Here is a 576,716-nt window from a genome sequence, read left to right on the forward strand (position 1 = left end):
TTAGAAGAAGCAAAGTGGAGGTGGGGGAGATTAATAAGGGGTATATAAGAATGAAGAAATACAACCACTGTATAACCACGACCCAGCTATGTCACAAACTGACACATCTATTCCAGAAAGATCACTTCTGTCATTTCTCCCAGCTCCCTGCCTACGTAACAGCTTTGACTCACTATTGAGGACGTGCTGAAAACTCGTGTAGTCTTTTTAAGACTGTATGATTGCTAGTGCTGACATGAGAGGAGATGGGGAACATATGATGGGAAGGAAGAAAAAGTTGAATTGTCACGAGTCATCAGGATTCTTACGCCATCCAAGAAACTACCCTGATCTACTCCGAATTAGTGTAAATAAGCTCTGTTTTACCAGGTCTGGCTGGAATTGAGTTAAGTTCATGAAAGCCCATATGTTGTTGTGTTTTGGATTTATGACTAAAACTGTGTTGTTGATAACACACCAGTCTTTTGGCTATTGCTAAAGAGTGCTTGCATAGCATCAAGGCTTTCTCTTTTTCTCATGCTGACTCCCTCCAGTGAGAAGGCTGTGGAGAGCAGGCACAAGAATCACAGAATGGTTTGGCTGGGAGAGGCTTAAAGATCATCTAGTTCCAACCTCCCTATCATGGGCAGGGACACCTTTCACTAGACCAGATGCTTAAAGCCCCATCCAACTTGGCCTTGAACACTGACAGGGGTGGGGAATCCACAGCTTCTCTGGGCAATGTGTTCCAGTGCCTCATCACCCACACAGTAAAGAATTTCTTCCCAATATCTAATCTAAACCTGCCTCAGTTAAAAGCTATTACCCTTTGTCCTTTCAAGATGATGGGAGGGGACAGTGCCAGAACAGCTGACCCAAACTAGCCAAAGGGTTGTTCCACACTATATAATATCATCCTCAGCATTAAAAATTGCTTGTGGGGCTGTCTCCCAAGGTTGTGGGATTGTCTCCCATTGTAGCTGTTGCTCAAAAACAGGCTGGATATCAGTGTGCTTGGGGAAAGTGGTGAATGATTGGCTTTGCATCACTTTGCATTTTTTTCTTTCACTTACATCCTTACTTCAAACCAAGTGTTTTATAACTTTTTCTCTTCCTATTCTCTCCTACATCCTGCCTGGGTATAACTGAGTGGCTGTGTGGGTATTTAGATGCTGGTCAGAGCCAACCCATCACATCCATCCAAGTAGCTTATCATAGCAGATACCAGACATACATTTCAGAACAGACAGTCCAGCGCCACACTTTTGCTCCACTGATAATGCAACAATGTACTAAAAAGGTACCTCCAAGACAAGCAGATCTTTAAATATACCCAAAGAAAAAGTGAGGTAGAAAGAAGCAGTGAAGAATTTAGTTACTGGTGACAACCAAGACAACTGTTACTTCCTTGTTGAAAGTGGACTGTAGGAGGTACATCAGAGCCTCCTGTTCCCAGCCTGGAATAAGCAATGCAAAAAAAGGAATCTATTTGCAGAGGTGAACACAGAAGAAAGCTCTCTGTGAACACCAGTTTCTAAGCGTTTTGACATGACAGCCTCACATCCCCCACAATATTGAAGAGAGTTCAGTTAGAACTGTGGTAGCAGGAAGTGGATCTCATCATCATCCAGTCATCATCTGTTACTTTCCACTCAGAATGACTCCCCTCTGTTCAGGACAAAACCCACGAATGTCCACTGCTGAAATGGGTGAAATGACTAAAGAATCTCAGACACTTCATGTGAGCCATCCACAGGCATACCTTGGCTAGAAAAACCAGAAGATGGGTGCAGCTGGACCTGCAACTGAAAGGATTAAGAGGAACCTTATGTAAAGGTATCTGTTGCTGTGAAAACACTGACGGCAATACAATCTTCCATATCTGAAATAAATCCAATTTACAAGAAAGTGCTGAAATAGAAGAAAATATGTGCTGAAGCAATATAAACTGGTGACTAATAAACACGATGAAGCTGATGCCTCCACACATTCAGACAGGCTGCAATCAAAGCGCAATCAGGAGCTGTCAAACTCATTCCTGTAGTGTTGAGATCTCCCTCTTAGAAACAGATGGCAGAAACTGCTCTCTGTAACTAATCAGAATGAAGTATAAATAAAACCCGGTAAGGCAATATTGCCCCTAAAGATACAGGGTATTTGAAGCTACAGCTACACCACCATCCTGAACAAAGGACAAGAATCTCAAACATGACTGACCTAAGAATAATGAAATTATTTTTAATTTTTTAGTTTTCAGATCATCATGGGGACACTGAGGATGGGGATGTGGAGAGGATTGTCCAGTTGTGGCTTGAGAATGAAAAATCAACTGAAAAATTCCATTATTTCCCTGCCCCTTAAATAATCCAGTAACTTCAGATAGCTTCCCTTATACAGAAACACAAATGTCCTGAATGCATTCAGCTGTAGACACTGTAGAAAAGGGTGCTTAAGCACTTAACGGTCCTTAAACACTCCTAGGAAGTTAAAATTCTATCTCCCCACAGAAAAATGGTTCTGGACAAAGAAAATCATTCTCCCCTGCATTCAATTGCTTTCTGAAATTCCTGCTCATTAATCACCTTTCTCTTTAATTTATCAGCTATTCCTGAAAAAATGTAAAAAAGACAAAACAATACTAAGAAAGCATAATTTCATAAACACTGATAAAAAAGGATGCCTAGGTTAGTGAAAAGATTAAACTATTTTAATAGAGAGAGAGTCCATCACTTGGAGAAAGGCTCCAATTCCATTTCAAACAAGTTGCCCTCCCTATATGGTAAGTGAAAAATTGTCTCCCTTCCCCCTCCTGGTATACAGGTTCAGCCCACACTGCTCAGGAATGGCACAGGACTTAATGGAGTTTACAAAAATACTGCTTTATATAAACAACCAACGGAGCACAGTAATGAATCATTTAGGACACTTTGCTGGCATATTTAAAACTAAACATTTACTTCTGAACAGGTCCTCTGTGACCAGAGCTCCTCCAGAATAAAGCCTACTGCACTGAGAAACACCCAAGTCTGCAGTTAAGAAGCATTAACAAAAAGGAAAAAAAATAGCCTGAGAGCCACACACAGTTTTTGCTAACACTGTCAAATCCCAAGTGAAGGGTGAACACAGCATTCTGCAAAGATTAGGTGCTGGTCAGGGCATCATTCTGAGGTCCAGTGCCTGGCACTTCTGGTCATGAAGAGGAGAAGGAGGCAGTGAACTGAGTTTGTCAAACCCTCACCAGCTGACAGCCAGATGCCAAAGTTTCTAAGTCACCATGGATTTTCTTCCACAAGGGATATATACACCTGGTTCCTTAAACCATTTATCCATGAACTTCAGGAGGAGTGCAAAGGTGGCAAAGACAAGATTTTTCCATTGGTCACTGCTTGTGGTTTGTCTGCCTCTGTACGGAAGTGAGAGCACACTGATGGAAGATGCTCTGCACAGCTACTGAAAGTAACAAAAAAAAAAAAATCCACCCTAGTATCCAAATACCTAGGAACTAGAAAAGCCACCTAATGAAAGAAGGATTATGGTCTTTGCAAGTGTGTGCAAATGTCCCTTCCTGAAATGAACTTAGTGATGCTGCCACTTTCCAAGCAATGAAGCCCACAAATTCTCAGCAAATGTTTCACCGCAGGATTGGTGCATGCTGGAGTTCACCTGTTCCAGTGCAGATGCTCACAGAGCCTTTATCTATATGGCAACTCACTAACTATAAAAAGAAGGACACACACATGTCTAATGCATGATTTCTTGACACATCTCAGAAGGTGCTCATACAGGAGCATCAAATTGTGGATCCCTCTCTTCTATCACAGGTTATTTTTCTGTGTTTCAAATTTCATATATTTCTGTGACTTCTGCAGATTACACTCACAAAGGGATCACAAATTAAGCAAAATGAATGTGTCTGGACAGATGTTTGCCAGAATGAGGCCAAGAGTGAAAGAAAATCAGACTGAACCAAGTTTGCAAACTTTGCTTCAATTGCAGTCACACAGGATGCTGGATTGATTCTCCCATCTCCCATTTCTCTGTGAAATCTACAAAAGAAAAGACAAAATCAAATTTTACCCATTCCCACTTTTTTTAACCCATATGCTCAAGTTCTGAGACTACAAGTCAAACAGATCTGTTTTTTATCTTCCATTAGAATTGTTTTCTGCTGGAAATGTTAACGTGATGGAATCAAATACTAGCCAACCAAACACCTGGGTCTCTAGAAAGCAAGACAATCACTTCTACTCAACCAGGTCCTCCTGCCAATTTGCCTGAGCTGTGAATATTGCTTGCACAAATCAGCATCCCAGTCTGACAATGGTATAGTCTCTCTCTTCTCCTATCGGGAGCCTGGGAAATGGAGCCAAATTATCCCAAAACTGAAGAGTAAACCAAGTGGAAAGGAAGGTTAAACAGGCACTTATACTGGTTCTCTGTCTTTCCTCAAACAGGCCCACAGTTGTGGCCTGATTATTGTTTACAACACAAGCAGAGAAGTCCACACCTTGAAAGTTCAGCTTGAGGTTGCAGGCTTGAATGTTAGAAAAGCGTTTCTCTAACAGAATTAAAAGTATTCACTCCTGATGGCAGGGTAAGCCAATAAACAATCTCACAGCTCCACCGTTACAGCCACTTACCATAGTGAAATCACACCTCCAAAAATCATTAATTAACTCACATATTTTGAAAGAAGTGTTTATTTATTTTATTATTCATTAACTGCCTGTGCAAACAAGTCACCACAAGCCTCTGCACACTGTACAAAGATTTGCTGAGTTGCCGACAGGATTAATGACTACAGTTGCCTTCGGTTGCTTTTATTTATCACTGTACTACATTAGTTGAGTCACAGGGCTCTGATCAGTTCTGTCTTTACTTAGATTTTACAGATTTTTTTTTTTTAATTAGTCAGAAAGTGAGAAATTTCTTTCCTTTGGAAGAGAGCCACAGGCACATTGATAGCTAAGTCAAAATCCCACACAGTCAAAACAGGATGTTTGTGACAAAGAAATTGAAGGCAAGTATTTTAAAATCAGTATCTAAAAGTGAAAATGGAAATAACATTTAATGATACAAGCATTAAGATGGTAATCAAAGCTTAACAATAAAACCTGTTTTGTGAAGCAGTGAGTTTCTGGAACCATACACCACAAGCTCATTTACTTCATTAGGGCCATGAAATCAGCCCAGTTGTTATGCTCCAGAACAGAACTCTACACACAGTTCTTACAGCTGCTGGGATATCTGAAGATGGGCAAGCATTCAGGGCTACACATGCCCCAAGTATATCAGGGGTGTACTGCAAAAGGGCCAGGAAATACCCCTTGATAGCAATTCCCTTTAGCTCTAATAGAAATATCAGATTGGTTCTGGTTTGCTTCCACACTGCCTCAGAGATTAGCTATGGGAGAAAAGGTCCTAGGCACCTCCAGGCGTCATGTACTGACACAAGATGACTATAGCTTTCTACACAACTTTGTATCAAATACATGTTAAGTAGGGAATTAAATAATTTTACATCAGAAGAAGAAGTAGAGCAAAGTTTTTAGTATCTGAATTACTGATGGAAATTCCTTCCTCTGCATCTCCCCTGCACACTGAAACACAAGCAAATGTGTCAAAAAGCATGACTTCTGTGTCACAAGTTGCTTTGCAGAGCCACAAGGACCCTACAAGTGCTAAACCCTAAGAAAATTATTATCTATGTTCTGTTGCTATGAATGGAACTGCTAGTGAAGATATGAGAGCACATTTCAACTGGCTGAAGCTCTGTGTGAAATGGAAGGCTGAAAATTCGTATTCCCATGCTACTATTTTCCTAGTTATTCTTGGTTATGGATTTGAGGGATTTTATCATCGAGTTTTACTTTTTTCCCGAATCCAAACAGCAGAGGGCAGCACTATAGCCTGGCATCAGCTTCTGGGAAAACTCCATACGGACTTTTCTGCTTTTTATCAGAAAGGTTATTCCAGGATACTTCTCTTGCACTGGGCACAGGCCCAGCAGTTAGAGGCCCTGTCTACTTAGTAGGTATCTCTGCCTTCCTGAGTCACCCCAGCTATGAAAGGCCATGTTTCCTGGCTCTGCTCCAGCCTGACCTATTCGGGGGAAAATTAATCCTGCTTCAGAAGGCCAATGCTAAAATAAACCCATGCTTGCTGGAGAGTTGAGAGGTGGCAGGGAAAAGGAGACTATGTAAATGCATACTTCTCATCCCTTGCTATAATCAATCTCCTCCCATCCACATCACTGCTGCTCAAAACTGAGAACAACCTCCCCTGCTGAGCAGTGCCCAGTAGGAGAAAGTGCACAGCTTTAGGATAGCATTCCCAGAACTACATCAATGAGGTGTCTTCTTCTCTTGAACTGAGGATGTTTCAGAAGTGAAGGAATAAGGAGAAGTGCTCTGCTCATGGTGGTTTGGGTTATTAATCTTAGTTTGCAGAAGTGAGAGGTAGAACAGAAGAAAGAAGTATAGAACATTGTGAAACACTGCTGTCTCACAATTTTTCATTCTTTTACCTCTTTCTTTCTGTGGATTATTACCAGTGAACAAGAAAGCCTGCAACTTCAAAAGCACCTCACAAAAATGAAGCATGGCACTGATGGAAATGCATGGATGCCGGACAGACTGTTTTAAATTACATAAAAGATCTATCTATTTTATTTGAATTGTTACTTCTGACCTGAGTTGCTGGTCTAGTCCTATGCAGAAAATAGGGTGCCCACCTACAACATTGCAACATCTGAAAGGAAAGGCAAATCACAAAGAAGCAGCAGACTCCCACAGCCTGTGGGTGACCCCCTCTATCACTATGATCCTGGAAGTGACTTATGAGGTCCAGATAATTTATCCCTGGCTGACTATTTCAAGACTGTTTCATGTCTGGATGATTGTTCCTAACATTTCAATTTTCCTCACTATATATACTCAGAACACCCCCTCTGTTTTCTCCATTTACAGCTGTCTGGAAAGTAGAAAGTAGCTCAATTTCTTCCATTATTGTATATTACCATAAAGGAAAAGAAATCAAATGGAGCAAAAGGACAATTCTTAGTGTTGACTTTCAAGCCACTTTTACAACATATATTCATTCATACCTACCTATAACTGCACATACATATATGTCAATTTCAAATAATACAGCAGCATATAAAAATGTATATTAATACAGTACCTTCATTTATTTATTAAGATTCATAAGAAAGTATTAAACTGAATTCCCACTGAATCAGAAACTGGCAATCATTCTATAGGAATGGATGAAATACGGTTTTGATTTTTTTCATCAAGCTGAGGTAACATATCAGATAATGTAAATGTTTTCTGACTTCTGCTTCTGCCCCCATAATTTGTTCCCTTTCATTTCCTGTATATCAGCTCAGCTGGGAAAATTCAAATTCAAAGGAACTTTTGGACCTGAGACACAAACTGGATCTTTTCCACAGTGAGTTCTGAAGCATGAAATACCCCATGAAGGGACATAAGGTTTGAGACCATAAAAACCATAAACTCTGGCATCTAAAGACCTTCTTACCCAGTTTACTCACTCTTCAGCAGTGCAGTTGTCTTCAACATCAGCATCCCACATGCTGGGATTTTGGCTCTTCTGCAGACCTTTTTTCCTTCATGTATTTTAATAGTGTGTGGCATGGAACTGGCCTTAATTTGCCATTTTCTTGCAAAATACAGAAAGATTAATATTTCAATTAATTATAAAAACATTTCTAGCATTATAATCAATACAATTTTAATTATAACAACAGTGTAATTGTGGCCTATTCAACCAGCATGTAGGGTGACAAAAAATTGATTCATTCACTAAGTAATACAATTTGTTCATTTCTCACTTAAAAATAAGCTTGAATTTTTATCACAGTTGCTGTGCTAATAGCAATTGCAAGTATGTGTAACAGTGACATTTACACTTAATGCATGAAATTGTTTCTGTATTATAAAAATATGATTACCTAGTTTTGCTATTGCAGTGTGGTTATCTGACTGCGCACAAAACTGTGATTCAGTTAAATACATACTGTTGTCAGAAATAATTTCAGGTTTTCTCCACAATATATGAAAATAAAATTACTGTCAGCAAGAAAATTGTGAACTATTTTACAGAAGAAAGACTAGTCTAAAGTAAAATCACAGCGTGAGAAACTCTACAAAATATCTGAAAACAGGAAGAGGTAACAACTTGAGCAGGAGCTAACAATATTGACACTATTATTAAAAAGAAAATTATTATATTATAACCAGATGTATTGTCAGAAATAGCAGATGGAAACCAAATAAATAACTTAAATAATAGCCTAATTACTTAGAAAATAGAAAGCAGAAGAGTGACAAAACAAACGTAAGATAAAAAGATCAACAATTAATTTTTGATACTCCGAAATTACTGCAACACAAAGGATGATAAAAAGATTAATTGAACAGAGCAAAGACTGACTCAAATTGAACAGAGCAAAGACTAGCATTATCCCATTAAGATTTATATTAAGATAATATTTAGAAGAGTGAGCTTGAGCAAAATAGAAAATAAAACCCTCCTTGAAAGGCTTCATAGATTTCCTCATACACTCTAACTTGCACCAATGTTGTATCAGTGATTTTAAATGGTAATTACTGGTTTATGTGGACCTAAGAAGAAAGAACAAGTCCCTACAACTCTAAGAAGAGGCAGGCAATTGAAAACTTTGCAAGAGTCACCAGAGCTATGGAAAGCTGAACACAAGAGTCATCACACAGGGTATTGCACGAATGATGTAAAGAATGTTGCACTACGCAAAGAGGGCTGGGTGTCATACTAGACATTCTTCCAGCCCAAAAGATTTTGTGAAGAAGAGCATGTTGCAAACTTCAGGTCAGAAAAGTCTATATTAATGTTCCGCTTTTTAGGAGCTTTGCTTTGCCAAGCTTTGAAAACAAATCAAACCTATTTTTTAGGTCATGGAACTTAGGCAGGTAAATCTGAATTCTGCATTCACACAACCCAATATTTCTCCCGTTTGGAAACAAACAAACATGAAAAAAACCTGCACTAGGTAAACAGAAGAACTCTATTTCCTGATCAGGACATAAACCACAATTGGAAAGCTACTGCTATGAAGAGTTACTCACTAGCAGTAAGAGAAAATTGTGTCTTGTGGAAAACACAGAGGGCTTCAGCCATAGCTTGGCTTTGCTCTGACCTCACACCTGTCCAGGCATTGTTGACGCAGTTTGCAGCTGTCACATCTTCCAAAAGATCTGGTGAACACCATGAGAAGCACATTCCTGGAAATTAACTGGAACACGTAGAAAAGCAAAGTACAACGTTAATTATCTCTTAGCAAAACCTACTATCTTCAGGAAAATAAGACAAAAAATGATAGAAAATACAACATTTCAAGATAGTAAGGAGGAAAATGAAGCTTCAACTATCTATCAAACATAATGATTTAGTACCCTGGAAATACAGGCTTTTCTTGAAAGGCAAACCTTGCCCTGAAGGTCACAGCTTTTATATAGAACACAACAGTCTCCAGATCTCATTTCTTCCAAGAAAAACACGTTTAAACTAGAATTATATAAAAAATAAAGAAATAAAAACATCAGATATCTTCTCAACATGTCTTTTCTTCCTGGAAGCACTAAACCTGAAAAGCACTGAATCCAAGAAGGGATATATGCTCCACCACATAATGAAACACATTTGGAAATGACTAGTGAAGTTATTTTCTGCAGAGACATACACCAAAAGAAAAAGCACAACATTCCTTTCAGCTGCAAAGTAGGCTTTCAAATTTTGTTTTATGCTTGTTCTTAATAAGCTTTAATTTTATATTTATTGGAATAAATACAATCTTGACTTTTAATATTATTGCATATATATCCAAATGGCATGTGCAAGAGAGATCTGGCAAAACTTGGAAATCTCTGTTCATGCCTTGCTCTACCACACACTGACAGGGTGACCTTGAGAAAATCACTTTTCTTTGTCTTTTCTCACAAAAGCAGTCTGAGAATAATGAGTTATGCTTTATATCAAAATATATTTATCAAAGAAGAGCCAGAAAATAGTAAATTATAATTAATATTATTATATGGAATAAACTATTTCATAATAGTTTATGGAATCTAACAGGTCATTAATTTGCTTATATACAGGGCTTGGAAACTGCCCACAATACCTCTGCTTTATGTGTTTACCACAATCTGTAACGTGTACTGTTATGTTTGTGTCATGAATTCATTAATAATCAAGCAATTAATAGATATTTTAGAGTACTGTAAATGTTTATGACAGCCTGTAGAATCCATTAATTATTCACTGTAATGCACACCTGTGACATAAAAGATGATTTTTGTTCTCAAGGTATGTTGAGACCTATGAGGAAAAACCACTGAAGTTCTAAATCTTAGCAATACTGTTATTCTGTTTACAGCACACCAAGTATTTACTGTACAGTCCTATAGAGAAGTGAAATTAATTTTAGAGTAAAAACTGTGGTTTCAATTCTTCAAACAACTAGTGTAGCAGAAATTAGAGCTTGACTGATTTGAGTACCAGATAGTTTCTGGTTTAGTTCTGTTTCACTAAGGATATGAAACCTGTTTGAAATAAACAAATCTCTAATGAGGAACCAAATCCCGCAGGATTGGTGCTTGATTTGTTTCCTTTCTCCCTGTTTCCTCATGCCCAACTTTTTCCCAGTGATCTTTGCCTTCTCCAGTATTTCAGAGTGCCCACTAGTGAAGTCAATGAAGCTTTGAAAAAACATATTAACCTTAGGTTAGTTGCCTTCACCAGGGCAATTTTTAATGTGGTAGAACACATTAAGTCAACACATATAATTTCATTATTAGTTCAGTCAACAGGGAATGTCAAAAGTATAACATGCCTGGCCACACACCTGCACAAGAGGAAACTAGTCACTGCAGACTGGAGAGACTCTGCCTATTTTGGTTAACCTTGCTTGTGGGCTATTTCTTCACATCTCTCACATGTTCTCTTGTTGCAACTTATTTCTGTACTCCTCTAGTTTTCCCTCCCCACCTAGCCTGGTTTCCTCCCTCCCTTTTTATTCCTTCAGCTGCTGCTTCTTGTTTCCTAAACAATCTGCCTGAGGCAATGAGCCCTACCTCTTACTCTGCTTCCTTTTTGCCCTTGGTGATACTTGCCACACCTACACCTCTCTATCCCCACTCTCAAGACCTTACCATTGCTCAATTGGCCCTTCTTGTATTCCTGTTCTGTCCTTCTGCCTGGTCCACTCCCCTTTCTTCTCTTCACTTGCTGCAGCTAGGAGATGTAGTTTAAATGTTTCCCACAGGCATATTAAATCTCAGTGTCCACACATCCTGGATGCCCTTGCCTGACTCTCTCTCTGCACCTTCAGTCTCTTACAGAGAACTTCATTTCTCATCCCATCCCACCCCTTACTCTCACACTGAGGCTACCCTCACCATCCCCACCACATTTTATCTGCTTTTGAGCAGTATCTCAGCTCTTTTTCCCTCTGAAGAGCTGCCAGCCAGACAGTCGGCTCCTCCTGATCAGCCTTCTGTGATTTCAACTAACTTTATTCCTTTCCTCACAATTTCTCACATTCATCCTCAGGAAGCTTCCAAGTTTCACCCTGATGTCCTTGCTGGCACTCTACAGCAGACACCTGTATGTCTCCTTGCCTTGGTCCACTCATTTCCCCTGCACCTCTCACTCAGTGTTCTACTCCCTGGAAGAGCCATTCTTTTGACATGGTCTGCAGCAAGAATTGCTTTTCCTCTGACCTCTGTTATCACATCCTTCCTTTCTGATCTTTTCCCTTGTCTGCCATGTCCTTCTTCATATCCTCTCACTTGCTCTTTCTATTATTTTCATCTCATCAGATTGATAGAATGTCATCTAATCATAGCCCACTTCCTCCTCCTTTATCTTTCTTTTCTAGCACAGATTGATTGTAGACTTTCTCTGTTTCTCACTCTCCACTCCTATCTCATGAATTATTAAATATGACTGCCAAACACATACCTCATTCTGCCTTCAGCTTCAAATGCCTGGCTGATCTGTGATCAGGTTTACTTCATCCACAACCTTTTAATTGTCTCCCTTTCCAGTTGTGCCATCCTTATAAATTTTCCTCCTACTTTTCCAAGTTAAATTAACACCTACAGTTTTCAAATGTTCTCTTCCTGAAAATCTTCTGCACAAATCCTTGCCAAAGAAAATATTAATATGCTCACTTCCTCCAAGTTTATTCCTTGTTTCACACATTGGATATTTGTTCCTTCCTACTACTATGTCCCATGCTTGTCTTGTTACAAACGGAAATCCTGATCTGTTTCATATTAATTTTTGCCCATTTCCTCATTTTTCTTCTAAAATGTTGACCCTCCTCCAACTCCTCATGCTCACATTACAGACTTGCTCCAATAAAGAAACACACCCTGTGTTGACTCTTACTGCCATTTCCAGCACTAATAGTTCTCTCCTCAATGTGCTGCTCACACTTACTGTCCAATTTTGCCTCTCTCCAGCTCAATATAGGCTCCCAAGACAGGTAACACCAGCACCCAGCTAAAATAACCCTCACTAATACCTCCCCAAAACAAAACTCAAACCTCACACTACTTTGTTCTTTCTTGATTATCTTTTTCATTACCAACCTCATCATTTCTTTTCAACTCTTATCCTCAATTAGTTCTGTTTTGAGTCTCTTCCTGACTTCAAGTATTCACCAATCTTAAAAATGAGAACCTACTACAACCCTACAAATTTTTGCTGAAAAAAAACAGCATATTTCTTCTTGGCATCTTCCCAATACACTGTCTACTTATCACTGTCTAGACTGGGAGTCAGGATGGTCTGACTGATTTCTTGTACTCCCCCTTGTGTCTGCTGTCAGGCTCAACTGCTGACTTTTGAGGAAAAGCTTTTTTATTTTGCGTCTGGCCTAGACTTAATGCTGGGGTTCCCAGTGACTTGGAAATGTAAGTAAACAAGGGTATGCACTACTTTGGAAAAGTTGATCTCCACAGTGTTTCACACTGGCTATTCACACACCAAAGCACAATGCAGCCTGTCACTAATCTCTCCTGAAAATGTAGATCTAGGTTACTTTTAGCTCAGAATTTTAAAGAACAAAATCCAGTGTCTTCATGCTATGTCAGCAGTGCAGAGTACCCATGAACTTAGCCTAGAAAGACAAATAAGCCATCCAAAGCTGCCAAGAGCAAAGGAAGATGAAGCTTGAAAGCTGGCTTTTAATAATTCACAGAGCTCCCATTTTCAGAACTGTTCTAACCATTTCTCTAGGAAAGTATCAGAATCTTGAATAATAAACACCAACTACTGTATGAAAAGCCAAAGGTTCCTTAATTTTTTTTAAAATTGTATTTCCAGCTAGTGGAAATGCTTACACTCAAGGTACTGGTGGAGTTAGGAATAAATTCCTTACAGGGTATATTTGAACTTCTACAATAAGTAGCAAGACCCCCTTCATTATCATACATAAGAAATCCGGCATTTGGAGCAAAAATCAGACAAATGAAGAATAACTCCTAAAGTAGCCAACACATGTCCTGGTCCAGCCCTGCTTTTGTTATAACTGTTTGGAAGCAGAGTCTCTCCTGGAAATGGATATCTGGGCTCAGAGAAGGGAGAGCAGAACAGAAAAAGTGGCATCTCACTTGCTGTGCACTCCTTTCTTTAAATACTGTCAGTTATGGGTAAATAATACTAGTGCTATAGAAATATCTATTAGATCAAAGAACCTCTATGGAGTGTGATGATGATACTCAACAATAACTTCAAAAACAAACTGGAATTCTTATGACAAAGACTTTATTAAAATGTCATTTAAAAAAACCCAACAGTTTAAATGACCTAAAAAAATAATTTAAAAACTACACCAATGTAAATGAGCTAAATCAAAGATGGTGGAGAAGGGGCCAGCAAACAATCCTCTAAGGCTAGACCCCCACTCCAGCCTTACTTCAGGCCCTCCACTGCAGTATCTCACTGCCACTCTCCCACCTCTCACTCACCAGCACAGCACTGGCTGACACCTGAGTGCACATCCTGAGGAGACTTTATCAGGCTGGGTAGTCAGGCAGCAGCTGTGAATATCAATGTCCCAGGAGTCTGTGTGAAACCAGCAGTAGAAGCCTCGAGGTGTTAAAGGGTTATTTGCTTTCCTGTGAAAAGAGTAGACACCAGACCTGGTGAGTGAAGTATGAGGAAGAAAAAGGAAAGGTCAAGGGTAACAGGCAGCCACATATGTTAAACAAAATTCCCTTCAACTCACAGTCTAATTCTAGGGATCCCGTATGCACCTGCTTTTGGTCCTTGCTTGGGGAAATGTCTCTTTAGGGGGGGCTCTCTTCCCCCTTTCTCAGAAACTGGGGAAAGTCTCCATCTTCTCAGGAGGCCAAGGTGCAAAAAGTGCTCCTGGAGATTACAGCTGACATCCATTTCTCACACCTGAGGCTCACAAGAAGAGACCCCAACAGACCCAAAAGCAGCAAAGGGCAAGAAAGACAGGGGATCAAATTTACCATCTCATTGACTCATGCTAACAAACGCAGCAGTGAGAAGAGATATGCTGTCCTGGCAAGAATGCCTCTTTGTGGGACAGCCAAGCTTTTAGCAGCTCCATTAAAATGAATTCTATTTTCATTACTGATGCCATATTACCAAATCAAAGCAGACCCTTGTGAGTTCTTCAGTATAATATTGTTCTGTCTTAATAGCTCTTTAGGACAAACTCCTTGGTATGCATCTATACCTTGCTGCACTGCCTTTCATATAACTGTTCCACACAACCAAATCACCCACCAATGAATCATAAGCTCCTGCTTTATTACAGGGATCAGCCAGAAAGAACTGATGAGAAACAGAGAAACTAATGGGGGAGCCATATAATCTTCATTTGAAATTCAAACATTTCCTTAAGAACCAGACACTGCATGAGGGCAGAGTTTCGCTACAGCCTTTACTCTTCTTTCTCACCTCACGCGAGTCAAGCAACTTAAGCGTGCCTGGCTAGGCGCTTCCCAGTCTCCTCCCTTCCCTCCCTCCTTCAGAGGGGACTGCCTGGGAGTCTTTCGAGGCTCTGACCTTGCAGGGGTGAAATGAGGGTACAATGCAGGAAGGCAATTTGTCTCCTCCTCGGGAAAGCCGAGTCCCAGGGCATGCTGGGGTATTTAAAGAGCTCGATGCCTTCAAGTTCCACACAGTGCGTAAAACGTGAAGCAGCTCTGGCCTTGACTCGAGAGAGAGCCAGTCCAATGCTGGTTCCTGCTGCCCGTGAACACAGCACCACCTCACAGACAGTGCGTCCCTGGGGAGCTTTGCTCTTGGGCACGACATCCATGTCCCCCTCACCCCTCTCCGCGTGAATCCACGCACATGAGGCCAAGGCTTAAGCACCCTCAGCTGGCCGCTCGCCACACAGACCGCGCCGGGCAAGCTTTCAGCCCTCAGGCGGTGTCTCCCGCCTGCACGGAACGGTTAACACGGCTGAAGCGCTCCTGCCAGCTCCCCATGTTCCCTGCGGTGCCTCCCGGGAGCTATAAATACAGCGGGCACATGCTCTGACAGCGCGCTGCCCAGCAGACAGCAGATAACTTTAATTTGCCCTTTAAACGTCCCGGGCCCGCGTCCCTCGCGGCCGCGGCTCGGGGGAACATGGCGGGGCGGGCCCGGCGGGTCCCAGCCAATGCCCGCGGCGCGGGGGAACACCTCCTCCTATCGCGAGAGGTCGCGGGCTATAAGGGGCGCGGCGGGGGGCGGGGGGCCATTTGTCCGGCGGGGTGGGGAAGTGCTTGCTCGTTGCCTCTCTCCGGGCGGGGCTGTCGGACCGGCTTGCGGCATGGGTGACCAAGCGCTCAGCTTCGTCAAGGACTTTCTGGCCGGCGGGATCGCCGCCGCCGTCTCCAAGACGGCTGTCGCCCCCATCGAGAGAGTGAAGTTGCTGCTGCAGGTGAGGGGGCGACGGGGGGCGGCCGTGGCGCGCCACAGGTGGTGCCGGCGCGGCGGGCGCTGCCCGGCGTGACTAAATATGGGAAGGAGCTCGGCCGGCTCCGGTTACGCGGGAGCTGCCCGGGACATTGGGTACCGCCTCGGGGTGGCGGGAGCAGGGCCCGTCCGTGCCCTTCTGCGCGCGGGGTCACCCCTGCGCTGCCCCTCTCACCGTCCCGTCCTCCTTCTCCTCCCCGCAGGTCCAGCATGCCAGCAAACAGATCACGGCCGATAAGCAGTACAAGGGCATCGTGGACTGCATAGTCCGCATCCCCAAGGAGCAGGGCATCGCCTCCTTCTGGAGAGGCAACTTGGCCAATGTCATCCGGTACTTCCCCACCCAGGCCCTCAACTTCGCCTTCAAGGACAAATACAAGCAGATCTTCCTGGGCGGAGTGGACAAGCACAAGCAGTTCTGGCGCTACTTCGCGGGGAACCTTGCGTCCGGAGGTGCCGCGGGAGCCACCTCCCTCTGCTTCGTCTACCCGCTGGATTTCGCCAGGACCCGGCTGGCGGCTGATGTGGGCAAAGGAGCCACAGAGAGGGAGTTCTCTGGGCTGGGCGACTGCATTGTCAAGATCTTTAAGTCTGATGGCTTGAAGGGCCTGTACCAAGGATTTAGTGTGTCTGTCCAGGGCATCATCATCTACAGAGCAGCCTATTTTGGGGTATACGACACGGCCAAGGGTAAGAAGTGCATTGAGGAGTCACTGCAAGGGAAGATCCATCCAGTAAAAGCACTCTAGGGCATTTGGCAGTACAAGGACAAGCAGATGTTGGCTCAGCACCAGTTGAGTGCAGTGCTAGAATGTGCACAGGTGTTTCTGACATGCATTCCTGCCTCTCTCTACTTGCTGCTCTGAGCAGATGCCTTGGGTTTGGATTGACTCCGGGGTTGGTGGGTGATTGTTCTCCTTCCACAGCCATCTTTCCCACTGCCCTTTCCCTCTGTACTAATTCTTCTTATTTGTTCTTGATGACAGGTATGTTGCCTGATCCAAAGAATGTGCATATCATAGTGAGCTGGATGATTGCCCAGAGTGTCACTGCAGTGGCAGGGCTGGTTTCTTATCCTTTTGATACTGTGCGACGTAGGATGATGATGCAGTCTGGCCGAAAGGGAGGTAAGAATAAGTGCTCCTGTGGTGTTCTGGCAGCAAAAAGTTTCTCTTCATTAAGATGAGATGGGAGCTACTAGGTATTTTTTTGTCATATGGAAAATTAATAACCTTCTCATTGGAGTCCTAAAAAGCCCTACAGGGAACACGCTGCCGGTTATTTGTTGTATTTATCTAAAGGACTGAGAAATTACTCGATTTCCTATGGAGAATTACTTTTCTTTAATTGATTAATAGATTTTAAATTCTCAGCTGTATTTTGCTTGTTCCTTGTTGTTTTAAAGATACAAAAGTTGAAACATACTTGCTGTGTAACTTCAAGCCTTCTAACCTTTATGTTTGTTTCCACAGCTGATATTATGTATAAGGGCACAATTGATTGCTGGAGGAAGATAGCTAAAGATGAAGGATCCAAAGCGTTCTTCAAAGGTGCCTGGTCGAATGTGTTGAGAGGCATGGGCGGAGCTTTTGTATTAGTACTTTATGATGAAATCAAGAAGTATGTCTAAATCTTAACATCATAATGCAGTAGTTCAATTGTTCTCAATCAACTTTTTAAAAAATATGCACTTGTGATGTAATGGACAACAAAATATTTCCTAGGGAAACAGAATAAAAATTTTAGTAATATATCTGGCAGAGATAAGGATGCATTAATTTAAAAATTGTCCACTACATCACAGTTACATTTTGTATGAGAATTCCTCCACCATTTGTACTGAAACCTGTGTATATATTATACTTTAAATTGCAGGTAATAGATTTTGTCTAGAGACAAAATTTAGGTGGTCTATACCTCTTCTGAAATCTAATATTGTGAATTCTTAACAGATTGTCATAAATATTTATTATACTAAGTAATGTCTCTAGCTACCCAACACTGTGATGACATAACATGAATTTAAATCATGTTTTCTTCTAAAGCTCTATTTTTAATATAATATTAAGTTAAAAGTATGTCTGAAATTATAAACTATATTAAAGCACTAGGCTGAGTTTCTAACTGCAGCCTCTTCCCTGACAAACTATACAGTAATATGGTTGAAACCATAATCTGATTTTTCAAATGTACTTTTTAGAATATGGAAGTACAGTGTTCCAAAAACTCTCCGTATTGTCACAAAGCAAAAAGTTGTCTGCTCTGATGTTCAATTGAACTAAAACTGAAATGAAATAAATTAATATATTAAAGAACTTCTTCCTGTTGTTTTCAGTACACTGAACACATTACAAGCATGTCCTTCAAGGTGATGTGCTAATTAGGACACTGTTAGTGGCTGTCTCTTGAAAGCTTTTCAACAGAGCTTTAGGTAGGTGGTTATTGATAATTCTATAACCGCAAAACCAGGTGGATTCAGTTTAATGGTACTGCAGCCAGCTGTCTTAGAGATAAGCTTCCATATAGCTTAGCTGCTTTTATGATTTGTTTATATTACCCTTAACTTTGAAGCATGTCCTCATTGAATAGTGAAGTCATTGCTTATTTTACTTGAAAAAAATAATTCTAGAATTAAATACTCAAGAGTTTTTAAAATAACTACACTTCCAACTATTATGGAAGCATTGCACCATTAATTCCCAGTGAGATCAGAACATGCTCAGTACACTTTTTAAACTTTAAATGCTGCAGGGTTGTGAATGCATGGAAGAACCAGCTGTCTGAGTAGGCAAAGCAGGGGAAGGGAGTTGTGGCCATTTCAGTTGTTCAGTTAGCAAATGCTTGTCTATATGTAGTCTATGTATCCACCTAGGAAAAAAATCATAGGCTAGGGCATAGTTTGGTTTGGAAGAAACGTTCAAGTCCATCTAGATCCAATCCCCCTGCCATGGGCAGGGACACTGTCCACTAGACTCAGTTCCTGGCCTTGGACCCTTCCAGGGTTGCAGTGACCACAACTTGTCCGGGCAACCTGTGCAAAGGGGTAAAGACTAAGCAAGTAATAAATAAACTTTGATTTCACCTTCATCTTTTACTTCAGATGTATGGCTTCCACTTATCCTTTTCCTGTATTTGAAACATTTGTCAGATGCAGGTAGTCCTAGCTCACTGTCACTTGGTGTGATAGGCTCTCCATGTCTGCCACAGATTCAGACCAGCAGCTCTACTCTCCCTGAAGGCAGGTACCAGCCACTAACAAGTGTCTGGAAGCAACACCTCTCCACTGGAAAAACAAGCATTTGGGAAATATTGGTCCAAAAAATGACAGCCTGTTTTTAAATTAACCAAATATAGATTTTATTTTTGTCCCAGGACAAAACCTGGCCTGATTGTTACGTTACCCTTTTTCATGCTTGCTCTTAAGTACTTGCTTTTCTAGATACCTGGTCTGTTTTCTTTCCCATTGTAAATAAGCAGGGTTGCAGTCTGTCAAACTGTAAGTTTACTAAGAAAATATTTCTACCGGTTTTCAAAGTGCATTACTTTTTCTTAAAAACTTTATCTGCTAGTTTCTGCTTCTTCCTCTGTACATTCCCAATAGTTCCTTATGAGAGGGCTGCTAACACAATCCACCTATTCATTTTTCATTTACCTCAGTCCTAAGGCTGCAAGTGGCATTTAGATGTGCTGGAGAAGATGCAAATTGGCTACATAGAGATGATGACAGACAGTAATAGGCAGAGGTACAAAACGTGGGGGAAATGTATGTATGAATAACTAAGGTAATTAAGAGGAAGCAAAGAAACTTCAAGTAAGTGTAAGTGAAAGAAGTTACATTCCAGAGAAGAAGGCAAAATAGAAGGAATAAAGACTATTAAAGGAGAGTGAGGAGTGTCAATGCAGGAAAATGCCCCTGGGCTAAGAGAAGTACATGAAATAAGGCATACAGAAAACACAGGTAAATGGCTCACTTCTGCTTCCAATGCCCATGCACACGGTGTGGGAGACTGCAGGCAGTGCTCTCTATAAAGATACCTGGGGTCAGAGTTCAAATTGTCAATGAATGAACCATTTTCCTGAAAGCAGCTCTGCCCTGTGGCATTTGTTACTCGGCTAACACTTGTTGAAAGTGTAACCTAAAATGCAGCCATCAGCTCTGAAAGGTTGGAAACTAGAAGACTTTACAGATGGTCTGTACTTGCTTCTTGAACATTTGTCACAGTTAATTAACACTACTTCTTTTGTACCTTTGCAAGAACTGGTCACAGGCAAACTGAAGCCAGGGAAAAAACCCATTATTCCTTTGCATCTAACACCTGAACAATGGAAAACCTGCATTTTTTCTAGGTACCAAGCTATTCAACCTTCTTGGCACCTTAATACCAATTATAAAAATCTGAAAGAAGATGCTGCAATAGCAATTAATGTTAAATATTTTATTTCTAATGATTTACAAATTACATACAAAATTGACACTCTTTCATACCAAAGTTAAATAAGATGAAACAATTAAAAGTACTCCATTGTGTGAATTTCTTCACAGAAAAAAGTTATCATATGAACATTCAGAAATATTTAAACTGTTACTCTGATATTCACATTCAAAGACAAAAATCTTTAAATAGAGAATAATTTGAATTAGCACAATAATAGAAATAAATACAGCAGCACTATACAAAGAAATTGTTAATGGTTCCTAACCATGAATAATAATTGCAATATAAATCTGTTTGCCACAATGCTGCTTAAAGTTACAAGTTCCAAGTATTGTCAAACAGGTAAATTTGATGTGCGGGTCACCAAGTGAAGAAGCTTTGCCGAACTATCACAGGGACTGAGTAAAAAGTGTGTTACAATGCAGAATACCTGAAAGCCTAAGCACTCATGCAAGCGCTAGCAAAGAAGACACTTTTCATGTCAAAGACCCAGCATTACCAAATACAGCTTTTTTTTCTTTATCCATAATATAGAGATTTCCTGTATCTCTCATGGGAAGAAGCCAGGCAAGCAAAGTTTCAGCAATATCCACAGATACTGGCATCACAGTTTATACTTCTTATAAGGCTACAGTCCTACAAAACAAGCTCACTGAAAGTTTGCCTTTATGTGTAGAATTAAACCACACCACCTACTATTGTGATTACCAATGCCATTAAATATTGCTCCTCTTATAAATAGATGTTGCTATTGGAGCTTATCTGACATTACTACAAAGATATGAACATGACATTTAAAAACAGGTCAAGAAACATAACAAGACTTTGTTTTCTACTATTTTTTTTTTTCATAAATCCTGGGTAGTAGTCACTCAAAATCAAATTATCAAGATGTTTCCTGCAGCTCAAGTTTACATTTCCCCACTGAGAAGACCACACATCTGCAAAACCAGGGCCATGAAATATTTCCATTGCTTAATATTATTCTCTAGTTTGAGAAGTAGCTAGAACTTACTCTTGTTTACACTGCATCTGAAACTGCTCTTTACTTCAGTCCTTACTGTTGTTCAAACAATATCAGATGCTTCTTTCCTACACAAAGATTCTAATATATCTTCCAAAATCCAATACAACTTCTAAAATCCTGTTCATCTGGAAGAGACACAGCTTTGCATGCAAAACACACTCCAGGTGCTGAATGTTTAAAAGTGGCAAAACATCTTCTGCAGCCTCAGCATTCTAGCTCACCATGCAGGAATACACAATCTGCTTTTCGCCTCTTCCTGCTGCTGTTAAACATTCTTTGAGTCACAAGAACATGACCCACAAAATTCAGAAGGCTTACATAAAGCCAGGATGGAAAGCAAGGAAAATCCAGGAATTAAGCATATCCTTATAAGTTTGATGCATTATTTTAAAATATTAATATTTTAAAATTTTTATTTACATTTTGCACCTATAGTGCAGCAATTCCTTCCATGTTATGGATACAAACTCCACTTATGATCTGAGACTAAAATAATACTTAAATTTCTATTTAATTTGTCCATTTAAATACCACCTTCTCTTTCATAAGTTCTTCCTGTCATGGAAAACACTGACAGAAATGTTTTACACCATTTTATAAGCAATTACATTAAATGCAATGCATTTGAATCACTGAACAATGCAGAAAATATTTTTGCACATAGAATTTAAAAAAGCACTAAAAATATAAGTTTGAGCATCATCTCGGAATGCGAGGCAAAGAACACACTTATAACCAAGCAGCACGAACATTAGTGGGTTTAGGTCTCTGTAATGCCCCACTGGCTGAATCAGACATGGGCTTCTCATTCCTCTGGCTCTGTGAACTTTGTACAATGGGTGATCTTGAAGCTCCTCCTGTTAACACAGAGAGAGAGAGAGAGAGAAAGGGAGAATGCTTATGCTCAGCACAACAGAAAACTTCATGCCATTCTAGTACAGCAACACTCATTACCATAGCTCTCAGAAAAAAAACCCAAACCAAATCACAGCAAATTGAATACAACCCCAAAAGGGTTGATTATGAGTTATTTACAAATGATCAGAAAAAAAAAATTCAAGCCTGTGGTTCTTCAACCTGACACATTTGCTCTATAGGGACACATTGTCTACTTCCAAATCTTACACAGAATTTCTGACAAAAACAAGGCTACTATCAGTAGATCTACATTTTCTGAACAAGAATTTGAACATTCCTTGATGTTATTTTGGGGTTTTTGTTTGGTTTGTTTTTCTCTCCTTCTTTCAATGAAGGGTACAGGCAAAATAAAAAATACTTTACTACAGGGATCTTTTTTTTGGAAAAGATTATTGACAAGGTTGTTTATTAGAAATTTAGGATGGCAACAAAACAATGCATATAATAATCATAGTTTTGGTGTGATTAAAAAATAATTTTGATTATTTCCATTTGATAAACAATCAATCTAGAGATGACAGAGAAAGGAACATATTTGCTAGTCTTAACAGTAACTGCTTCACAATTCTGAATTATAAAAAGATAAACAGTCAAAGAAATGCAATAACTTGCAACTTTAAAGTACTTACTTGGAGGACTGAACTGGCTGAAAGGCGATTTACCCCTTCTTACAGGTGAAGAACTCAGATAGCTCATCTGGCGGTGATAGTCCCTCAGTTGTTCAGAACGCCTCAGACCAGCTGTTGGTTTCACTGCTTCCAGTCTTTTCAGGAAAGCCTTATTATTGAAGAAAAATGTCATCAAGAGAGAAAAAATGAACAAGATGCTGCAAAACAGTCATAAATATATTTTTATTTGAGCTGCAAAAAACCCCCAAATTTTTAGCAGTGCACAGCACAAAGTCCTCCACTCATGGCCAGCAGAGGCTATTTCATTCACAATCAATTATTTTCTCAGTGTTATGACACAAACTAACTACTGCACATCATCAGTTCAACACTGAGTGCGTCTTTAGTATCTCACAGTTCTCTATACTTTATGGCAATTTGAAACAACAGATCTGTTTGGTGACTATCACCAAAGGTAGTGAAGAAATGGGTTCCACTCTTCTAATCCTAACTTTGGTCAGTCCTCCCTTCTGAATGAGAAGTCTGGGGGGTTTTTTTAGTCTCTTTGCTTTGCAAACAGACCATTTTATGTTGCCCTGTATGAAGCCCAGAGAGGATTACTGACCCCAGTTCTGTCATTTTAATTTTGAAATTAATTTCAAAAGGAAAGCACAAACATCTACAAGACCCACTTTGTTTTATCCATAATGTAATTTTAAGAGATTCTATTTAAAATTATTGATACAGACATCATGTCCTCTTGTTGAAATTAGCCCTGGCAATCATGTGGCAAGTGATATATTAGAATAACTACTTAAATAGTATTTGTAAGATAGTTTCCTATTCTGCATAATTGTTTCTACTTGAAACAGAATGTATTGGTTTAAGACATTTCAATAATCTATAAAAAAGAACCTGATAAGAGGATAAATTGGGAAGTACCCAGGTACATCCAACTTCCAATTAATAACTTCACATCTTTAATATATTTCAATTTTAGTGGTCACCTCACATAGATCTATATATTTCCTTGAGTAACTAATTTCAATTCATTTGATAGCTTACAAACATTTGGCAATGACACAACCACTGCTGGTCTGGGTTCTGACATGCATCCTCTCAACAAGAGACAATGCAAACTGTGCTTATGAAAGCCTTCAAAATACTGAAGATAACTCTCTTAATAAGATGCATTGTCTAGATGTATACTTGTATGGTGGAAGTCAAGAAACTGTACCACTATTAAACTGCACACCCAATCACCTGATATTTTTTTTTAATAAGAATTTAAAAAATTACTAGAACTGACTTAGGAAATAGTATAATATTCACAGGATGTCAGCTGTCATTGTCTAACTGTAACAGGAATTGACAAACTCTTGGTAGTTTATGCATGGGCACTGGAAACCTGCACAGAGTGCACAAGAGAGAAAGGACAAGTGATTTTGGCTCAGACATAACATGTCACAAGTGCTTGCATCAAGTGCCAGCCAGTTCATCGTCAAGCGGGAATACCTAAGTAAGCAAAAGTCAAAGGAAGGACTTCAGCTAGAAATAGCTCTTCACTAAAGCCAGTTACAAAACACGAAATGGTAGACTTGTCTCTGAATGTTATATCCAACATTTTTCTCACAACTTCATCCACATCTCCTCATACAACTATATATGTTTAGACTTGCAGAGATCACTTATTTTATCATCAGTATTAAAACCAGAAGCTCTCAAATCATTAAGTTCCATCACAAATAGATGAGGTAAATTGTAGAAGTAACTTTACTGTGAGAGTTGAGCATGTTTCAAGTCTGCACTCAGTTGTAACAGCCTCACAGAATTTGCATACCTTAACACTGCAGTAACTTCAAGCTTGATTCTGAACATGCTGTCTTTTTATACATACATATATATATATGGCCACTTCATTGCACTTTTATGCCTGTATTTTGGAAAGTATCAAATCGCCATTAATGAAAAAAAAAAAAATTAAAAAGAAGTGCTACAGGAAAAGCACATACAGATTCTGTGCTGCAGCAGTGTGTGAAGGAAAGCTCTTCTAGAGAATGACAGAAGAGCCCCTGTGGTTCCCTTGCCCTCTGCTGCAGATTGTACCAAGGGCATGTTAACTTCCATGCTATTTTCAGCCATGAATTTTGCTGTTTGGAGAACAGCCTGCTGCATACAGAAATGAAAGCATCGACACAGTAAAATGGCAGTCCTGACCTACTAAATCTATAACCCAGAACTAACCTGATTCTTGTTTTTTTAATAACCAACCCTACAGTCTTGAGATCCTTAATTGAGGAACTACCTGGTACAATAGTACAAATACCTTGAGCAAAAGTTCTTTTTCAGTTATTCATATAAATCTACTAATTCTTTCATTATGTTCTCCTTTTGAGAAATGGACTTAAGAAAGCTGACACTTTCCTTGTTCTTTTGAAGTACCATATCTCTAGAGACTTAATCCTGCATCACTGAAGTAAATAGAAATTTCATCATTTATCTCAATGATCAAAGAATCAGATCACAAGACATAATTCAGGTATTTAGAACCAATATGTTCCCAATAAAATTTTAAGGAATAAAAAAAATAAGTAAGAGACACTAATGGCAGGAATGTTACTAGTTGATCTAAATTGCAGTGTAGGTCCTCAGAGCTCTTAATTCAAGCTAAAACGTACAATATCATATCATTGATGACCTCCCATCTTGGCAAAAGACCTCCCTGGCTTATATTTCCCCCATCTTCTTATACTTTAATACTGAGTTTACAGTAAAAGTAGAATACTAAAAAAAAAAAAAAAAGGAGGCGTTCCTGGCATAATTACCTTCTAGGGATGGGATAATCCTTTATAAATCTAGGCATCTGGATACAGATCAGTATCTGTGTCATATTGTCAATATTGTCATACATATTGTCAATGACAGAAGGAAATGCCAGATTGCCAACAACTTGAGAACAAAAAAAATCCAACACAATCAAAAAAACCGCTATATGGTGGGCCAAAAGAAAATCTGCTAATGCACTTTTGGACACATCAGGAGAGCACTGAAGGTAATGGTAAAGCTCTCTGTCAGAAAAAGGAAAAAGCCCCAAATGTAATAAGTACAGACTTTTCTGCAGCTATGCTGAAAAAGGAAAAAAACACTGAAAATGTAGCACTCAAACTGAGTTCAGAGAGAAGGCAAAAATTTTTACTTTTTCTTGGTTTACTTTGCTTTTTAAAAGCATGAAGGTTTCAGTTTCTCCTCCTAACCAGCTGACTAGTGTGCCTGGACAGCTGTTCAAATTTATTTATATTACACCTCCTCTAATGTCACTGATGTTAGTGACCACACTGTCCCTTTGCAGAGGCCGGGGGGGAGGGGGAAACAACTGCATTCAAGGACAACTTTCTGTTCTCATCAATACAAGTATTTGTAATTCTCTTTAACTGCCAGTTGCATTAACTAGCTCCAGCCTGACAAACTCTGTCAGAAAAGTCTTAAAGGTGTTCAATTTACAGAAAAGTCTTTTTAACTGAACAGCTATCAAGTTTATGTGTGGCTGGCAACACCACAAGGAAAGGTGGCTTACAGTATAGAAAAAAAATCCCACAAAATTAACCAGTTTGCAAAGTATTCAAAAGTTTTCCTTGAACATGCCAATTAGTCAGTCTTTGTTATCTCAAAGACTGGGTCAGGAATCTGAAGACCACAAAAATCTGACCACAAAGAGCCTATGGCCTAAATACTATCATCACAGAACTACGCTATATTTGTACTGTACTGAAGTACATTTCAGCCATACACATCTCTGTGCCAATCCCACATCCTGACAGCCTCCTGTTCCAATAAGGCCATGGAAACCTTTTTTTGGCATTGCATTTTGTGATCTCAGGAACTACTAACATTTTGTCTTTAGACTTGGCATACAACACCTTTGAACCCAGTAAGTGAAAATATCATATAAAACCCTGTGTGCTTGAGTTTCTGAAGAGCCATCAATGCAACATGAGTATTTCTGAGTTCCTAAGACCACACAGAAGACTACATTCATTCCCTACAGCTTTCTCCTCCAGACTGAGATCAGTGAGACTGAACAAACTGGGTATTCTTTCTACAACCACATAAGTATGCAGCATCCAAGGCCTGGTAATGAGCTCTAACTCTGGGTCTAGTCCTTGGGGACAGGACAACAGGAAGGCAGAGAAAAAGCAAAATGGAATACTTCTAGGGAAGAAAGTACAATGTGCTCTGGTGCAACCCTGATGGACCAGTGGCTCTCCCCCTACTTCTTTCCATGCCTAGAAGTTATTTCCCTTGTTGCAGCATGACACAGTTGGCAGGAGAGGCACAGTGCAGCACAGGATCGAAGGAATATTCTTTGTACATGGTATCAGCCAGGTAGGGGAATGGCCAAAAGCACTATCATTGCCTTGCCTTTTACTCCCCACCCAACCATCACAGCACATCTGCACCACTAAACCAAGTGGGGACAAATGAATACACATCCATTTACGGCAGTACAGTAAGTGCATTTCTAAAGGAGAGTCAGGATTCCCAGCAGGACAAAGCCAGCTATGACTGCAAGAGAAGGGAAAGTCTCCCTGAAGAATCCTCATGCAGGTAAGAGGCCACTGACTGCAGCAAGTAGCGGCCAGAAGCATTAATAAATCCGCAGCACAGAGAATGCAGGGAACCAAGTAAGTGAAAAGAGCAAGACAGCCTTTCCAGAGAAACACAGCGAGTGACTTTTTTTTTCATTTGTGCAGACTGGAACTGGGATCAGAGTTGGATCTGTTAGGGCTTACGGTACATTTTGTGGGAATATGAGGTGAGGGGATTGAGGAACATGAAGTCTTATGTGCAGCGAGCCATAACAGCCTGAGGTAGGAAGAATGCACAGAAATGCATGGAAAGACCAAATCTCCACAAAAAAGAACACCCTTATCCCTCTTGAGCTAAGTTTTGAGAACTGCCCCTACCAGAGCTGCTGAGGTCTTGCAGTGAAATTCCAGTGTGAACTCAGAAGATTACTGTTCCCTAGGAACTTGACTGAAAACGGCAGCTTAGCTCACTGAGGTCATCTAACACCTCAATCCTAATTGGAATTAATAAAAATGATGAAAAAACCCATCAGAAAACAACACAGAGATATCAATTACTTCTGAGTTCTGATGAAGTGACTGAAGAATGGTGTGATTTGTAATTTGTATTTCAAGGACCCCAAACACTTACTTGTATATGCCAGTACAGATTTTTGCATTACACAATAAACCATTATAAGTTTTAATGACATGTAGTCTATGCAGTTCAGTATCTTATTTATACTGGCAAAAATGATTACATTCAATACAGATAGACACATACATGCAGACATACAAACAAAGTAACACATCAGTCACACTTAAATTCCTTTCGACTGAAGAAGAGGGATTGAAATTATCTTTAAACACAAGAGCAGAATGTTTTCTGAATCAACAGCATCCTCTGTTGGCAAGAGACACACTCTGATCTTGCTAGCTCTGAAAAGCAACCAAAAGTAGGTTCCATTTATGAAAGCACAGTCAAAAGCAGCAAGCACAAAACTCTGGCAATAATTTTAGCGGTCATCTTTTTTGCTAATTGTGCTTTTTCCATAAATTGCTAATCACTACTTTAAAACTACTGCTCTTCAGAGCAATGTATCTTTTTATTCCATCATTGCTCTTTTTAACAGAGTCTCTGGGAACAACATACTTCCTGTATCTCCTTGCATCCTTTCACTAAGCTAGGGAGTACCAAACCATTCAGATTCCTCTCTAATTTCCTAAAATTTTACTTACTTTCCTCATCATCTCTGATGCTAACTGCCTGCAAGAGAAATCAAACTTTCTGATAACAGTAAGTGTAGGTATTACTCCAAGAATCTTCTAGTGGAACAACTGAACATTTTCCATAGACAAGCTGTTAAACTCAGGACAAGAAATTATAAAAGCTGTGCCAATACCGGCAAAAAAAAATTAAAAATCTCTGCATCAAAACTCTTTAACCCCCTGCAGAGACTGCTCTTGTAGATTTCTATTCTTGAATTATTTACAAAACTCTGCATCCTTCTCCAAAAAACAAAGGTGTATCAAACGCCATATCCTGCATGCAATACCCTCAGGCCTCAGGTATAAAAAAAGATTCCTGAGAAGTAATAGAAGATTGATTGAGTAGGAAGTTCCACAGAATTCCACCAATTCCACCTCTTCAAATTTATGAAGGTGAAGAAAGCTGCCAATCAGAAGGAAACAGGTTCATAAAGCACATAAAGCAAAAACCGTCATCAGTGAGCAGGGTAGGGCTACTCTTTCATTTACAGTCTCAGAGAAAAGCATGTCACACCTGTAATCTCAAAAGGTAGTGCTACAAAAATCAGTATGTTAAAACTGTGATGCTCTAGGTGCACATACACTTCAAATAGAGTAAAAACATAAACAAAAATGCTAAAAAGTCATAGCAAAGTTAAACAAAATGGAAGAGCTGCACTGATGAATCACTGATCCAAAAAGAACAGAATATATCATCCTGAGTTTGAGGAAAAGAATAAACCAAATGTTTTTATAGTCTAAACAAGCTACAATGTCCTAACATGAATTCTCATATCAAACATGTCCACACACATTGCTGGCGGCAATAATTACATTATAAACAATTAAGTAAATGAGCAATACTGTGTCTTGGACTACACACAGCCACCATTAATCCTTAATGTGTACTAAAGCAGCAATATGTGAAATGACTCCATGTGTTTAGGTCTGCTGCATTTTTGATCCAAACGTTGCAAAGGCAAGACAGTCTTGAATAAACACTGCAATACATCATAAGAGAAAGGGGTTGTGGCTTTCAGTAAACACAAGTGAATTTTAGAACATCCTATACATTCATTTACTGTAATCATCAATTGTTATGCAGTACAGCATATTACTGTTACATCCTAAGTGACTGTGGCATGGCACTTCCTCCCCATTGCCTAAGAATACACTCTTATTAACAAGGTTTATGTGGTAGAGCAAGACCTGTTTTCAACAGTTGAAATAAACATCATTAACACCCTCCTACCAACTCAAACACACCAAAGCATAAAAACATTTCTTGCCCAGCCAATGAGAAGTACCACACATCTATAACAAAATCTTGTACTAAATTCTTTCAGACTGTAAAGTATAGTGTGAGCTGCAGTCTAGTGGAGCTGAGAAGAAAGCTTCCTAATTTGAAAAGTTTTAACAATCCAGATATCTGAAAGCTGGAAGAATGAAAACCTAACCGATTTTCTCAAATAGGGCAATCAGACTTTCTCCATGGTCAATCTGTACCTCTTCCTGTGTGTATAGAAAAGGAAATTGCAACCTACACTTACACAGAAAGTAAAAAGTAATAAATTACTTCCAGTATATGTTTTCCAATTATTTTAACTATATTTTGTCTCTTTTTTGAACACACTGATAAATACATAGGAGATATGAAAATGTCATTACATGTTTGTAATCAATTACTAAAAGTATCTTATTCAGTGTTACTTTTATTTGAGAACTCTACCAATATCCCTACAAATGAGTATGAGTTTTTGTTCAGTAAAGCTATTGCAATTGCCAATACAAACACTGTGGCAATCAGAATGCTACAAATAGTCAGAGACATAGTTATGAGTCAAAAACCAAAACTGACACTGACTTTGTATCCTCTGTATTTCAAATATAATGGGTTTGATGCTATCATATTGATTGTTTTATTTTATGCAAGTCTGGTTTTGAGAGACTAGTAGTCATGATGCATGAAGCAGAATGAACAGTCAGACTGCTATCCAGTGTTTTAAGTGTGTAAACAATAACAGTCTTTCCTCTTAAATTAAATGATACCAAACTAGAGCAAATGCATATAAACTAAAATCTATTTCTAAGAGAAAAGAAGCATCATTACTCCCACCTCTCTTCCAAAGCCACAAGAAACTCACACATATGAACAATTTTGCCAACACCACAGTAATAGAAATTCATTGAAGACTTACAGCAGTAAAGGTCCATGCTCTGCCTCATCAATTTTCTAAGTATTTTTTAACAGCTCATCTGACAAGAGATAGTCCTTCTCAATTTACTGATCCACATCCATACTCAAAACTTACCAGGTTTTCTCTTTCAATTCTTTGCTGCTCTTTTTGCCTGTTGAGGGCACTGTGGTACAATCTAGGCGGTGGTAGAGACGTCTTCTTCAATGTGCTACTTCTCCTTGGCCTTGAGGACTGTTTGGACAGTTCTTTTAGCAGCCTCTGGTTTTCCCGATCAATCTGTCTTACTTCTTCATTCGTGAAAGAGTAATTTTTCCTTATTCCTTTAGATGGCTGATCGAAGGTTAGTTTTTGTTCTTTTTTATCCAGTTGTAAGAAAGCTTTAAAATAGCAAAAAGTGACATAAATACGCAGATTAGAAAACATAGCTTCAGGAACCCAGTACTCAAAATAAATTAGAACGAAGAATTAAACCATAAATTAGTATTTAGATGTTTGCACATACACTAAGATTTAAACTTTGCTCCGAAGTTAATCTAAAGAATTCATCTCAGCTGAGAGTCAGAATAGAAACGATGTTTCAGACAGAAAACTGACATGGGGGAAGCCTGACTCAGAGACACAAAGTGCGCTTCCTGAAGTGATTTTGTTGATCCTTAACTCCTAAAGCAATCCTGTATCATGCTAGTGCAGGAAACACAAAGGGAATGATGGAAATTAAATTTAATGGATGGAGAGAAATGAGCGAGCACATAGAAGAAAAATTACTGGGGCATGGAAATTTAAAACAGTAAGCAAACAGCAATCAAACCATGATATAAGGTTTCAAGACAAAGAATACACACTTAAAAATACACATCAAGTTGATTTGCACAATTGCAAGACAAGATAACTGGAAAACTTCACTCTTAGCCATAGCCAGCTACATTTGTTACTGTTCCACTGGAGCTTTACTGTTGACCTATCTCTAAGCCTTTGCGTTCTAAAGCACTGCAGCAGGTCTTCGGGCAACTGCTTTAAGAGTTTTGCAGTAATGGTGTCACCCCATCAAACCACTGCATTATCTATGGTCTATCTACAGGATATCTACGCATTATCTACAGGAATGGCAGTACCAGGTGAGACTGAACAGACTTTTGGAGCTGAGACACAGACAAGAAAGCCTTATTCATGCCATTCCCCACACTCTTCCAAAATCACAGTACCTTCAGAAGACAACCCACCCTCTTATCCCTGAAAGTCCTACACAAGCAAAACAAGCATCCAAAGCAGAAAAACCCCCCCAAACCAGGCATGCAGTAATATTTCCTCAGCAAACACTTCCACATCAGCAATCTGTTTGCAAGAGATGTCTGAGGCAACCTGGCAGCCTAACAGTGAAAAAACTCAAAGAAGGAAGATAATTTTCTTACTTCAAAATAAAATGAAATCTTTTCTGCAGTATCTCAACTGAGTTTATTTGAGAATTGATGCAAGTAAATATTGCTACTATCTTCAAGGAATTTAAGAACAGTATCCAAAATACAAAATCCAAACACTTCCTGAATTTCAACATCCCTCTGGAAATTAGTAAGCTTGCACTATCAGCAGGCTAGCCAACATAGGCAAGAACTTTCCCTGGGCAGCTCTAACTGTGAGGTCACCCACATTAGCAAATTCTGCTTTTGTTTGTCAAGAGAAGACGCAAATCACCTCAAAACCAAGACACAATGCAAACTAGTGCACATCAAGTGCGCCAACCAACAGGTTAATCAAGTAAAAATGCATTGAAAAACATCTCTACAGTTTAGTAAGTTATTCTCAAGGTAAAACTAGTATAGCCATCAACACCATTGGAGGAGACAAACCTGGAATGAGGCTTATCTGGATAAGCCTACAAGGGACAAAAAGAAATGCAGAGAAAATAACTAGAAACACAATTTGCATGACAACATCAAGCTGCAGCATGCATCTCAGCAGAAAATATTTTAAAACGTCTTTATGGGAATATGTAAAACCAGCACTGCAGAACACAGCTAGAAGAAAGTAATTCAAACAACTGTCTGAAGAAGATAACATGTTACATAATTGATAATTGTATTATTATGGAGATAGGAAAGGTAATTCTACCTTTCGCCTTATATCCATAGCACCTCATGAGTTAAAGAGGACTGCACATCATATGCAAGAGTAGGTATCAGATTGTGACAAAGAATAGTGTTTGAACTCAAGTCTTGACTTAGCCTTGTGGCAATCAATGCTATTGGTGATGAAGTCTATTACAAGAGACATTTAAATCTCTGAGTAACTGTCAGTGCAAACTCCCAATAATTCTTTTGCTTACTGAAAGGTGTGAACTAGTAAAAATCAATTTAAAGCAATGGCATTCTGGATGAAGACTTTTTAAATTAGAAATACAGGTTTCATACCTTCACTGGTCAATGACTTTTAATTCACTATAAGATAGCAATCTATAGTTTGGCAGAGACTCTGTACGCTTTTGATGCAGCTATGAACTATAGCCAGTAAAGAGATTGAAAATGCTTCAAGGTAATTACTACTTATTCAAAATGCTTCAAGGTAATTACTACTTATTTTCTGACTTGCTCACTTTTCTGGTAAACCACTGTTAGGTGTGATAAAAAAACAAAACCAGAGCAATGCATGGAACAAACAAAGCTTTTCCCTTTTGCCCCAAATCTGGTCAGTAACTGCTACTGGAAACAATGATTCAAGGAACCCTGAAGCAATTGCTACACACAAGGCTCAACAAGCACTGCATTACTTTGTCACTCGGATCTCCTGGGGGTAGTGGTATGTAACTTCTGTAGCATTAAACACCCCGTATTTTACCAGAAGCTCTCAGGCAATTAGAGTGAATACCCATCTATGCACATATCCATGCATTGCTCTACTGGATACTACTTCTTATATATGCAAGTAAAGCACGACAAAATTTTACTAACTTGACTCTCATGTTCCAGCTTCTTCAGTCACATCCCCCTTCAACACACAGACTTTTTTCATTCACCTCCTTTCTTCCTTTCCTTTACCTCGCATAAGCCTCTTCCCTTTCAATAGATGTGACTTCTACAGCACATCATCCACACTTTTTTTCACCTCACCACAAAGATAGCCTTTCCCACTTGTGTCAGGCAGAAAGAGACTCCAGCCCACTTTCTTCAGTATGTTGTTCATTCTTAGCCTTATTATTTATTTATTCTTAATGTAGAAATTAACTTTACTACTGCCAACAGCTTTCTGGCAACTTTTGAGGTCGAGAGCTTGCTAACAGTCATAATATTGAATTTATAACAATTCAAGAGAAATATATTAATACAGTGAAAGAATTAAGAACACCTCAAATGTTCTGCTGTGAAGTTACTCAGTGAAGCCTTAGTGGAGGACTGCCAAAACCCAGTAAGTAATCTAGATAGATTCATGATAGATGGCTGAATCACAGAAGTTTCATTAATTTTATACCAGAAGTTCAGACCCAATACAATAAATACTACAATGTTTTTTTCAAGGGGATGGAATGAAAATATCAATCTAAAACTCTCCAGTTCCTCACTAGTTTCTTCAGTTCCTCAAATGATCTTTTTGTTATTAGCTTCTATATGACCCAAGAACCACATTTGAAATTTCACAACTAGCTCTTTGCTGCAATACTGTGGCAATACACCAAAGCACTGGATCAGGTGACACAGTAAAAGTACTTGGTTTGTTGTTCTTCAAGCTGTTAAGTTAATAAATTAGAGTTCTGTTTTACTTAGTAAAGACCTATGTAAAAGACGAATTTAAGCTACAAACACCACTAGAAAGCAAACCATAAGTTACTGAACCCTATCCATAGATAATATTTTTAAACTACACAAATGCAACACTGATCTCCATAGGAACTGTGTGACGGGAGAGTCTGAAGTAGAAAAACACCAGACAATAGAACGCATACTGTGTCATTTTACTGAAAGAGCATCATTAATACTACAGCATGTTTGTTCCTAACAAAACAAGCAGAAGAAATCACTACTCCTTAAATGATGCTCAAATAAACCACAGAATCAATCTAGAAAGCAGTGGGGGAAAAACTTCTGTAGGTCTTCCTGAAGCAGAGGTAATACTCCTTCCATGGTTCAGAAGGACACTTCTGACCCCTGAATTTCAAATCAGCAGTAATAGTTGTCCCTGCCTCCACTGTTACTGCCTGTCACTGTTACTTGGCTGAAAATCTGTCCAACCTGCCTCTGCAAAGCACAATTTATACAGCGTCATATTCCTATTCTCCACATGTTTGCTAAGACAGAAAATTAGGTAATCCACAGCAGGAATGTATGTGCAATGTGCACTGAATGCATGCCACCATTCACTGGCAACAACATTGCTTTCATGGCAAGGACAGTAGGTGTCTAAGTGAGGCCAGCACATGCCCACAAAACCAGGGACAATTCACCATCAATACACAAAAGAGAAACAAGATTCCAAACACTATTAAATACTGCTAGCACAGTTCATGCCATAGAACTCAGGTGCTTGAGTTTCATAGTTATTTCAATAATTTATTCAACAATGTACCCACACTCTTTAATCACTGAGCCTAAGTGTTTGAATGGTTTACCTGACTGTTTTTCCAGTGGCCACTGACAACATGACATAACACTACAGTTTAAGGTTATGATTTAAGGTTCTAAAGAGTTTGTAAGTCTTGGAACAATAAAATATGACTTACCTATCATATTCATACTCTTATCAGTGGGTAATAAGTAATTTAACTAAACCACTACTTACTTTCATCATCAGTCAGACCACAAATATAATTTGGGGGAGGTGATAAATAAGAGCAACATTTGCATAATGACCTGCAATGTGTCTACTTCTCCTTTACTGGTAAGCTGGAAAAGAAAATTCCCTGGCATTCACAGGATTTCTATTAAAGCTGGTTTCCATGGAGAAATACCTGACTTTTTTTTAAGGAATAAACAAGCTGTTTGTTGCTTTCAATTTCTAAGCATTGAAATAACCTTACAGAATAAGAAAGGCCAAACCTTATATGAAATACAACTTAAAATTAGCAAATCAAATGCATTAGGACAGGATGATACAGCTGCCCTAACAGCATTAAGGCTAAAATTAAAATTATGCATGTTTCAGTGTATCTTTTGTGATCCCAATATAAATTGCTTCAATGCTTACACTTGACTGATATTTTATTTTATATTGCTACACTACCACATGTGTATCACATTTGAAAAAAAACAAAAGAATTAACTAAATCACAGTTCTTTGTCAATATATAGCAGTTTAAAGGTGAAACTATATCCCTACAGTATCTCTAATACTTCCTGAACATCCACTATTTCAGGCCACAGATCTCTTTAAAACGAATTTTGGAGAATTCATTATTTGGTGGCTTTTTTAGGAAAAGGAGAATGTCCTTTTCAGGTAAAAAATTTCCCTATTTAAACATGCTTAAATAGGGCTGCTAGTTATCCCTTGATATCATGAGAAAGACAACAGATATCTTACAGATGCTGGACTTCTTTTCCCCATAATCACACATTTTCTCAAGGATGTTGGGAAATTCTGGACCTCTCCATAATCTCAGAGATTTTCTGTTTTCAAACTCAAAATATTAGAACAAGTTAATATTGCTCTTCTACCTCCATACAAGTTTCTAGACCCATAAAAACCAAGCATATGAATACACGTATACATAGAAAATTAGTTCAATCTCTGAACATACACACTAAACGGAATGACATAGAAAAGCTATATATGTTTAGTTCAGCTCTACAGCTTGGATCAGTATATATTTCAGAGTCTACTTTAAATTTAGTTACTGCTTAGCAGCTTTTCTACAAATATACTAGTTCAGCATGAATGAGCACATAGATAACATATCCCTAAAGAGGACAAAATTTCAGTTATCAAAAACTTGTTGCATTTCTTGAGCGAAAAATTATATGACAAAGTTAAAGTGACTGCTGCATGTTCAGCTCAAGCTATTTAATTTTCTACCATAGATTTTATTCAGAAATGCAGAGCTTTTACTTTCATAATAATGATATTTATATTACAGAGCTATTCAGAGAGGGAGCTCTGACTATTTTAAAAATCTAAGGCATAGAAGAAGCAAAAAGATTTATCAGCACAGAGGTCAATGAGAGCTTCAAGGATAGAACTGGTCTTCAGTCTGTGGCCAATTGCCCTACTTACCCCATCACACCACCTCCTCAAGTTAATAATAGCTAATACCACGGATTTACAGGCTAATTCTCACAGACACTTCAGTAAAATAAGCAGGTATCAACCCCATTTTACAAAGAAAAAAACACGAAGTACTAAATTCTTTAGCACTGTATATACCTTGTGCTATCCCATTCTAGTGGTACCAAACAAATTTAGATAGAGAGATACAAAGCAATTTAAGCAGACAACTCTGTTCTGAACTACAGAAATCAAGAGACTTGTCTAAAGACAGAGAGCAAGCCTGTGGCACAACAGGTTGAGATTGCTGAGCACTTAGTACACACTTATATACTTAACATATACTTAAGACATAGGATCAAGTAAAATAACATCAGGAAATTTTCCAATTTATTTTATTCCCAGCTTTCTAACATGGTGATTTATGAAATTACTTTCAAAAGCAATCTTTTACTATCTATTTCTTTGCATTGCTATATTTAATTCTCTTTTTTGTGTTCAGATTACTCAAGAGTACAGCAGAGGAAATAACTGACTTTTTTTTTATTTCTATGGGTTTAGAATATTGCTTTAACTTAATAATTTTCTGAAATGTCTTTAAGGTTTATAGCAAAGTGCAAACATCATCGAATCACGAGACAATTACACACTAAGATCTATATAACATAATGAAACAACTGAAAAACTGTATTTCTACCTGAAGAATTATAATCACACCTGTTATCAGCAATACCCATCTAAAACAATCAAAGTGCAATATACAGCAAGGAGACTAAGAGATTTCCAACTAGAATTATGTTATTTGTGAGATTTTAGCTTATTAATAAATGCATAACTGAAAATTTGGCTTCTATCAAAAAGCACAGCTTTAGAAGTTGTAAAGGCATGATAATTTTTGTCTACATATACTTTTTTAAATGCTTACAATTGAATAGTTTTCAATATGAACACAAATATGTAAAGGACAAATAATATATAGGAAAAACTATTTCAATTCCTTTTAAATTTAGCTGCAATAGTTTCTAAATGCTTCAAATTAATTCTGCTTTAAGATACACAAACCACCTTGCTGCCTAATAACCAGACTCATATGCTAGTGCAAAACTTGCTCTTTGAACAGACTTCTTTCAGCGTTTTTTTTTTTCCCTTGTAATTTTTTTTAAATACAAAATATTCTAGTCTTCTCAAATTTACACCCTGGTAATGTGAGCAATCATAAAAATTTAATTACTGTGTGCCCCATAGAAACAACAGAGTAACAGATCACATGGAAATTCTGCAAGTGTCTGGGGACCTTGGGAAATTAAACTTGCATAACTGCTGTAAATGCTTACATCCAGCTATATCACAAGCTTATATGACAAAAAAAAATTAAATAAAATGCTAACGCTTTTATTAAACGCTTAACGCTTCCAGCATAAATTACTGGAAGAATACTACACTTTAAAGCCAAATCATGATTATTTAATTTTCTTTTTCATGCACTCAGGTCTGGGCTTGCAGTGTTCTCACTTGAAGCAATGTTTACGCCTATGCAGTTCTGATGAACATCTAATGGGGAGTGGGGGAAAATTATTTGCACCTTTTTTCCCATAATGTGTACAAAAGAAATCTGTAAGCAATAACTCAGAATAAGATTAGCTCCTATTTTCCCAGACTAGTTACTTTCCACTGTTAATAATTCTGCCCCATTTAAACTTCAAAATGCCCAAACTAATTAAGCTGTGTTGTGCTTGCCAATTTAGAGAGGCACTTGGGAGTAATATACACATTAATCAGGAACATTAGCTACCAGACTATATGAATTCTACTTCTCATTACTCTATCTTTATTGTTATTTAGAATTGTTTTTCAGTTTTGAGAAAAAAAATTCCTCTCCCCAACAGGGATTCATCTCTGAGCATACCTACTCTGAGCTATAACACCCATTTGTTTTAGTGATGAGATGAATCTATTGGTAATCACCAGTTATTAAATAGCTTCTTGCTAAAATGGAACAAATAAAGATTATGGTATTCTAGAAGGCAGACACCTAGTTCAGAAAACAATTTCAAATAATGCTGTTTAATTCTCAAAGAGGTACTAGAAGTTTAAATCTATGAATACTATTTATCATGGAATAAAATTTTGGACTGTCTTTCAGTTTTGGAGGTTGATAATCCAGCATGTCAACAAAAGACTGATGTTTTAATTTAGATATTAAATTGTGCCAGAGTCCAGTACACCTCAAAATGCATGTGCAGTTTTATTATTCAATTTGTTAATATATCAAATCTTTCTTAGATTCACCCCATCTGTGTATCTTACATCTAGATATATGCAAACCTACACATGCTGCTTTTCTTTACTGCAGAGTAAGTAATATTACATAGAGAAGAATTCAAAGAATTAAATCAACACCACTTAAACACTGATCAGTTTTAAAAATACACATGGCACATTAAAACCCCCCACTCTTCTATTAGAACACAGTTGTTCTCAACAATGTGCAGATGTCGTATTTTATAAAAAGAACACTTAAAAATCACCTTTCAGAAGCTGATTCAGGTCCATGGCATCATGCAAGACTTTTCGACTATATCTGCGATCAAACTCGGAATCTAATGAAAAAATAACAGATATAAGATTGGAGTTCCCAGCCCCATAGGTTTTGCACATTTAGTATTGTACTTAAATTCTAAAAATTACCGTATAATTCTTGGCTCACATTTTCCTGTCTCTTTACTTTTAGTTTCTTATCATTTGATGCTACAAATTCAAAAGACTGGATAGGACTGATGTCTGGAGTTGACAGAGGTGTTACATCAGTCACTGTGTCTTCAGACTCCTCCAAGTCTTCACCAAGCTTTGGTTTTCCTTCTGCTAATTTCATTGCTGACTTGAATTTTGGTTTTGGAGATAGAAGAGCATTTCTACAAGCATTCCTCTTTGGGGAAGAATGAGATGAATCTGATAAACAGCTATCAGAATCTGTATCAGAACAATCTGTATCTGAGCTCGAGGATGATGATGAGGAGGAGGATGAGGAGGAGGAAGAAGAAGAGGAGGAGCTAACGGCATATTTTTTACTAGCCTTTTTTATGTTGTTTGGTTGCTTGGCTGACTTTGGTCTAACTTTCTGTTTTTTGCCATCATCACTACTATCTTCTTCATCTGTATAATAATCCTCTTCACCTTCTTTAACTATTTTGGGAATTCCAGCAGGAACATTCTCCTGTGTTACTGTATTTGCTGCAGGTCTTGCTCCAGATGCACCTGCATTCTCAGCAACTGGAGAAACTGTTAAAGATGAAGCATCTTCAACAAGATCTTTGCTATTTTGTAGGGACTGATCCTTTTGCAAATCTATCTGCTTTTCTTCACTTTCCTCCTCAAGACACTTTTGCAAATCTATCTGCTTTTCTTCACTTTCCTCCTCAAGACACTCAAACACCCCACCCAACACTTTGCAAATCTATCTGCTTTTCTTCACTTTCCTCCTCAAGACACTTTTGCAAATCTATCTGCTTTTCTTCACTTTCCTCCTCAAGACACTTTTGCAAATCTATCTGCTTTTCTTCACTTTCCTCCTCACAACAGTTTTCCTCCTTTGAATTAGAAACCAAATCAGTGTCTGCAAGATCTGCCTCTCTATTTCCTTTCTCTATACATTCACCATTTTCTTCAACTTTCTTTTTCTCTTCCTCAAAGTCACTGTCAAAGAAGGCATGATCCACTTCACCATCTGATATGTCTTCAAAACGGTCCATAATGAAATATGAAGTGCCACCTGCAAGCATCAGAAAATATTTTAAAAAATTTGCGTAAAAACAGATCCAAGTACACTTTTAGTAGAACAGTTTTGTGTTTCACTCTTTTAGCTCTAGTAATTTATAAGTTTGCAATTAATTACATTATGTTGCTAGAGACAATTCCATAGTGAGCCCAGTAAAAAATTTAGTGCCATCTTATTGCACACAGCTTATATGTTAGACTGCAAAGTTTTACTTTGAGCCAACTCATCACAATTTCAAAACTACTACTACTTCAAAGCAAATTTGTCAAACACTGTTAGTGGCTAAAAAATCTTAACTATTCCAAACAAGTAATTAGAGTGATTTATTTTGTCCCTTTAAGCTAGAGCCACTAATGAGCTATCATTAGTTGGAATTTTATATTGAAAACCTTGTTTGTATATAGTGGTCACCCTCTTTGCTGACACAGCCATTCATACTGCAGACTTTCAGCACTTAAAAGTATATGCAGTTTCAATTTACATCAAAAGATCCATGGGTCTACAGGTTAAATTGTGATAGATGCAAGGTGTGTCAGTGTTCATGTTTTAGTTAGGATAAGGAGCCTGCTTTTCATGAGAGTCCTCTGTAGCTCACACTGCACAGTACAGTAAGGAAACTTAATTCTTTCAGGTGAGCCTAGACTTTAAAAAGTGTGATCCAGGCAAGAAACCAGTGCATTGAAACCAGCAGTCACCATTCAGTCCATGGGACCAGATCATGGCTAGCCCAAGTAAATAATATTGTGGATATCAGGGTCTCAGTGCTAACCATTATGCTCTACAAATCTGCTCCTACTGTGTCACACTTCTTGCAGATTTATATGGTATTCGATCTGATGCATGTAGCAGGAGGATACAGAAGTTTCCACTCATTAGCAGTATATATACAGAGTTAAAACAAAAAACCCAAACACCCCACAACCGAACAAAATTAGCCAGTATGAAAGATTACCAGTCCCATCTAGCCAGAAGCACTTTTCTCCTACTCTTTACAACAGATTTTACATAAATTTAGTAAGCTACAATCAATAAATATGTAACATTCTTTAGACCCAAGGAAACCAAACATGAAGACAGTGAAAGCAACTGTACAAGGCTGGAGAACCAGAATACTTTACAAGATGGATGCTCTCCCTTAAACCACATATAGTTTGTTGCTATGGCAAACAATGGTGGAGAAAAGGAATTTCCAGGAAAGGTTCTAGCTAAAAATGACTTCAAAATACAGAATTTTTAAAGGTCACTCAGGTATTTTGCCACTTGTCAAATAATACTGGTTTTAGAGGAATTGAAAAAAATGCTCTCCAAATACAAAAAGCACAACATAAAACCAGAAAGTCTGCAACCTCCTGTGGTTTCAAGAGTCACAAAGCCAAAGAACTGAAAAGAGACTTGATATGGTTAGATGTTGTAAAAATCTAAAAACACTATTAAACAACAGAAGCAGAAGTCAATTTTCAGTACCACAAAGATAACTCTCCAAAGCACCTAGCTCTTCAAAGAGCAACAAAATAAAGCAGTAAAACACTTGGGGGAATGCAGATATCCAGCAAGTTGAAGTCTCCCACAAGAACAGGTGCTAGCCGTTGTGAAACACTACCCTGCCGCTTAATATAATACTTTATCTGCCTCTTCATCCTGGCTGGGTGGTCTAAAAGACACACCCCTCAGGATGACTGCCTTGTCAGCCATTTCCCGGGTTCTCACTCACAGGCTCTCAGCCTTATCATCACTATCCTTGAGCTCCATACAGTAGAAGAACTCCCTAATGTAGAGGGCCACCCCACCACCTCTCCTATCTTGCAGATTATTTTATTACTTAAGGAACTAGCATCTCTCCAGCTTGTAGCTGGAAATATTACGACTGATTGGCAAAAGTAGGCATGTGGTATATTTCACTTGTCTTAAACACAATTTGACATACTGTTAGCACTGTTGTATATGTAGGAGCATAAGGGGCTAAGGCAAAAAGACAGGTTTGCAGGTGGATGCAGATCAACCAGTATAGCTTAAAATATGAAGTTTTGTTGAGTGTATCACATCCATGTATTTTTAGTTTATGTAATGCTACACCTGCAAAGGAGACTGAACTAACATTATTTCATTGGCTGTAATGGGTGCTCAGACCATGACTTCTCAGATGACTCTTTTCTGAACACAGTCTCTGAAGTGAGGATGGGATTTAACTCAAGGCAAAAGGGCAGTGTAGAGGTGGCAAAAGGTGATAAAAAACAGAGAGAAGCTTGTACATTCCTTTCCACCATTAATGCCAGCCAAGAAGCACACATCTTCCCACTTTACATGATTCAGGAATACCTCACCTGCCAGTGGGCTGTTTTCTAGAAGACTGAGCCATAACTGCTTTGCAGACAGCAACCACCATTAGAGGAAAGACGTTTGGCAGTCTGGCCCTGCCCAAGGAGCAGCACTAGTAGCACCAGTCATTCTACTGCCAAATGCATATTCCACTCCTCTGGTACAAGTCTCTAACACTTCAGTGTTCATCTTAGTGGGAAACAGGCCATGTCTCTCACTGACACTCAGTCAAAACTAAAGATTGATTAATTAATTCTGTCATTTCCATTAAAAACAAGCAAGAGGAAATAAATAAAGATATGGTATTCCTGGATCCTATTCCACTCCTGCATCTAGAGTGTCTGCAACAGAGCTGGAATTTGCCAAGATGATGCAATACAGAAGAAGCAATTTTGCTGATAAACTATGCCCAAATCAATACATTGGCTCTGTGTACAATCTTGCACCCATTTTTATACAACAGAGTGTAATTTTACTTCTGTGAAAAATACAGAGTTTTGTTACGTTGCCAATTTTTAAAATACAGAATCAACAGAATCAACTCTGAAATCCCCAAAAAACTGTCATTACAGTCAAAAACTTACAATTAACTGCTGTATTTATTTACAAAAAAAAAAAAAATGCATGCTTTTTGTGGCTCTCTTCCATGATCATACTCTTAACACAAGTATGATCAACTCCAAGGAGCAGGCTGGCCATTAATCATTTGTCAGATCTTTTTTTACTGTAATATTTCTTCTCCCTATGTATTTACTACCTCTCACCCCATTTTTATTGCTACTGTAACAATCACTCATTACCCCAGCCAAGCGCACCCTTTTTGTCTTTGTCTCTTCCTCACTGCAGTTCTTGCTAGTTTATACCACTTTTTAATCCCTTGAAGCTTGACCCATTTAAGATCAGAAAGCAGTGGCCAAACAGCCAAGGAGAACATGCAGTCTGTCTGTCAGGGCTTAGGGACTCACACTTTCAGGCTCGACACACTGAGTATCTGACTACCTACTGAGACCACATCCACATTCTCCCTAGCTGGACACTGCAAGAAGTAAGACCTCTCAGCTGCTGCACAGGTCAACCCCTGCCTGCTGCTGCACTGCCCAAAGAACAAGAAGCATTTTGACATCCTCCTCCATGTCAAAAATCTGACAAAGACCCTAATCACACTAAGCATATTAAGTGTTCTTCCCCTACCAGCTGCAAACCTGCCAACTACAGCACCACCTGAAATATTTTTGAAGGAATGCCTAAGAGCAGGCCATTAGGTATGACTGCAACATAAAGTATCTTGTACAAAGGTAGGATGGAACAAAAAAGTCTTATAATGAGGATACAGACTTAGATGTGGGTTTGTGTTTGAACATATACAGCCTTTTGAAAACATTTTTGGATGTTAGAAACTAACATGAAGTACATTAAGTATCCAGTGAAATATTTGAGGTGTTTTAAACTTGGTTAAACCTTAAAGTTATCCACTTAACCTTTCACTTCTTAAAATGCACACCATCTGAAACACATGAATCCAAGAGTACTGAAATAAATCAAAGAAGAAAAAAAAAATAACATTCAGGTACAAGCAGTGATCAACTTTCTTTTCTTTTAAGTGTTCTACTTTCATAATTAAGGAAGAGGATGATTCATATAGAGAGGACAATTGTTTTTTTCTCATCTTGTAATATAAAAATTCCCAGCATGCAGACTACCACACTCCAAGGCAAGCTGTTTTTTTTCCTATCTGGTAACATACAGATACCAAGCATGCATGACGCCACACTCTGAGTCTGTATGTTATGCATCTTCTGAAGGGCCTAAATGCTTTCAGGACATCATAAGATTCTGGTATTTAACAGCAGGGGAAAACAAGCCCTTTACACATGCTAGGGGCTGAATCAGAAATGTCTAATATTACTGTGTGCATCCGGTGCATCACCACAAAGGCCATAATACAGCACAGCTACAGTACACTCAAGACTAGTCAGTAGTATGTTCACAGCAACAAAAAAGAATAGACATCTTAGGAAGTATTAAAAATCACATATGTAAAGTATCAGAAGCAATGTAATATTGTATTTAGCTCCAACAAGGCACCTTCTGGTTTAGGGCTGAAAGTGTTTTAAATAAAAGATTTAAACTACCAATGGTACGTGTTCTCTATGACACTCCAAAATCCTCTGATTTTACATTCTCATTATTTCCCCTCTGCAGATCCTGCCGTCTTAAACCTGCTGACTGCCAAATTGCCTCTTAGTATGGTGAACTTGGGAGAAGTTGAAAATGCTAAAGGAACCACACCTGGCTCCTTCTCCCTCCCTTCCTCATTTCTGGCTGAAGCTTAAAAATCCCCAGCAAACAAACAAAAAACACCAAATTTGAAAACATCTAGAAGAGAGTAATAAAAATGTTAGGATGAGAAAAGTTCTGCTTTTGGGGGTTTGTTAGTCTAAAAGAGGGGAAACATGGGAAAACGTAAATCTTAAAACCTGTGTGATAAACCATACATATTCAGCCCTATTCACCTCCTCTTCAATTAAAGCTTTTGTATTTGCTAGTAAGAACCAACAAAGCATGCAGAGGAAAAAATATAGCTCTCTTAAGTGAAACTGCTTCCCTTAAGGGAAACCCCCAATGAATGAAACAAGTCTCTTTAGTAGATATTCTGATTTTCCAAGCTCAGAGCAAAACACCTGCTACAGCTGTTCTGCAAACCATAAGTTCTCAAAACTTAGGTACCAATTTCCCCAATCCAAACCATGATTGATTTTGAACCAATCTACAGAACACAAGGCCTCAACTTCAGCTCAGAATAAGCTCCAACCCTACAAATCTATCCAAGCTCTGCTCCTCCATACATTCTTCACTGGACTCGAGATGGAAAGGCCAGTTGAGGCACAGGCTAGTTATTCTGCAAAACATCACAAGGTAGACAGGAGCTGGAATTAGAATCACTGCAAAATTTAGGTTGGAAAGGATCCTCTGGACATTGTCCAGTCCAGTCCACTGCCCAAAGCAGGGTCAGCTTCAAAGGTGGATCTAGTCTTGCTCAAGGCCTTGTCCAACCAAGTTTTCAAAAACTCTAAGAATGAACACTTGTTCTACGTGGACATCTGCTCGAATGCTTGACAACTCTTATTGGGGGTTGGAACCAGATAGCTTTAAGACCCCTTTCAATCCAAACCATTCTACGATTCTATAATTAATTGGGTTTTTTTTTTTTTAATCAGAATTTTCCAAGTCACATCCCGCAACTATTATTAGCTTCTATCCTTTCATGGTACATCTGCAAGAAAAACCTGGCTCTGTCCATTTAACCATGTTGCTGCTGATCACCCCAGATGTAACAACATGGAAGTGAATCTCTCTGCTCAGATTACAACCTACATGTAAGAAGTTATGGTCGATTAATGACAAACTTCTTATTGGCTCATGAGGCAGTAGCAGACTTGTGCCTGAACTAAGTAATCTGGACAGACCATGGAAGCACTTTCTGTCTTTCACAGACCAAATCTCACAGGAGCTAATTCCAGCTCAGATCAGAACTACCATTGTTTCTAGTGCATCTGAAACCACTTGTCTGGATGATTCTCAGCTGACTTTCTAATGTGTTTCACTGCCTTTTTCTCTCTCCTAGCTAGAGAAGAGGAAGGAGGGAAGATTTTCCACTTCAAATTTATGGGGTCAGTATACACTGCCACTGCTGTCCTTACTCCTCTGCTTTTTTCCCCCATTGTTTGTTTTGGTTTGCTTTTAGTCCTGGTTCTCTGCTGGACACAATGGAAGGATTTTTCCCTGTATGCTCTAAGATACAGTTTATTAACTTCCAGATCAATGACAGATTAGCCCTCAGAACAGCAGCTTTGTCTCAAACAGGTAGGCTCACCTGAGATGCTTCAAAGTACTCTCGAGTCTTTTTAGAAGAGTTGCAACAGAAAGTCCTGAGTCTCGTGGCTATTTCAACTAAGAATTCAGTTCAGCTAATGGGCACTAGAAAATCCTGGAACACATTGCCACCATTGGTTAGAGCAAATGAAAGCACATGACCACCACTAGAGAGTCCCAGACAACTGCTGGGCAAAGGCTTTCAAGTTAATGTACAAGGCAGGGAGGGGAGAGAATATGCAGAAACAGTGGGGGAATAAAGAAAGGGGGGGGAGGAAAGAAAAAATAGTTCCTCTTGAGCCAAAAATAAGCCATTCCTCTGCCATGAAAAGCTGCAATACATTATGCTGAGAGGTGTGTATCTGTAGCTCCAGGACTTCACTCATGCACATTAAATATTTGCTCTTCAGGCTCTACAGCAAAGGTCACCTTGTGACCCCTTGAGCAGAAAGGTTGGGTCAGAAAATACTGAGGTTAAATGATGAGAGTGATGATGGCCATCAGGTCTGTCTAAACAGACCATGACTACTCACTCATTGCTGATAATCCCAAGAAAATGGCTGGCAAACCCTCTAAATCCAGGAAGAAAAGCAGCAGCTTACAATTACAATCAAAAATAAAGACAACGAATCATATGTTGGTAGATAAAAGTAGCAGCAGCTTCTGGAAGGCCCTCCATTTCTACAAGCATGAGTGACACCACCCACATCAGAGTCTCATGGGGCTGCTGCCATACAGTTTCTCACTGGCTGGAAGAAGTCCAACCTCCAGCTACCTCAAGGACTAATGGGCAGCAAGCTGCTGTGGGGAAACTGGTCACCGGCATTGATCTTTCCCAAAGTGACGCATAGCCACAGTCTTGCCATAATATTGAACAGGTATGAAAAGCCCAGAAAAGGACAGACTCCACTGCCAGGTACCGAGGGTGAAGAGTGAAGTAAAAGTCCGGCTTAGATTTCCCACTCCTTCTATACTGATACATATTTATGAAGAGTATTTCTGTCCAATACCAAGATTTAAATTTTGGGGCAACATGTATTCAACCAGGCTACCCACAACCGAAGGGGGAGAGGAGAGTTTGGCACAGCAGTTCAAAACTGCATGCAATGAAAAGGAAAACAACTGCTTTTATTAAAGCAAAACTTCAGTGTATCTGCCACATAAAGCCTAGAGTTAAATTTGCCAGTCCTGAAATAGATGGCAGGACCATAAAGGAATCAAGTACACCACAGACTATTGATGGAGTCCAGCAGCACATAAATTACAGCATATTTCTGAATATCAGGCCATCTCTACCAAGTGGCACAACATATGAACTGTCTCCCACAACAGAAATGCCCACTGAACTACAAGGGGCTTCATACTTCTAACATTATAAATTTAGTGTGCTTAGTGACCTGAATAGACAAATAGGTGTGTCATCAGCATTTCTTTCAGCTGTTTGCATAGGTGTACTTCAATATACATCAAACAGACCTGGAGTTTCTGGAAGAATTTCCTTCACAAGTCACTTCATCACAAGATGTGCCTATTTTCACAGTTTAAAACATACACATACAGTTTGACAGATGTAATAATTACATTCTCCACAACCACTGAGAATAAGATGCAATTCTTAATTTTCAGTGAATGTATTTCTGTATAAGAAGAACAAGCACTGTCTGGTAGAGATGAGCAGGAGAAAGCATAGAAATTCAGTCACTGAAACAGTATACAAATAACAGCTTCAAAAATATCACTTAGGAAGAGTCTAAATATATTTCTCTTTCCTCAGAATGTGTGTAAGGGGTAAATGAGGTAAAAGCCTCTTGAGATAATCTCTTGCATTATATTTTTGTGGCTTGTTCCATTCTTCAGATGAGAAAGTATCAAGTATGGAAAATCAGGTAAGATGCTGAAACAGAGGGTTTTATTAAATTAAACATTATGTGGGTTTCCTGGAGTTCATTATTACAATGAAACACTTCAAGAATGACAAATATTCATCACTGGATTGTAACTTACACATCAGTTGAAATTGTGGGATGGAAAATTACTCAGCCAAGGAACATATGTCATGTTTTAGACCAGTATTATCACCAGTCTTGGTCAAACATAACATCAGGAAGCAAAGAATGACACAGATTTAAGAAACAGCTCTGGTGAAAGCAGTAAGGTAACAGTCTGCCTATCTCCCATGAATTTAGGGAGTATCTAGGCTCACGTAGGATCCAGCTCACTTTCAGATTCTTACATCTAAGCCTCAGGCATAATATTATGTCATCCAAAAGGGTAGACTTTAAAAAGCTTGTAGATGATCCTGTCACCTATGCCACAGACAACCACATGCCACCCCAGCCTGCAAAATTTGCACTTTTAGGTGTTTCTGGGCCAAGCTTTTCGAGGGACAGGCCAATTGCATTCAAACCCTCAGCAGGCTCTGATGTCTAATGGCCCTCTGAGCCCATGTAAGTCTTATGAAGAAACACAGGGCTCTCTGAATGCCCTTCTAAACATGGCCAAGCACGAAACCAAAATAAAAATCCCAGTAGGTCATAAACGCTTTAAGTTTCATGAAAAGGGATAGAATGTCCCCAAGTCACTTGTCCTTTTCTCTGGTTTCTATTCCAAACCATTACAAGCATTATCTAGGTCGAGAAAAATCGAAAGAACAACACATGCACTAAAAACAAACAACAACAAAAAAGCCAACAACCCCCCCCAAACCCCAACCAAACAAAAAACCCCACAAACGAAAACCAAGAAAACAAAACAAAAAACCCCCAAACCAATCAACCAAACAAAAACCAAAAAAACACAACCAAAAAACCCAGGAAATAGTGCTGGAAGAGCTTGAAGCATTCCAAAAGCAGAGTTCAAAGCTCTGACAACTGTATTTTTAAATGCCAGTTATTTCACAAAACCATTCTTGAGCTTACTTATTTTCTAGCAATGACAACTTCATTTTAGTCTTCAAATAACTCCTCTGAAGAATTTAACTTTGTGAAACTTTGTTCCCTTTCCAGAACTCCAGCAATCACCTTCAATCCAAAAAGAGAGATTAACTATTTTTTCCAAGAAGCAGAAATGTGTACAATGCACTCTATGCACTACATTGAGCACCTCAATACAGACCAAAGCAGATACAAAAGAAATTTAGCACTGCTATTTCTGTCACATTTATTCCATCCCACCTCATTGTCCTGCTGTTTTTATGAATGTTGCATAGAAATTTTAACCACACAATATAAAAATATATACACGCCCAAATGCAAACATTAATTTTTTATTTCTGTTTTATAGTAAGAATATATAAGTTCAAGTGTTTGCATTACTGTAATTAAAACAGTTTTCAAAAAAACTGTGTGTAGTACAATTGTAATGGAAAAATTTCAGCCAGGCATAAAGGTTATATGACTTTAAATTATGTTGTGCCATAAGCCACCCTGAAGTATATTTTAAAATGTCAACTTCCATAATGTGCTGTGCAAACTCTACAAAAAAAACAATGTTTGACAAACACAACATATACCGCATTCCGTTGTACCATCTCTCTGAGTGAGTCTCTTTCAAATGAATTCAGTACTCTGCTCTGCTGCAGGGGCCCAGGTTTCAGTTACCTCTTTTGTGATTTCCATCCTAATCCGCAGCGACCGAGAGCTTAGGTGGCTGGTTATTCTTCCAAACTACTGCCCCATCTTGGGCTCTGTTAGTGCAGAACACAGCCCTGTGCTGGGCAGGGGGAGTTACAAGACTGTCCTGACGAAAGTGTGGAAACGTGACTCTTGCAATGATTAACGCACTCGAGGCAAAGCTGTTTACAATTCCAGTTGACTTAATTCCCATTAATTAAACCCAACCAAAACACCCTTCTGGACTCTATCTGGGCATCACTGCAACGTGTCTCTCACAGCCCGGTAACTTTAAGGATAGCATACGCAACACTGTAACTTGCTCCCAAAGCCTACCGCTACAGGGACAACGAGGGCCGGTGCCTCAGAAGGGAATCTCCCACCTCTTTTCCAATCTCCCCGAGGAGCAAAGGGGGCAGGCAGGGCACTGCTGGGCGCAGCACACGACTCAGGGCGGCATGAGCAAACTCTGGAGCTCAACGCCAGCCCAGCCCTGCCAAGGCAGCGCGCACGACGCGCCCGGGGGACACCTACGTGGGCGTCGCTGAGACAGGGGCGCGAGTAGGAAGACAGCTAATTAAAACAAAATAATCTTTAAAATTATATAATGGTTAAAAATAATACATATGTGTACATGAACAAAACACGTCTCCCACCTTGTTTCGGGAAAAAATTGCCGCAGACGGGGGAGGAACATGCCCGCCGTCCCCAACCGCCCCCAACCGCCTTCCAGGCACCTTCCGTGACGGGGAGGCACCGCAGGCCCCACCACCCGGCCGGCAGCCCCCGGGAAGAAGCGGCAACAGCGGCCGCCGCCGTGTCCCCCTTGCCCCCCCTTCTCCCGGCTTTGTTGTGGTAACCGCGCAGGCAGCCGGGCGGATACTCACAGGCACGGGAGGAGAGAGAGCAGCGAGCGGGGAGGCGGGAGCTGCGCAGCGCTGAGGCCGCTCCCTCGCTGCCAGGCCGCTCCCTCCGCCGCCCCGCTCCTGCGCAGCCCGCCGGCCCCGCGCGCTGCCGGGCGGGGAGAGGCGGTGCCTCAGCGGGGCGGGAAGGGAGCCGGGCGCAGGGACCTGCCGCTGGGAGGTGGCCCTCGGGCAGGGGCTCTCCATGGAATCACACAAAAAACTAGGTAGGGAGAGACTTCTGAAATCATCGACTCGGACCTCTGACCAAGCACCACCGTATCAAGACTACGGCACAATGTGCTACGTTCGGTCTTTCCTTAAACACCTCCAGGGATGGTGATTCCACCACCTCCCTGGGCAGCGCATTCCCATGTCTGATCACCCTTTCTGTGAAGAAATTCCTCCTAATGTCCAACCTAAGCCTCTGCTGGCTCACCTTAAGACTGTGCCCTTTAATCACGTTGCTGGTTGCTCGGGAGAAGAGGCCGACCCTTACCTGGCTACAACCTCCTTTTAGGTAATTTCAGGTAGAGAGCAATAAGGTCTCCCCTGAGCCTTCTTTTCTCCATGCTGAACAACCCCAGCTCCCTAAGCCACTCCTGGTAACAGTGGTGCTCCAGACCCTTCACCAGCTTCATTTCCCTTCTCTGGACTTGCTCCAGAGCCTCAATGTCCTTCCTGAATTGAGTGGCCAGAACTGGACACAGTACTCAGGGTGTGGCTTTACCAGTGCCAAGTACAGGGGAAGAACCACTTTCCCAGTCCTGCTGGCTAACTATTTCTGATACAGACATCAGTTCCTTCCTGCTCTTCTTTGCTCCACAGGAATGGGGCAGAGAATGGGACTCTCACTAAGGCCATGGGGTGCCAAGCCAAGGTGATTGTGCCCCAAGCTGGGGTGATGGTCCCCAGGCTGCAGCAATGTGGCTCCGGGCTGAAGTGATGGGGCTCCAGGTTGAGGTAACAGTGCCTCAGTCTGACATAGTGTTGCTCCAGGCTGAGGTGATGGAGCTCTGTGCTCAGGTGATTGTGCCTCAAGCTGAAGCAGTGGGGCTCTTGCCAATGGGGCCCTGAGCTGATAATGCTCCTGTTTGAAGTGATGGTCCCCAGACTGACACAATAGGGTTCCAAGCTGAGGAAATAGTGCTCCTAGTTTGTGATTGTGGGGCTCCAGGGTGAGGTGACAGAATCACAGGTTAAGGTTATGGTGCCGCAGGTTAAAGCAATGAAGCTCCATGGTGAGGTGATGGTTTTCTGTGTTGGGGTAATAGTGTCCCATATCGAGTTGATGGTGCACCAGATTGTGATGGTGGTGCCCGAGGTTGTGATGATGGCACTCCTGGCTGATGTGCTGGCAGCCCATATGGAGTGGAGGATGATTCAGGCTGAGTGAATGGTGCTCCAGGATGAGGTGACTGAGCCACCTTAAGGTGATGGTGCCTCATATTAAGGCAACAGGACCAGAGGTCAAGATAACGGGCCCCTACATTATCGTGCCTGGGTTACAGCACTAGGCGATGTATCCTGAGGAAACAGAATGGGAAAACTGATCTGGAGGACTTCTAGGGAAGCCTGATCCAAATATATAAGGTTGAATCTAGACCTTTCCCTGAGCCACCTTGAATTTCAGTATAATTGCTGTAGCAACATGGATAAAACCTTCAGGCAGTGTCATTACTTGTAGCACTGTGAAGGTAAGTGGTGATTACCTACTAGTGATCTGCCCCTGAGTAATGGTAGTTTCCTGTGTAAAGATGGGAAAGGTTACAGCTCCTTCAAAGAGATTAGTTGCAATATCAGATCCTAGCATTTCTTAATAATTACAATGTTACTTTTTAACAAAGGAGGAAAGAATTATGTGAAAAGAAAGACTTCCAGATTACTGATCCACATATTCAAAATACAAAATTCAACTCTATTTTGGCCCCATTGTTCATCAGGGAAAAGATTTAATGACATGATCAGACTTTTTGCTGAGCATACTGAATTTTGAGTTAAATCTGGGCTGTGCAGCCAAATCAACTATTGTGTACATCACCCTATTTCACTCGGCACATCAACACACACACACACACATATGTATGGATGTATGTCTGCATACATACATACACACACACATTTTTAATACATGCACCTAATGTGTCAAAACACTAAAAGAAAAGGAAGAAATCTCTTAAGTAATACAACTGAATATGTCTAAGTTAACCAGAGACAAGTCCTACTTGTACTACACAGTGTTTAATGGAGGTATAAAAATTGACTAAATTTTTATACTTGTCATGTGTTTCCTTCTTATTTTTCTGGCACCTCACTCAGTTCACTGTTGAAATGTTGAATATTACCAATTGCAACTAAAATGAATGGAAGCTGCAGTTGGAAGACATTCTGCTATAAAATGCTGAGCCATTGCTGACCCCACCATGTGAGGTGTTAGGTTCCTCAGATTGGACACTAAATGGGTGCTTTGTCCTTTTTTCCTGTGTGTCAAGTTCCTGACTGCAAGTATGCACAATACAATACCACTGTCTCAAAAATAAAATCAGTTAAAATTAGTATAACTTACATATTTTAAGATACATTAAAGGTACATTTGAAATACCAAAAAGTGTAACATCTAATTTCCATTTCTCTTGCTCTGTTAGCTAGGATTCCTATGAATCCTTCTAACAGTGTTAGTTATCCAGGTTTACCTGGTTTAACACCAGATTTACAAGCTCCAGAGCACTTCTGGGTTTTGTGCCCTGAAGATTAGTAATTTCTATAAATGTCTAATATGACTGTAACTGCAATGCAGCAGCATCAGTAGTTATAAAAAAGTAATTAGAAGTCAAAAGTATGCTAAAAATATAAAGTATATACCTTTTTTTTTTTTCTTTTTTTGGCCTGTAATGTAATTTTTTTGTTTGTTTTGTTTTAACTGAGAAGTGGTAACTTGTTTTAGTCCCTTTATAGCAATGGGATCTGACCTGGAAAGGCTGATGAAACAGAAATCAACTATAAAAAAGCCTACAGGAAGAGTATTCATTTTAAGCTTGCCTAAACATTTTAAAGGTGCAAATTCGTTGAAATTTAAAGTTTTCAGTACTGTGAAGGTGCAAGTTGAATGACTGTCACTAAAGGCAGCTACAAAACTATGTCCAAATCATTGGGGCTTTGTCTAGCATATGTTATAAAGATAAATGATACTCCTAGCTCAAAGGAAAATAGTGAAGATGCTGAATCCTTCCCCAAATCGGACATCATTTATATTTTAAAACAAGTAATTGTCTTATCTCTTTAGGAAAGATATTTGCTGTAATGCTTGAACAAGGTAGAATTTGAACTGTTTTTTCATAAACTAAGTAAATCATTACAGACAGAGACTATAGTAATCCCCATTCAGAAAACTGACCTCCTTGAAGTCCTCTTGTCTTGTACAGAAAAGTAATTTTTAAAGTACAAAAGGGGAAGTTCACACAACACTGAAGTAAACTTGAAAATTGCTATTATCTTCAATGGAGCTAGGATCGCATCTAAAATATTAGGAATTGTACCTGAGGTTGAAAAGTCATAGAGACTTACTAAAAGCTAAAAGCAAAAGAATCAAGTCTTCTTCTAGCTCTATGGATACACACTTGAGTTGATTTAGACATATCAAATTCAGGGAATGATGTGCAAATCCTAGCTAAAATTGGTGGGATTACTCATTCAGACAAGAAGTGGTTTAGTGCATAAGCACTGCATAAACTCTTATTGCGGGTAGGTTTGGGTTTTTTTATCTTCCTCTCCACTTCTGAGAATTAATACTGTAAGAAAATAATCTCTGTTTACACAGGACTAACAATATTACATGCTCTGCTTCAGGTTAATTTAAAAGTTCAATTTCCTTAAGTAGTTTTGACAGAGGCCCAGGCAGTTTCCTGAACACGTTTGCAGTAGAAGGTCTCTGTCTGGTTCCTTGTGTGGATCTTTATTAAGGTCCCAGAATAGATCTTGAACTCAGTCCAAAGTTCTGTATATTCTGAAATCTTTGATGAATAAAGTGTGTGCTGGGAGATGGATATTTGCTTTCTGTTTTCTACCTGATGAGAATAAAACAACTTTATAGGAAACCTTCTGGCATGTTGGGCCTTATCCAAAAGCTTTCAGACTCAGCAAGAATCTCTGCTGGTCTCAACAATAAGATGTATTGAAAAAACACTGGTCCCAAAGCCCTTCAGTGAATCATCAGGATGTTTTACCACATGGCAATTCACATGGGAAAGGACTGCCATTGCAATAGTATTTTCACTATTATGATATGATGATTTTAACCTTTAATGGCTTTAGAGATATTACTTAAATAATCAATTTTGGACACTCTGAATGGTCTGAGCTAGCATTTAAAAGGATTTTTTGCAATTTAATATCCCCTGAATAGAACAAACTGTAATAAAATGATCTATAAGTTACTGTAAGGACTTTGGATCAGATTAAGGAGTAGTGTCTCTTTTGATAAGTGACCAACAGGGGAGCTAAGATCACTTCATAACTGCTTTGGGATTTTGAGAGGAAATACATTGCTATGCAAACCTCTAATACACACAGGCAGGTATGTATGGACACCAGACCATCACACACTCTGAGTTAGATTAGAAATAACTTAGGAAATACTGTGATGGAGTAAAATATTTGTTGTAACTCAGAATCCTGACTAGGTCTATGCTGTTCTGTGCCCATTTCCATTACAGTTCTGCACCATGAGCTGACACAGAACTTCCCGGTTACAAGAGGCATGCCAGGGCCACTCCTTCAAGAAGAAGGGAGACGTAATCCATGAAACAGCAGCTAACACGCAAGTTCTAAGTGATGTCCATGTGCTAGAAAAACAAATTACTTGTTCGTAGGATTGCCTTGTTATAGTTTAGGGCTTGACATGCTTCAGTAATCTCCGACCTAGAGGGAGGTTAACAAAGCCTGGGGAGAAGGATGTTCCACTGATAGTGGACACAAAGAAGGCAGAATTTATGGAACACAAGGACATTTGGCAGAACTTCCAAGATAAGGAAGAAACTATTAAACTCAACTCAGCAATTGTACTGAAATCAGTTCCAGCTGGACAAAAGGTAATTCTAGCAGAGGGAGATTGTGACAACCGACTCAAGGACTACCGACCCACGAAATCCACCAACCCAAAGAAGACTGAGCATGTGGATTAATTAGCATGGCAAATGAGGCAGTCAATAACCAATAGAAGATAAAATACTAATGAATAAGAGAACTACATAACTTGAAGACAATGAACACTAATTTCTATGCTAAAATGTATAAATAGTAAAAAGTTTTGATATTTGGTGTGCTAGATTTATGGAATACCACTGAGCACCCAGGCTTGCTCGACTCTGAAATGAATATTCAATGCCTCTTTTGACTGTTTAATTATTGGCTTGTTGCACACCAGGGAATGAAGCTGATTTTTACACACAACACTTTGAAGAGATCAAGGCCTCCCAATTCAGCTGTGCTTGGTAGCCGCTATGAACTTGCAAATTTGGTGGAGCTGTAACTGTGCCACACCTGTGGCAAGATGAACATGGGTCCCACACACAGCTGACACACGGCAAGCCTTGAGCCTTTCCAGGAATTCGTTCTCAGAATCTAGCACAAGCAGATGTAAAATATAAGACCGGGTGAAGGAAGGTAGTGATAGGAGTGCTGGCAGGCTTCCGTTGGGATAGTGAGGCTGGGTTTTTTTTAGAATCACTGTTGTACAATTTTCATCGCTGTTCTATCAACTTTTATTTCTGAAATCCAGTTATTTATGGCTTCCTTTGGCTGATTAGAGGGGTGCAGGCAGAGGAGTGCATATCGCCCACACTCAGGAGGGTGTCCGGATCTCTGAGATGCCCCAGGCCAAGGCTCTTGTCCTGAGCTCTGGCCCGGGCCTCGATGCCCCGGTCTGATCATCCCGAGCCCCTCTGGGCCGAGCCGCCCCGTGTGCTTCAGCGCCCGTAGCGGAGAGGCGTCCCGTAGCTTTTCGCGGGCCCAGCTCCGCACTGCAGCCGGCGGGGATCCCCTCGGTTCGTCCGAGCGTACCCGTTTCCTGGCGTGTGCGTGGGGACGCCTCCAACCCCGCCACGGCGGAGTCCCCCGGCACAGAGCAGGGTGCACGGCGGCCGGCCAAGCCCCCCCGTGGGGCGGCGCGGCGGGCGCACATGTCCCGGGCCCGCCCGCCCGGCAGGCACCGCCTCCGCCTCCGCCCCCTCCCCGGCCGGACACCGAGCGGCGCGGCGGGGCCTCCCCGGCTGCTGCCACGGCGCTCAGTTCCCGCCGCCCAGCGCGGGGCAGCGCTGCCGCCGGAAAGCGGCCCGGCCGCCGCGCACCCGCCTGCCGCTGGGCATGAGCTCCGGCTCCCCCGGCGGCCGCAGCGGTGCCAGTGGCGGCGGGCGGCGGAGGAGGCGGCGGCGGCGGAGGAGAGGGGGGGCCCCGGGAGCGGCGACCTTCGCAGGGGGCTGCCGCGGCGGGAGATGCGCTTGCTCCCAGCGGCGCCAGGAGCAGCATGTTCCCCGGTGCCGACAGCGCTAGCAGCACGGCCGGGCAGCCCGAGGCGGCAGGGGCCGCCTCCCCCGGCCCGCTGGGTTCGCACGGCCCCGGCGGCGAGGCGCGCCGCCGCAGCGCCCCGGCGGCCGCCGCTGTGGTCGGCGGCGGCGAGGAGGAGGCGGCGGAAGACGAGGAGGACGAGGATCCCGGCTCGTCCCGCTTCGTGCTGGCGGCGGGGCTGGGGCTTCTGGCCGTGTCCGTCGTCCACCTGGGGCAGGAGCGGGCCGAGGCAGGGGGCGGCGGGCCGCCGTGCCTGGCGCTGCTGCTGCTCCGCCTCGCCCTCTACGCGGGCTGCGCCGCTGCTGCCGCCGCGCTAGGCGCCCTGATCGTCCTGATGTGCCGCGGCCGCCGCCGCCTGCCGCCGCCGGACTTCGCCGCCGTCGCTCCGGTCCGGCAGGTCGCGGGGGTGAGTAGCGGGAGGGGAGCGGAGCGGGCGGCGACCGCGGCGCGCCCTCCCTGCCCGGCGGCGGGGCGGAGGTGGCGCGGCCCTCGCTCCACCGGGGAACGCCGCGCCACCCGAACCCGCTGTCCTGCTGCTCTCCCGCGGCGGCAGCAGTCTGTCCGCACTCTGCCGCCCGACGGGGCTTTAAATGGCAAAAGTTGTTTTGGAGGGTAGCAGACACACCTTAAAAAAATCAACACTTTGCTCTGAGAGAGACCTCCGGATTGCGGGAATGCTCACGCAGTGGTTCGCTGTTGGCTGTGTCTCAAATCCTTTTCTGCTCCTTCCGTTGAAATGTCATTGGTAAAAGAGAGAGACTTGGTCAAAGAGGTAGCTTAGAGTTGCTTTAATGTGTGCTCTGAAGTCGGACAGCTTCGGATAGTGTTATCATAGTGCCATTGTGTACTCGAGCTATTGCAGAGCACTGTGCTAAAGGGAAACTATTTTATTATCTGTACATATTCCAAAATGTACTAGTTCATGAGCTCTTTGTAACTCACTGGCTCATATTTTTCCATTTCTTCTGAATGGGACTGTGATAGCATGAGGTATTTGGAAAGTTTCCTCCCCTCCACAACACTGTTCCACATCATCTAATGCTTAGGAGCTGATGCTAGATGGGCCTGAAAAACTACTGCTGAAAACTGAAGATCTGCCCACGCTTCTGCTTTGCCATGGGTCACAGGGATGTGGTGTTTAATGTCTCAGCTGGTGACGCCAGCCAGGCGCCCTTGGCCCCTCACTGGCGAGTTGGAGGTGTGTTAGCACATGAAGCGCTGCAGCGTTACATTGTACTGTGTGCTATTTCCCTTCAGCAGTGTCACATAGAATACCCGAGAGCACTCTGCAAAGGGAAAGGAGCGTTATTTGTGCCACCTGGGCGCGCAGCCTAGCTGTTTTGGTAACCCACTTTGTTACATTTCCTACAAGTACACTTCTTGGTAGCAGCAAGTAAGTAACGCTGTCACATGTTTCTGGGGCTGCAGTCGGTGTAGCTGAGTTTGCAGAACGCAGAGGGTGCTGGCAGGGCAGAGAACCTATTAGAAATCACTTGCTGATGCAGTTGTCTATCTTTCTGTCTTTTCAATCAAATCTGCTACCAACCTGTAGCAATGGCTTAGTCCTTCATTCTTTGACCTAGGGAGAGCAAGACCCTGTGTTTGGGAGCAGTATACTTTTCCTAGTCTGCATTTAATGGAAGCTGGCAGGATATTTGTGTCAGTAGGGATCATTTGGCCAAGGGTTGTTGAATTCAGTGAATAATACAACTTGCAAAGGTGCATTCAGGATCTGTTTGTGGCTCTGTGTGTAATACTCATTTTGTCGTCTTGGTAGAATTTTTTAAACATCTTCTTTGCTTTGAAGACTCAACATCATTCTCATCTTTTGAAGGAAGTAAAGTATAAATAATGTGTATGAGCATTAAGGGTGGTAAGTGGGGAGGTGAGAAGAGGTAACGCACAAAGTGATAAGCAGAAGGTACCTGTTCTGTTTGTAGTGTGTTATGTGGGTACAGCTAGGGATTGTTGAGTTGGTTTTTGTCATAAGAGTGCTAGGGAACAAATGTGTGTTACGTGCATAAGCACCTTCTAGTAAAGGACTATATGCTTTTCTGTTTAGCCTTTCAACTATGTTACAGCAAACAGAAAAAATAAATTGATCAATAGATCATCAAAACATTTCCTTTTGCTTTCAGATATACTAGAATAAATGTTTCAGTGTTAATGCCATAGCTCCAGTGGCATTTATGTACTTGTATACTTATCTGAACTTCTGGATGTGAGTTAACTTACTTTTACGCATTTCCTGAAACATCTATACGTAAACTTAGCAGTTGAAATCTCCCTGTTGCCACAATGAGGAGCAATTTTCAGATTTGTGAAACAGCCAAACAATAAAAATCAATTTAATTTGGGAAGCCAAGATTGAAGGGGGAAAAAAAAGATTTATTGCTTTCTTTGTCTCCCCCTTTGTGAAAAATGTAACACATAAGCCTTCTGAACAGCAGTGAAACTAGAACTGTCCACAGACAAATAGTCACTTCTGTTACTGTACCATCTGCACTTTCTTTTTGTGGTGTGTAACTGTGCATTTCTCATGAAGATGTTCTCCTGTTGTGTCCATCCATTGGATTTGTATACATAAATAGTGCACACCTTCTGTTGCTTTGTGTGGTCTAATTTGTGGTGTTTGCGTTTATTGTAGCACTATGGTATGTGTTTGTTGTTTCAGAAGGAGAATGAAATTTGGTATTTAAAATTCACTGATAAGGCAGCAGTACCTGCTTAAACCCTTTTCCCACGGTTGTTTCTTTACCCTCTCCCAGGTTCAATTTTTTATTTCCTCCCTCTTTGAACTGTTCTGAGATGTTAACCTGGCCATATGAAAGGGATGTTCCAAAAAGGAGAAAGGTATTTTACCCTTTCTATTTAGAAGATGTAATTCCAGGCATCTTAATTGGATTTCTCATACCTTCAATTTATAGTTTTGTTGATTTCTTTCTGGTACAAAGTGGCTTTAGGACTACAAAGCTTCTTGAAGACTTTTTCTGAACCTGATTTTATATATATGGAGCAGACTTTCTAACTGCAGCTTCAGCAACATGTAGGTGAAGAAAATAAAATTGTTTAGATAGGTAGAAGTGTTGGCCATTCACTAAAACTTCCTGCAAAGTTTCCTAAATACATTTATCTTTGAAAAATTTGTAGGTTAGTCTTTTCATTTTACATCCTTTTTCATTTATGCTGCTTTTTTGTCATTCAATTGTTAGTCTCACATTTTTCGTAGAGCCTTATGATCCGTCTGTCTTTTTTGGGTGTCGGTACTAGGATGACTGTAAAGCTATAATTTCTTCAGTCTTGTTGTGCCTTTTCCTCAACAGTAGGGAGGGATCACCTGTTGGCCTAATAATTAGGAAAAAAAATAAAGTAAAAGTGTTATTATGACTGGCATCTTGCTATTCATGTGTTGTATGTATGAACTCTTGACAGACAGTTCACTTTTTGTTCTTTGAGTGATTTTTCACATTGGGGTTAACGAATGAGGAAATAGTAAGTATTCAGGAATAAATATTTACTCTAGTGGGAGTCAGACTCGTTGGAAAGTTAGTGGGAGTACTCTTAATCAACTTCAAAGGGAAGTTGGATGGAGTCCCTTGTGCTGTGCTGAAAAGAGGGAGTTTTTTGAATGTTCTCAGTTCTGCAACCACTTAGCATGTGCCAGTTCAGTGCTGTTGATTTTCATGGAACTGCTCATGCAAGTGAGGAATATGAGTGAAGAAGTGCAGTGTTACCGGTATGGATTTCAGAAGAGCAAGGTGCATGTCTTTTTTCATTTTGCTTGAACTTGCAACTAGAGAAGCCATCTACTTGAACATGAAGCTGTGCTTTGTCCATTTTTTTGTGTAACCCCTTTGGTACTTGAAAGGTGAAGACTTCCTCCTGAAGTCAGGTATCTCAGCAAGAACATTTGAAATCTGAGAATTGCAAAGCAAGCTGTGGGATTTATGTCCCCATGATAAATTGTGCTTTCAATATAGTTTTTCTGTATGTGACAGCTCTGTTCACAAAAACTATCTGGGCAGTCTCCTGGCTTCCACATAAGGATCTGCGTTTCATTGGGAAGAGAGGTGTACAGACAATTCATAATAATGTCTTGCTTATTACTTTAGGTACTTGCAGGCACTGATAATTTTGATAAATAATTTGATATTGAAATAGTGGGAATTGAACAACTCCTTGAAATCATACATTGTATTATTATCAGGTATTTTTCAGCACTTCTCAGGAGATGTTTTAGGACAAGATTATTTGTGGTGGAAGAGAACAGTGAAATGCAAGACAGCAAAAAGGCATGATGACCCAATTATACTTTAGTGAAAATGTCTATTTCAAAGGGGATTTTTGCTTCTCAAGTATGAGTGGACTTGCTCATAGCAAAGATAGCCCTGGGTTAGAACATGTGTCACCTTTTAAAATTTGATCTTTCTCCCAAAACAGCTTTTAACTTGTGTGGTTGTAGAGGGAGATGGCTTTGACTCATGTAAAGAACCATGTTAACCAAGTTAGTGGGAAGGGGAAAGAAAACACATTTTCCCACGTTTGTGTGAGTTGTTTCGCTGCCAAAAAAACTGGCAGAGATGGAGTTTTCTTTTCAGCATAATGTTTTGACTCTGATTCAAAGCAAAAACTCAGAGTAATAGAGTTGGGTTATCGACTTCATTTAAATAATGCAGAAAACAATGATTAGTTTATTAGATTTAAGAGATGCATTTTAAATTCAGATTAAATGAATTATACTCTGTACAGGGAATGATCTACCTAGTCTGTCTCCAGCACTAACAGAAGAATAATAAATGTGCTTTTTTCCCAGTGAAAAGAGTACACTGATTGTAATGTCCTATCTTTAGTTTCCTACAATTAGTTGTTAATTATTTTTAGTATTTCTTTAAAACTCATCTCCTGACATATTTAGTCGCTCTTGTTTACTACACAATTTTTAGTAGTGGTTTACTCTTGCTTTCTGGCCCTGAGGCCAGATCACACTACATGTGATCATGTTTTATGTTCCTAAAGGCTTGTTCCATCCTTGAACGTGGATTTTTGTGAATTTCTCATTAGTGGAGGAGGCATGGGATTTTTTCATTGGATCAGGTAGTCACTGAAATATCTGGATCCTGGAACATAGTACTGCTTTTTATCCATGCTGTAGGAGGATGGCTAGTGAAATGGAAATGGTCTGAATGATTCAAATGGGATAGCAGTTTAACCTGGGTTGAGTATCTGTCATGGTATCCAAGCTGATTGCTCTGTCCTTTGTGAAGAACATAAGGGAAGCAGAGAGAAAGGACACAGAATTTTATTTTCCTTCTCTTTTGGAAGGAGATGAAGCTTGTGAAGGTAAGCTTGCAGGAGACCCAGCAGCTGTACGAAGTGGAAGGTTTGCCATCTGTGGGCATCAGTTTCAAGTGAGATGCAAACCAGTTCTTAAGGTAATAAGTAGTTTAGAGGAGCTTTGTGGGAGAGGAGAAACTTCCTAACTCCTTTTAATTTTGATCTTTACACCTTAGTAAGACTTCAAAAGTGCTTATGGGTTTTTCTCAACCTAAAACCAAGCATGTTCTTCTCATTCTCTGGGTACACAGGGGATATTTAGAGCTCTGATATTGAAGGACTTTTTAAAAACAATAGCAGTCTCTGGTTGTGGCCCTTTTGTCATGCTTTAGACTATCTTGGGCTTGCAACCAAATATTCTGATCTACTGCCAGTCTTTTAATTTATCTGTTGTTTCTGGATTGAAAGGAGAAGATATGTTTCCTTTTGTTGTGTTTTTAATAGAACTGAGTCTCATACTTTTATTCTTAGTTCTATCTCATTTATAGGCAGGTCGACGATGAGCCTTTGATGCTGTTGAGTTTACTACTAGGAAAGTCCTGAAATTAAAAATTGAAAATATATTTTACTATTTTCTACCAATTCCATGAATATTTTAAAATGTTAAGGGAATGTTGCATTAATTGAAACCGTTCAGTTATAGTTTAGCAGGGGCCTGTAGTTTGAGCCTTTTCGGTATAGTTTATTTTTAGGGATCTGTTATAATTTGGGGTTTATAGGCTTTTTCAGAATTGAAGCTTTGTTAGGACTGCTTATGTTTATTACCTTCAGGTGTAACTTTGAAGTGATGACTTTATTATCACAGGAATCTGACCTCAGGAAATTATTCTTCCGACTCTGTCTCTCACTTCTTTGTCCCATAACTGCTTAGCAGTGAGCACACTTAGTTTTCCACACAGCCTTTTAGTCATCATGTATATTTAGAGATTTCTTGTCTTGTCATGCAGTCGTTTCTGATTCCTTTCTTTGCATCCTGTGTTGTTTTCAGCTCTGTGTTGTATTGTGCTTGACATTTAATGTTCTCAATTTTGTGTTAGATTGACATATCTTATTTTGCTGTTTTTACCTTTGTAGGGACTGCTTCTCACTTGAACAGTATTTTATGACTGAAAACATAACTAGGGAGCTAGTTCATTTCTCCTGATAACCAAGCTATGCTGAGTCAATAAGGATGGGTGGTGGACTCATGGAAATCTTACTCATGTCCCAGTCTATTGCAAGGAAATCCTAATGGTGGATGTAAAACCTCCGTAATAAGGTCAAGAGTGAAAGCATCCTACATTCAAGGTACATTTGGACACTGAAAATAGTGCAGACATGTCAGAAACATTTTGAAAATGAAATTTAATCAAGTGCCCTCTTATTGCCAAGTCTTGTTTCCTTGCTCTCTGCAAAGGAGAGAAGCAAAATTTACCCAAGAAAAGAGCCAGTTACAGGCTGTTACTTTAGGCGGTTAAAAAAAAAAAATAGTCATAAGGGGAGCAGGTTTTCGTTGCCTCTATGGGAGGTTTTTGTGACCAGTCATTCTATACCATTTTTCCCCAATTAAATATGCACAATGAAAGAGAACAAGCTAATGGTAATAAAGTAAAGATAATGGTTCATTTTGCATGTTCTGTGGTGCTCTTGAAAAGACAGAGCACCCTAAAAAATGGCTCTATGGTGAAAATTCACATGCAGGGAGGGTGTAGCAATAGACTACGCAGGAGTTTCTCACTGGTTACTAAGCTGAGGCTCTGCAGCTCGAGCATGATTTTGTGCTGTTTTTTCTGGCTTGCCAGCAATTTATTTTTCATGCCATATGGCTCTTTTGGCCTTGAAGTATAGACCATAGTTTTTGTTGTCTCTTTTCACAGAGGAGGAGAGTGTGGAAATGTTCAGTAAACTGGGGCTATGCCTGTACATTGAGAATTCATGCAAGACTTTATTTTGATGACAGCATTAAATATTCCAGCAGACAATAATGCTATATTTCTTGCTGAGCAGAAATTTGAATGCTAATTTATCAATTCTTTCTTGGCTGCACTGATGAGAATGAAAGTAACACCTGAGAAATGTTTCATTTTCATATACTTATTCTTATCTGTCAAGTGTTATATGAAATCTTAAGTGAAGAAAGTTCTGCGCAAATTATAAAGTTTTTACACTGTTATAGTTTACCTGTTTCAAACATGGTACAGTTAAGATAAAAGATCCCCATCTAATAAATACAGTTTACATGTTCCAGGAGCTATTATAATAGTAGAAATAAGATGTGATGATATAATAAAATCATTATTGAGTTAATGATGCTTAAAATAATAGGATTAACATGCTTCAAGTATGTTGATTTTTAAATTGGTAGTTATGGTATCCCTTAATGGTGAATGTGACACATACATACTTGCCTTGTAATCTTAAATAGAACTATAAGTAATAATTAAAAAATATTAAGTCTTGTGAAAGTTTATTTTTGATCATTAGTTGAAGTAATATTTACTACTGTAAGAACACATCTATCCACATCAGTTGAAGGTGAATCTGTGGCGAGTTCAATGAAGTATTGTTTGAAGCTGTGACTCTCTATCATCAAGGTCCAGTCTGATGCCAATGTATGTTTTACAAAGATAAGAGTAAAGTTAATAGGGTGACAGTGGGAGGAACAAGTGACTATGAGTAAGTGGCTAGTTTGTGTATGCTGAATTAGATGCAGTCTTTACGTTTTAGATCAGTGATTAGGCTGAGTGTCTCATCCACAATGCCCATTTATAGTGTGGGATCTGTCCTGATCTTTGGTCTGGTTTTTTTGTAATTGAATTAATGTAATAAAAATAATTGAAATTTTTTCTCTGCTTTTGGCCTTAATTCCATGGCAGAGTAAGGCTGCATGTGGTGTGCCTGTAGCTTTCTGCTGCTGTTTCAAAAATTGCTTTTGATGGCCATGTGTTGCAAACGGATTTCTTCATAGTGGAAGGTACTCCCATGTTCTCTGTGCTTTGCCATTTATTGGGTGTAGTTGCTGAAATACCTTCTTAATTCTTTATTATTTAACTTCTATTGTTTTCTTCAGTACTAATTTTAAATTACGTAAATTATTTAAATCAATAAATCACATTGCCTTAATTTTTGCATCTGTAGGAGACTGAACCTAAGACAAATTTCAAGTTCAGTGTCAGACTTTTTTCTTGGCCCATTCAGACTGTTGCTGTCTGCTTCTTAAATCTCAAAAGTATCAAACAATAAGAGTTGTTCGGAAGTCTACAGGAAATGCACACGTCCTTTTTTTCAGTCTGTAAGCAAAGTCAAAACTGAGGAAAGCTTGAACTGCTTCAGGAAACAGGCCTCCCTGTTTGTTAGCAACCTCATTCTCAGCATGAACTTTCTAAATGTGCTCCTCCCCTACCCCTTCAAGTCCTTTCGTTAAGTCTTATTTATGTTTCAGTTTAGTTTCTGTTGTTCTTTAACAAAAAAATCTACAAACTGGAGCCCAGTTAAAAAAAACTGTTGGGGGCTGTGGTAGTGCAAGTCAGAGGAACATATCAGGTTTTAATCAGTGTAAAAGAGCATCTAAACTAGAGCTTTGACTGTGTTAAATCCATTTACAAACATCTTTGGCTCAGTCAGAGTTATACCAACTCTTTTGTGAAATCTAGCACCATTTTCCTTTAGATGAGTGACATGGAGAAAAATGTGAAAACATTCAAATCTAGGCTTTCTAGCTGAACCTGTTCTCTACATATGCCCTCCATCTGACTTGAGGCAGGGGTGAGAAGAAAGTTTTCTAGTGAAACATACTGTATTTTTCATTCTCTCAGCTGTTAGAGCTGAGCTTGGACTGTGAATTTTCTGAAATCCTTCTGTTATCACAGATGCTGGTTATCTGTGTTGCCAGGTAGTTACTGTTGTTTTTAAGGGGTTTGTTGCCATATGTTGTCTAACCTGGGGGTACCTGCTTATTTAATTAATTCATCATTATTATTGCCACACAAATAGAACATTTTGAAAGCAGATGTAAACTAACAGGATTTAAGACTTGATTCTGTTAAATTCAAGGTCATAAAATGGGAAGAAAAATGAGTTTGATCAGCTGTTTTAGACAAGGCACCTTTAGATCTGATACATTATCAATCATGAAATGAAATTTGCAGTTCTCTGAAGGGTCATCAAGGATCATGAATAGTTCAGGTTGGAAGGAATATGTGGAGGGCATCTAGCTCACTTTCCTGCTCAGTGAGAAGGATCGAGAGATGGAGTCTCCACAGCCTGTCAGCATCCCCAGTCTGATAGTTGAGCAGCCTCATGATTAAAATAGTTTTGCCTTGTGATGGGAATTTCCTGTGTTGCAACATTTCCTAATATCCTGTGCATCTGCAAGAAGGGTCTGGCTCCCTTTTCTCTGTATCCTCTCATTCAGTAGCTGGAGACAGCAGTAAGGTTTCCCTGAACTTTTTTCTTAAAACTGATCTAACCCAATCAGTATCATAGGTTAATAGCTGAACTTGATGATACTAGAGGTGTTTTCCAACCTAGACAATTCTGTGATCACTCCAATACATTTATACATTTGAACATTCCTGTTTATTCAAATGTTAGATTCTCATCTGTTCTTGAAAATTTGTTTTTTAATGAAGTTGAAACCTTGTTTTAAACCAAGGTGGGTTTTTTTGCTCTTAGCTTTTCTCTGTGACAGTTCCTGAGTGTATACAATATCTGTATGATTAAGGAAAAGTTCTCAGAAAGTCCAATACACTGTGCATCTTCCCTTGTCCTTCAGATTCATGCAGCAGCAAAATAATTATTGCTAGTGGTGGTACTTTTTACTTTTTACATTCTTTTTAATCATGACTTGAACAACTATTTTTTTTACATGAATAGATGGTGCCTTTTAGAAGCAAACATACCAACTGTAGCGGATACTCTCAATGGAATGTGTTCTTGCAATCTGAAATGTGAGTTTGTGTCTGGTATTGAAGAGGCAGCATTTTGCTGAGGCAGTAGTAGTCTGCCCTGTTCTTAAAATGAGTGTTTAAGTTTGAAGCATAAAATGAATGATCAGTTCCTGCCTTGTGGAATTGTGTAGATTGGATCATAATGTGGTGATGTGGAGCAAGCTACTTACCTACTTGCAACTGTGGGTCCCCTCTGAAGGTTGCCTTTTTTTTTTTTTTTTTTTTTTAGCTCTGTTTAAGCTAGTTTTGAAAGGAGTAATTTGGTGAGCACTGCATTGGAGCAGTTACTGATGCTTTAGGCCATAAAAAACGCTTCCTGCAATGTATGTGATGCAACTGTTGATGCCTAAGTTAGCTTGAGGTCACTGACCTCTATCACATGTATGGCTCAGTTTAGCAGAAGGATTAGCCTTGTGGGATAGCAGGTAGCATGAATGTTAAGGAAGATGGAGTGTGTTGAGCACAGAGCTTCTGTTAGAATTGTGGGCTCCTGTTTAGGAGCTCTTTCTTCACAGAAAGACCTGAGCAAGTTGGTTTAATTGGGCTTTCTCAATCCCTTCCACTTCCTCTAAGGTACTTGAGGTGTTTAATGTCTCTGTGAGTCTATCTCCCCTCTTTTAAAATTTTTAAATCATACAATTCCCTGCTGCAAATAAAGCAGAAAAGTCCTGAATTGTGACTGGCATTAACACAGCTTTGTGTTGAGAAGAGTGTGACAACAGTAGCAGCCAGACATGATGTGTTGCATCCTTACAAATACCGTTAGGTGTCCTTACAAAGAAAAAAAACCACTTTCTCCTGTTTAGCTGGGTATGGCTGAAGCTTTTGCTGGCACCATATTTAGGTCAAAAAGGGGCTTGGAAATCTGTAGTGGTTCACTAAATACTCTGTTCTTACGCCTTGTTAACTGTAGTCTTGATAATGAGGGGGGACTGCAAATGGAGGCAGAGGTGCCGAAGTCTTACTGCTCCTGCCATTGATTGTGTTGACAAGGAGGGGAGAAATCAGCTGAAAGACCACAGTCATGGTCTCAGAACGGTGACTGGAAGAAGTCTAGGGAGTGTTGCTGCACTCACCCAAAAGGTGGAACAAATAAATGGTTAGCAGGAGGGCACTCAAGGCATGGAAGGTACCTGGCACAGTTGCTGTGTGTTAGGTGTGAGTAAGCCTGAAAAGCTTTATTTTTTGCTGTTAAAAGTAGTGTTTAGACTTCTTTATCTGGGTCTTACTAGACAAATTGTTGGACTCTACATGCATGTGTCTGCAGTAGAAGAAAAACATTAAACCAAAATACAGAGCATTAGCCCACAAATTAGCTGAAATAACGGTATATTACCTTCAAGAACATTAAACAGTGTTTTTACTTTAAGTTTTTACTGCTTTATTATTCTCTGTGTGGTGAATGTTGGAGGGATGGGGATGTTTCTGAAGTGCTCTCTCCTTACCAAGAGTGAGTGAGCTCCAAGCTGGGTGACACTGGGGATGGTTTCTATTTCTGTTTTGAATCATATTCCTGTCTATATAAATACATAATGAATCACTGCTCTTTGTCTACACCCTGAAAAATATTTCTCCATCCACCCACCTGTTTGGACACCGTGGGAGTGAATACTCTAAAATAGACAAATATTTTTATAGGACAGCAGCTTAAAATGCAGAAGGCCAGAAGTATCTTGGAAGAAAGAAGCCCAAAAGAATGTGAACCAAAATTACTGTAGCAGATATAAAGGCTTCTCTTTTGTTTTAAAAGTGGTTTATGAGGCTAAATTAAATCCATTTTCACAGCAGGCTATAAAGATATTTTATTTGCTGTGAAAATACTGAATAGAAGAGTTCCAGTTGTTTTGTTACGTGCATGTCCTATTCTCAGCGCACTGAATTGCAAATAAATACAGCTCCCTTCTACCAAAAAACCCTAACTTAAGACAATTTTGCAAGTTGCACAATGTCAATACACGAGTGTTAATGTGTGCTTTATGAACAACGTATAATAACTTCAAAGACAATTGACACTCCTCTGTTTTAACCATATGGGGTGACAGTATTTGTGTAAAGACAATACTATTGCCTTGAATTCCAGTTTTATTCCTTCTGTTACTTTTGGTTTATTCCTTCCTCTTATGATGTATGTTCTGTTTGAATTTCAGAGTAATTGGTCTGGAAGCTCTCATGATTCAATCCAATCAAGGAGAGTGGTTATTTCTCACAATATGGATAAAGCACTGAAAGAAGGTGAGTCTTAACTTGGTCAAATGTGCATTAGAGTCTGAATATCTCTTGTCCTTTTAGCAAACTATAACTACACAATTTAGAATATGACCATGGTTTCTTCCATGATATAAAATAAAATGGCAAGGTCTTAGTCATCTCAAGAAGTCCACTGTGGAAAGTAATGGGATGATGTTTTTAAAATTCTACTGGTATTTTCACATTTTAGTGGCCACTTTTTTACAGAAATGCATTGAAATACAGTCCTTAGTACTTGTGAACAAAGCAAAGGGTAACACTAAAAGTATTCTTGACTGGGTTTTCCTGAATTGAGAAATCCTGTAGACTTCTGCATACAGTCTTCCCATTTAGTGTAATTCTTTCCATTAAAACAGAATTTTAAATCAACATTTGTGTTTCTGGCTGATACAGTCAGATACAGGCCTTTTGTAGATATTTTATTTAATTTTGAATACCTTTTCCTTTAAGATTTCTTTGTGGCACTTTTTCCTGTCTTTTTCATAAATTGAGAGTATTTTTGAGAATTATCATTGCTTTAAACAGGTTTGTTGTTTTATGACAACTTGGTATGTGTTATGTTTTTAAAGTTATTTTTATGAATTAGCAGGACGTGTAGCTAAAATATAAAATTAGAACACTTTACCTACCTATGTCATGTTTTCTGAAGGTCAACTGTTTTAACATTATCATAATTTATTCTTAGGAGGTATTTTCATCTGGAATCAGTCAGATTAGGGGATTCCTGATGATGTGAAAAGGATAGTAGAGTCTAAACATGTGGCTAGCACAGGCTTTTCCCATGAGAATTGTTTTTGTGTTTTATAAATAAAGATAAAGTTTGGATGTTATTAAAAACAGTGTCCCAAGATCTGGATGGTGCAGGCCTGGCCAATCAGGCCTGGGGGAGGCCTCTGGCCGACCAATCTGGGTGACTTTTGAAAACTCTATATATATGATGAAATCAAAACAATAAAGGTCTTTCCTTCCTGCCGCTGAGAACTGACCTCTTTACTCTGCTAGCTGCTCAACAGCGACATAAACATTTCATGTAGAAACAAGCACAAAAAAGTTATTTCCTGTATTGTCTCATAGGTGTGTTTTACATTTTGGATAACCTGCTGCGGAATTTGAAACAAAGCTTTGACATAATCATAGAATTTGGGGTAGTGGGATTATTTGGAGACAGACAACAGGTATTGTGGAATATCGAGGGAAAGATAGTTGTGTTACGCTTCCCTCCTGTTGCTTGCATGTAGGAGTAACTTGTTTCTGTAAAAATATGGGAGCTATCTTCATTGAATGTGTTTATCCCACAGATCATTCTGTTGGATGCATGAGGCCATCCCTACTCAGTAAGACTGAAAGGATGTTGCTAATATTTAAATGATTCATTTTTCAGAGTTAAGTACCTTATGTTGTGACAGCTCACATGCCTTTCTGCTATTTCTGTTTTCAGAGTAGCTTTTACCCTCCATTCTCACTCTGAATTTTGGAGAGCAAACTTGTCAGATTTAATTTTATTTCTTCCAGGCCTAAGTGATGGAGCCAACTTCTCTGTTTTGCAGTTCAACAAAGATGAGACTTTTTGCTCTACCATACAAATTGTTTTGGGTTTGAAAGGTGACTGAGTCATCTTAAGTTTGAGATACTGAATGCAATCCCAAAAGCAATAGTTTATTTTTTTATTAGCACAAAATGATCAGTCTCAATGAAAATAGACATAACTTCTTGCCCGTGACAGTTCTGAAATTTGTAGTTGTCTTGATGTGAATATTTTTGGTTTTTTGGGTTTTTTTGCAAGTTTGTGGTTAAATAAAAATTTATTACTAGAGACATAAAAAATACCATTTATTTCCAGTATTTATTTCCAGTCTTGCACTGATCAGGATTAAAGTATTTATAAATCCCAGGAATTTTGGACCACTTTTTGCTATCTAGAGGTAATGTGCTACCCAACAAAATGCTTTAGAAAGCCTTGTTCATTTACCTAGAAGACATTTAGTTGTCATGAGGTTTTAATCTTGGGGACCATTTAGAGTCCTAATGCCACCTGAGGTTTAAGAGTAGGTGTTGTTAGATTATCACAGTCAGAGTTTTGGTGTGTGGGGTTTTTTGGTTGGTGTTTTATTTTTTTGTTGTTGTTTTGGTTTTTTGATTGTTTGGCTTTGTTTTTTTGTTGGTTGGTTGGTTTTTTTGAACAGATTTCACTTCTTGTTACATTACCTTAGAGATGCATGGATTACACTTTTGGGAAAACCAATGTAATTTGATTTCAGAAATGCTGTTGCTGGGTATGGAGAAATTGCCCTTTGGTTAATTCTGATTTCTTCAGCTGTTTTTTATCATTGTGTAATTAAGTTTGTCTGGGGTTTACTCTTAGTTGCTAACTACCTTGCACCCCTCCAGACCTGCCTATTGACTGTTAGTCATGCCTTGCTTTTGCTGGTGTTATAGCCAGTCTGTGTGAACTTTTCTCTCTTGAGTTTAGAGTGGCCCACCTGAGGTTCTGTGTCACTTCAAGCTGCCCCTTGCTTTACTGCATGTTTCCCGATATTCACATCATAGTCTGTTAATGTAGTTGGAAGGATAGATATCAGTCATATCCTTGATCTAACTGAAGCAATCATACATGTTTCTGTTTCAACCATCAGTCTTATTTCAATAACTGTTAGATGTTTAGGTTATTTTCCTGTGATGGTCACTGGCTCATAATGGTTACCTGTGTCTTGGATAGCTTCTTGTCTTGCCAGAGCCCATGTAACAAAATTGTTGGGAATCATCCTTATACAATGTGCGTCACACTAAACACCACCAAGAGGGAACCTCTGTGTATGTTTGTTGGTTTAAAGTTCTGTCCTAAATGTCTTTGGTATTTTCCATTAAGAACAGAGTAGTGTAAAATGTTGATGCTTTAGAGTGCTGCTTCATTATTAATTATAGCATACTTGCCTTAGCTGTAGATACCAGGTGAGGGGAATCTATGAATGAGGCTGCTACAGTGTTTTGTGTTTTATGAAATCTAAGCGCTCAAAATCTGAACAAGTGTAAGGTTATAAAGAGACTTTCCTTGAATATGGCAGAAAGAAAACGCCTTTAGTTGTCAACCCCAAGTTTCCTTTTCAGCTTGTAGTACTTGAGTAACTAACACTGAAATACGGTTTTCTCCTGATAGATTGATTTGATTTCTGTTTACCCTTCATTTATCTTATAAAAAGAAAAGATAAGCCACTTCCAAAAATACCCTTTAGTGCTACCTGTTGCTTGTGTGAATTCCAGCCACACATGGTAGCGTGGTAAGATGTCTCCTGGGAGAGGCTGTGCTCAGTCAGACTTGTCCTGCTTTGCACAGTGTGTACTGCTTGGGCTGAGGTTGTAGCTGTCAGTAGATTGATCTGCTGTGGGGGTAGCTGGCCTCCCAGGAACTGAATTTCATTTTCCATTTTTATTGCTCCACATCCTGCGGTCTTTTTGTTATTCTTCACAGTCAGTCTTTGTCTCTGCAGTTTTAGTAGTGCCAAGAAAAATGGTCTTCATATCACTTAGCTCCTTTACTGGGTCATTTATGAGTAAGTAAAACAGAGCCATAGCTCAAATCCCAGCAGAACTTCTATTGGTGAAATTGTTCTGCTGAGAAAATTCACCTGTGTTTCTCAGCTCTTAAAATATTTCTGCCAGAGAGCTATCTCTTCTTTTGTAGTGGGTTATCTTCCTTCAACCCTGCCTTGAGGTGATCTTGTTGGAAATATTTGGGGAATTAGTTAGATTATCCCTATGGATCAGATCTTGCCTGTCTGTGTTGATCTCTTAGAAGAAATCTGTTAGGGATGTAAGGCAGTACTTCCCTTTGCAGAAAGATTGGGAAAAACTCTGTCTCCTTTCCCAATTTAAGATGCACACGTTGACATTTAGAAAAAAAATTGTAGTAGATCCAGCACCCTACTTGAAAACCTGTTGCTCTGGGTTTGTTGTATTTTTTGTTTTCTCCATCCAAAAAGCTTTCAGAAAATGGGGTTTTTTGGTCCACAATATCAGCAAAACAATTTGAATTTATGTTCTCTCTGTTACTGGGATTCAAACACTTGAAGCTAAGAACTCTTGGCAAAGGGTGCATGTGGAAATTTATTTGAACATAAACTTGTCTGATTTTTAAAATTTTAATACATTTTGTATATATTTTTAACACATTTTTTTCTCTATAGTTTATGTATTTGGACATTTTCATTTTTTTTTCCTAAAAAAACCAGTAAAGACACAAATGCCTGGAAAATTTTAATAAAAATGAACCAAAGATTGTGGAATGGGAGACTGTCAGGGATCCCTTTTGCACAGGACCCATCCATCCATGCACAATGATAACATGAGTTATCACTAGGCTGCTAAACCTGGCAGTGTCACAGGATTTCAATATGCAAGTAAACCAAGAAATGCTAGTGGTTTTCCAAACACAAACTTTAGAGGAGAACTGAATTTTTTAAACCACTGTTGCTAATGACTGGGGTAGATTCACACTCACTAAAGTGTTGGCATTTAGGCACCATTTTGCCAGCCTTTTGCACCATGGTCTTAAGTAAAGATTCAGTGGGCATGAGACGCTTCAAGTAAATGAAGGTAATATTAAGCATAAAACCTCATCTTCTTAACTTGCATAGCTAAAACATAATGAGATCTAAAATACAGTGAATGAATAATGGCCTTCAACTCTTTCAAGTTAAATGTTAATGTCTTGGAAATTATAAAGGTGAATATTCAGAGTATTTATTAGTAATTTTATTAGCAATTGTAAACCCCTCTTTGATGCAGGAGTTTTAATATTTTAATTCTGGTTTTTGTTGATGTTTGGGATATTTTTTTGGTCTGAATTGGCTTTTGGCTGGGGGAAAAGGTAGTGGCTGTAAGAAGCAACTAAGCATTAAGCATTTACTTCTCTAGAACAGTATTTTGACAGGTACTTAGATGTGGTATAGTCCATCATCTTTTTTTGTTAATTTTTTTATTGGAAGTATTTTTCTAAAAGTATAGTTTCTTATGACCCCATCATGCATGTTAGATCTAGTGTTGTAGAAGCACAGAATTCTGGTAATGATTCTTGGCATTTTGATGGTGGTTTCCTCACGCAGGATCCTAACATAATTCATGTTAGCCTTGTATTTCTGTTTTACAGATTGCAATGCTTGCGGCTTTAGAATAACACAAGCCAGTGTTGTAGCTATACCTTTTCTTCATTTGTTCATATAGTCACAGGAGAGTTTTAGATTTGACTAAAATGTAGTGGTTCTGGCCTCTCCAGTGCTTTCAGGAAAGGACAGTTACTTCTTGTTGAAACTTGGAAGTTTGTGTCTGGTTTTGCATAGGGAGAATATTTATGCTCTGTTATTTAATATTGCATCAAGAAAAAGAGTAGGAATTTAATCCTTGTTTTTCAGCTTTTTGTTATTTTTAATGAAGTTGAGTAATGAATCTTAGCAATATAAAAATTATCTAGTGTGAAGCTCTGCAAACTGCAAATTTGAAGCCAGTCTGACCCACAGATCCTGGTGGTGCCACTGAACCTTTGAATGAATGTGGTAGAAGGGATAGCAGTTACTGTAGGACATGTGGGAGTAGGAATGAAGGAATGGTCTAGAGGAGTGTCCTCACTAAACCTCCACACAAGCTTCTGGCTCTCTACTCCCAACATTCTTCTAGTTTACAGTATTTAAAAAGAGTAATTGAACAGGCTCAACTTCAATTTCACATGGGACTGCCTTTTAATCACATTGTTATAACTTGGGACTTGGATCTTCTGAACTAGTGTAAAAATCCTGGAAGAAGTATCTACAGTTTTGCACCAGACTCATTGTGGTCGCTACATTTGATTTGGTCAGAAGAAATTTGTTTCATGTTTGTAGTGGATGAGTTAGTGGTAGTAAGGTTCTGTCCTGAATGTGTTCTGCTTCTTTTTTTATTCCTTCCTTGTCTTCTGACTGTTGTTTTCAATGCTTTAGAGAACATGTAGCATAAAAATAATGAGAATAGATGCATGAGCAGATTTTTCCTCTGAAGGGAGCAAGCTGCTCTCTATAAAATTGTTACATTTGTTTTCTGTATTTCTTTAGAGTGGTGAAAAGGCACCAGCCACATCAATGGGCATGAAACTAAAACAGCAACTGCACACCGTGGCCAGGACAACATATGGATAAGACAGTATATTACCCAGTCTTAAACTGACTGCTGTTAGTGTCTGTGGCTGGTGTCCTTTTACAATTTTATTTATTTGTTTAAATAAATAAATAAAATCCTAAAAGTTATCCCACTCCTCACTTGGACATACATCGTGGGCTCTAAAGACACCTGAATTTTATAGAGAACAGCACTGTTGTGATGCAGGAAGGGCAACAAGGTTCAGAAGTGACAAGAAAGCTATAGAAGACATATAAAGTAAGAGAGTTATAAAACATAGGTGCAGGAAAATATGGTTTAAAACATGTAATCATTTTAAGGTGATGAAAGTATGTAACTGGCAGAGTTAAACACAAGTGAAATGTTTGATAATTGCATTGTTGATTTTTGGTGGTGACTGATGATCTTTTGTCTATAGTGTGATATCTCCAATAGATTTTGTGGTTCTTTCACATTGAATGTGACAGAATTTGTGAGTGGCTAAAAGGAATCAAAAAGAATGTCATATGTAGTGTGCTGGAAACTGAGCTCATTTTGTAGAGGAGTTGCTTAAAAATAGTTATAAATTAAGAGTCATTAGGAATAGATTTTCTCTGAAAGAGAATGTATTGTCAGGGATTGTGATACAAGTTTTGCTCTTCTTGTGTGCTTACTTTGTAGAGTTCTGTCAAATAGCCTTCTGTAGGAGCCACTGCTCCATATCATGGATTGTTTTCTTGGACAAAAGATGCTGAAGAAACAGCAACTTTGCACCCTTGCAAAGGATAGAGAGGGTGTCTGTAAGAAAATCAGAAAAAGTAACTATTTGCCAGTGATGCTGATTAAAAAATACCACAATGCAGTGTGTTGCAAATGCATTTGAAAAAGTATTGGTCTCTTATGTAGTAGATGTAAAGGAAGAATCTGTGCTGAGATCAGCTTTCCACTGCATTTCAGATCTTGTAACAGGAGAGAGTAACTAAGCTATAAGAAAAGGTGGCTGCAGGAGGATGTGGGGACAGCTGTGGAAAAATAGATACTTAAAATGTGTATTGATGGAAGACTTGAGACAAGTAATAAAATGTCAGATTTTAAAATGCTATTCCCAGTGTTCTTTGGTGTATTGACAGATTATTCCTCTGCTTGCTTATCAGAAGACCGCTACTTATTATAACTGTTTTTGTCACTCTGTGGTATTTGTGGGTGAGAGTTTTCAGTGAAGTGTTTCATCTATTTTAAAAAAGAATTTGGAAGTTCTTATCCTGCTATATGGCTCTGCATACTTTTTTCTCTCCTGAATTAGAAAAAAAAGAATAAAAACTTCAAACCTGTTATTTATTTGTTTATTGAACTGTGGATTATTTTCTGAATTATTAATTAAAAAGTATTGAAATTACTTAGTAAAATGCTTTTAACTATATTTCAGCATACTCATTGAAGCGACTCAGTTTCCTTCTTTATAAACTTCAGAAAACTAATTTGTGAAGCATTTGACTAGAAACTTTTATCAATTTTAGCCATTTCTCTTGCAATGTTTTTATCAAAGTGATGTTGGTTGAGGTTTGCTAGTTTTGCATGAAAAGGCTGGTGAAAATATTGAATTTAAGTTGTTGTCCTATTAATATGATATTAGTTCACTGTCGCCAGTGCCAGGGAGATTTCCAGACAATAAACTGCCAAGCAAGCAACTTCTATCAAATTAGAAAGTAAGAAATAGTGGAGTCTTGTGATTACTTTGCTCTATGGGCTTGCACTGACAAATGAGGTGGACTTTTGATATGAAAGTTTGAAACCAGGATGTTTGGTAAAGAAGTTGCTCAAATTACTAGGCACATGACTTTATTCCCCCCTTTTTGCTATTGCTCTGGTAGATGCAAATTGACTCTTACAATTCCAGCTTTTCCCCCATCTTGTTGCAACCACTAAATGGTTCATGTGTTCTCTCTGAACAGTTCCTGCTCCCTCTTAGACCACCAGAACATTTGCTAGAGTGAAACATCAGTGAAACTGGTGACACACAAATGTCAAAAAGTAAAGTCAGAATGGTAGAAGACAGTGTTGCCATGGGATTTGCAATTACAGTAATATTTGCAATTACTGCCTGTCAGTATGGTTTGGAATGCTTCGTCATTTTTGAAGTTCATCTGGTCTCTCTAATCCACTTGTTCTCTCTTAGCTCTTCTGATCCTATAATATACTTTCTGTGGTGGTGTTCAGTGTTGTATATGTCTCTGGAAATACAAAAATCTTACCGCCTCCCCATTTCAGCTATGACTTTGGAATGGAGACAATTCAATTCCTGTGTAAAGAAGGCTGGCCTCAGTCTGCAACATTTGAGACACTGTCAGATTATATGACAGTTCATATAACCAAAGCTACTGCTGAGATACAGGTATTAGTCTGAGGTTTGTGTGTAGCTGGTAACCTGACTGTCTGAGCAAATCCACTTAAGGGCTTTGCTTTCTGAAGTGACCTACAGTAACCTGTTAGGTGCAGATTGCTGTAACTTCGCCAGCCTTACTTTCTTCGGCAAGAAGTAGATGTGAAAACTATTACCCATACAGTTTCTGAGAAGGGTGGAGGATTACACTTGTCTTGTCATGATGTGCCTTGTCCTTTTGCAGTTTTTGCTATTTATTGTTTTGTTTCTCCTTTCAGTGTTTGACTACAGCTATAGAGATTACATCCTGTCCTGGTATGGGCATCTCAGCAGAGATGAGGGGCAGCTGTACCAGCTGCTATCTGAAGACTTTTGGGAGATTGCCAAGCAGCTGCGACAGAGGCTGAGTCACATTGATGTAGTTAAAGTTGTCTGCAATGATGTAGTGAAAGCTTTACTCTCTCACTTCTGTGACCTTAAAGGAGCCAATGCCAGGTAAAAACAAAACCACATTTTGATGGAATTTTCTGCTTCTCTCTTTACTTACAGATGTGCTAAATCAAAGTGATGAAGACTGTATATAATGCTTTTGTAGGAAACTGATAAAATAATTCAAGTGTATTACTGGTTTCAGAGCTCAAGCAGGCTTCAGGACATCTGTAAGGAAACACTTGGACTCCCTTTTCTGGAAGTTTGGATTCACTGCTGTTTCAGTTTAGTCCATGAATTCTTTGCTCACAGTAGGAGGTGGGCTGTGTGAGTAGTTCCTGCAAAGTAGTGTGAACCTGCAAGGGAAAGAAGGGCCACTGGCAGTGCAGTCAACAGACAAGAAGATAGCTATTTGCACCTTTACCAGAATAGCAGCAGGATTAATTCCATTCAGTTTTCCATTTCTTGTGGCCCTGGGAGGCAAAGCCTTGTGGTTTCTGTTAGTGGCCTGTCCTGCAGTAACAAGGTTTTTCTACTGGAAAAATTGTTGGTTGTATTTTCTTTCTCTGCTTAGGTTATCTTGCTAATTTCATAAATTTCCTCTTTGGGAAGGATCTCTTTGTCCACTTGAAAAAGCCATCTTTCCACTGAACACTATAGTTCCACCCAAATTCAAATTGCAAAAGGGAACTCTTAGCCTATGCAGTTCCCACATCTGAATGCACATTTTGTCTAATTGTGCATGGAATTTGGGCTTATATCTGCACTTACCTGCATTTTGTTATCCTAATTGGAATATGCTTTGGTCATTCAGATTTAGACTACACATTTTATTCTGTGAAGTTTTTTTGTGTACAGTTAGATCCATATATTTTTGATACCTCTTCAGACCAAAAAGAACAATTGTGCTCTGTCAGTGACAAATCTGTTACCCTTGACACTTCTGTCTCTTCTGGATTAGAAGATATGGTTATTGTATTTGTGGTGCATCCTAGTTAACTTTTCATGTAAGCTAATGCACAGTAAAAATAAAGACAGAAGAGAAACTAAAGGGTGGTTACATTCAGGAAAACAAGAAATTAATGTGTCTGTATTTTGGAGTAGATCTTGCAGTGGTTTCTAGATACTACTTCCTTTTAGCTTTGGAATGAGGTAGAAATCTTTTGGTCAGGTAAAACTCCTAAGTGTGCTCCTTGATCTTTAGGTGCCATGTTTGCACTTGTCCTTTATCACAATAAAGTGCTTGCTTTTGGGAAGAATTTGATTTGAATATTTAAGGAATGAGGAAGTTGAATTTTTCCTTTTTGATGTTTGTTTTTCAGGTTTTTTTAAGTCTAAACGGTTTTCTATTTGAAGCTGGGGATGTAGGATCTAGAATTGCAGAATTATTAAGTATTATTGCTGATTGTTGGTGAGGTTTCTTATCTACTGAGAATTATGACTACTTCATCTGGTCTTTGTTGGATTGTTAGTTCCACTATATAGAACTAAAATAAATTCTCTTGGTTATTTTCCAGTTAACTTTTTCACTTGGAGTAGTCGATCCACCTTAGTGCTGGATAAGATAGGCTACATTAACATGGTAATGAAAAGAGTCCTATCAAGAATTAGTGTGAGAGCAGGTTAAAAAAAGCCCAAATGAACCAACCTGACAGTTCTAATTGAACAATTTATAAAGGCTGGAAGTGGACCCGTTGACTGGGTTTTTTTGCAGACTGCAAGGTTGTGAATTTACAAGGAGAAAGGTCCGGTTCTAATGTACCTGGCTAATCAACAACATGATGCTGCATGACGCAAGTTGTAAAGCGCTAGAATATCCTCATGCTGCTCATCCAAACCTGCTCAAAAAATCCAGGGAGCTGTATGGAAATTGCACAGGGCTTACCATTTCGTAGCAGACACAGAGACAGCTTAAATGCTATGTACAGGCTCTTGCAAAGTCAGCAGAAAGGTGACATTGTGGTCATACTCTACAGATGGAATTTGTGCTGCCAAGTGATCTGAGCATGCCTGTGATAAACCTGAAAGCAGAGCAAATATTCTAATAGTGTTTAGGCTGATAGTGTTTTTAAGAGAATTTGGGGTTTTAACAGTAATTTAACAGTAATGTGTTTTGTACAAAATTGCCTATCACTGTAGAGTGTGCTAGAACCTGCTGACATTTTAAGCTGTAGACTGAGAATTGCAGTGTGTCACTTCTACCTTGGAAGCCTTCAATTATTTTCTATATTGCTGTTCTGATTTTCAACTGGGCTAGAGTTTATTTTCTTCCTAGTAGCTGGTACGGTGCTGTATTTTGGATTTAGGTTGAGAATAATGTTGATAACACTGGTGTTCTAGTTGTTCCTAAGCAGTGTTATGGTAAGTCAAGGACTTTAGCTTCTCGTACTGCCCTGCCAGTAAGGAGGCTGAAGGGGTGGGTGATACAAGAAGCTAGGAGGTGACATAGCCATGACAGCAGACCCAAACTGGCCAAAAGGATATTCCATACCATATGGTATCATGCTTAGTATATAAATTAGGAGGAAAGTCTGGGACATGTCACTCAGCAACTGGCTAGGGATCGGACAGCAGGTGTAGAGCATTTGCATCGTGCATTACTTGTTTTATATATTCTAATTGTATTATTATTAATAATTTCTCTGCCTTTTCTGTTCTGTTAAACTATCTTTGTCTCAAGTCGTAGAAACATAGAGTGGCTTGGGTTGGAAGAGACCTTAAAGATCATCTGGTTCCAAACCCCCTGCTGTGGGCAGGGACACCTTTCCCTAGATCTGGCCTTGAACAGTTCCTGGGGTGGGCCATCCACAGCTTGTCTGGGAAACCTGTTCCAGTGCCTCACCACCCTCACTGGGAAGAACTTCTTCCTAATATCTAATCTAAACCTACTCTCCTTCAGTTTGAAGCCCTTGCCCCTTGTCCTTTTACTACAGGCTTTTGTATATATGGTCTTTCCACCTTTCTTGTCAGCTCCCCTCAGGGACCTGCAGGCTGCAATTGGGTCACCCCAAAGTCAGGAGTTTTATCTTTTTCTGGTTCTCTCCCTCATCCACTGTGGGAGTGCGAGGGAGTGAGTGAAAGGCTATGTGGTGTTCAGCTGCCTTCTGGGTTAAATTACAATTGCCACAGTTCAAACACAAAAACTTCACCTTCATAACATAGGGAACAGATCTGCTTGAGCTACTTTATTTTCTGTTAACGTTTTAAAGACAGTAGTTAATGTAAATTGGCATTTATGTTTCCCTCTGTATCTCATAATCCAGTTAATTTTGGATGATAAATATAGTGGAAGAGAGGATGTAATTACAGCAAGGTATCTTTCCTGTTGTGATACCCCTTGGAGCACTGAGTCTCGTTTCTGCCGCTGAGTTCATACTGCAGCATGTCTGCAAAGGGCATTTTGTCTATTGTGTGGTGGCTTATGAAGTTTTAAATACCTCTTATACTGTCTTTGGAGGGGGTACCACCTGGGCCACTTTGTCTCAGTTTTTCTATATGATAATAAGTAATCCACTAACATAGCAGAAAGAAACCATCCGTGCCCAGGAGGACAGATGTCTTTTCTTCACCTCAGAGTGAAGTTTGTGTGTTTTGTGACCAGCTGCATGTTGGACGCATAAATTTCTTTTCTGTTCTGTTTTAACTGACGAACTTCAATCTGTGATTAATCAGGATGTCTGAAGGGATGAAAATAGGCTGAGACCTTCCAGAATGAGGAAGGGTGCTACAGTCCTTTCCTTTGCTCCTGCTTTCCTCTGGCTTATTTTAACCATCTCAAAAAATCCACTAAGTAATAAACAGCTCAAGGTAAATAGCCAGCAGAGGCCAGAAATGAAGAAAAGTGCTGGGAGACCATGTCTCCTTTCGAAGCATGGGTCAAAGCCAGGTTGGATGGGACTTTGAGCAACCTGGTCTAGTGGAAGGTGTCCCTGCTCATGGCATGAGGTTGGAACTAGATAATCTTTAAGTATCTTCCAACCCAAACCCTTCTATGATTCTGTGATAAGAGGAGAGGCCACCTCCATGCTGGCTGCTTGGAGACTTGTAGCGTTAGGTCTGTTTCCCCTTTCTTTAATCTATCCCCTGGCTTTTTTTAAGAGCAGTTGTCTTTCTTGTGCATGCCACCCACATCTACTGAATGAAGTAAGGCAGAGACACTTCTAGCCATGGGCAGAACTGTCTGGAGTGACACAGAGCAATGCAAGCTGTAGGCAAGACAGCTCCCAAAGTTTTTATCTTATATATGCCTTTGGGGTATACTTTGAGGTTCAGTTGGGGTTTCAAAGGAAAATGTCACTTTTCAGTTTGAAAATGTGCAGCATTTCAAATAATTTAGATAGGAAACCACCTGATTTCTACTATTAGCTTGGTGTATGGAAATGGAATATGATAATTTCCTGTGTCCAGCATTAGCTAGTTTATAAATTTGAAATAGGGAGGAAAAGTGAGACTTGGATTTATTTTTAGAAACCACTGCTCTTTTCCCACATGTACAGGATCAAGAGCACATTTATAACAGGATTAGCCAAGTGCATCCTGCAAGGGTAAAGAGGTTAGTATTCCGGCACCCAAGTTTCATGGCGTCTTTAATTCCTTCATTCCTTCATATCTCATTGAAGAGTCTTTCTTTGGTTACTTTAAGCAGAACATAAGCAAGCTGAATACTGACAATGCCATTTTATGTGATCAAGGACAGACTGTGAGCTGAGTAAGGTGGTGTACAATGATGGAAACGGTCATGTTGATATGTGCAGTGTTGTCTGTGGTGGCTGTGTACTTTCCAGGAGTTGGAATTATCTGATCCCAGGAATGTAGTCTCCCTCTGGTAGCATGATATGTTTGTTGGAAGCTGGAGGCAGCTATTCTTCTGAATGAAATGCTCAGTCAGTACCAGAAGGACTTAGCAAGGTGGAGACAGATAGTAAAGTGTCTTTCTGTGAAGCTGTTCACATGAAAGGAAGAGGGAGTTCCCTTGCCCTTATTCTGGGCTAACAACAAATGCCCTAGATATTATTACAGAACGATTAACATTTGATAAATAAAACTCTGTTTTTTTGCTGGGTACAGCATAGCCAAAATAAGATTTGCCTGCTTGAGATAAGTAGGTATCATGGTTTAACCTCATCCAGCAACTAAGCCCCACACAAACCTCTCACTCACTGCCCCACCAGCAGGTTCAGAGAGAATTGGAAAAGTGAGAAGTTGTGGGTTAAAAGTGAGAAAACTCATGGGTTGAGAGAAAGGCAGTTTAATAGGTGAAGCAAAAGGTGCACACGCAACCAGAGCAAAACAAGTAATTCATTCACCACTTCCCATGGGCAGGCAGGAGTTCAGCCATCTTCAAGAGAGCAGGGTTCCATCACGTGTAACAGTGACTTGGGAAGACAAGCGCCATCCATGTGTAATGGTGACTTGGGAAGATAAACACCATCACTCCAAACATCCACCCCTTCCTCCTTCTTCCCTCAGCTTTATACATTGAGTATGATGCCATATGGTCTGGAATATCCCTTTGGTCATCTGGGGTCACCTGTCTCAGCTGTGTCTCCTTCCAACTACTTGTGCACCCCCAGCAGTGGGGTGATTTAAGAAGCAGAAAAGAGGCTTGATGCTGTCCAGCTGCTGCTCAGCCATAACAAAACCATCTTTGTACTATCAACCTGTGTTCAGCACAAATTCAAAATATAGCTACTGGGAAGAAAATTAGCCTGGCCAAAACCAGCAGAGTAGGCAAATGGGATGTGAAGACAGTTAATCCTTGCTTCTTCTTGAGCCCCCTGACAGGCAGTGCTTTTTGAACAAACCTCAGCAATAAGAGGTCATGGTGATATAGATTTTATTATTACTATTGTTAGTATTTTAATTTTTCCCCCTATATCTTTTGATTTTGGGTGTTCCGTGTCTTCAACCAATAGCTGGGGTACCTTTGACCCCAAAGGCAGAGGAATTAGTTTCTGCAAATATGAATATGTGGTATTTCAGGCTGCTTCTGACAACTTGACATAACATCTCATGGGATACTCTGAAGTGTTTTTATGTGTGTTTGTGCCCAGACTTGCAGCATAAGGTATGACTTAGCAACATGAATGCTTGGGGGTCTGCAGGCTACTACCAGTGCTAATTCAGAACCTATAGTTAATAGCTCAATGCTCTTGGAAAGTGTGAGGGGAGAAAGTGTTGTGGGGAAACTGCTGTTTGAGTGATCAGTATGATGAACAGCTTGGGGATTAAAGATTGTATCATACATATTTTGATAATGGTCCTTTTATTTTCTATGTATTACAGATAGGGTAAGGAGAGAAAATAACTCTTAATTTTCTTGACCCAGGTGAATACCTTGGCATGTATAGGATATATAGCTTCAATTTTTTGTGATTACAGTATGTATCAGTGATAAGATATTAAAAATAAAAGGTACTGCCACCACAAACTGATCAAGAGCAGACTGGTGCAAAGGGAGTTAAAGCACTTGATTTCCCTTGGTTAATCCTGAAGAGGCATCCAAGTTGTCTGGATAGCAACTAAATACCTCCCACAGCTCTTGTTTTTTCTTTTATAATTCCATTTGCCAGAAACCAGAAATACCAAGAACTGCTTATCACAGTCAGCCTGTGGAAGGATGTATCAGGGGGATTTGCATGAAGTTGTGGAGATTCATTGTAATGGGAACAGCCGTATGAAAGTGCTGAGAGCAAAATAGTAATGAAAAGCCAAGGTCTGAGCATGTTATTAAAGTTAACCCATGGGTAGCACCAGGTCTAAAACTCACCATTTGTTTCCAAGCTTCTGTGTGGGAAGGTTGGGTTTCCTGTTAATGATTGAGTATAAGCTTGACACCATAATAAGCATTAGGACATCCTGGTGCTGATGTGGTCACACCACAGTTTGTAAGCCATTCATAAGTTCTTTGCCTCTGTTTTTAATACGACATGTCACACGCTTTTTCCTGAAAGAGGTAACTGTGGCATGTATAAATGACAGGTTTTATGCACAGTAAACATTAGTTGAAGTGATTTATAAAACTTGCTGATTTATCTTGATAAAATAGCAGCTGTAGAAATTTAGGGTTTGGCTTTGTCCATTGGGTGTTTTTTGTTGTGCTTTCTGGGGTTTATGTGGTTTGTTTTTTCATTGTTTTTTTGGCGGGGGAGTTGTCTTTTTTTAGGTACTTTTTTGGGGGTATATTTGTTATACTGCCTTGTAAAGGTCTAAATTTTTGTTTCATTTATTTCTTAGAAAGTGGAAATAGATCAAGGAGTTTTTACTTTGTTGCATTGTCAAGAAGCTTAGAGTTCTGAGGGTGATACGGGTGAAGAAATGCAGCCTGCCTGTAGTTCTGGTAGTTCTCAGAATCAGTTTAATGAAAATGCATGGTGAATGTTGAACATACTGATGCCACTTATTTAGAGTGAGTTGCATATGCCAGCTCACAATTGTACTGATTGAGACTTAAATGTAGCTCTGCAAGAAAGTCTTGAAAGACTAAATAAAGAAATAGCAAGGCTGAAGGGAACACTTTGTTATCTATCTATCTATAGAAGCCGTAAGTTATTTCCTGTAGAGCAGCTGTTAATTTTTCACAGACCCTTTGTTTTTTTTGAGTTTTTTTGTTGGTTGGCTGTTTTTTGGGGGGGCATGGGGTTTTGTTTAGTTTGGTTTTGTTTTTTTTAGTGGGGGAGAGGGGTGTGTGTGTGTGTGTGTATGATTTGCTTATTTAGTAATTTCAAAGCAAACTGACTTATGTTTGTCAAAGATGCTTTTCATCAGGAGCATTCATCCAACCCCAAATACCAGGTCTTAATACTCCTAACTGTAATTAGTCTTTATAATAGAGATAGTTACCAGATGGTCCTAGTCAAAAATGTGGATATCTAGAGTAGATCCTTAGGGAAAAAAATATTTCCATGACACCTCTGTATTGGGAAACCTGGAAGCCCAGTTGATAGTCCAGTCTTATGGTATGGCCATACATCCTGCACTCCTGAGAAATAAAGTATAGTTGTTAAGAGTGTTGATATCAGTTCAGAATTGCTTAGTTATAGTATGGGAAGAAAATTATAATATTTCTGTCACCCTGGTAATGTTTTAACTGCTTATCTTCAGGAATAGCACAGCAAATCTGCTCTTCTGCTTTCCTTTATAGAGTGCTGGATGAACAGTAGATTTGCAGCAGTAAGGGGTAAAGTCATAACATTGATGATGTTCAGTGGAATACACAGGCAGTAATTGCGCAAAGCAGCCTCAGAGCGGGGGTTAGGTACAGTAGGTGTCAGTTTGTCCTCCAAGGAAAGTACAGCTTGGAACAGACCTGGTGCAAAGGAATTCACTTAGGCAGGCCCTGTCTATGGATCTATATTTGTACTGTGCTGCTTAATCTTCCAGTGCTTTGATGGACAACTGAAGGAAAACCCTTTGCTTTCTGACACTATATAAAAGTATTCAATAGTGTTAAAAATTGAGAGCAGGTTTTCATAAAATTACAGAAAAGGAACATGGGCAAGGTTAAGGCTGGCTTTGTAGCCCATGGGGGAGTGAAGATGGATATGACCTGTAAGCATACTGTATACAGCATATGTTCTGTCTACTGTATTAAATCATTGAAGTCACTTGCATCTTGATAGACCACTATTTTCACTATTACTTCAGTCTTAATTGTTCAAGAAGACACAAAGGAATTAAGTTGCCACTTGCCATTATTCAAATATTGTCTAAAGCAGATTAAATGAGCCTGGTTTATAGAGCTTGTATCATGCCTGTTTTGGAACTGTTTGCTAAAGTACCACATTTGTATTAGTTCACTGCACACAGTTGTGCTCAGAATTTATGGTTAATTGGCTGGGCTTTTAAAGCTCTGTCTAAAAATATCTGCACACAATTTTAGTTCAGAGTTTTCTGTGATTACAAAGGGACTGTTTGTTTGGAAAAATCCAACCACACAGTCCTAATAATACATGTGCAGAATTAAATAATAGGAAGAAAAATAATGTCTATGTTACTATATGGGTTATTTAATAGGGCTTAATATCTTTGTTGACACTGGAGAGATGTAGCAGCACTCTGCTTTGTGTATATATATGCAGATTGCATCTAAGTTTCTGCATTTCCTGTTGGTTTCTGCAAAATGAACAGTGACACATTCCCACAGAGTTGAAGATCTAAGTTTTATAGCAAGCCTTAAGAATATGTGTGATCAGGACATCTTAGCTCCTGCTCCTAGGTAGTAAACAGACATGGTTTGGTGGCTGAGCAGTGGTGTTAATACTCCCATGATTGCTCACTGCTCCCTTTTTTTATGTGTTATCAGTGAAGAAGTCTGGTTATAAGGGTGGCTGTTTACTGGCCAGAACTTCTGTTGATACACTGTATTTGCCTGCAAGCTGGTTAATGGTAATATTGAGAAAAATAGAAACGTAATTCTTCCTGTATACATGCAAAGGAGGATATAAACCTGTATGTTTTGTCTTGTCTGTTTCATCACTGGCATATTTATTTATTCTGTAGCTGTTAAGCTTCCCCCCAAGCTTCTTCTCCCACTTTCAGTCTTCCTTTTATTTCTCTTGACCAACAGTAATGCATACTGCAGGATTTGTTGACAGAACTGTTTGGTACTGACAGGAAAGGCTTGTTTAGAGTTGAATTTCCTGAAGACTTTGTTTCTCTATTATTTTCATAAATACCCTTCCCTTTTGCTTTTTAGATCACATGTAGGTACAGCTTGGCTAGAAAAACCTGTTGTAGAGAGAAGCCCTGCTCTAGAGAGTTGTATCTTTTCAGGTAATGGAGATAATTACAGGAAAAAATTAAACTTTTTAAAAATGGCCTGTAAACTGGAGGGTAGGCAACTCTACTCCCTTCTTGCATTCCTGTAGGCAGGAACACATTAGACAAATTAGAAGGGTAAGAACCAAATATTTGCCTATGTGCTTGTTTATTCTGTTCCATTTTCCATTTGTGTCCTGTTGATTGTGTGTCAAAAAAGTCCTGGCACAGGTCCAGCTCAGCAAAACTGTTGGCTCTTGACTGGGAATACATTTTTACAATAGGGAGACACAGTTCTCTTGCACAGGTGATACTATAGGTACAGTTAATGCTCTAGTGTGTTTGCAGTCCCAAACAGACTGGCATTCCTCAGGAGACTTGTAGAGAGATATTGAAGACAAAGAAGGCTAATCTCAGTTCAGTGAAATTTTATGTGCATTATGACTCTGTTTCATGCCTTGCACATATTATGAAAGTTTATCTCGATTGAATCACTATGCAAGATGTCCCAGAAAAAAGGTAAGAGTGTCCAAAAAGGATGGGGTTTATTCACAGGCTAAAAAGGATATACCATTTGCTTTTTGTTCTAACTCTGTATCATTGTTGTTAATATACAGGAAATATTTCAAGTGATAATCCCTGTACTTGCCACTGGTGAGGCTGTACCTTGAATTCTGGGTTTAGTTTTGGGGCCTTCACTGCAAGAAAGACATGGAAGTGCTGGAGCATGTCTAGGGGAGGGCAACAAAGCTGGGGAAAAGTCTGGTGCACAAGCCTTATGAAGAGTGGCTGAAGGAGCTGGGAGTATTTTGGTCTGGGGAAGAAGAGGCTCAGGGGAGACCTTATTGCTCTACAACTACGTGAAAGGAGGTTGTAGCCAGCTGAGGGTCTATCTCCTCTCCCAGGTAACAAGCAACAGGATGAGATGAAATGGCCTCTCAAGTTGTGCCAGGGAAGGTTTACATTTTTAGGAACAAAATTTTCACAGAAAGAATGGTCAAGTATTGGAACAGGCTGTCCAGGAAAGTGGTGAAATCACTATCCCCAGAAGTGTTAAAAATCCACGTAGATGTCACTCAAGGACATGGTTTAGTGGTAGACATGGCAGTGCTGTGTTAATGGCTGGACCTGATGATCTAAAAGCGCTTTTTCAACCTTAATGATTCTGTGTGAGCCATCCTGTTTGCCAGCTTTTTGCAAATGCTTCTGGCTGTGTTTCTCATTGGCTGATGTTGGGCGGACCAACCTGTCTGGAAGACTTTACTTCCACAGTAAGAGGTGGCTGTAGGTAAATGACCCAGACTTTCTGTCTGTCAGTAATCTGCCTGGGACATGACTAGTTTTGGATAAATAATGAATGCCTTTAGGGGAGAACATGATGGAGAATGCTTGATGTGGTATAGAGAAGGCTTCAGGATATTTCTAGAGTGTGCAAGAGGAATAAAAATGCACTGAGGAAAATAGCTGTATGTCTTCAGTTGCCACTGAGAAAAGATCCTACCAGAAGAAGATAAACAGCTTTCTGAGCTCAGTCAGCTGCACCACCTGGGCTGGTTGATAATGAAGATTACACATCATCTTCATAAACCACTGCTCCTAAGAACAGAGTATTTACATCCAAGTTGTTCCAAGTGACTTGTTTTGAAATTTGTCTTACCTATAACAATTGAAACTCCGTTTATGATCCATGTTTGCAAACAAAACATTTGATTTGTGATTGAGTTAGAGGCTTTAGTCAAATCAAACCCAAGTGTCATCTTTATATTCCTTTTTCTAAAAATTAATTGTAAAATTAATTTTAGCCACCTTAAGACAAATTGTATTATTAGAACAAAATTAGAGTAATTTTTATTGTTACTGTTCGAACATATTTTCATCCTCCTGGACTGACTAGCAAAAATTAGTTGTTATACAATGCCTGTCTCTATTGGCTGTATAGTGGTGTCTAACTTGAAAGCTTTTGGTTTGACTGTATACAGTTCTTGGTCTCTTTTTCCACAAACAAAGGCAATGGGTTTGGAGCAGCTTTGTGAGAAACAGTCAGTTGACTAGGACAGAAATGTAACCTAACCAGGACAGCAACCTCCAGCTCTGGGAGGAAAGCAGATGTTATGGAAAATTGGAGGCGGTACTGGTATGAGACATGACAGATCCAAGCCCTTGTAGCACCAGTCTTGGCTGGCTTTGTAAAGACCAGTCTTGGCTGCCTTTGTAAATTACCATGGTGCCTCTTAGGTGACACTGTGTCTGTCTGTCTGGAACCACTGACTTTGTCACCTTGCTGTTAAAATAGATTCGAGCACATCAGGCGTGTGGCCATAAAAGAACCGCTAGGGTGCCTTGTATCTGTCTCTACTGCTGTTTTTGTATAAAGAAAAGGTGCACCTGTAACCTGGAGATGAAGATTTGAGTCAAACACGTTTTGAGAAGCCCAGAAAATCATTGGCACCTGCAAGGAGATAAACTAGACAGTATTGGGCACAGAATCAAAGTGAGGGATATTTGCTCTCTCTTTGTTTCAGCGCTGTCATCCAAAAATCTGTTTGTGAGGAGTCTGCAAACAGCACGGTGTGCTATCATGGGCTTACTCACCCAGCAGCACGTTTGCTGTGCATGTTCAGTGGTGCACAGAACCCATCCCGTGCTTGTGCTGCAGCGTTTTATCAATTAGCGACTGATGATCGTAGATGACTGATGATGCAAGTGGTATGTAAGTTCTCTCTCTTCTTTCCTTCATTTTTTTTTTTTTTTTTAATTTTTCTCCCTCTAGGCAGGAAGATCCACCAAGACCTTTTTTGCTGCACTCATGCTTGAAGAGCTCTGATGAAGAAGTAAGATTCCTGCAAAAATGTTCTCAAGTTCTGGTGTATTGTCTCCTACCCTCAAAGGATGTCCAGTCTGTCAGCTTGCGCATAGTCCTTGCAGAAATTCTTGCAACAAAAGGTAGATCAAAGATCAGAGATAATCAACCATTTGCACATGTACAATATCAGTAATTACAAACTTTATTATGTATAAGTCTTGATGCTCTGCTTTTATATTCTGAAATTTAATTTCTGTGATAGCCAGTAAGACACTATATTCACAAAATCAAGCATATATTTACTTAGCTCTCATGACTTGATGCCAGACTGTTTATCACATTTCAGGATAAAACACAATTTGTCCTTTTTCAGTCTCTGTTTTTTCATAGAGCAATACTTTTGCAGCTTTCCTTGGCATTATTTATAGTGATTATATGGATAGTTCTGACCTTTAATATTTCATTCAGATACATAAACACATCCTTAAATCTGTAGATTCTATAACTTAATCGTGATAGCATATTTAATTCATTATTATACACTTTGATTTATCCAGTGTGGTTTTTTTAATTGAGGGATTTCTGATTTGCTTTTTATTTTATCAGCTACACTTTGATATAAATACAGTACACGTTTATGTCTCTGTCAAATTCAGAAATTATGAAGTCTCAAGTATATTCCGCAATTCAGTTTGCTTTCAGTTTTCATTTATACTGGCTATAGTGTCATAGCCTTCAAAGCACACAGCATAAAGAACAAATACACTTGGAATTTTCCAAATAGAGGTCAGCTTCATCAATGTACATCAATTTGTGTAATAGAATAACCAGCTTTATCAAGAAGGTATATGCAATCTCAAATGTACTGTGTGGTCCAGAAGACTGGTTTTGGATTTTTTGATTTTTATAAACTTGCATATTTATTTTTGCCTTTTATCTGCGGTTTTCATTTGCAAGGCAGCAGTTATTCTTCAGCATAAGGATTTTGTTTTAAAATATTTTTTCTCTCCAGTACTAAAACCAGTGGTGGAACTGCTGAGTGATCCAGATTATATTAACCGAATGCTACTCAGCCAGCTGGAGTACAGAGAACAGATGAATGAGCATCAGAAGAAAGACTACACATATGCTCCTTCTTATGAGGAGTTCATCAAGCTCATTAACAGCAGCTCTGATGTTGAGTTCCTGAAACAACTGAGGTATTTACTGTTTCACTGTGGCTCATTCAAAACTAAACATGCTTCTTTTCCAGCCCATTACTAAGATTTGAATGAATTGGGATTTTTCTTTTTAAATTTAATTTTAGATTTCTTTTTGTTTGGTGAAGCAGAGACAGTAAGGATGATAAGCTACAACATTTGTTAGATCTCTAATGTAATCAGCATTTTAGCTCAGTGGCAGGCAGAAAAATGCATAAAAATTCTGCTTAGTAGTATGCTGGAGATGACTATATTGTTGAAAGGGATAAATGGTTGAAATGTATGAAAGGCATGTTGGACTCTTCCTTACAGCTTGCCTCTGTGGAGTTAGATGAAATAGGCTGAGTTTCCACTAGTATGGGTTGTTTTCTCGTCGTTATCTTTATGAATTAGGACTGCCCATGGTCATCTTATGGCTGTGAACCATAGTGACCTCAGGGTTCAGACCTTCAAGGTCTGAACAGCTTGCTGTGATTCTGTGACATGGAAAGAGGACTTTGAGTTCCAGCATGTTTTACCACTGGATGAGAAGGTTTTCTGGGCTATTGCAGGGAGGTGTTTTTCAATTGCATCTCTCTTAACCATGTTAGTGAGCTTTACAGAGTTTGTTAAAAACAAAAAATCACTGAGCTCCTACATATGAGTTTGTTTGATGTTCCTGTTTTCTAATGCAAATAGCATATGCTCACTTTCATACTAATTGCACTCCCTGTCTCATCTCTTTTGCCTTAAATCTTTCGTCTTAATATGAGATGTCACCTGCATCTCAAGCCTGCTTGCCCAAGAGCCAGTTGTTTATGCTTGCCGTATCTTTATAGCTGAGCTGTTTCTCCTCTGATTTATGTGAAAGGATAAGGAACAACTGACTGGGAAGTGGGGAACAGAGATACTACTGTTGTAGGACCTTCTGAGGTGTCATTGAGTTGGTTTTGTTGAGCAGAGCAAAGTTAGGACTCCTGAAGCCATTTCCAGAGTGTTTGTCCTAATCTCTTACCACCAGCCAGAACTGGTAGCATTTCCTCTTCCCAACTTTCCTCTGTTGCTGCTGCAGGCCAGCTTTTCCTCTCCTCAAATGGCTGCAGCAACATCCAAAATACACATGCATATCGCTTACATTTGGTGCATTCTGTGTCATCTCTTGTGACCCTAAACTTCTATTAGACTTGGCCTGGTGAAGCCAAGAGATGGCTTACTGGGATGCAGTACATGGGCTGCGTAAATAACATTGTACTTTCTCTTGTTCTCTTTGATCCTGAAACCACTTGCATTTCTGAGATAGGAAAATGCATTTAGGTGATGGTGAAATGATTCTGTTGCTTGGCTACTTATTGTTCATCTGCTGTAAAATTTGCTCTTTACTCTGGGACAATGTGCCTTTCCTGAGAGCAGAAATTAGTCTCTATTAGACTCTGCCTAAAACCTAATTGACATATTTATTAGCATAATCACACTAATGGATCTGTTTCTTTCAAAAGAAACCCAGCTCTTATGTTGTTGTTGTTGCTCAAGCACATTAATGCTCAGTGTGTTCTCTTTTTAGCTGATAGGTCACTTTAAATTGCGTTTTTTAATACCAGAGAGCAGATTTGCTTTATGAAACAATGTGGTTTTGGCTGCACCTATGTTTTTCCTTTCTAGTTTGTGAGGTCCAGCTGCCATCATCTTGTAATGTGTTCCTCTGCACCCTACAAAATGTTGATCAGTCTGAGCTGATCAGTATTTTAATGGAAAATGTCTGAGAAAGTGTGTCTTCTTTTTGATGAGAAATAGAGCTTGATTTTGGAGGCAGCGTTCTTCCTTTCTTTGTACAGAGCCAGTCTTTGGGATGGTAGTTAAAGAGTATTTCCTGTGGGAGAAGGCACTCCCTTTCTTTTTGTGCTCCAGCACTGTGGGGAACACCCAGAGAGAGAACCTGTAGTCATCTCACATTTGTGTAGTCTATTTGGCAAAGCTTTCGTGATTAACCAGTGAAAGTTTACAGATTTGCATTAAGAAAACCAAACAGTAGTCCTTACATGGATTAAAAAAAAAAAGGGGGGGTGGTACTTAGTTGTAATTCACAACAGTGAACCACAGGGTAAATCTATAAAGAAGGAGTTAAAGAGCAAGAAACAAATAAGCTGTTGTGCATTTGTCACAGTAAGAGTCTGTTGGAGTGATGGGAGTGGGGAAAATGCTTCCAGTTCTCTTACAACAAATAAAATACTGGTATGTTTTACTTAAACAGAGTTTTCTAGTTAGATGCTATTTTGGGTAATAATATTATGCTCATCAGGAATTCCTTTTCTTGGTTTTATTTGGAACTAATTTTTCAGTGTCTGTTCTAAGACAGTACATAGCATTCATGAACTCCAAGCCACTTTCTGTTACTTGTTGCTATATAACATCTTGGTAAAGAACAGATACGAGCAGTAGCAATTTTCAGCGCAGGCTTAGCTGCGAGGGAAATTTATCTGAAGGCACTACAGTTGCTGGGAAACTTATTTTTTTTTTATTAAACCTTCCTGTCATCCTTATCTTTGCAGATTGCTTATTATCTATTTAATAAAATAAAGATAAAATACCTTGCTCACAGTTCAAGAGGCCATGAGACATTGATAAACATATCCTCAGACACTTGACTGACCACAGTCAAGAAGGCATAGACTCTTGGGTGCTCCTTGATGTATGCACGTGACAGTACAGGAGGGAAGGCTGATAAGGCATCCTTCCAGACTGATTTAATTAACAATTTTGCTAGGCTTTCTTGTGATTGTAGACAGGAATTTGTGGTGGGGAAGGCTGGGAAAACCCCTGGCTGATTAATTGGAAACCTGTGGGTGAAAGGTGTTTTGCTCTCAGCCAGGAAGTCAGAAAAGAGAGGGAGGTTATGTGAGTCTCCTTGTAAGCAAGTGTAAAGCTCTCTGCTGTGCAAATAGCTCTTCCTGAAAAGATAATAGTGATGCTAGGATTTTCTAAATCTTGTTTCTCTCCTATCTTAGAAGCATTACCTTAACAAGAAATATTGTATTGATTTTCTGCATTGCTTTTATGGATTTTATTTTTATAATGCATTTAAATGATGCATGAGCTACTTACTACTAATTTTGCAGATACTTTAGGATTCATAGTTTGTTAGTATCTATAGTGGGCCTCTAACATTTGGTTACTTAATCTCTTAGAACTTCACTATTGTTTTTGTGAAAATATCCCTTTAATTTTTGCAGGGAAATTGGGGTAGCTGATGTTTTCATAAAAAGGAATTAGCTGATTTCTGAGGAGCCATTTTGGGGTTTTTTTGTTTGTTTGTTTTCCTGTCATACCTTTGCCTTCTAAAAACTTGAATTTGTTGGGGGGAGCAGGATGGGAAAAACAAACCAGCAAAGCTTTCACAGAAGGGACCACTGTATGGTTATCTACAAACATCCTTCAAACTCACTCTTTATAATGTTTCATTTCTTTGATGTTTGTCATGAAGGGAGGAGGAAGACTTTTATTCCTGTATTATCAAGTTTTCATGAAGTGTGTTGTCCCTATGTCTTTCAAGAAGAAAGAGTTAAACAGTGAAATTTCACCTTCATTTCCCCGCAGACTGAAGTTAGCATGGATTAATTGGAATTCTGCTACAAATACGGAAGAAAAGATGAATTCTTTCACAGCAGATGTGAAACATTTACTTTCTCTGTCAGAAGTTGACTAAAGATAAATGACATGCTGAGTTAAAAACATAGTTGAGAACAAATAATGATAAGGAAATAAACTGGTGGATAGTTTTTATTCCACTTTCAGAATCAGCATCGTGTTTTTTCTGGTATTTATTATTACAGCAGCAAAAGGTCACTACACAATTCATGGTAAGAAAGACCATTACTACTGGCTCTATGTCATCTTTTACTTAAAAAATGAGAGAAGTGCATGAATATAACAGAGAATAGGGAAGAAGGAATTAATGTGGATGTGAGGCCATGAAGGGTCCAGTTTATTACGTACCGATGCTTCTTCAAAGTTAAATTAATACATCACATTTAAAATATCCTTAGATGTTTACTCACTAACACTGCAGAGAATCTAGCAGCTAGAATATTTGGAACAGACTTTTGGGGAGAAAGGGTCATGGTCTGGCAGTATGGCCAGGGTGGTGTTTCTGTGGTGCAGTGTTGTACAGAGCTCCCATTGAGTAGTTGCAGCCAGGGCCCAGCGATTAGGAGGAATAGACTAAATAGTATATTTGAGGATGTAACTCGGAGTATCTCCCATAGTTAAACTAATACAAAGAACAGAAAAAAAGAGATGCTGTGCTAAATACTGGTAACAAAAACATGTGAAACCATGAATGTGAATAAATTGGAGTAAATTTGGAAGGAAAAAAGTGGCAAGATAAAAAGTGGGAACTACCTTCCATGTGCAGTTGATTGTCTGTACCTTGTTTGATGAATTTATGTTTTCACAGTTGGCCTACAATATCTGAATGAGGTGAATGAGTGTCATTGCAATGCATTTACAAATCACATAACCAATACATCCAAAGTACAAGTGAGCTGCCCTGAATAATTTGGGAAGTCTCTGTCTGAGTGGAGAATTAACTGTAGGACTCCTTATGCACCACAATACCACACTTATGAGGCTGCTGTTCCTCTGATGGACTGGGCAAGAACTGTGGTGTTGGATGGAAACAATCAAAATACAGTAATAGCAAAAGAAAATAGTGTTAGAAAAATTCCAGGTTTTCAAACAGATTTTCAGGTTTCAATTTAATAATTGAAGAATTTGGGTAGACTAAAGATTGCTGCAAAAGAAAGATTCTGGAAGTGTAGTTGTGAGTGTACGCTTTGTGTGTAAAACTGTGTCTATACAATGAGCCAGATACAATCAAAATCCCACAAGAGTTACAGGATGAAAGAGAAATGGGGGGAATTGAGTAATGTTGGTGAAAAAAGTTTACATGAAAGAAGTTTTAAGGATCACATGTTCTTCCTTAAATGGAGAGTAAGTAGTCACAGAAATAGCAGCCTTTCCTGGAGGCATCAGCTTTCATTTAAGAGGTAACTTGTTAGATAGCAAATTCACTGGAATCCTTGCTTTCTTATCAGTATTAATAGCTAGCAAAGTAAGTGCACTTAGATGAATTTGAGTGTTATGATCGAAACTTTGACATTTATGAAAGATTTAACTGACAGTCATTTTCTTTGCTGAGCGTATTGTGTCTGTTAGCTACAAAATCAGTTTTACTTAAAATTCAGCTTTTTAGCTACAATAACTGTCTACTATTGTGTGGTATAGTTTCAGGTGATAAACATGTTTTAATTATTCTTGGAGTGTAGTACTTTGATATTTTACATATTTTAATTGTTTTGTAATTGTTTTGTAATTGTTTTCTTGTCCAAATTTATGTATGCTCCATATATGTGTTGAGTGGATTAACTGGAAGAACCTTACAGACAGCTCTTTCCTTTTAAACTGAGCTACCATCCTAGTTTCCTACAGAAAACTTATATTTAGTTTTTTAATTTAATGTTTAGAGTGTGACTTCATATTGTGTTTACTGAATATTAGCTGTCTATGCAGTGGCATGAGTTGAGCAAAGAGGACAGTATCAGTGTTAGTTGGATGGTTCCTTTTTGTTTCAAAATAATCTCTTTTCCTACTCCATGTGCACACTGCTCCTTGGGTTGCAGGTATATGTTGAAATTATTCTGTTTCCACATGAGGAAGAAGTAGAAGTGTTTTGATTTTTATTAATTTTAAAGTGTGTTGTTTGAAGAACACATTATAAAAGATTAATACCATGTTTTTTTTCTTCTCGTCCCCTTCTTCACCCTTATTCCCTACTGTTTTTAAAATTAGGTATCAAATTGTAGTGGAAATAGTTCAGGCAACCACAATCAGCAATATTCCCCAAGTGAAGAGGCAGAAAGGTAAGACTCTGTTTTTAAGTCACATCTGTTGTTTTCATTTTGAAAAGCTGTTTGAACTCCCAACATACATAGGCAATCGGTGTGGGTGGGTTTTTGAGACAGATTTTGGGAATGCTATGCCTTTAGTATTTTGGTTCTGTTTCATTTGTCTGAATCTTCTAGAAGCTCTTGTGGTATGAATATCCCCCCACTCTATCTGCATCTAAGCTGATGGATCATCAGAAAGGTCATATCTATGATACACTTATTTTCAGAACATGCTGCAACTAGGATTTCTGGCATTACAAATTCATATGCTGAGAATCATATCTCCACTTTCTATTTCATACAATCGATTCTTTAAAGTCTCAGTCTGTTCTCTTTTTTCAAAACACAGAAGAAGGAATGTTACAGCATAATTGCTAGTCAGATTTTATTTTGACTCTTCATTGTATTATGTTTTCGAGTTGCAATAAAGCATGCTCTTAAATCCTTCTGCAATGATTTGGCAATGACTGTCTTTTTAAAAGCAGTGCCTATTATATTTGTGCTTGTATTTATTATATATACTACTTTTATGGCTCTCAAAATATGTAAAAACTGTGGTATATCTTCAGGAGATGATCTTCATGGCAAAATTACAACCAAATCTTTGCTTAGGCAGATATACTTAAGTTGTATCAATGCATAATAAAAAGCAACAGATAGTAAAATTAATTTCTTTATAGGTGAATCTAAAAGATTTTAGGTTCTCATGTAATCTCTGTCTCTCAGGTTAAAAAAAATAAAATACTTTTCTAGGTCCTTGTATCAGAAAGGAAAACTTTAAAAACTAATTTACATGTAATGAAAAATGCAGAGACAGAAAATGAACATGCTGTGGGATGGGCAAACTTTGGGCAATCTGAAGAGATTGAGGTCCATGCTCAAGTTTCTAAAAATATAAGGTTGATAATGCTCTTTGTTTACACTCTAAAATAGACCTAAATGGGCATTCCAGTAGGATATCTTGCTTGTATCAAACCAAGATAAAAAGGAAAACGGGCACTGCTTTTTATTCAAGTGTACATTATAGAAATAGATATTAATATTTTTCAGATGAAAGGCAATTGAATGGAAAATCTGTTTCATAAAGTAATAAAATGAGAACAGGGAATTTAACTCTGAGAACATTATGAAAAATCAAATCTTGCTAAGCCTGTATTTCCATTTGTGCTACCATTGGTCTTTTTTGAGAAAATAATTGATTTGGGGAATGTTTTTATACAGTTTAGGTTCCTACAATTAATTAATTTTCCTCTGTCTCACTTGAGTTTATCTATTTAAATATCTCCTGATCTAACTCCTGAACAGAAGATGTTTCTCTGAAGCTACAAGTGTCTCGTACTACGGAGTAGATATGAAAATATTATAGAGCTGGTGGTACGTGGTAAAGTTGATTCTGCATTTTTATGGTCTCTTGACTTCTACCTGTATTAAAAAAAATCTTTTAGAAATTTCACTAGCTGGTGCATTGAAGTTTTGTGTTATGGTATGGACTTTAATTATTTTTTTTTCTGTGGTAACCTTGTATATCATTGAAGATTTGATTACCAGTGCTGGATCTTGATTACCATTGGCACTACTGGGGCTAACCATTTTGTTTATTAAATAGCCCAGGAATATGCATATTGTCTGAAGAAGGTAATGTTTTGTTGCTTGACATGTGTGGAACAATATGCCCAACAGAGGCATGCAATACAATCTTTTTGTAGTTCACACAAATTTAGGGCAGATTTCTAATCCATTTCAGTTACTGCACTAAGGTTTTCATCTACTAAAAATTTTCAGGCTCTATGTATGTACAATAAACTTTTAAGAGGGCTATCAAAACATTAGAGGGGTAAAATCTAGTTCTGAAGACTGTTTTGTGTCTTGTTTTTCCTGGAGTATGTGGTGGCTTTTTACCTAATGTGTTAATGAATCTAACATGTTCCTGATTTTTAAGAAGAAAAGGTTAAAACTGTGGTACCTTCCGTAAAACAAGCCAAAGCCAACAGAAAAACCCAGCACAACTCACTGCTAATATAAAGATTGTTGAAATCTTGTAGAACAGATTACCATGTTACTTAGTGTCATCTTTTGATGTTTCCCTTTCTAGATACTACAGCCTAATGCTACCCCTGGATTTAATGATGAATAACTAAATGTAAGCTTTATGCAAAATGAAAGTGTGTTTTCACAATCTCATTCTGTCTTTCTCTTTTTAATCTTTTCCCCCAGTACCTAGTTCATACCTGCAGTGACACGTGAGTGTGGCTGTTGGACATACGAGAGTCTCTCCTTTACTGCTAGTAAAGGAGCTCTTGCATTCTATGTCATGGGGATCTCTTAGCTTTTACTCCAACCTGATAAGAGTTAGTATTCTTGGTACCTATTTCCTTTTTTCTGTGGCAAAGCTGTGTCCTGAAAATGTAACTGCTTCTTTAGTGCCTGGGTGTTCAGCTGAAGTAGCTGAACATTGGCTGGCCAGCATTCTGTTGAGCATGATGTCTGCTCCCAAACTGTAAGAGTAGAGCAAGTGTAGAATAGTATGTACATGGATATAGAACCATAGAGTGGTTTGGGTTGGAAGGGACCTTTAAATCATCTACTCCAACCCCTGCAATGAGCAGGTACATCTTCAACTAGACCAGATTGCTCAGAGTCCCATCTGCCTGACCTTGAATGTTTCCAGGAATGAGGCATGTACCACCTCTCTGGACAGCCTGTTCCAGTGTTTCATCACCCTCATTGTAAAAGACTTACTCCATTTATATAATCTAAATTGACCCTCTTTTGGTTTAAAACCATTACCCCTTTGTCCTCTTGCAACAGGCCCTGTGGAAAAGTCTGTCCCCATCTTTCTTGCCAGCCTCTTTTAAGTAATGGAGGGCTGCAATGAGGTCTCCCCGGAGTCTTCTCTTGTCTGGGCTGAACAATCCCAGCTCTCTCCACCTTTCTTCTTGGGAGAGGTGCTCTGTCCCTCTGGTCATCTTCATGGCCCTCCTCTGGACCTGCTCCAACAGGTCCTATCTTTCCTGTTCTGAGGTCCCCAGAGCTGGATGCAGTACTCCAGGGGGAGTCCCACATAAGAGCTGTCTCAGCCTCCATCAGTTTGAATTATGGGAGCTTCCTGAGGCAGTGTTTTCAATAGAAGAAGTTATAACAAAAAACCTGAGGAGCAGTCAGTGTAGCGGGAGTGACTAAAACTCCTCAGTAGTGAGTGCTTAGCTATTATTTATACTTTGCTTAGCAAAAGAAGCGTTGTACAGCTGCATGACTAGTGATAAATATGCCTGAGCAGCATTGTGGACCTTTACTATTGGTTAAGGAGACATAATTAAGTTTCTAAAACTGACCAACAGTATTTCTTTTTTCTGCAAAGATTAAGTGTCTGTTATTAAAGGATGAGTAGCCTGAGCACCAGGTTTCAGACTGATGACTTCTCATAGGAGCTACAGTTACCTGACCTTTTTACTATTTTATCTGGTGATACCTTAAGTATGCATTTAGTGGTGGTGCCCAGTAAGACTGGAGAGGAAGATTGTTCCTCAGAAAGGACAGGGTTCTTTACACGTGATTTAGCTAGTGCTGGTGCCACCTATTGGCAAATGAAAACGTACCAAAGCATCTGTTTCATGTTAAGCAGTACATTTTGCACTTGACTCCCTGAGAGAGTAAAAGGTCTAAAAAGTGGAGACAAAGTAGCTTGAGGGGATTGCAATATGGTGCCAGTTGTGGGTGGATGATAAAATTTCTGTGGCCAGGAGAATTGCTTTTGGCCATTGCTAAAGGTGAATAAGAGACGTAACACAGCGTTATTGTTTCCAGAGGCGTAGATAGTTTATTTTGGAGCAGTGCAGGCCACTGTAAATAGAAGCTGTTACCTTGCATGCTGACATTGCACTACTTCCCTCGTTTACACTGGCACAAAAGCACAGAGTCTGGTGTGTACATGTATCTGCCTTACTTCTCCAACAATGTCTTCCTGCATATCTTCTTTCAAAATGGTCATGATCACTCTAGCAGTGACTGCTGGAGGCGGCTTGGTTTTGGTGGTAGTTTTGTTGGTGCTTTTGTTTTTTTTTTTTAAACTTGTTTGGTTTTTCTTCCTATTGGTATTTTCAGATGGTACCACTCTCTACAGTGACATGTGCTATGGTTAGAAGAATCACATCCTCCTACACCTTTAACTGTAAACCACTCTCCTCATCTTACCTTTTGATAAGGATTCCTTCTAAGTACTGAACCAAATTCAAATTTAAGCTAAATTTAAAGTATTTTAATTGTTTCTTGGTTGTTTGGTTTTTTGGGTTTTTTTTTTACAAAATCTTTCTTCTCTGCTAAAGATTTTGAAGGTCTCTAAATGCTTATCTGAAAATGTTTACTGCATTTTGATCTATTAGAGCAGTTTGTAAGAGGACAAATACCTGGATTGGGCATTGTATCATGAATGACAGATGATATGCAAGTTTCTAGAAGCAAGAGTAAATCTTAATTTTTGTAAAGAAAAGATTTAAAAGACACCAATCAGGAAATAGGAACAAAAATAAGATGCTATAATAACTTGATTTTTGCTGTAACATGTTCAAGTACACTGGTTCTAATTTTAACAGACACGTTTTTGTTTCTTCTCATACTGATGTGGTATTACAAGATCCTACAAGAATTTTAGCAAGGATCTCTTTTTACTAGCTGCTTTTTAAAACAAACCCAAAAATGCATGAAGGACTGTACCTTGTCTTAGATCAACACAGAGCAAATCTCTTAACAGATGATTTTTTTAAAGGGATTTTTTGTAAAGGGATTTGTTTGATTTGCCTTTTAATTTTTTGTGCCCTCTACCTTACACATGACTTCACAGCATGACTGGAAACCACCCTTGGATGACTGGATGGGACTGTTTTTCAGACACTACAGTGTAATAGACCCCAGGGCATCCCTGTTGAGAAAACTGCTTGTTTTCAAGCAGGGATGCGAGACAGATCGAATAAGCAGCCATTTCTGTGGGGAGATATCTGCTGTGTCGCAGCAGCAGATTGCTCCTGCTGAGCCTTCCCACTGTGTGTCTAGATATTTGCTTTTATAAGCAAAGCTGACAAGTGGCACAGAAACAGAACTGTTTGTGGGCAGGCCTCTCAGGTGCTGTGGTTCTGAAAGAGGCTTGAATGTTCAGCTGTAAAAAGGGACTTTTGAAAAAACCTGGGGCTCCAAGCTACCTTGGTTATGTGGGTTGTGATGTGTGGGTTTTGTCAAGATGATAATTTAAAGTGAAGTAAAATGGATACTTCTGTGTTCCAGCAGATTACAGATGCTGTGTGAGTTAAGTATGTCAAAACTGTATTATGATTCCTTCCCCCGACCTGCATCCTCCACACAGGAATAAACATTCATATGCAATTATTTTTGCACAGTTTTCCGGCAAGGCTTAAAGAGCCAACATTGTGCCTGCACAATGCTCAAGCAGTAGGCATGGAGGGAATCCATATGGATGAGGGTAAAGGCTACAGATTCTGACTGTGGCACATTTATTCATTTTTATTTGTGATTCTCAAATCAGCTTCAAAGACAAAGTTTTTCTTTCTGCTCCTGAGATCCTTTGTCTGCCAGTGATGGTAATGCATCTTGTCCTCACTTGTTTTGGAGAGATGTTGATCAGTGGAAGAGGGAGAGAAGAGGCTTACTGGTCAGATAGCTGTTACCAGAGAGGATGCAAGGACCCACAGACAGAGGCTATCTATGGTGGATATTATTTTTGTATAGTACATACTGACTCCTATGCTCAGATTTACCTTGCTGTCACTTGACTTTTTGTTTTTCTCAGCTGTGGCTGTGAATGGGAGGCCAGTGTTGTACTATGCATTGCTAATGATCAGTGCCTAAATTGTCCATGATCCCCCTGTAAGCCCCTCCTCCCAGATGTTTGTGGAAGTGTTTGGGATTTAACAATTTTTTTTACTGAATCTCTTTTTCAATCACAGTAGAGCTGGTTTTCCCTTTACTTGGTCCATGGGCAGTAGAAGAACCATGTGTGATATTCTTAAAAGTTCTCCTGTTCTTGAAGAATTGAACAAATGCTCTTCCAGGCCTATGTAGACTTTGAAAACATGTAATTCAAAGTTTCTATGAGTTGGAAGAGGTCTGTAAAGACTTGTACATTATATACATAAGGTTAAAGTTATTGTTTACATGAAAATGTTAAATTGATGTTCACTACTTAAATACTTCAGCACAGCATTTAGGAAGCCCTGCATGTGCTTGACCTGGCTCTTGGAAAAAGTCTTGCAAACACACTTGTGATGGTGAGTGTGTGGTGCCACTCCTTTGGTGATGGGTCAGGTTGGTCAGTGCTGTTGTACACACTGCCAGGTGTCACAGATGTGTAGTTACTGAAGCTGCAAAAGAACAAGAATTTGTACTTTCTGTTTTATTCATGCTTTTGCCATGTATAGCTTTGCAGGTAAAATGAGAAATCTCTGCCTTCTGCTGGTACTATTTTGAGAGGGGATGGATCATGCAGGTCTAAAATACAATTAAGTTTGCACTTTAAGCAAATTTGCATTATTTTTGTCTATCCTTTAGTGTGCTTAAGGGTAATAAAGTTTGTGTGGCATTTTTTTGGCATGATGATTATTTGGAAGGCCCAGCATTCTGACTGAAAAATGGATGATGTGAATATGTACTGCAGTTTGATGTATTTAATGCATATAAACCTGCTCACATAGCAAAACCACTAGAGGAAAAAAAAGAAAAGATGAGGAAAGAAAATTAGGTGTGAGGAATCACTTTTCAGAAATTGTTTTGGTGGGCTCTAGGATGTGCTTCTGGAGTATACCTGTAGCTTCACTCAAATCAAGATAGTTATGAGTGATTTGGAGGAAGATGTGGAAGCTTTGTCAGAAACCTCTGCAGATGTGCAAAAATGCATAGAATAAAAAAAATTTGCACAGGTAGCATAGCTTTGTTTACTTGCTAAGTTTGAGCTCATTTGGACCATTTGCATTGTAATGTTGCTTGGTGCAAATTGAATTATCCACAACTGTGGATTGATAAGCAGAGTTTGAAATTCTGCTTTTGGTACTAATTGCATTTGGTTGCCTTTGGGAGAGGTGCACAATACCCCTTTGGGGTTTTGAAGTTCCTCCATGGCAGGGCATGTCCTGTCAAAATTTCCCCAGATAAGGAGAATTATTTTGGAGGAAGTTTGTAAAAGACACTTTACTCCTTTGTAGATGGAGGCTCTGCTCAGTTGCTGCTGGTAAACATGTATGCAGCTCATGGGGAGGAAGTGCCAAAGTAGCATATTTCTTGTCTTGCTGATGAGGAGTGATTTTTGTTTGTTTTTAGTAATATTTTTTTAGAAAAATACCCGAACTCTAAAGTTGATACTAGTATAAAAAATATAATTCAAAGGATGCTTTTTTCCCCTTGCATTGGGTGAAACAGTGTCTTAGTAGCATATATCTATGTCTTTTCCATTTATTGAAGCTTGCCGTAGGGTATGTGAGTATATGCAAGCCTTTCTTGTTTTATTTGGTTTATGCAGTGATACCTGAATGTAGTGAACATCATCTTTGCTGATACTCAGAAATAGCAAAAAGCACTCTTAATTTTATCCCAGTATTTTGGTAGTGGTGGAATTGGACAAGAATATATTAAAAAGAGAAGCCTTTATAACTTAAAATATCTTTTTGATAGTGCTTAATGTGAAAAAAGCAGAGCAGTCTAGATCTGAGAATATATAAAATCTCAAAAGCAGATTAGGGCTAGGAGAAAACCAGTGACCCACCTAACCTTCTCCAGTTGAGCTGAAAATGCTCCTCCTGATTTCTGCTGCTTATTTTTCATAATTTGGAAGAGGAAAGTGATGCTCAGCCTTAGTCCACACTTCCACACTGTCTTTCCTGCACTGTAGCACGTTAGCCACATTCTGTGCTGCTCTGCTCTTTATCAGTCTCTTGTTTATTTGTGAAGGACGTCACTGCCAGGCTTTCACAGCGACTAGTCCTGTTTATCCACGGAGCAGGAACAGGCTGGCGGCATGATCTTTATCACTGCCCTGAGTGGTTCTTGGGTGGAGTGGCTCCTTTGGGATATGAAGAGCTGAGGTAAATGTTTTTGAAGGATCTCTGTTAAGACAGAAATTAGTTACTGGAAACAGGTAGGCTCATTAATCTCTCCTGGAGGCCTGCTGCAACCACAGGGTGATAAGACTTTGGGTAGACATGCATACTTTGAAAACCCTTCAAGAATGCCTTGTTTCTACCAAGAAGGGTACTTTTGTTTTAAGAAGGCTGAATGATTATTGCATACTACCCTGTGCAGGTTTTCAAAAGTGTTGGATTTCAAATATGCATTTTGAGCCCAAAGCATTTAAACTATTGAAAGAATTGAGAGCTTCTAAGAAATCATCTTGGAGTCAAGTGCAGCAGGGAAAATGTTGGGCTTTAATCTTCACTATAAACTCCTGTTCAGGTATTTGTAATAGCTGTAAATGTTTTGATTTGATGGAGTGTATTCTTTTGTCCTTAAGGTCTTTTCCTTTCCTTTTCTCTCATTAATACTGATACCTCTCTTTAGGGAACTGAAACACTAAATTAAATGCTCTGTTGACTTCTCTGGGGAGATAACATGCCAGGAAAACAGATGGCTTTTAAATTTTTTTTTTTTTAAAGTAATTTTATCATTTGCTCCAGTGAGTATGACTATTATATGGCAGCTCATATGCAAAGGATACTCATCCATTAAAATACTTAGAGTATTTGTATCAGGAAGCATACCTACCAACACAGGTACATGCCACAAATCAAGTGTGATTAAAAATATGGGAAAATGTAATGGGAGAATATCTGGACTCAGTTATGTGTAGAACTTCAGAGACTTCCATGTACCTTCAGTTGGCCTTCAGTATGTAAATGACAAAACCTAGAGTTGCAAGCAATACTTACATGTGGCTTTGAGGGGGAAGTAAAAGGGTGAAAACAGTTGTAAAAGGAGAAGTTACCATAATGTATTAGAAACTTGTTTAAAATAGATATTTAAAATAATTTCTGAGAGATTCCTTTTTGCTGTGTATGCATTCGCAAACCTAACTATGTAGCTGTTTCTTAACAGCAGCTGTTTTGAAAATTGAATGTTGTTTTTATCTACATGATTTTGCTAGCATTTAATATTTCGAAAACACAGTAGAATAGATCTTTACTATTTACCCCTGAGCAATCAAGTAATATGGAGCCAAGTACAAGCCGAGTACTTTGCTACTGAGTAATAGTTGCAGCCCAAAAAAGTATGAGTGTTATCATTGAACAAGAGCAAAATAAAACCAGTGTATAAATGTGAATCAGTTGAGTCCTCTAAATATTAAACAAGATTTCCACACAGTAGGATTTTATATCTGCTTTATCTGCTGCTTCTTTTTTTAGACCCTGGTAATTAGCTGAAGAGGCTGATATGTAGGATACACAAATATTACACTGGCTGTTACTAAGTCTTATTCAGCTGACTGTCATCTTCATGTTACTTTGCTTTTTAACAACACTGTGCAGTCTTGATGTGGCATTATAAGATTCTTTTTTTCTTAGTCATCTGACCATTTGGAGTGAACTTGGGTCAGTTGCCTGGAGGGGATATTGTGTGATATGCTGTTCACATCAGGCACAAGAAGTTTGGGGTTTGCAAATAAGATGTGTGGGAATGTGTCATGCTGGGCTGGGGGGAATAGAGCGCAGTCCCTCGTGACTCCAGGCAGTCAATGCCATGTTCAGTAAGGTATATAGGCCATCAGCTCCATGTGTTATCATATGCCTTGGCTGTAGGTAACTTCCTAGCATCATCTGATAAACGTATATCCTGTAGTTGAGGTCTTGGGCTATGTCTTCGAACAAACTATAAAAAGAGAGCTGGAGGGGTTGGTTTTCACTATGCATTTGAATAAGGATTTTTTTTTCTTTTGTGTAAACCCTTGAGTTATCATTGCAAAATGACAAAATAGTTCTGTTTCAAATACAAACTTGCCGGTATCTGTACTGATGAGCCCACTTGATTAATGAATGACAGATGCTTTCATCAGACAGGTCACAGAGGCAATGGCACAATGATGTTTTCATGTGGTAAAATACTGTCTCTTATTTTCTTTATTCTTAGATTCAAAGGGAAAAGAGACTGCAGCAATGAAAGCTGACCTACTAAGGGCTCGCAATGTGAAGAGGTATATTAATCAGCTGACAGTGGCAAAGAAGCAATGTGAGAAGAGAATAAGGCTCCTGGGAGGGCCTGCTTATGATCAGCAGGAAGATGGTGTTTCTGATGAAGGGGATGGCCCTCCAAGTCAGAAGGTACAAATCGCATTGTCTGAAGGTCATTCTAAATATGTTAGCCCTGGATCAAGTTACCTCACTGTTAATCCCTCCCTTCCCCCAGGAGTCAAATCCAAATTAATTGCTGCATAGTTTATTTATCTTGAGAAAAGATTACTGAAGTACCTGAAAAGACACACTGATTGCTCAGCCTGGAATATTGCTCAATGTGAAACTTCATGAAGGATCCAGTGGCTTGTAAGCACGTGTGACTTTTCAGACATACCACATGCAGGGAGTTAATAAGGACATGGTAGCAGCCTTTATGAAAGTAGCAACTTGCTTTCAAATAAGATTGCCAACATATGTGCAATATTTCTTTGGCCCTCGTTATATTTACTTTAAGAAGTATGCGTGGCTTTTGAAAACACTAAATTATTCAGAAGCAAACACTTGTGGAAGGCAATTGACAAAATTCAGGGCAGTTGTTGCAGAAAAACTTTGGTAGAAGCTGCTGACTGAATGCTGGTTTTCAATACCACTGTAGTCTGGAATTAGAAGTAACTACTGTTGTGTTGGCCAGCATATACAAAAATAAAATGACTACTTGGCCTTGAAAATCTTAAAAAATTCTAGAGACTTCTTTTGTAATCTACTCTGTTTCCTTTTGGGCAAAGCACAGTAGCTGATGTATTCAAATGTGAAAGAATATTTTATGTTTTTAATGTAGGTAGAAGATAGCTTATCTCTTCGTGCAGGGAACTTTAATTTTCATTATGTCCTTATAATATAATTGCAACTTAGTAGCATGTTAGAAAAAGTAGTATGATGGAGAAATAGTTCCTACTCTTGTTTTTTTCTTGAGTAAGATCTGAAACAGAATGATTCCCTACTCTCTTGTCCTTAAAACATGATTTCAGATGGTGTGCCATAGATTGTGCCAAGGCAGTCCTGATCTCTTTCCTGAAGTTGGGCGTAGCAAGAGGTGCCAAGGGGAAAAAGAAAGAGGGCAGCATGTGGCAGCACTGCATGAGCCAGTGATGCCACTTTTGATGCCTGCTGAGATGCTATAAACTTTTCTGGATAGATACCTGGTGATGTAAGAGTGTTCAAGTAGTGAAGATGCACTTCATAAGGGCAGGGATTGGTCAGGAATATAATAAAATATAATATTATTATTAAAATCAAAGGAATTACTGAAGTTCATGTTGCATGTTTTATAAACCTATGGGGTTTTTTGGTGGGACTTGCTGACCTGGGGTTACATCCTGTAAATATACCAATGAGCTGCTCAATATTGAGTTAATGGTACTATTAATAGGAATAATGACTGGTTGAACAGGCATTTGTTGTGGCAATGGTGAGAACAATGGGATCTGAGGCAGTTCTGCTACTAAGCTTTTGATGTTCCTGTGATGAAGCCCTAGAACCCCTCTACAGCCATGTCAGTGTAGAAATAGGAAAACTGCTTCTCTCTTCTGTTGTCCCCAGTTCTCCATTGCCATGAAAGAAGCTGAGGGAGGCTGACTGAGAGATGGAGACCATGCTGTCCTCTTCTGAGCACAGTAAAAGGCTGAGAGCTCAGCTGAGGAAGTCTCTCTTCACTGTTGTTTCTTCCCATCCTCTTCTAGCACTGTGCTAGCTGTAGTCTGGGTTCTTATTTCAAGGCAGCCAGTGTTATTTTGGGTGTTGGCCCCTCCTATTTGGGCAGCATTGACTGAACACTCAGGCGTTTTTTTAAGTAAAAGGGAAAGGCATTGTTTGAGATTTAGTAGATAAGATAATATTGGGATGTTTCAGCTGGTGGCCCTTAGACTCCTTAAAGTATGGTTGTGTCAGCTTTTCTGTTAAGGTAGCATCTAAGTAGCAGAATAACTAGCTTTTGTAAAAGAAACTGTATGTTTGCCTTCCTTTCTTCACCTTGCATGAAATTGCTCAGAAATGGGCATTTAGTAATGGTGTTTTGAATTAATATTTTATGTAAGTGTAGTACAGAAGCTTGAATGCATTACTAACTTTGGGGAATTTTTGGTACTAGTTGAACAAAGAGTTGACTAGTGAACTAAAGTAGTGCATCCTATAGAAAGCTTTTTCTTGGCTGCAGTAGCAGGGGAGTAATGGCATGGCTGGTAAAAAGTCTAACGCATGTTCTGATTATGGGCTTAGATGTGGAGATGGATTATTTGGAGCTGTCATTGTTCTGTTTGATTATGTAGTCTTGTGATTTTTATTCATTTGATTTTGTACGTTTCACTCACCTAATTTTCCTGAATCCAGATTCTCTAGGGAAATCCTAAATATATGAATTATAATCACATGCTTATAAGCAAACAAACAGACAAACAAACCACAGCTACTCTCTGAATCTGAATTCTGTCATTAGCTCTGATCTTGATTTAAACTGTGCCCATGTTATTAGATTTGTTTTCAAAGAAAATGCAGTTTAAATGAATGTAATATGTAAAGCAAGTCTTAATAGTTGGTGCAGTTTTAGTCATTTTTCTTAGAAACTGTACCTGCAGAGTACTGCAGTAATTAATTGGATTCTTATTATCTGTGTTTATGTAGCAAATTATTTTCTTCCTCTGTTGTGCTGAGCAATGCTGAGTTTCAAGGCAGGGACTTTTACATTATGTATGTAAAGTAAAATAGTCTGTGCAGTAAAATAGTCAGGTGCCTTATGTGGTTAGTATATACTTCCTGATACTTAAATAATTATTGTATTTAGTTCAGCTAATGCTGTATGTGACAGAGACAGTCTTCTGATGACTTGCCTCTTTTTAGAACGTAACAAAGTGAATACAGACTTAGTCAATATACAGACATTATTTCAACTAAAGCATTAGTTAAGGGTTTCTTAAAATGCAGCTTGGAAAAGGATATTTATCAGTATTGGTTTTTACATTCCACTTATTGCTGTTTTCTAAAAAAAAAAAAAAGAGAAAAACCAAAAGCAGCAGCCAGAAGTCCCACAGTCTGTGTGCCATTATCCCAGAAGAAAACTTTTAGTGATCCAAATGCTGCTCAACCCAACAATCTGCAGTGCTGTTACCAGCTTTATTGGGGTTATTCATTATAGGTCAATGTGGTTGTAGTGAATGGGAACCTGGTGTGTTGCAAAGAAAGAGTACAGCGCATCTATTCTGTACCTAGTGCCTGTGCAGACCTAAATTAATTAGTTCTTCTGTAGTCCTCTCAGAGAGAGGTTGTGACTATCTTTAGCATTTTAACAAGACCAAGTTTCTGCTCTGTAGGGCCAGGGAAAAGTCTCTTATGTGTGCATATGCTAGGGATGCTGTTTAAAGCACCCCGCTTAGGAAAAAAAATAGAAAAACCTAACCCCTTCCTAGTCTTAAGCAGGACCTGTGCCCAGCTGTGGTATATAAGTAACATTCCTGTTGAAGCAGGGAATTGATATGGCAACAGTAAAACTTCTGTTTTTTCCAAACCTGGAGGCTGCTCTCGAGTTAAAAGGATTTGAAGGGTTGCTGTGGAGGCTGATAATTCCGAGATTATATCTGTTAACTGGGTATTAGATTTGAGGGTGTACACATGCCCTAATGCCTGCGAATGTGCCAACATAGCTCAGAGTTTTGTGCTCTAATCTGTGGTGATACTGAGTCATAAAATGATCTTTTGCTGTGGATTACAAATTACTGCAGAACTTCTTCAAATTGTAAAAGGAAGGAAACTCCACAGAATAGTTGGGTGCCAAAAAGGACTGTTGTGGTTTCACTCCCACCAGCAGCCAAGCCCGACACAGCCACCTGCTCACTTCCCCACCATCAGGACTGGGGGGAGAATCAGAAGGGTAAAAGCCAGAAAACTCATGGGTTAAGATAAAGACAGTTTAATAGGGAAAGCAAAAGCCACACACACAAGTAAGGCAAAACAAAGAAGTAATTCATTGTTTCCCATGAGCAGGCAGGTGTTCAGCCATCTCCAGGAGAGCAGGGCTCCATCACACATAACGTGACTTGGGAAGACAAACATCATCACTCCAAACATCCCCCACTTTATATACTGAGCATGATGCCATATGGTCTGGAATATCCCTTTGGTCAGTTGGGGTCACCTGTCCTGGTTGTGTCTCTTCCCAGCCTCCCAAGCACCCCCAACCTCCTCACCAGCATGGCAGTACAAAAAGCAGAAAAGGCTTTGGCTCTGTGTAAGCCCTGCCCAGCAATAACAAAAACATCTCTATATTATCAATCTTGTGTTCTACGCAAATCTAAAATACAGCCCCTGCCAGCCTCTGAAGAAAGTTAACTCTACCCCAGCCAAAGCCAGCACACGTGCATTTTATGATTTTCACCTCAAAACTAAGATCCTCTTGTTCAGTATGGGAAGTTCTGATTGTTTTGTCATGGAGGTGTTTTGTTTTCAAGTGTTTGTCTCAAAGAAAAGGCCTGGATTTGCAAAAATAGTAGAGGATAAGGAAGTGATAATGGCTTTTTAATGCAACTTCTTAATGGCTGCAGCATCTGCATGGGTATGGGAAGTCTGTGTTTATTTCCTTTTCTGGCTGATGTACACCCTCCTCACTCTTCTCAGGAAAAGTCTTGAGCATTATATCACAGAACATACTCTTTCCTGGCTGCATTTTTGATAGATGTTTTTCAATAACAGTGGGCACCAGCCACCAAATGCCCTAGCTGCAAAGGTATTCCATCTTTCTCTGTGTGCCTGGAAATAGTTGAGATACATCTCAAAGCTCTGTGGGCTGTGGTATGGAAACTGCTGGCATTTGAAACAAGGAAAGAACAGATCAGATAGCTTTCAGCTTGGCTCCCTTGCTTTGCGGGAGCATGGGAAGTTAAATTTTTGACAATAGCATTTCATGAGTGACTTGAAATGCCATCTTAGTCCATAGAAATATATCTTGATCAGAAAGATGTGGAGGTTTTTACTATCTGACAGAAGATGAATTTATCTTCTAAGTACTTAAAAACTCTTTTTTTTTTTAAATGAAGCAAAAATATTACTGTAGGAGGACTGTGTAGTTGAATCTAGGACATGCTTGTGGGATGCATAGTGCTCTGTGGGCACATCAAGTGAAAAGATTTTCCCTGTAACAGATGGAAAGGAGCCAAATCTGGCATTTTCCCAATTTTTATTCTTAGTTTTCTCTTCTTCAGATTCTTCAGTTTGAAGAAATTTTGGCCAACCCTTCATACCGAGAGCACTTCCGGATCTACATGGAAAGGATGGACAAGATGGCTTTGATCGGCCTTTGGGAGTCTGTGGAGAATCTGAAGAATGCTAACAAGGTGGAAGAAATTGCAAGCCTACGTGCCTTTGTACATTGATGACATTCTGTTGTGATCCTGATGTTAGGAAATGTCTTTATGTTGTTAAAATATCGATAGCATAAGATGAGTGCTAAGCAATTTGGTGTTTTTTAACTGCTTCATATCCATATTTGAGGATAATATTGCAATTAAAATTTATGGGCAGTTGTGATGATGATTTACTGTTGGTTCCTTTAATGACATCTGTTAAAAGGAATACTTGATATGCAAAAGTAGTAAAATTATTTCCCCCTCCACCAGAGAAAAAATGTGCAATAATATATTTGCTTTAGTTGTATCAGTTTACATGAATTACATTCTAATTGTATGTCTGCACATAAGCTTCTCATCTTGCCAATTACAGGTAGCCCATTCAATCCAAAACAGTGAAAATGTGTGTATACATGTTCTTCAAACCTTTTTGTAAGAGAGGTGCTGCTTTAAAAGACCTCTCCCTAATCTGTAGCTGTATAAGCAGCTAAGTTTTTCCAGGAATGTCACACTACTACTAGAGGGGGAAAAAAACAATGCTATATTGTACTTTGGGCTAACATAAAGTAGGAATTAGAACTCTTAAAAAAGGATAGGAAATATCACTTTAAGTTGCAACAAGTATCCTGAAGCAATGGTGCAGAGCAACAATCTGTAGAGGACACATTTGCTGTGTGTGAGCCGTGTGGTGGATTTTTGTGGGAAACAATTAAACCTTCAGGATTCACGCTAGCATTAAATACAAATTTCATTGTTGATATCAGTTAACTTTTTGTTCATTGTAATTTTACTGCTCTTTTAGGTATAAAGATTCTAGTTCATTGGAAAACACACAAAACAGCCTGTAAAACAGAGGCAAATTGTAGAGTGTGAGTAGTGAACCATTAATACAATCTGAAGAAATGACTAACAACCAACTCAAGCTAGAGAGTGTTCATAAAAAGTTTGTCAGGCACTGTGAAGAGAGTTTAATAAATCAGTTTTGATTTGCAAACTGCTCATGGTTGGAAAAGGTACTATAAATCAATTTATGATCTCTCAGCTGTGATTTCTCTCTTCCCATTCAAAAGAATATGGATATGTATATATCTGCCACTACATGGGCTGCTTATATTACAAAAAGGTAGTGTCCTGCAGTCATGTGGCTGTGATATTGTCAGATGAGGCAGGTAAGAACATTGTGCCATAGTATGAGAGTGGATAAACCCTTTTTAATTCTGTCCAGTTTAGGGAGATGGTAAATTTTCCTCTTCTTGATTTTTTTTTTCCCCCCTTTCCCCTCACAAATTAGTTATAATCATGTATAAAGTGAGTTGATTCTATTCAGCAGAAGACAGGAGAGCTGATACAGCTGAGATTTATAATCTGAGCTTAAAATGGTGACCACAGTGTTGCTCTAGCACTTTTCTTCCTTTTAATGCCAGCTTTTGGAATAGATTTAAAAGCAGTGGGTGCGGAAGCTCTGGCAATTTTACAGCACAGCTGTTTCTTCACTTGACAAATATCAGTACTTGTAAAATGGATTGCTTAGCAGAGGTGCACAGGCAGGCAGCATGCTTGATCTCAATAAGAGATTCACAGATGCGTTCTCATACATTTGGATAGGAAATTAGCTTGATTATCCTTCAAATTATGCACCTGGGTCCTGAGTCATCCTGATATTTTCAATATTTTTTAATTATTCTTTTCTTCCTCCCTCTCACTTGCTTCCTAGGCTGAAATACCTCAACTGGTGAGTGAAATTTATCAGAATTTTTTTGTGGAAAGCAGAGAAATACCTGTGGAAAAATCCCTCTATAAGGAAATACAGCAAAGTCTTGTGGGCAATAAAGGCATCGAAGTATTCTACAGAATTCAGGCAGATGTTTACGAAACTCTGAAGGACAGATACTACCCATCATTCATTGTCAGTGATTTGTATGAGAGATCAGTCAAGAAGGAGGAAGAAAGAAGTTCTGCTCAGCTTACTCCTGAGGACAAAGATGAAGTGGTGAGTCACACAGACAATTTCTTTCACTGTTATTTAAAGTGTTCTGAGAGACCGTCCTGAGAAAAGCATGTAGTAGCATCTTCTTTTCTTGAGCTTTGGACTACTCTTCTTTTTTTCTCATTGATTTATAAATATCACCACTCTTGTAATTTCATCTGGTAAAACTTTTACGTTTATAAGCTCTTTGAAATAACATGGTACAAAATGACAGACTACGTGCATTTTAAATTAATTAAAGTAATGTTTCAGATTCCCAAGCCTTCTGTATTTCACATCTGTCATTATGCTCCTTAGAAACAGAGAATGCAAAACATACTTCATATAAGTTCAGCTGCTTTGCTTTTTAGTGAAAAAATTCTCACTGAAACTTCAATAGGTTTTGGCCCAGACATTCTGTCCCTGTCTCCCATGCATTTTCTATGTACTAAATAGGTATTAAAAGTTGCACAAAAGAGAAAAAAAAGCAATCTAAAATATGATCTCCGCTTTTTATTAATTAGTTGAAAAAATTTATAGTCCATGTTGGAAGATAAATCTAGCACAAGAACTCTAAATACTAAAACAGAGCATTCAAAATGTCATAAGCAATAAGCCAATGGCAACTCTTTTTGGGGCAGGTTTTATCCATGGGTTGTCTCAATCAGTCATGTCGGGGGAACTTGTATTGCGTTTATCCAAGAACATTTTGACAAGAGCACATCTCAGACTACTGATTGCCTCTTTCAGTCAGGCTGCTTCTTCAGATCAGCATGGAGGTCTTCATTTTACATGTGAACTTGCTCAGAACTCAATAAAATATAGCAGTTTGTCTAAAACTGAATCTAAATGAACAAATAAGCAGAATCCAGAAGTGCTGATCTACATTCTGCTGTTTAGAAACCATTTTCCCAGAACCTAAGGCTTCTGTATTTACCACTTAAATTAATTTCTGTAGGTGAGTTTTTCTAGTCTTTGTAGTCTACATATCAGCAAATCTGCAGAGATGAACTGATATGAGTAAATTACTTCCAGTATGTGCTTTTAGAGCTTGCTCAATCTTTTCAGTGTTTGTTTTTCTCTGTATTCTTTTCCTTGATAAAATATTCAAGATGTGTTTTCTAGTTTTCTCACTGCTAACTCAGCTTTGTGTTGAGGGTGGTAGGTACTTCAAAGACATTGTGTCCTTGTGCTTGCAGTCATTGAGACTTTGTGCAATTGCTCTTAACAGTTTAGTCCAGAACTTACTAAAGCATTTAATGTTGTGCTTTCTAATCTCTTCATCTGCTTTATCCTGAGTCTAACACAGATAACGATTTCTCTATGAAAACTGACACTACACTTTAGGGCCAACTGTACTTTGATAACATCTCCTGTAGCTGCCAAAAAATTATATTTTTGACATCAGCATCATCTGTTCTTCCCTGAGTCCTTGAATACGTATGTGCTGGATTTACAGTCTCTGAAAGTCCTGGAATCTTAAAGAGTAATATATTGCCAAGTCTTCTTATAGCAAGGTAGTTTTTGTTAGGATTTTTTGTGGGGGTTTTTTTTTGGTTTTTTTTTTTTCATTTTTAGCAACAAACAAAGTATGAAGTTGTATATACAGCTAGAATATCTCTTGAATAGAGCAGTTCCAATGGTGCTGTGTCAGGCTTCAGGGTGTTTGAGGTGAAAACAAATTATAAGGGATTCTTTCTGAAGCGTCCAATGTTCTTTCAAATGTTGCTGAAAATGCACTACTGGCTAATTAATGGGTTTGTGGGTTTTTTCTCCCCATGTATAGGAAACAACAGCTTAGAAATCAGATGTTTCTGGAGGCATACATATTGTTAGCAAATACTGATTAGTTTTGGTTTCGTTTGGGTTTTGGGTCATATCCTCACTTCCTGGGGCACTGTGGGCATCACCTGTGTTAATTTTCTATAAATTTCACTGCTGTAGCTGGATATGTGCACTCATGGAGATGAGGACAAAAGGATGAGCCCTGATTAAAAGTGAGAAAATCAAGTAATAAAATAGAGTCAGGAAAAGGCTAGACTGCTGGTTCTGCTGCAAGTAGAACGAGATCTTTCTTCTTCCCAGTTTGTTACCACTTTCTGTTTCTGGCACAAACCTCCACAAACCACCAAAAACCTCCAAGTATTTCTGCTTGGACAAACATTACAAGTAGAAATAGAGAAGCAGGCAGTGCTTGCATCCAGCTCTTTGAGGAGAGGGTCTGGTGATTGCATTGGTGCTGCATGTGTCAGATCACTAAAATAAGACTGGCATCTGTGTTCCATGTCACTCACAGAAATGGAAGCCATTATCAGTTTATCAATGAGGCAAAAACAGCACAATCCATTATGATCTCAGCTTTGAGTGAATTGGTTGTTTATTTGATAAATTTGATATTTTGAATACATGGTACTTGATCTTGTAATTCTAGCATTTTTGTGATAAACCTAGTGATCAGCAGTGCTTTTTACTTTAAGTGTCTGAAAGGACAAAGACAGAAATCACGTAGCCTATCTCTGGGAGCACAGCCTCACTGATTTGTAATTAATTGCAGTTCTTTGATTGCTAGCACTAAACTTCATATGAAAAGTCTTTTAATTCTTCTGTGTTGAAAATACCATTTTTGATTTCCTTCTTACCACCGTGCTTCCCTACAAGTGTAAGGTTTGGGGGGTTTTCATGGTTCTTGACAATATAATTTTAAATAACTCCCAATATTGTTAATTATTATTATTTGTATTATTTTAGTGCCAGTAGAAGACAACATTCTGAGCTGAGGTCTGTATGCATGTTTGGAGGCAAGTTTCTGACCCTAGGAGTTTACAGTCCATGCAGAATAGACAGAAGAAAGGACAGGGCATAGAGCTAATGAGTTTTTTCCCAGCCATATAGCAGGCAAAGGCAGAGCTGCAAAAGGGCATGGATTTCTTAGCCTAGGACTCCTGACTTCTGCATTATGTTTACGAGGATCATGCTAAGGAGATTAATTATTGTTGCTACTGTTATCTCTTCTCAGACTTTTAAAAATAAGATACTACGGAATTTACAGTAGGATTGTCTCCTCTAAAACTCACGGAATTTAGAAGAGTATGAGAGTTCCTTCTGTTAGATTTTTGTTCATTATATAAAGATACAGCTTACTTAGTTGGAATATCATTAAATAACATGGAACCCCCATTCATGAGAATAGACTCAGCTTCCCATAGAGAAATTTAGACATACTCAGTCACAAACAGACCTCAAAGATCTTTGAAAATGGCAACAGTAAAAGCTGAGTGCTGTGTTTGCTAGATCTCAAGGTCTTCATGCCTATTTGGGGAAGTACAGTAAGAAAGGGGAGGCTAAGCTATATGTCAGAAGATGTTAAAGAGAATGTCACTGAAAGGTGTGAAGTTTTCTATTTTTTTGCATGCCTGTAGTACACAAGATGGAACAAGCTATTGGTTTGTCTGAATGAATATATGAAAATGATTTATGAATTTATGGTAAGGCATATGTGCTTTTAACACATTTTTATTAACACTTCTAAAAACAGCAATAAAATCTGTGTAGAAAGCTAAAGAACTTGGTTTAGATTGTTCTGCAGGATGACAAATCTGATTTGTGAAGGTTTGTGGGAGGCAGGACTGTTTGTCAGAAATGTGGGGGTTTCTTGTATTTTTTTCCCACTGCCCCATCCTCATTATTTTTCATCTCAGAGCTAAGTATTTGCTTTTCTATCTGGCTCTGAATATTGATCATGACTGCTAAGCTGTTAAAAACAAGCTATTAAAACAAACTATTTCTACCTCTCATTTACACTAAAGCCTTGGATTGAAGGTCATTTTACACAATTGGCAAGAGTTGCCAAAGAACTGTAATAGAAATAGTAATGAGGCTTTGACTGTTGGGGTTTTTGATTTTGGTTTGTCTTTTTACAATGATGTTTCATGTAAAATCTGATGGTTGGAATATCTGTTATACCTACATTTTCATCTATACCAAAAAGTGTTCTTATACATAAACTTATGGAGCAAACGATAGCCTACCTCCTGCCCCATCCCTGGCACTGTTCAAGGCCAGGCTGGATGGGGCTCTGTACAGTCTGGTGTAGTGGAAAGTATCCATGCCCATGGCAGTGGGATTGGAACTATATGATCTCTAAGGTCCATTCCAGCCCAAACCATTCTATCATTCTATGAATAACTGTCTTGTTTCATATTAATGTTGCAATTACCCCCATTCTCTATTTCTAGAGCCAAGGTTGTGAAGAAGCTACTGAAGAATGCAGCACACGAATTAATGAACAGGCCAGTTATGCTGTAAATAAACTTCGCCAGCTAAATGACAAACTTGAGTATAAGAAACAGGCTCTAAATTCTATTTGTAATTCACCAAAACCAGACAAAAAGGTACATACTTTTAGTGTCTTCAGTTCTTACATTTGATTTTTTTGCTTTTTTTTGGATATATGTATGTTTGTGTAATATCCAGCTGTTATATTTTGGATGGGTCAGATGGCTGTTTCAGTCAACTTGTTAAATAGAAGGTGAAATAAGAACTTATTTTTAATTGGGTTTTTCCCCATCTTTTAAAGCTATTGTAACTAAAATTGCAAATGTGATTTACATTGCTTTGTTGTCCATGGAGTAACGACCACTCTTGCATGGTCTCGCTGCTGTGTCGATGGCAAAGGGTGTTTCCTCCTTGCCTCTGTGCCCCGCCGTGTCCGTGTGACTCCTCCCGCATGCCGTGCCCTGTCCCGGCGCTCCTGCCGCGCTGCCCGGAGCGGTGTGCTGCTCACCTCCTGTGCCCTCTGCTGGCTCGGGGGGCACGGCACAGCTCCCTCTGCACGGCAGCTCCCACGGACTGCCTCTCATTAAGGGATTATGAACCCAAACCTTTAGGAGTGACTGATTCCTTTATTAGGAGCTAGGAGAATGCTCACTGTCATCAAAGGAAAAATTCTGAGGGATATGGGATATCTCTGGACTAGGGTTAAAACCAACCAGCCAAGAAAACCTCCTTTCCTCTTTGCAAAGTAAAGCAGGTAAGCAATCTGGGAGCACACTCCAGGAGAAGCAGTGATTTCCATATGGCTTGGGCCAACTCATTTGTGTTTCTATCGAGGGTGACATTCCAGGTCTGTTGTTCAGGTGCAGTTGGGCCAGTCTTGTCGGGTGTAACGAGATTTGGTTGCAGATGGTAGATGGTGGGTAAGATGAACAAGCAGCCAAGGTGTTTTCTTAAGATCTTGCTGCTAGGGATGACAAAAATGTACCTGGGTATTAGTCAATGCTCAGGACCTGGCTTCTTTATACTTTTGCTCCTTCACTCAGGGTGAGTGCTAAGATGCTGGTCTGAATAGAAGTTGACACCCCATTTATTCTCTGCTGCCCCAGCTCTGGGATGGCTATGTCTAGGAGAAAGATGTGAACACTACAGTCTGAGGCCACCCTGGCTAGCTTCATTCTCTCTGACCCTTCCACATCTCCCTTTGGCCAGATGGTACTGCAGAGAACTGAAAATGTTTGCAGCTGTTCTGGGGTGTTCCCCTTGCAACCCAAGCCCTTCTGTGATTCTATATAACTAAACCTTTATATATTGTTCCCTTCACGTGGATGTTCTGTGTTCCCTTTGCATTCTTGAATCCATAATAGCTATATTGTTTCTATACTTAAGCTCTTAGGGAGGCAGGGATTGTAGCCCTACTAAAGTAGAGTGTTTTTCCCTGTATGTTTTTGTTTCTAAAATATTTTTTGGTCTTGGAAAAGATATACATCTTTGAAACAGAATAGTAAAATGGATCCAATATTATTGTAAAGCCTCAGTATTTGGTTTGTCAATGTAATAGCTGTTTACTTATGATGAAATCTTACCAGTTCTTCTGTATTTATTGAATGTTCCTGCATGCTGCTGGAAACAATGTAAGGTTATTGTAGAGAAGTTGCTACATTAGTAGCAAATAAAGTAAAATACAGAATTATTCTGAAGGTTAGGTATCAGCTAGAAAATTTTTATATAGCTGTAGTGTAGATAATATTTTACATCTGACATGAGACCAAAATTCTGAACAAGATAGAATGCCTGTAGCTCTGCACCACTTGTGGTGCAAATGATAGAACTGATAAATTTGACTATATGATGTATCATATTTAAAAATAAAGAAGTGTCAGCTGCTTTTGCCATGTTTCTAATGTTACATCCTATGTATACTTCCATGTTTTCTTGCCAAACTGTCTTCTGGCAGGATGTTTGGCTACTTTTTTTTTTTTTTTGCATGTGTGAGGAGATGCGCTTCTTTATGAGATTATGATGGTGAATTATGTCTTGATGAGAACATTTTTTAAAATTTGTGCTTTCTACAATAATTTTCAAAACTAAAATGAAATAAGTAGTAATTTTCTGAGTGATTTTCTAAAACAGCTAAATTCCTAGAAATGAAATCTATTGCCAGGTTCATCAGTCACATGATATTTACCTGAAAATGATAAAGATATCTTCAGTAAGGCATATTTCATTAATGGCAGTTCCAAGTTCTTATAAAATATATCTGTGTGTAATATATAATCCTATCTCAAGTGTCTTTTATGCTGATAGTGTGATAGTAGTGTGTACTTCTAACTTGTATTTTATTGTAGTGTGAGGGTTGACCTTCAGGATTGCTGTGTGCTCCAGAAATTTATAAGAGGCATCATCAATTCCCTCACTTGTGATTTCTTTTTTCCACGTGAATTGTTCTTCCCCTGCTTTTGTACCTTTTCTTCTTTCTGAACAGTGTCCCTTAAAGACACAACTAAGTGTGTCGCACAAGCTTTCTCTTACCAATTGTAATGAATAAACTTTTCTCTGCAGATTGTTTCTAAGCTGAAGGATGAAATTACTCTGATGGAGAGAGAGCACAGTGACCTTCAGCTGCACATTGCAAGAACAGACTGGTGGTGTGAGAATCTTGGCATGTGGAAAGCCTTCATTGTCTCAGGCGAGGTATGAGATTTTTTTTATGCCTTTTTATCTTCTGGGTCTATTCAAACTTGCATGAAAAGCAGAAGAAAAATGTGTAGATACTTTCTTAGACCTGTTTGTACTTAATATTCACTTGTGAGTGAAGGAACCCTAACTTCTTCTGAGCTCCTCTTCTGTTTCCCTAGTGGCTACTATGATGCATACATAGAGTTTCTACTCCTCAGACACTGTTGTAATGAAGTTATAAAAATTACCTGCATGTACATAAACAAGTTTTGGCACTGGGTAAAGTAATTTTCTATCTTAGGGGCACTGTTTTTCATGAGAACTGTCTCTTCCTATATTACCATGCTATTGCACTTGGGTGCAGTTGTATCTCTGCTATGTCTCAAAGACGCAGTGTTTATACCTTTTGTGTTTTGTATTGTTGTATTTAGTCGTGGTACAGTTTTAAGGGACTTGAATGCCCAGAAAGGAAATGCCTTATGAAGTTGTTACTTTTTCTTTTTCGTTTTAGGTCTTGTTCTGCTGTTCCATTTGGGCATAGGCAGACATTTGTAGAATGAATGTAAAAAAATTGTAATGAAAGCAAGAAGTATTACCATCTCCTGGCTCTCTATTAACAACTACCATGAAAGGAACTCAGTGAATGCTTGTTATGTAGTAAGTGTAGGCTGACATATATAAGCAATCTTCTGATAGTATCACTACAGAAAACTAAAGATTAATTTGGTCTCTACTGCCATTAAGAAAATGTTCCTGAAACGAATATAAGTAGTTTTCTTGAGGCAACTCTTTGTTGGAGGAAAAAAGTATGTGCTGTGGAGTTTATTTGATTGTCTCTTAAGCTCTTGCAAACCAGTGATAGGTCTGTCAACAGTTAAGGTCATTGTTTGTAAAAGAAAAAATAAATCAAACAGGTCAAAAAATGTGTCATTTTTAAAACTAAATTCTCCATGTACAAACATCTGGGTTTGGTTTTGTTTTAATTGTGTTTGCAGGTGACACTGTTGAGAACTGAGAAGTTCTTAAGCTGTCTTCTGAGAGTTATTTGTAGCTTTTGAAGCCTGGTTTTAAAATCTGATAAATGCTGTGTGCAGAAAAATTGCATAATTGACAGCTTTCTTTATATGTAACCGTATGCAATTGCCCAGCATCTCCTTCACTGCCAGAGGAGAAGGTGGTTTGGCTAAATTAGAGGGAGGTTGGAAGAGGCTCCTAATTACTTCCTGCCTTAGCTATAACTTTTAAGTTGTACTGGATTATGTAACTAAATGTAGACTTTCATTAATTGTGCTGTTTGCAGCTCCGTACTTCAAAGGGTAGGCTGGAGAAAAACATGGATGTTGTAGTTATCTATGTTAATTAATTGCTTGGGAATATTCTAGCTGCAGTTGATGATTTCAGGGGGCATGAGTAGGTGACTTTGTCTTTCTATCTGCAAAATACATTGTTAATAATCCCAGAATATACCTCTGTGATTTTAGAGAGAGAAAACATTTGCAGAAAAGCTTAATAAAAGTAAATTTTGCTATAGATCTTGAGCTGAAAGTGTAATAGACAGTCATTGACCTTTTAGACTGATCTACTAAATCAGTTAACAGAGAGTGCATAAAAACATTAGTTACTGAAGCCTTGAAAAAGCATGCCCAAACTCTTGTTTGTAATCTCTTAGCTTGAATCCTTCAGTCTTTATAATTTTGAGTCATAAATTTACTAGCACTACGTGTGTGAAATATATATCAAAAAAACAACTATAAATGGTATAATCTACAGGTGTCTTTTGATAGCTGATATTTCTGGTAAAATTTACTTTGGAGACTCAGTGTTTTGGCTGTCTGGTAGAGGTTGAAAAATACAGTAGGAACATGCAGAATAAGGGAGCCTATGATAACAACTTGTGTAATACTGTGAGTCTCTTCCCCATTACAGGTGTAAAGCTTATAGCTAAATAACCTAACTTGCTCTTCTTGCTTTTATGATTTTGGCCTTGTATCAACTAAAATTGTAGCAGACATTCTGTCTCCCTTGTCCAAAGAAAGACTGTTTCAGAGAATAACATATTTTTTAAAAATCTATTGCTTTCATATGAAATTGAGTTCGTAGATCTGAATAAGGTGAAAAGAAAGTGCATGTGTTTTTTTTTTACCACACTACACACCTGGGTGGCAAGAGGTGGCTGAAAAGCTGCCCAGTGGACAAAGACTTGGGGGTGCTGGTTGACAGCCTTTGAACATGAGGCATTGTGTGCCCAGGTGGGCAGGGAGGCCAATGGCATCCTGGTCTGCATCAGAAATATTGTGGCCAGCAGGAACAGGGGAGTGATTTCCCCCCTGTACTCAGCACTGTACAGGCAGCACCTGAAATCAGGGCTAGAAGAGGGTTAGGAAGGTTGTGAAAATGCTGGATGATTTTTTGGATAGTGGTATTAGAAGGGCACTGAAATCTGTGTGTGGCATTCAAGGTTTGGTGTTCAGCAGGAGCTCTGGGCTTCAGCTCTGGCCCTTGGAGCACCTTTTGGCTGGAAGCAGTAGGCATGCTGGTGGCTTGTCAGATGTGCAGTTCATCTTGAGTGGGCTGCAGGTCTGTCAAGGGTAAATGCAACCCTTTAATACATTAGGAGGGGAGCTTCCATTCAAGATGAGGAAGTGTTACAGCTGCTTTGCAGGTGCTGGGCTGTGTCCCTTAGAAGTGTGGATTTGAATGAGGAACTTCTCCCATGAGAAGTGATTGTGAAATCACTTTTGTTTGCTTAACTTAGCAAAAGGGAGAATCAGAGGAATAGGGCTCTCTAGTTGGCATTCATTCATGATAGCAGTTGTATGAGATGCTGCCTATTAACAGCAGAGGACTAGTTTAGAAGACCTCCCAACATTCCATTTTTCCTTTCTTCTGTTGACTCATTAATTTAGAAAACCAAATTCACAAGTACTTAAGTTGATAAAAATTTTTGCATTCTTAAGAAGATCCTGAACACTTTCGGTATTTATATGAGAATATCTGAAGGTACTTGAAGAAAGTTGTAATGTGACTACATCTAATAATTTGAATTTAGATGATTTTGCACGTAGACCCTAACTTGAAGCAGAAGTACTTAGTCCTCCCATTTTGAAAATGTCCTTTCAGAGGGATGACTTTCTCCTGACAATTACAGTTCAGATGACCCTACATATGCAAATTCCTGCCCTGGGAACAAATTCAGAATGGCGAATCATAGGCATGACTCAAATCAGCAATTTCAGCACTGATCTGACAGCCAGGAGGTGTTTGTGAGTCACCTACAAACAGATCCAACCTAGCTCAGGGTAGACAGCGTAGAGACTGCCCCAGATGCTCCCAGTTCTTCTGCACTATGTCTCTCTGACCTGCATCTTGGAGGCTGTTCAAGCATTTATTTCTGCAGCACTCTGGCAGGAGATAGGCACTTCTCCAAATAGCTGCACTGAGAACCAGGCACATTTTCAGGCATTCAAGCTGGTGCTTTGTATTCAGTCTGGGTGCTGCTGCAGCTTTTTGACAGAGATACGTGAAATCTGGGCCTCAGACTTGGCTTCCCAGTGGTCCATGTGCAGCTTTGTGAGGAATGCATCACAGGGAATATTCACTATGTAAGCTCTGAATAGCTTAAAAATAGGAAGGTACATTTCAGCCACATGGCCTTTACAGTGGTGGTGTAGTTGCTTGTGAAATTGTTCATCAATAGCATTGCGTTATCCGACCTCTACAGGCTTCTCAGAAACTGTCACAATTATATGATTTTTAAAATGTATTCTTATCCTAATTAGATTATTTAAATATTCTTTTAAAAAAGCTTTAAAATTATAACTTTGCTCAAAAAGATTGGGAGTGGTATTCTATAATTACCTTTTTGTTATTTGCATGTGTATAAAGACAAACATTCTAGAGTGAAGTATTTTATGCATTTCCCTTATTTGCATTTCATAATCAATTTAGATGTCTCCTCAAAATGAGTAAACAAAAATCTGTTGCCAATAGGACATAAGGATGAAATTCTTATGTCAATTCTTATATCAAATTAAGAAACAGTGTGGCCAGACTGCTGCCATTGTCTCAAAAAAAATTGTTTAACTTTGCTGTAGTTTTCCCATTTGCACAGTGTGGTTAATTGCTTCTCCTTCCTCTGGCTGGGGATTGTAGTTTGAATCATTACTATTTTTGTAAAGTTGTGGGTCCCTCAGAAATAGATACTGCACAGATACCACAAATGGTGCAAACAGAGCAGCTCAAGTGAGCAGAGAAATTGGTCTGAGAAGCACCAGCTGTCGCAAGGCCCAGCTGCAGAGCTGCTGTGCCTGGTGTGTGGGTGAGCCTCAGCAGGAGCACTGGGAAGAGGGGGTGGGAATAAAGGGGGAACACTCAGGTAAGTGCAGATAGGAGACAGAGTATTGATGAGCAATCAGAAAGCTATATGGTAGGTACTTTAAAAACCAAAACAATACAGCTGTTTGAAGAGGACATGCCAGGAAGATCTGATTACTGGTGAACAGTGTTATGAAACTGTATGTAAGGTGTAATAGTAGTTAGCTTAGCTGGAGGAATGATTCAGGACTGGCACAGCATTTTGGGTGAAGGTTAGTTCATTAAGGGCATTGTTCCATATGTACTTTTCAAATCTCGAGAGAAGCGTGGGACTGATGACTGAGTTTGCAAGCCAGTCATCTGGCAGCTCAAATGTTCCACTGTTTACTTGCAACGAAGATTACCTTATCTGTTTTTTTTTTTTTTTCCCCTCAAGGTTTTAGAAGAGAATGGAGAACAAGTGCCCTGTTACTCTGTCATGGTGAGTTTACAAGAAGTTGGTGGAGCTGAAACTAAGAACTGGACTGTTCCTAGGAAGCTCAGTGAGTTTCAGAACCTACACCGCAAACTCAGTGAGGTACGAATCCTGGCTGAGGGAAGGGAGAAGATACAAATTGCTAAAATTTGTCAGAATGATGACTGCCAGTTTTAATGCCAGCCTTTTGGCTTTTAGACTTTTGGAGCTAGATTTCTGCATATTTCTGGTCTCTGACAGATGCTTATAAAGTTTGTTTATAATTATATTTTCCCCTTAATGATGTTTTACTGGACTAACCCCATGTCAAAATGGTATATGCTCTGCACTGTGTCAAAATGGTATAAGCTCTGCACTGTCATGCAAGAGCCTGCTGTAAGAACTAGAATTTGTGTCTGGCTTCTAGGGAAGTATTAGAAATGACAGCTTTTGGGGAGAGAGAAGGTTGGGGTTTTTTTACAGTGCTTTAACCTTTCTGTCTGATAAGGGATAGATAATGGTGGTGTAAAGGGAAAGGGTTTAGATGTGTCAGCCCAGAGTGGGAAAGGGAAGGATCTTTCTTGAGAGGGGTGTGGAAGGGAGATGAGAGTACAAAGGAGTCTCTTCATTCTAAACCACCTGTATTTTTCTCTGCATGCATGTTAACTGACCTCCCCTTTCTCCTACACAGTGTTTTCCATCATTAAAGAAAGTTCAGTTGCCTTCTCTCAGCAAGCTGCCCTTCAAATCCATAGACCAGAAATTTATGGAGAAATCCAAGAACCAGCTTAATAACTTCCTGCAGGTAAGAAAACAAAGAAAAAACTAACAGATATCCAAACAGGAGAATTGCAAGAATGTTGTCTCTCTATTGCCTAAAGGGAGCGCCTAGAACAAATAGGTCAGATGTAAGGTTTGACATTATAAATGTTGTCCAAAATGCCTGAAGTTGAGATTGGTTTGACTGATAATAACCTTCCTCTAGTGGTAAGTTAATTTAAACTTCAATTAAGTAAGAAATCATAAATAATTAATCCTGTAATTGCCACTTTCAGCTCTTCACTCTTCACAACAAATTCCTTACAAATGAGAAATTTTTATAAAAAAATGAAGTTGTAAGGTTAAAAGCTTTATTCTTACTAGTTCCAGTACTTTAGAACTAGTTTCTTAAAGTATCTTTGTGAGATAGGGATTTTTTTTCTCACACTACCTCTGAGCCGTGACTTAATGAGGTTTATTGGATGCCTCAACACATCTTGTTCCTTAACAAGAAATATTTAATTGATGTGTTGCTTTGTTGTGATGTGTCATTATTTTTATTTCATAGAAATTACTCTCTGATGAAAGACTGTGCCAGAGTGAAGCACTTTACGCCTTCTTGAGCCCTTCCCCAGAGCACCTCAAAGTTATTGATGTGCAAGGAAAGAAGTCATCTTTTTCACTCTCCTCATTTCTAGAACGACTTCCTGGTGATTTGTTTTCTCATCAGGAGGTAAGTGATAGAAAAGTAATCTCCCCAAATTTAATTACTTGTCCAAAGTAGGCAGGGAGAGTCATTAGTGTTTGAATGTCAGGCAATATTTCCAAAGGTCATTTGTAATTTACTGCAAGTGAACAAAGAGTCAGAAGTAAGAGCTGCCTATGAATTTAAAAGGTATTTATTAATAAAATAGTTTTCCTGCCTTTTGTTAAATGCATATAGGCAATTGGGTAAGCTATCACAAATAATGAAATTGCAGTTCATGTGGGATTGTTTATTTTTTATAGCAGAATTTTCCACTTTTTGAGTCCTGGACATGCATATTCCAGAGGGGTTTTGGCAGGTAAAAATAATTCCTACTTGGGAATATTCTCTTGGCAGGAACAGCTCTGTACCCTTAATTTCAGGACAACTTCTGAAGCAGAGCTAGTTTTGACAAAAAACTGTTGACAAATAGTACAGGCTTACCGAGGGAATTTGCAAATGCAGGCAGGAGCCTATGTGGGCAAACCACTTGGAGAATTTGTTATTAAGCCATAAAACCCCATTGTCTATCAAAATGCAATGAATAATAGATTAGTGACTAAAATAGCTCATTGACTAAATTGACCATAATTCCATGGCACTCTGTTCTGTGTTCATGCTCAGATAAAGCAACATTCAAGGAATTGTTTCTATTCTGCCTTTTAGTTACATGTTATACAAAATTTATATGAAATAGTTAATTTCTTACATGCTGTTGTTGTCTGGAGTGGATAGGTCTTCTGCAAGACAACTGGAGTTTGGGGAACATGTACAGTTCTGGCCTTTTAATAGGGAGAAAGGTGGTCTTGCATCTCATAAATAAGAAAATCCTAAATATATCTTTCAAAATTACACTGTGTTTACATCTAGATGCTGAATGCATGTACCTCATTTCAGAGTAATAAATATAAAGAAAGTTTGAGAAACTAGTTTTACTCTTTGATAGAAGTACTGGAGTTCTAAAATCCAAAGTGCTTTCACTGAAATGACTGTTACATAGACGTGGCATGAAAGCATTGAAGTGTGAAGATACTTGTATTTTGCTATTTAATTGTAAAACATCCTCAAGACAAAGCCAGACTGCATAAATGTTGTATTATGTGAGTGTGTAGGAGGAAATAGTTAGGAAATACAGGAGAAGGAAAGAGAATTTGTAATGAGAGTGTGTGAGAAGAGAGAGAACAAATAAACAAAGCAGAAATTATGCAACCGATACTGAAAAATGAAAGGAAGTAGAGCAAAAAATGCCCACAGAATGTGGCAACAGAGGAGTTGGAACATAACTTCTTACTGAGTTTAAATTTAATACTGTTTATTGCTTGTGGGACTAGGAGCTTAATTTTGGCTAGAGTGTATTATGCCAGGCTCTGTGCAAATGCAGACAAAGACCATCCTGCTTCGCATTTCTCTTCCCTCTCTTCTCCCTTCTTTCTCTAAGCTTAAACACAAGAGAAGACAACAGAATACAGATGGTGGGAACTGTCAGACCCTCTGAATATGTCAAACATTTGTCCTAATATGAAAATAATAAAATTATATGGAGGGGGAGAGATTTGGAGGCAGTCTGGGATGAGCTCTGCAGTTTCTTGCATTCCCATGACTTTCAGTAAGATCTTTGGATCAGCTCAGTCTTGCCCAGTTGATAGCATCTTGGATACTTTCCTAAAGGAGTTAAACTAGGGTTAAACCATTTGATACAAGGTCATAAATGAAGTTAGCTGTGTTAAACCACACTTAAAACTGTTATAATTTTGTTCTTTTTGTCACTGAGAATTCCTGTATTTTGGACTTTGTAGTAGAGAATGCTCTCATTCAGCTCTCTCTTTGCCTTTACATCTCATCTCACATTTTTCAAATATATGTTAGAGCAATACTATTACCTCTTGAGTGTTTTCAGGATTAGGTACTGCAGCAATTTCTCTATATATACAACTCCTTAGATAGGGCTAGCTTTAGAATGTATTTCTTATCTCTCTAGACCAGAACCAAATCAGAAGAAAAATGCAGTTGATATCATCTAGAAGAAGGGATTTTAGGTTTATAAACTTACTGGACAGAAAATACACTGTGGAATAAGAATTTACACTTCTTGTTGCACTTTCTAAATGATAGGAGATTCACTGAATAGGAGAAAAATAAACCAATATAAGATGACGGAACGTTGAGGACAAAAGGAAGGACTGATATGTCTGAAAACCAGGCTGAAGAAAATTTGCGCAGCATTCTGACCATTCCTCATCCAGAGACTGGGGCATTGCACCAGCCTCAGTGGAGGTCAGGCCTGCCCATCCTTAGCTTTGCTCTGAGCATAGGCCTACAGGGGAAGATCCAGGAAAGCAAAGGGATGTGTTGGCTGCCATGAGTAATGATAGGTGTGGTAGTCCTGATCCTGAAGCAATCTTCATGACACTGAACCTACTGCCTGTCCTTCACTCTTGAATAGATGGTACTTCCAGAACTGAGGTGATTCAACCCAGTCATCTTCTGTGAGTCTGTTCGAAATAACTCTTCTCTGGTGCTCTGAGCTTGGGTATCCTCAGGCTCAGGACACTAAGTATCACAATACTGTATTTCTGCCTAGGGCTGGTTCTCATTAATGGTGCTTGTCTCTGCAGTGGCTGGTTCCCTTTCCACTGCTGGGTTTGGTTCCCAGCTCACTGTAAGGACACCTGCCTGATCCCACTGAGTGGCTTCAGCTGTGAAGGCACTGTCTGTTCTCCTGGGGAGCCAGCTACCTGCTCCTCCCTGTGCAAAAAGCAGATTTTCCCTTTTTCTTCCCAGCTGCTTGCATTGCAAACAGCTCCAGCTGGCTGTCTCCCCATCCTGGATGTTTTTTGTGGATGTTGTGTCAGAGGAGGCTTTGCATTCACAAACACCTCTGACTGCCATCTCCTGCTTACAGCTCTCACCTGTTTCCTAGCAGTATATGACTCCCATATCACCTGCTTTCTTTTATCCAGCTGGTGTTGGTGGGGCAATATGGGCAGTAGCTCCTGAGAATCTGGGCAGCATTGAGGTACTTACTGGGGCAAGGCTGCATCCAGAATATGTAGCAGTGATGATGATTCCAGCAGTGCAGGGTGTCCTCATCACTCTGGTCCAATGGGAAGTGCAATCCCTTTTCAAGCTCCCTAGTGAGGTTCCTGCTTGACAGATTCTGCCAGCAGCAGCTGCTGGCTCTAACACTGTTTTTTGAGAGGACTGGCTGTACTCCTTCCCCAGAGCATGGCATTAACTAAATACATTCTGGAAGAAGGATGGGGAACTGCAGTGCATACTCATGTTGTCCTTCTCTTCCTAGGAAGAAACAGAAGAGGACAGTGACCTGTCAGACTACGGAGAGGAGGTGGATGGGAAGAAGGACTCTCTTGCTGAACCGTGTTTCATGCTGATTGGAGAGATTTTTGAACTGCGAGGAAGTAAGCTGTAAACCTGCTCAATTGCTCATGGAATCTCTTGGCTCTGTGGGGCACTTCATAATCCAGATTTTTTTGCTGTTTCAATAAGTAGGAACATTCCTTAAACCTGTATGGCTAGTTTGTTTGGAACCCAGCTATTCTTCAGTAGTTCATAACTTTGGAGATTTCATTCAAAAGTGAAATTACAATATAAAAAGGCAATAAAAATGTAACTCGTAGGGGAGAGCATTTGCATTTAATATTTTTAAAATTTTCATGAAAAGAATTGGAAAAAATTATAAAAGGACAGTAGTATGCTTTTTAAAATAGGCTCCTTGTTAGATTGTAGGAATTCCGAGGAATGAATATGGCTTTATTATAGAATGCATCTCTAACAAAGAAATATAATTTAAATATCCATATAAAGTGAAATAAATATGCATTTTAGTTCTGCAATTTGTATGATGATAGTGAGGCTAGAATTGTGGTATCCTTTTAAATACTGAATTTTTTTCCCCTTTACATAACTGCATGATGGTAATAAAGAAAACTATTTTTGTTTCTTTTTGAATGTGCAGCCACACATGATGGTCTATAAAATTATTTGCAGGGTAACTATTACAAAATGTGGCACCTTCCAAAAATGGCAGATGTATCTTCCAAATATAGACTTTATTGCGATGGTAAACAGCATGAAAGAAAGATTAACCCGTAATTACTAGGAAGCACTCACATTTGTTTCCTTTATTTGTAATGGAAGGCTGACTGCTTGGTTTGACTGAAAATGTTTTCAGAATTTTAATGGTGCTGCTGTGTGTACTTTATGCTAATAGGTATGAAAAGGTTGGGAAGTTTGAGGACTTTTTTTTATAGCAGAAGAAAGGTTTTGAGTAGTTGTATGGCTCCATAAACTTGAAATATTCTTACATATAAAAATTTATAGTATAACCTAGAATGCATGTTATACACGCTTATGTAATCTGCAAGATTTAAAAACCATACAGCAAACAGTACAAGGAAAATAATCCAGTAAAATGAAACCTTTGTCTAATTAACAGAATCTTAGAAAGGGTTATAATGATGTGTTTACTGTAGGGGTGGGTTGTTAGGTTTTGGTTTGGTGGGAGGTAGGGGGAAGGTGTTGGATGTGACCACGGGTTCCATAATATTATTAACTTCTTGGTCATTTTTTTTGTCATTTTTCATTGTTCTAGTGTTCAAGTGGGTCAGAAAAACATTAATTGCACTAGTACAAGTCACTTTTGGAAGAACTATCAACAAGTAAGTAGCTGTTGCTTTAAATAAACCATCATCATTGTTCTGTGAAAAAAAGTCTGAGAGCAGAACTGTTAAAAAATAATCTGGACATCCCACTGGATATGATAATCTGCATTTGTTTTCCACAGCTCAATTACAAATATGTTTATTAGAGAAAACACAGATCCGTGGAATACCTTTATGTTGCCAAGTGAGGCCTGCACGAGGCTATGAAGTCAGCATGCCTTTATGTGAAAAGCCGTATCACTGGTCAGAAAAAATTTTAGAAGTGTTCTACCTCCATAACAGGCTGTTCTTCGACCAGTCAGTGACTAAATTAGCACACACAAGCATGGATTTTAAAGCCTTTTATGTATGTTATGTAGCAGCAAATTGGACTGGTCTCAGTATCTGCTCACTGAGTTTTAAATTGATTGGTTCTTTTGTTCATACCCTGCTGATAACTGGAAGACACCTGAAGTAGGACAGAGAGGAAGACAGTGCGTGAGCATAGCTTGCATGCAAAGTTCCTATCTAGCTTTTTACATGTAGATTGACTTCATTGATTTTAAGGGACTTGGCTGTGTAGCCCAGTTCAGCAGTACTGACTGGAGCCTGCTCTCTATGTCAGACTCTTAGTGCTGAAGGCTACAGTGAGTGGTGCAGCCACAGGAGGAGGCTGCTCTCTCCATCTGTAATTTCTTCAGTAATGTGCTTTTGCTATCTGTGAAGGAACTTAGTGTGCTTCTATCGAAAATTTGTTTTTATCCTAGCAGGCACATCTCTACAGGCAACTAGTTTGGAGTTTGCTACAATTACTTACCTGATTTTCATGTCTTTTCTGTGTGGAGCCTTTGTAGAGTCCATCCTTGAAATGTAGTTTTGATGTATATTTCAATGTAGTAATTTTAATTTGTAATGTATGTTGGTGGATTTCCTTGAAAAGCAGCCTTCTCCAGGTCTCAGTCTGGTATCTGGAATGACCTAGAACCTAGAGCACCTAAAGCTGAATACGACCTACTGTGATGCCAGTGAAATCAACTCAGATATATTGGCATAATAAGATGAAAAAGAACATCTTATCCACTACTTTGAGGAGTAAAAAGAATGAATCTACATAAAACATGAAAGACTAGCTCTGATGGTTCCCCTGTACACTTCTTTACAGGCAAATCCGTGACACTGTACACTGGATGTTCAGTGAACCAATGCTTGTTTACTACATTGGTGTGTTTCGAGATGCTTTTTGGCCAAATGGAAAGTTAGCTCCACCACCGAGAGCCAAGAGTGATGAACAAAAGCAGGAGACAAAACAGAGAGCACAGCAAAAACTACTTGAAAACATTCCAGGTGAGAGTACTTTCATTCTGATCATCACAGATTTAAGAACTAGGAAGGCAACTGGCTAATCAAATTATTTTCCTGTAGAGAAATTATGGTTGTTTGCATAAATAAGGATAATTTTGGCCTTAGTCTTTGCCTCTCCTGCCTGTCTGGTAAAAGGCATGGATTCATATATTATCGGTGGATGCAAAATCAAAATTGCTGTATTTCTATGCATAATATTCATCAAGGAACTTCAGTCAAGATTCTCTATGTGATGGCTCTCTGTGAGCAAATATGTGGCTCTGCTACTTGGAACTACTTGCCAGATAGGGAGAGTGGCACCACCTCAATTACTTCTTCCTCTTGTATTTCAAAGTTGAAGAGAGAGGCATCTACCCATGCTGTCAGCATTGTGTGTTGTTGCAGATTTCTGTTAGAGGTCTCAGGGCACTGAACATTAGAATGACCTGCAGCCTGGGCAGAAGAAGATCCTAGAAGGAATAGGTTTTTCAGCTCTTTCCTTTGCCTACCCTTATCTCCCAAGCCCAGGCAGCTTCCTGTTCAGCCAGCACATTTCTGGGGCACCATTCTGAGATGCTCCATCCTGAGTGGGTGGGAGGACAGCCACTCACAGGACAGGAAGTCCAGTTACCTATTTCCAGCTCCTCAGAGATCATATAAACCCAAAGGCACCTAACTGAAAATAACCAGAATCATTACCTTTAGTACTTGGAAATGCACTTAAACATAGCTTAAATGTTTTTTCTCTGCTTCATCTGAAGAGAATGAGCTATTTTATGGCTTCACTGAGAGATCTCATCTCCTATACTCCCATGCATTAGTTAGTTTAATCAACTTTTACTGCAAAAAAGGAATAGGTATGCATGCAAAATATTTGTCATTTGATGTGTAAACAACCCTCCATCTACTCCCTGTGTTATATATTCACCTGCTTACCTAAATAGCCCTCCATATATGGTTTGTGGTTTTGTTTGATTTTTTTGTTTCTGATTTGCGAGCCATATGTCAGGACATAGCTGAAGGCGCCTTAGATTAATGATGGTGCACTGAGTCACTATTTATTCTCTAATTTAATGCAAAATGTAAATGATTGAGTTAGAATTCTCTCATTTGTGGGAAGTAGTCTCTATGAAGACTGAGAGACAATTCAAGTGCTAAATCTGTTTTAAATGTTGTAGAAATCCTGTCTTTGTGGCTGTATTTAAGTGAATGGCTTGATGGTGTGTGAGATGAGACTTGGTGAGGTGAACTGCTGAGAAGGCATTCAAGATATCATGTTAAAACGTTGTCATTGAGGGGCACACGCTCTTGTCTAACACGGGTAATTTGAGAATAAGAGTATCTTTTTAAGCTGTGACCTGAATTACAAGCTGTGTTTTTAGAAGGTTGGTGAGTAGGTACTGTGTATCTTGTAGCCGAGGGCCAATGAAGTGCAGTAACTTTGTTTCCCCTCCTGTATGGGTCTTTGCGGTTGTACTAGATGATGTCGAAGGTCTCTTCCAACCCTGATGACTGTGATATGGGGTAGTAGAATGATGATTCAGTGATTCTGGCTGGAGGGTTTGCCTTGCGTGAGCAAAACAGTATACACTGAAGTAATGTTTATTGCAGATACTCTGCAGAATCTTGTTGGACAACAAAATGCCCGTCATGGTGTAGTGAAAGTGTTCAATGCGTTGCAAGAGAGGAAGGCTAATAAGCATCTACTTTATGTAAGTAACCAGAAGAGAAGTGCTTTAACTTCATAATCCTGTTAGCTACTGAGCTCTACTCTCTCAGTATTAAAGCCCAGGGGTTGTGTTTATGAGAGATTTATTTATTAAGTCAGATGTTCTAGATTTGATTACTTGACTAAGTTTGAATAACAAAAGGCTGTTTAACAGCAGCGTTGCTTTTGTCTAATGAAATCCTCCACCACATCCAACACGCCTGACTTCATAAGGTACAAACTAGTTTCTTCATACAGCTTAGAAAAATAAACATACCTTGAAGAATCCTAGAGAAGGAGAGCTCCAGGACTGGCTTATAGCCCTCCAGAAGTTCCACTCCTGAATTGTTGGGACTAGTTAGAATACGCAGCTGGATCTCACAGTCAGTCAGTCCCTTCTGGCACATTCCAGACAGCAGCCTGTCACACAGTGCTGCCTCTGCAGCAGAGAGAAGGTGCATGCCCTGGTGCTTGCTTATGATGCTAGAGAGTCTTTGACAGAACAGCACTAGTTTATACAGGGTGGGAAATCCTGATCTGAAAGCAGTTGCCCTTAACACTTGCCTCCTTTCAACCTTAAGACATTTCCCATGTTCTCTGTAGGGCACATGCTAACTTTTGGATGAAAGAATGAAAGAAAAGTAGTTGCATGAATGATGAATATAATTGAACCTATGTGCTTCGGTTATCAGAAGTAACTATTCTGTTATAAACATAGCAGAAAGGAGGGCATTTGGTGGGCACTTGCAACATCTCAACTCTTTTCTGTTTTTCAGGTTTTGCTGGAACTGCTGCTAACTGAACTGTGTCCTGAGCTGAGAGCTCATTTAGAGCAGCTTAATGCCACTTAGGTTTGAATCTGCACAATTGGACCACTAGAGAAATGTCTATGTTCAAGAATAGACATGAAACTTATTTTCCTCTTTTCCATAGAGGGCTGAGGACTACGATTATTTTTAGCATTTTTCTTTCCTCTTGAGTTTTTTGTGAAGTAAACAGACTTGAAAAGATCTGATGCTGTCATAGGGTAGACAAAAAATGCTGTATAGCTGCCAATTTTTATTTAAATTGTTCTATTTGACTACTCTGTTTCAAATATAGATTGAAAACTAAATGTTCATATATGCTGAAAGAAACCAGAAGATATTTTAAACATTTATGGAAAGAAATTTTGCTTATAGTGGTAAACTAATGAATGTTGTACAGTTCTAATCTCCTCACTGAGGATCTGAGCATTCCTTTTTTTTCTTGTGTATTGAAAAAGCCTTGTCGTGCAATACTACATGTAAAGCTATTGTGAAAATTTTATCAGTTTTGGTTTTACCAAAGATTTCCTGTAGTTTGAAGCATTTGTAAGCAATAAATATCACAACCGGATTGCAGTACTTGATAATGAGGCTGCACTGACAACTGATCGATGAGTTTGACAGCACTAGTTTCATAAGAAATATCTACATTGCTTTGAAGTCTGTGTCAAAATTATGTATTGTAAGCTGGTATGTCTTAACAGAATGCCTGTGTTAAATGTTAGTTCAGAGATTACTGCTTATGAATTGCTTCTATGAATGATCAAGTAGACATTTAATTAAACCATTCTGATAACTTCCCTGATATTATTCAGGGCTGTTTTATTCAAATCCCCCAATTTCAAATAACCTTCAAATCTTTCCCTTATTTTATACAATGAAAGAAAATTGTCTTCAGTGGTTGGGTTTTTTTTTAAATTTATGTAAAAATATGTAAATATGGTGTTAATGCACATCTAAATAATTAAACATCATCAAAAATCCCTAGGTGACACTCATTACTGTCTTCTCAATTCAGAACAGTTGTGCTCTTAGGAAAACTACTTGTAATTATGACTGCCTGTATTGTAAGGTACATACAGTCTGTATATTGTATTTAAATTAACATTTAAACATCCAGCCTTCTGTTCCAACAGTTTCAGAAAAGTTTTCAGGTCGTGGCACAGTTATAAGAAGCAAGGCAAATTCTGCACTTACAAAGTTCCATAAGTAAATAGGCATTTAGAAATGTGCAAGCTTACCATAGCAATCAGTAAGTTTTCCTAGTGGTTAATCAAAGTATTTTTTGATAAAAGATCCAGCATGACATTGCTCAGGCATACATAATCCTAGCCAACAGGTTTCTCACTATTTCTAATACAAACAGAGGCAGTGTGAATGTAATATGAAGGACTGAGGAAAACAGGCCTCATGCTGAGGCCGTATATTTAATATTTCCATACTAATGTTTGGGTTTTTTTTTTCTTTTCCACAGTTCTGTAAGTAGTATTTTCTAGTTTTAGAAGCTGGTATGGTTTGAATTCTAAAGCTTGGTGTTCTACCAGTTTCCAACTCTGTTTCCAACTCTGAGTCTCTGCAATCCAAAAGTAAAATGTATAAAAGACACTTAAGTAGATCTAGATACATTAGAAAGCATATGGAAGAAAGTATAACTGCTACTAACAAAGTTAAGCTTTAAAAATGGCTGTGGGCTGTATGTGAAAATGAGATAAGTTTAGGTTCAAGCTTTTCAGAATATTAAACATATATGCAGAGAGGAAACAACCATTTTTATTTGGTTTTGGCTTGATTCATGTGCTATGTAGCAGTATGACATGAAGAAAATACATCTGTCCCAGTGAAACATCCTTAATAAACCTTTAAGTCTTCAATACTATTTTAAAAAAATCTGTCTTGACTTTATCTGAGTTAGAGAGTGTGAGCTTTTTACTTTCTCTTTATTTTAGATAAAATGAATCAGTGAATTGCTTTAAATAATAATTAATAGGAAGTTGAAAAGCAAGCAGTAAGTGATGAACAGTCTATAATTGCTGGAGATTAATGGCTGTTTATTGTAGGAAATATATTTATATACCAGTCACAGTTAAAGGAAACACTAAATTCTCCCAAGATTAGCTGCCAGTTCAAGGTGAGAAGCAACAGTAGGATCCAGATGGCATGCCTTTGAAAATAAAGAATATAAGAGTTCTAATTTATAGCTACAATAGAAGTTTATGTTGTCAATATAACATTAATGAGCCTTTAAGTGTCAACAAAGTTATCTGAGACAATCAACTTGCTAAAATATTGAAGAGTTAACATATTTGGCTTTGAATCCCTGTTTCTAATGCCACATAATAAAAAAAAGATTAATAATTAAATTAGCATACTTGACTATAGTGTTACTCCTGGGTTTATTTTTTTTAATTCTGTGTGTTGGCATGGCATGTGCAGCATCACAGTTAGAAAAATAAATCTGCTTACAGACTGGATGAGTTTCATTCACCTCCGTCATCTACTTCAGGACCCTTAGTGATGCCCATCTTCTCTTTCTCATCTATTATAAAACTGACTTGATCTAATAATGGTAGGCTAAAACCACAGCTGAGCAGTTAATTACAACAAGCAGATATGATTTTAAGTAAGTGCAGTTGTACAGTTAACATGAGAATTTTCCAGGTGCCAAAGAAATACTGGACACCCCCACAACTCTTATGAAGTTACTGTGTCAGGGAGCTTCCTTGTTTTATTTATGTTGCTTCTCTTTTGCTATTGATCTAGAGATGCATGACACCAGTCAATAGGAATTATCTCTTTATCCTGAGATGTTAATGACATTCCTAGATCAGCCTCAGATGTGCAGCAAGTGAATAATGAGTGAAAGTTGTAGTCTTCTTTCAGTTGTGGCAGTTATACTAGACTTTAGAAGACAGTGGGAAGGACTGTACTCTCACAAAGCTATGCAGATATTTAATCCTGATGGACCTCTTGGATGCCTTAAAATTTTACTCAGAATATTGGCTACAATTGTCATAATACCTCAGCTTATATTCCTTTACTGATCTCCTTCTCATCCTATCCTCTATAACATTTTTCACAGTGGGAGAACAAAATGTTTAAAATATCTGTATTCAGACCTGCTCTGCTAAGCCTCTTCTATCAGTGGCTTCCTTGAGTAAGGAGTCACAAAAATTGTGTGGTAATTCATCACTTACATAACTCTCCATTCATTTAGATTGCACCAAGAGGGACATCAAAGTATTCTACTTGTAGAAACAAATGGTCACTACATGCACAGAAACCATAGAGTCTCTCTGAAGCACAGATGACAACTTGCTACATTCCTTTCAGCTGGTATAATCACCTTGCCTTGATGCCTTAGGCATCACTGATATTACTTAACAGATTAATCTTCTAGAGGCCATTATTAATATTTTCCCTCATGCTTAGTTTTCCTCAATCTTACTCCAAATTTAGAACTTGGAAAAAAATGTGACTGACTTTTTTTTCTCCCATGTGTATTGAACAGAGAAAGCAGTAGATCCTCAGCTATTACTGAAACTGTAAATATAAAAATAAGCATTGGCCAGTTTTGGCCAATTTAAGTATGGTTAATAAAGGCTGTAATTGTTACCGAATCTAAAGTATATGGAAAAGTTATGATTTTTCAGTTGTGAGAGAATGACAGAAAGCAAATCAATTCGGGATAAAATTATTCAAATTGTTTAGGTAATATATCTTGCCAGTTACCAAGCTCTTTGTTGTGATTACCATGGATTTTTTTTGTTGTTGGTTGCATTGCTTGCTTAAACAAGTGGGCATGTAGCATGCTTTCAAGGCTATTTTTAGTAGTTTTCAGTATACTTCTGTCACTACGTTTTCTTGCAACCATTTTTTTTAACATAGTATTGGAGTCTTTAATGAAATAGCAAATTTAGAGACTCAGATCCTAGGTACCACTCCATTTCATGAGATATAAATTAGTCTGTAAGACTTTCTCAGCTTACCTCAGAATAGTATTTCTCAGCAGCATGCTGGTCTTGCTCTGTGCCTCGGCCAAGGTCAAGGCATCTAGCCAAGTAAAAAGCAGCCATAGCAGCCCCCTTGGCTACGTATATTGGATGACAATCAGTTGTCTTGGCTAGCATACTGATATCAACATTTTTTGTAGCCCTGTTGTGGAATTTAAAGCATTAGGTCAGATAATGCTAGTTCAAGCAACAATTAAAGTTGACTGTATATGACTTTGACAATGCCTCCTTTCCATTTACATTATTATCCAAAATAAGCTGAAATTCACATGTATTCAGCATCTTAAGAGGATTCTTCTATTTCACATTTGATTTTAAGTTAGTCTTATTTGAATATTGTGATATTAAACAGCAAACAAATATACAACTTTTGAAGTCACTTTCTCTATAGTTATACTAGTTATAAAAGGCAACATATTTTACAATAATTATTCCCATTAAAATATTTTATGGAAATTATATGTGGAAGAAAGGCAAAGTTCTCATTTCATGTATTTGAGCAACCTCATGTAGTGGAAGATGTCTCTGCCCAGAGCATGGGGCCTGGAACTAGATGATCTTTAAAGGGCCAGCCCAAACCATTCTCTGATTGAAAAATTTCCAGTTCTCATTAGGATATTGGCAAATCATAGTAATCTGAAAATCTTGGACATGCTTGAGAACCTCTGGTTATAAAACTGTTAGGAAAACCACTTATCACTGTCTCAGCTCAATTATTTCCTTTCTTCTGCATGCTTGCTGCCATCTTAGTTTCAGCATGTTGCTTTTACTAAGAACCATTTTAAGAATCAGAGGGACAAAGTCAATGTTGTTTTAACTTTCAAGCTATAACTATCTAGTCACTATAATATTAGAAAATGCTATACTTAAGTGGGAATTGATTTTTTTGTGTTGTCTTAAAACAGATACCACCAGCCCCATATCCTTTCCAGATACCAAACAGTAATTATATGCTTCTTTACACATCATTTTAGCTGCGTCAAATTTGCAGATTTGACAGAAGAAGGAAAAATGCAATTAATTTCAGTTCATAGGTACTTCCTATAAATCAGCACTTATGAAATATTGTTCTCAACTACCCTGTGCAACTCAGTGCCTGCTAGGTGGTTCTCCCACCTAATTTGGTTGCATTAACAAATACAGTAACACAACTGTTCTTATTTAGCAAGAACAATCAAACAGCAGTAACGTTATCTCTCTTATTATTCCTGATACATAACATTTTTGCCTTCCTTTCCAAAAGATACACTGCAGGATGCTGATGCAAATAATGATACCCAGTCAAGTCAGGCAAAAATGCTATTACAGCACAGACTTCGAGAACATAGCATAGCAATTGGTAAGTAGAACAGTGTGGGATAACTAAATTATTTGAAGTGAAGTATCAGTGGGTAATGTCGACTCCAAATATTAGGCAAGGTTATACTGCACATAGTCACATAATGTTTTTATGCTTGTAAAATATAACCTAATAAACTAGCAGTTGGTATGAACATAGAAGGACAAATTTTAGCAGAAAAGATATTGTTGCTTGATTCTACTGGCTGAACTGCTGAGATATTTGCCTCAAGGCCAACTTCAATTCTAATTAAGTGGAACTGTTGAAATTAGGGCCAACTTTATGGTTGCGTATGTTTTGTTTCAGAAATGGTCATCTCTGACTGTAGTGTGGGACTGCATTGCTATTTTCTGCAATCACAACTGCAGCTGGTGAAGTGCACTGTTTACTTATCTGGATAATTGACCATGCAGCATTGACTGGAGGGGATTCATTCTCAGTGAGACAGGCTAGATGAGACTGAACAGCTATCGCTCTATTGACAGTGCAAAAGAAAGAAAAGCAGTTCAGAGAGAAACAATCCTTTTCAGCACAGAGTATAGCAAACAGCATCCACGGCTGAGCTACTGAATTACCAGAGCATCTACTATGCAGTAGCATATAGAGAGTGCAACCTCTGTAAGATGGTAAGTTGTGATACATTTATTTCTGTGCAGCAGCAGCTTTGAAAACACACTGTAAAAAGCATGTATGTTATTGTGTGCCACTTGTGCAAGTAGTCAATCTATCTGCACCTTATTTCCAGCAAATCAATAATCTGATTGACAGATTGGATTTTTAACATACACTGGTAAGCTCTGGAGGTTTGTCAATGAAATGTGCTGTTTATCAGCCATAGAACATTGCTCCAACAGTGCTCTTGTCCTACTTGACTTGTTGAAAACACAGAAACTTGATGCAGACTGTTTTAAATACTGCAGCCTATAGCAGAAGCTGCTATTTCTGCAATACAAAAACCACTCCAGAGTGTGTAGGTGGAGCAGTGAGTCCCACAGTGACTGCCTGTGAAAAGCCAGTCAGTGCTGCCTAACTGGGGCTCAGACCAGCACCTCTATGCAAGCAGATAATCATCAGACATCACGTGCATGCAGATGCCTGGTTTGTGGTGTATTATGCATCCTTGTAAGCAGCAACTCATGGAAAGCTCAAGGGTGATAACTTGGCACTGTGTGCAGCAGCTGCTTCTAAGTCCCAGGTGGTGCTGCTCAGAGTGCTGGCAGCAGGATCCCACCCAGCACCAGTGTTTGCATTTCCTGTAAAGGACACAGGAACTGCACCAAGCTGCAGAGCGAGGAAATTATGGGGTGGGAGACAATGAGTAGAAATGACGTTAAGATGGAAGAGGTGGAGACTGGAAGACTTTGTCGTATTAGAGGTGCTGAGATGAAGATGGAGGTAGGTAAGTGGTTTCAAAATCATGTTCCTGTGGTGGACACCACAGAGAATTAGGCACCTTGGACCCTGGTGACACACAAAAGCAGGACTCTGCTTCCGTCCCCACCCTCCAGAACTACAACCTAAAGCATATATGAAGCTTCACTGTATACACCCAGAAGCACTGTATACACCCAGAAGCAAATTCTGCAAGGAAAAACTACCAGCAGCACAAACAACAAAAAGAAGAAAGCACTTGAAGTGAGTAATTTTCTGTGAAAAGGCACTGAGGCACCATCTGTCAGTGTGAGTGGGACTCATGGGGGGTGTGCGGCTGTCCAGGAGCTGAGGGTGCCACAACTTGTCCAGAGCACAGAACCTTTGCTACTCTTCCATGTGGGCATGAATGACACCACCAAATCAAGAAAAACTACAAAGCCCTGGGGTGCAAGCAAATACTGGTGCCAAGTTACCTTTTCTTCAGTTACCTTTTACCAGTGGGTTCCTCCCCACATGCAATCAAACTTAAACATATAATACAAATCAACTTCTGGCTTTGTGGCTGGTGCTGTCACAACTGTTTTGGCTTTTATGATGTTGGGACATTGTTTGATGACTACAGCATGTTAAGGAGGGATAGGATCCACCTGTCTAGAATAGGTAAAGGAATCCTTGGCAGCAGGCTGGCCACCCTGCTGAGGAGAGCTTTAAACTGAAGGATTTGAGGGCATTTTGGACCCAAAGTGGTTGCGCTAGTGCAACCAACAGGGGAATAAGCCAGGCCAACCAGAGCAGCAACAAATGCTCTTTAGCTTCCCAGGATGAGAACCAGAAGACCAACCACAAGTGTATGTGTACAATGCACACAGTCTGGGGACCAAACAGGAGGAACTGGAGCTCTGCACCCACTCAAAGTCACACAAGCGTAGGAATAACTGAAGCATGGTGGAAAAACTCACATGACCAGAGGATAATGATGGATGGCTATAGGCTGTTTTGTAAAGACAGAAAAAGAGGAGAAATCATGTTCTTGAGTTACGGAGAACCTTGAATGTGTAGAAGTTAACTATGGCAATTTTGGAAGCCTTATTGAATGCCTCTAGGCCAGAATCAGAAGGATCATCTCATGAGGGATCTTACAGGAAGCATCTGTACTGACCTCCAAACCAAGACAATAAGACTAATGAGACAATATTTGGGTCACTTAAGTAAGCTTTGGGTAATGGAATATGGATCTTATGGGTGACTTGAACTACCCAGGCGTTAGATGGAAGAATACAACAACTCCCAGGACATCCATGAAGTCCCTAGAACAAAGAAGTACAGTACTGCTTCCTCAACCAGATGTCAGATGTGCCAACCAGGAATGAGGCACTGCTTGACTCGCTACTCGCAAATCAAGAAAATCTGCTTTGTATACCTCTTTGAGAGATAGCCTTGGGTGCAGTTATCATAATATTGTGGATCTGGGATCCTGCTGAGCACTCTGAGGGTTAATGCTTAGACAAAGGTTTTAGATTTCAGAATGGTAAACTTCAACTCACAGCACAGTTGGGAGAGTCTCCATAGGAAATTTCCATGGAGAATGAAGGACTTAGTGAGTGCTAAGAATTTTCAAGAATGCTCTCCTGCAAGTACAATGAACTGTTTGTTCATCCCCTTTAAAGATAAGGAGAGTAGGTAGAGCAAGAGACTCCCTTGGCTTAACTGCAAGTTTCTGAACCTGCTCAAAACCAAGAGAGAAACATACCAATGATGGAAAAGCAGGTAAAGGAAGTGGTGGATTCACTGACTTTGTACACTTTTAAGATCCAGCTGGACAGGGTGCCGGGCCATCGTTTCTAGACTGTGCTTTTGCCAAGAAATGTTGGACCAGATTATCACTGAGATCCCTTCCAGCCTGGGGGTTCTTTGATACTATGTCTGTAGGGGTTAAAGTGAATGGTGAAGACAGGAGCCTAGGGGAGATAGTGGACAAGGAAGGCAGGGTTGCATGTGCACATCTTCTTGGGATTCTAATTCAAGGCTGTTTTGCTTTATAGGATCACAAGGAAAATTTCCACCATACTGAGTTATTAAGAACCTTATAGTATTAATTTTGTCATTGGATATTCTGTTGTTAAAGATGAATTTTGCAATGCATTATCTCAAACATCTCTTGAGTTTGAAAGCCAAGATCATTATCTTATTAATCATTTACATCTGTATTACGTGGTCTTGCATGAAGAACCATAATGAAAAATAAAACATTACCTTTTGGCTACTGCAACAGCTTTTGAGTAAAATCTTCTAGTGTAGTAATATTCTACAAGATGACCTTGAGCATAGATGTTTCCAAGTTTTGCTGCTTTTCTCAAATGTTCCAAAGCAGTTTTAGAGTTTTGACGTATACCTTGTCCATAGAGATACATAATGCCAAGTGCTCCCCGTGATTCCAGATTTCCATTGTCACATGCTTCTGAATGCCAGAAAAAGGCCTAAACAAGAGGCAAAAAGTTGGAGTATATATTTACTTTGCTGCTTTTCTTGTACATGGTTTCCATCAAAGCTTTTACACCCACCATCCTGTAAGAAGTGCTTATATATAAAAGAAAGCAGAATCCTTGTAAGGCTTTTAAACCTGCTTCATTTACTGTCAGAGCTAAAAATCAGTGTTACTTGCTGGATTTCTGAAGGTTACCAAAGTTGACAAAACTTTAATCCATTCTATCATTCTTTCCAATACTCTCACTAAAAAAAAAATAACAAACAACTTGGCTAGCAGTGTCAAGTGAGTCAAAATGAAGGGTTCTGGTCATCTGTTCACACAGGCTAAATGGATGACAATTCCTAACTACTCAAAATACAGCTTTCAGAGTCATATATACCACTGTACTATTTCCGTGTAATGAAAAATTATTTGTGACTCATTTTTATTTCAAAAGGTACAAGTGGGTTTTACCTTTTTCAGATCTTTTAAAGCTGGCATAGAATAAAGCATTCCTAAAGTACTCTGGGCTTTTACACTTGCTTTTGGATTTCCATGGTCTGCAGCAGTAAGCCACAACCTAAGAAAATGGGGACAACAGAGTTTAAGTAACACAGAATCCTAATTTTTTTCAGGAAAATCACTGACTGCCCTTACCTTTCAGCCTCTGTGGTTGAATCTTTAACACCACATCCTTCATAATACGCTCTGCCAAGATTGTATGCAGCCGCAAACTTCAAGTGTGCTGCTTCTGGGGAATCTGAGTTGAGTATTCTGTTCATGTATTCCACTCCCCTTCCCTAAAATTGAGCCATTTAAGTTGTTATGTTCAGACTGTGAAGAAGATGAAATGTATAATCTGAGAATGCACTAACTTCTGCAAGACAAGTAATTTCTTTCTCTTGGAAGGAAGGCTGAGGCATACTGGCAGGACAGCCTGGAAAACAGTATCATACTAAAGCAGAACTGATCTTTGGTTACTAGTCAGCCCCTATATTTTTGACCCCAGCATATTTTTAGTGTGAAACATTTCCTTGTAAATTTTCATCTGATATTATATCACTCTTCTTCATTGATAAAAATTTTCTCACAAATATTATTGTGCTTACATAAATCAATGTTGCATCCTAAACTTGCAACATTTTCAATTTCAGAATTCTAAGAACTCTTTAATATTGCATAATGTATCTGAAATCATAAAGCAACCTTAACAAGAAAGCAAAGTGATACATAATACACTTTCAAGTCCCTGCATTTAAAATACCTTAGATTCACAGAAGACAAAAACTGATAATATTAAATAACCAGGTGGAGAACATTGCATATAAGCAACTGGACCTCAGCAGTACAGTAGAAATAAGATTTACACTGTTAGGATTTAGCATGGACACCCTGTTTAAATACTCTAGAAACAGTCCATTATAAAAGCTTTTTCTTTTATTCAGCTTTTATAATGTAATACACAAGAAAGAAAGAAACTTTGCTAAAATGTTTGTTTGCAAGTAAACAAATGTGGTAATTAGGCAGGCATACAGAAAAAATTAACCACCTCCAAACTCCATCAGAGTATTTTCAGTTCTGCTGACAATGCTGGAAGCACCAGACAAGAGTCCCATTTATTAATATACCCTTCGGTTCATTTTCTTGGCCTTCTGTCTTATAATCTGCCCTTTTTTCCTAATGTTTGTATTCTTTCCTTATGCCACTTCTTTAGATTATCTTCACCAATAAATTAACTCTTCTTCTTGTAGCCAGTCTTTCCTTTGTCTTCCTTTTTTTCTAATGTAGTCCTTCAGTCTGAATTCTTTTCTTCAGATTCTTGCAAATATAATTTTTCATGTGTCTAATTTAAAAATATTAATACCTAATTTGTCTAATTTAAAAATATTACTGTCAACCATTGGCAGATGCACAATCATCTCTAGCATCGGTGCTAAAAGAATAGAAAGTACCTTAAAGTACCTCTCGTGCCAGAGATCTTACACTTTGAAACATACATGTTTTGTTTCCATTTTGACTAATCTTCATTTCATCTACATATATTGCTTATTAAAAAGTAAAAAACATTACTGCAAATTTTAAACGTAGCTTCCACCCAAAGCCCAACCAAGCCCTTCGAAGTCAATTTTAAAATACAAGTTACTGTATTTCTCAGATTCACCTAGTTTATTATAGCCATTTTTGAGAACTTCTTCAACTCAGGGCCCTCTCTCTAATGATGCTCTGTAAACATCTGCTTTTTATGAACCTAATTGTAAATTAAAAGGCTGTTAATTTTAGACTAAATAATCATGCTTACAAAGAAGCTCTTAGTAATTATCAGCTAATATTAGAAGAAAAATAGGAAGTGTGAAGCTAAATTACTCACAGGGTCTTTTTCAGTGCCAAGTCCATCATAATACATTACACCAAGTTGATACATTGCTTGAAAATCTGTATCCTTGATTTTTTCAAATTGCTTTAATGCTTCTTCATACAATCCCTGGGAAAGAGAAGACAAACAAGAACTCTATTATATATACACTCTTACAGTTTTGCAACCTGGAGTATTTCTCTCATGAGCAAAGAACAAAAAATTGCAATGATAGAACTGGCAGAAAACAGAGACAGAGTAAGTCAACAACCACAAGAAAGTTGGGTAACCAAAAGACATTCTGACAAGCTTTCTCCTTCTCCCCCAAACTGACATTTTTTTAGTTTGAGGAGATAAAGTCTAATTCAGAGTCCCTGCCTGGTCTATCTGACATCCTTTAACTTAAGTCAGCTCTTCTTATACCTCGAGGGTTTAACAGTCTGCTTTTACATCTCAGCTAAGGGCTGGTTTTACAAAGACTAATAAACCAGATGTCTGCTCCACATTTCTTATGAAAGAACAGAGATACCTTCACTCCTAAGAATGAATCTCAGAGAGTACTTGCTTCTGCATTAAGGAGAAACTATATCTAAAAATACAGTTAGACAACTGTAATATAACAGTTAACTAAGCGTGGTGTCCTTACTAAAATATTTGTACACATAAACACTAAGTAAAAACAATATTGAAATTAAAATGTTCTTCTCTGTAGGTTTCTTTCAAATTTTCTGTATCTTTTGATAAAACAATGTCAGACAGCAAAAGCTTAGGACCAAGCAACTGTTCAACAGTCAGTCAAATGGCCTTTACAATGACCAATCATCCCCTGTTAATACTGTCCAAACTATTGTCTAAACTACTAATTGTCTCAGGAGCTTATCCATTATGACTGTGTGGGCTTTGTATTTTTAAAGAACTCTGAAAAAAAAATAAACCAGTTTCTTTTTACAACTAGCTGTCATGAATATCAGAAAAAATAGAGGAGGCACATTTAATCTCACCTTTCCTGAGAATTTAGTGCTATAAGAAGGAGACATATGGCTGTGATTAGGCAGTGGCTTTTTTTCCTAGTATCTAAAAGTGCAGTGCTATGAGCATGTGCATTTTTAGGCACTACAGACATACATAAAAAATCTGAACATTAAAACCTGCTCAAAGAATAAGTTTAGAGTTTTACAGCAATATATATCATAGACATCCAAGCCAGCTTGTCAAGAAATAGGTGTTCTGCTCCATGGAGTTAGTCTCAGGTAATTCATTTATGCAAACATGAAGGACAGGGCCAAGAAAGCAGAAACCCTTGAGTGAGTTAATTTTGTTCCTGTTGCAAACCCAGAGACCGACTGACACTGCACCACTGCTGCACTGTAAACAGTACTGAATCCATGCACATCTCACTGGAAAACACCTCAGTGTTTGTACTACATTCTTTTCCATCTTCCTGAACTACAGTCTACTTTTCACGGGAAGCTGAGGTTTATATTCACCTGCGAGGCAGTCTTACACTGTTCCCTAAACATTTACTTTCAAAGTCTTGGATGACCAATTTTAGCCAAAGTGGGCAGGGACAGAAATCTTGAAGATAATACATTTCAACAAGTTCCAGTTCCTAGGTGGGGAACAAACATCAAAAGCTGTGCCTTGGTCAGGGCTCAGTACCATTCGTAACTGAAACACAGTGAGTTCTGTTTGGCCAGTCAGCTGCCCAAAAACCCAACCTGGCTTGAAAGTTGGTATAGGCTGCGGCTTACTTATCTGGTCCTTGGGAGAGCTGGGAGGGAACTGGAAGACATCACTAGATACTCAGGGAAAGTGTAAGAAAAACTCATTTAGGGGGAACACCTGGTGATTTTAATGGAATGAAAACAGGTATAGGACATCTCTTGTAGCTTTTTTTAAGGTGTCTCTTTTTTCACTGGAAAGGTATTGAAAATCCTCAGCCTTATATTTACTTAAAAGAGGGAAAGCACAACCTGTTCATAGTACTGTTGTCCATCCAGAAAAGATGCTGGAGGATCTCCACCTGCCTCACTCCCCGTCTGCGACGACTCTTCTTCTGCAAACAGAGCAGAAGCTTATTCTGTAACATGAGAGTGCTCATCTGCTTAAAAACACACACCTTTGGGTTTGTCCCATAAGAGACAGAACAGCACCAGTAAGCACAGTGGAGGTCTGAAGCTGGCCGGGTACCCTTTTTAATACATTCTTCAAAAGATTAATCTGAGAGAGACGGCTGTGTTATAAAACGGCAAAGCTGAGTGAAGACAGTCTGAAGAAACGTTCAGCGAATACAGCCTGACCCTTGTGTGCTGGCATTCGGCTGTGCAGGAGCTCAAACCGACCTAACCAAGGCGGGCCCTGCCGCCCGGAGCGCTACCTGACTCGGCGGGGTCGAGCTGCCCGCCCGGGTGCGGCGGCAGCGGCTCGCTGCGCAGCGCCATCCAGCAGCGCCGGCCGAGCTCTCCCGGGAGCCCCGCGCCCGAGGGCGGCTCTGCCCGATCCTGCCGGACTGTCTGGAGCCGGGCCCGGGAGCGGCCCCGAGAGAGCGTGGCCGCGGCCCCCGCTGCTGGGGAGCTCCCTCTGCGGCTCCGCGCTGCCCCACAGCCCCGGCCGGCCGGAGCCGACACCCGGCGCCGCTCCATAGCTGCGCCTGGGGTCCCGCCGGGCAGGGCAGAAGGGGAAGACGGGGAATGTAACCATGGCGTTTTCCGTTTGGGCTTTGCTCCACCTCCGGCCGTTGTCCGTGCCAAACTGTGACTCGGTGACAGGACGGGCTGCGGGCTGGGCACCCGCCGGATCTTCCCTGCTACCTGCCGCTCCTGTCGGAAATTAAAAGCAGAAGCTCAAAATGCTCTGCAGAACGCGACTATAGGCAAAAGGAGCAGAAACTCTGAATGCAATTCAGAGAAAAAGGCATCAGACCATGAAACTTCATTTTAGCAGGCGGGACTTCACCCCTTCCAGAAATCAGAAACTGCTTGTAATGTAGTTTGTTTTCCCCATATAGATATTACAAAACTTTAAAGGATAATTGAGGGAAAATGCTATTCGAGGTTTCCCCTGAAATGTAAAGCATTGCTTCCACTCCTCTGGATTGCTTCTGGCTGTCTCTTTTATAAAAAGGGAAATAATACCAAAACGCGTGAGTGCTTTCAAAATAATCTTTAGCTGTGTTCCCAGCCCTTTTTTTTTTTTTTTTCCCCCCCAGATGATTATCGTCCTTCCAGTTTTGGCAGCGCGATCTGTTTCTATAGCAACAGGGACAGAGACAACAGTCAAAACGGGAAAGTGATGCTTGCAGATTTGTGTGGTTAAACCTGTGGCCTCAACGTGATGTTTTCCAGCAGTCACAAGTGACTTTAAGTACCAAAAAACTCCTAAAATTCATCCTGATTCACTTTGTGTAGATGATACAGCCAAAGAAATGTACAGGAAAATAAACTTTTTTAAAGCATCAATTAATTACTTTATTTAACAAGCAGAGTGAAGAACAATCTGTGACAGCAGCAAAGACAATTAACAATGGGCTGCATGGCTGCTCTCGACGCTGAAGGGTGTGAGATTCACCAGCACACCTCTGTTTATCTGACTGCTTACACACATTTATTAGAACCATTGTGGCGGCTACTTCTGAAGTCATGACCAGAAGTGCTTTAAATGCCACAGGAAAGTTCTTTCAGTGGGGAGAAGGGCTGTTTTGAGCAACAGAGGAGATGAATTTGGGCTTCTGGAAGTCGGCTCAGGCGAGGGGACGAGATGAGGTCTCTTCAGCTTTATTGGGGATTACATAGGGGATAGGAGAATTTGGAGAGACATCTGAAGAGCCCCGAACAAAGGCTCTGCAACAGGTTATAAGGGTACATAACTGGGTGGGTTTACAAGTTTTCAGAACAAATAGAAAAGTGAATACAAGTAATTTACAGTCTAAATTTACCAATGTCTAACACTGAGATATGCAGGCGTCGAGTGGTTGGGGAGAGATAATGGCTCATACTATCTGTAATACTTTTCTGGGAGGTTGTTGGGATAATCCATTTCTTCTTCACTTTCTTCTGGCACTTCTCCCATTTCATCCCAATCCTCCACATTCTCAAGGGCACTGAGTTCTATCTCAGCTGCTTGGGCCGCAACATCTCCCCGTTTGTTTTCAAATAAAAAGGATAAAACTGCTTTTACAATGATAGATTTGCATATACACAAACAGCAAAGAACAAACGTGACAATGAGAACAACTGACACCAAGGTTTTCACGAGGGAGGTAAGCCATCCAGACAGGCCCCATCCTTGGAACAGCTTCCCCCACCAAGTCTCTGTTTCCTGTTTCAGATTTTTGATTTGTGATTGGATGGTGTGAATCTTTCCAGAAATGCTTTTCCCATGTAGGGAAAAGTTAAAACAGCACATTCCTGCAAATTCTTCACAGCCGTGGCCATGGAGGAGCAGAAGATAATCTATCGCAGCTCTGTTTTGGAGGGTGGCATGTTTTAAAGTTTCTTCATCTGCAAGGAGTTCGCTTAGGGCTTCAGAGGTTGCTTTTGCATTTTTTTCTATCCAACATTCTATACGATCAATTTCTCCAAGGTTGTGGTAAATGGCTGTCCACGGTAGAAAAATAGTTGCAGCTAATTTTTTGCTTCTGGGCCAGGTTGTGATTTCACTATTACATTTTTCTAGGTTCAATTGTGCTGCTCCTTGATCTCTTTTTTGACGTTCGAATTGGGCAGATTTCCCAGTCAAAGATGTTGGTTTTTGACTGGGAAGGACTGAATTTTTGGAGGAAGAAAGCCAATCCATTAACTGTCGTTTGTCTGGTGTAAATGTCGCTAATCTACCGAGTGTACATGGGCCTCCTCGTGGATGAGCAGGGATTCCTGCCCAGGCATGGTTGCTGCAAATCAAAAAGAGGCCTTTTGGCAATTGTTTGTGTTGTTCGGGTTCCACTGATCCATGAATTGCTGTGGTTACACACCAATCTCTCGGGGAATATTTTTTGTCTACAGGGATGAGTGAATATTTTATTTTTTCTGGAGCAATGAATGAGACACATTGATCTGCACGGGCTGACCCATGCAGTTCAAGTTCTTGTGGTTCTGCTTTCAGAGGTGGCAACTCTGTGACAAAATTGTCCCAGGCAGCTGCCGAACCCCAGTGGTTATTTACTAATTTGTCTATAAAAGGAAATTCTCTCAGTTTCAGTGGGATTCCCAACAAACAGGACTGGATAGGATCTTCTGCTCTGTCCATGCCTAGACACAAACCTTTTTGTCCCAGAGACTCGGCGAGAGATCGCCAAACGTTAGCTTTTGGTTGGGGTACTATGAATGTTTCAGTTGCAACCATAGAATCCAGGATGATGATGATCTGCAGGAGCTCCTTCATCGTGAAACCTACAAAACAAACATGATTAAACAAAAATAACATTTATAAACTTCAAAGGGTCTTCCCAATACTGAAGAATTTTTGGTTTCGGGAAGTCAAAATTTGCTAGGGAATATATGTATGATTCAAGAGGTATTTTAACTAAAGGGGGATCTTTGAGTCTGATTTGTTTCTGTTGTTTCCAGTTGAGGATTGAAAGTCGTTCCCAACTGGGTTTGAATTTTTGTTTTGGTTTCGCGAAATTCACTCGAGGGGGATGAAGTTTGAAATCCTCAGCTGTGTACGGCTTGACACATTTTGCTGGAACCCACCTGGGCCCGGTAGGCGTGGATACGCACGCGTAACCACGTCCCCAGGTTACCAGGGGAAATGGTCCTTCAATGTTTAAAGTTTCCAAATTCTGAACCAACACAGGTGGTTGTATTTTCAATTTTTCTCTCTTGTCGTTCATGAAGTGCCTAAATATAGGCGGCATGGGCTCCTTGGCCGAGGCATTTAAAAAGTTGATGACATAGAGCGCCTTGGCCAACCGGAGGTGAGGTGTGGTGACTTCTGTTGTGGTCTCCAGCTGTCTGTAAAGTGTTGTTTTGAGGGTCTGATGTGCCCTCTCGACAATTGCTTGGCCTGTCGGCGAGTGAGGGATGCCGGTGACATGGCTGATCCCCCATTCTTCGAGGAATTGATTGAATCGTTTGGATGAGTATGCAGGGCCATTGTCAGTTTTGATTTGCCCCGGGATGCCCAGTGTGGCGAATGCTTGGGTGAGATGCCTGATACAGTCTGTTGTTTTCTCCCCAGAGTGGGCTGATGCAAACATTGCTCCTGAAAATGTGTCCATTGACACATGGACGTATTTCAATCGTCCAAATTCGGAAACATGTGTGATGTCGGTTTGCCACACTTGACAACTCTCAGTTCCTCGAGGGTTAACACCCATAGGGTAAGTGGGCAGATCGTTGGTGGAACAGTTAGGGCATGCCCTAGTTATTGCTCTTGCTTGTTCTCGAGAGATTCCGAATAGCCTGGCCAAGGCGTGAGCATTTTGATGGAAAAATTGATGGCTCAACTTTGCTTGGCTGAAGTGGTCTGGCGTATTCGGTTTCAGGGCAGAAGCTGCCAATTGATCAGCCCTACTGTTTCCATCGGCGATGGGTCCTGGCAGGTCGGAGTGTGATCTTACATGCATCACAAAATAGGGATGCTCTCGGTGGGACAAGGCTGTCACAAGCCTCAGGAGTAAAGAAAAGATTTTCGGATTGTCAATTTGTTTCAGGACCGAATTTTCTGCTCTCAATGTCACTCCTGCCACATAGGCAGAGTCTGTGACAACATTGACAGGTTCTTTAAATTTTTCAAACAATCTCACCACTGCAGCAAGCTCAGCAACTTGTGGGGACCCCTCGATTACTTGCACATCGGACTCCCACTGTCCTGTGGCGGGGTTTCTCCAAGTCATAACAGACTTTTTGGAAGTGCCTGAGCCATCTGTAAATACAGTCAAGGCGTTGGGAATTGGTTTTTGTGACAGTTTTGGTTTTTCAAACCAATTAAATGCTGTACTTAGAAGTTTGTGTTTTTGATGGCTTGATGTTATTTGGCCAGAGAACCCTTCGAGAGCCATTTGTAGAGGTTCATTGAATTGCATTTCAAAATCCAATTGTTCAGCTTTGTAAGGCACACGTATGAAAACAAAGTCTTGACCTGCTAAGGCACGGAGCCTTAACCTACCCTTTTTGATCACTTTAGATACAAATTCATCTCGGGTAGTTAACGTCTTCGCCAACTGGTGGGGGAGGAAGATCCACTCGATGATAAGCAGTGGATCAGGTCGGTCTACACTCCACTGGTAAATTAACCCGTGGATGTACCGGCCTTCCCCCAGGACCACAAGCTCAAAAGGTAGGTTTGGGTCATATCGGTGGGCTTGCCTTTCCGATATGGCCTTTTCCACCTTTCTCAGTGCATCCACAGCTTCTGGTGTTAATTCTCTTGGGGAGTCTAGCTCCCCCCCTCCGATTAAACAGTTGAAAAGGGGGGCCATTTCCTCGGTTGTGATACCCAGGAGAGGCCTTACCCAATTCACGGAGCCACACAGTTGATGTAAATCACGCAATGTGCGTGGAAGGTTTCCAATTTTCAAACATTGAGGACGGATAGTACGATCATGAATGGTACAACCCAGGTATTTCACTGGTGTTGTTTTTTGGATTTTGTCTGGTCTTATATCAAAACCTGCTTTTGTGAAAACATGTGAAACGATTGTGAGCACTTTTTCAACTTCTGGGCTTGTTGGAGCACACACCAGAATGTCATCCATGTAATGCAGAATGCGGACTTCAGGAAACTGTCGTCTTACAGGGGCGAGAACTCGTGCAATATATTGCTGACAAATTGCAGGTGAGTTTTTCATCCCCTGAGGGAGAACAGTCCACTGAAATCTTTGGAGTGGTTCTGAGTTGTTCAGAGAAGGCACTGAAAATGCAAATTTGGCTTGATCTGCAGGGTGGAGTGGAATGCTAAAGAAAGCATCTTTCAGATCAAGGACAGCCAATTTCCAGTCTGAGGGTAAAAGGGCAGGAGATGGTAATCCGGGTTGGAGAGATCCCATGTCCTCCATGGCCTTGTTAATTTCTCGAAGGTCATGGAGAAGTCTCCATTCGTCCTTACCAGGTTTTCTGATAACAAAGATTGGAGAGTTCCACGGGCTTGTTGAAGGAACAATTCGTCCTTTTGCAAGTTGCTCTGCCACTAGGGTTTTGAGGGCTTTCAATTTTTCAAGGGGCAGGGGCCATGGATCAATCCACACAGGTTCTTCTTTCAGCCAATTAAGACGTGGGATAGCGCCCTCCACCACAGCCCCGGTGGAAAAAACCTGCTCTTTAGGAGATGGAATGATAATTTTTGCTCCCCATTGGCAGAGCAAATCTCTCCCCCACAGACTGTATGAGAGGTCCGCCACAAAGGGACGGACAGTGCCTTTTGCTCCTTCTACATTTACACAAACAACTGTTTGGGCACTTCGACGTGCCTGTGCATTCCCTCCCACTCCCATAATGGGTGTGGTGGAATCAGTGAGAGGCCATTGGGAAGGCCAATCTCGGCGTGCAATGATGGTGATGTCTGCTCCAGAGTCCACCAGTCCAGTAAGAGTAATTGTCTTTTCATTTAGTGTTAAGGATGCTGTCAGCAAAGGACGAGATTTTGCCAGGTTTTCAGACCAGAATACAGATGTTGCATGTCCTTGGTCAGGGTCTGTTGGCAGCAAATGCTGGAACGTGTCATCATCGGTGTCTGAATCCGATGTCCAGTTCAGTTCTCTGGTCTCACTATTTTTTTCTGCACGCGGTGAGTGTTTGCGTTCATAATTTAGTTTTTTGCTGACTCATTTGCGGTTGGATTAAAACGAATGGAGGGTTTCCTGGCGATTTGAGGTGTAGATTGTTGTGACGCAGGGCGCGAGGTGTTTGGGGTTCCAGGGTGGGATTCTGTAGGTGTTCTCGGAGGAAAAGGAGAAGAACGTGAGAGGGAAATATTGGGACAGTTTCTTGCCAAATGGCCAGGTTGGCCACATTTGTGGCAAGTATAATGTGGTTGTGGATTGGAATGGGATTGGGGTCGGGAAGTATAGGCTTTAGGGAATTGTGGTACTCGGACAGGGGGTTCAAGAGATGGACGGGAACAGGCTTCGATCAGTAATGATAAGGTAATTTCTGTGCTTGGGGGTAAAGACGAGATGATTTGTCTGCATCTGGGATTTGCATTCACAGAGGCTGTTTGAATTATGACTTCTTCTTGCTGTTCAGGATTTTTAAATTGCTTTTCAATGGCTGCTGTGAGTCTGTCAATGAAATCAGTAAATAATTCAGTTTGGCTTTGTTTGATATACATGAAAGGTACTAAGGTTTCTGGTTTTGAAGGAACAGCTTTTAAGGCATGAAGTGCTGCTGTTATTAAATCTAATTGAATTGATTTTGTAATGATTTTCACTTGTTCAATCGGATTATTAAATCCTTCTTCTGATCCAATGAGAATTGACATTGTCAGGTGCTGCAAATTGGGGTTTGTTTTATAATTTGTTAAAAGAGATTGGACCCTCCGTTTAAAATGTGATTCCCAGAGTGTCATTTGTGCTGGTGTTAATAGCACTGATATAATGCTTTGAATGTCCACTGGACAACGGGTTTCTGATTGGAGTATTGAATCTAAATATGAGTTAAAATAGGTTGAATTTTGGCCAAAATTTTTTGCAGCTTTTAAAACTTTTTCTCTCACAGAATGTGGAATTGGGAACCAAGTGACAGCTTGTGTGTTGCCTCTGTGGATGCTCATCGGGGGTGGTGAGGGACTGGGGGAACTGTGGTTAGAATTAGGAGAGAGTTGTGATTGAGAGGGGTGCTGGGGTGAAGGAGGTGGCTGCTTTTTCCGCCTCCGGGCGGGCGCAGCCATGAGGGTCTGATCCCCGGATGTTGACATGCTGGAGTTCCTGTCAAGATGGCGGCGCCCATGTAGAATTTCTCCGGAGGTGTTTTGTCGGGGTTCGGACCGCCCCTCTGGCGTCATGGAGGAGGCGGTGGACAGGGCTGGGAGAGGGAGTGAAGGGGGTGGATCTAGGGAGAGGGAAGAGGGAGTGAGATCATGGTAGGAGTGGGTTCTGTTCCCGCGGCGAAAGCCGCGGGAGGCTTTTGCGGGTAAACACGGAGGAGTAGATAGGAGGAAGTCATGACGCGATTGGGCGGAAGGAGAGGAGGAAGGGGAATGCTGGGAAGAAGATGCTCGCGACGAATGCTGGGAAGGGGAACGTCGGGCACGCCCACGGACACTGGCATGATCGTGGCCATGATTGCTTTGTCTGGATTCAGCGCGGTTTGGGGTGTATTTTTCAGCGTTTTTTGGCGCGGACCTGGTTTTATTTTTCCGAGATCGGGGAAAGCGCGGATTAGGGGTAAGAGGGGTTGAGGGAGGAGTCGAAACAGAGCTGCAGTCTCTGTCTGGGGTTCGGAGAGAGGGAGAAACCCGCAGGTCCCAGCGCAGGCAGCTCCTGGGCGCATTTTTACGTTTTACCTGGGGATTTCTCGCTCCTTTTAGGATAGAGGGGTAAGGAGAAGGGTGTTGGGATAAAAAAGGGGAATTGGGGAAAGAAAGCTTTTCAGCAGCAGTTACTAAACTGTGAATTTTGGAGACCAGGGGGTACAATCGGAGGGCTAATTTTTCATGTAAACGGCATTGAAAAGAGATTTTCTCAGACAGTTCGTCCCAGAAATCCCCTGAAAGGATGTCTTGTGGGTGTTCGGGGGGACAATATTTTAAAATAAAACGTATTAAAGATGTTAAATGGCTTTTCTTAAAGAAAACTTCGTTCTGAACTAAAAGTGTGGTTAATTTGGACTCAATCTCGCCTCTCAGATTCGCGACTTTAGAAAAAGAGCAGCCCATGCTGTCCAAGCGGGGGGGGTGGTCTTTTTCTAAGCCGAAAAACAAAAAACAAAAACAAACCAGTTCCTCTGACCCTCCCCCCACAGCGAGACTCGTTCTCTGCCCTGCAGGGGCACTGGGTGGAGATTCCCTCTCCCCACTCCCACAATGTCACGGGGGACTTACACCACTCGTGGGTCCTGTTCCGTGAGGAGGTCAGGGGCAAATTAAAGTCGGTTGTTGCGAGGTCGCGTTCCAGGCGTCCACGCTCGCTTTAATCGGGCGTAGGCTCCCACAAAGCTGGAAAGTTTTGGTGTTGCTCTCAGGTGGAAATTTCACGCGTGGCTGGAATGTGGCTGCGGGTGTTTTGGCTTCCCCTCCTCCGCTCGGCGGCGGGCGCGGCCGCGGCTTTTCGGAGGGGTTTAAAATCCGGTTTTTTGCTGTTTCTCCCGGTTTCTTCTTTTCACGCGGTTTCAGCGTCTTCTCCCACGATGTTCCTCACACGATGATCTGTGGTTTTCCTCACACGATGGAATGTGTGGCTTTCCTCACACGGCGGCACCATCTGTGGCGGCTACTTCTGAAGTCATGACCAGAAGTGCTTTAAATGCCACAGGAAAGTTCTTTCAGTGGGGAGAAGGGCTGTTTTGAGCAACAGAGGAGATGAATTTGGGCTTCTGGAAGTCGGCTCAGGCGAGGGGACGAGATGAGGTCTCTTCAGCTTTATTGGGGATTACATAGGGGATAGGAGAATTTGGAGAGACATCTGAAGAGCCCCGAACAAAGGCTCTGCAACAGGTTATAAGGGTACATAACTGGGTGGGTTTACAAGTTTTCAGAACAAATAGAAAAGTGAATACAAGTAATTTACAGTCTAAATTTACCAATGTCTAACACTGAGATATGCAGGCGTCGAGTAGTTGGGGAGAGATAACGGCTCATACTATCTGTAATACTTTTCTGGGAGGTTGTTGGGATAATCCATTTCTTCTTCACTTTCTTCTGGCACTTCTCCCATTTCATCCCAATCCTCCACATTCTCAAGGGCACTGAGTTCTATCTCAGCTGCTTGGGCCGCAACAAACCATTTTCCCACTTTCATTTTGTTGATACCTATGCAAGGTGTGTGACCTGAGATAAAAAGCACAGAGGAATTTTCGCTAAGTTATTTTCCAGAACAGCTGTAGCCAGGAAGCCTTGTCCTTAAGTGGCCCTTGGGCTGCCCCATACAAAATAGATGAAAATTGTTGCTTTTGTGTTTATACCAGTACAAGTACTGGTTATTCAGAAGCAGAAGAGTTTTGCAGACACTAATGAGGTGTACAAAATGTGACCTGAAGCTCATGAACCAATTAATAGCAGGAATTTGAAGAGAGCTTTCGCTGGCAGGATGCGAATGTGTGTATAGGTGGCTAGGCTGGAAAGATGGGATTCTTCAGGTGCAGCTTGAAACCTCAGAATTGCTGAGGTAATGTAGGGGAGGGAAGATCTTTAAAACAAAAACAAAACAAACAAAAACACAACACAACCTCTCGGGCAGCGCAAAACTATTTCGTCGTAAGCTAATTCTGGATATGTGTGTTTTCAAAAGTCTTTATAGTTGCATAAACGATGACTGTGGATTTCTGGCATCTGTGCAGAGGTATTTCATCCCTAACAATACATAGTTAGAAGTGCAGGAATTTTATTTGTTTGTTAACTAATTTGCTTGACTAGCTGTTCAGGGGAAAAAAAAAACCAAACACAACATTTTGTAATTACACAAGTGTATTTCTTTCCATATAAAAGAGAAGTGAAAACTATCACTTACTGAAATAATTCTGCTGAATTGATTCACTGCCTATCTACCTAGATTTCTGCACCTTTAAAAATTGCACTATATATGCTTGTGTTCCACTAAAATAATTTATGTGTGCTTTCCCAAAGGCAAAGTAGAAGGTAATTTCATTGTGTTTGTGAATTCATTTCAGAACTATGTTCCCTATAGGAACACTGTTAGGCTTCTTTCCCCCTAATTCTGTTTATCAAAACCATGCCATTATTATTTCTTTTTTAAGTATGTAACTTTCTTTTTTTTTTCAGGAGATGGTAGTGATTATTAATAAATTCCATAACAAACATGTAGGCATCTGACACAGAATGGAATACCATAGTGCTAAAACAGAATTGTGCACGCTCACCTTCTCTAGGATATTTGAAGCTCAAGTAAGTGACAATCAAAGTTCTGTTTTTGCAAATGTGCTGTGAGCAGAGATGTCAGAGGCGGCTGTTCCCAGTTCCACCATGGCCAGTTGCAGTCCCGCTCAGAGAGATGACGAGCTCGCTGCAATGTCTGTCCTGCAGGGTTCACCTGCCTTTCACAGTTTCTGGCCAGCCTCGCCGGCCTACGGGCAGAGCCTGGGCACTAACATAGTACGGACTTCTTTTCACAGACTTAAGCTTCTTTGGGGAAAAATCCACATGAATCCTCTACTATTTTCTTTCCTAGATCCAAGTCTGCCTCGGTCTAGCCTTCCCAAAGCAGCGCTAAGGTACGCTGGCAGCAGCACTGTGGAGGCCGCGCTCGGCAGCAGCCAAGCCAAGCGAACAAGGCCGCGCTCCCGGCTCGGTGGCTGCGGCGCAGGAGGGGCTCCAGGGACGGCCGGGGCCGGGCTGCCCGGGGCTCCGCAGGGCGCTGCCGCGGCTGCAGTGTGTGCGGGACGTGCCGGGCGCCCCCGCGCCCCATGGCTGCCCCGTGCCAGCCCCGCGCCAGCCCCGCAACCCGGCCCGGCCCGGCCGCGGCCCCGCGCTGCCCCCGGGGCGGCCAATGGGCGGCGGCTGCCGCTGCCTACGTGCGGCCGGCGGAGCGGAGCGGAGCGCAGCGGGCCGGGCCGGGGGGGCGGAGCGGAGCGGAGCTGCGGCCCGTGGCGCTCGCAGCCGGCTGGGGAGGCAGGGAAGCAGGGAGGCAGGGAAGCAGGGAGGCAGGGAAGCGGGCGCCGACAGACCCGCGCCTCGGCACCCAGCGCCGCGCTCGGCAAAGGGCAGCGATGCTGATGCTGGACTGCAATTCAGAGGTGAGCTTTGCCACGGTCGGGCTGTGGTTTTGTCTTACCGGGAGCCCAGCTGCGGAAGTGAATGAGATGTCATTTGCCTGCAGCTGCTCCTATTAACGCTGGGGCACTACCGCTGTCGATCGGTATTTCTGGTTGAGAGATTAAAAGCCAAAAAAGTTATTCTTGCTCTGCTCTTTTTCTTTCTGTTAGCTTTTTTTAAAGACGCTCTCACGCAACATGAAGGTCCAGTGATTTGCAAAGGGGATGTTTTTCTGTGATGCAGTGCTCTGAAATCTGCCGTGGCTTACACTGGCACTAACATTTCTTTTTTCTTTTGCTATCTTGTTTCAGTCTGGTGGTTTCAGCAATCTCTTTGAGGCAGGAACCGGTGTGAACGCACCTGCAGATGCCTTTGGCCAGTCTCCAGCTCACTTGGCTGCTGGTGGTGGTGAAGCTTTTTTCCTACTTTGGCAATTGCAGACAGGAGCAAATTTGAACCAACAGGTAAAAACACATAAATTTTATTCCTTTCACTTCTAATCTATAAATCCATTTAATATTATTTACACGCTTTTTATCTAAGAGAGTTTTTTTTTTAATACACATTTGTACTGCATGAGGTATCTTGGGTTGCTTATTCTAAAGTAACTTCTAGCATGAACCAGAAATTATCACTATATTGCATTAGTGATTTCACTTGCTCTGTATAGTTCAATTTTCACACTTAAGAGTGTGAAACAGATGTTCAAACAGTTCTTTTACACAACTGAGTATTTATTTTCCCTCCAAAATTCTGCCCCTATTTCCAGTAAATATAAGGATTCTTACTCTTGTTGCAAAGTTTAATTCCTTATACCTCTGAGCTGGTAGCAAGGTATTGGTCATAGCAATCCCTGAATGGTGCTAAGAGATGCTGTTAATCCATGTAGAGAGTATTCTGTATAAATTATCTTTTAGAAGGCAAAGGTTAAACAATGAGTACTGCAGTGGACAGCATTTCTACTCTGTGGTGATGAATACACTAGACATTTAATGGCAGTTACCAAGGACACTTTACTAGCTATACTCCTTCAATCTTTCAGCTCACAACAGACTGGAATACATCAACAGTCATTTTGGAGAAAAAGACAGCTTTATCCTATTCCTCTTCTTTCAAATCACTGTTATATATAAATTGTGTTTTTAGGATTGCCTTGGAGAAGCCCCGATTCATAAAGCAGCAAAAGCTGGGAGTTTGGAATGTCTTGCTCTCCTTGTCGCTGGTGATGCTAAAATTGAGTAAGTTGAGCTACATTTAATAATTTCAGTAAGAGTGTCAAAGCATGTGCATTTTACACAGTACATTTAATTTGCTCAGAACATGCATGTTAAGGCTGCAAATACAGCATGACTACAGCCATAAGAATATTAAAAACTGACATTAACACCAAAGTAGCACAAACTACATGCTGTTGTTTAGCTATATAACTCTGTAACAACTGCTGAGAGAAGATTCTTGATCATAATCTCACCACCTTCTTGCCTTTCTGAAAAGCTAAACCAGTAACAGTCTGGTGACAAATTTATTCTAATATAATTATTCCTTCCTGTATGAGCCCTATGCTATCCTTGACAAACCTTGGTATTGAGTCTCTGAACTTATTTTTATACATCTGCCTAAATTTACCACTTAATCAGTACTTGCTCATTATTCCAGTTTAATTGTTTATTGTTAATTCTATGTTTCAGCTTGTGCAACAACAGTGGACAGACAGCAGCAGATCTTGCACTGGATTATGGCTTTCTGGAATGTGCCAAGTTCCTCAGGACAATTCAGCACACTCAGACAATGAAACTGAGAGGACAGTCTGGACACTCGCTAAGTGACAAACAAGGTTGGCTGAGAGAGGATCCAACTGCACAGAAACAGGAAAGTGAAACCAGCAGATCCATAAGCAGGAAGAGGAGAAGATCAGATGGTGTGTAACAGTATTGGTTTAATATAGTTCAGAGTATCTTTTAAAATGTTTTTAGTATCTAAGTAAAACAAATTTGTGCTAGACACAGAGCAATTAGATTTAGAAGCCTGCTAGTAAGGATGAACTTGCATAGGTAGTTAAGGTTAGGGTCTTCTTGGAAATGGACAGTACGTGGGGAATGCCACTTAAGAGGCTACTTTACACACATAAAAATCATAGGTACTCTTACAGATGTACTGATGAAGTAGCTACAGACTTATTTTGTTTGTTTATATGACAGATCTTGTCTCCTAGCTGCCAGAAGAGACAGCCTGTAATCCCAACATGAAATAAGGGGAACCCGAAGTCTGAAAGACCATGACTGGATGATACATTGAGCAGTCAGATGTATGTGCTGGGACATTGTCTCCTTCTGAGAAGGAGGAAAGCTTGTTTATTGTTACTTCTTACAGAAGAATGTTGTTAGGTGTTTTTTTTCCCCCTAGAATACTTGTGTTCATACAGCTATAAATAAATGAGCATGTAAAAACCAATTGTCACGCATTTTTTTCTGTGCAAATATGAGAGCAAAATTAATAAAATTCAGTACATATAGCCATTCTTCTCCCACTCCTAAAATCTGTCATCAAAAGTACCAGCAGCAAACAAGGCCTGTGAACAGATTCGTAATGCACAAGACAGCTGGCTAAGTGGAACTTGAAAGGCAGAGGACAGTTCATTTTTTTGTCATGAAAGAATTCTATAAAACAGAAGGATTTGGCATTTAATCTATAATGATTTTAGCAAGAGAGGAAATGCTATATAAACATAAAGTTGTCCTACAAAAAAGTATAGAGTATTCATTGCCTAATAAATGCATTTGTAAGGAATACAGTTTAAAGCAGATAACTGTTATTTCTAGAGGTTTCATTTTAAAAAAATAGTTTCTTAATTTAAGTTATTCAACCAACATTTCTATTTCAATGGGGTTCTGATTGAATTAAAGCATTAAAACAGGACAGTTTTATCTACATCAGCTACTATTCTGTCAGCACAGTCCAGCATAAGAAAGAATTTAAATAGCTTTTGGTCGTTGAGGTAGGCACAGATTGTAATAGGCGTCCTTGGTCCAAAACTCCGGGCCCTTCCAGCCACACCATCCCTGTCCAAGGAAAAGCAAGATAGCTTTTAAATCTACTACGAGTTCTGGTTTTCCTGTCTACTACTATTGGATCTATTCTTATTTCACTAATCATACTAATCTAAGCTTTATGAATTATTTTCAAATGTCTGTAGAATGCAATGACAAGTCTCAGAAAATTTTCTACATGCCTGGAAACGCATTAATGGAAAACACATTACAAAGACATTCTCCCCCTTGCTCCCTTTCCCAGCTTAGTTCTTAGGAAGTATCATCTCCTCCCCACCACCTTCTACTGCTACTGAGAGACTAATACTATTCTCCTATTCCTCTACAACTGATGAAACTCCATCATTCTCACAGTTTCCCTTTCTCATCCTGAATCCTTGCCTTCTTTGGCAAGAGTTGGTATTTCAGGCCCAGAGCTCCTAATTGCAGAAATTGTGCTGTTCAGCCTGACTCAGCAAAGAAACAATCTAACAAAGCTTTTAAGTTTGCAGAGTACCACATAATTATTGGAGGTGTTTTGAAAAGCTATACACAATCCACCTCAGTTCTTCCCCAGACAGTTTTGATGAGGAAAGCAGGTTCTGGATTTATTTTATCCTCCTGGACCATTCTTAAAAGCTGGTAGCTGTAAGAGCATTTGGTCCTAAATGTTCCTTGGAAATAGTTTCTTCCTGTATTCATTTCAAGCTTTGATCATTATAGGCCAGCAAAATGTGTCTTAAACAGCTTTTTTTTTTTTTTTGTTTGGGCCTACCCAAGGGTATCAAAGATTAGAAATAAAAGTTACTATTTGCACCTTAATATGAAACCCAGAAATTGACTATGTAACATTTACAGCCACTTTCAGGGTTTACATTTCTGACACTATGTTTCCTGGTTTGTAATATGCTGTGTCATCCCTTTTAGTGGCTTTAAATGTGGAAATGACATTACATACCCTTCAGCTCTTTAGAGTTTTTCCACATTTTCAAAACAGTTCAGTACCTACCCTCTGAACATTGTTCAAGGCCTGATCTGGGAATGGTTAGTGTCAGATTTTTAAAATAACTTCTAAAATTTTAAATAAATTATCATCTCTGCTTCATTTACAGCATCTTACTGCCTGGACAGAATTTTCTGTTTTATTCAAAATACAAAACACATTTATCATATATACTCCTGGATAAAAGGGGAGATGGGTGACTTTAGATAAAATAAAGAACATTGCTTTATAGTATAGTAACTTGATCTGATACATCTTCTCCAAAGACACTAAGTTTCAGAAACTGATAATACTTAGCATATTGTAGTATGCAGGTTAACTGGGATCAGAACTTCCTCCATAAGGAACAGAGAAGCCACAGAATGGCCACTTGGTATTTGGCTGGACATTATCTGTTTAATGCCAAAATACATGTATATAAATAAATGTGTGTGTATATGTGCATCAAGCCTCACCTTTTCCAAAATAACATGCAGATCTTCTCCCCCAGTGTAATGCGGATCCAGAATCAAGTATTTTATGTGCCCTGTAATCTCATTCCAAGCCACTCCTAATATTGTGTGAGCCAAAACTCCTCCACCTAAAATAGGAAAAACACAGATAGCTAAATTTTTTTTCAGTAAGATTGACTTAATGTGCAACGGTTAAAAAAAGTACATGAACACCTTCTATTAACAGATTAGCATATATCAAGATGATTCTTAAAGTGTCCTTTGTAAGCTTCTTTACATTATTAAACAACATATCTTTACTATATCTAAGAAAGATTAATCATAGTAACTAAAATAAATAGAGAATTTATTTTCCAAATTTGTTCCAAGTCAGCAATGCAGGTTAAATCCTCAACTCTTCCACCCAGTGAAGTCAAGAATATTTCAAACATCTCTTTTGCACTTTTTGTCTAAAGAAACCTAACTCTAGAAAAGAAATCTGGAAAATTTTCCTAGTTGTAAAAGGACTAAAATTAGAACAGAAATCAGAATTTCTAGATAAGGTTTATCAGTTGTTTTCTACTAAGTACCATCAATAAATATTAGGGGCAGAATAGTAAATTCTGACTTCCCTTTCTCCAGCCTGGAAACAGGAAAAAGGGATATTTCGATGAGATGGGCACAGGTCTGTTTCTTTCAGATAACATGCAATACTGTAGTAACTACTCCACACAGCAGGTAGGAACTGCAAAATCTCTGGAAGAATACAAGGAAAAACAATTCCAAATCCCACCATCAAAATGCCAATCTCCAACCTTCCAACAATAAAAATTAAACCAACCTATAACAGCACTACAGGGAACAATAAGTTACAGTCTAAAAGATTTTTCAATATATGATTCTACGTTCTTGAAATTCAGACAAAAATGCTGCTGAAATGCCAAGAAAATTTCATAGAATCCTAGAATGGTTTGGGTTGTAAGGGACCTTAAGTATCACCTAGTTTCAACCTCCCTGCTGTGGGCACGACCTCCCACTACATCAGGTTGCTCAAAGCTCCATTCACCCTGGTCTTGAGCCTTGGGCCATCCCCCTGGCCTTGTGGCATCCACAGCTTTGCTGGGCAGTCTGTTCTGGTGTCTCACCACCCTCACAGGGAAACATTTCTTCCTAATATCGAATCTAAACCATCACCATACCAAAGTCTGGACTTCTGGCACCTCTATTTTGAGAACATTACACTGTATCATAGAATGCCAAATACAGACTGCAAATATTGCTTAAATTAATGTATTAAAATTGAAATTAATAATATCAATACTACTAATTTCCTAAAACACAGCATGGAAATAGTTCAGTTAGTATCACAGTATTCTTACAAATGGCACTTCTTATTTTACCAATTATTTCAGATTATTAAAACTGGTCTTAAAGCAAATTTGGATAATACCCTTCTCTTCAAAGACAGATAAACAGTACTCTTTTCTGAGGGGAAGTTTTGGGGAACTCTATGAACTTCTGCTCCTCTAGAGAATGGAAGTCAGGTCAAGTTCTGACTTAATAGCAGTTTATAAAAACACCATTTAGATTGATTTTGTTACCATGTTTAATACTGAGAGTGAAAGAAATGCTCAATAAAAAGATACCAGCCAGACTAAATAGTATCATTCTCAAGGCTACCTTGGGAAAAGTGTAATTCTTAATTCATCTACAGTTCTGATTAACTCTTGTACAGTAAATTGAATGGGTTCTAATTGAAATGAAATTCAGCACAGGGAGGCCGCGCACATTCATTAGCATTCTTCAACAGCCAAGCACTTACCAATCATAATTGGAGTTCCCTCAGTCTTGAAATGATTAGCAAGCTCTCTTCCCTGTAATGCTAGTTCAGAACCCTGGCTAGGTAAGAAAAACAAAACCAGATTTGTCATTCTCATTAGGCTAACTTCTCTAACTATCCATTATACTCGTTAACTGCATAGATAACCAATTAGAAAGTCGCTTGGATTATTCCTGTGTAAATTTCCTGAGACAATCTGAAAAACATTTTCTAACATAAGGTCTAGTTGCTAGGCAATAAAATGAATACAGACATTTTTAATATTTTGTCTTTATATTTCTTTATATAGTGGCTAATCTTTTCAAAAACCCAATGAAAGCCTGCAAGCCTACTTCCCAAGTAGAGAGAATGGATTAAATGCAGGCAGAATACAAAACTGGAACTCTGGGAAATGATGCATTTATGATAATGGATGCAGTACCAGTGTTGCTGATGCAGCTGTGAAGTCTTATTTCCATAAAGAATTAGAGATGCTAGCTGGAAATAAGCCCAAGACAAAAATGCCATCCACTGCCAGGGACCAGCTGGAAAAGTTGCATGACTGTTTCTTCTTCCCAGCACAGTAGTGATGTTGGCTTTTCATAACATTGAAAAAAACTGGTGCTCCCTTGTAGCAGCACTATGAGAAATTCTACCCAGTTCAGAAAGGAGTTTATTCTATGTTCTCATATGCAGGAATAAAAATCTTCCTACTGGCAGGGCCTGTCACAGGTGCTATAAATAACAGGTACATCTGCAAGTACAAGCTCTGGAACAAAAAAAGATTAAAATATTGAAGACCTGAACTATTCTCCTACCATTAAGAATCCCCATCACCATGCTCTTCCAGAATATCTAAAATGTGAATTTCCTCTAAATAAACATAACACATTTTATTTTCAAACACACTAAGTTAGTATAGGTTCTTTATTTCATGATTGTATTTATCACAACGCGTTCAGGGATTTGTTAGTCTGCTTCGTGTTGGCTTAGTGTTGCCTAAATGATAAAAATATGGTAATTTTTCTTCTGATAAAAGCTAAACATTATTCTTTTTGTCCCAATATCTTTGTAGGGTCCTTCACTGTGTATGAGAGCATCAGTTTGTCAGAATGGAAACAAATTCCTCGCTTTATTTGTCGCACAAACCCAAAAAGGAGAACATTATTTTCTAGACTTCTCAACAATTTGCCTCAATCCTAAACTCCCAAGTTAGGTCTGTGGCCACAGTAATAATTTGTCAGTGTGCATTCAGTTCTCTGGGGCCATCAGACTGTGTGCCTTCATCAAAAATTATGCTTGTGGTGCAAAGGAATAGGCTGAATTCTATATCAGTTTGTATGTCATTAAGCAATTTATAGATTAAGCACACCCAATGGGAGCCACATTTCTTGTGGAAGCATCAGACCATGGCTTTATAAAACAGGGCAATTTGCATATTATTAGGCAATTTACAGCAACTGGAAACTGGAACCCCAAGCCCCCAAGAAATTTAACACCACCTTCATCTGTAAGCACATAGAACAACTAAAGGCGGGAATACAGGGATTATGAACAAGGAACCCTTAAAAGATTTATTATCTCTTTTAATTATCCCTCTTCTCCCATGTACTGTAATAATAATTTGCATTTTAAGGCATTCAGTCTTTTTAATAATTACCAACCTACTAAACAGATAGTGATTCTTACCTGACAAATAATATTTTGGATGTTATTCCAAAAAGCTGATTCAAAACAAGCTGTACCTCAATCGAACCAATCCATTGCCGTGACCCGACAAATGCTGCAGGCTTGTCTCCAGCATCAACCAGTGCCTTTGAAACATCACAGTGAGGAAGAAAACCCAATATCAACAACATATAGGGAATTCCACCACTTAGTGGAATTCCCTATATGTTGTTGATATTTGTGAACGAAGTTGGCTTATATATATGGGCATGTGTTTTGAACCTAATTTGTCAAAAGCAGACCAACGAATGTTGAATTCATTCACTGCAGTTCTGTTTTGGAAATGTCCCTTTGAGCAGTAATGCAGAACAGTGTCCATGAGCAGAGACTACAATCCCAGGTCCACAGGCAGACTTCCAGCTGGGAGGGTGACCACTGAGCTGATTAATAATAGAGTGCATAATCTGTACACTGCAGAAGGCACTTCACAGATGGAAAGGCTTGGATTTCTATTCAAAACATCTCAGAAAAGTATCCATAAAGTAGTGCTCTGAGGAAGAGGCCACTGATATATACCAAAGGTTATGGTTTAATCTAAACTCTTCTTCATTCTGAGGCTTATATGTTACATGCAGCAGTTGGGAGAGGCCTTTTCTGCTCAGGACACAAAAAGGCCCACAAGATCTTCTGCAGCTACTGCTCTCTTTCAGATGCCTGAAAGTGCTACAAGAGTGCACAGACTTCAATACAATTCAGGTGTAGATTGAGAAATGTTCAGGAAATGCAGTTTTACCTTTAGTGTTCATATACCTGCTATATACGATAAAAGTTGTTTCATGGAATGAATTAAACTTGGCTAAAAATGTTCAGTAAATAAATGTAACACGAAGAATTACATTTACATGACTGAAGGTAACTGCAGTATTTCTTGACAGGCATACCCAAGTATGGGTATTAGCTACCCAAGCCTACAATTTTACTTCAGTGCTGTTAACAGAAATTAACATATTCAGGTATGCATTTGAATTCAAAATAGAAAAGTAAGTGAAGGAGAGTTCAAAAATCAGGAGAAGTGCATTACTTTCAAAGGCAAAGCTGTAAAAGGTGTCAGTAAATTCATGCAGAGCATTTGGGAACTAATCCAGCTGTCACTGAATACGACAGCCAGTTTTAAAACTGATTTTAACATAACACATTGGGTTCTTTGTTCTCTTTTCATTTGACAAAATCACAGAAAATGTCATATCACAGCTTCTAATAGAACATTAATCCAAGGAAACATTTAAAAGACTATTTTAATGTATCTTATTTGTACAGATAATGCCACCCAACACAGATAAACAATTCAGAACCACCAGTTCAATTTAAGGTATAAAAAATATCCCACAAATCCAAAAAATATATGAATTTGATATTTTAACAATAATCTACACAAACCATTGAAGACAAATATGCATAAAATAACCTCCTTAAATGTTCTGTACCTGTTGAATTTCCTTGTGTGTTGGTATAGGTCTATCCATGTAGCCTTGGTGCTTGAACCAAGAACAGATGGTCTGCAAGGACCGATAGGCACAGCCCCAGCCACTGTCATCGATGCGATCCTGCATATAGTGGTGGTAACTATATACTCCTTGTACTAAATAAACCTGCACAGGAAGAGAGAATACAGAAGCATCTGATCACACTTGCATCAGTTTTCAGAGAAGCCACATGATCTGTCACTTGCACTGTAAAAGTTTCAGCTGGGGACTGCACATCTTTGGAAGAATCGAAGGGTCATTATCCACACAGGATTACTCCTCCTGTTTTTGCCTCCTAAACTTCTCTATTCATAGTTTTAGTTTCTTGTCCTGGTTCTGAGAAACTTTTTAGAATACCTGCTAAAAATGTGTACATTATTTTCCCAAGAAAATCCAATTTCTTTGGCACAAATACAGCAAATTAAATCAATGCCATTTTGTGCAGAGGAGCCCTTTTGCTTAAAGGTCAAGCCAATTATTTCATTTTCTCATCTACACATCATTGACTATCTAAATTATTTCTTTTAATAAAAAAATCTCAAAATAAAAAGGTACTTTCTGCAAAATGTTTCAATTTAAACTTACCATACCAGACTCCATGCCAGGTGAACTAAGATGTAAATGTGGATTTCTGAGATATCCATCTTTATATGGTTCATCTGGAAAATGATAAGCATTTGCTCTCTTGAAATACGGTCTGTCACAAGGCAGATTGTATAACCCATGCAATTCCTACATGCAAGTTCAAATAAAAATAAGAAACACAATTCAAATTTTGGATTAAAAGAAAGATCACATTGTAAGTAGCAATAAAGACAAAACAGCATAGCTTAGAAAATTATTACACTATGTTTACTTAAACACTCAGCAGGTATGTTTACAACTAGACCTCATCTCTCCAAGGAAGCTCATGCAGGCTTACCTCCCATCTAGAGGGCCCACTATTTTATGCAGTTCTATTACGTAACACCTGCAAGTGGGGCCCCACTGAGGATACCATAAGTGACAGGTTTGTTATGCAAGTGTGGTAAAATACACCTTCACAGACAAGGATTACAGTTTTATCTACATAGTAATGTAGATGCACAAATCACATTATAATCTTAACTGATATTGGAGCATACAAATAATATGCACTGAGACAAAGTAAAGATATTGGGCTTATGGTTCAAGCAGATTCAGACTATTTTTAAATCTCTTAAGCTCTGTTTGCCACACAGCAGCCACTTTTAAAGAGATATATTGTCTTATTTCACAGAGCTTAAAAGTGAAAGGAATGATGAGATCATCTAGGATAACATGTGTAACATGGGTAATACATTTTAGGCAGATGACCCAGCACTGAACCCAGCTACAGGCGCTGCAGTAACATTGCCCATCAGTGGGTAAGAGTGAACAGCAGACAGAGAGCAGGAAACACAGAGAGTGCCACCAGTGGCTGAAGCCTCTGCAAACACAAGGCTAAATTGGGTTTTATACACCCAGTAATGTTTCACACAGAAAAAGTCCCCACAGCTTCCACACCTCTAAGCTGGCATAATATTCTTTCCCTGCTCTCATATTTGAAATTGTGTGACCTGGACTGCTATCAGTCTCAATCTGAAGCAGTACCTTATCTCAAGATTTTTCCACTTCATCCATATTTTTTCCAAATATGCCAGCCCAGAAGGCAAAAACCAGCCAAAAACTAGCTAAGCCTGGTCAGCTGTGACCTACAAAAACCAGCCCTCTCCAAACAAACAGACAAAAACCCCACAAACCCCCAAGAAAGAAACCCCCAGTACTAACCCTTTGAGGACAGGTGTTAAAGCCTGAATGTAATAACACACTAAAAGCAAACTGAAGTTCTACCATGGAACATGGTAGAATACTGTACTGGAAGTATAAATCAGATAAAATCTTTATTGACCAAATGTTATGTACTTTTAAAGTTTCTAGTGTTCCCTTACAAAAATGAGACCTGGCACATTGTATAAAATAATTTCTAATAAATCAAGTTTCCACATTCAGTACACTGCTTTGGTTATAACAAAAATAAATTTAAAAAATCAGCAGTATCTGCTAGTACTTATTCTACATTGACTAAAGGGAAAGTTTTACCGCTGCTTCAATTACAGTAATTAAAAATAAAATATCAGGTTCTGTTACTGTTTGTTGGCTTTACCTTTCTGTAACTTTCCAGTTGATCATCTGAAATACCTGTAGGATATGAGATTGTTACAAGGTGATTTTTTCCCGGTAACATGAAATGAAATTGTTCTGGTACCACAATTGATGTTCCTTTCACATATTTCATGATACATCTTTCCATGTCAGTTAATTGCCCGTGAATTGCTTTCACTAGGAGATTTTGTACCCTGCAAAGTACAAGGGATAATATTTAAGAAGTGGAGCAGTGATGGTGAATCATTTTTTCTCACAGCTCTGAGTTATACAATACCCATATGCATGTCTGACCTGGTCAGATGACTGCACTACTGCAATGCTTCTGCTCCCACAGGGAAAGGCAGAGCCTTTCTGTGCCTTACTCAAAGATTGTCTGCACACAGAAATGAGTCCCTAGTGATTCAATCCTCCAAAATGCAGCTATCCTGGTCTCATATTACAAACACAACCAGTATGAGCATTTGCCAAAATAAAAATTACATGTATGACTAAATGTGGGGTTCTTTTTTGCTTTTTATCCACCCCATTTAACATCATTCAGAGTCAAATCCTATGGATAAGTGCAAAGAAAAAAATGGAGTCAGACTCACGTGTTTTCCATCTGTACCTAGCCAGCTGCAGCCCCTAACATAGGGCTGAGACTAAAAAGACTCATCAAACACACCCCCAACTCTCACTTTTATACACCTCACATACACAAGTTTCTACAACATTTTCTCAACTTTCTCTGTTCCTTTCTAAGCAATGGTTATGAGTTATCAAATCTGTCATTGATAAACTGAATTTTTAATAGATAGCAAAAAGATCATATCTCAAGATTATTAAAGTTAACAGCTGTCTACATGAGCTTTTATTATTTACACAGTTAAAAGTAAATCACAAAAATACTATATACATTTCATTAATCTGATGAATGATACAGTTTTACTTCATTATTTCAAGAAAAAACAGAAATGAAGCTGAAAAATTGCAAGTTCAGGATAACACTCACTTTCCCCAAGGTTCTTCTGGAGAAACAGATACAACAACATCAACTGGTAATGTCATATTTATGTAATGGTGTTCCTTCTTTTCCCTTTCAATCACTGGAGCCAAAGCAGCTAATGAAGAGGTCATTTCCAACATGAGGTCCACATTGATTATCTGCTGCTGCAGAGAATAAAGACAGCAATAGTACATTTGCAACTACACATGCACCAAGAAGGCAAAAGTAAGATTGCAGATATTGGGTATCAAACTCAGTAATGAAATACTTGGGTCAAAAAAAAGCTGGTAATATTGAAGACAAACTTCTACATGATCTACAATAGGTGGATTTCTGCATTCATGTTGAGTCTCAATGACTTTAAAAGCATTCTTTCAAGTCATGTCAATGCCAATTTGGGTACAGAAAAGCCTAGGGAAGGCAAGTCTAAAAATGTTTAAATGGTCATTTGTCTCATACAATTTATTAGTGGAGTGAGAAACATACCGTATCCTGTAACTTTTTATCCTTTTTTTTGCCAAGCTTTCGTTTAGTTTCATCATCTTGATCGAATCTGAAGTATCAACAGAAAAAGAAGTTTCTATAATATGAAATTAATCTATTCACCCCCCTCCCCTAGTTTTAAATATACTCACTGTATAAATCGCTTTATCTCCTTACAGGCAGACTCATCAGTCAGCTCTGGAACCGTGCTCATACCATTGTTAGGCCACACATAGACTGAACTGTGGCAAATTCTTAATACAAGAACCTCTGAGGACAGTTTGTTTTCAAGATCACTGAAAACATACCCTAATGCCTTTTTTGTTGATGCCTCTGAAACACAAGAAGGATACAATTAGCCTAGAAAATTCCTTCACCTTTTTTTTTATAGCTGCTGGCCATACATTCAGTAAAATTGTTTTGACTTGGAAAAAAATGCAAGTGCTGTTATGATTAGAAAAATGATTGGGTAAACAAAAACTGAGGTAAAATTTCACTTAGCAGGTCTGTCTCAAACATTCACACTCACACCTCCCTGAACAAAAGAGTACTGTTTCTCAGGTGCTGTCAAATATGAAAAGCTGAATGAATTACAGAAGAATAATCTACTCTGCAGTCAATTACCACATCTAATAACTGTTAACCAAGCCAACAGCTGCAAACCAAGTTCTATGTATGGACAAACTTTTACATATATTAGTGTTTCCAAAAAATCCTGGAAAGATTCAATCTCAGTCAGATGTTTCTGACTTCATATTGTTTTCCAGAAATACAAACCAAAACCAGATTAAATCTTTGGAAAAGCAGGGCCTACATACCAGCTGAGGACCAATTTTGGCCAACATAAACCTGTGACCACACTCCGGTTTGCCTGAAACTTTATTACCAGTATATACAGTTGTCTTAGAGCTTGTAAGGTGTTTTACCCACACCTTACAACCTGAACCATTACTGGATATGACCCTTCTGGATATGACAATAACTTGGGCACATTAGCCACATTTTTTTTCCTCATTGCAAATGTTAAAAACTGTTACTTTGAATACAAGTTAAAAAAGCCTAACAAGCGATCAAAGACTATGCTGTAAATCTCTGATGCATTAACTTAAATTTGGTGACTATTAGATGATTTTTGTACAAGAAGTCTGTAAAAACTACATTATTACAAAAGTCAAAGAAAAATTGCTCACTGCCCTTCAAAAGAAACAGTGTGCCATATTTCACACTAACAGGAGTGAATACCATGCACTTGGACAATTCAAACACCACTCTGCTTCACTGTGGTTACAATTCACTACACTGTAGGAAAATAAATTACCCTTCTCTGAGGATGCAACTCACAAAATGCTGCTTTGGATTAGATCAATCTATTCAACACTTCTACTCCACATCATGAACTCAAATAAGCCCAAGTTCCTTGCCAAGGTTCACGAGATGGAATTCTGTGTTGCTACTAGAGACACATCCTTTTAAAATGCAGAATGACCGAGTGCTCAGCTAAAGAGAGACTCCTTCCCCATTCTGCTCTATGTCAGCTCAATGGCCACTGACAGCCCTGAGCAGACTTTCTGAAGAGAATGGCATTTTACTGCAACAATGTGGGACTAGAGGAGCCCTTTAATGACATTTGGACTAGTCCCTTGCTATAACATAGTATTGCAATAGCCAATCCTGCCTGAATTCAGTAGAGTGATTCATTAGCTTGTTCCTCTTCTCTATTCTCTAAAAAGATTGGACCACAGTCTCAAAATTGTATTATTAATACAGTCCTGTTATAACCAAATTCATTGCCATTAAGTTATTCTCTGTTTGCCTAGAATTTCAGGGTCACCTTTGGCTTCAAGGTGAAAAGTGATCCCAATAACATATTCATAAGAAGTATATGCAAATTAAATGAGTTAAAAATGTCAGTGTAAAGTTTATTTCAAATTAAAACAAAAAACATATGATGGAAAAAGACTGTCAGAAAATTTTTGGAGATGAAGAATAACATCTTTCATACTTAATCATTACAGGCTTGTGAAGGAACATTTAATATCTGGTGAAATGCCAAGAAAATAAATATTATAAATGATTTCTTAATAAAAGTTTATATAAGTATTAAGAAATATATTAGTCTTATAGACACACCATCAGTAGTTGCAAGCTGAAATGCAAGATCCAAGCCTCCTCTTATTCTGAAGAGTATATCCATAGCTTCTAGAATTACCTAAGGAGAAAAATGAAGCAATGAAAATGAATAGTCATTTCAACATGCCTTCTCTGGAGCCCCAACTGACTGCTGTTATACCACAGTGTGCAAACACACCAGGAATTACTGCAGGTGCTCAGGTTACAAAAGGCCAGTGAATAAAGAGGGAACTGATTGACAGAGCAGTGCAGTCGCTGCAGCCAGCACCTCCATTACACCTTGGAACATATTTCCTACCTACACAAATAAGCCACAATTCTAGATTTCTACCATACAGAAATACTTTATGTAAAATGCCATTGTTTCTCCTTGTTTTAATCCAAATGTCATGTTTCCCATAACATAATATAATATAATGTAAATATATTGCTCAAGTAAAGCAAGAACAGAAGTGAGCAGAAAGGTAACTAGGCACATCTGTAAGTATGCATTCATTAACTAGGAGATCACAGTCTCAGGGAAATGACGAAAAATAGGGGTGGAGGGGTGACACATAACCTCTAGAACTACGGCTGAGTTTCACATTTGAGAGGAGAGCTACTTAAGCCACCACAAAGACCACTCAGCTGTTTCTTCCCCCTTCCAAAGTCCCTGCCCTTCATCCTCACAACTGCTCACTGCAGCCATTTTAACATTAACTTCATCAGAGAACTCGTGCAGATGGAAAAACACCGGTCTATTTAGAGAGGACTTTTTCAGACAGATCAATTAAGTTCAATGTACCACACAAAAACAGCTGGTCTCTGTCCTCTAGCAGTACAGGGAGGAACAAAAGGTGACAGATGAGTGTGGGTATTGCTCAGTCTTGCAGTCCACAACAAGAATGCTTTAACAGCTTTAACTGCTCCAAAAAACCACCAAACACCTGTAAAAATAATTATGGTAGAACACTTTGGAGAGACTTATTTCACAACTGTTTGCTTACGAAGCATGAGACACTTCCAAGTGCAATGCTATTGTTACTCATGATTTAAAACCCCAAAACATAAGACTAATTTTCTTTCCATTAAAAGCATTCTAAAGAAAAATACACAAAATATAATCACCTACTATAGTTTACCTGCAGGTAAAGGGTTTTCAGGTTTCACTGGTTCTGGCGTGCCAAGAAACAGTTTTTGAAGCATAATCCTCAAGTATTTCAGATAACATGGTTATCTGCATTAATAGGGCCTTGGAGTATGTGATCCACAAAAGTGCAAGCCAGAATGTGAAAAAATGTTTGCCTGGGCTGACGTGAAAGATATTTTTTATTTGAATTATTACTATGCAAGAATAACATACATAAATAAGAAGCAGAGCTCTGCAAAAGGAGCCACTTTGGACAGTGGCTCATCATGGACATCACAGAAAGGGTGAGGTTGGAAGGGACCATAGCGAGTCACAGAATCCTCTGTGTTGGAAGAGAACCACAAAGATAATGAGTTCAGCCCTTAAGTGAATGGCCCACAATGGGGATCAAACCCACAACCTTGCTGTTAGGGTCATGTGGTCCAACCTCCTTGCACAAGCAAGGTCATCCTAGAGCACTTGCACAGGATTGTGTCCAGTCAGTTCCTGCCTATCTCCAGTGAGGGAGACTCCACTGCCTCTCTGGACAATTGGTTCCAGTGCTCGCTCAGTCACTGCTCAATGAAGAAGCTCTCACTCGTGTTCAGGTGAAACTTCCTGGGCATCAGGTTCTGCCCCTTGCCTCTTGTCCCATGGCTTGGCACCACCGAGAGGAGCCTCGCACCATTATGATGACCTCTTCCAACAAACCCCTGACTAACTCCAGGCAAGCTGCGTCCCCCAGGGGCGATGGGCAATGGCAGGCGGTACAGGAAAGGGTCAGCGCGGGAGGCGCCACTGCCCCCCGTGTGACACAACCTGGGCCCTGCAGAAAGGGGACCGAGGGGCCTCGGCACGTCCCCCCAGGTAGCCCTGGGGCTGGAGGCTCAAACGCCACCGCCGAGCACCCACCCGGCAGCGGGGACACGGGACACCAACCCCCTGCCCGCCCCGCTCGGCCCGGCCCGGCCCCGCCGCCAGCCCAGCCCAGCCTGAGCCCTGCCCTCCCCGCCGAGGAGGATACCCACCCACTCACCCACCTACCTACCTAGCCATCCACCCACCCACGCATCCATCCGTTCCCCGGGGATGGCGAGAGGGGGCCGGGCAGGGCAGGGGAGGGCGGACTCACCACGTCCGTCAGCGCCGCCGCGGGGGCTGGGCCCGGCCGCATCCTGGCGGCGCAGGCGCGGGGACGGGCCGTGGTGCCGGCGGGCCCCGCCTGCCCCGTCTGCCCCGCCTGCCCCGCCTGCCCTGCCGCACCGGCGCCTTGGCCCCGCCTGGCCCGGAGTGCTTCCCCTGCGGCCGGGAAGCGGGGCTCCGGGGTTCCCTCGGGAGTCAGCGCCTTCCCTGTCCTGCTGTGCGGGCCGGCGGCCTGTGCTCTGCCGTGAGTGCGTGGGGCTGAGCGCTCTCTCCTCGGGCAGCCGGGGCTGCGCTCAGCCCGGTGTGTGCCGCCAAACGCTGGTGTTTCCTCCTCGTTTCTGCAAATCCTTTGGGAGACGCTCCGCGATCCCGCGTGCCCGGCTGCTGCCTCGCATTGCTGCTCCTTCCAGGCCAGGCTCGCCCACATCCGCCCTCACACTTCCTCAGGCACGTGGAGATGCTGAGGCCCAAAAATAGTCCCCATTAATCCCTTGATCAACGCTCTGTGCGTTAAGATGTAGAATTTAACTCCAGGTCTGTTTATTTCCGATGCATTATTTCTATTCGCCTCAAATAATGCTAACTAGGTTCATAACAGCGAACCCTTAAACTGGTTTCCGAGGGTGATGACAGTTTTCTGTCATCTCTGGTTGTTCCTTTATTGTTGCCTGCCCTTTGTTTCCTTACCTGTTGAAAAACAGCACTGATGTTGCCTGATGAAGTGATGGTGCATTTCACACAGTGGGAAACTTCCATACATTGCAAAAAAACCCCAAAACAACCAAAAACGTTGAGCTTTTTAAAACTTGAACATACTGTCTATTTCACGTGCTGAGCACAAGTAAAATATGGCTAGCTCTTCCATCATACACTGTCCCAGCATTTTGCATTTTATAATGAAATCTATATAATTGGATGTATTTCCATTACATCCTGGGCTGCTGCAGCTTTTCTACTCTGCACTCACATGCCAGACAGGGCTAATGTGTGATACTCATCTCTCAGAGCTTTGTTTTGGAAATAGTGATGGTTTAACCCCAGGCAACAGCCAAGCCCCAGGCAGCCGCTAGGTCACTCCCCCACCATCAGGACTGGGGAGAGAATCAGAAGGGTAAAAGCCAGAAAACTCATGGGTTGAGATAGAGACAAGCAAAGATAAAGGGCAAGCAAGGGTTGAGATAAAGGGCAAGCAAAAGCCATGTAAGCAAGGCAAAACAAGGAATTAATTCCATGCCTCCCGTGGGCAGGCAGGTGTTTAGTCATCTCCAGGAGAGCAGGGCTTCATCACGTGTAACACTGACTTGGGAAGACAAACATCATCACTCCAAACGTCCCCCATTTTACTTCTTCCCCCCCACCCCCTGCCCCCTTTTATATACTGAGCATGATGCCATATGGTCTGGAATATCCCTTTGGTCAGTTGGGGTCACCTGTCCTGGCTGTGTCTCTTCCCAGCCTCCCATGCACTTCAAATCTCCTCTCCAGCATGGCAGTACAAAAAGCAGAAAAGGCTTTGCCTCTGTGTAAGCCCTGCCCAATAACAAAAGCATCTCGATATTATCAATCTTGCATTCAGCACAAGTCCAAGCCACAGCCCCATTACAGCCTCTGGGAGGAAAATTAATTCTACCCCAGCCAAACTCAGCATAGATACATGTGCTTCACCTTGTTGGCACAAAACCAAAACAACTTCTATTGAACACATACGTATGATCGAGATGTCCTAAAACTTCATCTCTGGTACCATCTTATTTATTTTTTGTCCATAACACTGTGCATGGAGTTGTTTTAGTAACAGATCCATGGACAGTGGATCTGATTGCTTTTATATTTAACTCCTGAGTTGTATATATTATTTGGCTCTTCTGCTTACTGTTGTTTTAGCACACTAGATATGGAAAGCCTGGAATATTTGCAAAACATTATATAATGTGTCCATTTGTTATTTTAGATGTTGATTGGCAGCTCTTATGGAGCAATAAGAGGCTTGGATGTGTACTTCTGTCCACAACTGAAAAACAATGAAAGATACATTCCTCCTGGAAAGAAATTTTATACTAATCCAGGAAAGAAAGGAACTGGATATGGGTGATGTCATAATATTTCTTCTTGCAGAGTATTTTATTGAATGTTTCTTGAGTTTTGAACACCTAAGTATTTTTTTTTTTGCAGTTATGCAAGTCTTACCATAGGTGAACCATATGTGTGTGAATCTGGTGAAGTAGAAAGAATAAATGTAAAGGCAAAAATATGTCTTTATTATATATTAGTGATACATGATTATTGATTGCAGCTTACATGAACTTTATGCTCCCTATGATGTTCCATTTGGCTTGAAATCAGTAGTACTTACTTACAAAGTGGATGAAGGAAAAAAAAATTACCATCTTGTATAAACAAAGCTTTAGATATTGTTAATCTACTGTTTGTTGTTTTTGGGGTTTTTTGGGTTTGGTTTTTTTTGGGTTTTTTTGAGACATCTGGCAGTATCCCACACAAGTTCTACCATTCAGGATTTGACCTTCATTTTTTTTTGTTTTGAGATCTGAAGCAAGAATGCAGTCATGCCCAAACAATGCCAGTTGAAATCATGGTAATACTTTCATGTTGTCAGAAGAATGGGACCACATTATCCTAGATGCTTTATAAAAACCCCATTGTTCCTTTTCTCATGTAAGTTCATAACTCTAAGAAAACTTGTAAATTTGCTTGCACTGGTTTTATTTATCCTGTATATTTTCATCATATGTAGTGAAAAATGGCAGCCAGAGGACATTTTAGGTCTACGGTAAGAAAAAGATTAGAAGAAATAATTCAGCTGCCTGCAGTCGAGACAAATTCAGAGTCAAAGCTAAGCATTCATTGCAGAAAATGAAAACAGAGAAAGGAAGGAGATGGGATAGTTTCCACTGGGAAGAAAAAGAAGGATAAAAAGCAGGAAAATGATGAAACAGATGGGAATAAATATCTGTGAAGAGCTTTGAGGGCATAAGAAATATAGCCTGGAGTTAGTATGAGGAATATATAAGAACACACTTCATTAGTTGATTAGTGTCATTATTTCTTAAAATTTAAATGGATAATATTCCATTCCACAGAGCATTTAATCTTGATACAGTTTTTTTTTTGAGATGCTAAATTTATGCCTTTCCCCTTAGACTAAATTTGAATTTCACTTTTAAATTGGTTTGTGATGCATAAATATCTATTCAGTGACTCCAGATAACTAGTACAGTAACACCCCTTAGTCTGTCACTTACAAGCTCTTCACATTGGAGCTCTGTTGTCAGTCGTTTAGTACTGTGCTCTGCTAACCACTATTTTCTTTTTGTTATGTCCTTTACCCTTGACTTATTTGACTGACATTGATTCATCTGAGGAAGATGATGGGAGCAAGGAAAATGTATCTATTCCAAAAGAGGAAGCAAAAATGCTTACACAGTTATCTCTGTGTTGGGTGCTTCGCCTCACAGACGAAGCACCTGAGATCTTTCAGAATGGAAATCTATTCAGATAAGTTAGCTGCTAGAATGTCAGCACCTTGTCAGGCTGACAGTACTGGTGATCCCATGGCTCCCATCAGGAGCTCCAGGCTCCCTATCCTTCACACTCTAAATGCTTTTCCTGAACATTTAAATTACATGTACTTCCTAAGCTACTGCACACTTTCCCTATCTGCTGTATAAATTATTATGGGAAAAATTGCTTTATTTTTAATTAAACTGCTTACACCTGCACTTCTTAGAAATGCAGCCTCAGCAGACTAGGGTTGTTTAGCTGTACTTGGAGATTGCAAAGAATTACTCAGATCTCTGTATGTTTTTAAACTAAAATTTAAATTTTACCACTCTTGCAGTATTGGTGGACATAACGTTTCAGGAAAAGCCAATCCTGTATGTTAGAAAGCTTATGGACAATAATGCCCGAGCTCTGCTGTCTGTCACAATCCCTGCACCAGTGTTGGACTTGGAGTTTACTGCTATAAACTGCAAGTGACATAGGAGTTTCCTTATTTTTTGCCACAATGCAGCTCATTTTAGTGTTATGTATTTTACTTTTTCTGTCACATTTTTAAGATACTTTCCTCAAAATCCAGAGTTATGAAAGTACATTTAAAACTAAGAATTCCTCAAAATAGTGACTAAAACTTTCCTTTACACTTCCGTTGGAAATTTAAGGAATATTTGGGGTTTATATGTATATATATATATATATAAAATATGGTGCGGTCTGCTATTGAATATTATTTCTTGCCTCTGCATGGAAAATATTCTAATTAATTCAGTCATATTGTAAATTGGCACTTGGAAAAGGTCTTTTTTTCAGTCAAGTGGTATGAAAGGAGACACATTTGATCCTTATGCAAGGTATTCTGCTGACCCATGTGTAATTAAAATGTAATTAAAAAATCTAAAGATGTCACAAATAATAACGACTAATTTTCCATCATCCCCCGGATTAAAAGCAGACCTGTTAACAAGCATTATAACTTTAGCTTTGGTAAAGTAAGCTGGTCTGAGTTTTTGTTTCGTATATGCTGTCTATCAAAAGATTATCGCAGTTGTTTGTTACTGTCTAGAATAATTAAATAAATGAAGAAATTAATTATTTTAAAAAAGGGTAAGAAATGTGTAAGTGATGCTGCAAGACTCGGCTTCCAAAACTTATTCCTACTCTTGTCTGAAGTTCAAATTACTTTATAAGGCTATATGGTTCACAGAGACCTTCAAAGTCATGCTATACAGATGTCACTGAAAAATTATTATATTTTATTATTCTCTGACTAGATAAATGTAAAAAGACCACGAATGTTCCTGTTCAAAAATGTTTTTTCCCCCTATGTTTATGGAATAAAATTGGCTCCCTCTGCTGGCAGATATAACATTTGGTAATTTAAACCTCTGAAGCTTTTGGACAATGGCACTCAAAAGGAATTCTGAACTACAAACAGTGCAATGCTAGAAGAGATTTGTAGTACAGAGTGCATATATGTAGGTAGATATGCACATATATAGGTAGATATGCACATAATTTTTTGCTTTTTTATCTTATTAAGCTATAACCCATATATAAATTTATTTTCTGATTTTGTCTCTTGTAATTCAAGCAGAAAATTTAAACTCTGTTCTTTAGTTATTTAGAGAAATCACTGCATGCAGACTTCCAGGTTTGTCTGTAGAAATTAAGTATTTTGCATACTCCATGAGTAACAGAAAACGTTTTAAAAATGATTGATTAAAATTTGAAAATTTAAAATTTGATTAAAAAATTTAAAACTTAGGGAAATCTGCTTCACATGTGTAATTTGTCTTTTCCATATCACATGTGAAGTCTAAGAAATACACCTTCCTTATTCCCACATTGCTGTTCTATTTCACCATGTATTGGCATTTGAATAATTTTTTTTAAAGGTGCAGGGATAGTTTGAATTTTTATTTGCACTAACAAGGCAGAAACAGAAGCTACATATTACTCCACATTGCTTTTCATTCGTGGTGGGTTCATCTTGGCTGGAAACCAGGTGCCCCCAAAGCTGCTGTCCTGCCCTCGGCTGGACAGGGGAGAGAAAATATAAGAAAATGTTTGTGGGTTGAGATAAGGGCAAGGAGGGATCACTCAGCAGTCGCTGCCAGGCAAAACAGTCTTCACACATGAAAATTCATTTAATGTATTACCAATCAAAATCAGAGTAGGCTAATGAGAAATTAAACCAAACCTTAGAAACATCTTCCCTCCACTCCTCCCTTCTCAGGCTTTATTCTCAGTTCTCCACCTCCTCCCTGCCAGTGGTGCAGGTACACAGGGAACGGGGACTGTGGTCAGTTCATCATGTGCTATCTCTGTTGGTCCTTCCTCCTCAACAATATAACTGGTTGTCTAGTTCAGTGGTGTGAGATGTTGAAGAAATTTGGGCTTTTTAATGTTCAGTCATGGGACTTGTCATTCAGTGCTAAAAGTTTACACATGTTTATAACATCAGAAGATCATAGTTCTACAGACTGACAGAGAGACATCGATAAATGTCCATTTGTGCATCATTTTGGATGGGTAGTTTAGAGTTATGTAGATGCGAGAGTCAAGGTGAGGTCACAACTGTCAGTCCTTAAGAATGGCATAGCTGTAATACTCAAGGCTTTCAGGCTGTCTGAATAATTCTAATATATTTTTGCAGAAGTACAAAGTTAATGAAACCACTTTACACCTATTGAGGGACAGCTGAAGAGTTTAGTGTCTGGAATTAGGCCAGCAGTATTACACAACACCAATAAACTTAAATCTTATATTTAGCTATTTACTAACTGAGAAATAATTTTTTTTGAAATTTTTTTTTGTGGCATCACAAGGGAAAAACAAATTTTGGTTTATGTATGCAATCCATAATTAATACAGCATAAAATCTGTCACTGAAATCTGTTTCTTGCTTACAGTTTTGGAAAATTGAATGGATCCTATTCTAAGATTAGTGACAATGTTTTCTCCAGAGGTGTTTCTTCAGTGCTCTTCTGTTCACTAGAAATAGAACCTTTTACTGGGAGTCATCAATGGAGAAATTTGACCTTAAAGTTTCAGGGATTGCTTTTTACAGTTACTGGTCTTGATCTTTGAGTCAGGCATTTCAGCTTGTCCTTAAGCTATGCTAGCAAGTCAAGTAGGATTGGTTTTTGTTCTTATATTGGGCTTTTTTGTCAAAAGTAACTTGCAAAATGTTTGTTAAGTTGTAAAGAACCATACTATACCATGAAGGGTCTGGGAAACAGTAGAAAGCATTGTTTCCAAGGAAGGCAAGAGTGAGAAGGGTGAACTAGTGATTCAGGAATAATTCACAACTTGAATAAAATAAATGTTAAATTAATTTATCAACTCCTGATGCAAGCCATCCAAATAATGGAAATTTCTCAGAATATTGCATCTTCTTCAGTAGGGAAAATACAACCATTAAGAACACTGAGGTGTGCCACTGTAAGTGGCAGGAATTGATATACACGTCAAGTTAGTATTACCAGAAGTATATGTGTGAATCTCAATCAGGGAGAGAGTTAATCCTGTGGTACACTATCAGTTTACAGACCAAATGAGGGTTCTAAATAATGAAATTGTAGATCTACCCTGAAAGAGAACATTTACTTGGATATTTCTTCATGGTATTCTGCTGCCTGTTTGTGCCATCATGGAGTTTGTGTGCCGTGGAGATTGTTCTTAGCTTATCTTTGTTGTGATCTTTCTGGATTGAGATTGTTCTTAGCTTATCTTTGTTGTGATCTTTCTGGATTCCTGAAAAGCCAGTAAGACCTGGAGGGACAACAAGAAAAGCCTTCTGGAGTTGTCAGCTCCTGTTTGCTGTAAATAAACAAGATGAGTTCTTTGAAAATAAGACAGCTTCCTAAATAGAGAAGAGTGTTTAGTCCCAAATTTGAGACAAACAGAGAATGGGAATGGAGATTTTGACCTGAAAACATAATGGAAGCCTTGGCTTGAAAGCAATGGGATCATTGTAAAATTCAGATGTACAGGTTTATCTGAAACAAGACCAGTACATTGCTTTCTTTAGAAATAAACTACAATGTGCACTTCATTTTCTATAAACACACATACAGGTATTGACCCATGAGAGACCCTCTGCATTTCTCCATCAAGAAAACCAATGAAAAATAACAGAATATTCTTTTTGGATTTCTTATGCGAAGTACAGGAAAATTGTCCAATGCAGAAAGACATTCCAGGAAGTGAAACACTGCATGAAGTCACAGAAAACAGTGGGGCTGGTAGTTATTGTCTGAAAATGAAAATTGGTTTAGCCAGTTTTAGTTTGCTCTGTATTAGCAGTCAGTGATGATTTAGGTAGTTGTTTTCTCCTCTTGTGAGCTGTTTCCCATAATACCATAGTTATATGTTGTTAACATAAGGACTCATCTAATTTGCAGCTCCATTAAAACATGCTTCTTATTAAAAACCACCCAAAAATACTCACAAGAGATGTGGGTGGAAAAGAAACTGAAAACCAAGGACAGGAGTAAATGAAATAGAGCAAGTCAGGAAATTGCCTGAAAGTTAGCAATAAGTGAACAAAATTCAGCAAGTATTGACAAGTAAAATGAGGAAAGGTGTAGTAAGGATTCTGAAATACAGGATTTGTTTAGTGGCATGAAGTTATCTGAGTACAGACAAAGTAATCAGTTATGAGATTGTATTACTAATTTTGGGGAATAATACGGTGCTTGAGGGAAAAACTCTGACGCCCAAAATGCCCACTTCCAAAAGGTATCAAAGTTATACAGCAGATTTAAACGGTAAAGAATTTTTGAAGCATTTTTAAAAATTTTAGGGCTGTTGAGAAAGCTTGGACGAGATTATAGATGCCGTAATTCAGCCTCAGATTTTAATGGTGACTGGAGAGTAAAAAAATGGAGAAAAAGTTGAGTAGAATAAGCCAAAAGTTCATTTCAAAGATGCTATTCTGGAATTTCCTTGGCTTCATAAATTAAGTTTATTGGTAATTTATCAGAAAATAAAGAATTGATAATACAATTTCCTGAAATATGCAGGGGCAAATCAAAGTTTAAAATTATAGGGAGGATATGATAAGATGCCAGGATTTGCATTGAAAGGAAGAACTAGGCATGGACTAAATGGAAGTCAAGGAAAAAATGCAGTGACCAGTTGGTATGTACAAGACCAAAAATCACATTAACAAGGCCAGCTAACAGGGATAGTAAAATCTATGAAGAGATGATGTCCAGCACCTTGTGTGATGAAGAATATTTTGAGAGTAACTTTCAAGGCCTCCTAGCTGCTTTTGTTCCCTTCTGACTTGGGACATGTAAGCTCTTCACAGAGTGTGCTGGACCAGGATTTCTGTGGCTACCAAGGCAGGAACAGGGAAGAAGTGTCTCAGTAGAACCCTGGTGGCACAGTGCCAGACTTTGTGTGCAAGTGGTGGAGAATCCCCTGTGTGCTCCAGGAGATGGTTCTGCAATCAGTTTCTGAATGGACCATGTGGATGCCATTTTGCTCATCTGGGAACCAGAGTGGCCCACTCATCTCATTCCCCACCGCTTGCCTTAGGAGCTGAGGGCTGCTGACTGGATCACTTTTAAGCTGGGAATTACTTTAGCAGGTTAGTATGAAAACTAATGTTAAAGGTTTTGGTGAAAAAAAGAAAAATGTAATGGGAAGAAAGTATGTAATTGTTTGTTCACTTAGTAGAAAATAATTTCTGCTTTGTGGATAAGTGAATTGGATATGGAGGTGAAACCTGATCTTGAAAAGATGACAAAGTAAATAGCCTTTTAAAATTTTTTTAAAATAAAGAGTATATATTTGTGGCCTCAGAAAGAATATATAAACTGTAGAACAACTTCCAGTAAAGGAGATCAATTTAAAAATGTCTTTTTTTTGGGGGGGGTAAGTTGATGAGTTAATGCTTTCTCTTTTTAAAAGGTAGTAATTTTAAGGTGGAAGACACATTCTCTGAAGATGAAGATGAATTGTTTTTTCTCAAAGATCTGAGGAGAATTGTCCTTTTCCTTTCTTCTTTAATTTTCTTTTTATGATGTTCCAATAAGCAGGTATGATTAGAGGCTAATAGTTTTAATAAAATCATAGCTGGTATTTTTAAAAAAACTGCTGAATCCATTTCCAACCCCTAAAATATTGCATAGATACTGATTTATTTCACCAAATGCTTCAACATCATCTAATTCAAAACTTTAGAAAAATGCCTGTGTTGAAGAATAACTTGCAAAGCAAGGCCACAGAAGCCTGAGAAACATCATAAATGGAGTTTTATGCACTAGCCAGTTTATGTGACTGACTCTGAATTGCCTTTCCCAGGAGATAACAAGACTTTAAGGCCAAAAGTGTGAGCATCATAAAAGAGTGTTAAACAAGATAAAGAAGTTACATAGACAGAGCCTTAGCTAATGCTAGGAGAAGCGTGATCAAAAGCCTCAGCCAATTAGCAAGGTAGATTAGGGCGTGAACTCAAGCTTTTATCCAATTATACGTGCCAGTGTGTCGCGTAAACAGTGCTTTTGTCTATAATAATGCTTGCTTCCTGAAAATAAACGACATGACACCGATACCTCTGTGAGGAGTGTGTTATATTCAGAGCGACCCTGGACTTGTCTGGCATTACTTTTTCAACATGAAGGTTCAAGAAGTGCTAAGGATGACTAATGTTTTCTTTAATCGGTGTTTGACATTGATTGTCTGATTCCTAAAGAAAGCTTTCACAAAAAAGAGTCAGCAACAGTTATTCACTAACTGGTTTTAACAAAAAAAGGAAAAAGAAAGAAAAGAAGAGAGACATATTCAGAAGCAGTCCATCATTCTCATAACTTGCAGTATCAGATGCCAATCTGTCTTGAGAGTGCATGACTCAGGTCTTTATAGCCTCATGAATCTTAGGGAAATATGGGCTAAATGAAATTTGTCTATGTCTCTTGTTATGATAGAAATGTTTAGAATCAGCTACAGGGACAGCTGTCACTTGATTATTGTGAGATGATGAGTGGATGTGTTCCACCAACCTTGGAACAGGTGCAAGCTTGACAGGTTTATTGAAAGATGATAGGAGTGAATATGCGAGTATGTGAGGCATTGGGATCTGATTGGGTGATCATTGAGACAAAATCCGTTAAATACTTGGAAATGTCAGTTTGGATCTCCCACTTGAGAGGCAATGTAGGAGTCAGAGCTGCTGTCAGTTTATGTACATTGACCTCTCCAGGGATGTCTGAAGTATCAAGGGCAGAGTAGTTTAAGATGCAAATTCAAAAGAGGATTCTGGTAGCACCACTGTTGGCAAACTTGCCCACTTTTGTGTAGGAATCTGTATGAGTCTAACTATTCATATTGTTTTCCTCTACTAATTATTTTGTACTGTGTATCCAGAATCCTCTGTTATTGGGTTAAGGTTGAGGTTAGACACAACATTTTTGTCTGACCTTGAAATTTTGGGGAAAAAGAGATTGTCCTACTTTCAGATTACTGTATTATCTCTTGTATTGTGGTGAGAAAATGAATTTGAGCCCTTTCAGCATTCAGGAGGAGGCCTTGTTTCCAGGAAATTTAATTGCCATGAAAAGTCCTTTGGCAAACAACAGTGAGATCCAGTGCAGCACTGCGTTCTGAATGCCTCAAAGATTTTGCCTGTTTTTCCTTATATGCCACAATAGAGCCATGATTGATTTGACAGCTTGTTATTTGCCCAGATGTTAGCAGTGTAAAGCATATTTTTCTCAGTCCTTCTGCCTAGAGCAGGACAATAACTGCTACAATTTTTGCTAAAAGACATCAAAAGCCCCATCTGTGTTTAGGCATGTTTTTCAAAGAAAACTATCACAGGGTCATTAAAACTTCACACTTAATAAGGGAACTTACCACGTTGGCATTTCTGTGGACTTGTAAGGAGAAACTGCACTGTGTGTCAGTGCATAATTTCTGAAGCACTATGCTTTTGTACTCTGTCAAGGGTGAAGTAGCTCTGGATTCAAAAAGGCCACTTGTTAATAAACAGTGAAGAGGCAATATGTAGGGAAGGCCATTATCAGAGCTGGGTGGTGCATGTGCTCATAGAGAAGAATCTCATAACAAGCCAGAGTGAGAATGGAAAAGGTTAGCTGAATTATGAGTCAGAGAAGTAACAAGTAAACATTTTTAGAATTACAGTCTGGTATTAGGATTAAGGAATCTTTTGAAGTTCCTGAGATTGTGTTGTAATACATTAATTGATGCCCAAGCAGAAGTTTAAAGAACTAGTCCCGTTAATACAGTGCAGCATCCTTACCTGGCTTCTCTTTTTCCAATTCATTTTTCCTTTGGGAAGAGAGAAATTGTTATGAACCAGCCAATAATTGGATCAGGTGATAAAAGATCTTTCTGGTGTCTTGGTGTATGACTAGTTTTCACACTCTGTGTGTTCTTTCTTTGTGCTGAGTGATTATCTGTGCCTTTTTTCTCACTTTGCAATTCTTATAGCTTTATTTCAACTTCAGCCCACCAGCCTTGTGTGAAAAAAAGTTTATAAGTCATCATGCCATTTTCCTTTCCATACTGTAACTACCTTGTCTGCTTAGTCTGAATTTTAAACTGTGGGGTACCAATTATTTTTAATTCTCAATACAGTGGCTGATAGAGTTGGGCCATCTCTGCTTCTGAGTGATCTTGTAATACGCACTTTTCTTGTAGGATGAGGTATGGTACACAGTGAAGAATTTAATTTTGAAGCAAGTATAATTTTAACCTCCTACATCCTACATGCATATAGTTTTGAACTGGCTTGCTCAAAGAGGTGCAAGAGATCTGGAGCAGTGAACAGAAGCTCTCTGTAAACATTACCATGATTTGGAAACTAGGTATATTCTTGCAGTGAAATTAAAATGAAATTGAGGGAATTTGCAAAAGTAAAACAGTGGATAGGAATTCAACCCTTGGAAAATACTAGAAAGCCAGAATAAAAGTGTATTAGTTAAGTGTCTCATATTTGGCAGTTTTATCCCACTCCCAACTTTCTTAAAAGTGCAAGATATAGAAGTAAAAATGTTAGATGTCCAAACTGCACAAAGTAAAGCAGTGGTGAGATTTGTGACACTGCCAATTAGAAATTTCATTCAGAAACATGATTATTAAATAGATAGCATTCATTTATTATTAATGCACTGAATGGGTTCTACACAAATGGAATGTCAATGGAATAGTCAATGTATGAAATGGATATTTTTCCTGTAAGTAGAGTGTAAGGCTGATTGTCATTCATGCAATCATAGATTCTCTTTGGCATTTACTCTTCCTCCCAGGAAACTACCTATTCCTATCCTTTCTGTATTTGCACAGCCTGTGAGAACCTTGTAATTACCCTGCAAAACTGGTGCTGGGAAGCTCAGATTCCTTTCTCTATGCAAGTAAATGGGATATTTCTGTGCTTTGTGGCAGGAGTATAAAGTGTTCCTACTGACACCCTACAGGTTTTGCATAAAATCAGAATATTTCTTTTTTTTGTAATACAGAAACTTCAGGTTTTGGTCTCAATGTGCAGAGACAATTTTGCTGCATGTACTAACTGATGTTTATGGTTGTTTTTTGGTTTTTTTTTTGGTTTAGTTTTGTTTTTGTTGTCATTGAACATATTGTTCCAGTCAAATCTCCTTGGTATAGCTGGTCTAATTAATGCTTAAATTTTTATAAATTCCAGTTTTTACAGGATAATTAAAAACATATCAAGAATATACTATTTTTTAAAAACCATTAAACAGAGAATGAATCATCTGTATAAATCTGGTTTTGAACAATAACATGAAAAACTGTGAAAAGCTTGCATGAGATTTTTTCCTCTCAGAATCCTGTTGGTATTTAGTGAATATATTGGTTTTTGAGTAAAAAAAATAATCTTTAACTATTCTAGAGTTTCTGTGTTTTGTGATTTGTCAGTCTAACACAGCTGTAATTTTGTCAGCCCTGTATAAAACTGTATTCCTTTAAAGTTTTATTTTGGACAACTGTCCTTGCCTGTGCCAAAGAGAGCATTTTTTTTCATAGTAATACAATATATAATCTTTCAAGACTCTCTTAAAAGCTTTACTGGTTTTTGGATCATGCTCTGGTGTGCAGAGAGGGAGGATTAGGTAGGGTGCATGTAACTAAAAACACTCACTGAAAATGCTAAAACAAATGTGTGCTTTAACATATATACCATGTACCATGTATAGAAACAAAATCCTTTGTGAACTCAGACATTGTGTAGATAACATTATTTATCCAGCATATGCTGTGGAGACAAAGATTTTAGTTGGTGGCACTGACCATAAAATGAAGACTTGCATTTTATTTCAAAACTTCTTGCACTTAGGAAAAAAGGATTATCTGGTTGTTGAAATTTCTTGTTAAGAATTTCAAAAGAAGCTATCTTAATAACTTGCTTGGGTGACAGGAGGAAAAAAAGAAACAGAAGTGGGCAAATCTGCAGAGTATGGTTGCCTTCAGAGATAGAATTTGCTGGATACATGCCAACAAACATGTTTTATTTCCCACAATTTTATTTATAAATGTATTAACCCATTAGGTAAATAATGGACTTGTCCTTGTGAAAAAGACTTCTCAAATGGAGTTTAAATCAAGTGCATGTGTTTTACAAGCAAGTCAGATCTATACCCAGCTGTACAGTTATTCTCTTTGATATGGTTTATAGAAATTTGAACCAGAAGTCTTGATCAAACAACTCTGAGCTTTAAAACATCTGAAATCAGGTCTAAATTATGAGACTGCATAAACAGTCAGTGATTTAATTTCTGGTAAGAAACTTTTCCTCTGTGAAACTTGCAAGCCATTTTTAAAGCTATGTGTGCTTTAGACAGCAGCAAGGTGCAGTAGGAGCAGATCAGTTGGTATTGAGAACCTGGTATCTACCTTAACACACATTTCAGGGATGGTCTGTTAAACTCTAGTTTGATTCTGTGGATTGAGTTCCCATAATTAGTTGGTGTGCATTAGCAGTTCTCCCAGAGAACAACTTCTAGTTGAATTTCATCCTAAGGGAAACCACTTTGTGCACTCTGAAGCTGTTGTGTGATGTGAATCAAAATGCAGTCAGTGGGAATGGTGGGGGGAGTTTACTTTCAATATCCCACTTCTGATCGGAACAAAAAAGCTAGTTAAATTTTTAGGTGATGAAATGTAGTTGAGAAAATGAAAAAAGCTATTTAGTTGATGGAAACAACACAGTTTTATTTAACTACTTTAGAGTTAGTTTTTAGATTGCAGATTGTTGGCAACACTGCGTTACTTAAAAGACCAAAAGCATATGTCTTGGAAGAATTGATTTGAAAGTACCATATAAATTAATCTATGTATTTTCAGAAGCAATTCTTGGCTTCCGCATTTAGTATTACAGTTTCATATAAGTTTTCAAAATCTCCCAGAACAGCCCTGATGTTTATGCAGCAGTAGCGTAGCTGGGGAGAGCTTTTCACACCTGTCGCTCAGCTTCTGAAAAGCTGAGATAAAAAGCATATGAGGTCACACTTTCTACCTTTCTCTTTGTCTAAAAATAAATGCCATGCCTGCCTTTGGCTTGTAATATATGTAAGAGTCTAGACACACCTGAGTAGCATTAAGCTACTATCATGATTGACTGGCTACACTATTCTGAAGCCAGAAGAGAAAGTAGGTAACCTTTAGCTGGACACCTTGTGTGCCAGGAACCAGTCACACCCTATTGAGATAAAGAAGTCTGCCTCGAGGATGCCACAGAGAGAATTGGTATCTTCCTCTCATATTTAAAACTATATTCAGTTTTCCCAGACTGAAGTGACTGTGGGATGAGATTTCCTATTTTTCTCCTCTATTGGGATCAGAGATTTCAGAGTCTGCATCAACTGAAAATCATGATTTCCTTGAGGTTATATTGGCGTACAGGTTTTCATGTAGGTCAGAACTTGCAATTAGATAGGCTTACCTTCTAATTCTATCAAGCCACATCCAACTTCAAACCTCCCAAAACAGCACTACATAATGATGCAATACTACTGAAATTACCCCAAAATTTTAGCATCAGGTCATGTTCTGTGACTTCCTTGTAGCTTAACAGTTCTTGTATCTGCATTTCCAAGAGTTTCCTGACATTTACAATTGGCATGTTTGGTGTGTTAATGAGAGCAGTTTTGGGTCTTCAGCTTTGAAAGCATGTGATTTCATTCTGTTTTAGAAAGCCCAGATTGTGTACTCAAATGCCTAATATAAAAATTGTCTCCCATTCTTGCCAGGGCTTTGATAAATCCAAAGCATACTGCTCTGTCAGACTGAAATCCAAACCTCCATTATTGTCAAGTCACTTGACACTCACACTTTCTCATTTTCCATACCAGACGAAAAGAAACACAGAATATTTATCATATGTAGTAGGTTTATTTTTACCTTTAGTTACTCCACAAAGACGTGAACATTAAACAAACATTTTAAAACACCAATGACATTTTAAGTTTGTAAAAATAGACATTATGCGCACTCTCATTTTCAAAAGGACTTTCAGATTTATGGGCTTTATCAATGGAAAGATATTAATATTACACATAGCCTCCATGATACCTGAGGAGCAGAATTATATTTTGTACCCAAAAATCATTCAGGAACTAACTTTGAAAAGGGTGCAACACCTTTTTTAATCTCTGCTTTTGATATAGAATGGTGAGTAATAAATGCAGTGACACACACATTTTAAAAACTTTTGAATTCTGAAATAATACTTTAAGACATTTTGAAAGGTCTTTGAATATGTGGCCATTGTATTTCAATCTCTGGGACTTGTGAATTTTTAAAAATAAATTTAAAGGATCTATAATTTCTTATTTTGATTCCATGTTCTACTTGCATTATAGGCTTCTTACATTATAGAATGGGAAAAGTATAAAGGTTGTTTGTCACTGCCTTGTTATTTTTCTGCTAGTCTTGTGAACTTGACATAAAATTTTGTAGATTTTTCTACTTTAAAGCGGGTTCAAAATACCCCCATTAAAGAACTTATGACTTGTTTTGGTATTTTCTGAAAATGCTATGTTTAGTTTGCCCGTTAGATGTGTTTATGTAGCTGGCACCTACCTGAAAGCAATGTAGTCCTTGACAAGTTTCAGAAAATGATTACAAAACCATATTCTTTCAGCATTTTGGTTTTTTATTGCTTAGGGCTTCACCAGGTGTTTTTATAAAATACTTTGCCTTTGCATATTTTAATTAACATTTATTTTTAAAGTTGTCCAAGCTTTAATTTACCAGCATTAAAGATATTGTGATGATTTTTCCCCATTGTTTCTATTATGGAAATTGAAAGATGGAGGTACAAAAATTCAGTAAAATTTTCTGCAGAAAAGGTTTGAAATTTGCTTTCATTCTCAATTCACAATGAATTCCTCTTAGAGTATGAGGTTCTTTTTCCAAAAAGCAATGTGTGTGCATGCCTCAGAATAATTTTCTGCAAAGTGATGTGAAAGTTGATGTCATTGCAAATCATTAAGACAACATAGAACCTTTATTTTGCTTCATACTAATCAGTCTTTATTGTACTAGCCATTTTATTGTGTGACTTGCCATTTATTCTTTATCACAGGTGCTGCATCAGAAAATGAAGGCAATATAACCCCAAATTCAGAGCAAAGTAAGCAAAACATATTTGGGGTATACATTAATGCTAGTTGAATAATAGCAGACATGAACAACTGCTTGGCTTGTATTATCCATGTAAAATAGCTGCTTTTCTAAGGATCTGTCATGTTTCTACATTTGTAGTGGCCCAGCCTGTAAGACTTTGATGGTTTTGGTGATTGCACAATAACTTAATTTATGTTAAAAATAATGTCTTGATTACAACACTTATGTATATGCTGTAGCATTCATGTAATACTTCAGCTGTTTCAATTTTTGTATTTCAGGAGAGCTGTCTTAGTTTATACTTCTTGAGTTATATTGACAGTTTCAAAACCAATATTTTAGCAGAATTTTGCTGGTATAATATGCTATTGCTGGCTAATAAGGACTTCCACCTCTCTCAGAATCCCACCAGGAAAAGTTCAAAAGCTGCTACTTTGGATTTAAGAAGTCCAGGCACTTGTACTGCAGTTCTAAGCTGGTAAAGGCTTTTTGTGTGCATGCATATATTTGTGTGTTAACCTAAGACTAGCATTTTGGGTAAACTGTAACTGTTTCATATCCCTCTGGTGGCCTCATGCGAGCGCGTGCATGAGCTTCACAGTAGAGCTGGCCCTCCACAAAGAAGTAGCCTTTTTGTTTCAGGTTGAGATCGCAGTCAGAGCACACAAAGCATTCTGGATGCCGGTATTTATCACGTGCCTTCACCACTGTCCCTCTGTATGGAAACAATGGAAAGAAATAAAGCTAATTAATTCATATGAATTTAAAATGAGAAAAACACCTGCAGCAACCTGGTCTAGTGGAAGGTGTCCCTGCCCATGGCAGGAAGTTGGAACTAGATGATCTTTAAGGTCCCTTCCAACTCAAATAATTCTATGATTCTATGACACAAAGTATGTTCTAGGTATTTTAAGTCTTTATAGTTTTTCATCTTGTGGTTTTAGAAACTACTATATAATTTAAGGTTGGATGTTGAGTTTGAATAGGTGACATAAAATGCTGTAGAGTTGATCACATAGCTCATGAACATTGGAAAATGAAGAGTTTGAAGAAACATGTTAGTTTGGTTACGAGAAAGTACAGTCTAACCTCTCAAAAGGGTGACAAAATGAGTTACAAAACCACAGTGTTTTTTCTTCGTGTCTGTGTTCTCTCAGTTCATCATTATCTGTGTTCTCTGCTGAAGTTAGTGATGTCTGTCAGGTAGAAATCTGATAGTCTTAAAATAGGTCTACAGAGCTTTCTGGATAATACCACTGGGTTGGGAGGAGGTTTCTTTGCATTAGCAAGAAATTTTTGAGAATTCACAGCCTGAGACTGCATAGCGCAGATAACTGATGGTTTCATTATGTGTATCTTAATGGTTGACTTGCAAAAGATCCTGAGAAATCTCAATTAAAGCCTTAATGGTACTTTGTCAAAATTTATATAATCTTATATTGAAATTGTTGAAGGTACAGGTTTAAATTTGAGATGTAGAACAATATATTTTTATATCTCTGCTCTCTAGAAGCATTATAGAAACACACTTCTGTAGTTTGCAGTGGTGTTTGAGGATGATGTGTGCTTGAGTTAGGGATTTCTAAAACAAAAACCAAACAACTTACATAATCCCATTCCCACATTTGTCACAAAATGGCACTTTCTGGACACCAGACGTGGCAGTAGGTGTCTTTGTTACAGGTGCTTTCACACTTCTTGTTCCCACAGGGCGCCCATCTGAGAAACAAAACAATCCTGTTATGTACAGACTCATATAAAAACATCTGATGCCGTTAAGTACTTTTCTGCACCTTTCTGTACTTTCTGTACTGTATATACACTTCTGGAGGTATTTACAGGCTTTCACTTATATCAACAAACAATACAGTTTCACCATAAGAGTTTAGTAGACCAGATTCCACCTCTCTGGAATCAGGAAAAATATTGTGTAGCTCTAGCCAAAAAGCAAGTACAAAGAAGATTGTGTATAGATGCTCTCTGTCTCATGGAGATCGCCTAATTCTCTGATAGTAAGTCTTGGATATAACAGAGAGGGAGGAGGATTAGACTTTACATAGAAACGTAACATAATCAAGACCCATTTTCAGAAGCTTCTTTGGAAAGATTAGTAACATGATATGAATCCAAAGTCATAGCAAAATACAAGAAAATGCTACGTAAAATTCCACAATGATATATATTTAGACAATAAGATGTATTTATTCCTTCTCTAGTAAATATTGACATATAAACATTAAAATTTTAAATAACTCTCTTTTAGGTTAATTTTGGTTGTATTTTACTCTTTATGCTTACTGCAAGTATAACAAACTTGCAGCCTTTAGTAGTTTTATTTTGAAAACTTCTTCATTTGAAGGAAATGTGACTAAATTATATCGTCCTCTTCCGTTTTTATTTAGAATTAAGAGGAAATGGAGGAGATTTCAAGAGTTGGTTTAAATTCCTCTTTTCCTGGATGTGGAAGAGAGTGTTTTCCTTCTTAGTGTCATGAGTATAAGCAGCTTGTCCCAAAAAATCTCTCAGATAAAACTTTTTTTTATCAATTGAAGTCAACTTTGTATATCAAAGATCTTAAAATCTGAGAAAAGGTTCTGAAAAATGTGATAAGCACCTGCATTATATTCAGAGAGAAGTTTGCTTGCTATGCAACCAAGGAGGGGAAATGGCAGGAGACTGGTGGGGTAGCTATAAGGTACAGTATGATTTGGGCTTTCAGAAATTCTTGTATCTCTAATCACTCTTATTTTCTTTTTACATTTCCCCCCACCCACAAACATTTTAAAATTATTTGAACAGGTAGAATATGTTTTTGTTAACCACCTTCCTCGGAGACTAAATTCTGGAGCACCTTAAAGGAGCCAGACTGGCGCGGCTGACTGGGCTCCTCCTGGTTGGCATGCAGCATCTTGTACACGTCAGACTGAGACACTGAGTTGGGAGATGGGTCACTGTATTAAAAGGAGGAAGAGCAGGTAAAACAGTTTATCAAACATAACTTTAAAGCAATAGCTCTACCAGGCATAGAGTATGATTCAGGAAACACACATAAAGACCATGTGTTCCTACAACTATTGAAAAACTCTTCCAGGTAGCATTGCTTTATATAGCCTCATTTTGATCTAAAACGTGCTGAAAATAATTAAATCATGCAATTGTTACAAAAATAAATCTAGAAACTCATTAAAGTATTTCCATAATTACTGTTCTGGCTCTACTGACATTTGAGAGTAGGCCATATATTCTCAAAGCAGTTTCATTCCTGTAATCATCTGCTGAATTACCAGGTGCTCTTTGGTATGGTATTGAGAAGTTCCCTTTTTGCAGCAGCTGCCCTCAAGAATGTTGTTCAAATCACAGCTCATGCCTTTAAATAAGGTCAGCCAAAACCTAACCAGACAAATCTTTTGGGGGAATATGATTTCTAAGTTGCCTCACTCACTAGGTAATTTAGAGATTATTTGGGTAAGATAGTTGTTATTTATTTAACTTATGGAGATGACAAAAAGGAGTGAAATATATATTGCATAATAGGAAACATTGTAAGGTGAATAGTGACAAATGGCAGTTCTATTTCTTAATTTAATAAAAATGAGACACGGCTTTCTTTTGCAATGACAATTTTATGCTAAAAATATAAAGTAATTTATTGTCCAAACATCAGTTGATGGTTGAATCTCAAATGACCTGTGAGACAAAGATTTTACTGAGAATATTTCTTGGTATTTTAAACTGTGCTGAATATTTTGAATTGTTCATGATAAATGACATCTTAAGTAGTCAAGAGGAAGAGTGGACGACTATATGCACTGACAGGAATCCATTATTTCAGAATAATGAAGCAGCAAATTTTTCTTTTATTTTTCTCTAATTGTTCTGATTGAGCATAAATATTCAACCACTAGAGGAACTTCACTCTGCAAAGACTTCATGTCTTTGAACATGACATGTTCATGTCTAAGGAACTACAGCTTTCTTTTCATCAAATAGGGTGAACTTTAATACCTTTATATAAATGCTGGTTTTTCGGTTAGTAGCAGCCAAATTCTGCAAGGTGCTGAAGAAGGCTTATTGGTGCCAGTGATTATTGCTTATTTAAAATATTAGTAATTAGCTTTAGTTTACACCATACATATTATGAATTATTAAGTGCTCTTGTAAACCAGGAGAATAAATTACTGTTATGCAAAAGTAAAGATAAAGCAACTTGAATAGTGAATTGTCTCCTGAAAAAATGAATAGGGCTTTAAAACTTGTTATTGTATAATCCTAATTGTTTTCTATATACATAAGCATCCCACCTGACTTTTAGTCAGCCAATGGGCAAAATTCATAGATCAGACATGGATTTGTAGGCCTGCAGTAAATTCTGTCTCTTTTGTATGAGAGCTAGTTGTACTAAATGAGTTCTCTAGAATGAGAGTGGAGTATCTAGAGTACTATGGCTATCTATAAAATTTCCTAATCTTCCTAAACGGAATTTCAACAGTTGAAATAAATTTTATTTATTATTATTTTATGAATTATTAATAAGGAAAATTATTAAATTATTATTATTAGATAAATAATTATAATATTAATACACAGTTTTTAATTTTGGAGGTATCAGAATCTTGATTTGGAGTAGTCAGTCAGCTGATAGTCCAGGTAGTATCATAAGTTTTTATTTATTAGCCACAATTCTAAGGTTATTACCTGTGAAATATGTATTTGTAAGTTCTGAAGGACTCCTATAATACTTCAGGGTAAAACCCAGAAATTACTAGTATTTTAGTTAAAATATTGAATGGTTTTAAATTACCTAGTTTCTCTCTAACCCTTTCCCCCGTTTTCACAGAAACAGTGTGATATTATTAAAGCTCATGACTTTTGGTATATTTTAAATTTGTGTATTCATAAATATTACAGATACTGCTCGAATTACCTTATGACAGGTGTTTCCCCCAGAGCTGTAGAAACTTGGCCTTGCAGTGTTTCCATGATATTGTCATCTGAGTACAACTGCATAGGTGTGTTAAACTGAGCGTGTACAATCTTGACACCGGGAAGCTCCATTTCCAGGGGAACATTAGGGGCCATCTTAGACACTGCTTTCAGCTCGGTGGGGCAGATGGAGCTGACCGTGCTAATTGAGGAGGGGGTGCTGCGCCCACTGCCGCAGTCCAGCCCCGAAGGAGTGCTGCATCCGCTGGGTTAATGGTCAGAGTGCAGGAAAGTGTGCAGTGTGCGTTGGATTATGGAGAACAAAGACAAAAGGACAGGAATATGGTGATGTTAACAGGGCTGAAAGGCATAAAGGGAACAGGCTCAGAAAAGCAAAAGTATAGAAAGTAGAGGAAAGCAAAAGTATGTGTAGTCATTGAAAATAGCTTTCCTGTAAAAAGTATCGATGCCAGCTATAAAGCAGTCCTTAAAATTCTGGTGTGTATTTTCTTTAAAGATAACAAAAATCCATTGATGGAATAATTCAGAATAAAACATTATGTTACATTTTTGATAGGTTTTATTGAGGATTAATTAAACCGCTCTAAAATTCTTTGTTCTAGGTGAGTAATTCTTAATATCTATAAAAAAGGGCAGCAGACAAAGTTTTTGTGGGTTGTCCATGTGAGAGACAGAATAAATACCTGCAACACTGGAATCCTAGACATCATTCCAGTTCTATATTTCACAACCATCTCACTCCACTGTTGAAAAGACTACCGTGAAGTAGTGTAAAAAAATGAATGTGAGATTGCCTAGATTTCCTTAAATTCTACAATAAGATATTTATTGATCTTTTAAAAATAGTTCAGCAATTAAAAAAAATTGTTAATCATTATAAAGAAAATAGATAATAAAACATCTAGTCTTACTTTTGCTTTTCTAAATTACAGTGTTCCATTAGAATGTAAAGTGGTCCTGCACAAGAACAGTGGGTGGGTACATATTCAGAAAATTGCTTTTATTGCTTTTGAAGCTTTTTAGAAATATTAGTGTTCCTTGACATTACTGAAGTTACTGTACACCAATTCAATATATCTGGGAAACAGTTAGCAAAAGAATGTGAACATTAGGCCTGAAGTCTTTTTCAGGATCACTATTTTGAATGCTTCAAACTTCTACCCATAGTACCTCAGAGGTTTTCCATGGTATGGGATATTTCTTTGCTGCTGTTGTGTAACACCACATAACCAATCTTTCTACAGTCATTGGTTACTATTTATGTGATATTCTGAGCTGTGGGACCATAAATGCTTCATCTCTGTCCTCCAACCAGGTATCAGGGTTGTGGCTAGTCCTTTCTAAGCTGTGCAAACCTGGAACAATGCTCTACTTCCCAGTTTGATAGTACAGAACTCTACCCAGTAGCTACTCTTGGGTGGAGTACAAACCGCAAAATTTTCCTGTTGATTCAGAGGGGAATTTGTGCTGGACCACTTTCTCAAAATTTTAAAGGGAAATATATACTTTCTCATCAAAGACATGCCAAACAAAAGCATTCCAGAAATTGCAGGCAAGCCTTAATGCAAATATAGTTGTGCATCATCACCGAGCATGAGCTAGCCCAGCATTTCACACGGGGCAAGGTAAGTGTTTACAGTATTTTCTTTTAGAGGAATCACTACCACCTTGCAGTAGACTAAGTTTTGTCAGTGCTAATAGTGTTAGTAAATGGAAAGCAGCAGGAAAAGACTAGGAAAAGCGCAACTCTTGCTCTTGTTATGTGAAGCCAAAGTAATGTTAAAACAGAATAAATAATAGGTAAAAAATAAATTAAATATAAAATATATTAAATACAATTTCCGGTTAGTTTCACCAGAGTAAAGTCCATAATTCTGGCTAATGTCTAATCCATTAGCTCAAACCCACAGTCCACAATCAGGTCTTCTTTTAGTCACAGTCCTATTTAGCCTCAGCTGTCTGTCCTAAAGGGAAATTTAGATCCAAGGTAGTGATTTATTATTTGCTGTGTTTAGCAGTGGATTAAGTCAAACTAATGGAAAAGTAGCAGATAAACAGTGTGACAACCACAGTTTTGTAGATATACCACCCTGTGTCAGAGATTCTACAGTTTGCAAGTGCAGACCTCCCCAGTGCTAGAACACCTGACAGACCTTGCCCAACTGAAGTTCTTAAAGTTGTTGCATTGCTGTTGGGGTAGTTTCTGCAGTTTATTTTCCTCATCTTACATGCTGGTAAATGGCCATTTATGTCAATATTCTCATGCAAAGCTCTGTGTAGTTTTCATTCATGGATTGTGAGGTTAGGCTCTTGATAAACTCATTTGAATCTTCATAGATCCAGTAGGCACTTGTAAAATGGTACTTAGTGGTCCCAAATCCACTTTTGCTAGTAAGTGCTGTCTGTGGTTAGAGGCCATGGATGTTTGTTAAGGACTGTTTTGTCCTTCAGCAGCTTTTCTCTCCTGTGGTGGTATTCTACATTAATAGTTCTAGTTTGCAGGATGGGACCATCTTCTACAGTCAGGTTATTGACAAATTTTAGGCATCTCTTAAAACTGATGATCCATATGAGATTGTCTTTTTCACGCCCTGGAATAATTTATCACCCTGTTTTTCTGCTCTAGTTTGTCAGACTTAAATTAATATAATTAAAATGCAGGCATTTTTAATTTTCAGAATTAAATGTAGAACACTAATTCCACTAGTAAAAATTGCTACTGCTAGAAAGGATAAAGGATCACATCACAATATATTTCATCCCTCAGGCCCTTTTGAGCTTCTTTGTGTTTTTAGCCACACAGTTTGCATTGTTTTTCTCCTCTGTAATAATGTAAACTGTAGTGAGGAATTTAATCAGCAGTTAAGACAGAGCATTATTACACTTAAATGATGGATGTGAACATATAAGATTTTTGGCATTGCAGTTTTACTTGTCTGTGGCATCAGTTTTCCTATTTTTAGGTCAGCAGTAGGTTGCTCTCTGGAAAGAGGTCTGCTGAAATGCAAATTTGAAATTGCTGAATGGCCTAGGTTACAACTATCTTTATTTAGCTATCTTTTATTTATATGTAAGGTATCTTTTATTTAGATGTATACATAATATATATGTAATATGTAGCTATCTTTTGTTTAGCAAGCTAATGAATTACATGTATTTGCATTTGGACAGAAGTTCACCCAAGGTTTGTAAGTGTACAATATCTGGTGCTATGCTGTAAACTGAATCATGGCTACAGTTACTTCAGACTCTGATCAGTGTAATTGAGATGGGAGTGTAGATCTGCTTTCTTTTCTTGAAATCTGAATTTCAAGCCTGAGGTCTGCAAGTCAACAATTTAATTATTTTGTTTTGTTTGCTATAAATTTCAGCATTAGGCTGTCTAGTACTGTAAGTAAATTTCAAATGCATCAGAATGCTTAATTAATGCCAATGGTGAGTATTCATCCTTTAGAAAAATAACACCATGCATCAAATCCAGCACAGCACTCAAAGTTTATAACCTGCTTCGGCCTGAGATTATGAAAGGTTTGGGCCGAATATTATGCTTGTGTTCAAAGTAGTTGATATCCTGTAAAGAAAAAAGAGTTAAAATAGCTTTCTTTGGCCTGCAGATGAGCATTTCTAGTTAAAACGTAGCTAACAAAGTTTACGAATTTTAACCATGAAGTAACCATGTTTAGTTTGTTCATTCCTGGTGCTCAAAATACAATCACTGTAGTGTTCAGAAACATTCAGAGTAAAGTGCAGTTACATCAGAGAAGGTTGGAGTGTAGTGTTGCAGCCCAACATAGAGGGCAAATTTAGCTACCTACAGCATTGCTGCTAGAAAGCTGAATGGATAGTTCTCTGTGTTGGAAAAAAATTATCGCCATTTTTTGTTTTTTGGATAATGAATAATCTGATTCTTGGAAAAAACAGCAAGAGCTGGACTTTTAAATTGAAAACAGAACAGATAATTATATACCACATATGACGATGTATTATAAGTAAATACTAATACTTACTTTTGCGATGAGTAAGGAATGAGACCCCTCAGTTGTCCATGAAGCGCATCTTGAATATTGCCAGATGAATAGAGCCCAATTGGAGAATTATAGGAGGAGCTCACTACCTGTCTTTTGTCATCAATATTTGCTGCTGCAACAAAAGGCTGGGCCCTTCTGTTGTGAGCTGTACCAATAGGCTTGAATTCCTGTACATGATAGGCAGACAAAACACACAGAGCTACAATGCACACCAAAGCTAGCAATGAGTAAAACTGGCAACACCAGTATTGTTAATCTCTGCATTTTTGCTTTTGCAACTCTGTTATTTTTTAACTGGTGCAAGCATATTATATTTTTCCATGAATTTTGTACATATTACTCGAGCCATACGCATTATTTTCATGCCTCCAGGCAAGCAGAAGGCTTAGAAGAAATGGGAGGGATGAATATCATAGTGATCTTTCATATGGTTCTTTAGATTTTACACTGTTTACATTTTTCTTTTAAAACATTTCATGTGTACATATCTTAACTGCTTTGCTTTAGCTAATCTCTAGCTTCTCCATTTTTATCACATACTGATGGAGGGACTTCCAAAATTATTATTTTATTGTAAGTGTCTTGTCTAGAAAACACATAATTTTTAATGCTTCTTTCAATGGAAATAAAGTCTTGAACATACATCAGATTGAAGACATTCTTCTGAATTTTTTTCATCATTAAAGCATATCTGTGCATCAAGAATTGCACTTCTGTATAATTTAAAGGTAATGTGAAGTCATCATAAATAAGTAAAACCCAGGAATGGGTAAAATTGAAATCATTCTGCCTATGTTTTTTTCTTTCTGGGGTGCTACTTTTTTTTTTTTTTTTTCTTTTTGGGCCGGCCAGGCTACTTTCCTCAATTTGTGGAATTCAAAGGGATAAGATCTGGAAATAAAATCTCTCATGACCTTTTCAGATACCTTAATATGTCCTTATGTAGTGGTTGGCCAAGAATGATGAGGACTTCTTAAAGACTTCTGACTGCAAGAAAATTCACTTATTTATATTCTGCAGATTTATTACAGTCCACTCCTAAGCCTCAGAAATAGAGACTTTTAAAACAAATCATGTGTTCATCTGCTGAGGGCTTTTTCTTTTTATCCTTTTACTCTAGTAGGTGAAGAACATTAACTGCTGCAATCCATTGCCTTGTCCTGATGGCATGTGGCACTCTTTGGAAACTGCTGAGAGAGCATTTGAACTTCCATCTAAATGGAATAAAAAGCTTTTATTTCTTAAAAATAGGTTTCTACAGCCTGATTTGGTCTTTTCTTTTGAGACTCAAACTTGCAATGTTAAGATAACACAGGTCATTAATACTTCAATTTTCATAGAAATCTTTTCCAGTTCTCCAATTTGGCTTTGGTTTTGAGTATGATTGTTGTACAACAGTTTCCAAAATATATTTACAATCAGACTAAAGAAAAGTCATGGATATATATAGAATATGCTACCAGAAAATGCAAACAGTAAAATGCAGTTTTATTAAATGAAGATGTTTAGCAGCATTGCACTTTAAGAGGCTACTGAAAGCGCCAATCAGATAAATGAGCACAAAGATTTTACTTGCAATTCCTTCTTTTTCTGTCTGATCTGAGTTGTTGTTAAAAAGATGTATTAGTAAATGGAAATAATCTAATAGTGTTTAGGATCATGGGTACTTAATGAAAGATGTTCATGTCAAAGTATTTAAAATTGATTCAAATCCATGTATGATACAAAACGAACAAAACCAACTGAGAACATTGTAATTTCATCCCCCTTTTTCATTTCTCGTGGAGAAATGAACAGAATGGAAGATGCGTCACCATAGCGGCATGTTTACAATGTAACAGTTGTGAAACAAGTATTTGTGGTTAGTTAGACTTAAATTCTGTTTTCTTTATAACTCATCTTTTCATATAAAATGTCAGTGACAGAACATACAGCAGCAAAACCAGTCCAGCTCTTGTGTTTATTTGTTCTCATTGAATATGTGAAAAGTCCTCTTTTAGTTTAAAAGCTAAATGAGATCTGGAAATTGTTGAAATTCCTAATCAGGAATATTTGGGAATTACATTATTTAATTTCTTAATTTTTGTTCCAACTGATTGATGGTTTTCTTTGCAGGACTAGCTACATTTTTGCATTAATACAGGCATCAGGAATAGAAATAATGTAGCCCCAAAAGACAGTAGAAATGTATCCATCACAGACCATATGATGGCATTCCTTGGGGTAATGGCTGTGACTGAACACAAACGTGTATATTTTGGAGGTATCATCTGACTAAGATCTTTATCTTTGGATGCTGTTGTAAAAAGGGGTAAGTCCTCAAAACTTGCCCAGCTCAATTATATTGCTTCAAAAGTTGATTATAAATATTTATAAATAAACTTGCTTTTTAGAACAATGGGCTGTGTTTTTCTTAGATTTTTATACTTATCTATGTGCATAATATATCTCCCAGGAATGTATAGTCTCCTTCATGGCCAAAAGTCTAGTCTCACTGAACTAAGTGTTCAAAGGCAAAAATAGAAGTAAAAAAGAAAAGTTCAAATAAAAACAATTCAAGTAATTGTGGTAATGAATACAAAATTATTTTCAATGAGGTTAAAGGGGTTGTAACAGAAAACACTTACAAGTCATCATATTCCTTTACATTGACAATATAGCAGAAAGCATTTTAAAACTAATTTTATGATACAATTTGCCATTTAGATGGTTTTGTTTTCTCTTTCTATTTATATTCATTGGGAATCCTATGTTCTAAATTGCTTTTATTCAGAATACAATGTGACTGTATTAGTAATTCTTCAAGTGGTCTGTTATTTCCTATTATTTATCCATCACACTATAGGTTGCTCCAGACTAACAGAATAAGTGTGGCTGTTTTTTATGTGGGAATGTGTAGCTTTCAAGAGTGACCCTCAGTCAGCCACTTATTGCTATTGGTTAGAATTGTTACCTCAGTTTCCTCTTCCCAGATTTAAAAATAGTGAGAGCTTTCATTGTGCTCTGACAATTGCCTGTATCAATCTCCAAATGGCTCTTGGGGGATTCTCAGGCTGATACAGTTCTCAGTTTGCTGCAGTGTGCAGATTCCTTTTTCCATAGCTGTAAGTAGCCACAGTATTTCGTTGTTTATCAGATTTCACATAGCTGTCTCCAAGCATCTGTAGAATAATTTTCATTCACTGAAGCTAAAGTAAGCATTCTTTGGCCAAATATTTGGCCAAATTGTGGAACAATTTAAAATAGATTTTGCATTCATTTGTAACTAATTTTTATTAGCTTACAAACATGAATTACATACTTATTAAGAAGATTGTGTAAGTCATCATCTGTTATTGTTCTTTATTTGGCTTATTATGTATTTTAAACAACTGACTTCTCTTAACTTTCTTGGTGAATTTTAAACTGTCTATTTGACAAGAGTGAAAAAAAATCTGATACATTTATAAGATCTATGACCTTTTGAGTAATTTTGGTTATTATATAAATAGAAGAAATAGAACTCAGTGGTTTTCCATTTCTGCACACCAGTGAATGAACGCAATACTTTTGGATAAAATAGTTTGACATCTGAAGTAACACATTACTGCTTTTGGATTTTTCTCCATTCATCTGGGCTTCCATGCCTGAATTTATTGTTAGAATTCAGCAAACTCTTATATGACTTGGACAACACAGGTTGTAGTTGTGCAAAAATTTGTCATCTGAGATTCAAGAAACTTTGTACTCTTTTTTCCACTGGTATACATATTGCTGGGTCTTGTGATTAAATATGCTGTAAAATTTAGTTTTAAATTACAGCAACTGTAGAAAAACAGGCTATATGTATTTTTTTTTCTCAGAGGGAGTGATGAATGCTCTTGGATGGAAGAATTTAATATAAAATGTAAAGCATTCCAGGAACAATTTAGAATATTTGTTTGCAAGCATTGCTACTTTTCTGGTGCCTACTTTTTACTAAATATACTCAGTACTCCTGATTTTCCTAAGAACAAAAATGAGATTTACTAAATGAAAAGACTGGCTATTTGATCTAGGAGAAATAGTTTTTCTAATAAGCCTCCCCAATGGAGGCTGCTTTTCAATAGTCTGCCAAATAGTACTTAGTGAAATCTTGTGATCTATTTTTAAGGAACTGTCCTTTTTAGGAATGCAGCTTTCATGCAGAGGGATTACTCTTGTGTCATGCATGCCTGCATGGTTTTCTCTATTGCTTTTTTAGTGGATTTATTCCATTGCTACCCATTTAATGTGTATTCTAGCTCTTCCACAAAAATATGCATTTAAAACAGTTGTGTTTCTTCACTATAGTATTCCTGCTGCTGAAGAGGCTATATTAATTCTGATGGAGTTTGCTGTATCACTTAATGCAAATTTTAAGATCAGAAAGAAGAGAGAGAAATGTAACACTGAAATGCTGTATTCATGTTTGGGAGTGTCTCCATGAAAACAGAATTGGTGGAAGTATTTATTGCACAGGATTTATTGAAATGCAATCTGCACTTATATTTTATTTTCTAGAATATCCCAGAATAAATACTTTGACATATTTGCTTTGAACCTGGCCTTCCAGGATCAACAGAATGTTGATCTCCCCTCCCCACTCTTGAGATAACAGCAAATGTTCATGTAGGTTAAAGAGGAATGACAAAAAAATAAAGGACTAGTTGTAAGCAGTAACTAACTAATTAGCTAGTAGCAAGCAGTAGCTAGCTAATTAACTGTTCACAATATGAAGACTTTGACTTTTTCTTTTTTTGAGTTTGAAGAGAGAGACAGCTCTTGGTTGATTGGATTTGCTGTGGTCATAAACAAGGATCAAGACTTTCCTGGTCAGAAGTGGTGAGTGATTTCCTTATTAACCAGTACATGGGTCTTGTGTAAATTTGTAAACTTCACTTCTGTGTTGTAGTATAAAAATATATGGAGGTAAAGAGATCCAGCATTTATAGATCTCTCTGTTTAACCAACTGCTACATCAAAATGAATTTTGTGATCTGATGACTTCATCACTTAGGTACTTTACATTTATTCCTGACTGAAGAACTTCCTCATGTGATGAAGAATCTCTAAAAGAGTTAAAGCAACTTAAACTGTATCAGAATAAAAGGACATATTTAATTTCTGTAATAAAATTTTGGTGATATGTAGACTCTTAAAGAAAAATGAGAATGTGTTGTAGCTTCTTAGTGTTTTGTTTTGGTTATCACTGAAAAATCAAAAACATCGAGTCAGATAAAATGGTGTTCCTATATGTCCTAATCATGGTGGTTCCTATTAGCTTAAACTGGCCAATTATGCATGAAGTTCTAGTTAAAGAATTTTGATGACCACAAGGGAGTTTATTTGGAATGTAAAAAGACAAATGGAAATGGTTAGGTAACTTTTTACAGTTCATACCTGAGGTTCAGCTTCCAAATTTATCTTGAAGGGATGTGCTTTGCCATCTTCTGTAACTTGTGGGGTCCATAATTTCGTTCCTGCCCTAGAAAGAAAGGCAGAATTTAAATAATTTGAATTCCTATAGAGTTGTGTATACGACCCTATAAAATATAATGCAGCTTGGAAACTTGAAGGGTTTTTTCTATGTTTTTTTAATGTTTTGATACAAAAATACTTCAATGATATGTAACCAATATATATAAAATGTATTTACTTTAAAATTTATGTATTCTACAAACAATGGGAAATAGGTTGTTAACAGTTACCAAATGCAAAAGTGCCTTTATGACCTGAGCTGACAAAACTTTTTTGTGGTTTTTTTTAATGGTAGATAGAATGAATGTTGGGTCCTCATAATATTTTTCATGAAGAAGTGAATATATTAGCAATAATCCTAAACATCTACTTCTTTTTCTTTAAATACCATAATTTCCATGTAAAGCCTGCTTTTCAATGTAGAAGTGTAATCTAGGTATGCAAAGTATGTGCAAGGGGGAACTAAAGTTGCACAGATGATTCTTTCAGTCATGTAGGCAGAGGTAACAAACATGAAAATATCAGTTGCAGTTCTGTTTTCATTGACAAAGTGAAATATGGCAGCTAATTTTAAAATAACATAGTAGTAATGTTAAATATTTATCTGATACTGCTTGTTGTATATACATTTATCACATTTTGAAAATGGCTTCCCAAGATAGTAGTTAAATGGCATATATCAATCTGTAACAGAACCTTGAATTAACAGAAGGAATTTTTAACCATGGTATGTGCTCTATTAATTCAACAATACTCCTTAAAACAAAGAAACATTTTGTGTATTTGAAAAGAAATATTGTGGTCAACTACAATAAAGAGCTGTGCCTCCTTGAGAGCCTCAGGTTAATCAGGCCTGTCTTAATTTTGGAGACAGCTGAAAGAGTGTGCTGAGTGATTCTGAGTACAGGCTAAGCACACTCAGCTGGAGATGTGGAGCTGCAGGTTGTTTCTCTTCCTGGCCCTAGTTGAGAGAAGTAAACACAAAAGTTTCTGGCTTCCTGAAATTTAGGTAAGACAGTGTTTCTCAGTTTTGTTTTGAACATTACTTTGAGAATGTTGTGACCAAAGAGATTGGCTTTAAACTCACTCCTTTGTCACCCCTTATGAAAGTCTGACATGATGATGTTTCCCTAACTGGGATGATAGAGTAGCAGCTTTGTGTGTGGTTGGGAGAAGGAGGCAATAATAGGAACCTGTGACTGAGGGAGTGTTAGGGTAGGGAGGTCACTGACAAACTGACTCTAGATTAAGGTTTTGATATTTCTCCAAAACACGAACAGTAAACACAGGACTTGTGGAGTCAGCAGAATTACGTCATGAGTAACCTGAGCGAAGCTGCTCCTTTTGTGCTTACAAAGATGAGTTCTGGGGAGTCTTGCTTGATCTGAAGTTTAAGAGGTAGGTCCAGCTGCTTGTAATTTTAAAGATCTTGTGGACTTCTTCAAACTATTTTAAATAGTTCTACCATATAATAATTGTACTGTTGATTGAGTAGTATCTTCTTTCAGAAATAGGCAGACATGTACACGTACCTCTCTATTTTCAAGCAAAGCTGATGTGTAGCTGCTTTAATTCTCTCCTGGGCATCATTATGTGTCATGTTCTCTGTGCCTAGACCATCAATAGCTACAATAACATCACCAGGGCACAGGTTGGCTGCTGAAGCCTTGCTTCCAGGTGTAATCTGAAAAGATCAAAATGTAACTGCTTTATCACCATGCATGCCTGAAAATCGATAGAGAAAATAAACTTCATCATGCTCCCCTATTTCCTGTTTGATGGGGGAGGTATTTTGCCGGAGCTTCTGTAGTTCTATTGTCAGGAAACCATATGAATGTTACTCATATGAATGTTATAACTGTACCTCATCTTTAAATCTTTCTCAGCTGCCATTTTATAATTTGCTTGAAAAAAAGTCATGTTTTCCCCTTATCAACACCAGCAAAAGAAAAGAACTGTTAAGAAGTTGTGTTACTGAACTCCATAAAGTGCTTAGCTTTAAGTCCCATGGCATTTAAGTTACAATGGTGCTGATCCTTCAGGGTAGTCTGTGTGGTGTAATTCATACTTCATGTAAATGTACCACCATCTGTGACGTTCACAGAAAGAGCCCTAAACTTATCTTTTTATGCTGGCTTTATTTTTTTTTTTTTGTCTAAATGACAATCTTCTGTATGGCTGTTAAAATAATTAAAATGCAACATAATTTTGCTTTAAAATAACTACTGTAGTGAGGCCATGACCTTAGATGTTACTGAAGCTTGTTCTAGAATTGCAGGCCTCTGTTTACAAAAGGTGACTTCTCCTACCACCACAACACTTACACATACCACATACACAACAGGTCTTAGGTCACTGAGTGGGATTTCAGTCCCTTACATGTGTATTGCCATTTTAGGCAACACTTGATTACCTAGACAGCAACATGAAATTGATGCATGTAGTACATAAGCTTCTGAAATTCAGCTCTCGAGCAGCAGAAGGAACAAGTTGAGTCATGCAAAGTAACATTAGCTGCTTCTTTGTAAGTAAATGAATTCCAGTATGAAGGACAAAAATGTCAAAATATTCTTATTTCCAAAAGCAGTTCTTTTATCTGTGGCATATATTAAATGAAAAAGCTATTGGAGAGAATTTTTCTCACTATGGGTTCTGCTACAGTGAATGCAAGTGTTATCTTGACCTGCTATGGAAAATATGCTATGGAGACATTCTTCAGCCCTGGTATTTCACAGTTTTCCAGCAAAGGAAGAGAGTAAGCTGCCCAGTGTACCTCCAACATCCTCTGAAGTCCAGCTTTGGTGAAGCTTGCAAACCTGTCTCTGAAGGGGACACTACTGTCAACACAAAAGCCGTATGGAAATTCTTTTTGATATGAGTTGCACTGTATTAGTATCAAAATAATGGCAAAAATCAGCAAAAGGGAATTGTTCTCTCCTCTTTCCAGTTGTCCATCTCTATTAGGTGGGTCTGAATGATCAGAGACCTTAGAGATTGCTATAGTGATATCAAAAATAAGTTTACATGCTGCAATGCAGCAAAAGAGCTCACAAAACAAACTGCAATGCATGTGTTGTTATTAACTCAGGCAAACTTTCCAAATGGGTACTTGTGACCAGCTGCAGGCTTTTACATCCCCACCCTTCAAAAGAATGGACTAGTGTATTGTGTGCTTAACAAAGTGTTGAGGTGCTTGTGTAATCTGTTTGAATATGAATCAAGGAAGTTGCTCATAAATTCCAAGTCTGAAATCTCAAAAATTATCTGTTTCTCAAACTTCAATGGCTGTAAGTTTAAATGATCAACACTGAGATCACTTACACCACTATAACAAGAAAGGAGTTAGAAGTACAATTATTCTTCTCTCTTCACCATGGAATTTCTCCTGACTTGGCTTAGCATGTTGTGAATATATCTGCAATGACAAACTGCAGCAGAATTCCTTGTGTTCCAATCTGACTGTTGATGCTCTAATACCTAACTGGGCAAAGACAGCCATTCTTGGTTCCCTCTCAAGAGCAAGTTAGCTTGTATAGAGCTATATATAGCTTGTATAGGGGTTATATAAGGAACCCTTATAGAGGTTACTCTGCCCATTATGTTTTTCGCACATCACAACAAATCATCTGCTGTACATGTGCCATACTGCAGTAAAGCACTGAGATAACGATCCTGCCTTTTAAAGTGTCTGTCTAGCACAGCACATTCCCCTGCAGCTGTACTGCTAGCAGAACATGCCCTGCTCTGTGTTGCTGGTAAATCCCTGGGGTTTTATAAGTTGTTGCCAGCTGCTGTGATACCACTTTCATGTTTGAATGGGGTTACCATCATTTGGTGAGAGCAAGGAGGGAAAGGGATAGGAGTCTGTATTTCCTGGTCCTTGGCTGAAATGATTATTGCCAAGCTTCTGAGATGTCTCTCTTGGGCCTTAACACCTTGATGGGGTTGCTGAACTCCGTGTGCCTACTAGGGTGCAGAGAAGGCACCTGCCCTGCAAACTACGTTTTGTAGAAAGCAATCACTTTGTGCTGAGCAAGATATCATGGGTATGATATTGATATTGTGGGTACTTCAATAATGTAAGTGATACTGTTTCTTAAGGATTTATTGGTGACACATTCAGTGTGTATTTTGAACATTTAGAATTGTGTTATGACTGTAGTGTTTGTTGCTTGCTCACCCTGGCGTCATGAAGTAGGTTTTACTGTTGCTTTGGGAAAATTTTTGCTTTGCTCTTCAGGCCATATCTGCATGGTGTGCCTGTTGCTCCTGTATCCTGGGTATCTTGGATTTGGATAATTACAAGAATAATTGTTAATCATTCAGATGTTGTCATGGACAAACTATTTAACCACATGAGGGTCAATGTCTCCAATGAAACTTTGAAGAAAACCTCTCTGCATCTGATAATAAACTTGTAAAGCTTATCAGGTTGCACCATCATAAATGTTTCAGGTTCTGTGTTTTCTGAACAGGGCTATAAATGTCTGCAGACAGACTGGCTAAACATAAAATTGAGTTAAATATGAATATTTGCATTGTGATTGATAAAGGTCTATACAAATAAAATAAAACTTAAATCTAGAGTGGATAATATTTTACCATTGTCTCCAAACTGTAGAAGTTTCAATTGTTCCTGTATTCAGTTTCATTAATGCAATTTCCTTGTATCTATGCAAAGTTCCCAGGATTTCAGTGTTTTTGGTATTTGTGATTAATTAATTGTCTCTGACCATAATACATTTTGAATATGACAATTTTTAGTCCCCTCCTGTTCTTCCTCTCTCCTGGGAAGTTTTTGCATTTTTTGCATTTGCTTGAAACAATCAAAACAGCAGAACAATTTGCACATGAGCTTTTGAAGTGACATCTGTTCTTTAGACAGGTGGATAATGGTCTCTTATGTCATCCTTCTCTCTTGACAAGTCCTGATAAAAGCTGTCTCTGGTTGAACAAGGACATAGCCAGCCAATCTTAACACCTGTTCAATTATTTTACTTAAAATGTATTTTAAAATAATTTCCATTTTTTGTCTAGTTTTTTTGTTGTCAGGACAGTTAAAACAAGTGTGAATGGGCTCCTTCTGCCAAAGGAACACCTAGGATCCAAGAGGCAAGACTTGTGAATCTTGTGATATGTTCTCTATTTCTTAAGGAATATTGCACGAATACTTATTTAGGGACTCTTCTAAATGTGTGATGTGGCAACAAAAATACTAACTTTAAACAACTCTACCATTAATGTCCTTTAACCTGGGTGAAGCAAATGTAACCTTGTTTTTTTCTGCACATATATATATGTATGTATATTTATTTCACTGTCTGACTTGAAATGTGATTGTGAGCATTTCTGTAATATGCTAGAAAGCAATGGCTTATGTCTTGTGAGGCATTTGGTAGGTATGAGTCAACTGCAAAGTAATTTATTCTTTACAAAGTTACATTTATAGTAACATCCTTTGTTATTGCAGTTTTAAACTTCATTGCACTTAATCTAAACACAAAGAAAATACAAACCAGACACCGCTAAAATATTTTTCATTAGAGATAATGGAAACTATTTTTCTTTTAGAGGCCCATAAAAGGAAATGAAGGCCCCAAAACATCCAGAGATTTTTTTTATTCAATGTTTTTGTCTCCTGTTTCTCCAAAGGCTTTGCTATATTCTATGAGTATTTATGTAACTACATTCAGTCAAATAATAGCCTTCTGATTTACTTCTATTTAAAATTCATAAAATGTTTTACACTTCTATAAACGTGGAATGAATGACTAAGTTAATTTTTACTAGTTAATATGTGAAAAGATGGTCCTTAAACTTTCTAGTGATTCTTGTTTGGAAACATATTTACTGCAAGACATCACCAGCAGTATCAATATCCATCCTTCAAAGCTTTTGATGTTTACTCAATACCAGGCATAGTGTATATAGTGAGTCTTAGTGTAGGGCTTTAAAAAAAAAAAAAGAAAAAAAACCCAAAAAAGCATAGTGATTTGGAGGCTCATGGAGCACACATTTGGTGTGTCTGAGATCCTGAAAAGCAGCAGAAATATAACGAGAACGAATTCTAGCCTGATGTGCATTGAACACAATTTTCAAAATACAGAAATAATCAAAATATGTATCCTGTCTTTTGAGTAGATCCACATCTGTAGAAGCAAGGCAGTTGACAGTGTTTTATGCTATACTGATTGAGTAACTGGTTTCTTAAAATGCCACTAATATCTCAAAATCCGTGAAAAAGAAGGAAGGCTCAAATTCTTGCCATTTATTGGGGGGGGTGGAGTAAGATAGCCTTCAGTTTCTAAATATGGCAAAACTCACCAAATAACTATATCTTTCATATTTAGGACTGGGTAACTTTCTCTTAACTCACTCATTTAACATTTATGAAAGTGAAAACCTTTAGATATGTAAAAAACAGGTACTGTTGCCTTTGCTGGCAGTAAACAGAACTTGATTTAATTAAATAAGAGTCAGATTAATCTACAAAGTACAAACTCCCAGACATGAGGATCTGCTGCCAAGCAGTCTTCTCCCCCAGTGATCAGAGAGGCTAGTTGTGGAAAGCATAAAAGTGAGGTCTTGCTTTTAGTAGGTTTAAATATAATTTTGAAAGCCTGGAAAATCATGCCAGAGTTTTTCTGCTGCCAAGGCACTTGAATTTAATTTTGAGGCAGAAGTAGAAGTCCAGTTAAAGTCTCTTAGACCAATCACAGAAACCTGTCACACAAAACTTGTAAAAACTCTTGGTATTCAGCTGGTTCTCTTCAGAACTAGCAGCTATTCTTTAATCTACTCACAGCTTTGTCTGCATCTCTTAACTCCAGAAAAGTAAAGGACAAAAATCTACAGCAACTATTAAATGGAATAAATAGATAGGAAATGGAAAGAATACATACCCTAGTTATGATTAAGGGTTGGTTAAAGTCTATTCCTCCTGAGAGCCTGAATCCCCAGGGTGACGGTCCTTGGAGAATAACATTTTGTGGCATTGTGGGCAGATTTTTCTTGGATTCTGTTCTTTTCTCCTTGAGTGTGTCTGTGGAGCTGAGCCGTAGGAGGAAGGTTGCTGTCAGCAGAGCACCTGCCAGACAGGGCAGCCGACCTTTTATACCTCCTAAGAAGTTTTACTCATTCCAAAGCCGTGGGCACTGCACTTTATCCCTACTCTTTGGGTGACGTCAGCCAGTCCCTCGGCTTCTCCACCCACAGAGGGGAGTATCAGACTCAGACAAATAAAGCTTGAATGCTGGAAAGTTTACAACAAATGCATCAACTTTATCTGCTGCTTCAGCGTCCCCCTCAGCCCGACAATCAGTAAGCTTCAGGATGCAGCGTCCTTCTGGTTTCTTAAAGCAACCTTGTTGCTGACTTCATATCATGCTGATTATGTTGCTGCTGTTTGATTCAGCTGTGCAATACAGTATTTTGACTTTGTACATGACTCTGGTTCATGTAAACAGAAATACTAATAAGGAGATTTCCCTCTAAAGGTCTTGTTTCACATCTTGTCTTTTTTGAAATGTAATAGTTTATTGCATTAAAAAGTCCTTCCAGCCCTTCAGCTGCATTTTTTAGATAGTCACTTGAGACCATGGCATGCACCAGTCCTAATGCCTTGAAAAATCTGGACTGATGTCATACATATTTCTCATACTGAGGAAGAGAAATGTGGTATTAGGTGATGATGTCTTTTTTCCTTTGTAGCAATCTTGGCTTTTTTAAGGTAGTTGTCTTTTACTTGTGGCTTGCTAGTAGATAGTAGTGTTCATAATAGGTTTTTGTAACTCTGTTCTTGTCAAGTGTATTTCAAAGACATTCTCTGTTACTAAAGTATAATTCACACCCTGATTAGAACAAAACACATAGAAGTGACTCTTTCAAAGTAAAACCATCAGAAAGGATATCTGTATCACAAAGAGCTTGCAGGGTGACTGTCAGCTGCTGGGGGCACAGCTTACATTAGGAATGTGAAGGAAGATAGGCACATTTAAAGAAATAAGGCAGGTGTTCAGGTCGGTGAAATCTCAGTCTTGATAGCTCAAATACTTTTGTATATTTTGAAGTAGAGGAAAAAAATCCTCTCATTCCTTCTGACTAGTGTCTTTACTCTGGTATGTCCTAACATGTTTTGAGATTGGTTCAGTATATGCCTGCAATATATTGTCACTACATGGTTCATCCTGACAGATTACATTGTGTATGTTCAAGGTCAGAATTTATCAACAAGTAGTACTTCACTTTCTTACCTTTTCTCCTCTTCCTTGGTATCTGTTTTGAGTGGAAACCCCTTACATGTTTGGTGCTCTTTTTTTTTACTCCTCTTTTCCTAGTGAATCCTGTAGTGTGTTTTGATTTGTAGCTGGGAATGAATAACATATTAGATGTATTCATTTACAGACTTCTTTCATGTGCAATTTCCATTTTGTTTTTCTCTGAACATTGGCCATCTCAAATATTGAATCCTGCAATGCACTTCAGTAAAAAAGATTTTGAAATCTAAGAATTTCAGTTTTAGGTCAAACCCATAATTAGGCTCGGAGTTTCCAGTGTCAAAAATTATGCTTCTATAATGACTTGTTCAGTGGAGAGATTCGTTCCAAATTCCCATTATTAAGTTATTGATTTATACTTAATATATGGGGTTACTTTTTGGGTGTGGGGTTTTTTTATTTGGCTGTTGTTTAGTTTTTTTTGAGAGACCTTAGTTAGGAATTAAGTATCTGTAAAGTTTGTTCATGTTTCTATACTGCACAGAGATTTGCTTATATGTCCTTTCTAATCTTGGCAGATACATGTAAGGTAGGGCAAGTTTAGCTTTTTTCTAGGCAGGTGATTGCTCTCAGTTTTGGTGGAAATCGTATGCATATGTGAAACTGAGGTCTTGCTCAAATCATAATTTTTTTTTCTGCCTGGCTTACTGGAAGGGTGGCTTGCTCTCCAAGGTGCTGTTGTTTTGGAGAGCAATTGCTAGATCTTGTTTTTTGATGTTTCCCAGATTCAGTGTTTTTTTTTTTTTTTTCTTTTTTTTTTTTCTTTATAACTAGAGAGGGGAAAGAAAAATAAAAGATTTGAATGGCAATACTGACTTGATGCCTGTCACATAAGGCTGTTTCCGAGTTCCTTTTTGGTGACTGCTTTTAAGAAAGTCCTTCACCTATTTACATAGTACTATGTATTTTTTTTTGTTTATCTACCTAGAGCACTTCTGTTTTTACATACTAGACCAAAATGACCAGCTGAGCTGGATTGAAGACAGAGCTTTTCACCCACTTGACAAAGGTATATTCCTTTCAGTAAAGCAAAGAACTTTTTTTTTTTTTCTCTCTGGTTTTAGGGCATCATATTTTCTTTCATAATAGTTGTAGCTATGAAAATAGATTTTTGTAAATATGAAGCAGTGTGCCATTTCATCTTTTTTTTTCCTTGTGCCATTGAAGTTTCCATATAAGAAAACAAGTACTTTCAATAGATTTTCTTGTTTTGTTGTACTATAAGATCATTGGTGTTACAACTTTTTTTACCTGCTAATATACATCCTCTATAGTTAATGGCTGTGCTATGAATTTATGTATAAAGTAGCCTCCTCAGAATCATAATGTAGTATTTTGGTTTATAGTATGACTGCCCAAATGTTTGAAGTAGACTTTTGCTTTCCAGGCTAATATTTAATTTGATTTTTGTGCCAAATGTTACCCACTATACAATGCAATCTAAAAGAGTACAAGTAGTCTTTTCCACCCACATCCTCCTCCAAAACTGAAGGTCAGATTCCTTTATGTCACTTAACTTTTTGAGATTTGTAAGCTGGGTTCACAAAGTAGGCATTGGAATAGTAGCATGGTGCACAAACCTATCATTGCACTCCATACTGACTCCCTAGCTTTGGACAATCAAACTCCTGTGCCCATGGCATGGCATTGTTTTCTATGCACTAGAAAAAGGCGAACCTCTTAACTCACATCAAAATATTTTTGGATGTCATTTTCTTATTTTTTCTCTGTGTATGTCCATGCCTTGGTTGAATGAAATGTTTTCCTGACAACTTGGCAAACCGAGAGTTGAAGAAAAAAGGTTTTAAGGAGCAAATGTTTAAAGCCAATTCTGCCTTCTATAAACTCATGGATTGCTCTGTTTCAGGCTGCAGAACCAGAATAAACCCTGGTGCAGGCAGAAGCAAACAAAAAATCCCAAATGCTTCAGAGTCTGCATTTTAAGCCATAAACCTCCTGTCTTACTTCAGAGCTTAGTCTATATGATAATAAAGTATATTGGACTAGGCCACTGTTTGTGAAGTTTAGACAGTAACAGTCTAGGATGCTAAATGGAGCCTGAAAATCACTTGCACATGTGGAACAGCATGTACTGAAACTGGCTTTCCAGAGGTGAAAGGTCAGAGTGTTCCAAACTGCACAGCCTGATTTCTATTTCAAAACTCATGGGTGTATGGGAAGTCTTTTTATAATGAATACTACTTATTTTAAGAGTTCCCAGAGTAATGAGACTGATTATGTACAGATTGTAGTTTTTCCTAATTGTATTGTTAGGGAACAGGAATGATTAATAATTTGGATCCTGGTGAACCTATCAGCTTTTGGTTCGTGGATATCTGACAAATTAGCAATACCCTTAGTTTTTCCTGGCAAGGGAGAAATCCTCTCTCCTTTTCCTAGGTGTTATGACAAGCAGCTCTGTTATTTTTCTCATACATGTGGCGAAGAACGGAGGAGTGGGGCTCGTGTACTGTACTCCTCTCCCAGGCATTAGAAATTCTTAGGCATGAAATACATGTGAGGTGAAGAAGGACATTCCTACAACTCCTCCCCACCTGCCCCAGCTTTGTAGAAGCTTTGAAGCAGGGATTTAGGTCAACAGACCTCTCATTTTAAACTTCTGGTTATCATTTTCACATAACTCTGGTATTTTTCTCTGCTGTTTAGATGCTGAGTACCAAGCGGCAACTGATAAACATTTTCTTAAATGTTTTGTATGTAGGCTAAGGAAGTCAGGAATGTAATTTCTTTTTTTTCACCCCCAAATTATTTCACTTTCAAAGGTGGTAAATTTGTTCTGTGAATACTGCAGAAACTGAAGACTTAAACCCCATATTTTTGCAAGAAGCTTCCTATGTAGCAAGTGAGGAGTAGGTGTCTTAGAGCCTTCTGAAGCCTACATTAAGGGTCTATTCTAAATTAACAAGCCAATAAGTGGAAAGTAATCTTTTTTATTGAAATGGTACATTTCAGAACTGTTTCATAAACTTCTAAGCAATTTGAAAGTATAAATTGAAATATTTTATTTTCAAAAGTTGTTTAATTACAGATGTGCTCAGTTTTCATCTTATCTGATTTTTGTGCACTGTTTTTTTTTTCCGTTTCCCTTTTAATTTTCAAAAAATATAAAGGAGGAGGAGTTGGGGACATTTATAAAATAATGACTTGTGTTAAAAAAAAATCAAAAGAGTGTATTGAATGGAATGAGATGCTTATGTCACATTAAGGCAGTGAAGTACTGCTCACCTTAATTTTGAAAACTCATGTCTATACCCTGTGTTATCAATTCTGTTTGCTAACTGACATATGCATATATTGATTTTCATTGTATTGTACTACTAAGATTCTGATTATTGCACTGGTTTCCTAAAGTGTTGCTTCTGTCATAGTATTTCTATTTTGCCTATTTTGCAGGGGGTTAGATATGGTTGTGACTAGGAAAGGAATTTGTAGTCTTTTACTGGTTTATTTGTGAGCCTGATGTAGTCAGCCATAATTATAATTATGACTCCAGGCAAAAAAGCTCCAAATAATTTCTCAAATTTTGTGCTTAATTGCTGCAACTCTCAAATTTCACAATTAATTTTATGAGAGTTGAATATTTTCTGAGAGGCTGTGTTTTCATTTTGGGTATGGAGAAGGGTTTGCCCCAGTTCTGACAACCTGGAGAAGTTCTAATGGAGAATCTTAAAGTTGACTGAGGAAGGAGTTGTTTTTCTTTTCAGCTCATTCACTCATCAGTGGTTCTGTTCCCTTTAATAGCTGCAGTCAAACGTCATCTCCAAATTTGGCAAGCTGATTCCTTTTTTGTTTAAAGTTAAAGCCCATTTTGGCATTGGAAACGAGATAAGCTCATTTCAAAGGACTAAAGTTGGAATGAAGTTATCAAGGCTCTGTGCCAGCAGATAAGTCCAGTATGCTTCATAAATTAACATGCTGGCACTTACATAATTTTTTGAACAACACAAGCTGGCTCTTACACAACCCTCTGATGTGCTTGCCATTTAACGTTACCTGAACAAATAACGCGGAGGAGTTGTTAGATTTATAAAACCTCTTTCATGAGCCATATTACAGAGCAGCATTCAGGAAACAGTCCAAATACTTCATTAGGTGTGCAATGACATATACCTACAAGAACAATAACATACCTCTTCAGACACCCAGCACTGCCTCTATTAGAAGCAAAGTCTCATTTTTTATTTCTGCAAGAATTAGTCCTATTTCTTGATTTCAGGGGTGATGTTATGCATTTAGCTATGTAGTCTTTCATTGCTATGTGGAAACTTTAACTGTGTCTTTTCAAGAGAAAAGCTTATCATATTTACTAAGGGATAGTGAAGAGATCAAGTGGCATCAAGACACTAAATCTCTTGTTCTTCCCAAACCTTAGGTGTAAAAGGTAAACATTTACCACTAGATTATTATTGCCTGTCTCTGTGTAGGCCAAAATACATGACTGGATGCTGTTAGGTAACTATTTATCTTTTCTTGTGCTGCGTTGCATGATACAAGTCAAGTATTGGCAGGGCACAGAACAGAGGAGGCTATCTGACAATCTTTCTGGAGGACATAAGGTGATTAGGACCAGGGAAATGGGTGGTAGAAGTGATGGAGGTAACATCAGGCCTTCCAAAGGGGTCTGTTAAGTTGTAATTCAGCAGACAGCAGTAATTTTAGATACTTAGAAGCTGTTGGCCAACTCTGTTTCAGATATGACCCAGTCAGCTTCTGCTGTGTACATCTTGCTTAGACATTGCATGCTTTCTTTTCAGACATGCATTTTGTATTTGCTATTCTAGTCTTATTTATGGGATGTGAATTACGGTATCCACACTTTTCACAGACTAAAATTGTCACAAAATGCTGTGGTATGTCCCTTCTCTGTTAGTTATAATTAACCTTTTTCTACTCCTTAACTAATCAAGATAAAAAAATTACAGGAAAGTGAATGTGTGGAGATTACCTATGCTGCTACTGAAGAAGGAGCTGGTTCTATTCAGTAGCATGATATGTGACAAAAATTTCAGACAATTTTGCAAAACTCAAGACTAAGAACATATCCATAATTTAACTTGTGTGACTAGAGGAACCCATCATGCAGGAGGTAGTAGCAGTGCTTTCTGAATAGCATTTCATCTAGTAATTATTAGATGACAAGAGAGAGCTTGTTTTTCTTGGAGCGGTAAAACTGTCAGTAAAGATACTGTCTATAATGTAAGTCCCTCCCCATGGAAACACTTGTGTGTATGTATTTTTTCTCCCTTCTTCTAGTATATTTTTGTCAGTGAAAGGTATATGTGGAAAAAGATCTGAAGTGTCAAGCAAAGAACAGTGATTTCTTAGTTAAAAAGAAAATGCTTATCCCTGTGTGGTTGTGATTTGTACTTTATTCCTGCTCTAAGATTTAAATTTTTTTTTCCATCTGTAATTTTAAAATTTTTATCTTTTGACTTCTTTGGAATGTCTTACATTGTAAATAACAGATAGTAAAAGTCTGGGAATGCTATGACTACCTACAAAGTACCTTTTTGGAAGACAAAAATAGGGTGGGAGGCAAAGCTGTGTATCTTGTTTGGGTCTTCTTCCAAAGTTTCTTCTATTTTTCATTCTAAGCAGTTCTCTTTTAACCACACCTTTATCCTTGGCTGTAGAATAGTGCTGTTGCATAGGGCTCTTTGAATATAGCAGAGCAAAGTGCTTATAAGCAACTGTAGTCCGTGTGAATGCCATTGAGGGTGTGTCTGCTGTTTCCCTTGGGATGGCTACAGGTTTTTAGAGGCATGTAGGCAACAGGACACCATGAGAATTTGGACCATGGTCCATGGTGGCTCATTCTGTATCTCTGTACTGGACAGGTTTTTATGTCAACCACTGTCTGTGAGCTTGTGTACAGTTGTGTCCATGAGAGAAAAATATCCTTGGTAATAGGTATTTACCGTTGTTCTCTATTAGTCTACTAACCCAAGACCTCTATCTGGGACACTTAGGAGGAAGGGAAAATAAAAGTTCATTCTGCCTTAAGCCTGAAAAAAGTATTTTTTTTTTCCCTAAGTACAGAGCAGTCAGGTGTTTCTTCAAAGCATGTCTCAAACCTCTAGATCAATACCTTGACCTATTTTGTGGTCTCCCAAGAGATAAGACTTCATACACAAACAAATGATGAGATCACATGTGAGATCACATGTTAGGTCACAGTCACTTGTAGTCCAAGTGCCAAAACTTCTGAGTATTTTTCTCTTAGAAACAGGCATCAGAATGTCCTTTAATATACAATTGTTGCCTTATGTTCCATAAAGTACTGTGCTCAGCACCTATTTTTCTTTCACTTTGTGGCTTGGTTTTAGCATTTTAATAGCAGTTGCTATGGAAGAGTTAGCCATGTTTATTGGGTCATGACAAACGGCAACAGCTGAAAGACAAATATTGTATTCTGTTTTAAGTATAAAGTGGGCCCTGAGCCAGAGATTAGCAGCTTCAGAATATAGCTAGCCACAAAGCTGGATCCTCAGATCCTGACGCACGCTCTAGTTACTTAAGCAGAATGCTTAAATGTAGCTAAATACTGTAAATATTTTCCTCATTACTATTTTGATTTCTTTCTGCTTGTTTAAAGGACGTTGGCAGCCTTTTCATATCCATGAATCAGTTTATTATCGGCAAAAGACAATACCAAATGAAAGTAATTAATTATGTTTTTCACACTTTGCCCTGACTGGACTTCCTGCTTACTTCTGTTCAGTGAATATAGGGGCAAGCACACAGAATTGAGAAAACATTTGCAAAAACTGGCTGTATTGTGAAAAAGGATGAAATGCAGCTGGGAAAAAAACAGCAGAAACTTAAGAAGGACAAACCTCACATTTTATCAACTGTATTTGAAATGGTAGGTGTGAAAACGGTCAGATACGCATAAGGAGTCTGAAAACTGGTATTCATATATCAACTGTTGCCATACTCCAGCATGTGGAGAGTTAATATAGCTCATACCATAGCTGGGAATATTTACTCTTGAAGTTTTCTGGTACTGTAGAAATACAGGCCAGAATTTGGGTGTAATTCCTCCATGGCTTTTCAAAAGGTAATCCTAATTCTGCAGTGTGAAGACAGGTAAATAATGGTGTTTACAGGTAGTGCTTTGAAATGTGAATAAACTCTCCTAACAAAAATATCTCCGGAAGTAAAGACATGGAAATGGTTTTGCCTGCAATCCTTACCACCAACTCCCTTCAGCTAAACAAACACCCAACAAACCAAACACCAAAATACCTGAAAACTAAAAACTCTTCAGAAATGCAAAAAGTCTCCCAAAAATTAATTTCCCCCCCCTCTTGCCTGTCCATTTCATTTCAGTAATCTCTCATTTTCCATTTCTCAGAGCTTAAAAGTACCTTGCTAAAGTCTTCTCACTTGAGGGAATGCCAGAATGTTAAAAGTCAGGATCTTCTCACCAGCTCTAGTCCATGTACTGTGGGAGCTGTTAGCTAAAATAGGTTTTATGGCAGGAGACTTTAATCTTTGGAAGTTCTGGATTTCAGTAATGATGTCAAGATGCTAAGGTCTTTTGGTTGACCTCTGGATAAGGCAAGAGCCAGAGCATGAGAGCTTGAACAGAATAAAACAGAATTGCAGTATTTTTCAGTAGTAAAATATTTCATATTCCATGGATGTCTGCCTTTCCTTCAATAGCACTTTTGCCTCGGGGGCTGACAGGAGGAGAAAGAGGGATAGAACAGGAGGGAAAAGTAGGATAGGTCACTGGTGTAGGGGTTTTGAGTGAGCGGCTGCGTAGTGCTTAATTTACTGCTGGGCTTAAAACCAGGACAGTTGCCTTTCAGGGTGAGCAGGCTCATAGAGCCTGGAGGATCTTTTTGGGCTTGCCTGTCGCTGCCTGTATCTTCTCCTATTGATTTTCCTCTTTTTTTAGTTTAGTCTGACTGTAATAGCTACCTTTCTAAGGCTTTCCTGGGGAGGCATCATTCATGGAAGAACAGGATGTGTGTGGTGAAGGAAGAAGGTTGACAAGGCTGGCTCCATGATGTGGCCAGGTATCCTGTTTCTAGGGCCTGAAACAGCTCTCCCATGTCTTCTCTGCCTCTGACGCCCCAATTACACTGCTATTCCTCCACTAATAACCATCCCACTTCTCTGATTTTGGTGTGTTTTGTTGTTGTTTTAGGGGGTTTTTTTTGATTGTTTGGTTTGGTTCTTTTTTGTTTGGTTTGTTGTGGGGGGTTTTTTTGTTGGTTTTTTTTTTGGAGGGGGGTTTGGTAGGTTTGGTTTGGTTTTTTTTTGTTGGATTTTTTTTGAGTGGAGGGGTTGAAACATCTGCTGGTTTTGTATCTGAGGTACAAGATGTACCTGTGAATGTATGTTTATAAGTGACACAATTTATTTTAATCTAGTGTTTCCCCCCCGTTTGCATTAAAGCAATGGTTAAGAACTTAAAGGACCAAGGACCTCATAGCACGAATACTGTACAAAGAAGGAAGCTGCAGGTTTTCAGCCGTGAGGATTTCTGTCTCGAAGTCTGCACTGTTTGTGACCCTGCAATGACATAGATAAACAAAGGAAGTGTGTGTTGCAAAGGATGGAGAAAGTTTGGATAGTTAGCAGTAATTTCAGGATACTGTGCACAGAATTTATCAGTGATGTGTACAACTGAAAGGTCAGTTTTCTGTAACAGCCTAAACACCAGAGAAGATTTGTAATCAAAGCTGTGATGATCAGAAACTATTACCTGATGCTGATGTCGGTTTGGGCCAATTTCTTTCTTTGACCACTCTTCTTTAAAACTCCTTGTGACTGGAATGGTAGGTACAAAAATTTTGCACCCCTCTGAAGCAGTATGCTTGTTTCAGAATGTAAGTATGGATTGGTGGCTAGCAGAGGGGGTTTTTTTGTGTGTGTGTCCTGGGTGTTTCCCTGTGGTTTTGGTGGCATATGACTTTCACACTTTCTGCTTCAGATTGTGTGTGGTGTGCTGCTTTATGTCTTGTACCTCAGAGCTGGCTGCAGGAGCAGATGAAAGGAATCTATAAATAGTTCCTTGAACTCTCCCACAGCATATGAATATTGCTTTCTACTACCCCAGATGTACTGGGCACATTCATTTGTCCTCCTTTATGGTGTAAGGAGGGAAGGCCTCATTCTCACCTGTTCAAATATTTCCAGTTACGTGTGAAAAACCCCCCTATCTATAACAGATGGATCTGTGGTAGTGTAAGAAAAGCCTCTGGTGGGTATTAAACCAGCTGGTATTTGTACATGTTTCACATTACAGTTCAGAGCGCTAACCCAGGGAAGCATGAGTTGGGTCATTGCATGCTTGGGGTTTATCTAGCAAATCACAGCGACAGAAGTGGTGCGATGACCCACTTAGAACAACATGTTCAGTCTCCTCAGCATTCCCCATCCGCACTGCTGGTTTCACTTGTGTGCTTTACTCAGGGGTGAGGAACAAGTCTCAATGCAAACGACTGAAGGCTTGATTATTTTAATAGAGCAGTTTATTTCTTTGTTTCTTAAGTGGCAATTGTAGAAAGTCTTGAGATAAAATGACTCCATTTTACATTAATGTAAGCTGGCCAAAACAATCTTAAAGGACCAGATCCTTTAAGATATTTAAATAGGAAATGACTGTTCCACTCACTTGGAGCTAGAGCCCAGCACCCAGGAGGACACACTTTAATACAGGGCCCTCTCTTGCAAACGGAAACATCGACTTGTGAGAGAGAAGTGAATCCCTTCCTTTTGGAGGGAAGTATCAAGAGCCACTGCATGTAACTCTGTGGTAATTCTTCATTCCTAGAGATAAATAATTACATTATTCTTGGGATGTTTTTAAAGTGGTTTACTGATTTATCTGATGGATGGAAAATGTAGGAGGATTACTTTGCTATTCGTTTATATGGGTGATGAAATAATGGCTTCCAAGTTTGTTATTTGTGTTTGGCAGCAAGAAACATGAATTGTTGAGATGTGAGTGTCTGTGCTGAGGATAGCAACGCATTTCTGGTTGTCAGTCAACATTTTCTTCTCCTCCTCCCCCCCACTCCTGCCCTGGTATCACTGGTGATGTAATGCCATTCTGATGCAGTGGAAGCCTCTGTGCTCCTGATTTGTAATTAGATGTGACATCACTATACAAAGTTTGTTAAAAAAATTGGAATAGGCATTAAAGCTATTTTAGAAGGAATGCTTTCTACTTTTTGGTAGTATAAAATAGTTACCACAAAACTTTGCTCCTTTGTGACCCCTAAGGAAAGAGAATTTAAATATCAAAAGGCATATTTCTTAAAACATTATATACGGGATTCAGATAGATTCAAACAAAGCAGCAGCTGGAAGTCCTGGATGCAGCTGCACACTGTAACTATTTACAGCACATTTGCCCTAGGAGTTGTACCTGCAGGATTGTTCAGGTTCTTCCCTGGTTTCATCACCACATATTAACTAGAAACTTCACTTAATTTTGTTTTTATATGTTTCAGAGGTGACACAAAACCCCTAACTGAGATCCTAGCAGTCACAGTAGCACGTTCTTTGGTCTAAATAGTTTCTGACTCAGGAAGTGCCACAGGAATTAATTCATTCTTTTGTTTCAGTGGATTTCTGTCATATTCTGCATAGATATATGTAAAAATATTTTTAATTTTCAAAGGAATATGACTTGACTATATTGATGAGAACAATAGATTCTATTGGGTAATTTTTAGCTAGGACTTGGGAACTTAACTATCTGGCCATTACAGGGAGGATGAAAGTAAAATGGCAATTTTCGCATCCAGTCAAATAAATGGCATGATGTTGATTATCCATAGAGTTGCAGAAGAATGTCTTACTAAATTCAGGATCCCTTTTTACTGTGTATGGATAAGGTACTGATTTCCACTGTGTTGGTCTGGCAGCTCCCTGCTCTGTAAAATGAGTGGATTCAGGTATTGGTCTGATTGACATTTGCTGGTTGCAACAAGGGGTTCTGATGGATAAAATTGTTTTAAAGAAAAGGCATTTTTTAAATGTAACTTGTTTGCTAGGTACTAGAGAAGGGAACTATCTGTGCTCTGTTGTGGGAGCAGTTAAAGAAGTAGTTTCTATTCTCTGCCTGCATTCATACTTTTCAATATATTTTAACCAACCCAAACTGGACATTCAATTATTCTAGCGCTTCTCTCTTGTGCAATTTTAGTTTCAAGTTAACACAGAAATTATTACCAATACTGCAGGATCTGTTGACTTCAAAGGAGTTTGCTGTTAACTGGAGCAAAGGCAGGGTTTCACCCTGTAACTATTAATGCTGTAAGGCACTATACTTAGCAATGACCTAAGGTCTTTCTAGAGCTACTGACTTCATGTTTCCAGCTTCCCATGGGCTCATGCACTGCTTTTTCAAATGCACAGGAAGCACCTCGTGTTCCTGTTCGGGTTCTGTATATCAGCATTTAAAAGGCAACTAGTAAATACCAGGCATCACAGAATGACACCATGCTTTGCTCTGGCATGGGTGACAGAATGTGAGAGCTGCTAGGGTGACCCTTTGCTTAGTTTGGGATATAGATCACTACCCTGAACTGCTCATGCATTAGTCTCCCTGGCTTGTTGGTATGTTATGGGCTTTCTTGTTTTAGGAAGCCTTTGCCTCGACAGCAAACATACTGACTGCAGGGTAAGCACTGAGATCGACTGTTTTTTAGGGATGCTGTGGTTTTGTTACCTATTTATCTGTAATGTAGTGCAACTCTGGACAGACTTGATTTTATTGCACTGGCACTGGCTTTTCTTAGTCTACAAACCCAGCTGCCAACTCACAGCATTAAAAGAAAATTCTTTTAATGAAAGAAAAAAGGAAAAAAAAAAAGAAAATCAAAGAAATTTAAAACAAATCAAGATGCATGTTTATATATGCTGACAAGAGAAAATTGGTTTGATATGTAATTTTCCAGAAAAATCAGTGAGTATCAGGCCTTTGATTAATCTGTTCTCATCTTTTCCCACATATAAAACTGGCTGGCCTCTAATTTGGCAGGCCTTTATGACAAAGCACCACCTAGTCCTGTGGGGCATCCTTCACGATTTTATAGGGGCCTATACAAGGAAACTCAAAACATCCTTTAATTTGTTCCTTAAAACGTGTAGTTGGGATTTCAGCAGACTTAGCAGAATTGAGTATGTTGGGTATACCTGGATATAGTTAAATATTTCTCTACTTTTGGACTAAAACATTAGGACTACAATCTTCTTCTGAAGTGTCCATGACTTGCTATTCTCATTACAAAGGCCTATATTTTCCCCTTTTTCATTTACTTTGTGATTAGCAGAGGATTCTATTTCACCCCTTAAACCACTCAGACCCTTAACTATCCAGAATTTCTGTATTAGTGAGACTGTACATACCGGCTGGCGTTATTAGGCTAGTTTTTATAGAAAGAGACTATTAAAGCACACTACTTCCTGTTTCTGATGGTTCTCACAGGTATCTGACACAAGGCAGTACTTCAGTGATGTCCTGAATCCCACACTGGGTCACCCAGCAAACAGAAAGGACAAACCACACGGTGTCTGGTTATGTGTACATTTGGTTATTGGGCTGTGAGAAGAGATGCATGTGGTGGGTTCAAGGTAATTTAGCAGAGAAAGGGAACAGTCACCTCAGTCATACTAAATTAGGCCTTTCCCAGATTGACCGCACTCCCAGCACTGACAGTGCTTACACTGACAAAGGAATTTCTGCTGGAGTTTTAGCAGCAGCCCCTGGTCTTAACATCCCTGTAGACAGATACCACTTTCACCTAGATATTTATTATTTATTTAGAGATGTTGGTGATTTTGAATTTTCCAACCCAGCAATTGTAAAGACAAAACTGAGCATAAATGGGACTCGAGGAAATGGATTATTCCTGTCCAAATGCAGGTTGCTGTTGTACTGGATTCTTCAGTGGTAGAAGTACAGCATTTGGGAAGAGGCAGCCTGGCAGGAATGGCCAGCAGGACCAAAGAGCTACACTCTGAGGCACCAGCAGTAACTGTGCTACCAGGCAGTGAAAAAAATTCAACAAAAAAACCAAACACAAGCCCCCCGCCCAAAACCCACAACCTGCTTTGCTTCTTGTTCCAAGTTTTTTTTGACAATTATTCCTTGCCAGACAGAGATGTCTCAAGTTCAAAATGTTCCCCAAAAACCAGTGTTTTCTCGTTAATTCTCATTCCCATGCTGTCACTTTACATGGGAATTTATGTTTTGCTTTTGTTGAAGGATTAGGATGTAGGAACTTTAGGCACATATAAAGAGTTTACCGTTTTACCTTTGTGCTTCTGTGTGAAGGGTGGTTCTGGCAAGAGAAAAATCATCTCAGATTGGCATGCCCTCTGCAGAAAGTCCATAATGTTGCTTTTGCATTCAGGTGTTTTAGGTATGACACAGCAGTGGACCAACTGAGAGCTGTGTGGGCAATGCTAGCTGCCCATATATATAGCTGATGTATGCCTGATGGGGGGGATGTAGGTATGTGGAAGTACAAGGTGTAACTATTTAAATATAAGACTGAAGAGTTAAGCACTTTGCAATAGTTAAGTGATAAGTTGTGTGTATTTGGAGAAATGATGGGGGAAACAGTTTTGTACTCCAAGCAAAATTTATTAGAAGTCTATTCAAGAAAAAAACCCACAGAGACCTTTTGCTTGTAGGAATTCAAAGTCAGTTACCTGAAAACCAGGTATGAAAAACCTGCATTTTTCTAAAATCAGAGACAGAGTAGAAACAGTACTTTTTAAATATCACAGGCAACAGATATTTAAGTCTTCAATCATAAATGGCATCAAAGATAGTATTAATCTCACAGCAAAGCTGCATGCAGACCTAGTTTAAAATTGAAAGCCTTTGAATATAAAGCTTTTGCCATGAAATCTGCAATAATAAAGGTATGCTGCACAAAGATGTTTCTTTACCTTTGCCTTATTGACCTTTCTCAGTAATAAAGACATATGTACATTTAGATTTGGCTGGTAAACCATATTTTAATTAATAAAATTTTGCATAAAATGCTATCTTACAGAATTGCACTATCCAGATGTGCTTATGGTAAACAGAGCAAGAAAAGAAAAACGCATTGAAATGTTCTGTATGTGAACAGGGCAAATAAGAAACTTAATTTTTTAAAAATCAACAACCAAATGGCTCTGTACAAAAAAGCAAACTTATGTACAAAATGCTACAGAGACTACATACATTTTGATAATTTTGATCCTTTACCCATCAAAAATGCAGCAGAAGCTTTTGCCATCTATAAGGTGCTGAAGAAACCAAATCTGAATTTTTGCTTTTATAAAGCCATAGTCATTATCATCCTGTGCCTTAATTTAATTTGCTATTTATGCTTACCTTTGCTTATGGAAAATGTATGTTTTCAAACACTTGTTTCATTTAGAAAAAAACCAAAAACACCACCTCTAAAATATATCTGTCTTAATACTTGTGACATTTTTTCTGTCTAAATTCCTAAAAAGAATGTGTAACTTGGGTTTCATTAACATACATACACATATATAGTGAAATAAATCAGTACATGATGCTTGTGAATATTTTTCAGGTGGCTATGTTAGGAAAGAAAAAAACCAAAACCCAACAACCCTTTGCACTAACACTGTTTACTTCCTGCTTCTTTAAATTCCTGATAAGTAAAAACACTAACCTCTTACATTTCATGTTGCTTACTATCACAACATTTTGATTACAACCACTTAATATCAGACATCAGTAGCAGGTTATTATCGTCTATGCTTACAGCATTGTCTGTCTCTTCCTTAAATCCTCTTTTCCATGTCATTGTGCCTTTTGCACTTCTTACTTTTTAACAGAAAACACTACAAGGTTCGCTACAGTTTTTCATTAGGGAAGAAAAGAAAAAAGATTTAGCCAATACCATTGCACCCATTCAGAACACTTGCAGTTCTTCCATTTTTCACTTTGCTTGCTTGAGATTTTACAATCACTGTGCATTTGTTACAGCATACAAGTGCAGGCAAAAAATCTATATTATAGTTTGTCATACATTGTAAACCAGTACAATAGGCAAACCCGTGACACAGCAATGTGGAAGCAACAAATGCTGCCAAGCTAATAAGAATGTGTAAAATCAATTTTTTTAAAAATAGTAAACAGCAACTTTCCCCTGTATTACATGCATGCTGAAAAAATCCCACCAGACTTCATGGAAGTACCACAAATGTTCAAACCAAGAACACTTTTCTCCCTGCCCCCTACCCCCCCGTGGCAACTCATCTCTGTACCTGTCATCAGGCTTTTCCTATTGTTTCACACGAAAAGACTTTAAAGCAGGGAGTATTTAAATGTTGAAATGATTCCTCTTGTCTCAGAAAAGCTTAGTTATTCACACTGTGGTCGTTGCTGTAATACTGCTGGAACGGTTTGGTGGGTGGGATGGGATGAGGATGAACTAGATGGCCTCTATTTGAGACTGCAAGCGAGAAAACAGAAGGCCAGCGTAGCATGTTTTCTAGCAGCTTTATGCAGATGTGTTGCAGAGATGCAGCATAAATAAGTAGAAAAAAAAATTTCACAGCCTCTTGACATAGTTTCCAGGGAAAGTACCAAAGAATTTGGTTCTTCTTGAGGTTCCTGAAATTAGAAGCAATAGATGAAAGATGGGAATAACAACACAAAATCACTTTGTAAGCATGGCCTTAAAATTTTTTTGTTTAATATTGCACAAACAGAAAGATCTACAGTTCCTTATACTATATAATTCTATTTGTGAGGTTTAACAACATAAAACTGCAGGAAGCAAAAAGCAAATGAAGAGGCATATTTGATTAAATTGTTAGGCCTGCTTAAAAGTTGTGCTAAAATTCTTGATACATAGAGATAATTTGATTTCAACAACATCAAGTATGTTTAAATGATTTGAATTTTTCAAATATTATGGACTAGTCAGATGATTTAAGTTAGCTGCTGTGTGCATGAGGGTTTATGAAATGATTAAGCCACCTTATCTAGGCCTGGTTATGAAATCTTCATTTGTTCTTTCATTTTTCACAAGTGGTCAATGCTGTGGATGTACTCATGTGAGTAAGTTTTAAGTTACCTGGCCTTTATAAAGAGAGCAGTAATACATAGTCCATTCTGTGTCACAAATGACAACAATGCTGTGCAACAATCCAGAGGCATGTGTCAATTTGCATCTATCAATTTTAAGAGACAAAAGTGCAAAATCACCTGCTAATTTCACTGGATTTTGGTTGGGATTTCTCCTGATAAAGCCAGGTTCAAGTTTATTACACTAAATGCCAAAAATTAAGTTGTTTAAAAGACAGTACACAAAGAGGGCAGCAAAGGTCAGGGAAGAAAAAAAAAAGAAGAGAGCAACCAAATTAAAACATACCCACAAACCATCCATCATCACATTTTTCCATCACATCAATGACATCTCCCTCTCTGAGCTCCAATTCATCTTCGTTCCTAGGAGTATAGTTATATAGAGCCTGAAACCTTAAATAGGACAAATGATGCATTTTAAAAAGAAGTAAGAGTTCCTTGCACTTTTGCTCAAGTAAAGGAGCTGGTTTAAACATTAACTAAGAAAAAACACTTCTGGCAAATAGAGGGGAAAAGGTTTTTTTTTTTTTTGCCTGGTGGACTTGAGGGTTAGGAACTTAATACTAAGTAAAACCTTCATTAGAAAGGTGACTCATGAGACTCTAAAGACTGGGTTTCAAGGCAAGCCTAAAGGCTCCTTAACCAGTTGCATTAAAAACAGATTTTTTTTTTTAAACTTTTAATTTTAGCATTATTTTATATTTCGGTCACCAAAGAGACGACTTCTAAAGGAGAGTCTAAATGTGCTAGCCCTGTAACCTTCCATGATCAGCACCTAAAACTGTGATTCTGCCTTTAAGCTCTGTGAAGCCAGTAACACTCAGGACAGCAGCTCACACACACTGTCACTGTGGCTGGGGGACCTCCCTGGGCTCTTCAGTGGCTACACAGATAAGCCATCTATGTTTGAGAGTGATGGAGAGGCTTGAATCAAATCAGAGGACATGTGGATGGAAAGTCAAACAATATTCTAACCCTGACCTGTGCCAGGGCTGCAGGCTGCAGGATGTAAGGTAGATAAATGGCAACAGGAAGATTGCTCCACAAGCCCATGAATCCTAAAAAGTGAGAATTGACTTTTTTCTCTAAGCAACTGTGCCTCAGATATGACTGACTGTGTATAAAGAAACAGGGCACAACTGCAGAAATTGTGAAAAGGAAATAGTTCTAATTATAGAACACTGAAGCAAAACATAATTTTATCCATTCTTTTCTCTTAAAACAGTTCACTGAGTTTAAACCTTAATGCCATTATTATACTTTCCCCAGTAAAAACATGATTGCTTTCCTGTTGATGTGTTAATCATTCCAGCTAAATGAGGTGTTTATTTTAGTGAAAAATTCCTGCTCCTGAAAGCCCAGTTCGAAAATCCTGTATACAGACTGGTGCTAGGTTTAGTTTAATGATGGTCGTCTTGAATAAACTACATTTATTTTCCACATTGCTGGTTCAGAGATTGGAAAAGAAGATAATGTTCCAAGAAAAAAAAAAAAAACTTAATTTCTTGTGACTGGCAGTTATCTTACCAAGCCCAAAAATTATATTTCTGCATTTTAATTATGCTAACAAAATGGAAAGACACTGGTTGTTTAAGCAATTACCTCTGGTAATTTGTGTAGCAAGAGTAAGAACAATCTGTGCAAAAAATTAAGTGGCAATAACATTTTCTGTTATGCTTATCACCATTCCAGGAAAGCAGAGCTATGGTGATATTCCAAAAAATGATTAAATGCAGCTTCCAAGGGGACAGGATTTGCAGATGTAATGTGTCATGAATAGGATTCAAGCCAATTACTTACTCAAGTACAGTTACAAGAACTTCCCAATTAGCTCTCTTTGTACTTTAAAGATTGAATTTTAGTCATTTCAAGATAATCCTTTTTAAAAACCCCTTTGTAGTGATTTCATTCTCTCTATACTAATCTAAGACTTTCTTAAGTATGAAAGCTCTACTAACGTTTACAATACTAACAGAAAACATATTCAAGAGAAAGCATGGTTAGTTGGCAATTTAAATATGTTTATATTTTTAAATTTAGGAATAAATAACTTTAGTAATTAACTACTTATACTATATTGAACAAAATTAATTATTGCTTACAAAACTGAGTTAGGTGCTCCAGTATGTTCAACAATACCAACAGAAACTTGTGATTTGAGTGAGACTAAATATACAAATCTAATTATATCTGTGGTATGGCTATTTGGTAACCTCTTGCCTGTCTTTTCTGTCTTCAAATGACTAAGGAAAACTTCAAAATATTTTTAGACATTAAGGCTTAGGTACCTTTTATGAAAAATTATCTAATATGGCATATGCTGAAGTGCTCTGATGCTAAAGGAAGAACAGATCCTGGCTTCAATGATCACTGAAGCAGGACCTAAGTGCAAGACTGTGGGGGCCTGTGGGAAAATCTTGAAACAATCTTGCACTGAACTTGCATTTTAACAGTCAGTACTGAAATAGCACAAGAACTTACAGTGTTTGTCAAAATAAGAGTTGAGTTCTAGGTTCTTCCCCAGTGTTCAGAAAATCTTTCTTGTATCTCATATTCAAATTGCACTTGTAAATCACAACAAAAAGTATGAGCCTGTGTTCCTGTGATCAACATTATCAAGCTACTTTTTTTCTGTCTATTCACATCCAGAACTGCTCCTGAATAATTGTATCAAGTCAGTAAAGCAGATCATTTGAATCAATGTTAAATCTGCAACTGCCATTTTGCTGAGATGTGAAAATGGAGAGAAAAAAAATGTCGAAATCCCTTCTGTAAGTATAGACAAAAGAGAACTGTTAAGTTGCCATGTCTGCCTGCACTGAATGTGCAGAGGGCAAAGCCTAAGGCTTTGCCCTCTGGGACCTTTCTGGATATCTTCCTACATCATGCAGTTATCTACAAATCTGTGAAATCACTTCATAATTGTTCTTGGCAAGCTGGAAAATTATCTTATGATCTCCTGGCTGTTGCTTAAATGTTAGATTTTGTCTTAGTAGACAAGAAATATACTTACGGTTCCCCCCCACTGTGTATGTTTTCATGAGAAAGCACAGGGCGCTGTGGCTGAAATGAAATGATTTGAAATGTAATAAAGGCTTGCAGTTTAAGGTCCAAATAGTTGGATAGGGGTGTAACACATAGTTACTCAAGCGTTCATATTCTACCTTGTGTAAAACAACGGCCCATTCTGCCCCCCTTCCAACTCCCAATAAATTCTTAAGAGATATGACAAACAACTGAATCTTGGCAGGTTTAAAGATCTGATTTTTGGAGGTCATCATAAAAACTAAACAAAATTGTGTACTTTATGAACAATCCATTCTATTTATAGTATAGTACAAAGCTGGAATAGAACTCTGCTGCCTCACCACTGTGAAACAGAAATAACAGAAAAATCAGATGCAAATGATTAACATCATACATTCTTTGGGATAAATATATTTTTAGATAATATTTCAGAAATAAAATCTCCAATACATAATGGCAGAATCTGGAATATTCACGGACGAACAACATAACAATTTACATTACACACACACAGAGTACTAACTTGGCAGGCATAACATGCTATGCTTTAACTAATTCTGTTTCATCTCAAGCCATGCAGGCTGTTGGGAGGCAAAGAACAGAAAAAAATTTTGAAAGAATACATTTAATTTTGTGGAAATAACAATTAACACTTTTACTTCAGCAGAAAAAAGTAGTTTGTATTTCCAGTGCAAAGCTCTGTGAAAGGAACTACGTTCCTTCTTAATGGAGCATTACCTACCACTAATATTCAATGCATCTGGATGCAATGGAAATGAAAAAACTAACCTTCTAGAGAAACATATCCTGCTTAGAGAGTCATTGGCTTATACTGATTAGAATCTGGCTGTGGCCAGAAAGTGCAGGAGCAGCTGCTTAGGAAAGCTCTTGATATGAGCAGGGATCATATTCTCTGTTGACTGAGGATGCCCTCTGGTCATGCTGTAGAGACAAGTCTGGGAACCATATCTGTTTTGGGAGTGTGGATATCAAACACTGCTTATAGCACCTTCTTTCATGAACTGACTAAATTGCAACCTGATCTTTAAGCCATGGAATTTGTCTTATTGCCCCATGCTTCTCTCTTGGGAGAACTTCAGTCACTCTTTTATCACTCTTGAAGATGATACAGTTTTCCAAGAGAGAAGGCAACAGAAAACGATCCACAGGCTGATCACAAAAATTGAATGGCAAAGCACAGGATGGAGATCGTTAGGTTTCTTTCCCCCTTTTCCCTCTCAACATCTCCACATGAATTAAGTAAAATTTCTTTTCAGCAGTTTGTATGACTATGTGCAGAAAATATTGTGAACAGTCTGTACTTTATCTTTACAGTCTATTGAATATAACTTCTAAAAGGTCCCTAATTTTGCAGGCAGGTAGAATACAGAATTTCTTTAAAAATTAATTTAAATATTGAATGCTAGGTGGGAATGACATTTTCAAAGTAAAAGAAAATGTTTATACTCTTTACTGTCTTCTCTCCCTCACTTAACTCTCCCCTGCCAGTGTACAAGAAAGATGGATAATTTTTACCAAAGAACAAACAGTAAAGATTGCAAATTAAACAGTTCTCAGTAAACCTCCTTTGATGGCTGGCTTTTCAAGCAAAAGGAGAATAGTCAGAATGCTTTGTATTTAGACTGGAATCTGACCTTAGTTGCTGCTAATCTTTCATCAGGTCTGTAACTGAGCTGAATGCCAAAGACAGTCAGAGATGCAAACGAACTCAACCGAGGTTATGGACTTTTCCTATAAACAATGGAAGTAAAAGTCCTAAACAATGCTACAAATGATTTAATGCTTCAAATGTAATACCAAGCCAGGAATAAACTGGGTAGGTTATTATTTTGTTCTTTTTCTGCATATGCTTAATAAAATGTTTTATTGCCAATTAACTACTGTAGAAACAGAAAAGAAACAAGGTGACTCATGATTTTCTACTCTATGTTATTGCCCCAGAGAAAACAATCTTCTGACAAAATTACTATCTTGGAGAAATAGGGTGAAGTTCTTGGTGGTATGTCTGAACAGGGGGACCTTGGAGCTTGCTCTCTATTTGGATGCATTCCACAATAATACCCCAGCTGACATCCAGAAGCTTTCTCCCTGGTTTCCTTCCCTAAGCTCTCATTCTCCCATACAGTGGCATTGGGTAGACAAGGGACTTCTGCAAAGATTTCTAGTTTTCAACTGTACCTCAGTTTACTAGACTATCCTATTTCCTGGGAAATATTGCACGTCCTAATCCCAAAAACATTAAAAAGTGTGCCATCAAGTTAATGGTCCCAGTTATATGCCTGATTTTCATGCATGATTGATACTACACTTGCATATAAAAGTTCTGTAGAGTCCTGAGTATGCAAATTAGGTGCATGATATGTGCTTTTGTACTTCTGGAATTAAAGGCATAAATACACTACACATTGACCAATACACTCCTCTTAATATACTGATTACATGTCCTTCATTTGGAGAAATGTGCAAAATTGAAATAGGGCTTTAATCCCTTTTTTACTGCCCTCATTCCTAGTTGGACTTTCTGTGAGATGGTGTTTGTCTGCTACTTCAAGAATCCTGGCCTTCCTAGGATTGAACTGTCTCTTCATTAATGAAGAAAGCACTGTCCCCTCATCCCTGGAAGCAAACAGAGGCCTGCCAAAAAGATAACACTTTGAAAGTTACACAAACATGCATATCTTAAACTAAAATTCAAGTTTTAAAAAGGAAGGCACCAGAAAGATGATCACCTAAAACCATCAGCAACAGCATAGAAAACAATTCATCCCGTTAACAGTTTTAGAAGCTAAATGTGAAGAAACCAATGCAAAGGACAATTAAATCCTGAATGGAACATAAAACATTAGCCCTAAATTCCCATTTTCATATAGCTTAGATTGAGGGTGGGGTTTTTGTGTTTGTTTGACTTTTTTTTCCCCTTCCCCTTTTTCATAATGTAGATCACCTTTTTGAGCAAAATCCATGCAAACTCTAAACAACCTGACTTTCTGGCTAGGTAAAAATATTAGAGTTGTGTTACAGTTATATTACAGATAAGAAGGGAAAGGTTAATGAGTATTAAAATCTGGAATGACAGTGCTGGATAAAGAGGACAGTATTGAGTGAAAAAAATATAGCAGGAGCAAAACATTCTGAAAAGAAGGACATGGATTCAAAACCAAAAGTTCAGTCTGTATACATGCAAAAGCCTGTATACATGCAATGAAGTATAAATTTTTGACTCTGATTTTAATAAACTAAATATGTTTTGAAAGAGAGGAGTAATTTTATTAAAACCAGACTAAATACAAAGAACTTTGATCTCTTACATCTTGTAGCACTGGAAATACCATGCAGTACTGCAGAGGTACAATACATTAATGGATTTACAATAAGTTCAGGCACACACAGACCTGTTGTCTTTACTCAGCCATAGCACAGAAGCACAACAGGAAGAAAACACAGCATACTGATAGTATTGGGACACTTGGGTAAAAGCAAAATACTGAAAGACTAGACATTGAGCTCCTTGTCCATGGAAATGCTGTCCATGGAATTGCACACTGGGCATCCAGTACCATACCCTGTGTGAATAGCTGTGACCTCTGACAGGTGAGCAGCAGGATCTCTTAGTCATCACTGGGCTACGAGGAGGTTTACCCATAACAAATATGTCCCTCTTTAAATTAGCCTAGAAGAACCACAAAAACTTTGTCAAGTGTTTAAGAATGAAGCATCATGGGATTTTTGTTGCTTCATTCATACATGCAAATCAGACATGCTTTTCCTGATAATAAAAAGCAACTGGTACAGGTAGAAGAAAGGGTACTATTAGTATACAGTATTTTCATTGCTACCACTATCTTCTTTATCCAAGGGTTTGCTGCCCTGGCACATGCCCTTACATGTTACACTTAAAAGATTAATCACACATAGCATATGCAGTTGGAACAGTTATTGCATGGGTATCCACTGAAGTAGCTCAGTAACACAGAAAACCTCAACAGCACAGACGAGAAATGCTACCTTAGAAATATCAATGGCAAATGTCATTCCTTGCTGTTAAACAGAACACACTCCTTGGATTCCCACGTAGAAAGCAAGTAAATACGTGGTGGAAAGTACTTCATGAAAGTATTCTAATTTTGTTAGCATCATAACAAATCAGATTCATGTTTGTCAGAATTCAGTTCTTAAGGGGTGTGTGTGCAGCAAATTCTCATGGGCAGGGGTGTGTTGGGGGGAATGGGAGGAGACTGTAGTGCTATATTAGGAACATTTTCTCAGGTATTTGTGACTGTCAGGAGAATGTGGCTAAACAAAAAACTCTCTCTTAGGAGAGGGGTGAGTAAGAGCAACAAAAAAAGATACCAAGAGAGGCCAAGGAGGCAGAAAAATGTCAGCATTTCTCCTTAGGATGTGTCTTCAGACTTCTTCATTTGGACGACGCATCCCTCCCACTAACACAGTGCAAAGTGACACTTCCCACCCATAGCTCCTTGTATTCCATTTCCCACATCCCTGGTCATGCTTTAGTTTTGAATCCCATACCAAATATATATATATGTATTTTTAAATTAACAAAAATTACTGAAGTATCAGTATACCATTTCAAGAACTCTCTGAAAAACCTCCCTTTACCTGTGATACCGGATTCTTCAAAATGTTTTGCTCTTTCTGCTATGGCAGTTGAGAGCAGAATTTAATCATGAACAACATGCACAAAAAGAAGATAGGAATTGTCCTGTCTTCTCAAACCCAGCCTGTAGACTGAATAGGAAGAAATTATGACAGCCAAAACCTGGTTATACTTTATACTGTATTTTAATCCAACTCTGGCAATGTAATCAGTGTTGACTGATTAAAGTATCTGTCATTGGTAGGAGTGTATCCAATTATTTTGACAATTTTCAAATAGGTAAGTCTATACTGATTAAGTTTATAAAGGAACCTGTTCCTTAGATTTAAAAAATAATCCAGATTAAAAATGGTTTGAAAACAATAATTAAGAGCTAGAACTCTGTAACAAGACCACAGACCTTTAGTTCATAGTTCTCAGGCTCCTGTGTCTGGAGGATGGAGTCATGCCCATGGTTCTTGGTGTCTTGCCTCCTGCCTTGCCCAATTGAGAGAACTACACTGCCTTGGAGGTTCCCTGGGGCAGAGCTTTTAACTCTCAAAACATATATTCCCTCTATTTACTTTCAGCTCTGGTTAACACAACTTGCTCAAATAAGGGCAAAGAATATAAAGGTCACCTAAAAAGAATTTCAGGGTACATGAGGAATGTTCTTAATTTTTCTGATTAGGCTAAGCAAAAGCACCAAAAGCACTGTACCTACTGCTTAGCTATTAAAAGCTGCAGAAATAAGTGCAGTACTCTGTTTTACCTCTTCTTTGAGGTGGAACAAACCTAAACTCATGACACATTCCATGCTCTGGAAAGAAGCCTTATGTCTCTTCCCTACTTCAGAATAAACCCAACAGATCTGTTGATCTTAAGACTTCTTTAAGTCCATTATGTCTGTGTTTGCTGGGAATGCACATTGTAAGATACGGTAGATATTAAAAACAAACCAACCAAAAAAAAAATACAAAGGAAAGAAAAAAGAAAGAAAAAAAGAAAGGAGGGTAATTTTGACATATATGTAATGATCGCTTTTCTAGGATAGTTTCTCTTTACATGACTTTTTCTCCTTTTCATGAGCAAATGAATCTTCTGGAAGTCAGCACTGGAAATTAACTTTGTCTTTCTAGAGCAAGTTTTCATTTTTCTGCCAGAGAACTTCAATGCTGACACAAACTGTAGTCCTGAAGAGGGAATAATCTTTGTCCAGTCCTTGACTAACAGAATTGGTATTTAGAACATGACCCTCTGCAGTGGTGCTTCACTGTGAAATTTATGACTGTTCTCCCAGGATTTGTATTGAAATTGAAAACAGAAACACAAATGTTATCTGGTTTCTGCATACTTGAATACAGTCCTGTTTCATTCAATTAAATAAGTTACATTGCTGTCCTGGTATGGACCTGAAATGGATTTGAAGGCTTTCTGCTTTCCTATCATTGGTATCTCCTTAAGCTATTTAATTGTATCATAATGGTTATAGTTTTACCTTGTGTTTCATTTGAAAAAAGCCTATCTTAATACTCGATTTGTTATGTTATTTAATATTAGTAAAGAAAACAGTGCATCTGAGAAGACCAAACTCAGTGTTAGCCTTGCAGTTATTTAAATTAGACACGAAAATTTGCAACAATCCATATTCAAGAGGTGCAGTTACCTTTAACTGTGGTGAGTCTTTCTCCTGCTGATGTAAGGGTTTAGAGAGGAGAGGAGGTGAGAGGGAAGCAGTAGACAGGGATGTTGTAGGAACAGAGTGGGAAGTAGGTGCCTTGGCAGAGGGAAATGGAAGATTAGAAGAAAGATGGAAAAGAGGATCAGTCTCCTGATGTTCCCCCAGAAAGCAGAGCTGGCTTAAATGTTTAAGAAAGATGAGAAGTAACTGTGCTATAGAACTGTTATGAAATCAGCTGAAAGATCAAATGCTCAGTAAGGAGACATGTAACTAACCAGAACAATCACAAATCTTATGCCAATATTATTAGTCATCTAGTTTTCTGGAAGAAATTTCTTGCCTCAGAAAGCATTAAAAATTTGGTTTTTGTGGCCACCAATTTCACCTCTATTCTTACGTTTTTCTCCTGTGTTTTTCAGTAATTTAAGGCTAGAGGTAGCCTGCAAAATTTAACATTTGGCCTAAAATATATTGTTCTAAGCACCTCACTTACATGTTGACAGTCAAAGCAACTGCCTGAATAGTCAGTTCAAGTAAGTGCTGGACAGAAAGAAAGCTATTCTAAAACTCTGCCTACAAACCACACAAACTGTGTTGTGATATTGTGGCATTTAATGGCCAGCATACATTTGGGATAATTCAGTGATGCACTGTCCCAAAGAGGAACTGGGGAGGGCTTCAGGAGGAAGCATTTGTCTAACTGCCAAACATAATCTGATCTGTTACTGTTAGTCAGATTCTCGTAACAGAGCTTGCTATAAATATATCAGCTAGTGAAGTGACACATGTGAAGCACAAACCACAGAGTCTCTGCAGGAGGCACATGTCCCTCCCTCTGGAAGCTGTTGACAGCATTTCTTGCTGGGGCCTCTCTCTCAAAAGGGGCAGCACATAATGGTTCAGTGGCTTTCCACATGAGAATCTCCTCAGCAACCAATAAGGACAGGAGAGAAAAGTCCTGCACAATTGATGGATCATAGAATTTACAATGGTGCATATGCCTGCTTCTGAGAAGGGACTGACCCCTAATGCTGACAATTTTTAATCCTAGAATCATAAAATGGTTTGGTTTGGAAGGGGCCTTAAAGATCATCTAGTTCCAACATCCCAGCCACAGGCAGGGAGACCTTTCACTAAACCAACTTGCTCAGAGCTTAATTTTATTGAATGCAATTGTCTAAAATTGTGCCTATGCACAATACACACATGTAAATACAAGGCAAGGCAGAGAACAATTATACTGAAAGTTATCTGAACACAGAAGTCAGGGTTGTCAGAATTAAAATACCTTATCAATATTTGGTGAAGTGCATCCTTCATAACAATCCATAAAATCTTCTCCACTTGCTATTGGGAATTCTAAATTGTCATGTACCAGATCCTCCTCTATATACAGTCTTGTCAGTTCTTCTTTTGTGTCTTGTGCTCCTCCGTAGAAATCTGATTCTTGAGGTTCTGACTGCTCCTCTATATTAAGTAACAGATCTGCAGTACAGATTTCCTCTTCATTGCCAGCAGTTGTAGCTAGCACTCTGGACACAGAACCTCCTTCATATAATGAAGGGATGTTAGGGATAGTGCCACGTTCACCTTCCACTGTAGTATCTGACAAATCTCTAGGTACTTCAATAACTAAAGGGTCAATTATGCCTTCTAAGTCTTTGTCTTTTCCTGACTTGGTATTGCTGACATGCTTATATGCTATGTCATGAGATGAGCTGGCTGAAGATGAGACAGAGGGAGATACAAGAAAGGACAGAGGAAGAGCTGTAGGAGAGCTGAGAGACACCTCTGTATTTGGCATAAAGTGACCATCCTTAACATGGTGAATGCAATTATCTGGGGAGATTGCTACAGTCTGGGAGGTTGCTAATGCCAAAGAATTGAGTTCTTCTAAGTCACAAAGAAAACTGTCTGGAACTGATGGAGAACTTAAGTTGCACACTCTTGAAGGTGAAAAACCAACAGTCCTTGAAAACAAGTCACTAGAGGCAGCCTGGAGAATCTTTTGATCAATGTGTGACCAAGAGGAGGAAACTTGTCTGGAAAGTGGGGTCAGTGCTTTGGAAGGCAACTTCAAAAAGAAGAAAAACAAGGGAATTGAAACAGATAAGCATGACAGAAAATTAGGATATGAGTAAACTGGAAAAGAAAAATGTCTGTGCCATCATCTGAATTAGAGGGTACAATTTCAGTGACCATGAGTGTCTGAAATCACTACTACATGAATCAGAACAGCAGGAAAGACATTTGAAACATGAAACTGTATCAGGTTCTGGCTTAGGGCATAAATGTCAAACATTAAGACAGATCTGAACCATTACATTCATGAAGGCAACTGCATTTGATCTGCTAAAGTTATGTTACTTATGGTGCTCTGTTAGTGAGCCTGTCACAGGTTATTAAATCATACAATTAATATTAATGAAATTTTCCCAAACCATTACTATTATTTTGAGAATAGCATTTTCAGAAGTACACTTCAGGTGTCATTAAATACTTCTTTCCCAGTATAACAACAGAGGTAATTTCTAATTATTCAACTATTAATACTTCTGCTTTTTCTTAGCACTTCTGAGTAAATGTTTAAGAAACATCTTTAATACATTGCATACTTTTATTAAGGCATAAGCAGCTACAGAATGCATTTGTTTTTCAAAAGTAACCCTACTAGTTCAAAATTATGTCAACATTTGTGAAAGGTACATTCAATTTAAAGTGGACGTAGGCAGTCAACAATGCTTTTAAAATAGTGACAGCACAGTACACAACAGTAGGCCTTGAGTACCGTTACACAATATTGATTGAAGTATCCTTCTGGTAAAAGAAATGTCCTTTTCTAAGAATGAGAGAGTGGTGAGTCATACGTACACAGCATCAGTAGATATCCATTGCTTCAGTAAATACTGAAAATGCATTTTTGTAACTATTAATCCCCAAAATTAAAATTGAGCAAAAAATATTTTGATCTCATTGTTAAAACTATCCACAATAATTAGATGTATACCTGTAAGTTATCTGGACTACCACAGACTTTAAGTATTAATGTAATAGAGAAAAATAATTTCAGAAGTCTACATTAATGTTGCAGAACTGGAAGGTCAGTTTACTTACCTTCTGCTTGAGTTTTCTTGAGGCAAATATCTTTATATTATAGTTAGACAAACTGTTGTTACAGAGTCTTATGTACCAAAGTAAACAGTATGGACTGATACAACACAGTCTGCTAAAACAGAACTAGGCTGTTACAGCAATACTCAGTCTCTTTCCCATATCTTTCCTCTTAAACAAAGGCTCCTAACCTATGGTTTTAAGGTCAATAATACTGCTGAAGAGACTTCACCATTTTTACTTTCCCATGGCTATAAGCCACACTAGATCTAAAGATATAGATGAATTAGGCCAAGTTACAGAAAGTAAAACTTACTCATGACTTGTATTGCTTATCTATTTTATTGCCATTAGGCCAGAGAAGTTTAGTGCAATTGCTCTAGCAATAAGGAGTGATATGTGGTAAAAAACTCCAAAGGAATAGGGAAAGTGATATCAGAAAGTGTGGTAAACTCTAGAACACCTTCAGGACTGCTGAAATTCTTCTAGGTAGTCAGGAACAACATGTCTTCTCCATGGTATTGACATTTCTGAATACAGTTGAATTCAGAAAAAAAGATGTCTGTTTAAGGGTCTCAGTAGAAGTTGGTGGTTTTGTTGTTTTTTTTTTAAAAACTTGATTATTGAAGTAATATCCTGTGTTAAAAAGAAGGGTTCTACGAATTTCCTTCTCTCCTGAGCTAATTTAGTAATACCTAACTTAATAATAGCAGCAGGATAGTTCTATGTACGTAAATGTATGTAAATGCTCTGAAGCATCACCTGTGCTCAACAAGGGTTATGGAGCTTTAGCAGGATACCTTAGAGACAAGCCTGCTCCAAAGAAAATGGGGAGAGGTGTGTCCAGAATATGGAGAACTTAAGCTGTTTCATATTCTTGACTTGCCTTCAGAACCCTCTGGATTCCTGTAACAATAAGGGGCCCTAGCTTATGAATACCTCAGTTGGCAGCTACAGAATTTGATGCTACTTGAACAGTTTTGTGGGAATAGAAGAGAGAGGATCTTGTTCTGTGTTGTTCTGGAAAACCAGACAAGTCCTGTTCTAGCAACTGTCCCAAACCAACTAATCTTTAGTCATAAGTAATATTCTCAGAGGCTACCACTGCCTATAAATGACATCTTTTCATAGCTTTTTACAACCACAAAGCAGTAAGTAACTGTGGAACTTATTTCAAAGTTGAAGTATATGGATGACCACCAAGTTTGTAAGTAGACAGAAGTAGAAAGGGGACAAAACCAAATGAAGCATGGATTAATAGCAGGATAAGAGGTTTATAATTACACCCAAAACCCTCTGCCCATGCTGAAGAGATAAACAATAAAGGTAAAGAGGAAGATCTAGAGAAGTTTCCATCCTGAGTGTTCAAAATAATTGATAACATGTTGATTCTAAGCACAGTTTTTATGCAGAAACTTCCTTAGTTTCTATCACTGCCAAAAATGTTATGTTCCCTGCAAAGGTAACTGCGAAGCCTCACAAGTGAATGCTAAAGCAGAACACAGAAATCTTTCTGCACCATCCTGAACTGTGATTTGTGGTGGCTATCTAGACTAGGAAGGAAAACAATTAAGAACCTATGACATACACTGGGTGTGAAAAATATACAACCATAATGGTCTGAATCCAAGTTCATTGACAATGTGTTGACAATCATCTCACTACTAAATGAAACAACACTGTCAGTCTGTACCACTCCAAAGAATGTACCAACAGCCTCCTCCTAGACTCTGAACGGCAAAAGGAGGGAGGTTTTAGTACAGAATCACTGGCTGCTCTCCTTTGCTTCAAAATGTACAGAACTGGTCCTGGCAAGCTGTGTCCTGCATACTTATGGAACTTTTAGGACAGATGTGTTATGAGAATGTCTTCACAGTGTACTATTAAAAGTCTGCTAAACATACCCTTAGTGCTCAAATTCTTGCTAAGATTCCTAAATAAATTTTTCTCTGCTGACTTTTCTGCCTTAGTTTTGCCTGGCTCTACTATCAACAATGTAATAGCCAATGAAGAAAAGAGCATAAATCCTGTCAGAATATGAGACACACCTGTCTATTAAAAATAATTTATTAACAACATAGTAATGCAATTCTACCTGCATAAGAAAGAAAATCTTGTGTACTTAATGCCTAAGTTATGTATTATGTAAACAAAAAAATACAAGTCCTTCAAAACCCACTCTAGGGATGGCAGCTAACATCAGAAAATCCTTACCTTAGTTGAACTTAAATGGTGTATTCTGTCACTAGAATAGCTTTGGGGTATTGGAGGGTCAGGATAATCATCAGCATTTTTTGATGGATTCTTTTTGATGACTTCTACATAGGAAACAGGGAAGATGCCTTGTTTGCTGGTTCCTGGTATTTTACCTTCATACCAGTTTTGATCAACTCGCTTAAGAAGAATTACTCTGTCTCCCTGAAATGCATTATGAAAATGAGTTATCAGCACATACATTGAAAGTTAATTTTGTGCATAACAGGTATTGTTTTAACATATAGTAGTATTTTCTCTGCAGTGCTGTTTCCCCATCAGTCTTGAGTATCATATCCATTTTCCTTTTTCTCCTCCCATTGATAATAACCATGTATCAAACTACCATCCCAGTAAAATGAGGGGTTAGGCATGGACTGAAAATGCTGTTGTTTTATCACAAGGGAATCTCATGTAGACTTGTCTTCTTGCTTGGGAGATTAACATTAACACTTTTCTTTGGAACATAATCTGTTTTAATTTTTGGCCAAACTACTAGCTAATGCCCCAAATGTAATATGCAACAGTGACTGCTACGCCCATTTTTTCTTAAGAGTGATGAGTTAAACAAAGAAATCCATGCAAGTGCTTTGTTATCAGTGAAACTGGAATAAGTGGAGGTAGAAAACTAAAAAGTGAGTCTAACAGAAATTTGAGAGAAAGAAGTGCTTTTCCTGTGTAAAATGGGCAGGGTCTCATTGTTTCCAGAGATGGTAAAAATTAAAATGGAAAACATAAATTTTATATTCAAACTTTTTACTTCATGAGCTACACCCTTCTTTTTTTTACATGATGTGCTTTTCACTGTGTGTCTTTTTGCAACAAATCCTTGCCTATTAGTGTTGCATTCTCTTGGGTTTCTTTGATTTTGTTTCTGTAGTTGATCTGTGGAGTTCACTACAACTGTCTTCAGTAAGATAGAACAAAAGAAGACCAGTGCAAGTCAACTTTTCAAACAAATCAAAACTAGGCTGTCAAGATTATGATCACCACAATAAACACAAAAGCTAATTTTAAAAAGAAATAAAACAGCAAATTACTTCCAACCCCTAATTTCTCCAAGTTCCTGTTCCTGGGGTTTTTTTAGACCTCTTTAACATTTACTAGTTTTAAATGAGTAAAAACCAAATGATTGCATATGCTAATCTGCCACAATCCAAATTAAAGACACATTTATACTCTTTGCAGGTAGCTGACAAAGACTGCAAGCCAATATGGTATTATGTTAGAGTTTGCCACCATGGCATTGCTTTGTGCATGCAAATCTTGAATGCAGAGTGCACCAAAGCAAAGTATTTACCTATATATTGATTCTGTGTAGCAGGAGACACTATAATGGTATTTGGATGGAAGATGATTTTCAACTGTACCTTTCTAAGTGACAACTCCACATTTGTATCTGCATTGAAATTGTATTTGGCAACAGCTTCTCCAATCTCTCCAATCTGTGCAGGGGGAGGTGGCCTGGCAGGCTGTGCTTTTTCTGGGGGAGAAAGTTTCTAAGGAAAAAAACCCAACAGATTTTCATCATTCTCATGTGGTTTGTGGACCTATTACTGAAATTAATAAAAGGAATTAAAACAGAGAACAAACCTCAACATAAGAAATTGGGAATATTCCAACTCTTCCATGGTGCTCACCCTCATACCAGTTTTGATCAATTTTCCTGAGGATATAGACAGTATCTCCTTTCTTAAAGGACAGCTCTCTGTAACAAATTTATTTATATCAGATGTTTATAGCTTAACATTTAACTCTTCTCTCTGCAGGGTCCCAGAGATATTTACAGTTTGGAACTGAAACAGAATGTAACAACTAAACATTTGAAGAAAAAATGTCACAGCCATGATACATTTACCAATTGATCATACCCTATAAAATTAAATTACATTTATGAATCCCATGTAGTACCTGTATGTTACATAGGCCTGTTTTACACTGTGATTCTATGGAAGTATTGTTAGTTACTACCAGAGCACTCAGTATGATGTCTGCATGCAAATATGATGTCTTTTGGATCACCTGTTTAAGTACTGCTTTTATGACAGGCATCAGAGGGGTATTTGGCATATTTTTTATGAAGTCAGTAGAGAAATCAGAGTACATCCCATGTCTTTATGGCCTATCACTATCTTTTTGCAGCACAACAGCTTGGTGTGCTTCTGCTCTATGCATTTTTTTTCATGACCGCTATTCAGAAGCGTGAAGAAGACAGGATTATGTTCTCACCATTTCTTGATATTCAGAGACGGTGATATGTTAATTGTTGGACACAAAAAAAAGGGAATTATTAAAATAATTAAGGACATTTTCAGATCCTGCCTTGGGAGCTCTTTGCTTTAGCATCCATTTGGTTTTTCAAGAGCTAATGTGCTGTTCTGGTAATTTCAGTTGTGAATTTTGTCCTAGACACAGCTAATGTAATTCTAGTATCAATGTTTGGAATATTTAAAGATTGTTTAAACTGGATCATTGGAACACCAGCAGAAATGAAATGTAGACACTCTACTTTGACTCTCTCATATCCTAAATCAGTGGTTCCTAATCTTGATTTTGTTATGGACTACTGCTTTTTGTGGTGGTATGTGTTATGTCACATCCTGCAGAAAGTCTGTGTGTTTTAAGACAGACAGGAAGATGCTGAAGCATTATGCAGACTTTTGATAAACTTATTATCTATGACACTATTTTAAGCACTTCACCCTCTGTCACCTAAATGTAATTCACAAACAAAGCATTCAGTGGGTGTCCCTCATACCCTGTGCTCCAGAGGGCTGAAGATGCACAGCTATTCATGTGTTCAAACAGATACAATGGAGAATATAATAATTTACGACATTTTTATTACAAAATAACCTCTCACACAGTTTGTTAATGTGGGGACTACTGTGACAGCAGGCAGGGTCCTTGTCTCCATGGCCATGTACTGTTGCAACTGGCTCAAACACCATTTAAGTGGTAGAAAGAGTCTGCTTGAATTACGAATTCTTAAATGAACAAAAGTCCAGTACTTACTTAGCAGTTTGAGCTTTAAAGTCGTATACAGCTCTAGCTGGCAGTTTCTGAAAAACAGGCAAAGTGATTAATACATTCAGGTACTATTCCAATATGATGAATGTGTTTCAACTTTTAAAAAGGTGACCAAGAGCCAAAAAGAAAAGGATGAGCTTTACAGTGGTTCTTGCAGAAACAGGCAATTAAATATACGGCTTTTTTGTTAAGGCAGTTAGGTATTTGGGACTCAGTGTTCTAAAACCAGAAATAGCTAAATTTTAATGCAGACTACTTTGCATCTTTATGTTTAAGAGAAGTATCAAAGTAAATAAAAATGTTAACTATGTCAATGGAGCTTGTAGGCAACTATATCTCTAGGTACAATGTAAATACACATAATATTCTCTTGTATTTTAGGTGCCTTTTGTGTTAAACTTGTTATCTTTAGGCTAATTTCAATTGCAAATGATGCATTACATTTATATACATTTATATACTCTGACAGCTGGAAATGGTTGGAATCTTTTTGATTTCTATAATTACATTAATAGTTTTAAGAAAGCACAGGACTGGAGGTGATCTCCTGAGATAACTGTGCAGCTCTCTTGCTATCACAGGCAATCCCATCATTTAATTTCTTTCATACATTCAAGTTCTATTACCAAGTATGTGTAAGCTCAACATTATTTCAAAAATAAAGCCGTAAAATAGCCCTATGTCTCCTCACCTGTGTGGCTGACACACTTTCACTGTTTTCAAAGCTGTGCTGAAAACACAAACTGTGATCTGACCCAACAGCTTCACTCATCGACTGTCTGCATCTGACAAGTAGCCAGCACCAGATACTTCAGAGGAAGGTGCAAGAAGTGATAAGCAGAACCACATGAGGGTATTTGGTAAAATGATGTAGACTTTCTCTGCAAGTACTTGCACAGATAAGCTTTCCACATTCTAAAATATGTCTCTCTAGGAATGACCTGATTATGCTATTTCTGAGAGGTACTATTTGTAATGTGTAAGGTTGCATATCATTTTATAAGAGGAATAAAAAGGGACACTTCTGAATTTTGCATTTTACCTTTATTCCAGGCTCGATGTTCTTGACTGGGTTCTCTCCCTTCCTGTAATTTTAAGACTAGCAAATCTAGCATACCTAGAGAATTGTCTTCACTGTAATAAAAAGTCCCTAAAGTTATTTTAGGGGTCCTGTCAACTTGAATTTTTCAATACTAATACAATATTCCATTACAGATCTCCTTCAAATAAGATAGCCTAAATTTAAAAGCATTTTTCTGTTCCTTACTGTTATTAAAAACAGTCTTTTAGATAGGAGAGGATACTCATATCAACTGTAGCTGCGACCTTTTCTGTCTTTCCTGATTTTGGTACAGCTGGTACTGCAACTACTACAGCAAATAACAGAAGAAAGGGTGTAACACTTAAAGAACAGTGGAGCTGTTTAAATACAAAATAGTTTGAAATGTACAAAACATACTGGAAATAGATACGCCTTTCCTCTTTCATACTTTTAAAATTTTTAAGTGGTCTTAAAACTGGCTTGTAATTTAAGTATTTTACATATTTTCAAATTGAAAGATGACTTTTTATGTCACAAGATTTTTTAAAAGAAACATACAATATGGCTCCTGGAACTTTTTTAGCCTGTATTTTATAACGAGAAGTCTTTTTTTAAAAAGATCAGACTTTTAATCAAATTGCAGCAATATAAACATGTCAGTGGGGTGTAAATGGATCTGAATTAAGTTCTAACCATACCACGATTTACCAAGGTAGATAGGCCAGAGCAAAATCTTAAATATTAGCAATTAAAATATAGTAATCTTTTATGCTGCCATTATTCTGTGCAATACTTTAATAAAAATCAACTGGAATAGGTAAAAATCCACGGTCTGTAGATTAACAGTTCTTTTAAATGTTAATTTATAAGAAATTTATGATTTAATGAAATCTCCAGTCTCTGTTTGGAGAGCATTTATAGTTCTAGATCTATAAGCATTCTTAAGATACGGAATAATATATTTTATTTTTCAGTATGTACTTTCAGTGATACTTTGTGTTACTTTAAAGGTGGTGTGCCTGCCTCTATTTCCTCTTCGAAAGCATTACTACAAGAAATCAGTATCTAATTACAATCACCAACTGCTACAGATGTTAGAGACTGTTCATAGGATAAATGGTTTTGTTTAATCCGCTGACAGCAGTGACTTGCCTTTTCCAAACAAAAATAATGGTGAAATACAGAAGTTTTGTATCAGTTTTGAAACTACCAAGGCAGTTTCTTTGTGTAACACTTTGGGTTTCTAAAGAACCTTTCCCCAGTCACATCTGCTCATTTTCTTTGTTCCAAACACACTCCAATCAGCTTTGACAGAGCTGATCAATGACTAATGAATTTATATCCATATCTATTTAATAATAAACAGAAGAATACGGCTTATCTTACAAAGCTTGATATTATTTTAATTTCTTGAAGTACCAATCTCCTTAATGAAAAAGGAAGATGCTGTCCCATCTAGTGATAAGTAACTGTTCCTTTGGTCTGCATTATTATAGTTTCTTAAAAGCAACACAAATCTTGTCTCAAATATGTTACCAATTTTACATACAGATATTGCTGCATTATTTATTGTTGTCTGCATTATTTATTGTTGTCACTACCTCTTTGTCTGTTGTTCCTCTTCTCTCCCTTGGAGTACATCGTCCCACATCAGTGAAAGTAGAAGAATAGCTTCCAGGAGACTCCTGGTCTACTGAAAACAGAAATTACGTGAAACTACGATAAACCAAACCATTCAATTCTCTGATGCCGCTGGTTTCATTTAGGGGGGTGAAAAGATACTGAAATTTATGATGTTACCTTCAATAGAAAGAAAAGCACATGATATGATGGTTAAGTGCACCTTTAAAGGAAAAAAAATGATACTAACACTTAAGCAAAGGCAAAGGCTGTCCTCTGATCCACAGCAGACGAAACTATATGATAGAGGATCGAGAGAACATATTTATGCCTCACTGTAAAAAGGGATACTCCCCTACTGGGCCAAGTGGAAGACATGACAGCAGTACTGTGACTTCATCAGGTTGCATGACATTGTTTTGGAATGCCAACAATATGAACACATAATTACATGCACAACACATGATTCAAGCATGCTTCAATGAGAAAATGTGAAGAAACATTGTTCCCTCCTAAGTGATCTAAGATGCATTTCTACTTTACCAGGGGCACATGTTGGGCAGCACAAGGGAATTTAAAAGGATGTTACTTCATAAAAACAACTCTGTTTTAAGAGATGGAATACAAATCATTACTCACCAATCTATGTGGCAGACTTCTGTAAAGCACAGTTTACTAAAGTTTATTACAGGATGGTGAATATCTCATATTTTAATAAGAATAAAATCAAAACCTTATAGACTCTATAGCTCTGCAAATTGCCAATGTTAAATGAAAATATAACAGAACTATTTAAGACCAGAGGATGAAATGAACTGCCTCTCAACTTCTGAGAAGTACTGTTTTAGTCTCCTAATACCACAGCGGTACTTTCTAGTGGAAACATGTGATTGATGGTTGTCTTTCTTTTACTTCATTCCCACAATGTGTTGTTACCTAGCTCATACATTGCTAAAGAAGTACAAGTGGGAAAAAAAAAAACCCAACTACAGCATCTCATCCATTCTAATTGGTTGTTGGCTAAGCCACAAAAACTTGAGGCTATTGGTAACACAATGGAGGCAGAGACAGGAGAGAATTTTATTATTTATGCCATTGTTTGCAAGCATGTAATTTCCAACAACTATATCACATTCTGGACAGCTTTCTTGATATGGCACATATTCCTGTATGAACATCTATGCCCACTATATAAACCTAAAGATAAAATAACTCCAAACACATCTGCTATGACCTTCAGGTCTCTGTGTGGCTGTAAGAGATGCACACATATCCAACAAAACATGAACTTTGATTAGAAGCAGAGCTCAGCCATCACTGGTGCTAATGGAAACTAATGAAATATTCTGCTTTAGTCATTCTCCATGCTACTTTAGGGATATTAATGTTGACAGAGTTTATTGCTTTCCTCATGCCAGGCTCCTTCATAGCTGCAGAAGCTATTAGAAATCCACATTTACTTTACACTATGGATTTCCTTCTTTTCATGGACTGGAAAATTCTAATTTAGCAACTATAATATGTGACCAGTGCATTTTTCAACAACTTCAGTCTTATCATGTAGTACTGTCTGCCAGAGTTAATCACGATCAGGCCTCAAGTATGACTAAGTCAATTCTGGACTGCATTTTATGGCTGTTTTTTTACCAAATTTTCTATTCTAAATACATCAATTATAACTAGTTAAGAAGAGATGGTAACAGCTTCCATTCTGATTTCTCTTGAAATACATATTTACTATTGTGCAAATTGCAAAAGTTACACAAAGTATGTGATAATAAGGATAAGATAGGTCTGATAAAAAATCGTATAATTTATCTATTAAAAACATTCTCTCTTACATCCATTTGGGATTTCAAGAATATCTTTAAAGGATTTTTTTTTTTTTGAGAAACAAAAAAGAAGCAGGGCAACAAACAACACAAAGCAGTAACTTTAAAAACAGATTGGTCATACTTACCCCGCCAATTTCATTGAAATTTTGATTATTGAGAAATTCCCTTCTAAGAGTATAGGAAATTTCTCAAAATTTCACAGATATATTGAAATTCTATGAAAAAAAACTAGTTTTGCTGCCACAGAAATTGGAAACTATTGTCTGAATAGTGGAAATGGAAACTTCCTAAAATGACCTTAACTTCTATTCACAAAAAGTAATACAAAGCAGTGGATTGATAAGAAAACAGAATCAACTTTCTATGATACTGGCAGAATTAACAGCCAGTATTTAACAGAATTTTCATCACATTTAACAAAATTATATAGTACAACATGTTTCAGATGCAGATTCTTTCTCTCAGTAATAAAGGAAAAGTTATGTGCATACTGTTTTCAGTTTGACCAGCATCTTATGATGCATGAATTCATCGCTTAATAACATCATTATAATCAGTAGAACTAATAATCAATTAGTTGAAATGCACTGCTACTTCAGTTGTCCTGATTACTGTATTTTGTGAATAGACAGCAAATTTATCTATCCTCAACACCTATGTGAAAATTATTTCCTTCACTAAGAATTTAGTGGGATGAAAGCTTCTTATAGATGACACGAAGTGAAATGAGAAAGGGTGGGAAACACAGGGAGTGAGGTTGGATAAGTCAATCACAAGGATAGAGGAAGAAAATTAATCCACCTGGGAAACACAGTGCACTATCATTGTTGTTAGTTGCATCCATGTCTGGAAAAGAGGCACTAAGAGGTAATCTTCCACAATCATTCTGGTACAGTGGACAATGGATAGCACCATCTTGAGGCAGTGGATGAAAAGGCTGGTGCGTGGGACTCTTTTTCAGAGCTTTAAGAGATGAATTCCTTTCTGGAATGTCTGGAAGCAGCTCAGTAATAAGTCTGTGTAATATACTGTTGTCGGGCAAGCTTCCCCGCCTTTTTTCAGCTTTAATTTGGTCACAGATGTCTTTAAGTGCAGAATCTAGTGCTTCAAATACAGATGACTTGCATTTTTTCTTTTCTGTGTGTTTTTTAGGAGCTGCACTTTTTTTCCTCCGGAAAGGCACTGGACTGACTAGGAATGCTATCTTAGAGAGGCCAGATTCTGCTTCCTGTCTCCTTGGATCTTCAGTGGTTTCTTGCTTAGCCCTTTCATGTTTTAGCATGGTGGTGAAGCGGGTGTAGGATGCTGGGCATCGCCCTTTGCAGGAGCTGATGAGATGCCTGTGGTGGTGGTGATGGTGGTGGTGGTGATGGCCTGATCCATAAAAGCTTTCAGATGATGTGAAGGAAAAGTGATCAAAGTCACTTTCACTACAAAAGGATGAACCCTCTATCTGGATAAAGTCACTGAGATCAGAAACCACTCCATCTTGATCGCTGTCTGAAAAATCTATATGTGATCGCTGTGGCTCATCACTGGTCACTTCAATATGAATTGGCACCAGGGTTTTAGAATTGTAGCTCCGTTGTACCTGAGATGGATGTCTGACTGGAGTGTCTTCTTCCAGCAAGGATTCGATAGAAAATCTCCTCTTTGGACACAAGCCATTTTTAGGAGGCTCTAATGTAACAGTTGACAACATGTCATCACCAAGGTTCGGCATTGATTTTGACTTCTGAATTAACTTTTCAAATTCAGATATTCTGGTTGGCACCATGTCTCTGGGCACCTCCTCAGTGGAAGACTCTCTCCAGCCTTGAAGAATACCTTTGTGCTGTTCTTTTTCATACTGCAGTATTCTGGACTTCACAGAACAAATCACCTCAGAATTCATCAAGTCCTTGCGATTGATGCGGTGCATCTTTTTGTACATCTTCAGGAAACCTGGAGCATCGTGTGCAGATCTGTGACGAACTCTTGACCTACCACTGCCACGGCCCTCAACATATGGGGAGTTCCAGTTCATTGAGCAAATTTCTTTGGAGTCCTCCTCACATAACAGAGAGCCCATGCTTTCAGCTTTGGCCTGTGCATCGGGATAGCTATCGTGATCATCTGTTAACAGGTCATCGCAGCTTCGAGATTTCCTCTTTGGAGAAGCAGCTTCCTCTGTGCTACTCCAGACTTCTGCATTTTGGCGAGTCATTTGCCAGCCATTCTTGTAGCTGATTGCCCTTCTTGAATCATTTGGAACAGCTAAATGTTGTCTGTAAGTGCTACAGTAATCTAATTCATTTGAGGTGTTGTGGTTGTGCACCGAGTAACTTAAAAGGGATGGATATACTTTGCTAATATCCCCACCTTTATAATCCATAGAGCAGCATGGTAAAAAAAAGACATTGCCAGAAATTAAAAGATTGAGAAAGTAGGAATTAGCATCAGTAAGTATTAGAAAGGCTAGAAAAGAGATAGCAATTACTGCATCTATAACCTTAGGTCAGTACATGGTTTGTTACAGCCTGGGACAGCAGAGCTAATAATTAAGTTATTTTCCAGCTGCAAAAATGCACTAATGACAATCTGAACAACAAAAATAATTCCTTATTAATTATGGAGATGTTATCTCCTCCATAACCCCTGTCATCAAAGCAACATAAGAAACCAAGCATTAATTAGGTACTGGTTGGGATTTTTAAGCAGGTCAACAGACAATAAAAGCTGGCAAGGATTTAAAGATAAAGCCAAACAACTAATCTAGACCTCAGGGAAATACTGACTTTTCCACCTGTGCATTCTGAAAGAAGTTTAGGATTTTTAACCTGTATAATGCCCAGAGTTCACTGCCATATGCTAAGAAAGTTAAAATAAAGCTAGATCTTTATACCAGATCAAACAGGAAATTTCTCCCAGTCGCTCACAGGCAGCCTGGCTCCTTTCCTGTGTGATAGCACTGAAGGGAGTGCTTTTTTCTACAGTTTATGCAGGGCAGAACAAAGCAGCTCAGGGATTGCTATACAAGTGTAAAGGAAGGTGAATCAGTTTACTGAGCCTAACCAGAATAAAAAATAACCCTTAGATTGACTTCCATAACAAAGGCCTGAGTTTTCAAGCTTTAAGACATATTTTTATGTGCATGGTAGATCTAGAAGACACTATGAGACAAATTTGAAACTGTGGTCTTTCATAGTTGCACTGAGCTTTCAAAAATGGTTTCAAGTGGCAACATTGAATTCAGGAATGATGCTTCAAACAGCTCAATTTGCTTTCTAGGAAAAAATTAATCTAGATCTAAAACACGAGTTCAAAATTTGTGCTGATCAAACAGTTTATAATGTGCTTCTTCTTTAACAAATTGGTTAATTACAAGAAAAATGAACATTCTACAGGGTCATAATGCTAGGAGAGAATAGAGTGGCACCTTCTGAAAGTTAATTGGCTGTGGAAGGCATTCTTAATTGAAGAATTTTCAAACACAGGAAGTGTTTAAGTCATGTTTAGTGCTTGTGTTGTGGTGAAGTCAAAGGTACATGCAGGTAAATGGAGTTTACCAACTTTTTACTGCCTGGCCTGGTATACCAAATGGATAAGTTTATCCACTTTTAAAACTACTGCTATAACACTGGGTTTAAAATACATTTGCTTTTCCACCATCTCACTCTCAATGTTTCTCACTGCTTTTCTTTGACACAATCTGTTGCAGCCTGGATATTATGTTCTTTTCACTGGAAATTTACAGAGTAAACAAAATAAGAGTAATAGCAATGTAATACAGTAATTAAGTGATAATAGTAATAATTAAGTAATAATAATAATTTGAACAGGAAGAGACATATTGTATACAGTATTACTCTATATATTACTTCTATCGTATGTTTTACTGGAAGCCTTTTGTCTTTCTAAAAAAACCCATCCAAACCTCCAAATCCAAATGAACAACTGACTCTGTCATATCTTTCCTGGAGTGGTGTGGCAAACATTAATAGAATGGTGAGTTACTTGCCAAAAATAAGCTAATTAGATAGTTTCAGCTGTACAAGATACTTCCAAGAATTTAGGAAGGAAAAAATCAGACTATGGATGCTTTCTTCATTAGTTTAGGTCCTGATAGCTATGGGTATTTGCTGGATTACATTAGGTCCTGATAACTGACAATGACTAAGACATCAGCTATGGATTTAAAAGGTCTACTATCCTGGAAACACATTTTAAGATTAAAAGGTTATTTGTCTTGATTTACTTTCTCAATATCAAAACCAGTTTTAAAATCACAATAATCTAATAAGAGAGTAGTATAGTTAATAAAAATTTATATATTGTGGTAGAATTCATAGTCTCCATTTAGTCGATTTTCTTTTGTTAGAACAAGCAGTTGAAACTGGAAAATCCTTGTTACAAATCCAGCCTTTCATCTCAAAATTCTACAAGAATAAACAAGTCAGCCTTTCACGAAAGGTCCAAAGCTGTTGCTTCACATCACATGCCCTGGGGTGACACACTGAGCAAAAGGAGGCAGTTGCTACCAAGGCACTGTACAACACATCATCAGCAGCTTTCTGCTAACAAATACAGTCTCCTCTTACCTTTTGCTCTTGATGGAGAAGAAGGAGATGAGCTAGTTAAAGGCTTCCTAAGGGTGGTACATGGGCCCTGTGTGTCTGTCTGGCCCAGGTTAGGTCTGTTTGCGTTCTGATCACTGTGTGCCCTCTGGTGACTTACAGCAGGTTCTGACTTCCTTCGCTTTCTGTAGTCACTTGCAATACTTGCAGAGCTACAGAAAAAAGCAGTATCAGTAGCAGTCTGACTCTGAGGTCAGAATTCAGGAATTTAAGAAGTAAGGTCATCATTGTATTATTAGTTTATAGATTAAAAAATGCCAGAACAAATACATGAAAAACATGTAAAGGGATGAAGTGCCGGTCTCACACATCTTACAGCCTACTTCACAGTGAAAAGATGGATTTGTTCTTAACCTGATTGTTTTAAAGTTTAGCACAAAATTACTATGCCACTTTCTTTGACATAAATGCGTCAAGTTTTCTTAGACTACTTTTTGGAACTAGAATTTCAGTGCAAAGATAGGAAAAGACAGAGACTGAGAACAATCAAGGCAGCATGCTTGGGAAAACAGCACTGAAGGTGCTGCAGGCAGTAGGGGTAAAGGATAAATCTCTGCCATTGGGAGAAAAGCTCAGGGAGGTTAGTGGAAAGACCCTGAACACAGTATGGTTTATTTACTAAAATAGTATCTACACATCAGTATAAAAATCAACACCTTTTCCAAGCATCTATTTTGTCAGTAGCTCACAAGGTGAAGGTTAAAGTCTGACTCTTCACAAAATCTGGTGATTTCAGGTCCCAAAGAAGACCCTCAGGCTGGATAATCTGTGTCTGCTGAAGTAATAGATAGTATTTCTTACCTAGAGGGCCTGTCCAGGCCTCTGTCTGTTGAATAGTGATGATATAAGGAAGCCTGTGAAAACAAATACATGGATCTGTTACATGTTTGTATTTGAAAAAAGAGCGAAAATTTTTCTTATCATGTTTGATGACTCTGTTACTCTGTGACAAATCCTGTAACAACAGCCCATGATGATTAACATCCTGGACACTCCATCACAGACACTGCAACATGTCATGAGAATAAATTATGCAGCTGTTTATCACTAGATTACATTTCCCATTCCACTTCAGTAATATTTTTTCCTTTAAAGCACTGATAAATAATGATACCAAATCATGCTTTTCGATACACTTTTCAAAACCAGAGATACAGAACAGCTGAAACAAATCTTTGCTATAAAAACATAAAAATCTGAAAAGAATTCTTTCATGTACAAGTGAGGTCTGCAAAGCTTCTCCTCACCCTCAGTTACCAAAATCCCACAATCAATCATAGCCAGAAGCTTCTGTAAATCCCATGATGTTTGTGGCCAGCAACTGGCCTTATACACTTTATAATCCTGGTAAGAACAGTTCTTATCATAGAACATTAGTCATTGCTTATGGAGTTACAGATATAGCTACTGCATGAACACTGGGAGATGGATCTTCTATAATTATATTATTAATACAAAGTCAACTTTAAATGACAACAAATTTTAAATAAACCATTTCAATCCTTCAGTCAGAATTAAGTAATACTACAGTTCTGGTAACCAGAGATGAATCTAGAACAAACTGCATGGTCCCTGGGGTATTTCTTTATGGGTACAAGGCAGTGAGGTTCAAGAGTTAAACTTCTTTCAAATTCCTGGCATGTCATTTCACAATGACTATATGGACTATAAACAATGGATTATAAGCAGAACTATCATACAGATGACCAAAATTCAGGAACTCAACCCTAACCCTATCCGTAACCCTAACCCTAACCCTAGTTAATTACCTGAGCCGAGTACCTGGCTTATATAGCTGAGAAAGATGGAGGAGCAGCCATGTTAGGGCAATCTTGCAATGGCCTTGGGAGGCTCTTTCAAGCGCCACTGTGCCTGGAGCTTGAGGCTCTTTAGATCGCTCAACCCTAACTCTAGCCGTAACCCTAACCCTAACCCTAGTTAATTACCTGACCTGAGTACCTGGCTTCTCTGGCTCAGAAAGATGGAGCAGAAGCCATGTTAGAGCAATCCTGCAATGGCCTTGGGAGGCTCTTTCAAGCGCCACTGTGCCTGGAGCTCGAGGCTCTTTAGATCTCTCAACCCTAACCCTAGCCGTAACCCTAACCCTAACCCTAGTTAATTACCCGAGCCGAGTACCTGGATTCTCCGGCTCAGAAAGATGGATCTTCTTGGCTTTTTACCTGCATGGAAAAATCCTTGTACTGAAGGACTGAAAAAGCAATGGCACTCATAGCCTGTATAAGTCCTTTCTTTTGTTACATTTTTTTCCCCAGTGATTTGATTTGCAAGTTCATGAATAGAACTCCCAGATTTTTTAACTGACAGGTGTATACCTGTCTACAGAAGTCACCCATAGTCTTAGAATATTTGAGAACAGATTTCATAGGTCTGTGTACTTTAAATGACATTCTAGAGTGACTGTTTAAACTGCTTTCACACGTGGGACACTATGAAGACAATATGGTTGTTAAGAGTTCATTTGTCAGTTGGCTTTGTTATTTAAGACCTGCATCACATATCAAGTAATCCCATCAGGACACTAACTGAAGCTTTAATTTTTGTATTATACAAAAGTTCATTGTATTGTGGGATAGGGAGAGCCAATCAAACATGCCAAAATATGAAACAAATGTAATCTAAAACAAGCTAAGATCATTCCAATTTCTTCAGTACTTCTGAACTCTAATTTAATTTAAATCACATGCAAATCTGGCTTTTGGAAAGAATGGCAGGTCAGGTGTAAACAGTTAAAATATGTTAATAATTCAAAGACTTTAAAGTTACTTTCCAGAGAATGTAACTCTTCTAGAACATATTTAAAATGACTTCTGCATAAGGTTTAAAAATGTCTATTCTTTTTAAAAGTAAGTTCTTTGCTTTGTGGGCAAGTATTCATGTATTTCTCCGGTGTTACTACTTATTGCTACTACTATTTTCACTGTTAAATACTGTTACATTCCTAAATTCCAGTTTGGATCAGAATGACATGCTATATAATCTCAAAGGTAGAATCTCTCAAATCATTCTTCACCTGCATCTCATTTACAGTAGAGAATGACAAGCACACAACTCCCAGCATGTGCACCACAAAAAGAAGAAAGTGGCATTAAAAAAATATCAAAGGCCATTTGTCCACCTGCTAGGGATTACTATTATGCTCATTCTTTGCAAATTAAGATGTCCTCAAGCCGCACTCATCTGCCATTTCCAGGCTGTGTGTGAGAGATCCTCACACAATCTGGGAATTAAACTGTTACCCAAGAAGAGCAAGGTGAGGTAGAGGGATGTGTACCCCATTCTCGCCAACAGGGAAGTGTGCATCAGTGATGTCTCGAGGATGGCTCCCACTAGGACAGGTCTGTTGGAAGACAGGCCCCAAACATTACTGACTGTGTGCCCAGCTTCTCTCAGATGTTTATAGCAGTAAAGGTCTTCCTCACTCACACAACAATGTACCCTCTGCCAGGTGGCTTTCTGTGAAGTGGTGTCCCACATAAGCTTTTTTCCATAATGGGAGAGTGCACAAGACTGTGGCTTATGACCAAGCCTCTTTTTGTTAGTTGCTAAATTTGCTGAAACCAATTTATTTTTCTGCAATAAAAGTAAAGTAATTTCTTATAAGTTTTAATTTCTCACCAAAACATAGATTTCAAGGTGTTTTTTTTTTTAATCATCTGTCATTGCATTGTTCTTAGGTGATAAATAAACTATTTATGACACCTTAATATGAAAACTGAGCTGAGGATGTGAATATGAAGAACAGAAACAGATACTTGTCGACTGAAATATTCCAAGTACTGTAACCTAGTTCATAAAATCACTGGATTTAAACATTAGAGAGAAGGGGCACAGTAAAACAAAAACCATACTATCTGCTGTAGGAAAGGAGTAAAGAATCAAACCTCCTTTCCACAAGCAGATTAAATACAAGCCTGAGTACTGAAGCCAGTTGTCTTATGGAGGTGATGCTGATGATCATCAGATATTCTCAAACAATAAACCTGCCATTAGCACCTTGGAAATTATGAAATGTTACAAACAGTGCAGATAAATTGTTATTGCGGGTTCTTTTGTGCAGATGTCAACCACTTCCACCACTGACTGCCTGTGATGTGACAGTGGCCAAATGGCCTCATGGCAGCGATTGCTTCCCACCACTTGTAGTGGCTCCAGGACTGTACAGACCATGGTGTCACTCCCAAGGCTGGAGCAAATCCCCAGTGTCTCCTATGGAAAGCTAGGGGTAAATCACACAATGGAAACCACACCAGAGGGAACTTCCTTATCCACAGCATTCCCCAGGCCATAAACAGTGTGTTAGTGATCAGCCCAAGATGGCAAGAAGTGTGTATCAAGCCAAAATTGACTGCTGGGTTACTATATGGCTTTTGCTTTTCATCCTTTAAGATTCTCTTATCACTTTGAATGAAACTTGTCCTTTTATCCTTTATTTCATGCTGGCTTTGAAGTTTTTTCTATATGACGGTTCCTATATGTTGCCCATTCTACAATACCAATTTTTCCACAGGCATATATTATTTTTTTAGAATGTGTGGAGTTATACCTTCTCTCCACAGGTGACACTGATGAATCATATAGAGGAAAGGTGAAAGTAAACACTGGATGTGGTTGTTTTTTTACTGCTTGTTTTACTGTCTGCAGGTGTCCTGTCAGCTCTTGGGCATTTATTGACCCACTTTGAGATAGCCCAACTGAACACATCTCTCCTACTCCCCCATCTCCAAAGATTAGTCAGCTTCCAGAATACTGAACACTGCTCTATATGAATAAAGGACACTTGAAAAAAAAATATATTGAAGATGACAACTCCAAAGTACCAAATACAGGCTTTTCTGAATACTTTGATTAGGTTTTACTAAAAAAATTATATATATTTAAAATTAAGCCTTCATTTTAGCTGTTTTCATGCATCAAGGCTTTAATGGTGACTGAAAATGAAGCTAGGGAAAGAAGGCAAAAGTTGAAAATAACAAATAGGCTTGTTTGCATGATGGTTATAACACTCTATCAACTTATTTTGAATAGTGTCCCCCTCCAGAAAAATATTAAGTTGCTGTAGTTTTTGAACCTGATATGATATGATATGATATTTGATATGATTTATCATATTCAAGGATTATTAAAATTTCAAAATTAAAGACAAAAGTTTTTGTAAATTAATTGAAGACAAAACCAGTGTTACTTAATAGCCATTTTACCCAGACCTACTGAACATGGGAATATTTCAAAGTCATGTTAGGGCTTTTAAATTGTCTTCCTTGATAGACTGAAAACCAACAGGAACTAGAAAAGGCCTAGAAGCTTATTGTTTCATAGAACTGGGTCCAATTTCACAACTGTGAGGTTTTTCTAGATATATAGAGAGCTTAAGACCAAACCAGAGTAATTTGCAAATAATTAACAATTTAAGACCACAATTTGAGTTTAACTTTTGGAGACACTACAGAAGATGAGAGTGAATCATAAATATGAATGAAGTAAAGCCACCATATGAAGCAAAGTTGCCATTAGAGGATTCACTGACTTTTGCCCTAACACTGGAAAAAGGGGGAGGGAGCGGAGAAAGAATGACAGCCTGAATATCTCCCGCTCAGAGCAGGGCAGTGACAGCCCACTACCAACCTTGAATTTTATTTGGAGTAATGACAGCAACTGTCAATCCTTAGTTATAAATTACAACAGGACTATTAATTGCTGTTTTACCTGATGAGCAACCTTAGTCATAAACACTTAATTGGAGAAAATGACAGCTTAGCCACAAAGGTTTCACATGACACACAGAATTTGTAGTCAGGAATTTTAATAAAGAAATATACTGTGCTGGTGGATTAATTGTGCAATGCACTTGCCCAACTCTGAAAAGTGGGAATTTGTCAAAGAGTTAGAGACGTATGGACTACTGTGTAATTCTGGGTGTTAATCTCTGAGAAGTTTTGGGGATAAGGACTCACAGTTCCTAGGATAATAAGATCAACATCCAAATGCACTAGTGATGTGGAAAGATACGAAGACAAAGATACGATTGTGAATTAGAAATGTCTCATAGCTATCAGAAGGAGACCACTAAATTTTAACAAACTTAAGACATAAATGGTGAGCATTCCAACCCATCTTCCCAAGATAATAATCTGAAAAAGAACCATTCATTTACCTCATTGGAAAAACCAGAAGAACTGTCTTGAACATAGTCCAAAAGCTTTTTAGGTGGCTGCATCATAAAAGCAGAAGTGTAGAGATGAAATGGAGTAGAATCAATGGCAGCAAGGAATGAAACATGTGGAAAAGGTGACACAGTTAGAAATTAAGTGTTGACAGCGTCAGATACAAAGAGTGACACACATGGGTAGAATGGAAGGATAAATGTGTTATTTTTAAAATATCTTAATAAAATGTTAGTAACTTTAGGTGGTAAAATTTACAACTGGAATGGTTGAATAAACACCAGCAGTTTATAATACTGAGAGAGAAGAGTGCAAAGCATCATAGTTATGCTCTGTTGCAGGAATCTCAATGTATTTTATCTCAAAAGTTATCATTATCAGTAAAACATTTTTGAGATATGGTTCATAGAAGAATTTATCTGTACTGTTTCTGCCCACCTACAAGGAGCAATGACAATACAACTTGAATGGCTGGATAATGGAGATAAAAAGTAATCCATGAAAACGTGATACATTGCACAAGAAATTAAACTCAGACATATTTAACTTTTTTAAATTTTATTTTCAGAGGGTATTCAATGGGTAATTTTTTAAAGTACTGTGATTAAAACATTACGGTTTTAAAAGAGTGTATGCGTTTTGTTTTCTCTTCTGCTCTTACTGAAGTAGTGGAGAGTTCTGATTTTGGCTTATGGTGAGCTACAGAAAGGGACTAAGGTGCCTGGTTCCAAAGTCTCCTCCAAGGCCCTGTGTCAAGTTCTCAGGCTCCCCATGTAAGTCTGGCATGTCACTAATTAAAATTTTGAAGGGTCTCCAGAGAATTGTTAGCTAACAGGGAAGGAAAGAATGGGAGTGTTTTAAATACTGATCCTCTCATGCTCATGTCTAGTTTGGATTTCCTGCTTGTGGCCAGATACTTTGGGTTTTTAAACTCAAAAGCTCTTGGGGAGTATCCTGTTGACCTATGAAAATGCTTAAAAAGACTGAGGGAGTGCTTGGGTTTACTTCTCCCCTTTTTCAAAGGGGATTTTGTCTTCCCCCTGTCTGCATATTCCAACTATCTTCCTAGACATTCTTCTAGGATGAAGACATTTGCTAACCTTTTTCCTAAAGATGTTAGAGTGTACAGGAAAGAATTTGAGCTCCGTGGAGCCAGAGAGGGGGTGTGCTAAAGCAAGAGCAGGTGCATCTCCAACCTAGTTGTTAAGGCACTGTGCAGGGAGGGAGTGAAACCCAGCTCTCAGTCTTGTTTCAAGGACAATGTTAATGTTTTACCCTTGTAAAAATTATACAAACAGCCTTTGTTGCTTAGATACAATTAAGCCTGTGGTATTTGCAGAAGAACTGCAAGTGCTTAAGGAATCAAAGGTGAAAAATGGAGATATTTCTGATTTTTAGGTGTTTCAGACAGATGGAACCCTTCATGTTTATAATTTTAAACACAAGTGCTTGCAGCAGGTCTAAGGCAGCATCTTGTTTGCCAGAGCCCTTTTTTGGGTAATGGCTATTTGTGAAAACTGGAGCAGAACTGCATTCTGTCAGTTCAAACAGGTGTCCAGCTTGATAATAGCAAACCCGTATCTCTGTGTTCATGTACAAAATACATATGCTGCACCTATGCATTCAGGAGATGGAAAAAAAAGGCAAAAAAAAATTCTCAGTATTTCCTGCCACAAGAAATTTGTTTATGGCTTCATACATTTAAATTTAGATATAGTCCATTGAGTAAAAGTATTATGATTTGTAACTTAGCAATCCCTAATGCAAACTGACATGTTTTTCTGTCCTAAAAGGCTGTTCAAAAACAATCCAGCCAAATGTAAAAAAGTTAGGGAAACTAGAAAACATTCCTGTTTAACATGGAATTTGTCTTGTTATTAAATACTTACACACTACTGTATGTCTAATACATACTACTTCTTATTAAAGCTATTACTGTAACTACTCTTGCAAACTAAGAGTCTATTTGAAAAAAATACTTATATTCATGGGACTTTAATGCCCTTCCTCAAAAAAAAAATTGATTTTACTTGCATACACTTACTGAATTTGGTAATTCAAATTCCTCATTCTAAAAGTATTTCTTCCTAATGTGTAAACATCAACATTCTCTCCTCACTTACCGGACGTCCAAACTCCAGCTCTGAAAAGAATTTATACCAGGGTTCGTTTTCTAAATCTATGTCATCTGGGTTTATGCGATCAGTCTGGAGCAGTTGTGAAGGAAAAGGGAAGGAAAAGGCACACACTGAGCAAAGTGCTAGAAATGCTATTTCACTACAACAACAAACACACAGAAACATAAAACAAATACGGGGAAAGAAATGGAATAAAATCAAAGAATGAAGATGGTATTTAAGACAGAGAATATTCTTGTTCAAGAGCTGTCATTGACTGGTAGCTTTAACACTTTTCTTTTTGTTGATGTTCTTCCAAGGACTGGAAGATGTTACACATTTTAAAATTGCACTGTCAAAGCTAAGAGTGCTCTTTGACCTTTTCTTTAAACATCACTGCATTAGTTAAGTATAGTTAATGCTGCTGAAGATTCCCTGTTAGGAAGATGGTTTAAAATATTGTCTTCTCCTGCATAGTCAAGAAATTGCCCATCTGATCAGCAGTAAAGACACAACTTTATTTGTGTTGCTTTCTGTCATTCCTTGTCTTCTCACAAAGCATGTTAATTCTGAATCTTGCTGTCTTGAAGCAAGCACTGAGCAGAGATAAGGAATATGCCTCATTCAAGCATCACTATGTTAAAAAGCCACATCAGCATTTAAAAAGAACAGGTGTGTTTTAAATCCTATGGTCGAAACATAGGGAACAAAAAAATTATGCATTCCATAATGCTCATTTCAACAGTACTGTGAAATGCTTTATCTTGCATAGCGTTGTTGACATAATGAAGCATTTTTTTCCACAGCAAAATGCATTGTTTTCATCTGAAAATTCTCACAGCAAAGGGATAAAGTAGCAATTGAAGATAGCATTAAGGAAATTCTTCAGTGAACAGAAGAATAATTGACAGATTTATTCAAGGAGCATGAAAACATAATGGTGCAAAACAGTACAGCTCTCAATGGGGTATCTAATCAACTGTAAACTTGGCTGCATTAATTACTTTCTAAATAGCTTCAGTTTCTTTGTAGCATCTGATGTAGGCCTTCATGCAGCACGGAATTACAGTGAACTGTTGGCTTCAAGATCTCTGAATCAGAGAAATCCTCTTGTTAAAGACATTTCTGAATTAAAAATTTGGTTCTCCGTAACTGTAGGTATCAGAACCTAGACACTAATTATGGTGTGCCCTAGAAAGCAATCATGAAAGAAGACAGGGTCCTGAATAAAGAATGATACTGGTGATCAAGTATGTAACACTTTTTCCTCCAGGGTCAAACTGTCACCAATACACTGGAGCAATCACATACAGTATTTCTGTTTTCTGCAAGGGATAACAGTGTGTTCTTGACCATTTCAGGTAATTAAACATCTTACTGCACTTTTCTTGCTGCTTTTGATGTTACTGGGACAGCCTGCCAACTATGCTCAATTGAAAGGTCAACAACCCTTCAGAACTCCCTTGGTGTTCACATATCTGTGAGCTGTTCATGCAATATCTGGACCCCAACTGTTGTTTTATGCATTTATCTTCACAGTGCCCTTTCAAGTAAGGGAAGAAGTATTCCTGTGAATGGAGAGGGAAGTCAATGTCACTGATGAAAGACTTTCTGTGCTCCATGGCAGGGTTAGGAAGTGAAGCTGCTTTGGAGTTTTGCCCTTACATTTCCACCATCCACAGCCGTATCTCAGCAGTACTAATGACAAGTGCTTGAACTCAACCATAGACAGACAACTCTTTAGTAGAGAAACACCACTGAAATATCTCTAATGAACTGACTACTAAAAATGTGTGAATTTAATAGAGACTATGACTAATTCAAGGAAAAAAACACAGGATTACCTTCTACAGAGATATGAAGTCATGAGGACAAAAAATGACAGATTTACAACTCAAAAGATAACTCTGCTGTATATCAGCTTGATTCCTATTACAGAGAATGCCTGGCATATTTAGAGGTTTTTTTGCTTACCTTAAAAAATTCCACAATTTTGATCTGGATAATCTGAGAAGATGTTACTAAACAATTCTTTTCCATCCTTTCTCGAAACTAAGCTACTGTACGTTGAAATATCGCATATTTTTTACCTTTATATTCTACCAAAAAATGAAGTCCCACAGGAATGTTGCCATCAACAAATGGGTGTATTTACATAAAATAAATACATAAATAACTTGTAATGTATATAGGGTTGGGATTGTGGAGCCTTTGGCATTAGAAATCCAGGCCTACTGACATTACTTCCTTGGGTAGCGAGTGTCAGCCCTGTGAGCCTCAAGGTGCCCTGAAGAGCAGCAGCCCCACACCTCCCCAGTGATGGGTTCATGTCCCTCTTTGCAGGGAGGCAGAACCCTCTGACCCATCAGCTGGGCTTCTCCCAGCCAGCCAAGGAGACAAAAATGAGAGTGGGAGTTCCCTCCCTTTTGAACTTCAAATACTCTTGCAATTAGCTGCAAGCTTAAAAATCCTCATATTTCTGCTGATAAAGGAAAAGCTAGATATAGTGTATTTTATCTAGTTTCTAAGTTTTCAGTTCTTCTCGTGTATTAGTTGCGAATAAAATGAGCCTGTTACAAAGTATGTAAAACTCACTCTATGCAGACAAGTCCCACTTAAATTTGCAGCTTCAACCGCAGAGGGCAGCAAACAAAAAGATACTGAACACTAAAGCCTTCAAATTCCTTGCTGCCGGGCAGTACTGGAGACGACTGCATTCCCTGTTCTACCAAGATCAATATGCAGGCAATTGATTTTGCTTGCCTTTTGGATTCAGTTTTGCTGACAGACCTTTTTCTATTATCTCCCCTTCTAAGAGACTTAAAATGAATGAATCATTTTGACTTAAAAGCTGCTCTTGGCTTAATCTCACAAAGTATCTCCCAAACTACTGGAACAGAAGGTAAAAGCAAGAAAGGACAATCCTTTTTATGACCTGTCAGTCAAGTAATGTTCCTACAATCTATCCTTCATCTAGTAATTTAGTAATGTTTGGATTATTTTTTAAAAATATACTACTAAAGACCACTAAGTAACTTCGCTCCTTTTGCCTTTTGCATCAGATGTTGTCAACACAACACTGCATCAGCATACTCAAGCATAGAAGAACATGGACAATTAAAAAAATTACATCTGCAGTATTACATGTCGCTTTGCCTGATCTTGGTTTGATACACAAATTGACCTTCACGGGTAATAGTCAAAAGTGTGCATTTAAACTCATGAGTTAAATGGTTCTTACATGTAGATCAGTATTTTGCATTTGCAAGTCCAGATGCCAAACTGAAGCCTGTGTGGAACACTGGGCTGAGATGGCCACTGTAAATTTGGTTTTGGCATTTTATTATCTCTAAAGAATTTGCTTTTTCCTTTTTTTTCCCCTTTTGGACTACTTTTAAATAGCTGTGGTAGCTCCAAGCATACTACCGGATGGACTTAGTCTCTGTTTCTTTAAGAGAAGAAGTATTTTTTTTAATGACATATTAAGCATAACAAAGGGAATATTCTGATAACCAGCTTGAGATGTCAAAAGCAACCAAATGTTCCTGTTCTAAAGAAAATTTCAGATTTTTCACTACAGAAACATGAAACAAAACAAAAACCAACAGATGTACATCATGGAGCAAGCCCAGTCTATTTCTGGTATTTGACAAAACAGTAATTAAAAAAAATTCTAATCATGAATTCCTCTTGCATATAAACTCAGTAGAAAATTTGTATGTTGAACAGAGATAAAAAACCCCCTAGAACTAAAATTTAACCTCACAGTTTTATCTGACTAGTGCGGTATACTTTTATGCTTAGACTAAAACACCTAATGAAAATTGAGGCATTGCTTGTACCAATTTTGTGAGGTATTTTTTTACAGTAACACTGAGATTTTTTCTTTGCATGTTCTACTACAGAAATAGATATATGTATATGTATGACGGAATTGCTTCTCATATACAAGGTAGAAACTAGTAAATAATAAAATTTAATTTCATTTACACATGACTAAGATTAATTTGTTTCATTGCCATTTACTTATTAATGGAAAGTAAACATCCATTTTAGAGAACAAGTCCATGGCTTGGATGATACTTGAGAAAAAGAAGAATATTTTGTTGAATTGCAGACACTGGAGATGGAAACATACATCAAAATAATTTACGTACCACCTTATCAGTGTTATTAGAAGAAATAGCAATGTTTTCTGGGCTTTTTGAAATAGGGAAAAAAGGAGCTGTATCACCATGTCTTGGGAGATTATTTAACACCTTAGTATCACATACTTTTAGCTGTAAGCTCAAAATACTAATCCCAAGCCTCTCCTTTTTGCTGATGTTTTATACTCTTACAAATTCAAATTATGGAAGAAAACACATTTATTTGCTGTTTCCTGAAAAAGGCTACTACATGATACAGCACTTTGAAATTACACTCATCCTTGTGTATCTATAACAAAGATAATCAGTTATCCCTAACCATTTAATGTTTGTTACTAGGTCAATGTTTTAGTTTATTATTTCTCACATTGTTTTGATTAATGAGAATCTTCTTTCGATCAGCAAGGATTTGCTGGATATTATTTCCCACTAAATGTTAGTTTTACACCAAATCTCAATTTATTTTGTTCTTCCCATGTTTCTAATCTCCACATTAATCACAGCTGATTCCAGTCTAGTACCTACACCAATAAAGGGAATGCTGATCTTTCAAACCTGACTTGTCCTGCTTATTATGATGAAAGGTAGCTGTAAATATTTTATATTTTCAACAGATTATTTTGCCACCAAAACTACAATCTTGTAGATATGGAAATTATTTAACTTAAAAAAAATTCGGGATTTTGAGTGTTAGGAAAAACTCCCTTTGACTTTTTTTGGTTTTGACAAAACAAATAAAGTATGACTTTCTAGTTCTGATACAATAAATGTCCACTTTTTGCAATATTATTGGACTGTATTTATTTTATAGTCCACATTTTTAATAATACTTTCCTTCAGTATCATCAAAACAATTTTTCAGACATTAGAAATTAAATCCTTTGAGATTATCAGGATGGAAAATTTAATTCATGCCTTACTGATACATTTGAGAATTTGGAGTTTTCATCTGAATTTGGAACCAATGTGTCAATTTTCAGATGTCAGCTTTTCCTACATACAATGAAAAAACCTTTTGACCTGCATTGCTGATCATCCTTTAAGAAGTTAATTTTGCTTTCTATATCCCATTCAATGACTGCAAAAAAAGGAAATGCTTCAGTGAAACCAAGTAATTTTCTGTTAGTAATATGGTCCAAAGGAAGTATCTTAAGTACATAAAGCTAAATAGCATCTTTATCAACAGTAGAAATTCCAGACTGATAAAACTCTCATAGCTCCTTTCAACTATTTTTTTCAAGTACGTTACACTAGTGTCAGCACAACTTTCATCTCTTTTATTCTAGATTAATTTCCAATTTTTTACAGCTCTGAATCATACATAAACAAAACCCCTCCCAATTCTGTACATGAATATTCTTTTCTCAGCTTTTAAAATTTCTTACACAAAGAGATGCTTCCTTGTATGTTCATCAGCTATAAGCCTAAATTTTTAGTCTAAGCTTCAGATGATAAAGTGTGATCTTGCCCTTGGTGGATACTGCTTAGTAGGTACAACATGACTAAAGCTTTTCAGCATGAAAATATTTTAAGGACCACGAAAAACTCACAATTCCATCTCTTGATTTAGATTAGCAAAAGTAAAATGCATAAGCAAGTGGAAAAATGATTCAGGAACAGTCAGCAAAGCTCACTTTCTTATTTCATTGGTTTCAAATGTAGCTCTGAGGATATTCATCAGCACTGCCATTCTTATATGGATTATTTTGTTCACATTAGTGGAAAATGTAATTTATTAGAAAAGTGAGGCCATTCTTGAAACATCAGTTCAATTTCATTATTTTTAACTTGAATCTGCTATTACTCTTTGGCATTGGGAAGGCTGGAAAATCACCTCAGTGTTTATAATGCAGCCATGACACTCAAAAAGTGCTCAGAACAAATGACATTGCCTTTTAAATAAAATTACTTGTTAAGTTCATCTGCACTCAGATACTAATTATATTGATTCATTAGCAGCTCCTACAGAATGCCAATTTCCTCTGAAAAATGCATCAGTTCTGCAAGAACTTAAGAGCTTGGTGTTTTCTAGCTAACAAGTTAGATTTCAGCAAAGATCACAAAAACACAGGAAAAGGTGCTTGGTTCAGGTGTTTCACACTGGTGACATAATGTAGAGTCTGAAATTCAATTATTTCCTTAATTTGCTTTAATTTGGCAAAATAAATTCAGTGAACAAGCATGTAATACAGAAACAAATAACAATCCAGCACTGATTACAAAAACCTCTTCTTTAAAACTGGACTCCCTCAAACATTTCAACCTCAAAGTAAAAGACCAAGAAAAGAAAATATTGCAATTGATACACAACAGCTTTCCTAAAACAAGGAAGTGTTAAGATGATAGCACAAAGATAATTTAGAAGAGCTGGGTGAATGTAACTATCAGCAAATGAAAACTTCATTATTTGGAATGCAGGAATAAAGACCTCTAATTACATGTTAATATACACTCAGTAATCACAGAGTATTTGAGGCTGAAAAGCACCCCCAGAGGTCATCTAGCCCAACCTCCTTGCTAAAAGTAGGTCTAATCAGATCAGGTTGCTCAGGGCTGTGCTCAGGTGAGTCCTCTCTGGGCAGCGTTGGCCAGTATTTGACCGGAATCTCCTTACGTGTACAATTCAGCAAATCCTGCAACTGTGAATAGTTTATTTTTATGCATTAATCAATCAGATATCATATCTGCTGTTAATACTACTAAAAATAAGTGCTGGAGATGCATACCAATTAGAAAAAGCATTTTCCATCTGTTCTGCTCATCATCCATGACGTTTGCACCGTGGTAATTTCTTGGAAACACTGGAAGATGTAAGTTTAGCAAATAAGCCAAACCCACATTTTCAATGCAACCATCAGATAAGAGCAAAGACAAATTGCTGCAAAATTGTATCTGAAAAAGGACCTTCAATATTCCTGTAAGTAGTTATTATTAGTAGTAAATAATGAAAAAATAGCCTCTCACCAAATGCCTTAGTAGTACCCATTTCATTTGTGTGTCTTACCGGTCTTTCATGCTCAAGGATCGATGACTTTCCTGGCTCATATTCAAAAATACTTCTTGGTTCAGAACGGAACTTGCGAGTGTCTACCTTTCTGTCAGGAGGATCCCAGTCATTCCTAAACAACAAACACAAGGAACTGAGCTAATTTGCTATCATCACCATGTGCTTTAAAGCTCTGTACATCAGAACCCCACAAAGTCAAATGACATTGAGAACAGTTACTCTTTCCAGATCTCAGCTGTGGGATGTATAGCAGGGCATCCCAGTGTTTTACTGTATCATCTTAACTTGTTTACAGCAGGTATGCTCAGTACTGCACAAAAAATACTAGAGATGTCCAGCCGGTGATCACTCATATTCTTGTTGTAACTAGCAGACCAGACCTCCCTGGAATACCACGTCAAAGTACCATGGCATGGCAAACCATTGCAAACAACTACACATGTTTTGTGCACTCTACTAATACAGGCAAGTGGCAGATATTTTTTCATCACATAATATGATGATAAGGCCACATTGAAAAGATTATAAAATCTTCTGAGACAGAAAGTGAGCAATTATTTTAAAAGACAGTGTGATGGTCATTATCCTGTAGTAAAGTGGCTCCTAAATATCCTTGTAAGCAGTGTTCTGTTTCCCTAGAACTTTAACAGATAAGCAAGAAGAAGAATTAGGCAATTGAATTTGGAACACAAATGTATCAATTTTCTCTATAATTACTAATTTGCTTTCAAATTAATAGTGTTATGCAGAGAGAATAATAAGTAACCCATGCTGCTACATTTTTCAGTCATTTACCATGTCATATTACTAGCCACATATAAATTTTGGGGGAATAGTTAGCCAGTTACAGTGAGAGCTACCTTTTCATGGCAGTTCTTGTAATACCTACCTCCATTGTACTTGGAAAACTGTAGCTCACACATACTTTCATTTAACTCTGTGTAAAACGACCCACTAGTAACTCAAAGGTTGGAGGAAAGGGAAGAGGAAATACTACCAGCTGTTGTCTGTATTTATGATAAGAAAGAGCACACACTGATTATATTTTATCAGTTCTATTGGTCTCTGTGGTGTGACTTGGTTTGATGTGACCTGACATAATAATGCACATGACATGTGCCTTAAAAAAAATCTGTGGGGTAGCTTTTGTTTATAGTATGCATGAAAGTGCAATTTCTGGAACACAGACACCTCTATTTATAAAATGCCCTACATTCAAGGGAAGTACTTCTACATGGCTTTATTGTTTATTTTCACTGAGGAAAAAAATATCTTCAGAGAAGAAAAGGTTGTGTTTTTTGAGAATGAACAGGAAGATGGAAATGTTCTGATCCAGTTGTGTTATATTGCAAGCTACTGAAGAAAAAAGGATGCTACTGAAATTCTGATTCACGTTCAGTTCAACTAATTTACAGTGTTCAGCCTTTTATCTTGTATGGACTATATTTTTGAGCTCAACTGCTAATGCAAACCGTATCTTGCCTCTCAGCTATGAAACTGTGATACATGTGGACCTAAGCCTCTTACGTGAGATTTTAAATACTCTGGCTTTATAGGCAATTAAAAAAAGAATCTCCCAATGGCAGGAAAAGATTGACGAGCTATAGCTTTCAGCAGCAGGCAAAGCATAACTAACATGTCTGGCATACCCTGGCCTGGAGAACACAGATTTCCACTGCCTGTCTTATGCAGGAGATTAAAAGGGGAGGCTAAATAGCCAAATTCAGGGCTGAGCAGTTATTTTCAAGCTTGACAAAAGGAACTGCAACAGGCCTCAGTTTCTGTGACCAAGGCATTCGGCCTAGCACAGGATGATGACTCACAAAACTTCAGAGATTAAAGCTAAACAGCTCCACATTTTGGTGTCTTGCTAAAAAAATGTGCACTTCTGTATGACCTGCTAACAAAATTCAAGCCTCATGGCCTCTGGGAGGCAGCCCAACTCTAACCTTTAGCATTTTCTCTTGACAACTTGCCCTCAGCAACAGGGAAGCCAAGATCAGTAACCATCAAGCAATCTCATCTTCCTCTGCAGTATGTGTACCTACTGAATTACATTTTAGATTGCCACTACCTACAAATTTTTCAAAAAGCCATAATCATGTCTTAATTTAAAATACTTAGTATGGTATCTCCTCACAATATTTTATTAAAACTGATAATTATTTGAAACTATTTAATATAAATTTCTACATATAAATATGCTTACAATGTCCAAGTTGACAAAAATGGTCAAATTCTCTTTTTTTGCTTGAATGTAAACAAGAGAAATGGGCTTGTAGGCACAGATGAAAGAAAAAATATTATTCTTTTAATTTATAATATATGCATACCCACACACATATAAATGTTTAATAACATACTATTATATTAACATGTAGTATTAATTCATGTAAACACTGAAGAAAAAGGTTTTTGCTTGAACTAGTACCTATAGATATGCTGAAGTCAATAGAGTTTGTGTGCAGGTCTCTTGCATGGTTTTATCAAAAGGATAAGCATTTCTTTCCTGAGGTATTCATTAATAAGTTTTTTCAGACTGGACTCTAACCACTGGGACCTGGTTTTGTGCAGAAAATTTTGATAGAAAACCATGAGATATTTGAAATGCCCCTTTAATCTGTAAACACTGTCTTTGTCTACAAAAATGGAGATAGGAAAAAATGGGGATATAACACACTTCTGAGCTCTGGGGAAATGTGAGCTGACTGATACACTGTTATACAGTTTTGCTCTTCCTTGGATTTTGAATTACATCATCTTTTTGATCCCTTCTCTTTGCTGCTGGACACAATAAATGGCCTTCCCTACTCAGAGACTAACTATTGAAGACAGCTCCTAGAGCATGGAATGTTCTGAAACACAACAAGCAGGGCAATCCCCTCAATGAGAATAAAATCCTTAATGCTCATGGTTGCATCATGAATAAGAACACACACTTCTTTAGGACTCTGAAGAAATGACAGCATCATGCATGATGCCCTCAACTCCTGGCAAAGATCACCCCTCATCACCTGACTGGCCCTGAATAAAGCCCTTGAAGTCATATTATTCTACAGCTGCTATTTCATCCTTTGTTATATTCTGCAATATTGGAATACTGCACTTAGCAAGAACACATTTCTGAAATGCACTAACTTACTTTTCTGGGGTAGACCTTTGCCTCATGCGATGTGGTGGTACTGGAGGTGGCACATGGGGTGGCAAAGGGGACGAGACCTTAAAGGCATCGGAGCCACTGTCAGAAGCACTTTTGGACAGTGGTCTGTATGTCTGTGTCTTTGCAGCTGGGTGTGCCTGAGCAGAGAAGGATGGACTGTAGCTACCTAATATAAAACAAAACCAGAAACAGTCACAGCATGAGAATAAGTCTTAAAAAAACACAGTATGGAATGCTACAAGAACCCACAGTAACTCAATAAAACAGCAAGGTTACAAAAATATGTAAATGCACATTTAAAAGTACATTGCTGTGTATTATGCAGCTTATTAGAAAACATTTTATATATTTTTGCACAAAATTACAAACACATAGATAAAGTGCAGTATAATTAAAATAAATAAATTATTAATTTGATGGAGAAGTTAATGGGTGTATAAATCCATCACAGCTGGTAATGGCAGCCTGCAATTAATCTTCAGGCTCATCCTGTCACTTAGTTGTTCTATGTTCAGAAGACAGAGGCAGGAAACACACCTTTTTTCATTGCTTTAATAATTAGTTAGTTTGTGATGATGAGGCAATAGCATATCTTGAAGAGGATCACAAGAGTACAAAGAGATGTCAAACCACTGACCCACAACAAATCCTCTCACCAGCACAGAAAAAGGCACAATAGAGAACACGTCTAATGCAACAAAAACTGAAATGGAAAAATTTTGAATGGTATTTTTGGATAAGACTTGCTGGCTTTGTTGCACACAGTCTATTTGTGCTTTCATTTTTGCTTTTTTCACAAATAATTTTACCATATGGGTATAAACTTCTTAAAGATGCAATGATTACATATCTTAGATGAATATATCTTTCCTTGCAGCTAAATAACATCACCACAAGTGCCTATAGCAAAAATGGACAAGGTTGTGAATCAGTTTTATTAGGCACTCTTGCTGCATATTTTAAGGTGTTTTCAGTACATTATTTTTGTCTTTCCATGTCAGTAATTGGTATTTTCATTTTCGCACAGTAGCTCCCTTTTCATTTCCATAAGCAAAGGCTGCGTTACTCACAATCACTAGTGAAAATAAATGCAATGTAATCAAGAAATTACAGTGTTACAGTGTATTCCCTCTGCAGTAAGAGGCCCACAGCTGCAACTCATTTCTGTAGTAAGAATGAAACTAAAATTAAACTTGTTTCATTTGGGGGAAAAGGAATGAACAACTGACATAAAACAAGACAATAAAAGTGTCTCTACAAGCATTACAAAAGCGAGCGTGAAGAGTTAACTACCCCATCACTTGCTGACATTGACAAAAGCATCACTTTGAATAGGGAATAATTCCTACCAGTATAATATGCAGTATTATACAAGTCTGTGTCGTCATCTACAAAAAGAAATACATATGTTACAGTAGTGCCATACATGCCAGTTCATTACAGAAATTCAGCTTTGTTTTTGCAAATACAAACAGAAGATTGGTAGGCAATCAAGCACTGTATTTCTTTTCCTCATCTCACAGGTGCTTTTGGAAGATTCTGTCTTTCCATTATACTTACTATAGGCTGTTTTGGCTATCTTATTGTTAAAATGGTATCTTCTGGTCATGTCACTCATGTTACATACTCACGAAGTTAGCACCAAATTGCAAATTATTTTTGCCTGTTCTTTTCCCTTCCACAAGCTCAATTTCTTCCTTTTGTCAGCTTTCCTCTGCTACAGACTGTTAAGTTGTTGTTCCTATCATAAAAGGCAACCCTAAATATCTACTGTGTGACTAGTGTTCAAAATAGATCTTTTAAGCCAACATTCTCCTGCCTACATTTCTTGTTCTCCCACTAACATTCTGTGTGACCATACTGAATGTTAGCTATACTTCAGATGTGGTAAAGTCTCCTTCCTTCTGGAGGTGTAATGAGCATAATTGCCATTTATAGTTTCCTGACATCCTTGATGACAATCATAAAGGACATTAACTCTAAAGCTAGCAATGCCACCAAAGCTGCATTTCAGCAAAACCAAGTAAGATATTCCATGAAAACAATTCATTTTTGGAACAAGATTTATCCTTTAAACCAGCCTGATTAGTAGCCCATGCTGTTCTAACACTTGAGTTCTCTGAAAGAAAGGCAGTACAGATGGTAGGAGATTTACAGTAGACAATCTCTCATCCCTCAAACTGGACATGAGGAGACAAAGACATACTCACCAGGCTTATGAACCATATGGATTTGCTTGAACATGGTCTTGTACCAATCCTTTGGCCTGTCAACTGTCTAAAGAAAATACAGTTTAACCAATTAATGACAAAATAAAAATACCTTTGTGTACAGATCGGATCAGACATTTAATGTTACCCTGGACAAAAAGTCTATTATATTTTATTCCCTATTTAATATAGTAATTTTCATGTATTTTGAATTTACTTATTCATTTCATCAAGGAATTCCTGTAACAAATTCTGGAAGACACTGAAAATTGAGTCAGTCTTGGACTCTGATCTTGGGAGGGTACAATGGTTCAGAACATAGGAATTAGTGCCAGATCAACAGTTTATCATCTTAGTGCCCTATATCCGACAATGATAAATGCTAGATTCTTTACAGGAAAATAGAAACACCTCAGCAGTTATGATTACAAGCACGTAAGAAGAGCATCTTTTGACCTCCTGGCAATTTCCAGCTTAAATTACTTTCAAAATGTAATTGTTAAATCATGCAGAAAAGCTTTGGAATACTACAGAGAAAAGAACTAAGACTACATTATATTTCAAAGTTAATATTTGGATTTTAAACAAAAAGTACTGCTTTTACTAATTTTAAATGCGCTTTCCAGAGAACCTAGTTTTAACTTATATTTCTGTTTTGATAAAAGTGAATACAATATACCTTTCAATAATCACTCATTAAATGATATTTATCCTTACTTTTGCAAACTAAGCAATCCCAAGGTTCCCAAACTGCTCATATCAACACCTGCTTGTTCTTCTTTTTATCTCTTACCCTTCTGCATTTTCTCTTTTGCTGCAATTTGCATTGAGGTAGGATGATAATATTTCAGAAAAGGATTTAACACAAAGGTGAACCTGTTATCAGTATTATTCTTAGGTGCTAAAATTTTACTAATCCCACAGTAGTCAGAAAACCAGAAGTTTTAATGCAGAAAATCATGGAATGGCCTGGGTTGAAAGAGACTTTAAAGATTATCAAGTTCTAATATCCCTCCCATGGACAGGGACAGCTTTCACCAGGCCAGGTTGCTCAGAGCACCATCCAATGTGGCCTTGTATACCTCCAGGGATGGGGCATCCACAGCTTCTCTGAGCAACCAAAAAAAATTATCTCCAAACTGTCGCTGTTGAGCCGCTAGCAGAGAAAAGAACCCAGTTCTCAGTGGCAAGAAGGAAAGGACCTTTATTGTTTTGATTTCATCATATATATAGAGTTTTCAAACGTCACCCAGATTGGTCAGTCAGAAACCTCCCCCTAGGCCTGATTGGCCAGGTCTGCACCGTCCAGATCCTGGGACACTGTTTTTAATAACATCCAAACTTTATCTTTATTTATAAAACACAAAAGGAATTCTCATGGGAAAGACCTGTGCTAGCCACACCAAACCTCATGGTACACAGGAATAATTCAAAGGACCCCTCTTGAAGTGCATTGTCTTGCACTAGCTAATACAAAACTTGCTATCACTTTGCTTACTCCTCTTTACCACAAAATGAAAATCTACAAATTCTTCCCAACAGAAAACTGGACAGAGTGTGTTCACTGCCATATTTACTAAATCATAGTTTTGCCATGATTACTTGTTACAGTTTCTGTAAATAAAGAATATGTTTTGTTTACAATGGTGAGCTCTTACGGTAGGGGACTAGGCAGAAATGCCCCTGTATTTTGAGGACTCATCATGAGTTCTCATAAAATTGCTACCACATCATATTAGAATAATGTTTAAAAGAAGAGCTGACAGTCAGTTGAAGAACTTGGGGATCTCCTGGGCAAAAAAAAAAATTCAGCAGAGAGTTATACTTTTTACCTAGACCTGCTTGCAAGATAGAGGTAAAGGAGATTCAGTTTTGTCTCAAGATAGGTCCCTTCCCCCATCTACCAATACTGTTGAGTTCTGCCAAGAATAATTTATTCAGAAGCAGATTTGTGTCATTTTAACATTGTTTCCCTAAAGATATTAATATCTAGACAGGTGGAACTCTGTTAGAGTAATTTAACTGGATTTGAAACAAGTGTGCTGTCTGGTGCTCCAGGAGCATATATGCTCAAAAGTTTACAAGGAAGTCCAGGAGATCTGAGGGAATTCACACTGATGGGCATAACCTTGCTGCTTGTCCTCATTTCCCACAGCAACAGAAACCTGCAACAGTCCCATGATATTGCAACAGCCTTTCTAGTTGTATTGAGCCAAGAAGAGTCTTCCAACCAGTGGTGGGTGAACAAACTGCAAATAATGAATAAACTCTACTGCTATGTTCCTACTGTTTGTCAAGCATTGTCAGGTCCTTCACAAAGTCACAGGAAGCTCCCACATAGAGATCAGGAATGGAGAAGCTCCCATGTGACTAGAGAAGAAGGTCTCCCAAAATCTTTCTGGACATTTGAATGTTTCTTTCTCTCATCATCTCCCCTATCCCCTCCTAGGGGTTTCAGGCCTCAGCCAATAATTTGGCTTTAAGTTATAAACCAGATAGGATTAGCTAAGAAATAGAATACATTAGTTTTGAAATACATTTTCTCAATTTATATTCACGAATCCCACACACCAGCATTGTTTGAGGAATTAACAGTATTCACAATGCACCAAGCCATTCAGATGCCATACAGCTTTACATATAATATAGCTGATGCAATTAAATGTTGGAACCATGGTATCATCACATGTGAAAAAGCAATCAGCCAAATAGCATGAAGAGGACATAAGAAGGAACTGCAATTGCTTCTTAGGAGAGTCCATTATCACTGCAGTAATGCAATCATCCATCAGGAAGTATGCAATTAAAGGAGGCCTCTACAACCCTGAAATTAGCTCAGTTGGTGAGAGCAGGGTACTAATAATGCTTGGATCCCCATATAGGCCATTCAGTTGAGAGCTGGACTCGATGATCCTTGTGTGTCCCTTCCATCTCAGAATATTCTGTGATTCTGTGACTTTCAGTGGAACTGTTTTTTTGGGGGGTTATTTTTTTTCAAGCTGAAATATTACAATGCTAAGTATGGAAAAGAAATGTAGTAGGACTTGATTTTTTTTTTTTCATTCTTACTAAGTAGAGGTCTTTTCAGCCTACAGATTAATTCTGATAATAAAATATAAAGCAATCATTTTGAATAGACTAAAACAGTGCAGTCTTACTGCTTTTCATGAATGTTTTCACCTTTCCCAAGTCCCTTTGGTGATAAATGGTGCTGTATTTGACTGAATGCTTTTCTGTGTGAACAGAATTTTACCCTCTCTTTTTCAGAGACTTCAATTTCAGTTTCTTGGAATTTTAAATTAAAATTTAACTGAATTTTAATTTCAGTTACTTGGAATTTGGGCAGGGCTTGGCACAAAGGCAGAACTTAACAATGATCTGAATTTTTAGACTTGAATCTCCCAGAGCTAGAAGGAGTTGAAGTGGCATAGAAGGAACGTGTTAATATGGGATGGGGGTTCTGAGTGAATCAAAAGCTTTATAGGAGTCCTTCCCTTCTCAGAAGCCTGGGACAGAATGGGTTAACAGGAATGGAAAGAAGAGAACATCATTCTGTTTTCCTTGGCTAAACAGCTGTCACAAACCATATTCTGAGAGTAAAGACATGCTTGGAGAAGACAACCACATCTTGCACAACCTCCCTACTCCTGAAAAGCACTCAAAATCTGGAACAGAGATACTCCTGAGTTCTTATTGTCAGCCTTAACTTCGAGTAGAACAGCATTTTGGAACACAGTGTGTATATTACCTATCACCCATGAATCTTCATTTATCACTTTTTTTATAGACTGTTGCCATTTTCACAAAGATGGAAGAATAAGAAACTTTTAAACTTTACATGCAATGATAAATTGAACTAATTTGAAAACTTCTCTCTTCAGATGGATTGAGGCTAAACTTTCCGGGAGAAGATTCCTATTTGGATTGATTACTGACCTTGGAGAAAGGGAAGGTGATATACCCTACCATCTACTATTAATGGAAAATGCAGTTTTAGCACTTTTGCAAGGTGCAGCATATTTGAGTCTTTTGCTGACAACAATACCAACTTTGTTCTTGCACAGCTGGGGTACACAGGGCTCAAATACACTTGCGTGCACACTTGAAAAGTAATCTAAAATCAGTATCTTGAAAAAAATTTTACTATCAGCTATGTCTTAAGGAGGCAAAATAAGGACACAAATGGCATATCAGACATACACACACACACATGCATAAACTTTTAACTTGTATCTCATAGTGAGAATTATTTCTGTAATACTAACATTACAGGCTATAAGAGTTCTTGAAATTGAAACATAACAAAAACCAGATCAAAACCAGCAGAAAAATGTCCTAATTCAAACTGTATTGTGTTTTTAGGAGAAAATCTCAGAGACTCAGCTCATACAACCTGAAAGTTAAATATATTCTGGCAGATTGCCAGCTTCATTAGGCACACTTAAGGGGGATTTCTGTTATAATCTCATATAACTGATATGCACCCTATTAGAACAATCTGCTACTAAAAAAAGCACAAAATCAATTACTATATCCAATATAAAGCATAGGGACTATTTACTTAAAAAGAGGGCAGGAAGCTAATGCATTGCTGTGAAGAAATGTCTTAATTTTTAAGAGATTCTGATCACATTACTTTTTTATGTCTAAAATAAAGCAAGAAATGCTAGAGTCTCCCCCCCCCTTATAAAAATTCTCCCCATCTTACCACTTGTTCTGATTTTTTCCTATTGATTTTCTCCATCAATTCGTGATTTCCCCCCCAATTTTTCAATCCTTTGAAGCAGTTCTTGGCAATACAACACAGCCCCATATGTCAATACTGGCAGACAGGATACATCCAACAGCTGCTACATCCCTGCACCTCACTAAGACTTCACCTGCAAGGGTTCTGCTGCTTTCATCCTGGCTCCCACTCTTCTCACTTTCTCCGTCCAGCACAGCAGTTCTTCTCTGGCTGGGAAGGCCAGTAAGTGCTGCCTTTGCAGACCTAGTGCAGCTGCCACTGTGCTCTCTGGAGCAGCCAGAAGAGGCTGCCCTGACAGCAGAGTGGAAAGAATGCTTCAGCATAGTGAAAACAAAACTCTTCAGTTTGACATCCTGGGACCACTCAAGCAGTGACCAGCAGCAGATGATCAAAACTGGGCTGGTCACAATGAAAGGGCTCCCAAGCTATTCGTTCATGTGTCAGTCAAGGGGACAGTGATTATTTACTGCACTTCCACAAAAATGCTACTCCCTCAGATTACTATCAGAACTTCGCATTTCTACACTACCCTGATGACATGAGACCCACCACCCCAAGAAATGCAAAAGCATAAGATTTTTACACACACACACACACACACACTTGCAGATATGAATATCTGCACACTTGCAAACACATATATATAATATGCATAAACTTTATTTTAGAAATAAGCCAAATGCAATCACTGTGCACCTCCAAATGGCAAGAACTACAAGAGATACAAGAAAGACACAAAATTTTGGCTACTTCTAATTAAAACTAGAAACATGAGGTTGCCCAATTATGCTCCCATCAGCACTCTCCTTTTCGTCAACACACAATATTATATTCATGAGGTCGCTTGATTACGCACACTGTATTCCACATTATATAAGAGTAGAAGAATGTGAAAAACCCATTAACAACAATCAGTTCATTGTTTGAGTTCATACACAGATTTCCCAGAATTTCCTACCGTTCTAATTGCTGTAGGGATTCCAGATTCATCTACCGGGCCAATCCCTGCATAATGTGGAGCTTTAATTACTGTAATTTTTTTTTCTTCTTCTGAGGATCTACAGATTGGTATTGTACTGGTGGTGGTGGTGCTGCCAACATTCTGAACATGCTGTGAGTATGTCTCTGTGGACTCTGTAAAGATAACATGACAGAATATCGTGTAATGACACAATAATCATAACGCTGCCCCATTTCAGTATGCTCTACAAAAACTGACAATCTTAATCACATACATATATATTACTTTAAAAAGAATATCACCTTAACTAGGGCTTTACTCAATGTTACATTAGCCGAATTATAGACTTATTTAAGGTCCAGACAAGCCATTAAACTCAGAACTTATTTAAAGACCAGACAAGCCATTAAACTTCTACTCATTAGAGTAAAAGTAATTTTTCACAACACCTTGCTCACAAAAAGAGAAAAAAAACCCCACAAACACAGCAAAATCTATTGAGAGAGGTGCAGCAGCCTTTCTCCTATAAATCAAACTCTTGCACCTTTTCTACCCATTCCTTGGAAACCATCCTTGGAAATAATTTCAAAACTTCCACCCCCCAAGTCTAGCAAACTATAAAAAATTACGGTTCTGTAAGCACAGCAAGCAACCTTGCGCAAAAACTTACGTGGTATGTGCTTAGAAACATGAACTTTTGATGCATGAATATTTTTAAGAATCAAATTCTGACATACAATGTTCTTCCCTTACAGTGTGTTTATGTGACTCTACACATAATCCATAAAAATGGTCTTCAATAACTTGGCACCTGTAGACAATCTGGTGATTCACCTACAGTAATTCAGGTGAAGTGTGCATGCTGCTGCTGGTTTGTAGTGACTTGCAGTATTTCTACCCTTCCGCCACAAAACTTCCTTTATAATTAATGAAATTTATACATCACTATTACCATTTCCTTCTAAAATGCAGAGTACTTTACTTAACAAAAACCACCTCAGTGCTGGGAGGTGACATGAAAATTTGTACTTCTGCAGACAACACACCCTTTCCTGTATACAGGGAAAAGAGCTCTACTCCTTCAGGCAGCAGGTTTCAGCAAATTACTGGGCTGCTGTGACAAAGCCTCAATTTTGCAAGTGCAGGTACAGTGAGACATTTCCACTGCAGGATAAATGAATGCTGGGAGTGAAAGTATATATTCTAACACTAATGGTGACAATTAGAATTGACTTTCATGCGTCATTAACAGCCACTGATTATCCTGAAGAAAAATATATGAATTGCAATATGACTCTGCAAAAGGAGCTCTGGTGACTGAAGGCTCTAATTTTAATTTGAATATATCTGCTTGCTCCCACTGCAGCACTGGATTTGGCATGGCTGTTTCAGCTGTTTACTCAAGTCTGAAATTCTGTAAATAATTCAGTGCTACACATATATGGCGAGGGGCAACTCTGTGTGGCAAACGTCTGAATATTTGGAACTTTTTCCCAAAATGCATGATGTTAAATATAGAAAACATTTTGGATTTGATCCTTCATTCTTCATAGGCCTTAAACTGAGGCCATCAGGGGGATTTTTACATGAGCAAAGAGAATTAAATCAGGCTGTTACTGTGGAACACTGAACTTCAGCATCGTATAAGAATGAAAGTCAAGGGAAAATATATATTTTAGGTACATTCAAACCAGTATTGATAGGCCTTTAGATCAGCAAACTGGGAGCAATCAAAAAAAATCTAGAATTCTGGGATATGGAAAAACCCATGTATATAGTTTTTGTACTTATCACTACGATGACAGCAGGATTTGCCTAAGATGTAAGTCTCAGAGCAAGAAATGTCACCTTATTTCCCTGCAAGCACAAAAAAATGTATACTCTGGGATCACATTCAAGTTATTTTCCATGTATAATCTTATCTCATTATGCAAAACACTGGTAGAAAAAGCAGCAAGCAAATTCTTCTTTTGGCAAAACAGAATTATACTGGCAAGAAGCCTCTCTAAGACTGATAATATTTGGTTTGTGTTTAATTTTTAAATTGAACATGCCCAAAAAAAACCATGAGCAAATTTTAGATTGATGTGGCTTTAAGTATTTAAAAGCCCAGAGCCCTCCCTTTGTTGACAGTATTTTTGCTGAAGAATTCTGGAAGTTGTGGGGAGGAGTAAAGTACAAAGTTGACCCTTGGGTTCTTAGGGCAAAATCTGAAGGGGCTGCACAGGTTGAGCTGTTTTGATAGATACCCTTCCCTTGGTAAAGCTAGTAGAAAACTGGCAAAAGGTTAGCTCACACACCTGAGTAATAAAACTTAATAGCAACTCCAGTTAAGGATCACTACTGTACCTAACAATAAATGGTAATAATTTTTTGCATTTACTTCCCAAGGTAGATGAATAGACAATACCTTCATTATGGACATGAGGCACTCTGCAATGGTTTGCAGTCTTTGCCACATGAATCAGAATATGTCATGTAATGTATAAAGCCAACATTCTGTGTGAGGCTTACCCATCATCCTGCCATGCTGCATGATAACAATGTTGGAATTGAGTGAAGCTGGTGGAGGGTAGGCTGAAGAAGGGGAAAAAGGCCTTTGAAAGTGACTCACTGGGCTGGCAGGAGTGCCAGAATTCCCATTCACTGTGATCTGAGCCTGAGAGAGACAAAACAATATCCCATTAAACTACACACAAAGCTCTCCGACTGCCATCCCAAAGAAAGAGCAATGCAAGACTGTCATCCACGCAACAATTACCAGTTGTCAGGTACACAGCCAGAATGGCATCTGCATTCACTGAAACACAAAACTTAGCACAAAGGGAGCAGAATGTGTTCTTCTATACCTTGTACCACCCCTCTTCTGTCCTTGTGTGTGCTGTCTGTGACGCACGCTGTCATGGGAAGGTGACAGAAAGATCACATTCAAGGCAATGAAGATGGCACAAATAAGGTTTGCAGATGTCTGACAGCAATAGGAGATGAAGATGGCAGTAGAAGTTCCTAACATGGTGTGACAAATGCTGTCTGCCACAGATCCCTCACACCGAGAGCCATATTCCCTTAGTGCACATGCTCAATACCACTGATATTAATGGGAACTTCTGTGCAGACTGAAGGGAAAGGTCTCATTAGACTAGTTTAAAAGAGACAGTGAAAATTTCTTTAAAAAATGAAAGCCAGCTGGAGTGACTGTGGGATGCTGATATGTAATCTATCACAATAAAAATAAATGGCACCAATTAAAAAAACCAACAACCCAAGAACGACAGAACAAAATAAAAATGGGAGAGGTAAGCAAACTGGCAATAAAGCACCAAGCACCCGAAGCCATTTAGGCTTTAGTAGCTAGAGGTACTTAATGAGAGAAAACTATCTCCTCTCAGGTTTAGAATCCCTGCATCTGGGTTGTATCACTTTTAGGGGAGTACTGAAAGAATCAAAACTGAGATACTGAGAAAGCACTGAATGAAATAAGAGGGTAGTGAATATTTCAGCAGAAAAGGAAAGGAAGCAGTCTGCAACATCTCCTTTAATGCATAACTTTTCTTCAAATCTGAATTAGAACTACAAACTTTGTCCAATTTTATATAACAAATGAACTAAAGTATGCTGCAAATGTAAACAAGAAACTATGTGAAGCAGCAAACCATAAATAAGAACATATCAAAATCCATATTATTTTGACAAATAAAAAATCATTCATGACCTTCTGTATACATTTGTATTTTGGAGATTACTGATGTGATTTGAAGGTGTTGATTGAGGTGTTCCTGAGAAGGACTCTACCAAATGGGTCAGTTAGACAGTAAGGGACTTACACTAAGTAGTACACAATATCATGAAAACAGGACCCACACAAGTAGTTGAAGGACATCAGTCATAAATGTGCATGTGGCATTTTCATATATAACATCAGGGGTGTGTTTCTAAATGTGTCAAGAGAGGATCTCAGATCAGCTATAATTTCTTCATTTATAATGATTTTCTCTTTGAGCAAAGTGTCTGTAAAGGTGGCTATTTAATCTGTTTCTCAAAGCCATCTTACATTGTTGATAGGGTTAGCTATAAAAGACAGTTTTACAAAGTTTCAAAGGCTTTTCCTTCACATAGAATAATTTGGGAGATTTCAATCTTAGAATGTGATACTTTAGGTCCAGAAAATTTTATTCCCAGATTCTACAAGGAGGGGAAATTATTTAAGATGCCCATTCATGGATTAGACTTTCTTGCTTTCCTCGGTAATCTTCTTTGTGGGAAAAGAAGACAATATGGGAAAAAAAGCCAAACCTATTTAACTAAAATGCACCTATTTTCCAATTTACTGGAAAAATAATCCTCATTTTTCAATGTGCTCCTTTCCCAAGAAACCTCTGTTAATTTTTTTTTCTCCAGTATACTTAACCTGTCCTCCACTGCAAGTAGAGCCACTTCCTCCTAGATATCAGGTTTAAAGTTCCTGTAATTTGCCTGAGCATCAGAAAGAGCAGCACTCTGGATTTCTGAATCAGAACAGAGGAAGGCATCCATCTGGGACTGGAGCTGCTTTCTAACTTTCCCTCTGCTGAGGCAGGGAGAGAAGTCCCATCAGGGCCATCTGAGCAGTTCTGTGAAAGAATGCTGCACAGCACTCACCTGACCTCAAGACACTAAATTAGGTTAAAATCCTCAGAATCGATTCTCGAAGCTTATGACAGTCACAGAACTTGGGAGGAGGCAAAAATCTAAGGTGTACTTCCATTTCTAAGTTTCCATTAGATTCCACAATTTCAAACTACATAAACAAGGAGAACCCACAAAAATTACTTTATAGGGAAAAAGTTCATAGTTGGAATAGAACCAGAAAAAAAAAATTTCCAAAACCAGCTGTTCTCTCATTTTAACTCGAATTCTAAGCATAAGCCCAAATAAGAATTGCCCCTCTCATACTTCAGTTTTTCAAAGAATCTGCAATCTGTGACTAAAGGTAAAGAAAACTGACCACAGTTTTATCTTTAGCTCTGCCTTTTGCCTCAAATGTTTGTCATTTTTCTTGACTCAGCTCTTCCTGATGCTGCTGCTTCTTCTAGAAGAGCTGTTTTAAAACTTTTTTGTCTAAGTCTCATTAAGAAACTCATGAATAAACAAATATCCCCAATGTGGATATAAAGTCTTTAAAAGAATGGCTACATCTTATGCAGGTACAGTGCTGGCTGGCCCAAACCTATACTATTTTTATAATTCTCTCAGTGGTTTTCACCTAAAAAATCAACAGCAATTTCTTTTGAAAATGAAGATCATTACAGGAGTGGAGCCAATGACAACATATGTGTGTGTGCCACCATCTTCCCCATTCTTTTGTCATTTCATGGATGCATCTATGGCCATCTGGCCCTACTCTACACAGAGTAGTAGATGAAGACTTTTGTATGCTGCAGAGTTGAGTTTTGCCAGCAGTTTAATTTCTGTGGGGCTCTTAGGACTGTTTGGGGATTTTTGCCCTTTGGTGGGTGTTTCTTTGCTTTGCTTTGTCTATTAATGGTGAACAAATGTTATGCTCATCCCTGCCACGTCTAAAAGAGAAAGTGGTGGTCAGACCTGCCCATTACATAGCCTTCTACTGGGAGACTAACCCAAAAAAGGAAAGAAGGACCAACTGTACATTTTTGCTTGCAAAAAATGGTGCTCAAAGAAAACAAATACAGTTAGCTATTTTAGAAGTAGGCTACAAGAAAATATAAATGTTCCATGCTTCCCATAGCCAGTAAATGGTTGTGTAGTGACTGTGTCTGATCAGTCTATACTGATTATGGTATCTCTGGCTACAATTACTGGTTCAGATTCAGATCAATTATTCTTAATAAATAAATAAATAAACAAATAAATAAATAAAAGGTTTCAGAGCTGCGTTACAGAAGCTAAGAATGGCAGCTTTTACATGCCTGCTATTAGTATTGTTTTTTAGCAGCATCCAGAGCATTGGCAACCCACCACTGGCTTTCCAGGTGACTATGTGCAATCTTGGGCATGAAACAATTTTTATGAAACATAAACAAAACTTTAAAAATATATGTACTGTTTACTCTTTTCAGGCTTTAAAATTGCAGTATGCTAAAGTATTTGAACAAAGTTTGAACAGTGCTGTGACCCAGTAAAACTTTGGATTCAGAACATCTCTCTGTTTTGCAATTCAGCAATGAATTGCTCAATTTAAATGAAGGCTTTGTTCTGACTCATTTTAATCATGTGGATAATCTCAAAAGAAATCAGAAGTGATCTGGGTTTGACCCAGATTCCATACCTTCTTTCTACCCATATATAAGTGTACTAAGGTACAGAAAAGTGAATGTATGTATAAAGTATCTAACTGCATACTGGTTTTTCCCTTGACTTGAACAAGAGAAAAGTAGCAGGACACTAGGGTAATACAAGATTATTTATGCAGTTCAGCCCTATAAGAAACTGTGCTTAGGAGAGGAAAGGTTAGTTAGAGGAGAGAAAACCAGTTTTGTGCAGTCAGTGGTCATGGCTGAGGAAAAAACTACATTAAATACTGCCAACATTTACTATGAATTTACAAAGAACATTATTGAAATCTGCATCTCAGTGTAAATCAAAAATGGTGGTAGTCCAGAGGCTACAAACTCCACAAACCTGTAAATTGTTAACAATATTTTAAACACATCTCTTCAAATTCTATGGAATGTTTGCTTTTAATGCATTTGGAACAGGTATTTCTTGAATTTATTTTCTTTTATTTTAAGCAAAGTGTTTGATACACCTTAGCTGACTACACAACTGTGCAACCTTATCATCATTTCCTACTCCCAAATCTGCTATGCCAATGACCTTCTTTTAAACGACTGTTGCAAAACACTGTCAGACTGTGACCATGGAAAATCACTAACAAAATACTTGTCTGTGTAATGGGATATCAGACAAGGTCCAAGTCTGTTCCCCTTTGACAACCTGTTTGAACAAAACGGAGGAGGAAAAAAGGAAGCATAATTACATGAGAAGTGGCAGCAGTGTTGGTTAAGGTGGTGCCATCTGACACAGCAGACATCTGGCTCAAGGTTGGGGAAGGTGTTTCAGAGCAGTCAGTAGTATCATAGCTACAAGTCTGCAGCTCATCTAGAATGGCTGTGGAGGACTCACTCACTGTGCGGGAGGAGCACTCGCTCATGGCAGAGTCTGTGCTCACAGAGGCTGTTTCGTTCCTGTGGATAACACTGTCAGGAGCTAGGTATGGGCATTTATATGAAAACTGTGAGAGGGCTGGGGTTTTATAAAAGCGTGAAGGCAAAAAATCATCAAGCGCTGGCAAGGAATATGGTACTAGATGGGTGCCACTGTCTGGTGAGAAAAAGGCTCTGTTAACTGGTACCACAGGAGAAGGAAGAGGCAGTGGAGAAGCTTCTGTTGCTGTTTGTCTGTGTGTCTGTGAAGCATTTACCTCCATCACAGGGGCAGTTACTTTCTGGTTTCCAAGCTGAGATTTGAGGGAAAAAAAATAAGAAAAGAAACAGATTACTTAATGAATAAAGAACTTTTCGCTTTGCCTCTTGCTGGGTGTAGGGGAATTACAGAAGTATAAGCTTTTCATCCACCCGAGGAAGTTCACATTCACAAAGATTAGGAAATAAATCAACCACACTCTATATTAGAGTAGGACAACATGAAAGAAATGAATGCATAAAATACTAGTGGAAGCAATGCCAGAAATCATAGTGTGCTGAGGATGAATATTCATAACGTACTGCATATATTAATGATCTCCATTGTGCATTGAGAGGGTTCATGCTATTTTATACTTCACATAAATATGAGGCTAGAGAATGTCATGTCCATTTTGTTTTCAAAGGAAAAATGTACCTGCAAGCCTGATATCTGTAAATGTTATTCTTTTTTTTCCTCAAGGACACGTATGATTTTGAAATGAACTGTAACATAAAGATGGGAAGGACTGCCAGCTAAACAGAAACATTATTATTGAATGCTCATATGATCTGCAAGCAAAAGGTGGTTGAATTTTTTGCCTCTTGTGCCTAAATACATCTTCTCCACTGCCTCTCTAATACAAATATTTGGATGACCTTAGAATTTCCAAGCACCCTGGAAGCACCCTGTCAGCCTACTCTATAAGGTGTATGCATAGAAGTCTTTTTAACATTAGAAGACATAAGGATTGTTAGGGTAACTGGTATAAATCTGAGGAACAAAGACTGGGAGCACAAGAACAGGACATACTGAAACAAAACACATGCTAGTTGTTTGGAATCAGCACAGTTCCTTAAAGTAGAAGGGAGCAGTCTCATGAGAGTGCTTCTGAAAACTGCTACACAATGTATGAGCTTTATGTTCTGTTATTTCAAATCAGTCATGGGACACTGAGTTTAAACTAATTCAGCAATTTGCTTTTTGCATCTGCAACTTCTTTTTGAACTAAAGATGAAAAGCATGTTGGCATCCAATATTTGTTAAGCAGCTGCACAAATCCTCCTATACTGCCTATTAACTACAAGCTTTCAATCAATTCCTAAGTATTCAAAATACTGCCTACTTCAGCACGAATGGTTTCACTGTTGATAGGGCTGAGGAACTCTGGAATAGCTGCTGGGAAAGAGTGTTTTAAATTTATGTAAAACAGAGGACAGTAAGATATCATATGTAGTAAATACCACTTTAAAAAGCAACATTCAGTCATAGGTATCACATTGTTATCAGCAATATGGTTATTTCCTATGCTTAGACTAGGCAGATGTCTTTAACTCTAATCATTCAAAAAATGTTTCAAGCCATCAGATTAAAATGCCATTTTGGCATTTTAATCCAAAATCTGAAAATATCTACTAAAGCCCTTATGGAAGACTTGGAACACAACCCAGATTATGCTACTTATGAGAGGTCACTGGGGTTCCAGTTGCATAATTCTTGTTGAGATCAACTAGAATTTACACAAATAACCTCACTGAGGTCAATGGGACCATCCCTATGAATAAGCACTGCAGAAAATAATCTTAAGTATGTGAACAGATATTTATCACTTCTTCCAATTTATTCAAAAGAAATCTTTGGCATCACTGGATCTCTAGGGTACACAAAAATAGACAAAACCTGCTGTTAAAATCTGCAGTTAAAACAGTGAAGAAACTTCAGTCAAACAGCTTAAAATCCAAATCTAATTCACATAAATGTTTAAAATCTACAATTGAACATCCCTCCCCAACTTAATCTTTTCATAGAGGAAATCTGAGCAGATTACCTCTGTGTATGACTGTAAAAGGACATGGTATTTTTAGAGAACTGACTTGACAATGCAAACTTCAAAAGAGCAATGAAACACTATTAAAATTAATTTAATGAGAAATTAAGATGGTTATATAGCATAATAAATCAGGGGTTTAAGATGTGTGCATTTACATACACATATAAAAAAATGTAATTTCACCTCACAGGCACACAAAGGGAAGACAGAATCATCAATCATGATGATTTCCATTGTCTATGTCACTAGATTATCATACCAAGATCTCCAGCAAAAGACAGGAACCAGGAGATCATACTGCAATTATGAGGCAGAGCCAAAGAGAAGCTCCAAAGTTCTTGAGACTAGATATCCTCTCAGCATCCCCAGAAGAAAAGTTACATATGTCTGAACCAAAATGTGGATATTAATTTCTATATTGTTAAAATAACAGGTAATTTTTGAGATTTGAGAAATCTAGTAAACCAGACCTGGCTTTGAACTGAGATGATTGCTTGTGAGGCTTGAGAAGTGGAAAGAAGGGATGGACAACACAAGAACAGATATTCAGGGTGCATCCAGAGAGCTAATGAAATTGAGATTTTAAACAATTTAATTCATTGTGTTTGGCAAATAATAGCTAATTTTATCAAGCCAAATTCTTAAAAAGAATATAAAGTTATCATTCTTACAATGCAGGCAGATGGAATGCAGAAATTCCAGGTACTGATTCCCAACATGAAGCTTCTAAGCTTTGTAGAGCAGAACTTCTGTTCTGCCTGGTTGTACAATTCTGCCATATGTATAACCATCTCTCTGGGAAAGAGTGGCTGAAATTGTAATTTAAAACAGCATCATTTTCGAAAACTGATTTATACCCCTTAAAAAACATGGAGTGTTGGTAATCTCAAAAACATACAGCTGGCTACTACTAATCCATATTTTTCACTGTGCATGAACTCTCATACATGAATTGTATTTTCTTATGCATTTCACGGTGAAAAATATGAGAAAGACAAGGCTGAATGCATTCCAGAAAACTTTTAATACTGGTTCCATTCAGCATGCTTCAGATTAGGTTTGTTATTGATATAGCACAAGAAATGCTAGCAGAAGTCAGGCAGATTAAATGCCAAACAAGTACTTAATCAATTAGACTGATGAAAAACTAGCTAGACTATGTGTCTATCTTGGGTTGTGGAGCAACACTTGAGACAGAGATAAATGCCATCAGTCTTGATGTGAATAGAAGGTCTGAAGTGCAGTTTTCTGATGGTCCTTTGAAATGCTTCTCTTCCATCAAATAGTAAAATGTCAGGCCTGAAGAATACAGTTCTTATCCAATTCACATAAAGCAGACAGGTGACCCTAGTATGGGTTTCAAAATCAGTCATCTATCGTTTCAATGCAAGATATGTGGGAAGTGATGTGAGATTACTAATGACACCAGAGTACTGGCCTTGCTTCAACAGTCAAGACACAGATAAGGAGACTTAGAGGTAAGTGAATGAACTAATTTTGTTAATACATAGCAAAGTCTAGTAGTTAACAATCAAATTACACCCATACACTTGGACAAATGGGTAAAAATACCTCTATTTTTAATTGTTAAAAGCTGATCTCAAAATCTCCAAACTAATACTGCAAATTATATTCCAATGCCCATTTTTCTACCTAGCCTTCTTGCTCTAAACTCAGTAATAAGGAGGTTCAGCCTTTGTCTAAAACAACATTAGTGATGCAGAACTTAAAATTAAAATTACGCGTTCAATTTTCTTTGCTTCACATCTGTCCCCAAGAACACTGAAACCTGTCTTCCCTTCCTTCAATGTCACTCCATGTATTGTCAATACCTAGACCCTGAAAATCTACTGGATGAATTGATTTAAAATTTTTTTTATTTAATTTTTTTAATTCCAGGTTTATTTCTCCTGATGCATTTTGCTATAGCTATAACGCTGGCAAAAGAAACACTTTCATAAACATCTACTATAGATGTTTTACTCCCCCAGGACATTTGGACTAAGTCAAGTGTTCAACTCATCTGAGCAATTCAAATAACACAACAAATGTTTCACATCCTCAGTTTTACAGAGTGGTATCTAAAACAGTAAGACACCCAGGAAAAGAATAAACATAAAAATATCAGGTGATTATTAATGAAGATGCAGTTCAGAATTCTTCATCAGTTTATAACTTCTTATAAGAAACTTGGACAAGAAAATTTACCTGCATTGGTTTCATACTAACAAAAACTAATTTCTCTGTTGGAATAGATTCAGTTATTTCTCCTGTATCTGCAGTATGATACAAAGATGCAGCATCTCTCGAAACCATAATAACACAAAAAACCCTAATATTGAATAATTTGAATGCTTCTATTTTCATATATACTTTAAGGGGTCTAACCTTTCTCTGAGTAGGAGTGTTTACAAAATGTCACTTGGTGAGTCATACCACACTTCTGCTCACTCAAGTTGCAACACATAACCACTGAAATGAAGTGCAAATAGGAGCACAAATAAAGCAAGATACATGAATTTGGACCACACAAGCTCTCTTGGCTGTGTATTTTCATACTGACATTGTGACATAATATAGTTGTACATGTTGGCTAGATGCAGATACCCACAGATGGGCAGTATTTCTCATTTACCACCTCTTAAGAAGTGATGATTACCTGATCTTATCTCAGTCTCCTTCACATACATAAACCCAGATGCAGAGGGAGGTTTGCACCTTTGTAAATGTATTTGTTTTTTGAGAGTTTCTGTGGCAGCTTTGAACATTGTTGGCAGGCCTAATTTACAGTCTGAGAAGATCCCTCAAGGACACAGATTGACATACAGCCTATAAGCTGCATGTACAAAAGTATTTTAACTTGTATACAAAGTCCTGTAGAACTTCCAGATCTAAACAAATTTTTAAAATGAAAGTACTATCCTGCATAGTATACTGAAAGTTAATTTTCTATGTGTGAGAGAGATTGTGAACTTTGCAAATACTATGATATATAGCACTAAGGGTATCATAATATTTGGCATTAGCTAGAACAAAGTTTTAAACTGAGATCTGAGTCAGAAAATAAATCTTTTTAAACACATAGTTTCAGCTTTTATTTCTACCTTTAGCTCATGGCATCTTCATTTTTGGGTCCTCTCCTGACGCAAAATTTTACACCACCTCACATGCTGATTTGTACTCCAGTTTTAGGTATGTATTTTCACAAAGAGATATAAAACCCACTGGCTCCATGACTCAATTGTGATGCCAAATACACCCCTTCATTAGAATTTATTTTGAAGTTGAACATCACGGAAAATATCAGCTGAATTTTGCAGATAAGAGATCCATTAAGGGATACAGATTGAAAAGCTGGCTATACTCCTTAATGATCTCTGTGATCAGCTGCAATTTTTCTCATTTTATTCAGAGCAACCCAGTTGCCAAATTTCTGATGGTGCCTCCTACACACTGAAACCAAGAAGGTGGCAGAAAAGTAAGTGCAGAATTGCCAAACAAGCCACAGATACTTTTCTGAATTTTTTTCAGCTTGAAGTGAAACTAAACCCAACTCTGAATTAAAAAGAAACTGCAAAATGTGTTTTGATTTGTAAAATTCTAAAAAAAAAGTAACTAGAAGATAAATGATTTTAGTCCTTCTGATTAGACTTTGAGTATTATTACTGATCATAAAAAGGTACTTCCCCTAATCCTTGTTAGCTGTCATACTTTCTGTTTGAGAGACACTTAGATTTATCTGACCATATATAATGCATAATTTCTAACAAAGTGAGCAACTATTTATAAGTGAAAAGATAAGAGATGCATAAGTTGTACTGGCCACACCTACACACCTACACCTGTTCTGCTGTCTGACAGTATCCTTTGATGTCCATATTTAAACGACTTGCAAGCCTGTCATCTATAATCTTTAGATCTATCTACCACAAGAAGCTCAGCTTTCCTTACTGTTCTGACATGGATTCTTTACTCTGGCTCTTGCTTGAACTGGCTTGCTTTACCTGACAAAAATCACTGAGTAGCAGACTGGTTCTTCTAAGGGGTAAATCAACTTGCTTTTCTCAAAACGTTCTAAATTTTATGCAGCCTAAAAGAAAGGTTTAAGATAATGGTTTTGTGTCTAGTCTAGAGATGGACAAATGTGATTAATCCTTCTGTGTTCCTATTTTTTAACTGAGAGAATTCAAAAGGAGTACTGCAGATTGTTGCTGTCTAATTTCACAGAGCTTTTGTTCTGATCAAAATTTTTACTTGGGGGTTGAAGGGGGAGACAGACATATTACAACTTTAAAACTATCCTGTTGTCAATGCAGATACTTATGACTTCCAGAATAGAGACCTTGCTGAATGTGATGCTCTGAAAGACCCACAGCCTGGAAAATCAGATGTATAACTACTGTTGACTATAGGGCTGTCAATAGTGTCATATTCACTTCAGAGTAGCCTCAATGATTACAGCAGAACTAGATGAACACAAATATGCCATGATAGGATTCTCACTCAGACAAAGCTTTGAGGCAGATATGCATAAACATATAGCTGTCTCTACCTCCACTTCAAACACAGATAAGCTCGTATATTGGTAGATATACTAGAAAAATTAACTTTTTAAATAGAAAAATCCTAATGCGACTAGGTAAAGCAGAGTAGAAATGACAAAGTTTATTCAGAGCTTTCCTTTTGCCTAGTATGTATTCACTGCTGCTTTCTTGCTCCCAGGCTTATTTTGAATCAGTGAGTTTCTGAGTGGCGACAAACCATACTCCTCTGGTCCTAAACTGCATGTCTGATACTCCCATTTTTCCTAGATGAGATCAGTATAGTTAAAGAATTTTCATTTCAGTAGGCATAAAGTATAGAGGAAACAGAGGGACTTATAAGTTGAGTGCCCTGTGATGTTTACTGTGGAGGTTGTTGACCAAGATTTTATCAACTTGTTTTCTTAAAAAAGCGCTATTTGCATAGGGTACATAGGAGATGGCAGTGCCCAGCCTTGCAGAAAGCACTGACTGACAAAATGTATTCGTATGGCCCTAGCAAACTGACAGAGCTGCATTTAAGCTCCCCCCAACCCAACCCAACCCAACCCAACCCAACCCAACCCAACCCACCCCCTTTTCTATCCATACTTGATCCTTCCAGCATCTATGGCAGCACAACCCTCTAATGCAACCTCCTCTAGGTAGACCACTTAGGCAGATGTATCACCTAGAGTACACTAATTTCCTATGGTGGATTTACATTCCATAAGGTGCTCACAAAGGAACAAAGAAGTCTGCCTTCCAGGTCAGCTAGATTTTTTTTTTCAATAGCCTTCCAAAACCTTCAGGTTTTGCTCACTTCTGTTTTGATGGATGTGACAGGTAGTTTTACCCAGAAAACACAAGATCTAACTTTGGTAATGTAAGTATAACTAAACAGATGGTTATTAAGTGATTCATGAAGATCTAAAATAAAAGATGGAAAAATTAAATATACCACATGGCATTCTGCAGCCTGTGAAGAAGGAAGAACTGTAGACTTTTGTTCCAAATCCTTTGAAGACATCTTTGAAGTGTCTGGAGAAATACTAGGTGGATGATCTTGGATTTCAGGCTCTGCTTTATTGTCAGGGGTGGGAACTATCTGAACGGAAAGAGACGCTGTGTGTATCTCAGGCATGGGGTTACAGGCAGGTGAGACTGGCCTTTGTGGAAATACTGGCTCTTCACCAGGCTTGAGCTGTTGCTGTGAATTACAAGGAATGCTACTTGCTGGGTCACGTGTCCGGGTTAATTTCAGGGTAGATATCTTACGTTTTTGAGTCTGTTGGCTTTGGCCTTGATGGAGAGTAGTACTAATGCCAGCTACTGTGCTTGTGTCTGCACTGGAGATTGAGGTCAGTGGTTTAATGATTTTTTGTGCATAGGACACACTTGTGTTAGATATTTGAGAATACATTGTCTCCTGAACAGACATCTCACTAGTGAAATAGGCAGTATCTATGGGATGGTGGTTAGCTGGACCAGCAGTTACTGCCTGGAGATTAATTTCGTTCTCGTGATTAGTTACTCTTGCTTTCCGAAAACTTTCTTTTCTAGGAGGTGGCAGAGGTGCCTTATTTGCCAAAAGCATCCACACACAGTAAAATAACATTGAAGAAGAAACAGAAAGAAAGCAAATGTTAGCAGGAGATAGAGTTCAGTTTTACTTTTATATTTAAATAAAGGAACTAGCAAATCAAAGGACTTTATCTCAACATTGCTCAGTTCAATGGACAACTAAACTGGTCAGGTTCCCACCACCTTTTCATCTGCAGGGCTGTACAGCTTCTGTTTAAAAAGCCAGATGTTCCATTTGCTCAGAGTAAAGTGGGATCAGAAGGGATCAGAAGTGAGCCCAAAATCATCCATTTTCTTTTAAAAAACAATTGTTACACTGAATAAGAATAACTGCTGTGAAAGCGTTCAGATATGTAAGTACTCCATGATCTTAGAAAGCAAGCAATTATTCACAGGTAACACACATACATAAAACACAGAGCCTCTTAAACCTTTGAATTAAAATAGTAATAGAGACAGTATTAAAATTGGTATGTTGGTATTTTTTTGACAGATAAACACTTTTCCAAGTGTCGAGCATTTTTTCTGGTTTTGGTGGTTTTTTCTTTGTTTGGTTTGTTGTTGTTTGCTTTTGTTTTTAGTGTGCTCTAATTACATTGTTCCGCAAAACAGGCAGAAGAATTTTCTACCACATAATTAATAAATCTTAATTCTCAGATATTTTGATGACTGGTGCATTTTCCCAAGTGTAAACTATTAGTAAGTACTCTTTGAAGTCTGGGAATACTCCTAGAAAACTTTTACTTGTGTATGACCTAGTTTTATTTAGCTATCTGTCTTGCTCATTTAAAGCAATTTCTGGTAATTAACCTGGGGGCATACAGCCTGTGTGGAGTGTACTTTATCTATGCAGCAAACCAGTTTGAAGTGACCCATATGAACAGGTGATTCACACTGTCTGGAAGATATCAGGACAAGATTTCATAGAGGTATCCCACCTATATGCCCTATTCCCCCAGAATAACCCCTGCAGCAATGGCACAGCATTAAACACGGTGTGTCCAGTTTTACCTGAGTTGGTGATTTTTTATCCTGTAGATTTGGCCGTACGCTCCTAAAACCTTTTGCTGAAAGAGATGAACTGCTGGCGTCTCCATTCAGTGTCTCTCTACTTCCATTATTGTAAGATCTCCAAGCTTTTGTAAATAAAAAAGAATGAAACCATTTTTTTGGTGTGATTAGTAAATCTACACTGCTCTCAACATAGCAAACCAGCTAATAAACAAACTACACAACTGACAATGATGCTGTTTTACCATGGAAGTTGTAAGAACATGGCTAAAGCTGCCACTTGACAAAATATTGACCTTTAAAATGTAGAAAATTCAAACATTGACAACAGTCCTGGTATTGGGCAGTTTGACATCTTTCCGCAACTTTCATACAGACTATGGATTTTAACTGTGAGAGTCCTTTTGAGATACTGGTGCTTTGGCCCCTGTATAAATCAGGCTCAAGGTCTGTCACTTTCAGATTAGGTTCCCGAACTTAAATAGCTGTGTTGGATTTTGAAAAACATCTCAGCTCATGAAAAGTTAGTTGGTCATGGCAGTTTCACAAAATTTTACCACAGTATCCAATTAGTTGTTCCAATAATGTATCTTATTCCCAAATCTGAATGACACCTCGACTTTCCAACTAACCAACCATGTGTTTTCTCTGTTCTCAGACCTGGAATGCCCTCAAAGCGTTGGCCAAACACAGATGGAGATGTTGAAGATAAAATAGTGTAAGAGGCTGGGAAAAGTAACACATTATGTGATCAGGCTGCCAAGTGAGGTGGGCAGAACTTGCAATCCTGAGTAAGGCACTGAAAAGGAAATAGCAAGTACCAACAAATGGTGCCACAGTGATGAAGCTAAAGGTGGCAAATTAGAAGTTTGCTTTTTCCCACACAATTCGTTCTTCTGACAACAAATTCTGTGTTACAGGAAATAACTGCTTTCAAATGAGACCTGAATTTGAGGTCTTAACCATTAACAATTAGGATTACAATTTCAGTGGTGTTTTCCTTGAAGAATTTCCTTTCATTACTCCAGTATGAAAGGAAATAAAATAAAATTCATCCACTTACATGGTATAAAACTGATGCATAAATAATACAGTATTTTACTTACCTGAATCTGGAGACTGAGAATCAGACCCTGGAAAAGAAATATCCAGTATTAATTTGTGTTAGAAATAAATTCATTTTGCAAAAAACCCCACGGTTTTTTGTTCCGCCCATCTAATGAATATTTAGTATGTTTTTAATTGTAGTGAATTTTTAGGTAAACGTGCTTCATAAATTATTTTTTTAAAAGTTAATTTGGCTTCTGACTATCATTTTACAACACTCAGATTCTTTCCTTGAGAAGAGTTCTGAAATCAAGTTTCAATATGAAGTCTGTAATAAACAAAATCTCATTTTCATGCTTTGTTATCTTTAAAAAAATACAGGGAATGTGAGACCCTAAATATATAACAAGGGCAAAATTAATTTACAAATAACTCCTGATTTTTTCATGAATGGCTACTAAGCGTAGGCAGAGAGAAATTAAGACCACTTTTTAAAAAGTACTGCAGAAGTAATAGATCTCTCAGTGGAACAGAAAATAGTGTTACCCTTCTTCTTGCAAATTAATATGGCAGGAATGCATAACACCATAAAAAAGCCATTCAGAAGTTGTATCTCAGTGGTTAGTGGTTATACCTGAGGCCAATAGGTTTGGAGAACTCTGAACTCTCTTCACAGCTGTTAATGTGACAGACATTGCAGCACGTTTGCGAGCACACCCACCGCTATCTGGAAGCACAAAACAATACAGACAGCAGCCCCAGACAAAGGGAGCAAGCACATGCAACATATCACAGTGTGAGATATGCCAAACATATATGAAAATAAGCATGCAGTTGGGGAACTGCTGCAGAAATGTGTGAATTTGCAAGTTTGGCAGTTTAGCAGAATACATAAAATTTTGCAAGTTTAAACAACAGTAACCTCACAGAGAATAAGCAAAGAAAGCTGTATTTAATACTTAATCCACTAGGGAAATATATACACTCTGTTACCTGAAAAACTGCTTAATTACAGCTAATTAGTAAAAGCAAACAAGTAATCAAGATAAAGTATTAAGCATTTCAGAATAATATTAATCAATAATCTGTACTGTAAAATAAATTCATTGTACACATTAAAAAGACTCCATTCATAAACTAAGCTCATGTTTGATCAGCTGACAAAGTACTTTTGTTCAGTCTTTTGGATCCTTTATGCTCAAGAAACAAAATTACTAGAGAGGGCATAATATTTTTTTTTCATTTTGGTGCAACAACCTGGTTCTCACTCTTCCCTTTTTTTTATCTAAGTTAAAAACAAAAGTATGTCTGGAACTGAATACCATTCTGAGGGAATGACTAGAAATCTAAAATAATTTCAAAAAATGAGGTATAGAAAGAAACCTTCCTTCTGGATCTTGCCCAACTCCTTTCTTTCTTTATTCTACTCCTTTCTCCCTGGAGCTGCCATTGCGTTCTATAAATACCCTCTTATTATTATAAGACAGCTTTCCTACAACTTAGCTTTTTTGCAACTCTAGTATAGTTGTAAAAGAAAGTTAACAAATATTCTTCCCAATTATATTTAACCAGAATATTTTTCTGCTCTTCACTATTATAACTAATTACAATCTTTGAGGCTGCTGAAATTTCATTCAGTGCCTCAATGAATTCACAGACTACAAGTATGATAAAGGCCTCTTTTATTTCTGTGACCTATGAGAGGGAGTTTTATACAATTAAGGTCTTAATGAAGACTGAAACCTATTTGCAGGAAGTATTTCCTATGAGAGCAGTAATTTGAGCCACAGTCATCTTTACCCACATCTGCAAGAGAAATGAGCTCCTGGTATTTCTCTGCTCATTCCAATATTCCCCTGCTATTTCAATATTCCAATATTCCAGTACTCCCCTGGCCACAGGTCCTGCAGGATATGCATTAAGTAGTTAACATTGGCAAACATTAGAGCCACTGCCTCAGATGTAAGTGGTACCAAAGACTCATTGCCAATTCCAAGGCTCAAGGCAAATGGCCAAATTATTTCAGCCAGCAGTAGTTGAATGCAACACATTACCTGCCATTAATTATTGGCATTGTACCTGTGAAACAAAGGCAATGGCTATCAAACCTGCACATTTGTTTTAGTTTGCTTACATAAATATAGAATGGCAACGGCAGTGAAAATTACATTTTCCATTCTTGTATTCCTTTTCCCCACCATTGACATACATCAGAGGTAATTCCAACAAGATTTGATGATGTGTTGATACTGAGGTTCTGTTCTAATCTGAATATTGGCAGACTTTGAAAGAATACTACATTTACTTTAAGCTAACAGGGAAAAATATTGTTATACTGTCACAGCTTTTACTCAAACAAAGTGATACTTTATTTGTAATTTTTCAGGAGCTGCCTTCTTGAATTTCATGACAGAGAAAGTGAAGGCAACAAGAAACTGACTACAAATATTTAATTATTTTAACATCAGGAAATTCTGCTTCAATTTAGATTTTAATGTAACTGAATTGAGTCAGAGTTTTATACTTAGTGGACCCATAATCTAGCAAAGTATTTTGGCTTCATACAAGACAAACAAAACAGATGTTGTACCTTATTATATACAATATTTACCCCTATGTATAATAAATATATTTCACAAGTCTGTACCTGCATTATCAGTATCAGTACAAAATAATGAGGACCAATTAGCACTCAAGACACAACCTCACATTTGTGATACTGAGTTGTGCAAAAATTTCTAGTAGAATATGAACGTATGTGGGCAAGCATATATTTTTGCATGATGGATTCCATCTTCCCCTCTATGTTCAGGCCAGGCTCCCATTAAATCAAGGCCATTGTATCTGAATAAGAACCAGAAGAACCTGCACGCTGCCTCAGCAGAAGCAGTTTACAAACTGCTTCCCTTATCTGCAGAGCCTTACACAGTTAACTTGGAGAGGTTTACTCCAGCCTGGATTCCTTTTTTCATAGCTACATGGAATTTCCAGCAAATACGAGCTATTTTCACCCATTTTCATGAGGTCCAAGGAAACTATAAAGCTCTAAGTCTGGAGTAAAGAGTATTAAGAAATAATAAGGGAGACTGAATTGATGAACTGTTCATTTTACTTACAAACTACAACAATTAATATTGCACAGCTGTTACCTAAGGAACAAATGAGGATATGTGAAACAATCTATACAAAATGTTTCCATATATCAAGAAACATGTGGGCAAATATGTATATAGACATTCACAATTCCTTTGACCTGAAAAATACTTCAGGAATTAGTCCTGTCTTACTAGGTACTTCTTTAACATTGAAGCAATGGAGAGCCGAAGCAGCTGAAAGTCTGCAGGCAATGCTAGAATATGAAGTTGGGCAATAACTCACAATCAAAACAGCTGCCTAAAATGCAATTGCAGTTTCTTTTTCTCTCCCTCTCTTAATTCTTATTCCACATTTAACCCTTTCCCCTAAATACATATTCCCAATAGCTGCTCCCACTAGAGACAGCATCACCCTAAGTGAGCTGTGTCTGTATTTGACAAATAGTCTCCTGCTCCAAAACACCACCATTTCATTTAAGAACATGGGCAGGGTTTCTTGCAAAGACTACTTCAGAGAGTCAGTAAAAGCAGTGGCATAAACAAAGGTGGCAAAGATGAAAGGATGGTGACCTTGTGTGAAGAGCTGAGAGAGAGCAGCCTCGGGCAAGAAATTTTTAATAAGATCTTACAGCTTATTAAAGAAAAGAAAAATGGCATCCAAACATAATGTTTGCTGATTTTTATTCTATCCACTATACTTGTGAACTGTATAATTTTTCCTTTTGTCTGCACAGAGAGTTCTTACTTGTATTCTGTACTCCTTACTTGCATTCTGACCTTCTGAGGCAAATACACAGCGCTGGATCCAACTGGCCAAGACAGTCAAAGCTGCTGCCTCACTATGTCCCCACGTCCAACCAGGAGGGAGACTGGAAATACATTTCCAGCAGACACATGTATATACCACATATACCCAAAAAATCATGTTCTTGTCTCCCAGACAAAATTTAAGAGAATACTCTCTTATTAATGACTTCCATTAATAATTTTAACAAATACAAAATATTTGCAGACTTCCAGAACTGCATACTTTTCACTCTTGGCTGCTCTTTATGTGCTTCATCTAATGCAAACAGCTAACTTGTTTAATAACTTTAAAATTAGATGCATTTATCAAGAATGATCTGTGTGAAATTCAGCCAAAACATTTATAGATGAGCACTAAGAATCTGCTTGAACTATTAACTTCTATCCATTTATTATTCCTCAATGCAATTACCTCTCCCCTGACATGAGTTACGCATGCACGTATGTGTAATGAACAATAAGTACATTTATCCTGTGTTTTACTCTGATATAAGCTTCATGGACAGCTCATGTTTTCTGCCAGTTAATTCAAGTTAATGATGCTCATCAATCTGTAAAACACCTGAAGACTTGTTGAAGAAACCCCCTATAAATAGTTTGAAATATTATTCTGTTGATGATTGCTTAGTCTGAATTTAAAAACACACACATTCTATGAGGCTACTATTTTAAAATTATGACACCATTTGAACTCCAAAAGGAAGCATGAGCCAAAGTACCCTTGATACTTCTGAAAACCTCCTCTCTATCCTACCTCTATTTCTCTGCTTTCACAAAGATGTTTCATTGCCTTATGCTGCTGAATAATGTGAATTAACATCAAATGCTAAAAAATCCCTCCCATATATGGTAGAGTATTGCTAACCAAAGCTCTTCAAAACATTTTCTCTGTAGACAAAAATATCTTCCGGAGGGTTTGCTAAGACAGACTGCCAAGTCTGCAGCCACAGGGAACACTGGATTACAGGAGCCCACTCTAAGCAGTAGATTTACTTTTTATTTTTAAAGCTGCATATACACCAGTGCTGCCCCTCCACCAGTTATGGGCATTAAACTGGAGAGCTCTTTTATCTACAGGAGTCATTAATGACATGCACATTTTTAAAACAAACTAGTGGGAAATCAATAGTATCTGATAACTTCCAGTTGTACCATGCACAGATTCCTGTTATAAAACAGTGAAATAAAAAACCCACCAACCCCAAACCAAAGCTGTAGCACTCATGTTCAAAGACAGCACAGTGGAGAAAGAAAAAAGGAAAAAAAAAAGGAAAAAAAGAAAGAGCTAGACCAGAACACCATTCAGAACAGCTTCCACCTGAGTAATTCTCTTTCTTAACGAAGTAATGCTTTAGATAGGTGCAGGTATAAGTGCAATATGTCCACTTTTACACCCTACTCACAGGTTTTAATTTTTTTTAACAGTCAGAAAACAATCTACATCAATAGAACTGATAAGAAATGCCACATTTTCTGTCAATACCTTCTTTTAGTGCAGCTCATAACATGCACATTAATATCAAGCATACAGAAGATGAAAAAAAGTTTTTCACTGTCCAAGTGATGAGGACAACCTAAAATCATGATATCTTCAAGTAACTGGAGAGGATTTCAGGCGTGTTCAGGTCTTTAAAGTCTGTTTTCTAGGCTCCTGTGTGATCAGAAGACTCCCAATCCCCAAGAGAAGTAATTCAGCTGCAGATTATCTGAGTCTTATGTCTTTTCTCTTGAGAATTCATAACTTAACATGAAATATCTTAGTACAACATTGAACAAAGTCATACTGCAGAACTGCAGGAGCACAAACCAGCAATTTACCTCCTTATTTACATTTTTGAAGTAGAAGATATAAAATTACCTCTATCATATGATTTTAACTCATATGATGGCAATGCACAATGTAATTATAGTATGATGATTAGCCAAGTTACTTCTGAAATTACAGTTCTGTGAAGCAAGCCATATTTCAGTACTACCTTAATTATACAGACTGACATGCTTAGGAAAGAGATCTTCACTAAAAATGCAAGAGGACGGGACAAATTTCAAACAGTATTTTTATAAATGAAAAATATTACCCTGGTTAACATTTGAAAAAAAATTAAGAACAACCAAAACTTTGGAGAACAAAAGTACACACTTAAATGAGAAAATTAATTTCTCCTGCTTATTCTATTTACAAATGTAGTGGTTTCAAGTGAGACAATATATGTTAACTTTGTATTAAAAAATAAGTTAAAAAAATTGGTCCTACTGAGTTCCAGTTGTCTGAGACAACAGGAAGCCATGAAGCCTGTTTAATACAGCGATCTAGATAATGGCACCTACACCATGGAAAAGCTAATCCCTTTGATTTAGAGCATGCTGCTGAAATTCAGACTTCAAAGGTAGTTCTGGTCCTCAGGTCCCACATATCATATCAGGTGTCACGGTGAAGCACTGTGGTCAGTGATAAAGCCACTGGTTTGGAAAGGATGGATATGTCTATCCTTGCGCCACAGTTAATCTGCAAAGCAGACAGCTCACCTATGGAGTCTAAAGAGCAGACTGCCACAGAAAATTTACCCCTGATAGGCGTGAGGCCAGGATTTCAGCAGTCTGCTTTCAAGAGGCCTATTCCCTCTTCAAGCACAAACAGCAGCACTATCTATTGGCTTCAGAAGTCCAGTTGCAAATATTAGTATGCTGTCATAGAGCATGAAGATAACTTTCTACAGAGTACTGAATTTGGTCAATATATCTGTCAGAGCCACTGGAGAGAAAATTCAAAGCACCATAAGTACAATTTATCCTCAGCTGGTATGCAAAGGCAGATAATGATACAGGGCAGTGTTTATATGCCCCTTAACTTAGTGACAGGGCAGAAAGGGAATAAAGGATTTTTAAAGCATGTGCATTTTCTTAAGAAAATGTGATGCTTTAATAACACTTCTCTGCCACTGTTATATCCTCAAACTGAGTATTTCCACATAAAACATACACACGCACAAAACTGATACTATTAAATAATGCACAGAAGGCTAAACATGCGCTTATTTTGTGTATCCATATATATCCATACATAGAAAAATATGTATGTAAATTTTATATATGGAATACAAATGCACAAAAGCAGGCATACTATTAAAATATCTTGCTTAATTTGAGTTCAGCACCAGCTAAAGTACGATTTGTTAATGAAAATTCTAGAATATTTGGGATCTTCTCACAAAATAACACAAAAAAAAATCTCACAGATGCAGCATACCTGTGTTCATTTTGACACTGGAGGATTTGCTATAAAAGTCTTCAGATTTCCTGTGGAAAATAAAACGATGTATTAATTTGCACGGGACAAGAATGTGTGCTACAAAATGGCAGCAGGGCTTTTTGGAGGGGTGGAGAATCACTGTGATACAAATGGCAGTCCTATTTTAACAGTGCTTTAATTAAATTGGTACGGCTTGTCCTTCCACAGTTAAAGATGAGCTGCGACTTCCATTATAAGTCACCCTATTTTCCAGTGTTTAGTAACTCTGTTGTAAATATTTGCTCTGGGATAAAAAAACTAGTGATTAACTTTTGGACTTGAAGCTATAAACTAAAATTATTTTCCATAGAGGAATGTGGAAATATTTTTAAAAGCGGCTTATAAGGTCTATTCACTCCTTTGTGTAAACTAAAAGATGTAAAGGGTAGGCCTCTCCAAATATTTTCTAAGCAGCCCAAGTTACCAAGTCTTTTTCAATGATTTATAAGCAGATGTGGTTGTTTTCATCCAGTAATTCAATATGTCTCCACAGACAACACTGACATTCTTAATGTTGCTTGGTGTATTTCTACATACAGAACTGGGACTTGGCATCCAGAGGAATCCTTATCAAAACTCCTAATGGAATCATTAGGTAGTGAATCAAGTCACTATACACCAACGCACTTTTTAAAGGTAATAATTTGCACCAAAATAATGTAAAGTGCACACAAAGTTTGAACCTATTTCGATATCCCAACTCGATACAATACTTACACAGAAGTAAAAGTATCGTAAATAGTAAAGAGCAACAAACCAAACTACAATTGCAGAAAATGTGTAACATCCTATATTAATGGCCAACTTTAACCTACTGATATCACGGGACAAAGCAGACACTATTTTCCACCTACTGCCAGGACATATACACTGTCCACTATAATTTACTTTAGCAAAAGGGCAGACACACAAGAAGCCAAAATACCGAGAGCTAAAAAAAGTCATTCTCCCACTGCACTGTTCCCACATCAAGTCTAGGATAAAACAAAGGGAAAAATCAGATTTAGTAATGTAATACAACTTCAAGAAATAAATTAAAAATATAAACTGCCTGGCTATATTGGAACAAGTTGGAAGGTATGCATGAGGGACTGTTTTTATGACCAGAGACTCAAGGTACTAATTAATACAAGTACACAAAATATCAAAACAGAATTCCAGTTCTAGTTCTAGGGACCCTGAATTAACTGTACCTCTGAGGTAACATGCATACTGCTGTGTTCTCTTGTATTCATAACAAGGCCAGACATTCCACTGCTTGAAAAAATGACTGCTTTTCAGAAACTATCTGAACTCCGCTGCTATTATTCAGTTTTGTGACAAAAAAATGCATGTTAAACTTCTTGAGAACTATGAAAATAGGTAATTGGCAGTGGATGGAAGTTTTATTATATGATTTCTATGCTGCAGCTATCAGCCAACTACCTCTGAGAATTTCTAAAACATCTTTAAAAGTAAGACTAATTCTATTTTTTGTTTAATTTTTAATACATGGTCTCTGACTGAAATTTTGTATTTCTTTAACTGCTACAGAACATTCTTACAGCCTCAAATTGCCCCTGCATTTTCAGGCTGCTAGAGGAGACACCATTTCCAAGCCTTCTTTTAGCTTGGAACAGAACTGCTGATGGTACCACATACAAGCTATGACATGCAACATGATATTTTATTTTCAGACCCAACAAGTACAGGACTCTTGGAACATTGCAGAGCTAAAATGATTTCTAGCAGGTGGCTTCGATATATTTACCCAAAGCATGCTTAGCTCCTACTCAAGTTTTAGCAGACAAAACTCAGTTTTAGCACTACAGCTTTGTCCTCCTAAGAATTTCTATCTGAGTTTAGGCTCCACTGCTGACACTCACTGAGGGATCTCATACAAATCACTAATGTTGCCACATTAATCTAATTTGGCTGAAGAACAACTTAGTCTTGAATACCTAAAAGATATGCATGTAAATAAGGCAATCCAAATCTCATGCATGGAAACAGCAGGCCTTGCATTTAATAGTAAAATTATTTTGAATTCTCTGCTTCTAAGGAGCTAAAGCACCATTCAAATACTTAATGATACTGGGGTAGAAGCCAAATGAATGCAATGAAATTAAAAGCCATGTGCCTGAAATGATTTTATTCAACATAGTTTCTATCAGTCTGTAAGATCCTTGCTTCAAGAAGCTTGGGAGCAAAGGGCTGGTTTTGTTTTGTAATGCTGTTCCTTCTTGATTTCCTCCTAAAAATTGTTTTTTGGGAATGGGTTTGCCCCTGACAGAGGCAAGATGAATTCCACTGGAAGCAACAGACACTCCACTGCCAAAACGTATGCCCAACGATCAGCTAAGGGACTCAGCTCTCAGACACCTAATGCTGTGACAGAAGGAAGGCCTGCAAGGATTGTGCAAACACAAAGCACCACTGCAATGCATGAGTTTTCAAAATCAGTCACCTCGATCAGGCAAGCCTTCCACTCAGCTCACACCTGATCTTTGATTCCGAAGTAAAAGGACATTAAGTTTAAGCACAGTAGGGATGCTAGCTGCCAGGTGTCCTGAAGCAGATGATACTCAGTAGCATGCCTAACTTTTGCGGAGGGAAATCCAGGATTAATCTTTATGCCATTCTTCTATAGTTAGCTTCATAGAGGTAATGCAGCAGGAAATGAATGACTGTGCAAATGCACAAAAATGGATCTGTTGGGTTGCATACAACTGCAGCTACCACTGCGGCATTTAGTTTCATGAAATACATATCCTTGATAATATTACAATGATTAACTTAGCTCATAAAGTCTTTGCATTGCAAGAAGTTACTGAAAAGACTCGTGGGAATCTCACTGACATCTGGTCTATTTTCTCCAAGAGACCCTGATATCTACTTGTGATTACTTCTGTTCCCGGTAAGTCCTGAAGTGTGGGGTGCTGAAGGAAAACATTCTGTTACCCCTTCTGTTCCACATTCATACTGGAGCTATAAAAAGGGTTAGTGAGAAGTCAAGGAAGGTTTCCCCACCCTCAGTTTATTCATGAATCAAGATGGATGACTTTACTGTTACGAGTTTAATTCCATTCTTGATTAGATCTTCAAGCACCTACAGCCATTAAGGCAGGAGAAACACACAGACACAATTGTATGCCTTGTGCTCTCAGAAGACCCTGCTTGAGCAGGAAGGTTGGACCAGGTGACCCACTGTGGTCACTTTCAACCTTACCTGTTCTGTGATTCTATGTTACCTGTTATTTATTTCCTGCCATTTCACAAAAGATATTATAAAAAGCAGGTTTAAAATGTAATTTTCTGGTAGAGTATTTATTTTAATTCTAAATCTAATTCTAGTATGTGCTCTTATAGTTACCAGCCTTTGTAATGAATTCTACTCCAAGGACCTTTGGTGTGAGGAGCAGTTGATTTACAACACAGAGTACAGATGGATCAACAGCAGGATAGATTTGTGTGTCTGGCTGGAAAATTACAGATTTTCATTTTCTTAGGTAGAGAGCAGTGCCTAGATACTTGGAGAGGACAGGACTCTTTCCTGACTTGCATGAGAAGGAGTGTCAGACTTTCATTAATGATGTTTGCCAGTTTCACAGCGTGAGCTAGAGAGAGTAATCTACTTGAGAAAATATCCGCAAAATTAAGTAACCAAATCAGTGGGTGAGTTTACTGTAAGAATTGTTTATTCAGTCAGCTTAAACATTGCAGGTGATCTACAAACACGTATTTATTACTGGGCAGGATTCTATTTCTCATGTGGCAGTATATTTTTTCAACACATATCATTAAGACTCTGCAGAGCATTCCTGCTCTGCAATAGGTCATTATAGTTTATATGCTAACTCATACATTCAGTGAAAGAGGGTAAAAAAAGTATGAAGCATTAGTTCTGAAAGTACAGTGAAGCTGACTATTTTATTTCTCTTACTTTTTAAAAGAAATTCAGATGTTTACTATTAGGTGGACAACTACAGCAATGAGAATGCAATGAAAACTTGATAAACCCCAAAATGTTAGCTTGCGACAACAACATTCACACAAAGAAACAACTGTCCTGAAGCTGCCTTGGTAGAAGATGTCTCTCCTGCTGAGCCTTTAAGCAGGTAGAAAGCTTATATGCAAATATATTGACTGTATGAAAAAGTGTTTGATGGAGCATAGGTAGATGATGTTTATAATGAAAATGATTCCCTCATGTTTCAATTTTATTAACAAGCAACAAGAAGTCAACAAAAGGGCAGGGCATCTTTACTAAGATCTAACACAGCAAGGAATACGCTGAGCATATGCTTAAGCATATGCTTTATGAAGGCCCCATAGAACTATTTCTATGCTTAATATTAAACATAAGCATAAATACTGTTTGCCCCAGACCAAACTGCTTCACCTTTACGGATCTGAACAGGTTAGAACTCCAGTTCTAATTGTTTTCAGATAGATAATCAAAGAGAAAAACATAGGCAGACAATTGACATAATAGTTCTTGTAATTTTAAGCTTTTCTTACAGGATTGGGAAGACATCATCACTCTAAATACAGTGTCATCGTACATGTTACTCATGCACATTAGCTGCAAATGTACTGATCGGGTCATTAAACAATTGGGATGGCAGAATAATTTGTACATGGACATAAACTTCTACTGGAACACAATAAATAACTCATATTGTACTTCAGCAGCAGTAAGTGTGTGACCAGGGAAATTTCTACATACAAAAGCTCTATTTCCCGGATCATCTGCAGTATTACAAACTATCTTAGGTTGACATCTAACTTACAGCATGTCATATATTTGAGCCTATTTCCTCAGCAAATACAATACTAACATTGTTCCTCAATGCACTGCTAAGATTTTGTGCTGGAAAATCACAAATAGCTCTAGTTCCCACATACAAATGTTCAATGAGTATCAGATACAGAAGAATCCATCACAGTAGTCTATGACTGATCATTCTCTATAAGCACATCTAGGGATTGGATGTAAGTGGAGGAACTAATTATGTATCTTAAATGTAGGTTGAAAATCGTAAGGTAATTGCTATTCATGACAATCATTAAGGTCTGAAGCACTTGTCAGGAGTGCTGTGGTCAGACTTAGGATTCTGAATTTGACAAGTGTATGTGAAAAATGTTACTGTCTGAAGACAGGGGATTAAATCTGATGACACAGGAACTTCTTTCCAGAGACTTTTCCTGATGTAATTTTTCCGAGAATGCTTTAAATGCAAGATTAAGAGAAACTGGTACCTTCCTTTCCCATGTTTCCTCATTAAACAGAGAAAATTAACTAATTGTCTGATAGGAAAAGCAAAGACTACATGTTTGTAAACTGTAGGTTTCTAACAGCAATCTTTGTTCTTGCACATTGTATCAGTAGAAAAAGTTCCAACACTTGTATTTAAATTGGTATCAACTTAAGTCTCTCTCTAGAGAAAACACATGAATCTTAAAATTTTGCCTGTTTGTAGCATGGTTTTTACTACACACTTATTTTGACTTGCTATGTACCGAAAAACAAATAAAATTTCTGCACTTGGTTCTAAATAGGTATTTGCTGTCATCTCAAAATACTTCTCAGATGCTTCAGAACATTTTCCTAAAATGATACTGCAAATATAGGAGGATACCAAGAAAGTTATTCAAGTCGACAACATTCTGTACATTTTACTGGTTATTTTTACAGCTGCAAAAGGAATGAGGAGGACAAACTGCTGCTCATATTCTGCATGTCCTCCTCTACCGCTAGAGAAAATTTTATTAATAATCCCAGTCATGCTTGTGGTGTTTGTGATTTTTTTCATTACTTTCATTACTTAAATATAAATAAAAAAGGAGAAGAAGTTCCATTAACTGACTAAAGGTTAGATGAAAAGTTCCATTAACTTGCTGACTCCAATCCACATTTCCTACCCTTTGTCCAGGGACCTACTACTGTTTTTAATCATACAAAACTGTAAATTTCTAGCCTTTAGTGGTGGTTATTTTTGTTCCCTGCTTTTGTCTTCTGCCTTTGCTGTTGTTTTACAAGAACTGTGTTTGTTCAAATGGATCAAGTGGATTGGTGTGCACAGACATAATGACAAAAGATTCCACCGTAAGACAGAGTGTGTAAAAGGCATTCTGCATGTTCTTAGCACTTCTGGAAGTTCCCTTGTCATGTAAACTCAGATGACACAGATGAGTGTCAATGAGTGACACAATGAGCCCCTGAGAAGTATCCAGAGCCTATGTGGGAAATATCCATTAAGGCATTAATTTACGTATTACTTCTTTCGGGATGTGTAGCAATTCAGCTCTGCTTGGGCAAAGATATATGGGAAGAGAGCTCAGCATCTGAAACCCCAGAACATAGTGGTCACTGGGACTCTTAGCTTAGTACTTTGGTAAACACAGCCAGCAAAATTTTCTCCCTAATGGAAAGGAAATACAGAGCACTGGCAATACACCAGCTTTCCAGATCTGTCTTTGGAAAGGTAGAAACTACTGACAGAAAAGCCTGGTTAGAAAGTGCCAATCATTTAATCATGATGAGGTATCTGTCTTCTAGTAAATACAATTCTTAAACAATGGTACCCAGAATTCACCGGTCAAATCTTTTAGACGTTCTTTAAAATTTTATTTTAAAGTTTCACTTCTAAGAAGATCCAAATATTCCCAAAATATTAAGCTATTTCTCCATTTTTCTCAAGACAAATAAATATCATTAGAACTATGTTCCTGTTAAAAATTCACCATTGGAGGGTTAAATCTGGGTTCTTTAGATTACAGTAAAAACCTAAGTTATCAGGAACATAAGAAAGTTTTAGTTTCATCACTCATTTCCAGAACTTTGCAAATCACTGGTCACTTGAATACTTCAAGTATTGTCTAATTTTGCATTTCTACATAGTATGACAAAAAATGCATTCCTGCTTTTTTTCTATTATGCATGTAATATGTATCAATTTCAGATAAGCACGCATAAATTTCCACCTAAACAGAATTCCATCAAATAGGGCTTTTTTCCCCCCGATGAGTCAATATCACTCCCAATAGAATCACTGGGAATAGTGTTAATTCATGAAAAAAAAATCCATTTCTCTTTTCCTCTGTTGGTTTTGTCTTAAATATAAAAATATGCTTTCCTGAACTACTGCGTAATGTTACATATAGCTAACAGAGTTGGACCAATGTGTGAGGTGATATAAGACTCCTTAATATATTTTAAGTAGTCTGAAGAAGCAGCAACATTTTGCTTTAAACTTTTTGTAACATGTGCATAAAAATAGGAAGAATACCTATAACTTAAAAGACTAAGTAAGAAGATTGAAAGTGAAATATTTTATTCTTTATTATTTTCTAAAATAGTAATTTGAAGGGATTTTTCCTGAAAACTTTCAGTATCCCTACTGAGTACTTAAAACTTGTGGCCAACTTTGGCTAAGTTTGAGTGAGATGCAGAGGTCTTGGAAACATTGAAGGCTTACAAGTTCCATAAGGAATTCTCACAGAGAATACAGACCTGACCAAAGCCAAGTGGGCAATAGAGTCAAGCATTATAATATGTAAGTGAATTCAAACAGGAAGGCTTAGGAGCTATGTGTGGTAAATTCACAGACCTTATAATCCTAGCCACAAAACCCCCTCCCACACTGCACCCGGTTTAATTTGCCTTCCTAGACAGGAGGAGGACAACAGAAACAACCAAAACATTTCTGCTGTCTAAAAACGTGAAGAGTTGACCCCAAGCTTTTCCCACTGTATTCATTCCAAGCTCTGCATGGACTGATGACTAATATAATTGGAACTCACTGAACAGCCTTGGTGTGATTCAAATCCAAAGGGTGTTTCAGCATTAGCAAATAGAAATAACTTCCTCCAGCAAAAGGGTAAGTGTCAAAGCCTGTCATTCACATAGGGGCTTGACTTCAGATCAGCTCTACTCTGGCCCCACAGACCAGAATACTACTGACACACCTACTTCAGTGACCTCCCAGCAGAGGAAGCATGTCAGGCTCCTTCCTTGAGCCACATCCTCCAGTTTAGGTTTGTTGGTACATCTGCGGATCTACTCTGTGAACTCAAAATGACAAGAACTAAAGAGCAATAAAATGGGGAAAGATTGTAAGATTTCAGTTTAAATTAAGGAGTTGTGAAACAAAAGCTAGAGTAGATTTATTCACTGTTCATCTGAACAGACATATGGTTTCTTCAGTTCTGCTGCACAAGAACGACTTTGGCCTTTCAATCCTCATGCTGATTTATATCATAATGCCTCAATACCTAAATGACTCATCAGTGAGATGTGTCAAAGCAAGTCAGATGCTATGAACTTCTATCCCTGCTATAAAGCCTGCCTTATACCATGCTGTTTACCTTATTAACTCCTAGCATATTTTGCCATTTCTCAAGAATTCTAGCACTGCTTTGCGTAAGTGCAGTCCCATTAGAGACTTAACTATTTGCAGGAAAAAAGATACTTAACAGCAGCAATACTATGTGCTCTCAAAACAAAAGAAAACTCCTTATGTACAACACAGGAAAACCAGAATAATCAGCCTTGCAAGCCTGAATTTGAATGTTTTGCTGATGCTGTATTTTGCCTTTTCCCAAGGGACACAATCGCCAATTTTTATTTCATACAGCTTCCCTCCTGCATATAACAAATATCAAAATAATGTCTGTTTACAGACTACTGTTTACAATATGAGTATGTGCACTGTACTTTCAGTTGATATCAGACCTCATGAAATCCAACATGCCTCAATGCTATATACAACAACAGCAAAAAAGCCACTATTCTTCCTAAAATAAACATCCAAAGAAAGAACTACCAACCATTATATTTGGGAGCATAGTTAACTCATGTAAATAAGAAGTTTTAATACTAACTACCTGTAACTGCTAGCTGAATTTCAAAAGTTCTACGCATTTAATTTAATTCAATTAATTTTTAGATTTGTTAATTTTTAGATTGTATGCTTACCTTTCTCCCTCTCAATTTCTTATTCTTCACCAGCACATTTGAGATTTCGGCTAATGAGCACATCCTTTACTGGTTCTAGAGCAAATCAGAAACCAACTAAAGCTAAAACTGCTAATACCAACAGCAGAATGGTATTGGAACAATTAGCAGACGGCATACAGAAAGGTTCAGTCTTCACAGAAATGTTGAATGAAAAAAAAAACTTTTAAATCAGGGGAAAAAAGTATTTGACAGAACAGCTGGAAAGAAAATAAACGAGCACACAAGAAACCTGATTGAAACTGGCGTGGCTAAGCAGTGCAATGAAATCTACCTGGCAGCCACCCACAGGTAAGAGCTTTCCCTGCTCTTTCACAATAATGTACAAGGCTCACTATCACAGGAACGAAGAGTCAGGGGCACAACCCAGGACGAGTTTTCACTCTCTCAATTCCCTGCTACCAAAGCAAACTATGTCAGCAAATGGAGGAAGCTGCCTAAAGAGTCTACTACTGACTCCATTCCTTATGTAAACCTACTCCCACATCAAATGAGGAGATGCAGTTTGTGTTCTGGATGAGGCCACAGATCTGCAGAAACAAGTGGTTATAAAACTATTGCAATAACTATATTTACACAGAGGGAACAAGCTGAAGCAGGAGAGGTAGCATTAGCTGACATTTCCTACTGCAGCCTTTGCAATGCTAAGGTAATTCTTTGTCATGTCACCTCCTAGATTTTCATTCATTTGGAAGGAAAGGGAAATACTGGTGTCATTATCTGGCACCACAGGGATACACAAATCACTTTTCTAGAGCCATTAGACAAACCTCCATCTTTCAAGTTCTCAGCCCCAGATCCCTTCCTAGCCAGTCTTATCTCTCTAACTCACTAATTCCCAGTTTTGTTGCCACTATGCTCCGAAGTCCTCCTTCCCCTGCCAAAGGCAATTTGTCACAGTCTACTGCTCTTATTCCCTCTTTTCCTCTGCAAAGATTGGTCTGTAGTGGGTCTGAAAGCATAGCAAACACCAGCACCTCATTTTCAGATTGCTCTAGCATTCATTGCAGTACCAACTACATGAATAGTCCCACTCATTCCCTATACTAGCCCTGGCACTTAGAAGCATTCAAGTACTCAATTCTAATTTTCCATTCATGGGCAATGGACATAGATTTTCAGATTCTGCTCTTGCCAAATCTCTACTGAGCACCTGCAAACAGCTTTTTTTGTGGTGAATTTTTGTAATGTGAGGGAAAAGTCACATTCTTATCAAAGCTGTATTAAAGTTTGTCACTGTATTCCACCCAGTGAGTACAAACTTAGCTAAACTATAGATGACCAGATTTTTTAATGTAACCAAAATCATTATATTGTAGAATCATGACCTCTAGCTTTTGACAAGAAATTTGATACAGGATCTCAAACCAGGAAATTATGATAATAGTCCAACAGATAATCAGTCTGCTCCAGCTAGTTAACAAAGGCTAATAGTGCAGTTCTAAACTAAATGATTCAATATTTTAGAGTCTTAAGACAAGACTTTTTTTTTGTAATAACAAGACTTATTATTACAACGATATAGGATAGAATATAAAGCCTGGCTTGCTTTCTAACCACTCAGTGACATTTTGCCAAGGATACATTCCCAGGAGCACTGATGCCAGCAGGACTGAGCAGGTTTAGCTCTGGTTCCAAATGCAGTGTTACATGGAGGTTATCAGATTAGCTCAAAGGTACCTGCAGCAGCCCCAGCTCTGACGCCACCACAAGTGCTATTTAGAGCTCATTGTTCTGCTTGGTAAGCGTCACTCAACTAAGTCATGGAGTGCCTGCACATGGATGGTATCTGTTTCAGGAAAACACATGGATCAGTTACATGCCTTGCTGTAATACCAGCTGTTCAACCTCATCAAGTGTGGTGTGAATAACAAAAAGAGGATAGATGACATAATGCATCATGACAGACTCTTTTCCTTCACGTACTACCCCCCAGATTACTTAATATAATTATTAAAATTATGACCTCAGCTTAATCTGGTGTACCCAGTATCTTATTGGCAGTTTTACAGCACTAGGCATATTTATTTATTTATTTTAAATTGGCAACGGTAAGTGCCATTCCCTTAGCAGATGTTCTCGGTTCCCACACACTTAATTATAGTTTTATAACTACAGCCACCTACCATACAGTGCACTGCAGCAGTGTGTCATTTCAAAAGCCACTGTTACTTGTTCATTAAATTCTCCTGCTATGTAGAGCACAACTGATTTCAACTGCATGCCAGCCGACATGCACGTGACAAAGACCCAGGCTTCAACCCCAGCACAAGTATTTCACATGAATGTGTGCAAGTTAACACAGAGGCATGCTGATTTTGTTTAGGAGTGTTCAGATGAAGAAAATATCATTAAGGTAAATGACGTTCTATGATTTTAATTAATACACTACACTGATAAGCGGCATAACAAGTCACCGTAATTTTTTTCTCTGAAGAGCTATTTAAAATAGTTTGAAAAATGGAAATTTAACTCTAAACACATCTAACTATCAAAAAACTAGACATACTGGGAAACATGGGTAAGGCTGTTACCTTTGTGTTGCTTTCACTCACCACTGTGTGAAAATCTAGTTTTAAACAGGATTCAGACCTCATACTGAATAGTAACGGGAACAGTGTATGTTTCAATACTGTCATGGCAATCTGTCACCTTCTGCTTTCAGCTTAGCCATATGAAAACTCACAAGATTTTTGTCAAGATGTGTCAGGGTGCTCTGTCAGTTCTTGATTTCTTCAGCAGCTTTCTGGGATGTTTCTCATCACTCAGAAGTTACTTGTAAGCTATGGGGCAGCAGCCCAGCAATCCTCACCATGGAGTACAGCATCTTTAAAGTTACCATTTCCAGATATTTCTGCAGACAGAAGAGTAAGGCCAAGATCTGCAGTGGTAACTGGTATATTTTAATTATCTTACAAATTGTGGTCCTATATAGGAGATTAGTAATATTTTAAACATCTTTTAAAAATCATGGGACTGTATGCATGAAAGTATGGCAACTGTGGAATTCATCAATACTAGCTTCCAAAGGATTTTTATATTTAATAGTCTGGCTTATAGCAGTATTATTTAGAACTTGTTATTTCACTATTATTCAAATCCAAAAGTGCATAGTCACATGAAACAGTAACACAGCACTGTAAGGCAGACGGGTAGAGAAGTAAGCTTCACCATTTTTAATGGATTCAACATTTAAAGGACCAACAATAAATCAGATTTTAGAAATTTAGAGTGACTCAAATTATTGATATTTATTTCACCTGAACTTTCTGAAGGAAAGGAAAGAAGGTCTGAACTCACACTGCATTTTTAAACACACATCTTTCTCCTCCAATAAAGAAGGTATGCTAACTAGTCTTGAAATTTCCTGAAGTCATGAAATGGCTATCTGCGAAAAGCTGTCAAATTCATAAAGTTAATGAACTGAAAACACAATTGCCTTTTCATTCCTTACAACAGTTGCTGGTGCTGCTTACAAAATACAGCATACAGGAAACCACATGCCTAAAAGAAGGAATGATTTTGAAAAATGTATCTCCACAAAGCTATCACCTTTAATTGGTCCCAGGAGATGTAAGTACTTCCCCTGAAGATCAGTAACATTTGAAGTACTAAGATGCTCTTTCTCCCATCTAAATGAAATGGTATCAGAGTACTTCCAATCAAAAAAACTAGCTAATTCTGAAAGTCCATGCAGAAACAAAGGAATGTATGTAGGAATCAATTTGCCTTTGAAAGGAAATTTTTGACCAAGACAGATTAGTGTTCTGATTTTTATTTTAAATAATTAAAAATTACCTACTTCTTGAGAAACAAACGATTTTAGAGAATAAATGACCTGTATTGTTGCTGGTGATTTTCCAGTTTTTTCTTTCTATTCTACACTCTCACTGAAATTCTCTACTTCCCTTCTTTCAGTACTATAACCCTTTTCACATTGAGTTTTCACCTGTGTCTCCAAACACACTCTGTCTCACTTTCCTGGCATCCTATCCTCATTTCTGAAGGTGATCTGAGATAATTTTTACTCCTCTCCACTTCCTCTAAGTATTATCAATGGCGTAAGTTCAGAAGTTCCTAAATAAAGTCTTTTCATTTCAAAGGTGTGGCTGTGAACATCTCTCTGCTTTCTGGTATTTTGGCTGTAATTTCATCCCATTCTGTCTTACCTCTTGGAAATCTCCCTCTCACACTGAAATTCCCATTCTTAAACATCACCTCTGTTGCTGAAGAATGTACAATTCTTTATAGGATTACTGTAATCAACACTATGGGTATCTCCCTTGTAAACTTGATGAAGTTGTAATTATCATCCAAAACCAACATTTTGTAGAAAAATACTTTTTCATAGAAAATTGTTTGTAGAAATGAGTAGTAATTCTGGAAAATGGTGCACAAGTTGCAAAATTGTTAAGAGGTCCTGTTTTGACTTTGTTTGTTTGTTTTCAAATTACGTTTGATTTTTTGGCTAGTCGAAGCTTTTCTTTAGACATATGTTAGTTTACTGTAAATTGTCTCAGAAGAGCAACACAAACTAAGTGTTTCAAAAAATTATCTTAATCGGGTCTTTCCACTCAGAAATTTGACATTGACATTCAGGTTTGGAGTTGCTTAGAAAGTCTGGAATACTTCCTGTAATTTCAAAACAATTTCTGTAAAGCAAAGTAACAGTTTGCCATGCAACTCCACTCAGCTCTGTAGCTCTGCCCTATGATTCACCTCAGTTTAACTACTGACACAGCAACTGTGCCTTGCCTTCAAGCATATTTTAATGCAGTGTTAGTTACCTTAAAGAAACCACAAGGAAAACTACAGATTTAAGTGAAGATAAGGGTCATGTTTTTCTCCTACTCCTTTCTGCTATATAGGTATAATATATAAATTCTGGTCTTATTTAGAATAATTTATACTTCCTTCAATCCAGCTACTTCATGCTCTCCTGCTCTTACTTTCTCTTTGAAAACCTTCTATACCACTTCTCCCTGCGATACATTGTTTTGAATTCAGTGTTTTTTGATATAGAACAGTAACCTAAGTCATTAAGTCGGTCAGGTAAGAGATGTATGCTTTATATGTACTTTCCAACACATTTTAAAGTCTTTCACACTGTTTTTTCAGTATAATTATTTTATTATTTCTTATTAAAGAACACATGTGCTCACTACGTTACAAAACTGGCTGTCTCAACACAACCACCGCAATGAAAGACTGTACAACAGATAAATCATTCCTGTTAGAAATTTTTTCATCACATGGTAAGCCAATGCTAACACTGCAAAACAGTGAGCATTTTGAAAATCAACACTGTCACTCTATGGTTCTGTCTTCCCAAGTCACCATAACCTGTGATGGAGCTCTGCTCTCCTGGAGATGGCTGAACACCTGCCTGCCCATGGGAAGCAGTGAATTCATTCCTTCTTTTGCTTTGCTTGAGTGTGTGGCTTTTGCTTTCCCCATTAAACTGCCTTTATCTCAACCCACAAGTTTTCTGCCTTTTACCATTCCAATTCTCCCCCCAGTTCTGCTGGTGGTGGAGGAGTGACTGAGTGTCTGCATTGGGGCTTGGCTGCTGCCTGGGGGTAAACCATGACATGCATTCGTCGTTTGCTTTGACAACAGACATCAAATTTGATGCATTAGTAAAAGCAAACAACAGGGCTGCATCAAATACTTACTGTGGTGTGAAGTCTTTGTATTTTAAAACATTTATTCCATCTTATCAAAGCCAGTGGAATATGCACCAAATAAAGAGAAAAAACCACTTTGCAATTGTTTGAACAGTTCTTATGGTGGTAAATGAGTGTCTAGCAATAGCGTGTTCTTGAATATTATTTTTGTTTGAAAATTGCAGGCTTTCCTACTGGGAGAATAACTGTATCAAAAACTGTATTACTAGACATGGTAGCAGATGTGATTACACGCTCTGTGGATGTCTAAGGAAAGATATAAGCTGTATCTGTGCACTAGTGCAGGACTGTGCCACACTGTCTTCAGCTGAGTGACATCAGCATAAACAAAAATTAAGAGCAGAAGATAAGGCCCTATGAACACATCAGCAGTGAATCAGTAATGAAGGCCATGCTATCCAAAAACCACTGAATTTTTATGAAGTGCAGAAACTCTGAAACAGCAAATGCTTCTGAATATTAAGTGAACCAGAACTGTAGGTTTCAAAAATGATTAACTGTTCCCTTGTGTCCTTGGCATTCCTATTTTATATTGAATATTCCATTGTCTCTCATGGCCTCTGTGCTGGTTGGCAAATATAATCCATCCTTCCGCTCTAGCCAGCATTTTTAGAGACTGGATGAATTGCTTCAATTTAATAGATTTTAGAAACAGTGGTACCAGATGAAGCTATGACCTGACTTATGAGCAAGAAAGACACGAATACATACATCAGTCATATCCTCCATCACAATTCAGTGGCTGCAGAAGGCTGCTCTTATGTACCCTATTTCTAGTGGGTATCAGGCAAAAATATTCCAAATACCTAGATTTGTGCAGAAGCTGCCCATGCATGCATAAAGCCTCTTCGTTTCCATAAGCATATAGAACTAAATGCTGCATGTTATACCCCTCCAAGAAGAAAGCTTGCACTTGGAATAAGCATGCAGCAACAAGTCCTCTACTTCTCTGCAAAAAGGAAGGAAACTGTGCTTAAACTTGATGACCTCTAAAGTTTTGCACAAGAATAGGGTATCAGCTTCATTTAAATGATACCAAATCACTATTTAAATGAACTGAAAGCAAAAAGTGAGTCATCAGAGTTAACAAATGCCTATTTGCATAATGCTCACAATAAATAGAGTCCTACTTAGAACTAAAATTTTCTGTTAACACTCCATAATTTTTTCTGTTTGCCCTCTGGTCACAGCTCTTTGCTCTATCCTCCAGTCTTAGAAATAGTGAAGAATGCAAATACTTCCTGCTATTTCCTCAGCTGTTATAAACCGGTGCAGTTCAACTGAGGTCAATGGTGGCTTTTACTCTAGTTTAGGATCCAACCCCTTAATTACCTCACATTTACTAAAAAACTGTTTCATACAAGAAAGCTCTATGTGAACAGACATTACAGACTATGGAATTTCTTCCACCACTTATGACATCAAACATAATACAGGCTTTCTGGCTTGTTTTTTTTTTTTTTTAAATTTACAGACTATTTAAATACAAAGTACTACTACGTGTTAATAAGTCACCCACAAGTAAGCACTACATGGCTGCATTTAATGTTCAATAAATCACAATTTGTAGTGGCCTGTCAACATCAGTGGACAATAATATATATTGCTGTATTACCATACAACAAATAGAAGGGGACAGAACAACTATTGCAATACAAAAGTTTTATCTTTCTGCATCTAGCAGATACAGAATGTACATGTGACATTTTGAATGCTGCCATATGAGGACTTGCTTGTAGAAGAGCCACAAATCAAATCTGTTCAGTGGCTCTAAAGTAATTTTTGGGCATTTTTATTTCAGATAATTCACAATTTTGTTTTGTGACAGATACAAGGGACCAGCATTTGTCCTATATTCTCATACACAGATAACGCTCAGTGATTTAGAATAAGTTATTTAGTAATTTCTATGCAAGAGTCTCCAAAGTTTCACCTTATGAAATTCAAATGACCTTTGTCAAAAATGGTGTGACTATCAACCACTATCAAAAAGTAATTCTGTCACCGTTTCTCCCCTATGCATCACTTCAGTTTTTAATATAGTTTATAAGAACAAAATTCATTGTACATATTAATGATTATCAAAACCATAAAAATTTCTTACGCTGGTTTAATCTTTTTCCATTACAGAAGTCCTATTTCCATACCACCAAGGACATCTAATGACTTCCTGACTTCACAGCATTAAGACAGCCTGATTCAGAGGCAAAACATTTTTGTTTATGCCACCTCAAAGGAACAAAACCTGTCACTCTGTTTTCCCCATGAAATATATAATTACACAACTAAAGATTTATATTCTAAAAGAGCCACAGTAAACACTGTTATAGAAATAGGTACTTGAAGAAAATGAGCAAGATTCCTTCATTGCTGTACTCCATCAACTTCTATGAAAACCTGATCATAGTGGCTTGTGCTAAGAACTTCACCTTAATGTTTAAAATATAAATTACTTCCTTTAAGGGTTAACCATTAACAGCTTATTTCAACCAGGTCTTGAGGACTTCACCAGTACAAACATTATTTTGCTGAAGTACCCAAGATTGATGTTGTCACCTGTTACATAAATATCACCACATACACCAGTAAAAAGCACCTTTTTTTTTTTCAAGTCTTGTTCTAAGACATGGGAGGATGAAGAGCCCTCCTCTCCACTGATCTTAATTTCTCATCTGTGAGAATTTTTTTACTATATATGATATATGCTATTCAAGAAAGTTGCTGTCAAAAAGTCACACATTATCTACCAAGCTAGAAACTTGAGATGTTGAGATTCACAGAAAAGCGGTCCTACCTTTACTAAACGGATAATTGTGAAACTTTTGTTATGAGAAGTTATTCACCACAGGACTTCATCCCCACTGTGTCTAGAAGGTTATCAAACCACTTGCTTTTCTCTAAGAATGCTAGGCTAAGTGAATATAAACCTAAATTATAGTGCACTGCCACACTCCAACATGTCTCAGCTAACTATGTTTAGTAACTATTTTATTTCAGAGTTTTGCATGCATGGCTCACCCATGAAGATGATGGACATTAACACCAATAAGCTGTGTTGTTCTCAGCCGCTACTGTTTGGCTGCTGTAGAACATTTCACACACCCCTGTCCCACACAGAGCAGACTTCCTTGAAGTATGACAGCAGGAAACAAATGTGGGTGTAGCTGGACGGGCTCTAATTGTTTTGAGCTTCCACTGGATGCAGAGTTAGCAAGTCACTCAGAGGTCAGAGCAGTCCCAGCGTCCCACTAGCTGAGCCGTGCTGCTCCATCGCGTGTTTGACCCATCTTTGCCGCTTCTGTTGTTGCTTCCAGGCAGACAGACATGGGAAGAGTTTAATAACAGAGAAAGCAGGCAGTGGTTTTGTAAGAATAATTTTCTCTGCGCTGCTTTTCATGAGTCGTTTTAGAAGGCATTTGAGAGGAGCCTGGAAAATTCTTTTCGGGAGCAAAATGTGGCAATTTTGAGACATGAACTAACTCACAGTAGCCACAAGGGACACTGTGGAGCACATGCTAATGAACTTTTTGCTATCTTAGACTGGTAAGGCTTCCTTTAAACAAATCATCTGTAAAGGATCTCTGAGTAAATTAACCATATGGTTTTAGGTACTGAACTGCACCTCAGGGTACCTGGACTCCTTTCTCAATGTGAGAACAAAGAATCAATGTGAATCTGGCAGTGTCATTTTGTTAAACAAATGAAACAAAAGTATTTGTCAAGGGAGTAAGAAAAACATGCCTGCCAGGAATTTTTGTATTGAACTTTACGGAATTTCACATATATTTGGCACAAAGATACAGGTTACCAGACTTGCAAGTTCGGCTCCTTATTAAAGTAGTGAACAAAAGTTAAAAAACTGTTCTTTTATGGGTGAATAGTACCCAAGCAAATTCAAGTTCATGGAGATCACCAGACTTGGGAAGTTGTTGTTACAATGGAGGGACCTGTCAAATGCTGGAGGAGCAGGCAGATATGAAACTCATGAAATTCAACAATGTCCTGCACCAGGGACAAAATAAATCCTGGCAGCATGTAAAAGTCCAAGATGCAGCTCTGCAAAATAGGACCTGTGAATCTCCACAGGGGAACAGAAGTGGATGGCATGACTTTAGAGCAATGACAGCCACCTGCACAGGAACCACACTAGCAGGAGTGTCACAAGTATGTCAAGGGTATTTACAGGTTGGGTCTGCAGCCACATTTTAACTCCTCCACACATTCTATCTTTGTGCTTTGGAAATAAGAAGTGGATAGCCCATCTGAACTCAGGAAGTTCCAGAGTTTTGGGTCTGAATGCCGTTATTTTGCATATCAAGAAAAAATATGCAGTGTTGAAAACGGGGGCTCTTTTGCCTTGCATTAAAAAGCCAAACCAAAACAAAACAAAGAAAAAAAATAAATCAACTAAAAAACCCAACAAATGGCAGGAGAGGAGGAAATGACATAAAATGACCTTGATGATCTCACCAAGAAAATGACAGTCAGAAATAAACAAGTGTGGGAAGAAGAATGGCGTTTAGCCATTCCCTAGAGTATCCTGAACAACTGTGCATTGTGTATCAGCAGTAAAGTGAGGGAACATTGCAGAGGTAAGGGAGAATCACATTTTCTGTAGCTCAGCTTTAGCATATAAATGTCCATGTTTAATCTACAATAAACTGTACTGCGTTCTCTTTATAGTGTGTTGACACAATTTTATTATGCACAAGCTCATTTTTGGCACAAGCTTAAGTTTACTTCAAACTGGTAAAATGGTGATCTTTTCTGAGCTGTTTTTGCATTAGCCAACGAAAGTTCCTAAAGAGGTGTGAATGAAAAACCATGACACAAAAGACTCAAGATCTCTGATTACAGACTAACTTTCTGATAAATTATTTCTGGCCTCTGCCACCTTGACAAGTTGGAGCATTATAGGAATTTTATATTTTAGCCTTTTTAGCAGAAAGGTCATACAGACATATACACATAATGGATCCATTATTCCGCGTAAATTCAAAAGGATTCTCATTTTCCCCTGTAAAGAAATATAAATGCATTGGCCATGCTAACACATTGGTAAATAGCTTTTGAGACTCATGTTGAACAGCTATAGCTAATTTATTACCTGCCAAATCTATCACGTAATGCAAACAACTCACAACACAAGTAGTAACACAGAGAGCAAATGGTCAGGGATATGACAACTCTCTTAGCTAACTTTTCACTATACATCTTCCTCAGGCATTTGTGATGAAAGAAGCTTGGTTGATTTTTTGTAGTGACTACTTTATCAGTTTCTTAATATAAGTAGTGAAAAAAACCCATCACCCAACCACAAACTGGTAGCTGAAAATGGATACAAGGCTGGAATCAAGGCAAAACATGGCTAAAGCGTAGGCCTGAATTTTTTTTTATTCCATAAACACATCAAAAGCACTTATTAATTATGAAGCAAATTTTGTCTCTCTTTTAGAAGAGCCTGTTTTTAATGGCAGGTGTGTAACATGTTTCCAACCTGCTAAAACAAAGTTCCAATTAAGACTATGGGACAACCTAACAGAGCAGAGGTTAACACATACATTAGAAAGCCTCAAAGACAGAAATAGGTAGTTTACCTATTTTTCCTCTCCCTCAGTAGAATTGTCCAGTGCCTTAACTCCACTGCATCCCGCTGCAATGCTTTAACTACTTTTGCACCCCTCCAGCTGGGATCAGTTTTCTCATCAATATTTGATCTAATTTGGGTTTTCTATGGGACCTATTTGCTGCTGCTGTGTTGAGTCTTTACATTTGTGTTCTTCTGTTGTAACTATGACTTTTCTGAGAAAAAATAACATCCAAAGGCCATCCCAAATCTTCCTGACATCTTTGTTTTTAAAGCTGTACTTTGCTATCTAAAAACTGGTGGAAGAGCCAACCATTGCAAGGACCTGCATTCCAAGAAGAAAAAGATTATACATATGTATATTAATTTGCTTCTTGTGGCATAAGGGTTACACAAATACCCTCCTAGGATTTTCTAAAGCTCATGAAAATTGGTGTGAATGGCAGCTAGAAAGACAGGCACCTTTAGAACATGCAATTGTGTGGCTATCTGCATCTTTAGCTAATTACAGATCTTGAAACAGCAGTCCCTGTGAATTTATAACATTAATAAAACCTTGTGCAACTGCAAACACAGCACAGAAGACTATCAGTAATGCTCAAAAGTTTTGTTTTATTTCTGCACTGTCTTCTGAATTAATCTCCATAACAAGCACAAACTCATGCTTGACATGAGTGCACTGACCTATGTGCAGGAATATGCGTGTGGCAAGAATCATCAGCTGTCAGCTGATCCCTGTGAAAGGACCAGGATTTCTCAGGCACAGGCACTCTCCTTGTAAATCTCCAAACCCAGCCCAAGGGAAACAGTACTATGTCTGTAACTTGCCATTCTTGTATGGGCCAGAGATGGGAGAATAACATATCTTTGCTAGCTCCAATCTGCAATAACCATTTGACTGAGAACCTCTACAATACTGCAAGACACATATTTTGTTTTTCTCTTCCAGCCCTTGCTAGGACCTTGAGAAGCAGATTTAGTTTCCATCCTACAGTTCTGCTGAACATACTGTGAGATCTATTGTCATTCCTCAATGTGGAGGTGCCCATTAAGAGATAAAAATTATTTCAATAAGCTGAAATGAGCAGAAAGAAAATGTAAAGAGCCCAAACATATTTCACACCATTCTTTAAAATTTCCTTCTTCTTCATGATATTATTATGTGTTGCCATTATCATCTCACAACATGTAAGATTTGTAACAGAACACTTTCACCTGTGCACATTATCCTTCCCTTCATAACTAGGCTACAGCTAAGACCTTACATCTCTTCCTTCTTCATGCTAAGATAACAGATTATTTCAATGTAGCCTATAGCCCCTACACTACGCCCCCCGAGTTAGCTGAAATTTATCATACTTCCTTTAGGTTCCACCTAAAATTCATGGTAAAAGTACCCCAGTAATCACTCTGTTGGTTGCTCCCCAATTCTGACTGAAAATTTGCAAACTCCTCTTTATCCAGTTTCAGCAACTCCCACTGATGTTACCAGTGAAAACAACTGTTTAATTAATTTAACAGCATTTATCACAGTAACTGATATTTAGTCTGTGCTGGGTTTTTTACATGTTTCTTAATTTCATGTTTAAATACAGCACATTACTCACACCTAACACATAAACAGGCTCTATTTTTGATCATTTCCTGTTAAGAGCCATACCAGAGTGGACAGTGCTCTCTCCCCTCAGCAACTTTTCACACAGCTGAACCCATTAGGGTGATGGTGGAGAATAAAAACTCCTAGAAATCTCATTCTAAGAAAAAATAGCATTTGTACCCTCCTGGTACTGGTAGTACACAACTAGGTACTGTAGTTATTTAACTAACCAGATGTAGTCTGTCATATTGCATACAAAATATGAAATAATTCATCAGTGTATACACTAAACCCTCAATCATACCAGGATCATCAGATCATAAAACTATAAGCAAAACACTCTGTTTTGAATCTTTCACAATTCCATAGTCACTGCTGGCATGATTAGTTCTACTACCCACGAAAGTAAATCCTTTTTCTATTTACAGTCTATTTAGATCTAAATCTCAGCACCTAATTAAAAACAAGAGAAAATTTAGGCAGTCTTTTTAGAAAGATCTTGTGCTATGCAATTATCTTTTTAATGGAAAATTTTCAGCAGGGATCCCTTGTCCTTGGACTAGTCCTGTGAGTACAAATACCTACTAATACCATGTGTATCTAATTAGATGACTGTGGGTCCTATTTAGAAACATCCCCAGCCCACACATGTGAAAATAGCTTTTTGTATGTAAACAATTGTTTCATGAGATTCATTAAGCCTGTTCATTAAAATCTTTTCATCCCACTTGCACTAAGAGGAAATGTGCCGATCATACATGAGAAAAGTGTATCAGAATGAATTCCACACAATATTAAAAGTTCATTTAAAATAAAAAGCAGGGAAGCACGTTTAAAATTTTTACTTTCTCATTAAAGAAGAAACTAAATCAATATTGGGGAAGGCCACAAGGCACCAGAAGCAAGATTAGTGGCCATGATAAGGCATGTATGCTTGTTTTTTAATTTGCTTTCCTTCCCAGAATAAATACTGAATCACAGGAAAGGTATTAAATTCCAAGCACTACACAAACTATGCACTGACACCTGACCTTGCCTCAAAGAATGTAATAATTTACAACTGTTGTAGCAATTTCCAGACCTTTTTTGTTTTGTGGCATGCAAGGGCCTCATCAGACATTTTCCAGGAGCAAATAGTGACCAAGCAGTGCAATGCTTCCTGACACACTGGCCAAGGAGAGGTGAGCTGAAGGGAAAGGCAACAACACACTGCTCCTGCCTTGCCTACAGCCTGCATGGCTCAGGCAGCTTATCTTCTCTCAAAGGCATGGAAGCCTCAGCTGATCTTAGTGCTCTATCTACAGTCATCTTTGCTGAAAATCCAACTTTCCCTAATAGGATAGGTACACAAAGAGGGTACTTCGAGAGCTGGATGATAGGAAAGCTTGAAGCAACTTTCCTCTGCTGTCTTATGACAGATGAGGCTGTTACACACCTCATAAACCATATCTGAAGGATGCAAAGGTCCAAAAATATCCTTAGATTTTCACAGGTTCTCAAATGAGGACACTAGCTTCAAGGCTTTGTACTAATACTGTATCATGCTGCTATGATAGATTATGAAGCCACAACATTCCAGTATTACTACAGCACTGAGGATGCATCAGCTGTGAAGCAAGAGCAACACAGGACTGTCTTGGGCTTTGCACACCTTCTGTTTGGCATTTTGTGGTCCCACTATAGCAGCCAATTGTTCAGGCACAATATGTGGAATTTGCGCACAGAAAGGGAAGGCCAAGGGTGAGCTCTGCTCCCAGCATGTTAAACAGAATCAGCAGCCCAAGAACTGCCTACTTATCAATTTTAGCCTTGAATGATATCATTATTCTTTGTGATTCAAGAGTTTTCTTGCATGAGACAGTCTGCAAGAGAAATGAAGAAAATCAAGGCAAACTACTGCAATCAGATAATTTCCTTTTCTAATGACAACAGTGTTGATGTATTCCCCGTTACAGACATTACCATGGTGTATTTAGTAGACAGATCTGTGCATATTGTGGAGAAATTAAGCTTTCTGATTCGAATATCTGAAGCTGTAATTATGGCTAATACCAGGTCTGTAACAGGTTTCCACTTTTAGCTTTCCCATTTAAAAATATTAGGGCTCTGATACAAAGTCCTTAATATATGCTCATTGAATCCATAGTCTCTGAGATATAAAAACAGGCTTTTCTTTAATAGGATGGGATTATTCCCAAGTTACAATTAACCATAACTGTAGAAGTCTGCTAGATTTAGGCCTCAGAAAAAAAAACCCCAAAAAACAACCCTTGCATGAAACAGATTTTTAGCACTGATTTTGTGTATTAGAAAGCATATATTTTCTTCTTGCACACAGTTAACTGAGCTCAGTTAGCTTATATGAAAAGCAGCCTAAACAATTTTTTGGCTACTGTAAGAACTGGAAAAGCAGCTTTAACTCTGAAGTTTTGCAACGCAGCAAGTTCAGGGATATTTTTATACTTTCTGCTTTGTCAAACTTTTTATAGACTATTTCTTTTCTTTAATTCATTCCAAAAATGTCCACTCCAAATATTTTTTCCATATCTAGACACGAGACGTTGTTTCTTTTCTAAGAATAAACAATACTTCAGTTTACAAAACTGTCAGTCAAACTCCTTGACGTGAACATATCTTTATATAGTAAAAGCATCCAAAGCCTTCTGGTCTGGTATGTGGTTGCAAAAGGGCAGCCCTATTAGGTGAGAACCTATAAAGTCAGATTTCGGTACCTACCCGATTGGTCATACTGACAGATTTCCAGTGGAAACCATGGGACTATTTGTCTTTTGCTTCTTTTCTCTGTTTTTCCTGTTTGCATTAAATGTGAAGTCATGTATATCTTTGGCCTCTAATATACTGATGTAAAAGAATCCTGATCATGCCACATTAAATCTGCATTTCCAGCTGGAGTCAGAGGACTCATCCATACTAAAAATTGTGGCATCACATGCGGTGGGGGGAGGGAACTTGCAAATTAGCTGTCAAGTTGAATACTAATATAAAGAATTTAAGAAGCTGACAGTTACCATTCGATATTGCATTACTGATCATGCCTTACGGTAAAGATTAAATTATGTTAATATTGAAAAAACTGCAGCTAATGCAAAATTGAGCAACTCAAAAACCTAAACCAAGTCTATTCACCTCTGGATTCAGAAGGATTTGACACTCTTTCTCTCAGAGTAAAAAAATGTTACGCATTAAAAAATTAGTGATTTATTTTAATGCTATTAAACATGTGACACAAGACACGGCCTAATAAATGGTTTCTAAAGCCAGATTATTTATGTGTTTATAGCTATTCTCCACTGACAAACAAACTACTAGTAGTAATTCTAGAAATGGATCATTTGACATACACAAAGAAATAAAGGAAAATTATGCCAAATGTTTTGTAGACTCTTTTATTACTATATTTTTCAGCACAAAGCCCTTTGTTACTGGTTTGCATGGTTTCGCCTCAGTTCTGCTCGATAGAGTATATGGAAGGTTGTATTTATGGTAATAGGAAAAGAAGACAGGAGGTCTAGATCAGGGTGCCTGGCTCACTCGAAGAACTGACAAAAAAAAAAATTTCTTCAGAACCTCCCCCCACCTTATTTCACACACAAAGTGTCTGCAATACCTAGAAACTCACATCATCAGTGACAAGGTGACAAAACCTAGGGCTGAACAGGCATTGCTTGCTAAGATTTCATATTCTCTGCCTTTGATAAATTCCAAATGCCAGATTTTGTTGATACATTCACTTTAATCCAGTCTCTTAATTTGTCCTTCCTCTCTTACATATAGGAATTGCTCATTATACATTTCAATGCCATTAACTGTATGTTGACTGCTATTTCAAATCACAAAATGTTAGCAGTAAACATTTCACGAGAGGAAAAAGCATCTTGATGGCTACAAGAACAGACACCTTCCCATCCCCCCCCTTTACCCTCTTCCATGGGTTAAGTAACAAGACTAATAAAATATAGATGATGGAAAACTCAACCCTTGAGAGAACAAGATGAAGGCATCATATATTTGTGGGAACAATGCACATAAACAAAGCTCATTTGTATATTTAGTATTTTTGTTTTGCATACAAGTATTTCACTAGCTGCTCAAAGAAGAGAAATGAAACCAAAAAGAGTTATTAATTCAAAGAAGGCATATCTATAAAGTTAATAACTGAGCATTTTCTTGTGTGTCATCTTTTAAAACAATAGGGGGTGTGCCTTGAGCTTTTATATATCTTCTTTTGGTGCTGCTTTCTGTAACTAATGAATGTCATGAATAGCAGATGTGCTTGAGAGAGAAACCAAGGGGAGCAAATACACAGACCAATGCAAAACTCTTGCTGAATAAAATCAAAGTCAGAACACAATTGCCAACAAGAGAAAAGAGACAAATACTTCACAAAACTTTTACTAATAGTAACAGAGGTACAGTGCTATCATTAATGAGACAGTGCATGCAGAAGTAAATTCTCATTAACAAGAGATGTATGTGTGAGTGCCAACACCTGCTATCCAATTTCTTGCAGAATTTCCAGGGAGGCCATGCATGTAAATACAGAAACACAGGATTAGGATACAACCTTTAGACTGGGATACCGAGCCATCTGAAGAACCCAGACATATAATAATCATAGTGCTGCGTTTAGCATATCCAGCTTTCTAAGTGTGTAACATTCAACTGCCATCACTTCAAGATCCCAAGCTGGTGTCACTCCAGACTCCCAGGTTTCTAAAGCATAGTATGGCACAAAAGGTAATTGAATCCTAAGAGTAGTAAGGGTCCAACATTTTCCCATGTACATCTTACCAGCTCAGGTATGGTGCCACCTTTACGTGTTGTCTGTTCTAGAACTAGCACAATTCTGCACTGCTTGTTTGGGTTATCTGGATCCTCATTGCACACACACTTTTCTTCAATTGGGCCTCACGGAATTTCACAGATTTCAAGCTCACTGTCCTATCTAGGTTCCCTATGGAATACAGAAGAGTCTGAATTTCTAAACTGAAGTAAATTCCAACTTGGACCCTGGCTATATGACATTTTGGAAGCAGTTTGTCCTGTGTCTTTCAGAGAAGAGTGTCTCTGTACCCTAAACAGTCAGAACAGTCTAAGGGTAAAAAGCATGCAAATGCGTCACAGCTAAACTGTAGTGCTCCTTTTTCTCTGCATTTACATTTTTTGTTAAGGCTGATGATGCAGATATTCAACATCCAGCCAAATTCTCTATTAAGTTTGTAGCATCAAAGGCAAAGCTATGAACTTGGACAAGTGTTTCTAAAACAATCAAAATCCACAGCTCATTCATCTTCTCACACTGCATGACTTCTGGAAGCAAGCAAAAATTATGCACCTCCCTGCATAAAGCAGAAACACCAAAATGTGTGGGAATTAACAAACTCTACTGGATGTTTCCATGGACTCATAACAGCAAGATCTCATCTTGAAGTTTTTAATTTGGACTCCTTTAAAAATATAGATGAAACCAGTTTCACTATATGCAATATTCACTGTAAACTATACGACTACTGCCTCTACATGAACCCTGCAACTACAAGTATATAAAATATTTATAAACATTTTACAAAAGAAATGTGCATATAAACAGTATAATAAATCTACACACAGCATACCAACATCAGACTTGCTCGAAAGATCAGGACCAAGGTCATAATTTACCTACTGCAATGTATGTGGTGTTCAGAAGACAGAGAAGCCACATGTACCATTGAATTGGAGCAAAAACTCTCCAGTTGCCTTCAGGAAATTTCTGGATACAATTGTGAGATCTAAGCTTTTGACACTTTTACAGTACAGAATGAATTAACATGTTTCATATCTTCCAGAACAGAAACAACACAAAATCACTAGCACCTGATTTGACAGCATTCAAATCTCCTGGTATGGTTAACCCCAGGATTAACCTCTCTTTGCCTCTAAAATGCTGAGAGATAAAAGTGATGAATAATGTGGTGAATAATATCAAAGTAATAAATCACCTAATGAACTGGTAAAAAAGAGTAAGACTCTTTTTCCACTGCTTTTTTTCAGAAAATGTGATCTCATAAAGAGGAATAGGAGTAAAGCATTTGCTAAAGAATAAAAGAAATCATTAACTGGAGAAGACAGAGTTAGAAAAGGGCAATGCTAGACATGTAGCGCTAAGACAAAAAGATGACTGGGGAAAGAGCTGATGAAGAGGCCAGGCCTGCAGACATTTTGGCATGTTAGGTATATTCTTGGGCTACCTCTGCACCCTACTGAGATCAGGAAACATTTAAGAGCTTCAGTGCACATAACAGGATGTAAAAAGGGTAGTAAAAGAGCCTTGGTAGAGGTCTGCTGCAGTAGCACTCTGGGAAAATGACAGAAGCCTAAACATGCTCTACAGTGATTCCTGAGCTCCTCAAGTGCATCCAGCTGGGCAGAATTCAAGCCAAGATCTGCCAAGAAGAAGTACAGACCTAAAGCTTATACCCAGGAGGCAGTGAGAAATAAAAAATAAATTAAATAAAAATAATTTAAAAAAATACAGCAGCAAACCCAACAGACATTACCTATTATTGTAAGAAGGTCCATGATCTCAACAGCACAGCTAAGGTCAAAGTACACATCCAATTCTGAAAATAGGGACAAGAAACACGTAGGGAAAGCTAATGGCTGGATTTTTAAATTTTTTTTACTGCTCTACTAGTTTGAAAAGGAGATAAGAATCAAAATCATTGACACAAACTGAAGGGAGGCATATAAATGGTGGTAAGGTTTTAAAAAAAATTCTATTGTTTGTAACTTCTTGAAATATGTAATTGTTGACTGCTAAGAATTTAACGTTAATTCAGCTATAAACTGTAGTGTGGTATCAAGAATTTTATTTAAAATTACGTATCTCCATCACAATTAATACATTAAATCTTTGTAATTCCAGGAACAGAGGCATTCTTAAGTAAGTTCAATACATTTTATTTTAAAACTACCCATATAATTTGTAAGAGTATCTCAGAACTGAACTTGGAAAAAGATTATTTCAGATTCAAAGTTTTACAATGAGTGAGCAATTTCCCATGAAAGATGGAAATGAAAAGTTAATGCACTACTCCAGAGTTGCTCCCATTGTTTACTGTAGTTACGAATATAAGCATGACAGATGCAGGCCTCGATATTTAACATCAAAGTTGCTTTTCCCCCCCAAATTTGAAGCAAACTCCTTTGAGATGATCAGGAAGTTATCCCACAAAGTTAAAAGGCCTTTCAATGAACTGCATCTTGCCAGAATAATGTCTCATTAGAATATCTAGCATATCATTGCATCTGTTCCATTAACCACTTGAAAAGAATGTCCAATCACCTCAGTGTAAGCACAGCTTGTCAACAAAGGGTATTTTGTACAAGAGGAAATGGAAATATACAGTTTACTTGGACTTGGTTTTAAGAATGCTAAGTTGCTTTGCTCTTCAGCTTTTACTTCTCTTTGTGTTTGGGAACATAATGTGCGTTCACTCTGTGACAACACAGGATTACAAACTGAAGTCATTTCCTATCGACTGGTTCATTGTGCAGCTCAAAGAATGTCAAGGTCATATTTTTATGCCAAGCCATAGTTATAGCCCCGAAGGTAGCATGCAGTGCTTCATTAGCCACATTGAATTGTACAGAACATCACCAATACCTAGATGAACAATGTGCTTTAAATCAATGCAGCATCTGACATACTATTTCTGGAATACAAAAGAACAGAAAAAACCCCAATAATTAAAAAAATTATGATTTGATTGTACTAAATATTTTGCATAATTTCTTTCATAAACAAAGTACATATCCTTTCCACACTTGAAGGGTTGGCTATGATTTTGGGACAGCCTTGACTCAGCCCACAGATGAGTACACCCTAGTGGCATACCGCAGTGTGTCATCACTCTTTTTCAGATGATTGCATGGGAAAATAAGTGATAAAATTTGCATATACACAAAGAAAAGTCACATGTAAATTCCACAGTTGGGTAAACATGAGGACCAGCATGCCAGAAATTATGAATGCAATTAGTATCACATACATGAAATGGTGCGTATAATTATAGACCATGTTTGAAAATGCATCCTGTGTCATCTGTACACATCCATGCTCCCTATCAGTCTGGTCTTTGCACAGCACTAAGCATCAGTGTCTTTATTCACTGGTCCAGCTGTCATGAGTTTTGCCTTCCAGCTATCATTCTCAGATGCTCATCAGACATGCTTATTCCAATCCAGTCTACAGAGTGAATGGTTCAGCTGCTGTCCTCAGAGTGGAGATTTTAAACAGCAGCTGTTGGGTAGTCATGATGTTAAGTCCATATTTCTAATGGAAAAGACGTTCTTGCAGAAAAACTTGACACATCTGCTTTTGGTTTTACAGAGGTCTTAGTTCTCACATTTTTCTGGTACTAAAGCTGCAATTCCAGAAACTTTAATGCATACTCTTCCCACAAAGAAGGCAGAAAAGTATTTCCACAAATGTGGAAAAGACTATTTCCTCTTAATTTTAAATAGGCATATAGTATTTGTTTGACAGGCTGTGCAGTTCCAGTATGTAATTTATATTCTTTTAACGGTTAACAAATACTTATTACTATTATCCACTAAAGGGCTCTTTCACCATAATAAAAGTCTCAATGTTATCTACCTGTATATAATTCTACTTAAAAGTACTCTTCTGACACTATTTTGGGGTTTTCTTATCCTTAATAAAAAGTGAAGATTACTCACATTCTCTTTAAAGGTCAATACAATTAAAGCTATTTATAGGATGCCATATAATAAGTGTATAAGTCTGTAACTAAACTTCCTTCTGAATTTTTGTCCTAAACAGAGACCATGTCTCCGATCAGAGCAATTCCAACTCGGCTATAAAGAGAGTAAGTTTAAATTGAAAGGTTAATTAGAAATAAACTGTTGCCGAAAGCACTGATAGAATTGGAGGCCTCATAACCAAATGCTCACTTGAAGAAATTAGAAAACTGGTAACCAACATAACTGACACAGAAAAACTCTTATTAGACAAACTCTGGTAAACATGAAATGGAAGGTAAACCTGGTCGTATATAGCACTGGGCAGCCAAGAACCCCAATAGGAGGAGATTCCAGATGCACATAAGAAATTCTAAAATTTGAGGCACCACCTTCATCCCAAAACCAAAGATGGTAGGCAGGCCAAAGCAAACTTCAAATTTCTATGCTTCTTTTGCCAGGTCCAGAATAGCTCAGTAAATGGAATCCTTGCCATTTCCAGTAAAAAAAGTAACAGGCTTTATACTGGCCTGAACTTAAAACATCGACAGACGAACAATAAATTCCTCTTTCTGTACACATATAAGCCTTTTGGCTGTAAAAGTAAATCCTGAGTATGACACCAGGAACCATGAAATATTTGCCTAGGTTTGGAAGAGGTGGCAAGTTACTTTGGAGTAACTGCTGGTTTGTATTAACCACATGCTACCCCCAAACACAAATCTCTGGCTTAACTACCAGAACTCATGAAGCTTCTGCATTTTCTTATTTTGTCTCCTAGAGAAACTCACAAACCCTGTTTTGACTGGCATCACTGCAAAGTTGCAAAGTATACATCTGCTATTATCTCAGGTAGAGTTTGCCAAGCAGGATAGTATTTTTATTAATGAAAACATTCCCATCCTGTGACAGAACACTTTTTGGAAACACCTTTTTCTTCAACAGCCACCAAAAAACTTCCCACATCCATTTTTTCTTTAGCAGGTACCTTTTTGACCAGACTTAGTTCTGAGGACATCCTCATGATACTAACAGAAGTTTACAATATACTCTGAGTTGGAAGAAACCCAGAAGGATCATCGACTCCAGCTCCTAAATGAATGGGCCATATGGGCATCGAACCCACAACCTTGGTGATGTTACCATCATTCTCTAACCAACTGAGCTCATCTCAGTAGGAGAAAATTAACACAATTAACTGGAAAGCACTCAGGAATCTGACATAACATGACAAAAAGCACTATGCAAAAACTTTGTTTGGGTTTTTTTGAACGTTTGGGAACACCCAATTAAGAAAGAATCCTCAGTGGCTTAACACTGCCAAGTATTTTTGTTGAGGCTTCTTTACAATCACCTTCAGCAAATAGTATGCCTGTCCCTGTGCTAAATCAGTTGCCAGACCCCATGCACTTGGGGGATCTGAGTGCAAAGAGCTTGGCTGCTGTTACAGAGTGCACAAAGCACTTACCCAGTCAGGATGATCTAAGGGTTTCTGTGAATTGGTCCCTCCAAAAGACAGCAATTACATTATTTGTAATACCTTCATTAAACTTGAGAAACTGCAGTCTCTTCTTACTTGTCACTTAAATGCTGAACAGGGCTGGCTAATGCTCTAATGCTGGGACCTCCATTCATCAGTATGGGCTGTGGACAAACAGAGATCTAACCCAGAGATCTTAGCCCAGCCTTTTGGTGTCTTTCATGTGGACTGCCTCATTTTCTAACTTATCACTTTATTCAGGGATAAAACTGCTCCACCACATTTTTTTTTAATGACAGCTAAGAGACTGGAACTGAAATACCATTAACATGCTGCACTCAAAGCCATGAGGTCACTCTCAACCAACCTTCTCCTTCCACTGCTCCTTGACTGTTCTACAGGGGCAGAAACTACTGCTTTCTACAATTTCTGTAATATACTATGCTTTATTAGAAAAATATATCCAGAAAATGGCTGACCTAATTCCAACCTTTCCATTTGCATTTAAAGCTTTGAAGGAGGTGCCACAGGCTACAATGCCTAATTTTATCTTCATTAGTTTGCAAAGATAATTTCTTTGGGGTTTAGAGACTAAGCACAGAAATCAACTCCCTTTGAGAAGAGCTTCTTGGTTTTTGGAAAAGGTCAGCCCTAATTTAAAAATTTCTTTCTAAAAAGAATTCAGATTGCCCTATGATCGCTGCTTACAGTTATGAATCTTGATACACTATTCTAGAATTAGAACTCAACAAAAACTTGATTGCAATTCTTCCTTCTGAAATCCTGTAACATAAGTAAAGCTTTTGCAACCATCTAGAGAAGGTCATATGGCTGATAAATAAGTGCAGACCACTGCTGGCTGAATCATTTCCTCCATTCAGCTTATACATATCATCTTGTGCATTTACACTTGATTTCAGATATTTGTCTCTACTAAAGATATAATAAAGCACAGTAGCTTCAAAATGAGACAACTCTGAAGCCAAACCATAATTGTAGACCTCAGTAAGAAGGCCCTTAGTAAGAATGTTTGCAGGAAACACTCAAGGTTGCACCTTGAAGCTACAGAATGGAGTTTTATTCACAATAGTGACTGATTTCTAGTAAATCAACAAGAAATATATCTCACTGACAGGCCCAGAATTTAGCCAACAGGCTGTGGTACAAGAAGCCTGGGATATAATTCTTATTTAGTTTTCATACCTGGGTTAATAGATGCTTCTTTTTTGTTGTATTATCACAGAATAGTATACTCAGACACTAAAAATGCATTGCACAAACTCTTCATGGGTTTCTCATCATCTCACCAATTCTCCCATGCTTGCATTTGCTACAGGTGAGAAATGATACTTAAGAATGTATGAGGAAATAAAATACCTTTAGGCACCTTAACCAATCATTCAGTAAGTGAGTAAGTAAATATTAAGTTATTAAAATAAATTTTGATTCAGGTATCTGAAAATGATCATATACTATATAAATAAAACTGCTGCTACAAATGAAAAACAACCCAGAACGAAAGAGATTTCTGTGCAGATTTATTCAATCATGCATGCCTCATGTATTACTACTACAGCAAATTACCCACAAACAATTTCTCTGTTACTGAATAGACTCAATTCATACCACTGCTTAACAAATATTTGATCCTAATTAAACCTAATGATTTTTTCTGCTTCTGAGATGGTGCTTCAGATCAACTTTTTTTAGCACAATACTTGATTTAAAAGCAAATTCCAAGAACCTGGTGTGAATTCTATTCAAAGATGAGTGAACATGGAAAAAAGGTGTTTTCTCTATCAAGAGATTCCAAAAAATGGAAGTTGGTTATTCAAACTGTGTTGCTTCCCAGATGACTAAATTAGATACATTCCTGTCACCAAAAAACTGTAACTGGTAACCAAAAGTCACTCAGCACTCCAGAGCTAGTGAAAATCTAAGTATTTATACATAAATCCTCAACATATTCCATACTTGATTACACATTTATAACTGAAGAGATAGCTTGTTATTTTAAGGTGTTTTTCCAGTTTGTTTTCTTTAAATTAGAAAGAAGTGATGGAGTTTGCACGTTTATATTTGTGTTCACTTGCAATTTTCAGTGTTCTGTTCTATCAGGATATTAGGGAGGTTTTCCTTTGAAACACTTCTACTTGAGCATAAAAATAATTTTTCAATTTTCTTTAAAACCAGCACATTCCATAACTTTTTTTTGTTTGTTTATTTTTAAGTTAAAAACTTTGATCCAGCTTTGTCAAAATTCATCTGTTATCCCTTAGGCATAAGAAGGTTACCATTAGGAAGACAAAGGAAGAATCAAGCCACATACACAGGACTCAGGATGGGCAGTAATGCTTGCTGGAGGTAGTGGGGGAAAAAATTCCAAGGCCTAAAGATGTTTCTTCTGTCAAAAGAAATTGTAAGATGCTATTTTGAACATCTCCCACGGATGGCTCTGGCACCCTGAAGTCAAATATATTCCAACAAGTAAAGTATTCTGTCATGTATTAAGCTAATTTCACAGTAATTCCTCTGTTGTTATTTTGAACCTCACACTCAGGTTCAGAACTTATCATTTCAAACAATTACTGATACCTCCCTCACTTAAAAGTATTCACAATTTTTCAAAGTGTGGAATGGATTTGTCTGTACACATCTTATTTACTAGTTATCAGAAAGAGAACTGACACCTTATTTGGCACTAATTGGTGGCCTTGGCACAGAAGGGATTTGCATGCTTACCTTGATAAAAAGTTTCCCTGAGCCATGCTCCACAGTTGTGTCATGCCAAGGGAAATGCAGCATATGCTTCTGTGAACTCTGATGCTGCCCAAGAAAACTTTTAGTTTTGGGAACTCAGTCTCTTTCAAGAGGGTGTATTTCACAGGTTTTCCTCCAGCCAAGCAAGGGAGAATAGCAGAGACAAACATTCCTCCCTCAAGCTGAGCTCATAAATGAAAATTAGAATCTAAATCACTGGCAGGAGTGGGTGCTTAGAACTAGTTTAAAGTAAATGTTCTAAATTGTTTCATCAGACATCTGCAGGAATCCTAATTTATTTTAATGCATGCAATTTAGCAGTTGCAGAAACACTACATTTCAGCAGTATTAACAGTATTATCTATTTAGGCCAACGCAGTTAAAAACTTCAAAATAACAATTTTAAAAGGAATTAAAATGAAATATTGTATCTTCCATACCTGGAGCTAACCTACTTTCTGATTTGGGGACAACTAGAATGTCTTTTCAAGCTTTGGGTAGATACTTCAAATTTAAGCAAAGTTGAAATTTTCAGGAAATACAGAAGTGAAACTTCATGACACAGAAACACTTGTGCATAAAGTGAGAATAGATGGCAAGAGAGACTAAAGGGCTAGATTCACTGCATTTACTTAACACTGAATAATTTCCTTTGGACCTCCTATTTACTTGAGCAAGCCATACGAGTACTTTCAAGGAGTGATTACACCTATTCCAGATCAAATTTCCTTCTGACTGAGCTGTTGTTGACTCCATATATAACCCAATTCTGGCCCACTGGTGAAGAGCCTAAAGTTCAGTGGCTCCAACCTGAGACTTGCTGTGAAATACTGAATTTCAGGTGTATAATTTTAAAAATATTACTTCACAGGACTCAAACCCTTTCCAAGGAGTATCTCTACTCATTGTCATGGTTTGGGTTATAAGCTTTAATGCTTTTGAAGCTCAACTGTGCATCTGCCCCAAGCCTGAATGCACATTAGCATTATGACCTCATTCTTGAAGAGTTTACATTTCTTCGAAGAGTTAATACAACAGGTTTCAAGTTTCTGTATCACTTTATTACTGCCAGATTTCCAGCAAGAGAATTTGAAGTCTTTCCCTTAGAACACCTGAACACCTCTACCTGTCTAACTGACAGTAAAAAAATATTTCATGCACCATCTACCTCTCTATTTCAGTTTCCTAGACTGTTTTTGTAATAATCTAAATGAGTGCATTGTTGTTTGTGCTAATAATCATCTGAGCGAAATGCTGGACATAGATAAATATTAGGCCAGCTTCCATAGCACAGGAGAATCCAGATACATTTGCCTCCTTGTGCACAGGGAATAAGGTTATTTTGTGCAGCTCAACTGCAGCAGCACTACACATCTAAGACAGCATAGCTTTCAGAACTGCGAATTCTCTTAAGAACAAGAGCTCAGAACAAAACCACAACCACCTAAATTTGCACAGGAAGGTATTTTGCTAATAGATGGAAAAAATCTGAAAAGGTATTTTCTAACAAAAAGGAATTAATAAGGTAGAAGCTATTAAAACATCAGTAGGGCTGCTGCAGTTAACACATGAAATGAGATATTGAAATTACAAAAGTAATGACAGTAGTTAGTTGTACTTACAAAACCGGTATGAAGAAGGGAGGAATGTAATTAATTTTTAGCCTTTAAGAGTCAGGAACTATCAAAAAATAAATTTAATTTTGTGATAGTTCTAGTAAGAGAATGGCTGAGACCATCTCTTGGAAAATAGTCTAAATGTTTATAGGCCAGAACACATAAAAAACAGGTCTTTCCCCTAGGACATTTACAAGGTGTCTGTGCTACGGAGTTCCACTTTTTCTTTTTTCTCTCCAAAATTGAAAATTAAACCTTGTTTTCACTAAACAAAAACCCCCTCCAAAACAACTACTAATGGGTAGATTCTACAGCAAAATCCTAGTCTATTCCCTCTTGCTAGATCCACATGAGATCCTGATGGGATAAAATCAGGATCTCATGTGGATCATGGATACTCTCCTGTGGAGAACTCAAGGAGCAAGCAGGAACAACAGTGGAAGAATTCCCTTATCTTAGAATCATAGAATCCTTAGAATCCTTGCCTTATGATCATATAATCATTAAGTTTGGAAAAGACCTCTGAGATTGTTGTGTCCAACCATAACCTTGCACCACTGTGTTCACCACTAAACCCCAACCCCAAATGACACATCAACACATCTTTTGAGCACTTCCAGGGATGGTAGCTCTAAAATTTCTCTGGGCAGCCTGTTCAAATGCCTGACCACCCTTTCTGTAAAGATTTTTTTCCTAATATACAATCATTAGTACTGTGTTATGATAATAACATTATCAACACTGCCATCATGCGAAGTCTTTCACCTGTTTGCAGAACCTGACAGATTTCCTACTTAGTGCATTCAAAGTTTCCTAAGTTCCCAGGATTTAAGTATGCAGCAACTACTACAATAGATATCAATAAGCAAATTCCACATGCATAGTACAAGTTTTAAAAGTTCTGATTATCAGTATCTGACATTAAAGATGATGTGTGAAGTCAATATATGAAGCCATTTTAATGTTTAATGAACAAGGCAAAGCACAGTAAAACTTGAGATGCACCCAATTTGTGTAAGAGGCTATAAAAATTCCATATAAGCTATGAATATTTTATATTCTGGGAACACTCTTGATTTTTAAAACACCAGTGCAAAATTATCAAAACAGTAATTTACATCTGTTTGTTCTCCAGTTTTTGCTGTATAGTAGAATTTAATTTGGGGTTTGAAATGTACTACTATCTCTGTGTTTTTGAAATCATATTTAACCCATTCTTCTTTTTAGAGTGGTAGAAGGCATGGTGGTGATTTTTTTATTTTAAGAAAGTATCCCTCTATTGCATCAGTGAGCTGCATATCAAGAAACTATACAGCTAAAGATTATTTTTGCATAACTAATTCAGGATTTTATACAAAATCCATCTAAAATTTTGTTGTTAAGGAGGCAGCATAAGAACAGTCACATTTATGATTAAACAGCAGCCTTTTAAATAACCTAGTATATGGGGTAGTGTACAGCTGCCTTGACAGACACATAAATGGATACTCATATCTGCTCTGGGGAGTGGGAAAGCTGACAATCATCTGCTCCCTGCTGTGATGAATATCCCATTGCTTACCACGTCTACCAATTTTTCAAGTGCACTGATGTAAGATGACTGTCTAGACCAGGTTTTCTTCCATCACATTAGTTCACTCAGAGTTCACCTGAGCAGCTCAAGAAAGACACTTCATATTAAACACAATCACTTTGATCACTCCTAATTTACAAATAGAGAATTAAAAATAGGGCACCTCAAGAGTGTGGGAAGATATAGTTTATTAAGGCGATTTCTCGACTTCAGTGTGTTTTATTGACTGTCTGTAATCCTGTACCTCATGACTGCTTTGGTGCTGGATGTACTGAAACAGAGGAGTTGTGCTGGCAATTTTATTTTTGTGTAGGTCAAGAAGTACAGGTCATCAACACCCAAACAGATCCTACCTGAAGAGAACAAAGGAATAAATGCACACCATATAAAACCAAGTTACTGTATATTTCCTTAGGTACAGTTCTTTCTTTGAGGGAAAAAAAAATCTTCCCAGCAGAAGAAAAAATAAAGTTCAATAATGGACTTGTTTTGGCACAAAAACTACTGCAGTGGTGTTTTTCTTCTCAGTCACTCCTATCTGACTGCTAGAGTTCATCACCTTCTTAACTGCTGTAACAACTTTTTATGAAATCAGGTTATAAACCAATCACTGAAAGGAGCTGCATTCAAAGTACTGCAGAGTTACCCTGTGCAAAACCAACTTTTACTGATAAATGTTAACATTAAGAATGACTACTTTTGAAACCTAAGTGAAAAATATGGAGGAAAGAGGAAGATTTAAATACAATTTTGGCAAAAGAGAAAAATAAAATATAGCCGTGCAACAGGCTTTTAAAATTTTTTTCACAGAGTCATAAAATGGTTAGGGGTGGAATTGATGTTAAAGATCATTTATTTCCATGGGCTGGGAACCTTCCACTACACCAGGTTACTCACAGCCCCATCCAGTCTGGTCTTGAACACCTCCAGGGATGGGGTGTCCACAACCTCTCTGGCAACCTGTTCCAGTGCCTCTCCACCCTCACTGTAATGAATTTCTCTTTGAATCTTCAAGTCATCTGTTCTTTCAGAGGTAAAGGGAAAAAAAAAAGAGTGTGTGGGCCATGCAGTGGCATGAAGGCAAAGTAACTCAGGCTAACTTTTAGTGATGACAGCTTATTTCCCGATGTTGCATCCCTGTCTATTGAAAGAGACCAACAAAGCTTTCTTCAGAAAGCAATGACAGGTAAATATCAGAACCTGCCTGGCCCTTTGACAGCACTGTTCCTTTACACATCAAAGCAGTCATGGGAATGGTACAAGAAGGCTAGAGTTATCATTTGTTAATACCACCCTTATCTTCTGCTATAAAAGTTAATGGTATGACTCATTTAAAAATGCTACAAGAATCTAACTTTTATTGCTCAGGAAGCAGATTCTGTTAAACTGCACGTCTCAGAGGAATCTTACAATAAACACTCATGTCTACTCAATGGTACATTCAAAGGTAAGACCACTGATCTGAAACTACTAGGGTATGTTATGTTTGAAGGTTGTGTACAAACCAGTCATTTTTTCCCATTTCCTACAAAGGCTACCAAAGACAAGTTACACAGTTCTAAAGTTGGTTCAGCTCAGTCTGGGATCCTGTCTTCACCAAATGAAAGGTGCATCTCCTTTCCCTGTCACTTCTGCTTCCCCTGTGTTAGGTCTACTGATCACTTGATGTGGGATAGATAAAAACTAATCCTTCAGCTAAGACCAAAACCTAACACCTGTTTTTGCACATAAATTTTCAGTTAGGTAAGTTACATTGATTTTAAAATGATTTTGAAAATGTGGGCATAGTAGGCCTGCAGTTCATATGGATTTCATATGCACGTTGGTTCAAAGATAGAAGTTCACTATATAGTGTCTTTAGCTTAATGTCCTTCATTGTACCACTGAAAACAAGCTCCTAGTCAGACAAGTTTATCTGAGACCTTATCAGCTGTGAAACTAGTACGTCTGTCTAGGCCAGAAGGACTTCATAATTCCAAAGAGTTAGAACACTAAGGAAGCTAAGGAAGCCAATGATTAACCAGATCAGTTGCATTACACAGTGATCTAGCACTGAATCATTTGGAAAGACAGTTTGCCTTAATATTTCTACTTATACCACCTCCTGCCAGAATATTCTAATTTTTAAAGATAATATAATGCGCTGCAACTTCCAGCTTCAAGCAAACAGTAAGAAACATTCTGCTCTTAGCTATAGCATCTTTACATTGCTCTAGACACTGACTTCAATAATATTCCTACTACTATGTAAAAGCAAAAGGAAGAGATTAAGAAATGGCTGCAAAGGTGAACAAAGGTACTTAAATTCTGACATTATAAATAGGGACAAAATACATTACTCAGTCATGCTCAGAAGAAAAATCCACATATCATTTCCAAAGGAGAATGTCTATTTGTTACAAATACTATGCTTTGTATCAAAAGGGCAAAGTACAAAGCCCAAAACAATAGTAAGTTTTAAAAATCTTTTTCACCATTAGTATTGACTTAAAATGTGTCATTGCTGCATTAAAGCTACTCTGACTCACTAAAATACAGTAACAAGAAATATGTTACTTTAAAAGGTAATTTGAAACTTAGTTGCAGAGTAAGCAGAACAGAGTGAGTTCAAGTATGCTGCCTGGTCTAAACAGAACTAATTCCTGACAAGGACAATTTTAATTCCCAGTATTAAGCATCTGTCAATGTGAAAGGGAATCCTGTTTAAAACAAATATTTTCTAATAGAGGGCCAGGCAGAAAATGGGAATGCTGCACCTGCAAGGACCAAGCACTTGAAAACTTACACTTATAAAATGTGCTTTGCAACAGCATCTCTATTCACCCAGGCATCCCTGAAGCATCTGAAAAATTCCTTCAGATATGATATCTTGTCTTCAGCCACAAGGCTAAAACCCTCTTAATTTCAGAAAAGTAAACTCAGTCAAGACTGAAGCTGGCTTAGGGCTTGTGTTCATATAGAATTAAATGTCCATCTGACAATCACTGAACTATTTGCACCATTAAAAAAACTGAGACAACTTCCTGTTTCCTTCCTTTCCTTTAATTAGGCTTTCCTCACACATAACAAACACCTTTACACCTACTGATGGATCTTTAGGAATTGCTATTGGTGTTGCTACAAGGTTTTGTGTGAGGATACACCTGTATCCTGAGGCACAGCAGAGGCTGCCATACCACAGCTTTTCCCTCGCCTCTGCAGAGCAGCTTGTAGTGCCCCAGTGTTCTCCAAGACACAGCTCTGAAAAGCCATTCTGAAGCTTTCAAGCTCACAGGCAGAAAACATCAGCAGAGAAAAACAGATGACTGTACCAAAGGTCTTAGTGAAGCTAATGAAGTTCTCCACCCTTTCAAGCAATGAAATTGCATCCTGGCAATTAATGAGCACAATGGTTGACTGTATCATAACAGTGATCTACCACATTAAAAAAAAGCTAGCAGTAACATTTCTGGTAAAATTCTCCATTACAGCAATATATTTTTCTTGGTTCCAAGAAAAAATTTTTACTGGAATCTTACAGGCATAGTAAATATAAAAGTGAAGAAAACCTTCTAAGGGATAAAAAGATCAATAACCATGTCCTCACTTGCAGTTGAATTGCAAAAAGCAAGGTACTTGCCATCCAAAGACTGAAACCATCACTGAATATTCACCAGTAATGCTGAGAGCATATGATGAAGTCAGCAGCTTAGTCAGGGCACTCTGACTTACCTCTAGACTGGAAAATGTGGAGATCCAGTTTGATCCACCACAGCCCCTCCACATGAGCACAGACAAAGAACAAAGCATAAAAGTTGCACTATGCACCTCCAATATAGATGAGAAAACGCAACATGAATTTGAGTGAATATATTTTAATAGTGAAAATATTAATCAATTCATCATTAGTTAGAAAAAATAATTTAGGAAAGGTTTTTTAGTTTTAAATTTCACCCTCATGACTGATTTTCTACTTCCTCTCTTTCTTTAGCTGTCCTATCTGTGGAATGATAAATACCATCCAAACAGCTGAGCCTTTACCACGTGCACTCAAAAAGTTGTGCCTTGTTATGGCTCCAGCTAGTCAAGTTATTTTCAGCAAAGGTCATTACGTTCCAAAGTACACTAGAAGGCATGAAAAACAAAAAAATCCACTATTTGTGAGTTTTATATCTATCCTAGCCATCAAAGGAAAACTATTCTAAAAAGATAAAATTTGATAAGCAGCCTGAATTGTCAAGCTAAGCCCATTCTTATGGACAAAAAGATTTTTGTTGTTGTTGTTACAGCTTGTTGTTTTTTTCCTTCCCATAAATTTATATCCATAGCCAAATCTTTGATATAATTCAGAAATCACATAATTCTCATGCAGGCCATTATGGTCAGAAATAAGCCCATTTACAAAAGCCCAAACACATCCAGTTCAAAAGGAAGTCTTTTATACTGCAAATTTTGAGGTATGACACATCAGCTTAATTTTTTTATACTCTAACTATACCCGGACATCTTCCAATTGAACGCTAATCTAGTGAGAATTTTTACCTAGTCACAACTAGTCAAACACGTCTCTTGCAAATATGCATTTGAATTTCAAATTGTAATTATGCCTCATATGTAGCCTAGGAAAAACAGCTAAAATAAACAACCAGTATTTGTTCCACAAAAAATGTCTGGAATGAAGTGCAAAACCAAAACCATCCTAGCGTCAATTGATAAATATATCTTGGGCTGAGCCTGTAGTGACAGAGAGATAGAGCAGTTTAAATGTCTTCCTCATTCCAAACATAGAAGAGGCCAGGCCAGACTGGAACACTTGAAGTCTCATCTCAGGAGATATCACTTTGCCAGCAGAGAATTGCCTGTGTCAAATGGACTAAAGCATTTAAATGACTTCACATGGACAAAACTGCTGTTATTGCAGACCATGTGTGAACACAACAATCAAACGGTGTACAGAAAATAATCACATAGTGACTTTTATTGATACCAGTGGGAAAGGCAATGACACTTTGCCAAAAACAACATAGAATGAAATAGCTGTCAAAAAACTGACTGAAGGCCTAAGGTTTGACATGTTACAGTTCATGTCAGTAGCACAGCTGTATCTGAAGGGCCAAGCCAACTACCATGGTCTAGACTCAGTGGTCTTATACTGAACTTTGAGCTTGTTTTCTTTATTTCCACTTGCTCACAGCAGTACAGTGATTTGCAGCATTATGCTAGCAATCTCAGTATGGAGTTTTAGCACAGATAGGTAGAGACAACTTGTAGCACTGAATACTCAAGAATTCTGAAAGTGCAGCGTAGCAGCTGTTTGTGACAGTTCAACAGGCTCAGAAACATACATGAATCATTTAAAGCCTCAAGAATATGAACAACCTTTTCCCAGGCCACTCTGGTTTGTCAGGTAATTGACAGACAAGTTAGTAAACTCAATGAGGAAACATTTTGTAATAAGTAGTTCAACCAGCTGACTCAAAGGTCTTTCAAACTTGCTCTGTTGTGTTTGCTGGCCTGTAAACGACTTCCTCAAAGGAGCCCAGATTTCAACTGGAAACAGCTCTCCAACTCTAAAAAATGTTTTGGTCAAGCACCTAAATATTATTGCTAAGAGTAGAACAGACTGCAAATATTAGAGCATTACTGTCACACTATTGCTGATCATTCTACCTGGACCCAAAGAATATAAAGATCAGAAAATTTAACAAAAGTGTACTCCTTACCTATATCACATAACACTATTTTCAATCTGAAGTAAATGGAATAGTTTTGTTCAAATTCTGATTAGAAGTCAGCACTTGGTTGACTTCAGCTGAGTTGATTTCAGCTGTTCTACCCACTCATTATTAATACATGTATGTTAATATCTCTCTAGGAAAATGCAAATTTTCTTGACCAATCATTTGGTTTCACAACCAAAGACTTGGCACATCTCACTACAGAAATCTAAGCATTCTAAGTAATTTGGATGAGACTTCCTAGATCCCAGGAAGACAGATCAACACCATGCTGACCTGCCGCCTGTCACTTAAGTGTTTTGCTAGAAAACCACCATGCAGTCGGCTGCTACAAAGCAAGAAACCATACAATTATTTCCAGGTCAGTGGATTTATGCTTATTCTATTTACATAAAGGAAGCCATCAGCTTCCCTTTTCAGCACTGGAAAGCTCTGTGCAGGACCCAGAAGGTAAATAGCAACCAAAAAAGTGATTTACAAATTTGAAGATCCAACAGACGTGTGGCAACAATTTCCAAGTGTCTTTATTTGACTAACCATCACTGTGGAAAGATTAACTAGTTAATTCTGTATATTGAAGGCTAGGAAAACTCTTGAAAAATTCCATCAACTGGTCAGAACTTGACTGTTCTGAAAGACTAAATCTTATTAAGAGGACTCATCCTTCAAATCAACTGTCCCTTTAATGAGCAACATAGTTTACCTTGCTGTTTGCACCTCCTCTGCTTCCTTCCCTTCCAGGAATTAAACAAGTCAAGAATACATTATTAGATATATAAAGTATTTATCTCTGCTCTAATTTCAACTTTCTTTGGCTTTGGAAAAGAAATCCACTGCCTTCCAGAAGGTCCAGAGGCCTCAGAGATGCAAGGTCACACATACAGCTCTGCTGCATTCAGCTGCACCTCATGTCTTAGCTTGCTTAGATCTATTAAGATAAATCACACAAGTAAGTGAATCCTACCCAGGTGCCTCAAGAAACACTTTCGAAGTTGACAGCCTATGCTCACACAGGGGCTTGGTGCTCAGATGTTCAGCTTCAAAAAGATGGAGCTGCTGCTACATTTGTCACCTGTTGGTTTTGCACAGACCACGGAAGATATACATGCTAAAAGTCTCCTTTGCACCAGGATAGATCCTTTCTAAATGCAATTGTACTCAATGACTTTGTTATAGAGAGCCTTTCTGAGAAACAAGTCATTAGCAGTCTCAAGAGTGCCAGCTGCCTAGGTGCCCAAGTTGTGCCCAGCAGTAAAGATGACCTAGCACTACACATTGTAACAGCACTAATGCTAACAATATTAAACATTTAGGGACATAAGTCACTAAGGAAACATACCAATCCTTAAGACACTAATATTATGGAGACAAATGTAGTCTTACACACAAGTATAAACAGACAATACCTTATGTGAGCCACCTTGAAAACAGATTAAAGTATATTTATTAGATTGCTTAGGAAGAGAAGTGCTTTAAAGTATGCTTTTCTCTTTAGAGTACAAGAACAGAGGTGGAGGGAGGTTGGACCAGATGATCTCACTGTGCTTCCTTCCAACCTTACCCATTTAGTGGTTCTGTGGCTGAAAAGGGAAATTCTCTGCCATGCAACTTTATTCCCAAATCAGTACTTTTCACTTATACGCAAGTTAGAATCAAATAAAACTCAGGGCTTGGAGCAGAAGTGAAAATTAAACTATTCATTATTTCATATGCAAAAGTACTTGCTTTTGACTGTCAACTATATTTTTTTTGACAGAAAATGAATACATTTGAAGTTGCAGAATATGGAAAATGTTTATCTAAAAAAGAGGGTTTTTTTTTTTAAAGTTAAGCAAACAACAGCTTGGAAATTATAGTTAAAATTATTAATTCTGACAAAAGATGCTCATTGCTGTATCTGAGTATTAATAAAGGGATGAATTTTACTCTTTTCCCCCCAACCACAGATTAATGATCATGAGCAGAAACTACTGCGAGAAGCTGGGAATCCTGCCAGTTCCTGCTCCATTTGGATCAATCGAAAGGTTAAGCACAGCCTAAGCTCCAAGACCAACAAAGAGGCATTGCAACTTTGCAGTACTGCAGACAGGAGATAACCAGGATGCCATAAAAACTGCAACCCTCTAAAGCAGCTGGTTACATACAGAATTGCATCACAAACTTTTCCCAGAGTTATCTATTGCCATCTGAGAATACCACATGGCCAGGTAGTCCAGTGCAGACAACTCACAGGTCTCACATATGAATACACATTCTCATAATCTCCATTTTGGTATAACCCCAGTCTGCAGTTAGTAAAAGGAAGCAATGACTACATGATGGCCTTTTACTCTATCACCAGGTCTTGCTCTCCAGTTTTCAAAACATCTTTTTCTTCTCCAGCATTGTCACATATTAAATCCATGCAGTTTCAACATATTAGTATGATCTGCTGATACACTTAGATAATAGATGAAAATCCCATACAGAATAGTCCCCATAAAACCCCACTGTCATCAGTACATGAACTGAAGACCATACTGTGGAAGCAACATGATGACTAAACAGCATAGTAAGTTAAGGTCTTTTTCAGCACAACACTTTTGGTAAGAAATCTATGTTATCAAGATCCTTTTTTCTCAATGTAACAGTTCAGTAATATATATAATTTGGATAACATTTATACTGGCAAAAAAAAAAATATTTTCTGAGACACTTTGATAAAACAATTCCATCATAAAATGCTTATAGATACACCTGCCTCCTACCCCTCTATTTGAGCTCACAAAGACAGTAAGGAGGGAACACAGTTATGCAACCAAAACTGTTGTAACTGAGCCCTTTTTCTACATACAAAAAGAGCTACAAATAACGGTGTTAGGCCATCCCAGATTTAATGGATTCCTTGGGACCATATCATTAGGTAAAATGAAAAATAGAAATAAGAAAGTTTATTTTTTTCAATGAATTTGACACCCCTTTTGGGAAGGGAACAAAGACACACTGTCAAAAGCAGAAACTTGCATAAAATGTTACCATTTGTTCCCCATGAATACTGAGGTATACTTACTCAACTAAAGGAATTCCACTGCTCTCCTGAGATTTCCTCTCTTAAGTTGTATTTTGTGCCAAGTTCACTCAGCTAAAGTTTGGGTTGTGTTAGCATGCCAGATACAAGTTACTCTATGTCAGCTCTGTTAATCAGTCCAAAATTAAGCGCCAAGTATATGGCAAATTCAAACTTGCATAAATTAAAAAATTACCATTAAGAGACTATCATTGGCCCTCTGAACAGTTCAAGCACTGTTTTTAATAAAAAATAATTGGTACATATTTTTGTCTATTATGCAGCCTATTTATATGTAATTTCTCCTCCAGCTATGTTTTTTGACATGTTAAGGGATCACATATTTCCAAATTGCTCACAGTTAACTGCAGCATGACCTATGAAGTGTCTTAAGTTCCTTCAGAAGCTTCAGCTTTTTGAAAAGTAATTCTCAGGTAACAAACTCCTTTTATATGAAAACCATCCATGTAAGACAAGTAAGATATTCTTTATGAAATCTATTAATCCATTTCACTTTTTCTCTTTTTATCCAAAAATAAGATGTAAAGCTTCTTACTAAAACTTAAAGGAATTGGAAAGCCTCCAAACAGCTTTTATATAAGAGTGTTGATCTGTTTCGTGTGGGTTGTTTTTTCTATGAAAATATAACATACAACTATTGCTTTACATTAAATATAACACTTATTTTAAATATGACAAAGGGTTTTTAATACAGTTTTTCAAATAAACTGATGTTAGGGTTATAGCAAAGCCTGTGAAATGAACTGTGCAGAACTAGGGCATGTAGCATGTAAGTACACAGTAATTGTGGTAAGCCAAAGCATCGCAGCGTAAGTGATCAGATGGACTGGGTATATATAGGGTGCCATCTAATGCCAGCCAACTGCTTAGAAAAACCTCAGCACGGAGCAAAAAAATCTTTTGTTTTTCCAAGATTTTCTTCATTTTATTGCAATAAAGAATGAAAATAGAAGGTAGAGGAGAAACTTTCATTTGTTTGGGTCAAACTCAGTTATTACTTCATAATCAAAGGAGAAAAAATTGTTTCAAGCTGTACAATCAAAACCCAAAGAAACTGTAAGCCATAAATACCTTTAATAGAACTGTTACAGAATTATACGATCAATTAAAGACTACTGGTAAGTATGCTTACTGTCCTATGAAGAGGCATATCAACAAGAAAAATAAAGCATTGTATTATATAACATCAACCTATTTTATCTACACAAGGTTAAACCAACAATTGATGAGACATGAATGAATTGTCGGGAAAGTTTCTTTTTAATCTCTGACTTGACACCAAATATACTTTGCAATACAAATTTTTAAGTTAATTCATTAAATACGGAACATTCAAACAGGTAAATCCAAGACAGAACAATCACCACTTTTGTTTTAAAACATTTAATGCTTTCATTACAACAAATTGAGAACAAAGTACTAGATTATATCCCACGTATACCAAAGTACTATACAGAATTACAGATACTATTTTGAAGTTTGTAAGAGCAGCACAAAAGTGATGCCTTTGGAGATCACTCTTTGTACTTCATATATAGAATGCACCAGAACTACCAGCAAGCTGAAGCTGGGTTACTTTGAACACTAATTAGAAACTAAAGAATGCAAGTCATAAGGGCAGGAAGAAAGACAAATTCTTTAGAAAAGTATGACTTACCAGACAAATTAGTTTAGCTGTGTCTCAAATGCAGCGGAAGTAAGAAACTTCTGTATATGTAGACCTTGTTTATTTAGCCCTTTATGAAGGTTTCTCTGAAGAAATTAATTTAACTCACATGCAAGAGTCTGCAAAAGAAAAGGAGAAAGAGTCTAAGTGGCTGACTTTTTTTTTCTAAGAACATTTGAGCTATTTTCAGCAGCAATGGGCTTGCCTACTATCAAAATGAAAATGTAATACAGAATAAGCAGCCTCCCAACCCAAGCTAAAAAAATCAGGAAATCCATAGCAAAAAAACTTTGTTCATTGTCCAAATTTTTATTTAAAGAAACAGAAGGAGCAGGGAACAACCACTGCTGATGAAAAAAAACCCAAATCAAACTACTGTTTAAAGGAAAACAGGGACCTTGAAGATTGTAACTTTTAGCTCAGAAAATAAATCACCACGGATATTTTTTAATGTGAAAAACACCTTTTGAGCTCGGTTATCTCTGAAGATGATTTGCCTTCTCTACATAAGGTTTCATCTGAGATGGAAGTAATTCTATTTGCATTGAAGTCCATCATATCTGACTGGTATACACGTCCAAGGACAGGACAAATCAGTATACCAAGTTTGAAGTCAGTCGTTTGTTTCTAGTTTGCATCTTGAGTTTCCAGTTTCATCAACAGCACCATTTTGGAAGCCAAGTCACTTGAAGCTGCTGGCACACCATTTCTTCTACCAGGGCATTCAGTGACATAATATATCTCTCCCTGTCCTCCTCTGTCACATCACCAACCAACCAACTTACCCTCCCATAATGTAAAAAATACTGGCAAACAGAAAGTATAAATACAAATAAATGACTCTAGGAAAAGACCTTGAACACCTTGATGGGTACATAAAAGCTAATTACTTGGAAGTTTAAAACAACACAGATAAACTGAGTCAGTGAAAAACCATCACTGTTTAATTTTTTGCACATTCTTCTGGTAGAGGAGAAAGCTTCCAACATATCCCTCTCTGTAACTTCCCTCTATATATCTCAGCAATTCATGGTTTTGCTTCCTCAGAAAAACTTGCCATACATCATCACACTGTTAGGCACTGCCACTGGAAATTTTTGTTACTTTTGTTCAAGGAAAAGTTATGAGACTTAAATTACTCTCAGCTCAAAACCTAAAACAGGCCGGCATGGTAAGATTACAAAATGTTTTAATATCTCCTAAATTTCCAATAATGTCTACTGAAGCACATTCATTTGAAAACATTTTAGAACACCATGGGAAACTTTAATTTTTGATGTATTTGTGAACAGTAGCTGTTTGGAAGTTAGACTGACACATGAAACAGGATGCCAGACACAAGGTATTTAGTAAACTATTAAAAGAGTGAAGCAATGCTCATTGTACAAACAGGAAAAGCACATTTGTTCCTGAAGACTTGTATAAAAATCATTAGCTATGGAACACATAACAATAATGAAAAAGCTGCTATTAAAAATATATAAAAATATAGCACAAATTCTTTCTGCTAGTTCAAAAGCATCCTTTCCATTTGATCTCAGCTATTTTTAGTGTTACTGCAGTGAAAAGCAGCTACAACAAAACCCACAAACTCTAAATACCAACCTGTTAAATTAATAATTATTGCTACTTCATTCCTGGTGTCTATTTTAAGACCACCACTTTACCACAAAACTAGTTCAGTGACGATAAAAAGCTCAGTTTATATTTAAGTTGAGATTCATGAACAAAGATATTCAAAGACTCCAATAGCTTAAATTTCAGATAATGTGTGAGTTATAGCCAGCTTGAAAGTTGTAATGGTCAGGTGGAACATGCAGTATAGTTTGTAAATAAATACAAGTCCTATATCTACCAGACCACTAGCACCAGATTTTATATTACCTTGTCATCCAAAATACTTTCATGTGGTGGTTACAAGTAAATCAATAAATATCCCCATGCTGAATACTAATACTACACAAATACATAATTAGAAGTATGTGTTTAAGTCATTATTAGCACTATCAATTTACTAGTGACATAATATAATACAAAATGCTTTGCAGCTCAGCATTCCTTTGCAGAGACACTTTCTCAGAAGACACATTTACCATTAGCTGAGTCACCATCAGCACTTAACCCATGTTGTACCTTATTTCTTCGCACACTCTGCAATTTGTAGTATTCTGTATTTGTGGAAATAAATGACAGCTTGCCTATTAGTATCTATAGCATTTACTAAACGTGACATAAGTACTGTTTTGGTGTATACTAGGGTGTTTTAGCTACTGGATCCAAATCAGATCATCTTTATCTACAGGAAACATGAGATGTCAGAAATATCACATATATCATCTAGGTCTCAAATGTATCTGTATGTTTATTAGTAAAACAGACACATGTGTGCCTACTACCAAGACTGTTACCTTACACTTTTCAGAGACTGACAATAATCTCTTTCATTGTATGGCTATCAGCAATTTTAAATTAAAATAATTTCTTTAGTGACCCACTGCAGTGGGATTTAATCAACTGCTAGTATTAAAGAATTCAACGTGACCAAGAAGTGTACAGTTCAGACTGCTAATGTCAGTACGCGGTGCAAATCTCCAGGTGCTCCATGGCCAGGCATTGCAGCACAGAGATTTCCATAAACCAGAGGAAAGAAACTTGATAGATAAGAGATACAGAAGGTTGTTCAAAATGCTGAGACACAAAAGTTGCTGCTTCTCTGCACAGATTCATATAAATCCTGATTTTTCTAAGCCTAACCTTTCAAACACAGTTGAGTCACTGAAGCTTCACATGGAATGGCTGAAGAACAATCCTCCTTTTGAGAAGTGTCCCTGTACATTTCAAGATATGCAGATGAACACTGCACAGCCAGGTGTAATGACTGCTTTTTCCTTGTCTTATTCTATACATTATTCTATTAATATATTTTAATATTAGGGCAATACCTTCTAGTAGTATGATAGTATGTTGAAATGAATTGCATGTTACCAGTCTCTGGAAGAAACAAGCAGTATGGATATGATTTCTTTCATTTGTTCAGTGTTTTTTCCAAATAATTGTGTTTCTTGTATTTCATCTGAACTATGACAGATAACATTAAATGAATTTAACATTAGAGAATGGAAGCAAAATGCACATACTCTGCATTTTCAGAAGTCTCCCTTGAGAGAGATCATTCATACAACTGATCATCTCAATTTCTGAAAGGAATATTTCCAGATTACAGGAAAAAAATCTACAGAAAGAAAGCTATGGATCATATGCTTTGTCCTGGACTTCAGCTAGTCTTAGAAGTGTTTCAGACCATATATGAACTTGAAGGATCTTACAAATAAGACATTTTTTCAATGTCACATGTGCTTTCAGTAGCCTCCACTGTTGAAAAGCAGTGGTACTATGAAGAAGTGTGGCCATGCACCTGGACAGGATGGAATACCTTGCTACACATAGGTCAAATACAACATTACTTGTGGTTGATCCTATATAATGTAACATAAATAAAAAATGCATGAACATGTGTTAACTGAACTTAGTGCCAGGGATGCCTATATTCAAACAAAGTATTGAAGCTGAATTCTGAATTTGTCACAGCAATGTTCTACTGATAACTCATGCATTTGGAAGACATGGATCAAGACAGCAAGTACAAAGGATCACACTTTCACATTATTAACATGAACTGTCTGCAAATGGCATATATTGATGAAGAGTTGACTCTGCTGCTGTTCTCCAGAACAGCAGACCTGTATTCTCTTTAAAAGACACCAAGCGTCTTTAGCTATACTGAGTTCTCATTTTTGACTTTAGATTTATGTTAGACTGAAACCCCTAGCCATTTTTAGTAAGACATTTTGCAGTTATGATAAGCAGCTTTGTTATAATTTTTAGTATGTTTAATAATACCTTATTATATAATTATTATTTCATCTAGAATCCATTAAATATTGTAACTTTAAATCAGCACCAAGTAACTACATTAAAACGTAAGGATACTTTCAACCTTGAAGTGAAATCACATGCCTTTAAACCCCTCCAACTACTGAAAGCATAATATCTAAATATTTAGAGCCTCTTAGTCATCTGTTACAACCATTTCCAATACTTTAGCCATATAACTGGGCACAAACCATATAACTGCTCTCATAATGGCATGAAAAATTACTACAGTCACTGCAGTTATCACTCTGAAACTGGACCAACAGGATAATATGCCTATTTTGCGAGTAAAACTAACTTCCTCTGTTCCAAGAGTAAACAGTTAAAAATGAACAGGGAAATAAATATGAAAAGGCCTTTTCAGGAAATTGGAAACAGAAGCTTATTGTTAATCTCACTCTTAATATACACTGGTAAGCCATTGTTTCAAGAAGTTGGTACAAAGTTATTTGTCCTTCAGGCCCGTTTTCTGTTAGAGTGTTTAACTACTGTGTAAGACTGTGGTTGTTTTTTGGGAGGGTGCTGAGGGCATTAGGGAGTCGGATTTTCTTAAAGGCCTAAACCTCAGAAATGTAAACAAGCTAGGACTCTCAACCTGTGACTTACCAATGCAAGTAACAGGGTCTTCTGAAACCAAATGAAAAGTGACAATTTTTTAAAATACCCATATTTCTAAACATCTGTATGTCTTTTAACAGTAGAGGTCCTAGATATCTAAAATTCTCCTCCTGAACCAAGCAAGCAATGCCTTGCATCAATGAAACTAGTTTGGTGACAACTGTCCTATACAAACTTGTGTTTCATCAATCTTAAATCTGAGGCACAAATATCCAAAAGATGTTCTTGGTTTTTTTTCACTCTTTATCAAAACCATGGAACATTGTGTTACCCCACCACACGTTATTTTTAAATACACTGTACTGATGGACGTTAAAACATCTGCCACGGATATGGAAAACTTGGATTAAACTTCCAGAAGGATTTACAGTCATATCTCCCACTTCCGGGACACAATACTAAGCGCCATGCTATTGTCTGGTCTTTTGAGGACACTGGCCCCCTTTCACAGAGTAATCACATACTTCATGCAGCTCCCAGAGCAAGAACTGGACTCTCATTAGCTTAAAAAAAACAAAACTTACCTAGGAGAAAGGAAAGTTTGAGCAACTGCCTTCGGTTGCAGGAAATATTTGAAATATTTGCACCCGAACAATATACTCTGAAATATTAACACCTTCCCAGAGTTATCTGTGGATAAAACTGTGCTCACTTCTCAAGGGAGAACTGCAATCACCAGGCTCTGTGGCCATGCACGATCCTGTGTGCAGCTGCCACTCTTGAGGTGCTGATCCATGTAAGGAAAAAGAAATCCACACAAGTAACACAAGTCCCAAATCCTTCCTTCCGCTTCACAAAGACTTATGTTACAGCGCACACAAGGCCTAATGGCATTCTGCTTTTTCTTTAACCACCAGATTATGGCCAGGCCAGCTTTACACCTCCGCACTCTGTATTGAGCTTCTATTCCAATTACCATGACTAAATCCACAAAGGAATTTAGGCTTCTCAATAATTAACACAATGGTTTTCCGCCAATTTGCTAAGCAGCCAATCTAGTAATGAAAAAATAAGAGACCTATATGAAAACCAGTTCTTAGCTCTACCAATTAAGTAATTTTAATGTTTTCTGCTACTCATAGCATAGAAGGTAGGAAACATCTGAGCTACTGCAACTGAAGCTTTCAGACACTGAACCCTTGGGTGAACACTTGTCACCTCAAATGAGTACAAAACCTCTCACTGCAAGTCAAACAACAATGCAGAGAGCTATCTTTCCATCAACGTTCCTTTAGTCAGTTTATTAATTTCACTATAATGATTCACCAACTGAAAACACAACCTAAAGACATAACTCTTCAGTATTTTAGAATACAAGGCAAAACTACCAGAGTTTAATATTTTTCTGATATCTCTTTGTTTTTTCCCCCACAAGTCTGATTTCAAAGGCAATATCTGGTTTTCAGCAACCCACCATTTGTATTTGGGTTTCCTACCTCTGATGGCAACATAGGCTACTGACATAATAAAAACAGCTGAAGTCCCACTCGTTGAAATCTCAGTGAGATATAATTGCTTTCTTTGCCGCTCACAGTTTCACATAATTGTGACAATTATCAGCCCTTCAGGCTGCAAAAAGGTAGTTATTTCAAGAGCTCAGGTACATGACACGAGCAGACTCAACTTACTAGCAGCTACACTGCCTCCACCTTTATCTACCTTCATGCTGCTTATCAGCGAGAAAAGGTACTGCCAAAATGCCTGAGCCTACCAAGCCTGCTCCTGCTCCCAACAAAAAACTCCTTTCTGCACTATAACGTAGCATGCTCAAGAGGAAGTTGCTAAAGCAGAAATTGATCCCTTCCTGTTCAAATCTCTGTTCTGAAAGATCATAATTTCCCCAAAGATTTGCAAGTCCTCTCATTGGTAGCTCAGAGGGAAAGGAGGACTTGGTTTCTAGCAAGTTCTTCAGCTCCCAAAGGTGAAGCTACAGCACGATACCAACAGCCCCCAGTGGATCCTCTGTACCCCACTTAGTCCTAGCCCACTAGGAGAATGGCACATGAAATCAGTGCTGAGCTTGTGTTTGTTTTGTCTTCTTGTTAACAAAGCACATTATAATGTACTCATCTATCATGTATTGCTTCAGCCTCAGTGAAAATGAGAGCTCTTTCACAGTTTTTGTTTGTTGTTCGTGTTCTTTACAGGAACATTAATTGCAAAGCAGGCCATTAGTTTGAAACACTTGTTTGAGCTATATTCATGCTTTTCCTAGCTGAGGAAAGACAATTTGGTGTTTGCTGTATTTGAGGCAATACAGGATGTTACAGTTGTGTTGCTAGTTAATTGCTCTGTGTTGAATTAACTGTAGGCCAGAAGTAATTTTTCAGCTAACAAAACTTCACCTTCGTTTAAGTGGCAAGTACAGAGACAAGAAGAGCAGAGTCACCATGGGTGACATTACTTAAAAGATTTTTAGAAATTTCCCAGTTCTTCTCCATCAGTACACTTTCACTGCTGACCAGTAAACATGAGTAATAAAGACTCCAAAACTGCAGCCATGTTTTCCACCAGAAACTTTTTCCCTGAATGGAAAAATTCTTCCACAAGGAAGACAGTGTACAGACACAACTCTAAAATAAGACTTCTTTGCTATCTCTGTTTTTGGTAGCCAGTGTGAATATACATTTTACGAGATGCAGTGTATACTCCTTAGGAAAATTAGGCTGTTAAAGAGACTCCAATTCATACAACAAAGGCCAGTGCCTCCTAGAAAGGTGGAGAGAAAAAATCCCTAAAAATATTAAACAGCAACAAACTGAAAGTTGGAACAATATGGCTACATGTATTTTGCACACTGGGTGGAGGAAGGAGCACCATAAACCATATGGCAGTTGTACCATGCCATAAACCTATGGCAGTTGAAGTTACACAAAAGAAAGCTTGAAGGGGAGTTCTTAAGATACGTGAGAACTGGAAGTCAAGGGTAGTATAATATGAAGTAGATATCAGATTTTGTATCCCTGAAGTTTTATACTTATTAGGTAGTTTCCTCTCTTTGAAAAATAAACACATGGCAAGGCGGATTTCCCTTCCTAGAAATCGTTTACTGCCTCAGAACTTTAACATCCTCTGTTTTTCAAATTCATCCGCCTATAAATAATAACAGCTCAAAAGACCCTTCTTTACCCTCAAGGCTGTTTATTGTTCATCAGCTAGATGGAATGACTGCTCAAAACAGAAATTTTCAATTCTAACCCTGAGACAATGACGACTATAAGCAACAAAAGAGTAGTAACATTTGCACTGAAAAAACCTGAAAGATGATGTCAGCGACTTGTGGTACCCTCTGCTTATAAAATGGCTTGAAAGCTTTACACATACAAAAAAGCAAAATAAAGAAGCTGAAAGGTAAATTTTCTCTACAAAATTTATACAGAACACCTAATCACACAGTCTTCTATCTTACTTCCTGAAAGAGAAGGGAGAGATAAAAAAGTTGTCAAATTATGGCCTTGTACATAAAGGCATCAAATGTAGACAGTAGACATATCTTAGCAGAAGTTTAATTATTACAATTTTAGTGTCAAAAACCATTAAACTGCTTGTGTTGTGTTTGCCCTGCCTTCTGCTTTGAACTCATCAACTTAAAATTTAAGCTCATGCAGATTTGATTCTTACAGCAATTAAACACATTGCTTATAAGGCGAACATTAGAAAAGCATTTGATGTTATCATTTTAGCCTTTACATTCTGCTGAGCAAGGTGAAAAGAAATTAAATATGATTGACAGTTATCTGAAGACTAGAGTTCAGAACCAGAGTACATCAAGAGGGGGAAAATCACTAATAGTTTTACATAGTATCTGTACAGCTTTCGGTTATTTATAACAAAATCAGCTTATGATATATGGGTGGCATGAACTAGAAACACGTGAGTTAAGATCAAAGTCTAAACTGTCAGTAAGTTGAGTAGTTCAAACTATTTTAATAGTACTTTTAAAAAGATAAATAGCATTGAAATATAAAAAATCCCCAAACGTCTATGCTAACTTTTATGTGATCCACACCTAAAGAAGTCAATATACCAAATCTTTTTATGATGCAGTATTGAAACATTGCTGCCTTTAAAATGAAAACAGGAAGACATCTCTATTTCCTCATTCTTCATCTTATTAAGCTAAGGTGACCACTTACCTTGATTTGATCTGGTGTGTCTGATACAGACTGCACAGAAAGTCAAAGATGATAAAACATCAAAACTGCACTGACCTCAGTTTGCAAATCTGGTTAGCATTTGCAGGATCCCAGGCTGAAATGCACAGCATAATTTGAACGTAACTTCTGATGTTCATCAAGTTTTAAGAGGCAGGACCATTTACCTAACAAAACATCCCCAAAATATGATACAATTCATGTATATAAACATGTGAAGCCATTTCCAGTAATAAATATACTGTAAAAAAGGTTAGCAGATCAATTCAAGATGATGCCAACCTTTTCAGCCCAGATCTTACAATGACAGTAAGACTTAAATGCCTATGGAAGTAATAACAATCAGAAAATCATTATATCACAGGACACAAATAGACACAAGTGCAACATCTTTTTTCATCTTGTATCTAAATCTTTCCAGTATTCTTCAAAAGAAATTTACAGGCCCTTTGGGCTGAACCTAAAACCAGAATAGCAAAAAGTTGGATGCTACGGCCTTTTCACTGGCATTTTAAAAGCACACAAATTTACTGCAACTACTTTTAATTAATTCAAGGAGGATTGCTACCACTGCATTCAAAGAGAGAAAACACCAATAAAAGATTTTGAAAATAATAAAGTCTATAATAATTTCATTTGTAAGCTTCATTTTGCTAAACTTCTCTCTGCCCTCTTCAAGCAAGCATTTAAATAAATTCTAAGCTCCTTGTTTAGGATGTGTCTTTGTAAAGAATACTATATACACCCAGGTTTGAGGCAAGTCACAGACAAACAACTGCCTTGAAGTCATGCCCTTGCTTTCAAAAATATTATTCAGACTGGATTCTTACAAGCCTAAACTTGAATCATCATTTCAGCACTGATTTAGGATTATGAGAAACAAGAAATTTGATTTCACAGTTTTTCAAATGTAAGGGTAAAACCTCTAAAACTGTAAATTGTACCCACCAAAAAGGGTAGATAGAGGCCTCAGAGTATAGTTCCAAACCTATCCCTAATAAAAGGTCATTTAAAAAAAAAATCTTCTTTCGGGCAAAGCAAAGCTAAAAATCCTTTTAGCTCTTTAGGACAGTGCTTAGTAAAAAGCACTATCCACATATCAGCACTAGAGAAAGTAAGTCCAGAATTCAAAAGAAGTGGTTTCTTCTACGAAGATTTAAATTACATGTATCATTAGCTTGTTTTGACAATTTTAGGTATTGAATGTGAAATTTTCAAAACATTATCTGCAATTAATTCAGAAAAAACCCACACTGTTAATGGCTATAAAGTGAATCTGCTCCTAAACATACTGGAAGATAAAGTCCAGAGAAATCTAACTATAATATATACAATACTGAAGATGACAGTAGAATTACATAGATTTGACAGGACTGCAGACAAGAAAGCTTGCAATATAATTGTTCTTTCAAGCCTTGTTTGAAGTCAAGCCACCTCCAAGCTTCCAGCTCAGCTTATAATCTTAAAACCAAGCAATACACTGAGAAGTGGACATTCTCTATAAAGAAATCTGCAGTCCTAACACGCAGTTTATAAAGCAAAACACATGGAATGGGACACCAACATCCTAACAGAATTAGTCCTAGTTAAAACAATTTGGTACAAAACCAAGGGACAGAAACTAGAGCAGAGAATTGTCAACAGAGACATTGCAGAAGGAGCAGATAGCTCAGCATAAATACCAGTTTTGTAACTGGTTTGTGGTACTGACTTCAGATTTAGACAACCAAGTTCCCTCTTCTACAATGACCAGCTAAACTGAGTACTACAGCCTCTTTTTTTATGAACTGTTACAATTATGCCCCTGTTCCCTACAACCTGACCCCATCCTCAGAACTGCATTATTCCATTGCTGGAACTAGAGAGAATCCCATTTCCATAATAGGTAGTCACACTGAAAACACAGACTTCCAATGCTTCATCTGAAGTGCTTACAAAGAGACAGGACTCAACCCTTTGGGTCTCCCAAGATAAAACACAACATAAAGAATAATACCACAGAAGTAGATCAAGTTGTTTCTTTTTTTTTTTTTTTTTTAAATCTGAAAATTTCAACTGTAAATACTATGTGTCCATATGAAGACTAAAAAACAATTAAAAAAAATTTAATCTGTGGCTGGCCCTGGCACACTGTGTATAGATTAGAAATTTGAATAGGATGTAAATGTGATTTTTGGTTTGGGGTTTTTTTAATAAATAAAAACACCACAAAATACCTTGAATACTCAAGTATGTGAACTCCTCAAGGAGCTGGCACATGTTTCTTCACACCTGTTTCCCCTTCACTCTAAGCGTGTGTTGTAGGTTTTCCTGAGAGGACTGATTTCTCCACAGCACTTTTGAAGTCTGATTTCTAATTTTTTTTTTAGTCTCCCATCAGGAATGCTATTGTTTATGCCTCTTGTCAACACACAATTTAACTACAGTATCTGAGCCCATGGTTTTAAGTAACACATTCTGATCTATGCAAAATGCACCCCATGAGATCAGTTTAATCTTTTTTTCTTTGAAGCCACTGTACCTGTCCCTGTCCCAGAACAGAGGGCACTTATAGATAGCTCATTGTCTTGTCACTGCAGCAATTACATCTTTCTCCTTTTCCTTTTCAGGCACTTTTGTAATTCTGTTCCTGTCTTCTCTTGCAACTCCCAAAAGTCTCTTCACAGTATCTGCTCAAATTTTCCCACATACATTTCACGCAATCATAAAAAGCAGTAATCTTTTGTCATAAGAACATCTCCCAGGCTCATCTACAAAGCTTCTATTTGCTTCTTCCTCAGACACCTTTGAAATTTTAGTTTCTGCTACAGGAAATCAAGAAACCACTGGTATTCTAGTCAAGCAGTGGCCAAAGCCACCTGTTAATAAACCTTTTCAGTTTACCTTTGCATCAAGTCTGTTCCATTTTTATGTTCAGCACCTATTGCAAAAGGGAACTTGACCCTGCTGTACTTTTTGTGCCTCTTTCAGTCGTACTGAAATGTTTTTTTATCTAAGCAGTGACTGACTTTAGAGAATTATGTTTAATTATACCATTAAAAATTACGAAAAACAAATTCATACCTGGATTAATTTAGCATACCAGCTCTGCAATTGTTATTGTCCTGCTCATAAGAGGAGTATTGCCTATTGCTTTGCTATAGTATGTGTAACTACAACAGCTGTTGGCTTTCAAACAATTTTTGTTGAGTTTTCAGTCCTGACAATTAAAGCGGGTCCTGAATTTGGCCTTTGCTCCAGACCATAAATCAGTCATTGGCAAATCAAATGCCAATGGCAAAAGCATGCGAATGTGTAAATCTACAGCTATGCAAATCAGGAATTAAAATCCTCTCTCTTGTACTTGTTTAAAAGTAGAATGATAATCTGCAAGGCTCAGATTACATGATCTGTCTCTGTAAAGTGACCCTTACAGAAGAGGTCTCTTAAAAGACTTGAATTTCCCTGATTATCTGCATGTATGTCAAAACAAAGCCTTTAGTTTGGTCTTTATTCCACTGTCAAATGTGTCAGCCTTTCGTTTTGCTCCCATACAGTAGCACTTCATTTGATTAGCCTCTTTTATATTTTACTTATTCAAAGTAAACCATTTGATTGCATCAGTCACACTGAAATAATTATTTCCTCCAGATTCCTAAAAAATACAGATTTCTCCAAAAGAAAAACTGCAATTACCATGAATTTGATTATCTGGGAGAATGTCACTGCTTAGAGTTCCCCGTTCATTAGAAATTCACTAGAAACTAAATTAAATTAAATTTGTGCTGGCAACTGCTGTCTTCTGTCAGAATTTGCTTATTAAAATGTGTAAGCTGCAACTGGCTAGAAGGAGCAGTGTGATGTACATGATCAATATATGAATTAAATGAAACACAACCAGTGTTTTGCACTGGCAGCCCTTTGGGTTGTTACTGCTTGCTTTTCTTTAAAATCTTTTCTATTATTAGGAAGAAAGAAAATATGAGGTTGATGCCTAAATCAGACAATAACTGCTTATGATTTTAACAAGTGCAAAGCATGAAATACACAAGTCAGTAGTGTGACCTCTATGTTCAAAAGAGAATTTATTGTATACTTCATCTAGGCCAATCACTACAACTTAGGATTGTCTCAAAAGCTGATACATTTGTTTGAAATTCAAAACTCACAGAGATGCTTCATGATGTTTAAAACCAGCAGCTGATATACCAAGCCAAGCTTGGGCTATCCGATCCATGAACCCACTCCTTATAAAGGTCCATCCATGATGGCTGCTTCATTGGACAAAGCAAAACATACTGTGATAGAGATTTACTAAATAACCTTCCTGAAATACGACTCTTTGTAATTCTCACCAATCAATAACTGCCTCACACAATTATTTACTCTTCCTTATTTATCATAGTCCAAGGTACTAGAAAAGCTCTCATATCAATAGAATAGAGAATTAGAAGTTTCAAATGAACACAAAATTCGGTGAGAAACAGGGATTTAGTACCTTACAAATGTCCTTTTGCACTTGCTTGATGCCAACAACATTTCAAATTACATTTATGCTTACATAAATGTTCATACAACTTTATTTACATTTAAAAAATGAAGATATTTTTGTTATAACTGTGTCTTAAGTTATTATTACTAAGAAAAAATGAACATTGAAAGAAAAACAGTCAAATCCAATTTAGCTATCTACCCCTTGCTTTATTCTCTTGCCCAAATCACTACTTTTCACTTGTAGTCACTTCAGATAGTGAAAAGACTGTTCACATCTACAGAGATCCTCCGTAATTACATGTAATTTCTAGTTCATACATTTTTCAGGCATCAGAATTGATCCAGATTACTGAATCATGGACAGCCTCCCCCATCCCACAAGTTGCTAAACCTAAACTTTGACAAAGTATTAGCTTTCAGCAAGTCAATCCCACATTATCAAACATAGCACTAAGGTGCACTATGGTGATGATGCTTTACATTCAGGCTACAGTTAATCAGGAGTCCTCAGACACCATGGCATCATGCTGACAAGAATGCTCTATGGCTGTCCTGCTCTTGATATAGTCCCAACCCCTTCTAATCACAGGCTACACCATCCAACCCTAAGCCTCTTAGGAAGGGTTACAGCCACCTTTCAGTCTTGCTGCAGCTGAACTAGGACCTCACCTCTTGGTGCTGCTCAGAAAAACAACAACAACAAAAAAAAACCAAGCCCAAAAGCCAAAACAACCCCCACAAAAAACTTTGGCAAAACAGGAAGACCTTCCACCTGTTTTGACCTTCAGTCACAACTGCTGATTTCTGATTAGCATAACTGGTGATTCTACAACCAAATGCAACCTTTAGAAATCAATGCATTTTCTGTTTTTATAAACTTCACTCAATCTGATTTCATCTGCAAGAACTGCAGTTACTGATTCCATTTTCCTTTGGTTTCAACATGCACCTCTGCATATTCTTCTGGATCCTGAAGAAGCAAAAAATAAGGCCACTAAGCTTGGGGACAAATTTAGTTGACCAGCCACTGCTGCTAAACTAAGGATTGTTTAAATACCCATCACACAGTTCAGTTGTACACTGTTTTAGTACTTGTACATAAAATGCAAAAACAGTACCCATAAAAGAAGTAAAGCTTCATTATTCTATCTCTCAGCATTATTTAACAGCTATTTTCTGAAAAGGCTAATGAAAAAGTTTAGTGTATGATTTGATCATAGTAATGATTGAGAGGAAGAATGTTTGCTTCTCCTGTTAGTGAATTTTTCCCACTATTCTTTGAGACTCAGGATCTTCAGCATCACCTCTTCAAAAGTGCTCTATGTTACTCAGGTTACTTAAGAACACAGAACCACATCTGTGCTATTCAACCTCCTGATGGTGGTTGGTGAGGTTTTTAAGGGTGGATGAGTCAGAACACTATCTGTATTCAGTACAGAAAGACCAAAAAAATCAGTCTATTTAGGGAAAGAAGTTAGAAATAACAGAAGAAAAGGGTCTGCCTTTGGAATTTCCTACCTTACAGCAGCATTATCTATGATGTATCACTGTTATGGAACAATACATCTGAACAGAAAGATACATTACATGCTTCAAAAACACTGAAAGCAGGAGTAGACGTAAAATGTGGTCATCCAATATGCCTTTACTCAAAGATACATGCTGCCCTTTTAAGTACTTACTTTTCTCCCTTTTCCCTCCCATACATGAAATTTTCCATTACACCAGTGCCTTTGAAAGTCTTTTAGCTTTTGTTTTAGCTCTAAAGTTTTAAGTAGCTTCATAATTTCAAGGTCACCTTTTGTCAAAACACTTTCATGAAAAGACATCAAACTATTTGAATAAAAATGTTCACAGGGCATCTATGGCACAGTCTTCTCTCAAATAAGAAGCTACACACTAAATACAACAGTAACGAAAGGAAATTCAAATGTTACTGGCAACAGTAACATTTGTAATCCAATAGGAAACAATGACATGGGAAAGGACCGGTATCAGAGCAGCAGGATGTAACACAATAACAAAGTATAAATTTGTACAATTCTAGTTTACAAGCAAGCAGAAATTGACAACTCTTATATCTATTTTTGTGTAGACAGCCTTACTTGGGCAGAAATACTGTTTCAAGGTCACATCTGATGGAGGTTGTGCACGCCAGACACAACCTCATAATTGATGTATTATATTCAACACCTGCTCCATCTGGTACAGAAGTGACATTCAGCCATTCCATAGTGTCACATCATACAATGTACCCTAACTCCATACCTGAATGTCTTTCCTGGGCACATCCCACCTGTCCTGTTGCTCGCAGGTTGGTCATATATGTAAGTACACTGACAATAGTCCATAGGCTGAGGGTAGATAACACATTTCCATACCAGCTCTTATAAGGTTACTGTGCTCCACACACCCCATGATTGGTTGATGCTTATCGCTCTTTGCTCAAACCTGATTATTTTAAACAAACAGCATAACAAATGAGCTGTTACACCACTTGATTTTACCTACTTTGTTCATTCTGGTCTCTTATTTCTATTACTATTTGCACCTGCTACTATGACACTGCATTTTAGAATTCATCTGCCTGCTTTTGCTTTATTGGGATCCTGTTTAAGAGCTACACATGGACCCAGAGTCACCTTCTAATGTCATCTGCCTAAAAGAAAATGTTTGAAGCGACTGTAATGTTAAAGCATGACAGCTGATGTTATTTACATGTCTGCTGACCAAGAGAGAGTTTAGATAACCTAGAGGCTTTCAAATAATGCTTGGTAGAAACCGTGGCTCCACTGAAACCTCAAAACTTCTAGACTACAACTAGAACTTGATGCTACCACTTCTAATACAAAACTTTCCAGTTTGTCCTATGTCATATTATTGTCAAGGTCTTCTTGTAAATCTTGTGTTCATAAGTACACTTCAGCTCCTCATGAGATGAAAAATGTCCCTCTCCATGCATGCCCATTTGATTTCTACATTAGTGACCCAATTCTAGGCCTTTAAAACTTACATCATGTGGAATTAGTTCACACTGGATATGCTCATTACTTGGTTGCTCTTTCCTACCTCTAACTCATTTAAATTCTTCCTCCACATCAGATTCTATTGCAGCACCTCCATGACCATTACTGACAGTCACCGATTTGATTTACAAATACCTCTGATGGGATCAGATGTTGCCAAAGAGACACTAAGGAAGTAGAGGGAAGCTGGGAACTGATATGAGAAAAATAACAAAAGGGGAAAAGCAGAATGGAAAGAGTACAGACTATTGGTTTAAACAACACTGAGTAATAAGATGCATCTATCAGCACCTAATGGGTGCTCACTGTTTAGTGATTAGTCATTGTTAGTTTCCACTTGTTTTCCCCAAACATAAATTCTTCACAGGGAGAAGAACCCATAGTGAGAATCAATCCAACCTGAACTGCAAGATCCTTCATGTTTTGTATACTGCTGTATCCATGTTTCTCATTGTTGTAACAAAAGCTCCCTATCTCTTTGTTAAAGGCTTACCAACATCGTAAAGTAAATACTAGCTCTTCTTGTTTATAATTTTCATCATAATTACAGGCTCCATCATAAATATTCATGCAGTACCACACTGTAAAGGCACATTCCGCTTTCTAGAACACAGATGAAGGCAGTTCTCTAAACCACTGACTGTGTGACCCCTACACAGAGGTACCAAGAAAGAAGCTGGTGTGTACATTCACCAAAATCCTGCAATGGTTCAAGTAAGATGGAGCTTTTCTAATGGGGAGAATGCATAGTAGCAATTCAATTATACACTGCTGTTTCCCAATGCAATGTCTCATTTGGGGGATAGCTGCTGAACATGCTTGTTCAAATGCCTTTGCAAGATATATACAGAAACAACACACTGGAATTTGGCTCCTAGTTACAGAGTGCTGGTTACTAATTTAACTATAAAGATACCAGACCTCAAATTCTTGATTTCATGCCCACTCAACTGTCCAAACAAATGGCTCATCTCAGTGGGATTTAAATCCACATAATTATTAAAGAGGACTTAAGACCAAAATATCATCTCATTTTCTATAGATGCAAAGTGAATCAATATTTGGTTCACTTGTCAGACTAATTTAATGCATTTCAGTATAAGCTAATTCAGAAATTGTATTAATGCATAAGAATACAGTTGGTAGTTTGGAAAATGCTACTTTTAATAAAAATGTTATCTGTCCTGAGGGACTGAGCTTTTATTGACCTAGGTTTAACTACAGCAGATGTGTTGTGATTAATAACTATTCAAAACAATTCATTTTGCACTGAAAATCTACAGCATGAACACATACTCCCTATCAGATGACCCTCCCATTCCAATTAGTTGCTTACATACATCTAAGTGTTTTTATTGTCCCTACCTTCAGCAGATTATCTCAGAATCACTGGGATTGTTCAATAAAAGTTTAACCGTCTTGCGCTATTAATGTGCTGGTGCTCCATGTGGAGTGCTCGTTTCCTTCCTTTTATTGAACGCCAAACGGAGGGACACAATGGGTGTGTTGTGCTCTGTCTAGCACGGAACGTGTGATATCTTTAAAAAGGAGATGTGAGCTGCCTCTAATACCACTACTCTTAACAGCACAAGTACCACAAACTAATCAACCACAGCACTGGGGCATGCATTGAAGGCTGGTGAAAAAGCTGCTTTTTATTATGACCTACATACTGCACAGCAGCAGTTGGACAATTTAAATCTAACGCTGAGGCTGAACACAATGCATGGAATCCACCAGTGATGAACTCAGTGATGTAAGGCTTTTCAAACATGCTCACGAGTTCTATAATATTTTATTTCGCCCACGCTACCCTGATAGTAAAAAACACAGTGACAATACAAACAAAAAAATAATCCTTGCCTTCTAGTAGAATTTTCTTCTAAAAAAAATTATCATCTATCGGAAGCATCCTTCTGAATCAGCAACCATATGGAACACCACACCGAAATCTCTAAGGACAGCGCAGTCAGATCAATGAATTCAGCAACCACTCTAAACCAGCCACCGACCAAAGCCAGCCTTCCGAGGCACAGATACCTGGCGAAGCCTGTCTCTCGCACGAAGTTGCGCTCAGCTGTGTCACAGCCCGGCGCCCAGGTGCCTCTCTCTCTCGCAGCAGCAGACGCACGGCGGCTCCTTTTGTGGCGAGAGAGCGGCAGCGGCTGGCCCGGGAGCCGCAGCGGCGCCGGCCGAGCCGCACACCTGCTCCTGGCAGCGCCCGCGCCCCGGCGCTCCGGGCGGCACCGGCAGCGGCGACTCCCTTGCCCTGGATCGCCGGCTCCCGCTCGGAGCGACGGATAGCTAGCGAGCTGCCGAGACGGCACTGCGGAGGAGCCCTGCCTTCACGGCACGAACGCCCGCTCGGCCGCCTGACAGCAGATATGCAGCATTATCGCCCCGCATTCCACCTCCCCCGAGCAGCGGCGGGAGCGGCAGCCGCCAGCCTGTCAAAATGGCAGCTCGCGAGCCCGCTCAGCCGCCGGAATTACTCACCGTACGCCCGTTCCTTCTGCGTCCCCCGACGGGATTTTTGTTTATTCCCCGGTACGGCACAGCATAATATGTCACATTGTTTTCCATAAGCAAAATGGCTGGTCCCCTCGGCACCGCCGCAGAGCGCTCATTGGGCTCCCCCGGCTTGCCGGAGCCATGGCAACAGCCAACAGCGGCCCGGCCCGGCCCGGCCCGCCCCGGCGGCTCCGCACCGCGCCCGCGGAGGGGCGGCCTGCGCGGGGCCCAGCCGGGATGGGCAGCGCCGGGCGACCCGGGCCCGGGGATGCGAGTTACCCTGAGAACGGGGCCGGGGAAGCGCTCTGATGCGCCAGACTGAAGCGCCAAAATTGACAGGGCGCCGTATAAGCACTGGAGAAATAATCATCCTTACTTGGGAAATAACCGTTCGGGATGACCATTATACAATGGCCAGCTAGTTTGCCAACAATAAAGCCTAAGCACCCGCTCATCCACAACAAGCTAACCCCTGACATTATCACAATTGTAGCGTTCATAAACACATCGATTGATCTGAAAGGGTTAAAGGTTGCTACTTCTTAGACGACTTTCAAAGACTGTACATTGCAGTCACATTGTAAACCAATTTTATCCAATTGAGGATAACACATTTTTTCATTTCATGTAGAAGTAGGAAGAAAAGGAGACATTTGTGAGCAATTTAAATCTGCTTATGAAAATTTGCACACTTCAAGACCTGTCATTAACTCATGTCTCAGCTGTCTAAGGAATAAAAGCTAGAGAGCACAAGCAGCACTCTTCAACCTGAAGTTCTCAGAAAATCATTTAGAAGCATTAAATGTATCTAAGCAAGAACACTGCATTTCATACAGAAGAGTTCTGAGTATTGGTCAGAACTTCCCAGTTGTTAGTAGGAATTGACTTAGTACATATATGAAATAATTTTGTTTCCTTGCTCAGTTATACTTTCCAGGGCTGCAGCAGATTTTTCACCTCTGAATACAACTAGTAGACAAAGCTCTGCTGCTCCACCACTCCAAGTGAATTTGCTGCTCTCAGGATCCAAGGGCAGTGGTGTCACAGTGGAGTCCTGGGCAGAGAGCTAAGATCCACTTGGGTGGATTTTGCAGATTTCTTCCCTTAGCATCTTTATCCTCTTTTCCTTGTCTAAGGGCTAGTTTCCCTGAAAGTGGGTATTGAGCTCTATGAAACTGACCTAGGAGGGGCTCACAGGGAAACAAGTAGGTAAATTCTGTTTAGATTTCTCAGGTGTTGGAGCTGAAACATTCCAGTTTATTTAAATAGGTGCTTCAACAGTAATGCTAATTTAGTCTTGTTTCTTTGTCTCTTAGCTTTCTTAAAAAGGATGGGTGAATGTCCACATCTTTCAAACTGCAGCTGGGGTGTAGAGTCTGTCCTAGCATCAGGCAAAAGTATCCCCAGCTCCCATGACTCAAACATGTACTTTCTGTGCCATGACTTCTGTTCAACAGTACTTTTTGATCAAAAAGGAATGTCTGCTGATTTGGCAACCCAATTCTGAAGCTTTTGCCTGGAAAACATTAAACTAGTGAAGTAATTATTTACATACTAAGTATTAAAACAAAACCAGCCTGCATTACAAGAATACTGTTTCACCATGATTGGTTCACTAACTGTTTTTGTTAATAAGCAACATGAAACACACTGCACATCCAATCTCTTTTTAATGCATTGATAAAGTCACTGCCTTAAAAAAAAATTTAAATGCTCTTCAGTAAGGGAAGGCACAAACAGATTTTCTATCACATTATTGCACTAAGTGTGGTTACTATCATACTTTCCACAGACAGGCTAAAACATCTTTTGGAAACAGAGGCCATGCGTTTTTAAACAAAAGGCTACAGCTTGGAAAGGTTTCAAGATGTTTGTCTGTGTCTCTGTATCTATATATGTGCAGACACCTTAATGTACAGTGGAAGTATATTCATTAAAATGTTTTTCAATTTTTTTAATAAAAAACCTGTTTTAAAATTATGAGTTCAGAAGTCAATATTTAGGGATCTAGACTCCAGAAAGGGGTAGTGAAGCTTTTTCCTGCAGTATCTCATAGGACTTAACAATATACATGCACATGCAACCTTTCCTTCTCTGCAATTTCATAAGTGATTAGGCAGAAATTAGAAGAGGCTTAACCCAAGTGCAGATTATGGCTCCGATTCAGCAAATAATTAAAGCACAAAGTGTGAGAAGCTAATCTGAGTTTACCTAAAAGCTTCACAGAAGTCCTAAAACCAGTTTCTGATGCATGCTCTGTAGAGTCATAAAATTTCTCCTGGCAAAACCCACTAAAATCATAACTTTGAAGCATGTAAACTGGACCCACAGTGCAGCTGTGAGACTGAATAAATAGACTTAGTCTGGTAGTCCCACAAGGCTCAGTTACACTGGTATGTCTGTGTTTCTAGGAAAGCTCCAGAACCAGGCAGCTGAAATAGTGGCTGCTAACATGCTCTGCTTATATAAAAATTTAAGTGCAAGGCATAGAGTCATACTGACCCTACAATGAGTATTTAAGTACTTAAAGATAACCACTTGCCTGCTGTGTTAGAACAGAGCTGAAAATAGAACACATCATTTGGTATCTTTGTTCAAATCCTACTCCCACGTTAATTCAAATGAGCTTCCTGATCTCACTTGTAGTACCTGGAGGACAGTTGCTCATTTCAGAACAGTCAGAGCTGAAAGAAAACTGGTATTCACCCATTCTTCACCAGAACATTGCTAAAAATTTTCAGTTTTGACAGAAGTAACAAGGATTATTCTCAGCCTTATCTATAGATACTTGTATCAGCTTATCATTCACCACTGTAGTTCAGCCTTTCCTGCTATTTTCCTTCACAAACTAGTTTCTAGTGTCTCAAACCAGCTCTGTAAAATATATAACATATACCTCCATTAAGGCAACATTAAAACAAATTAAGAACTGTTATTTACATACAATTCATTAAAATTCATTGGTATATACATAATTAATTTTCATTCTAAAATGGTTTTAAAAGCATGAACTATAATACATATTGAAAGACATTGTCACTCATGGACAGTAAATGTCAAAAGAGCAGATCCTAAGTTAAAAAGCAAATACGATATTAAAATCAGCATTTTATTTATTGCATTGCAATTATTCCTAGACTAAATATTAACTATCCAAGCAGGGAAACACCTAGTGTTCAGCCATCCTGACTATCATTAACAACTACAGACCTTTCTGACCCTCATTCAATTTCTGTAATCATTTGATGATATATTGAAATGAAAAAGACTTATAAAGGCAAATTAGAGTGTTCTAATCATAAAGAAACTATCATCTATCAAGAGTCTCAAATTTAAAAAGACTGTTTTTTGTTGTTTTTTTTTTTAATTGCTTAGTCAACTTGCTTAGGTGCAAAGCAGTAGATAAACACAATTAGTACTTGTAGGTGGGTATGCTGAAGTAAAGACTAGTTAACATTGTTTTTCCAAGGCTCCAAGTGATGACAAGCCTCTGAAAAAAAAGCTCTGATGTCCAATTCCCAAGACATTACTATAAGTAACTGTCTGAGACACAATCTGTAGAAGATTGAACTGGAATTCAGACATAAAGAGTTAATTTTATCCAGGGTCAAATCAAACTTGTTTGTAGCTCCTCCAGCTTCTGAACACTGAGTGAATCTCTAGTTATTTGCTTTGTATTTTCAGGTTCTCACCAATAACAACTCTGATCAATTTTCTGTACTGTGGATTCAATCGGATACTTGGCAAAGATGCAGACAGAAAATTCTATCTAGTTTGAATAGTGCAATGAGTTAAGTATTTAAGGTGTGTCATGCATTTAAATAAAACAACCACAAGAGCATTGCAGAAACATTTTCTAGAGTGTATTTGGGAAAGTCTTATCATAGGAAGTGTATTCTATTCACAGTTGCCCTTTGAGACACATTCCTCATTACAAGTAGTACAGCCATAAAATAGAAGAGAGAAGTAACTTTGATTTTCTTAAAAGCAAATATTTAAAAATTTTAAAAGGAAACCCTGAAGCCCTTTAGTAATTAATTAGAGATGAAAGTCTTAACCTAATAAGACTAGATCCCTCATGTTTTACACCAGGATTAAAGATGCTACAGAATTCCTGGAGCTATTTCCACACTATTTCCTATCCTACATTTTGTATTTTCCTTTCTGATATAATTTGGTGAAAAGGCAACAGTGGACATATAACTGCATAATCTCAAATACAAAATATTACAAAAATTACCTTTAGCTGCTTTTTAGCTGTTTGGGCATACAGTTTTGGATTATTGTTTTCTGCATTTTAAGTAAGATGTAAAGGAATCTGAAATAGATCATTATTTTTCTTTTCTGTTTGCTTGGCTATGAAATTGGATTATTTAACATATCATATAAGTTTAAAAGTCATGCATGTATTTACTATAACACATATATACTTTGTTTTCACTTATCCGAAGAAAACATCTCAAATTTTATTATGTATTGAGCAGATATTAAATCAGGAGAACTATAGTATGGATGAATGTTCCATTTTCAGATTTTTAGGATAGTATTTGAGAAAAGAAAGGTGAACTTGAGCTCAGACATGATATTCAAGATTCTCCCAAAAATGAATGCTTAAATGTGCAATCTTAAGAGAAAATAGCAAACCTTCTGAACAAAACTAACACAGAGAAAGGAAATGTCTTAAAGTTCTCCTTAGAATTTTGGAAATAGCATCAAGAGGTCAACTGTAACCTAAAGCAAAATAGAAAAATGAGAAACTGCTACTGAAATGCACTGTGCTTTCAGAGAATGCCAAGGATATTGTCAAGACAATTAATAGTTTATCTGGTCAATTTGTACTTGAAAGTTTTCCAGTCCTGATTGTGTCATGTACCAACAGTTCCATTAAATAACTATGTTAATTCATAGCCCTAAGCAAGAGTTCAGACTAAATTCTTAAGAAACACCCCAGGGCACCTAGTTTCCAGAACCCAAAGAAAACCAAGTTTTGTCTCTGTTATGAGCTCAAGATCCTAAAAGCCAGTCTCAGCAACAATGCTCTGTCAAAATGCACGGAGGCCTGAATTGGTAACAGTGCTAGAAATGTTTTGCTTCCCAATTTATTGGAAAACCAAACTTGGCAGCATACATTATGAAGTCTTATTGCATGTTCTACGCCTGTGCACAAAAGTACAAATTTGAGATTGATAGCTACATAATTAAAAGGAGCTGTTTTCCCATCTTTTCTACAAGAGTAGGGCAAACAGAATTCTAAAGCAAAAATTTTATTGTCTTCTCAATAAGAGGTTCCCTACACATTGCAATTTATAGAGGAAGCAAACAAATACCCAGGACAAAGGTTATTACCTTGCTTAGACACAAAAACCCAACTTCTCTATGCTGAAAAGTTGTATTCTCAAACATCACTGTTAGAGATTTAGGAAGACAAGCTGTAAGTCTCCAAGCCTCCTCTTCCCTCCGTTTATGATACATAAATCTGAAACTTTTACCTACTCCTCTATTGTTATTCTTCATTGTCTTTTTCCTACCTAAAACCTAAAGCCACATGCCTGTGCTATTGCCACTGTCCTGCTGAGCTGTTCCTTCTCCACTGGCATCGCTTCCTTAAATCATTGCTTCAGCTCTGTAATTCCTTGAGAGCAGCTGCCAGAAAGCCTCAGGCCTTTGTATCCCAGTTCTTTTGTCCCTTCATTTCAAAAGCTTGCTTCATATCTCTTCGCATGCACCTTATTATAACTACTTTAATGTACTGCCCTTTCTTACTCTAGTAATTTCGATATGCATTCCTCTTCTTCATTTTGAGAAACAACTCTTAATATTTATTCACTACATTTATAGAATATCAATTGAAAGAAATGGAAAAAAATGGCAGGGAGAAGAATTTGTTGGTGGGAAAATGGGGCAGAAACATTGATTTTCACATGCTGCCCATAATACTTGCAAATACTTTGCAAGAGACTTTTACAACCCACCAAGACCTCCTTATCAATCCTACCTCAGGTCTGGTTGGCACAAAGACCCAAACTAACAAGAATAAATTAAAACTGTTCTATTTCTGTACAACTTTAATTATCTAGAGATAGCTGCGTCATTGCTAATAATTAGGATGTGTTTTCACTTTTTTTAGAAAAAGTCTGGTTGTTCATATACAGATTCTTTTTTCCCTATAGCCTCATTCTCTCTCAGCCACCTGCATGTTGTATTTTTCTACCCCTTGCACTACTACCCAGAAAACAGTAAGTATGCTTCTTAATGTACCTCTTTGACCAATCTAATTTTGTTCAGTCTGTCATTGGAAAAACAAAGAAGAAATTAAGTAACAAAATCCACCCCAAATGATCTCTTTCCAGCTTCCCCACCCTTACTTTCAACATTGCACGATGCTGAGAATCAGCTTACTAAAAATAGAGAACACTTCCCTAGACATGACCATACTTGTGGCTCTCATCTCAAAAGAGTTGTTCTTTCCTGATTAGATTGGCCTATTAAGTGATAGAGAGCATATTGGGCTAGTCCTATCTGTCTCTGACTCTCCTCAGAGCTAACCAGAGAACATTTGTCTACCCTTCATTACAGTTAGAAACTACACACCTGGCATGCAGCATTTTCTTACCTTCGCAATCCCCCTGGAAAAGTTGCTATTTAAAACCAAAACTCAAAAGTATCTGAAAGAAATGCCAGTAGCTATGGTATTTCAGATAATCATTTGTTAGAAGCAATAAGATTTGAGAAGAGCAGATGAATGGGAACATCAGCAGCAAATAGTTATTATAAAGGTAGCAAACCAATATATTTCTCCAAGTTCTTTGAAGACAGGAAGTTTTAAATAAACTTTTAAGGTGGACTTAAATTTTATCAATACTGAAAACTTGGCAGCATCTCCCTCTATGCCAGATGAGGTCACAAATCAATCTCAAAACACTTCTGACAAAGTGTAAATACCATAGCAGGGCATGTCTAAGTCACACTAACATGTCTGGCTGGCATACTACAATAGCAGAGTTGATAAGGTACCAGCAGCTTATCCACAACATTCTTTTCATTAAGAGGTCATTTCTTCTTTTGTGCTAGGATGTGAAACAATGCCAAAGCATTCCAGAATTGCTTAAACAAACAGCAGCATCTACCTCCACTCAGAGGTTAACATTTTGTACTTTTTTGGTAGCTTATTTGTTTTCTCTAGAGTATAACATAACACATTAGGAACTTCAGCAGACCACCAGCTAAATATATCCTTTATACTAGGAAGTGAATAAGCTTTTTTGTTACAGTACTCTACATTACAATTGCCTTCCAGCTTAAGCCATGCTTTGGCTTCTTAAACTGAATTTAACCTTAACTTCTTTTTAACCTGAAGTGACTTTCAACTCTGCTTAAGTTTTGTTCTTGAATAGTGTTCTAGAAATAGGTACGAAATTATGAAACATGATTATTTCAAAAAGTCTCCTGCCAGTTTTTCATCAGGTACCTCACATTAACAGTTATCATAGAAAGTTCATCTAGACTTAGAGAGGGAAAAGCTGAAATATTGCAATAGGAATGTGATCCTTCTCTTCTATGCAGTGCTAGTGAGGCCACCCCCGCAGAGTTGAAGTACAGTGTCCATTTCTGGGCTTCCCCATACAAGGAGCCATTGACACACTGGAGACTCCACCAAGGGGCATACAGATGACAAAGAGCCATCCCTCCTATGAGGAGCAGCTCACACACCTGGCACTGTCTAGCCCAGTGAAAGCTGGGAGAGGGTTGGTGAAGGGCAAGGGCTGGAATCTCCTCTATCTGCACACACCTGAAGGGAGGGTGTGTGCACTGACTGAAGGTTGCGTGAAGTGGTATCCAGGATGAGAGAAAATGGGCACAAACAGAAACATGGAAAACTCTGAACATCAGAAAACACTTTTTTAATGTGAGGGTGACTTAGCACTGCCACAGGTTGCCCAGTGGATGTTGCATCTCTGTTATAGAAGATATTAGAAAGCTTTCTGGATATCATCCTTGACTATTGGCTCTAGGTGGTCCTGCGAAAGCAGGGGGGTTGGGCCAGGCAATCTTCAGAGGTCCCTTCCAACCTCAACCATTCTGTGATATAAGAAAAAACAATTGCCCAAGTTTTTGTTTTTCAATTACTATAGATATTTATTACACTCTGGCACAAAAATTTAGATCTTTGATTTCTCCGAATAGAATCAGACCAAGATCAGCAGAAACACAAAAAGTAATATCAGAATCTCTGATATAAGAATGGCTGGATTCTACAGACTCCTAGCATTTAACTTTAAGGAATCAGCAGTGGAGAGGTTGTTCAACATAACTTTCTGAAATAAGCTGCAGATATAGTGTGGGAGGAAAAAAACCACTGTATTCATAAACAAGAGGAAAGCAAACAAGGCGACTCAAATATATTCAAGATTTAGAAGCTCACAACACTGATGTTGTTTCCATAGCAACTAATATACTTGAAAGCAGGGAAAAAACAGGGTGAGAATTTTAAAGGACAGCACCACATACAGATTAAAAGCAAATACTGCTTTCCCACTGATGATCTGAGATTTGGACTGATGGATTTACACAGTTTATAACATGAAACATCACTTGTTAAGAGTCAAGACCCAGTGAAACTACCCTACTAACAAAGTAAGAGTGAAAGAGTAAAAACAGCACAGTGAAACACCCCTGGTACTTGCAAGCCTGTCTTCCAACTCTTTAGCAGGCTAAATCCAAGATGAACAGTACACTACCAGTTAATGCATTTGTGCCTTGGGCACTCAGCACTTACTGACAAAGGAGGTGTCCAATGTTATTTCCCGCATTGGTCAGAATAAATGACCTGTGTGGCCCCAAGGAAAGACAGGATAAAGTAGATAAGAAGCAGCATGCATTGCATTGCACTAAGCTAAATGAGATGACTCAATTGGTTTGCAATGCTTATGTTTTTATAGCTTCTTGCCTATGCAGCTGATATAATTATGCTTTCCATAAAGAAATAGAGGCAAAAAAGAGAATTTATTCTTTTTGAGCTTAGGGAAGACAAAGGAAGACAATGTCAGTTTTAGAAATAATATTTAGTAGTGGAAAAATGCTTGGTAAGGGAAGGTGGAACCATAATTCTGCAGATAAAGGCCTTAATTATTCTCTTTCACAGTAAATATTAAATGAAAGGCATAAAACTCCTGAAAGAGTAAACTCCTGTATAAAATTCTATTATTTATCACCATTTTTGAGAAATGAAAGAACATAAAACTTAAATTATAAGTGCTTTCTATGTTCAATAAATGGCTTTTGCACCAACAGCAGAAGAGCCTTATGGAACTGTATATTTCTATACTAAATCAGGCTACATCTGATATACAGTAAAACTTCAGAATTTTCAACCACATAAAAGTTACTTGGGAGACAAAATCCAATTTCTAGCTAATCAGCCACCTAGCACACCTGTATGCAGTTTAATCCTCCTGTGTGTCCAGGGACATGAACCAAAGGAATTCAGAATCACAAGTGCCAGATTTCTACTCTTTGTAACTGACTTTTCAAGAGTAGGATTGCAAAGACATTCTTTCTTATCACAAAAAGGAAACATCATGGAAAGATCAGTCTGAAATGAAGTTTCAGAAGGGTGTTAACAACACTCTTGGGATTGTCAGAGCTATGCAGTTAATGTCTATTAAATGAAATGAGTTCAGTATACTATTTTCAAATACTTGGTTTGGTGTAATAATAATTTTCAAGTGTTCTGCCTATAATCAACAGGTAAAGTCAACATCTACCCAAGACCACTTCAGCTGATTTATTCCTCATCTGGAATTTTTTTCAAGTACCTTATCTTTTTAGAAATCAGTGTCCTAACATCCGTACAAGAGGTAGAATACCTAAGCAAACAACATCTACAGTAGTTTTCCAGATTGATATATTTCAATATGCAAATTATGCAGAAAATTCTGGCACTGGATTGCTAAATTTTACTTATGTTATTAGAACAAAATAAGGAAAAGCCTGATTTTTTTTTCCACTGCAGTGGCAAAAAGGATGTAGGTGGGGAGTATAATTGACACTAATTATTTGTAGGAAAGGTCAGGGTTACCTTTTACCAATGCCATGAGGCAGCTGATTATCTGTCACATCTCTGGAACACAGTCACGAATTTGTCAGTGACTAAAGGACAAACAGGCCTTGGCTAGCAATCAAACTTGGCAACATTCAACAACACAGCACAGCAGATGTCTTTTTAAAATAGGTAAATTGTAAGGCACTAGATAGTGTAATGCTAGATATCTGCAATGCTGAAAAAACGTCGATAAAGGCTACTCTTTAAGCACTTAATAGGTGACTTGGCAGTATGAGCTTCTCTGCATTGGAAGGGCTAAAAAAAACAACTATATCACAAAATTCCAGCTCTGTTTTGAACCCCCTCAGAAAGTCTTCATTTTCTACAGGACATGTAATTTAATTTATTTGGTACACTAAACACAATTTTGAACAAAAACTGCACATAAGAGGTGTAAGACAGAATCTATGTCAAGATATCTGGAAAATAAAGAATAGATTGGGTAATTTTAAAATATATAGTACCTCAAAAATTAGGGAATTTCATCTCAGAGTCTCAAGAAATACCCCTCTAAAAGATTAAAACCATCATACCATATTATAATTATTATTGTTGCTGAAAAATCCAACCAGAGATCTGATACATATTGTTTGATAACTGGTTTGTTACTACGATACTCAGCACTCCAAGAAAAAAGTTGTTTGTTATTTAGTATGTCCCTTGAGAAGTTTATTGTGCACTAAGTGAAATGAAAATTCTACCGCTGAGATCCTCTTACTGGCTTTTCAGAAAGTGGAGTTTGCAAGGAGGAGGCAACTCAGTTCCAACTAGCATGGGCCTAAATTTTGATCTCAGAAGTATGAGAATGGAAGAAATCCATATACCCATTTACTCCTAGTTAACAAGTTAGCTTTTTCAAGCAGAATCCTTACATGAAACAGTGTAACAAATAAAGTGAGACTTAACGGCATGCAATTATGGACATACATTAAAATAGCAAAAAGCCCTTGTTTTGCAGTGATTGTCAGTCAGTTAGTAAAGTTATTAATGAACTTTTTTTTGGAGTATAAAAAGTTAGTTGGCAGTTATGTTAGGCTGTTCTGAGCCAGTTTAAATGCCATCAGCTCCAGCTTTTGCCTACACGTGCATACATTCAGTGCTCAAACAATCCTGAGAGACTGCAGAGGACAATCCTGACACCACCACTCTTCTTGATGCTGAGGAATGCCATGTCCAGGGGATTATAATACCCATTTTGGCATTTCCATTCTCTGAAATTCTGTAAGTAATACTGCAAAAGTTTCATGCCAAAGCAGCATGGGGAAAATTTCTGATTTCCTCAGATGTTTCAGAGTCATGTTTCTAAAAATGAATTTTGATAGGGAAAGAAATCGATCACCTGGGCCCCTCTAGGTAAAGGTAGTTTTGATTAGTAAGACCTTAGACTAGCAAAACAGGAAGAAAAATAATTATTCAGACTAGTAGTTCTGGTGCATAACAGTTGTTGGCTTTCCTTCCTTTCTTGCCCAAGTACACTGCAGAATTATGCTGTTCAAGCTTCACAAAGGACACTGAACTCTGGCTCCTGGTTTTGCAGCAGTTAGTAAGCAGTAGTTTGCAATGTGATACTCCCAAAGGGAAATACCAAAACTTTTCTTAGCTCTCCTCTGCAGAGAGACAAGGATATTCGTGAATCAATCCAAAACCATTTTGAAGCACAAGTCTCAATAACAGCAACAAGCAAACTTAAAAAAAGCCCTATCCTGCTTTTAATTTATAAGTGACCACCTTTAGCTAACAGCACTTTGCTTAGTGTAAGCCACAGTACTCTCATGCTTGTCAAGTAGAGTAACTACTTTGAATTCCAGTGTAACAGCATTAAAGCTTAAAAGCAGAAAGGTTAACAAATCTTTCTGCCTGACTACAGGACGGTGGCCCAGCATAACACTGCTGTTTTGTGACAGGCCTATAACTTCACCCATAACTCGTTACAAATGTTATGTTTTCATGTGGTTTCTACTGAATGTATCAGAACAACAAGGAGGTTATTATGTCTTCTGTCCTCAAGGGGTGACAAAACAGGGCAAGAAATATGAAAATCTGGTATTCTTTCTGAATAGGTAATCTTTTATTTAGGACTAGAAAGATGTCTCAGTATCAAAAATTGACAGAAAAATCTGACTTAAAATTGAGAGACGGCAATCAGCATGAAGGTACAAGGTTTTTATAGCATCTATGAAATTGTAAAGCCAGCTCTAATTCATGCAATTCACCAGAGCCAGGCTAATCTTAGTAATACTCAATTTACCAATCCTATGTATGAGTTTTGCTAGATATGAAAATATATGATTCTACAACATACTTCTAGCTGTCAGTGTCTGGGATTAAATTTTAACATTCATTCAGCCTTTTTTTGTGTCTAGCTAGCTAGTAATAAAACAGCTCAACATTCCTACAACTAAAGATTTTCAGTAACTTCAAAATACCCAAAGCTGAGAAAAATCTGAACAACATTAGAACAATGAAGAAACACTCAAAGACAAAAATACTGCCACTTTTGCCCAAAATCATCTTATGGGCGAATGGCTGCAACATCAAGAAATCTCACCTTCCTGCAACTTTCACCATTTTTCTGCCCAGCTCCCCAGACATTCCCTGTGATCTGGCATCACACCAGTGCCAACCTGGGGTTCCTTCATCAGTCCACATATTGAGATACATGACTTGCACTGTCACCTCCTATAGTCACCATACCTCTTTGTCCTGGTCAAGGCCCTAATCAATTGGCCCAGTTGCTTTCCTCTAATCCATCACTGCTTCCAGTAGAAGCTTTTTGCATTTTAACTTCCCACTTGAAAACTTTGAAGTACAGTCAATAGACTTGCCTTTATATTCAACATGACTAAAGCAAATAGTCAGGAACAGACAAGAGAAATCTTCTTGGATTTTGGTGTGAAGAAGAATTCCATATATCTTCCTCCTTTTTAATGAGTTATCAGAAAACATAGTGACTTCTCACTTTCTCCTTCTTCAGTAGTGTATATTTTAAATAGGGAAACTCTGAATACACTATTACATTCACAAGTACCAACTGTTTTTTCATTGGTCAAGGTCAGAATCGAGGAAATGTTGAAGCTCCTAAGTGAAACAAGAGCCCAGAGTTTTGAAAATGTGTGAGGAGACAGAACTGGTATTTCTAGTGTACCAGTCCAAACTGAAACAGAATTCCATTTCCCAGTTAGGAGCACATAGCCGATTTGCATTTGCACAGATGTCTGCAAGGTACAATCCTAGTTCCAATTCCCCTGTTCAGTCCTCACATTACTAGATTCTGACTAAGTTCAAGGATACAGAAGAAAAACACAGGGCATGCTATCTGTCCACCTTTAGCTGGTACAAGTCCTTTATCCATACACGGAAAACACAAAACATTTATTTTCTCCACTTTTTGTCAGCATTGCAGAAGGGGGGAGGAGAAAGACATCATACAGTAACTGCTCACCCAGAATTTGGCAGCAGGGTCCAGTCCCAAATACTGAGTCTGCTGTCAGTGGCAGCAACAAATCACATGACAGTACTTTGTCACACTGCCACTCTTTCACTGCAAAGGCAAAGGCAATTACTAAGTTAACAGCACCTTGGCTATACCACAAGTTTAGGATCTGAACCACAGTTTTAGGGTTCCAGGTCATTTACTGTTAGGCCAGAAAGGCTGCAAAAGCTGAGGACCACAGCCAGAGCAAATCTTGAAGAAAGCAGTCTAGAACTCAGGATGCACATTTCTACCCAGATTTGTTATTTTCTTCCCACTGATTAAATGCTAATCTACCAAACTGGTCCAGGCCAGACTAGCTCATCAGATTTATGTGCTTTTACAGTACAGTAATGCTGACACATAAGGCTGCAAGCTTGTGTTAGTTCTCTAAGTTCATCCAGAACTTACTTGCAGACTTAAAGATCTAGTTACACCCATGGGAAACAAGCTATAAGAATTCAGAAAAAGTAAAAAACTCTTCTGCTTGTAAAAAACATCATGTAATCTTTTTTTGTGCAGAGTGGCCATGGGTCTGTCAGAATTAGAAGATAGTGGTGAAATTTAAACTTTTACTCAACACCTAGTATCTCCAATAGGAATAACTTAATACACAACTGGAAAAGTAAGACTTCATAATTAAGGCTATGAATGATGAAAGATGCAAATAGATACGAAAACAAAATTCAAGAGCAAGGAAAAATTTCTTGCTTATGGAATGAGTCATGGGATTTGAATAAAGACAAACCTCAGTTGCCAGTTTACGTACTTTCTTGTCAGACAATTTCCTTTCAAGACCTATGTTCTCAAGAAAAGAAGTGGCAGTGAGTCAGTCTTACAACACACCAAAAAGAAAAAAAAAGAATTCCAGTTTCATCCATTAAGTATAGTTTCATAGATTACAATGAAAAACATATTTCCCAGCCAATTGTTTTCAGTACTTCTGCACTGGAATTTTACTTACAGCTAATTACTTATAGAGTTTATTTTTAACAAGTATTGAAGGTATACTTTGAGGTACACATGAGGTTTCTGTTCTGACAGTAATCATGGAGTCCCCAAAGAAAATGTAGGTGGAATCAATTATTTTTATTGAAAAAAAAGGAATTCTTTGTTACTAAAATAATCTGAAAAGCATGATCCACAGCATAGAGAATATTCAAAGTTATAGTATGGTTATTTCACTATGAGGAAAGCAAGTTCCAGGAGCCTGAGGGAAGTAGAAATTCGCTGTACAAAGCTAAAAACTTACTTCTTTCAGATTTAGAATTTAGGCAGAGATTTGTGGGGAAAATAATAAAAAAAAGATTCCAAAGCTGCGCATTTTCATCAGGTCCTTAATTTAACTAAGTTTTCTTCTATAATAAAAATTTCAAGCAGCAAAAGATTTAGAGCTTACACCTTGTTAAATACTCAGACAGGCTTGGCTTTGGCTCTTTTTGTTTTCTTTTCTTTTTGCATTCCTAAAATTTTCATAAAATTTCTTAAGCTCTGGTAATTTGACGTCCTGAATAGTAACAAAATTATTTTTTTAAAAAGAGCCAAGATGTCTCAGTACAGCATTCAGAAATCACATTGGTAAATTTTAAGGAGTAAACTGTATTTCTTCACAGACATTTATTTTCCAAAGTACCTACAGCTGGTAAATGAACAGGTGAATATGCATGTTTCACTATAAGGTGGCACGTGAAAAAAAAATTATGAGGAAGAGTTATGATTTTCAGGATTCTTCTCCCATTTTTTATATTTTCCTTTACATTTTATATACCTTTATTAATCAGAACTAGTAGCAGAAATAGGTGAAGTCATAGGCACATAATTTACACTAATACTCATATCTGATGAAAGTATTAAAAATAAATATCAAAGTCTACATATTTTCATAAGGTATCAGGATTTGTGTTCCTAGAGTAATGTAAGTGTGAGCTCTGTTCAACAAGAGTAGCTGTGTGAACTTTCACAGCTCTTGGTAAAAACTGTTAGTCGTAATTAGCAGCTACAATTGAACTACTGATAGCAATCCTGAACTGAGCAATTATTCTAGTTCTGCACAGTTAACACCTTTCAAGGGAGCACTGAGTGGGTGTCTGTGTATTCCCAGGCTCCAAATAAAACTCAGCCTGCTGTTCAGTACTGATGCAAGACAATTTTCAAAAAACTGACAACTTGCACTTCTCTCTTGTGCAGTATTTAAAAACAAGTTTACAAGAGAGTTAGCTGTCTTTGCCAGAGGATGCTCTAGACAATTGCACCACAGTGACTTTCATAACAGAAGCACATAAATTGTTACGGATAAAGCTGCATCAAAATGGTTTGTTTCTATGGCTTAGCCATATCCTATCCCTTAGGACAGATAAATGAGTGGAGAAGGATCTCACACCAAAAAATAGGATAAATTATGTTGGAAAGAGATAGATCCTTTCACTCAGATGCACTCATAGGAAGGCAAGGGAAGTCGCTGTATTTCCTAACATGAGCTCTTTGCTCCTTATTTCCTGAAGAGGAACAGCTAGCAGCAGACCCTGCACCAAGTGTGTGTAGTGCAAATACAACCATCCCATCTCTTCTCTTTCGTGTTCTACCAATAACATGATTGCGCCCCAGCTACCCCCAGCAGGACCTCAGTGACCAAACCTTCCTATAATCATCTGCTTTGTGAAATTGAAGATTTACACTGCAGTAACATACACTTTGAGAACGTTGCGGAGAGTCAAAAACTTGCAGGAACACAGCAGCTAGCTGCCCTTCCAACATTCCACTGAAAGGCAGAAAATATTCAGAGCTGTTTGCCTCTCTTTAGTACTCCAACAGGCCTTCTACAATGAAGAAATAAAATTTGGGTGATATTGTATGCCTTCTTCCTAAGGAATTCTGAATCTATTATTGTGGTCTTTCAACAAATGGAAAGATCTAGTGTTTAAATGACAGTAGCATTTAATATAAGGAATTAATAGTTTAATCATTAAATATAAGGAATTTTCAAGGAAGCCAAAGTGTAAAGTAGAATTCCAAGCTTCTGAAGGGCTAACTTAACTGAATAATTTCCTTTCTTATCACTTGCTGCAGCTTGACCCACACTGATGTTATTTTAGAACACTAGCTACTTATGAAAAACATCCATTCATTACTAGCCACATCCTGAGGAATATGTGTCCATTACATCAGCTGAGCTAAAGCATGTCCTTGCTTTCAAGCACTCAGGCTCCAGGGAATAGCTACTTCATTAAGCATTTTCCTATCTTTTCCTCCTGAAAGCCCAGGGCAGTCAGAACTTAGTGTCAAAACTTTGTAGCACTTTTAGTTGCCAGAATCAGACATATTAAAAAAACATTAAAGCAGTTTTTGTTTATAACTCTACCATAAAAGTGCTAAGCCAAATATTTAGTCTCATCTTTGATATCTGGAATATTACAAGTAGAAATCATAGTCAGAATTGCAGTTTTTTGATTGGTCATCAGTGATGTCACCAGCTCAGGAAGTTATATAATCACATACTGTACATTCCAAACAAGTGAGCTGACTCCTAGTCTTTTTAGCTGAAAAGTTACACTTTCACACTTTGTCAATGAATTAGCATTCATTGAAGATCTATAAACAGAGGGATATGTACATTTCTGAGACTCATCAGCTAAATTTATATATAGTCTGTTGAAAGACTGGTTTGCTAAGAGCAAACTTTAGAAGAGAAGAGAAAAACAACTCAGCCTCTTCAACTGCCTGGGCTCCCACCTACAGAAGATGCCAGAATTAGCACCAACATTTGGTTAAGTGGTAGGTAGGAGCCTTAACTGTGTAAGTAGCTAGCTCAGTGTATAGAAAACTGTATGATGGGAAGTCAGTGTTTGATATGCTGAACTCAAAAGAACCTATTCTGAATTTCTGCATGTCTTGCACTAGTTTTAGTGGCCTCAAGTTTCACTGACTTCAAAATTGTATCATGTTTATCATTAAGATCTCACAAATTTCCTCTTTCATCAAGAGATATAAGTGTCTCCTTTTATGCTTTCCTGCAAGTTTCCAGTTACTGTAAAAGGGTACCATCATATTTGTCTTTCATGATTTCATGGTGATTTACATATCACTATAAAGATGCTCAGACTATAGTTAAATAGCTGATGATGCAGTTAAGATTCCTTCTGCTAGTTATTAGAAGCTATTGAAGAGTCTGCACTTCTTAATGACATCATCCTGCAGTGAACTGAGGGCAAAAAGTAAACTTAGGTCCAGGAAGGCACTGTAAAAAGAAACTTAGCCATTGCAATAACTTCTCATAGTGCCTTGTCTATTTTAATGAGAATTTGGTTCCACCATAATAAACTGTATAAATTTATAGTTGCACACTTACATTTCCAGCATTTCAAAGCTGGCAGCAAATACAGAAACATAAGCTGGTATCTTACCAATCTGACAAGTCTGGTCTGTTTGTTTCGGTTGGGTTGAGCCATGAAACAGGAGGCAACAGACATCAGCGCAGCAGTCAACCTGAAGAACTGGTAATAGCATGCTAACCTTTCCCCATCTATGTCAACTTAAACTAAGCTAACAGTAGGCAGCCAAAGAGAAAGGACCTCTAAGAACTCTAAAGCTATTTATCTGCTTTAAAGGAGTTGTCCACATCTCAGTGTACCCATTCTAAAATTTGCCTTTAAAGATAAATTTGTCCAGTCTTTTCCCTCTCAGGGGAGTTCTGATATCCTTGAAAGCAGCATTGCTTCTCTTGCCTGAACTATATATGGTTTGTGGAGAGACGTGAAAATACTGATGGTATTTTTGGTCACGTAGTCTGTATTGGATTGGTCTCACTTACTTTTAAGTGTTCTGAAAAACAAAGAAGGCAGATTTCTTTCCAAAGAAATTATACACAGCCCTATTATGACACTCTCAAATTAATTTTTTTGTTTGTTTTTAATCAGACCATCACCTTATTCTAGTTATTTGGTTGTATAAGGTAAGACAAAGCACACTGTGGCAACTTGTTGCAGTGCAGTTAATTTTAACCACCATATCAAATATGAGCTGCCATTCAAGTTAATCAAGGTATTCCATTATTATTATTATCAGGTTAAGAGAATGAGATCATTAGCACTAGTCAAGCTATAAAAAGCTGCAGCATAACTGAAAGCTGATGCAGTTCTAAAATAAACTTAGAAAGAAGTTTGCGTTTTTCCAACTAGATAAGATAATTCTCTTAAATATCATTATGTACACACTTGAAACAGTTACAGTTTTGTTTAAAAATATCTGAATTGTTAATACAATAAAAAACTTTCACTGGATATCCAGCCTTCATAAGGGTAGGAGTTATTAAAGTTCTTGTAAAAGTAGCATTGTAAAGTTTCATTTTTTTTCTGGATTATTTCCACCACATTTTGCCAGTACATTTCTTTTCTAAAATGCTAGGTCTCATTTTACAGTAAAATTGAAAACTACAGTTATGGTCACACAGATTCAGATGATCATAACACACATCCTACAGGCCCAGTACATCTCAGGTCCTATCTGTGCAAAATCACTGCCCTTAGCCAATGCATTTACTTTTTCAGTTGGATAAAATGAAAGGTGCAATTTCAAGTAGTGAAGTTAGTCTAGGTATTACTGCAGTCAAATGAACCAATTGATTTAAGATGCAGGAAAAAATTCACTCCCCCATAACACTTGTTGCTCAATAACAGATGTAAATGCAGAGAGTATTTAAGGTGTATAACAATTGCAGATTAAGTATTTGTTGTGGAAAAAGAGAGTATGAATATATTAGACTCTCTAAAAAAGAATCAATCTAAATGTATTAATAAAGCAATGATGACATTTACTGAAACATCACAAAACCAGGTAAATCGATCACTTCAAATCAGTGAGTGAATTTAGATTTGTATTTTTCATCCCCTACCTGCTGCATAAAGAATGAATGCTTCATTTTTGGGACAGCTTGCACACTCAGAATGAGATGAAAATTAACATTAAACCTCAGCTCTGAATTTAATTATTCTCTTTAAGGCAATTAACTCACTTTCTTGCTTCCCTCTCAAGAGCTAGGTTCCAAACCTTAACAGAAGACAAATACTTTTAGCTGTATGAAATTACTGAGTTGAACCAGAATTTTTTTCAAGTAGTACAGCAGCTGTTAAGGGTCAGAAAAATAAGATGCTCCAAAGCTTTTACTATTATGATTTCTAGCACAGCAAATATTAACACATAGCATTTCTTGTGTATGCACTGTACCTCTCTGCTTCAGGGATCAGGACATGTCTGGGAAAGACTACAAAAACCTTTTTCCTCATTGAAAAACTTTAAGCATAGAAGTAATTTCCCATCTCACTGATTATTTCAACCTAGTTAGTCTTGAATCTAAGTTAAAAAAATACATGTAAAACATCACTAGAAAAACACTCAAGTGTGCAACTTCACTTAGTCATGCTTAACAGGAACTCTCCTCCAGAATTCTGTCTTTCCAATGCAAAGTAATAAAGCAACAACATGCCCCTGGCCATGAGAAGAAAGCTCCATCTTCTACTGACCTGAGGTCTTACTTGAGGATTCCCAGTGTTATAATTACAGATACAGCCACACTGGTACAATCCACCACAGAGTTGTTTACTTATGATTTTTCATGAATAAATTTCATTGGCAAAAGCCGTAAAAATTGAAAGAGTCTTTCCTGAGCTGGAAACTGCCCTGACCATGGACTCTTTTCTTCACTCATGTAATTGGATTACTGAAGTCATAATTTCTGACAGGTAGCTCTAGCCACAAATTATCACAAATGGTAGCCAAGAGTCCTCTGTCTACAGCTTAGCGTCATAAACCGGAATACTGACATAGCAGATGTTCAGCAGTTTCCTCATTCAAGATGGATCACTGTGGTCCTCCTCCACTCATGCTAATATTTTAAGAACTTTATTTAAGAAGCAATGCTTTAAGAAGCATTTTCTAGTAAACCATAGCTGCTATTTGTAAGTTAATCTCATTAACAAACATTTACACTTACTAACAAGCTTCAGCCCTCAGCAAGCTTCCAGTGCTGAGCGATGGGCATGGAAATTAATCAATCCTGAAGGTTTTCAGTAATCACTACCCCACAATGACATTATATGATTCAAAACATATTTTTAAAGAATATAGACATTTCAGAACACTGAAATACAAATATGAAGTACACTAAAGTCTGTTTGTGCTCAAGCAATCACTCATATGAACACAGTGAATACCTATTTTGCTTTGAGTAGAATCATGCTATTTGGATATTCAAGTTAGGACAAATATCCTTTATATCTAGTGAAGTTAAAATGGAGGGAAGAGAGCATGTATAGAGAAAGATACAGCAATGCTGTAGGACTGAAATTTAAATGTGTAGATCCCAAAGGTCTATAATTATGTCCAGCCTTTTGACACTGCAGCTACTTTTCACTGTTTCATTTTGACTATGCAAAGTGTGTTGCATTTTCCTGTGATAAATGTTTAAGCAAGTAACTGACAACTGGTATTAGATGGCTTACTACAAATTCTTATCTCTGTTAATCTGCATCCCTTAAACACAAAAGCAGCTTTTCTTGGGAGTATATCACTATGCTGGGCAAATCAGCATTCCTGGCTGAGTAGTTCATTCCTACCATTCTTAGAAGCACAGCTTTTTCAGAAGCAGTTCCAAGGATGGAGCCAAATGTATGCCAGGTTTCACAGCATGTAGTCAGTGGCATGGCAGCAACTCCATATCTCTACTCCCAATCCTGAAAACACCACCCCTGTCTGAAAACCTGGGTGTATTTCTATGTGCAATTGCCTCAGTCATAATGTGAGAAATTGAGCAAAGGCTGTTTAAATAACAGAAGATGCAATGGACTGCATTTTTCAAAAAGTGAAAATACTTCGTTGTTTCATCATACTAAATCCTAATTCTTTTTACATGGGTATTGGATATGATATACAACATTCACTTGCACCAAAACAGCAAGTTAGATTCCAGGGACAAAGTACATGAATGCACAAGTACAGCCATCTTATGATCTGCTAGGTCCATCTCTGAGGTTTCCCACAGTGCTAGAAGTTTTCGGGCTGCTTTTAAGTTTTGGCTGTTATTTTTATACAGTGTATAATCTCAAAACATATTGTACCCATAGCTATTTGGACATGAACATTGCAGTCTTGCAAACTGTAAAGAATTCAGGACCATATGACATGCAGAAGTATCTACATCCTGTAGTCTGAACTAGAAAAGCAGTAATGGTCTTCATTATGATAGTGGATGGAGAAGTTAGTCTGCAGTACAGCATAGGCATTGTTCTCCTGAAAACTCAAAACAGTTACCAGATTTGAGGTGTTTCATCATAAAGATGAAGCCTGTGTCACTGGGATAAAATGATCAGCTGAGTCTACAAGACAGGAAACATTGCACTGGAAGTATTTATTGTGTAAGTGACCATTAAAATACATAAATGTAACAAGAATGGTTTTGAAAAATAACAAGTCTAACCTTGCAAAGGTGAAGTGGTATCCAGAGAAAAACAAAAAAACAAAAAGCACAAATTGAAACAAAAAGTTCCATTTTAAAACTTTGCTGTGATTGAACATTGGAGGAAGTTTCCCAGTGAGGTTGTGGAATCCCCAGTCTTGGAGATGTCTGAGCAACCTGCTGCAGCTTATCCAGATTTGAGCAGAGTGGATTGGACTAGACAGTTTCCCTAAGCCCTTTTAAACACCAGTTATGTTGCAATCCTGTAATTCTTCATGTAGGGCTACTGGAGCATTGACAGCAAATACACAGAATTTACTTTGGCTTGTATTGTACTGATCAAGCTGTATGGAATGCTCACTGCCCTGGAAAGCCCTCAGTGACTGGTATTCCCCACCAGCAACAGCCCCAGTGCACTGCCATGCTGTCTGGGCCAGTGAGAGGTCAGCTAAGGCCTGGCAAAAAGCAGAATGACTATATTGTTGTTGACAGTAAAAAAAATTAATCATTTACTTTAGGAAACAAGTTAATAGTAAAGTTCAAGACCTATCTTCTAGGCAGAAATAAAAGAAACAAAACAGGACCTACTAAACACTGAAGAAGTCCCGAACTTCGAAAACATGAGTACCACTGCTGCATTGTTTAATGTTAAGTATTCCAAAACAACTGTTTTGAGATGTGGCAGAAGACATGTCCTTATATTTAAAGCAGCAGACAGCAGTTTAACCAAGCTGATAATAAACCAATATAAAACCTAAATTTACTACATCTATTGCAAATCTCTGTGATTTACAGATGTTTATCTGAGCAAGCATATATTGCTCAGGAGTAATCTAGAAAATGTAAGATTGCCTTTAATATTCCACAGGCAGATTTTCCTTTTGTATAGCCGGTCAATACAGCATTAAGTAGCTAAAACTGTTCTGTAAAGCCAACAATTTGTGCACTTCTGTCTTTATTTTTGTTAGAAAGAAAACCAGAGATAGGCCTCTTTCACAGAATGAAGTGATGGTAAGGTCAACCATAAATCTAATACAGGGGAAGTTCCAGAAGATGATTCTCTCCTCTCTCTACTAAACCAGAAACCCTAGTATTAACTAGTTATGCCATTAACTTTTTTTGTGTCACAAATCAAGTTTCAAATACTTGATTTATCTGCACGAGCCTGTCAAAAGCTTTTGGATTTTTTTTTTTTTTTGTTTGTTAGTTTTTTGGTTTTTGGTGGGATTTTTTGTTTGGGTTTTTTTTATTTGTTTTTGTTTTAAATAATATTTCTAGCATAGCAAATAGGATGTGCTTAAGGACAAAGAAAAAAACACAACCCACACCAAAAAAATCCCCAAAACCCCTTGAGGAGTCACCTGATGTTGAAGCACTGCCTTTACCCTTTTATTTTTATAATTCTGAACCTGACATACTGAAACAATTTTTTAAAAATACGTGATCAGATATATTGGGTGAAGCTTTATATTCAAACAAATATTTTTGACTCTCACAGTTTAAAAAATGTAAAAAAATGCAGTATCCACGTGAGATAGCAGGATACTGCAAGATGCAATACAAGCAATAGTGCCCCAGCCCCCTTCCTTGTTCAAGAGCAAGGCATTCCAAGTAGTTTAGAATAGCAAAGTGACATTTCTGTTTGGAGAGCAATTTCCAGCTAGACCTTTTCTGCAGTCTTCACATGGATTAATAAAAAGTAGTTTATGAATTGTGACAATGCACAGGACACAATTTAGACAACAAAACTAGAAAGTTGTGGATAAATCTCACGAGGGAAGACAGATAAAGTTGTACTGACCAAGTTTTAGGTGCAGTACAGGAAGAGATGTTCAGTGCATTTGACTGCAGTCAAGATCACCTTTCGGGCTAATGGATACCCAGCATAATTACAAAAACCCAGGAATTTACTCAGTAGAGGATTCTTCTTTATAGGAATATATTCCAATTTAGAGATAAACAATTAGGTCTTGTAACTTCTGAGCACAATCTTTAATAAATATTTAAAATGTGAAAATATTCTTTTATTCGTACTCAAATGGTGTGCTCAAATGCTACTGGAAACTGATAAAATGTCAATTACTACTCCCCAGGAATCCACATTAATAGTAGAGTCCCCATTATAAGTGACTCCTGAGTGGGATTTGGGCACTTGGAACACTTTCATAATTCACACCCTTCCTCTGCTGTCATGATAGAAATAAACAACTCATTTCAACAAAAGATTTGGTCTGTATACCTTAACCCAATTTAGGCAGAAAAATCAGAGAGCTAAATCAGAGAATGTCTGAATTCCAGAAACCAGACACAGGAGGTTTTTGCTTTTTTCCTAAAGGAGCTTGAATAGTTTGCTTTCAGTATGTTGAGATTCCACAGAACTTTAGAATATGTCTAAAAGGCAAAAAGATTTTGATTTTGAATGCCAGATTTTCTTTTTCTTATTCCCCCCGCCCCCCGATCTAGATTCAAGCAAATATTAGGAAATTTCACAAGTGTCCTAATGTTCTAGAATCAGTTTGCTGTTCACACAGCTTATAAAATACATATGCCAAATAAGGCACCCTAAAACTGGGTAGTCTGGCACCAGAGATATCACATGGAATCACAAAATCAAGGTTGAAAGAGACTTTTAAAATAATAAACCATCAACACATCTCCAATATAATGACGCTTAAACTGTATCCATTACCCTTGAGAAAAATCCTGACATTCTTTGTTGTTACCAGTTACCACTGGTCCTCAGTCAGTAAAGAAAATAGGTTTAGACTGCATATTCAAAGCCAGCCTGAGTCAAGCCTTGAAAAAAGTGCCTTGGTGCTAGTGTGGTCTGAACCTAAACTCACCAGATTCTGTCTTGGTAAGTTTTACTTGGTTAGGCTAGAGATTAACTAGCTTATCTCACTGACCCCACAAGCCATCCTTCAGCCTGTATCTGTTATTCCTTAAGAGCACAATTTGGGAGTCGTCACAAGCTTGTGGAAAATGCTATAATACAGACACTGAAATACAGACACAGACGTGGAAAATGCTGTGATACAGACACAGCTGAAGTACAGACACTGGGTAACTAGAAAATTGGAAACTATTGGTTTCACTCAACAACAGCTTAATAACATAAAATTGCACTAAACTCAGTCCCTATGGTAAGCCCAGTGCAGAGTGACAGCCAGCCTGGAAATAGTTGTTCTCTAAGGAATCCCTACTAGAAGCTGTGCAAAGTTCACTTCAACCTGTGATCTGTGTATCAGAGAGACTGAGCAGATTCACATAAGACCAAGCAACTGTCAGCTCTCCATAGAGAATTAGCAAGCCTAGAAGCAGTTAAAAGGCTTCAGTACATATCTGGTATCTTTTACTACACAGTTCCTTTTAATGAAAACAAAATACAGCAAAAAGGGCATATAACCTTGGAATTCATTATACTACTAATAACTCTAGCTGAGGTGCTCAAAACTCAAGGTGACCTGTTTCTTAGGATTTTATCAGATTTTCTAGGTCTCATTTTAATATTCACCACAAAGTACAGAAATGAAAAAAAATTGCTTTCTACAAAAGTTCTATTTGAATACAAGTATTTACTACAGAAGCTTCCAGGCTTCTGAGTTCATAACTGAAAACATTAAATTGGCATAACTTATTAATGACCTGAGGACTGGAATTTCTTTTTTTTTTTTTTTGGTGAAAAATATGCTCAAGTCACTAACAGGAATTTAAATTAGCTCCACTAATCAGCATGAACAGCAGAAATAAAAGATTCTCTTAATTCTCTGAGCTGTGGAAATAAAGCTGCTACTTCAGACAAATAACCACAAAGAAGCACCTCAGAGGAAGTACTGAGTTTGAGCAAGCACCTGCCTACTCCCAGGCTATGGAGAGTAGAGTATGCACAGTCAATATTCTCACTTGAATGTGCAAGTGTGTGCAAGAGCCTATAGACAATCTGTGCAGGAGTATGAGCAAACACAGTAGAAGTAGCTGCCTCACTGGGGAACCATTTCAGCCACACTCAAACAGAAACAATATTTGAATATTACATTTTTATAACCTATTACATCCTTGCTAAAGCATTTAGGCTTCATGAAGAAGAAGCAGAGCTTTCCTAGAAGGAACACACATAGTGCTATTGAATTCTTCAGTCTATAATTGTATTTGTTCAGATGACCAGTACAGAAAAATCCCATTTCTGGTAAATCGTGAAGAACAGATTTTGTCTTATTAGGAGCAGGAATATAGATGACATGTGGTATATTTCTATTTTCTTTAAAAGTTTTGGAAAATTATCACAGTTAAACCAGATTTCATTTTTACAATCTTAAAGTCATCACAGCCAAGCAATATACTCAGGCCTTATACATTAGGAGATGCCAGTCTAAGAGAAAAAAGTGATGACAGAGAAAAACCTGGAAGGCGTGAGAATACTTATGTCCCTCCTTTTCCCTCACACCAGTATTTCCTTCCTAGCTGTTACAGAAACGTCAGAATCCACACAGGAATTACTGCTTATGTGTAAGCTGTTACACTTCACCTTTTGGGAACTGAGAAATGCTATTCTTTTAAGGACAGACTAGGCAAGAAAAATAGTTGGGAGTTAAAGTAATTATGCATAATTATTAAGTGGCAAAAATGAGAAATTGAGACTATATTTCCTAGGAAAAGCATTTCCTAAGTGTAACAGCAGGACCATGTTAGAAACAGCTATACCCAACTACGTTTGTTAACATATAAATACCTTTAAAATTATACTTTGTAAAATTAAGAACTACTGAACGCATGTAGTTGTTGTGCTGAGCACATTTGCTGTACAGAAGATAAAGTCAAATTATTTATTTCTATCCTCAAAAGTGCTCTAAAATAATTTAAGCTTGAACATAATACTTTTGCCAGCCTTTCTATACCATGACTCCTTAAAGATTATTTAACTTTTGGTTTATTCAGATTACCAAGTACTAAGAACATGTTTCTTATTGTGCAAAACAAATGATTTGTGCCTTCCCCAAGAGGCATGATGGGTTATTTAGAAGTACTAATATATCAGACACATTGTCAAAAATACATATCAGCATTACATTTTAAAATTTGTTGCATAAATTTCATAATTGCTTTTAGAAACTGGAGACAACATAGACAGCATCTGCTTGAAACTCATACGTACTGAAGTAGCTAGAAAAAGCTAGACAAGATGATTTGAAAACATGGGCTTGAAGGACTAAGAAACTGAAGAGTGATTTAATTTAATTTCCTGTTCAATAGCAACAATTTTGCTATTGAATATTCCTTCACTAAGCCTACAGCTTGTTTGAGCTGAAAAAAAATTAGCCTGGAGCCTGCTCTCCCATCACAACTCAAAAAGCACGTTGCATTCCCTAAAGATAAAGGATTGTCTTTGATATCTTTGAAGTTGCAAAATTCCAACATAATATGCAAAGTCAGTGTAGATATTTTACTGCCAAGCCTAGGAGTGCTGTAGGTACAGTGATATTTTGTGTCAAATGTTACCAGGTAACTCATCCCCAGATGAGGATACCCTAGTATTTTCTTTACTCTAACATCAGCTGTATTAATTTTGTTTCTACCACTACTAAGATTTTGAGCAAAAGCAACAAATTTAACAGAAATTAGTTAAATGAACACTACCAGAAAGACCTAAGTTACAAACATGGAATTTTTCCCTGCTCAGAAGTGCAGGGAATCAAGTATGGTCCTGCCCTCAGTGTTGTCCCTTGGGTAGCTCTTCCTCTTTGAAGAAAACTATACATGATTATTTGGCTGGTATCTGTTCTAGCACATGCTGTAGAATTGACTTCAGTAAGTGCTTAGAAAGAGAATTGTTTTAATTTATACTGTCTGCTTGGCTTTCAAGGTCTGTCTTGTTTTGCTTACCCTCCTGATGCAAATCCTTTGCGTTACAAGCTAAGGAAAGGCTGCCTTTCCACAGGCCTAGAAAGAACAAGGACACAGCAAATGCTTCTATTATTGGCTCTGTTGAGTGAAAAACTGACCTAGAAAGGCTGTTTCTCCTTGTGTAGATAATCATATTGATCTGTATACAGAAGCCAGAACTTGTCTTAATAAAAATCCAGTTTATCCTAGAAATTAAGAATTGCTATGTTTAAATGCTGGGGAAAGTCTATCACCAAGGGGTTTGGCAAGTGATTCTTTGTAGCAGTGTAGAAAAAACATCTCTAATTTCCTCATTAGAGAAATCACTGCTTCAAGAAAACAATGCAGTCTTACATATTCAGGATTCTTGAACAGACATGGAACTAGAAAAGTTGCAATAAAATTTGAAAAATGCCTGTAACATTGGTGGGTTTTCTAAAATGACAGCATTGATAAGGCACAGAAATTTTTTGTGCATATCATTTACTGCATTCCATAATAGTGTGAAGGACAAGTAACAATCTCAAGATCAAGTTTGATTGATTGAATCAAGTATGTCTAATTGACTGATAAAATAGGCAAAATTTAGTTGACCTTGTCAATTATAAGCAGTCAAGATAGCTCTCAGATCATGGATTTAAGTATCACAGGACCACAATTCTGGACTGCTACATGCTAGGAGCAGTATGGAGATGTCAAGGTATTTACATTTACATTAAACAACTATCACTACATACTTTTTTTAATTTTAATATTTAAAATCAAAAGCAAAATAAAATAATTTTTTTCTTCTAATCTGCCCATGTGGATGATATCTTAAGGATTGTTGTATCTTTATATAGACTTTTATATAATATAGAGCTTTATAGCCAATAGGTTGTACATGTAGAAAAGTATAGAAAAGCAACCAAATATATGCATGTTTGTGCCTGTTTTTATCTAATAAAACTCATTAGATAATACTTTTATAAGCAGCTATGAGTTTGTTTCTTTCAGTCATCAATAGTAAACAAAATAAATGGAAACATAATTTTGTAAATTATTGCCACCTTCAAGCTTCATTATGTTTGACACTAAGGTTACATTTCTAATAACTGCAAAGGAAGGATTAAGACATCCCACAGTGTTGCTGACTGTTTCATTTACAATTCTATGTCAGAAGAAAGGAAGCAGAGGTTCTTGCTGCCAAAATATTTAAAAAGGGGAATTTAACCTTCAATTCACTGAATTCTTGCATTATCTCATTATACATGTGATATAAAACAAGAATTGTTGCTATGAGAAGAGTTTGTATCTATTTAAATAAAAGAATCATAATTTAGTCTTTAGTTTAGGTTTCCTCTTGCCAGCAGCTTCTGCATAAGCAACTGGTCCACAGCTACTAATAAAGACATTTAAAAATGACTTAACATTTTCCTCATGATAGACAATTTGATATTTGCATTTTTGAGAAGGCCACTAGCAGGTATTTTCATATTATTTTGGTATGTATATAGGTTCAGAGGCCACATATATACAAATTCTCTGAGCCTAGATATTATATACCGGCTCTGAATAAGGCAGAGCCTTATTTTATTTCCCTATTTTCAGTTTAGCAGTGGACTTAAAAATCCTCTTGGAGGGAAATCTTCATTTTTAAAGCATGGTAGTTACATCTCCACCCTTCAATTCTTTCAGAAAATATAGGCACAGCATTCCATGGTCTTTGCAACACACAGAAGTAAACTCATCTGCTGTTTTCAGAACCTAAATGGAGATGAAGTTTTTAACCACAACATTATCCAGGGAGTTCATGTTCTGGTCATTATTCATCAATTATGCATCAAAAGCCCCGATCCACTTTCTAGTCAACCTGACAAGTGAATATTTTTTAATGGTTTTTACAATTTTTCCTCTTCATCCAGGCTTGTGATTTGACTACATTAAAACATCATTGAATTCACCCTCATTTTATGAGGGAAGTGCACTCCTCTTGGGTACTATTAGGATGAGATTCAAATTAATTGCATTCTTACATTCTATATACAGAAGGTTTTATGTTTCTCCCTGTATAACTGAAAGCACAGGGCTGTGATGTCTGTAAATACATGTAATGAGGCTATATTTAATGTTTGCGTTTCAGGCAAGTTTTTGTTAATTTTACAGAAACCATAGCAAGCAGCCCACAAATACCTTGTAACTTATGAAGCAGTCAAACAAAACCATTTTATGTAATTACAGCCAATACAATCATCAAAAGTGTAAATTGCAACTATGCATAGAATCATAGAATAATTTAGGCTGGAATAGACCTCCAAGATCATTGAGTCCAGCCTTTGAACCATCACCACCTTGCCAACTAGGCCATAGGACCAAGTGCCACATCCAATTGTTTCTTGAACTTCCAGGGAAGGTGACTCTAGCACCTTCTTGGGTGGCCCATTCCAATACTCTACAGCCCTTTCTGTGAAGGAATTCCTCCTGATGTCTAATCTGAACCTCCCAGGCTGCAGCTGGAATCCATGTCCTCTTGTCTCTTGTTCTCTGGGAGAAGAGACAAGTCTGCAAACTAACTGAGGGTGCACTTGATCCTCTAGTCCAGGTCATCAATGTAGTTGCATTTTGGAGGCATTAGAGTTAAAATTGCAAGATGCAGAAAAATCTAAGTACACAGGACTGTAAAGAAGCAGGACATCCTGCCAAATATCTAAGAAGACATTACTGAAAAAACCCCATAAACAAGACAAAGGGCATTGAGGCAGGCAAGATCCTCTTTTCTGATAAGGGGGCAAGAAGTATAAAATGCAAAGTAAAAATGAAGAGGAGAAAAATAAGTACACTCAATTTCTGAATTCTCTCAGAATTAAGGCTTGATCAGCTTGACCTCCTTGATTAAGACCATCAAGGGCAACTACCACCAGTTCTAAGTAAATAGCTCATCTGTTCTGAGATATTGTAAACTTGCAGCTAGCATCAGAGGAGCTTAAAGAGCAATTTGGTGCATATGATGATTGCTTTATTATTACAGGCAAAAACCTACCTTTTTGTAATGCTTTAATTTAGTAAAGTTTTGTTCTAAAGTTTGAAGCTGGCTCACTAAACAGTTTCTAAACTCTCCTACCACAAAAATCTCTAATTCATACAACTATATACACATTATAATTCTAACACTAAAATTCATACAACTCTAAGTAAAAACAGGCTCGTTGCAGTGTCCAACTGGATCCATAAAAGGATTGTCTGAACAGAGTGATGTCAGTACTTCCTACTTTCCTTTCAGCATCATAAGTACAGGGATCTGAGCTGGTTAAATACTGCATATATGTAGATTTCTCTCTGAAGGGCAGGGTCTTTGTTTGTCTTTCCATCACAAAATTTCAGTCTACATTAAAGTGGACTATTCAGAATACGTCTACTATTTGCTTAATTAAATCTGTCCAAAAAATGTTTAGTGCTATGTTAAGAAAACTCTACCCTTGATATTTATGGAGAAGCTACAAAAGCTGGTATTTTATAATTATAAGTAGGGCAAAGAGATTGGTGTTTCCACATTTGTATCTTTGTGGATTTAGATTATTTTGTTTTTAAAGGTCTTTTTAACAAAAGGAACTGAATTAATGAATGTGAGCCTTCTGTTGTGACTTTTGGTTACCTTTGCAGTACATTTGCTATACTTGGCAGAGGAAGTCCAAATCAATTTTGCAACAGTGCTCTGTTTCCCATTGTTTTCCAGGATTCTTTCAAGAGCTGAGCCACTAATAAGAAGCAGCCTTATCAAGAAACAGTAATTCTCAGTTCAGCATGTGACCTCTGGTCTTGGGTACTATCATCCCCACATCTGAGACAAAAGAGTTTTGCTACTATGCTTTACACTCGGTCTTTTCTAGGATCTGTCCATTCTAGCTAAGAACTATATGAAATAGTTTGTGACTGCCCTTGCAAAATCACCTCCAGTATGATTAGATAAGAATATCTCAGTCCATGTGTTCACACACTTAAAATAGCTGCAGATCAAAGTCCACCTCCTTAGTTTTCCAGAAACTAGACTGTATTTTTGATGTAACAAATCATTCTACTGTTCTGCTATGTGAACTCTCATAATTTTGTTCAACTATATCCATGCATATGATGCAAGGCGTAGTCATGCCATAGCTGGAGACTGTTACAACTGTATATGCACTGGAAGTGTTACTTGCTTTTTTGGAGATTAACTCCAATTTTCAGAAGCTATAGATAAAATTTTACATGAAAGGAAAGCCTTCACAACTGTAGAAAGTCTTCACCCCGGTAGAAATCATCAGTAACTGAAGTTTCCATGCTGACCACCCACATTAGCTTTAAAAAACTGTCGATGTGAACTGTACAATTTATAAAACTCAAATCAGCACTAGGAAAAAGGACAGTAAGCAAATATTTTACTCAAATATCAGTAGTGCAGCTTTCATACTGCTTTCTCAGAGATTTTAGGACAAATAAGAAAAAAAAGTGATAGCCAAAGAACTAATGGATAAAAGTTTAGCCTTCTGAAGTTAATTAAAAAAGCCAAAGGGAATATTATAGTAATGTAGAAACCACAGATGAAAAGAAAGCTTTCCCATTTATTATTTAAATAAATGGGAGGAGAGAGAGTACATAGACCATTCAGGCTGGAATAAAAGAGCTATACAGTGCCAGAAGCAGAGATGTTTGACTTACGATAAAGAACAAAGTGTAACTTTGTAAAGTTTAGTAAACACACAGAATTAGTTCTTTAGAAAGAAAATTGGGACAAACTATGAACTTAAAGCTTGTAATGCAACTAGCTAATTGAAATTCAGGCTAGTCAAGCATGTGGCATGATAAAAAGAACAAGAGTCATGCTTAATATAACAATTTATGAAGAATTAATATAAGAATACTTTAATCTACATTCTATATTCCAGTACATTTTCCAGTTATTGATGCACATAATCTTCTTCTCTTTTTTACATTAAGCAATTATACTTCATCATACATATTAACCCAACCAGTACCTTTCCATCCCTCAAAGCTTTAATCACAAAACTCAGTGAAGGGGGAGATATTTTGGATCAAGATAGCAACAACATCCAAAATTTCTCTCCAGAAAATGTCATTATTAAATACTTTTTACCCATTTAGAATGAGCTTGTTGTTTATTAATCAGCCAGAGATCCTCAGCCTGAAGAAAGCAGTAAAATATAATGGTATTTCACTGTTTCATCTTCCAGCCACTTTCCTCAATCCACTTCACTTTTAATTAAATCTACAGCCAGTAAACCCTCCTGCCCAACCCTTCCAGGGCAGGATCGACAGCTTCACATTTCCTACATTTGTATTTTTCATCAGCCAAAGAATGTTATCTAAATCTTCAGTATTAATTCCTAGTTGGGCAAAGGGAGCATGTTAGTCTGACCTAAATAATTATGACATTACAGCACAGTTAGCTGAAAGGATCCCAGTCCAGAAGAGCTGAAATATTTCCTGCAGGAGGTGATATTGCAGAAAACTAGCAGATTTTGTAGCTGTGGAAGAGCAATTTCAGATGGCATTATGAAGTAATTCTAGCTGAAAGAAAAGATCCCTTTCTGTATAATGCTGCTCATAATGAGCTTTAAGTTGCTGCATGTTCAGAGTGCTGAACTCTAGCATTTTTTACTGCAGTTTAAGTTACTCTTACAGCTTTCCCAAGTTACTCAATAATAACCAGCGGAAGGTACTGTTCAGGCTGTCTGAACTATTTGCATGCCCTGCTAAGTTTTCCATGCAAAAGAAGTGTCAGTGGACTTTTTCCCCATTTTTTTTTTTTTTTTTTTGCATCCCTCAATGCAGCAAGGAAAGAACAACCAAAAAAACCCAGTAAAATTCTTGCCAGAAGGTACTGCTGGAGGTTATCTGGTCTCACTCACAGATACAGATAGGGGTTTCAGGTTCTGGAAAGGGAAGATATATATCACCTTTGGGTGAACAAAGGGCTGTAAAATACCTGTAGTAAGAACATTTGACAAGCTTCCTCACAACACAACTTCAGAGTCTTCAAGGAGTCTCAAGGTAAGCTAGCAGGTAAGTGGATGGCAAAATCAACAGATTAAATAAATTCTCACTGCTTGCAGAGCTGATACTCCAATGCCATTGATATTTAAATGTTTTAAGGTAAGTATGTTTTGCAAATTACTGGTTTGTAATGTTGATTTTCAGCCCTTAGTGTCATTTGTCAGCCATTTATTTTCTTTCCTGCACATACTGTTAAGCAAAAATATAGCTGTTTAAACAAAAGCTTATTTAACATTGCTTCCTACCTTCCTTTGAAGAATAAAACAGCTAACACAATACATGTCATTACAAGAACACCTCTATCATTACAAATTGCACTGGAAGATAAGATAGTACACTTAAAGGAAAATAGATAAGTAGTTTCTGCCTTGCTTTATTTTTAACAGAAAAAGTGAAAGGCCATTATTGCAAATAATCTCTTGACAGGATTAGTATGTCTGTGACAAACCTGAGTCAGCCAGAGCAAAATTATATTTCAAAATATGTAGCAAACATAACTGCCTGGTTTCATTACTGAATTCAATACAACCTAAACAACTCTCCAGTTTACAGAAAGGGAAAATATAGGACACTTGAAATATGACTGCTAGACACCAAAATACAGTTCTTTCATGAGATCAGTGTGCCCACCAGAAACAGAACTACCGCTGTCTTTGTCAGGAATTGAAATATTTCTCATCATTATAGAGCAAAGGTAGATTACTCCTCATGTACCTATGAAATCCATCAAGCATCAGTTCAACAGCAAGAGTAGCATCCACATCTTTTCCTCCCAGGATTTTCTGCAGCCTAAATATATCAGGATGACTTCACACTATGTACACAACCCAGACTAAAATAGTTTAGACATCAATACAGTTGACAATACCTTTTAAAAGAGATCATAGGGATCAGATTCCTTGAAGGGTTCCTATCTTCAAAATTTATTCAAAGTGTCTTAGCTTCTTTATTTTCCAAACATATTAAAGATAATGTGATTTACATAGAAGCTCTTCATTTACTAGAAGAAGTCCTGTAAAGTGCCAGGAAAATGACTAAGGAGCAGAAGCATTTTTCATATGAGAGTGAGCTGGGACTGTTCAGCCTGGAGATTGGTTTCACATTTGGGATCTTATGTGTCTATGTCCCCAGTGGGGTAAAAGCAAACACTGAGCCAGACTCTTCTCAGTCAAGGAATAGGACAAGAGACAGAAGGCATGAACTGAAACACCTTCCTTTGAGGAAGGAAATTCAATTTAAACCCAAGATGAAAACTCCACATTTCATTCTAAAAATAATCAGGTACTGGCACAGGCTGCGTAGGTAGATCTTGGAGACTTTAATCATGGAGATATTTGAAACTCATCTTAACAGAGTCCTGGGCAACTGGCATTAGCTAGACATGCTCTGACAGCAGAAGTGTTGGATCAGAAGATCTCTGGATACTCCTTTCGATGCCAGCCATTCTGTAATTATATTCTACATTTACTTTCTGGACTAAAGAAAAGACCCACTAAAAACCCCAAAACAAAACAAAGCCACCCAAACAAACATCATTTTATAAATAAAAACTCCAGCTACTGAAGATTTTAGAGTGCTCTTCCTACACCTCACTCTGCACCAGACCAACATATACAATAGTGATTTGGGTATTTATCCCATCCAGGAAAGGGAAAGGTAAAGGCAAAGGAAAAATGACAGTATTCATGGACATATAGTGCTGCTGGGTGGAGACAATGCACATTTTGTAGTTCTGTTTTGCTGTTTAGTATCTCTGTGATCCATTGTTTTTGTTATAGCTGTAGAAAATACAAAGCAAGGAAATCTCGATAGATTACAACAAAGTCATTACGATTAAGATTCCTCTCAGGATGTACATTCTTGGGTTTTTAATTTAGATCTATGACTTTCAGACTTTACTGCATGAGAATAAAACCACATGAAAACACTGTAAAGTTACTTAGAGATACTATATAAAGGTTTCATCACTATTGAATTAGAATACAAAGTAACCCTACCAGCATGTCACAGAGCTGTTTTATGGCTCTGTTCTCATTTGACAATTCAAATGCAGGAAGGGCAAATGCATCAAACTGTCAGTTTGATTAACCAGTCAGTCCTCTACAGGAAACTTCTTGCCTACCTGGCAATTTTTCTTACTAGCCTTAGTGATCCTGCCTTGCTCTCAGGTTCCCAAAAGCCTGAGAACAAATCCACACAGCAACACTTGGTGAACAGTCCTAGATTGGTGTAACTGCTTCCTTGACATGCTCTTATTTAGGGGTTTCATTAACCAAATCATTACTCCCAAGTGAGCAAAACGTTTTCATTCATTAAACAAAACAATTCCTCAAGTATACTAAAAATAAAACCACTTACCATATGCTTCAAAAACAGCTAATTGCTCAGAAGAAAAATTCAGGCAATTGGCAGTGGTAGTAATAGATGACATCTATGCCCCCCAGCAGCAGTTTTCCTGTTTTGAAGGCTGTTCCTTCTACCCACACTGAGAACTGTGATCTACCTTACAAAGAAGTGTGCATTTGCAATTTAGTCATCTTGCTTGAAATGAACTGTTTCCATAAGCTATTTGATAGGATTATTTTCTTCCTCCCAGTTTCCACACAAGCTGTAACAGTACACAGCTGGATCAACATAGCCAAGAACATACTCTGATCCACTGATTATAAGAACAGCTGCCAAGTTTAGTGCATATGAAGAAAACAAACAATTTAACTGAAGCTGGAAAATTGTCCTTTCAGCTTCATACTTTAGGTTAAAGTAGTTGTGCCCTAAACCCACAGCTTCTGCCCTAAACCCAAAGCTTCTGTTATTTCTACTCTGGATTCTCGAGTAACAGATCTAAAAATTTGTGTCAAAGCTTTTCTAATTGCAAATATTTAAATTAATAATGAAAAGGAAAAAAAAGGGAATCCATGGTTTAATAAAAGCATTTTCAAAGATTCTACAAAAAGTGCTGAACTTTTCCATAAATGCAAGAGTTTTAGTTAAGCGTCTCAGTAGCTTACTTACACCAATAAATATAATGATCACTTGGTGGTGGGGGTGGAGACTAGAAACAAACAAAAAATAATTGAGTGGACTAGCTGCTCCACCAATTGCTTTGGTTTAGAGGGTTTTGACTGTCAAACCTGCCTTTTACATGCTATGAGCTCTGAACTCTTAGGTAACTTTCATAATTGAGAATGTAACCATATATTACATTTCTATTCAAGGATAATAAATGAAGTCATGGCATAATGCAGGCAGAAATACCTTCTTATAGTGAGACTTCATTTAACCTACAAAGCCGTCAAGACCTTATGATTAACATACCTCAGTTCCTAGAGCAACACAGGGGAAATATTAAGTCTTTTTTCAACATACAACTGAATTCTAATTTCATGAAAAAATGAAATTCAACTCATTTGAATAAGTAGTCAAATTACAGCAGAAAGTCAGAAGCTGATTTTTTTCAAAGAAGCAAATAAAGTTACATTAAAAATTTGACATGATTATCAAAATGAAATTAGTATCTGGACAAATTCTAAAAAGTGAAGAGTCATTGAAAGTGAAGATTATTGAAAGTACAATAAACAGAGCATGAGAAAAATATTTAAGTCCACTGTTATGCTAGAGGTGAACTAATTTACAAAGATGAGTGACTAGCAGTTGTCCAACAGTTATCCAACTCAGGACTAAGTGGGATAACTTTCCAGAATAAGTATTAGACAAAGCAATATGTAAACTCCCATAAAAATACAAATATCAGTATGTTAATACAACACTGGCACCCAAGGATCTCTTCAAATAACTGTTTATAAACAGGTTTCATGAAACTAGAGTGGCTCAAAACTTTTCAACATTGTTTCTTACTCAACAATGTAGATGTCTCAATAGTTGACAATAATATTTTGGTTTTGATGAGCTTTCTCAGATCAAAGGGAGATCCCAGTAGAAATCTGCCTATGTCTTTACCAGCAGCTGTGGAATGCAGGTTTCCAGTCACTCCAGCCAGCATGAGAGCTTGCATTCCTCTCACTTGGAAGAAGAAGCTCCAGATGAACATTTAAGCTCCTAACAACACAGAGCTGAAAACCCAGTAACTTGGGAGCTGAGTTTTTAGGACTTCTGATTTATCATTCTTTAGGGATTCTTTTCTGTTTTGCAAGTCCCAATACAGTTCATTACTCATCTGGGAAAGAATAGCTTTGATCACTCTTGCTTTCCTGACTTTGCTTTTGTATTAAGTATTAAAAAAAATAAGTATTTTCTTTTTTTTGAGGACAGTGGGAATTTAGCCTTTTGTTTTGAACTGGGAATACTTAAAATACTTTATTCAAGTAGAAACAGGTCTCAATCAAGCTTAGGAGAATCAGATAATAAGCAGAGAAGCTTCATTTCAGGAAAGGTAAGTCACATTAGAGGCAGGACAGACTTTTCTCCTAAAGGCACACTGATGCAGGCACAGAAAAGCAACAGATGAGTTAGCAATAGCAGAACCAATTGAAGCTGTTTTATGAGAGTTGTGCAAAAATACAGCAGAAAAATCTTTCAGATGTTACCAAGATGTGGTCAAAGAAAAGTGACGGACATAAAGGACATGCTCCCTGTTAAGCAAAACTAGGTCATAAATATTCAGTTGATCCAAGGATAAACAAGGTCACAGAAGACAGATAGCAAAGATGGAACACGGTAATGGAAGTATTAAAAACTAACAGAAAATATCAGATTAATGTTGGTGATAAATTTGAAGATTCAAGAGAAGGACACCTGCTTAGTTATAATTATCAATTATTTAATACCTGAAATAATGTACTACTAATAATGATGAGACATTTTATTTCATGAATATTTATGGATCTCAGTTTGGTCTCTGATATGTAAAATAGAAAAGAAATCAGAAATTTGTTGAAAAAGTGCAAGTTGTACAAGAAAATAAAGCCCATTCCCTCCCTTTCTCAACAGTTCCATGTTCTCAGCTTGCCCAGACTTTTGTGCTCTGGGACTTGTTCACGCTAGAAAAAAGGGGAACATTTCAACTAACAAGGAAACACCTTAACTGAGGAACAGACTTTCAGCCATTTGCCTGCCAGCTTGTGTTAAAATGACAAGTTGCCCACTTTTCACTCAGAATTTACTTTGAATTGAAATCACTGCACAAAAATTAACTGAGAGGGAAAAGGCCAGGCAGGTGGCTGCCACTGTCTCTATTAGTTTTCATAGATTCTTCTGTGTTTCATTACCACCAATGTCAGCACCTGACACAATCCGTATCCTTAAATAAGTTACTAATAACATTAAAAGTCACTCTAACAGATACATTTCCAAGTAGGGCATTTTCAGGACCATAATCACAAGTAACCATTCAGAAGAGAGCACCCAGGGGAAATAAGTCTCACGACACCATTGGTCACAGGTTTCTTTAAAGCCTATTCCCCCTAATTAGTGCTGAAAAATTCTGATTTTGCTTGCAATAAATTAATGTTTTGCATGAAATTATGAAGGTACACATCTCCTTTAAATAGAAAAATAGAAAAACTAGAAAAGTAGAAAGAGTATTTTTATGTAGACTATCAAACTTAGGAATCACAGTTTTCTTGGTGACACACCTAATGTTGAAATTCTGTAAAGATTTACAGTATTTTAACTTGTATCAACAAATTTTCTGTTCTTTTGTGCCCTGAAGACAAACAACTATAGAAATGCCACTTCTGTTTTGAACATTAAAGCTTATGTAAGACTTAATTGTAGAAGAAATTAAGGTATGCTGTATGTTGGTACTGAATGTGATTCTGCGCTTAAATCAGTATACAGTGATTTAATTCAAAAACCAGGAAACGTGGCTGCTGCAATGTGCAGCTAATTAACATTGCTGGAATTAAGCAATGAAAAATCTACTGAACAGACATGCTAGGTGTATAACATATGAAATTTAAAAATAATCAGCACTCCTAGCACATGACTTGCACCAATAAATCTCATGGTAAATACAAGTTTCCTACAATGATTCCAAATACTAGTAAAAAGTTCCTGACACAAGCACCTTTATGGCTAGAGTAAAAGTTCTAAATAGTGATGTTGGTAGAGTGAGAGCAAAATGCAATGCCTTAATCTGTCTATCCAAAGACAATCCTGAAGATTTCTTCCTTGCAGAGAAATTGATTCATCAAAACAAATCCATCATATGTAAACAAAGGTCTGCTTGAGACAGGGGACTCAGGTTAGCATTACAGTGCTTTTACACACATGCAATTTTACCTGTTGGTTTAAATAATTTTAATTAATTCATACAAGTACGTTGTGAAGCATCATTTATATAGCTTTCCTTGAATGAAAGAAATGGTTTACTTCCTAAAGTATTTGGAAGTTGTTCATGCTCCAAATTTAAGGACTATTAGTCAGCTACAATGACGACTTCTAGTTGTCATCAGCAAGTAAAACCTCAAATTATTTCCCACTCTAAGTAGGAGGCAAATAGTTAGGTTTGATCTGATTAATACTGGATCTTAAAGAAAAGCATCAGGTAACTTTGGAGATAATAATTTTGAGTTATTCACTTGTCTTCTAAGAGATACTGCTATTTGAGAAAGGGATACTTGCTATCCTTAACCCTCTAATACATATCCTAAGCAGCATATGAAGCTAAAACTGTCTCAAAGCCTGTCATACTTCTGGAACAGATGGGCATAACTATCTTTAGCAGTTTCCCTGTGTTCTATTGAAGAAATAAATGTCAGACTTCAGGCTGATTCATTTTGAAGACTACCAGGCTCTTTCAAACAACAGCAAAGACAAGTGCCACAGTTTTGCAGGCTACCTAGAGGCCTCTGCAAGTTCTCTCCTTTTAAGATGTGCAGGAATTTCTTGAGTGTAAACATTTAAGTTCCAGGAAGGGGTCTAGGTTCTGCAGACTTGGATAGTGGCTAGGGCAGCAGAAGCAGAGAGTGCTTTATAGGCACGGTGTCTCATGTGAAGTACCTTCTCATCCAGCCAATTCACATTACGCTTGTCTAATAATGGTGGCATCACCAGTTCATGGCAGTCCATGCATTACTGAGCAAGTTTAGCTGCTCAGATGACACATATGGTGCTCTGCATAAACTACATTTCAACATGCTGTTCAGTCTGAATGGAATCTTTGAATCTTCCCTGCTTTTCAGGCTGACCTCTGTCTAAAGCAACTCTGTATTTGCATTCCTGACACTATGTCAGATTAAATAGGCTGACTAAAAAATATGCACACACATCTTTTTTGTACAGCTCAGGAATATGATACTAAGACTGAAGTGATTGATATGACTTTTCCTGCAGTGCTTCTGATTTACTTTAATCATGGAATGACATACAGAACTCCTGGCTCACCTGTCTGGATGCCTATACTAAATGCTGAAATTATTGTATGTAACTAAGCTTTCTATGTGCATCTTCAGCAGGCCAGGATTAGACACTAGATATTTATACATCTCTACAAACTGCAGAGCTATTATATACCATCTAATATTATAACCTCAACCTTGAAAAGCAGTTATTTCCATGGACTTAAAGTATCTTGCTCATCCACCTCCATGAATAGCCTAACAATTAGGTGAAGCTATTTAGTTGTTTGCATTACTTTCTATGACTTTGATATGTAACTGATATGGTGTTTCTATGAAGCCTTATGCATAGAGACCACGCTTAAAAATTCACCCATGGGATACTTTTCTGAAAAATTCTGTGGGCTCTAATCACAACTGTATTTCCACATGTAGTGATTCAAGAAAAAAAGTCAGAACAATAGGAATACAGTATCATTAAAAACCCCTTTTGTAGTTCTGCTGGCCATGCTCTTGCTGACACAGGCCAGGATGCCATCGGTTTTACTGTAAGTGAATAATTCTCAGGATTGAAATTTCATGTCTTAAGAATGCTGCATTAAAAGGGGCCATGCAGAAACATATCATTACAAATACCCAAAGCATAATAAACTGGTTCTCAGAGGGCAGATATTCAGCGACTGGACACAGTCTAATGTCAATAAGACTCATTGGTCTAGTAAAAATGCATTAAAAATTCTGTTTAAGTGGTTCTAGTTGTGTGTTAGCTTGCATGAAGCCGTCAGTTCTCTGAGTGCATCTGAATGCAAACATAAGGCTAGGAGATGCTTATTACCATCAGTCTCAAAAGCATGTGTATTTTCATTCAATCATCTCAATTCAAAAAATTTTTGTTCATGTTTTCGTACCTTCTGGGTAAACCATTACACTGTACATAAAAGAGTTTCTTCCAATCCATCCCTTTTCACAAAATATGAATAGCCCAAAACAGAATCCTGAATGCAAGCCAGTTCCCACAATTTCTGATGTTAGCTTGGGTCTGTTTGGGGGAATAGTTTAATAGAAGCTCAAGAATATCAGTTTACTTCAGCACACAGTATCTTCTGTCCTGGAATCTGTGTATTCATTAGCACTCTACCTTTGCAACATATTACATAGCTACTTAAAGTAATCTGAATCCACCAATTCAAAATGAATTGAAAGCAGTAAATTCTTTTCAGCCTCAGCTTTCCAATACAATCTTTCTAATTTAATAAGAAACTGCAAAATATTTTTTCTGTTGAGCCTTTTGAGGTGAAATACCATAGAAAAATACAGTTACAACTACCCTAATTTAAAAAGGCAAGTGTAAAATTTTGGGGAGTTGAAAAAAATCTCAGAGCAACATCTCTGTTAAAGCCTAAGTTCTAAAGTAATTTTTTTTTTAGAGGAAAACTGAGCTACTGATAGCTGTTTAAAATACTAAACATTACAATCCAGTAGCTACACACTAATGGATATTTTTTGCATTCCTAATCACTTATACCTTTAAGCTTCAGCCATTCATATATTTCTGCATTTCTGGTCAATAACCCTAATCAGTTTTACAGGACAGTTAGGGTATGTTTATGTCACCTCAATTCATTTGCAGGATGCAAAAGTTATTGATTTTAGGTAAAACTGTTTCTGTTAGGCCTTCAGAAGAGGTTTCTCCCTGTTTAGTTCTCACAACTGTGAACCAGTTTTTTGGGGCAAATCTTATTTCATGGGTTAAGATATCCTCCTATCATCCTAATAGTTCCAGACACCGACTCAATATGTTTTCTAATTTTAGTTCTGAGGGCCCAAACTCTCCTTTATACACCGTGAATTAAGACCAAGCACAGTGCACTAAATGTAATGGCATTAGAGAAAAGACTAGGGTGTTTAGTTATAAGTAGAAAAGGTCATTTTGTAATTTTAATCCTAAATGGTTTTAGGTCCAAAATTCTCTGGTAGAGGTAGAACTGAGCTCTCTGTTCTTCCATGGCATTGTTCTAATCAAATCTGTCCTCTGATGTGATCTCACAGGATCCTTGAGTAGGTAGTTCAGGGTAACTGGCTAACACGCATTTCTTCTTCCATCAGAAAAACTGAGCATTAAATCCCTATTAATTTGTTTTTAACTATATCTTTTAAGCAAAACGAGCAAATTTTAGTTAAATCATTGTACATGTACATACTATATTCTACTTCATGTTCTGATGCAGCATCTCAGCCAAATTCTTTGCTGAAGACATGAAAGCATTATTCTGAATGTGTCAAACAAGATCTACAAATGGAAAAACACTCTATACCAAAAGTCATGCTGACATTAGGAAAGGGCAAGAGCTTAAAGTTCCAGTGTCTCTGCAGGCTGCATATGGCTAATGCAGGCTACATAAAATGTATATGTATGATCTCCATATTCAAGAGTACCATAATGCATCACTATGATGTTGTATGTAACAATATGGCTGAGAAGACATGACATTACTACTTAATTTTGTCAGCCTGTACTTCACAGCAACTGGTAGGTAGTAGCCCTCAGACATAGATGATTTGTATATTTTTGAACCTAGCATAAGGAAAAAATATCTTCTGGAGAAATGAAGAATAAACAGTACCTTCTGGGGAAATATAAACAATTATAAATCTGATTATTAGGATAATTCAGAAAAGCATTTTCCATTAATTTGACAAGATGTGATTACATTCATTGCACAGAAAACTAGCTATAAAATGTATTATAATTATGTGGTATAGGTTTAGTCTGTTTTACCTTTTCTCAGCAATACTGCAAGCATTGTGGCTATTTCAGTAAAACACACATTTCAGTTGTTTCAAGAGTGTGAGCTAATAAAACAAGCTAATTCAAATGACATTTCCTCATTTTACTGGAGATTGGCAAGAATTTTCTTATTGCAGAGCATTGAAGTGTATATAGAAGGACTATACACCTTTTTCCCCCTCCACCCCTTCCCCTCAATCTTTGAAATCTAGTATAAACAGCAATTTTCTTTTTCACCAGGTTACAGTAACACCTCATTTCCCATTTGAGTCATTCCCCACATCACTTATAGCTCAGAATAAACTCATCAATTTTCACATGGGAAAATTGAAAGCACTGCTACACCATTCATCAAGAACACTATTCATTCACTACTCCTCCCAAATACACTTTTACCTAACTACTCCAATAGAGCAAACTGATCCAACAATTGAGAAATATTTTAAAATCCCCAGACACAGGTAATTTTCTGACCCATACTGGCAAAATTCCTTATAGTTTTACCTTAAGTAGAATACAGCAACTACATGGACTGTTAAAGCAGGCTTTTTTTCCTAGATTTCAGATTATTATGTCTAAGTTTTCATGTTGCATCTAAGTTTTCACCTGTACAGTGGAGAGTGATATTAACATTTCTACATTATTCCTAATAGTTATTTCAAAAACTAATCTTGAAGATTAATTCCTTGATATTTAAATGCACTTTTGATACCTACAGCACTACAGAGTCACTACTGCCAAATGCAAACAGGATTTTATGAAAGGACTCCCTGAAGCACTAGAACTCTAAGTCTATATAAATATTATTCAAATAGTTTTACGAAGTATTTGGTGTGTTTCACAGACTTTCTGGAAAGGGCTACAAACCTCTGCTTTGCCATGTCTGTTGCTGAGAAACACAAGGCCCAGTTTTCTAGCTGTTATAGCACTGTTGTAAGCATTACCTTAATATAAAACCAGCTTGGCATATCTTGTATGCGTTACCCATCAGGCTTGCAAGCAAACACACTTCTACAGAAAGCGAACATGTGTTCAATATCCAAATAAGCATACACAAAATGCTTATATGTCTATAAAAAACACTGCCTGTTTTTAAGTCTAGCAAGCGCAAGAAATTTAAAAGAAAATTTTATAAAAACCCAGCTTTACTTTAACTGAGGCAGCATATTTCTGTGATAGCCCTGAGGCTTCGATGATTATGTAAATTTATCATTCACTGCTCTGTCTAAATATTGACCTTCCCCTCCTAACTAGTAATAGTTAAATTACTTAAAGGCTGCCTCTCACTCCATGACTGTAATGTTATGGTTCTCTATCTTATTGTAGATCTAGAGGAAATGGAGTCCCTTTTTGTGCCCAGTTATCACACTGAAACAGCCTGTGAACTGAAGAGGCTCTAAATAGAAAGACACCTGCATAAGATGGCTGTGAAAAAAATCACTTTCTCCTTATAAGGAGTATCCTCCACAAAACCAGTAAAACTTGGTGTCTAAGCTCATCTACAGTCCATTAGTCTTTGCAACTTTTCTGGAACTAGCTTCCCATGAACCTTTTCTCCTGGCAAAGAAAAAAATATTTGAAGATAAATACAATTACAAAATTAAATGCATTAATTTTCTAAGTGGTGCTGGTGATTTTGTTTATTTTCTCCCATTTGTTCTATTAAAGAACTTATCTTCACCCTTACCCCACTCACCCCAGGAAATCAGTTTTCAAGCTCATGCACACCTTTTCCTAATGTTTATTTAAGATCAGGTTCTCCCTTTTCCAGTGCCAAAGGTACTTGGTCCTTAGAAAAAGCTGAATATAAAAAAAGTATGAAAGATTTATTTAAAGAAAATGCTTTCCTTTCACATAAATATGCACTTCTAAGTTACTTAACTCCAAGAAATTTTCCTCCAAGCACTGCTTTTATGAAGTGTAAATCATTGATGACTTTTTCTAATTTGGCACCAAAAAAAGTGCTAAGTACTTGCCCAGTTCTGCTGTTATTTGAATAAACATACATGCATACATATACGCTTGTACACACATATATACATACACATACATAGGTATACACACAAACACACACATATACATATATATATGAAACAGAAATACTCTAAATTGCCATAGAATAGCTGGAAAATATTGAGATTTTTTTCTTTTCAGTTAAAGATGTCTGAAGGCAAGGAATTAAACATCCAGGTTTTGCTATCTAGATAACCAAATTCTTAGATATAAGCTATTTGGAGTCCTGTCTCTACATAAATCTTCATACCTTTTAATTATTATAAAGACAATCTGTTTTTTTTTTTATTTCTGTAGAGAATCCACAAACCAAAACATGTACAAAGCACAAAGTATTCCAACATGAAATGGTTAGGCAGCACAAGTAAAGCAGGGTAACAAAAATGCTTGATCAGAGTATTGACTGGGAAATAAATAAAATTGTCTGTGTTTAGCAGTTCAGATGAGTATACATAACCTGTAGATAATGTGTGGCTGTATTTTAGAGAGATTACTTTTGTTCATTTGGAAACCTTCAAAAGAAAGTATGGCATCTGGAACTGAAAATCTATCATATTGATTAGTGAGCTTTTCACATATGAGGTGTTTGACCAATAACACAAGGTATCCTGTATCCACTGAACTTCAGACATCCCAGTGCTTTGGTAAGAATATGGAGTAGTTCGAGTTTAGAAAATTACAGACACAAGCAGTTAGCCAATTAGTTTCTGTATTACACTTACACATGCTACCCACGTGTAGCACACATGGACTGACTTGACATAATTAACCACATGTCATATTTTGTTTATAAACACTTACTTTATTACAATTGTGTCTACTTTCCAGTACTGCAAGAACAGAACTATCAGAACAAGAAATGCCAGCCTCGGTTTAAAAGTACCATATTTATTCAAATACACTACACTTATCTGTGCTGATAGATGGATGCTACAGACAGAAGACAAAAGATTAATTCACTCAGAGAAAAAAACACCAATGTCTTATAGATCTTCTGATCAATTAAATTTCTTTAGCCCTTTAGCTTCAGCTTATTGAATTGTCTTTTAAATTGTCCTGAAACAAACAAAAGTGTTCAACATGCTAATACCTGCTTGTTTATTATAACTCTTAACAATACAAGACAGCCCTCATATCACTAATCAGTGTTACCATTGAGCATATTTCAAGCAGTCCACTTCCACAGAATTTTCATTTGCATTACAGTATTCCACTGCATAATCGTGGTCTGACTCAGATATTAGTCTGCAGATTACAGTCTCCTTTCACGATTCCTTAAGTATTCTCATGTAGATCATCAATAAGATATGCCTTGTCACTCCAGCAGCAGCTCCTTTTTAATTCCACTTACATATTTGAATGCCACTTGTTTCACAGCAATACACGAAACCAAGTTATAGAAGCAGCAAAAATAAGAGATTTCTGTAATTAGCCATTTCTTCCAGCCTTATTTTAAACCTCAAGATATAAACTACTCAATGGAGAGTAGTATAACCACTCAAAAATGATGGTTTACATTACAAAAGTGCTTTCTTGAAATACATCATTTAACCTAATGCATCAATAGTATAGCAATCCAAACAATCCTATTCTGGGTGAAACATTAAATTATAATGAAAATATGAATACCTTGAAATGAGAACACTCCAGCAAAAAGAGAGGTTGCAGTCTGCTCACCAGATAGCGTACAGGGTTAAAATACATCATATGCCTGTACCCTTCCCGTGTTGCCCTTTCTTCTCTGACCTGCATGGCAGCCTTTATTACCCCATAAGACATTTACAACATATGTGTTGCATTCATGCACAGTGAAAAAGCATAATCAAATCTGTTACTTGTTAGGAAACATCAAACCTTTACCTCCTTGCCCATCTGACAGGATGGCTGCTGAGCTCACTACTCACACCTTAACCTTCAGCTGGGCTCATTTATTTCCCAGGGGACACATTCAGAAAACTGACAGTTACAGCAACAGTAGCAGGTTAGCAGAGCTTGCTTGGGGGAGGGGAAATTCCAAACCAAGAAAAGCTTCTCAAAAAAGGTTAATAGCTTTCCAATCTTACATGCAGACTAAACAAGGACAAGCCTAATAAAATTAATTGCTTCACAATAGCAAGCTTTGTGTTTATATTCTGAAAATACTGTAAGCTATATCTGCTTAAAACAATATTGAATGGTCAGGTGGTTTGCAGTTTTAAAGCATGTTAGCATAATCAGCCTTAAATTAAAACAGATGGGAATGACAGATATGTTAAGGTTATTAAAGACCTCTAAAGGATAGAGTTAAATAAGGTTACCTAATCCATCTTAGAAGGGTATTATGAATTGCATCACTTAAACAAGAATAGCATTCTTGTATCTATTTTTGATTTTACAAGACTAAATGAAATTACCAACACAATGTAATGAATGGCATGAACATAATATGTGCCTACTAGTCTCAGTTTTAGAGAGGAAAAAACAGGATGTCTCCTGATGTTGAAAGACTTTCATACAGATTTTTAACAGTAAAGATGATCATTCTCCTGATGTTGCAGTGCATAGTGAATGCTCACCGATGAGCACAATACATCAGCATACTAAAAGTCAGCATACGGTATCTATTTAGAGAGAATGAGAATTCTACCACTTAAACCCTCAAATAATGTGGCACACACTTTTCAGATGTTCTTTTAAACAAAACCCAAAAATACCCAAGCCCTTTAAAGCTTGCCACACATTATTATTGTCACCTGTGCAAAGTGTGTAATACAAATTTAAGTTAACAATCTCATCTTCATGCATGCAACAGTTATTAACATGCTTTTTAAGGGCTTGTTCTTGCTACCATAGCTATGATAAAAATGCCTGTGATACCTCATTGTTTGGAGTACACAAGTGGAGTAGGAACCTGGCCTCAAGCTTCCACTCCTGTACCAATGCCATGTTTTCTTTTTGTGAAACATTTTTCAGCTCAGTAAAGGATTTTCACCAAGCAGCCAAACTAGCTTACAGCCTTCTTGTTATATACAAATGAAGTGGTTAGGTAGGTTAAGAGCCTACTCACATCAGAGGGAGAAAAAGCTCAACTTATATGCACGAGGTAAATTCTTAGCACCAGGCCACCTTGTAAAGGAACTTTTATGCACTTTCTCTGGGGAAGACAATGGCTGCTCAGAAACTCAACCAGGAAGTAGTGTGAGAAATGCTTTTTGTTCTGAGGAGAGGTGCCAGAACCACCTTCCAGGCAGAGAAAGGATTTATGAATCCTGTTTGGGTTTTGGTATGAATAGGTGTTAATATGCTGAGACTTGTCAAAGTTACAATGTTATCTCAGTATGTACAAAAGCCGTATTATATCCTTTTTTAACTCGTCCTCCTCTATTTAGTATTCCCCAGACTAACAAATCCCAGTTCCCCAAGGTTAACTGAAGATTGAGTAACAGCTCTGACTCCCAGAATCACTTTTCTGAGCTTAGATGCCTATACTGAAGTAAGTCACATTTTGCAACCAGCTTGGAAATTATTTTCAAGGATTTCCAACATCAAGGTGAAAGATACAAGGACAGTTTAATCCAGTTGGAGCACCTAACATCTGAATTCTCTCATTGTTAACTTTAAATTTGAAACTGAGACTGAGGCTTTTCAAAATCTTTCAATTTCTCTATTTTTTAAATGTAAATGACACAACACATATTTTTACTATACAATTTGCAAATAATGTTGACATCTTTACTAATTCTGCTGCACCGGAAAATGCAAAGTGACCAGGAATTAACTTGTCTACTTCATGGCCTTTGTAAGATTAAACAAAGCATTTTATTCAGCTACAAATTACATTCAACTATTTAAAGAAATCTAAAACTGGAGTTTTCCTTGTGCATTTATGTATAACAGAGCTGCACTAGGTGAATCATCACCTGTTGAAATGTTTGGGTACATTTGCCCAACTGCACACATTCTGGACCACTCTAACCATCCATCAGGATTAAAAGTAATGGAGCAGTATAATTCACTAAGACTAAATTCAATCAGCACTCAAGGAAAGGGGGATTAGAATTAGCATTCTAAGTCTGTGTTTGGTAGATCACTTATACACTTTCATTTCTATTCAGTAGAGAAAGTTGCAGTGGAGAATATGAAATGGAATATTTGCCAGTGATAAAACATGTAATTCCAAAGCAAGCATATTAAATGAAATTAAAATGCATAACTCAGATAACATCAGCATCTACAAAACCAGAAGAAAATTTAGACTCATTAGTTTCATTACAGAAAAACATCAAGACAAAAGAAGAGCTTTATCTATAAAAGCCCTCCAATAAACCTTAATACAGAAAGTGTCGCTGTTGAGCCGCTAGCAGAGAAAAGACCCGAGTTCTCAGTGTAGCAAGAAAAAGAGAATTTATTATTTTGATTTCAATATGTATAGACTTTTCAGAGGTCGCCGAGATTGGTCAGCCAGAAACCTCCCCCTAGGCCTGATTGGCCAGGCCTGAACTGTCCAAATCTTGAGACACTGTTTTAAAAAACATCCAAACTTTATCTTTGTTTATAAAACACAACGGAATGTTCTCACGAGAAAGACCTGTGCTAGCCACAAGAAAGAGCTTCTATCTTAATCTCAGTACACTTCTAGTTTTCATTATTTTAGTTAAAGGTGCTTTTCAAGCAGTTTTATATGTGGTAGAAATTTTGGCACAGGTATTTTTTAGGCATGACAGATATAGATCAGCTTGCAAATACCTTAAACTGACCTCTAAGTGGCTTCTGGCAAGTTATACCAGTCTTCCTCATGAGGTTCCCTTAAACAAGAACAGTGACTTTTCTTAGAAGTGCCTTGATAAAATGAATCTAAAGGGTTTCATGTAAGGTGACTTTATTTCTTTTTTTTTTAAGCAATGTTTTGGAGGACAGTATGAAGCAGTGACGATGAGGCTGTAATCATAATGGATCCTGGAAGCACACAGGATACATGTCTCAAGTCACAAGGAAAGCATTACAGAAACAAAAAGCACGTGACATAATTAAGTTTGCTCACATTATTAAATTAAAAACATTAAAATCATAGATCAGCTACTTCCCTTTGCCAAATAGGTCAAGTTAATAATGAGTGAGCAATAACCCCAGTCTTTGCATCACCTTTACAGTGGACTTTGCTTTATGCTTTCATGAACTGGGAATTCTTCAAGATAGAAAGCAAGACTGTCAAGTGTCATATGATTCCAAAAGCTCTGACCGTTAAAAAACCCAATTGCTTCCAGTAAAAGCAAAACTTATCGTCAGTTAGCAGGTTACTGAGTTGAAACAAGCACTGATCAAATAAATGTTACAAATATGCAACAGAGTCAATATTCCAGTTTTGTGAGCTTTATCCTTTTTTTTCTTGAAAAATGTTACATGCTGTTTGAAGGGCACTTGAAAAGTATCAATTAGCATGTTAACAGGCTAAAGCCTACTGACATGCTGCTGTTATCTGAGGCAGTAGTCCTACAGCAGACTCAATTCTGCATAGAACAAGCCCTGTTTGCAGAGCTGGGACACACCCAGAGCCAGGAGAAACAGAGGCAGTTGGACTTCAAGAAAGAAAAGACAGATTTATCTGCACCTCATTTGTAATGGAGAATTTCTTGCCTCCTTTCTTGGCTGTAGTCACCCCTTACAAGCTCATTCTCACTAACAAATTTGATCTCGTGTACCCTTAGGCTACCAAATGCTGAGTTGTGTAGTTCTTAAATGGCAAGCTCTGTGAAACAATTCTCATTTATTTTCACAGCACCTACCATTCAAAAAGATGAATAGTTAGTGGAACTAGCACCCTGGTACTGAATACAGTGTTTCTGTGCATTATCCATGGGACCCAAGCTCAAAGTACACGATGTACTAGAAGCCAGATTTCAACACTGCTGGAATGCAAAGCCTTGACCAGAAGTCTGTGTTAGTGTCCTATGTGTCGAAATGAAGAATGTCAGAAAAAAAGAGCAGCTGCTTCAAAAAATGAATAAAAAGTACAGCTACGAGATTAAAGAAAAAACTAAGAGGTGCTCACATCCTCAGGGGATTGACATTTTCTCCAGTCTCAGGGAGATTCATTAGCACATTCAAGTACAACATACCAGCCTATGTAAGGCTGCACTGTAGAAAGCAAAACTGACCAAGATCTTAATCTCCATTAGAAAAGCTTAAGAGCACAACATCCATTTATTTAATCTAATATGCCAGGGTACAAAGTCACAATAAGGAGAGCTTTCAGAGTCTACCCGGCAATTTGGAAGGCTTCTAGGGAATTATGACAGTGTTAAATATATTTGCATTTACATTGACAGTGGTACACACTATGTTGAATAACATTATTGTGCAAGCTTCCAGTTGTTCATTATATCACTGTACTTACTATTAGTCACAGCCAAGTACTGTAAGGCAGAAGGCAAACAGCTGTCTAGGACAGAAAAACACCAAAGTCTTCACTGCCTACTTCAAATTTGACAGAGCCTTGGAAGCACATGCACACTTGTTGTCTCTGAGACAAAAAGGAAAAAAGAGCATGGAACAAAAAGTTACACAGTAATAAAACTGTGTAAATAGTAAAACAGAAGCATCTTTACTTCTCAATTCACAACTCCTGTGGCAGAAGCACCAGACCTGACAGTTCCTCTCCTCCCAGCTTTGCTTATGTTCCATCAGTTTTCCCTTATGACTAAGAAGCTTTGGGTCAGTCTAGATAAAAATGCCCTGGACTTAACAAGGAAGGTAACAGCAGAGCGGACAACTACAGGAACAGCAGATAAGACTCCTTGTAGGACTTCTCCCCTGTTAAGAATACATTGACAGAAAATCAGTTGAGGTTTGTGGCCAGTTGTGTTGAAATACTATTTATACTACAGTAGACACTTGGCATTTCTTTCAACCCGAACTGTATTTCCTAACTTAAGAGAAGATGTATTTTTCCATGTCTTCTCTTCCCAGCAATGTCATCAATTGGAAGTTCCTAGGAGACAGGTGATATTCAAAAGGGATAAATGGAGGCAGCATATAAGATGTAATTATTTCAAGTATTTAGTTATATTATTAAACAGAAGTAGACCACCTGAGGCAACCAGGACTGCAAAGTGTGTTTTACCTTTACCTGTCAGCAGATACTATGGCAGACTCCAAGACTTCAGAGTAACTTTTTATCCTATCACATCTGTAAGAAATTATTTTACCTCTGCAGTTTTAAACCTTGTTGCCCCCAATCTTCACTGTGGATTGTTCCGAGAAAATTGTAACTCCGAGACTGTGCCCTCAGCCAGTGGAAAGAAGGCAGCTAACAATATTACAGCAGTTTCACTGTAATAGTAGTCTAGTGAAGAGTTAGAGAATCTTCAGTTAACCTACACACATGCAGAAATATCTGAAAATACCTATTCTGAGTGCCATTACAGAGGCTTTTCACTTATCAGTTGGTTTTTGAAAGGTCATTTTTACATTTCTTGTAATAAATGCAGTTGTAACTATCATTTATTTTGGCATCTAGTTGGTATTTGGTTGGCTTCATATTTTTACACATACATTACACTTCAAAATCTTCACTGAACAGTTCAGTGTTTCCTCAAAAATGAAAATATTAAAGGTGTAAGACTCTCTGAAGAAGTTAAAGTTGTGTTCCTCTGCCAAAGTTGATACAGTTTTCATGAAAAGCAAACTCCCCTCTAGCCTTGAGCCAATAAAACTGTGCAAATAACTCCAGCTCATATTCCACTCTGCAAGGATTCAGATGCTCCATAATAAATGGGTTACACTCTAATTCCTGTGCCTTGCCCAGCTGCACGAGGCAGAGGGGTTACATTGAGATCGATTGTGTGGCTAACTTCCACCTTAATTTATGAGCCAAGCAGAGTTTGCATTTTCACTAACTTGCCACCGCAAAAGCAGTTAGTGTTCTGCTAGTTTTCTGTCACTTGTCTCAAAAGCTCAGGAGCCACAGGCACCAAAAAACACTCTACCAGCAATAATCAACTAGTTTTTAAAGCACACATCCCATAGAAAAGACAATAATTCATAGCAGCAAAATGAAACTCCATCTACAGATACTTTATCCAGGGTGAAGACTACTGTAGTTCTTACTCTGACTATTTTTTGACCTATTACAGTGATTTTGTCTATACTAAGTTTTTATTAGTTTGAAGTCTGGTCTCATTCTGTTCAACAGGGTTTTTGTATTTGAATTACTGTATTTTGGTAAGCATACAATTAATGTTATTTTAGTTGACTTTGCTTTCCTTAATCCAATATTATGAAAGCAATAAAAGGCTTGGAAGAAGACTAGGAGAGATACTGAAGCTGTTCTTCTCCTCAGTAGTAAGCATACAACATTTGTTTGTTTTTGTTGGTATTTTTAAAAAAAGGCATTTGACTATGTTCTCAACTCAACTCAAGGCTTCTAGCATTAATTTCATTCAGTACTGACAACTCACAGAAATAATTTCTCAATGAGTGAATTAAATATATGAAAGTTAGGTGACAAACTACCAGGGCCAGCAAATAAAAAACTTAATATGGCATACATTTAAATTTCTTTCATAAAGCTTTTCTCCTTTTAAGACTCTATTCAATCTCATCAGCAATGCAATTAGAAAGGTGTGGTAAAAGGAAAAAAGGTAAAAATCACGCACCCACATAATTTGAAAAATCTTGAAGCAGAAGGAAACTGGGCAGAAACAAGGCTGCCTCATTCACACCACAGTTAGGAAGAACAGTATTTTTAATTATGCCCACAATTCAGCCCCAAGATCCAGAGCTTTTGTGGTTTCAAAACAAGATTTCATAACTATTGGTGCTCCGAAGTTCATGTGCTATTGGGTGGATATTACAGCAAATAGTTGGACTCATTTCCACAAGGAACAAATATTGCCAAGTTAAATGCTCTGCTTTATGGTAGACTATAACAGGTGTTTTATTTTAACACTATAGTAACACTCACTAAGTTCTCACTGAGAAGTACAGTTTCTTTAGGGTTTAAGGTGTTCAACTGTTCCTTAAAAATACCAAAAGCTCACTTCCCTCCTTTTGCAGAAAGTAAAGGATACACTTAGATTATAGAAATTGTTGTGGCTCTTTATCTCAAATAATATCTGTATGCTATCTTTCTCCATATTTAAGTCTTTCACAGTCTTAGCAGCTCATATCACTACTAGGTTAAAATTTTTAAAAATTGTGAAAGATGAGAAAATTATTGCTTTCTAACAGAAACCAATTCTTTACTTTTGGCACATTACTGTTAAAGAAACTGTCAAAAGCTTGACAAAAGTATATAAAACAAAGCAGTATTGGAACTTTTCTAGGAGTTAAGTTAAAATACTTTTCAAACCAAGCCTTTACTTGATTGTTTTTTGTAGTTATTATCATATCTAGTAACAGTCATCAAGGAGCTACTTATTCCACTCTGGTTATCAGACCTGTATTAAAATTTTTAAGGGGGAAGTGTGAAACATTAAGAATTAATCATTAGCACCCCAAGAAGAGCCAAGAACAAACACTTGTATCACTTCTCGTGCTTTTTTAAATTTCAATTATTTTGCAACTGCACTCACAGATACAACAATTCTGTGTTGTTCACAATTGCGTTCACAATTGAAGTGAACTGTGGAGTTAGAGAAAAAAGAATATGGAGTAGAGAAAGAAGGCTTTGTGCAGGAGTGGTGGGTATGTCCAGTGGGGGTGGGCAGAATCCTCCTTAAGGATTGGCAGACGCTTGTGTGGATGTCACAGGTGGAAAGATTCTTTGGGGATATTCCTAAAGAGAGGGAATAGCTTTTGGGCAGGCCTGCACTCCTGTGAGAGGTGAGTGCCAGTGAGCAGTGCAACCTTGTCCAAGAGTGACACAGGCTTGTGAGCAGCTTCCATCTGCTGTGGGACCAGTAGCAGTGTGGCTGCAGATGTGTTTGGAGGCTGAAGGTCTTTTCTGAAGCAGATTTGTAGGCTTGTGGAGAAAAGTACTCACTGGATGATGTCAGGAAAGGCTTCCACAGGAAAGGTGCAGAGCAGTATATGCCTTCCACACGAAGGGTGCACACCAGATGGTGTTTACCAGCAAAGTGCCTTCTGTAAGCCTTTGGGTTGGCTTGCAGTCTAGGGAAAAGAGTTCAGGAGCAGGTGGATGGCAGGGAATGGGTGAATGGATTTGTCCAGAAGGAGCAGATGCCTTTGAAGGTGGCAGGTGTGCTGTGGCAGCATGGATCCGTGGGCTAAGGAATTGAGGCAAGCTTGTGGTCTTGTGAGAAGTGAGCTGCTGGGGGAAGGACAGCCTTCTGTAAGACTTGCACATGTGCAGCTTCCATATGGTGTGAAGGTGGTGGGGGTGGCAGGAGAGTGCATTGCTGCTATTCATGGGCTGAGCGCCTCGTGTTTTGGTGGGCTTGTCTTCCAAGAGAGGACCCGTTGTGTGGGGGGCCCTTACCCAGGAGCCGAGTGCCTCGTGTTTGCAGCAGTAGTCTCGTGGAAAGTGCTTGTTTGGAAAGCAGTAGTCACTGCTAAGCAAGACAGAAGCTCTCCAGAAAGGACTGGGGATGTGTTGGGATGAGGCTTGCCTAGGGGTGATGGGATGGTGAGGCAAGATATAATGGGAAAAGCTTGCTGTGGTGATCATGAGCAAAGTGAAGCCTGTTAGGGCAGGCTTGTAGCTGTGCAAAAAGGCAAATTCTGGGAGGTAAGGAGAAAGCTTTGTCCTGGAGTGACCACTGCTTTTGCACAACTCCCACGTGCTGTGTGGGCTTTGTAGGCAGCACCAGTGTGATGAGTGCAGTGATTTATGTTTGAGGGAGTTTCATCTTGAAAAAAGGCCATTCCAGCAAGTGGAAATGGGTGGTGGGTGGACCCTTGCCTGTGAGTGGCAGATGCCTGCAACAATGACAAGCTGCAGGAGGGATGATTTAGACTTCTGTGCATGACTGTCTTAATTAACTGCCCACCTGCCTTTTCCACATTTTAGGTTTATTTACAGGGAGAAGTAAAGCAAAAAATAACATTAGAAAATGTTAAAATTATGTGCTATCTCACCCTCTATGGACTTTTTCGGTGCTACTTTTCTTAGCTGCTTCATAAATGCTTAAACTGACCACCTTTCTCTGCAGTCTTCCACCCACTCAAGACCCTCTTTAGAACAAGTTCACAGAAAACTGCTACAGCTCAGCTCAGATTTCAGCTTCTACTCCAACTATTCTTTACTTACTCCCTGCTTTAGAGCACATGTCTTTAGGACTATTACACTTTAATTTGTAATTTTTCTTTCCCATCCTTCTCAACTTTATTATTGCCTAGCAGAGACACAAGCTACATAATACCCAGCCATCTCATATCCCTCTCAGCACCTACCTGTTTGCAGTCACTTCAATTCAGCAGGGACTTTTGTTTGCTGTTGTCTTTATGCCACAATTCAGATGGAATCAGGAGGATAAAGCAGTGCAGTTAGGCTTTTGCAAGCTGATTTTCTGAAGCTGCAAGTACCTGTGATGCCTGGAAGGCTCTACTGGTGTGCTGCAGTTGTCTATAGTCCCCAGGTTAGGAATCCCAGACGTCTTTATGTCTAATGCCGGTGGTCTTTTCAGAATTTGGACTGAGGTTAGTATGGGTTATAATTTAACTTGATTGGTATGAAACTACTTTCATTCCAAATACTGCTGGCTGTGCTGAGCACACAGTTATACTTGGGATATTCAGAGACAGAGCAAAGGTGACTGATAATGTCCAAATTTTTGTTTGCTGTAGAGGAAAGAGGTGGTGGACAAAAGCTGAAATGAAGAGAAGGAGGGAAATCTGACAAGTGAGTATGGTACTCTAACACCTAAATACTCTTTACTTGAGATGTAGGTTATAGGTTCATCCTTCTGAAAACCTACTAAGAGTAATAGTACTTGAGGAGTTATTATAAACTGTCTTCATGCTGAATGTTGCAATTCATAACTGTATGGATGTATTGGTTTTAAGAGATACAGTATGTGCTGTTTTAGCAGATAAAATATAATATTGCTTTACATTAAGCTATTTTTATGGCTGTTTAGAATTCTCTTAGGCCTAATTAAGGTGTTGGTGCTTGGCTGCAACAGCAGGTAGAGATGGGATGTCACCTGTTGCAGTCACTGATTTTTAAGTTTCAGTGTTCTTAACAGCACTGCTTTGAAGACTTCTCTCTATTATGCTGTTACTCAGCTATGCTGGGTTTGTAGATCTAGATTCTGAATTGCAAGTACTGACCCAGTTTGTTGAAATAGAGAACTGCCCTGTGAGGTGTTAAGCTTGATTCTTCCTGGTGTGGTGCACTCTGGACTGTTGTGATCTTGGCATGCACAGCTCCATTTTTGTTTCACCAAAACCAGGTTTATCTTTAAATGCCTGCAGGTAGTGCTTCTGGGAGCTGTAATTGCTATGGTAATCCTGCTTATATAGTAGGCTTGTGAGTACACCTACACTCACTTCTACTCAGGCAGCTTCAGTGGCTATAGACACAGTTGATGATACAGCAGTCAGTAGGAAGGGTTGCAATGGTTTTGTTTATGGTTTTTTTAAATTGGAACAGATTGCTTTCCTTATCCAGAGTTCTTTATCTGAAAAGGAGCTGAGTGAACAATCTGTTGCCTACATTATACCCTTAGGGGTTTCACTGGGGCAGGCAGAAAGCTGTGAGCTGCTTTGAGGTCTGCTCTTGCCTGTTAGGAAGAGAGCAGCCTGTGAATGACTCAGTTGCACCTATAGCAAAGGGAAGCTTATGAAGAGGAGATATTGCTGCCATCAGCTGTCCTGTCCCCGTGAACAGTTCAGAGGGGAGGTAAAGGTGTAGTGCTTGAGATGCCCAGATGCCTTCCTATAGCTATCAGTGATTTGCAACAAATACCTCCTCTCCCTGCCACAGCACAACAATATAGAGCTTTTACATCTTTCCTGGGGCTAGGATGAAGCATAAATTACAGAGGTCACCTTTTAAATATATTTGAGGCAATTTAGAAATTCAGGTTATCTTTTAAGGGTGTGTTCCCCTCTCAAAGCAAAACATCTTCTTACTTTTGTTTTGCTACCATTTTTACTTTTCTTTTGGTAAGAAAGTAGGTTCTATGTTATCTTTCTCTGTTGCTATTTTGGTTTTGCTGATACCAGATAAGTTTAAAATAATAATAATAATTTCTGATTTGGGTAATGTAGACTTAGAGATTCTTTAGTTTGCAGTAATATAGCTTCAATAGAAAGCTGCATTTGGGCATCTTCTATTTTAACTGAAGAGTCTACTGTGTTGTGTCCTGCTTAATCTTTTACTAACAGTTGGATGAAAAGTATGATTGCCGTCAGCTTGACCTTTTCATACCACAAGTGGTGACTCTTCTAAAGAGCAATAACCGATTGTATTACACTGTGACAAAGTTTTTGCTAGCCTGACCTTTTGGCGTGTACAGGATTTCAATAGAAACACTAAGTGAGGGACAAAATTTGGTGTTCATAGTTATAGTTGTTTGTGCTTGATTAAAGATATTTACACTGCAATTAAAGAATATTTTTGTGTAAATTTCATAACAGAAAGATTCAGTGATGTGTTATAATTACAGATAAAATTTCTAGAATGTATTTAGTTACATGTTTAGAATGTAATGGACATGCTGAGATCTCCAGATTACTTCTCTAACCTTTGCTAGTAACTGCAATCTAATGTGGACAGTAATAGCAGAGATAGTAAGAACACCCAAGGAGGAAAATGTGTGTAAAGCACACATCAATTTTACCTTTATGTTGTTGTTCCTTCTTTTTACCAGGATTCCCTTAGTTGTACATAGCCTTTGAAAGACTCTAAAATAGACATCATAATCTTTGATTAACAGTTGGAGTGCTGTGTTTTTCTGAGGTGTATCTAAAAATGGTGTTTGGCAACAAGGTTCAGAGGTTTTTAGACTAATAACATGAATGACTGGTGGCAACACAGTTGAAGACAGTTGACCTCCTCACCATAAAGCTAAAGGTGACTGTGCTATGAGAGCTTCTCTGCATAAAACTTTTCTATTGATGATGGATTAATCTTAGATGGTGGCTTGAAAATGTCCCACGAAAGACTAAAAGGACACTTAGTTCTTTTTTGTGAGTAGTTACATTATAATTTTTCCATTTGTTCATCTTGATTCAATTTATCAGCTTTATTTTCTCTCTATAGAAAACCTAATGGGACTTCCATATTTGACTGCTTCAATTCTATGAAGCGTGTCCTCATAACTCACAATATAATTTGAGAACAGTGTCCTAAATTATTGTCTAATTCACTGCTGGGCTTATTATCCTCAAAATATTTTTCAGAGTGATTGTTGGCACAGAGCAAAACAAGATTAAATGTTGTTCACAATGGGTTGCTTCAAAGTTGTTTTGATTTTTTCAGTGTGTTGTGTTTTGTTTTTAAAGCCACGTGTTGTGGTTTAATCCGTCACCAAGCCAGTGCAGGCACCTTCTCGCCTGAAAGGTGGAGCTGAACCACTCTGTCACCCACAGAATAAACTTGTTCTTAAGAACTGAACCAGTCTGTCACCCTAAAAATGAAACAGTCAGTCCTTAGGATTTGCTTCTGGATGTAGCTTAGTAGCCCGAAACTCAGAGCAAGTAAAATTCTGGCAGTTTGAGATACTCTGTAATGTATATTTTTATGCATGAGCAATTTGTTTCCATGAAACCCTTCCTGGGCAAGATTTGATCTGACATCAAGCAGTCTGAATGAAATTCTGAACAAAATGTAGTCATCTTCAAGGATAGAAGTAGCAGGTGAAATATGAAAATGTGGTAAATTCATGTTTCTATATTTTGGGTAGGAAAGTATTTTTGATTTTTTTTTCTGCAAAACACTTAATTTAGTGGGTTTTATTTTAGAAGGAAAAATTGAAGTTCATTAAGAGTGAGGAAGAGCAAAAAAAATTCATAACTTGTAGTACTAAAATCTGGAATATTTTGTATAATTTGGACAATGGAAAAAGATGAAAGCTCTGAGTACAGCAAAAAGGGAAAGATCTTGTTAGCTTTTAGCAGACTTATCTATGCACAGGTGTTTGTTCAAACTCCCTGCATAACTTTACACTTAGATAAATGTAGTGATGTAATAGTCTGTGGGCCAAATCCCAGGCTGCCAAGGTAATTCACCTGGCTTGCACCCTGCTTTTGACCATCCAAGAATTTCTTGGAACGAGCTGCAGGCCAAATGCATATTCTGATGGTACCTGTTTTTTTGACAGAGTCTTGACCTTCTCTCCCTGCCAAAGACCAAAATTAAGTAGCAAAGGTTTTTGTGATCTGTGCAGTAAGAATATCTCTTCTTACAAGTGTTCTTCCCACTGTACCTACCTAGTAGCTTGTGACATGATGGGAGACAAACTGAGGAATATTATTCTGATCACCATAACTGGTAAATTTATTAGGAAGGTGGGTTCTCTTTTACTAAATTAAAACTGTGTTCACAGTAAGGGAATGTACCTACAGAAAACTCTTGAGGTGGGGAAGGCATGGGGAATTTATATACATCTGACAATGGGATAACTAACATTAAAAACTTTCTGTTTAGACTGGAGTGTTATTCTGAACCAGATTTTTAATCTGTTTCTAACCCAACAGAAATGTATTTGACTATCAGTGTCTGACTCGCACCACAAACTTGAAGCATTATTCTCAATCAGGATTTTAAAAAGTAGATGCCAGGGAAAGGGAAATTACATTAATGAAGATGAGAAGGAGCTTTAAGTCCAAGGAAGTTGCTACTGCCTTTCACCTTAGTCCATGCACTGAGCATGTATTGTTGGACATACATAAAGGCAAGGCCAGACAATAGGGAGCACTGAACCACAGGGGTGTAAATGAAATTTACACTGGATGATGATCATGTATTGGAGTGACTGGAGAAATGATGCATTGAAAAACAAGTTTCATCTGATGCCTTGTAGCCGCATTTTTCCTCATGTCATGGAAGTGAATATTTAAAATATGAAGCATATGGGGTATTTAGTGAGAATTTCCAGCAGAAAATTTAAACTTTAAAAAACCCCAAAACCAACTGAAAGGGCTTTTTCAAAAAATTTTGCTCTTCAGGGAGTCTCTGAGTGTCAAGAAAGAAAGTCTGAATCAGCATTAAAATAATGGCTGATGAGGATATTGATGAGGGAAGTCAGGCTGATGAGGAAATCTAATTTCAGGCTGGGTCCAGAGATCTGGAATGTTCAGGATCAAGAATTTCTGCTGGAAATGTTTATTAATTTGCACAGGGAAGGATAGTTCCAGGACAAGACATGGGAACAAACCCTGTGAGGGGTGCCCTAGGACAAGTTAGGTGCCTAGGATAATTCCACTTTGTGGAAGGCACAGGCTACTGTCCTAGGTGACGCAAAAAAATTGAAGGAAGGCTGCTTCTCTCTATGTCTCCTCTGGTTTAGACCTGCTTTCCCCAAAAGACTGAAAGTCTGCTTTATGCTTAAGCTTAGTGAGAAATTTTGGAATAGAAAATACATAGACATGACCTTGAAAGTTAATGTTTGACAGCATCCCCAATTACTGTGAGGATTATCATGAAAAATTACTTTTACTGAAATCCTTTGCAGTATTGTTTTTAAATAGGACTTTGTTAACTTTCCAGACATACTTTTCATATCCACCTGGCTTGTAATATTTTACTTGATAACACATACTGAAATGTTTGTGAGGCTTATTAGGATCTTAGTTGGTTAGTTTCAAACAAACGCAACTAAATATTTATAAACCTTCTTGCTGCTAAAAAGGAAATGCTGCAATATATGCACCATAATACCATAGCTGCCTTGTTGGTCATCAGTTCTTTCTGTGGAAGTGTGTGCATTTCTTGAACATGCTGTAGCTCATCGCTATTCTATATTGGTGCAAATTCCTGAAAGTCAAGCAAGCATGCTTTTTAAACAGAATCCTTGGCAACAAGAAGAAAGGAAAAAAAATCCAAAGGGCTTATTTTTCTAAAGATTGACAGAGGCTACAAGTTGAGAGGTGAATCAAGGAAGCTGGATAATGTCCAGAAAGTGAGATTAAGAAGAAAGGAAAGAATCCTAGGCTCAGGCAGCAGAATGATAGAGTAATTTTCTAGGACTTAATAGCGTGACATCAGTGAGCCTTTTAGTTCTGTCTGCCAGTGTATTTATTTCCTTTCTAACTTAAGTTCAGTTTGTTTTACTTTTAGTTCTGTCCCCAGCAAAAGCATGAGTCACCTCTTGCAAATAGATCCATGTTCCAGAACAGTGCAAGTTTTTATACATGAACTGAACAGTTTTCAAAGTCAGGAGAATGCAAAACAAACAAGTTCTTTAGAATATACTTGAGCTGCTGTTGATCACTAAATAGTTGCAGCCAGATCCTTTGCTGATGCAAATGGCTATAACCTCCATTGATTCCAACAGGGCTGTGTTGAGCCTTTACAATACAGTAAGGTAATGGGTAGAGAGCTGTTACCATCCCACAATCAGGTTTTGTTGAAAAGGAATCTTGCAATGTTTTCTCTTGAGTGGCTGTATAGTACTGCTTGCAGCAGGCTTCAATAAATGCTGCTGAATAAATGAAATTGTTTAAATTTTCCTCCCCTCAGTAAGTATTGTCAGCCTGGTCAGCACTGCCAGTCACTTGAAATAATGTTCTTCATTTACCAAAGCATCCATGAAGTTCTGGATCACCAGAACCCTGAGAAAAACGCTATTTCCTGTACTATTATTCCCAGGTCCACCATGAAGAGTCAATGGCTAATATCAGCTCAGAAGGGATGGAACAGAAGATGTCTAGCTTTCGGACTGAAGACAAAACAAGTATTAGATTTCTTATGCGTGTGTTGGCTGCTTAGTGCTGTGTGGTAGAAAGGTCAGAGTTAAAAATTTGCTTTTGATGATGAAGACACTACATAATGGCTGCCCGTGAAAGAGTTCCATTATCAGTTCATTCAGAAGGAATAAAAGCATTTGGATGTAAAGAAAACTTTATAGTAAATATGTTTGCTTCTGTTGAAAAATCAGGTGTTTAAAGTTCAGTAATTTTTTTGGCTTTGCCAATACATAGGATTTTATTCAGTTAAATGATCATATATTTCCGATATGTGCATCATTTGGGATATATAATAAGTATATTTGGAAGAGTGTCAAAATTAAACATGTCACTCATAATTTATTTGAATATATTTGCTACCTAAGAAGATTTTAATTTTTTATTTTCACCTACATATATGTAATAAAAATCCAAGAGTCTTCTAATGCTATAACATTGATTTACATACACTAATTTTATGGGTTTAGTATATACTATGTAGTCTCATTTTTCTTGTATTTTAGTTGAAATCTAAAATGATGAGAAAAATGACAGTGGAGGAAATCTTGCTCCCTCACCTTTTTATAGTGCACGGGTATTTACAGCAAGAAAATGGCAGTAGATTTTTTTTTTACTGATGTTGGCTTGCATGTTGTTAAATATTTAATTTAATTTCTTTACTGATGACTTTGAAGACCTCTGCATGATGGACACTACAAGATAAAGAATGCTAATGAATCTTGGCATTTGTACTCAGAGCAATGTCTGCTGATCAGAAGCTGCTCTAGGCAAAGTAACCTTGGTCCCAGCACTTCAGACAGAGTCAACACAAACCTCATTTCAGGACATTGACAGTATTAGCAGCTTTGGCTAATTAAATTCAGGCACTATATAACTTATTCCCTCTTCTAGTTCATATAGAGTTCTGCAGAGTGGCGAATACCACACTTCAGGTTACATTTCTAATTCTTACCAACTGCCAGACATTGAAAGGGGTATTTATTTCTCCACTCTAGGCTACCAGTGCAATACAGATGGGGTACAACAAAAATTCCAGGGTCTGTTTGAGCAGATGTTAACATCTGAATTCAAATGAACCCTGTTCTTGCTGGAATAAGACCAACTACATTCACAATCTAAATTTGAGTGTACAGAGGTAGCTTGGCTCTCTGCACCAATTGATTTGAGTCTGCTGCAGTATTCCATAGTCTCCACTATCTCTGTTTAAATGCATGCTTAATAATGCTTAAAAGTATAAATAAATGCATTGGCATTGGCTGTTTCAGTTTCTCATCAGCACTGTGTAAAGATCTCAGTTAAGGCTCATGGCTTTCTAACAATATTATCAGCAAATATTTTTTTGTATCACATATAAAGTAAAGGGGAGCCTGAAATTTGCTTTCATTGTAAGTGGTACATTTGGTGCTTTCCTTTAATCAGACTCAGACTTGACCAAGTGAAAATGCCTTGAAAGGAAACTGGTGGCCTGGTCCCTTTGAAATAGATCGTGTGAAGTCATAGTTGAAGATGGAGGAAGGACCTCTGAAGATTAGTCAGACCTCTGTGCAAAGGAAGGTCACCAGAGCAACTTGATATTAGCCATGTCCAGCCTAGTCTTGAATATCTCCAAGGATGGAAACTTTATAACCTCTGAAACTTATTCCAGTGTTTCATCACCCTAAGTAAAATTTTTTTGTTTAAACAATTTCCAGTATTACCATTTGTGTCCATGCCTCATCCTTTCTCTGGGTACTACTGAGATGAGTCTGGTACAGAATCTACATCCTCCCATCAGATACTTCTCCAAGGCTGAATAATCATAGTACTTTCAAACTGTCATATGAAAAACACTCCAATCCTTTAATTGCTTTTACTGCCCTTGCTCTGGTATGTCTACGTCTGTTTTGTGCCCAGGGAGCCCAGATTGCACACAGTGGTCTCAGCAGTGCTGAGTGCAGGGAGAGAGAACTGCCTCCATCAGCCTGCTGGCTAATGCAACTCAAGATATTGGCATGTTTGGCTGCACAGGTTGGGTTCATCTTGTTTTCCATGAAGATCTCCAGGTTTTCATTCAAATGCACCCCTGTGTGCTTGGATACTTGGGGTTATTCCTCCTCAGGCAAAGGATTTTTGCACATCCCTTGGATTATCAGGATTACCCTTAAAAAGTATTTCTGCTGAAAGTCTCTGTTTTTCTTAGAGATTACATAAAGCTTCAATAGCAAAATGGTTTGGATTTTGGCAGGACTATGGGAATCAGCAAAACAAATCGTGACCTTGCCAACTCTAAATGCTGCAACCTTAAATCAAACTCGTGGGTGAGTAGAGATGTAAAATGCATTTATATAGACAGCCACTTTATCCTAATTTCACTGCATATTTCCCTATTATTTTCTATTAAATGCAGTTTGCAAGTGAGGGCTGGTTCTTTTGCACAAAGTGCCTCTTCCAGATTTTATTTTCCAAAACTACTTGTACAGAGCTGCAAGTGAGTGGCACTGGTGGTATGTACTGTTGGAATCTTGCCTTGACCCTGCCAAAATCCATTCAAGCAATGATCTTTGAATACTTTGCAAACCACATGATGGGCTTTTGGCTTCTGCAAAGGTTATGTTTATCCAAAACCACCCTTAAAATTTGGTCCAAAAACTCCCAAATGTCTTGTTTTGGATATCTAAAATCAGCTTCTTATGATTGCTTTGTTTTTTCATGCAGCTGTTGATCATGAGCTTAGGCTATGCTTCCAGTCTGAATTATTAGTTGTAATGCCACTCTTCTCCTATCCTTGCTGGCCATGCATGTTCATGCATCTATAAAGATATTTTCCCTTTTACTAATGCTTGATACAGGGTAGTATAATAGTCAGAAGTGAAAGCCTTCTTTGCTGTATGTCATTGCAAGAGCATTTGTAGTATCAAAACGAAAGTTAAAGAGCTTAAAAGCAAGCTAGTTAAGCAGGTTGCATTTGCCACAACATATGTATTTGTTGCAATGACAGATTTGCAGAGAGCTCTTGAGTAGTTGGGGAAGACTTAACATGGCTCCATTGCTATCAAGAAATCACATGACTGTTCTTATCTCAGGGCCCTAAATTCTTTTCAGTGCATTGACAAAAGCATGATAACTTCATTAAGCAGCTAAGCTGTGGAAAACCTTGCTGATCAATTAAGAATAATGAAGTCCAAAAAACTCTGTATAATACTGTACAAGCTGCAAAAAAAAATTGATTGTTGTCTGCAGGCAAATGTGGTCTCAAACCTCTGCGAAAGCATCTGAGATATTCTAAAATAAAAACAAACAATGGTGCCAAGAAAATTGAAATGTTCAAGCAGCAGTTTAGATGCAGAGGAAGACACTTTTGCATTTTTAACCAGTTAATGGGCTATATTTACTTAAGTTATAAGTAAAGAGAATGAGGCTGTTTTTACAGCATAAGGCTTATTGTGATGATTTTTCAGAGGACTAACTTAAAGTTGCTGTGCTTTGAAGTTAAGGGTCTGTAACTCCACCCCCTAAATGGTCTGTGGTTGTAGAAGGGTTCTTCACAGCACGATGAGGTTGATAGTGAAAAGAGGTGGTGACAGGTTGTCTTTTAGCATCGTAGAGACTTGCCAGGGATGACTGAACTCATTCCTCACCACACTCGTCGGTACTAGAAAGGTTCCCTGCTCCTGGTGCTTGCAGGTCAGTGCAGCGAGGCAGCACTTCCATACACTCTGCAGTGTCCTGAACCTTCTTTCCATTAGGCATGCTCCTTGAGCTTCAGCACAGGAGCCTATCTTCCACTCTCTTTCCAAAGCATTCAGCTTCAGTCTGTGTAGGAGAAACAAACATAATAGCTCATACAAGAAGTAAAGTACATCCAGAGCAAAACATTCCCACAAAACGTCAAACCCTGGAAGAGGATACAACTGTATGTGTAGGTTGAAGTAAATAAAAAAGACTTATATCCAACTGTGCCTTTAGTGCCCAGCTTGTTTGTTTGTCTCTTTTACTGAAACTGAATATCCACTGCAGTGCATTAGCCTTCCCATTCAATACTATTTCACTGGAGCTAAGTGAACACTTCTGCCATAATTTTTGTGCATTCTTTAAAGAAACATTTGAAAGTACTTTCATAGGGGTGAGTGATTTAAGCCGGTAGCGTAATGACTTCCCATGACTAAATTAGTGAATTTATTATGCAGTGAAATAAGGAACATAATGTGAATACTGAAGTGTCACAGTCAAATTCTACTTCTGCTCAGTTCCAGTTACAAGAGCAGGCTTTGTATTAGAGTACTGAATAATAACTGTGTGCTGGGGAATGCCAGCACACAGATGCAGGGCACTGCATCAAGAGCTGCCCTCCACTTGATGCAGTGTCATCACTATTTCCTATTTCACAGCTATAAGTCTGCCTTTTATCTTGGCACATAAACATTTTACAGACTTTCATTATTTATGTTTATCACAGCCCTTATGCTTTTGCATAAATCATTAAGATTGATTTTTAATGTGACCTAGATATACAGAATCTCATTGTACATTGTAAGAAATTTCAAGTTAGATTCCTCTTTCATGAATACCTGTATTCATAAGCCACACGAATATAACCTTGATGCTTGTCACACTCATTGCTTTCATGTTTCCAAAGACAAGTTTGGAAAGGTATGCATGAGAAACCTACTGCTGAGACCTGGGGTAGCAAGTTTCCCATAGCATTCCTAGAATAACAGAGGAAGAAATATGCAAATCACTTCAAACCCAGACACTTTGGACACAGCTTACAAATTAGTCTTTTTGGCATAAATCCTAGTTCAATAGCTTGATTATTCAACTGTAGTTTTGCTCTCCTGCTACAAAAGGAAGGAATTTCAAGCACGTTGTTTGTGAGCTGCTTACAAGCCCTCCCCTATGAACCCTGGACCTTTTTCTTAACTGCAGCAAAGCAGGCTGAGAACATACCACAGAGCAGTGTGCTGGAATAGTTTTTAAATGTTAATGAATAATATGATCACTTTATTAGAGGACCCTTCTGTGATGTGTTTCCAGGCACTGTTCAGGAATGTATTTATGCACACAATGTCTTATTTGCTTAAGAGAACAAATAATTTTTTTGATATCCTTTGACCTTCCCCCACACTCCCCCTTTTCAACTTTTTGAGTTGTTGATGTAAAACTTCCGTGAAACAGAGCAGGGTAACTGGAAGAGAACACAGTTCTAATGTCTGCTGAAAGTATTTTTAAAGACTCACAATTTATTCTGTATCCAAATGATTAAGGAGATCCTGTCTATGCAGAAGCATTAATCACTCCTTCAATTATGTCCCTGAACTGCTTCAAGAGCTCTGCTATCTTATTTCTTCATCTCATATTACATGTGACAGGAATGAAAAGTGTCTGTAAAAAAGAAATGTGCACTACTTCCTATTCTAAATCCTGGTATACATAAAACCACAATCCTACTTATATCTGGCATTATAAATCTGGATAAGATTCTCACTTGTGGAAAGAATACAACAACAATGATGGGAATAATTCAGGCATTTCTCTTTAAAGCAGTTTGACAACTTGAAAAAATGTGCTGTAAATTAAAACGGCTCATCCAAGCAGCTGTAAATTGCATGACTAGCACTTACTCAGCAAATGACTTCCTGTGGACCTCACTGACCTTGTCAATATTGTGAGGGACATAGCTTCAGATGGAGAGAAATTGCTTTTGAATAGTTGCTCTGAGAATGTACAAACAAGCATCTCTGTAACAGCAGGCAAGAGATAAAAACACATGAGAATTTTTAAAGCATAGAAAGAATATATGATGATTTCTGTATATTTGGTGTTCTTGATCGACAGCTTTCTTGCTTGTCTCACTGTTTTGTGTTTAAAGCTAAAATTTTAAGAATCATTCTTACAAAAAAAATTCTCAGCTTCTTTGGAGAGAAGGTTATTCATTAGCTGTCATATTTATGTAACAGCTTCCAGTTGTCAACTTAATTGGACTAACATGCAAAATAAGTCTTTCTTAGCCCCACATTTTACTCCTGATGTAAGGTCAATTTCAAGCCCAGCTGAGTTTTTCTGAGAATCTAAATTATGTGTGTGTCATGGTTGCAGTTGGCAATACTGGCAAGATGTGCTGCTCTGCAGTAGATTCCTTTTTCTGCTTGTTTAACTTGCAGTAAATATGACCAATTGAAAAGACATTATTTTAAGACATAATACTCACATTAGATTTGAGACCCTGATTCTGCAAAATTTATCCTTTTATTTTCTCCTAATAACTGTTTGTAACAAAAACTTATCCAGGTAACATCCTGGACAATTAAAATAAGATTTGATCCTCTTTATTTTTAAAGAGTTTATTTGTAAGTAGTTTGTCCCCCTCCATAATTTCTTAATTTTTTTTTTTTATTTGCAATTCACCTGTCAACGTGTCTTCAAGGTAGACAAGTTACAGAAGTGTTCTGTGAACTGTCTTTCTTCTTGACAGAGGAGATTTTATTGGCAATTTGAAAGATTTGTTTTCTGTTACATATGGTTTCCTGAGTATTTACTGTAATGGCTGTAGTAGCAGAAATTGCTTGGAAGTTAGACAGTGCAGCTCAGGGAAGCCCCATTTGATTCGGGCAGTATTGCTGTGTGCTTTGGTAAGTCCAACTATTGTGACTTTTAGACAAGACAGCTCAATGCTGTTGCATACCTTGAGGTGTCCCTGGACTATAGGACTTGCAAGGACTGTAGAACTTGCACTCTGGATCTTTTGCAGATTTTTTTTCACATTTCAAACTTGAATCTTTCAACCAGAACTAACACTGTGATAATGTCCAGAATTTAAGCCTGCCAGGCACTATATAAATTCTGATACTCTGTGCGGAAGGACTTAATTCACACAATACCCAACAGCCTGTAGCAGTAATTTCAATGGAACAAGAGAGAATGGAGAAAATAGCAATACAATAATCTGCTTCAGTAAGCTGTTAAGGCCTCAGGTTCCATGGTCAGTTCACAGGTGGGAAAAATCTCATGGGAGGAACTGATTTGGAAACTGGTTTGATTCCAGGCTGTTCATGCCTTACTGCATGCACAAGTAAAGCTGATAATATGCAATACATTCTATCTGCAGATGCCCGTGTTTTCTCTAAAAATGAAACATTTCATATCCACCTATAGGATAGAGGAAATAATAAAAGAGTAGTAAAATAGTCGGTCCAGGCTTACACTGTAGGACAATATCCATGGAGAGAACTGCTTATGATCTGCATACTATTTTCAACACATTTTGCTCTTACCCTTATCTCCAACAAAACTAATAACAGGACTTTCTATTGACATTTTTTGCAACAGAAGTATTATATCTAAATTATTCATCACTTCTGCCTTCAATTAATGTCTTCTTAGATACAGAAACCTTATTGAAATTTAAGTGCAAAAATGTTCCACTACCTATACTGCCAATTCAAAACACCTTATCATTACCATGTATGAATAGATTTCATAGATGGCTTTCATGAGCAGTGTAAAAGTCTAGATTCCAATTCTAAGTATCCCAACATTGTGAATTTTCACATTTGGTGTTCAGATCTGCCTGCTTCTACGAATTAGCACAAGAATTCAGAAAGGAAAACAGGTCAAAGGCATTTATTAAGGCATATATCCTTGTGGCAGTAAGTAAAGTAAGATAATAGGAGAGACACTTAGCTGAATCAGGAGAGAAATTCTCAGGTGCTTTGTCCATTGCCAAAAAAACCAAGTGTTCGCAACTTTCTGGTTTGGTGCTTTGTTGTTGTTATTGTTGTTTATTTGTTTTTTCATAATTGTAATTAATCCATCACCAGTAACTCATATGAGTAGTTTGTGGGCAGTCTTGGGGAAGGTTAAGGCTTGTATTTTAGGAATAATAAGCCATGATTTTTAGGTATCTCAGCACTAATGATGACTCATCATAATGACACACCTCTGAATTTTACAGGACACAGTCTGTTATAGAACTGTTAAAGTGCAGTTCTGTCCATATGTTACTCCTTATGTTATTTGGACAAAATTCTGGGAAATTCAGTAGCAGCAGCAGGCAGCTTATGAGTAGTGATTGCAATACACATACCAGATTCTATAGGCTGTGGTCTTGGCTTTTCTTTTTATGGAGCTGAATAAAATTCTTCATTCTATGTGTATTAAATGTTCGGTTATTAAGGACAAGACTGTGGAATTTCTCATAATTCTAGATTTAGTTCAATAAATTGAGTCGTGCCAGCCATGAAGCCCTGATTCTGAACTAGTTGCAGGAGCAGTCTTTAGATTACACGTTTTCTGTGAGGAACTGTGGACTGCATAAGCAACTTAAAAGGTTTGTATGGATTTCTAAACAGAAAACAACCGGTTCGTTTGCATTTTGCAGAAAGTTACTGCTGACATCTAGTGGTCTTTGAGAGCACTAAACCCTGACAAATTTGACACCTTCATGAGTAAGAGCAAATGTTAGCCTGATATTTTGATTTTATTTCAAAATAATAAAACGTGACATTTCCTGTTATAAACGGCTTTCTTTGGGAGGGTGGGGTGGAATAGTGCCAACAGCATCAAATGCAGCTCTATGCTTTTGAAATGATTTTACTCTCTTAGACAGAAAGGATGATTTAATGCATTTCTCATAACTTTCTTACAATTAAACTACCTAAAATTTAATATTTCTCATAGTTCCATTATTAGGTCAGTTGCTAAATAATACAGAGCAAAACAGTTTTTACAGTATTCTGGATCCATTATTTTTGTATCAGTCTATTTTTATTTTAATTTTTAGGTGTAATAAAGCAGTGACTAATAGTTTCAGGTCTCAAAACCTTAAGGAATTTCAATGAACTTACTCAGTATTTGCATATGTCTTTGGCCGTGTAGTACTATATGGGATCACATTTGCTGTCTTTGCTGCCTCCGATGGTTTCTCCAAATGAAAAGTTCATTTTTTGTTTCAGGGATTTTACTTTGAGGTTTTGGTTTGTTTGGGTGTTTTTGGTTTGGGTTTTTTTTGTTTGTGTTTTGTTGCTTTTTTTATTGTTGGTTGTTCTTTTGTTTTTGTTTTTTTTAATACTGTTAACACAAGGAATTCAAATCAGAAGAGATGCATAGAACACAGTGTCTGTTTACAAAGTACAGTAAGGGAGATCACTTCCAAAGTAGATTCTTAGAAGTTAGAGAAACTTCAGTTATATAGTTTGGGGGATACAAATAACTGTTTTGAGACACTCTGGCTCGTGCTATATACACATGTAGCTGTTTTTATTATAGGTACAGATATTAGGTATGTAGATTAAAGATGCTGAACTTTAGTTGAAGATAAATTAATTTGATTTATGGCCATGTTCACGTAGATAGACGACCCTGATTTTACAAAGGCTTTCCCAGTGCGATCAGGAGCAGCCTGGCATGAAGAACATAATACAACACTAACTTGTGTGGTGTAATTCAAAGGAAAAATTAATGTGAGGTCACTTTTAGGCAACACAGCCTATGTACTTTATTTCTCCAACATGGATTTTACTTTATGCTTGACATAGTCATGGATGCTGAACTGAAGTAGGTTACTTAGATATACTGAGATTTCATTTCTCACCTAAATTCTATTTGTCTAAAAAGTTGGAGCTTTAATTAGAGAGATGCATATGATGGCAGAATTATAATTGTAGACCTAATCGTTGGACAATTAATAAAAAATTCCTGATGAGTTTTGCTTAATCAATTAGCCAGTATCAGGACAAAGATGTAAAATGCTCCTACTGCCTAATACAAGACCTTTAGAAGGTCAGCTTGTGTTGTAAATTTAAATTGTCAATGATCTTTGCATGCAAATCCTATTTTCACCTGTGTACATGAACAGAAACAGTACAAACATGGCAGCCCAACATTGTAAAGAAACTGCACTAAGGTTGAAGGAATCAAAAAAAGCAGTATTCCAAACGGATGGGCTCCATGGAAGCTAGAATATAGGCATGGTGTTTTGGCTAAATACAAGTTCTGTGTTTACTGTCCTCTTCAGTAGTGATGTAAGCGCAATGAACTGCAGGCTGGTGAAACCCACCAAATCCTTCTCAAATCTTTCAGCATGCAAGACACATACAGAAACTGCTATTTCAGAAGCTTCTAGACAGTCCAGAAAGCACTACTTGGGAAGTTCTCTTTTTTTTTTTTTCACTGTGATATTGCTACTACAGACTGTAATGCTATACCATTTACATGACAGATTTTCACAGAACTTTTTAATGCTCTTCTCATAATTTCCTGTTGCTGTCTGTCCCTTTACATTTGCTTTCTCCTTAAGCAGCTTCCAAGGGAGTAGCCCTGCTTTCATTATCCAATAAGCAGAAGACAGAATTGAAACCTTAACAAAAAAATAATAAACTAAATCTGTGGCTAGAGAAGTTTTTCTGGCTATGGCTATCTTCACATCCAGAAAAATATCAGAGTGATTGTTTTTACTTGTTTTCTATTGATCAAACGACAAGAAGCCTATAAACTTGTCTTTAAAAGACAGTTTTCGACTGTGAGTGACATTATTATAGCCAGTAGATTAACAAGCTACATGTTAACATTTTCCTTTTTGGAGAAATAGAATACAGGGATTCTAAAATCTCACACTCTTTTAAAATAGCTTTAGTTTTTTGAAAACGTAGTACCTTAATCTCTGTTTTGTTGAGGAACCCAGCAATTCAAATAAGTATATGGTGTAATATATGTAAACCATAAGCAAGCTATTGGTTGACAGGAGTCAACGTCTTGCTTCATTTGACATTTTTTCTAATAATTCTTTGCCCTGCACATATTACACACAGTCCTATAACAAATTTTCTTATTGCAGGATGCAACCATGGTGTCTTGCGTGGGAGACAGGAGCTTTATGAGTTTCTGCAGTTTGCCAGGCTTTAGAGTAGCTAACTCAGTTAGACTGAGCTAACTCAGTCCCGTTCGCAAGGATCTTTGATATTTGGCCGATTAGTCTAAGAATAACATTTATTAGACACAGAAAATAACAAACATGCAAACATAGAACAGATTGACACACATGGACACACAATGAATGCATAATTGCAACACTATAATAGCTAAAATGCAATTATGGGGTAAAAGCTTGCTTGAACTATAATGCAAGTTAAGAAAGGTACATATAAGTTAGCCGGAATAATACAATTTAGGAAACCAATGATCTTATCAAATCCAATTTTGGAGCTGGAATACATTAGAATTCCTCACTCAATCTCATGAGAAGTAACCACAGGGCTGTGTCCAAGCCCAGGGGAGAAGACTTTACTTCACGCTCCAACGTCCATGTAGAAAGCTTTTACCTTTCTGAGATTTTGTGGTGTTTTTATAGAAAAAGGAGTGTGGACTTGCAGTCACTTAAAAATTTTTCACATTCTCTCAGTGTCTCACCTTGACTTTTAGGAGCCAGTACTAGATAGCCCAGATTAAGCTATCAACTTAATCTGAGTCATCCATCTCCAGCCAGCGATCAGGAAGAGAGAGAAGGTGGAGGGGTGTGGCTAGCACAGGTCTTTCCCATGAGAAATCCTTTTGTGTTTTATAAATAAAGATAAGGTTTGGATGTTATTAAAAACAGTGTCCCAAGACTTGGACGGTGCAGGCCTGGCCAATCAGGCCTAGGGGGAGGTTTCTGACTAACCAATCTGGGTGACCTTTGAAAACTCTATATATATGATGAAATCAAAACAATAAAGGCCTTTTCCTTCTTGCCACTGAGAACTGGATTCTTCTCTCTGCTAGCGGCTCAACAGCGACAGAGGGGGGAGCGTCCTGCCACACATGGTCAATGTATGTTCTCACTCCTGCACTTTCCCTGTGCAATATTCTCTTTGCTTTTCAATCTATACTGGTTTAGGGATTCTTACATTGTGGGTAGTGTTTCATGGTCTGTGATGGTGGCCTGTGCAGATGTTTTGCAGATCTCTTGATCTAGATTCTTTGTAAAAGCAGGAAGCAGATCCCAATGACATGGACTATCACTCATGGGTTTTATTTGGCTGTGTTCCTTGGCAAGATTTTCTGCAGAATGTAAAATCATCTCTTGCAGAATCTTTATAGCTCTCAGTACCTTTTAAAATTAATAATGTTCAGCAATTGGTTGCATAACACAGATTTCAAATGAATATTAAAAACTCATTAGACAGATTTAAATAGTCTCTGCAGTGACCTTCATTGTGTTACTAGCAGTGAATGATAAATCCTTAATTTTGGTAAATTAGGTCAGAATTCACCCAATGTAACTTTCTGTGGAGCAAGATGGCAGTCTTAGATGGAATTTTCTATATGTTTTGTTTTGATCCCTGGTCCTTATGCTTCCTATGTTTCTGTGGGCCTGGGGTGAAGTCTCATTACTTCAGCACGGACCCATATTTTAAGGGTATAAACTCTATATCTCATTTTCTGTTGTCTGCATAGATGCACAACACACTGCAGGATTTAATTTTGCCTGTACTGCCCATTTATGTTATCCTCAAGCACCCCTTGATACTTACAAAATTCGAAACCTGACAGATAACCAGCTTCCAATGTTACAGACATGCTGCTTTAGTTGTGCTGAACAGAGTGGTGACTCACACTTCCTCAACATTGTTCTGCAGTTTTACTTTCCCAAATGCAAATTAGCCTGAATGTTACGCTGTTATTCCATTAAATTCCCCACTGGGTGAAAATTATAGCCAATTTTTTGGTGCATCAGGATGGCTAATAGAGAACAGCATTGCTATTACCACATGGATGGGAAAATATTTATATGCAAATGCCTACTTGTATTTACAAACAAATGATTCCAAATTTATTTTGTATGCTCAAAGCAGTAAGCTGTAGGCAAGAAGAAACTGTCCTCAAGGAATGCATTTTGTGCAATATAGAAAAAAAATTGTAATAGTCTGTAATTTCAAGACATTGAATTAGGCCCAGTGCTTTACAATTTGGTCTTAAAATGCCTTCTTGAATCTCACAAATTTTCATAGATAAATTGCCGTCCAAATAGTCACATTTCCACTCCTTACATAAAATTTGTCTTACTAATTAAATGAAATTGTAAATGTGTATCAACTGTTAAAACTAGTATTTTTTTAGCCAGTTACAAAGGGACATACTTCTCTATTTTTTTGTGCCTTTGTGCTGGCTAGAAGAAGGAATTGAAAGATATCGTTCCATGCTTTATTTATAGATAAAAGTTTTCACATTCTTAATCTTAGAAAAACAACACATGTCTCAGGTCTGCAGATGAATTTGGTAGTAATCTAATGCACAGGTATGTCAGTCTTCATATTTCAATCTAAACAGCTTATAGTTAAAGCCTGATAGTTTTACTAGAAGTTATGAATGACCTCTCTTTTTTTTTCTGTCTCTGTGAACAATTTCCTAATTCCATTACATTTTCTTTGGCTATCCTGCTCAGCAACCCCAAAACTATAACTAAAATTATATTACGTGGATTTTAGTAGTTAATCTCAGACAAGTGAAAAAAATCCTGTTGGGATCAATGTGCAAATATCCTTGAATTCTTCACAATAAATAAAAGCATTGCCAAAAATCCCACAGAGTTAGGTAGAATACAGAGAAGAAGGATCATCTGTGTGAAGTCCACTGGCACTGTGTAAACGGTGATATTTCCAGAAGACTCACAATGTATATTCACTGCACTTTAAAACATGCTCATGATTTTCTTGCTACCTTGTAAGTGAAGTTAAATGCAGCAACTTGTGTATATGGCTGCTGCAATACACTTTAGAAACTTTTTAATACAATGCAGCTGACAGTGTCTCCTTTCATACCACTGAAATTTGGTAAGGTTTAAAATATATTTATTTTTATGAGAAAAAATAAATAACATAAAGAACAACTTATTGCTACTGTTTCCACATTTTCATCAGAGATGCTAGAAAAAAGGTGTGAACAAGCAATGCACTTGGGCTGTTCTGAAGAAGCAATTTTGGATTTGAAGTCAGATGTCAGGACAGCCAAATATTTCTTGGGGTGAGAAAGTAAAAAGTGTGGACTATTTTGGTACGTTTGCAGAGTTTTTCACTTCTTTGCGTCTTACGTTCTGTGAGCTCAAAAAGAATCTGAGCATTTAGGGCTTTAAGGCCGCAGTGACTACTCAGGAAAAAAAATCAATGCAAAAAGATACTGGATATAGCTGGATACAGATTTTAGTTAATGGAAAGATAAAATGCAGCTCTTTTAAATACATCTTGCCTTCAGAAGCCAGATATTACATTGCCTTCAAAGCATAGTAGGAAAGTATTTTTAAAAGTTGTAGGCTTGTCCTAGTATTTGCTCTTTGTGTTGCAAGAACGAACGTAAATCAAATGATGGAATTTCTACTTCATTATTAACGTTTGCTGTGTTCACAATGAAACCCCTTGGCATGGGAGGCACTGTATATGACCTTTGTTGGGATATAGATTTTCTGTTGGAAATATACTGTGAAAACATGCATGAGAATGTGCCAGAAAAAGGGGGAACAACAAAAAAGGAAGGGATTCTGAAACCAGACATATAAATACTGTGGGGAGATGCTGATAAATAGAAACTATTACAAATCAGAAATGTTTAATATGCATGCTTAATTGAGAAATCTGGATAAGAACAAGACTTCAGGAAAGCTGTCACCTTTTGGGGAGAGTTCTTGGAGGTACAAAAATATTTCCATAACACTAGGATACCTAAGTCCTAAATCCTTCTTTACTACTTCATTATGGAAAAAGGCTAAAACATTTAAAAGCAATAGTTATATATACATGAATCCAGTGCTGCAAACATTACACATTGAGAGACCTCTTTTATAAAATATTGACATAATTAAGTGAAACACTTTGACTTTCTTTAACCCTGCCTAAAAGGGTAACTTAAAAGTTACTTACTTCTCCTTTGTCTGGCTCCAGGGTTCTCTCTTTGGGATTAGAATTCCTTGGACGAAAAGTAAAGGCATTGACATAATACATATGCTGGTATTGATGCATGCTTGCTGGAGCAGTGGAAGATGCAGAGAAAAGGGTTGCAAAGGCTGCCTCTTTAACTGTTCCAATAAAGCGAGAAAAAGTGATTTTTGAACAGGAATCCATCCTAGAGCTGAATTCTTAGTTCTGTAATTTGCCTCCTGGCTAGGCTAAATAAAGCAACTTAATTTTAGTGAAATGAGCTTTTGTGGATGCTCTTAGAGGCCAGAATATTTCAGACACCTGTTCTGCTCAGGTAATGTGACCTGTTCTGCAGCTTCAGTTGATCTTTACAGTCAGTGCAACACATTAGAAAAGTGTACATCACAGTGTCAAAGCTGATGAGTCAATGTTGTTATTTATCTGTGCATGTTCACTGGCATTTTGTATATTATTTCCAGGTGACAAACACTTTAGCCAGAGCCACTGCTCTTGGCTGGCTATTAGTAAGCTGAAATCCCAAACAATAGCTGGGGTCCAATAACTACCTGCCCTGGTTATGTTCTCAGATTTTATTCACAAACATTTTTTTTATTCCACAAAAGGGATATAAAAAGAAATGCATGGAAGAACATTCTTCTGTCTTTGAGTTTTGGGAGGATGCTAATGAACATATTTTTCCTGTGAATCCTCAGGTAATCTTTCCCACTTTTGCATCAACAAAAAGCTAATGTAATTTAATTTTTACAACTTGTAATTTAGCAGTGTTGACTGAGCAACCTTAGAGGAACTATGGTACCCAAAAGTCATGTGACCTGCTAGATAATTGAACTTAGCCAATTACAACTTTTTTTCATGTAATCACAAGAGAAAAGCTATCTATTTTCATCTCAGGAGGCAGATACAAGCTAACTCTCTCTGCCTCACTGTCCTCCCTTCTAGTAGCCTTGATGTTGCAGGAAGTCCCCTGTAAAGACTTGACTCAGATCTTTACTGTTCAGGTCTGCTCTTTCCTGCTTTCTTTCTCCTGGTAGCTGGGCTCACTTCCAGACATCTTTGAATTCTGTTTCCATGAACACATCCATTGCTGCAAGGTCTGAATCAAACCACAACAAATGGTGCTTTCACCCTCTGAGTGGCCGATAGTCATTGCAAGTGTCTGCATGTATTCTCTCATTTTGGGTCTTCCCCCTGATGCTTGCAATGTGACTTGCAATTTACAAAAACACAGAGGTCCCACTAGTCATGTGCTAAGCCAATATGCTTTTTTGTATCTGAAGATCAGTGAAGATCAGTTAAGATCAGTAGACTTCGTTTTTGTTTTTTCCTTGGCTAAGTTTTGGTGGAATGTTAGCTCTGGGAGTGTCCCGTGAGATACTGCGCTTAGGTCCCCACCCTTCTGTGTTTATAGCCTGGGTAAGGGTAAAGTGCATCTGTGGCTTGGTTACTCTGCTCTTAAACATGTAAGTGAAATGGCTACATCTCCAGTATTTTGTCAGACTGCATTTTGTCACCATTCAGAACCACCTCACTCAAGCCTACCTTGACCACAATGTGAGAGCCTTGCCTAAATTTTGTGCTGCTTTTATTCTAAATTATCCTCTGGACACGTGGGTTGTTTGACTGTGCCCTCCACTGTGTGCTCTCATGTTGTTTCCAGCACTTTAAAACGTAAGTATAGTGTAAAGTAAGCTACAGTGGAGTTATGGCTACTTGGGAACCTGATGCAATTGCACACCTCTGAAGCAAGCACAAGTATATCCACCTTGTCTGCATCAGAACTTCCATACTAGCTGAGTCTGCACTGGTTCTGTCTGCCCTAGAACATATCTTGCACCATAGTATTTGCTGGTTCTTGTAAATCACACTGCAAAATGCCTACAAGAGCTTAGTTGCTTTGAAAATTTCTGTACTAAAATAAATGTTCTTACCCCCAGTGCAAGAGTGGAGACTTTAAACAGTCGTGTGCTGTTGTTTCCCTGAGCCACCAGTATTTTTCTAATGTTAGAATGTTGGAAAGGCCTTCCTGAAAAAATTAACAGCTTCATTCGAATTGGATGGTGTTTCCTCCATTGTGCCTGGGAGAACTTTAACTTCCTAATAGTCTCCTATGTGTGTGGCGAAGAGAGGATTGAGAAGCAATAAATTGTGAAGTGAGATCAAAGAGCACACTTTATCTGTAGTATGAGTATGGTGTAGGGAGAGATAAAATACCTGACAGTATTGCTATGCTGGAATAATGATCCACAAAAATTGTTAATTGTGTTTTTTACACACAATTTCACAAACAGTAAGAAAAGGACACAAATCTGAAAGCTGTACCTGAAACTTTTACTTGGACTCCTAAAAGCGAATTTTTTTAAATACAAAAATGTTTTATTTCCTCTCTTATAAAGGAAATTTATTACTCTCTCACATAATCAAATTCCGTTTTAACAGGAATAATGTACATGGCTCTGTATGGATATCTGCTTTCGGGATATGGCCCTGAAGATTTTCAGAAACACTGGAAATAGCCGGGAATAAATTGTAATTGACTTTTAATAGGATCGTGTGGTGCTGCTGCTCATCTGTGACACATCTGTGTGCTTAAATCGGTTACTTGTGGTCAACAACCACAAGCAGCAGCCCAGCTCTGAGGTTAGGAGCCATCTCCACCCTCAGCACCTCCGAAACGTCTCCTCTCGGGCGGTTCGGTGCGGCAGGAGGAGCTGTGGCTGCCGCGCCTCGGGGGATGCTCGATGCTCGTCCCGCTGCCGCACCGCGCCTGGCCGCGCTTTCGGTTTCGCTTCTCCCGGCCCTGGGCAGAGGGTTTCCTCACGGTTTTCGTGTGCTGAGGAGCTGCTGCAGAGGCGGGATGCTTCCAGACTGAAGGGGACAAAACCCGAAGAGGTGAGTGGGTAAAATTCTTCACTTCATAGTATTAAATGTGAATATCGAGGTGGAAAGGCAAAGTTCTTCTCAGGAGTTTGGATGATTTCCTTGATCCTGGTTTTCCCTTAACTTACAGCTTAGCCAAGTCAGTGCCAGTATTTAAAGTTCTTGCTCATAATGTCAAAACCATAGTTCTTTCTTTTGCCCATCTGAAACGCTGTCCCTGAAGTTTGATAGTGGGTGTGTGCTTTCTTCACTGGATACCCAGCCAAAGCTATAACACCTAAAGCTGATTCCAGATTCCTTGCAATGAAAAAACAGGAAAAGGCCTCGCTGGAAGCCAGCCAAAGAACTAGTTTTTTGATTGTGCAGCACATTTCTTCTGCCTTTCAAACCTAAAAATGAGCTGGCAACAATTTCTGCAGAACCCAGCAGCTATCTGATCACCCTAAAACAAACCCTGAAAATGATGCAGACCAGGAAGCAAGCTTCTGTCACAGACCAGCTTCCCTTTTGTCTTCCTTAATGTTTCCAGAGTTGGGGTGCAGAGGAAAGAGGTAGGACAAGTGGTCCTTTATTTTCCTCAGCTACAGGGACACAGGTGCTGTGTTTGGCAGCAGCTCTAGCAAGCCATGGTGTCTGCAGGACCAAGAGTTTGCTGTCCCCTCCTCTTCCCCATTAACCAGTGGCAGATGAGTGGAGGGCCAGGCTATGTGAGCTGCAGAATGAGGGTCAGGCTGACATGCAATGCCCAGCAGGTATTTTTTTTTTCATTAAAGTTTATTTTTAGCCGTATTTTGTAGTCCTTTGTGTATGCCTTTGCAATGTTTTAGGTCCCTCTATCCCTTGCTTGTATCCCTACTCTCACTGGATTTTACAAATGTCTCTGCTTTGATGGCCAGGTTGCTCCCACAGAGGCAGTCATGAGGTTCCCCTCTGGCCACTAGAACGTGACTTTTTGTCACTGGAGTAGTCCTAACATGTGCCCTCTGAAAAGGTAGGTCAGCCATGGAGTCAAACTCTCCTGGGGTCTGACCTGCTAACCTCCTGTTTGACTGCAGGTTGAAGTGTCAGCTCATAGAGTTTTATTATGCTAGTGGAAATTTGTCTCTTTAGAAAACACCAGTTATGGACAATTTTTCTTTTCTTCTATACAAATGTGCTGGTTTAATTTATCTTCTGATTTCTTGTTTCATTGTTATTGCACAGTACTCTAAAGTGCTCAAAGCTTGATCATGTTAAATACACCTTTGCTAGGTTCCTAGCAAAGGAAAATGGGCACTGTAGTAGTAAGAAAGCTCATAATCCCTGTGAGTCTTTTGAGAAGCTCTTCTAGTTTCCTGTTAAGTCTAGGAAGGTTTATTCCCATTTATATCCTGTTCTGTACTGGGGTACCAATAGCCTTCTTTACCTGGGAGCCCATCCTGCTGAGACTCAACTCATTGCTAATTTGAGGTTGGTAGGTAGGTTCCAAGTTTGTTGGCAGAAGCCCATGCAGATATCTATGTAGCGAGATTTTGGAGACACTTAAAGCTTCAGGGGTGAAAGTATAAGCTTTCTATTTCTTAAAAAAAGAAAAAAAAATAAGACAGGAGCCTAAGCTTACTGTCCTCTGCAAAAGTATGAAAAAAACATTCTGACAAGCACTCACAAAGTATTTTCTCCCTCTAACAAAGATTAATTCTGTAGAGAATAATATGGAAGATACAGAGGACCCTTCTTTGGATTAGCAGAAATGCCATTTAATTAGACACGTTCTATGACTCAGAAGCCTAGTCAAACCCTTCTGAGCTCTTACAGCTCTATTGTGGTCAGAATTTATATGGAATTTATTTTCTTCCTTGTGCAGTAAAGCCTCATTACAAGATCACCAGGTGAATTTAGATCTAATGGATACTAAATGTAAAATGAACAAAATATTAAAAAGCCTAAGACTCATTAGAAATGTAACGAGTAAACAAGTAGAGCCTTTGAAAATTAGAGTGGAGAGAGGTTGATATCCTCATGTATGTGCCCAAAAGATATGGGGTAGAGTATATAAATTCTTAAATGTGTAGGTTTCCCTGAAAGTATTTGGATAAATCTATTGAACTTATGGGCAGTGTCTTCTCTACACCTTGGCTCTTCTCCATTTCTTTCTCTGATTATGTTGACACTGATTTATTTTGTGTGCTCTTACTTTCTCATACATGTTTCTATAGCCTAGTATTCCTTCTTTCTCTATAAGATGGAAAGACAGAATTTTGTGTGATTGACTTGTAAACTAAAAACTGGCAAGAACAGTAGAAGAGAGAAGTGGTATATTATGTATTCTTACTGCATATGACTATAAATATTTTACATGTAATTAAGCTCAGAGCTCCATGACTAACACTGAGAGGCTTGTGTACAATTTTTCATACTTACTTTATATAATGCGTGTTAAAGCAATGCAAAACTAATCAGAAAAGAAAAAATTATTGGAAAATTGGAACTGATAATAGATAAAGTCATAGTTTCTGAACATACCTATTTTAATGTAAGACAATGTTACTGCTTTTAAATAAATGTCTTTATTTAGAGAAATTATTAGCCATAACTCTTCTGCAGAAATGAATGCTACTTTATGGGTTAAAAAACACCAAGTGTTTGCTCAGTATGAAATTACATATTTTCTAAGCTTGCTTGCTTAGCCTTCCTTAAAAGACACAAGTTATGTCAAAATGATTGTAATTTGCACTGTGTTCATTTTGCCTTTGCAGATAAAATGATGCGAAATGCTATTCTTTGGTGGAGCAGCTTATCTGTCAGACTGATGTTTGTCTTCTGGCTGTGTACATCAGTTGGAAAGCAATGTCATATTGAAAATGAAATGGCTGACTGCAGTCACCTAAAGCTGACTCAAATTCCTTCTGATCTCCCAAACAATATAACGAGTTTGGACATTTCTCATAATCAGCTAAGACAGCTAGGTCCTGCAAATTTGACCAAGTACAGCCAGCTGGTTTACTTGAATGCAGGCTACAACAGCATCTCTAAACTGCAACCAGAATTGTGCCAAAATGTGCCCCTGTTGCGGATTCTGAAGTTAGAACATAATGAATTATATAAGCTTCCTGACAGAGTCTTTGCTTCCTGCACCAACCTGACTGAGCTCAATCTAGGATACAACAGACTAAATATAAATAATGATCCTTTCAAAACCTTGGAGGTAAGCTTTAGAAATGTACCTTTTCATGTAAATAAAATATGAATGGGGAATTTACTGTATTTTCCAGTGTGTGTACAGAACTGTTGCCTTTGCATCTCAAAATACCCAACACAGAATCTTCCTGAAGATTTTTTCTGAAAAAGAAGCCTTGTGGCTTCTTCTGTTATAGCACATTGGAGTCTCAGCCATCCTCGTGTATCCATGCCCTCCGTTCCTTTTTCCCTGTTGAACCCCTTTGAGGCACCTCTCCATGCAGGATGTGTGCTGAGAGAATAGCAACAGCAGCTGATGAGAATAGCAGCAAAGTGGATGGTGTGGAATCCGAGCTGCCTAAATTCTCAAGGTTGAGATGTAATTATTCAGACAGGAAGGCCAGTGCTTAGGCTGAATGTAGTGTCTCATAGGAGTTTAAGAGTTAAAAAAGAGTAAAAAGTACCTTCATTTTTTCTGGTAGTTTACATGTGGTTAAATATTCTTCTCTGTAGCAGAGATTGGGGGGCCATCACAGCAGGCAGGAAAGGACTATTCCACTCTCTTTGCACCAGACAAGGAATTGTGCAAAAGGAAGAGCCTAAAGACAAAAGAAAGTAAGGACACTGTGTGGGTACTAATTGTCACTCAGTGTTCTAATGAGTGTGCATGTGGTTTTGAGTAAGTCTGAACTTTTCTGCTAAACTCAGTATTCCAGTTCAGCCACATAAAGTGTACTTGCAGACATTGTAGGACTGCTGACTCTCAACACAAACAGGTGCAGCCAGCTTCTATGCTTGGAACTTCTCATTCCTCATGTCCATTTACAGGGCTGGACCACACTGAAAAAGGGTGGAATGCAATGTTTAATACTGCAGTCGTTGTAACTGCACCCAGCTGTAGGCTTTCGCATTTATCACTTTATCTGAGGCAGGAGGACTTTCAGTGAATTAAGGAACTTTAGCTAAAGAAATTCTTTTATTTGCAGTAGATACTTTAGCAGGTTAATACCGTGATTACCATGAAAATTATTGGTGTGAAAGACATAGAACACTTCTTCCTTCAGCAGCTTGAAAGCTGCCATTTCTCTATTACAAACTTATTTTAATTGTAGCATTGCAACTACTTTCCAATCAGTTATACTCTAATGAAATATTTCTAATTTTTTTGTGTGCATTATATAAAATGAAAATAAAAAATAATTTTATGCTTTTTTCCCCCTTGTATCTTCTCTCCAGAACTTGAATATTTTGGACCTATCGCATAATTCTTTGAAGTCAGCCAATTTAGGATTGGAGCAACAGCTGAAAAAACTCCATGAGCTCATGTTGGGTAGCAACCAAATCACTGAGTTGAAAAAAGAAGACTTCCATTTTCTTAGCAACACCTCATTGAATAGTCTTGATTTGTCATCAAATCCACTAAAAGAGGTAGGAAGCATTTCAACAGAAATTCAACTGGTGTAAGTATAAAATGGAACTATCCTGATTTATGCTTTATGGTTGTATGGCATTTACATTACAATTTTGATCCACTGAAGCCCAAAAGCCATTCTATTGTATACAGCATTACTCCAGACCTCTGATACACAGAGTTACTGTTCTGCCACTGAAATCAGCACAGGCTGGTTTCATATAGGCTGGTTCCATGTAGATCAGGGGTTTCAAGCAAGACATAGATCGAAATGCTGTGAGAATTCTCCTTACTAACTATTTTCTATGCAGAATTTCTTTTACATGCTGAATGTGGAGGACTGATGTATTTTCTAAATGGGTAAAAAGTGTGATAACTATGCAAGTCTGGTTATACAACCTAGGTCCCCCTTCCAAGTTAATCAAAGAGAGAGCATTCACTTGTACCTATGGGAACCCCAGAGAAATAATCATTGCAGAAAAGTATACTTACTCCTTAAAAAAACCCCACATGGGTGTTTTTCACTCAGCTCACTGGGCTCTCTGATCTGCTTCCCAGTGTTATGATTCTTTGAAGAGTGATGGTTAGTGTGGCAATTTACACTGGTTGACCCTCAGCATACAAATACTGAATATGCATTGAATTTCCTTGGTTGGTTTGTTTTTTGTTTGGGTTTTTTTTGTTTGATTGATCTCTAAAGAATGTGTACATTGAAATGACAAGAACATTTTGAGGTGGCATACCCTTGTACTTGGCTAAGAGTGAATCCCACCATCGTCTTTTACTGGGCCACTCCATCCCTCCCTCCCTCCCTCTTTCTGACAGCAGCTTTAATGAGGCAATGCACTGCACCACTGGGGAAACTCTACAGATGTTTTGGCTTGGTTAGCTTGGTACACTGCTTCTCTACCTGTTTCACCATGTGACTGCATGTAGAGCTATTCTGGTACAAGGGTACAGTGGTGTGGATAAGTAAATGACACTACTCCTTTCCTGGAGCATGGCTACTTTGTGCCACTTTCAGCTGCTCTGATGTTACAGTCCGGCCATCTGAAAAGCAGCCTTATGCATTCGAATCATTCTGGCAAATGGAGTACTTAATCACGCAGCTGATGTCTTAATCAAGATGAGGGGCCAGTACTATGATAGGAGTTTATAATCCATATTGTGGAGGCAAGTGTATAGTATTATATTTCAGCTTCTGTTTGCACAGAGAAACTGGGTTTCTTCTTGTCTGTCTGCAGACTGAATGAATTAGTACACCTAACAGATACCAATAACAGCTGAAAATAGACATCACAAATTTTAAGATACTTCTAGGGAAAGAGTTTTAGTAGTTGGATACGAACTTCCATCTCACTAAACCACTTTCTATCTTCTGAAATAACACTACTCAGATTTATGTTAATCATGTTATAAATTATAGAACTATTATCACAAGAAATGTTTTTCTTAATCTGCTGTGAAACAATCTGGGTGTAGGAGTTCTATCCTGCTTAAAAATCTCATTTGAAAACTTTTCCAAGTTTTGGGTTTATTGGTCAACTTTCTTACATAATCCTCTTGTTTAGGTCATGACTTTTTTCCTTTTCCTTTCAGTTTCATACAGGATGTTTACATACAATTGGAAATCTGTTTGGCCTCATACTGAACAATGTTGAACTTGGTGAAAATCGCACTAAGAAACTTTGTACAGAATTATCAAACACAGCGATTCGGAACCTCTCACTGAGCCACGTGAAACTTTCCTACATTGGCAAGTCAACTTTCCAGGGACTGCAAGGAACAAATCTTACCATTTTAAACCTTTCCCAAAATTCTCTCTCTGTCATAGAAAATGACTCATTTCAGTGGCTTTCAAGTTTACAATACTTAAACCTGAAGCTTAATAATATTCATGTATCTTCGCGTTTATTTTATGGATTATCCAGCCTTAAATATTTGAATCTCATAAACTCACTTAGTGGGAAAATAGAAGATTTTTCCTTTCATTGGTTATACCACCTGGAGTACCTTATAATGGATAACAACAATTTTCCAGGAATTACTGCTAATATGTTCACAGGTCTGAACAACCTGAAATACCTGAGTCTCTGTAACTGCAACATAAACTTGCAAAGAATAACTAATAAAACATTTTCATCACTTGCTAATTCTAGCTTACAGGTTCTCAACCTCACAAAAACCAGAATCTCTACAATAGAAAGTGGGGCATTTTCTTCCTTGGGACAGCTGAAAATTCTTGATCTTGGTCTCAATGAAATTAGTCAACAGCTCACAGGTCATGAGTTTAAAGGTCTCAATAATATAAAAGATATTTATCTTTCCTACAATAAAAACTTGATTTTGCAAAGTGAATCATTCATTTTTGTCCCAAGCCTTAGAAAGCTGATGCTGAGGAAGGTAGGGTGTAGTAATCTGGCACTTTCTCCTTCACCTTTTCATCCTCTACGAAACCTGACTGTCCTGGACATCAGCAACAACAACATAGCAAACATAAACGAAGACTTGTTTGATGGACTTGACAAACTTTACATATTGGATTTGCAGCACAACAATTTAGCCCGACTTTGGAAACATGCAAATCCAGGTGGCCCTGTTCTTTTTTTAAAAGGTCTTCCCAATCTGCAAATTCTTAATTTGAAATCAAATGGATTTGATGAAATTCCAGTTCAGGTTTTCAGGGGTCTGGTTCAATTAAGACACTTGGATTTAGGATCGAATAATTTGAATTTGCTTCCACCAACTCTGTTTGATGACCAAGCCTCTTTGAGTTCATTGAACCTTCAGAAAAATCTGATAACCTCAGTTGAAGAAAAAGTATTTGGTCCACCTTTCAAGAGCTTGAGAAAACTAGAGATGGATTCCAACCCCTTTGATTGTACCTGTGAAAGCATTGCTTGGTTTGCTGATTGGCTTAATGTGACCCAAGTTGATATACCTGGACTGAGGTCCCAGTACATTTGCAACACCCCACCTAAATATCATGGTAGTCTGGTTTTGTATTTTGACACTTCAGCCTGCAAAGACAGTGCTCCATTTAAACTTCTTTTTGTGATCTCTAACACTATTGTGACGCTATTCATTTTTATTGTCCTTACCATCCATTTTGAAGGGTGGAGAATAGCTTTCTACTGGAATATTTTAGTCAATCGAGTACTTGGTTTTAAAGAATTTGAGAGACAACAGGAACAGTTCTATTATGATGCCTATGTCATTCATGCAAGAGAGGACAAAAATTGGGTGTCTAAAAATTTCATGTCTCTGGAAAAAAATAACCACTTTGAAATTAAGTTTTGTTTAGAGGAACGGGACTTTGAAGCAGGTGTGTCTGAATTTGAAGCCACAATTAACAGTATAAAAATGAGCAGGAAGATTATTTTTGTTGTGACTGAACACCTCTTACAGGATCCCTGGTGTAAAAAGTGAGTAGGATACAAAATTTTATTTGTGGGGGGGAAATTTCTGAAGAGCTATTTTAACAGTATAATTTTTTAAATTTTAGTTTAGTAAAAAAATAGCATTTAAATAAAAAACATGCAAAATCTACTTTATTATATTTACATAATATATTGTAACTTCAGAATATTTCCTGAGTTAATAATGTCTACTATTGCACATGGTTCCACGTGTGCAATAGTAGACATTTGAATATCTCAGTCAATGTTATAGGCATTTTCTTGGCGATTTTTTCTTGTTTGGCTGGTTTTTTTGTTTGTTCGGTAGTTAGTTAGTTAGTTTTGTTTTGTGGGTTTTGTGTTTTATTTGAGGGGTTTTTGTGGTTTTGGTGGTGGTGGTGTATTTTGGAGTTCTTTTTTGGTTGCTTGCTTGGTTTCTTTGGTTGATTTCTGGTGGGGTTTTTTTGGGGTTTTTTTTTTGCAGTGGGGTGTGTGTGTGTGTGTGTGTATGTGAGTTTTGGTTTCTTTGTTTTCCAAAAAGTTAGGCTGCCACCTGTGCAGATTGCTTTCCATAAAATTACACATTTGAAGAAGACCAAAAATGAGTGAGACCAGTAGCATCAAAAGATGATTTTTTTTTGCCTTTAAATTAGTCTTTTCACTGCTCTTATGTAGTGATATTGTAAAGAAAGCAATTTTGCTAGTCAAGGCTATATCAAGACAGTAGACTTAGGTTATATTTTTAGAGGATGAATTTTTTTTAGTTAGAGGCAAATAATTTAAGAAAAGTAATGACCATTGTATATCACAAAATAGACTAAAACACCTGTTAAGAACTGTTTTTCTGTTGTTTTTCCTTCACATAAAAGAAAATATAGATTTTTGTCTTTTTTTGGCTTCAGTTTCAAGGTGTATCATGCTCTTCAGCAAGCTGTTGAACAAAGTCGGGACTCCATCATACTGATCTTTCTTAATGATATCCAAGACTACAAGTTGTATCATGCACTTCACCTGAGAAGAGGAATGTTCAGATCTCGCTGCATCTTGAACTGGCCAGCCCAGAGAGAACGAGTCACTGCATTTCACCAGCAATTAATTATGGCACTTAAATCTAATAGCAAAGTGCATTGATTTTTGAACTATAGATTTGAATTACGGGGCCATTTTATTGTATATTTTCTACCACTGGAAAACTAGCAAGCCTTCATGAAGATGTGAAAAAATTTGTCATCCTGCAAAGATATGTAAGAGTCACTGTAATTTAAATTTACTTGTTTATATTCATTTTTTTGCTGATTTTTAAGTGACATGTTAAAAGGGGTCATGGTTGATACTCATTTTATTCAGTGTATTAAAAATGTGGTAGAAGTTCTGAAAAGCAGTGAGAATGACTGATGTTCTAGGAACTGATGTAGGGTAGAAAAGAAATAGTCTCTATGGGGATATACAAAAGAGAATGTATTAAACAGCAAATTCTGTGCAGAAGGTAGCGTGGACACTACTTCTTGCTTTTGAAACAGAGGGGGAGATTCAGTGCATCAAACTGGAAAATGTTCCTCGTGAAACACAGCAAGTAGCATGGAAAATTACTTCTGTAATTAAAACCAAGGAACATAGCAGTTTCAGTGTGAGTTTTGAAACCTTTGTGGTTGTGCTTTCTGAGTGGGGCTAATACTGGTGGCTATGAAAAAGTGACTTTCAGGCTGATGACTGTCAGTCAACTGATTTAATCAATTTGATATCATGAAAAAGGGTTTTTCATGAAATTGGTGAAATTCAGAGAGCTGGTAGAAGGATGATACTGAGAGATGCCACTTTGATTCTTTGAATGCACAGAGAACTGTATGGAGGCCTGTACATAGAACTTGAGATCAATGTGAAACATGGCCAATGCACAGCTGCTGCACCTGTATAAAATGAGTAAAGGCACAGGTATTTTTATAATATAACCAGAAGACAACTTTGTGGAGAAAATGGTACTACTGTAATTTCATTACCAAAAATTTTGTTACTGGTGAAACAACAACAAAAACAAAGTCCACCCAAAGAAATAGTTATAAATGGTATGAGAAACATTATTGTGACTACAGTTAGAGCAGGAAAAAAATTGAAATTAGAATAATTTCAAATTTTTGTTTCCTTTTATACATACATAAAGGCTATACATAGCTTTTGATAGCTAAAAAGAAAATTGTAAAGAGATCAGATAGAATTCTGTAGTAGAATTTCTTGTATGTTAATTTAGTTTGATTTTTTCCTGAACATACTTTATAGAAATGTGGCCTAGTTGGCAACTGCCAGGGCATTAAGGTTCAAACACATGGGCTAGCAGCTTGATCTGGAGGGAGCCAAGACTGTGCAAAATGTCCTTTGAAAGGGTGTTTTTAATTTTTAGGACTGGCTAAGATGTTCTGGTGTGTCAGAGCACAATTTATTGTAAATTAGACATGAGGCAGTCATTTGTATGCTTTGGTTAATATTTAATTGCTGCTTCAAGGACCTGATAAAACTTTGTCAACTATTAGTAGGTGCGTGATCCTTCAATAGCTCAGGAATATATTTAAATTGCTTTATCCCCCTAGCATATCCCTTCTAAACTTCAATACCATTTTTGCTACAAGGATGCTGTTTTACTGCTTTAGAAAACAGCTTAAAAATAGTTCTATACTTAATGTTTTAAACAGCTTTTCTCATTATTTGCCATATGCATTCATGAAAAACATTCAGTTTTAATAGGTTTCCTATGTACCATGATGATAAAAACAAAAACCTAAACAAGACAAGTAATTAGTGAAATAGATTTTTCATGCACTGCAATAGTGAAGGGGTTGTAGATATCTTCACTTGCTTGGGAAGTCCAGAGTGAAGACAAAACAGGCTATGTTTACAGCTGAAGTGATAGATGATGATTCCTTAATTACAGTAATAGGATTATCCCCATTGTGATGCTTTCATCTCATCTTTCTGGCCTTTTCAGGTGAAGTGACAAATTCTTTCTTCGTTCTTAGGCCATGAAAGTTGAGGAGGCAAGTTGGTGATAATGGTGTGCCAGGTATGCACTATATCAATTGTTCGTTCTCTTATTCAAAGACTAACAAGCAACAGGGTTCCTATGTTTCCTAAATTTGCAATGACATATAGCAGCAGAATTTCTCATCCCATGCCAATACAAATTGTTTAGAAAATGTTAATAGTTCACATAGATATTAAAAATGACATAAAGATGAGGAGAATGCATGGAGAAGTGCTGAGGTGAAATGTAATACAAGAGGTCAGACTAGATGATCAAATGGTCTTTTTTGACCCTTACAGTCTGACAAATGACAGCAGGTCTGCATTCCTAAAGTTTTTCTAGTTACTACAAATGCCCCCAAAATTGGTTTCAGAACAGTGAAAAAAATGTTATGAGTGCTTAGTTTTGTAATCCAGCTATGAATACAAACAAGAAGTACTTGGTGATGAGTGAAAAATCCCTTAAAATTATAAAAATATGGTGAATGCATTCTAAACAGTCATTTAGTACCTAGATTTGGTTTAAAATAATTTTAACAGAAAAAGACATTATAAAGGCTCACAATGAGAATTAGACTACTGTATAAAAAGGAAAAGCACAAAAAAAAATCAAAGGGCCAGTGGTAATCATCAGTTATACCAGACCTAAAATTTTCCCTGGATTTCTGAAAGTTAACTAACTCTGCTCTACTTCCATACATTTGTTTGGCAATTTTAATGAGAGTAAATAAATGGGCTTACCATAGGTAAGAGTTGTAAGTGCTTTCAGGATTCACAGTCTATATCTGAGCTTGTCAGTCACTTTGCAGTGGGCAGCATCAGATTATATTATGCTGATTTGCTGAGGAGTTGTACACCAAAAAAAAGTAGTTCCAAACTTGTAGTATCCAAGATATTACCTAGGTCTAAAGAAAGGCCATTTATTTTGAAAGCAGAAGCCTGATTGTGGTTTAGGAATATTATTCCCTAGTTTAGTGTTCCAGCTGGAGAGACTCTCCAAACAACGTGCTGCTCGCTCACTCCTCTCCCCCCTCCCCGGCAGGCTGGAGAGCAGAATTGGAGGCACAAAAGGTAAAGATCGTGGGTTGAGACAAGAACAATTTACTTGAAAAAGTGATTAAACAAGAAACAAACAGTAACATGAGCGATATTAATAACAGCATGTGCAAGAGAGGTGATTAATTAACATGTGAGTTCTCACCATGTGGAACACGACTGGACAGGACCCATTCCCCCTGCCCACTGTGCTTGATGTGAGGTGATATAGAATAACCTCAGGGTCCTAGCCATGCCACTCCTCACTACTGCAGACATCAACCCTGTGCTGGCCAGAACCAGGACACAGGGAGTAATGAACAAGTTACAGACAGTGATGTTCATAAATAGCTGAGATAAATACACTACCCATCAGTGGAGCTCAGTTATGCTACTTTCACTGTGGATCCATCAGGGCTTTCTGCCGTTGCACAAATAAATGCTGATTGTGCTGCTATTAGATTTAGGTGCACCTATTCCGTAAGGTTTTGCCAGAGTATATTTAGTCTGGTTTGTAAGAAAAAGGCCAAGAATATCCCAGTTTCAAATCTTAGTCCTCTACTTGGTGCTCTGTGTGCCCTCTCTGCCAGCTCATTGCATTCCTTGATGTGTTAGGAAGAAAAGGCAGGGATAGAATTCCTCACTTGGTACCCTTGGTTGTTGTGGACCAGCAGCTGCCAACTTCAAATTCATAGTGCAAGTAGCTGCTTGATGTGTGATCCCAGGGTTCATATGTAAAAAGTAACTGGGCTAACCTTAAGCCTGTCCTGTTCTTTTGGGCACTCCAAGGGGCCATATGCCTGTCATATTCTGAGCTGGCACAATGTTTGCCTTGTCCATAATACCAACCATTGCAGTGCTTCCAAACTGCTGCTGGTGTGGCCACATTTCTTTTCATCCATGCAGACAACCCAGTTTTGGAAAGCTAGGGCAAAGTTAATTATTCCCACTCATGTGGCCTGCCTCACATGCAAGCTGTCTGGCTTGTGCCAGTGACACTCTCGACTGCTCTCCAAACTGCCCAGGATGGTTGGGAGCATCTTTAAAGGCACGTAAGTTGTTGTTCCCACACAGTTCCTTTCTTCTTCTGCCCGGCATGGTGATAAAGATGCGCTGGGTTGCTCTCACTCTCCCCTGCTGTTAAGCCCTTCCTACGCAGAGACGTGTGAAGAGGGCCCCGCTGCCCTGGCAGGTGGGCTTTGTTTCTTGCCCCATAATACAAGGTGGGATTCCAACTGGGGGGGAATCCCACTGTTTATTTCCCCGGCTCGCAGGCTGCAGCAGGTTGCTGCCCGGCTCCCCAAGGTGCGCAGCCCTGCCGGGGCTGCTCTGGGGCCTTCCGCCGGCGCGGTGCTCCCCGCCCAGGGCGGTGCGTGCCCGGCGCGGTTTGTTTCGCTTAGCAACGCCTGCCGGGCCGCAGGCAGCGGGCAGCACCCGCCTGAGGCCGCCGGCCCCTCGACAGGGTTCGCGGCGCCAGGAAGGGGCTCCCGCCCTGCCATGAAGGTAGCGGCCCTGGGGGCTGGCGCAATCCTCTCCAGGCTGCGCCGCACCCCGCCGGCCCCCAGCCCCCGACCCGCCTCGGGCAGGGGCGGCCGCACCCCGCGCCCGGCTCCCGGCGAGGCGGAAAAGGAGCCCGGGGGGCGGGCGGCGGCCAAGGGGCTGCTCATCACCCTGCCCGACATCGGGGAGGAGGAGGCGGCCGAGGGCGAGGAGGCGGCCGGCATCCCACGGAGCCCCGAGTGAGTGAGCGCTCCCTACACCTGGGGGTACGGGGGAGGTGTGAGCCCCTCACTCCTGCGGCTTCCCCACACCTGGCGATTTATACCTCCGAGTGTCCTGAGAGGCACCGAACATCTCCTGGCGCAGGGCTTTCCTTTCCCCGAGCGTATGCCGGCGGTAGGGAAGCGCACCTTCACGAGCTGGAGGGATGGCTAGCGCTGGGGAAAGGAGCGGAGAGCTGGAGAGCGCTCGGGGTGCCGCCTGGAAGGGAACGGGAGACAGAGCGGGCGGAGGAAAACTACCCCGTGCCCAGCTCGGGATGCGCAGGGAGAGAAGCCGAGGTACAGAGGGAGCGCAGGGGATGGTGAGCTTGAGTCGGGATCCTAAAGGTACCACATGTAGGTGGGTGAGTTGTATCGAGTTCTGTCCCGGAGCTGCTGCTGCGCATCAAAGCAGACATTTCAGTCCCTGCCTTGTGAAATTCTAGTGTCAATAACAAGTGTGAAACTTGGTTTGGATGCTTCTCTGTTTAATTATCAAGCCTTGCCTTGAAATTTTTAGCTTTTGCTGCAGATAGAAGCCTATTAAATATGTGTGCTGTAGAATCCATTGGTGATATTTTGCTACAGCAAAGGGATAGTGAAGTGGTTTCTTAGCATATTTAAAGCAGAAGAGCTTCTAAAAGTGAGCAACAGTTGTATTACTGTACTGGATTTTTTCATACTATTACAGAAAAGGGGAAGCTATTGCATGTATGAACATTATAACTGCTCCTTCTCTAGTACTAAACTATGCTAATCTTTATTACTGACAATCAGAAGAACAATAATGTTTTGTTAGGTGTTGATAGGAATTAATGCATTTTTGAAAGTTTTTAACTCATTAGACTGAAATCTTTTTACTTTGCTGTTTAATTTGCAGTTGGATTTTAGACCCTCTGCTTTAAGTTTGGTTTTCACATAGCATAATATTTAAAGTTGGAGCACAAATCCTCCCTGATGTGCTTTCTTTATTTCCCCCTACTCCAATCTAGAGCGTTTTGTTTCAGAATATATTGTAAGCTCTTTCAAGCTTAAACTTTTACTGCATTTGTGCAAAACAGTCACCTCTTGTGAATAGGGAGGTTTAATGTGTATTTACAGAGTTCTGTTTACAAGATGTTTGGTGCTTTATATAAACAGTACCAGAACAAATCAGTGTTATGTGCCTCTAATTTCCCCCTAGTTGCTTCTTTGTTTTTCAGTATGAAGAATAAAGCCAAGAAAAATGCTGTATGAGCTAGCATTCCAGTTCAAATGCTGATGACTTTTATCATTCATAAAATTAGAGGATGGAATGTGGATTCCTAAAACAAACTGATTGTATAGGGATGAAGAGTAAACTCTATTACATTAAAACCAGTTGTGTCCAGCAAAATACTTATTTTGACTTGCTCTTGAATCACTTCTGTCTGTTACCAATTGATATCACGTAATTGCCTACTAACTTATACTTTTGTATGCATGGTGTCATTTCAAATATTTTATTCATAGTAGTCAAGGTTATTCTGATAAGGTATTGTCTGTCTTCAAAAAACCAAAACAAAACCAGAAAGAAGCAGAAGGAATAAGATACATCACTTTGGCAAGGAAAGTCTATACCTCCACATTAGCATTTTTTTAATTAGATGGTTTCACTTAAGCTTTTAGAAGAAGCATCTTAATTAAATATTGAAAACTTTAGTATTCTTTGCTTAGAGTTGAGATTAGAATTTGTGAGTTACAGAATATGAATATTGATAGTTACAGACAGGAAGCTTTTGCTTACCTAAATAAAGTTCCTTCAGGACAAGTTTTACTGCTGTTTCAAATGTTTTAGAAGACATCAATGGTCAGTGTGTTTTCAATGATAGCAATCTAACTAGGAGTAGTTAATTAACAAAGGAAAGGATCCCTTTTATATTTAGTATTTTTTCTTAGGTGCTGACAAGTTGATAGCGATGAATATACTCAAAGAGTCCAAAACAGTGAAAATCTGGCACTGATTTCTTTCTATCTTTTCCAGATACTCTAAATTTTCTGAGCTCCACAACTACCAACAACTGGTCCTAATAGTGTATAGGGCTAAATTGCTGCAGTTGTTTGGTGAAAATTTGTGGTCTTTTCAGTGGCGAGACCATTCCTGTCAGTTTTGTCAAATGCTAAAGGAATTAGAGATTTCTTGTTTCACAAAATATTAAACTTGTGATTGAATTAGTCTTTTCTCACTTTTGCTACAATCTTTTTGGAAGAGTTTAGAAGTGGTGTGAACGTGTACTTATGCATATGGAAAACAGGAGTGGAGATTTCTGGGCTGTTTTGACTCCTTCACTTGAAAACATATGTTCATAATATTCACAAGTTTGTGTGTGATAGTTTTTACATCCTTACTCTGATGACTTCCATCTCCTGACTAGATGCTGTGTTTTGGATTCACTATGAGAATGATGTTGATAACACCCTGATGTTTGGTTGTTGCTAAGCAGTGCTTACCCCAAGTCAAGGACTTTTCAGTGTCCCAGGCTCTGCCAGCCAGGAAGTGCACAAGAAGCTCTGAGGGAGCATGGCCAGGACAGCTGACCTGAGCTGGCCAAAGGGATATTCCACACACTAGGGTGGTAAGCAATGGTATTATGCAAATGCTTGGTTTTTTTTCTTGCATTTTATTTCTCATTCTCACTCTTCTTTTTAGGAAAGGGGCTGTGGTTGTGGGATAAATAAAGGGTGGTTACTTCGTTTTTCAGTAGTGCCTTTATTCCAGCACAACACCATGGAAGTCACGCTATAGCAAAGACAGAGGAAAACTTTCAGGTCCTCAAATCTGTTAGGCTACAGAAGCTTTTAGCAATATGAAGAGACGTCTTGACATCTCAAGCCAGGGGTGTTTGTGGTTCCACAGGAAGGAGAAAAGTATTTAGTATACCTGAACATATGCAGACTAAGGTCTCCCCACACTTGCATTACTTCCTCTGTACTGTAGAACTGTTGCCACACAGCATTTCAGATTATTTTTGGGTTTTGTTGTTATAAATACAGTGTTCGGAGAGGATAAAGTTCTGCACCTGTTCTCAATGATTCATTATATGTCCAATTTTCTTCAGAGCTTAAGGAGCAGAAGGGGAAAAAACGTGTTCCAATCTCTATGACGTTATGCTGTTGAAAGAACAGAGTTTTTAAAAAAATGTTTACTGGATTTCCAAATTTACATAAAAAGAATATACAGAGAAAGTCTTGTGGATCACTTCCAAGTGTTTTGTTAGGGTGTCACTCCCTCCCTGTCTGTTCAGACACTTGATCCTGCAGCAGTAAATGCCTCCTATCAGATCCAAAGAAATAAAACACCTTCTCTAAGACACTAATTAGCATTCTTTATTATTGCAGTTAATTAAGATGATAGAATTTTTCTTAATGTTGATTCATAATTTATATTAAAAAATCAGATTTACTTCTATAGTATGTTGCACTCAGAAATTGCTTATATTTCCTATAACCAAGAATTATACTTGCAGTTACATTTTACAGTGAATCAAAATTACCAATAGATTTAAAATTATGTATATAATACTTTGCAAGCTCATGCCATCTTGAATGCCTTTCAAAATTTTAAAGCCTTTAAAATTTGCAGAAGAGTAAAATTACTATATATAAATAAGTCTGTCTTTAAAATTGGAACAGTTTGCTCTCACTTTGCTTTATAATGACAGGAACAGAACTCAACACAGATCATGGTTGTAAAAAGTCTTAAATCTGTTTCAGGATTCAATATGAAAATGCCTAATAGTAAGCATTGCTTTTAAATGTGTGTACAACAAATAGTCACCTAAGATGCTGTGTTGTGTGTACATTCCATGGTGAAGTCTTTCAGTACTACCTTCTCTCTGGAGCTTAGACACAATGTATTCTGATGCTATACACTTTTTGAACCAAGGCAGGGTTTTTTTTGTTTATTTAGGAATAGAATTTTAGCAATAAAGGAAGAATATTGGCATTGTGGCAAATGATGGTAATTTGGTCAGATCAAAAAGACAGTCACCTGAAAAACTCACTGAGTTCAACTGTATGAATGCTTCCAAGGTAGTTTAATCATCAGAGCATCAGAAGCCCATACATAGCTTCAAAGACAGTAAGTGACATTTTTGTAAAAGGAAAGGGCCAATCATGTAGTACAATTAAACACTATCAGTGGAAAAACTCTGATAAATATTTGTATGTTCATGTTTCAGATATAGTCAGTACTTCATTGACGAACAACCAGATGACTGAAAGCACTGAAACACTTCTGGCAGTGCTCATTAATAGAGATGAGAGCAAAATGAAAATAATCTCTGAGTCAGGAGTGACACTTACCAATGAAGACATGCTATCATTTTTGGAGCACATTTTTGCTAGCTGTCAAGCCTCTGGCATGTTCAGTAATGATAAAGATGATGTGTTGCTAGAATCTAAGAAGGTCAACATTTGCTATATTACCTTTCAAGGCAGGTTTTCTTTTCCCTTCTCCTTATTGAGCCATGTCATTTCCAAGCAAACAAGCCAAACATATTATAGCTGCCTTAAAATAATTTTCTGCAGAAGGCTAGATGAAAGTTCTATTAAATTTCTCCTGATTCTGCTTCATTTACTATGCATCTACTGGAGTTGCCTCAGCTAAATTATTCCAGGGATGCCTTTTCAAGATACGCCACCATCATCTTGATGTTGAGAAAGCTGAGGCATAGGGAATGTAAGCAGGGACAGGCATTTTTGTCATCTACCTTTATTTTCTTTGTATTGCTGCAGTAAGTGATTAAATGCTGATCCAAATGGACTGCTTTCAAGAGCTGTAAAAGTCACTGGATATGTCTTATAAAAGGTTCAGGCTGCTGAAGGAAGAATTTGGTGTTGCTGTATTAACCACATGTAAAAATGCTCAGCCCTGAGCACAGTTGTTACAGCAGAGTCTTCAGATAGTTTGACCTCCTCTAGGATCTGCCAATAATGTTCCCTGCCTGTTATACTGGGCAGTTTGTGGTCACTGAACTTGTTAGAAGAGTGAAAGTGTTCTTAAATTCCTAAAGATCCTCTGAGTCTTGAAAAAATGTGTTTTGTCAAGCAATATAGGGAGAGCTTACCATGACTGACTGCAACCAAGTTGGACAGGTGACTACCCAACCTGGAGGGAAAAGGATGTGTGTGTTTCTTAAGAATTTAGTATTTTCTGTGGTATAAATATTCAACTACAATACTGCATTACATGCCTGGAATGTTGTACATCATTGATGCAGAAAGTAGTCATGTCATGTCTGTTTCTTCCTTGATCCAAAGGTGGAGCAGCATTAAGTGGTGAACATGTGGAAGGACCATTTTGTGCAGTGACAGCTTTTCAGTATTGCTTGTAACAAAATCTGTGTGTTTTGCTCAGTGAGCAAGATAGTGATTAGGAGTGGTCTATTCACTTCCATGACAGGTGGGCACTGGGTTGAGAGTAAGCCTTTACAGAAGAATATTTGAGCAGGCTGGATTTGTGGAGCTAGAGCTTCTGTTCACTATATCACTTCAAAGAATAAGAAATAGACTTCCATGGTAATTGTCCCAGACCAGTGTAAGAAAGGTTGATGTGATTTCAAAATCTCATTTCCCCCATAGATGTATACATTTATGCTAGAGAGAGCTTATAGTTTGATTTTTTTAATATTCTCACTCATATCAAAAATTTATAGAAATCTGGCATACAAATAATACTTACCCCTTGGTTTCATAAGCCAGGTGTGGGATAGAATGAGCAGTGAGAACATGAACAAATGAGAACATGAGTGAAATGAATAAACATAGAATCATTAAGTTTGGAAAAGACTTCTAAATCATTAACTCCAACCATTCACCCAGCACCAATATCTTCACCATTAAACCAGTCCCCAAGTGCCACATCTGCACTTCCAGGGATGGCGATTCCACCACTTTCCTGGGCAGCCTATTGCAATGCTTGGCCATCCTTTCAGTGAAGAAATTTTTCTTAATATGCAATCTAAACCTCCTCTGTCACAACTTGAGGTTATTTCTGCTCATCCTGTCACTTGGGATGCTCCCATATCTGGGAGGAGACACCAACTCACGCTTGGCTACAAACTCCTTTCAGGGAGTTGTAGACAGTAATAAGGACCCACTGAGCCTCCTTTTCTCCAGACTTAACAGCCCCAGCTGTAAATGGTAGATGTGAGAGTATGATGTGGTTAGTATGTTAGTGTTTGTTACAAATCATGCTTCCAAAATAGTAAAGAACATGTAAAGATGGGAAATCTAAGAAAATGAATTATTTCAGTCAACAAGGCAGAAGCTTTATTAGAGATTAGGATATTATACATTGTTGGCAATGGAACAATGCATAAGTATTTTCTATCAGGGGCTGTGGCTACAAAATAGACTTTGAACCATCTGTTAAAGAGGCCTCAAAGCATGTATGAGAGATAATAAAGTTAGCATTTTTCATTGTTAATTGACTTTTCTAAACTCCTCTGGTTGAATGCCTTTTGGCATGTCCTTTGAATTTCTCTCCAGTTCCAAATTAGAGTGATGGAAGTAGTATTAGTACTAATAATATACGCCTTCACAAACATTGATCCATGTAATTATCATTGTGTTGGTTGGAAAGGAGGAAGAAAGGGCTTGGTTTAGAAAAATGCAAATGATATTGTGGGTTTTTGTGGTGGTAGGGTGTGGGGGGTGACCAGTGGCTGAATCTTATTACTGCAATGACAAACAAGCCTTCCAAAAGGGTTGCACAAAATTTAACTTTCAGTCTCAGTCTTTTCACTGTGGAAATGTAGGAGAAGGTGGAAGGTTAAAATTGTGTGTTCTTAACCACAACACAGCTTGCTATCCTAGATTTCATCTGCTTGGATAAGTTTTGCTTGACAAAGGACTCTATTTTCGTGTGTGTGTGTCTGAGAGCGCAGACAAACCTGCTCCTATAGAAGAATGATTGCTAAGGACAAGGCAAGTTGTAATTACATGAAGTTTCATAATGATTAACTGACACAGAAGAATGGGGCTTTGAAGAATGTGGAACTTTTCCTACCAAACATTTGATAAAAGAAACCTCAACCTTTTATTATGAAAGAACAAAGGCATCGTCATTTTTTATACCCCTTTCTTAGTGAGTAATACTTTGGTTATGAAACTTTAAATGTAATTTAAATGCTGCACTTTGTTTTCCTATAAGGCGAGTCTTTATATGCCATGCTGTCTCAGTCCTAATTTTCAGAATATTTAACGTTGCCTCTTTTTTCTTTTATTTTCCTTTTGTTTATGAGCGAATTTGCTTCCTCCTTTAGGAGAGGCTTTCCGCAAAAACATGTAGACGCCAGAGTGTTTATGTACTGGAGCTAGAGATGAGAGGATCTGTTGGATTACTGGAGCTGGTGTAAATCTAGCAGAGCTGACAGCGGGCGGGCCGGCCGGCGCTCACCGCTCTGCCCCGCCGGGGCGGTGCGAGGGGCGCCCGCGGCTCCCGGCGCGCTCCATGCGCAGGGCGAGGGGTGCCGGCCCGAGGGGCGGCTGCGGCCGGGGGCTGCTCGTCCTGGGGTGAGTGTGGCGCCGGGACCGGGGGCTGCTGCGGGGCCGGGGGCTGCTCGTCCCGAGGGCTGCTCGTCCCGGGGGCAGTGTGCCTGCGGCGGGGCCGGGAGCGGCAGCCCGCGGAGGGGACATGTCGGCGGCCCGACTGCCGTCCCTCCGGGGCAGGAGCTGTGCCGCGGGGTAGGCGGACAGCGGTATTTTTGTCCCCGTTTGATGCCCGTAGCTGCGGAGCTTTTGGTAAGCAGCCGGGAGCTGCTCCAGCTCCTGGCGTTCGCTTGCCAGCGCAGGGGAAGTGATGCTATAGATGTGCTGGGAGGGGTTTTTCCTTTCGATTTGTTTTATTGCAATAATTTCCTGGTGCATCTAATAGCCTGTGATCCGAGGAGTCGTAGTGCAGCAACATGCAGTGGAACGATGTGGCAGAAACACTGTTTTGCTCCATCGCACATCAAGACAAGAGGACACAGCCTCAAGTTGTGCCAGGAGAGGTTTAGATTGGATACTAGTCAGCAGCAGGTAACAGTAAATGGTTTCCTCCTCCAGTGGTGTTTCACGGGAATCTGACCTGGGCAGTTTGAGTAGGTAAAGACATGAGCAGTGAAGTGTGAAATCTCGGTGGTGGTATTAAGCTGTGGAAAAATACTAAGAACAAGGATCAGCTATGAAAAAAAAATAGAAAAACCTTATTAGGCTGCCCAAGCAATAACATGGCAAATGAAGACAGAGAGAAATGTACAGGAACAGCAGGAAACAGCATTCCATGCAGAAGATGGGCTGTGAGCTCACTCTTAATTTCTGGGAGATAGATCTTGGTGTTCGGACAAAATGAGACTCAGTCATGGGACTGGACTGCCTGAATATTCATAGAGCCTTTAGTCATGGGAATGGACTGCATGAATATTTAGAGCCTCCTGGTGCTTACTGGCCAAAAGCAGATGCCTAGGGAAGAGATAACATATTTAGAGCAAACACATGGAAATGCTTTCCACTGCTTTTGTACCAGTCTCCAAGAATTTGAAATTTAAGGTCTTCCCTGATGAGAAGTTCAAACCTGTGGTAGGTTATTGATGTCTTCTTAACCAAGACCTAGGAGTGGGATGTGTAATATAGTCCATTTGAGTGGGCTGTTAGATTTTGACATATGTGTCTTTTTTAATATGTGTAATGGCAAGATAAATATCAGAAAGGATAGAAAGAAGGCAGAACAATGTTCGTGTCTAAAGAAATGAAGAAAATTCTTGAACTGTGAGCTGTTTCATAAGAAACAAATACATTCACAAATGTATTTTGATGCAATCATGCTACTGTTCATGTTTATGACCTGAGGATTTTATGGCATGAAAATAGGTGAAGCAATCTGTTGTGAAAGTGTTTCCGAGAAACACTTTCACACATCCGTGTATGATCTGAAGAGGTGCGTTTAGCATAATAATCACCCAACTTAATGGGTAAGTGTAATATGTAAACAGTTTCCATCTAAAAAACCAAACAAAAAAAGAAACCCAACAAAAAGCTCCACCCCCCAACAAAGAAAAAAACATTCCTTCGTTAAAAGTTTTGCTAAAGTAGTTTTAGTAAAGACCACTACAGATTTACAGCATATCTGTAGCTTCTTTTTATGTGGAGAGACATCTGAGAAAATGGACTCTATTGTTAATGATTGAACAGAATCACAGATGTAAATAAACTTCTGTATGGGCAATTACTGGTTTGTGCCTTTGCTCTGTTGTTGCAATAGTGAGCTGCTGCTGCATTTGTGTGTGCTTTGTGCAACGTTTGAACTGCAAAAATCCGAGGAGAATCCCAGTGGAGTAAAACAAGTCTCAAACTAAAACTACTTAAAAAAAAAAAAAACCTTTGAAAATAAGGTAAATAAAAGCTATTTTACAACAAGGTGGTTTGTTTCAAGTAAATGTTTGTCTTGATGGATAGGATCGAAAAATTGAAATATTTAACAGAGTAGTTGTCTTCCTCTCCTCCTCCTTCCCTCTTCCCCCCACCCCCACAGTGGAGATAGGAATTAACTTTAGATAAAATTATGGAATGTTGTGTTTCTGTGTTTATAGGAAGGGACTGTCCATAGGTTCTCCAAAACGGTGTCTCTCTGGAAAAAGTGGAGTGTCTCTTCCATCAGTTTTTGCAAGAAATGTGCAAGAAGCCATTGACAATTATACTTGGTATGCATGTACTTTTGAAATAGTACTTAATTAACTCACTTTTACTTTGATATTTCAAGATTGGAATTAATTTTCTCTAATCATGCTTCTAGTCATTCTCACGGATAATAACTATTGCACAATACAATGCAGGATACAAATTGACCTAACCCACTGTTTAAAGGGTTTGAACTTTACTCCTGGTCTGTGATATGGATTTGAGTATTTTTAGACCGTAGTAGAGGGCACTGATTAGGTCTGGAAGGAAACTCGGACTTCAGATTAAATTGAAATCATGCTCACTAACGTTGCATGTTAGTTGACTTTCAAGAAGTTTCATGTCAGATAACATTGTTTAGGATTTGCCTGGCCTGCACATCCAATTGCTGTTGCTTTCCCTGGATTCCAGGGTGGGTGGTAGCTGGCAGAGACCAGCTAGAACTTTGAGGGCTGGAGTTGCCAGCTCAAATTTTCAAGTGCACCAGATTTAGTAGCATAAAAATCACTGCATGGAGACATATAACTCAAAGCTATTTGAAACATTTGTAGAGATCTCGTGCTTAGTTTTCCAAAAGTTTTCTTGTGATAGCTTCTAGTGTTAAAGAGTTAAAGGTTATCTTTAATGTGTTTTTCATGGGATCACTAGCTGAAATGGAGAAACCAAAATAATTGTTAGAGCTGGAAACATAGGGACATGTGTATGTATATATATATATGTATTCAAATACATACACATGTACGTGGGCATATTTTAGAATGCCCATACAGTTGCAGTGGTTTATACACATGCAAAAGCATAATAGTTTAGAAGGAATTGCCTTTAAGGCTGTAAACGGTACTAATAGGAGCATATATTCATACCACTCTACTTAAAAATACATGCTTACACCTATTCTCCTCAACAGGATTATATATTGCAGTCCATTTACTTGATTGGTTTCTTTATTTAAAAAATGTTTATACAGAAAATAATTGTGTTCTTCATTTTCATTTTTTGTCTTTTCAGTGAAACACTTTCATCTCTTTCATCTAGTGGTTGCACAACACCCACAGAGTTGAATAATTCTTGGTCTGGAATAAAAAGCTATACGACTAGTTTGTCTACTGAAAGAAGTTCAGTTTACTCCTGGAGGGATGATGTATGTCACAGAAACTGATATTACACTTTCTGTAAATACTGTAGAAAAGGGTAGTTTTTACTGATACTGGTCATGCAGCACCTCCTCCATAATAGCCTAATGATTAAGAGTATTAATTGACTATTTAAGAAATAGTTTTGGTTGCAAGTTGGTATTGGTGCAACTAATGTGTAACAAAGGAAAATGGAATAAGATGATTAATGATGAAATTTGGGGAAATCAAACCTATTTTACTGAAGAAAGTAGGCTTAGTTTTCTGAGCCCAAGAGAAAGATAAAATATGTGTTTTCAAACACTGTACAGTGCAGCCAATGTCTAAACTGAATTATTCTCAGTGTTTTCAGTTACAAAGTACGTTCATGAACATGTGTATAAATTTCTCAGTCTTGGTAAATATTTAGCTCTTATGTCGACTCAGTTCTCTTTTGTAGATGATGCAGAGAGAGGTTGTACCTGTTACAAAGGCTGACCTCTAAGGCATACCTGGTGCAGGCTGGCAGGGTTGAATAAATCCAAAAGCATTGCAGCTGCTGCCACTTTCATTTTAGAAAGTCTTCCGTGACTCGTGGTAGTAGTTCTGCCCATCCTTTTGCATAATGTTCTAACCTTTAGGGTAGTGACCCCATCTGTCACTGACAGTCCTTCAGGAGAATGCCTGACCCTGGATTATACAATAGCCTGTGTGAGAATTATTTTCTCGTTCCATTTCAGTGTGATCCCTTCTGTAGCCTGAAGTGCTTTGAGGCATTCAGCTGCAAGTGAACTGGTGTGATTTGGGCTTTGAGTATTCCCAGCTTTTTTAGGGATCAAGGTATCTGATGTAAGTGGGAAATGTCATTATGAAGAGTGCCCCAGCTGAGGAGCCCTCAGCCAGGTGCTGGTTTCCACATCACTGGATAAAATCTGGCACTTCTCAGGCATTTTCATTTGCCTCTGTGTTCACCTGTCTCTAGTTGCACCAAGTTTTAGGTTCAGTGAAGAAGTATGAAAGGGCTTTTCTCACACTGACAGCTGTTTCCTAAGCACCAGACTAGGTCACGCAGGCCTAAGGTGCCCTCTCTTCCCCATCTTAGCTGTTGTACTCAGAAAGGAAGAAGGAAGAGCACTGCTTGAAAGAGCAGGGAGCTTGGGTGCCCTGGGTCCCAGAGGTGCAGTGTGCATGCTTCACAAGGGCACAGGGAGCAAGCTGAGAGTCCAGACATCTTATAACTGTTTTGGTTTTTTTTCCTGTGGGCTAATCCTAGGCAGCTGTCTGTTATATGTTAATGTCATAGAAATGTAGTCTGTAGTTCCTTTTTTGCTTAATCAATTTGCTCAGGCCAGCTATGTGGGATTATTTTTTGTTTGTGGTTTTTGGGGTTTTTTTTTTGCATTGTGGTATATAAATTGTATGTCCAAAGTATATAGTCTGAACTTGCATTCTGACTCTCTCAGCCAAATGGATTCAAGTTGTTATGTTCTTTAAATATCATGGAAATTTTAGTATACATTCGTATTTGCTAACAGCTATTAACTTTATAATATGTAGGACTTTGATAAAGCCAACACACAGAGAGTGCATCAGTTATTTTGGGAGATTGATGAAATGCTGTTTGAAGGAAAAGTGACCTCCCAAACAGAGAACCTGCAGGCAGAATGTGCAGATTGGGTTGAACAATTTCCTCATCTAAGGTAAGGAAATTCTTGCAAGTACTAGTTTTAATCAGTTATCATTCTAATTTGAATTTCTGGGATACCCTCTTATGGTTTGGGCATCAGCAATACTTGTGCATTCAAGTCTGTATCTCTGGGACTTGAGCTGTTCTGTAGTTGCTCAGTAAATCTGGGCACTGGTGCTTGAGCAAGTGATGGCCTTTATTTTGCTTAATAAAGTGATTGCAGGCAAAATAAAGTATTCATAAAGTAGAATCTCATTTTGTGTAAATCATCTTAACTTTAATGACTTAAATACTAGGTGATGTTAAGGTAATACACAAGGCTCTGGACCCTCTATGAGTGGCTTTTTAAAATAGATGTAAGGTGTGTTTTTGCATTGCCTACTGTTTGCAGGTGTTTGTATTCTGGATATTTGTATGTGGCTTAGGTTTCCATCTGAGGTACTGCTTATTCTCTCCTTTTGATTCAGGGTTCTAGGAAAGCAGCTCCTAGTGCCAAAGGATGAAGGCTTTCAGCATTTTCAGGGCAGAAGTGATGCCCACGTAGATACTGAGTGTGTGCCTGGCCTCCATGAATGTACTGGTAATACGAAAGAGTATGTTAATTTTTTTAAAGTTTTCTTTTTGGTCTTTCCCCTTCAGAAACATATACAAATATTACTTTTGTATTACTGAAACAAGCCAGTATAATTCTATATGCACTTTTCCCTTTCTTTGAATGCTTAATTCTCATTTTGTTTATATTTTTCTCAGGCTCTGCATCTCAGGTTCTAAACTGATCCCAACAACATCTCCAATACATAAATCACTGAATTCAAGTTCCACTGGGATTACTGCTTCCGACTCAGCCATATATTCCTTCCTGGAAGAAGAAATTTATGATGAGGATGGAAAAATAGAGGAATATCTTGCTTTTGACAACAAGGAACTGTAAATAACAGATATATGTATTTTTGAAGAATGTAATGAAAAATTACCAGTGAACTGAGTCAGGGTTCATAAACTGTTTCTCTTCTGTAACATACAGTTCATTCTGTCCCTGTGTTTCGTAGCACAGTGGTCAGAACACCCACTGGCATGTGGAAGATTAGATATGTTATCTTTCTAGTGGTTTAAAACTCTCATCTCCCAAGTCCGAGAAATGTGTCTTAACCACTAGTTGTTTTGAGGTGTTTGATGCATGGAGATTCAATAAAATGAATACTTAATTTTGAGATGGGGGGAATGAAGGCATCCCTTCTCCCTATGTGAGTGCCTTGAGTAGCTTTGAGGTTGTTTAGTGTCATTACACTGTTTGTGCTGTCATTGCCCTAATGAATCTTAAATTCTTTCAGTGTAGTGTGTAACAGCTTTGTGAAGAGAGCTACAGATTGCAGCCTGCATTTAGAGCACTCTTGTGAGCAACAAGTAATGCAGTCATCTTCTTGACAGTGCAGCCTTGGTTTCCTGTGAGCCAGTTGAATGTTCCAGCAGCTAGGATACTGGGTGCATGAAAGATCATAATGTGCTGTTTTCTGAAAGGTCACTACGAGGGGAAAACTTTGGTAGGACTAGTTGGGCATGAAGCACAGCTCTTTGTGCTAAGGCCATATGCACACTCAGAACAAAGACTTGGTTGTTCTGAAAACTTGAGGAACCAGACTGAGACCCTTTCAGTCTTCTTTTTGAAAGAGAGGACCAGGGTTGCTGCTTTTTTAAGAAGTGTTTAGGTTTAAGAATACTCTCAGTCATCTTCTCTCTATATTTTACTAAGTGAGCAAACTTAATTTGGGAGGCAGACTTGTCTGAATGTTTGTTTCTCTTTTGTGTCTCTTTCATATGCTTCTTGTTTCCTTCAGTTCTGAAATACCTTGTTCTCCATAACGAAAACATTAGGTGTTAAAAAGTGTGACAGGCGAACAGCTTGGTTGTTTTGTGAGTTAGACTACTCAGCCACATCTCATTTTACAGTTAAGAGAAAGGGAGGTAGTAGAAACTAGTATGAATTTGGAATCATCTTCGTGATGAAAAAACCCACAAAAACATTCCTTAGAAAAAGAATAGGATAGCATTAAAAAAAGCAAAAGGTTAAAACCTTCTTTCTGAGAGGTTATATTAGAAGACCAAATTAGGAAATGTTGGTAAAACATGCTTCCATAGATAGTGAGGGAAAAAAAATTAAAAAACATATCTGTCCTCACTGTATGTGAAAAGAAGGAGGTATGTGTAAGGCTATGGGCTCTACTATTCTTATCAGGCTGCAGAAATCCTTTAAAGTTGTTTCATCTTTGACCAGTGGTGGAAAATTACAGATTTTACACAGTGGTGGAAAATTACAGTGTGCAGGTACACAGGGTGAGCTAGGAAAGAAATTTTGTGTGTGACAGTGCTCTTCACAAATAAGACAGATGTTGTCACCTGTGTTATTGTAGAAAGCATAGGATTTAGTCTCAAATGGTTATGTGCCACTTATAAAACTTTTTCCTCGACCTGAAGATCTTTCTGTTACAATGCCCTGATGGGATTTTTTTAAATTTTTCAACTGCAAACAAAAGAAAGAGAAAACTTGACTTGTATTTGATAGGTTCTTGTCCCTTAGGTGAATTTGAGTTTGAATTTTGTGGTGATCTCCAGCTGACTGCCTTTTCTTCCATATGTGTGTTTCTGTACTGAAGAAGGGGGGAAAAGTCATGGGAATATTTTTGAATTTGTTTCCTTTATTAGTGAGGATGAAAGTTGGGAACAAAAGAAAATGCGTCTTTCTGAGAAGAGGTGTAAGCGTGGCATTCCCCCTGTTTCTCCCAAAGCCTGTATCAAAGATGCTGTGGCTTCTGAAGTATTTGATCATATCTGGAGCAATGTCATTGGAATATTGGAGGAACTGATTAAAAAAAATTGGGAAACTAGTATCCCAGGTATTTGATATTTTCATTTGAAAATTTGGTTATTTGTTGGATCTGATTCAGAGAAATCATCCTCCCCTATCCCCTTAAACTAAGCACATTTTCCAAGCTTTAATTAAGATAATCAGTGCTATAGAACTGTAACATATGTAATGCCTTGCCACAGGAATGTATGGCACACGCATGCACCTAAAATAAAACTTTCTTTCTGATTTTCAGGGAATTTTGTATGCAAGGTGTAAAAAGAATACTGACTGAAATAGTTTCATTGCAAGGGAGCATGTTTTAAAAAAAATGGTATTAATCACTGGCTTGAAGGTGCAAATTGGTACTGTTAGCAGGGGATCACTGGCAATGTGGTCTGAATCAGGAACCTAGGAATCAAAGTCTCCTAGCCCTCATTGTTTTATCTTTATTAATAAAAAGAACCCTTAGGCAGATTATTAAGTGAGATAGGCAGTCTTGCTGATGTGCAGGAGTTCATGAGCTTACTATAGGATGAAGAAAAGGTGATGGATGTAATTTTATTTTATGCTTTCATATTCTGACAGACTGTAGCGAGCAAAAGGGAAAAGCTAGGAAAATTACCTAGAAGTGAAAATTTATTTAGCGTGCATGTGTTGTCTTTGGAAGCCGAGGGACATTTCAATTCTTTTAATGTATTTTAAAAGGACAAAAGTAACAGAAGAATACCTGAGGCTGGGTTTTGGAAGTTACTTCAAATGTAAGGTACACTCAACCTCAAATATAAGAATTTCAGGTGTTACTGAAATGTAAATGTTCTTTTAAAACCACAGGTAGATTGTTTAGCTTTCAGTATTATAGCTTAGCAATGTTATGATAGCTTTGCTCTTTTATCTCTTTGAAAGTCATAAGCTTATGACAAATAGCTAGTATTTCAACTAGGAAGAAAAAGAATTTGGGTTTATGATAGAAATAAGATGGTAGCATATACCCAAAATGAAACAGTGTATAGCTGCTGTTAGACAAGGAAAGTGTCAATAGACTTTTTTATTTAATATATATTTTTAATTTTTTTTACTACTTAAAAAGAAAAATCTGTGGGGGTCTTTGTATAGCATTTCAAAAGTCTTAGCAGTGTATTTGTGAACACCCCCCTCCAAATCTACTTGTGTAGGCAAGCTTGTATGTCAGTGTCAGAGAAAGCATAGACAAATGGAAATGCTTTAAAAAAAAAGTGATTTATGTCAGATTTTTAAATATCATGGAAACTTAAGGCTATATGAAAATCTTATTATGTAGTGTAATATTGTTTGAACCCCAACAAATGATGGCTAGTAAACATGGAAAATACTTCTTATTCCCTCTACTCTTTTTGCTGTTGTGCAGAGTGTGACAAACAGATAGAAAAACTGAAAACTGTTACAGCAAAACTGCCGCATTTGCCAGTCATTCATGCTACAACAGATGCTGGGAGCATTCCTGTTTCCAGAGGCTCTGAAGCACGAAGTGTATCTTTTGGGGCTCATTCTGTTTCATCACAGGTAAAAATAAAACAAACCTTTCTATCAAATGGTGTTCATTTTTTCTTCAAACCTTGGATCGTCTTGGTTGAAACTTGAAAATGCTCTTTTCCTTTTATTCCTCCTTTTTTTTTCCTTATACTAATTAGGTATACTCAAAGTCATCTAATTTAAAATGAGGTTTAATTAAATGTTCATTTTTTGTTTATTGTCACTTGTTTTTCTTTGGTGGTCTTTAAAAGTACAGTTTATCACTAAGGTATTGCTGCCACTGATGTGCAAAGTCTTGTTAAATTCTATTCTGTCCTTAAAAATTAATTTTGCTTTTATTGTGGTCGAGTAATTTCTTTATGATAGAATAAGGAAGACAAACTGGGCTGTTCCCTGCACTGCTTGGATGTGAAGTTGCTTGAAGTGCTTGAAGTGCTTGAAGTGCTTTACTCACAGCCCTGCTACTTTCAGACTCTCTCATTGCTTTTCTTTTCCTTTGCCTCTTGTGAAAGGGGATTCTTCACTACATCCACCAGCACGTTGGCCGTAGGCCTTACCTGTCTTTGTAGAAGCTCATGCTTATATTGATAAAATGTCCTGTTTTGTCCTGTTTGCTGCCTCCTTCTTCTGTCTCCTGATTTATGTTTTGCTCATTTGTTTTCTTTTCCAGCTACTGCTTCTGTTTGTTTTTTTTCCTCCTGTCTCTCTCTATTTAGAGTTCGAGAGACTTCATTCTCTTCCACTTGCTCTTTTTCCATGCTTGCTCAACAGTGACATAATGAATGAGAAAAAGCACAGCAGTCTTGGTTCTCCTCATCGGTGTGCTTTGTTCTGGCTTGGTCCCAGCAGCCAGAAGTAAAATGTTTGGATAAGTCATGCTGTGCTGAGGGAAAATGAAAAGTTTGATGAATCAAACTCTGGCTTCAACTGAAACTTATATTGTACATTGAGTTGCGATTCACTAACTAAATTACCCAAGTTGTATTTATAAAAATCTGTTCAAGATAACCAAAAGAAAAAAGGGTAGTTGCCCTATCTACTCCTGAAAATTCTACTAAACCCTCTTAAAACAAACTATTGTAAAAAATAAGTAAAGTATCTCTTAACTATGTGCTTTTTGACATCTTCCTTCTAAAAAAGTAAATGTTAACACAGTTGTTGCTTTTAATAGGTTCACCGTTTCTCTAGCAACTTCTGTAGTGATTTGAATGGTGTGATGACAATTCAAGCAAAACCACTCCAACAGAGGCATGTTGCCACAGCAGAAAAAATACAGTAGGTGTTGGTTAATATTGACATTTTCAAAATGTGACATAATTCACATTATGCAAAAAATGTTTTGTGATTAGAAAATGGCAGTAAAAAAGCGGTGGTCTTGTTTGCGTGTATCGCTGATGTGATAGTGATTTGCAGACGTTGAAATGATATGCTGTTAAGTCCCTGTTTTTCTTGATCCTAATTTCTTTCTGTAGGAATGAGCAAGAAGAGAAACAGCATAGCATTGCCTCCAGAGCTCCAAATTCAGCACATACTAGGTTGGGAAGAATTTCTGATAGCGGTGTTCTCTCATCATCTCCAGCACCGCTGGCATCTTCTAGGAGACTACCAAGGTTACCTTCTCTCACCTCTGATCAACTCTGCTTGGAAGTTCCTAACATGCGCAATAATGAAATCTGTAAAGGGACAAAATTGTGAGTTTTTATTTTATTCTTTTCTTTGCTCAGAACTTTGCTGAAATTTGACAACAGAAGGATTTTATAAAATACTTGAGAACTAACCCACAATTTATTATTAATTGTAGAACTAAGAGGGAAGAAGAAAGCAAGCAGAGCTATGGTTTTTGGGGAAAGACATTTGTTTTATTTTTTTATTGTTGTATTAGGTGCTGTTATTTTCTGTAGCTGAGCTTTATAATTTCATGTTACTTCAATGAAAAAGTCTGTTATGTGAATTCTCCTAAAAGAGGAACGCTCAAAATTCTGTAGGATTGCCAGCTGGGATCGTTTACTTTCTGCTCGTGCACCTGCAACCTGGAACAAGTTACCACCAATAAACTCTGAGGCTGTTGAACAACATCTTTTAGGACCTCGAATACAACAGAGCTCTGTAAGTTGTGTTCATTTTCCTTGTGGTGAAGAACTTCAAACTATTTAGAAAGAAACTGCTCTCTGTCACTGATTGAAATGAATAATTTTATGGCTTGTGTTGGTTTGTATTAAATACATAGTTTTAACATGCTAGTGTCTATTACATTGGGGTACAATTACAATGCAAGAGAAGGCTGTTTAAAACCTCAGGTCACAAACAGATCACAGTGGAAAGACTTCTCTGACAACAGAAGAGTCAGGTTTAAAGAATAAAAAAAATTAAAAGAATGAACCAACAAGATAATAACCTTACACATCTATGCTTCTCGATTTAAATAGCTTTTTCCAGTGTTTTTTTCACTAATGCTAGATTGTAAGAATTAGAAAACTATGCTGTCTGAAGTAGAAAGGGATACCAGCTGAAAAAACCAGATCTCATATTAACCTATGTTTGAAGGTTGGGGAAGTAATAAATCACCAAAATGAAAGTAAATTGGCATGTTATGTCAACATGCCAACATAGAAACAGTCTCACATCCATTTGAAAAACATGAGAACCCCTTAATTGGTGCTTTTGGTTATTGAAAGCATACTTTCCTTTTCTCCTTGTGTACTTTTGTATGTCAACAGAAGAAAAATATTTTAACTTCACTTGTTGCATTCTCTTAATGCTGTTTCTAATTCTCTCAGCATCAAGGACGATGTGCTCACAGCAGAGTGTCAAGTGCAGTGGCTGTCAGGACGGAACAACGGCCACTCAGAGAAAAAATTCTTACTGTTGATCAATTTTCAAGACCCAACACAACTCATACTTTCAGGGTATGTTACAATGTAAGTGGAGACATGGAAAGGGGAAGAGTTTTTTTATTCATGCCTGCTATTGGTCTACAGTAGGTCTCATTTGTGGGTCTCTGACTTCTGATGTACAGGGATTCCTGCTACCTTTAGAGAGGAGGATGTTAAGAGTCTTGAGGAGGGTGTGGGACTATTGTATGAGGAAGTATTATTTTCAGGTGTAATGCATCCAAATGTTCCTTTGAGGGTGTCTGTGTGCTAGAACTGTGCAGTTTTGTGCTGGTTGGAGCCTTGCACTTTGGTAGGATTTGGTCTGCTGGACTAGATCGTAAAAAACACTATCAAATCATTCCAGTAGATAAGTGTATAACACTAGCTAAGGGTATATTTTTCCTTTTTACAGAGAGATACACCTCAGAAGAAATCACTGACTCCCATGGATTTTGCTAACCACAGAAGGACGGCTCAAGGATTTTTGATAACAGGTGGGCAAAGTGAGAATCACTTGGAAGGTAAAAGGCCAATAAAACCTATTAAAACTCATCATACAGTCAAAAAGTGCAGTGCTCAGGGAGAGCCATCTCAACATAAAAGAAGAATGGGTTTTTTGGCAGATTCTTTTGCATTTGGTTTTGAAGTTTCTTCTCACTTGTTCTGAGATAGTCCTAACTCTTATGGGTAGGAATCCTATAAGGCTTCTTTTTGTTGTTACAACATGGGAGGAAAAGGATCTCATCTCCTTTTTTTTTTTAAATTTTTAGTGTTTTGACATATTTACAACTCTAACAAGAGTATGTGGTGTGCAGGCTAGATATTTTTGAAGCTGCTAGAGTAGTAATACAGTTTCATGCTTGTGAACTGCTCATGATCAATTTTAGTTTAGTTACAAAATTAATAAACTTTCTGTGTGAAGAGAAAGTAGATTTGAAAATGTGAATTTTTAACAAAAAATATAAAACTCTCATAAAAAAAAATTGATTTGCAACTCTGTCTCGAATTTACAACACCAAAAGGAGAACAACCCTGTGTGGCTTTGTTCCATTTTTACAGTAAATCTGATTAGCGAATTCCTGACGTATTTGAGTCCTTGTATGTAACCTTTACTTGTTTGGAAGTTCCTTGAATTTAAATAATTATATCATTGACATAATTATATAAAAGGTGATGTAAGAATAAGGGCAGGTTCGCAAACATTCATCTTAGCACAGTAGTGGAAGTAACTCATACATAATCTTGGAGTGTCTTTCAGAAATGCCAACACTTATCAGCGTTTTATATTTTCCAGGTCCACAGAATTACTCCAGCTCCCTTCAGAGAAATCCTCCAGCCTCAAGGAAGAGATTTCAGATTGCTTCTTAACCTGTTTTTGGAAGAAACAGAAACCCTCTGCACTGAATGAAAGACTGAAGCACTAAATTTGCCACCTAGTATCTTGTGTAACAAAGAAGGTGTGCATTATGCTGGTGTCTGCTGAGCCTTGCAATCCTCAGGATGCCTGCATTACCTTCTTTTAAAATTATTTGATCAGAGGTTAGATTAAAAATTAGAGCAAAATGAAATAAATGGTTGAGGTGTCCATGCTCTGTTTGCAGTGTCAAGAGACTGCGGCTGCACTTTCTTCTCAGGCATTCCTCCTTTTTCTGCCTTTCCTAGGGAACTGTTATTCTACCTATAGAAGAAAATAAGATACGTTTAGAATATAAAGTTCTGGTCCCACTTTTTTGTTTCATCAAAGTTAAAGATGCTCTAGTCTATCTAAATATCAGTCATACATGAAATTTATACTTTTTAACAGAAGTTTGCAGTACTTCCTCTTTAACTGCTGCTTTAACAATTTTTTTATTTTTCAGTCTGTCTGCTTATTGCAGTTGATCTCTTACAAATGTATCTGTACCTACTTTTTCGTCTTTCTTTAATTCTTTAGAAATCCATTCATTGCTTTTACTTACGCTGTTCTAATCATCAGTAACTATGGGAACTGCTGAGATAAACTTGTTTACAGCAAGTAATGTTTTCCATGCCAAGCCAAACACGTTTATAGATGCTGAGCAATTGAACCAGCATGCAGACAAGTCTGTAAGACCATTCTCACTTTCTGAGATTTCTTATATGAATTAATCATCTTTTGAAATATGTGAAACTTCAAATTTTAATACGGAAATGTATACTTAAATGATGAAAGCATTATTTCATACCTCTGTGTAGACCCAAATGGAAAAATCAAAGAGGAGGTTGGGATTGTGTTCTGTCCAGAGATGACTGTACTAATGACTTCACTGGCTATTAGTACTGTGTGCATTCATGGTCAGGGATTTTTTCCTTCAGTCAGAGAGCTAGCAGTTGAAGTAGATGTGGTTGAAGAGCAGTTGAAGGTTAAAGAAAGGAGAAAAAGTTCCTTGCTCTAATTGTGCAGTGAAGACTAATAACAGTTTTTTCTACTTGGGAACTCATACAAGTTCTCCTCACTTTTTATTGAAGGATTGAAGGATTGATAATCCAGGGCAAAGCATTTGGATATTTTATATCTGTATTGTTAATCAGATTTCTGGTTTTTGTAAATGGTCATCAAGCACTGTATTCTTTTCACTATTGGTGAAATATTTTTCTTCTTTGACTAAGTTTACTCGCTGGTGATGATATGGTGTAGTATCTGAGAAAGCAGAATGCTTTAACTTTGGAGTTAAATTTCATACAGTTGCCTGTCAATTTGATGCAGTTTCTTCGGAAAAGGTGTCGAAGGTGACAAAACTTCCAAAATTCACTTTCTAAAATCTAAGTTTTTAGCAGCATGTCCAAAATATACTTTTCCCCTCATGAATGCTTCCTCTTGTACAGACCTTGACAAGAATACAGAGAAATGATGGCAAAATGTGTTCTTTGCTATCTATACTTGGCATTTCATGGCAATGCAGATCTTAGGTTGTGAACTAAATGAAAATATGAACATGCACTGGTTGATTCTCTAACAGCAGAAGTGGTAACTATTGAGCAGTGGTTCCTTGTCTGACCCTTTGTGAAAGAGAGAAGATTGCTGATCTCTGTGAAGCAATGGAGCTCAGTCAATGGATTTCTGAATGAAAAGAAGACCAGAAAAAAAGAAGAAAGAAGAAAAGAAGAGCATTGCTGCTGCAGTTTAAAAGGAAAGATTTGCTAATTACTAGAGCAGCACCTGATTGCTCTCAGGTGGCAAGAGAGAGGGAGGAGGGATGTTTGCTGTCTACCAGAAATATTTTAACACTTTTCCCTTTTGGTCAGTTTTTGGGCATCTGACAGAATCACTGGTCATCTTACATCCTGATAATGATTATACACTTATGCCACATTGGAAGAAACCTCAAGGATCATCTGGTCCAATCTTTATTGGCAAAAGCATGGTCTAGACAAGATGGCCCTGCGCCCTGTCCAGGTGAATCTAAAGTGTCCAATGTTGGGGAATCCACTGCTTCTCACATAATGGAGAGATTATGTGGCTGATTGTTCTCATTGTGAATAGTTTTCCTCTTGTGTCAAATCAGAATCTTCCTATGTGTAACTTGCACACATCACTCCTCATCTTTTCTGTAAGACTCCTTATGAGCAGGGAATGTCCGTTTTCTTTGTAGCCACCCTTTAAACACAGGAACATGGTGAGAAGGTGTGCCCTAAGCTTCTTTCCTCCAAGCTGGACAAACCCAGTTCTCTCAGCCTTTCTTCACATGACAGGCTTCCCAGTCCTTTTGTCATCTTTGTTGCCCTTTACTGCACCTTCTCCACTGTGTCCACATCTTTCTTGTATAGCAGGGACCAAAACTGAGCACAAGATTCCAGGTGTGGCCTGATTGGAATGGAGTAGAGTGGGATAGTGACTTTATCTCTCCTGGTGTTGTGGCCAAGTCTCATGTTGGCTTGCTTTATTGCAGCAACAAGCTGTTCGCTCACACTGAGCTGCTTGTTCAGCAGGACCCCAAGGTCCCTTTCCATAGAGCTGCTGCTTAGCCAGGTAGATCACTGACTGTGCTGCTCTCTCGGATTACATTTTTCCATGTGCAAGACCTTACACTTGTCCTTATTAAACTTCATAAGGTTCTCATTGGCCTAATTTTTCAGCCTGTTCAGGTCTTCTGCAGGGTGTCTCTCCCTTCCAAAGTGTCTACCTCCCCACTCAGTTTGGTATCACTGACAAACTTCATCAGGGTACACTTGTCCCGTAATCCAAACCACTGATGAAGATACTAGATAGCATTGGGCCCAGTATCGTTCCCTGGGGGAATCCACTTGTGCAGCTGCTAGTGTGAAAGGGAGCAATTTACTACCACCCTTCAGGTGTGGCCAGTTAGCCAATTCCCCTCCCACTGCATGCATTCCACATCCAGACCATCCCACATCCAGACCATCACATTTCTGTAGGAGGAGGCCATGGGAAACCATATCAGAAGACTTGGAGATACCCAGGTAGACAACAAGATACCCAGGTAGACAACATTCACTACTTGCCCCATATCAACAAAGCAGGGTCATTTGTTGTAAGAGGCAATCAGGTTTGTCAAGCACAATTTGCCCTTGGTCAATCTGCGCTGGCTTTTCCTAATCACGGGTTTCATTTGACTTGTGACAGCACCCAGAAGAATTTGTTCCATAAGTTTCCCAGGGACCAAACTAAGACTGATGGGCTTACAATTTTCTGGATCCTCCCTTAAGTGCTTCCTCTAGATGGGAGTGGTAATAGCCTTCTTTCAGTCTTCTTGGATGTCCCCCAAACTCAAAGACTGTGGAGAGTGGCCTTGCAACTTTATTAGCCAGCTCTCCTTGGGTGGATACTGCCAGAGCTGATCAGTCTGTAGGGGTCAAGCTCCTTTAATAGGTTACATACCAAGTCTTCCTTCACTGATCGTGGGTCTGTGTTTGCATCAGCCAGGTTTTCTGTTCCTAAGGCCTGGTATTGGTGAAAGGATGTAGGTGAAGAAAATGTTGAGTACCTTTGCCTTTTCAGCCTTGTTATGATTGATTCGCTCTCATGTTTAACAGTGGGCAAGTACTTTCTTTCTGTCTCTGCTTGTTTACGTACCTGTCCTGGTTTCAGCTGGCACAGAATTTATTTTCATTCTAGTAGTTGGCACAGTGCTGTGTTTTAAATTGGTATGAGAATAATGATTACACCCTAATATTTTAGTTCTTGCTAAGCCATGTTTGGCCTACATCAAAGACTTTTTAGTGTCCCATGCTCTGCCAGTGAGAAGGTCCACAAGAAGCTGTGAGGGAGCATGGCCAGGACAGCTGACCCTGACTGGTCAAAGGGGTATTCCATATGACAGAAGGCCCTGCTCAGTATCTGAACTAAGGGGGTGGAGGGTGGTGGGGGCTGGGAGGTACCCATCACAGCTCAGAGGTGGGTAGACTGGGGTTTCGTCAGTGGGTGGTAAGCAATTGTGTTGGGCAATTGCTTGTGTTTCTTGAGTTTTATTCCTCTCCCTTTTTTTCCTATTTTCATTTAATTTTATTATATTTCAACTAATCTCTTCTTATCTTAACCCACGGGTTTTATCTTTGTTCTGATACTCCTCTCTGTCCCACCAGGGTGGGGTGTATGCATGGTACTTTGTTGTGGTCTGGGGCTAAACTATGATAGTACCTGAAGAACCCTTTCTGGTAGTTTTTGACATCTGTGATCAATTTCTGCTTGAGCTGAGCTTTTACTTTTCTAACTGCATCTCTGCACACCCTCACAATGCTGTTGTGCTTACCTGGATGTAATCCTGAAGCCCAGAAGGTTCACAGAGAACTGGACGAAGTGTTTGGTAAGTTTTCCATTGCTTTATCAAGATTGAAGAAATGGAGATGGGGATGTGCAGTGTGGCTATTCTAGAGTTTTAAGTGGCTAGAGGTGGTTGGGATGGGTGCTGGAACATTTGCAGGAAAGAGTACTGGGAAGGTTTCCCAAGTAAAGGGTAGGGTTTTTATTTTTATTTTTATTTTTATGCTTTTTTTTCTTTTTTTTTTTAATGGTGAAGCAGTTATAGACAGCCTCTTATTTGCTGTTGTTTTGATCCTTCTCCCTTTCTGTTTTCTTCCCAGGAGGATATCAAGTACTGAATGGCACAAATATTCTTGTCATAATTTACGGCCTACCGATATTTTCCCTGACCTGGAGGAGTTTAGCTTGAGCAATTCTTCCCGGAACACTGTAAGGAAAAGCAACTTTATGGACTCCAAATATTTAATGTTGTTGATAGTTCGCCTGCATCCATCATTCGTAACTGACATTTCTGGTCTCACTAGGGGCTGATGTGAAGGACATTTCACCTGTATTTTCCGTTTCAGTCTTGCAATTGTTTCATGGTGGGCTTATCAGTTGAGTGTAGGTGTCATAGTATCAGCAGTGGGGCTGCTGTGGTGGCCTCTCTGAGAAGAGGTTAGAGAGGAGAACACAGACAGTTCCTGCTGGCTCCGTAATGGATCCGCTGCAAGACATAGCTAAGTCCAGCAGCCAAGCCACTGGCACCTCTGTGAAAAAGTATTTACAAGTGCACAAAAAAATGCTAGCCAGACAGAGGAGTGTGGGGAGGGAAAACAGAGGGAAACAGCAGTGCAAACACTGAGGTCAGTGAAGGAGAAGAAGGCAGTGCTCCAGATTCCAGAACACAGATTCCTCAGCAGCCTGTGGAGAAAACATGCTGGAGCAGGATTATCCTTCAAGACCTGCAGCCCATGGAGGGGACCCATGATGGAGCAGGAGAGAAGCGTGCGGAGGGAGCAGCAGAGAGGAACTTTTGTCTTTGTTTCTAACTTCCTCATTATCAGTTTAATTGTCTATAAATTAAATTTCTGAAGTTGAGTCTGTTTTGCCCATGATGGTAACCAATAAGCAATCTTCCAGTCTTTATTTTGACCTGTAAGCTTTTGCGTCCTGTTGAGGGAGGGGAGTGAATGGGTGGGTGTCTGACTGCTGGCCAAGGCTATCCCACCACAGCTTCTAACAGGCTGTACAGCTATAACTGTGTAATATGGAGGTCCATCAAATGTGGACAAGAAACTTCCTAGAGCAAATATTGACAACAAATCTTCCATGCTGCAAGAATGCAGGTAGCAGATTTGCAGTGCTGTGCTTCTGTGACCCACAAGTTTTTCCTGATCTTAGACTGCCCTGTTTATTTATTCTTCATGACCTCTGGCTCACTTCATGTAATGTGTTGCATGCTGATAAATACTTTATTTAAACTTGCTGGAGTTTACCAAGGAGGAGGCCCTGTAAGATCTAGCCAAATCACAGAGCAGTGGGTGGAATCTTCACTTGTGACCGTGGGTGAGATCATCCGTCTTGGGAGTGTGCATTTTCCTTGACACATTGATGAATAAACGTAGGTGTGGTACTTTGGTAGCTACTTAGTGTTAATGTCTAATAGTTATGACAACGTCAGTGACACCTTATCAGAATTGCTTCACAACAGCGGTCTGTGTTCTGTGGGGTTTCTGTGGGGTGGGTGGTGGTCTCCATTATTGTAAGACGTATTATTATCCTGGTAGGGAAGATTTTTATTTCTTACAGAGGAGGTAGGCTTCTGTTTTCTGTTAGGGATAAGTCATTCATGCAAAATGTCTTGTAATGAAGAATCCCAAATGGGATGGCTATGGATTAAAGCAGTTATTGCTGTACAGTGAACACCAAGTTGCAGAAACCAAGCAAGGTATGCTTGATGGAGTGGCATCAAAGCAATCAGTCTGTGTCTGAAAAATGGCTGTGGTCTCTATCTCAAAAATGCTGTTAATCTCCTCTACCTATGTGAGAAAGGGTGCCCAGAAGGATTTGAAGCTGGAGTCTTCCTCAGGATTTGGTCTTGGAAGACTAGATTTTGGGCTGTAGTAGCCTAGTTCGGGCATGAAATTTAGCATCAGGCCCCAAAATTCCTCTCTGAGGACCGGGGAGATCTCTGAGCTGTCCAGCACTGATGATATATTTTGAAATTGAGACATACTCTGTTATATTTTCGTTGTGTAGGTGATGACAGTTGGGACTACAAATAACCTGTTTTTTTCAGAGTAGCTTTCTGCATAAAGGCTAATCATGTGATGGTGTGCGCTGAGGAAGGGAGAAGCTTTTGCTAAGAAAAGCCTTTCTTAGGAAAAAAACATCTATGAGAATGAGTTGTGTAGTTCTATGTTGTCCTTCTATTGTATCAGATCCACTTTAACCTTGTTTTGCTTTTTTGTTTTGCTTTTTTTTTGTTGAGTTTGTGTGTTTTTTTTCTTTTTTTTTTTTTCCCTTGCTGTTAATGATGATTTTATTAGTTTTTCTTATTGAAGAATCCAGGCTGCATTCTAGGGACTAGCAGAAACCTGTGTTGTCATCATGACTCTTGGCTGACACAGCTACCAAACAGGTCGTGTGTCTTCTGTCAGCACAGGCAGATAGGCTTCCGCTTAGGTAAGAGGCTGAATAAAAGCAGGTTTGCACTGTTATGAGCATTTATAAAAGCAAAGAGTGACTAACCAGTGAAGTGCTCACAGAAATCCAATAACATAAATAATCCAATTTGTTCCAACTGAACAAACAGCTCTCAGGGTAAAAAGGAAATGCTAATCACAATCTGGTAGAAATCTCATTTCATACAGAACATCCTCCAAGGTTTGTTATGATTTCAAGTCTTGGTGACATAACTAGGCCTCAAAGATGCTGTGCGTCTCATTGCTTCTTTCTTGGGTATATATCTTTTTGTCTCATTCCAATGTTTCTGCTGCCTTTTGTTAGCATCATCACCATTGCCAGCTGCTGGCAGGATGTTGCAATGTTTGTTATGCTGTGTTCCCTACTATTTTCCCTGTGGCTTTTCACCTTCTTCCAGCTGTTTCACAGATTTTTTTTTTGTTTCTTTTTTGTTTTGTTTTTGGGTCTTGTTTTTTTTTTTTTCCTGTAGAAGGAGTTATCAGCAGTTAGAAGTACGGATTTTTTACTCAGAATCACAAACATTCACTTCATCTAATTATTGGTCTGATGAAGGCAACAAACTGCAAGATTTTTTGTAAATAAGAAAACATAATTATTCTGCTGATCTCCACATTAAAAAGGCAAAAGGTGAGCCTCTTCATCTTGTCTGCTTGCTTCCTTCCTGGGATGTCACTTGAACAAAAGAGCGTGTGATGATTGTGTAACTTGCCTATGTGTTTGCAAGACTGGGCATATATCTACTGGTTTCTGTCGCATACCATTACAAACAACAGCAAGAGTAGCAAAGTTCATTTCCAGCTGTTTACTGTGCAGAAAGATATAACAGTCAGCATTTATGATGAAGTGTTTGCTGGGAGATTGCAGGAACATAGTGCCAAAATTTACCCCCCCACTGCTGCCAAGGGTCACAAAAACCGTACTTAACTTCTGATGTTCTGAGCTTTCTGTTTGCATTTTTTATTGCAGTTGTTTTATTTATGCTGTTTGTTGATTTACTAAAAATGCTTGCATATTATTTTTTGGTACAAAGCAAACAAGATAAATGTGACTATAGCCATAAATACCTTTTTTGCCTTGTTCAGGGGCGAAGTTTTGTGAATTGGCTACGAACCAGACTGCTTCAACCAAAAATGCTGTTTGACCAAAAGGTTTCTGAGCACCTGCTTTGAGAAACAGAGACTCCTGCAGCAGTGAGAAGAGACCTGCAAAGAAGGTTCTCACTCTTCACTTGGCTCAGAGGAGCCAAGTGAGGGCAGGGAAGTAGCATTGTTCCCTCTGGGTGGCCTGCCATCGGGAAATGCTAGCAGGCAGCCTCTCCATATGAGTGTTTTTAAACTCTGTTTATTTTCCTGGCAAGAAGCTACGCCAGTGGCCTCTGTAGTTGCTCCGCCTCCTGCTCTTTTGGCCAACTTTCACGCACACTTTTCTTACGGCAACAGCAGAGCCGGGTAGAGGCAACGCCTGTTTCGTAGCAGGGACCAAGGCTCAGAGCAGGCGCCTCTCAGGAGGTTGAGAGGTGATGATGGAGGTCCTGGAAGGATTCTCAGGGAGACCCCAGCTGCTGCCCTTGGGAGCTGGGTTCATTGCTGTGCTGTTGACAGTTGTGACTGTGTGCTCCCTGCCCTCCCTGATGGAACACTGGAGGCGATGGTGGATGCTGAGGTCGATCCCGGGTATCAGCCCCTGCTATCCTGTGGTGGGAAATGCCCTGCTCTTAGAGCGGGAAGGACAAGGTAATGCCAGCTCACACTGTAGCCCAGCTGTGAGGTCCCTGCACTGCGTGGGGTTTGCTGGAGGAACCAGCAGTGGTGAGGTGCTTGTGTGATTGAGCTGTGGCTGGCTGGGGAAGGGGAGTGGGGTGTCAGAGGATGTGCTGTTGCCTTTAGGTCTTGCTGGGCTTGTGGGCAATCTGCAGAGGGGAACTGTGGGAGGAGTGGGCAGTGAAGAGGAAGGGAGAGGAAATGCATAAATGTGGCATTATTATCGATCTGAAAGATTAACTGGAGGTTAAATCTGACAGCAGCTGATGCTGGGCTCGGACCCTTAAGTGGTTGATAGGGTGGAGCATGAACGCTATGAAATTTGTTTTGTTATGGTGTTTTTGAGAGAGGGAGGTGTGCTGGGGGCTCTTGCAGGAAGTGCTGTTTCACAAAGTGAAACACTGTGTCCTCATGGCTTTTTGCTGTGATTCAAACAAAACTTGAAACAATTACCTTCCCACCAGCGAGCATATGCAAGGAACTTCAGCATACCAAGTTGCTTTTACCCAAGCTCGCTTTCAGAATCATCTGTGACTTAGATTTATTTCTTAGACACAAAAGAACTTGCTGAGTATTTACAGTACATCCCTCGAAAGCAACCCTTTTTGTTCTTGCACTGATTAATGGGACCTACTTTTTACCAGGGGATTGAGAGAGCCCTAATGTGCTACATATTCTCTTTCCATTTAGTACCCATTTTTAAACAAAAACATATTTCTTAGGGAGTTTGTGGTATGAATGTGTTGGTGGGCCTGCTGCCACTGGCCCACACTCTTTGTGTGTGTTTGTGATGCCTGTGTATGCCAGTTCTTCTCTGTGCACATGTGTTGCTGGCTGTGTATGCTGTGTATGCTGCCAGAAGAGAGACTAATGGGTCATGGGAACATGACGAAGTGAAGTCAAGTGTGGGTACAGCATTGGAATACACATTGCCCAGTGCTGACCCGTGCTGAGACACTGTGCCTCTGTTCACAAGGTGCACTGTCATATCTTTCCTTTGGATCCAATACCTTATCTAAGTACAAATATGAGAGGTCTGTGGTGGATGTGAGGGCAAGAAGCTTTCCACAAAGTTGGCTTTGGGGAAGCAGTAGGAGCATCATAGTCAGGATATTTATACAAGCCAGACTGAGAGATGAATCTTTTATTTTCTTTCTTTTCCTCTTTTTTTTAAATCTTCTGGAAAAAAACAAACCAGAATATTGTGTCTATATCCAGAAAGCAATTTGATGGAAACTCTGATGTTCTGTGTAGTCTCTAATCTCATTTATTAGCAGGAAACACATTACTCCCATGTCCATCCATCTTTGTTCTTGTTTATTTATGAAAAATTAGTGAAGTTTGTGGTTTGTAATAATTTCCATTAAAAAGATGACCAAAAAACTTTAAGAAAGGGTAAGGTAAGGTTTTATAGCAGAAAGGAAAATAACTTTTCATATGATAGTGATTTTGTTTCTTGGTGTTGGTAAACAATGACTGGAAAATGTGCTATTTTAATCATGGCAATGTTAAGAAAAATATTTTAAAAATAGCAAAATTATCGGATGCTCTTAATCCTATTAGACGAGGTGTCATTAGAACTTCTCCTAAGATTAGGGAAAGCTGTATTTTGGCATCTATTAGGAAATTTTGTCTATTTTTTTGTCTTTGATTTGGGGACCTTTGAATTTTCAACTCTGCACAGGCCTGTAAAGGAGTCATTTGTTGTTTAAGCTTGTTTCTGAAAGGGCAAAGAAGTGTTTAATCCTTGAACATTCTGAGAGTGGCTCCCACCTTTAATATTTTAGAATTAACCTGATTGTCCTCTGTGATGGGATAGTATCAAAGACCTTTCTGAATCAAATCAAACACCATCTACTGCTCTTCCCTTGCCAACAGATCCAGCTATTTGCCATGCTTTATCTATGGCTAAACTGACAAGACATAGTCTGGATAAGTGTATAGTAACTTGGGAGGAGAATTCACTGGGTTGCTGAGCTCACCAGTCTGAAGTCCAGCTGGCAGCTGGCCAGTGGTGGTATCTCAGGCTGATCTGTGTCATAAATGATGTTGTGAGTCTGTACCCTAAGATATTAGCGCAATTGAATTGTAAAATACACAGGTGCAAAATATGCTGCTTGGTCATTGCAGCAGCTTAAAACTACAACAAAACAAAAATTGCAGGGCATATGGTATAAAAGAGTTCATTATAGAGCCCTTGCTTATTCAGTAAACCCCCCTTGTTGAAGCTCTACTCTGATTTTTCATTCCAGCTTTTTTTAAACAGCTACAGTTTTATGCTGAAGAGTTCAGAAGTTGGCCATTGTTCAAACTTTGGATAGGACCATTGCCTGTCATGATTTTGTATCACCCTGACAGTGTGGAGGTGAGTGTGCTGGTCTCCTGTCTATTCTACTGTCGTGCAGAGCAGTGTCCAACCTGTTAGTTTCTACTATCTCAATGTAATTTTTGTTAAAAAGGGCTTGGACTGATTTGCTTTGGGACAGTCCTCTGAGTTAGTGCTAAAGAAAGGTGTAAAGTGAAGGAATATTAAAAAGCCTAGTCAAAGGGGATTGGGGGGAATACTGAAGATGATCAGCAAACGAAAGCACCAAAGAAGCATTCCTTTAGCTTTGTTTTCACATGTGAAAGCTTCTGCTCCCAAGATCAGAGCAGACAAGCAGATAGCACAAAAGATGGGACCGTTGAAATAAGGATAGAACATTATGAAATTCAGGTCGCAATGCTTGTGTCTCTTTGATAGACTTCTGCATTAGAACTTGGTGGGTCTGTTTTGATGCCATGAATTGTAGTCATTTGTTTTGCTGCTGACAGTGATTGTCCTTGAACGTGGAAGACAGCATTGTTTCTCTGTTGGAGTGTTTATTGAAGAACTAGTGAAGAAATCTCTCTCCATCTAACAAGTGATATTTTTTTCCTGTCCTTTTTTCTGACAGGTTATTCTGAACAGTTCAAAACATATAGAAAAATCATACCTGTATGATTTCCTGCATCCATGGCTAGGCACTGGACTTCTGACAAGGTATAATGGATAAGAAAATTCAGGTGCACTGCTGTCTTTTTGAAAATTTGGAGGGTATATGGTAGGAAGAGGTCTTAGTGGCAGCAATGCTGTGTGTATCTCTGAACGAAGAGATTGTGTGCATTGCTTATCTCAGCTGGTCATGCTGCAGACCTGTAAGATGGGCCTGAGATTAGTGATGCTTTGGGGTAGGATGGGAGGGTATCTGCACTCTTTCCTTCATTTCATTTGTGAAGTGGAGGATCATGAGAAGTGAGTGTGGGTGAGAGCGTAAGTCAGGAGTGGAGAGAGGGAGGAGCAGTGGTGTAAGGGTTTGGTGTCTTCCAGTCTCAAAAGGGTAAAGGAAGGTTTAGTTTGGATGATGCAGATATTCAGGGGTCAGAGCAAGGTGAGTATAGAGTGCCTTTGGTGCCTTTGAGTCTCTTCAGAGATTTTGCAAGAAGGTCAAGGTCTCCCTGTTAGTAGAAAAGCTTTGTTGCTCTTTTGGAGCCCTCAGAGGTGGTTTCCTCATGCTTTATGATGGGAGCATGGTACTGTAAAAAGCAGCTGTGATCATGTGGTGTGGGAAGTGCAAGTTCATGTGAGAGGATGAGGCATGTGTTTTATCCTGTGTTTTGTTCATGGCCTTTAAGAAGGCAGTAAGTAATCAGTAGCAATGTGCAGAGATGAGGTCCATGGGCATCAGGCATGGTGTATCCTCACTGTTCTTCCTTACTGGTTGTTTTGTCTCCCACGGACTTACAGAGGCATTTTTACTTCTTTGTGCTTGCAAAAAATGTAATGGAAGAGAATGTTCCAGTCTCTGCTGGTTAGGGGCAGCAGCAGCAGACAGCAAGCAGATAAGCTGGCCTGTGGAGTGCCCCAATAGCAAGTTAACAGGAGCCGTGGTGTGATGGTTTCACTCTTTAGGCAGAAGTGCCAGCTCTATGCCCGTGGAGCAGGTGATTTTAAAAAAGTGAACAGGAAGCTGCTGTCACTCACTGTATCTCCGTGCTTGTCATTGGCATGTGGGAAATGATTGCCTGTCTCCAGGGAAGTAGATTGTAGGTAGGCCTTGAGGTAGCCATTTTCATAATGTCCCTAGGCCCTAGTTCTCTGCAGGACTCATTTAATGGTCAGCAGATGAAGGCAAGCACAACTACTGATTCAGAGAGATGGTGGGGTGGATTGAGGCCTTGATGCTGAATAGTTGGTTTGGCCTCTGGCTGGCTTCTGCTTGGTCCCTCTAAGCCTGTGCACTGACCAAAAAGGATGTATTGTCTGGAGGGTTGTTGGCATCTCTGTTGAGACCAGCTGGAGAAATGGTGGCTTCTGCTTCCAAGAGATCTGGAGCAAGAAATATTTCCATTCTGTGGAGTGCTGTGAACAACTTGAAGAGACATCTACAGTGTGTCCACCTCTTCCAGGCTGCAGTATTTACTGTGTATTTCCTGTAATGATGAGCGTTTTATTTTTGACTTGGAGATTTTTAGCCTTCCTTCTCCCTGTTAATTTTACAGCACTGGAGACAAGTGGCGGTCACGGAGGAAGATGATAACTCCCACATTTCACTTTGCGATCTTGAATGACTTTCTAGAGGTCATGAATGAACAAGGAAATATTTTGGTGAAGAAACTTGAAAAGCATGTTGACAAGGAACCATTTGATGTCTTTATGGATGTCACTCTGTGTGCCCTTGATATCATCTGTGGTAAGTCCTGTTCATTTATTGTGGTGGGACTGTGAAAGATGTGATCTTCAGAGATTTCACAGAGAAAGACTCTGTGAAGATCATGAGTTCAGCTGTGCCAGTTTGTGCGAGATGATTGCAGAGGAATGCCCCTGCATATTTTCTAAATGCATTTCCATCCATTTCCATCCTTCCCATCCTTTTTCCTGGGGTTTACTATGTGCATTTGTGCAGGTGAGTTTGTGGGATTGGCAGGACAGAGGTAGCAGTCTGAAGTGGGGTTGTCTTGAAGAGCAGGATTCCTGGGCATGGAAAAACAAAGAAAGCTCATTCCCTGCAAAGGGATATGTGTATTCAAATGTTGAAGGGATGGTGTGATAGTCAGAAGCTGGGAGCAGTAATAACTTAGTGTGCACACTGCATTTCACTTTGTAATTGTGAAATGTTGATGTTTTCCTCCTTCTAGAAACAGCAATGGGCAGGAATGTGGGTGCTCAGAAGAATAAGGATTCTGACTATGTTACTGCTATCTACAGGTAAATTCACATATTCCTTAGTTACTTTGTAGTTGAGCTGGAGTTGATGTTGTTGGTGTCAGGAGGGAAGGCCAGGGGGTCAGAGAGGGAGACATGTAAAGCATTGGAACAGACTAACCTTGAGTTGCTAAGTACCCTGGAGGTGTGTCAAAACCTATGGCACTTAGGGTCATGGTTAGCAATGGACTACACTGGCTTAACACTAGATTACCAGTTGGATTCAATGATCTGAAAGGTCTTTTCCAACCTAAATGAATCTATGATTCCATGATCTTACTCTTAGCTTTTGATGGAGCTTGTTGAGACAGGTATGATACAGAAAAGGTGTAGACCTTGAGGGTTTGATTATTGTTGGTTCTTGGTGTTTTCCAAATTGCACCACAAGTGTGCTTGAAGTTGGTAATAATTACTCCTCTGCAGCTAAAGCATGTGCAAGACTTGAATAGCAATGACAATCAGCCCTTCCAAATGTACTCAGTTGTGTTTGAGCATACTTGAAGTCTCATATTGTTCACTTTAAATACATTTTAAATACTTTTACATGTGGTCTGGTATCTGGACATTCAAACAGGAATGCAATGCTCTCAGAAACTGTTTGAGTTCTTGGAGCAGATATTTTGGAAGCCTGTTGTGAGTAGTGTTTTCAACATGGTCAATGCTTTACTAAAGTGGGGTGTGATCAGACTGGATGACTTAATAGGCCTGTTTCAAGAGGATTCCAACGAAATGAGAATATGCTCTCCTTCTCAGAGATCAGTGGTTAAAGATATAAAACATGGTGATGCTGGGACGAGTAACAGAAATTTTAGATTGTATAAAATCAAGAAATTGTATAATTAGATATATAATTATACATACATATTAGATATATAATTTAGAGTGTATAAAATCAAGATGTGAACAGCCTTCCTTTCAAAAAATGGATTTAAACCTACACATTATGTTAGGTTCTCCTTCATTAGGGTACATAGAATTCTTATTTTGTTTCTTGAAAGTGTGCTATAATTTTTTTTTTTTTTTTGGTCAAGTAATGTTACGTGATATAATTGTTTTGCCCCTAGGATGAGTGATCTAATCCAACAGCGACAGATGAGCCCTTGGCTTTGGCCCGATCTTTTGTATATACTGTTCAAAGAAGGAAGAGAGCACAAGAGGAACCTCAACATCCTTCACAATTTTACAGATACAGTATGGAGTGCTTTTTTAAAAAATATATTTATCATGATTATTTTCATTGTTGGAGCAAAGTTTTGCACTCAGAGTTTCCAAATGGGGGTGAGGTTCAGCCTCCTTGTTATGTTGTCTCTCTGTCGGTATGCTAAGGAATTCCATGAAAAGAAGACAAGAGCTGATTTCCCTTTCAGGATCTCTGCTGAATTTAAACAAAGAAGTAGATTACTCCAAGGGAGTGCCAGAACTTGCTGGTCCTTGACAACTGAAACAAACAACAGAAATTCATTGAATTCTCGTTCTGCCCCCCAAAAGCTCATCTGGAGCACCTGCAAAAGCTCACTGCTGAGTTTGGAGCAGTAAGCATAGGTCTCTGCCTGGAATACTGAATTCCATGTATTCATGTATTGAAGCCTGTATTCATATTCCCCTATTCAGAGCAGAACTGCTGAGATAAGCAAACACATGCAAGTCCCCACATCAGCAGTAAGACACTTTGACACAGAGATCATTAAGCATGCATCACTCACTTGGCATAAAAGGAAGTGTTCTCTCACCTTGTTAGACTGTGGAAGTTCTCTCACCAAATAATTCCTATGCTATTCTGGCCAAAGTTTGCCCTCCCACATGTACTGTTAGGTTGTTATCAGAGAGGCTGCTTTCCCTATGCACATACCCCATGATGTCACTGTATCAACGTCTATGACCAAGGAAATAATCTCTGAACTTTGACTGTGTATTATCAGTCACATTGACTGCGCTTTTAAGTACTTCATGTTTTGCTTCCTTTTATTGGAAGTTGCAGCAGTGAGGCATGAGAGAGGCTCTTAAGAGGACCTAAGGTAGCATTTTGCACTCTTCCCGTGCTGGGTTGGTGCACTGAATATAAGAAGCCAAATCTTAGAATATGATAAAGGACAGTAAATAATAATGTCACCTGGTGTAGGGGCTGACAGCAAGCACTGAAGTGAAGGATGGGTCAATGTGTGACAAATGTGCATGTTCAGTGAGGGAAACAATGTATGTATCTAGAACTGTACTTTTTTCTTCCATTCAGTGATTCCTCTGAACAGAATTACTCTATAGCCTTTCATTTTAATGATTTTGTTTGTTTCAAGAGCAATGCAACTTTATTGAAGGGTTCTTTTTTGGTTTTGCAACAACAGTGGCAACAACAAGAAATTTATGTCTGTTACTGGGTCTGTACTTTGACCTAAAAAGGGAAATTCAGCCAGTGCTCTCATACTGAAGAGAAATTTGGAAGCTTTAGTGTAGTGGGTTCAGTGATAATACATGTAGCCTTGACACAGGGCTCTGGGATGCCCTGGCTTCTCTTCAGTTTCCTAGGTTTTTCAGAGATTGGAAGTGAGATCTTTCCGTAGCTATCTAATAGGATAGAGAAGATCTTGTTGGTAATTAGCATGTTCACACTGTGGTGATTTTCTTTTATTTGGTGTTGCTATTGTTGGCATTCATGATTGGCTTATTCTAGATACTTTGGATATGTTTACACTTCTTGATGAACCCCAAATTGTTTATGTAGTTTGGCTATCTATTTTCTTGATTATACAGAGGCTGTTCAAGGTTTATAATATTGCTTGAGGCAAGAGGTTGGTCATATGTCACTACTAATACAAAAAGTCAGTTAAATTTCATGACATAATGCTGACAGTTGTGTTAACTGGTTCATGTAGACTGCTACAGATGGATGTTGTTTTGATGAGTTAGGACAAGACTGTGTGATGCAGACTGTGTGCTTGTGCTGAATTCATAATATCTGATGTAATGGTTCTAATCTCAGGTCATTGCAGAAAAAGCTGAAGAACTTAAAAATGGCAAGCAAAAGAAACATGATAGTGATGACAACTGTGAAGAAAATGGTTCCAAAAAGAGAAAAGCATTCCTGGACATGCTGCTGAATGCAACAGATGATGAAGGGAACAAATTGAGCTACAGGGACATCCGTGAGGAAGTGGATACTTTCATGTTTGAGGTAACCAAGGAATCATTGGTTTGTTGCTATTTTTTTGTTTTGTTTTGTTTTGTTTTGTTTGTTTGTTTTTTTGGTTTGTTTGGGTTTTTTTTTTGATGGCTATGTTTGATGGGTTTTTTAGTTTGTTTTTTTGCTCAAACCTGAGATTCAGAATTTGTGTGTGGTGACTCTTATCTTAGTTCAGGAGGTTGCTTTTAGCATGATTTTATTTTAGCCCTGGATGCCTAAGAGGAAATCTCAGTGTTTCTATCCTACAGAGATAGGATAGAAACATTGATGCAACCTGGGAAGAGGTTGGACAATGCATATGTGGTAGGCCCTGCCTATATGAGGATATTTAACTCATGAAAGCAGGTGAGAAATAAAAGCTTAGTAGCTGACATGGACCATGGGCTCTTGGCTTGTGTTGCAAACCTCATTAAAACTGAAGAGAGCTCTAAATAGTTTCAGTGTTTTGACTTGCATTTTTTCATGTCTTCTCACATTTTTCCCTTGTCTGCAATCTCCTGGTTCTGCTGTCCACTGTGCATTAGTGCCTTGACTTCTTGTGGAATCTTATCACAGAATGGCTTGGGTTGGAAAGGACCTTAAAGATCATGCAGTTCCAATCTTCCTGCTATGGGCAGGGATATCATCCACTAGATTAAGTTGCCCAGGGCCCCATCCCACCTGGCCCTGGACACCTTGAGAGAGAGGACATTCAAAACTTCTCAGGGCAATCTGTTCCTCACTGCTCTGAGTAAAGAATTTCTTGCAAACATCTAATCTAAATCTCTTATCTTTTGGTTGAAAATCATTCCCTCTTTTCCTATCACTATATGCCCATGTAAAATGTCACACTCCCACTTTTTTTTTTTTTTTAATAAGCCCCCTCTAAGTACTGAAAGGCCACAATCAGGTCTTCCCAGAGCCTTCTCTTCTCCAGGCTGAACAATCACAACTCTCTCAGCCTGTCTTCATTGGAGAGGTGCTGCATCCCTCTGATCATCTTCAACGCCCTTCTTCTTGCCTGCTTTCCTGTCTAATGAAGGATCTGAAGAAGATTTTCATGAGTTTTCCATACACTTCCGTTAGATGGACTTGACTTTTATCTCAGAAGAACTTAATTCATAGAATCATATTAATACTGTTGTAACCTAGAGAAACTCTCTTCCCATCTTGCCATTTCTGTACTACAGCAGCATCCTGAACTTCCCCACAACCATGCTTTTTTAGTATCAAAATCTTTTTTGGTCAACTTTTCCATTTGCTGTTCCCCTCCTTTTTTATGTTTTTATTTTTTTCCTTCTTTGGTTCACCTTTTGTCTCCCCTTTCCTTTCCTCTCCTCCCCACTCTGCTGAGAACTAGTAGCTGATTCCCTTCTCACAGAAATCCAAGTATTCTCTTCTATGGCTACTGTACTGTATCTCATTAGACCCTTTTAAGATAGTTTTGTAAAGATTACAAGTTGCGTCAATTGTATATCTCCTGTGATAGTCACTGGCCCCCCAGATGCTGACTGGACAGTAACCAAAAATATGAACATACATCTGGTTCATTGTGTTGATACTGATAGTTCATGCAGCTTCTGAGAATCAGAAGAGGGGGATTTTGCTTGGGTTATTTCAACACTACTCTTTTGATCAGTTTTCAGCACCTCACATAGTCGTGGATCACCTTTTATCTTGCTAGTGTGTTGAACAGAGTTATTCACTCTTGATTCTTGTTTCTTTCATGATCATGGGACTAATAAGTCTCACTTTTCATACTACCTGCATACCTAAGTATTTACAAAGCCCGCTGGTGCATGGAAATAGAATTGCTGTGAATGTCTTTGTCAATCTGGACCTGTAGGGCCATGATACAACAGCAGCTGCTATGAACTGGGTCCTGTACTTGCTTGGACGTAATCCTGAAGTTCAGAAGAAGGTTCACAAGGAACTGGACGAGGTGTTTGGTAAGTTTCTATTTTCCCCTTCATTGGGGTTTTGTTGCATTTGTGAGTGGAAATGTGTTAAAAGCCTAGAAGTAGAAGGGGAATTAGGAGCATGCCTTGTGACCCTTCTGGGGTTTTCATCAGCTAGAGATGGTTGGGATGAGTGTGGGAAGGTCTGTAGGGACATATAATCAACCATACATCTTTAGGGCAAGATATGCATATTCAATGTATTTGTAACACCTTCTTGTATGCAGTCTTGGTGCATGATGAGAGTTTCTGGGGGGACCAGGATGAGTTTGTTTAGCCAAAGATGGGGAGTTTTGGTCTTGCTTATGCCTCTATTTGTTTTTGGACAGACAACACTGAGCGTTCTGTTACAATGGATGATTTGAAGAACCTTCGATACCTTGAATGTGTTGTGAAAGAAGCTCTTCGTCTCTTCCCTTCAGTTCCCATGTTTGCCCGTACTTTGAGAGAGGATTGCTGTATTAGTAAGTAATGCTGTGTTTGCCACTTTCCCTCCTATCAGCATTTCTGCAGTGGAGGTGTTTCCCAAGTAAAGGGCAATGTTGTTTTTTTACTGTTCTGTTGTGTATAGGAAGTCACTTGTTTGCTGGTTTTTTGACCCTTATTCTCCCTTTCTCTCTTCTCTTTAGAGGGATATCAGATACCAAAAGGCGCAAATGTTCTGGTTTTAACTTATGCCCTGCATAGAGACCCTGATATGTTCCCTGACCCAGAGGAGTTCAGGCCTGAGCGATTCTTCCCTGAAAATTGTAAGGGAAGGCACCCATACTCTTATGTGCCCTTCTCAGCTGGTCCCAGGAACTGCATTGGTAGGTATCGGAAGAGGAAGCCCTTGTAACAGTTCTGCTTTTGAATGTGGTAACTGAGACAGCAAAGATTAATGATTGTATAGTGTTCTTCCTCACCCTCCATCCCTGAATTCTGCGCCCTGTGTACCCTCCAAGCCTAGCATTTGAGCTGCCATATTTTTTTCTTCAGAAGGGTTTTCTTTCTTGCTAGGGATCAGTGTCTGTCATGCTGATGTTTCCTCCTCACTGCCTGTGCAGCCTGGCAGCATGTTATTGAGCTCCTGAGTTGAGGCATGATTGCTTCCAAATTTGTGATTCTCAGTGTCAGCAACACAGAATGAGAGAAATCACATGTCCTGCACCTGCTTTACTCTGGAGACACCTCATTTGTCTCTCTCATGATCTGAGCTGAATGTGCCAAGCATGCAATCTGCAACTGATGTATTCTTTCCCTCTTTCTGAAACCGTAGTTAGTTTGGTGTTTTCACTGTCATCCCAGAACTTATTAGCACTTCAGGTGCCACCGAGACACTTGGTATTTATCTGTGCTCCAAATAGAGGTGGTGTTGTTTATATTGTAGAACATGTGAAAAGACTGTTCTCTGCGTAGGTTTCAAGTGCAGATCGGAAACATCCCAAAGTTGTCATGCCATTTACAAAAATGGGAATTATGACTTCTTTTGGGTTTTTTTATTTTGTTTGTTTGGTTTGGTTTCTGTTTTTGGCTGATGGGATTGATTTGTTTTGATTTGTCTCATTGGTAGTAGGTGCCCTTTTCCATAAGAGCAGTAAACTAGGTCTTTCCACATTCCAAAGAGAAATCTAATTTAATATAACATGTCTAGCTAGTTCCTGAGTGTGCAGGACCCTGCACAGGAGAGGTGGCTTGTGGCTAGCACAGGTTTTCCCATGAGAAATTTTCTTGTGTTTTATAAATAAAGATAAAGTTTGGATGTTGTTGGAACAGTGTCCCAGAACTTGGACAGTGCAGGCCTGGCCAATCAGGCCTGGGGGAAGGCTTCTGACTAACCAATCTGGGTGACTTTTGAGAACTCTATATATGTGATGAAATCAAAACAATAAAGGTCATTCCTTCTTGCCACTGAGAACTGGTGCCTTCATTACTCTGCTAGCTGCTCAACAGCGACATCGGCTTATTAGTATAATTGCAGAAATGCCTGGTGTGAACAGGTGTATAGACTTCCATCTGTGTATCGGATACAGAGGGGAGAACATAAAAAGTTCTGAGCACTGTGTTTTGTGTCCCATCTCCATTTTTTAGTTTTTGTGTACCACCTGGTTTGTGGCACTTGGTTTGGTTTCCCTCACATTTCTCTTTTCTCATGTTTCCTTCTTCACTATTCACTGAAGTGAAAATAGAACTTTGCCTTTTGTGTTACCAAATCATAAGTGCATGTAAGGCTTAAGGACCATTGAAGGAAGGTCTGTTTGTCATTTCGTTGCAGTTGGATCTCCTTTATTCCTCTCCACATATATAGATTTTCCTCTCCCCACAGTCCCTGTGCTGCATCTTCTGCTCTAGTTTGCTATCCATGCCCCTTGCTTAGTCCATCCAAGAGACACGACAAGGCTGTGTTTTGTATAAGTTCCATATAAAGTGTTGACTGTTTCCACATTGCTGTTTGAGTTCTGTGTATTATGGGAAGGAGGACATACTGTGGATTGTCCGAGGAAGGCCAGAGTTTTCATGCAGAGAAAAGTGCTAATGTTAGTTGTATACACATGAACTTGATTTTGGCCTAAAGCTAATTCTGTTCTAAAGGCAGATGCACAGTTCTTGCTATCTTATGTTCCTGTGAGCATGCAAATGCAGAAACTGTTGATACAACCTGACAATAACTGGTTTTTTTTCTGCCCTGTAACTCATAGGTCAGCGCTTTGCACAAATGGAGGAGAAAACTATTCTAGCCCTCGTCCTGCGTCGCTTTTGGGTGGAGTCATGTCAAAAGCCAGAAGAGCTTGGTATATCTGGAGAATTGATTCTTCGTCCAGATAATGGCATCTGGATTAAACTGAAGAGGAGAACAAATGCTGGATCAGAATGAAAGGATTTCAAGAGTTTGCTTCATAAGTTTTCAGTCTATTTAGGCTGAGACATATTTTAAAATCAAATAATTTGATGTCAGTCCAGTAATTTGTTGATACTGTTTCGTTAAAGAAGATGCAGTAATAGCCCTAACTGCTCTACCTTTATAGTGCATGTGAACTTTATGTCATCTTTGAAATGAATGTGTTTAAACCTCAAATTTTAGTGCCTTATCTGCTCAGATGAAACCATTCTAATTGCCACAGTGTCAAAAACTTGAACTATGGTTATAACAGTAGCGATGCCTATGGTGAAGTGATCAGCTTCCACACCATAGCATTTTCCAGGATGTCTCAAATATTTGTGTAGTTTTCAGGTTTCTTTCATTCTGAAAGATTTAAGTGATAATTCTTCCTCTTGTCACAGTATTTTCTCTTTTTTGGTGATGACTGCATCTGTAAAGACCAAGCAAAAATTTCTGATAATTTCATTCCTCCTTGGTAAACATTTGAAGTAGTACTTAAGTAGTGAATGCTCAGAATTATTTTTTAGCAAACTGTACCACAAACATTAATTTGTATAACCACAACAGGAACTAGACAATGAGCAAATTACACACAGGATTTCATAATGACAGAAGCACTGTATTATTACAAACTTTGAGAATAAACTTCTACTATGCTTCAATACGGACTGAAATTGTGTCTGTTGAAATTGCATGCCTGTGTGCAGGTAAATTACAGAAGGATAATAATTTCTTAACATCAGTTCCTCTAGGGTGATAAGTCAACTAGATTTTACTGTGCTAGTCAAAGCTGAAACAATGAGCCGGTGTGGTCTTGCCTTCTAGGTCCCTGAAGACAACATACAGAGTTTTTTGCTAATTGATGCTGAAGAGGAATTACAGTGGTGGAATGAAGTGCCTGTGAAAGTTGCTGACTGATTTTATCTTCAGGGCAGATCAAAATCTGCTACAGGCCATATAGCTAGAGGACAGACTCTCCATGATTTTTGCAAGCACTGAAGAAAAAGCTGGTGCTAAACCAAGCTGAGGTCTTCTAGCTGGTCTGGCCTTTGCTTGTGCCCTATGCTTGGGGCTTCTTTTGGCTGGTGTGTGTTCCTCCAGCCCAATACCTAGCACCATACAAGAGAGGTGCCCACTGATAAGCACACTTCTCTCTTTAGTTGCTCTTGCCACTTGGCAGTAAGAGCTTTTTGTGGGTTGTTGCCTTGAGGTTGTTCTTGGTCAGTGGGCAACCTGCACAGGGGAACTGGATGAGAAACTGGAGGTTGGAGCTGATAAAACTTATATGGAATGCTCCACTCTAATGTTTAGTGTGTTATAAAATAAGAAAGGAGTAATCTTTACTGTCCTTACTGATTTTGTTGACATTTAGAGATTCTTTCTTTTTGTCTGTTTTCATGTGCCCTTTTAACAACGCTTAGTCATTTAATACCTGGGATGGTGCTGTACTTCGCAGAGTATCATAATAAAGAGAAAATATAAAATATTTTTCCAAGTAAATTAGAGGTTTCCTTGAACCTGCCAAATTCTTTATGTTCCAATAAGCCTAGTTTTTACCATTTTCTGAGGATCTCCTGAAAGGAAAGTGTTTAACTGATTAGTTTACATAAATGAAATCACAGACCTTGACAAATAGTCTGTAATTGCTATCTTTATTTTGCCTTTAAGAAAAAAAAAGTGTTTAACAATAGTAATACTTGCATTCTTCAGCCTTCTTTTTCAAAGAGAGGTTTTTTTGCTGTATAATAACAGGAATTTCAGTTTCCAGGGCTGAATGTAAACATTGTCTTCTGTATAATGAGATAACTTTTGAGACAACCTTCATTGGTTAATGCACGTAATACAAATGACACGTGTTTTTCAAAGAAACTCTAAGTTAAGGAATTGTTTCATGCTTTTGGTACTTTGGGTACTTGGCAGTGTGAGCTTTCAAGGTAAACAACATTTGCATCCAGAATATGTTTTCTGAGGACATTTGGTGTGTAGTTGAAACCTGGAGAGATACCTCATGTCTTAAGCTGTGTCCTTTAGTTGAGGACTTTCAACACAAATAATAACTAGCATTACTTCCTTTTCTTCTGTGGGATCTGTTGTGTGGAAACAGTCTGTAAGATTGACAAAATTATAACAATTCTTTCCGTAAGATTATTATTGTGACTTCTGTCTACACTGACCAATATTTTTTCTTGCACTTTGCTTTTGTACCATGATTTTCTCCTATGATGTATGTCCTATAATTTCCTTATATTCTCCAAAATAAACAAGAAAATAATTGAGACAAAAACTGGACAAAACTATAATAAGAAACTCATTATGAAAAGTGCATGGGTTCAAATGCTGGCACGGGGTTGCCAATGTGCAAAATCCCTATTTAGTGATGCATAATGTATATCTTTGCCAAGATGAGCACTGATGTAATCCTGTAATCTTTGTGCTCTGGACTGTTTTGAAATGACAGTGATCTCTTATCTTCTGTTGTGAAAATTGGTTCTGAAGCAATCTGAGGCTGCTAAGGAAATAAATATTGGGGAAAACAGTACTGAACATACAGGGAAATTCATGCCTGCAGGATAGATGTTAAATATCTTGTGTTTTGTAGAGTGTGTGGCTTTATTAGCCTAAATCATGTGGTGTGTAATTGTTGGTAGTGGTCAGCAACAACCCTCTGGGTGGGGGAGTTTGTTACTTTTGTGTGGTTTTTTGTTTGTTTGTGGGTTTTTGGTTTGGTGTTTTTTTGGGGGGGGGGGGAGGAGGGGGCAGAGTTTCTGTAGGACTTAGGAATGCAGAACAGCCTTGCCAGGTTTCTTGATAACGGGACAATAAAATATTGTGTAATAAAAACTGCATGGGCATAGTAGCTGTTTGGGATTTTTTTTCGGGAGTTCTAGGTATCTGATGATGGTATGAAGGTACCAGCTGACTCTAAACCGAAATATCACACCTTTTATAAAGATCCATTTTGTATGGTGTCTGAAAGGACACAACTTTCTACTGGGATTACACAAATGGAGCATGTGAGTGTTTCTGGATCATGGTTTACAGCTGTTCAGAGGAACACTGACAACAATCAATGGTCAAGCACTGTGTGATCTCCCTGTGCTGGGAGGTTCTGCTTGAGAGCATCTGCTGGTGTCTCAGAGGCAGTAGAAGTTTCCAGCCACCTTGACGTAAACTGCTTTTTGGCCTCTGCAAGCTGCATGTTTGGGACATGTGCAGAAGGTGGAATAGTAATGCTTACTAGATATCCACCTGCCTTCCTGAATTTAATCCTCATGGTCTAAAAGACAAAACCTCAGATACAGATGTTAATACACTGCTACAACAAGATAATTTTGTCATGTTTGATCTCACATGTCATCTCCTCTTCCAGCAGCTAAAAGACAAAAAGACCCTTTGGAGAATCATACCCTAGTTTTCTTCCTAAAAGGGTACTGGTGCTACTCCCTGGCAAACCTCCCAATATATCACCAGCTCACTTTATAGTCAGGTCATACTTAGAAGATGACCTTCATGGTCTGCGTGGATTAAAAGATTAAATTAACTCATCTCTAAACCAAACAAATACATATATCTGAGATTCTTCTGAAAAGGGGAGTACTCTGCTAAGCCTAACTCTGTCTTTTGTTCGACAAAAGGACTTTTCTGTCCAATGCCTGGAGTATAGCTTGTGGAGATATAAAGTGCTCATTGCAATTGCAAAATATTTTGAGCAAAGGAAGACAAAAGGTATCAGTTAGCTAAAGACTCAGCATCTGGCATATGCCCAAGTGACCTGACTCCAGGTAAGCAGCTGAGAGACACATACAGCTTGCTCAAGAGTTACTGTCTGACAGTTTGTAGGCCTTGGTCAAGACACTGGAACCCTTCAGTGTACGTTGAAACATTCTGTCTTCTCTAATATCTAATGATAACCAGCATCATGTGCCTTGGCCGCAAGAAGTAAGGCCTTGGGCAGTTATGTGATTCTCTATTTAAAAAATATGGCAATTCCAATTATAAGAAAAAAAAATCAAAGAAGGCCTCTTAAATAACAAACCCAGTAACTATTTGTTGTTTAATATTTGCAATTGTCTTCTATTTTTTAATATGATCCTGAATTTGGTCAGCACTGATTTCTTATTTGACATCTGATTTGCAGTTTTTTTCTGGGCTCTATTTCCAGGAAGCCTATTATTGGCATGTAATTGCAGTATATGGAACTACTAAAAAGCATTTATTAAAAGCTTTCCACAAATCAGTTAATTATTCTATTCATTTTTTTTGCAGCATTTTTAGGTTTTATCTAGTCAAACAAGATTTTGGCCAAGTGCTACAGTGGATTCTTCACTCAGATAATGGCATCATGACTCATGAGAAAGCTCTAGATTGTTGATAGTGAGAAGAAAAGATCAAGGTTTAGTTTTTAGAACTTATTTTAGCAGCATTCGTTATTTCTCTCTGTCCTTTGTCATATACAGGATGATAGCCAGAAGTACTTCAGAATATTTGTTCGTTGCTTGTTTTTTTTCCTCCTGGAGCACTCAGGTTAATGAAATTATTATAGTACCCTCATTCAGATGGAATTCAAAGCCATATCAAATTGAGAATGTGTGTTTTTCCATCCATACTGGTGCCTTCTTTCCCTCATTTCCTCTGAAATACTTCTCCTCTTGCTCCATATCAGAACCAGTGGGTGTTCTCTCTTCAGAGAGAGTAGATGCTCTTCCATGTTGAAGCTGTTTTTTTAATAGGATTGCCAAAAGAAATGTGAGATTTTGTTCAGCCAGGTAGAATTAGACCCAAATCAGGCTAGAATCCAGTCATTCATTTCCTGGGGTGAAACAGTTCAGTAATTCTTGCCACCTTTCCGGACGAATGGAATTTGTGCATGGATCACAGTGGAAATAAGCAGAAAGCAGTATCAAGCCAGTAGGCAATTGCACTGCCAGGAAAATCTCAAAGAACTTGCTTAGGCTGAAGCAGGTTTTGTTTTTTCTAACTACCAAGTCAAAACAAAACAAAGTCAAACAGAAGCTGCTGATGGTCCTTCTGGGTATGACTACATGTTGCATGAATGACATACATGATCTTGGCAAAATTTATGATCAATCTGCTCTATTTTTCTGCTTATTTGAACAGTATACCTTATTTTTCCAACAGTGTGTGGTTGGAGATTTTTGGGACTTTTGTTTGTTTGTTTGTTTATGTTTTAATAAGACAGTAACAAACTGGAATAACTGTCCAATATCTGAAATAGAAAGCCCAGATGAGAAATGAATATTGAAGAAACTAAATCATTGGAGGAAAGCTCTGTTCCCTTTGTGCCACCAATTGAAACATACACACACCCCCACATACAAAGGCAAAATAGCTATTTAAATGGAATACTAGTACCTGTTGAGCGACACAAATATGGTAAGTTCAGCTTGCTTTGTAAATATTCACATACGACTAGGTTTTGTGGTTGCTTTCAGGAAGGATGAGAAATCTGAAATTTGTTGTAAACAAGAAAATTTTTCCGGGTGTTTAAAAATGTTATCATCATTTTATAGGTGAGAAAAGAGAGACTATGCTGTGATTCTACAGGATCAATTTCAGTGCGGTGTGGGTGATGGATGTTCTGAAAGTGTGTCCCAAGGTCAGTTACAATGTTGACAAAAAGACTACCCGCTCAAAGTAAATATTAAAGATGAGATAGCATTGCAGGCAGAAATATTTAACAAAAAGTGTTGACTTTTTTTTTTTTTTTTAAGTAAAGCGCAAGCCTTATCCATGCATCCAGATCTACTATGTGATCAGGTATGTAATCGTTATTGGAACTGGTATTCAATGAAAGGTTTTCATAGCAACAACACAGTGTAGGTTGGAGTATTTATGGCTTGTGTTGTGTGGTTAATTTATTTATTTCACTGCTTAAGTTTTTGGATGTGAAAAAAAAGTTTAGAATTCATATAGCATGTGGAGCAATGAATGTGAGTCATTTATTTGCTACCTTGACAACAGTATCTACTAAACTATCTGGAGAGTCAGTATTAGTAATGTCATTTCAATGGAATATTGTTCCCAGTCTAAGCAAGAATGGATATTCTGCTATTAAAAGATATACCAAAACAGCATATCACAGCTGCAACTGATTTTTCAATGTAATTTTGGATTAATCGTGAAAGAGTACAAGTGTAAATCAGTGCTAGGCTTAGCAGTGCTTTATAAAACTAATTATACACCCTTTATTAAACATACCCTAAAGAGTGATTTTGTGGTTTTTAGGATGGTTTGGATTTATCGGACTTTTTGTTTCATTTTCTTACTTGCTTCCGTTTACAGTGGTAAGTGAATATATAATTCCTGAGATTTACACACATTGTAAAGCACCTCTTGTAAAAGGGAAGATTAGTAACTGCAGTCTGCCCCTGGGAGAGCTGTTTATTCTGCTGCATTGAGCTTAGTTAAGTTTGGGTGACTGGCATGATCCTATTGTATGACCCAGAACTTTCTACTGGGGCTTTACTCGCGCTGTCCTGCCACCCCCTCCATGCTGTCACCTCCCCCAGCACACTCGGGACAATGCCACAGGCAGTTTGCTCTGTAGGACTGAGACTGCATCCGTATCCGAACTTTGAAATTGGTACAGTGCTCTATGCTCTGTGCCCAAGGCAAGGTTTGTAGCCTAAGCAGCACCGTTGGGGGTGCAGGAGGCAATGTGTTAATGATTTACTTTGTTCCATTAATGAAAGTTAAACTACAAAAATTGCATTGCGCTTCTCTGCAATTCCCTCTGCTGATAAATTATAACTAAGGCCCAACATGGGTATAAGTTCAGTAATGTATTAACTGTTCTCTCAGAGAACAACTAGGTAACAGTTTTTTGGCAAAATCTTATATATATATGTGTGTGTAGTATTATATAAGAAAATATTTTACCTGGCTTTAAATCCCAACAAAATGAAAATCTTGGAAAATTTCTGAGGGCTAGAAAACATTTTTATTAAATTAAAGTGTTCAGAACTTGCATAGTTTTACACGGTACATAGTTTTAGAGCATAAATAATTTTTTTGTGTGTGCTCATTTATGCTAGAAGAAAATAAGAGCCAACTTATATCATACAACAAATAACTGCAACATTCTTTTCTTCTAGCTTTAGAATGGACTTTTTCTTTAGAACGGACTTGGAGCATTCTAAGAATAGAAAACGCTTTTCTGTTAATGACAAAGTTAGACAAAGAAACTAGTGAGGATAATAAATGCCATTTTTTAGAGAAAGATCTTGAAAGTATGTACATATATATCAGAAAACTTGGATGTTTATAAAGCCTAATGTCTTACTAATAAGGAATTAACCTTTGAAAGATATTAGCATAGCTAGCACATATATCTAATAATTCCTTACTTTTTCGTTTTTTAAAAAAATACTATATTTTATTTGTGTGCAGAAAACACTGAACTGCCAAAGTATAGTTTATAATCATATAACAAATAAAATCCACTTGTAATATTTTAAAATTATAAAATCCAACATGATGGTTGCATTTGTGTTCATTTTCAATAGCACTTGATTCAGTATGATCACTCTATAACTCTATAGTAACAGATTAAGCCATTAGATAAAATGTTTTCAGTTGGGTTTCCTCCCAGTCTGTAAAAATTCATTATTTTCTCTTTATCTTTTATTGAAGAAAAAGTACTTATGTAGATACAGGAATAAAAATCAGCATTTTACTGTCTTACTACTGCTTTTGGAGGGCAAATGAAAGAAGAAAGTGGTCGCCTGGGCAAAGACAGCTCTCTTGTGTGTTTTAAAACAGAGTCCTTTGACAAACTACACTGCTTCTCCACTACAATGAATCTTCAAGACACCCAAGAGTCTTGAGAGTGACAGGGCCAGAAGGACTGGCCTGAAGTTGTGTCAGGGGAGGTTTAGGTTGGATATAAGAAAAAGGTTCTTCACGCAGAGAGTGGCTGGGCACTGGAAAATGCTCCCCAGAGAAGTAAGTGGTCACAGCACCAAGTCAGACAGAGTTCAAAAAGCATTTGATCAACACCCTCAGGCACATGGTGTGACTCTTGGGGATGGTGCTGTGCAGGGCCAGGAGCTGGACTCAATGATCCTTATGGATCCCTCCTAACACAGCTTATTCCATGATTCTGTGATCTTACAAGTGCCTTCATTTTGAAAGATAGGAGCAGGTTGCTGCTTAGGTTCCTTTGCTGCACAGCTGTGCAGTGTCAGTGGTTGTCATTACAGAGTTTGGTTTATCATTCAGAGTCCAGAATTCCTGCAGATGCAAGGTAGTAGTAGAGCTCATTTTTTTTCTAGACAGTTCCTGGGACATTATTGCTGTAACAGTATTTTCTTCAATGTAAAGAGTGTTTGGGGTCTTCAAGGTGGAGTGTGAGGGGGCTGAAGGTCTATGAAGTGCTAAGGGACCACTGAGGCTGTGCACAGTGGCACCATCTGTGACTCTGACCTCAGAGCATCCCTAAACAAAATAGGACTGTCAGTACATAAAACTTTCTAAGTCCTTTTGGTCTCTTCACTTCCTCCTGGTTTTCCTCGTAGTGATGCTCTCTATTGGTTTCTCTCAGAAGAGGCTCCTGCTGTTCCTCAGGTCTGCCATGAAAAGGCACTTTCTGCCATGCAGATCTTCCTCGTGGCAAATACTCCTTCTTCAGCTTCTGCCTTGGCTCAAGCTGCCCCACTCCAGCTTTGGGTGTGAGGCAGGGAACAGAGGGAGATACCCTAGAGAGTATCATTTCTGCTGGAGAGCAAAGATGAGACTCTCAGAGGAGCTGTGCTACTGAACCCCCTTACCCACTTTTCCTGACAAAAGACTGTCCTAAAAGCAAGGTCAATGATAAAGAGGAGCAGTGGCTTCACCCTCTCCTGGCAAACTGGGTTCTCCCTTCTCTAATAATTGAAGCATTTTGTTATTCCACGTCAGAATGTGTGACTCAGATCTATGAAAATACATTCTTCCAAGGAGGAGACGTCACTACATTTTTCACACCGACTGCCAATTACTGCCAAGTAGTGTGTACTTACCATCCTACCTGTCTGTTCTTCACCTACTTGCCAGCGACATGGACTAAGGATCCTGCAAAAAGGTAGAATGTTCATGTACATGTGTCTTGTGCTGCTCTCCTGAGGTAATTTAGGAACCTGGTAACATTTTGACAGAACACAGGCACGCAGGGAAAGGTACAGGGTTGCCATGGAAAACAATGTCATGTGTGTCTAAAACTGGTGATATAAGAGTAATTGCTTAAATTCAAAAGGTTAATCTTGACAATGCCAAATTTTTCACACTCACACACCAGCCCTTTTAAGGAAAGAGAACTGGGTCTGCACTCCCTCATCTGTGCCACATATTTATTGTTGAGGGACAATGTGAATAATTTCACATCTCCAATGATCCACTCAACTGTTCCCCATCCTTTCTATTTAGCACATTTTTCTCACAATTAAGGATTTCTGTAACCTGAGAGAATGAGGTTGTCTTTCTGCTTTACGCCCAGTGCATTTCTGTCCTCCAAACCCTGGGCTCTGCTTCTTATTTTCTTGGCACATCTTGGAGCTCCCGCAAACACAAAGTATTCTCATCTGCCACCAGTGCAAACAGTGTGTAAGGCTCTACCCTATTTTTCTTCCAATTGCACTTGTCAAAATTTTCATGTTGAGGGATATTGGACAGCCTGCATTTCACCTGAGAAACAATTATTAAGGTCTGTGTTGTACTGCAAAAGCTGTGAATTGCTGCATTTTAAAACACAGGTTCTCCTGCTATTTAAAAGACAGCGATACAGAAATGCTGCCAAAAGTGGATATGGAAGGAGCTGTCTCTGGACATTCCCTGAAACAGTGTAACATCCAAATTAGTGGTAAGAAATGGTTATTCACATGCATGTATTTTATGCTCTGTATTGGGTAGCAACTGTTAAAAAATTAGCATTTTGAAAAGATGAATGGAATCAGGGAAGCAGGCAAGGAGTGATTTGTGTGTTCTTTACCAGACTGCTTTCAAACACAGGTGACAAAACTTTCCCAGGTTCTACCCTTCAGGCCCAGCTATCCACCACCCAGGCTCCCCAATGAGGTAAAGGAAATCATGCTCTTGCAGTCACTGTTTCTTTTGCTAGAGGAATATGGGAGCCCATGCTTTCACTGCTGATTCTGGTTCTAAAGATTAATTTACTACTGCAATTCCACTCCAGAAAGCTGCTCATATGGCATGTGTGACCCTGCTATGTAACTCTGAGGGGCAGATGTTCAGCAAAGCAGAACTGCATTGTCACAAAGTGATGCTAGTACCTTTGTGATTCTGTGTAATAATTTTTTAGCAGCTGCATCTTACAGGGTTTGTGTGCTATACAGGAAGCCATAATGTCAACATTCTATACCTGCAAGTTATCACCAGGCATATGAAAAACCTAGTAAATGTGTTATTTTATATAGGCTTAAGCTTGCACTGTTCTAATGTCATTAAAAGGAGATCAGCTTTAAGCACAGCATGGTACTTTAGAAAAACAGAGTACTTTGGAATAACAGAATTTTTTCACTTCTTGCCTTTGAGGACAAATAGTGACTTATGGATGTCAGGCTAATTCTTTAGTTGTATTGGCAGAGCACCTCAATATGGAAGGAATAAGTGGGTTTTCATGCGAGTTCTCCATTGTAGCTAATATCAAGTAAATTTGGCTTGCTTTTTCTTGCCACTTGCCTTTCAGAGAAGTCAGGTCATTTAAAAGCTCTTTCCTGCCGATAACCCATCATGTTTATATTTCTGGGTATCTTGGCCTAGAAAAAGAGATTTTGGTGAGATGTTATTCTTTATGCTATTTAGACTAATTAATACTGGAATTACTCTAGAATCAGACTAAAATGAAAATCTATCCATGTATGTTTAAAAATGCCTCCAAACATTGTCTGGCTCTTGTTCTGTGGAGACCCCCCATGACCTGCATTTCAAAACCCTCGGTTGCAATCCCCGCTCTGCAGAGTGTAAATTAAATATTCTGACTCAAATGGGAGATGTCTGTTGCTTATGGGGACAGAATTTACCATTTAAACTGCTCTATGAATTTGGAATTGGGAAAATATATTTTAATATTGATTCTGAGTTCTTGTTTTGGTGAGTGTCATTGTGGTCTCAGTCAACCACAGTGGTCAGAGCCCATCTCTCATGTAGGCAGAGGCATTGTCAAAGTCTGCCAGTTTTTCCCCTTGCCATGAGCTGCTACACGAAACCTACATTTCTGATTTGGTGCCAGATCTATGTATAAAGAATGATGTAACTGAAGTGAGCGTGGGATGTGGCATCTGGATTATGAGGGCTGTGTCATACAAACTGCTATCTTTTGGGCAATTTGGGGAAAAAAATAGAAGTACATTTTCCGAACTTGGTCTCTCTTTCTTCACAGCTTGCAGCCCAGATGTCCATGTAGGATTGGATATGGAAGGGAATATTTTTGATATTTCTGTGGCTGACAGCTATCAAGAGTGTCAAAAAAGATGTACCAATGACAACCGTTGTCATTTTTTTACATATGCCTCTGAAACATTTCACAATGAAAGCTTTTGGTAAATACAAATTGGATTCATTTTCCTGGACAGCCCTGTGCTTTAGTAGAGTAGATCTCAGAGCAGTCTAAGGTGCAAGAATTTACTCAAGGACATTCAATTTATTCCTTCTTGCAATGTTTGTTCACACTTACAGGTAGGAAAATATCAATAGTAAATTTGCTTTCGTTTGTCCATTGGTGAGAAAGACATTCAATTATTGTAGCCCTGAAAAAACCTAAAATCCTCTGAAGATACTGAAATGTAAATTATATTGGTAGCTGTGCTGCATGTTTGCTCTGTTTGATCTTGCTCTGCCTATTGTTCTGAAAATAGCATCATCAGAGCAGCCAGAGAAATAATTTCATTTTTATGCAGCCTATTTTTGAGCTCTAAATCTGCTCAATTTTGCAATTTAAACATTGTTCAGCTAGCTCTGCTCATCATTTGAAGTCTGTTTTGAAGGATGCAGATTGTTCTGGCCCATGGCCAGCCCATGCACCATGGTAGGAATTGTGGGTTCAGGAGGGTGGTTTAGTCCAAGGAAGAAGGCCTGTTTTCTTACCACTGTCTTTATTCTTTGCATTCAGTAAAAAATGCTTCTTGAAACATACCAGTGTAGGAACTCCAACCAACATAAAGATGCTTGATGAGGTTGTGTCTGGATTCTCTTTAAAGCCATGCCAGCTTTCTGAATCAGGTAACTATTCAAAATATCTGATTCAGTTTAGTTTTAAGGGTTACGTATGCTGAAATGCAGTCTGTCACTGACATGTATAAATGTTTCATTATGTAGAATAATTCAAATATAATCTTATTCTTACAATATAGTTAGTACACTCAGACACAAATGAGGTTCATCTCTAATTTTTTCATGTTATCATTTGTCTTACAGAAACAGTTTCCTTCTTTAAAGATTAAAAGAATTCTTTTGCAAGATTAGCTTGATGAAATTGTGTGTTATCTTTGCATCATGGATACAAAAATGAAAGATAAAATCCCATCAAATTCAAAGATCAGGGGAAATGTAAAGTTTTCTATATTCTGTTTGTATACTGTGTATACACTTGAAAATTTTTAATGAAAATCTGCACCTTTCTAATGCAACTGGCTAATAGCAAAGGATATATTATGCATTTTGTTGGCAATTTGTGATGAAAGCAAAATGTCTGTGCTTCTTCCTGCAATCATTACTCAGACAAAAATCTCGAGTCTAAAATCAAACAGTGTGTATTAAACCTTCTTATTCTCAATTGAAACATCTTTCACTGTTTTCTATTTTTTCTTTTTTTTTTTTTAAATCTATGTCCACTTTGTCTTAGTGTGTGATATTTTCTCTTCTTAATGATAATGCTATTCTGCTTTCATATAGTCTTATTTTTCTTAGTTTTCCTGTATAAATCACATTTTGTAAAGACTATATCAACATATTTTTTTCTAAAATCAGTGCTTTGGCTACTGCTGAGTAACACTGGCACAGCACCAGTGCTCTGTCCCCAGCATTCCCCCCATCAATAGGCTGGGGTTGGGCAAGATCCTGTAAGGGAATACAACTAGGTCAGCTGACCCAAATTACCCACAGGGACATTCCATATCACATGATGTCAGCTTAGCTGTAAAAGCTAAGGAAAGGAGGAGGAAGGGGGGGAATTTGTTATTTAAAACATTTGCGTTCTGGAGCAACCACTATGCGTGCTGAAGCCTGGCTTCCCAGGAAGTGGCTGGATATCACTTGCTCCTGGAAAGTAAAGAATAAAATTAATGGGATTTTCCTCTTTGCTTGTGTGTGCAAAAGCTTTTGCTATTGCTTTAGTAAAGTGCTTTATTTCAACCTATGACTCATTTTCTTATAAATGAGGCTTTTCCTGCAAAGCTGGCTTTACCTCAAACCTCTGGATTTTGCCCTTCTGATTCTCTTCCTGATGATACTGGTGGGGGAGTGGGTGAGTGAGTGGCTGTGTGAGGCTTGGTTATTGGCAGGGGTTAAGCCATGACAGCATGTGAAAATCAGTCTTGTTCCTGCCTGTCTTTCCCTCCTTTCCGTGTCTTGTGAGAGAGGCAAGAGCAGAGAGAGAAGAAATAAATTGCATGGTCATCGAAGCCTTGACAGCATTAGTGGATCAAGAGGTCATCTAAAGAGGTCAGCTGTCCTGTTCTGAGACAGATCAGGTGTACCTGTCCAGACAGACACTTGTAGAATGCAGTTATAAAAAGTCAGTAACATCTTCTGCCTTGTTGTTTTGTCAATGTCTGAAATGGGTTTATTTGAATATTTGAGGTTCTTTTCTGACTTTATTTAGATTATTCCTTTCTGTGCGGCCTTTCATTTTGTGCCTTTGCCTTTCTGATTTGTTCCATATGTACACATTCTATTACACATTCCTAGTAATCTGTCTGTTTTTCTGCCTTTTGCAAAGCACCTTCCTTGAGGTCAGTGGATATTGAGCAAATGATCACTGAACATGATCCTTGAGATCACAGATTATCTTCCCTAAAGTTTCAGATCCACATTTATGCTTTACATATAATTTCCATTAGAAACTACCCATTTTCCTGAATGCTATTTCCTCTTAACATAGGATCTTACCTACTAATTGTCAGAGTTAATTTAGTCTTATTTTCTAGATTTCTGATTCTATTTTTTTTGCTGTTCTTATTGTATAATTACTGCCAAGTACTGTTGTCCTTTCTTGCCTATGCTTTTTGAAAACCTCATGAAATTAACAGGAAACACATTAAGATCTACTCCTTCTTTTTCCTTTTTTTCCCTTTCTGTAGTAAGATGTTCCTAGTATGTTTCTATAACCTGCTGGGCAGTATTGACTGGGTCGCTGTTCTTTCTCAGCAGCTGAAGTTCTCTGCTACCACCAAATCCTGTCTTTTGGATCAATTCACTATTTTTATTGTCTCTGCAGCTTGACAGGTTCAAGAAACATCCTCTCTGCTGATGCTTCCTTTTTTTCTTCTTTAATTCTTGCACTAGGATTCTAACAATATCTTTGGAGAAGGAAGCTCATTAATCTCTTTTTAAACATGCTAGTACTTACTGTAACCTTTATAATCATAGTCTGGCTACATGAACTATCCTGCCAAGCCTTTGTTGTGTTATTTTGGCCATGTCAGAGGGCAGACTGCACAGAAGTCCTACTTATTATGCCTACTTTTCAAATGGTAAAAGAAGTGTTAAGAAGATCATCCCATTACTTTTTTCCTAGTCTTCCCATGAACTTGATGTCACCGTTCAAATTAAAGTTTTCCCTATTAGATTAGCAAGTCTCTATTGTATCATGTAATTTCTCTTTTCCTCTATATGAACCTTACCCCTGTTCTGTAGTGCTCTCCATGACTTTATGTGTTCAAAAATGTTCTTGAGAAATATTTTTTGGTTAAAATATTTTGTTATCTTTCCAGTATATCAGCCACTGAAGGAAAATGGGAATAAAGGTAGAAATGAATAATCTGTAAATCTCAATATTCTGCTATCATACTAAAGTCTTTGGAATTTTGATACTTTGTTCTTGTTTTATACAGATTGTCAAATGGATATTTTTGAAGATCATGAGTTTTCAGGAATTAATATTACAAGTTTTTTCACTCCTGACATTTCTGTCTGCCAAACTATTTGTACATATTTTCCAAAGTGTTTGTTCTTTACATTTTTTACCAAGAAATGGCAAATAGAATCTCAAAGGTGAATATGACAATTAAATGTAATTTTCTATGTAGATTTTTAAAATTTATTTTTATAAATATGGTCTTTAAACAGTTTTTTAAACACTAATTTCTTATGTAAATTTATGTTGAAAAGCTATTTTCAGTAAAGCACAGCCTTTGAAGGTTTTTGTCCATAAATTTATAATTTCCTGTGGGCATTTCAACTGTTTTCCAATGCGATCAGGGCTTTTGTATTGTGGTATTTGGTCTTAATCTGGAAAGAGTTATACACGTCAAAAATACAGTGAGCCTCCACATTGTTTTAAAGATTTAAAGCTGTATTTTATGACATTATCAAAAGAGCCATCTGGTTTCCTGGCAGGGTGAACTTATTTACTTGAAAAGATTTTTCAATTAAGTTAATGGGTTTAAAAATATTTCTATTTGGCTTCCTTCTTTCATACTCACTAGTGAGTATAGTTAGAGACCAACATTCCACATAAACCAGAAAAATAAAATTTCAAAGGAATTTGAGGGAGAAGCCAAGCTGAGATGGTGTGCATAATTCAGTGTAATCTATATATGTATAAATACTCTAAAACCTTTAGTAGTATAGTTTTATGACATTTCACATTGCAACGACTGCCTCAATTTAGTGTGAACTAGTACACTTAGTGAATTCATTTTCCTACGAAATACTTCGACAGATTGAGACTTGGGAGGAAAAAGTATATTTAGGAAAGAACCTTCACTTACGAGTACTTAAACAATTACTTTTAGGATGTGAAAACAGATGTAGTTATTGTAAAAAATATTTCATTTTAGAAATCTTTGCCTTCTGAAGACATCAACAAGTGGAATTCCAGAGGGTGTCATATCACAAGAAAATACTGTGTCAGGTTTTGGCCTCCTAAATTGCAGAAGATCTTTTCCTGGTAAACAAAAACTTACAATAAAAATACTAATTTTTATTTAGTCTAATGAATAACTTTCTGATGCTTGGAATGCAATCATTCTTACAGCCTGCAATTCTCGCACTTACATGCATATGGATTTTTTTGGAAGTGAACTTAATGTCACTTATACTAAAGGACACAGAGCCTGTCAGCAGGTTTGCACAGACACGATCCGCTGCCAATTTTTTTCTTATTCTCTCCTCCAAGGTTCATGCAACGAGGAAAGGTGAGATATTTTTTCAAATGTTCAAAAATTGCTGCAATAATCATTCCACAGATGTGGTGAGGGAGTAATGTATGTGTGCTTCAATAAAAAAATACAAACAAAATGTCTGCATTAATTCATTGGCAGAAAGTGTGAGTGTCACCTAAGAATGTCCTCAAATGGATCTCCAGTGAAAATAGTACATGGGCCAGGAAGTATCTCTGGATACTCACTAAGATTATGTAAAAAAAGAGCCAGTACTGGTAAGTAAAACTTCTTTCATGAAAAAGAACCAGTGCTTCACTGATTTAAGTATAAGAGGCCAACCCAAGTTTTTTTAAAATGGTTGCATTGTCCCAGTGGGTCACCTTGTAATGTTAAAGTGTTCTAGAAAAATGAAGTCAGTCAGGTTTTCACATTGTAAACACCAGAGCAGCACTGTAGATTTGGTTTTAATAGACTTTATGATCATAAATAATGATGAATATATCATGTATCACCTTCGCAGTTGGCGATGCCTATTCAGTGGTCATTCAGAAAAACTGAAAATCCTCATTTTTTCATTGGTGAGTGCAAATTGGCTTTAAGCTGGGTTTTAAATTATTTCTGTAGTTTGTATGCAGCATTCTGCAAGAACTGTCAGGGTCGTTGGTGGGACGGACTCCTCCCCTGGTGAATGGCCATGGCAGGTCAGCTTGCACGCAAAGTTGTCTCGCCAGAGACACCTCTGTGGGGGCTCCATCATCAGCAACCAGTGGATTCTCACAGCTGCTCACTGTGTCACGAGGTGAGTAATAAATGTATAAATAAGCCCCAGATTTTTGTTTAGCTTGTGAGATAAATTGAGATCTACCTTTCAGGATAATAACAGTGAGAACTAGAATTAGATGAACTGCTTTAATGTAACCAAAAGGTGAAATTTTCAGGTAGACTATTCAGTTTCTTAATGTAACTGGAACTTTATACTTTGTCCCTTCTTAGCATAGTATTGTACTGATGATGCTAAATTACTTTAATGATTAAATTCCAAAGGAGAAAACAGATATCTACAGAACCCTTGACGTTCTCATGAGATACATGCTTTTTCTTACTGTAATACTAGATTAGGCTGTTCAATCACACACTGACTCTGTATCTTTTTCCCTCAGGCTTGAGAATCCCAACATTTGGCGTGTTTATGCTGGTATTTTAAGACAATCAGAAATAAAGGAGGACACGCCCTTCTTCAAAGTAGAAGAAATTGTTGTTCACTCTCAGTACAAAGATGCACAGATGGGATATGACATTGCTTTAATGAAAATTGCAAAGCCAATGAATTTTACTGGTATGTAGTGTATTGCAGAGGAATTCTGCTAACATGCAGGATGACAAAGGGCTGGCATTGCTATGGCAGTGCATGACACCTGGACTGGCTGCTTTTAATATGCAGTTACTGGGGTTTGAGGAGAATCTATTCTGTTGGCTTTGAAAAGAAAATGGGCAGCTTTAATTTATGTGATAGGAATGATAGATAGTGTAAGGTACAAAGCATAACTTGGAGGCTGCCATTAGGGGTCATGTAGATGCCCACAAAACCTTACTGTTGCAGTTGTCTCTGCTGGTCAAACTAATTATTTTAATCATATTTTAGATCTCCAGCTACCTATTTGCCTGCCATCAAAAGAAGATGCTAACATATTTTATACTGACTGCTGGGTTATTGGATGGGGTTACAGAAAAGAAAAAGGTACAAATACTTTAAAACAGTGAATTCTTGTACTTTTAAAATTAATGTGTTTGACAAAAACCAACTTCCTTTCTTTAAAAAAAGAATATTCTGCTCTGTTCTTAGCTACCATTATTCCTTGTAGATAGTATTTGAATATAATTCCTTATTAGGATGTATTTCCATTAAGACATCATAAAACATATATGAAAGATGTATGAAATCATCATTAAATAACTCCATGCTCTGACATAATAATTAGTTTTATAAATTGATTCAATTATTTGAATACCTGAGAATTCAACCTTAAATATATCCTGTACAATACTCAAATACTTTTCCTTAGATTCTTGCTTAATCTGCTGGCAAACCCCAGTACTGGGAAAATCCTGGGTTTTGCACCCTCCTTTTTATTTTCCTAGTGGAAAAAAGAGCAAAAAACTTGCCACTGAGCTCTTTTGAATTGCAGTCTGCAAATAACCCATGATTTCTTAAAACGTGATTATATTTGTATGACTTTAGAAATTGAAGATTGAAGTATGTTGCTTTTATGTTCTGAAGATTGATTACAAACAATGCCTTTGACTTGTGTTTTGATAATGGACAAATTTTGAATACTGATTTTATGTGGATGTAGGCCGAAACCTCTTAAATACAAAACTTTATGGTTTTACATTTATTTATTTATTTATTTCTATTTTGTGCAAATTTTTATTTTTATATAGATGTATACACATTCTATTTAGAGTACCTCTTTTATTCACCTGCTTATCTGAAAGGTGTAGTTCAATGTGAAGTCTAACAAATTTAGGCAGATACTCTACAGACAAATTTCTTCTGTTAATTTCTAGAGAAAAGGCTGCTCTCAAATACTTTTGTTTAGTTTATGTGCAAATTTCTCCATCTTGAAAACTACTAGGACAGAAAGTAGCACAGATTTGGCAGCTGAGAGATCCCAAACTTATTGCAACACTTTACTAGGAAATAAGTTACTAACATAAAGCAATGCAAACCACAATGCTCCAAGGACCAATGTCCTGAGAGCTGTTCACATATGACAATTCATTACAAATCACAAGGGAGTTTTGAAGCTTTTCCAGTCATGAGAAAGAAAATGGCATTATAAAAAACATTTAAATTAGAAGACAATTCACATTGTTTACTAACACAAAAAAAGGACAATCAGTGTCATGAACATCTATTAACACTCTAGAAGCAGTGATCTCCACTTTGTAGTATCAGTGTATGGGGATTTCTAGAGTTGAATTTTAACCTTTGTTTTGCTAGAATCAAACTTTTCTCTGCTCATACCACCTTTTATACAGGTCGGGTACAAGATATTCTTCAGAAGGCTCCTGTTCCCTTCATGTCAAAGGAGGAGTGCCAGGCAAGGTACCGGAAGCGCAGAATAGGTGACAAAGTGATCTGTGCTGGCTATGACGAAGGTGGAAGGGATGCTTGTAAGGTAATGACAAACCGTAGTGTATAGTTATATATTCCAAATATATGTTCAAATATATAAGTCAGTACTATAGTTATTTTTAATTGCTTTAGAAAAGTATGACCATCAATAAAGTTCCTGATTAACTTGTCACTTTTTGTTGTCAAAAGCAATGAAAAAAAAATATGGAAAATACTTCTTATATAACACTGAAATTTTTGGGGATAAATTCCATGGGTAGGAAGCTCTGAGTGTGGATATATGGATATCCATTTAGGGAATAAAACAGTATTCCTTCAGACTATCAGAATTCCAAAGACAGAAAGTATGGTATCTTGAAACATTTCTCTAATACAAGCAGATTTCATATGTGGTTTCTTTATTTTTCATTTCTTGGCATGAAATACAGTATGTAAAAGCTTATTTTAAAGCATCCACTGTGTACAAACCAGAAGGGAGAGTGCTAGCAATGCTATTAAAATGCATGGGGAATAGAAGGCTAAAAACAAACCGTGCAAACTGCTCTGTTCGTAATTAGAATTGAAAATGTCACAACAGCATGAGTTCCGTGAGCCAAATTCTCTATTCAAGTGTAAACTCACGCACTTTCGTCAGTTTAAATATTGAGTTAATCTCTGCAGGAAGAATCTGATTATTAATACTTAATTCTCTACCAAATACAGTTTTCACTGCAAACATTTAACAGTTAATATTTTGATGTTGAGATGTTATGTTGACATGTTACTATGATTGGTAAGGAATAAAAATATTTAGAGCTAGGAAGTAATTTTTTCTCTGTGCCAATTAAACTTTTTTTGTCTGATACAGTGTAACAGATCATGGAGATGCTCTTTTGAAAAGTAACACACTTGCCATTGTCTTAACTCATAACAGCTACTGTAAAGAACCTTATGTTGCTTAGGAATAGGAAAAAACCCAGAAAGTTATTTTATCCTGTGGGAGACAGAGTCACTCAAGATAAGCAATGTAGAAAACTGAGGTACTAAAGACAAGGTCATAAGAAGAAACACTGCCAAATTCACTGTTTTTCCTACTTGCCCATATAGTTTTCACTGGGTTTTAAATCACTGAATGTAGATAAGTAATTAATAATAATAAAAAAGAAAATAAAGCCAGTAGTTTTGAACCTTCATGGCAAGTGGAAATTGTTTGCAATGACTATTTATTAATTAGAAATCAATTTATTAAAAAATAAGAAAACCTGCTTCAGTCCTCTCTTAATCAGCCTTACGTGAAAGAGATTGAAATCCAGGCTGTTATGCTGGTAGTGACATTGAATGATGCTGATCTTATTCAAGGCTTTCTTTGTGACAGAAATACTGACGAGGCCTCTTCCTTGTTCGCTCTCTCTTTGTCTCCTGTGACACAGGGAGATTCAGGAGGGCCACTGTCATGCAGGCACGAGGAGGTGTGGTATCTGGTGGGCATCACCAGCTGGGGTGAAGGGTGCGCTCGCCCCAGGCAGCCAGGAGTCTACACCAAAGTTGCTGAGTATTCAGACTGGATTCTAGAAAAAACCACGCAGCAAGAGCATTACTGACTCTCTCAAAGTGATGGTTTGGAATAACAACCCTAAAAGCGATGTAATAAAGCATATTACTGTATTTTTAAATGGTCCTTTTTGTTAGTCTGAAGTGTAAAAGACTTGTTTTAAGACCAAGAAAAGCAGGAATGCATGAGTTTTCCTATTACTAAATAAAAAGCAGTAATAATTATTAATAAACTCTGTGATCACTGATTTGGCAAAAAAAAAAAAAAAAGGTTGAGCCATGGATTTTTCTGTCCTTGCTAGAGTAAAATGGGAGTGGGTAAGGTTGCAGGACACATATGGACCTGGGAACTGGGAGCTACTTCTGACTTCGGAGGTTGCAACACAGCAAGGGAAATTTCCCTCCCTTTTCTGAATGTGGTTATAACGGGAGAACCACTTACAAGCTTACTAAAGGGCTGGGGAAAGGGAAGCTAAGGCATGGAGATGCTTACACAGTCCCATAAACATAGTTCCCTAAGGGAATTTTGGAATGAACCAAAAAAGTGTCAGTACCAACCAAGAAAACAAACCCAGAGATCCTGGCAAATTCTTCATCAATGGTTTTATGAGTATGGTAACAGTGCTGGGATTTAGTTGGCACAGGCAGGCAGAGGGAGCAACCAGTGGCCAAGGGCTGAAATGCAAAGGGTAAACTTATCTCACTGGCTGGAGGGTCTCTGGAGTGGCCCTGGGCAGAGGGACACAGGCAGATGCAGACACTGCCAAGCCCAGTTCATGCTGGAAGATCCCATCCTGCTGTTCCCAGAGCTCTGCCAAGGGTTTGCACAGGCATGGTTTACCATCGTGCTGGGATCTTCCCTGGGCTTTGATCATGTCAGGACCAAGGCAGGGAGCTCAAGCCTGTCCCTTAGGGTGCCTCCAAGTTACCAAACCCCTGTGTTGTCTATACACAGATGTTCTCAAGGCACACAGAAGGTAAACAACAGAAGGCATGAAGTATATATTTTTCTACATTGCTACTCTCCAGATTTTTTGCATTCCCAGCTGCAAGGCCACCTGAGCATGTTTATAATTCCCAACAGTCTTCCGCTTTTAACCCTTTTCTCCCAATGTGCTGTCTTTCCCTTACATTATTGTAATTTGTGTGAAAAAGTTTGTGATAAGAATGATAATGAGTGTCTTCATCTACTCTTGAGGAAGAATATCCAGAAAATCAATGAAAGGATCCCCCTTTTAAAGACATAATGTCAGTGGTTTTTAATGCAATATATTTTTATTTTCCAAATACATAACTCTCCTTGATTAAAGAAAAACTCTCCTTGGTTAAAGAAACAACTTTTTCCTTTTCCTATTTCTCCTTATTTCCTTTTATAATTTCTTGTTACTTTGTGTCAGGGAGCAAACATATTTCATAGCTAAAATTAATACTAGTGTGAGAACCAGCAGTCAAAAATTAATTACTTTCCCATAGTAAGAAGCAGAATTTCATACTGCATCAGAAAGGAGAGCAGAGTGCTAGTGCTGTCTTTGCCAAATTTTATGAGCTTGTTTCCTAATCATCTACATTACCATAATTGCTGAAAATATGTTCCACAGTGCTACTCATAATTGCCATACACCATACTGGGAGGTAAACAGCAGGAGTGGCTCTGCAAGTAAATGAGGTCATGAAACTTAAAATTAAACATTGCATTTATGGGAGAAAAGAATCAAGATGCTGAAAATTACCTTTGTATTTATTTTTTTTATGCTTCATTTGTAAATAATACTGAGAAAAAAATGTAATTCCACACTACAAGCTTATTCTCCTATCTGGAGTCAGGGTGTGCAGGGCTAAGCTGACTGCAGGCTACAAGGCTTAAATCCCAAAGCTGTATTCAAAGGTTGGGGAGTTGATTTAGTTTGTTTGTTTATTTTTAAAGAATCAGAATTCAGAAAAGCGATGAAAACAGTCCAAACTTCACAGGAGGGGAGAGGTAATGCTGCTGCTGCAAGCACATCTGGGGAAAGAGAAGTGCTGCCTTCCCTCCACCCTGTAGTGGACTCCTGGAGATAGGGACTTGAGTCTCTGAGGTTGCACAGTGCCGAAGGTCTCATGCGTTGAAAGTCCTGAGTGCAGGACATGGATGTTCAGAGAGCCAACAGGCAAAGTCTGAGGTGCATTGGGAGAATTGGATCAAGGGTGAGAGGGAAGGCATATCACTGTGCTGGGATTTTTGCCAACACTGCAGAAGCAGAAACAGGAGATAAAGGTGGGGGCTGATGTCCTTCTCATGCTCTGTTTAATCCTCAGCTGGTTTAAAATAACAGCAAACCTCAGACATGCTGTCAAAAACCTAGAGACTTAAGTAAGGGACTGAGAAAGAAAAAATAGAAAACAGGAGAAAAAAAAAGCAAGATTCTTGGCATTCAAGTGCGGTTCTGTCCTCATGGGAAAGGAATGAAGACAGCTGGAAAAGAGTTGCTGAAGGAAAAAAGGAATTGCTTCAGTACAAAAACAGAGACTGAGACTCTCTAAAAAGAATCATCAGGAGACCATCCAAAATACTTGTCTGCCAATACTCCAACTGTGTATGCTAAAGAGCATATGCAATGTCAATCTGACAACCTTTAATACTTTCCCATAATAATGCTGTCATCAGCTTTTTCAAATGCATAATAACACATACAATAAAATACATACAAAAATGTATGTGTTATTTTTTTCTTTTCTTTCCTTCCTCCTCTCATTTTGTTTGTTTGTTTGCTTGTTTGTTTTCTGTTGCAACATTTCAGGTTGTAACTACTGGAGTAAAAAAGAGGAGTGGCAGCTCAGCAGTGCCCTGTACGCCCCTGGAGCTCCATGTTTTGTTTCTCAGAGGTATACCAGGTGGCAGCAACACACCATAGGAAACTCAGCTGTTCCTGTGGAAAGGATAAGCGATCTCAATGGCTGCAGACATCCTTCATGAGCATCTGTTGACCAGATAAAACAACTTATTCCAATATATTTTCACCTAGAGCAGATGTTCTTCAGTGACATTTTGCATTAGTTGTCAGTCCATCTGTAATGAGTTCCTGATAGCTAAAAGTGAGTACCAGGAATAGGTACGTGGAGAATGCAGGAGTTTTTGGTGGCTCTATGAAGTCCTTATGACTTTGTTTAAGATGAACTGCGTGAGGGAATGTCTGACCTTTTTGTGTGTTTATACACCAGTGTGATATGTAATTCACTGAGACCTTTAGACTCATAGATAGAAATGTATTGGTGTTATTAAGTGTTGTATTGCTTGGGCTTTCTGGTATTAATAGGTAACTTGCACTAAATGAGAGGCAGTTTGTGACCTTTATTTATTCTCTCTTCTCCTTCACCTCCCTAGGGTAAAGTAATTTCTAAAAAGCCAACAACCAAAAAACCTATCTCAATTTCATTAAAGAAAAGTCTGGCCTTATACTTTAAATCTGCCCATTTATATTGGAACAGAACATAAACATCATTGCTTTAGTTGTTATTTTAATGAATGGCAAGTGTCTCTGGTCATCCTGAAAGACAATAAATCTTATAATCTTACTTGCAATAGATAGGTAGAAATTTTGGTAGGGGCAAGGGCCATTATTGATGTATTGAATGGCAGTATTAGTCTGGCCTGATTTTTTCATACAAACAAGATCCCTGATCCCAGAAATTTACAGGCTTGTTCAGGCACAGATGAAACACTTCATATATGCTGTGGCAGTACTGAGAACAATTAGTTCATCATTAAGGCATATTCTTTTGTTGCTCAAGTGGACTCTTTAACTTGTAATAACCTCCTCTGTAGTAATTGTAATAGAATTGTAAACCAAATAAACCCACTTTCCCATTGAACTGGCAATGCAGTGTTTTCCACCACTGCTGGTGCTTTGCCTAATGTCTGAGGTTGACGTCTGACTTTTTGAAAATGATCTGAAGTGTGAAAAAGAAGACATAAAATCTCTCATTTCTTCTTGCTGGGAGAATTCAAAATCCTTGTAGTGAAGATCTACAGAGATCACCAAGTAAGTCCATTTCCTCTGCTTTCCCAGCAGAGGGGAGTGGAACAATTTGGTATAAGCTTTTAGTGGAAGTTTAATTTGTTCTGTGAAAAATATTATTCAGCTGTAATGAAAAATGCTTCTCAGATGCTGAAAAATAGCAAACTGGATGGAATTAAAATAATTCACAGTGGCACTCCTCCTAGTAGGATAACTGTGAATTTGTATTCTCTGCCTAATTTCCAGTATGGATGGAGGATTCTTTGAAAAATCACTGCTAGTTGCTTTTTTTTAAAGTTAAATATCTGATTTATGATACATTCCAATTGCATTTCCACTTCAAATAGGAGACAATGTTATTTTGAGTCTGAACAATAATAGTAGATGTACAATACTACAAATTTATAGTGAAGCATTTCATGGAGTAATAAATTGATTGTTTTTCCTGTGGTCCTTGTGTTGCAAATCGCATTATAGATGTGTATAGATGTGTTAGAATTACTGTGGATTGTTGCATGCAACAAGAAATCTTTTCATGTGTTATGCATTGGAGTTTGGGGTTTCCTTCATGTTGTGGTGGGTTTTGGTTTTGTCTTATTTTTGGTTGGTTGGTTGCTTGATTTGGGTTTTTAAAAAATTTTCTGCAGTTACTCTTTATATTTTTGATAGTCTTTCCCCATCACAATGTAATGTTAGCCAGAGTTGAGTCAGTTTCCATATTTTTATTAGCTGGTTTATTTGTAGAGGTTAGAAAAGTGTATGTGTGTGTGTGGGGGAGCAATGATACCAAAGGAAGAGGACTGTATGCACAGGGCTTGCAAAAGATTAAGGGGAATTGATGGGAGCTAAAGCAAAGTTAAAGTAAGTTAGAACAAACAAAACAAGAATCAGTGCAACTTGAAGACCAACCTAAAGAGTAGATATACATCTGGGCACCTGAAACTGAAAATATGATGGAACACCTAGACATCCTTTCCAGGTGCCCAAAACTGGAACCTGAAAATTAAATCATGTATGGTACCGGAATTGTTTCTGAGCTAGGAAGCTGTAGAACCATCTGAAGTGCAGCACTGCCCTAACACGACTGTGCTGTGCTCAGGCCTGAGCTTGTCATCACAAAACTCTGCTGTGACTTGCTACTCTACATTGATGTATCGGATTAAATTGTCAGCATCAGAGCTGTACTTCCACTCCCATTTCCACTGACTGTACCAACTGGTAGATATTGTCTCCCAATAACCTCCTTGCTTGTTTTTGTCCCACAAAGTCATGTACCATGATTTTGGGAATGGTATGGTTTTAATTATCATAGGAGATCTGAAAAAATCTCAGTTGCAGGGTGTTACTGGGTATGTAGCCTCCCTGAAGCTCACTGTATTGCATGTCCCTAGCACAGCATTGCCTTTTGAATGATTTCTGTTGGTTGAGTGCTGCTAATGGAAAGATGCTTCTTAAGGAAACACCATCAATAACATATCTGAAGCTTCCATGTTTCTGTGCTGTGATTCCCTTTTCTTGTGCATGGTTATCTACTTAAGAATTTAGGCATGAGTGTTTCAGTTTTGAACTTGTGCCCAACGTGTTGAGTAGGGAACAAGTGATACTCAACATATCACTCAATGTGACTGGCAAAGGAGGAAGGAGCATTGTCATCCCATGGGGGACAGGGTGAAAGTGTAGAAGGGGAAGGACAAAGGAGCTGCTTCTCTCTTCTGGGCTTCCTGTGCTTTGGCTGTTTTAAAAGATGACTTGATGCCATAGTACTGCCTGAATGCAACTAATTTTCTGAACTCTATTGTTGGAAGAACTGGGCTGAACAGCTAATAAAACATGTGTGTGATTAAGACTGAATGAGTCCAATAAACCAAAACTTTGGACTTCAAGTAGTCTAAAACTTCAGGATTGACAGAATGGACTGGTATGAGAGGTAGAATTACTGTAAACACAGATAAGAAATGGATTAAAGAGGTTGCATATTTATTCCCAGTGAATTTATTTTGCTTATTAACAGAAAAGTTTTTATGGCTCTCAGAAAGCCTCTGATTTCTTTACCTTTCACTAAATTTCCAGGGAAAAAGAGAAGCTTTTGCAAATAGTCTAAAATAACTTTCAATATCCTGTCACTAGGTGGCGCTTTAGATTTAATTTGTCTTGTGTCTAATGGCTATGGCAAGAAAATGAACATCTAAAAGGATATATTTATTCCTATAGCTGATAAGTAATAATAAATAATTAAATTGCCATCTTAATTTGTAGAACTTGGAGAATTCAAAGGCAGCAGATATGTTTAGCTCCACATTTCTTCACAACACAGGGACATTTAGAGACAGTAGGACATGAAGGCTGACAAAACCAAGTTAAACAAAAGCTATTTGCCCACAACTCCCTGCCTGTGGAACCCCACAATATTTCACATTTTAATAAACAGGCATAAAACCACTGAAAGACACAGTGGGGGCCCTGAGCACGTCTGTTCTCTCTGGGGGGCTTGCCTTGAGTCCAGCTGGGCACAGTGCAGTTGTCTGGCCCTGAATCAGGGAGCTTGGGAGACAGAGTTGGGGGAACTAGCTCAGCGACTATGTGTTAGCCTGACCCTCACACATACTACTGTGCCTTATAAGCTTAAAAAAATAATATATATGTATGACTGGTTCTTACCACCAAAACCATACCCATCTGTTAAAAATTCCTCTGTCAGACTTTCATATGTGGAAAAGCCTATAGTGATATTATCTGAAATGGATAAATTCTCAGTATTGGGAAGAGATGATAATCTGAATTGTTAGTTTCCAACATTAGCTATGAACACAACCAAGAGGAATCATGCAGAACAATGTCCCAGGTGCTACAAGTTCTTGAGTAGAATAAATAATATCTTGCTGTTCTACAGTTCTGTCATTTCAAAGTGGCTGTTGATCTTAGAAAAACTTAGACCACTCAGGCAGGAGGAAAGAGATGTTCTTTCTGTGCATCAGTGAACAAGACAAAGATTTAGGGTTATTTGTGGATTAAAAAACAAGTGACTTCAAGTTGTATCAAGAAGGATGCTGGGAAAAACTGTCTGGGGTAAAGAGAGTGAAGCAGTGGGTAGGGGGTAGTTGAAGATATTGTGGAACTTCCATACTGGAAGTATTTAGGGCTAGGTTATGCCGTGGTGTAACTGGCCCTGCCTTGCACAGTGGTGGACTGGACCTTCCAGCTGCTGCCTATGGTCATGAACAGCAATACAAAATAATGGGTTTTGATTTTTTTTATAATACATATGTATTTTTGAATGTTTATCTATTTTTTTGCTTGTCCATTGTCTGACTCGTTCAGTCCTTTCATTCTCCTGCAAACAGCAGGGTTTTTTATGATGGACTTAGTGTCCTTCCCTGTTTCAAGAGAAATTGTTTTTGTTTAGAAGACTCAAGTCCAAATAAAATTACAATAAAGTGAGAGGAATAAAGACAAATGAGAAGATAAAACAGGCCTAAGCATGACTAATATAAAGACATGAGTTAATTGTGCTATCCTGTTCAATGTGACTTTTTCCACTAGCATGAGAAAACAGCAGGCTTTGCACTGACCTGGCTGTGCAGGGATCCAGCACATGTCTGTGCCTCAGCCTTAGCTGGCTGGGGCTTGGTTTAATGCTGTGCAGTGGTCAGTGACTGCTGCCTGGCCTGTTCTTAGCTTGAGTGATGGGAAACTCGGTGTGGTAAAGGCCAAAGAGAACATCTGTGAAACAAGCACAGAGCACTGGGGTATCAGGGCTCGGGGGGCATTGTTCAAACTTGACTGGGAAGCAATGAGAAATGCACAATGATAAAAAGCATAAAAAGATAATTTCAAGAGGGCCTTTGGGACACCCAGCATCAACATCATGCTCATCGCAGTGAAAGATTGAAGATGTGATAGTGGCTGTATGTACAACATTCCTCCATCCACCAAAAGCCTCACAAGGAAGCCTGAAACCATCGCCCCCTGGATCCAAGGGAACATAGGAAAGCCAAGGAAAAGGCAAGCAGACACCGGAGAAAAGAGGTATGTATTTGGAAGGGCTATTTTCCTCCTAAAGTGTTTTTTCCTGTATTATTAATGAAGCTTTTCTGTGTTAATTGGACAATATGGGTTGTTAAACTATTAAAACATTAGCTGGACTGGCAATACATTTGGAACCTGCGTATGTGGTGTGTTTCCTTTTGCCCAAATGAAGATTTTTTCAGTGGAGCACAAAGTAAATGGAGATTTACTTTAGGGTGTGGAGGCATTCAAGGGAAAAGTAGAAAACCTTCTCAAAGCAGTAGCAGAACTCCAGTGTGCACTATTGTCATCTGTTGATTGGAAAACAAGAAAACCATTCCTTTTGCTACTCATTCTGTTGCTTCTGAAGTCTCTATGTTACTCTGCATAATAAAACAGAAGCTCATCTTGGTTAGCCTCCAGGCACTACCTAATGAGAAAACACTGGTAAAATAAATAACTTATGGTGTCCTCATAAATACAGTTGATACTGACATACAAAAATTTTGTACTCAGTTGGTATTGATTATTTTTTAATTTCTACACAATGTTCTGTATTTGATATTCCTTTTAAAGCTGCAGCAGTAAGGTTCATAGGACTATGGGAAGGTCACATTTATACATAGAAAGTACATTTCTGTCTCTTGTGGCAGCAGGGAAAAAAAGCTGAAAAACATAACCTCTGGCCATTCTAGAAGCTTACAAGCTCCCACTAGTATTTGTAAACAGTTTTTTGTGAACACAAATCCTCCTGATATTAAAGTTTTTTCATTATTTTCAAAAATCTGACTCACAGCTGTCACGTGTGTCACTCTGGCAATACTATGTAAGCCTCCAGACAAGATGAAAGGTAAATCTCCTGAACTAAAAATGTAGGCCAAATGTTCCACTAGAACTTAAATACAGCAAATCTGATGTGAACTTCTTGAATTCCCTTTTATCTATAGCACAGACTTTTAAAAGATATTTAGATCACTGTCACTGTTTCCTCAAAGGTCAACGTGCACTGCTGAAGCACTCCAAACCTGAGAGCAGCCTTGGTAGACAGGGGATGTGCTACAACTTGGTGCTGCTTTTCCACTCCAGAAAGGAACCTGCTATCAACACTGTCCAGACCTACAGATATAGCTAAAATTACCCAGGGAGAAGCACACTGTGGAAAAGAGATGGGTAATCTCATACTTGAAACTGGGATTTGACAGAGCTGGGATTTGGAGCATGTCACTTATTCTTTTGTTGCCTCAAGACTATCACTTATGATCCCTCTCTGCACTTCTGTGCTCTGGCATGACTTGTGGAAGTTCCTGAAGTAAATACTACTGCTACTACTATTGTTTTATCATTAGAGAATTGTCCTCTTTTTGGCCATGACAGAGTTAGTTTTCTGGTGGTAGCCATGAGGGAGTGGAGCCTGGAACCATGTCTGTTATTCTAGTATAGGTTGTTCTTCTATACAACCCATCACTGCTGGGCATGGAAGTAAAGGATTTTCATTTCTGAGAAGGAAGGAGGCTTCAGGTGGAAGAGGAATGGGCCATGCAGACCCTCCACAGCCATGCTGTCTTTTTCCAGGGGAGCAGGTGGTGAGTGGAGCGGTGGGGTGGCATTGGTCCCAGCCACAAGGTTTGGCCATCTTTGCTTTTCATTGTCTCTGGTTTGGAGAGAAAAAATGTGATGGAAGAAGCAGTGGAGAGGTGCTGGCTAAGGTCATGTTGCATCAGAGTTGGTGAGCATTATTTGCATGGAAATCACCCTCTTTTTGGTATACTTTAGTAATTAATATTTTTGATGTTACCATTCATTATCGGATCTCATTGCTGTTTCCACTAAATTGTTTTCTCACTGGAGGGGGCTGAGGGAAGGGTAGTGGCTCTGTGGGGCTTAATTTCCATGTGGATTTAAGCCATGACAGAAATTATAATATTTTCAGCTGCTGTATCTGTGCTTTGATTGATGGAGAGACTCCCAACTGCAGTGCTTGACAGATGCACTTACAGTGCTGCGATGATCATGTACAATACTTTAGGGCAGACAAGGTTATAGAGAGATAACTCATGTTTTCTAAATGCATTGTTTGAAAACAAGGAATACCCAGAGCAAAACAATGCAGGTGTGCCTCATGGTGAGACATTTTCTTTTCAATGAATTGCTTTCAGTACCTTATTACTTACACTTGTATGTGGTATCAAAGCAGCCTATTTCTGGGTGTAGGTTTTGCTGAGTGCAAAAAGTTAATTAACAAAACATCTAACACATTGATGCCTAAAATGCTGGTAAAAATTGACTCAGACACCGCAGTATAGGGAAAAGGGTATTTGGTTTAACAGGATCCCCGGTGCACTATTTTCAAAGGTGGTACCACGACGAAAAGAGAGAGACCCAGGTACAACCTGTATACAATTTATGGACTTCATCAATTAGCATACCTATCTAAAATTCCCCAATAAGAAACCTAACAAATGAAGTAATTGCCCCCTTATTCTAATTACCTCTCCACAAAAAAGGTTGCAACTTAGTTTACAAAAACATGTCTCAGTGATGAGGCTCCGTTCAAGGTTGGTGTCTCATGTTCTTGAGATTGTGGGGGTGTTTCGTCTTCCCCAAAGAATTCTGAACTAAGCTAGAGTACAAGGGTTATAAACATGTGGGGCTAAGGTACAGGGAGTGATAGTACAGGAATAGGAAAGAATATAAGGTATATAAAAAGGGTATAAATGTATAATGAAAAAGGACAAAAAACCCATCAGGCATCAACATGATGTTTCATTTATTCAAGCAAAAATCTAGATTATATCCTATGAATCTAATGGAAAGGATTGAGTATGTATGCTCTTAAGAACAAAATTTCTCCAGTAGTGCTAAGTGTTACAGGATAACCAGTCATTATAACAGGACTCAGTTTATCTGTTGAGCTTGACCTCATATTAGGGATATTCCCCCATGTTTAAAGCAATCTGAGTCTGACTGGGGTTCTCCATGAGTTAAGCTCACTTCATAAATCCTTATCACTTTGATTCTTGGTTTATCCATATCTAATTACAGCATGGCAAAACATTTTAAGGCCAGCTGGATGGGGGGGAAAGGCTTGTGATGAGATAAAAGTTATGTTTCAGATAGAGATGCAGTTACATTTCCTTAAGGAAGATTGCAGGAGCAAACAATGCAGGTGAGTTTCTAGACTATGGTACATGGGCGATTCTATACTAAAATAAATTATTTCTATGTAGATGAGATTGAAGTGACAAATGAATTTAGAGGATAAATGGACAACAAATGCACACACCTAATGTTTTCTTTTCAGAAAATGAAATTACTAGTCTTTTTTTTTTTTTTTTAAGAAACAATATAAATGTATGATAAGGATGTGCAATAAACTATTAATATTAAAAAGAGTTGCTGGCATTTAAATGAAATAGGTGTTTCAGATGCTATGATCAGTAAATAATAGCTCTGCTCTTTTGTTCAATGTTGGTTATGCATCTTCTTTGTAATGTCCTGTCAGCAGACATTTTTGACTGGTTTGGATAATTCCATTTTCCATTTCATTAATGTTCAGTGCATGAAGAGGTCCCCATGAAGGCGTTTTAAAGTGTGGTAGAGACAGCAAAAGGGGTTACAGCAATCTGAAGAAGGGACTCAGACACCTTAACAACTACAGAGAAAGTTTTTTTTTGAGGCTACCTATTAAATTTATAAGCACATGAGGAGTTCAAAGAAAAAAATCTCCAAGACTAAGTACCCAGAGAGATTTTAGTCAAGTTAAGATACCTGGAATCTCTTCCAGACACTGCATTGAAGGGCTTTTGCTTCTGTGTTCTGCAATTAGTCTAGTAAGACAGAAAGTAAACAAGCATAAAACAAAGTTGATTTTCAGACGTTCTTTATTTTCAGACTGAAAAGATTTCTCATTAATATTATGATGTTTTTATTAGGTATATCATGAAGTTGGTTTTCCTCAAATTTGAGCTCAGTTTTATTTTCTTCAGGCCACTGGGCAAATCAAACCATTGAAAAAACATGATCATATTTTTTGACAAAATTAAATATATGTGAAAATTTTGATGGCATTTAGTCATTTATTATGATTAAATGCAATTGTGCTTGTACAAAGACTAAGTTAAAAGAAAGGAACATCTGACTGTATTTTCTAGAGCACCTGATTGTGTACTTGCTGGTGTAGGAAACACTTCACATTTTGAAAATGCCATCCAAATCTTGCTTCCATCCACACTGGCAAGTTTCTATGATCACTTGAATGTTTATTTTTCTGTTTGCGTCTGTAATCATAAAACCATAGAATGTTTTGGGTTGGAAGGGGGGTTAAAGATCACCTAGTCCAATCCCCCTGCCATGTGCAGAAGCGCCTTCCCCTAGCTCACACTGCTCAAAACCCCATCCTACCTGGCCTTGAACACTTCCAGGGATGGGGCATCCTCAGCTTCTCTGGGCGACCTGTGCCAGTGCTTCACTACACTCTGAGGAAAGAATTTATTCCTAATATCTAATATACATCTCTCCTCTATAAATTTAAAACTGTTCCTCCTTGTGCTGTCACTATCTGCCCACGTAAAAAGTCACTCTCAGCAAGCTCAGGTGAGCACACCTTGCACACACATGAAGCTTCTAAGGAGTAAAGAGAAATCCTGAATTTTCAATCACAACATCTGACTTAAATGCCAAAACATTCTGTATGCCATACCTTGAAGCAGCTAGCCATTGATGGGGTTAGGCTTTTTGTCTGCTGGTTATCTCACAGCTCCCATGAAAATGACTCTCACCCAAGGCACAGAAGCTGCTGATGGTGATGCTATTGACAGCTGACTTGCACAAAGAGGAAAAACCTTCACACCCCACCTGGGTGATGTGAAAAGCTTCTCAGTGTGTCTATCAGGTCTCAACTTTTTATTTAGTAAATAGGATTCTTAAGCCATTGTCTTCTCTGATAAATTCCCTTCACAATATATTGCATGCAGTTATAGGAATACAAGCCTATTAAATAACTTTTCAATTTTGCCTGCTTTTATTTATTGTTACTTCTTCTCCTGGCAACAGCACTCTCACCTCAAAAACCTTTTTTTGTTATTTCAAAAATGTTCTTTATACCAGAAGGTCTAAGTTGCTTTCCCCCTACCATGTAAGTTTACAACAAAAGCAAACATCTTAGCAAAAATCTTTGTGTAAGATGATTCATTAAGTATGTGCTAGAATAGTTGTTTGTTGAAGATAAAATGGGAGGCCAGCAGACTTCTTTGACATCTGAGAAGGAGTTAGAAGAAATTGGGGTATGTGCTGGTGCTAAGCAGTACATGTATAAAGAGTAGACCATGGCAATTTTAAACCATAGAAAAAGAATAAAATTTATAACTCGGGGAAAGATTGATGAAAGATCTTATGCAAAAAAATTACTGATGAGAAAAAGAATGGGGATGGACCAGGAGAGCTAAATACACTTTGGCAGTTGAAACATGCAAATATATAATAAAGCAAGCAAGAGGAGAAAATTAAGTTTTCTTAGCTTTTGGACTTTATTCCATTAAACACAAAACCCCAATACTTTAAAAAGAGAGAAAATACAAAGGGCTATTCTGTCCATCAGCACTATAAAGTAATATACATAAATATTTAATGCAGAAAGAAAATACAAGAGTAGCAATACAAATTATACTTTACTGATGGATGTTCAAAATCCATGGAAGCACAGGAAGGATCACCACTGTTTGTGGTTATTCTGACACTTTTTTGAAAACTACAGATGGCAGCTTGAACTGTCCCAGATATATTTCAGCCAGGGCAACATTTACATTCTCCTCATCTACCTTTTACTTGCAGTTTCTTTTGAAGTATTACCCTTTTCTTTCCTGTCTGAAAACCAGCCTTGCTGTATTGCAGAAATGAAATGGATGTCATGGACTCTTGACCCTGAGGGTCAGACCACTTCAGACATGGCTGAGACGATCCATACACATTAAGCAAAAAATTCCAGCTGGAGTGAACTCAGAGGTAAAATCTTATGGTTATAAAAGTGGCTAATGCTTAGTTGAACAGCTCAGGACTCACACCTAGGAAAGGGAAATGTTGGACAGTAGTTCACCTTTTCCTCTTGTGAGGCCAGAGCTTCTCTCTGCAGGACATCATCCTATGTCTTCTCTACTCTACATTCAGGGCCCTAAAGTGGTGTTAACAGAATGACTTATGAAAGCTCTGCAGTGTCACAGGAGAGGGCTGAGAGCTCTGTTCCTGTAAGTGATCCCTGAGCCAGGGTCTGTATGAGCTGGCATGCCCAGGTGGTACCATGGGCTGCCAAGTGTGCTGCAAATGCTCCAGTGGGGTCCAGAAGCAATTTAGTGTTCTACCAGAGTAAATTAGCTCTGCTCTTAGTAAGACTAATTAGCCTGGATTCAGCACAGTCCTGATGAAATAGTGTTCTTGCTCTCTTTGTTTTGTTTTTGTGCTTATTTGGCACCAACAAGCCATGCATATGAATATGGGGTGCATATTCATAGTACTAAATTGCCCTGTACAGATGCCTGCAAAGCAGAACATTCTCCACTACCTGCACAAGTAAGCAGGAGCTTCACTTGTCTCTCTGCATTCCTCAGTGGTGTTATGAGTTGTTTTTCTCAGCACAAGAGCTTTTATCACTAGAGGTGACTATTGTCTGAAGATTGTTGTGTTAGCTGACTTTGGTTGCTTCACTGGGCTGAAACACTGTTATTTATAGGGCTTAGTCACAGTGTAAAACAGATGTAACTTATTATCCTGGGAACCATTCAGGATTCAAAGACACGCGTGTTTCTCATGGATTGTGGAGGTTACATCAGGTCTTCAGAACCCAGGGAAAAATACTTGCTTTTTATTTTTGGAAAGTTAATAATGCATTAGGGTGACAACAGTAAAGATGCATGAATAATCGTTTTTATCTCTTGGCAGAGGAACCAAACTTAAAAGATTGTTCAGGTCAAACTTCACAGCAAGTTTATTTGGTGAATCAAATATGTTTCATTTTCCTGCTGTCCATTTTTCACTAAATAAGGGAGCCAAAAAGATAAGTTGCTGAAAGAAGCTGCTGACCTTTCACATCATAGAGAGGAGAAAAGATGTGATCTTCTTGGAAGTGCTCCCATATCATTAGACAATCATTGAAATAGGGCTGTCTCAGTCACCTCAAGCATATGCTACCTAAAAATGCATATTACAGGGAGGAGTTGGAAAATTTTATTAAGGCTCTTGCTTGTAGCCTGACCTTCTATGCGTTTTATGTTCTTATCTCTGAGTTTGAATAGATAACAATGCTGCACTTAGATATTTTGTTACGTCATTATCCCCCTTTGGCTTTTGTGCAAGTATTCTAGTCTAATGAATTAAGTTTAGAGAGGTATTGAAAATAAACAGAGGAGGAATTTAGGGTAAGATTTTTTTCTGTCCTATGGCATATATGGCTTATGGTGTTCCTGCTTGCTTTTATGTTCAGTATTAATAAACTTATAAACATTCATACAGGTATTTAAACACCTAAATCTGTAGAATTTATAAGTTTTTCTGATGAAGCTGAATGAATCTTGTTCTAAAAGCCTCAAGTAATATTTTTCAGTGAAAGAAACTGGGTGCTATTTTTTTCAAGCTCTATAGATGCATTCACTTTAAACTGTCATCTTCTTCAGACCTCTTTTATGACCAATCTCAATTCCCTGGGAATCATGCAATCAGTATAACATCAAGTTTTGTAATTCATAAAGCCTTTAGTTAATATTTGAACAGGAAGAAAGCATTTTATTTTTTAATAAGAATTTTCACTTGCTCAGTGGGAAGACGAGTAAATCTTGTGTTAATCCTGAAAATCCTGAATCTGTTCATAGTCTGGTGAAATGGCTTCAGATTTATTTCATACCTCATAGGCACAACTGAAGCGTTAAGCGCAGAGGAACTACCTTTACTAAAACTACTATTTAATTGGACTCAGGCTGTCTCAACTGCTGTACTAGGGATACAAAGTGGCTAATACTTGGACTAGCTATGTTGGGACTCAGTAAGTGACACATTTTCTCAAGCAAATGCAGTAGTGTGGACAAGGAACTGCTCTATTTTTGAGAGGGGCTTTAAATATTAGTTTTACAGTAAAGCTTTTTTGGAGCGGAAAGGTGAATGTTAAAACATACATTGACTCTTATTGGATTTTAAATGAAGTACCAGATTCTCATTGTCTCATTGCGCATTTAATTTTTCTCATGGCATAGCAAAAGAGAAGAAAAAGTGAATCTCATGGCTTTTACTTTAGCAGTCATGAGAAGCCATAACCTGGAGATTTTAGGAAAAGTAAATTCTAAGACACTTAGCCACTCAGCTTAGCAAATCTAAAATTGTCGGTACCACCCTCACACATTTCAGTACAGTTGCTTTCAGGACTGACCACACAGTTCAGTTTCAAAGTGAGTGCAGCTTGGAACTTTGGGAGCAGCACAGCTCACAGCATAAAGGTCTCTGAACTTTTCCTTGTTGCATCAGATACTTGCTCTCATCTACTCTCTAAGACTTTGTATTCAGCAGCTTTCTGCTCTATTTTATTCCTTGCTACTACACTCTCTGCTTTGAAATAGAGAGGAGAGAGTCCCAACCTTTGAGGACACCTTTGTGCTGCTATGCCCTGTCAAAATAATTTATGTTAAATAATGCAAAATTGCATATTGTGTGCATCTGAATTTCTGGTCACTGACTGGAAATAATGTCAGTGACAGAAAAAGTAAAAGTGGAAGTATATTTGTATACAGTTTGAAATATGAGGAAGTACTTGAAGATATGGAATTATTAATATTTACAGGGTTTCTTCTGTGACAAGGGGAAGATAATAATGTTAGAGGTGTAATCCTACCTTTTACCAGAACTGAGATTTTGTCTCAGTACTTTACCTGGGGAAACAGAGCTCTCTTGACTTGTTCACTGTAACACCAGGTCAAATAGAGCTCTGACTTCCAGCTGGATAGAGAGAGGTGAGGATCAAAGGAGATGGAAGGATTTGCAACAAAATGTACAGGGTCTAGCAGACAAAGCTGACGCAAAGCCAGGATCAAGAAAAACCTTAGGCTTGACGTTTTGAAATTCTTGTTTTATCTGACTATTTTTAAGCCTTGTATGGTCTAAAACCAGCTTTAGGTGACTTTCTGGGAAAAGAAGCTTCTTGATTTGAGCCCTAGGAGGCCAGAGTGCTATTTTCTGGACATTAGGGAGGAAACCAAAGGTGATATTTTGCTGTGAAGATAAAAGCATTTTCAGTATCTAATCCAACACTGACAAAAACTGGCAGACTGCATTACTTTAGCCAGGCCTTTTTCTGTCCCTACATCAGAGAGAAAAAGAATGGAAAGTGTTATGGTATTGCTTCTTTTGCCTACGTGGGAATTGACTGAAACCTCCCCCATAAAGAAACATCATGCTGTTTTATCAGTTATAGGCACAATACACGAAGGATTTAACAAAGACACATTTAGCACTTTAGGTAATTTCTGCCATGAATACCCTGAAATTCATAAATTACTGAGGAAGACTTTGTCTTAGTGTTAATTAGAACCATTAAGAAATGAAATATTTAAAATATATGTAACAATTAAGACTGTATGTGTTGACTTGAATGATTAAAAACCCTAAAGCAACTATAATTAAAGTGTATTAATTAATAGGTGGCAATATGAAACAGCAAGTTGTTTCATTTTGTAATTTTGCTGTTACAGCGTGGTAAGTGATGATGTTTCCCAAAAAGTTAAGTACGTGGAATTACAGGCAGCACTGATACAAGCACTTGGAATTAATCTCAAATAGTTAGGAATATTTATGCAAGAGTAGGACAGTGGGGAGTCAATTTAGGTAAAGTGTTCTGTTGGATAACTGTGTGCTTAGGGTTAAGCAGATATGTGAATTGCTGCTGCATCCAGTCCAAAAGACATAAAGAGATATTTGCTGCTGATTTTCAGGGTAAAATCTACCACTGATGCATAAAGGAAAAAAAGGGATGTTTTTTGTAACAACTTCCCCAGCAGCTGGATTTTGTTCAGTGCAAGTCACTTTGCAGTGCAGGCTGTTCCCTGCAGGATTTTTGGAGTTGTGATGTTCATGCTCTTTGTCCTGGGTCAAATCACAACACCAGATTAAAAAGTGGCAAGGCCACCCAAAGTATAAATCAGAGCAGAATCTGATCAGTAAAATTTATCCCAAAAGAGTAGAAGACAAAGCAGAAGAGAAAGGACTGGGAAGAAGAAGAGACTGACATAAAAAAAAAAGAGGACAAAAAGATGGGGGTGGGATTTGTAGATGGTTATTTGGGAAATAGTCTTTTGTATAAGGAAAAATTTCAGTAGAAAGTATTATTTCTTTAAACCTGCTTTTTAATCTTTTTAATGAATCTTCAATTTTCACTCTGTGCTTCTATGGATATAATCAATGAAAATTTTGTTTTTAAAGGTGGATGACAGATATTAATGTTTCAGATGTTTATCCTCTTTTCTGAGGATTAAAAATGAGCATGAATCTAAGACTTTAGCTGTTAAATATATATAACGGTATGGTTCTGACCAGAGAGAGGAAATTTTATTCTGTATTCAAAGGAATACTTTTTATCCAGTAAGATACAGTTAATGCAAAAAGAAAGAGATGAAGAGCCTTTAATTCTGGTGAATGAATGAGTGAGGTTATGTCTTGAAAGGCAAAGGATGACAATAGAGCACATCCACTATATTTCCTGAGTGAATGGAGACCCTTCAGTCCTTGGTAGCACTGTAATGTTTGTTTTCCCTTTGTTCTAGTATTGTGTTAAAAAAGCAACTGGATGATATATAGCTTTGGAATGAAAAACAAAAAAAAGGACTAATTTCTTATGAGAGGAAATGCATTTCAGTGTATTGCACTGGGTGAACACTCAGTAAAACAGAACTGGAACCACTGAATCAGACCTCTCTGTGAAAGTGCAATGAAGGTCAGCATCATAATGATGGGAAGTGCAGCTGATTATTCCCTTGTATTTCACTTCTGGAACTTGGGTCTGTGTATCCTAGAGAGGCTGAAGGAAAAGTAATTTGCAGAATGACTCATTGAAGAGTCACTTAGATGTTTCAAGTAAATGTCACATTCTGATCTGTTCGGAGGTTTGAAAAGAAAAAAAAGCAAGAAACCAAAAACCCCCTAAGAAACACAAGGTTGATTGTAAAGCCTCTGATGGTGCAAATGGAGTCAATCAAATTCTTAAGACAACTCCCCCTGCCCCCATTTTGAGTTGTAAATATTCACTACAAAATGGATCTTTTCAATAGCTCAGTTTTCTCAGTGAAATATTATGGAGAGCAGCCTGTGTGTATGTGTAAGTGCTGTGTTTGTGTGAAGCAGTCAGTTTTCTCCCACATGATAAGCCTAGGTCTTAATTACCATGTTTCTCAAGTCTGGCAGATGAGGTGGTTTAGTTCATTGTGTATCCATCTGAAAAATGTTGTTAGGCAGTCAGTTTTTTCATTCAAGTTCTACTGTCTATGTTATTTTGCATATTTTTACAATGTTTTGCATTTCAGTCCCTGTAGGAAGAGTTATTGTACATTGTGGGCACCACTACAGTTGTAACCCAAAATTCTGACTATTCCTAACAGAGGTAGTTTTGAAGTATGCAACACTTCCTTATTTACTGTGATTTTAATAATTGTTAAAAAATTAATTGACTTTCAAGAAGCAAACTCTTACTGCTTTCTAAGTACCTATGGATTCATGCAATATTGAGGCATGCCTGCATCTAGATACATTTAAATAGATGCATGCATTCATATTTTTTTAATGTGTATGCTTATGTAACATTTATGCTATTTTATCCAGGAGATCTATATATAATTATCTACATGGAGAATTCAGTTTCTCCTCTCAAGCAGATCAAAAGAGAATCGACTTAGGTACAAGTGTCCCAGCAGGACCTACAAGGAAAGGAGGTGCATTAATGGTTCCAGGCAATACCATGGAGAATGGAATTAATGTGGTCAGCCAAACTTAATTTCTCACTTGTTTCATTGATGTAACAGGTAACAATTAACATAGCTGTGGTTTTCTAAGTTAGATCTGGATTGCTACAAAAGTATGAATCATATAAAGGATATACATCAGGTGACCTTTGTGTCATTCTAGTAAAAAATGCAAGATTGATTCAGTAAAGAAGTGGCAATATAAAACATGTAAATACACTAATTAATTCCACTTCAGATTTCATTGCCTCAAGTATGCTAGAAAGAGGTTAATCTAAAGTAAACATATGAATTTTGACTAGACTATCTGCCTAGGAGACAGGCATTTACATGTGATGTCTCCATTTGATGCACTCTTGCGCTAAGAGTAAGTCTGGATTTTTAACTGAGGGAAACAAAAATCTGATAGTGAAAATTTATTCCTGTTTGAAGTTACTTGGCTGGCTCATGCCCTGAAGAGTGGTGTTTTGTAGTAGAAAACAATAATTGGTTTTAACAAATAATAATATTTTTTTTAAATATTAAAACTCTGACAGTAGACCTTAAAACAAAGGGTGACCAAAATAACTTTTATGCTTTGAAAATCTATTTTATGAGATGCATGGAAACTATTTTTTTCTCTTAAATGAAAACATGTAAGAGAGAGAAATTGCTCATACCTCTTGTCATAGAGAAATTGGCCCAACCATCAGAAATGTAAGCCACAGACTGGTTGGGAGTTTTGCTGTGCTATCATTCACCCTATGCCATTGATTGCAGCATTCATCTTTTATGTTCAGATGCCTTCATGAAACAGCTATGTATTTCGAGAAATTGCTAATGTTGGATGTATTTTGAACTTGGTTTGCTAACAGAAATGCAGAAGAGTGAGAATGGCAGCTGGGTAGGAGGTTGTTACATCTGAAATAACTTGCAAATTTCCTTGGGCTTTTGATCTGTAGAAAGGCTCCTCTCTAGAGCAGAAGCAATTTCAAATGCATTAACAACAGAGATTCAAAATGAGCAGTACCGAGACTCCAACCTGTGAATTCAAAGCACAAGTGTATTTGTTTGCAAGTTCTGGTCCTGGATGACACAAATGAAAAGAAATGCCAAAATAATTACAAGATATTTTAACTTATAATACACATATTTTCATCAATATGTAAATATAAAATGTAAAGAAAACAGAATTTTGGAGAGAGCTTTTGGACCTAAGAAGCAGGGCTATTTATTTTCTGTTAAGAATCAAGAAACACACCCGTTCCTAGCCCTACAACCTTTGCTCTGAGAAGCTAGAGAGTTTTCCAGAATAGAAAAATATGATTTTTATTTTTAGTTTTCAACATACATACAAGATATATATTCATAATTAGCAACAGTAATATTCAATATGAGTTACAGGTGTGTAGCATTTCTTTTGACTTCTATTGCTACAACAGTTCCTATTAGAATACAAATGTTATGTTCAGATCAATATAGAATATCTTCTATGCTTTGATACTCCAGACTTGGAGCTGAAATTGTAGCTGTCTTCCCTTCCCATCTCATTCTCCATTTCTTCTTCTCCTCCTCATTCACTTGAGAAGAAAAATGAGACAGAAACCTGGGTTTGGGATATTTCAGTCATAATGTTTATATTGTACCATATTACATCTTATTACCAGAATTAGATGTCAAACCTGCAGCAAACTACAGAATTTTCTCTTTTAACTTAGTTGTTTTTTGGAATAGGCTCTGTGGTTGGTGTTTGTCTCTCTCTGCTCGTGTTCGAACTACCATTAGTCCTCAACCTCACTGTTTGCTGGTGCAGGCATGCATTTGTCCCCCTGCAGTTCATTTTCCACAGTCTGAACAGCTATGGAAAAAGTAAGGGTCATTTACCATGCTGCCGTTATTACATTCTAGTAATTCCTGCCCAGGTGCTTTAATGTTCTTAATGGCATCTTTCTGCAATAAAAATGAAAACATACCATCTGGTAGGGCTGTGAAGAATGTTGGCAAGAGCCCTTCAGCAGTTTGGCATTTGAAGACATTATTTTCTTTTAGTCATTTGCAAGGTATTCATTTTCACAGCACTTACAATTAGAAAACTATAGTCGGTCATAATCATTTCAACTATGATTAATGTATAGTTCTAGAATTATAATGCAAAATATATTTTTAGACCACAACAAATATATTTTTATGGAAAACACATTGAAAGTAGTTTTAATTCAGAATTGTAGAAATAAATAAATAATAAATAAAATAGTGGACTGATGATATATTTGATATATATGAATGATGCAAAGTTGGCTTGCAAGTAAATATAAAGAAGCTTGACCTAAAAAGCCAGTTATGGTCCTGTGTTGAAAAGTACTTTGATTTTTTTGGGGGGGGAACCTAAAACAAATTCTCAGGTGCTTGTATGAAAGGAAAGCAAAATTATTTCTGAGATGCTGCTGAGCTTTCATTAAGTTTAAAATATTTGCACACTATGCAACTTCTGTGGTCCTTTTATCTTTCTCCAAAAGAACAAGAACCACATGCAGGATGAAATATCAATTTATTTTGTTTCCCTTCTGCACATTTTTAGCAATGCAAGTCACTCTTGAGGAAAAAACTTAACTATAATGGCACATCATCAACAGACTCTGAATAAGCAGAGTATAAAGAATGATTATTTATGAGGTTTCACTACTATGGAGAGAAGTTCTGCAAACCAAAATGTTAAAAATTATCCTCTTATTTTTTCAGATTTCTAATTAATAAATGAAAGCCATAAGTGAAATATTTCTCCAGCACTAAAAGCCCTTTGTGGTTCTTGTTAGACAGGAGAAAAACAGAAGTCATGATTTCAAATGTATTTGAATCTGCACACCTCTGGGCAGATGAAAATATTTGTACCTCCGTCTGTCTTGAAGCTGATCTAACTATCTGCAGAAAACCTGGGGAACATGAAAGGCTCTGTCACTGAAGGTCTTTGAAATCCAAACAGACTTGGTGATGTGTTACTGGTGTAGCAAGGAAACATGCACAGGGAAACACTTGAGTGCACCTGCAGTTTCAAAAGAGAACACAGCTTATAGTGTTGCTCAAGAAAACTGTTGAGTGAAATCACTGCAAGGCAGGGCACAAGAAAATTTTATGGGGAGATTAAACAAACTAGTTCATCTACCTTGTAGCTGAGGATACCTAGAACAGACCTCCAAGAGTCACACCGTTCCCCTTCATTGTAAATTGCTAGCAATTAATCTATGTTATTCAGAACCAATTTTTTTCCTAAAATTTAATATATCATGACTTTCAATGCTATTAATTTATTTTTTCTGCATTAATGCAATTGCAGAAAGAGATATATGGTAAAATTTCCACTACATATGTCTTAAAATATATATATATGTCTTCCAAATATATCCTCTTTACTATTTTACCAAGGATGGGCAAGGAACAATAGCTCTATTACTCTGTGTTTTATCTGAATTGCATTTATTATGATTGGATATCCTCTACCCAGTGCTGGATATTTTTGTGTTTACACTGTGATATTTTAGATTGTTTCTGAGGATAATATTTGGCATTTTTTACATTGTGACATCTAGTTTGACTCTTCAGACCTCATTTATAAACAGCAAGATTGTCTCCACAGTCCCAGGAATATTTTATACTTGAAAGTACTCAGATATTTTTCTTTTGGCCATCTGTCTACAACTGCTTACTCAAATCAGTGTAGCCAAGGTCATCTTAGATTTCTTGTCTAAAGCTGTCAAACTTATTTTCAGCCTTGTCAAGTTCAGCCTTTGCTTTTTATCTTTGTGCTAAGGGGATATTCAGTGTAAATGTGGTTCTGTTGGCATTTCTTTTTCAGTCCCCCTTTTGACATATTGCTTTTTGTGCCATTTATTGTTCTGTGACCATTCTTGGTTTATTTTAAAATACAATTTTCTGTCTCTTCTTCATTGTGTTTCTTACAACCTCCAATGCAACCTTAAACCCCTCTCAGCAAAGCAAATAGTTACAGTATTTGGTTTGCTGTTATTGTTTCATATGAACTGAACTCAGAAATCTGATCAGAGTACCTTGAAAAGCAAATTACATAGTTCTGGCTCAGAAGGTGGGAGCAGTTCTCTAACATCTCTGAATGCTTTTTTTATCTCTAATTATTCTTGTATTTTGAACAACAATTAAAAGTCGCTAAGAAAAAAATACTGTACTCTTAAGCATCATAGTTAGGATATTTAAAAATTCTCTACAAAAAATATAACCAAACCAACAGTTTGTGTACCATGATGTAAACATGCATGATTTGTCTTTCTCATATCTGTCATGCTTGTATTATGCCATTTGTGCAGGTTACCTGCAGACAAACTAATCTACGCTTATCTATAGTGCAGTGGAAGTGACTTACTGCAATATTTTCTCTGGATCTTTGGATCCAAAATAAGATGGAGCCCAGGTGCCTCATAAAACTACAATGACTAACACACAGGTTTGTGCACTGCTTGCCTGCTTTTTGAGTAACTTCTAAGGAACTTTGACTTTTGGTGGTTGCAGCAGTTCAAGCCATGCAGCAAATAACTAATCAGAGAGTATTTTTTTTACACTTTGCTTTGGGGAATTTTTCACGAACATCTTCCAAGATGCTATTTCACCCTAAAACTTTCAAATGGTACATTCAACTGAAGAGTACTTAGCTTTTTGTAGAGCTTATTAACCCCCTTGTTATGAATTTCAATAAAGCATTTTGTCCTTGTTGATGTAGTGTGAATTGTGCATATTGCTGCATCTTTCTTTTTTACTTTGTTCTCATAATGTAATATTCTGAAACTTTGTCACTGACCTTGGAAATATGGTTTTGCACTGAAGTGGTTTTTCTTTCTCCTCCAGGGAGCTTTTGTCACTACCTCAACAGACCATTCAAGAGATGAAAACATGGAGCTGTTTCAGCTGTTCCCTCCCTGGTTTGCACTGCCAGCAAGGTCAGATACTACTTACTGCTGATGCTGTTCCTGTGCAAGACCATGAAATGGAGGAGAGACATCCAAGCAGCAGAGTTTCAGGGATCTGAAGGCACAGCCTGGTTCCTCACTTCACCAAAGTGCTTTGCCCCTGTTTCACCCCATTTGGTAGTCCAATCCCACATGTCTGTCCTGCTCCAGGGCTCCTGCCATGCCATCCTGCCCCACTCCCTCACAGGAACAACTCTGGGAGACTGCACAAGTGAGGCATGAAAAACAGAGATGTACTGAGAGGGGTGCAAGGCAAGACAGTTACACTGTTCCCAAAGGAAAACAAAAGCCATCCAATGGATTGATCACAAGAACAGCTTGCAAATCCCTGAAGATCAGAAGAGTGAAGGAAAGCAGGAAAGGGATGACTTTCCAAGGAGTCTGGATTTTGCTCATGGTGCCACTTGGGAGCCAACTCCCTGTGGTGGGCAGCCCCACGAGGCAGAGAAACAGCTGTACCACTGTGCTCAGCTGTGCTTCTCTTAAGCCTCTTTTCCCTACCCTCTTAGGCTGTCAGGGTAGGGAAGGAAAGGCTGTGTGCTCAACCCGGAGTACCCTTGTGCTCCTAGGAACCAGCCCCAAGGTGGGCTGCTGTGTTGGGGCTCTTGGACACAGAAGCCTCATGCCTAATTCCTCCTTTGCTTGACAGAACTCTCACTTTCCTGGAATGGTATTTTGAGTGTTTGTGATCAAAGAAGAAAGGAGCCTGTGTGCCTGAGTCACCCAGACCGACACATTTCCCGAGTGTCACCTGGGGGGGTGGGTGGCAGAAACTTGACTGGGACACGGACTGCTTCACTGTTTTGCATCAGTGAAGAGCTTGAATGTAACTGATCAGCTGTCCAGTCAGCAGACCCTCAAATTTGGGATTGGTTTCTCCCAGCCAAATGCCCTAAAATCTAGAATTCTGGGTCAGATTCGCATTTCTTTTCCAAATGGCCTTTTGGGATTCTTTTTGGTATGGTACAATGGCCTTAAAATAAAACCTCCTTTACCTGAATAATCTGTAGGGATTTGCTTACTTTCCTAAGAGGAGGTTTGAGGGGGATCAGAGATCCTGCCCAAGGCCAGGTGTGCCTTTTTACTCATTGGTCTTTTTACTTCCCAGGGCTGCAGGATCTCCCAGTTGCTGTTCTAGGATGCAAGGAGCACCCAAAGTTGGCTTTCCAGTCATTAGGTGATAGGGATTTGGGTTTTGGTTTCATTTTTCTGAGTGGAGGCCACTGTAGGATGTTGTGAGTTGTGCAGTTATTTTGCTGTCCTGATTGTATCCTGAGAGACAATCTCAGTGCCCTGGGACTTGTGCTGCAAGGAAGACAGGATTTTTATATCTAGACATGTATATTTTTGTAACTAATTTTGTGGACAGACTGTTTCTTTCTTAGTGCAGATAATTAGCACTCTTTTCTCTCTCTGCTTCAAAGCAGGACAGCCAAGTCCAAACTGCCTGTTGGTAAGAGCCTTTAGATCTGCTTTTCTTTGAATCATGCCCAAGCATTGTCTCAGCATTGTCATGGGCCAAAATTATGCCAAAGAGTATGTTAACAATTAAATGATGTGGATAATTGTGGCCAAATGTCTTGATGCTGTTTAATATACTAGTACAATGACAGTGGTATCAGTGTGACTTTGTGGCTGAGCTACTTTACTGGTATTCAATTGCTCCTGCTTAGGCCATCTGTATTATGAAGAACATCATGGCTTTTGGAAAATAAACCAACAGGACAGCTTCTAGGTCAATTGAAATAAAAATATTTTTAAATTTTATGCTTGGTGTATAGAACAGAAAATATAACCTTAGAAGAGTTGGAAGCACTTCCATTGTTTCAAAAGAAGTTTCTGAAACTGCTGTAAGGCAAGGGAAGTATAAATCTTGGTGCATTTTTCTTTATGCCAAAAGGGACTTATTGGTTCTATGTCTTTTCATTCACTTTTAAATTAATTACACTTTGGAGGGTTTAAGATATTTCCACCTAGATCATCCTATGACTTAGCTGAATTTTTAACTTAATTACAGTCATATATGTGTACACTTACTGATCAAAAGCTAATGATCTGTTTCATAAGATAAAGCATTTTGGGGCTCAATACCTGTGGTTAAACACCTATATCATTTTAGCAGAGAAAGTTTGTAAGAGTCAGAAGGCCATGGAATAGCACAACAAAACTAAATGGAAATTGTAACAATTTGCTCCAGAAATTCACTGGTGACTGTCAACCTGCATAAAGCTGTTAAAACCCTCTCCTCTTGGTGGTTTCCTATTTTTACTAAAGAATGTGTGCAGGTACTGCTAATTCCTTCTGAAATTATTCTGTTTGCTGAACTGAAATGGGATCTAAAGCTGAGAAATTGTATCTGAAACACATCCTTGCTTTTCTTGTGAGTTCTATGATGTCTGCAACACAGCTTGAAGATTGCCACCTGGTTAATTTAAAGCAATGTTGAATTTATTTAAATTATAACCAAACTGTCTTAGATATTCTTCTTGTTAATGTCACATCTGCTGGATATGTTGATTATAATAATCACTTTACTTCACCATTGTAAAGAGCTTCCTTTCCTTCTATTTATAAATAAAATCTGAAAATTGATCTAGAGGGTAAAATTGCGTAGTCTAATGCTTGCTTGTTTCTGTGGAGACTTACTGATTTTTCACGTATGCGCTGGAAAGCACTGAGCCCACCTGTGGCATTTAAATTGCCTAATGAATGTAGTGCTAATGAAGGAAATATTATTCACTTATGCTTCTGCCAGACACAGAGTCTCATATCTTCAAAATCTGGAGTAATTTCTGTCAAATAGAGCTGGCAATGGCCTTTTTCTGTTGATCTGCTACTTTTGCCATCCTTTAGGCATCTGTATGTTTCTCAGGTATGTGAAAACCAGTCTCAAAAATAAAAAGGCATAGATCATCCATGAGCAGAATGTGCAGCTGTCTCAAACCATATTCCTAGGAGGGAGATGGATCAAGAGCCAAATTGTGGTTGGTGATTTATTTCATACCTTTGTCAATAGGAATATTTTGGAGAGTTGGCAAAATTTTTAGCAGGAAATCTTGAGATTTATAGATACAAGTGAGATGAGTTTTCACATATCTTTCAGTATAATTAAGAATTGAATACATAGTTCATCATTCAGAGATATCCTGGGTATTTATAGTTCTCCCTGGAATTGCTGTTTTTCCAAACAGCCACTTCTGCTACAATTCAGTTCTTGTAGTGTATTCTTTATTGTCAGTATGTAATGGTATATCTAAATAACCCAAATCTGCAGTGACAAATAAAAGTTGCGAGTTGGAGATACTTGTGATCGAGTCAGATACCTTTCCTCTTTTCAAAATTATGGCTAAAGAGACGTGTTGTAATAAATAAGCTTTCATTGAGGGAGTGGGAAGTGTGCCCCTTTTGCAAATGAATGAACATCTGGTTTCAAACATTTATAGATTTGATTTTTCCATACTGTCATCAAATCCTTTCTCTGTTTGCTTTCCATTCTGCAGTTCTGAAAGATCTGCCAAAAATTCCCTAGTCATTACCTTAAAGCTTCTTGTAGTGACAGCCTGCCAAATTGATGGGCCTTCACAAGCCTCTCCTCATGTGTTTGCCTTGAGGAGGAAGGTGTTTTCACACTGTTCTCCCAGCCCTGATTGTCCCATATTTGCTCAATCTCCCTGGAGACTCTGGCAGTCGTTTTGTAGTTGTACAAAGTTGACAGTTGACCTTTCTCTCTCAGCCAGGGCAAAGATAATCATTATTCCACAGGAGACAAGAATGCATGTACAGATCCACATGTTCACAGTGTTATGGCACTCTCATATTTCTACTTGTACAAGGCTCAGAACTTTACTATTATTTTGAGCTGTTTATTTTCAGGAATGCAAGCCAAAATTGTACAAGAGCTGGTTGTTGCTGTACATGACATTTTTTATATACCTGGAAAAATGTGTTCACTGAGGTTGGACTAGATGATGAAGATGACAAGATTATGTCAAAAGGGAGCTGCAGGAATTTCCCCATCCCCCTGTGCCACTGACACAGAGGCAGAGAATGTGGGAGTGATATTTATCTTGGGAAGAAGGAAGAGGTAGGGGGAAGGGTTGTTAAGATTTGGGTTTATTTCTCATTATTCTACTCAGATTTGATTGGTAATTTTGCCCATGACCATAATCAATGGGTGATCCCTCTCTGCCCTTCTATTGACCCATGAACCTTAATTATATTTTTTCTCTCCTGTCTAGATGAGGAGGGGAGTGATAGAGTGGCTTTGGTGGGCACCTGGCATCCTTGTTTGAAATTTCATTTAGCTTGTTCTGAACTCTTTAATGCCTCAGAGACATAATAGTGGAACTAATAGCTCTCACCACTTGCTTACTTCTCTTGAAAATGTGGATTACAGGGATTAAGAATCCTTCAATGGACACCATAAATAAAGGGTTAATTCATAAACTGCTCCTAAATTAGCACTTCCATGAATATTTTGCACCATGAACTGATGTCTTGGTTTCCTTGTTCTGAGAGCAGCACTTACTGAAATGTATCTAGTTATAGCCCAAAATGGCACAGACAATTCGCAGTGACAAAGTTATAGAATTAAAGAATTCATCATCAAGGGATTACCAAAACACCTGAACATAAAATATTTGATACTTGTAAAATAATAGTCTAAAACTAGAATTTTTCCAGGTAAGTTGATAGTTTATATATTAATATTGTGCTCAGAGTGTTGACATTATTAACATGTTACACATGCACACAATGATATTATCTGTTGCCTTGGTAACCATTTATATCACACTGGGAGAATGGCAACATAGGTGAACATGCATGGCTTTGAAGAATCTCAAACAAATATGTACATAAATCGGGGGAGTCAGGTCTGAAGGAAAGACATTTTTTGTGCATCAACAAAAACTGAATATTGTACTTTCAGGAATTATTTTAGGAAAAATAGAATTTTTTTCCTCCATGTAAATGCCCTCTATATTGATTTCATATTTGGAATTGCAAATTTAAAATGCAATTATTTTTGTCATTCATTGCTTGCCCCTCTTCCTTGTAGGAAGAAAGAGCATCATCAAAAGGTAAAATTTCCTGAATGCTTTCCAAAGAAACAGTATGGAAAAATAATTGAAATTTAATAGCCAAGCCATATTTTGAGCAGTTTTATCTATGATTTCTTGTTTCCTAGTAGTCAAACTGCAGTATCAGGATGGGAAAAGAGAACTATGTCAGAGGGGGGTAGTCCAAAGAACACTGACTTTACAAAGCCTTAGGTAACTTTGTTCCGTTTTAGATACTGGTGATAACACAGCAAGAAAAAGTAAATTGCTCCCTAGAGAATATGAAATCATATTTCTACAATTCTGTGCACTTGAGCTTTGTGGTATGAGCAGTGCATGACTTAGGCATGGACATATGTCTGTTAGCTGTTTGTTGTTTTAGAGACTTGGGACTGGAGCTGGGAAATCATCTCTGCTTAGGACCATGCAAATTAGATTTTGCAAATTCAGTATTACTCAAGCATTTGATTAAAGCTAAATGCATTCTTAAATGCTGATTGGAATGAATCAGATATGAATTTAAGAATACAGGGATGTCACTTAATGAACCAAGGACAAAGACAAGAAAGTCCTCTGCTCTGTAGTGCACTTGTTCTCATCGGTGCTTGTCTTGTCCATGTGAGGTTGTTTAAATGAGAAAGATTAGAAGACTGCAAATAGCATGCAAAAGACTAAGGAATGGTAAATATCTATAATATCCCACTGCTTATGCAAGTTTTTATTGCTCAATGTTTTAGTGATTTCATTTCTGTACATGTAAATCACACTCTTTCTTTTGTTCCTCGTGAGATGACTGCTATGGAGCTGATCTTTATTGAACATCGGCAAATTTCCATCTGTGTAAAATTACACATTCAAGTAGGTGTGAATTCCAAAGGAAATTACTTACTTTTACTGCAGTGTCCTTTTGACACAATGTTCTCATTTAATTCTCTTCACTCTCTATTTTAATTCTTGATGCTGAGTGGGGTTATATGTGTGGTAGATACAATATGTGAAACTTGTTATCTTGGTAGGTGTGAAAAGCATCTATGTAGCTACATCCAATTTTTACTTTACCAGAAAAAGACTGTATATATTACTTCAAAGCCCTGACCACATCCAGAATCCCCTTGGATCCACCTTCAGATGGTGTGTACCCATCTGAAAAAACTTTTTATATAAATTTTAACTCAGTGTTAGTATTCTCAATTATTTGCATATTTTGTTGAATCTTTGTTTCATACATATAAACATTTTGTTTCTGAGACATCATAGAAAGTTGTCAGCTGCTCCCCCTATATTAGGTTTGTGGATGGTATGATTTCTTGTAACTGTGGCTATAGTAGCCAGAGAAATAAAGGATAAACACCTCGTTATACACAGACACTTTCTCACTGTATGCTTGATCTTTATACATTATTGCCGACAATCAAACTTTGGAGTCTTTGCTCAGCTCTCTCCCCTGACATCTGCTGCTGTGCCATATGTTCTTGGTGTATGCAATTCACTACAGCTTTGTTGGGTGGGAGAGGTTTCACCTCAGTGGGGGCAGACTCAGGAGTCAGGAACATGCTAATGCTACGATGAGTTCAAGTACGATGAGTTCTGAGAAGAGGGGGAAATTACTTTCTGAGCTTTGCAGAACACTTCAGAAACTCACACTACTCAGTGACTTTTCCTTAAAAGTTCTGTTGTTTCAGGAATTGCCATTGCTATTGCCAGAATTGTGATCAAGGGGTGTTTTGACAATAATGAATCTCAGCCCAAATTGTTTGCAAGACCTTATAGCTTATCATGGCTTATAAAAGCTAATGGTGAATTATCCTTTGGACCACAAACCATTACCTGTGCAGACTTCACAAGATGAGGTGAAGTCATCTGTCTCTTAGAGATGTGTTAAAGTTTGAACTGCTACTCAGAAACTTTTTTCTTACACCAAAGAGCTATATTCAGGACGCTGGTACTGAATATATAATTTTTAAAAAAGCAAGGGATACGATATAGCTGCATAACACCAGGGGCAACATCCATTACAAGGTTACTCTCATGTCTTCCTCTATTGTAAAGTGATTGACGAAGAAGAGATAACTAGCTAGAACAATACAAATTTTGAGTATTTTCCTGTCCTCAAGATCCTTCAAGCTGTGTCTTCTGTCATTTTTTGAAATGAGCATGATTCTGCCATATACATCAGAGATTTCCAATATAACCCATAAGTAAAACAAAGTTAATTTTAGTTATATGAGCAGACAACAGCACTAAATCAAATACGTCCAACCTGTCAAAGCATTATAGACTGGCTTGGGTTGGAAGGGACCTTGAAGCTCATCTCATTCCAACCCCAATGCCATCATCAGGGACACCTTCCACTAGACTAGATTGCTCAGAGCCCCATCCAACGTGGCACTGAACCCTTCTGGCATGGGGCGTCCATAACCTCCCTGGGCAGCCTGTTCTAGTGTCTCATCACCCACACAGTAAATAATTTCTTCCTGATATCTAATCTAAACTTACTCTCAGTTTGAAGCTATTCCCCCTTGTCCTGTTACTACCTGCCTAGATGAGTTTTACAGCCAGAGTGGTATTCAAATAAAGGAAGGAAACAAAGTGGGAAATTTCCACAAGGTGATAACTAGCACCTCTGAGCAACAGTTGCAGCATTAGTGAAAGATGAATAATGGTGTCACGACTGGAAAATTCATTACATGGTATATGGTTATACAGGTCTTGAAAGAGGTGGGTTCAGTTCATTTCTATGTTACTTTGGACAAGCTGTTTATACTGTCTCACAGTAAAGAAAGTGAGACTTACCTGCATATCTCTTTCAATTTAATTACAGAGTGCTGTTTTCCAAAAAAGTTACTCAATAATGCCAAGGTAGAGCTTTATGAGGAGTGAATTCTTTCTTTTAGCCTGGATGTTTTTAGGCTTATCTCGATGTCCATATCCTGCAGTTTTGCATCCTGTAATCCCAATGCTCTGGATGGCTCATCATTTTTGTCTGATATCCTTGGAGAAAAACCAACTGCATCTGAGTTGTACTTAGAGTTTCTTTCAGTAAAACAAGGGCTTTCCAGGGCCTTCTCTGGGCATATGAAAGCCAGGGGCATGGAGCTTTTGTCTCCTGGCTATATGGTCTGCCTGGGGTTATTTTTATACCTTTTCTTAACACAGTTTGCTTTTTTCTTGTTGCTTCCCAGCTGATGTTTGAAAATTGCCCCCAGGCTCTCCCAGTCACGCTAGCCCAGGTGACAGTTGTTCATAGCACACTGGTTCCCTGGGGCTCTCAGGTCTTTAACACATAGGGTTTCCCATCACTCAACCTAAAACAGGTCGGGCTGTGGCCACTGACCCCTGTACAGCTGTGAAAACAAGCCCCAGCCAGCTCAGGCTGAGTCACAGTGTGCTGGGCGCTTTCTCCTGCTAATGTCAAAGATCAAGTTTGCAGTCTATGTGGTTCTGACGCAGACTTGTGACTGCTCCTGAGTTTCTGCTCTGATCAGAAACGGGAAAATGTTCTTGGCTGTTGTAGGTTGCCCATAGCCTCTCTGCTAGCCTTTCCCCTGCTGGGTAGCTCTGTTACAGGGATAACAACAGGCACATATGAAAACTAAGCGGATGTGTCTTGAGTTACTTCAAGTAAGTTAAAAGACAAATGTTCAAAGACTTACATTTTTTAAAATTGCATTTAGCTGATCTTTGCTAACAATTTATAAGAACATATCTACCAAAGTCTGCTGTAACTAGCCATGATTTATCTGCTAGATACATCGGATCATTTCTGATGTACTGAATATTAAACATCAAGTACTGGACTTTTCTTGCTAAATAGTGTTCTACCAAGGAGCACATAACAATTTTAGACATTATGAATCCAGTGGATATCACTGTAATAATGTGTAACAACATCTATACATAAATAGATGACCCTGCATTAGTAAAATTTCTAGGGATTAGATATTTTTGTATTATGTAGTGTATGATTTCTATAAATTTGTTTGCCTTTGTAAGGGTTCTTGTGGACATCAAGGTCTTTAAAATAGCAACATTTATCTAAAATTTGACTGCAAGATGAATTGTCCTTTTTTTTTAGTCTGACAGCTAACATAAGGGAACAGTCCTTATCATTATTAAATTGAATCTATTTTTTGAGTTATATTACATCTTAATTTTCCATTTATATCTGAAGAGCAGCCAAGAGAAATCTGTTTAATGTTGCAGTGTTGTATGGCAGAGCTCCTACCTTGTGCCCAGGCAATCCACTGACTCATGCTCATGATGGCTGAAGCAGGTCAGATCCGGGGCTGCAGAATATTAAAATCAGAATTTAGGAATATTGTCTGCTGTATGAGTATCTCATGGAATGATGGCATCTTAACCTGTGCCTTTGCTACTCTTAATCTTAGACATTCCAAATGTCTAGGTTTGAACTAATTTCCATAGATGAATTTCATTTTCACATTGGTCCCAGTGTGTGTGTGGCTCTCAGTCACAGCCCGAAGCCCTACGCCTGACACACAGCTGTGCTTCACTCACAAGTGAAAGTGTATGATTTCATATTTAGAAGGTACAAATGATGTAATCAGCTTCAAGATAAAGAAAAGCTTCCAGCTATGTTTTATGTTA

General features: G+C 38.1%; 12 protein-coding genes and 3 long non-coding RNA genes across 35 annotated transcripts; 10 read left to right on the plus strand and 5 right to left on the minus strand.

Moving 5' to 3' along the window:
• The first annotated feature begins 15,751 nt into the window (after window positions 1-15,751).
• On the plus strand, window positions 15,752-18,302 carry SLC25A4 (solute carrier family 25 member 4). Its single transcript, XM_085058781.1, has 4 exons — window positions 15,752-15,952; window positions 16,191-16,677; window positions 16,974-17,114; window positions 17,460-18,302. The coding sequence occupies exons 1-4, from the start codon at window positions 15,842-15,844 to the stop codon at window positions 17,615-17,617; spliced, it is 897 nt and encodes a 298-aa protein (XP_084914907.1). The 5' UTR covers window positions 15,752-15,841; the 3' UTR covers window positions 17,618-18,302.
• On the minus strand, window positions 18,047-51,365 carry CFAP97 (cilia and flagella associated protein 97). The gene is made up of 8 exons (XM_085058782.1): window positions 50,734-51,365; window positions 50,053-50,154; window positions 40,748-40,939; window positions 39,859-40,560; window positions 39,699-39,770; window positions 31,102-31,364; window positions 22,998-23,145; window positions 18,047-22,307 (listed from the first exon to the last, which is right to left on the minus strand). Exons 3-8 carry the CDS (start codon window positions 40,917-40,919, stop codon window positions 22,180-22,182), a joined length of 1,485 nt encoding a protein of 494 aa, XP_084914908.1. The 5' UTR covers window positions 40,920-40,939; window positions 50,053-50,154; window positions 50,734-51,365; the 3' UTR covers window positions 18,047-22,179.
• Window positions 51,366-57,882: 6,517 nt separating this feature from the next.
• Window positions 57,883-139,566, plus strand: SNX25 (sorting nexin 25). The gene is made up of 19 exons (XM_085058788.1): window positions 57,883-58,614; window positions 70,618-70,702; window positions 79,496-79,712; window positions 92,176-92,348; window positions 93,221-93,407; window positions 99,231-99,301; window positions 109,445-109,635; window positions 114,735-114,866; window positions 116,593-116,868; window positions 121,080-121,235; window positions 123,679-123,810; window positions 128,546-128,686; window positions 129,255-129,368; window positions 129,891-130,055; window positions 133,369-133,486; window positions 134,680-134,746; window positions 135,891-136,072; window positions 137,681-137,781; window positions 138,554-139,566. The coding sequence occupies exons 1-19, from the start codon at window positions 58,168-58,170 to the stop codon at window positions 138,626-138,628; spliced, it is 3,030 nt and encodes a 1,009-aa protein (XP_084914914.1). The 5' UTR covers window positions 57,883-58,167; the 3' UTR covers window positions 138,629-139,566.
• Window positions 139,567-140,610: 1,044 nt separating this feature from the next.
• Window positions 140,611-163,711, minus strand: LRP2BP (LRP2 binding protein). The gene is made up of 9 exons (XM_085058805.1): window positions 163,098-163,711; window positions 152,504-152,945; window positions 152,100-152,182; window positions 150,142-150,255; window positions 148,431-148,573; window positions 148,248-148,353; window positions 147,560-147,783; window positions 142,570-142,735; window positions 140,611-140,744 (listed from the first exon to the last, which is right to left on the minus strand). Exons 2-9 carry the CDS (start codon window positions 152,766-152,768, stop codon window positions 140,679-140,681), a joined length of 1,167 nt encoding a protein of 388 aa, XP_084914931.1. The 5' UTR covers window positions 152,769-152,945; window positions 163,098-163,711; the 3' UTR covers window positions 140,611-140,678.
• LOC146438303 (uncharacterized) lies at window positions 143,706-147,575 on the plus strand. Its single transcript, XR_014851738.1, has 2 exons — window positions 143,706-143,932; window positions 144,239-147,575. It is a non-coding gene; the product is annotated as an uncharacterized LOC146438303 (long non-coding RNA).
• Window positions 163,712-163,810: 99 nt separating the features above from the next.
• On the plus strand, window positions 163,811-166,440 carry ANKRD37 (ankyrin repeat domain 37). Its single transcript, XM_085058810.1, has 5 exons — window positions 163,811-163,970; window positions 164,301-164,453; window positions 165,136-165,227; window positions 165,678-165,907; window positions 166,188-166,440. The coding sequence occupies exons 1-5, from the start codon at window positions 163,944-163,946 to the stop codon at window positions 166,199-166,201; spliced, it is 516 nt and encodes a 171-aa protein (XP_084914936.1). The 5' UTR covers window positions 163,811-163,943; the 3' UTR covers window positions 166,202-166,440.
• On the minus strand, window positions 166,300-181,543 carry UFSP2 (UFM1 specific peptidase 2). 5 transcript variants are annotated; one of them, XM_085058803.1, is made up of 13 exons: window positions 181,380-181,505; window positions 180,816-181,063; window positions 179,224-179,302; window positions 177,246-177,426; window positions 177,097-177,163; window positions 176,617-176,774; window positions 175,624-175,816; window positions 174,045-174,191; window positions 173,421-173,585; window positions 171,958-172,082; window positions 170,272-170,348; window positions 168,474-168,598; window positions 166,300-167,048 (listed from the first exon to the last, which is right to left on the minus strand). In XM_085058803.1, the coding sequence occupies exons 3-13, from the start codon at window positions 179,285-179,287 to the stop codon at window positions 166,962-166,964; spliced, it is 1,389 nt and encodes a 462-aa protein (XP_084914929.1). In that variant the 5' UTR covers window positions 179,288-179,302; window positions 180,816-181,063; window positions 181,380-181,505; the 3' UTR covers window positions 166,300-166,961. The 5 variants fall into 5 exon arrangements, with proteins under 5 accessions (XP_084914929.1, XP_084914927.1, XP_084914926.1 ...); XM_085058801.1 differs by lacking the exon at window positions 180,816-181,063 and having other exon boundaries at window positions 176,617-176,771; window positions 181,464-181,543; XM_085058800.1 differs by lacking the exon at window positions 180,816-181,063 and having other exon boundaries at window positions 181,464-181,543.
• An 11-nt stretch (window positions 181,544-181,554) lies between these two features.
• LOC146438306 (uncharacterized) lies at window positions 181,555-212,531 on the plus strand. Its single transcript, XR_014851737.1, has 3 exons — window positions 181,555-182,008; window positions 183,426-183,562; window positions 212,345-212,531. It is a non-coding gene; the product is annotated as an uncharacterized LOC146438306 (long non-coding RNA).
• On the minus strand, window positions 197,355-220,248 carry PDLIM3 (PDZ and LIM domain 3). Of its 3 annotated transcripts, none has more exons than XM_085058809.1 (8): window positions 219,963-220,248; window positions 214,593-214,744; window positions 212,983-213,067; window positions 207,562-207,749; window positions 203,535-203,798; window positions 201,434-201,561; window positions 200,218-200,329; window positions 197,355-199,325 (listed from the first exon to the last, which is right to left on the minus strand). In XM_085058809.1, exons 1-8 carry the CDS (start codon window positions 220,053-220,055, stop codon window positions 199,136-199,138), a joined length of 1,212 nt encoding a protein of 403 aa, XP_084914935.1. In that variant the 5' UTR covers window positions 220,056-220,248; the 3' UTR covers window positions 197,355-199,135. The 3 variants fall into 3 exon arrangements, with proteins under 3 accessions (XP_084914935.1, XP_084914933.1, XP_084914934.1); XM_085058807.1 differs by lacking the exon at window positions 207,562-207,749 and adding an exon at window positions 207,058-207,125 and having other exon boundaries at window positions 219,963-220,244; XM_085058808.1 differs by lacking the exon at window positions 203,535-203,798 and having other exon boundaries at window positions 219,963-220,243.
• On the plus strand, window positions 213,978-260,881 carry LOC146438308 (uncharacterized). Its single transcript, XR_014851736.1, has 3 exons — window positions 213,978-214,069; window positions 214,341-214,458; window positions 260,820-260,881. It is a non-coding gene; the product is annotated as an uncharacterized LOC146438308 (long non-coding RNA).
• Window positions 234,952-440,225, minus strand: SORBS2 (sorbin and SH3 domain containing 2). Of its 4 annotated transcripts, XM_085058783.1 has the most exons (31): window positions 440,008-440,225; window positions 435,050-435,175; window positions 363,924-364,051; window positions 315,377-315,426; window positions 308,862-308,954; window positions 308,287-308,313; window positions 307,181-307,305; window positions 305,547-306,164; window positions 297,810-298,289; window positions 293,330-293,474; window positions 290,813-290,988; window positions 285,108-285,174; window positions 284,247-284,285; window positions 282,880-283,063; window positions 279,735-279,849; window positions 272,589-272,672; window positions 270,456-270,512; window positions 265,085-265,137; window positions 264,248-264,435; window positions 260,469-262,028; window positions 257,814-257,905; window positions 255,156-255,202; window positions 253,734-253,848; window positions 253,511-253,639; window positions 252,102-252,305; window positions 248,065-248,850; window positions 246,762-246,872; window positions 244,061-244,168; window positions 240,464-240,513; window positions 237,737-237,843; window positions 234,952-236,973 (listed from the first exon to the last, which is right to left on the minus strand). In XM_085058783.1, exons 4-31 carry the CDS (start codon window positions 315,384-315,386, stop codon window positions 236,912-236,914), a joined length of 5,832 nt encoding a protein of 1,943 aa, XP_084914909.1. In that variant the 5' UTR covers window positions 315,387-315,426; window positions 363,924-364,051; window positions 435,050-435,175; window positions 440,008-440,225; the 3' UTR covers window positions 234,952-236,911. The 4 variants fall into 4 exon arrangements, with proteins under 4 accessions (XP_084914909.1, XP_084914910.1, XP_084914911.1 ...); XM_085058784.1 differs by lacking the exons at window positions 308,862-308,954; window positions 435,050-435,175; window positions 440,008-440,225 and adding an exon at window positions 382,633-382,866; XM_085058785.1 differs by lacking the exons at window positions 308,862-308,954; window positions 315,377-315,426; window positions 435,050-435,175; window positions 440,008-440,225 and adding an exon at window positions 382,633-382,866 and having other exon boundaries at window positions 305,547-305,693.
• Window positions 440,226-440,324: 99 nt separating this feature from the next.
• On the plus strand, window positions 440,325-475,950 carry TLR3 (toll like receptor 3). Its single transcript, XM_085058789.1, has 6 exons — window positions 440,325-440,455; window positions 463,788-464,240; window positions 466,964-467,412; window positions 468,621-468,812; window positions 470,395-472,220; window positions 473,096-475,950. Exons 3-6 carry the CDS (start codon window positions 466,969-466,971, stop codon window positions 473,322-473,324), a joined length of 2,691 nt encoding a protein of 896 aa, XP_084914915.1. The 5' UTR covers window positions 440,325-440,455; window positions 463,788-464,240; window positions 466,964-466,968; the 3' UTR covers window positions 473,325-475,950.
• Window positions 475,951-477,641: 1,691 nt separating this feature from the next.
• On the plus strand, window positions 477,642-499,294 carry FAM149A (family with sequence similarity 149 member A). Of its 7 annotated transcripts, none has more exons than XM_085058790.1 (14): window positions 477,643-477,979; window positions 487,594-487,704; window positions 488,690-488,822; window positions 490,351-490,493; window positions 490,948-491,073; window positions 491,231-491,407; window positions 493,181-493,371; window positions 494,710-494,864; window positions 496,006-496,109; window positions 496,307-496,525; window positions 496,820-496,940; window positions 497,612-497,752; window positions 498,120-498,201; window positions 499,002-499,294. In XM_085058790.1, the coding sequence occupies exons 1-14, from the start codon at window positions 477,738-477,740 to the stop codon at window positions 499,073-499,075; spliced, it is 2,019 nt and encodes a 672-aa protein (XP_084914916.1). In that variant the 5' UTR covers window positions 477,643-477,737; the 3' UTR covers window positions 499,076-499,294. The 7 variants fall into 7 exon arrangements, with proteins under 7 accessions (XP_084914920.1, XP_084914916.1, XP_084914919.1 ...); XM_085058791.1 differs by having other exon boundaries at window positions 477,644-477,979; window positions 497,612-497,740; XM_085058792.1 differs by lacking the exon at window positions 477,643-477,979 and adding an exon at window positions 478,153-478,361.
• A 4,473-nt stretch (window positions 499,295-503,767) lies between these two features.
• On the plus strand, window positions 503,768-521,753 carry CYP4V2 (cytochrome P450 family 4 subfamily V member 2). Of its 2 annotated transcripts, none has more exons than XM_085058799.1 (11): window positions 503,768-503,876; window positions 510,148-510,260; window positions 510,832-510,917; window positions 512,417-512,607; window positions 513,053-513,122; window positions 514,184-514,310; window positions 516,094-516,285; window positions 518,120-518,222; window positions 518,561-518,695; window positions 518,861-519,040; window positions 520,910-521,753. In XM_085058799.1, the coding sequence occupies exons 2-11, from the start codon at window positions 510,231-510,233 to the stop codon at window positions 521,083-521,085; spliced, it is 1,290 nt and encodes a 429-aa protein (XP_084914925.1). In that variant the 5' UTR covers window positions 503,768-503,876; window positions 510,148-510,230; the 3' UTR covers window positions 521,086-521,753. The 2 variants fall into 2 exon arrangements, with proteins under 2 accessions (XP_084914925.1, XP_084914924.1); XM_085058798.1 differs by lacking the exon at window positions 503,768-503,876 and adding an exon at window positions 507,552-507,868.
• Window positions 521,754-526,823: 5,070 nt separating this feature from the next.
• LOC146438313 (coagulation factor XI-like) lies at window positions 526,824-542,219 on the plus strand. Of its 5 annotated transcripts, none has more exons than XM_085058814.1 (16): window positions 526,824-526,869; window positions 527,338-527,396; window positions 528,874-529,056; window positions 530,011-530,173; window positions 530,841-530,947; window positions 532,487-532,646; window positions 533,216-533,325; window positions 536,157-536,316; window positions 537,105-537,214; window positions 537,302-537,461; window positions 537,588-537,703; window positions 538,053-538,227; window positions 538,589-538,764; window positions 539,071-539,166; window positions 540,471-540,610; window positions 541,977-542,219. In XM_085058814.1, exons 5-16 carry the CDS (start codon window positions 530,875-530,877, stop codon window positions 542,145-542,147), a joined length of 1,647 nt encoding a protein of 548 aa, XP_084914940.1. In that variant the 5' UTR covers window positions 526,824-526,869; window positions 527,338-527,396; window positions 528,874-529,056; window positions 530,011-530,173; window positions 530,841-530,874; the 3' UTR covers window positions 542,148-542,219. The 5 variants fall into 5 exon arrangements, with proteins under 5 accessions (XP_084914940.1, XP_084914942.1, XP_084914937.1 ...); XM_085058816.1 differs by having other exon boundaries at window positions 530,861-530,947; XM_085058811.1 differs by lacking the exon at window positions 528,874-529,056.
• The last annotated feature ends 34,497 nt before the right edge of the window (window positions 542,220-576,716 follow it).

The sequence above is a fragment of the Lichenostomus cassidix genome, chromosome 4, assembly GCF_008360975.1.
Source record: "Lichenostomus cassidix isolate B80296 chromosome 4, HeHo_3.0, whole genome shotgun sequence".
Classification (NCBI taxonomy): Eukaryota; Metazoa; Chordata; class Aves; order Passeriformes; family Meliphagidae; genus Lichenostomus; species Lichenostomus cassidix.

Excerpts from the sequence above, each read along its gene's own strand:
- SLC25A4 (XM_085058781.1), top strand. The coding sequence starts at position 15,842 with ATGGGTGACCAAGCGCTCAGCTTCGTCAAGGACTTTCTGGCCGGCGGG. Across the intron at positions 15,953-16,190 it reads GAGTGAAGTTGCTGCTGCAG|GTCCAGCATGCCAGCAAACA; the intron begins GTGAGGGGGCGA and ends TCCTCCCCGCAG. Across the intron at positions 17,115-17,459 it reads GCAGTCTGGCCGAAAGGGAG|CTGATATTATGTATAAGGGC; the intron begins GTAAGAATAAGT and ends TTGTTTCCACAG.
- CFAP97 (XM_085058782.1), bottom strand. The coding sequence starts at position 40,919 with ATGGACCGTTTTGAAGACATATCAGATGGTGAAGTGGATCATGCCTTC. Across the intron at positions 39,771-39,858 it reads TGTGAGCCAAGAATTATACG|ATTCCGAGTTTGATCGCAGA; the intron begins GTAATTTTTAGA and ends TTTTTTCATTAG. Across the intron at positions 23,146-31,101 it reads GAATTGAAAGAGAAAACCTG|GCTTTCCTGAAAAGACTGGA; the intron begins GTAAGTTTTGAG and ends TTCAATAATAAG.
- SNX25 (XM_085058788.1), top strand. The coding sequence starts at position 58,168 with ATGTTCCCCGGTGCCGACAGCGCTAGCAGCACGGCCGGGCAGCCCGAG. Across the intron at positions 92,349-93,220 it reads AGAAATTCTTGCAACAAAAG|TACTAAAACCAGTGGTGGAA; the intron begins GTAGATCAAAGA and ends TTTTCTCTCCAG. Across the intron at positions 114,867-116,592 it reads ATCTGAAGAATGCTAACAAG|GCTGAAATACCTCAACTGGT; the intron begins GTGGAAGAAATT and ends CTTGCTTCCTAG.
- LRP2BP (XM_085058805.1), bottom strand. The coding sequence starts at position 152,768 with ATGGAGCGGCGCCGGGTGTCGGCTCCGGCCGGCCGGGGCTGTGGGGCA. Across the intron at positions 147,784-148,247 it reads CTTTAAAAGATCTGAAAAAG|GCCTTTTTCTGGCATTCAGA; the intron begins GTAAAACCCACT and ends CCTCTTGTTTAG. Across the intron at positions 140,745-142,569 it reads CTGAGAAATACTATTCTGAG|GCATGCCATCTGGATCCTAC; the intron begins GTAAGCTGAGAA and ends TTATTTTCAAAG.
- ANKRD37 (XM_085058810.1), top strand. The coding sequence starts at position 163,944 with ATGCTGATGCTGGACTGCAATTCAGAG. Across the intron at positions 163,971-164,300 it reads TGCTGGACTGCAATTCAGAG|TCTGGTGGTTTCAGCAATCT; the intron begins GTGAGCTTTGCC and ends ATCTTGTTTCAG. Across the intron at positions 164,454-165,135 it reads GAGCAAATTTGAACCAACAG|GATTGCCTTGGAGAAGCCCC; the intron begins GTAAAAACACAT and ends TTGTGTTTTTAG.
- UFSP2 (XM_085058800.1), bottom strand. The coding sequence starts at position 181,505 with ATGCGGCCGGGCCCAGCCCCCGCGGCGGCGCTGACGGACGTG. Across the intron at positions 170,349-171,957 it reads TCCAAAATATTATTTGTCAG|CCAGGGTTCTGAACTAGCAT; the intron begins GTAAGAATCACT and ends TTTCTTACCTAG. Across the intron at positions 167,049-168,473 it reads TGCATGTTATTTTGGAAAAG|GGATGGTGTGGCTGGAAGGG; the intron begins GTGAGGCTTGAT and ends TTCCTTGGACAG.
- PDLIM3 (XM_085058809.1), bottom strand. The coding sequence starts at position 220,055 with ATGCCACAAAATGTTATTCTCCAAGGACCGTCACCCTGGGGATTCAGG. Across the intron at positions 203,799-207,561 it reads ATTCCTTACTCATCGCAAAA|CGGATGCAGCACTCCTTCGG; the intron begins GTAAGTATTAGT and ends CCATTAACCCAG. Across the intron at positions 200,330-201,433 it reads GAATTTAGTCTCCGAGGAAG|ATGGGCGCCCTGTGGGAACA; the intron begins GTGGTTAACAAA and ends TTTGTTTCTCAG.
- SORBS2 (XM_085058783.1), bottom strand. Across the intron at positions 264,436-265,084 it reads GGCCTGGACAGGCCCTCTAG|CTCTGCAAGTATTGCAAGTG; the intron begins GTAAGAAATACT and ends TTTTTTCTGTAG. Across the intron at positions 244,169-246,761 it reads AAGACTCACCACAGTTAAAG|GCTAATTTAAAGAGGGACAT; the intron begins GTAACTGCACCT and ends TGGTTCTTCTAG.
- TLR3 (XM_085058789.1), top strand. The coding sequence starts at position 466,969 with ATGATGCGAAATGCTATTCTTTGGTGGAGCAGCTTATCTGTCAGACTG. Across the intron at positions 467,413-468,620 it reads ATCCTTTCAAAACCTTGGAG|AACTTGAATATTTTGGACCT; the intron begins GTAAGCTTTAGA and ends TCTTCTCTCCAG. Across the intron at positions 468,813-470,394 it reads CATCAAATCCACTAAAAGAG|TTTCATACAGGATGTTTACA; the intron begins GTAGGAAGCATT and ends TTTTCCTTTCAG.
- FAM149A (XM_085058790.1), top strand. The coding sequence starts at position 477,738 with ATGAAGGTAGCGGCCCTGGGGGCTGGCGCAATCCTCTCCAGGCTGCGC. Across the intron at positions 477,980-487,593 it reads GGCATCCCACGGAGCCCCGA|GAAGGGACTGTCCATAGGTT; the intron begins GTGAGTGAGCGC and ends CTGTGTTTATAG. Across the intron at positions 494,865-496,005 it reads CTCATTCTGTTTCATCACAG|GTTCACCGTTTCTCTAGCAA; the intron begins GTAAAAATAAAA and ends TGCTTTTAATAG.
- CYP4V2 (XM_085058798.1), top strand. The coding sequence starts at position 507,655 with ATGATGGAGGTCCTGGAAGGATTCTCAGGGAGACCCCAGCTGCTGCCC. Across the intron at positions 513,123-514,183 it reads TATGTTACTGCTATCTACAG|GATGAGTGATCTAATCCAAC; the intron begins GTAAATTCACAT and ends TTTTGCCCCTAG. Across the intron at positions 519,041-520,909 it reads TGGTCCCAGGAACTGCATTG|GTCAGCGCTTTGCACAAATG; the intron begins GTAGGTATCGGA and ends TGTAACTCATAG.
- LOC146438313 (XM_085058811.1), top strand. The coding sequence starts at position 527,339 with ATGGTTTGGATTTATCGGACTTTTTGTTTCATTTTCTTACTTGCTTCC. Across the intron at positions 527,397-530,010 it reads ACTTGCTTCCGTTTACAGTG|AATGTGTGACTCAGATCTAT; the intron begins GTAAGTGAATAT and ends ATTCCACGTCAG. Across the intron at positions 530,948-532,486 it reads GTGTAACATCCAAATTAGTG|CTTGCAGCCCAGATGTCCAT; the intron begins GTAAGAAATGGT and ends CTTTCTTCACAG.